Source organism: Hermetia illucens, chromosome 1, assembly GCF_905115235.1.
Source record: "Hermetia illucens chromosome 1, iHerIll2.2.curated.20191125, whole genome shotgun sequence".
In the NCBI taxonomy this organism is placed as follows: domain Eukaryota; kingdom Metazoa; phylum Arthropoda; class Insecta; order Diptera; family Stratiomyidae; genus Hermetia; species Hermetia illucens.
The window spans coordinates 23,928,968-24,505,683 of record NC_051849.1 but is presented as its reverse complement, the minus strand read 5'-3'; the positions used below and the strand labels follow the sequence as shown (position 1 = coordinate 24,505,683).

Here is a 576,716-nt window from a genome sequence, read left to right as displayed (position 1 = left end):
ATATATATGCACCATAAACAAAAATTACACCTTACATAAGAAAATAAAATAGAGAAGAACCTCACAACTTTTGAGCAGTACATATCATAAAAGGTGTAGCTCGGCACTCGACAACTGCCGCCGCCACTTATGCCATGATGAGTCGTGATGCTTTGTAATTTGACGTTGTTAGATGATGCGGTGATGCAAAATAATACGCTGATGTTAGGTGATGCAGTAATGCCGAGTAATGCGCTGATGTTAGATGATGCGGTCATGAAAGGTAATGCGCTGATAGTCTATGTAGGCAATGCAGCGATGCTAGGTGATGTTATAATGTTAGGTGATGTTTTGATCCCGTTCGTTGGTGGTGATGTGATATTACACTTTAAGGTGATATCAATTTTGTCATATCACATACATCACCTACCCGTCTCTAAAAGTTAACCTACTTACCAGGGCCGATTTGACTGGCAGCAGACTTGCTTTGGGCATGAGCGGAGTATCTTTTATTGGGTTTTTGGTGTTTTCTTGAACCTTGATCACTTCACCTGCTTATATATTTTATTTTTTAATTATGGGAGTTTCGTTACAACGGACACATTTACTGGTGATATAGTCGCTTTGCCGAGTTTGACTTCGGTATCATGCCCAAGTGGGGATAGTGATTCGTGTATAACCACATCTCACATTTCACACTTTCATTTTCATTTGGATGAAATACTTCTCAGAACTACCGGCCAACTAGTGTCAACTTTGATCAAAAGATCTCCGGATTCATATTCGCACTAAACGTAATTAAATCTCTCCCTTTTCTAATTTTTCGAGTCCATCTTTGTGCGGTATAATTCCTTTGGAGCTTGTAAGGATTTCATCTGCAAAGTTCAGATTCTCATCGAGGATGCTCTTGGTGCACCGTGAAATATCTTTTGAATGCAACTGAGATGATCTGTTCACTAACTTGATTATATCCTCCAACGAGAATACGAAGCAGTATAACATGAAAGAGATCCTTCAATCCATTAAAACCTTACAGTAAACTTCACATTAAATGCAAGGATATCAAAAGGATGTTACATGTCAAGTGCAGTGGAAATTTTTTTACGAGAACCTTCAAGTTTGCGAGACTTTCTGCACAATTAATTGAAATGTTTTAATCGTAAAGGGATATCAAGTGAATAACAAAACAAATTGGATGGAGTAGTTCGAATGCTGGCTTCATGTGAGGACATTTGTTGCAGCCAATTAAACGTGTTTTACGTGCATGGGGGTGAACAGATACATGCGCTTTTATTTGCACTGAAATGTTGAATCTTTAGCTATATGTGTACAAGTTTAGCAACATATCATTCTCAACATAGTATTGTATTTTATGGGTACCATAACAGGACGTTTATAGCAAAGTATCACATTACGCTCCATCTTTCGCTCAATCTACGTGCAGTTGGGTCGTGAAATTGCATTGTACCAAGGAATACAAAATGCAGCTAGAATTGTGGGAAAGTATGAATGTTGTCTGGGCCCAAGATACGAAAAGAAAAATGCACATTGAATGAATCTTCGTCTTGACCACTGCAATGAGAATCAAATTTCCCATTTTTTTAGACATTGCCAGTCAATGTAAACTCAGCTAACCTTGTGTGTGCCAGCTAACTACTATCAGGTTCAGAATGTTCAGCTGTTATCTCCGTCAGCAATCGCATTGTCGGAAAGCCAATCCTACTTCTGAATTAATTACGGATTATTATCCAACGCACTTCTGTTTCTTTCAGTCGTCTTTCACATCAAGCAGGGAATACCTAATTCTCCTAATCATCTCAGCGGAATGTCTGCTACCTTGGATTAAAACACTGTTATTACCTGACCTATTTCATTTAGCACCAAGGAGTTACTTATTCAGGCTCTTTTGCAAAAAGGATAAGGAGTGAGAATGCCTGATTGCACCTTGTGGATAGTCCGATCATTGCATCATCTGCATATAACTCGTTCTTCCTCCTCAATGAGAAAAATATTTAACTCCCCTTTTGAGCTAGCAACCTTGAAAATTCTTCCTTTGCGAGGGCATGCCTCTACATGAAGAATAGTGAAAATACCGCAATGGCGTCTGTCCTGTCGCCCTCTATGGTTCTAAATGTTGGCCGACCATAAAAGACAATGAACGGCGTCTTGCGGTAAAGGAGCCGAAGATATTACGTTGGACTAGTGGCGTCACACGTTTAAATCACGTCCGAAATGAGGATATCCGCGATCGTTATGGGGTTGCACCGATCGTGGAAAAGTTGCTAGAGAGATTTCATCGATGGGTATGATCACACAATCCGTGCTAACGAGAATTCACTTGCCAAAATTAGTCTGAACATTGAAGTCGATGGTAAACGACCAGAAGGGAGACCGAAACAATGGTGGCTTAATACGCTGGATGGAGGTTTAAAAGCCTCGAGATTGCACTCAGAGCAGGCATTCGATAGAACCAAATGGCGAAGCCGATCACGACGAGCCAATCCCGCTTGTGAATGGGACAAAGGCTGAAAAAAAAGAAGAAGAAGGGCATATTTGCTGAACTTTTTTCGAAACCTGATATATCAGAATATACCAACTTAGCCTAGGAGGATGTCATTCGCTACATGCGTGTGGGTTCACAGTTTCAAACTTTTCACCAAATTTCGTTTGTGTAGGTATCATCCTGAAAAACGATTACCTCCTATTATCCCGAATTTCATTTGGAAGCCTATAGATGACACCTGGTATGGCCTAAAATGGGCAATCAATACAAGAGCGAAAGAAGTGGTTGGATATGAAAAATGATTAAGTGAGGTACAAAGGCAACATATAGAGCGAAACACAAGGACGATGGGAGAAAATTACGATGCAATCAGACAAAGGTCGGAGTAAAGTAGTGAGATGAGCTGGCACCTCTACTGTTCAATTTAGAACTGGAGCAGGTTATACCAAACTAGTCTGACACAAAGACACAAAAGAGGCACGCTGTTCTATAAGTCCCTCCTCTCGTCCTCCCCCATTATCATCATCATCATTATCATGAACGGTCTAGGCCTGCCTTAATAAGGAACTCCAGACAAAGCTCTGAGTATACAAAAAGATAATTACACATGTGCTATGCTACGGATGCGAAACATGCGCAAACTTCGGAAAAACTGGACTTGAGGGTCCTGAGGAGTATAATAGGAACTAAACCAGAGAACGACCAATGCGGTACCAGATCCAATCATGAATTGTTCCATTTATATGACGACCAGCCACGTTCAACATGTAGACTAGGGTATGCGATGGGAAAACAGAAAAACGAAGACCGATTTTATTGACGACGACAGCGAATCACTTCGCACGGCTTCAAAATTGAAGGACGCGACTGATAGGTGGAAACGATTGGAATAAGGACATCCTGGAGGTGAAGGCTCGAAATCGGCGGTGGAGCCTCGACGAGAAAGTATCAACTTTGTTGAGAAAAGTGGGTGTCATGGATAGACAGATATTAAAGAAATTAGATATTGTCTTCTGTTTGTAGTCTAGCCTAAAATTAATAGACCAGGAGCTTACTCCAAACTACAGTTTTTATTTTTCAGTGTAGATATATATTTTGGGAGCAGTTTATCCCCTTCATCAGTACAAAGCTACCTACAGCTGTAGATATTAAACCACTTTAAATAAAGTTTTGTTTTTCCCTTTTTCCAACTGTGGGAAAACGTCTTCATGTTCGCATCAATGATGTAGTTCTCTAGGTATTTTCAGGCTTCGTTTATTGTAGCTTCAGTTCCGGCATAATTTGTTTTGGATTTTCAGCTCCCTACGTGTGGTCGGGCCGTTTATTTTTTTTTCTTGTTCAGTTTTGCTTCCATGTGGATCTGACTCACAATTCTCAAATTGTTTAGAGCAGAGACTCACAAACACTGATTGCCGGCGAACTTCTGGCTTCTCAACTCTCAACCCACCAGTCGCATTGTGACAAATACGACCTTATCATATGTGTCCAACTAAGGTTTTTTTTGTGCGTATACGTGCTCCAGTTAACCCGTTGGGGAGTTCCGTCCCCACGTACTCGAGGAGGGCGATCAGACCCGAGTCTGCAAGGAACTCATCTGAGGTGGCTCTGCCACGAAGCCTCACCGGAGGTTATCTGGTACCATGGGAACCGGGATGACCCTCTGAGGGCATATGCTCCAGGAGTATTCCTGGAGGATGTGCTCTCGGCCCGGTTATTTGCGGTTGGCCCCCTAGTGGGAGTTTCATGGTGGTTGTGGTTATGCCTACATCGCGGGCAGAGCTCTCCGGAGCTCACGCGTGGAGTTGCGTTTTACAACTCGGGCGCCGTACCCCTTAGTTGCGGCAGAGGTGTTAGATAGGCCTCGCATCCACTGGTATGAATGCTGAGCCTGCACTCAGTATAAACCAGGACCGCTGTGCTTGCATGGCGGGGCTCTGATTGTAGTCCCAAAATCAATCCGTGTCCGTGGGATTAAGCCTTCACGGCAGGTACTCACGTTAAACCCCCCAGGACTTTCGTGTGCGTATACGTGCGTGCATAAATCGGGCGCGTGTGGGATTCTCCCCCACTGAAACTATACTCAGTCACTCCAGTCTCCGCCCCGGCGGACCACCATTTAGGTATTACTTTGCCGGGTGGGTTTCGTGCTTCTCGTCCCTTAAGTTGTTTATCTCCTTGACTCCTTTGGTGTTCATAATTGCGGAGAAAACCTTAAACCAACACTCCTTCGACAGCATCTCCGCAACTATACTCTACCTTTGATTCAGGTTATTTCATCGAAACGTGACATATCCATCCAGCCCAAAACTCCCAATAGCAACCACGGTGTTCCGTATGGAACATAGCTGCTTTTCCCGTGCTTCCGCTCAAGGCATATCTTAATGCTGGAAAAAACCTGTGCCGTTCTTATCATCTCCTCAGCTCCGCATCCTCTGGATGTTTTTCTGTAACAACCACGGCCAGTTCATCAACAAAGCCGATAATTATAGTCTCTTCTGCGACGAAAAACACAAGCGTGGCGGTATACATAACATTCCATATCCCAAGACCCAATAGAGTAACCTCGTTGGGACGATGCTCTCTTTGGAGCTCTCATCCAAAAGAGAAGTCAGACGTAATTTCTGGCCAGACTCTCCAAATATCCAGAAACACATTTAGTCTTCTTGTCAGTTAATATGTTTTCATTTTGACGCCCGTGGGCCAACCTGTGCCAACCGGGCTCAGCAAGCACCCAGATTCAATGCGTCTTTGGCAAGGTTCACCACTGCGCTTATTACATTCCCCGTAGAGTTAGCTGATCGAAAATCCATACTGGTGCTCCGACAGGCGATCGTGACTCTCTCCATCATCTTCATCAGTGTATCCGGCATGCAGATCGGATAATAACATATGATGCCGAATCTCTGGCTTATTGGGTTTGGGAAGCAACACCTACTTTTGCTTTTTCCACTGGGAGCGAAATATTCTTTCTTTTAGGTACACCTTGAAAGTGTCGGATAGCTCAGTGGTTAGAGCACTAGGCTGTCATACGGAAGGTCGCGGTTCAAATCTCACTGGTGGCAGTGGAATTTGCATCGTGATTTGACGTCGGATACCAGTCGACTCAGCTGTGAATGAGTACCTGAGTCAAATCAGGGTAATAATCTCGGGCGAGCGCAATGCTGACCACATTGCCTCCTAGTGTACCGTTACGGTCTTGAATGAAGTGCTCTAACACACTTCAAGGCCCTGATCCAATATGGATTGTTGCGCCAACGATTATTATTATTATTATTGAAAGTGTTGGCGCAAATGTCGACCTTAGTCTTTACCACTAGCGTCAAAGGATTCTTAAGGATACTATCCAAATCTGGAGCCTTATCGTCATGAAAGTATCACGCGTTTGTTTGCTTTTTGTTGTTTTAGTGGCGAGCATACAGAATGACAAAAGTATTTTTAAGAAGGCGCAGACAGGTCTACTGGGGTTATCAAACCTTAGATATCTCATTTGCACCTTCTGAGCTCCTCCCCAAGGGTTCATTTTTACATCTTCACATAACTCTTTCAAGCAGTTCCTTTTACTTTTGGGAATTGCCGTTCTTAGACGTCCCTGCAGTTATCTGCGCGTCTCCTCTCAATCGTCGCTACCAAGTTTTCCGCTAAGCCTTTGGGAAAGCCGCCTTGCCCAAAAACACGTGGTTCAGAAACTTGTGATTTTGTCGTTCCATCGGTAGTTAGGTTGTCTACTGGATAGCAGTCGTCTTCTAGGAATAGTATCATCGCACCCTCGCATCACCCATTCGATGACCTACGTGACTTTTTCTTTGACTGCTTCATTCAGCACTACAGAAAATATATCCCCTCAAAAGCTTTCAGGTTCCACCCCGGTAATCCACCTGACATGCTGTGATAGTTTCTTTTCTTCACTTATTTTCTTTTCTTTGCCCGATGGTCACTATGACTATAGTCGTGACTAACTTGAAAAGCAAATCTTTTGACTAAGGCGGCGTTCACGTATGTCAGGTCCACTATAGACGCCATGCCCCTTTCTGTGAAAGTTTTTGATGTCTTAACAGTACGACGTCTAGTTTGACTCAAATACCAGCACCATGTTTCCAATATGCCCACGTTGATTTCTTTTCGCCTAGGATTAGTGGGAGCAAGTCCTGTATCGCTTGGCAGTGCTTAAAGCTGCTTTGTATTAACCTCATTCTTCTGTATTCCGGGCACCGGCTGTTGCCTGTAATGTGGCGATGGTTTCCATCCTCCTTCCTTTCACACAGTGGACAATTATGGTTCGTTTCATAGTTCTTGCTGATGGCCGAAAGTCTGCATCTCCTGCATAACTTTAACTAGTCATATCCACTGGTACTTGCACTCGGAATGTGACGGAAGCCAAAGCATCTAAAGCACCATTTTGTTGGCACCTCCCTGCTCTTCCTGCTGATGACAGTTTAAGTACTGCCTCCACTGGTTTTATTTTGTATCGCTGACTCTTGAGGGTCGAATTTCTTTTCATCTGCACCCGTGCAGACTGTAGAAATCTGTAAATTTTCCAGATTGGATAGAGAATTGGTCCGCCGTTATATCCTCGAATTTCTTGATTTCCAACATAAGGTCTCATTCCGGGATTGACTAATGTGGCGAACATTATCTCCTAACGTGGTGAGTTCTGAGTCTGCCTTCACTTTCCTGAGAATCATAGCGTACGTCCTCTCCCCCTCTCATTTTTTTCCGAAGCGTCATCTTTCTCAAGGGTTACACATCTGTTTTGGGGCTCTGCTCTCCCCTCCAGAATTGCTGCTATGTGAGTTTCGTCAGCAGCTTCATCCGGTAACCTTGATGCCGACCGATCATATGGTTTCCAAATTCGTCTTTGAAAAGACATACACTGTCGTAATCACCGAAAGAGAAGAATGGTCGACAAGTGGCCATGAGTCTTTTCAGATTACACAGATTACCTAATAATCTTCACCGACGGGTCAGTCATGGAGGATGGATCGGGCGTAGGGGTGTTCTCGGAGAATCCGATTATAGAATTGGCCCGACCCCTCGGAAAAATGACGACCATATTCCAGGCGGAGATATATGCCATTTCGTTGGCAGCAGAAGAATGTCTGCGACAGAAATGGAGGGGTCGCACCATCCGAATCTGTTCTGACAGTCGGGTGGCATTATCAGCACTAAATGGCAACAATATATCAAACCAGTTGGTGTGGAGTTGTCATCAGGTGCTGTTGAAACTTGGCCGACTGAACGGAACATTCCTGATGTGGGTGCCGGGGCACTCCAACATCGCTGGTAATGAGGAGGCTGACAGACTGGCTCGCCGAGGGTCTAGATCCACAATGGTGGGGCCAGAACCAGCTCTGGGAATCCGACCATCTACAGTCAAGTCTACTCTGAAGGGTGAAATTGCAAGGATTGACGCAACCGACTGGCGAAATTTGGACTCTTGCCGGCAAGTGAAAATCCTTGTGAAAGAGCCTAGGGCCACTAGAGCGGCATTTTTGTTGTCCCTTAAGAAGTGGGACATAAAAATCCTAGTAGGGCTTTTGACGGGACGCTGCCCCTTAAACTACCATATGGAAAAGATTGGGGTAGTGGTTTCGGCTGTGTGCAGCCAATGTGAGGAGGAGGAGGAGACGACCCTGCACTTTTTATGCAGCTGCCCGGCATCCTCAGATCTCAGACGAAGACACCTTGGCAAGGTTTTCTTCAATGAAGAATCTGCACACTCTCTGCCCCTGGAGAATGTTCTAAGATTCGCTAAAGCCTGCGAGCACCGTAGGCGGGAAGTCAATGAATAGGCAACTTACGGGGATAGTACAATGGGCCTAACAATGGCCTGAGTGCTCGGAGCTGCGACTCCCCCCAGTTAACGAAACTAACTTCGTCAGCAGCTTTAGCCATCTTCCTCACTTGCTTAATTTTTTTAGGAGTTTAGCCCATTTTTCTTTTAGGGGTTCGTTGTTGATTCGTTCAATCATTCGCGCAGCTTCTTCCCCGGAAAGTCTATAAGGATAGTCTATGGTAGAAAAAGAAAACGAGGCAGATGGGGCGATGGCGTAGGCCAGGCAACCAGCTAGGGATATCGAATTAATGGACCTCGCCGAAAAATCTGGGTATCTGGAGTTCCTTACTAAGGCCTAGACAGGATATCGGTTAATACGCCGTTGATGATAATTATAACTTTGACTGACAGATTTCACTGGCTCAATAGGTGCCGTTCCAAGTGAATGTAACTAACTAAACGTCAATGTAAACAACTCATGAATTCAACCGTTTAATAGAAGCACACGTCGTTATATATATGGGCAAATAGTGTGTTCCTTTGGCCCATAACATGCTTCCCATTTGGCTCCTCAAATCCCTCAGGTTTTATGATCTAATACAAAGTTCTATCACTCACAAAACAGAACAGTCGAGCAGTTTATATCATTTCAATGCATCCTAGGTGAGATATTGCAGCTTATTTGCCCCAGAAAGAACTGCATTCCACCCAGGACCATTTATCCTTGGCATTTACAATGCTGTGAAATTCTGAGTGAATTCCAGGAGATGCACATTCACAGGCTATTTTGTATTATGTGAAGCTTCCTTTCCATAATCAATGGGGTGCATATTATGCGAGTTTTTATGTTTTCATTTGATAGAATAGGTTAGTCTTCTATATCTCTAACAATAAAAATCCGTTACTTTCGAGCATCAAGTGTTGAACGACCTTCGGGAGATTCTCAAGGAAAGAATGTGTTTGTTATTTTTCGTTTTATTTTAACATCAATAATAAAATTAACAATGCTGGTAAGGAAAAGGAAGAGAGGAGAAGAAAAGAGAATTTAATGCAACAATAATTCGAGCACTCCGCTGAATCTGTTGCTAAGATCGAAAATCTCTCTTCAACCTTTTACCTTGGGTAATTTTCAGGTTGCTCGGTTTTCATATAATAACGTAGATGCTCATGCTTCAGAACAGTCAAATTATTTCTGGTCGTAGCCATTTTCAGCGCCCGCAAATTCGTTTTGATGTTTTGGATAGAGGGACATCAGTTTCTAAACTTTGTTCCAGCCTAGCACCCACGTGCATTTAACTCCCATCCCCTAATTTCAAGTTACACCCTCTTTCCCCGAAAGGGCTTCTAAGCCTTATTTTTCCACCAAACCTTACAGAGTGGAGCTTTCTATTCTTTTCTTGGTACCAAATTTTAAGAGCTTACCTTTGTGTCTCTGTGAACATGTCTCAGTATCTACAGAATTTTGCAACTTTTGAACGAGGAAGACTGAATTTTGCGGCGGAGTGCAACCCGGTTGATGTATCCCTTTTGGCAATTCATGGTGCGCGGGAGTTCCCAGCTTCATTCGATTTCTTTCGAGGTCACACGAAACGGTTGACGGTGGCATGAGATTAGGAGGAAAGATCCAGTAGATTGGATTAATTTCTCCACGCAGGATGTAACGGCGACGGACCCCTATATCACTTAACGAGTTGAAGGTTTGGTTCCAGCAATGAACAGCAATCACTCAATCATGAACACTCAATCATGAAGCCACATAATACAGGGTGCGGCAGCATAACTTCCTTTTTTAAAATGCGCGCCACTTAGTTAGTTGATGTCATAGCGGAGCGCTAGTGGTCTCGTTCAAGAGGGGATACTGTAAAGTTTTGTCCCGACACGGTTCAGTCGCCATCATGTGTTGGAATAGTGAGGAGCGTGCCTTTGCTGTTGAGGTTTACTTTTCAAGCGGATATTCGGTTATTGTAACGCAGCGTTCATTTCGGAATCGCTTTAATTTAGCCCCGTTGGCTCCCGTCCCAGACCGTAAATCAATTGTTACTTGGGTCACTACATTCAGACAAACTGCAAGCGCGGGAAAAGAAAGAACTGGAGTCCCTCGGCCCGTTAGATCACCTGAGAACATTGAAGCAGTGAGAGCGTCAATGTTGCGATCGCCACGGCATTCTGCGCGCAAACACGCATCTGCCCTTGGACTATCCGATCGTTCTGCGAGAAGAATTCTTCGTGATGATCTTCATTTTCATTCCTATAAAATGGCGATAGTGCAGGAACTTTCAGAACGTGACTTCAATTCTCGGATGAACGCGTGTGAGCTTCTTCTTGATGTCGTTCCCAAGGGTGCAATTGTTTTTTTTTAGCGATGAAGCCCATTTTCATTTGTGTGGGTCGGTTAACAAACAAAACATGCGCTACTGGGCTGACACCAACCTTCAAGAATTGCATCAAAAGCCTTTGCATTCACCCAAAGTCATAGTGTGGTGTGCAATTTCCTCGGCTGAAATTATTGGTCCCTGGTTTTTTGAGGAAAATGAGGTTACAGTGACAGTGAATTCGGACCGGTATGTAAACATGCTACAGAATTTTTTTTCCCACGGGTAGAAAATTTGGATTTGGGGGACACTTGGTTCCAACAAGACGGTGCAACAGCACACACTTCAAGAGCATCGATGGCTGTTTTGAGGGAACACTTTCCAGATCGCCTTATCTCAATTAGAGGCGATTTGGAATGGCCGGCACGCTCTCCCGATCGGTCCCCTTGTGAGTTTTTTCTATGGGGTTTTTTGAAATCCCATGTTTATGTGAACCGTCCAAGAACTCTACAAGATTTGAAGACCAACAGCCAAGAAGAAATTGTCAACATAACACCTGCTATGCTAACATAGGTCATGACAAACGCCAGAAATCGGTTTACGCAATGTACGGATGGGGGATGGGGGATGGGGGATGGGGGACGTCACCTAACAGATTTGATCTTCGAAACAATGTAAATAAAAACTTTAGACATGTACCTACATTATAAAAAATAAATAAATATTTTCCGATGCATAATAGTTTTTATTGAGTTTTGAAAAAAGGAAGTTATGCTGCCGCACCCTGTATAATAACGTAGATGCTCATGCTTCAGAGCAGTCAAATCATTTCTGGAGATGTCGTAGCTATTTTCGGCGTCCGCAAATTCGTTTTGATGTTTTGGATAGAGAGACATCAGTTTCTAAACTTTGTTTCAGGCTAGCACCCACGTGCATTTAACTCCCATCCCCTAATTTCAAGTTACACCCTCTTTCCTCGAAAGGGCTTCTAAGCCTTATTTTTCCACCAAACCTTACAGAGTGGAGCTTTCTATTCTTTTAAGAGCTTACCTCTGCCTCTCTGTGAACATGTCTCAGTATCTACAGAATTTTGCAGCTTTCAAACGAGCAAGACTGAATTTTGCGGAGGAGTGCAACCCGGTTGATGTATCCCTTTTGGCAATTCATGGTGCGCGGGAGTTCCCAGCTTCATTCGATTTCTTTTAAGGTCACTTATTGCGAAACGGTTGACGGTGGCATGAGACTAGGAGGAAAGATCCATTAGGTGGGATTAATCTCTCCACGCAGGATATAACGGCGACGGACCCCTATATCACTTCACGAGTTGAAGGTTCGGTTCCTGCAAGATGGGCTTCGTCTCAACCCTCGAGCATGATCACTCAATTATGAAGCCACACAATAGCTACCTACCCCAACTCCTACTATACATTTAAGTGATAGACATGGCAATGGATGGAATGTACAGAGTTGACCGCATGCATAACTCTGACAAATTCTATAACTTGACGAAAAACTGAATTTTGACTATTCGTCACTTGGATGCCAGGTAATAACGCTTAATTCCATCTCAGTGGATCATGTCTACACTCTCATTGCGATCTCTCATCAACCCATTTCTTGTCAGTGTGGAGCATTAACTATTTCAACACCACAGGGATTCTTTCTCAAAGGAAGAGCACCAGATTAGTACTGGGACTACAACCAGTCCGTTGAACGAATCGAGTGTCGGATCCATTAGAGGACTGCGATATCCTTGAACTGATGCGCAACCAAAGTTCATGCGATGATTTCGGGGGCTAAACTCTTCAGTGGCAAGCCGATCGGTTAGGAAATTCTTTAACGGAAGACTCGCTACGTAGTCTATTGTTGTCCTGTGTTTCAATAAAAGGTCATTTTTAAGGTTTTGTGTTTACACAAAACCTTATTAAAATCGGTTTACTGTCTGTCTGTCTGTCTGTCCGTCACACGCATTTTTCTCGGAGACGGTTATAGCGATTGAGACCAAATTTGGTAGAAAGGTGGGAACTGTGAACGCTCACGCATACAGTGAGTTACATCCTTTTACATCGAATTTAAGGGGGGGTCCCCATACATGCAAAAGGGGGGTGTAAAATTTGTTTTCATCAAATATAGTCATGTGGGGTATCAAATTAAAGGTCTCGATTAGTACTTTTCAAAGCCGGTCTTAGTTTTGAAATTCGTTGGAAGGGTGGGGAGCGCGGGGGGTTGAAAGTGATCACTTCTTTAAGGGGGCCATTCTCAGAAACTAGCAAACCGAAAAATCTGAAAAAAATCAAGAGGCTGCCACTATATGGTGCCTGGGCTCCGAAATACCTTCCATACCGATAACTGCTTAAATAAAGTTAATAATAGTATATTACTACAATTTTTTGTAATTGGTTAGAAACCCCCATTAAGTTTATCCTAGTACCATGAAATTTTGCAGTGATATAGGCTATAATATAGAGCATGATCTTACCAAGTTTGGTGGAAATCGCACTATTACTAACAAAGTTATAGTACCTCAAATTTGTTGCTTCTTTGAAAATTGAAGACTATGAATGTCAATATCACCCGAAAGTGGATACTCTCACATAGTATATGGATATATTACGTGCTACGTACTAAGAAATACACAAAACCTTTCGTACCTGAAGCGTCCAGCTTCCGGTTTCCCGACTTGTTTTTTAATTAGGGACAACCCTATTGTATTTATTTGCTGATATCGATATTTCGGGAGCCAGTTGCTCCCTTCTTCAGTGCTCATAATTTGAACTAAAGAAGTCCTTGACCGTGTTCCTATTACCGAGTACAGCATGTCGTAGTTGTCTGTTTTGATCTTATGGTTTCCGCCATATGTTTGACTACTGACGATTTTATTTTGTTCGCTGCTCGCCCTTTTTTCAATGCAACTCGTGCTTCCTCTATACGTTCACTGATTCAGGTGGCCAGTTTTTTATTTTTTTCTACGTAGACCTGGCCGTATTCCAGACAATCGATTTGATAGATTCCGCTCCTCTTTTTATTTTTTCCTTATAGCCGTTGGTTACAACGGTGCTGAGAATGTATTTTTTTTTTTGGAGGTGTTCCTCACTTAGCGGGAGCATTACATTTGGTAGGTCATAGAATTGAAGGGAGCCATTTTTCGACACCATGAATGGTTAGAGGTTATATGGATGGTTCGTTGGGTGTGGCTGGCTTTTCCGTGGATGTCAAACTCCACCCTCCCTCCCTCGTAACTATTATGAATGTAATCTTTCTTTGGATATTGTTGAGACTTGCCAACACGGAGGTTGCGTCTTGTCTCTTGACCACGACAAGGACGTTATCCACATATCTTACTCGAAAAGGAGGGACTATTCCCTCTTTTTTCAACGTTCCTTCCATTTTTTTCATGAAGATTTCGCTGAGTGGTGGTAATAGGGGGTCATCCATTGCAACTAATGAGGTTGTCCTAATGAATCCTCAAGGTGAAATCAGGTTGACTCATACATAGGAAAGTTTTGTGTATTGGCAAACCTCCTTCCTTCACCCAGGCGAACCTTCCCTCTTCCGAAAGTTTTCTTTCAGGTAGCAAAGCGCCTCCTTTCCAGGGATGCTAGGGAACATAGCTTTCACATCGAAGGAAACTAGCATTTCGTTGCTTGCTATTTCACTGAGCTTTTCCCTGCTCCCTATATTTCCCTTGTCCGCGTTTATGTAAAAAGTTGGTTTTTCCTTGAGAATTCTGACGATGGTGGCTTCGTTGTTCCTCTTTTTGATGCTCTTATCCTTGGCATCCGCTTTTTGTTTCATTTAGACTACGTACGCTGAGTAAGTGTCGACGTCCACAAGGAATTTCTCTATTTTCTGGTTGATAAGGTTCCCGAGCTGTTTATTAACTTAATGCTGCAGAGCGAAGATTTTGAAAAAAATTCCGTTAGCAGGCATTCTGACGATTCGCGCAGTTGTTCTATATAATCTGCAGAGGAAAGGAAAGGAAACGGATTTTGAGGGCAAGTCAGAGAATGAATTTTCGTACGAGCAGAGGTGGGAGCGCGAAGACCTATGCGCTTCACACTTCGCTTACATCAACGGAAAATAATGCATAACTGTCGTCTTTATTCTGTCGCCCTCACTAGTCGGCCCAGTCGTAATATCCGACCTAATGCAGATGTCACATCCATACCGGAGCTACCGTAAGTTGTTTGACTTCAAATGTTGCTCAGAAAATTATGAACGACGACGGTCGGCAAAAATAGCAAAGATTACCCATCGATCTCGGAACAAGATATGGGAATAGTCGATTGGCTCGGACACAGGCTGACATCACGTTTCGTGATTGGATGAACTGTATGCTCCTCCTCCTTACCCTGTCGCTAATGCAAATCTTGTACCTCGGTGCTGATTTTCCAAGTTCCAACTTGCACAAGACTCAGTTTGCTCAATCGAAAATTTATAGAACGTTAACCAACACCGTTGACGACACACCAACTCGATTTTGCGATTGCCTGTTTTTCGTCTTTCGAATTGGAGGTCTTAGAACGTATAAATCATATGGCACACGTCATCGATGTTGGGAGTAGTAAACTGTTTAAGCGGAAACACTGTTCAGTTTCTCCCACCATTGACGAGCTCCTCTATGCAGAGAATTAGTGATGACTTAGCTGGTTATTAAGTCTAGGTCTTGCGTAATTTTTCGAGGTATGCAAGATGGGGATCTTTACTATAGCATAGAAATACCGGGAACCAACCTGGGTGTCTAAAGCATGAAAACCTGTAAACTCGTGGCCACATTCAATTTGTCCAATTGAAGCCTAATAAGGGTAGTTCGTGCGACTTTTAGGGCCTTCAGTTTCAGATGAAGAATCTATAGAGAAGTGACATGATGTCCTTTATATTGCGCTCGCTGACGAGCTTCCAACTGAGGGTTACGCTGACGAATATAGTTCGACAACATCTTAATGAGGCTATACCTCAAAGCTAGCTATTATAAACGCTATGTCAAACTTCAAATAGTGTGGTTGTGTTAAATCACCTAGTGCCAGCATGGTCCTGGTTAGAGTGACGCTAAATATCGGCGGCTTGTAATATATATAGGTTGCCCATTATCATCACAGATGTCGCAACAACCGAGTGTGAAGTAGGAGCGCCTTAGTCAAAAACTCCAAACACCTCCATGTTGCCCTAGAGTCCACCAAATCGATACCCCTAATCGCTCCCTTTGCAATCATTCCATCTTAGGCAGGATGTGCCACATATTCGATTTCTACTGTTATCCCTGTATATTTTCCGGGGCGAATCATTTTCATATAGACAGAACTTGGCGAACTTGGCGAATAATTTTTTTAAAGGTTATGTTTAAAAAATGGTGATAGAACATCCCGTTGTATTAAAACGTTGCAGATGATGAAAAGTCTGAAGAGTGGTGTTGGTGTTTTTACCTCGCTTCGCACATTGATCAAGGTCAGCTTAGTCGGTGTTGTTATTTTTGCTGGGTATCAAGTTCTCTCCTGTCCGATGGGATCTATCCGGTTATTGCTTTATAATTTCTGTACTGTCTCCTTTTCTTGGAGGTGGATAATGTCACGGTGCCAATAATTTTTCACCGTTGCAAACCTTAATGAACTGCATAGGTTAGTTGCTGGCCTCCATGTTTAACTAATGCGGATGAAATCCCATCTGCTCTTAGTGCATTCTGGTCCTAAGATCGAAGAATTGGGTTGACTTTTACTTCTTCAGTTGGTGAGATCTCCAACACTCAACTTATCAACTACCCATACGGGCAAATCAGATACCCCCCTTTGCTTCCGCAGGATGAAGTGAATCTGCCCTCAACCTTTTGATTTATTGGGGAAATTCACAGGTCTGGTTGGGTTTCTCCAACTACTTCTCAAGTTCGCAGACTTTTCATGCTTCCTCTATTCGCCGCTTAACGTAGTTTGTGATAAGTTTCTGTGTAATAATCATAACGTTATTCAGTTGGTTGTGGGGATAATTTCTCCGTGCTTCCCCAGATCGATTGATAGCTGCGGTTAGGAGGAGCCGTTACTCCAAGCATTTAGGCCTTTAAATAGGTTCAATTCACTATCACCTAAAATCGACTCAACTAAATGGCCTCCCATCTAGGCCATACGCAGGATTTTGCGAATTTATGGGCATTCTCCAGAGGCAAAGAGTACGTAGATTCTTCGTTAAATAAAACCTTACCGAGGTATCTTAGTCTGAGATCTGAAGAAGCCGGGATTTTCCTCACAGTAACTACATACAGCCAAAATCATTACCCCAATTTTTTTACAAAAAGTTTCGCGTTGCAGCAGTGTTTTCAGAGTAGATTAGACAGTTGATGATCGGATGCCAAATACCAGGTCTGGCAGATCAGGAATGTTTCGTTCAGTTGGCTAAGTTTCACCATCAACTAGTGGCAACTCGACACCAACTAGCTTAATATGATGCTCTTATTTAGTGCTGATAATGCCGCCCGACTGTCAGAGCATATGTTTCCGCTTGGAATGTTGACGTCATTTTTCCAAGAGGTGGGGAAGGTTACAGTCGAATTCCCTCTTGGGGATTACATTAGACAAATCTGGAGACCGTAAGCATCAGAGCCACGTGATGTTTACCGAGGAATTTCTAGATATATGATTGGCCGACTAACTACGCGCCAATGGTATCGAGCCTGCATGCGTCACGAATGTCGCGGTCGGTGTAGTATTCATTACTCCAGTAATACTAAAACAACCGAGCCTTTGAATCTGCATGAGCAACTTCCTGCTGTTTGGTCTGTTTACAACAAAATGCGCCATAACATGGTGCCCATTACCAGGAACCACAACAGAGAAGGGAAAGCCCCTTCCTATAGACCGCGCCTAATACATCCCGCCAGAATTGACTACTGACTGACCCATACGCGGATCTTCCTCCACTTCCGCATCTGAAGATTCTAAATGATTAACAGCGGATCGATTCCCTGCTTTCTTACTCTGTCACAAATTGCCACCAATGAGGCATAACTAAAAGTAGTTTCGATTTCCATGAATGCGCCTAAGGCGTATGGTTTTTCGGACATCATCTTTTCAACTTCTTGGTAAACTCAATAAGTGCTGTCTGGCAGGACTTCAGTGAAGTGTCCACCTAGGAATGTATGTATCCCTTATAAACCGATTTACCAGTCTTTCCAATCCTTTAAGGAGAAAGGAATTTAGGCTGATCAGTCAGAAGCCCTTTGCGTTCGTGTAGATGGGATTGTCTAGTTTGGAAATAAATATCACTTTCATTTCACACCAGTTAATTGGAATATAAGCGTGCGTCAAACATGTACGGTATACGCATATTTCGAATAAATAGACCCAGGGCATCCATCTCCGTATTAATGGCGCAGGCATGGTGCCATCCGGGCCCTCATACTTGTATTTACGGAACGAGTCAAATTCCCATTTTACTCACTGTAGTGACACTGCTTGGGTTGCCTGTCCCTATCGGCTCTGAATTGAGATTTTGGATATTATCTGGGAAATTTACTTCATCTAAATGGTTTGCCGTTTCTTCATCGCTTTCTATGCACCTCCCACTCTGTAAACGTAGCTTAATTAGGTTTTGGCTTTGTTCTCTGACAAGCATTCACCTCAACTTTGAATTCTGTTCTTTCTTGAACTTCGCCTAATAGCGGATCACAATCTGAATTTGTCTTGCGCGAATTACAGACTGGAGTGGTCGGGGGTGGATCCATGCCTATTTTGAAATCCGAGAGCGTAATATCGTTTGATGGTCTCCACTCCCCGACATGAGCCGCCATATCAGACGGTGCCACTGTGATGTCGATGAACTCTCACCTGTCCACATTGAAGAAAGTGTGTTCATTACCAAAATTGAGGACTTGCAGTTCGGTTCCTACCAAATACTCTAAGAGTCCCGAGCAAAATACAAAGGAACCTCCGCATCTTCGTGTTGACCTCTTATGGTTTGGTTTGATGGTCGTAGTGTTACCATCATATAGGTCGTTATCTAAGATAGTCTCGAGTCTAGCACTTCCATTGGCATACATCAGGTCAGCATGTCGGAAGTTTAAACCTTTGATTTCAGCCCAACAGCTTGTGGTTCTTGTATGAGGTATATAAATGTCTTACAGCTACTGAACCAAGGACTTGTTAGTGCAATAGCCGCTTTAAAATGTCTCAAATTGATTTGGGAAATATGTTGCTTTATCTACGCTTGAGATGAAGAAGCAGTGGACTGCACGTCGCATTCACTGGCTACTGGAACCAACATTGTAATTCGACGTTCCAAGCTCTAAGTAGAGCCTGCAGTCCGTTTATCACTGAACCTTAGTAATTTTCGTGTCAGGAATGCTGCTGTACTGTCTAGCAGCATCCAAATGGAGGTGTTGAACTTATTCTGAACAACAAGTTATTGCAGAGCTTAAACGCCATTGCGTTCCCTTCTCCAAGCCAGAGGGAGCCCTTTCTGAGCTCAGGGACCCTCTTCAGAGTGCGTGGGTAAGTACTCTTCCACACAATGTTGAAGGAGGAGTAGTACTGCCAATTGTTTGTGGTACACATCTAGCGACTCTGAGTAAAGCTTGATGCCTTCCGAGAATGCAGTCCTTACAGCTAGGAGGAGTTTCATCCTACGGTGTTTGCGCTGTCCATTATCGTAACCGGATAGATGGAAGACCTATCCATCGGTTTTGATAGCTTTGGTTGCAAATGAAGATTTAGCCTTTCTCTGCTCAGCCCTGTGTGCTGCTTTTTGGAAGAAATAGTTGGGATAGCCAAAAGGCTGCTGCCGCTTCGGTTTGCTCTCTGCGGTGGATGTCCCGGCGATCCTTTCTCCACAACTTTTACTTAACTCCGGGCTTGTAGTTTGGCCGAAGGCGATTTGTTCGAAGGAGGTTTACCTGGAGGCGTTGTTTTGCCACAAGGCGCCGACTGGATTGGTAACAGTAGGGTCGGCTTTAGCCTATTCATTAAGACCTGGGTCAGAATTGAATGACTGCAAAATCTGAGTCTAGAGTCAGGTTCTCCATCGATAAGCTCGCGAGTTTCCTCCCACTCAGGGTGGGTAATCACGATCGAAATTTGATTTTACTTTTTTTGTTCTGTAGTTTGTTTTTATGTTTTGAGATTTTTCATGGATGACTGCCATGGCCTTTATTTTACCGAGGAAAGTAAGTCGATTTCCGCAGAACTTCTTTTGGTCAGGACAACCGTAGTTGAAAGTGGAGGGCGCCTGGTACAAAACGTTCACTGTTCACGTACAAATCTTAATCTATGTAAGCACTCAACCCTTTGGCACGACTGTCAAACTTTAACTTGAGGTTTTGCTTTAAGTTCCAAATTTGATTTCCTAGAGGCTCTTTTATGTTGACGTCCCTCAGTTGAGTGGTGCCGGTGTTCGTTCAATAAGTGGTTAACTTAGCTTGATTGATATCATATCCAAACCTGGTCTCTCCACGGCCGTACAGAAGGTCTCCTTCTCCGAACCTGTAGTCTATTTTATAGGTGCGTGAATCTTAATGACGCTTATATTTTAAAAATTCCCTTGCAAACACAGAGGGTACTGTCATTCGCTTATGTTTTCAATTTACTCCGAATTTAATCGCTTTTCTCCAGTTAACCTGTCCCTGTCCTGTTGCGACGAGACGGCTTCAGCCTTATATTGGTGGAAGTTTTCGAATAGCTGCTTTGCAGATTCTATTACTATTGTAAAGGAATTGCACGTACAATGAGAAGATACCATACCCCTCGTTGAGTAGTCAGCCTAGTCTGAGGTTCCTTTTGCGGTTTCGTGGCAGGTGATTTTCCTAGGTAGTTTGTAAGTCCTACACAAATCTCCAAACGTGAGCATCAGTTGCCATGGGTTACAAAGCTTTTATGCGAGGGAGAATTGCCTTCGTCATTCACTATCTGCAGTTTTTGGTTGAATAGAAACTCCTAGCATTACATGACATCACATTGGGGTGGAAGATTGGAAGCCCAGGCATTGGATTTGGTTCAGAGTTCCTTTCTTTAGTTTCTTTCTCTATAGTAGCTTCCACTTGGGACCGATACTATGTTTTCATCACGAGAGACGATAATATGTCAAGCAAAGTCAGAATATATGATATCAGAAGAGGATCTTTATCACCAACAGGGATACTTCTTCTTTCGGTGGTTTATATCTGGATGGGATTTCTTTCCTTGCGAACCAGGGATTACTCCACTATCTATTGCCCTTTTCTTATAAGAATTTATATGCTCACTGAAATGGATGCAGATATTTCTCACACGATGCAGAATAACTCACCAAATCCTTCATATATAGAGAAACCAGCTCCCCTATTTTGCTGCCTCAAATTTGCCTTAATACAGCGGTGATCAACTCCACCCTAAACATATTCTACTTATTCAATTCCTCTTTCCTTTAACATTTTACTAAAAGACGTTATTAACAAGGTATATCCGGATACCGTTAAGCATCTACCTAGCGAACTAAAAGAGCGCCATTCACATCCTTCCGCTCTACCTACGAACAAATTGACTGTAAGTTACCTTAATCAATGCCAACTTCTTACTAATCCTCTTCTGTATCTGAAAGTACGTATGTTCACCTTGTGGAAAATATTAAATGGAAATAGAACTCGAATTCAAGAAAGGAGCAAAAGATAATATTTTATGATCCTTCCCACACGTTTGCCGGTTGATAAATGTCGGCAGCTGAAGGTTGTTACTGAGACAGGAAATTTCCAAGAATCGGATTATTACATGTGAATTTGTATGGAAGGTTTTCATTTCCGTTTTCATTCTGCATGATTTGCCGCCTCGTTTTTCCTCAGACCAAAGTGGCTACGGTAGGAAAACATTCGCTTCCGGAGGGAATTTCAGATAAAAGGATTTTTATTTGTGTAATTGTAGTGTAAAATGACCTATAGAAACTCCTTGCTCCCATATGAGGGGTATTTATACGTTAGGTCCGACTGTTGGGAATCCTGCTGAAGGGATTCTAGATTTAGTGGGCGGTTTTCATTTTATAAATTGTGTGAAGGATTCTAGTCATTCCTTGCTTGTTCGTTAAATAAAAACGTCTTGAATCCATTCGGACATTTTTATTGAATACCAACGTCCAGAACAAGTCGACTCAAGATCAGGGATTTTTGAAACAATCGCCTTTTCTCTGATTCTGTCGTTGGAATTCATAATGAAAAGTCGAACCCACGTCAATATACTCGGGTTTGACAATGATATGAGAGTGTAGGAAAGCAAACGTAGACAGAAGGGAAGAAAATGCAATAAGGTTACAAGGCGATGCCATTTAGTAATATTCTTATTAAGAAAAATATCACATGCCTTACAGCCATGCAAGCTGTGCTCCTCCAACTTGTATTTTCAAGAAGATCCTTAAGATAACAAGGAAGGAAGTGGAAGCAACACTGTAGGAGTAATAGGCTTAGTATATTATGTAAGGATGGCACGGAAGGAATCACACAGCAAAATTCACATTAAATTACCATCAAGCGGGATATCTAAGGAAATTTTTTAACATCGCCTTTTCAACCCAGAACAAGGGAAAGTATATCTTTTAGTTAACTCATTCTGAAAGAATGACAAATGACTGGGTTTTCCAATTAGACTGACTTTTCAGAAAACTCATTGAGAATTCCAGCAAAGGGTAGTAGATTATTAAAATTGATGTTTTACTGTATCCTCTTCTGAGGAGGTAACAACGCGAGGCTTTGTGAATTGTCTGTCAAATTGCTGGGTCAAACCAATCTAGCAGCCGCGTTTGCACTTTTTAAAAGATAAGTAAAAGGAAGAAATGAGGAGCGCTGATCCTCCACATTGGGCCACAGTCCAATGTCGATTCTTCACTACCCAGTTTGTAATAGGTAAAATCCGGCATATGCCGAAGGTTTGGCAACTCAGGAATGAAAAAGAAACTGAGTAGATGTCCTATAGACCACAAAGGAGGGGCCAAGAGGTCTACTGTAAAAGATACTGGACTTGAGAACTAAAGGAAATATGATGATCATACGATCATCCTTAGTGACCGAAAATGTCCTAGAAGGGGCGCAATCCCTGAGCCTCCCTCCCATCCTTGACATCCTCAGACCATCATTATTTAGAGGATGTCCCTTATAAGGATGGGAGGGAACCTCAGGAGTCGCGCCTCAATAAATATCTCAGGCAAAATAAGCAATGATTGGGACTGTGATCCGTCGTGGGTCTTCCCTCTTGATTGCGGCACTCGGGTCTGGAGACTTACTCAGTTTTAGCTCGCGTTCTGGTTTTTATCGCGTCGCGAATTTTTTTATTTGTGGTCAATTTTTAAATCCGGTGCGGACCCACATATCGGTATAGACACGCTAATTTTATACTAATGACACGTGAGGGATCACAGCGCTCAAAGGTCCTCCCACATTCCCCCCTATTTTTGTTTGGTTTGTCTCGAGCCGAGAATTTTTCGCTTATTTTTCTTTGACATCAGGAGTATGCCTCATCGACGAGATCACGGGTGTCGCGACCTTTATTGTCTTCCTTCCACGCTACCTCCAGGTCAATGGAGCGCTGCTGAGCTTGACCTGCCAGCACGCCGTGACGACTGACGGTGGCATCAATCTCCGAGGAGCGATCCTGTGGGCTGGGTTGATCCTTCCATGAATGTTAGGGCAACGGACGCATATATCGCTTCACGTAATGAAAGATTGGTTCGAGAGCAATTTTATGCGCTTCGAGATTCGGAATACGCACTCAGTGCATCAGGCAACTCAACGCCAGCCTGCTTCAACTCGTGCAGTACATTTTAAGGACAGACGTGACGATGGACTGAATAGAGACAATTTTTACAGACATTGGGACATCTGTGAACATCTTTTCGTGGGGCTCTTCGCCAACAGTTTAAGGATTCTCTAGATGACTGGGATATCCTTGAACTGATGCGAGATCACAGGGAAGGTCCATCCGAAAATTTTGATAGCTGCTATAAAGCTGTGCGTTCGTTCGCCAATAGGCTACAAAATTCCTTAACGAAAGACAAGTTAGTAGATTAAAATAATAAAACTTGTTGTTTCTTTTTCGTTGGTGTGAACAAGTTAACTTGTTAACAGGTTAACTTGTTAACAAGTGGTTCCCGAAATATCGGAATTTGCAAGAATAAATATCCACACCAACGAAAAAGAAATAACAAGTTTTATTATTTCAATTAATTAATCGTTGGAAACACCGCATAATTTCATTCAGAAGTTAGTAGAGTTGCTACGTCGTGGGCTCAGACCCGACATTCAGAGGCAGCTTCCCTATTTTCCGGCTAACACGGTGCGCGAGCTGCGTAAATTAGTGCAGCTGGGCGAAGTTTTAGAGGAGCGTCGCTTAAGCAGGCTCTCTCACCGATTACACAGCTATTCTGCTGAATCTGAAGAGGATGTTGACACGTCAGTCTGAGATTCAAAATTGTGATTTAGACTTGGTCTGCTGGAACTGTCGGCAAATGAGACATTTGTTTAAAGACTGTTGGGAGGATCCCAAAGTCTTTTGTATCGGTTACGGGTGCCCGAATACTCCTAAGCCCGTATGTTCGGAATGTCGAGTTCCAGAGCTCAGCCTCAGTCATCAGGCCGTTCCTGCATTGGACGCATGTGACTGCGCAGGCATTCCGACTCCCAGTTCGCCTTCCGTGTTCAAGTGGTCCGAAAACTTAAATATGACTTACTCGGATTTGACCCCACTATTTATTATTTCAAGAACACCGATGCTTTCGGTTCTGAAGCCTTTCCAAGTAAGACTGTAAAAATACCAAGCGGCCAGAAAACGGATCTTTGGAGTAGCAGAGATGGTGACGAAAAAACCAAAGCGCTCAAAGCCCTCACATTCCTGAGCCTCGCTAGAACAGAGGTGTGCAAGAACATGTCAACTGAGCACTTTGCTGGAGCTCCAGTCTTTGCGGGCGACGTTCACGGTCAATTACGCAAACTTTTTAGGTTTCTGGGATAGCTCTTCTCTCTAGGTCGTTTTCGGCCACTTAGGATGATCGTTTGATCCTCCTATTTCTTCTATGTTCATTACAGATTTTCAACCACCTTATTACCACACTGGTAACTCCAGATTTCAATGGATTTTGCAGGCTCTACTGGCAATTCTCTACGACAATTCCATGATTGACCTTGTTCTTAGTTTTCTTTCGAGGCTTATCTAAGCCTTTTCTAGGTGCAGAATGTTTTGAGCCGCCGATTGCCGCTAATTGTTTTACTTCTTCTTTGGTTAAGTTCCTCATTAATAAATTTGACACCAATATCAGGCTGATCCACCCCAGTTAACTGAAGGCAATTCATTTCTATTGATCTTTGCGTCGTTTCCGTCGACTTCAATATTCAGTTTCATTTTAGCTAGTGAGTTCCTCTTCCATGATGAATGTAACCCGATACCTGTCGTGGATGTTCTTATTTCAGAGATGCCGTACCCTGTCACTCCACTAAGCAAAGTCTTCATTTCAGTAAGTTGGAAACGAAGTTCATTACCTTTGGCAGCCGACCAACCCTCAGAATCTTAGTGAGACTCTGCAGTAGACCAGTATCACTTCATGTTGTTGCCTCTTTGGTTTTTGGAGCTAATGTTGCTACCGTATACTTCATCTTGTCTTCGATTATCTGGTGATGCCCTTTCATTATCTCCATATCGTTAATAATTGAGTTTACTTCAAGATGCCTCTGAAATTTATTTTGGTGTCCTGGATCCCTTTTCCATGACTAAGAGGAGAGACAGTATCAACATCCCCTCTCCCCAGCAAGATAACGAAGAGTGTCTTATTTATCGTACTGGGCAGCAATTTGTGTAGAGTTACCACCAAATATTGTTGAAATTTGACCGACTGAACGAAACATCCGTGATGTGAGTTCCAGGCCACTTGACCATCAATAATAATAAGCAGGGTATCAGGCTGGGTCACCAAGGTTTTGACTTCAGACTTGTGGTACTACACCGAGCCTTTAGCGTCCGGAAATTCACTGTCAATTCTAATGAAATTTCTAGGGTCCACCAGCCGAATGGAGAAAATTGAATTCCTAGCGTGGAAAAATCTTTCTAAAAGAACCCATGGGTTCTACAGAGGCTTTTTTACCGTCCTTTAAGAAGCCGGCTAGAAAAACCTGGTAGCGCTTTAACGAGGTGCTAGTCCCGACCATATGAGGAGGAATAGGAGTATACAACTCTATATTTCGTATGCAATTGCCCTGTCCCCTCACACATCAGACGAAGATATTTTGCAAAGGCTTTTTTCGCGAACAATATAAGCACTCTCCGCCTCGGAAGATGTTCCTAGATTCGCAAAAGCCACGGTTGGGTTCCTTATTAGCGTGGATAATGTTAGAATAGGTTGAAAGTGAGGGGAGTGCCCAATTAGAACAGCGGGAATGGGATTTGCACCATTGAACTGATGTTGAGGGGCAGGTACTTGGCTCCAGCGGATATTTCCGAAGTAAGGCACATGCTTTTCACGGGGAAGATAATTCTTAGATGCTCTTAAAGGGAGAAAATCAAAGGAGGTTATTGACTAACACATATTTCCATACGGATTCCAAAGAGATAGGGTATTGTAGGTATCTTGTTGTTAACCCGGAGCAAGACATCTGTTTTAAAGATTAAAAGGGTCAACGATCAAGTTTCCCCCACTCTTCTTGAACGGCCATATGCATTCCGATTCACCGTCACCGCACAGTCAATTGTCTAAAATCTCGCCAAACTTTCCCGATGACACGCTGGTTGAGGTTCTAACTCGTCATCCTTCATGCTATCAGGCTAGCCCTAAATTTCTTTCCTTTGGTTTCGAATCCCGGTCGTCGTGGATATTTGTGTTCTTATTGTCTTTTTATCGGTGCTGTAAGCTTAAGCTCACTGTGCAGGCTAATGATAAAGAAACTGAAGCCTAGTCTCACTGAATAGCTGATTTCGCAGCTTCACAGGAGCGGCCGATTAGCTTATTATCAATTCAGATAGCATTTTCGACAATAAAGATTAGTCTGTACTGTGCCGTATCCTTAAAACTGACTCTTCCGTGTTTGTTGTAAGAAACGACTAGAAGGAATAGAAATTAGAGCGCTAGCAATCTGCAAATTTTGAAACTTTACTGCTACTGGAACGTCAACATCATCTCGGATAGGGACTGAATTCACAGCAACGACCTTTGGCTGTCGAAAACAGATTTTGATTGGTACCTGGAATGTGCACATACTCCTCGATAGCGAGTGTCCTCAGAATTGTAGTGTCCGCAGCTTAGCGATAGAAGCGGTATTCCACTTGCCTTTTCCGGGGCCAATCTATTCAAATAATGCATTCAATAATGTGTAATATTTTCTTTATCCATGGATTTTTTTACCCCTTCAGTTTTTTTAATTATCCTTCTTCTTTTCACAATTCCCATCCCTTCCTTCCCTCCCTTTAAATACAATGCTTAACATTTCAGCTTTTTTTATGTTTTGAATCATCCTACCACTGGTCCCTTTCCCTTAAAATGTATAGTTCAATTTCACCTAAACTATTTCAAATTCTATTTTCTTATAAAATTGCTCTTATTGCACATTATTGAGTGCAGGCAGGCGATTATTCGTATATGATGCTGTTGACGCTGATCCGGCATGGACTTTTAAGTTGAAGGCCATGGACCGGCTGATCGATGGACAGCTGATGAGCTGGACCAGCGGTCTGGACAGTCTGGTGAGAGAAAGTGAGTAAGTTGTGTGAAAATTTGTAATTTTGCGAAAATAAATCAAAAGAAGTGAAATAAATGAAAAGAAATTAAATCTTTCATATTAAAATGATCAATACAGAAAACAGATTGGAGCCCGGTACTATGGATTCAGTGCATAGCGGACCATTCGGTCAAATTTTCGGATCAGATGGTTTCGTATTTGAACAATCCGGTGCTGGGCCAAAGGGCACTACACAGAAAGGTTGAATTAATTGATTCAATACTGGAGGTTGTACGAAAAAAAAATCGCGAGTTACAGAAGCGTTAGTTTGTAAAGTAATTTTTAGTTCGCTGGGTTGCATTTTGATTTAATTTTTATTGCAGTAATTAGAGAACATTATCTGTGATTCAAAGGAAGCTCATTGAAGGGGTTTGGGTGCACTGCACTTGATCTGTCCGTATTGACTTCTTTTTCTCTTCTGATTTAAATAAATAAGTGCAAGATTGTGTTACTTTTGCACACTGGAGAGTATGCAGTGGGGAAAGTTACGCCTTCGCCTGCTTATACCCGAATTGTGATTGCTGCGCTACTCCGTGGCCAATATTTGGGGTCGGACCCTTACGGTACCGGTTTAATTCTCCCTCTTGGTCGTCTTCGGCAACTCAGGATGGTCTCTTGACCATCGCAATCTCTATTAGTCATTACAGAATGTCCGCTTTCTACAACTTGAGCGGGAATTCGAGCGATATAAGCTGGACATTCTGGCCCTAAACGAAGTAAGATGGTGGGACTCTGGAGAGTACTCGTCACTTTCTTGCCACAATAATGGCAATGTGCTTTTGTACTCTGGAGAGCCAAGTGGTAGTAGACGCGAATCCGGTGTCGGGTTGCTTTTGACTTCTTTCTACCAGAAAGAAAGCTCGCTTGACCTGTGAGCCGGTTTCTGACAGATTTGTAATTGCAAGATTCTGTTCCAGGTTAAGGAGTATGACAATTATGCAATGCAATGCACCAACAGAGACTTCTGATATAGTGGAGAATGATGCCTTCTACGAGCAATTAAACGCAATTGAGGGGAAGCTTCCTAAAGGTGACATTGTGATCGTGATGGGTAATCCGAATGCCAATCTGACAACACCTTGCTCGGACATGTGATGAGGACGGGCGATCTTGGCGACCATAACGATAATGGTGGAAGGTTTGTAGATTTCCGCAACTTCCACCACCTCGTCTTTGGTGACACATTGTTAAGGCTCAGAGCCTGTCATAAGGTCACTTGAAACCCAACTGACGGATGCGTACGAGCGACCAGAACAAACACTTCGCGATCAGCAGTAGATTTATGAGTTGTCTGTTGAAAGTGCTTAGCAAGAGAGGTTCTGACATCGGCCTCCTACCAGAAGAGAAGCCATTTCGGCAGTTTATGTAGCCAAACGGAGTAAAGCCACTGCTGCTGCTTCCACTCGAACAGAAATCTTGAAAACCGAGACATTTCCCGGAAAGTGGAAAATGAGGATTCCCTTTGAGTGTAACAATTGGAGGGGGATATGCGTGCTCACTTCCGCCGCAAGGATAATAGCTAAAGTAATCCTGGAACGCATCAAAGAACATCTCTAAAGCTAAAGATAAAATTTCGAAGGAATTTGATATTATTTTTCCTTGTTATCGGTGACGTTATTCACGCTGTTTTGTCCGGAGGGCGTGGAGAAGTTGAATGAACAATAATATTTTTCTTCAAACGTCTCGACTACGCTGATGACATCAGTTTGCTTTCTCGCCGGGTCATGGACCCTGGCCAAATGGCTCTGGATTTAGATAGAGAAGCAAGTAGAGTTGGACTGGAGAACAAAACCAAGGTTCTCAGTATAACGGGTCATCCCGCCCTCCATATCTGGTGATGGTGCTGAAACGCATTTCCGCGAGCGATGGCGCGTACATGTCATTGCCGGCTATACCCCACCAAGGCGTGAATGGCAACCATATGTCTATATATGTCAAGCATCATTATCATCATCATCAACGGCGCAACAACCGATATCCAGTCTAGGCCTGTCTTAATAAGGAACTCCAGATATCCTAGTTTTACACCGAGGTCCTCCAATTCGATTTCCCTAAAAGTTGTCTGACGTCTTGACCTACGCCCTCGCTCCATCTGAGGCAGGGACGGATTAAGTGACCCGCCCATCGTAATTTATTGAGTCGGATTTTATACACAACCTAACAGTCATGGTATCTCTCATCGATTTCGTCATTATGTAGGCTATGGAATAGTCCATCCTCATATAGGGGACCAAAAATTCTTCAGAGGATTCTTCTCTTGAACGTGGAAGAGTTCCCAATTTTTCATGTCATTTTTATGTCAAGCGTACAGACTTTAATTCTATCCCGATCAACATCTCTTTGGTTTTCGAACATTTTGATTTCTTTTCCATCCTATACCAAGGCGAAGTCGACGACTTCCTCCTCAATATTGCTTACTTAGGAGGAGGGGGGTTAGACATCCCCTGGAGTATAGATCTGTATTTCCTTGAATATATCATCGCGTCATCGGCGTGGAAAGGATACAAGGCACTATAAAGGATATATAACCACAACTTGGTCTCCATATTTTGTATCATCTCCGGCGCCCATTTGCCATTAGCGGGATTACTAACCAAATGTGCGATCTGTAGGTGATACCTAACCAACTTTCTTACGCTGTTAATCGCCCATTTTCGTAACCTTGCACGCATTACTCTTTTTGCAAACATGATCAATTAGCGACTTTTTGTATTCCCTAGAAATCGCTTGGTCATCTTTTTCGTCTCGCTCATCGACCATACCGGCATTTCTATTCTTAGCGCTCTTACCCAGAATGCGAACGGCTTTCCATTGATGGCTGTTAAGGGGTATTCAGGTGGACTTGAAATTTTTTTCATGCTTTTTTCGCGAAAATCAGGTGCTTTTTTCTATTTGGGTTTCGCTGGCAGCCCCTGATGACGACGGCTTTGGTATAGGTGTGCTATGGTTGACACTCGCTACATCCATTTTAAAAGCAGTGGATTTTGCTCTAAAAACCAACATCGCATCTCCAGTCACGCTATCTCTACAGTCGGTTTTATCATAGAGGCGCTGTACTGACTACCAGCTCTGCCTTGATTAACGTTCGTTGTCTTTGGACCGGAAGAAATAAGCTCCTTCTCCGATTCCTTCTTTTAGAGCTAACGCTCATTCCTATTTTTGACTGTGGGTAGAAGTAATCCGTGGAAGAAGGTCATCCCGAGTAGCCTGGCCGGCAGGATGAAACCCTTATTTAAAGGTACCAAGCTCTCCCTGAGCCGCAGCAAATGTTGTTTCACTTTGGTTTAGAATCCTTGCTGCACAATTCACATGTGCGTTCAAGTGAACAGAGACCTTCGGATCTCAGCGTAGCATTGCGGTTCAACCCTGGCCCCATACTCCTTAGTTCGGTAGAGCTTTTGGTAGGTCTTGCATCCACCAGTATGAATGCTGAGCCATGCACTTTGTATAGACTGGTACCGTTGTTGCTTGTCACAGCGGGGTGGTCACAAAATCAATATGCGTCTTAAGAAGACCCTGGGATTAAACCCCTAGGACTCTCGTGCATATTTGACAATGTAAAAGGACAATCACTGTTCAATTTATCCATCTCCACTTGTCCCTAAAACATGACCAGCAATCAATCGGATCCTCGCCAGTTAAATGTACCTACTTCCAGCCTGACCAAACACGCCCTTGGCCTGTCAAATGCCAATTTCCAGCGGTAACCACAAGTAGTTATTGTGAGGACTTATCTGCTGATGCAACTTTAACCTTTTGTTGATGGTTCCTGCTACTGTTTGTATGTAGTGAATTTATCATTCAATCCTTGTTGTTAGCCGTCATTAAACTTCTCGTTTCTTCTAGCCCCGGATTCCACCATGATTATTTTGTCCGCCACCCTTTTAACCTGGAGTATTTCGATGTTAAATTTGATAGCGGCAACAGCCAGGATATCTTTATTATCTGATCGGGATCGACATCACATTCTCAGTTCATTCCGCGCTCCTTTTAGTACAAAGAAGTCTACTAGGTCCGGCGTTTCCATTGGGTTCGTAGGTCAGTACATGGGTGGACCAGAAAAAATGGTAGCAGTTGTTAAAGCATCCATCCTGGTACAAGATAATAAAAACATTTTAAAAATAATACGCTCAATAAAAATACCTAACTTGTTAAAAGCACGATGAACATGCGATGAACAAGATGAGAAATGTATTCTAAATTTAATCCCTTAAAACGTTACGTAAAAACAGCATCACAATGCTCCTGAAGGGCATTCGCATTTTAAGTAAGTCCCTTTTCATCCCCTTTAAGCTTTGAAACTGTTTCAATTATGCAATCCACTTCCTAAAGTATCCACATTAAAGTTATTCTACATAATTGGGCTCTCTTCCGTGTAATCACTTAACTACTTACCATATATCCTGGATGTTTCGCAGAAGACGATGGGGATGAGCTCGCATATATAATATGTATGAGTTTACATCTATGTTAAGTGAGCACCCTCAACCACTACATCGACGCTCTCGATTAAAAGGGAGTTTCAAAGGTACAAAAACACAACAAGGATCCCGGCCAGGGAGCTGCTAGCGTTTTTATAGTTGTGCATGTTTGCGTAGAGCTTTGGAATGCATTTTATTGCACAACAAACCCTTTACAATCTACTGGAGCTTGAATTCTTGTTACCTGAAAAAGGATTTTTGTAAAGGCTGTCATGCATGGTTACGTATCTCGCTAAAATATTGTACAGACGGGGATATTCGGGGAGGTATATGAGCTTTGGATGCTTGCCAGTATGGTCTATCCTATGAATATTGGAAAGCCTGAAAACTATTCAAGAGGAACCATTAAGCAAGAGCTTGTGAAACTTCGTGAAAGAGTAGCGAATTCTGCCTGGCTTACTTTTCAAGTGCAATTGAAGGCAATTCTAGGATATGCTACATTTTCTGAACTGAGCAACATTGAAACAGAGGACAGAATAGTGAAGCCGCCATAATTTTTCATACCTATCTAAAAATTGACAAGGAAAAATCCAGGACGTCTCTCCATTAAATTGAGCAAGTATTCTCGAAGAAGTCTCAAACATCAACAATGAACTAGCTTCCCTTAGAAAGGACAGCAAATGGCAAACCCCAGCACTACCCCAACAGGTTGCTCGGAGGAAACAGGTGACTTACAACCTTCCTCTTATCATTATTTCTAAGCCTGCACAGTCTTTCTGGTTTACACAGGCTACCATTTATCATATCCTTTCCAAGGACGGCTTGATAAAGAAATCAGTAGGCTCAAATCGGCAAATAATCTTAAAATCTAAAAAAGTTCTGATGAGTAGTTCATTTATTGGCTATGTCAATTTCTTCCCCAAAATCCATAAAGAAGGCAACGAGATCGGAGAAATAATGGCAATAACAAATTGACCGAACCACAGATTGGGAGTAGGCTTCTGGAGGTTTCCAAGCGCACTGATGAAGCCATACACTTATTCGAGGAGTGGTTTACGACTCACGAAAACGCTGCTGAATGGGGAAAGAAGGCCAAAAAGCTCAAGAGCCAGCACCAGACGGCCATATATATTTTCAACAAGATTGCTAAAAATAAGGAGGCGGGTACTGTCAACAAGCTGGATGAAGAAGTCCTCGGTAAATACCAGGCTATTGTTGAGAAATATAACAGTAAATGCCTGTCAGGCGAGAAGAAGGCGAGGCTCATCGTGGAGCAGAGTGCGCAAGTGCTCGGACGCTGAGCAACCTCCGGAGAAAGGTAACGAATTGGAAACCTTTCAGCGGCGTGGCCAGAAGCCTCTTATGTGTGGCTTTGGCGGATGGCTATTCCGCTAGCGGCAAACTAGCGCCGGAGGTGTGGACCAGTGTCGAGGGCAGGCTGTCGGAGGTGGTCATTGACCATCTCCTAGACGCCATATGCGAAGATAGGAGATCCATTCCCTGCTTCGATTCCACCCAGGTGGCACGTGGGTTCCACATTATAGCTTGCGAGGACCAATTCTCCAGGGACTTTCTTGGTTCGTGCGCCGCTAAGATTAGCGACGCTTGGGAGGGCTGAAAGCTCAAAGTCATCCCCTGCAACGAGATTCCCAGGAGACCGGTCGCCCACATGTGGCTGCCGAAGATCCGCATAGATAAGGGCAAGCTTGTCCAATCCCTGGGCCTTCAAACCTTCGGAATTCCCATGAACGGCTGGAGGAGGACTGGAGGCACTGAAAAAGCTTGACTATAAAGTGTGTGTGTTGGATGGAGTGAGGAATGCATAGTTAGAAGTGCTCCGCTTTGCAAAACCCGACGATGACCTAGACCCAATCGATGCCGCCAATGTGCCGTTGAAGGAGATGAAGATCGACGGTCCGACGGGGACTGACGGACACGCAAGCAAATTATGCAAAGGGTAATGCAGATAAATTTGCCGCAATGGCGAAGTGCGCCTCGGTCAATCAGTTTGGCTTCCTCTTAGAAGAAGACATCGACATCGCACGAATACAGGAGCCTTAGGTCGGAAGCGACCAAACCACCAAAGGGCTCCAAAGCAAATATTTCAATTTATTCCACAGCACAAGTTACGCCGATTTAGACAGACCAAGAACATGTATCCTCGAGAAGAAGAGTCTGTACGCTTTTCTGTGTCCGGACCTGAGTTCCAGCGACCTAATTGTGGTCAAACTGAAGCAGGTATCATTCTTTTATTTTATTATTACTACAAACCTATCGGTGTCTGATAGGAGCAGTACACCAACCTTCCATTTCTCCTTGATATCAACTTAGTAACCGACAATGGGGGGGGGGGGGGCAGACATTCTTCTCAGATCACAGTTGGATACTTTTCAGTTTCGGTCTCGTCGCCGGTCTCGAAATTCTTCAGAGACCCCAAGAGGATCGACTGGAGAAAGTTTAGTCAAGTAATTAACAAGCAAGATTGGCACGACAGACGAACTGTAGTCGAAGGTCAGGGCTCTGGAAAAGGCATTCAATACCAAAGGTTAAAGTTTCGTGCCCAACTAAATACAGCGCGAAGACACTGCCATCGTACTGAAATGAAGATCTCTTCAGCCTCAGGAAGCCGACCAGGGAAATCTTCAACATCTGCCGGAAGCGTAAATTCTGGCCAAGAGGCGGTGTTGGTTGGACTGTTGTCAGAACATCGAAAGCACCATTTCAACATCATCACTCCAAAGTCAGGTATCTCGGTTGATGTACCGCTTATCCGGCTTGGTGACCCCGAGGGTTGTAGAGGCAACGATTCTTTCACATCGCGTAAGTGCAATGATTTCTTCTTCCTTCTCACGAAATCGCCACCATTTAATGCGCGGGGGGCAGTGCGTTCTTCACGCTGATTTATCGGTTGCTTAATTTGTAGGACGGCAATCAACAGCTGATGTTGAGGTGCGATGTCTCATAGGGAACGACTTTGCAATCAGTGACAGTGGTAAAATGTCGGCGTCTTATGAGAATATAGTCGATTTGCGTTTTACTGTTTCCACTATGTAGGAAAATTAGACAATCGTTTGATGAACCATTTATTCATAAGTACAAGGTCATAGGTGTCCGCAAAATCGATTATACGCTCGCAATCCCTTTCTCCCATGGCACCTACTACGGTCCGTTTCTTCACCCATATGACCATTAAGGTTGCCGGCAATAATGATATAGTCGTCAGCAGTTACTTGACAAGTCTTTTCATCAAGAATTTGCAAGAAGGCATCTTTCTCGGCGTCAGGTCGACCTGTCTGTGGTGCGTACGCGGTGACCAAGTAAATAGTGCGGTGGCAATGGTGAGCTTCATCAGCCGATCATCAAATCGTTCGACTTCTTTAATGACATCACGGAAACCCTCTGAGATGCAATGCCAACACCATATTGAGTGTGTGGTCTACCAAAATTAAGAAGCTTATAGCCATTTCTACAGCGTTCTCGTTCAATGTCGCAGCTTGTGGCACCAGACCATCGGGTTTCTTGCAGAGCGCAGATATCAACGCGCCTTTTCCGAAGGGTTCTTGCGAGTTTCTCGGTCTCTCCAGTTAGGGTGCCAACATGTAGGGTGCAGACACGTATTTGTTTTGCTCGTTTTGTTCAGACTAACTTGCTTACGTCCTGACGCCGTCCATGCGTCAAGAACCCTTGGCCATTTCTCAATAGGACTGGGGCCCGTCCTGCCGCGTCGGCTGAGGTGGACGCCCTAGCATTTTTTCAAGGCTTGTGACTCAATCCCCCATATTTTATCCGACGCTTGAAAATCAAAATCACGGCGAAAAACGATGAAGTCATCGAGTTACTCTTCATTGAGTATATTAGAATTAAGCCACGTCTCAGTTATGCTGGTGGCATTATGCGTGACGATGGTCCATCGCAGTCTTTGTTAGTTTCGTTGTCAAAACAGCATTCTCCTTTTCTTTAAATGGCGCCGCTTTTCCGCGATTTCATCCTTCAAACGCTCCGATAACACTATGCCATAGTCGCTGTTGATGGCTTTTCCCTTCTCAAGATAGTTGATGAATATTATACCATGCGCATCCCAAAATGCTGAGGTCATAGTCTTTGCAATCGACTGTCACTTTGGAGTCGGTTCTCCAGGTGCAGTTCACTTCGATGAAGATCATTGTGATTCTAGTGGGAAATAGTGGAGCCATATTTCGTCCATTGTCATTTATCGACGCATAAATTCGGTTTTTTTTTGTATGGAGGCAGAGCTTTAAATCTTGCTGAGAATCGTCAATCCCTTGTTGTTTTTGCTCGATTGTGAGTTTTTACGGGGCACCCACTTTGAACAGAACTTTCCCATACCCAAACATTCATGTATGATATGTGCAATAGCTTCTTTTGATACCTTTCGAGCCTCAAGTATCTTGATCAACTTTACTTTCATCATCATTATCAACGGCGAAATAACCGGTATCCGGTTTTGCGCAGAGGGCCACCAATTCGATATACCTAAAAGCTGTCTGACGTTCTGACCTAAGCCGTCGCTTCATCTTAGGCAGGGTCGCCTCGCCTTCTTTTTCTACCATAAATATTGCCCTTATAGACTTTCCGGGCTGGATCGTCCTCATCCATACGGATTAAGTGACCCGCCCACCGTAACCTATTCAGCCGGATTTTATCCACAACCGGACGGTCATGGTATCGCCCATAGATTTCGTCGTTATGAAGGCTACGGAATCGTCCATCCTCATGTAGGGGGCCAAAAATTCTTCGGAGGATTCTTCTCTCGAACGCGGCCACGAGTTCGCAATTTTTCTTCTTGAGATCCCAAGTCACCGAGGAATACATGAGGACTGGCAAGATCATTGTCTTGTACAATAAGAGCTTTTACCCTATGGTGAGACGTTTGGAGCGGAACAGTTTTTGTAAGCTGAAATAGGCTCTGTTGGCTGACAACAACCGTGCGCGGATTTCATCATCGTAGCTGTTACCGGTTGTGATCTTCAACTCTAGATAGGAGAAATTATCAGCGGACTCAAAGTTGTAGTCTCCTATCTTGATTCTTCCCGTTTGACCGGTGCGGTTTGATGTTGTTGGTTGGCTGGTTTTTGGTGCTGACGGTGCCACCATATATTTTGTCTTGCCTTCATTGATGTGCAGCCCAAGATCTCGCGCCAATCGCCGCCTGCTCGATCTTGCCGGAGAGAGAAAATCTAATCTGTTACTGATTTGCCTCGAGTGAAGTCTCTTTAGTATGGGCCAATGATGTTCTGGCGTATGGGGCTATCGACCAAGATAGCGGAGAATATCTTATAGATGGTATTCAGCAACGTGATACCTCTATAATTGCTGCAAAGTGTGATATCTCCCTTTTTATGTATGAGGCAGATAATGCCTCGTTGCCAATCGTCAGGCATTGATTCGCTGTCCCATACCTTGGGCATAAGTTGATTAACCACTTGGTGTAACTGGTCGCCTCCATATTTAATTAATTCGGCTGTAATTCCATCGGCTCCCGGCCACTTATGATTTTTTAGCCGATGAATTGCACGGACTGTTTCTCCTGAACTTGGTGGTGGCAGTATTTGTCCGTCGTCTTTAGTTGGCGGGACCTTCAACTCGCCGATGTTCTGGTTGTTCAGTAGCTCATCAAAGTACTCAACGATGGCACGAAGGACATATCCCCTACGAAACCTCTAAAACACCACCCGTCGATCCTTCCTGGCCAGATTCGCTGTGAAATTCCTTGAGTGTATGCGTGGGATTCCATAGTTTTCATATGATCTACAAATTTTGTTTGGGTCGATTTAGTCGCTCTGGAGAAAACTGCGTGTTACAGACAGACAGACAGACAGCGAACCGATTTTAATAAGGTTTTATTTTCACAAAACATGTTTTACAAAAAAATGAACTTCACCTTGAAAAATTCGATGTGCTTTTAGGAGCGGGCTCTAAGTTGACCATCAAGATTCCAGATTTGGTGGGGACCGGCGGATTCTTCCTGTGGAGGGCAGTATCTTTCCTGCGCACAAGATTTGCAATCGAGCAAACTTTCAGAAGTGGATGCCCTGAGGTGGGTTCTGTCATAGCTTCTTGAGGATCAATTTGCTTTTAGGGTAATTATGGACTGAGTCCTAAGCGATGGAGGGAGGAGTCCTTTTATAAGCGGTAAGCTTTTGGTATTTGATGAGCGAAACAACTTTGGTATGCTCCCCTGTCAGCTCCTAAAAATTAGGGTTCTATCACCGCATTTTCAGGGTGGGCTATAGCCCTTGTCCTTACACTCACCTGTTGCTTTCTGTTCTTTTTTCACGAAAAGAAAAAGTTGCACGATTTTGTTGTTGCTCTTATCCAACTAGCTTAAGGCACGCTTTCTAGGTTTCGGTTGATTTCTCTGATTCATGGCTCTTTCGGCGACCAACGGGATGGCGAATTCGCCGTTTAACGTGGCTTATGCAGCGGTGGAAAGTCAACTGGTTCTTTACTTGTCTTCATGAACGCTGTAGTGTGCTGTTTTTCATTTGTAGTGGGGAATGTTACCTTACATAAATTGCAGGGACTTAATGTTGTCCTTAAGTTGGCCAATCGTTTTAATTAGCAGCTCGATTTCAGTGAGCTGATTCTCATTTTGCCGAAATACTGCTCCATAGTTTGCTCGAATTTCGGTAACTCAATGGGCACGGCAGAGATGTGGTTAACTACGATTCGATATGCTCTTTGATGCTTTTATCTTCTGATAACAGCTTTGGGGGCTCAAAGTCCACAAGAGTTTGATGACGAGTCGGGAAAACTGGCGACAGGCTAGCAGCAATAACACCCTCTGCTCCTAAAAGCTAGTTGGTACCAACGTTGAAAATTTTCCCCTGAATAAGGACATATATACGTTGGTTGCAGTCCATTTCCGACTTGTAAACCTGACAAAGAATCTGTTTTCCACCGATTTCTTGTATTATAAATGTTCAGATTAGAAACCGACATGACGCTGCTTTTTTCAAATAAAATTTATATAAATTATTAAGACGGAAGAGCCACTTCCGACTATTATCTTCCTTGTATCAAAGGGTGTGAGTTTTCTGGAGAAGATCTGTTTAAAAACTAAGGACAAAGCTAAGCGATAATCAAACCGCATGGTGTGAATACCATACTGAGGGCTAGGTTGCCTGTGGCTGTTCAGTGAAATGACTGAAATACGCCTTTCAAGACTCTATCCTCTTTGGTATATCCTGCCTTTGATGTATAATTTAAAATGTGGCTTCAAATGGTTTTTAAATCTGCAGCGTGAAAACGCCAGCTTCCAATTAATTTTACACGAAAATATCTGAATTGCTTCTTTAAATCTTACAGAACGTACTCCATATTCCAAAAGGCACTCAGCTACAGGACCCATCGTACATCATCTTAAATGAAACCCTTGTACGGATGGCTTATGTGAAGGATAAAAAGTTAAATTAAATGTTCTGTTGCACTCCGAATGGAAGCCAAGGTCCTTACATACCGTCATTGTTAGTGCACGTTTAAGGAGCTTCGTAGCCAATCCGATTAACTTACTTGTCTTGTTAAAACATGTCATAAAAACCAGGATACACACGTACTTTCCAGAAAAGTAATTCAATTAGGAAAAGCCTGAATTATCTGAACCAGACAATACTTTACTCAGTAAATAGCCACCAGCAAATTTGGGGTTTGACAAACTTTCTCCGAAGTGAAATGAGATTTTGTTTTGCAATTGCGGGAGGACATGCAAACTAAAACAAGGGAAGGATTTCATTGTGTAGCGTGGAAATCTGCTTATTGTTCACAATGTGAAAATTCTGGGCAGAAACAAATTGCATGTAATTGGGATGTGTTTCCTGAAGCTCATGGATGTCTGTATATCCGGAAATGGTTGGGTGCAATATGGAACAAGGGATTTTGTTCGTGGGATCCGAAGCGATGCGCTGTTTTGATTAGCGTTCAATGCAGCTGGGATGAAGTACAGGCTTATCTAGTACATTAGCTATTCAAACAATTTCCACTGTTGCAGCGAATGGTTTGGAAGGGTAGAAGCAGATACATTGTTTCATCGCATATGGGGATGCTTAATTTAGATTCGAATTCCAGGAGAAACGACGGGTTCCAAATTACTTCAGCAAGGTGTGTTCGAAGCGAGAGTTTGTATTAACCTTGCAAATTCATTTGGATCTCGTAATAGATTGGCAATTGGGGATTATGTGCCGTTGGTGTAATTGAGGCGCTAGAATGAATTCCATGAATAAACATTTTCGGTACCTCTCAGACTATCCAGAGTGGAGTTCTCCATCGACCACAGGAAAGAAGAAAATCGAAAACGAATAGACTTTAAATGTAGAAAAGTAAGGGCCAGTACTTCATCAGAAAAAGAACTGGAGGCGACAGTGCTCGTAGATCATACCAAGGCGAGTGCAAACCTTAGAACCTGAGTGTATAAACCCATGCCTGTAAGGAAGTGCAATGGAAGGTGAACTATCAGTGTTCAGCTCGGATACTACTCTCGTCAAAATGGGGTATAACGAGTACGCCTTCATCGAAACCATCAATGTCGGGAACGCTTCGCGAAACTAACGCAGAGAAGGGCACCTGCTGTTTTGGCAGAAATCTCCGTAAAAAAGGCGAAACTCGCTTGGAGTCCTTATCAAGAGCCTGCAACAGAAGTAATCCATATTCTGAGCAAGATCGGAAAGAAGAAAAAACATCGTACGGTCGATTATCGATTAGCTGACAAAGATTCACCTAAAGATAGCTCCACTGGATGGTAATTCACTAGTTGCAAAACTGTCGCAAGTATACAACAGTGTGCCGACTAAGGTCTGCATCCTGTATGGAGTTGGCAAATCTCCCATCAGGCGCGTCCCTTGGTGCGGGAATGTTCGGTGGATGCGTTATGGGGATGCCCATGCACGCATCTGGAGATGTGAGTGTATGGGCATGCTTACGCGCAGGCCGGATAGGTGGGAAGTAAAAGTCCACCCGTGGATAAAATTTGCTCATGGGAAGTACACTCAGAAATCAAACCAAATATGGATGACGAGAAAGGTAGTTTTTTACTGTGTAGGGCTTCGGAAACCCACTACCGGGCAAGCTCCTGGCCGTCGATATCCAGCGACCGCAGTGCCTCAGTAGTGGGAAACTTGGTTACTTTGGCATCTAATGCCACAAGAGATTTTAATGGAGTGGAAATGAGATCTACACTGGATCCTTTTCGCAAAAGCTCAAAACTTGGGAGTTCACCACTGAGAGCAACATTACCCTTAGGTAGTCGAGTTTCGTCGCGGGACTCGGAACGGAATTTGTAAAGTTCCCACGCTGACATAATTATCGATGCTGTAAAAGACAATCGTGGAAGGCAGTAAACTACAACAGTCTTTATTTCATTGGAGGAACGCCTCAATGGGGGTTCTGTGGGTTCATTAAGAAGAGGGGGAATATCTACCAAAATATCAGGGCTCTGATACGTGGCATTAAGTTGTTCTATATTAGGGTGGGGGAGGAGAAAAATACCCAAGCGTCATGTGGCAAAGTTACACGAGAGACGCAGATGATGCCTCCCCAACATAAGGTAGTTAAGCCTTTGAGTGTTTAACGTAGGTACCTGTCGTGGAGACTTAATCCTGCGGTCCTCTTAAGACACGGATTGATTTTGTGACCATAATCAGAGCCCCGCTGAGAAAAGCAACAACGGTACCAAGAGTGCATGGTTTAGTATTCATACTGCTGGATGCAAGACATACCTAAATCTCTACCAAACTAAGGAGTACGGCACCCGTGTTGAAACGCAACACCACAGGAGCTCCGAAGGTCTCTTCTCGCTTAAGCATAACCACATACCCCATGAAGTTCCCACTAAGGGGCCAACCGCAAATAACCGAGCTGTACTCACATACAACGGGAGTTCGCCAGAAGTATGAGAGTCCAGGGGCTATCTCGGTTCCCATGGTACCAGTATACCCCTGGTAAGGTTTCGTGACCAATTTGTCACTTCAGATGAGTCCCCGTGCAGACTCGAGTTTGATGGCCTTGATTAGGCCTTTGGAGCATTCGCCTACTGCATCACGGCCGGCATGCGCCTCCCGGTGCCACCACTATGGAGGTTCTCCTCGGCCACTTGGTTTTGGTTTGGTCGACAGGGTTGCACCCCCAACATAAGGTAGGGGAGAAACCAGGCGAACAGAGTAGGGATGGAATAAATTAATTCCTTGGTATCCAACAAGCGGCCGAGAAGAAAGTTGTGCCGGAGAAAGTTTCGGGTAGTTCTTCAACTATGGCTCCAACTTTGAAAAAAAGGGGAAGAGCCTAAAGCCCCTAAACCCGAAGAACTAACAAAAACGCAAAAAGGGGCGGAAGAAGAAAAAGAAGATTCATCCGAAAATAATCATTATTTCCAAGAAAAGGGATATGTCCTACACTGATATCCTTCGGGAAGTCAAAGCCGATTCGTAATTGACAGACCCAGGCGGCAGTGTGAGTCGTATCAGGAGTACAGAAAAGGGGGATTTGATGCTAGAGCTAAACAAATATAGCGAGAAGACAGTGGACAGTTTTCGCGGTCAGGTGGAGAAGGTGCTAGGCGACCAAGCAGACGTGAAAGCATGAAAGTGTGGCGCGGCAGGGTCTGCAGCATTCGAAATTTATTTCGAATGTTGCGGATGCGGGCGGGTAGATGGCGCGGAACTCTCCACTCACTCATTTTAGAACTCACCAAGGGAGTGGAGAGTTAGCGGTGAGAAAATGCCGTTGGTTGGGACAGTAAGGACCGCATGGAAATAAGCCGCTCTTCTGTCTCCAACCGCGGCGGTGAACACACCTTCATAAAAATAAAACTGAATAGATATTGAAATAAAACAACTTGTTTGCACTGATGAAGGGAACAAGTGGTTCCCGAAATATCGGTATTTGCAAGAATAAATACCCACACCAACGAAAAAGAAACAACAAGTTTTATTATTTCAATTAATTAATCGTTGGAAACACCGCATAATTTCACTCTGATGAATAGATATCTTTTTGCATGTTTCACTTCTGTCTAAGCAAATTTTGCACAGAACAAAACGAAAACGTGTATTCAATAATTTTTGTTTATTTTAAGATATTATTTTTTTTACAAAAACAACAAAAATAAATTCTATAACTTTCGTTAAAGTGAATTCATATTTTGTAAAGTTTTTAGAAAACAAATGGACAACGGTTCACATGATAGTTAAATAAACAACCGTTAAAAAAGCAACAAATAGTGATCGAGTGCAAAGAGCTAGAGGATTTCTGTGCTGCGCTAAGGGAACAATTCAGCCTTAGCGAAATAAAAGAAGGTCCCATCGAAAGGATGACGAAGGCATATGAAGGTACACAGACCGCTATTATTAGCTTGCCGGTGGAAGCAGGGATTAAACTGATTACTTCGAGCAAGGTAAGAATAGGTTGAGTTGTGTGCCGACTTAGGGAGCAAGTGTCTCTTAAGAGATGCTTCAGATGCCTCGATTTCGGTCACTTTGGAGCAGTATGCACTAGTGACCAAGATAGGTCGAGAAGGTGCAGGAAGTGTGGAGAAGAGGGTCACCTTATCAAAGACTGCACGGGAGATCCATGATGCATATTGTGCAAAGGGAAAAAGGGGGTGGCCGACCAGCACATTGCTGATGGTGGCAGGTACCGGGAATATAGGAGGGAGCTGAATTGTAGGGTTAAATTAGATTGATACAAATCAACCCGAACCATTGCGAGGCAACTTAAGACTCGCAAAGTATTCAAGAGTTGAATGTGGACGTGGCAGTAATATGTGGAGCTTACCGAAATTACGTTGGTGCTAGGCGAGTGAAACGCAGCAATACAGGCATGTATACGGCAAGCCATCCAAGAAACAATGGCATCTCCAGGAGGCGGCTTTGTAAGGGCAAAAGTCAACAACGTCCATATCTACAGCTGTTATGCTCCTCATAGTGCAGCATAAGCGCGATATGAGGAGATGCTAGGCGGCTTGATGTTGGCTGCCAGGGAACACAACGGTGATTTCAATGCGTGGGCCTTAGAGTGGGGGCCAAGTCTTGCTTGAAACCTTGGCAGAGCCGGATATCGTACTAGCCAACGTGGGGTACCCACCTTCCGAGGCAGAGGGGTAGTCTCAATCGTTATCAAACCTTCCTCAGTACCTCGTTGGTGAGAGGGATGTTCTGGCGGGTGAGTGAACACTACACCCACAGTGACCGTCAGGCCATCTTTCTCGACATCAGAAACGGAGGAGGCGACAGTCAAGTGAGTAACAGAAGCGGAAAGAACAGAATAGCTGGATGGTCCATTGGAGCTTTCCAGGAAGAAACATTCTTGGAGATTGCGACCCGAAAGGAACAGCGTTGGAAAAACTGAGCCGGTTATGTCAGCTGGTAATTAAGACATGCGCATCTACAATGCCGCGACGGAAGTTTCACCACACACAAACTACTGGTGGAACCAGGAAATCGTGCTATTGAGAGCATCGTGTCTGGAAGCGAGGAAACTTTTCGTTTTCGGAAAAGGAATACCGCGATCTTCGAAGTAGCCTTACAAAGGCTGTACGAGAAAGGAAGCGGAATTGCTACAAGCAGTTGTGCCTTGAGGCAAATATGAATCCGTGGGGCGCTGCTTACCAGGTTGTAATGAACGAGATTCTTGGACAAAAATCACCCCAAATGACGTGCCCGCGGCTCTTGTTCAAAACAATCGCAATCCTTTTTCCACAACAGGAAGAAAGTGGACCTGAACCAACGGTGCAACAAGCCATCTTCACAATCCCAGGGGTTACCGAGGAGAGATATGTGGACGAATTGGGGATAATAAAGCTTTGAGTTTAGATGGGATTGCAAACAAAGCCCTGAAATTGGCTGCTAAAATTAGGCTTGCATAGTTCATAAATACGTTTCAATTATGCATGATGGAAGGAGCGTTTCCCGCGCAGCGGAAAAGCCAGAAGTTGGCGCTGCTATCGAAGCCCCAAAAACCACCCGGGGCACGCTCTTCACATCGCCCTATCTGTCTTTGAGACACTATGGGGAAAATGTTGGAGAGGATGATATACAACAGGCTGCTTCCGTTCGTCGAGCTAACTGGTGGTCTATCGGAGCCGCAGTATGGGTTTCATAGAGCGCGACCCATAGTCGATACCATTGTAACGGTCGTACACCTGGCCCAGGAGGAATCGGCCGCTGGTAAGTGCTGCGCGGTGGTAACGCTGGATGCCAGGAATGCCTTTAACTCGGCCAACTGGGGTTGGATTAAGGAGTAAAAATGTAGTCTTTCTTAATAGGCGACCATCTGCATATGTCACCCCTTTAGGGAGCTTTTCCGCCAAAATGCCGTTATGAATTATTATACGCAGGCGAGAAACGAGGACGAATCTATTTGATATCCCAGAGGTTGTCCAATACATTTTTGGTTCGTCGTCGTAGCACAACAGTCGCTTCAGGAGCAATTGTATATACCGTATGCACTAGATATTTTTTTTAGGTCTTTAATCAGTTTAAATCACTTTGCAATCCTTACATCAATAGTTACCATCTTGCAAGATATATTGTTGTCTCCGCTGTTTGGTTTTAAAAGTACCACTTGCTTCTGGCGCTTCCCTTGTGCTGCAAAACAGCATCTTTTAAGCTGGCCATAAATATTTAAGCAAATCAATTTGGTACTATCTTGTTGGCCACTAATAAAGCTTTATTGAGGATATCTTCTAAGCCTGGGCCTTATTATCCGTAATCTCTTTTGCGACCTTAAGAGCATCTTTCGTGGTTATACCCGCCATTTCATCGGGATTGATTTGAACAGTGGGTAGATTTGCCTCACTTAGAACTTGTGGGAAAAGGATACTGATAATATCCCAGAACAGATGAGGGTTGGAGTTCGGCGATGAACGCTGGGCCATGGTCTATGGTATAACCGCTTGTACAATTAGTATTTTCCGAATCTTATATTAATTTTGACGTGAATTGCAAACTGCGCGAGTAAGGAATCAAAATGTATACACTTAAAGTGTGACAGGACTCATTTTCGGGGGCTACCCAATCCAAAAATCCGGAAAAAATCAGGGTCGTGCGCTTAGATGAAATCTAATCTTCAAAATGTGTCCCATTCGGATATCTGCTCAAATAAACTTATTATGATAATAGTATATTTCCAACTTTCAGAAATTGACTTAAAACTCCCTTAGATTCATCCTAGGACTGCCAAATTTCGCACCAGCACAGAGGACAATATTTCATATACACGCGTATCTGGAAATAAGGCCATTAACGCAAAAGTTATAGCGGTTCAAACTTAGCAATTTCGCGCGAATTTATTGCTTCCAAAGCCATGCAAATTGGATGTTGACGGCATAATTAGCGAGAATAATTGACATTCGGGAGAACTATTAAAATTTCATTCATGAATCTGGTTCTCCCCAGCCCTGTTTAAAGCTTTGTGTGAAACAAAACCTTATTAAAATCGGTTTACTGTCTGTCTGTCTGTCGCACGCATTTTTCTCGGAGAAAGTTGTAGCGGTTCACACCGAATTAGGTGGAAGGGTGGGAATTGTGAACGCTCACGTGTACAATGAGTTACATCCTTGTACGTCGATTTTAAGGGGCGGTCCCCATACATGCAAAAGGAGGGCGTACATTTTTTTTGTCAAATATAGTCATGTGGGGTATCAAATGAAAGGTCTCGATTAGTACTTTTCGAGGCCGGCCTAAGTTTTGACATTTGTTGGAAAGGGGGGAGTTCGAAAGGTCGAAAGTGACCATCTCTTTAACGAACCCATTCTCAGAAACTACCAAACCGAAAAATCTGAAAAAAATCGGGAGGCAGCCACTATATGGGGCCTGAGCTCCGAAATACCCTCCATACCGATATCTGTTCAAATAAAGATAATGATGGTATATTACAATAATTGTCAGTGCAGTAAGTGGCTGCAAAACCCCCCTTAAGTTCATTCTAGCACCACGCAATTGGTGCAATATAGGTTATAATGTAGAGCCTGATCTTATTAAGTTTTTTGGAAATCGCACTATTTAAAACAAATTTATAATAGGTGAAAGTCAATGTCAATATCACCTGAAAGTGGATAATCTCACATAATATAGTCATATATTACGTGCTACGCACTTATGGGCCAAATGCACACTCAAACGTCTTTATATAAGAAATACACAAAACTTTCGTATCTGAAGCGTACAGCTTCTGGTTTCCTGTCTTATCAAAAATGTCGATAGCCTTGAGACACTTTCTTCCTTTCTAAGTGCTGAGAGGCAGACCTCCAGCTTTAGGCAAGGGGATGGTTGGTTCCTGGAATATCGATATTCTCAACTAAAAATAATTAAACAAAAGGAAAGAAACTGCAATAACTGTTCCAATTGTTTAGGTTTCATTGGTTACTCTGCAAGGTGTGGAGGATCCATCACTGGAGAAACTGGTGGTCGTCTTTCTACCATATATCTCTAGTAGGAAAAAGCGGACTTTCACTGGTGGACATATATAAATTGCATGTTATGCTAGAACTGTCTGCCAATCCCTGAATTGAATCATCTTATCTGTAGATTGACCATTCCTGTCAAGTTTTTTAAACAATGTCGTTCTTGGTGAAAACCTTTACTCGCTACACAATGCGTATGTTCTTCCATCACAAGGCTACTGACTGTCACTGAAGATGATCAGTAAGTTTGCTTCTGAGGTTCGGTATTTGATATAGCTACCTGTAAGCTGATCTGAGAGTCCCAGTCTGACAGTCCCAGTCCCAGATACCTTTAGACGATTTCGAGAAATTCGGTGAAAGAATTCAATGAATCGCAGAATATCTGGAATATCTTGTTTGGAGAAAGGAACTCGCTAAACTGTCGGGACGGGGGTACTTTTAGCGATGGATCGAACGATCTTTTACTTTTCAGCCATCACCGCACGTGATTTACGGATGTTGATTCTAAAGCTGAGGACATTGTACGTGCAGTTGGCCGACTTCGCATCACACATTTTCGTCTTTTCCGTCATTGCAATGGTTTTCCATGCCAAGATTGACCGAATGTACTTATCTTATCTAGAGGTCGCAAAGCGCCTGGCCTTTGCGGAGACCTGCGGCCACGGAAGCCACGTAAGGCCAACAATGTGAACGATGTTTCCCCTTTAATACTTATCGATTTTGATCAGCATTCTACTTTATACTCTGACTTCTCTAAATCCTCGGTAGGCTGTTGTAGCGAACAGCCGTGGTTCAAATCTCACTGCTGGCAGAAGGATTTGTTATCCTGGCTGAATGTCGAATACCAGTCGACTTAGCTGTGAATGAGTACTTGAGACAAATCATGCTGATAATTTCTCAACTGTATGCGAAAGCTGCTGAAGGATCTATTTTGGATTAGTCGTGGTCCTGATTGAATACCTGTTTGACCTGATTGAATGATAGTTTGACATCCACTTACTTTCCCTATTTGTTAGTAACAAAGTCCTTAGTTTATGAGATTGAATTTCTTTTTTGCTACCACAAACCTTCCTAAACACTTCTTATTTGTAAAGTCGTCCTCATTTTCCATGGCTCTTGTTAGCTAACCTACACAAAAGAAGGACCAAAATTACTGAGAATCCATTTTCTACCCCGGAAAATGAAATTATATCAAAACAATTTGACATTAACTCAAATAAACTTCTCACGTTCCGAGAGCACACACTGCCACCGATCATCAAATAACGTACATATATGTTGCCACCCTCTTCCTTAATGTTGCGGCAATAATTATTTCATATGTTCCATTCAATGTTTGTTTTATAACAGATTTAATTAACTTTTCGTCACGCTCTAAACTCGGTGGTATTACTGAACCCAAAAATTTAATTTTGGAAATGGTTTTAGCCAGAACTTCATAGGGGGATGTTTGTTTAGGTAGGACGAAGTGTAAATTAAATTTTGAGCGAAAATTTGAGGTCTAGGGAATGTAGCTAGAATTATTGAGTTGTCACATTTTATTCAATTGAAATATAATAACATATGTGTGTATACCGTATAAAGCAATCGACTTATATTGAAATTTTATATTGAATGCGGTTAAGCGGTTGGAAGCTTTCTGAGGTTGAAACCCCACAGCAGAATATTTTTTAGCTATCATCCCATCCAAGCCATCTCTTGAACTACGTCATAGTGACTTAAGTCAGCCCCCCTTTGAACTTGGGGGCTGATGATACTGTTCATCACAGTACTGGACGTAATATGTAGAATGCAAAATAATCGCAAAATAGACGAAAGAAGTCAAGTAGGCACCATTCAAATCACTGGAAGACACAGAGTTTACCAATGAACGAGTGAACGAGCAAATGCAGATGGGATGAGAGAGTATTTCCCGGAAGTTGTGACACGAGCTCCAGGATACGAATCCTTCATCAAATGTGCTTAAATCATCTTGTATTACAGGGTGCAGAGGTGCAGATAATCTATCGTATCATATGATGACGATTTATTTTGTGTTCATCAGCAAAAATGTGATGATGTGACTTCCTTCTCGGATCGCGTCATAATTTCAACGTTATTGGAACAACGTACTTATACTCAGCAAACGGGTATGAGCAGAATATGCAACTGAATGCTAAAGCATAAGGTGTACTCCTAATTAGTTTCTGTTTTTTTTATAGATGGCGTTCTATGTTTTGTGTCGCTGTTGGTCGCACATACCTGTCATTTTGTTTAGTTGCTGTCAAGTGTCTAAACTGCGTTGACGTTTTCCCAAAAAGTTCCTCCAGAAAATTTTTATTGCGCGTCAAAAATGTCGGCGTACGTACCGAATTTCGGCAGTATGCACCATGCATTGCTTTTCATGTTCAATCAAGGCAAAAAAGTGCGCACAGTGGCGCACTTGTAGAAGTTTATGGCGATCGTGCATTAACACTTCGAACATGTGACACGTGGTTTCGACAATTCAAAAATGGATTCGACCTGAACGAGGCCATACGCTCCGGCAAGCGAAAATCGTTTGATGACGCCGAATTGCAAATATTATTGGATAAAGACAACACGCAAACGCAACGACAGCTTGCAGATACGTTGGAAATTCAACAGCAATCAATTTCGAAACGTCTGCGAGCCATGGGAAAAATTCAGTGGTGTGGAAAGTGAGTGCCACATGAACTGACTGAGAGACAAATGGAGAACCAAAAAGTGACGTATGAAATTCTGCTTCAACGGTACAAAAGAAAGCCTTTTCTCCATCATATTGTTACGGGCGACGAATAGTGGATTTCCTTGGAGGATCCTAAACGCAACAAATCGTGGGTGAGTCCAGGTGAATCATCGACATCATCGCTATGGTCGAAAGATCATGCTGTGTGTGTGGTGCGACCAGACCAGTGTGATCAACCTTGAAATACCGAAATCTGGTGAAACTGTGAACGCCGTTCACTACAAACAACAAATGAAAAATTTGAGCCGAGCGATTGCGGAGAACCGACCAGAATATCAAGAAAGACAGAAGATTCTCATTTTGCTCCACGACCATGCACCATCGCATAAGTCGAAAGTCGTTCGCAACTCGCTGTGAAATCTCAAGTGGGAGGTGCTTAACCATGCAGCTTACTCACCAGACCTGGCCCCATCGGATTACCACGTCTTTGCCTCTTTGAGCCACGCAGTTTCTGAGAAGCGCTTCGACTTCTACGAAAATTTGCGGAAATGGCTCGCTGAGTTAGGGATATTACGGTTCCCTTGGAATTATGTGTTTTATTCACAAAAAAAAAAACGGAAATTAATTAGGAGTACGCCTGGTAATTGCCTTTGATTCTTCTCTCTCTTTCTCTTGGGAATAATTTTGCGTAATAATGGATTGAGATATATAATTTCATCTACATATTTATGTATAAAATAATAAAATATTTCTTCTCGTAGATGAAAATATGTTTCTTTTGAATATTTGTGCTTCAAGGTACCTGTTATTAAGTATTCTTCTAAGTGCCTTGACCTGCTTTGCCCAAGTGCCGGACATGGTCCCTGGACCTGTATGAACCTACAGGGAGGTTTCATCACACTCCACACAGAACCTACAGGGAGGTTTCATCACACTCCACACAGAACCTACAGGCAGTGTCCGTAGATATCCGTTGCTTCCCCAGGCGGTAACCATTGGGAATTCCCACTATAATCCGGAGGCTTTTCTTGGCGAGGTTTAAATAATCCTTTGAGCGTATAGTTTCCCCAACTGTTTATCTTGATTTTTTAATGTTATAGCCATGAACCAGTTTCCGATTCCAAAAAAGGGTTCTGCTCCATTTAGAGGCGTCGCTGCTCACTTCCTCGCCAGTTTGTCAGCTGAATCATTGCTTTCAAACCTAAGATAACTGCCGCTTGGTTGTCGATTAAAATGGCAATGTGCTCCTTCTTATAGTTTGGAGATTAAAGGAAGTATAATACATCTGTCAATGGGATATATTCCTCCCTGATATATGCAAGTGTGCTTGCCCATTAGTTCAAAGTACTTTCTCATGGGATCAATGACCTCAGTTGTATTTTACTTGATTGCACCATGTCGATTTTCAAGCTTTTTATCAGTTTCTCTCGTTTGACAACCTAACCAGGTGCGATAGTTTCTTCCCCAAAGGATAATCCTTTCTGTGTCTTTCCGCTTTGGAAGTCCAAATGTTGTCTTTAGTACCGGTCATGTCTCCTTTTCTTTCGTTGACGTGTTTGGTGAGTTTCAAATGTTAATAAAGGTCACCCTTGTTAGCCCCCATGGAGGTATTATATTTTATCAAGCTCTTTATTAAAAATCAATCTTTTTTATGTTAAAAGTTCATTAAACATCGACATAAACGTAGACGTAAGTAAACTTTGGTTTTAAATTGGCATTTTTCTCTACGCCTGACACTTTCGTTGTTTTTCACCTTCACGTCATGCCCACTGTCTTTGTTGAAGCTCTACAGCCCTGCTGTTATATCAGCTAACTTCTCAGCAGCATTCGGTCTGTACAGGGAGCGCACGTTCCACGAGAAAATGCGCAATTCGTTAATCCGTTGTCGTTGCCGGGTTCGTGGTTGTAATATCCATCCTGTCCGAGGCTCCTTCCGTGGCTTCGTAACATTAGTTTTCCGTGGAGGGTTGTCAGCCCTACTCAATCCCCAACCTGGAGGACCGGTTGATTCATTTTGTCCCGTTTTTAGATGCGGGAGACTCGCCTTCATCCTTCTCCGTCTGCAGTTTTTCATGATGAAAAGAAGAAGTTGCAACTTTCACTCATTCATAACTCCTCCTAACTTGGTATGATCGAGCGAGTGCGAAAAGGGACATAGTTCTTGACTATAACAGTTGGTTTAATATTGGCGAGATTCCTGCCGTCCTCATCACAATGTCTAAAATAATCTTGTAATTAAAAAACTACTCGAAAGTTTCATCGACATATGGAGGCCCAAAGTATCACATGCTGCATCAATGTAAAATCTCATGAATTTGAGTTCCAAAGTCGAGGATTCCAATATTTTCTCACCGACAATTTTTCTTTTATTTTCCCATCTTTTCTTTCAACCTAACATTACATGCCATGGAATCTCTTTCATTGCTCAAGCTTGTCAGGGGGGGACATATGATCCGACATATGAAAAAACATTTAGCTTTAATTTCGGTTATGATATATGTGTATATAACTTCCATTCATTACATTCTGCATTTCCTCTTTTTTCTGTTATAAAACATTTCCTGCATTTCTCTTCCTCAACTCTCCAGCTCTAGTAGTAAAAATTTGCTTCAATTTAATTATTTATTTTAATTTATCATTTCCTTTATTCTTTGACATTTTATAAAAAACTCATCATTATTCGAATCTCACGAAACGCTAAACAACGGTTGCTGATCCTAACATTATATACTTTCTTCGTCTTCTAACAGTTCCTAAGTCGATGCAACGAACATGCCCATGTCGTGCAGTTAGGCGTATTCTACTTAGCGGATCGATGCAAGCAATGAAGAAGCATCTGAATATATACTTAGATAGCTGTTAGATATTATTGCAATTTTTCTTTTTTTCATCAATCTGATGACATCTCTATTTCAGCGGATCGTACCTAGTAAAGACGTGTTCTCTTTCTTTTTAGGTCAGCCGATTAATAATGGGACATACATGTTTCTAACTTCAATGGAGAAAGTTGGAGAGCCTGAAAGGAGACAGTTGGGCTAACAGTAAAAGGCTGTTGTGAAAATACTTCCGCCATATTCGGTATGCTTTCGTGGCAAGCGTGTGGAATAATTTCTTTAACGTCTGCAAAATTCAATTATTTTCAACGTTGGCTTAGCTCGAAGGCAGCATTTGAATTGAGTTGCAACTCAGCCACTACGGCCAAATTCCGATCTATTTCGTACCGCGTATTTAGTACAAGGGTCTCTTTTTCCAAGAATTTAGTCACAATTGTGGCGTCAGGAATTGACGCTTCTCTTTAAAATGACAGCGGCCAATAACAGTATCGCTAACAACTTTAAGGGCACCTCACTGTTGGTTTACCAAGGGTGCGATTTGGTAAACGATGACGGTTGACGCTTGCCATGGCTCCTGCTTCGTAACAATTTCCATAATCAATGTGTGATGCCCGGTGTTTAAATTAAAACGTAACACCGTCTCCGTCGCTAGTAGTGATTTCGTCAAGATATCATCGACATAGCTCATCCACGTTTTCGGTAAAACTCCTTTTTCCTCCATATTTTGCTCTATTGATGACATGAAGATCTCGTTCAGTAGTGGGAATAATGGGTTTGCCATAGCTACTCCCGAAGTGGTCTTAAAAAATCTTAATCTGAAAGGAAATAATTTTCGCTCATGCACAGGGTCTAGCTTTCTTTTTCAATTCAATAGAATTGCCAAACTGTAGGAGCCATCCTTCGAATTTTACCAGGACTTCTTTGATGGGTGTGTTGGGAAACAGAGCCTTCACGTCGTTTGATACTAGGCAATCGTCTTCTGATAGTCGGGGTATATCCTGCAGTCATTAATGACTTCTTGAGAATTTACAATCTCTTTTTTTCCGTTGGTAGGTCCTAGTTGTTGACATTCATTAACCTGCCCTCCTTGTGGACCTTAGGTTGGCATCCAATTCCTGGCAAGGAAGGATTAGGCATGCGTAGTTGAGACAAATCGGACACAATCAGTGCACATTTTTTTAATGTTTTCTGTACCCTTTTGATGGAAGCTGGCGAGAGGTCGTTACGAATTTCAAAATAGCTCCCTACAATGAATTTTTCCATTACCAGGCCTTCATATTGCTGCCTGTCCATATTTACTATGGAAGTGCCTTTATCAGCCTTCAGATAATAGATAGGTTCTCCCTTGAGGCCCTTAACGATCTGAGCTTTTTTGTGGTTGTACGTGGCCTGTTGCTTGCTCGTTGCTAACACTTAAGCAATTCCGTATCTGATTTCCTCTCTCACATCACTCACCATAAATTTAATAGTTCCTTCGCATCAACCATTATATTTTCCGCCCGAAAGTTTGGTTTTTTGGTATAATTCCAACCTTGCATTCTTCTGTAAACATCAATTTCCAGCCGTCGTACTCAGTCTCGTCAGTTCCATATCTCGATTGTTTTTGGCTTCAGGCTGTGTTGAGGTCGCAATTAACGAGAAATTTTTTAACAGCAGCAGCAGTGAAATGTAGTTCTTAATCATCTTGTGTTGTTTAAGCTAAACCAATAAGTTTTTGCAATTTGAAGTGCCAAAGGAAAGCTTTGGAACCTTTTCTAAGAAAATTTATCTCACAGATTAGAAATGTTAAAAAATCTTTCCCAAAAATTGGAAAAATCAGTAAACGGAGCCTGTACTTCCTCTTTACTAGTGATTGAGGCTGATAAAAGAAAAAAGTTCGTGGAGTCGTTATCTGGAAGAAACTTCACATATCGAAATGAATTACATAAACAGATTCTCGTTCTTTTTCATTAGGAAATGAGTAGAACTTGAAAAAAGATGTTTGTCAGAATTATAATTGAATTAAAAAGAAAAATAAACAAATGAAAATCTTTTTCCACATGAAACTAAAACGTTCATATCTGTGGCTAGCCTCACAGAGATAAAATTAGGGTCCTTATATTTTCATATGGTCTCCCGGCGCATTGATTCAAATTGTATGGTGGGAAAAATCATTGCACATCATTGACCATCTTCAGTGCGTTTGCGAGAAAGATTCTGGGCATGAGATCTGGTATTAGTGCCTAGGATGTGATAAAGCGCATTGGTGTGCGGTAGCTAGCTGCGAGCCCAGTTGTTTATATCTTCCCACATGGTATGGGGAAACAAACACAAAAAAACCACCAATACATGAACCACAATGGTCACTGCTAATTAACTTCGTCCCTACCCCATTGATACTCAATGGCATTCCATGTTGAAAAGGCACTCCTCCTACATGCAGTACAGTTTCACGCAAGATGTGAAATTTTTTATTTATTTAATTGTGTCTTGTATCAACTTGTATCTATGTATCTTTTACTCTTAGAAGTCGAACATAACACGTATTTTTCTATCGATGTATCTCTTTCTAAAAACCTGTTGAATGTATACCTGTAGCAACAACGATTTCTTTTGATTGCTTGAGGTTGGATTATGTTGCAATTATCATCACCACCCTACTCCGTATGAAAGACCATTGTATCTATACAAGCATGGGTACCATATACTTTTCAATACAGCTCTTATAAATCTAGAGCCACGTCAAATCTTTTCTTACAAACTGATCTAAAATTGACATTTCATGAAAAGAAATGGGAAGTTTAATACAATGAATGTATATCTACCCTGTCTTGAAGGTACCCACGTCTACCCACCTTTATGTGCCCTTTCTGAATAGGGCATACATTTTCCCACGTTTATTCCGAAGAAAGTCTAAAGAAAGTTCAAAGCTTGTAAAGATATAACAATTGAACCCTGATTTCCACGCTTCCGTTGCCTTTTTTGATGAATACAAAGTCTGAATGGAGAACCCTTCTGATTTCTCCTCGAGACGGAAACAGCTTACTATTGAATGCAGAAATCTCATTGCGCTATAGAAAAATAGGAACTTCCATTCATACCTTTTGATATTTTGCGCTGATTTAATAATAGATTTTTATAAAGAGATTATACTCGTATTTATCTGAATGGCATTGACATCATTTTTGTACCCTATTCAGTATGGATGATATGATATATATAATATTTATAACGAAATTTGCAACCGTTTAGATAAATGACACCATGCATCAAAAGATCTAAACTAATCAGTTTTGGACTCTCTTCCAAAAGTTTCATTTGCTTCTGATATCATATCCTGTCAGCTAGTCTTTCGCAATCACCTCTCGAGCTTTCTTCTTCAAATCGCTGTGCACATTTCCATGCTTGCGTTACAATTCAATGCACTTTACTGAGTGAGTCGGTGCAGGAAAAATTGAAATATTTGTTTATGGAATGTTGGCAAAAATATCCTGGAACTTTTTTATGTACGCGGAATTTGAAATTTTTGATCTATTATTCGAGGAAAGGAATGGGTTTTTGACTCTTTACTTCGAGGGGGTGCCGATCCCCTGACTTACCACGAGTAAGAAATTTTTAACCTGATTCGGTGATTGTTTCGGTTAATTTTGAAATGAAATCACTTTTTGGGAAACTTAGAAAAAGAAATATATGGAATATTGAAGGAAAATCACTTTGAAGGCTACCGAGAAAGTCGCGGAGGGTATTGCTACTAAGAAGATTCGGTGTAAAGGTTTCGAATAAAACCTAAAAAGTAGTAAGAAACTGACCGCGTTGTGAGAATGTTAAGAATTTTGATTAAAAAGATGTTGTAAAGTTGAGTTCATTCCGATTCACTACCCAGGCAGAAAGGCAGAACAAAATGAGGATCTGATGCCCCTGGATCTTGCCTCCTCAATTACGGTAATCGCGTCACGCCTCCACGGTTGCATTCGAGAATTTACTTCTTTTGTTTTCCCCTTTAGCTTTTTGCGCGTTTTCTTGTAAATTCCCAGCTTAATACTTCAGAGTCAAATGCGATCCTAACTCATCATGTACGAGGTGTGTTATGTTTTATATAAGACGCGAGAGAGAGAGAGAGTAAAGTATTCAGAAAATGCATGTCTCTGTTATGAGAACAAGTGGAACGAAACTGGCTTAGATCTTTAAAATCTGCAGCTGCCCCTACAATTAGAGATCTCTTTGGGGCCCTCAAAGAATGGTTTGCTTAGTGTCCGCAGCTTAGCTCTAGGTAGAGTTGGACAATCACAATTGAAGTACCTTAACATTTTTCCCTCCTCGCCGCGACTGCGTAATGTGAACTCCGATTCTGGCGGCATAGTTCATATCCTCCTAAGAGCGGAGCTCCAAAAGGCCAGTCCTTCTGCCTGTTCATTCCATCCTCTGTTCCTAAGACCGGATCTCAAAGGAGGGTGACTTTAAGGGTACCGCCCAGATTGTTCAATGCGTTGCTGCACTATTCTACCTGCCTGGAGGATATCGCCACTGAGTACAAAAGCTTCAATGGTCTCTTGGCTCTTGATCAGTTAGGCTGTGTTACGCTTGGGGATCAGATTATTCCTCAACCATCGATAGACTTCCAGTATCGGCAGTACTTCCGCCTACACTAGCGAATTCGGGAAAACCGCGAGGAACTTCGCCTAGGATGTTATAATGGCCATAGTACCTTTGCTGTTAAACATTCTGGCTTACTTTGTCTGACAATACTGCGCACTGCAACATAATTAATGTGGTTGTTCACAGTACACTGGGGCATCTACCGGGTGAAACTGCAGAGCTCCAGGAGTACTTGCACACTCGGTTCTTTGAATCCTATTAAGCTTCGTTCTATTGTGCCTCAACTGGCTAGCTTCTGGTTAGATTGTCATACCCCTTCAGTTCTATTCTACTTAGACCTTCCTTGAAGGCTTTGGTGTTAACGTTCCTGTGGGTTCCTTATGTTTCCAGAAAGGTAGCTGGAGTAACTAGTTGTACTGTAGGTTACTGCAACCATACTTATTATCTCGTGAACAGCGGTTTCTACGGATTTGCTTTTGAGGTAGGCGTGCTGAGCACTGGGGAGAAGCGTCTCCTCTATGATAATCCTTCAGTGAGTGTTCAGGAAGCGCTCTAGAGTCTTAAGCATGAAAGGAGTCTGACTGATTGGTCAAAAATTCTTTCTGGCCCACCCCCTTTCGATGTTAAGACCACGCGCGCATTTCTAAGAGTGTGTTACATATCTGAAAGAAATTTAACCACGGTAAATTTCGACAAGCCACTGCGCAATCTGTTCTGCTGTTTCTGTAGCATGACGGGCATTATGTTATATGGATCTCCAGAGAAGTTATTATTGTCCATCCGATTATATTTTCGGTAATTACCAATTTGATAGTCTCAACAACTGGGGCTGCATACACACCAAGTAAAGCAATAATTCACAATGCTCCTTACCGGCGGGGAGGTAAGTTTGAACTAGCAGCTCTAGGGTCTCACCAGAAGATTCCATCCAGAAGCGTTTTGACTTCTTAACAAAGGATGAGCTCCTATTTTCTTAGCCAGAATCTCACTGAGTCTCGCAAATTTGGTGGTGATTTCAACGTTCTGGCAATAGTTCAGCTTGAATGGTTTCCCGGCATTGATGGTTGAATTGTATCTCTTCAGGCAGTTCTTGTTTCGCTGTCAGTATTTGTACCTGTAGCAGATGTTGGTCAGCTTCTTGAGACTGGATAGATATTCATTCCGCGAAGGTGGCAGTGTCTTCTTGCTGTATTTGACAGGCCACGAGATTCTAAAGGCGGTTTTTAATGCCTTTCCGGTGCTCGGCCTTTAACTCCAGCTCGTCTCTTGTCAATTGTGCAACGAAGAGTTGGTTCCTGATAACTTGGCTAAACTTTCTTCAGCCGATCCTCCTGGGGTCTCTGAAAGGATTGGAAACAGCTATGATGGAATTTACACTGAAAAGTATCCAACTATGATCTGAGAACGATCTCGAGTCGGACGCTCTCCAGTTCTCCACATTAAAAATCTCATTGTCGATTAATAGGCATACATCAAGGACCTCCTCCCAACTACCACAGTCCATCGAACTGAAGAAATGTAAAGTTGGTGTACTGCCCTTGTTAGAAGCTGATAGGTTCACATTAATAATAAAGTCGGAGAAAGATTCACCACTGTCGTTGATTATCGAACGTATGCCTTTCATTGACGTTACAGTCTATCAATAGATTGGCCTTGCGACATTGAACATCAAAAATTGTGTCATGTTGGGGCCAAAACATTCTTCGGCGGATTCTTCTCTCGAACGCGGCCAAGAGTTCGCAATTTTTCTTCTTAAGAACCCAGATCTCCGAGGAATTCGCGAGGACTGACAAGATCATTGTTTTGTACAATAAGAGCTTTTACCCTAAGGTGAGGCGTTTTCAGCGGAACAGTTTTTGTAAGCTGAAATAAGCTTTGTTGACTGCCAACAATCGTGCACGGATTTGATCGTCGCCGCTGTTATTATAATTATCAACGATCTCAAGGTTTTAGTCTCCTATCTTTATTGTTCCCATTTGCGATTTGCTGTTATTGCTTCTTCGGTTTTTCGGGCTGACTTTGCCACTATGTCCTTCGTCTTTCTTTCATTAGTGTGCAGCCTGAGATTTGAGGATAGACGGTACATCTCGGGTTGCTCTTCCTATAATGTTAGCATCGTCAGGGTAGACCAGCAGTTGGGTGGACTTGAAGAGGATGGTACCTCTTGCATTAAGACGACTTGACCACGGCGATGCATCTGTGGTTCCCCTCCGCTGTGCCGCCATACCATTCCGTCTCAGCTGAAAGGGTGCGGGTTCTGCGGAACAACTCGACCACATGTTCCAGCCAATGGGATTACTAGGCTAACCTGATGCTTCGCATCCACTTTTTCGAAGCGTCCACGGGCTCATCGAAGGCCTTTAGTCTCGACAAGGAGACGCATTTGGGTCCGCCTTGAACGTCGAGCTTGAAGGAGTGCTCTCGTCGCTCCATGACTCTAAAGGGGCCTCGTATGATAGTTGCAGCGGCATTAGAGTTGCATCCACCCTAATGAGGACCTGTGAGTATGTCTCGAGGTTTCGGGGTGTATCGTGTGGTGAGAAAGTGAAGCCGGCCGCAGCTTCGAAATCGCGTCTCTGAGCAGACGCAGCATGCCTCAGCAGGGTCGGCGGGGGGGGCGCAAACTTTCTCCGTACACCATCTCCGCGGAGCTAACCGTGAACTCTTCTCAGTGGGCTGTACGAAAGCCGAGGAGGACGAAGGTGAAGGACTGCGACCACGACTAATCGTCCCAAACCATTGAAGCGGCCTTTACCGTCCGGTGCCAACATTCCAACACCCATTTGGACTTGCGGATGGTATGCATTGGTGTGCCACTTGAAACCAAGGAACTTGTCTAACTCCCAGGAAAGGTAGACTCAAACTGCAATATCTGGTCGTTGATGATATGGCTGGTATACCAAAGCGCGGGATCCACTTTTAACAGAGGACGACTGCCACAGAGGGAATCACGCGTCCCGTGGCTTTGTCTTCTCATGATATGATATATGGCGCCTGTGAGCAAAGTGGGGGCTGAACACTGGTAGGGAACCAGGCGACTGAAGTGAAAGTTAAACAGGAAAAGGTGAGAGGAGTGCAATCACGCCCTGCCGATACAACAAAACCCCGCAGCCAGCCAAAAAAGGGTGTCGATGACATAATTGCCAGCAACGAAGCCACGACGCGATTTTTTGTTGGGCCTTGTACACTTCGTTTTACACCAGTTTTGACTGCCTCCACTGCACCACTAGTTGTAGGTAATATGAAGCTGCACCCAAAAAATTGCATATAAAATCGCTGCCGCAGACGCTACTTCTTTGAAAAGAGTGGACGTCTATGCGTTGCACTTGGAGCAGCGAACTTAGGAATCCGTGCAAAACCCTCGGTGATAATTAGGAACGAAATATTCCTCTTGGCCCGGCCTCGGGCAGATTTCAACTTACAATTCTAAATTGCTATGTTTCCATGCTATCGCGCAATTTATTGCATTTTACCTAGGGGATCGGTACGGGCAATAGAAAAATATCTTTATATGGAATGCTGTAAAACTCTTGAGTGCGTGCTGGATTATTCGCATGCTGGAACTTTTTGGTGTTAAAATTTGTGATTTATTGTTTCGAGTCAACCGGTCGACCACCGTACCAATTATGGGACCTGCACGTAAATGTTTATTTCTTTTTATGGAGAAGGAAGCAAGAGAGTGAAGTTAACGAAAAAGGAGAAATTTTTGTTAGACTTTGAAAAAGGAAACAGAAAATCGAGTGCCGTTTTTGAAATCTGTGAGGAAATTCGCTTTAAAGCTGAATAGTTTTAAAGATCTGAGCTCACACGTGGAGTAGTGATCGCGTGTAGAGGAGGTGTTGGGGGTCATTTGGTTATTATTCCGTGACATTTTCGAACAAAGCTTGAAAAATGTGAAGACTTCAATCGTGATGTGAGGATGTTGATAGTTCTACTTCTGTCATCATCATCCTCATCTTAGTTACTAAGCTTGTCTTCCTTGTCTCAAGTGTCTCATTCGTTTCAGCTATAAGTTAGTATTGAGTTTCTGATGTGGGAGTTGAATTTTAAGCAGAGTTTTCTTGATCCTTTATCGATATCAAGGAAGGATGTATGTGCATTCAAAAACCCCGCTTTTTAGTCCAGAAACAAAAACTGTCACCAAAATCACATTCCTTTATCCAGGGTATGGAGCTCATTTGTTAAATCGGGTACCAAAATATTCTCATTTGGTGTCCTCACCAGATTACGACGAACAAAAAACATATTTAATCTGAGCTTCCAGGACAATTAAGCTTCTGCTATCCTATAAATTTTAAAAGTGAATTTGCTGGTAAAAATTAAGGTCTTGAATTCAAAAGCCATGCCCATGACCATGCAATATATTTCCTAACTATTATTCCCACATTTCTTGCTATAAATTACCTCCGTTTCCCAAAGCACTATGTAATCATACCGCTTCCTTGTAAAATATATCCTTATCCACTTTACTTTTAATTTTCACTACTTACATTGATAAAACAGGCAATTATATCTCCAACATTTTCCTTGCCTATTTAAACTCCTCATCGTTTCCGTAACCGCATTTTCAACATCCGACATTTATCTTCCACTGCTTTGCACTTCCTCAGTGAAATACATTCCATTAAGGAAAGCTCCTGCCGACTTTCGCCTACCTACATCAAGCACTTAATCGGTCTCGTTTCCAGCAAAACCCTCTTGTCTTCTCCTTAATCTTAACAACGCAACACTCCATGGGGCCTGGTTTTCCCAACGGGATCGTTTAAATAAGAACATACACTTGAATTACTTGAAGCAATCGCAATCCACTAAAAGCGCTTGAAATAGAATCCAGGAGAACTAAGTGTCCTTACTTTACACATATGTGTTCTTGTTAGAATTACTTTTTTCTTCCTTTTCTGCAGACGTGGAAATATGTGGGTTTGGAGAAGGTGCTCTGTTTCAATTTCAGGATGCTATTAACGAAAGTGCGGTACGGTAGGAGTACACTTAACTGAACCGTGCATGGACTTTATTCAGGTGAACTATTTCCACCTTTTCTAATGCGAAAATTGCTGCATCCTCGGAAATTAGTAGGACACACACAGACCTGCCAAGGACGAACTCTTTAAACCACTGGGAAATTATAGTTGTTTACAGAATTTTTTCTGTGATGGGCTGCATCTAGTCTGTTCGGTTGAATGGCTATTGTCCGGGGGATACTTTAATTTGGTTTTGTGCTGAACGACCTCAGAGTGTAGATTTTGTATGACCTAGTTTTTAGGCCAGAATGGCTTTATAAATCTGGTAGTTTTTTCCTTGGCTTTACTGAATGAAGTTGATGAATGCGGTTGAAGAAATAAGCCCTTGGTTATCCCTAAAGAGGCCGACATATCACACTATATTAGCTACTGTTTCCAAGGAGAAAGGGTTGTTCTTTTATATGGGGGCCAAATAACGAAAATATTCTATTGCACTGCTCACATGGTACTGTTTAACAATGTGCGGACGAATTATCGAGGGAAGCAAGGGAAATGCCAGAAGAAACGAATTTATTTCAATTCTAGAGGGAGAATAATCTCACCAAACGAAAGTGAGCCCACTTTGCAGGAGCCGGATACTCTGGAAGCCGGGCCTGAGAACATAGAAAGACAAATCCTGGTTGAAAAGCACTTTAAAGATACATAGCTAAAGCTGGCTGGCCCAGATAAGGCCTGGAGGCATATGAGATTTTCGAATACATCAACCAGTATTCCATCTTGGATGAGGCCAAAAATTCTCCTTATTATGGAAGTTTCAGTTGCGTCAAAACTCCAACGCGACCTTCTTATTGAAAAATATTTACATTATTTTGTTACTATGAATAGCAAGAGCACGAATTTACTTCAGAGGACTACGGTAAAACTAAAAACACGAAAAGTCGAAAGGAATTGGACCAATGATACATAAGGTTCGACGGAGAACCTATGGGTGCAACTGAAAAATGAAATGGTTCATTTTATACATGCAATTTTCCTTCTCAACTAGTTATAATGAGAGATGCATTTCAAAGAATAACCAAAAGCAGAGTTATCGTTAAAGTACAAAATAAGGATTGGTGCAAATAGGATACCCTCTAATGATATTGAGTCGTGTAATGACAAAATAGAGATTGCGATGGTCAAACAATTATCCTAAAATTATAAACGAGTGGCCGGAAGCGACCAAGAGGGCAGAGCTATCCCAAAAAACTAAAAAGACGGCGAAATTGATCAAGAAGGTCCACCCGCAAATATTGAAGCTCCATTCAAGTGCTCCGTTAACACGTGCTTGTACGCCTCTGTGCTAGCCAGGCTCGGGAATGTGGGGGATGTCCTTCGAACATGTCGTCCCCTTACGTGCCACTATACCAAAATTTGCGTGTTCTTTCAGACGCGTGGGTCCACAATGGATCCTGGGAAGTATAAAATAAGTCGCGAAACCGGAAGCTTCACGCTTCCGGTTTAAAAGGTTTTGTGTTTCCCTTTGTGAGGAGCATAACGCAGTTCTCCATTGGTTGATAGCATTGACTGAAGATATTTAAATCGCTCAGTTCTGTCAAGTAACCTGCCCAGAACTGAGCGATTTAAACATCTCGGGTCAATGCTATCAGGCATGCGTATGCACGGTACTGCCCTCTATGCTATTAGTACTTCTAGGATGAACTTAAAGTTAGTTTTGCAGTCAATTTCTAAAAGTTGGTAATAAGTCTTGGTAAGTTTATTTGAGCAGATATCGGAATCAGACATATTTTGAGGTTTTGCTTTACACAAAATCTTAAAAAGGGAATCCGCACGAGCCTATTGAATGACCAACACGTGAGCTAAACCTGAAAATAATGAAAAAATAACGGCTTGACCACGCGCGTGGAGCCGAGAAACATCGTGTGCCGTGATCGAAAGGGATGATCTCATGCATGGATGGATGCAAATCCATCTATGAGAAGAAGGAGAAATTTAAGGTCCGGTACGGATAACTGCCGGGAGTCGTCTAGCTTGGTGAATGGGTCGGGCTCTCGCACGGCATCGAAACCGCTAGTCGTGGGGAGGTTCGAAGTGTAGGCGCCACGATGGTCAAGAGCATTGCTCCGCCTGCTGCAGCTGTTTCGCCACAATCTGTAGCGACCACTTCAGCAGGTTCGCCTAAGTAGCGGATGGAGTGAACTGAGGAAATGAACCTCTTCATTATCCCCTCCTACTATGAAAAAACGGCGGGGCCGGGTACAATATCTTGCCGCCCATTGCTAAAGCAGAAACTTTCTGTCATATCCAGCCGGTTAAGACATAATGCGAGAGTCACTCCAGACGCGTCCAAAATGCAACGCACGCGATCATTGAATCCCAACGAATCCCAAAAGAGCATCCAAACAGTACAGTTTTCGGTGACATAAGCGAAAGAATATTGGGGTGGACTTTGGGGGTTACCCGGCCAGCAAGTTGAGTAAATCACCGCCGAAGGCTTACCAACCCTCTACAAATTTATAACGTCCATTATTAGTGGAAGGATCAATGCACACCTCGAGACCAAAAATATTTTGTCTGAGGAGCAGAAGGGTGCCGAGTTGGAACAAGGGGCTGCAAAGAGCAACTCATTATTGACTCGGTTGTTGTAGGACAAGCAACTAGAGGCCAAAAAACCTCTTTAGTTGCTATATCGATTGTGTCAAGGCTTTCGAGAGCGTCCCGGATTCCTGGCTAATCGATGTCCAACATCTGTATTGCATTGATCCGAAACTAATAAAGTTTTTGGCGACAATCATGTAAGCGTTGCATAACACCTTATCACTGTGTGCATTTGAGGTTGCGAACACCTCAGCGCCTATCCAGGGGAGCATTTTCTAGGGGGATTCGTTGAGTCCCCTTTGGTTTTGCATGGCACTGATCCTCCCTTCATGGCTACTGAATGATGCTAGAGGGCATTGTTTCGCAATCAAATATGGCCTACGTGCTAAGTGCGAACTGACACACTTGATGTACTTAGATGACATCAAACTGTATACTGATACTGAGGACCACCTTATAAGTCTATTGCGAATAGTAGACATGTTCAGCCATGATATTCAGATGAAATTTTGATAGACAAGTGTGATATAATCGCTAGCTAGAACTTCCTTGCTTAGATTGGTCTGAGCATCATAGTCGATGGAAAAAGGCCAAAAGACCGACCGAAACAACGATGGTTTGATATACTAGACGGTAATTTGAGTCTTTCGACTCCACCCAGATCAAGCCTTTGTAATGGTCTGTAATGTTTTAAAATTTGACACTCCTATAAAGAACTTGGGAGGTCTTTTGAGTAAATTGTCAAATATATTGAGAAAAACTATTACTACCTTTATTTATTACGATTGGGATGTACCCGACGCTACAAGCGGTCTCTCCCCTAGAGGGAACCTCTCCTCCACCTCCCCAATCATTCATATCAAGGTCATGGAAGGATGTTTACACGCTGATCATTCTTCGTAGACATAATAATCGCACCTGACAAGGGATCAGTGTAGTGAAACGACGAAGATCCTCCTTCTCTTCTTTCGCCTTTGTCACAATCAGAACCGGGGTTGGTTCGTCTTGATCATTTGCGCTATTTCGTTCTGTGAAAAGCTTGCTCTGGTGTAATCGGGGGGTTTTCAGATCACGCGTCAGGGGAGCAGATTAAGGTACAAGACGATTGGACTAAGTTTGGACCAAAAAAGCCGAAAAAAGGTTGGAAAGAATGAGGATCCGTCCCGAGGCGATCATCATTTCAAGTACGGGGAGTATGTCCTGTGTGCTGCGGTGCGTGCTCTAAAGCACGGGACCACAAGCGATGAGCGATGAAAAAGAGGTCCTAGACAGCAGGAATATTGCCGGAAAAATCAACTTCAATCACTGTAGGGTCACTCAAGAGCTGCTTTCGCAGACCACACATAGATCAATGGACCCGGCGGTTATAATAAGCAATCCCTGTAGAAATCCTAACAATATCATATGGATATGATCCAATGTGGTGGTGGGGCGACTTTGTGGAGATGCGGGGACCAAGCCATACAGGAATGTATGAGATGGCCCCCAAGTTGCTTTATATGGTCGAAAATAGACGACATATACGTTTATAGTTGCCATACAAAGGGTTCAAAACCAAAAGTGATAAAAATGGGAAAGTTCGCTGACGAGAGTTGTCTCTTGGAGGCTTTCGCGCAGTTAGACACCATATTGGATGGGGGGTCATAATGGGAAGGGGGGTCTGTTCGGTGTAGATCTTTTTCTTCTGTTAGCTCTTCACTAGATCGCAATATGTCCAGAACCTCAGTGTGTCAATGCCCCAACAGTGACACCAGGCAATACTCTTTGACCTGGAGAGCAAATCAAGCAGTTAGTAACCTGCTCGTTCAAGAACGAAGAGAACGTCAGGTTGATTTGCGAAAGCAATTGAGGAGCAAACATTCATGGATGCGTGGTTGAACCAGGACACTATACCAGGCAGACTTTCGGAAAGAGCTGCCTATATTACGGAGTGTATCGCGAAAGCATCCGCCTCATCGATGCCGAGAGATTATACTTTCCCCAGTAGAAGGCCCAACTACTGGTGGAATAGTGAATTGTCTGATCTTCGGTCGGCGCGTCATTGGGCCAGATGGGTGGATCGGATAAGATTGACCAGACGGTGTAGCAGCAAACTTACAAGAAAGCTCGAAAAAACCTGAAGCTAGCTATACAGCAAAGCAAAAAATAGTAGTAGTGTGGAGATTCAAAAGCCAGGCAGCTCCACGAATTACATGTCCCGATCTTCCACTGGAAATTGTTTAGGGTTTGTCTTTTCAGGAGAGCTGTAGCGATTACAGACATCTTGAGATGTGGCTGTAATACTCCCAGTAATGACGAAAGAAGTACTGAAGATTTACTTTTGGCTGGGACACAACAAAACACCGGGGTTCGACGGTTTTCCAAACAACACCGTCAAGGTGGTTATTAAGTCGAGAACTGACGTATTTTTAGAGTTGTTTGAAATATGCTTTAATGATGGGATCTTTCCTGAGAGTTAGATAAGACAAAGGTTAGCTTTATTGCCTAAACTTGGTAAGACTCCCGACGAACCATTTTCCTACACGCCTATATTCCTATTCGGAATTATAGAGAAAATGCTGGAGAGGATAATCTATAATAGATTGCCCCCTGCCTGTATAGAGTCTCTGGGGCCTATCAGACCAACAATTCGGTTCCATACGACTAGATCCATCGTCGATGCTATCAAACTAGTCACCGGCTTAGCTGAAAATGCGATGGACGGAAAGGTTGACACTAGTAATTGTTAAGCAGTGATTAGCCTTGACGGGGAAAATGCGTTCAACTCAACCAGTTGTAAGCTTATAAAGGGAGGTGGGTGTTCCTCCGGGCTCTATTCTGGGACCACTGTTATGGAAGATCCTGTATAATAATGTCCTCGACTTCCCAGTTGCTACCAAGGCCACACTAGTGGGTTATGCGAATGACTTAAGGGAAATTGTTGTTTTTTTATCCGAAGCAATCACTACTATAAAGATGTGACTAAAAATGCAAGATTTGCACACGCAAAGGATAAGGAAACCACTGTTCGTATGAGAATGGGGAAGCATGTCATCACTTCAAAACCAGCAATAAAATATTTTGGCGTAATAATAGATGCGAGGGAAATTTCAAGCAGCATTTACATGTTTGCACCAAGGCGTCCAGTGTTAGCATAGACCCTGCGCGGATGTTGCCAAATGTTGGGGATACGCCATGCACCCGTTAACTACTTTATAGCTAGGGTGGTGAGCTCTGTACTGCTCTATGCAGCGCAAATTTGGACAACTGGATGCGTCCTACATACAATGCTCAAAAGATAAGCGCGGTTTACAGAAAGACCGCCTTAAGAGTTTGATGTGGCTTTAAAACCACCTCAGTCAAAGCAATCTTCGCAGTACCCGAAATTTTGCCAATCACCATTTTGGTTGACGAGTAACGTTTATCAATGATGGACCAAACTCTTTCTCTGCTCGGCACGGCAAAACGCCAAAAGGGAGAAATCGTTAAGCAGGTGTCAAAACGATAGACCCACAAATCGGACTCCAGCATCAAGGTGTGGACGCATGACTTCAAGCAGTTTCTTACGGGACATGGTGAATAGCGTAACTACCTCTATAGGTTTAAACTTGGCCCACCCAAACGTCCCAACTGTGATGGTATTCCGTAGAGACCAGAACATGTTCTGCTTCCATTGTCCTAGATTTGCAGAGGAAAGGAAGTCTAGAGGAGATATTGGAAGGAACAGTAGCGCCGGAAAGTCTAATTGGAAAAATGCTTGTGCGTTGGGAGAACTGGAGACATGCTGGAGCGAACTCAGTTCAGATTGAGAGAGGCGAGAAAGGCGCGATTGTTAATGCAATCGATTTGCAAGGCCCGTGCAAACCCTACTTTGTGATGGTTCCGCAGGGAAGAGGACAGGAGTTAGGAGGTGATTTTATTGGGTAAAAATCCTACACGCTCGAAAATGTGTATCAAGGTTTTGATTTGAACAAAACTTGCAAAATTTATTGGTCTATCACATGATGGCTCGAAACTGAAGATTTACTAGCTTTTGGTACTAACCTGGCTTACCTAACTTAAGGTTCCTTTAAGGCCCTTTACAGGCTTCTTCTTCCTTTCTAAAAAGTTCTACCTATCGTTGTTGGACAATTGTTAGAATCTATTGTGACACCAGCGAGGCTCCTCCATTGGCTAGAATAAAATTACCTGGTGATCACTGTGAGGATAATCCTCATTACAGTGCTTGCTGGTATGTTATACACCAGCGCAGCATTAATCAATGTTAGGCCAACAACTGAATCAGATCCTCTTTTCCGGCTGGCTAACCACTTATTCAACTACGTAAAACTTCGCAATGAACTGCACTTCCTTTTGGTTTGCTGGTCTTCAGCAATCAGGTGAATTAGAGAGTAGGCTACCTAAGGGGGTATTGAACTCGGCCAAAATAAGACTGAGACAAATATACGTCGCCAACTGTAGCTATCACAAAACTACCTCTTGCAATCCCATGAAGTTTGGTCATCGAATGCTCACGTTACGTCGACCCGCACATCTTTGCAAAGATTCCTATAGGGTTCACTTCGGATGTAATCTGAGAATGGGTGGGAGTGAATCTTTAAAATTTAAGGTCGAATTAATTTTATTCTTCCTTTCGAGTTAACATCTGTCTCAGCTCTGAGTTTTGTATCGAATGGACTGAATAGTACCAGTCGCAGGATGAATAAGTCCCTCTCTATGTTCGGAAAATGTCTTCCTCATTCCTTCCTCTCCCATCTTTGCGAAGTAAAATGGTATGCCTTATGAGTGTGGAATTTTTTTTCATATTCCGCCCTACCAATTGTATACTCAGAGAAAAGAAGCCGAACCTTACCCTTGCATTCGTAAGGGATGTTAGGAAACGAAGACCTCGTCGTTTGAGGCCACTGTGAAAATATTTTCTTTGTTATTTTGGTAATGCCTTTCGTTGGAATCAACTTTATAGTCTTTCTTGCCAAGAAGTGAGTTAAAAAGTAGAAAACCAAATCAAAAAAAGGGTTTGCAACTGCTAGCTCATGCTTCCTAAGCCAACAACTTCACATTATATTTCTATGGATGTTTGGATACGAGAGCTTAGTTTTAATGCAACCCTTAATTTTATACCTCTCTGTAATGAAGCTCTCTGACTTCTGATGCAAAATTGCAAAATGCACTCCTAAATGTCCTTAAGCTCCCCATCGACATGGCATAACCAATAACATTGAAAGGACACTTCTATCGAAGCGCTTGGATAGATTTAATTTTACGTAATTTTCAACAACCCCAATCTTGATTGAAGGACAACTTGAGCATTTCAATTAGCGGTTTTCAGACATTGAATGGGAAAAGTTTTTGCGGTGTTTTTACGCTTCAGTCAGCTAATTGCAGTGAGCCTTGCCAAGCAAGTGATAATGGACGATTTTCGGGCGTAATTTCAAGCGTCGAAGGCTTACAACCACATTCCTCTTGTGGTTTCATGGCGTGAAACTTCAGCGGTAACGTTGTGTTTAACGGCTCGAGCTTGTACCTTCTCGTCAAAATGGAAATGCTAATTGACTATTTCGGGGAATATTAGTGAAACCGACACGCAGTGATGCGAGGATAAATACTTTCAATTGCCTGGAGGTTTGAGAGACGCTTTGATGCCAATACTTCGGGCGTCTGGAATCGACAGGATCCAATTTATTCATAAGATATATTTGGATGACGAGTTCAAAGAGTGCAAAAGGATTTTTAGGTTCTCCAGAAATAAATGTTTCAACTTCATTCAAATGAACATCAACAAAAAATGTTTGTACACGAGGCAGGATAACAGCGTTTTTCCATTCAAATACTAGTAAACCTGAACTGCAAGAGCAAGCCACGATGCCTCGAGTGCAATAAAGATCACATCACCATGCTGCATCTCGAAAAAGGCATTAAGTGCCAATACAGCCTGTCAACCAAAGGGAAATACCAGGAACGATATGCATACTGCTAGCAACCGCTCTTGGAAGAACAAAAGGTCCAGCTGGGAAGAATTTGATGCTTCGCGATCTAATCGACCCTGGATCCCAGACATCATTCATCGTATTGAACGCGACAAACAAACTAATCGTGGACAAAAGGAATGTATTGGCGTCAATATCAGGGATCGGGGGTATCCAGGCGGCCACAGTTCGGAAAGCCAAAGTCAGATAAGGCCTAATTTCGATTCGAACTTCGAGTTGACAGTTAAGGCTTAGGTACTATGATCGTTAACGACCTGTCTGCCAAATAGGAACCTGACGGAAATCGGCTCAGTATCGGCGGGCAAACTACGACTAGCTGCTTCGTAATGTAATGTCAAGGCGGGCATTGATCTGATATTGGGAGCAGAAATATATATTTGTATATCCACGGCAGAGTTGCATACAGTCATCGAGACGGAATCTGCTTCAAATGAAGTACCGGTCGATAATGAATGTGAGGTGATTTATGAGACCACGGTCCAGCGTGGAGTAGACAGAAGATGCGCGGTTGCTTTGCCATTCAAAACCGACCCCAAAGTAATGCCACTAGGTAACTTGAGAAATAGGGCATTGATACGTCTGAGACAACTCAAAAAACAACTCGAAAAGAACGACGATTTGCGATGCAAGGCGATCCAAGAATAAATTGACCTAGATCACATGGAGCGAATGATCGGAGAGGATGGACATGTATATTACCTTCCATCATGGGAGTCATGGGAACTTCCAACAAGTACTGTACAGGTCGACTAGGGACGTGCCGGTTCAAGAATACGTCCTTACAACAATTTCGCTTGGCAAAACTCCTGCGACGTTCCTTGCAGTTAGGACCTTGTTAAAATGAGCGGAGGACGAGGAACAAAGATTCCCCATAACTGCGGAAAGACTGCGCACGGACTCATATGAGTCAATCTTCTATTTGGAGAGAAACCAAGCAAGAAGCGAAAGATCTGGAACAGTAAATGGTAAGGCCATTGAATACTAGGGAAATATCCCGAATTGTTATGTGACATTCCGGTAGTCTACAAGGATACAAGAATATAAGAAATAGTTCTGGATGCGCTAGTTGCTATTCTGGGTCTACTTTAAAACCCGATGTCCGACGATTTGGGGTTCAAAACCGTGGAGTATAACCCAACCAAAAAATTGACGAGGTGGCAACTAATAATAATAATCGTTGGTGCAACAATCTATATTGGATCAGGGCCTTGAAGTGCGTTAGAGAAGTTCATTCAAGACCGTAACGGTACACTACAATAATACACTGTAGGAAGCAATACGGTCAGCATTGGCCTAGCCTGAGATTATTACCCTGAATTGAGTCACGTACTCATCCGCAGCTAAGTCGACTGGTGTCTAACGTCAAATCACGATATAAATCCCGCTGCCAGCAGTGAGATTTGAGCCGCGACCTTCCGTACGATAGCCTTGTGCTCTAACCACTCAGCTATCCGGAGGCAGCAACTGCTTTCAAATATTGCGGTGATATACGATCCATTGCAATGGTTGACGACAGTTGGTTGATGACAGTCGGCATGAAAATCTTCATACAAAGGATATGGGAGTCTGGAATCAGGTAGGATGACGCTCCCGCGGAGATCTGCTAAATCAATGCAGGCCTTGAAAACTGAGGTGTTAATGTTAGAATCAATTTGACTCCCCGATGTGTACACTACGGAAAAGCAAGGAAGAACGAGCTGCATGGGTGCTGTGAAGCGTCAGAGTCTACGTCCGCCGCTGTCAAATACACAAAGTCAATTGACACTCAGGGGAAAGCAAAGGACACTCTCGAGGCAAATTTAGAAATATAAGCCTCATTAACGCTCACGCACCTACAGAGGAGACTGAATAGTCGGAGAAGGATACCTTCTATGTCACAGTGAAACGAACCAACGAAGCCTGTCCCAGGTATGATATCAAGATCATACTTGGGGTTTTAACAGCCAAGTAGGGACGGAACCCGTATTCAGGCGATACGTTGACTCACATAGGTTACATCAAAATACAAATGATAACGGACTGCGGATTATTCAATTAGCATTGTCACATGAAATGATTATTGGTGCTCCGGGCTCGAATAACAATACCACCTAGAATCCCCTCTGACAATCAGGTGAGAGTTAACACTGAAGCCATCCACAGCACAGTCCTCCGCAACATCTACAACTTGGCCCCTGCGGCAAGAAAAGTCGGAACGGCTGGTTTGACGATGAATGTAAGCTAGCAATGGAACGGAAGAATGTTGCATGCCGAGTTATGTTGCATTCTCAAAGCACGCGGGGACGCGCGGAAACCTATCACGAACTCCGGCGAACGGAGAAACGACTTACTTCACAGACGTAAAAAGGAAGCCTCAGAGAACCCACAGATCTGTGAATTCGCAAATTATAGGGAGCAATCGCACCAGCCGCGGAAGTTTGCCACCAGAATGAAGTCTTACACACCTCGATGCTCATCCTGCCGATACAATGAGAGGAATACGCTTTCTGACAGAATGGACATATTGGAGCGGTGGGTTGAGCATTTTGATTAACTGCTGAACAAGCAGATCATCGGTGCATTGGAGGTCTGAAGATGACGGACAAATACTAGCACCACCAAGTATAGCAGAAACAGTCCGTACAATTCAAAGGCTTAAAAACCGGCTTAAGTCGGCAGGAGCCGATGAAATTAAGACCGAATTAGTTAAATATGGAGGCGACCAATTACACCAAGCTTTTCATTAACTTATGCTCAAGGAGTGGGACAGCGAATAAGTGCCTGACTGTTGGCAAAGAGGTGTACATACAAAAGAGAGATATAACGCAGTGCAGCAATTATAGAGGTATCACGTTGATGAGTAGCATCTACCACCATCACCATGCGTCCAGAACATCATTGGCCATACCAAAAACACTTTACTCCAGGCAAATCAGTGACCAATCTCTCTGTGGCAAACGTTGGAAAAACTGTTCAAATATAGACATCAGTTACACCATCTTTTCATCGAGTTTAAGGTTGTCTATGATAGTATAGCCAGGGTAAACAATGTACACCACGAAATTGATAAAATGGCCTAGGCTGACCCTGACCAATGTGCGAGGCCAGATAAAAGCAGAAGGATCTCGCTCGAAACCATTCGACATCAACAACGGTCTAACACAACCTTACGATGCCTTACGATGCCTGGCCCTGGAAAAAGTGATCACTTGTGCTAAAATAAATGCTAGGTGTACGATCCTCTTAAGTCCACCCAACTACTAGCCAATGCGATGAGGTTGATCCAGCCCGGAAAGTCTATAAAGGCAATATCTATGGTAAAAAAAGAAAACGAGGCAGAACCTGCTGGACATGGAACGATGGGGTAGGTCAGGACGCCAGATAGCTTTTAGGGATATCGAATTGGTAGACCTCGGCGGAAAACTGGGATGTCTGGAGTTCCTTATTAAGGCAGGCCTAGACCCTATACTGGTTGTTGCGCTGTTGATGATCATGAATCGGGGTGCTGGTTCATATATCGAGGATGCTCTTGTGGTGTTACGGAGTCGAAAAGTTTCTTATTTTTCAGATCAACCAATGAACAATAGTGCCGGAAAGATCTGGCCCTATTAGTAGTCGCTGTACATCTGCCACCCAGAACTTGCACTCAAAAACCCGTCGAAGTTCTAGGTTGACTTTAAGCAGTTTTTCGCCATACGTTTTACGCCATACGCACATTTGGGGCATAGAGCTTATAACTTGCTGATCTTGTGTTGCGGTGGTACATGCAAGGGAGTACTGTCAATTCACCACCCATATCGATAAGAAAACGTAATTTCGTTTCATTATCATACATGTACAGGCGATTGTTTGCGACTTCGCTAATTAGCGCCTGCTTCCCGATTATTGTTTGAACGGTCGTGGTTGTTGACAGTTCTTTGCTTAAGCTCCAAAGCGTGAGGGGAATCAATAAATTGTCTTCTTGTGTTCTTGTCTTTTTATTGTTATCCGAATTATCTCGCGGTGGGGTGACCGGCATTGTTGGCTTCGTCTATCGACTCGGATCTGACGAAAATCAGAACGTTGAGCAATTACTTCGTCCACTAACATATGGCGAGACTGTTTAACTTTTTTTACAGTTAATTCCTATGAGAATTATTAAGCCAAACATTGTGAACATGAATCATTTTAATAGAATTTCTTTAAGTGAACTTTGATCAATTGCATGCGCGTAATATTTAGACTTTTATATTTTAACTTTAATATTTTGTGTCACCGTATGCTCGTTAGAGGCAGAAGAGACTCTCGCTTCATGTGTTTCTTTTCTGCCTCTAACTCATGGCACACTTTTCTCGCCGGTCCTCCACTCCCGTGGCGAGCTCCGCAAAGTGGATAGATCCGTGCCATCTATTGGTTCGCATTCGCAACATTCGAAATAAATTTCGAATGCTGCGAATCCTGCCGCGCCACAACTGCAAGTCCACTGGAGCTTCCGTGGTTTCTGCCGGCTGGCTTTTATTGGGCTGTGCGATGAAGTTTATTGTCTGCTTCTTGATCTCTACGGTGCGATCAGCCGCAGTCGCTACATTGTCCAGGGACAAGGTATTTGAAGCTGCCAGTATCGACTGTATTCCTACTAGTAGACGCTCTAACCACAAAGATCTCAAAAATGCCTCCGAGATGCTATTACCTGCAATGCGTTACTTATTACGGAGGAGATAGTCGCCCTATTCTAGACCATGTACATATATATATGGGTTTCCGAGTCTGCTCCTCATCGCTTGTGCCGAATGTGGCTAGAAGACGTTGCTTCATTATAGCATTTTTCCTTACAGCTAGGTGATTTTCTATCGTGAGCGCCACCTGTGCTAAGGCGGCCATGTCCAATTTTATATGATCGTTTGACAGAATGGTAGAAGCTTGAGGGCGATGATGTTGCACATTTCGGCAGATTGCTGTTTGGCCTTGTACCCGCCTTCGTTTGCCGAAGTCATTGTAGAGCGAGTAGAGAGAGGGGGTATTGTCAGGTGCACGTCGTCCTCTATAAAGGAAACATGAGGTGCTATTTCTAAATACAAACCACTTTATTCCATCCGAGAATACTAAAACTAAACTAGAAAGTTACGCATTATCGCGGCTGACGGCTCGATACCTCTCTTTACCGATGCTGCTGTCTCTCGTGGCAAAGTTTGAAGCCAGCTGAGTTTATTCAGCTGAGTTGACACATACTCCCTCTATAATGCACGATTCAAATATGATTGTGAACCATTCTGGCAACCTAGTTCGGGGTTCCAGCTGCAGATCCACCGCAGCCCTTCCTCAGTATATCTTTGAACAGAGATGATATCCTGCCGTTCCGTTAAGTAAGCTCGACTCTTCTTCTGTTATGGAAAAAGGATTGTAATTACTTTCAACAAGAGCCACAAATCCGGGATGAGAATTGGAATTTCGCTTTCGTGCTGACACCAACATCTGCTTATCAGGGTGCCCCTATAACGTTTGTCTACATATCTAAACTGCATTTGTGCGATCGAAATCTCCCATGTAATCGTCTTAGAATTATGTTTCACACAACATAACTATCTGCGTTCGACTTCATTCCGTTGACCCAAAATATCTTTCTGCAAATACTTTTCCGGTGTATACAATACTATGTGAAACTGAGGAGCTGATATCAAAATCACATCAAATTTTACACCACCAGATTTCAGGTTCAATAAACTACGGGAAAGGGGGAGACATATAGATACATATGTATATATTTTAAACATTAAACGTAAAAGCGATTTTAGCCGGAGGAAGTGAGATTCTGTTTACGAATCTTTGACTAAACGAAATATTCACTCAGCCCCCGGGTGAGTTCACGATTGATGTAACTTCATTTCACTTGATAATGCGAGAAAGTTTCCCCAGAGGTGGGGCTAACATATCGAATCAATCAAAATATTCAATATTTTTATGTACACATTTGATTGAGCGGATGAAGACAGTGTGTGTAGTTTAGGAGGCTCCTTGGTTTAGACCTCAAATATCCGGGGTATGAAGAGGGCCTAAAATGCACAATGCGGCAAATTAGATGAATCTTGGAGAAGTCCTTCCATTTCTAAGAAATTTGTTCAAACTTTTAACAAAAGCGAATCATTGTTCACAATTGAATAGGTAATGTTCCAGGAAACAATTTATTCCAACATCCACCCCCGTGTAAAGATTTCCTCTCTCCATTTCAATGCACTTTCACATTCCTCCTTTATCTTCCACGTACACAAATGACTTTCTAGCTCATACAAGGTTTTCCCAGCAACAGGACTTCATGTGAGTTACTCAAAACTTTTCGAAGTTTTATGCTAAACACGTACTGTTCCTGCGTTCGAGAAGATACATTCGCACATACTTCTAGATACATTTCTGCATATATTTATGTAAATGTGTAGTGCCTCTTGTAAAAGGTTTACTACTACTTCCGGTAATGGTTCATGTTACCCTCAGGGACCCATTTACTGATACAATGGGCATTGTTAACAAGTGGGTGTCAAAACGTGCATCGGAAGTCTCATGGGGTGCGCCTGACATCACAAAATCAATGCCGTACAATTTCAGGAGATATTTTAAGATATTCGAGCCCCACTTCAGATACAGCTCCATTTACTAATTAATTGAAAGAAATCGATAAAATCTGAACATTAAATGGAAAAGAAATTTCAAGTTGATTTTGAGAAACATGTAAGTATGTATGTACCACGTGTACATATACACTTATGACTGATTCCGTCGTCAATGAATCTTTTTGGGGAAAGGTCGTAAATATACCCATATTCCCATGAGGTTGTTCCACTCATGTTACCGGAAATGGTTTACTTCATGAATGGAATATTTCAGTGCATAGTATTCAATGGTTTGAGGAATTAACCGGTAAATTCTGGAGAGTTTCCTCTCATGTTATTCTTGGGAAGTTTATTTTCAAATCTTTTGAGTGCTTCCTCAAATTTTATGGGAATTTGGAAAGCAATTGCACGAGAAAAAGAGCAAAGTGGGTCACAGGATGATTTTATTTCTGATTATTTTTCTTTGTTACTGCTTATTTTTGAGATTTGAAAGTAAAAGAAAGTGGTATAAGGGCAACGTCCAATTCAAGGAAATCTTTACAGCTCTACCGAGAATTCCAACGATATTGGGGGGACATTCTGGTTCTATTATTATTCTGTGAAGGGAAAGTCGCACCGCGTCCTTAAAGAACTATTTTGCCCCTTTTACTGGTTATAGTGTACCTATTGATCATAGTATCTCAAGGAGGCCTGTAACCGTTAGGAACTTTAGTATGTTCCCCACTTCCAGATGTTTCATCTTTGCATCTGTTATTAAGTGTTCTCCCAGATGTGTCGGCCTACTTTGCACAAGTGCCGGACATTGTCCCAGGTTTCGTCCTCCTCCTCACAGAATCTGCAGGCAGTGTCCGTAGATATCCCTAGCTTCCCTAGGTGATAGTTCAGCCGACAATGACCAGTGAGAATTCCCACTATGATTCGGAGGTTCTTTTTGGTGAGGTTTAAGCAATCCTTTGTACGCATGGGTTCGTATCCCCCAATAAGCACCCTGGACTGCTCCATTCCTGGTAGGCCCGCCCAATATAGTTCCCTCAACCGTTTCTCTTCATTTTTTAGATTCATAGCCATGAAACCGTTTCCGATTCCACAGATGGGTTCTGGCCCGTGTAAAGGCATCCCTGCTCCCTTCTTGGCTAGTTCATCCGCTGCCTCGTTGCCTTTCAACCCAGCATGGCCTGGTCCCCAAAGTATCTAGACCTTGTTGGACGAGCCGAGTGTATTCAGTCTCTCAAGGCATTCCCATACCAGTTTAGAGTTCACCTGGTTGGACCTAAGTGCCTTGATCGCTGCCTGGCTATCGGTAAGAATAGCTATGTTCTGCCCCTTGTAGTTCCTTTGCAGATTAAAGGAGGCACATTTGTCTATGGCGTATATTTCGGCCTGGAATATGCTAGTGTACCTGTCCATTGGCTCAAAGTACATTTTCCTTGGACCAATGACACCGGCACCCGCTCCCTCTGCTGTGAGGGATCCGTCAGTGTACCAAGTAATCAGTTGCTGGTTTAAGCCGTATGTCGCAGCCACGCTCTCCCAGTTTGCCTTGTTACTCCAACGTGTTTCAAACTTCTCATCGAAGTGAAACCTCGTTGTCATATTGTCCCTCGGTATCAGTAATTCGAGATACTGCCTAGAAAGGATATCAATCTTCCTTCGATTTAGGCAGCTCCCCGCCTCACTCATACTACCAGCCATCCTGAATATTGATCTCCTTGCCTGCATCTGTATGTGCAGATGGAGAGGGGTTAATCCCAGAAGGACCTCCAGGGATGCCGTTGGGCATGTCCTCATTGCCCCACTGATACACACGCAAGCCAGCTTTTGGAGCTTATGTAATTCCCTGGCTTGTATGCTGAGTTGGGTTCTTTCTGCCCAGATTACCGCTCCATAGGTAATCATTGGCCTTACTATTGCAGTACATATCCAAAGTAGTATCTTCGGGCTGCAACGCCATTTTTTTCCTGCTATGGATCTGCAAGTCATCAGAGCCCTCGTGGCTTTTCGACAAGTGTTTCCGACATGTGCCTTCCAGAGTAATTTTTGGTCTAGCGTGATTCCCAAATATTTGACCTCTGTTTCTCGTTTCACCTCCATATCATGTAATGTTATGGCTTTCAGGTGATCCAGCTTACGCCTCCTAGTGAATGGTACTATGGTGGTTTTGGTTGGGTTGATCCGCAGTCCCACCTTCCTGCACCAGGCACTAGTAACCCTTAATCCAGTTTGGATTCTATCACATAGGGTATCTTCATATTTGCCCCTACAGATTAAAACAATGTCGTCCGCGTAGCCCTGGACTTGTATTCCAGTATTTGTTAACACATCCAGGAGTTCATCCACTACCATACTCCACATCAGCGGCGATATTACTCCACCCTGTGGACAGCCTTGAGTGGTGTTCATGATAATAGAATTTGTATCTGTTTGTACCTCTAGCATTTGCCCATCCAGAGTGCCATGGTGTTTCCCACTCCTTTGCGGCTCAGGGCATCCTGTATCTCTGTGTGCGATGTGTTGTCGAATGCTTCTTCGATATCCAAAAACGCGCACAGTGCAATTTCTTTTGTTTCTATGGCGTCCCATAGTACCTCTGCCAGTTGATACAGAGCAGTTTCAGTTTACCGTCCTGCCCGATAAGCGTGTTGACAGTGATGTAGGGGATTACGCTTTAGAACGTTAGTTCTAATATAGTTGTCTATGACCTTCTCCACCGTTTTGAGTACGAACGATGTTAGGCAAATTGGTCTGAAAGATTTAGGGTGAAAAAGATCCTTTTTACCCGCTTTCGGAATAAAGACCACTTTTCCCCGTCTCCATGCCCTTGGTAAGTAACCCAGTGATATGCTCCCCCTTACACCCTCAGAAGAGACTCTAAGATAAATCCTAGGCCTCTGTGGATAAGTGCTGGGAAAATGCCATCTACTCCGGGAGATTTCATTGGTTTAAAAGTTCCCACTGCCCATCTTAGCCTAGCTTCTGAGCATACCTCTTTTGCTAGTTTCCAGCTCTCCTTCCTTTCCCTTTTACTCGTTGTTGGAGTGTCAGGCAGATTGTTGTCGCCTCCCACCGAGGGGTAGGAGCCCAGGAAATTAGTTCTGAGAAGCAGGTGTACCCTGTCCTCCTCATTCTCGGTGAATATCCCATCTTCCTTTTTCAAATGGACTATCCGGAATATCCTCTTCCCACGTCTTTGGCTACAGCCTTGTACAGCCTGGTTGCTTCTCTGATCTGTTCAATTCCTTCACAGAATTCCCTAAAGCTGTTCCGTTTCGTTTCCTTGATCGCGTTGCTATACGCAGCCAGTGCATTTTTATACCTCCGCCAGTCCCCGGTTTGTTTTGCCCGGTTAAAGAGTTTTCGTGCCTCTGTTCTCATTCTGGCTAGGTTCTCGTTCCACCATGGTACATCCCTTGATGACTTGACTGTCTTGGCCGGATAGCTGGCCTCATATGCATCAATGACGATTGTGTTGAGGTTTTCCTCCACCGTTTCTAATTCCAGTTCGCTCCTGATGTCACCGCCCCTTTGAAGGTGGGCAATGTTGTTGCTCAAGTGCGTTGTGTAGGATTCCCAATCCGTTCTCTTGGGATTCCTTATTATTCTTTTTATTTCGGAGTTACCCTCAATGTCGAATCGAATTCTGGTCCTAAGTGAAGTATTCTTCTCCCTCTTGCGACAATGTGCTTCTGTATTCTGATAAACAGAGTAGTAAGGGGATATGAATCACGCATCGGATTGTTACTGCTTTATCGCAAGGGGCACTTTCGTGATCTGGGAGCCGGTTTCACACAGCAATCTGAGTACAAGCTTTTAGTCCAGGTTAAGGAGCATCACAACTGAACAGTGGTAAGCACCATCGAAAACTTTCCATATAGTGAAGAAAGACGGTTTCCATGAGCAACTAATTACCTGCAATTCATGAGAGGGTTCCTAAAGGTAACAATGTTATCGTGATGGGTCATCTAAATGCCAAGGTGGGCTTGGACAACACCTTGCTCGGACATGTGATGGGGAACCACAGTCTTGGCGACTGTAATGATAGTGGTGGGAGGTTTGTGTATTTCTGCAGCTTCCACCGCCTCGCCATTAGTGACACATTGTACGAGCACAAAGTGTGGTATAAGGTGGGTTGGGTTTCATCTGAATGATGCTGTGCAAGCAATCAGATTGACTACTTTTCGATCAGCTGTATATTTAGGAGTTGTCTCCTGACAAGGGACGTGCTGACACCGGCTTCGCAAGGGATAACCAGCTGATGTTCACTTATGTTCTGCGACCGTCACTTCTTGCAGGATTGAAGAGCTGAGAACGCTTAGCATCAACCGCTTATATGATCCAGGTTTCGCTCGATAGAGAGTGAGATAACAAGAGCTATATTGCTGATCGGATGCAGATACACTGAATAACACGCCTGAGAATATCGATTGTCACTAGGATGCCATCAACATGCTGGGCCACGTTCAAAATTGGCGTCACCAGATCTGGCTGACTGCGGAATAGTGGTAGCAGATCAATGAAGGGAAGGGATAAAAAGCTCTGTTGACCGTTGCAAGTGATGGCGAATTGGCGTAATATACAAACTCAATCCGACGTCTTCCAAAATCCCAAGAAGTTGGACGTAGTATGCGTCGTTGCAAGAGGGAATTTGTAATTGGGCTGGTTAGGAAAGCGAAGGATGTCGCAGAATGCAATCATATATACCGCTTAAAAAAGAACTTGCATGTCGTCACAAATCTTTCAATGATCCTTTGAAGGACGTTAACGGTCGACCCCTCAACGGTTATTAATGGCTTGACATTAGCTGAAGTTCTCCTGCTTTTACCACATCAACTCCCAACGAATCATCTTGCAACCCTGTGCGAAGTTCAGATCTTTGTTTCACCTGTTCTTCATCGATTTCCAGAAAGCTTCCGACAGCGTGAATAGGGAGTATATCTGGCGTGCTTTACTCAAGAAGGGCATTCTAGACAAACTAATAGCTATTATCAGAGTGATATATTATGTCACAAAATGTGAATTTGACTTGTCACCGCTACTATTTCTTCTTGTGGTGTTGTTGATGCTGCCTTGTCCAGAGGACGTAGAGGAATTAAATGGACTATCATCTCTTTCCCCAAATACCTCGACTACGCTGATGATATCATTTGTTCTCGCACCGGGTCATGAACTTTGACCAAATGGCTTTAGATTTGCGAAGTAGAGTTGGGCTGATGATAAACTGATAGGTCAACGCACACCCATGTCCGTTTTAATGAGCAGAACATCGAAGGCGTCGAGCAATTTATATATCTAGAAAGCATGGTTTCTACCAACGGCTGCATCGATATGCATGTCCCTTGGCGCATTAGCAGTGTTAGATGCGTTTTCGACGCCTTGTCTCAAATCTCGAAATATAGTCACCTCAACACTAAAGTCATGTTGAGACCTTTCAATGTTTGCGTTCTTTCTGTGTGGGTGATGGGTGAGTCTTTTAGGGCAGAGCAGTAGAGTGGGAGTGCGAACACCTCGGGAAGTTGTGGAAAAATTGAAGCGTATTTCAGCGAAGAGAAGCTTTACCTCACAAGTGATGAATTGCCACTATATATACAAATGTTATGGACCATAAAGTGTTCGTTTTCGCAGCTATTAAATTGGATGCCTAGCAAATAAATAGTTCTACTTTCCTGGTATTTTGTCCACTGTCATTGAAAGGGGTTTAATCAACGTTTCCGGTGTTGTTTCATTCTTATACTGATGAAACTGATGCCAGGAGGATATCTTGCATATGAAGCTTGATTAACGTTTTTATATAACAGGGCAAAGTGACCACATACTCAATATAGCTTTATGCTGTTGTAAAGGTACAGTTACGTCCTGGTGGTTTCAGGTGAGCTCCCGGCATGCCAGTCTAACTCCACGGTCTTCTATAAACATGAATTGATTTGATGACGAGCTGCACAGAGCGCATCGAAGGGCTCTGCCCGTGATGTCGGCATAACCACAAGAGCCATGAGACTTTCGGCGAAGAAGCCAACTGCAAATAATCGGGGCGAGAATGCGTGCCCCAGAAATTGTCCACTTCAGATTAGCTCCCGTCTGCCAGAAGAACTCCTGCGCTGGGTTCAATTGCTCTACCACGATTCGAAAAGTAAAGTTCGAAGTATGGCTGGTGTATCAAAACTGCTTCGTGTTTCTGTTGGTGTTCATCAAGGAAGCGCTCTCCCACAACTCCTCTGTGGTCTTCTTATGGACACCGTCACACGGGACATCAAACGTTCAGCGCCCCATACACGACTTTATGCAGATAATGTTGTGCATCAAATAGCAAAAATAATCTCACGCAACTTGTGCAAAAATGGATTGATCGCTTCATGAAACAAGGTCTCAGATTGAATTTAAACAAAACTGAATTTTTGACGACCAATCCCCATGCAACAGGCACAATCACTCTCAGCGGTAGTCACCTGCTAAGGACTGAGCGATTTAAATACCCCGGGTCAACGCTATCAACCAATGGAGAACTGCGTTATGAAATTGCTTCACACATTAACGCAACCTGGATGCAGCGGCGTTCCACAACTGGTGTTCTTTGTGATCCACGTATCAACGAACATCTCAAATCTAAAATTTACCGCAATGTCGTCCGTCCTGTCGATCTTCATGGTTCTGAGTGCTGTCCGACTATAAAAGGCAATGAAAGGCGTCTTGCGGTAATGGAGGCGAAGATGTTGCTTTGGACTAATGCCGTGACACGCCTTGATCACATTCGAAATGAAGATATTCACGATTGACATGGTATAGTCATGTAATCCGCCCTAAAGAGAGTTTACTTACCAAGATTGGTCTGAGCATCGAAGTAGATGGTAAGCGTCCAAAGGCCGGCCGAAACAAAGGTGGCTTGATACGCTGGATGAGGATTTGAAAGCTTCGCGGATGCATTCAAATCAGGCCTTTGATAGAACAAAATGTTGCAACCAATCTAGACGAACCAATCCCACTTGTGAACGAGGCAAAGGCTAAAGAAAAAGAAGACAAATTTATTTGCATGTATCGCTCTTAAATTAGAACAAATGATCCAATTTCCGAGCTAAGAATTTTGTTTCCTGTTTGCAAGGTATTTTTTTTTGCGAAGCTACGTTTCCGTTTTTTTGGTAAGGGTAGATTAATATGTCTAAGAGCTAAGTTTTAGACTGCTACAGCACTAAGTCGTCAAACTACCGATTAAATACCTCCCCGTCGTCCGTTTGGTACATTCAATCGACTTATCGCTCCAACTCTCCGACCAAAGTGTGGGGAGAGGAGGAAGAAAAATTCTAGTTTAAAAAATCCCCTACAATCTGGTCCCTCCATCGGGCTCCAATTTTCTTCTCACAAATGAGAACCCGAAAAGTCAGGAAATCGTGCCTTCAGAGTCTTGTGCAAGTAGCACGGAAAGCCTGGGTCATATATTATAACAATCACTCCCCCTATGTAATCGAATCTGCTACGAATCTTAGTTGCCAATGAATAGCGCTATCCATCTGTCACTTAACTCGTTTTTCTAGGCGAGTTGCCATTCATTCAGTGTATGTTGTCCGTCTTCACGAGCAACTACCTCTCTTGAGTTCTTTGATTGTGGATGGTTTTGCGTCCTTGGCAAGGAGTGGAACCGGGGTCACTCCCGCGATCACCATCACCGTTACTTGCAAGACAGCGCGGTAAGCAAAGGTCACCTTCAAAGTTCCCTATCTCTGGGCTGGCTTCAGCGCAAAGCTCCGCGCAATAGACTAGAGCGGACTGTATTGCAGTCATAAGAAGACAAATTCCTTTTAGAAGAAGGACCCCTCCGTTACCATTAGCTAACTTAAGATCGAAATTCCAGCTGTTTGTCTTTTTAGTCTATTGACTATTTCGGTTTTTTTTAAAGCAAGTCTGCCTGAACAGCCATCCATCCGCTTACCCACCGCATCATCATGCCTGTTGACCATTCCAACAGTGTTCAGCAAAAAGTGTTCCCACATTATATGTATAATCGGCCAGACGCCACTCTTCGAGTATGTTGAGTCTTAGGAGCCTTTCGTCAAATGCGTTTCAGAGGTCCTGCTAGCCTCGACACGATAACCTTCCACTTTTGGCTCCCCAGCATTTCATAGGGCAAAAAGCGGTCCTCAGGTAAAACCTCAATATACACAAAAGGCAACCCAGCATGAGGAATTAACTTTCGAGTGCATATATTCGCAGTCTTACAGAACTGAAGGTATTTCTGAAATCTAGTTACGATGTTACGAGGAACGCTACTCTTCGAGATCAATGATGGATGCTCCACGTTAAAGAAGTGCATCCACAACCTCCTTGACAGCATCCCCGGCAAATCTCCTTTTTCTTTAACTGAACTGTTTTCAGCCGTCACCTTTCAGCCGCAGGGAAAACTAGCCCCCCTTGAAGTAAGCGTTGAATGCAGCGAGCAATATGTAAATCTGGCCGCGATGCAAAACACCTTTATATACTTCCGTCGGGATACTATCAGGTGCTGGTGTCTTCCTTTTTATCGGCGCCTTTGTTATCAGCTCAAACAGGGTCCGTAGGGAATAAATTCCGCACAATTCGGTCCATTTGTTGGTCATTAAGTGAAAAGGGTTTCCACAGGACGTCGATTTTTTGGTGTTCAGTTTATTACCTAGTCTCCACGAAACTGTACAGTCTCCTTTTAGCTGATCCATTGTGGCGTATGCCTCCTCGCGGTCGTTTGAAGATTGTGCCAAATGCGGACCTGGCTGCCTGCGGAAGCCCCGCAAGGTGTCTTTACCAGAGTCATAACTAAATTTGAGACAATGCCAGCTGCAAAGTCCCACTTTCAAAGTATTCTAAAGCGCGGTTCCGGCAGCAACAAACCTCTCGATGTTCATCTTCGCAACATTAAGCGTGGACGGACCGGATTGGCGGGGCTCTGCTCTTGGTAGTCCTTTGGTAGACATTGTCGGCATCCCGCTGGCGCTGTCCTGACTCACACTCACTCACACTACTTGGCAGTTTCTGATTTCAGATGGATTATGCTCACTCTGTGCACCAAATCAAGGAGGATTTGGCCCGCCGATAAAAAGACCCGATCGCAAGAATTCTTGTCGAAGCTGTGGAGGGGAGGGAAGAACCCGTACGTACCTCCTTTGCGGTTGCCCAGGGCTACTTTGAGTCAGGCTAAGGACAGTAGGTAATCTAGTATTTGAGGACCTTTAAGAGGTCTTTAGTTGCAGGGTGCAAAAGCTGCTATCGAATATGAAGAAGATAGACAGATCGAGCTAAGATATTGATAGGCAGTATGACAGGGAGTAAAATTCGTTCCAATAGACCGCATTGGGTGGGTCACATTATTCGTATAGATGAGGATGATCCAGTCAGGAATATCTGTGGAGAAATATCTATGGTAGAAAGAAAACGTGGCAGACTCGGCCGCAGATTGAATGGTTGCTGACATGAATGGTAAAACCAGGAGTTCCTTGTTAAAGCGCCTAGACCGGATACACCATCCCGCCCATTGCATTTGGCGTGCTTCCAACTTACGTCGGGTTGAATTCTGAATTTCAGTATTGATCAATATCAAAATTGCGGAGCGAGAAAAGCAAGAAAATCCACGACGAATTGGATCTGCCACTTCCCTCTGATTCACCTGCCGATATTTACCTTAGCATTTCATGAACTACAACAACTGAGACGGCTTTTTTTCGTTGTGAAGCCCTTAATGGTAGATCACATAGAAAGGGGGAGCGACATCCTCAAATTACAGGAGAAATTAGTTTGTATTATACATTAAATTCATAGCATTTTGCTGCATAGTATGTGAATGGCAGATGTCCTTTTTTGTAGTTGTTATCTAGAGTAGCTTTTTTCATCTGAAGTTAGAAATTTGGAGGGGAAGAATGTTTGTTATGTTTTTCAGTGGAAGAATTTTACTGATGCCAAATACTGTATTTCAGAAACCAACGGTTTTAAAAGTGTCCTCGTCTAATTAATAATAATCGTTGGCGCAGCAATCCATATTGGATCAGAACCTTGAAGTGTGTTAGATCACTTCATTCAAGACCGTAACGGGCCACTACAGAATAGCATGTAGCCACCAAATAAATTTTGAGTTAGCTATATAAGTCTTCGGCCTTGCTCTCTCCGGGCCTTTTCAGCTGCAGTGTGGATCCCGTTTTTGGTTACTCCGGATCCTACTGATATTTACCCTCAAGTTTTTATGATCAAGGTCAGTTTGTGGCAGCACATCGGAGGCGCGAACCTATCGCGAATTCGCCTCTGTCACCACACTGAACGCTCGTGAAAATAGTTGACGGCCTGATAGGAGACCGAGGCGAGAGATGTCAGAATGACATGAAGTGGGGAGATTCTCGTGGAGACAGTCGTGGTAGGAGGAAGAAAAATAAACATCGAAATTTAAAAAATGGGTTTTAATTTGTATATAAAAGAAAAATTAATCCCAACAACCTTCACCCTTCTTAATATATCTGGGTAAGACCTATTATCAGTGCTTGAAATGATGATTGCCTCAAGATGGGTCCTCATTCTCTCTATTTTTTTTTTAGCTTCATCCAATTATCATGTGCTTTTTGATTAAATATCAACCCCTTGCCTACGCTATTCTTTTCTCGCTTACTGGGGTTTTAGGCCCGTCCCTTCAAAAGGACGATTGGCGATTCTATTTTTTGGGAACCTATTAGTTTCCTCAAAGTTTTCTTCCGTTTCGTGGATCTTTTGTTTTCCGCCCATCCATAATTATACGGTTGGGTGTCACCTGCGCTGACTGCATTAAGGTTCGATTCCTTCAGCTCTTTCTGCGATTTGATTCGCAGAGCATGGTGGCTTTTTTTCACGTGGTGCTATGTTTGATAAAATCCTGACAGCTCAATAATTTCAGCTTCACGCAAAATGAAGAGTGATAACATCCTTTTTCCCCAGAGTGGCCTCCCTTCTTGTTTCCACACATTTCCGGACATTTGCGAAGCTCCTCTGGCCCAGGTCTTTTACTACCTTGAATATTGGAAGACTCCGGCTTAAGACCCATCATTCTGCGGTTTTGTGCCAGGTGTTTTAGGAAACGATGTACTCAGCTTAAGGAGGTCCTTGTCTAAGCTGCTAAGGTACCGTGGTTGCCAAGCTGTTCTTTCAGACTTAAACTCAAATTGAGTATTAGCTAACGTATGAGTATAGTCACCACTCTTCGCAATTTCCTTCAACATTTCAATAACTTTCAGCATTTTCAAATAATTAGAACCAGTCCTCCTACTAAGCTCAAGTAGTACTTGCCAAGTACCATTAAAAAAACCAAAATATTAATATTTGGGATAGAAATCAGCGACGAATGATAAGTGTCCATAAAGTTAATTCAATCAAAAATCTCATATTCATTATTCCGCTTATGGCTGGCATTAAGCCCTAAAAATACACACATTCCAAACGGCGCTATAAAGTCCTCATATACCCGATTAAAGATTATGCGACAGGATAAGGAGCATCCTAACCAAATTCCATAGTCATCACCAGCTTTTATTCGTACCGCACATAAATTCGGTTAGTATCCTCGTATTAACAAGATCACCCTAAAATCCACTCGGGGCTGAAGGTAATCTCCGTAATCTTTCCACGGCTCCAGCAATCCCCCGCTTTTATACATGCCTACATATATATCTGCGGATATTCTTTGACAAGATTACCATCTACATTCTTGTAGTGGACCTTCCTCCGGAAAAATGGTTGGCAATTTTGTTAAGTAACACGAGTATATCATCTGTTTTGGGGTGCGTGGGGGTGTTTGAATGGAGGCGGAAATGCATGTACATTTGCTTAATTGTTGGATACATTTGTGGATGACCAGAATACCTGCCTTAATGGTATTATGTAATATCCATTACTTTTATTCAGAATATTTCACCTATTTATCATAGATGGAATATATAATTGAATTTCCAGTTAGTTTGACATGTATTACACACAACCATTTTTGATGATCGAGGAATGTAGCCATAAAAATAATATTCAGGGAATTCCTGAGAAGGCCGACCTGAGGGACTTATACCCGAGCTATAGTCCTTTGAAAAATTGTCAGGCATTTTTTCAACAGGTTATAAAATATAAATTTAACCAAATTAATTAATTATATTGCTATAAAAAGTCGGAAACAGGCAGCTCGGCGCTTCAGGTAAAAACGATTTTGTTTGCTTCAAGGAGCTCTGCTTGGAAGCAGATGTAAATCCGTGGGAGAGCGTGACAAGGCGGTTGAGGGGACGTTCATCCCCACAGATCACGGACCCTACTGTCTTGTCGAAAATCATCCAGGAGTTATTTTCCCAGTAGAGGGGGGGGGGGGGGCACTGACACATTTCAGAGATCTCTGAACGTGACGACAATTCCTGAAGTGACCACGGATGAGATCTGCCAGATCTACAGCAGAATAGGTGATGACAAAGCTCCTGTCCTGGACGGCATACTGAACAAAGCCCTTAAGCTCGTCGTAAAATCCAGACCGGATATGTCCCCTGTTCGAATCGTGAATGTTCCAGGGGATATTCCCTACAGCATAGAAGCGGCAGAAGCTGGTACTACTGCCAAAGGCTGGTGAAGCTCCAGGGGAACCATTCTCCTGTAGACCCTTATGTCATCTCGCCACTATGGGAAAATGTTGGAGCGGGTAATTTATAATAGATTACTCCCTATCGTTAAGAGCCAAGGCGGCCTTTCAGATCGGCAGGAAAGGATCTGTAAAGCTGGATCAACCACTGATGCCATAAAACAATTATTGGCTTAGCCGAAAATGCAATTCACGGAAGGGGCAGTACCAGCAAATATCGCATGGTGGTGACCCTGGACGTGAAGAATCGATTTAATGTGACAAACTGGAACCTTATACGAAAGTATCTGGCCACGATTGGTGTTTCCACATATCTTGCAGCTATTCTCGATAGCTACTTCCGAGTACGGACGCGCTGGACACTTCAGTGCATGTGCGGCTGTTTCTCATGGCCATCTGGAGTGCGTTTAACCATTGCAAATTTGAGGATAAATTCTTTTTCATAAAATTTGTCTTGAATTTTCGGATTATAGTTCTGATAGAATCTAATCTGGGTCAACCATATTTTACGGTGTGGCGGAACGAGCAACTTGGTGTCGGACGCACGCAAGTGTGAATCGTGGTGGCCATGACATCGAAAAACGATTTTTGACAGCGCAAATTATTTTTCAATGTCAGTTAGAAACAGAACGAGCCCGAGGAGAGAAGGACTCCTCTTAACTTATGTTAATTTAAAAAACAATGATTTTGATCTAATTTAATAATAAATTTAAGTATAAAAAAAATATAAATATAGTAATAAATTATATTAAAGGAAAATAAAGTTAAAATGTTTTATGACAATTGGTAACCTATTTTTTCCTTCAGCCTTTGTCTCGTTTATAAGCGGGGTCGGCTCGTCATGATCGGTTTTGCCACTGTACTTTATCAAGTGCCTGATTTGGATGTAGTCTCGAAGATTCCAAATCTCCATCCAGGATATCAAGCAACAGTTGTTTCGGCCGGCCTGTCTTTACCATCGACTTCGATGTTCAGACCAATCTTGGCAAGTAAATGCTCGTTAGCACGAATTACGTGACCATACCATCGAAAACGCCTCTCTCACAATTTTCCCACGATCGGTGCAACCCCATATCGGTCGCCGATATCCTCATTTCGGATGTGATCAAAACGTGTCACCCCACTAGTGCAATGCAACATCTTCGTCTCCATTACCGTAAAACGCGTTCATTGTCTTTTATAGTCGGCCAACACTCAGAACCATAGAGGGTGACAGGACGGACGACATTGCGGTAATTTATAGATTTGAGACGTTTGTTGATACGTCGATCACAAAGAACACCAGTTGTGGAATTCCACTTCATCCGGGTTCCGTTAATACGTGGAGCAATTTCATAACGCAGTTCTCCATTGGCTGATAGCGTTGACTGGAGGTATTTAAATCGCTGAGTTGTGGGCAGATCAGATCAGTCATCAAAAATTCAGTTTTGTTTAGATCCAATCTGAGACCGAGTTGCATGAGGCGATCATTCCATTTTTGGACAAGCTGCTCGAGATCATTTTTGCTATCAGATGCTAGGAAAACATCATCTGCATAAAGCAGTGTATAGGGCGCTGGACATTGGATGTCCCGTGTGACGGTATCCATACAAGAACAAAGAGGATTAGTGAGAGGGCACTTCCTTGATGAACACCAGCAGAGACACGAAGCGGTTTTGACACACCCGCCACACTTGGAACTTTTCTTTTCATATCGTGGTAGAGGAATTGAACCCAGCAATGGAGTTTTTCGGGCACTAGGTGTTGTCGTAAAGCACACCAGATGAGCTCGTGTGACACACGGTCTAACGCTTTCTCTACCGAACTAGTGAGTAATTGAAACGCAATCTCACACTGAGACCCAAAGGTCTCTGTTCGCTTAAAAGCAACCACAACCCCTATGAAGCTCCCACTAGGGGGCCAACCGCAAACAACCGAGCTGGACGCACATACACCAGGAGTTCACCTGAAGTATGTGAATTCAGGGGCTATTCCGGTTTCCATGGTATCAGTATACCCCTGGTAAAGTTTTGTGACCTGTTGCCACTTCGATGAGTCGCTGTGCAGACTCGGGTCTGATCGCCCTAATTAGGCCTTTGGAGCATTCGCCTACTGCATCACGCCCAGCAAACCAATGTAATACAGTTTCTCCCGGTGTCACCACGGAGGTTCTCCTCGGCCACTTGGTTTTGGTTCGGCCGACAGAGTTGCCCCATCTTCCTCCCCGCCACCTGAGACCACAAGCTACGTTCAGAGGTGGAACTGTTCCAAATGTCGGCAATGATTGTGGAAGTGCAGGATGAGCAAATTCTCTCCATGTCAGCCGACACATGTGTCATGTGTCAATGCATAGCGGGGAAAAGTAAGCGGGAAGTGTAGGTTTTTTGGAGAGTCTTCAGGAGCTCAAAAAGATATTGCAAAGGCTGGCAAAGACGGCGCCACCAAGGCATCAATTTCAACCACATATTTGTTCTGGACTGTAATTATATGGTTCGAAAAATGGTATTTCAATTCAATAAATAACCATCACGGTTCTTGTTGGATAGGTAGAGCCTAACCTGTATCTTAGTGATTCCTACAACGGAAATTTGTAACAACCAGTTTTTTGTGTTTTGTTATAACATTAATCCGTTTTCGATTGCCAAAGGACAGTCGTAGCATCTTTCGTGTTCCATTGAAATACAAATATCTTTTTGCTATTTTACTTTAATCTGAAAAGGAAAGTCCCCAAATTCCATTAACTTTAAGTTTTTTTTTAAAAAATTAAAATGTATTTCCCCTTGCAAGTGTTCAATAAAAATATACTAGCAAAGAAAATATGAAGAGTCCCCTTAACATACTATCAGTACCATTTTGCATACAAAAACGAAAAACTCTTACGTTATCCCGACACAAGATTGCTGCGACCTTCACCTCTTTGCAACATCTCACATTCGGAAAATCAGACATCATTTTGCAAAATCCTTGCCACCACTATTCCCTGTACCATAACTCGAAGCTGCGTGCCTAAAAACATAATTTCCTATTTTCTAGTTGTCACGTGATGACTAGATATTTTCCTGCTAAGAAAAGGCTCCATTTTAAAAGCGCTCCTTGTTCATCCCCCACGCATACCAACACATAGGAATGCTCACATGATGACTCGACAAATCGCATTACACTTCCATCGAATTACTTACTCAATAATAATTGAATAGACACTGGCCACGTAGTTGGACCTGAAATGAAGTTTTCCCACTGTTAGCATGTCGAAACAGCATTTCCCAAAATAAAACCAGAAAATTCCTTGGACATGACCTCCCCCCGTTTCCTTGGACAAATAGCTCAAGAAATGTTAAAGCATACGAGAAAACATGTTAATTCGTTGGCCGACAGCATCTGTTGCTTTCCACAAGAACGCTCAGAGAGCTCCCCCAGCCACTACCGGATCAAGCATGGTCGGTCTCCATGGCTATCCCATTATCTGCGCCCCCAAAGGTTAAGGCCGACGAATTTTCTTATCTGGCATCCGAAAGCTTTCCCTTCCTGCCTGGCCGGATCTAACTCCAAGCGTGAGGTGAAAATTCCCCGCCAAAAATTGAAAAACGCCAGGCAATTCACTATTATGGGGTCGCATGAAAACGAAACATGTCGGGGAAAAGCTTTCAATTTGTAGTTTTTATAGCAGAAAATCTACCCCAAGATAGGTAACCCGACGTGGAGGTTTGCTGGAGCAGTTCCCGTCGAGACAGTTTCAGATTTAGCTGAACGCGGTGAGTTTTCCCGAGAATTTCTTGTAGATCCAATCCGGATGCAAGTGTGATCTCTTCAGAGAGAATTGCATTAGGAAAAATTTAAATAAATGCATTTTCCGTGTTAGCGCCAAAGTTTAAATTCATCTGGAAAATTGGTTGTTTCGATATTTACGGCGTGAATAATTTGGAGCGAGGTAGCTCCAATATTAATGCGGAAATAAAAAGGAAAATTGAAATTAATTAGAAAATCTAAATATCACCATCAGGTGTTTCGTGTCTGTGTTCTCTTTGAGAGATAAAAAAGTGCCGTTTTTTGTTAGTTGATCTAATTAAAAAAAAAATCAAAGAAAGAAAATAAAAAAGTTTAATCCCCTTGCTATCGTCACCGTTGTGCAGCTGGTGTTTCTTAGAAAGGCATGTGTTGTATATAAAAATGTGCTTGAGATGTTAATTATAAATTAATCCAGAAAAAAGGCTATTTTAAATTGAAAAATTAGATACAGTTGAGAAAGTTATATTAAAAAAATATAACAACCTTTTTATTGTGCAAGTTTTTGTGCTTTTTGTGTGAATATCGCAATGGGAGGATAGAATATTGAAGGATTACTTGAGTTTTTAGTCTTCTTAGCAGCAACGCAGGTGAGTGGCTTCAATTTTTCTGTTTATCTACAACTGCCAATAATTATCTTGGTTCGTTTCACGGGGGTTTGCTAATTTTGGAACAATATGGTACTTTTCTGGAATTGGAGTTAGTGTTTTAACTGCAAAAAGCCACCCCAATTATATGGCAGGCGTTGGGTTTCATGACTTTGACCATAATTTTAAACATCATTGATAATAAAAGTAATCATTATTTGGTTTATTATTGCTCCATATAGGCACGGATGAAGCTGAAGTTGCGCATTTTCATTGCATCTTTTGAAACCTAGAAATCCGAAGGGTTGTTACACATGAAGTTGCACCGCAGAGGACCTTTACCTGGTCTGTACCAAAGAGCCCGAAGCATGCAGGTCTTTCTGCGTGACGGTAGTTCTTCAGTATCTTCTTACCTTCATTGTTCCTTTCCTTTTCTATCTCAGGTCTTACTGAGCATTTTTTCTGTTACCCCTAGGATTACTGTGAAAATTGTGGCAAAAAACCTTCTTTTATATTTGGGGGTTCCTGTCGGAAAACAGGGCAGTTCTGTGTAAATGTAGATTTTGAAATTCTGCGTTACCTTCCCTTCAACTGAGGTATCTAGCCAAAGCCCCTTCGTCAGTTCCTTCAGGAATATTTCCAGACCAAGCCAGATGAAAATATACGTCATAGATGGATGTGTGAATACGCTCGGCTTACATAATAAAGGCTGAATACTCTGGGTTCCTGATCATATTGGGTTAGAAGGTAATAAGGCACCGGATGAGCTGCCCATCAATGGAGCAGGTATCAAACTAAACGGATCCTTTTGAAATTGGAAACGGAACGGCTGAGCAAACAATACTGGGAGGGAAGCAGTCCAATGTGCTCTTGAAGGGATAGTAGGTAGGTAGGTATAATTGGCTACTCCGAGAAGCCCAACTAGCACTGTGGTGCGCCGTTCTGATGCGACAAACTCCTAAGACGGTGATTGCTATTATGAGAGCAGGGAGGCGGAGTCCCGCCGCTAAGATCTTCAGAACCAGCCCGTATCATTCACGAAAGAAAGCAGCTCTCCAACCTTGCAGCTAGAAATCTGTCTGAGGTTATAGTGGCCGTGGCTTCGCGACGGGAATCGGATTTCATTCGCCTATCTCGGGATTAATTTGATCAAATAATGCATTCTATAGTATATGTGCCGTAAATTTCGCTGCATACTGAACATTATTGGATGCATTCGGGTGGATAATTTACCTCTTCCGTCAACGCTACTGCGTATGTTGCTGGCAACATGAGCTATAGAAATTCATCGTCAGGTTTGGCGTGACCGGCAAATCGAGAGACAGCTGATGGGCAGAAGAGATCATTTTAGCTGTTGGTGTAGAAGGTTCAAATTTCGGACTTGTGAGAAGTGAGTGTGATTTCACAGTTGTGCTGTTCTTTGTGCCAACAAAACGAGAAGGAGGATTTCGACTGCGAGAAATCACACTTGGGAGTGGATCGAAATCGCAAGATTTTATTGAGAGGTGGTCATTTCGGGGCGAATTTTCTTTTTAGTTTCTATTTTGTAAACATCCCGTATTTTTTTAGATAACTTCACGAAGAGGTGAAAGATTGGTGGTATGCGGAGAATTTTTTCCGGGCAGATCGAAACCGCAAAATTTCTGCAAAAGCAAATATTTATTTCGGATTGCTAAAGATCAGTTATGTCTTCATCCTTTGTAGCCCTCTGATTTCTAGAGGTGTCATAATTGGAGTAGGAAACGGTCTCTTTTTGAAAAGTTATTGTCCGTCACGCGAAAGCATCCACTGTGACTCCAATAAAAATCCCAAAAGAAAACTCGCTGATAAAATTGAAAGAAGATATCCAGCAATGTATTAGGAGGTGGGAAAATCAAGAAAATGAACAGAGAGACTAGTGAAAAGAAAGAAAAGTTGGTTTACATATCAACCGATAGGTTTGTTTTGTTAAAACATTTAAAATAAATTTTCGGGTTTATTCCGTGACCTAAGTTTGAGATATTGAGCCTCGCCTCCAGTGGTTACTATTTATTGAATTAATGGTGCAGACCAAGCCTGTCGGCTGATTGTACAGGGTGCGGCAGCATAACTTCCTTTTTTCAAAACTCAATAAAAACTATTGTATGCATCGGAAAATATTTATTTATTTTTTATAACGTGGGTACATGTCTAAAGTTTTTATTTACATTGTTTTGAAGATCAAATCTGTTAGGTGACGTCCCCCATTCTCCATACATTGCGTAAACCGATTTCTGGCGTTTGTTAGCATAGCAGGTGTTATGTTGGCAATTTCTTCTTGGATGTTGGTCTTCAAATCTTGTAGGGTTCTTGGACGGTTCATATAAACACGGGATTTCAAAAAACCCCATAGAAAAAAAAGCACAAGGGGACAGATCGGGAGAGCGTGCCGGTCATTCCAAATCGCCTCTAATTGAGATAAGGCGCTTTGGAAAGTGTTCCCTCAAAACAGCCATCGATGCTCTTGAAGTGTGTGCTGTTGCACCGTCTTGTTGGAACCAAGTGTCCCCCAAATCCAAATTTTCTAGCCGTGGGAAAAAAAATTCTCTAGCATGTTTACATACCGGTCCGAATTCACTGTCACTGTAACCTCATTTTCCTCGAAAAACCAGGGACCAATAATTCTAGCTGAGGAAATTGCACACCACACTGTGACTTTGGGTGAATGCAAAGGCTTTCGATGCAATTCTCGCGGGTTGGTGTCAGTCCAGGAGCGCATGTTTTGTTTGTTAACCGACCCACACAAATGAAAATGGGCTTCATCGCTAAAAAAAACAATAGCACCCTCGGGAACGACATCAAGAAGAAGCTCACACGCGTTCATCCGAGAATTGAAGTCACGTTCTGAAAGTTCCTGCACTATCGCCGTCTTATAGGGATGAAAATGAAGATCATCACGAAGAATTATTCTCACAGAACGATCGGATAGTCCAAAGGCAGATGCGTGTTTGCACGCAGAACGCCATGGCGATCGCAACATTGACGCTCTCACTGCTTCAATGTTCTCAGGTGATCTAACGGGCCAAGGGACTCCAGTTGTTCCTTTTGTCGCACTTGCAGTTTTTCTGAATGTAGTGACCCATATAACAATTGATTTGCGGTCTGGGACGGGAGCCAACGGGGCTAAATTAAAGCGATTCCGAAATGCACGCTGTGTTGCAATAACCGAACATCCGCTTGAAAAGTAAACCTCAACGGCAAAGGCACGCTCCTCACTATTCCAACGCTTGATGGCGACTCAACCATGTCGGGACAAGCTTTACAGTATCCCCTCTTGAACGAGACCACTAGCGCTCCGCTATGACATCAAATAACTGAGTGGCGCGCATTTTAAAAACGGAAGTTATGCTGCCGCACCCTGTGGTATTTAAGATAACTAAAACGAATTTTAAACATTCAAATCAATACGCAGAGCTGATTCGGTAAGTTTTTAATTTTTTTAATTTTTCTTATCTATTTTTATTTATTATTTTATCTTGATTTATTTATTCATTCATTTATAATTTTGTCATTCTTAATTACCATTTTTATTTTTTTTTATTTATCTATTAATTTAATAATAATGCCTTCATGCAGATCGAGCAGGCGGCGCGAGATCTTGGGCTGCACACTAATGAAGGCAAAAAAATATATTGTGCAACGTCAGCACCAAAAACCAACCCACCAACAACATCAAATCGCACTGGCCAAACGGGAAGAATAAAGACAGGAGACCACAACCTTGAGACCATTGAGAATTTCTCCTTTCTAGGGTCGAAAATCACAACCAATAGCAGCTACCACCATGAAATCCGCGTACGGTTGTTGGCAGCCAACAGAGCCCATTTCAGCTTTCAAAAACTGTTCCACTCGAAACGTCTCACCATAGGGTCGAAAGCTCTTACTGTACAAGACTATGATCTTGCCAGTCCTTATGTATACCTAGGGGGGTTCTTAGCAAGAGGAATTGTGAACTCTTGGCCTTGTTCGAGAGACGAACCCTCTGAAGAATTTTTGGCTCCCTACATGAGGATGGACGATTCCGTAGGCTACATAACGACGAAATCTATGAGAATATTACTATGGCCGTAGAGCTTCGTTGTCCAGCATCCGAGCTTACGTAGTCTGACGGCACTACACGCTACAAGACATTTAATGTGAACGCATAGGTAGAAGTACATTGAAGTTGTAGTATGCTGTCGAATGGAGTGGACAAACATCGGGATCGCTCTTTTACTTTTGTGTACCGCGTCTCTTCAATCGGGCGGCAACTCTATCGGCCGAACCAAAAGCAAATGGCCGAGGAGAACCTCCAAAGTGGTGGCACCGGGCGCTGTATTACATTGGTTTACGGGCCGTGATGCAATAGGCCAATGCTCCAAAGGCCTAATGCACGAGGACTCATATGAAGTGACAATAGGTCACGACACCTTATTATGGGTATACTGTTACTATGGGAACCGGGATAGCCCCTGAATTCGCATACTTCAAGAGAATTCCTGTTGTATATTCGTTCAGCTCGGTTGTTGCGGTTGGCCCCCTAGTGGAAGCTTCATGGGGTTGTTGGTTCCGTTCAAGCGAATAGAGACCACGGGTGCTGTACTCTGTTCAGTAGAGATTTAGGTAAGTCTTACATCCACCAGTATGAATACTGAGCCATGCACGTGGTATAGACTGGTACCGTTGTAGCTTGCTGCAGCGGGGTTCTGATTGTAGTCACAAAATCAATCCGTGTCTTAAGAAGACCGTGGGATCAAATCCCCGAGACAGGTACCCACGTAAAGCACAGAGCCGTTACTGCACTTTCCCACAAGGGAAGCCTTTAAATTACTAGCCAAGTAAAAAGCAGCGCCTCTTCTCTGGCTTGGCCTCTGCGCAAATTTTTCATTTGTCTTACGCTCATGTCCAGGCCACACCTAAAAAAGGACAGAACAAGGCGAGCCCAAAGTTGTTGCCCTTAATATTTCGAAGACTTTTGAGAGCGTATGGCACCCTGCCTTCCTGGCCAAACTTCGCGCATTTGGTCTTGATGGCAAGCTCGTCAAATGAATTGAAGGCTTCCTCAATGACCGTTCCATTCGAGTTATATTGGACGATGTTGAATCAGAACATCATACCCAAAATTCCAGGATACCTCAAGGTACTGTCCTGTCATCCAACCTCTTTCTCATCTTCATTTATGACCTCTTAAGTAACGCTTTCAATCAATTCTACAGCTTTGCTGATGACAGAACCCTTGATTCCGCGTATTTGTTTGATTCGTTGGCTGACTCTCGTCGTAGTACATTTCATGTCAACCGGGAGCGCAAGTTTGAGTCTTTGAATGAGGATATATCGTCTATTATTGTTTGTTCAGTTCAATGTTTCTAAAACACAATGTTGTCTCATTTCAAAAACTTATGTGCTCCCCCCTCCTCACAATCTATTATTGTCGATGGTGGTCGTCCACGGCGCAACAACCGGTATTCGGTCTCGGCCTGTCTTAATAAGGAATTTAAGACATCTCGATTTTGCATCGAGGTCCACCAATACGATATACCTAAAAGCTGTCTGACATTCTGACCTAAGCCTCAATCTTGCCTGGTCTCCATTCTCATCCATACGGATTAAGTGACCTGCCCACCGCAACCGTGTAGGCTACGGAATCAATCAACATACTTGGTATTCACATATCTAGTAAGCTCAGCTGGACCGACCACATCTTCGGCATTGCGACGAGACGTTAGGGGTTTCTGAATCGTTGCAAAAAATATTTTTCACCATTCGACCTAGCACAGATCTACAAGACTCACGTTAGACCTAGACTCGGATACAGGTCTCACATTTAGGCGTGTGCAGGTATAACTGCACTGACAGCTCTTGATAAAGTTCAACGAATGGCGTTTAAACTCATCGGTGATGTGAGAATTACATCACAAATTTTCAGTGGCAAACTATTGCTTTCCTTATGATTTGGTTTTGGAATGTGAGAACGTCGCTCGACGACATGATTGAAGCTTGCCAAAATGCTCGCCTTCCCCAACTTCTACTAGAAATCTTGCGATATAGGCTGGACACTCTTGGATTAACATTGGATTAATGGTACTATGCTATTATACTTTACCAAATCTGCCAGTATTGAACGAAATTCGGTGTTGGATTAATGTTAACTGCATCCACAAGGCGTGCCCTCAAATCTTAGGAACGGCGATATTCCGGTCCAGAATGAGGAACATCTCTATAATACAGTGCTTCGAAACGGCACAGAGGAGATTAGCAAATTAATTCGGCCCAAGAGAGACAAATCAAATCAATTCGGCCCAAGTGACACTGCAATCGTGACCGATAATCAAAACGCAAAGGCATGCTCTCGGAATTTATTATTGTGATAGTTAGAGAGACGGAAGTTGCCGGTAACATTTTGTTGGTAAGGATTGAGTTATCTAATATGAAAATATAGCTTATCATGGTACAATTTGAAATTTCAACCCCAGAGGAATAGAGTGTGGTGAGGGAATATAGGAAAAAAGGAAAGGTCTGTCCTCTCTAACAACATGCGACTGCCACCTTCTCTTAAAAAGTTATAGCGCTTAAAAGTTAGGCTATTTGAATGTCAAAATGATAGGGTTTAACTTTCAATCTTACTCCCGCAAGGTGTGAAAATAGTATGGGACGAGAAACGAACGATTCTCTCTCTCCAACCCGGTAGAGAAATTCTGACGTTCATCCCTCCTTAGAAAGATATGATGCCTCAAATAGGGGTAGAAAGAAGTGGAAGGTCCCTTCTCTTCAATTTCACCGAGAACTGCCGATAGTGCCTCTTGAAAAGTTAGGATAACGGGAAGTGGGGTATACCTTTGGTATTCTCGAAGTATATTATTGAACGAAGGATACTGCCCTGAGCACGGTGTCCTGTTCACTCTTTTGCGAAATATACGACATTCAGGTAGTCTCTTTTCAATGTTAATATTTTTCGAACACAAAAGTCTGCGACGAATCGAGATTCGAACCTGAGGCAATGAGTTCGAAGCGCTGATATTCAATCAACTCGCCCATCGCACAATCGTTAAAAATCTTGGTGTGCATGTGTTGCTTAAAATCGTAAAATTTCCCGTTTCCTATGGTTGGTTACGCTTAGAAGTAATGCAATATCGTCATAGATCAATATCAACTTTCTATAGGGAAGGCAGGGTGAAAATAAGCCCCCAAAGCATTTGGTGGAAAGGTCACACAGAAGAGTGACAAGGAGAGAAAGTTGATAGAGGAAGTGTAGTTAAAGCAAATAAGCCACTCAGATGCTGAGAAAGAAAAAGCTTTAACGAGCAAAACTAAATATGAAAAAATACCTACGAAAATCGGCAATATATCGTCCGCAGTTCCTCTATCAACAAATATGCGGACGTCAATCATATCAGAGCACTCTTATGCTAAAACCGGCGGCTCTAACAGTGACACGAAGACTGACTGTCGCTAGTAAAAAAAAGTAAGGTTACAAAAAAGAACGAACACGCTGACTGACGGTCCAGGGCAGAGGCAACTCATCAGACGCTGCCTCACCTCTGCTCTGGGAGCAGCGTGACCGAAAGTAACCACAGATGGAAATCGCTCCACTTAAATATAGTCTCACACACATAATGGGTACGAACTATATTCAAGTGAAATCCCTCATAAGCCGAGACCTAAACCAGGCCGAAGTAAATTTTTGTTGAGGATACTGGGAATCCTGAGTTCCCACCAACTTAGGGACGGACCGGACCACTTGGGAAGCAACTTACTTCCTCTTTTGTAGTCCACGGACTCATCTTTTTTAAACACAAGTTTTCAAAATTTACTTCGGCTTGATTTAGGTCTGGACTTATGACAGGCTTCCCCCACCTTAGTCGTTCAGCAATATCCTGCACTCTGTCATAGAACCCATTGAAGGTTTCCCATAGTATCACGTACGACAGCTGATCTCGGAATCAAACGCATGAAACAGCATTTTGGAATGTCAAATCTAGGATTCACACGGTAGCGACGCCATATTGTGGCATTTATGATTTAAACTACATGGCTCACTAGTAACAAAGATCCCAACTGACTACGGATTACAAAAGTAAGCGGGGAAGGATCAATTTTTTCGCCAGATTACAGCGACAATGTTAAAAGGTTCAGGTTTGCCAATTCGGACGGAAATGTGTTCTGTACGGGAGGACAAGGAAGGCACACAAACGGCGAGTACCTCAGTGGAGACAGACTGACAGACGCATAATCATCCTTCTATCATATTTTCTGGATATGTATATATATTGCTTTTCTTACGCATTGTACCATGCCAAGCAGAAAGAAACTGCAGTCATGCCATCTCCTCCGACTCGACTTGCCTAACAAATTTATCTTGTCCTATGTTGCTGTCAGGCTCCATGTATCAGGAGTCAGGCACCGAGGTCTTATACCCAACTATGTTACACATAGGCTGAACTTCAGGAAAAACTTCGTTATGGGACTCCCCACCAGAGATTTGTGGAAAATTGACAATGAGTTGTAAGGTTATTGCACCATTTTTCTAACGATAAGTCGAAAATCTCTGGTACTACTTGTTAGTCATTGCCTGCAGATGATGTATACTCCCAACATAGGAGGAGAATTGACCCTTCTTCGGCAAAGCCCTTAGGTGATAATTAATGAGCCGGACGCGTGCAGATTCAGAATCATGGCGATTTGTATGCGCTTGCTTGTCTCTCCGCTAGCCAGGCTCTTGAATCAAGATGTGTTCACTAACACTTAAGCCCTTCAAACCTTCTTATTAAAAATCACATTGCTTTGTACATCGCATAGGCTTTAGACACGTGATTTCTGTAAATAAAGTGTAAGGAGCTGGAATATCTAAACAACACACATTGCTTGGCGTGGGTAGCACAGAGAGAAAGATAGTCGAACTATATTTAGGTGATGGCAGACACGTGCGGTAAATTTCCTCTAATTTTCAATTTTTTATCTTAGCTCTTCCTTCGTGTTTGACGGTAGTCCCCGCTGACGTACGGTAACAATTGAAGTTCATTTCTGACAACTGGTGGCACTCGCAATTCTAGTCAGCAGTGTTATCAAGAAGTTGAATATGAGCATGCTAAATCAAAAGGTAGAAATTACCGTAAAGCATTGATTTAGTAGTGGAAACAACTCTACCCGCTATAAAATGCGGTTAATTGTACCACGCCTAGCGTTACAAAATGCGGTCAATTAACAGAATAGATATAAAAAAATCCGAAAAAGTAAGAATAAAAATTTGACAGTCAAAGTAAGACTGTAAAAATCGAAATAATTTTATACGAAGACCATTCTCGGTGGCCTAGAGCGCAGAGCTGTACCAAAGCCTAAAAAAAGGTGGCAAAACTGAAATGTCCTGGCGATACATCCCCTGTATAAGCCAGCTTGCGAAAGGGGGGAAGCTGGGTCCTACTGAACATTTAAGGCCCTCACTCCCGGGCGAATCTAACCTAACACACAAGCTAAAACTGGAAGTAAAAAAATCTAACTTCTCAAACGCGCGTTGACCCAAAACACTTGGGGCCTAAATATCGCTATCGAGAAGGAAGTTACACGATGAATCACATCCTCAGTCGATGCTTCTTCTACCTGAAACGTTCATAATGCGCGGCCTTTGGCGTTCTGTTTAGGTATCGGCGGGCCATAAAAAGGGAGGATGCCCTCATTAAGATGAGTTACATGGGTAGTTAGAGAGGAAAAGGGGAAGTCTGTTTAGAAGGAGACTTCCCCTTCTGCTCTCTAACTACCCACGAAACTTATATTAACATGCCTTCCTGTTTGGAGAGCACAATTGATAAAACACAAGTTGCAATCTCAATTTGTTTGACCATCAAAGCAAATCTTCTTAATAAAGGAGACACAATGAAGAAATTTGAAATAATAGGAAGACAAGAAGTTCGGACGGGAAATGCCTCATAGCATATGGGCACTGACATTTTTGCAAGACAATAATTTGCGAAGCATAACTCCTAGATAAACATAACAACGCCGGGAGTTTTGTGGCATCCTACACAGGATGGGACATAAAGTTCTATTCTACAAACCGGGATGGAAATGAGGCAAACAAATATTAGCTTTAAAGAGAGCTGTATAATCATCATCATAATCAACAGTGTAACAACCGGTATCCAGTCTAGGCTTACCTTACTAACGAACTCCAGACATCACGGTTTTCCGCTGAGGTCCATAAATTTGACATCACTAAAAGCCATCTAGCGTCCTGACCTACGCCATCGCTCCATCTCAGGCAGGGTCTGCCTCGTCTTCTTTTTCTACCATAGATATTGCCCTTATGGACTTTCCAGACTGGATCATCCTCATCCACACAGATTAAGTGACCCGCCCACCGCGACCTGTTAAGCCTGCTCATAGAAGAATCGTCCATCCTCATCTAAGGGAACAAAAATTCTTGTGCCGAACGCGGCCAAGAGTTCAGGATTTTTCTTGGTAAGAACAAAAGTGTCCGAGAAATATACAAGGATTGACATGATCATTGTCTTGTACAATAAGAGCTTTAACCCTATGATGAGACGTTTCGTGCGAAACAGTTTTTCTAAGCGGAAATAGGCTCTGGTGGCAGTCAACAACCGTGCGCGGATTTCATCATCATAGCTGTTATCGGTTGTGATTTTCGACCCTAGATAGGAGAAGTTTTCAACGGTCTCAAAGCTGTGGTCTCTTGTCTTTATTCTTCCCGTTTGACCAGTGCGGTTTGATGTTGATGTCCCTTTATTTTTTTTGTTTGATTAGTTCGATTCGATGTTGTCGCTTCTGCTGTTTGGAGTTAACCTTGCCACCATGTATTTCGTCTTGCCTTCATTAATGTGTAGCCCAAGATCTCGCACCGATCGCCGATTGCTCAATCCGGATGAACGTAGACTGTACATTTCGGGTTCTTCTTCCCATGATGTCAATAACGTCAGCATAGGCCAGTAGTTGCGCGGATTTAATGAGAATGGTGCTCTTGCCTTGACGTCTGCCTCGCGAATCACTTTGTTCAGGGCCAGGTTAGAGAGGACGCATGATAAGGCATCCCCTTGTCTGAGACCTTTGTTGATGTTGAATGGTCTCGAGAGTGATCATGCTGCTTTTATCTGGCCTCGCACTACGGTCAGGGTCAGCCTGGTCAGTTATAAGCGGCCTTAAAGCCGATGAAAAGATGGTATAACTGTTGGCTATATTCCAACGACTTTTCCATTGATTGCCGCAGAGGGAAAATCTAATCTGTTGCTGATTTACCTGGAGGGTTTCCTAGGTTCTGTGCTCCATCGTGGGTATCAATCCACGTTTCACCCTGTCACCTATACTACCCTTTGGCCGTGTGTGAATTATTTCCAACCAAATTTAAACGGCCTAGGCTAGGCTCAAGCTAAATTTTTGTTTTGGATATGGGGGATCCTAAGTCGATATCCCCAACAACGTCTAATGAGTTACTTCTGCGCTGGACAAAACTGATAGGCTTTCTTTTCTTCCTCCTTCGTGGTTGACGGTAGTCAGTCCGGATGGACACATCCATTCCGCCCTTGTCATATAATGAAACTGTACGTGTCCTTCAGGCCGATGCGTGGATTCGCACCGGAACCTGGAAAACAAGCAAACAACGGAGCATCGCACGAACCTAGCTTAACACAAATGATTAGCTCATGTGGAAATAAATAAAGTTTTATTTCACACAAATCCTCAAAAGACTTAAAATAAAAAAAAATAACGGCTCAATTGCCACTATCCACTTCGTCTACTGCCTCAGATATTCGTAAGGAGCGGTCTTAGTGGTTCACACCCTGCCTCAGCATCCTCAGGCTATAAAAGTGGAGGATGCCTTCGTTAATGTGGTTTTCGCGGGTAGAGAGGAGGGAAAGGTAGGACTTTTGAAAAACACAGCGTACAACTTTAAAAATCAACTACAGAATTGATTGCTAGACTTAGATCTATGCGAGCAGATCTGAAGTTGCACCCAACAGCCACTTACGTTATAGAGCACTGTCCAATGGAGGCCGTCAAGTTCGACGTACCCTACGATTCGCACTAACGAAGTCCTTGTGAAAAACGGAAGGCCTTCATCTACTTCCTTTGCGATTGATCAGCTTAGGCTAGAGCCAGGTGGATAATCGAAAAATCATCTTTAGGCGACCCGAAAAGAAGGGTTTTTATCTTTCGTAAATTCCAGAGGTTTAAGGGGATGACATTTTCAATTGATATTTGACGTTGTAAAAACGTCCGCAACCGGTTATAAACCTGTACAGAAATTCCATACTACACTATTATCCCTTATAGCATTTTGTCTATTGTATTTCCCATCTGCACAGCTTCCATTTACCGAATTCACTACCCCCTATAGTAACACGTTTTATCGGATAAAGCCCTCATTGGAACCAATGACCACAAAGGTCAGCGTCGTTCCTTTTTGTTCCTATCGTACACTCGTAGTCAAGTGGGTGTTTAACTCCCCATTGTATTAAACGAACTATCTATCACACATAGTCCAGTGAGGCCAAACTTCCCAAACAATGACGATTTCATAGTTCCACAACAGATTGCTCCCAGCAATGCCCACGTACTTAAATAATGGAAATCGCATTGGAAATCTCCACAAAACACCCACTTGGAGAGCAAACAAAGCACTACCAAACACTCAACCAAGCTTTAAAATCAATAAAATTTCACGTGCCATTTGCCCGTCCGAAGGATCGTTGATCCTTTTGAATATTGTATATCATATTGCCAAAGAAATCCACCACCGTTTGCAGGATGATAGCTATCGAAACTTTTTGTGTGAAACTGCCAAAAGTTGATAGTATACGTACGTACCTTCGTCGTCGACCCCCAAAAATGATAGGGTTGAAAAAAGGAAATATAAATTTCGAGAGATAATCGCTATGTTTGCGCACATAAAATCTTCTGGTTATTTGCTTTCCGAACCTGCTGCTTGTCGTGATTCTCCAGGGAATCCCATCCACTTTTGGGCTTATGGCTGGATCTCTGGAACCAGCCAAGGGATGCTTTGTAAAAGGCAAATATTGTAAATATCGTCATGATTGCCGGGATTTTTACAATTCATGTAAACATATGCATGTACGTTCGTATCTGCCTTTTTGGTCTCCTGGCGCAATCGAGTTATATGAGAAAAGGGAATTGAAGGTTAGATGCATGTGGGCGGAAGGAATTGATGAAAAATCAGCAATTGGCGTCATATCCAAAACATTGCAAGAGACGGAAAAGGACTTAAGGGCATTTTTCATGCAAATGTGATAGATAAAAGGATAATCTCTTCCATAAATAAGAGAGGCGAGAAGATTTAATATGAACCTGGTCCAGTGAGCCTTACAAGATAAATTCAAACCGAATCATTTGCCATATCCTTTCCATTTCCCAGTAACGAAATTGGCAAGCTAAGACAAATTATTCACAGAGATTATCTTCCAAACATCCTTACGGTGATCCCATCCCGTTCCCGTGCATGGTTACTTCGTGAAATAATCTTAACAGAAAAGGTTTTCCCACGCCAAACCCCCTGATGAATGTTTTGTTCCGAGGTTCTGCCCATTATCGCTACGGTAGAAAGGTATTTAATTCTCAGGATAATTATCCTTCGCCTGTTGTGTGTTTCACTGAATACATTATTGAATTGCGTCTGGGAAATGTTGCTAATGCCTTTACCATTTAATGAGAGGGAGCAAATAGTTATTTATTAAAAGATACAATTAGGAATTATGCGAAAATTACTTGATATTCAATTATCCTTCAACCTCATTATTATTTGAGTAGTAAGAGAGGAATAGTATCGTAAGTGTGTTGGAAGTTTCCTTGTTTTTAAAGGTTTTCCGCAAAAGTAAACCTGGCGAGCATTGGAAGGATGGGGTTTTAACAAGATAAAACCTCTCCCGTGGAACCTCCGTCAAACATTACCCCAAGAGACAAACAAGAACACTAAAAGCTCAACACCCATTCAATATTATGTGATTTAAAGACATTCTTTAACTAATCAATTGTTCGTCCACCACGAGCTGAACCCAAAGGGGAGTCTCGGCGGAAAACCAGTCGCACAGCTCCCTCAACCCGGCTGCAGCAAGTCAAAACGGACGCGCAGCGCGTCTCTCGTCCTGGTCGCGTTTTCTTTTTGGACCAAGGGCTTTTGTCGAGCCAAAGAGACTCGTTTGAACGTGCCCCCGATGTTGTGGAGGGCTCGAAGGGGCCCTCATAAGGTGGCTGAAGTGGCTTCCGAGGAGCGTCAGACCTAATTAGGATATGCGGGATTCGAGATTCCTGGCACATCAGCCATGGTTTTCGCGTGGCTGGTGGTTAGTAGCGGCTTCAGCTTTGGCCTTCCGCGTTTGGGCAGACGGAACAGACCGATAGCCTTGAGACCTGATGACGAGAATAGGGCCCCTGGGGAATCTCAGGTAAACCAGCTTCGCGGGACTGGCAGCAAATTCTTCGAGATTGGCTGTTTGAAAACCAAGAAGAACGAGTGACAGGACCTGCGACCAAGAAGTGTCGTCTTGGGCGATTATAACGGCCTTCAGCGTCATATGCCACCTTTCAAGCATCCCATTGAACTGCGGGTGATAACCGGTTGTCTGGTGGCGTTTAGACTCGAGAAGTTTCCCAAACTCTGAGAAAAGGGAGGACTCAAACTGCTTTCTCTGATCGGCGATTATAATTGCCCGCACACCAAAGCGTGGAATCCATTCACGACAGGGAGCCTCTGCACAAGGCTATGCAGTAATGTCTTTCAGAGGAATCGCCTCAAGCCACCGCGTATAGCTATCGATGATTGTGAGGCAATACCGGAAACCGTGCAGTATTGCGATGTCGAGGTGGATTGTGTGGAAACACTTGGTGGGCCGAGGGAACATTCCTACCTCTTTCCTCACATGCTTTATTGTTTTGCACTTCTGGCATGCGATGAACTGTCTTGGCCATGAATTGATGTCCTTGTTCATTGACAGCCAGAAATACTTCGCGATGACGAACCGATTCGTTGTCCGAATGACTGGTTGCGCCAGACCACCATGAAATACTTCCTTTTAACCCGAATATATGGCAAACAAGGGACCAGTCTGAGGTGCCGCAGCATATACCGAATCTTGAGCCGAAGATAGGAAAGTTCCTTAATGTGTATTTGGAGTTGGTCTTCAAGCTCTGAAGAACTGCGTCGTCCTTCTACGCCTCGGCCATTACCGGAAAATCGACGGCGGCGCGGATCTTGCCCTCTGCAATACGTAACAAAGCATCAGCAACCACGGTATCTTTTCCAAACACGTGTTGAATTTTAGAAGTGAACTGGCTGATAAAGCTTTAGTGCCGAACTTGGCGAGGGGACGCTTTGTCGGGCTTTTGTTATGGTCCGTGAATAATTTGAATGGTCTGTTTTCATGGGAATACCGGAAGTATTTAATTGTAAGGTACGCGTCGAGCAACTCACGATCATAAGTACTGTAATTGAGCGGGATTGAGCTGCTTGGAGAAGAAGTTCAACTGCTGCCAGATTTGATTCACTTTTTGATGAAGAGCATGTCTGAGCCATCGATGAATACAGGTAGAGATGTATCTTGCTGAGGGAATTTCAGAGGTGTAGCATCCACCAGCTGTTGCTTGGTTTTCTCAAACGCCTAGACAGCCTCTGGGAACTAAGAAGGCGTTAAGGATCGATTGATGGTGGGCGGCCTTGGGCAAGGAACAAGGATAGACGTTTAACATGCCCAAGAACCTCCCCAGACCCTGAACAGTTTTCGAAAGCGAGAAGCTCCAAATCGCTTGCACTTTGACTGGGTCTGGTTGGATGCCTTCAAGCGTAATCAAGTAGCCGAGGAATCTTTCCTGCGATTGTAGAAATTTGCACTTTTCAACGTTGAGCATAAGACCGGCCTCAAGGAGACGTTGAAAAATGCAGTGCATCATCTAAATATACGAAACAGAAGTTAAGATTTCGCAGCACAGAGTGATTGAATAACTGAAAAGTTTGCGCCGCCTTGCGCAGCCAAAAAGCCATTCTAGGGTCCGAAAGGTGTGCATATTACCGTTTTCGGAATGTCTTCGGCAGCTACAGGCATCTGATGGTATGCCTTGACTAAGCTCATGGTTGAGCAAATTGGGCAGTTAGCGAGTTGGAGTCGTGGATGAGTGGTATAGGATAGACGTCTGTAGTCACCAGAAGGTCTCCATTCATCATTGAATTTAGGTACCATGTGAAGTGGCCTAACAACTGTCTGAAGATCTGCAAATACTCTGCTTAAGAGGTTCTTCGAACTCTTTCTGCCAAACTGTGAGCTTCTGCGTTGGTGTCATGTTGAATATCATACTTAACGGGCTCAGAGAGACTACGCTTGGTAGTGATGTTGCAGTATTTTGAAGAAGTGCGCGAATACGTGCGTCAGCAAAGCCTTTGAAAACGATGGAAAGAGTCCTGAGTGATCAGGATGAGATTTTTCCTGATGACCCAAGGGAAGTTGTAGGGTCAATGAGGGACTTATTATGAAAATCCACTACCAAACCATAACAACACAACTCAGAGACGGTGGGTGTTAATGCTTCTACCATCTGCTGCAGCTGAGCTACCTGGCTTGAGATATCAGGAGACACATCACCAACCATGGGTCGCATGTGATCCTCATGGATTTTCTCCACGATGACGACTAACGTATCCAGAGACCCCGAATCCGCACATGTCTGGATGGCCTGTGTCCTCTGCAGCCACAAAGATTGTAACAGCTCGATGCGGACACAGTCACCAGACAACTTAGCTTGGCGCACGGTAACCTAGCGTTGGCTCTGTCAGTAAGCGTTACTTTGATTTTGAAAACATCACCTTAACCTGATAGATCCACAGGTTTCTAAGCCGAATTATCGTACTCATATCTTAGGACCTTCCACCATCATACATAATGGTTCCAGCTCAGGCATTCAGGCGGTTATGCTGAACCTCGGAGTGGCCTCTTTTATCTAGTAGTTCAACATTCTACCAGAGAAAGAGGAATACTTTCCTTCAATTTTCAAGTGCGGTAGCTTCCTCTTATATAATGCTTCCTTTAAGTGATCCCCATTAGCTAAATTGAAGGACTTTCATATATTAAGAGTGATGATACTGCAGTAATTTGCGGTACTGTCATTATCCCGTGCTCTTTATACAACAGTCCTAGTCAATTCCATGGCCGTCGACAGTGGACCATACTACTCTGCACCCATTCTACCATTTTGATATGCCCCCGCATCTTCCATGATAGAGAACAGTCTATTATAACCCACTTCAGGACCTTTGCCACTACACTGAGGAAGTATATGGTAATGAAAAAAAATGTCAGGCAATGACGGCTCTACGGTTTCTTACCAGGGCAGAGGCAAATCGTCAGACGTTGCCTCACTTCTGCTCTGGGAGCAACGTGATGTTAAGGGCTACTTTATATAATTTGCAGAACACAACATAACTACGAATTATATTGAGCGCAAATCCGCCAATTCTATTGACCATAGCTTGGTCAGCGCTGAAAACATTTTTTTGAGTCTTAATTCGGCATCAACTTCATGTCGAACCGGACCCCACAATTCTCAAAAAAATATATCTTAATGGTCGCCCGGGTATATGCTTCCTTAATGATAGGCGCTAGTAACTAGGACTTCTATTGCTTCGAAAATACTCTTTTTCTCACTTACCCAACACAATTCGCTCGTCCAGAATAGGTCTGTGCGCAGATGATAGTGCATACAGCGGCAGGACCTTGATATGAGGATCGCTTTAGTGAAGCGACCACAGAGCAAAATCTACCCGTTAGTACCTTCTCTTACACTCTTAACGAAGAAGCGGAATGAAGGAAACCTAGACGTCAACGGAACTGACTTGATGGCAATTTATGTATTCAGATATGCGTGGAGCGGACACTGCGAATCGGAGAAGGCACTAAAACAAAAACAGGAGAATACTTTCCGTGAAGAGACGAAATTTTTTGTGATGAGGACCTGTCACTGCTGCGCCCCCAAGTGCGACCAGCAAAGTTGATCATGAGGAGATCAAGTCTTCAACGGCAACGATAGAGTGTGAGCGAAATTTGATTACACACTGACCGTTGCACATACTTATAACACATACTTATACTTATAACTCTCCTTTCTGCTGACAGGAAGACTGACAAAGCCTCAGAACTATCCTTATATTTTGCTGAACCAAGTGCCTTGTGATTTAATAAAGTCTGTGGTATTGAAGTTGGTGTCCTAATGTCAAAATTGTTAGAGGCAACCATGCTGAGACAATTCCCTTTCCTGGGCCTAGTTGCGATCATCTCACAATACCAAATGAAGGGCAAAATGATAGTTGCCTCTGCATACTAGCCTTACGATTCTTCATGTCCTCCGCTGACGCAAGAACTTAGGGAACTGGTAGCGTATATTATTCACATCGCATCTTAGTCTCACGCTCATATAAAGGAGTGGTCTTTTGGGAGTAGGGCAAGGGAATGCGTTTACGCACAGCAGCCTCAGCAAGTGGCACCGACTAGAGCCCGGGGTCAGAAGTGCTGATGTTAAGCTCTGGGTCCGATTTGGATTGGTTCCCACTTAAATGAATGAAGATTATACTTTTAAGTTCTTAATATTTTCATAGCTGTTTTCCATGGCCTTTGTTTTACCGGGGAAAATCAGTTGATTAAGGCAGAGTCCCTTTTGCCGAGTCAAGGTCAGGTCAAGGTACACTGACAATTCAGTCATCGACACGGTAGTCACAATCTAGCTTCGGGTTTTGATTACCGCTTAGATTCAAGTGTCACGTCTGGTTTCCTGGAGGATCCTCTTTATTGAGTTCCCTCACTATGACAAGGTAGGTAATCGTAATGGTAGAGGGGGAGTCGGACGTAGTAATCTAAGCTTAGTGGTAGATCTAATGACGGAGGACCAAATATACAACCTTCGAATACCTTTATTATGTTTTGGAAGGTGTCAGTTTTGTAGATCCTGCGAGTCGTATGTCAAGAGCTAACCCCAAAGGGAGCGCGGATAAATTGATGGCTTCTAAATATCGTTACCCCACTAGACACTCTTCTCACTAATTTCTTACATTAATGCTGACTACGAAAGAGGAATACAAAATAATTCAATCTGGTCCATTTTGACGACCGTTTGTTGTCAAGTTTATATGCAATTAAGATGAATCAATGCGCTACCAAATCACTGGGTTCCAATTTTCAACGGCTGACTTATACAGGATTCCATATATATATGCGATACAAGGGTGCATACGACTATTGCATTTTTAAAAATTGATTGCATCCGAAACATTTAATATCCACTTAACCTTTGAGCACCGCCACCCATGTATGCATTTCCATCTAACTATAAACTCTGGCACTTATTGAATACCAAGCACTTCCACATCATGGTTTTCCCAATCCATCATGCCAACATAAATTTTCTCAAACTATAAAATCACGTCATTGGCGATTATGGAAACCAATGCAGAATTTTATTCTGTGAGATTTACGAGAATATCATAATTTTATATTGTGTTTATGGCTGCTTTTGCTGCTTTTATTCTCCATGAAAGCGATGCTTTATGGGAAGAGAATGCACTGTGTTGGTGGATGCGAACATAGATTCAATTGCAATCCTTTCAGACATGACTCCAAGTGTTCGGTCATAATTCTGAAAGATTAAAGGACCATGGAAAAAGTGAAGCTGAAGGATCAGGTCACATTATCATTTATATGAAACTTTCAGTTGAACGCTTACTAGCTCATACATATTTAGTGCGTTTTATCTATTTTTTGATTTTATTTGAAATGCAGGAGCTGTGATCTGTATTTTTTATAGCCTCATATAGGTTTATTTTGACAGTTGTTCTACGAGTACTATTGTCCTTTGATTGCACCTCGACTTTACTCAAATGGAAATGCACATGAATGATTAAATCGGGTAGAAAATATTATCCCTACACATGACAACCAACATGACAGACAGTATATTTGAAGGAAACTTATTTGTTGCAAATCAATATTTCGATCGCGTACTACATACTCATAAAACTATATAATTACTCTACTATCTAGGACAGCTCTACTTGCATAATCAATAAATCCAAGCGTAATCTTATCGAAAAGCGTTTGAAAAGCTCTACTTCGTATCCATTTTAATGCGTTTGGGACAGTTCGAGTTCAAGTAATTAGTAATTGTTAATTATGACTATAAATATGTTTCACGTAATACTCACATGGAATGAAACATAAAAAAAATCAATCAATGTGTGATCCTTAAGGGGATCATCCCATGTGAAGGCCGTTTTTTTTTGTCTTTTTTTGAAAAATTATTTTGGAGGACTGGATAAAGATGCAAAACTTGATTTTTCCACCATATGTTTATTGATATCTCTAGTATATGTGATAAATTGTTCAGCTTGATATCGTAACTAGTTTTCGGAATACGTGTCAATTTATGCATCCATCTCCAAAAAAAGGTGTTTTTCTGCTGCCACGCTGGAGGGCGCTGTGTTCATCTGATGAAAAAAAACTAAACGGCATTTTAATGTGGACAATATTCCACGGTCCGCAAACTAGGATAATTGGAAAATATTAAAAGGTAAATTTTTGGTGAGCTTTTAAACTTAATTTTTTGGATTTTGGTGTTTTTTTATGGCTTTTGTTATGAATAAAAAAAAACTACCCGTCCGATTGCAATTAAAGAAGTCGTGAAAATTTCAAAGAATTTGATTGGATAGATTTTGAGCTATGGTGGCAACCGATTTTCAAGATGCAGTTTCGAGAAAAACGCATTTGAAAATTTAAATGTGATTATCAACGGTAAAATTTTAACTCACCATTAATCTGCTATACCTGATCCATAGAGAGCACCCTCCGTTTCTTCAAAAAAGTCTTGTAGGGCCGATTGTTACTCTCTGGTTTCAATTCTGGCTCTTTTAGCGTGGTCAGTCGATCGTCGTTCGGACCACCAAATTCGCGCTTCATTACGGCGGTCGACATAAACCTGACATATGTGACAAACTTGACATCGCATTTTCACTAGGATTTTGAGAGTGCCATTAAATCCCTCATTGAAAATAATTACAGCCAGAAAAATGGCTATTTCTACGACCTTGGCCCCAAAATGAAGGTGTTTAGGAGCGAAAGTCCAGATCAATGCATTTAACGACTCATTGTTATTCTGGGTCTCTGCTCCTAAACATCTGTTCAAGAGATCATCTCGTGACAAACCTTCGTAGATTGGTTCGATCACTGTTTGAACTTCTTCAATCAAAGGTGCCTTCTCGGGGTGGAAACTATCCAGTTCTCCTTTAGCTTCCGCTTTGCGCCATTTGCACCAACTGTCCTCGCCTGCTGGACAATTTTGATGCTGAGGATTTTCGTCTGTAGGACATTTATGGAAAAAAGTTACCCAAATTTCTTGCTTCATTCCTTCTATCGAATTTGCGTGTCGACGAATAGCCAGCTCAGAAAATGTAGTGAGGTCATTAATAACCTTATCAGTAAGTTTTCCAGCCCCTTTTCCACCAATGCCTTTGTGATTCGATGCGATGCGAAGTCCTTTTTCTTCTCTTATAAGTATTAATTCCCATGAAATACTCGTTTTTTAGTGCGAGCATAACATTGAACGTTAAAGCGATCTCCCTTCGTACGATCCATTCAAAAGAATCACTGAACACACAAACAGCACAATACTTACAACAAAATATAACCTTTCAGTGCTCACTCTAGACTGGATTATCCTTTTTATTCCAAACAGCAAATAAGTTTAGACAATTGATTGGTTTTCCATCTTTTTATATTTATATCTGTGTTTGAATTTATAAGACTCAGGTAAAAAACTAACAGGTAAAAAAGATTCGATGCTCTTTCTCATGGAGTACTCTAGTCGCGGCTGCAAACTCCTTACCTGTTTAACACTGTAATTTCTGAACGACTCGGAAATATCGGAAAATCCCTTTGCCCACATATTCTCCACTATATATAGATACAATTCATGCAAAAGAAAATCGATTTCTCCAACCCGACACACGGGATGACCCCCTTAAATAGGTGTCTCTTCTCACTATGTTAGATTTGGCTGTTCACTCGACCACGAAATTTCTGGGTATTGTTTTTCCTTCTGTCCTCCTCAATTATTTGTTTTTTCGGTCTACTTGGAAAAATGAAGTGTATCTTCTTTTTCAAACAAGGCCACTCTCCACGAAACTTTCCCGTTAGTTCCTCTTTTTAACCTCCCATTCTTTGATTTTTTTTCACATCAAAACCTTGTAGGAAAGGGAAGGGGCCATCTCTCAGCTCTCATTGACATCAGGCCACCTTCACCTTTCGATGTTTGTTTGTCATCCACGCTTCAAAAATGTAATAAAAATTCCTGAAAAAAAATTCAAAAATATCCTATTCTATTCTAGTGCAAATCTCAGCCAGCTGTTACTGGTATCTCAGCATATTCTATCTCACTCAGTTCCACCATGACCTATAATTACCTAACGTCCACCTAATTGACGTACATAGCATGGCAGCAGCAATCACCTCAGAAAACTGAAGCTGAACGCTTTGGGCATAAAAGTTTTGTGCTCATCTTGAGTGAGATAGTTCTTTTGGACGTTTTCCCGTTCCTGAATAGCTAAAATTTTTAAATATTGCTTGATATATCCAACTCGAAGGTTCATATGAGTTCACCTCATACCGTGATGACGTCATATATGGCTTAGATCGCGATACAATCACTTGAAATACAAAATTTTGACTCTCTATAACTTTGTTGATAATAGTTGGACTTCCTTCAAACTTTCCAAAATTATGTATTATATTATATCTTATAATGATACTAAATTTTTTATTTCTACGAAGAACTTAAGGAGGGGGGGGGGGTTCAGCTAAATTTCTAAAATACGGTATTATGCTTTTATTAACTTTATTTGAGCAGGTATCGGAATGAGATTTCTTTTGAGGTCTAGATCTAGATTGGGAATCGTAAATCCTCAGTCAGACAGAATGGCAAAATTATGGCAAACTGATCGTTTATGGCAATAAATGATAGACTGGCAGTCCGGCTGGATTGATGTTTGGTTAAGTGAAACACTGTTGCCATTGTGTTGTTAATGAAACAATGTTTAAATCCATCCGACGAAAACTGTTTTTTTACGTCTTGTTTAATAGGTCAGTCCATCAGTCCATTTTTAATGGATTGATTTACGGTAGACTGATGAAGTACTAACCGTGTATGGCAGGTCACATATAATAAGTGGCTGGTAGTCAACTGTTGCCGTTGTCGGCTCTACATGCAGATCATCGTCTCACTTAGTTGCCTATAGTACTATACTTAAGGGAGGAAACCACATTCTAAGGTTTTCCGAATCGACTGTTTTTTATTGCATAGATCGTTACATCAACCCACCAGAATACATTGCAGAAATTTCAAAGTGAAATTTGTAGCCCTTTAGATTTTCTAAGAGTAGAAGAAAGCGATTATCGGGTACAGGCTTAGAGCCCACCGCCCAGGAGATCATTTTGATGCCACAAACTCTTAACACCATGGTTACTGTAACGAGAGCAAGTAGGCAGAGTCCAGCCGGCCCAGATCTTCAGAGTTGGTCCATGATGTTCACGAAGCACCCTGTAGCTTAAGACTCTCGGAGGACCAAAAAGAATGGTCTGTCTAATGCCCGTAGCCCGGCTCTAGCTAGAGTTGGATAATCGAAAAGTACCTGAGGGTTACCCTTCTTCTTCACAGCTTTAGCAGTCACCAACGAGACACATATTTTATCTACCGAAGGACTGCTAAGAGCAGAACAGAACCTGGTTAATTAGTCAGCCCGTTCATTCTCCTCTATGTTCGTATGACCGAGAACCTAGATTTGGGTGACCTGGAGCTTGCCGCCCAGAACATTTAGCGCCTTTCTGCATTGCTCAATCAGCCTGGAGGATGTCATCACTAAATACAAAGTTTTAATAGTCGCTAGACTGTCGGTCAGAATGGCTATGTTACCCTTGGGTTCAGATCATGTCCCAGTCATCGACAGGCTTTTAGTACCGCCAGTTCTTCCACTTGGAATACACTGGCGAATCTTGGGAGACCGCGAGACCCGGATACACTGTGGGTATTCGAGAAAACTTCCAAAGCGACTCCACAGGCTATCTTTGATCCGTCGGTGAAGAATACTATGTCTCAGCCTCGTGAAGTTGAGCTTGCATATAGCGTAGTCCCTGCGGAATGCCCAAATATCACGACGAACTTCGTCTAGGCTGTTATAATGGCCGCAGGGCTTTGCTGTCCAACATTCAGGCTCACGTGCACCAAAGAACCATTTTCGGCCGAGACATCATTTCTTTACAGAGGTTCTCTTGTAGGCATAGAAGTTCATATATTGTTGATTCAGTCGCAAGAGGTTAGATTCCACCCTGTCCAGCATCAGTTTCGTTTTAATAATAATCATTGGCGCAACAATCCAATTAGTGTGAGAGCACTTCATTCAAGACCGTAACGGTACACTGCAGGATTACAATACCCTATAGGAGGCAATGTGGTCAGCATTGTGCTTGCCCGAGATTATTACCCTGATTTGACTCACGTACTCATTCACCGCTGAGTCAGCTGGTAACAAATTCCACTGCCACTAGTGATATTTACATACAACAGCCTTGTGCTTTAACCACTCAATTATCCGGGCGCAGATTTGCGCCGAGCCCGCATTTTGCGGCCCAGAGGCACACCTTTCCCAAAGGTCCTTCTGTGATGTCACTCATAATGAAAGAAAAAATCACTGACACCAAGTCGTCGTCATACACCACCATCTTTGCCCCACTCCTAGCCAATATCATCATTTTATTCATCACTATTAACTAGAGCACCGGAGAGATGGCGCTATCCTAGGATGTCCCTCTGTTCACATCTCCAGTTAAAGTCCGACCGATCCGTTCTTAGACCCAACTGGATTATTCCGGTTCTTAGCATGGATATTATCTGGTGCGTAAGATACCCCTCCAATCCTATATTAGTCAAAGCTTCCATGGTCAGCTTCCTGAAACTGCACAGATCTTCATATTACCACGGTGTTCTTGCTGTTTCAAAGCCGGTTTTGAATGCTTTTTCCAGAGCCCAGAACTTTGACTCCACTTTATCTGTCGGGCCAATCTTACCAATTTGCATGCCGGAGAGATCGTTCTTGATAACTTGACCAAACTTCCTCCAATTGATCTTCCTGTGGTCTCTGAAAATTTTGGAGAACTCTGGGGCGAGATCTAAACTGAAAAGTGTCCAACTATGATCTAAGAAGGATCTCTGGTCAGACACTCTCCATTTCTTCACCCGAAGAATTCCATTGTCAATTTGTAAGGTGATATTAAAGACCACCTCCAATCGTCACAGTTCTGCGAACTGGGAAAATGGAAGGTTGACGCACTGCCTCTGATACACACCGATAATAATAATAATAATAATAATAATAATAATATTAAATCAAAGAATGACTCACTTATTTCATTTGGTTTGTACCGTTGAACTTTTTGGTTGTCCTGTATTTCAATGAAACGAAAACAGTGTTTCTCGAACCCCGCCTACTCTAGGTTTACCGCAACTAGGTCGTTAGAACTCAGGTCAGGACACAGAAAAGGGTGCAGACTCTGCTTGCGAAGATACATGCTCTGTCCCGGTGAATATTCCTCGTGCTGTGAAATAAATTATAATATTTGTTTTGAAGCTCTTTGATGGTTCGGTCATATCCGGTTCAAAGCTCTTATACTAGTGCGACGTCCATGTTTAGGAGGAAGACAAGCAGATTAGCCGAAGCGTTTGAGCCCTATCGATTTATCTGTGCTAGGGGGTTGGTCAATCCTCGTCGGAATGTCGATTCTCGTCTCCTCCAACAGCGCGTTGGCGGGGCGATTGGATCCAGGTCGTCGTCTCGTTTTGCAGAGTAGAACACTTTATTCTTTGCGTTCCTGATTCCAAACCGCATTTTATAGTCTACCTTTTCCAGCGCCCCCAGGCACTCTCCATTTGTATGGAGCAAAAAAGGTTGGTTGTTTGTCTGGCATTCTTCCTCCTTGATAACTTCCCAGTCATCCATGGGATCCCTGGTGTTTTGAAGGCTCAGGGATTGAACGAGCTTGTCTTTATCCATGCGGAACATCGGCAACCATATGCGAGCGACCGGTTTCATGGGAATCTCTTCGTAGGGGATGACTTTGAGCTTTACGTCCTCCAAGGCGTCGCTAATCTTAGCGACGCACGAACCGAGAAAGCCCCTGATCCTCGCAGACTATAACGTGGAACCCATGGACCACTTTAGAAGAGTCAAAGTAGTGGATGGATCCCATATGTTTGCCTTTAGCCTCCAGAAGATGCTCAATGACCATCTCCGGCAGCCTCGCCTCAATAATGGTCCACACTTCGGTCGATGCAGATTTATTTGCGTTACATGCAGTATGATCTACTAGCGTGGGGGGTTCGTCAGTCCCCGTCGACCCGTCGATCCTCATCTCTTTGGCGGCGTCGATTCGACCCAGGTCGTCGTCCAGTTTAGCAGAGCCGAATACTTTCACTTTATGGCTTTTCTGACTCCGAACCGCACCTTGTAATCCGCCTTCAGGCACTCCCCGTTTAGTCAGACCAGAAAAGTCTGGACTTTGCTAACATCAGAAAGCGGCTAGCACAAGTCTAAAGCATCGGCTACCAAAACGTGAAAGACGGTGACACCGACACTAGAAGCTACCCTACATATATTCCCATCCATTTCGAACTGAAATGGACTTAATGCGCACATAGACTTGACAACATTATAGAAAGGTGACCAAGCATACAACCATGCTTCTATCTGGAAATTCCTGGGCAAACATCAGGTGATTCCCTTACCCGCTGATCATGTGGTTTCCAGATTTGCCTTTGAAAAGAGACATTCTGTCGTAATCACTAAAGAAGGAGAATGGAGAATGAGAATGACGAAGGGTCACGAGTTCCAAAGGACTGCAGGTTTAATAATCCTCACCGTAGAATCAAATTTGGAAGACAGGCTTGGCTTAGGGGTGTTCATGGAAAACTCGAGTATGGAACTGACCCGATCTGTCAGAATTACGACTATCATATTCCCGCCTTAAATATATCCCTTTTTTGAAAACAGAAAAATATCTGCCGCAAAAATTGCGAATAGGCAGCGTAATCAGCAGTAAATAGCAACACCCTATCAAGCCAGTAATTGAACATTGGTTCTACCTTAATCGAAATCACGAGACGACTTGAAGTCCTTTATCTGGTTCGAAATACCTCTCCCATAAACCCCATAAAAGGTTGGTAGTTGTTGTCAGCGTTGCTAATGTTCTGGAGTATTTCGCACTGAATCGCCCCTTGGGTCGCGAGTTTCCATATTAACAAATTTCCACCTATGTCCTTTCTGTTCAAAATTATCCCCCCCCCCACCTTTTTCTACCATTCAGTATTGGGCACCTTGAAATATTAATCGATATAGCTGGCTTGTTGCCTTTGCCTCTCTATAGGGAGGAATATCCCAGCTTCCCGATTCTCAGGAACTATTTTTGAACTATAAATCTGAAAGCATTCTTTCCAAAGCTTGATGTTGGTTTTCAAACAACTGCATTACCAGATTATAATAATAATAATATTAAGGCCACCTTCTTTCTCAAGCAAAGTCAAACTTGATTTGATTGATTTATTGACTGTTCGGCGGTTTTCTACGCCATTGATACAAAAGGAAGCACTGAGAGAACCATCCAAACTGGGAATCTAGAATTGGCTAGTGTTAATTTATCAGTCTGGCAATCCTTCCCTTTTATTCCAGATTCTAGACCATTGACCTCACTATGATGTACGCAAATGGCATGCCTGAGGGAAGGAGTAGTTAGTTGGGATTCTGTCCATTTTCAAAAATCGACCATTATTCTCATGCTACAATGGAAGGCTTTAACTGGCAAGCCTGTTCTAATGCTTATCAATTATGGTTCGCCACCGATCAATTGATCGATTAGTTTGTCTACTAGCTCTCCAATTTATAAACAACTTCACATCTGTCATTCTTTAGGGCAGTTACATCTTGACAACTTGGACTTTTTCCTCAGGTTTTATTCCAGGCACTAGTGCTCTCAGCGCAGTTCGGCAAGATTGTCTTCTTGTTTATTGAGTAGCAGAGAATCCGATCTGTCAGCACTCTTGGGCGCTGGTTTTGATACGTTGACCCATTTTTCTTTTGGATAGACCAACATTTGGATTTTCCGGTGGGAGGGTGTTGATAAACGTCAACCTTTTTCGATTTCGAGCACTTTTATGGCTTTCAAGATTGGGTTTGAGACCGATATCAACCCACAGGAGGATCATCATATTATATATATTCTGATACAAAAGAACGTTCTTTTCCGGAGTTAGTATTAATTTTGTCATCTTTAACCTAACTGTAGGGCATTTGAGAATTGCTTTGAGTTGTCCGTCATTCACGGTTCAGTCGACTGACATCCTGCGTACAATTCAGAATCCAAATGCTCCTGCCATCCAGTTATTAGAATACTCTAAGCTTAATTCAGAATTCCGGCCTGGGGTGCAATCGCACATCTGGATGGGAGAAGATTATTCACTACCCAGGTGGCCCTTTGAAGTATTCGCTAGACATCAGTTCGATTTTTTTCTTTGTCATTACGAACGCAGCTTAAAGGATTATCTACCTTGTGAACTTCGTTTTGCTAAATTCAAACTTGATGGAAGACAAGCTAAAAAGCACGAATTATGGATGCTTTCCCCAAGCTCAGAACTTTTTCTTCGATTTCTTTGTCCTCCGTGAACACTTCGCAGTGACTAATCCCCCAAGGATTTATTTCCTTCTCAATTTGCAAGGACGAAAGCAACATTTAACTAAGTTATCGAATCAGAGAAACTATTGCTTCTTCCTTCAATTATAGAAGATAAGAACTTTGTGGAATTAAGGGAGAACTTCTCCATTGAATATCCTTCCGTCTTAAACTTTTAATGGTAAGACCTTCTGTATCTTGAGGATCCGACATGGCTTAAAATCTTCCAGATCTTGTATTATTTCAACACAGAGGGAAAACCTAATTTCGCTGCAACTGAGACTACGTCTGTTTCAACGGGATGCAATGCTCTAATACGTTCTTCATTTCCCGATTTCGTTGCACTGAACAGGACAAAGGATCATTAATGCCAGATTGAGCAACCCCATTGCTTTGTTTCCCTTTCATTTTCAGCTAAAATCTATTCTTGTGTCCTCCACTCTAGGATTCCCCTGGACAATTTATTCGGTCTAGACGGATAATAATCCCATTCGTTCACAAGTGCATCTTATCCTGTTCTAGGTTCTGCATCCTTTTCCTTGTACGTTGCAGTGTTTTGTAGATTGTTTATATGCATATGTACGTATGTGTACCCTTAAGTGCTGACTGGGGGTTTTAGAATGCTGCTATTTGCACTGCAAGCATAATCCCAAGCTTAGCAGGATCTGGGGAACAATAGAACTATTCACTGAATCGAACTATCGCTTGAAATTGCATCCTTGGATTTCAGTTTTTAGTGCTGCAGTTGGTATTTTTGATGCAAGAATGCATTCTGATATTTTACAAACTATGGTTATCCTGTGCATCGTGGGTTTGTTGTTTATTCAAATGCACAGCTCAGTGTGTATTATCCCTCTAGGGATTCTAAAGCAAGCTTGGACGATAATCGTTGAAAATCAGGAATGCGGGATGAACATTGTAAATGGTTTCGAAACTTAATAATCCTCGTTAAAACGATTCCATTGCTCTCGATGGAAGCAGGGGATTTAGGTATTTTGCAAATATTTCAATTTTCAGATGAAGTAACCCTTGGGTGGTCTCTTCCTATTTGACTCTACCGTAGGATTTGAAAAGACGCGGTATGTAAGCTTCCTTGAAGAGCTTTAGGAATCTGTAAATTGGATCAACGCTCACTATATGCTACCAATTTGTAGAAGAAAATGGTCCAAATGGTGAATAATTAATGGACTCTTGCCAGTATTGTCCATTGGATTATTATATATACATATTTAGATATATGGATGATACATGGTGCTAGGAGAAATTCGGAAGCAACTGAATAGTAAAGGAAACTCTATAGCGTTGCAGTCCGACTTCGCTCTATGGCTTCCTCTGTTGTACCTCATTCATCTACTATCACTGGGTCTAAAATTCTCCTGAAGAATTGATATTCCGAGAGGGTCGTCAAAATGCTCGTTTACTCCAACTTTAGCTGGAATTTCGGCGATACAGGCTGGGTTAAGCGTGGTAAGGTGGTGGGCTCCTCTCTCGTCTTCCAGAAATGTCCTGTACTCTGGTAAGTTACTGAAAATAAGCGTCAAATGCGCCCCCATGGCTTGGCAACTGATATCAGGCAGAATATTGACTATCCGATTCTGTTCAGAATGAGGATCATCTCAGTAGTGCAGTGTTATGCACCAATGGGAAGTTCCAGTCTAGACGGGGGATTTCCAAAAGGTAACAATGCAGCCCTAATTGGTGATCTAAATACCAAGGTGTGTTCTGATGACTCTTTCTTCGGACATGTCATGGGAAAATACGACCATGTGCGACCTAGCAATGTGAGAGGTTCATGATTTTTTCCAGTTTGTACAGAGCCTACTGTCAAATTAGATGGATTACAACTCATTGGAAACTTCTATCTAATCAGAACGTCCACTTAGTAACCTACATTGGATTTAGGAGTTCTCCTCCGGATGTAAGAAACAAAACCGCCGGCCTCGACGGACATCATCACTTTATGATTGCTTATCTTCGTTTGCGTATTAAGCTCTCGTCGTATTTGCAGGGGTGGAAACATTGAACTCCTAAACTCAACACAGTCCGCCACCAGAACGTGGTTGCCTTTCAGCAGTGAATAGGTCTTTGTTCCACTGATGCTGATAACCTGCCCGGCTGGTTCTTCTGTGGTATCTGAAAGCGTGGAAAAACTTTACAATGCGTTTTAGATTGAAAGTTATCCAGTTGTGATCTGAAAAGGACGTCTAACCAGACACTCTTGAATTCTCCTCCCTGTCGAGCAGGTTAGGCTAGGTGGATTCCAGTGCCGCAGAATTATCTACCCTGCTGGCACCATGGTCGACTTGCATACAGGGAGAATTAGTTTCCATTAGACAGTAGATTTGCATTTCCTCCAATGGTTGAACCAGTTTCAAGTTGTCATCCGTCACACGGAGCCGCGGTCCTCACTCTGAATTGTACGCAGTCGAGCAACTCCAGTGCCTTCAGTCCATTTATCTTGAGTAGGAAAGGCTGGCTGTTCTTCTGAGGTTCCTCCTCCTTGAACATCGGCTCTGTTGTATATCTGCGGATCCTCAGAAACCAGATGCGAACAAAAGATTTTCTGGGGATCTCATCACCTTTTTTCCTTTTCTTCATACATGGGTTATAATACAGGCTTCCAGTATTCGCGTTTACTAAACATCAACCAATTCTGTCTAGCTCCAGCCCCGCGGGACTACCATGTAGGTGTTACTCCATACAGTGGATTTGCCTTTAGGCAGTGGTGTTTTTACTCCTTTCAACTTCCTTCCTTCGTACTTCCTCTAGAAGCTCGTTCAGCATTTTTACGATTGCAGGGGAAACCATAAGTCAGTTCTCCATCGATCTCATCATCTCGGCAAATACAATATATTCTCCCGTCTCTCGCTGCTTCCTGGCACTTGGTTCAGAGTCCTTTTCTGTTTTCGTGTTTTCGCTTGAACCATACCCTAGTTTTGAGAATGAGCCTGCGCGTCAACTGACACTTCGAAAACTCGCACCCTCTACGTTGCCAGTGCTCAATATACATCTTGCACGATGCAACTCATCCACTTTTTTCGCCAAAATGTCGACTAGGATAATGAATATCATTACTTGATGTGGCTCTGATGTGGTTCTAAAAGCGCTGTAAACCCTCAAAGCTATTAGCGGGTAAGCCGAATTCATCTGCTTCCCTCTCTAAGAGTTTGTAAATGTCACCGCCCATACAGACGACATATACAGCAGAATAGATTGCACGACTCAGTCAAGAAGCAGCCCCCCAAAAGTCTTTCAACCCGTAAATATTCGGTAATATATTTGCAAGTGCCGCTGTGGGACACGGTGCTTTTTGTCATGCATACTCTAGGTGCTCCCTAAGGCTTAGTTTGGCATCAATTACTACCCCAGGTATTTGATTGCCGGCTTTAAGACGGTCATGTTCTTTTTTGTACGATTCACAATTAACACCGCTTTCGTTTCCCCGGACTTTCTAGCCAGATTTTTACCGTTCTTACTATCTCCGTCGCGTATACTTCCACATTCTCTGAGTGCTGTATTGTGGCAACTACATCTAAGTCATTTCCAAAATCGACAATTGTATCCTTTACTTGAACAGGAAGGACAGGTACCTCATCATACATCACATTCCAAAGCAGGGGGCCCTGTGATGAGTCCTCTTTGAGGTCCTCCTACACCCCGCATCAGAGAGTTTTTTCCGTCAGCCTTTAATTCGGTTCCAGTTGGTGCAGTTAAATGCATTTTTGACACTCAATGCCAAGTTAGCGCAGCAACCGCGAGAACTCAGTGCGCCTTTCGTGAAGTTCAAAACCATGCTTCTTGCATTCACCATAGTGCGAACGCGCCGAAACCCTTACTGACACTTTGGCAAGCCTTTGCTGCTTTTGACGATGGGAAGCAATCTATTATGGACGACTCTCTCTATCATCTTCCCCACTGTACCAAACAGGCAGATCCAGCGTTTTGATCTTCATTTTGTTTTTTCCACTGACCAGGAAACTTTCCTTCTTTTAGGCACGCCTCGAAGGTGTTAACGAAAAGGCCGAGCCTAGGCTACTCAGCTTACTCCAAAGCCTTGTTGGTCATACCATCCAAACTTAGGTCCTTGTTGTCGTTGATCCTACTTCATATTCCCCGCAGCTCCTTACCAGAGGTATCACGTGGAATAGAGTAGCAGTAATCTTTTTCGGAAAATGCGGGCAAGTCACCAGAGATGACCTGCCTTTCGAATTGATGCATACCTTTATAATATGACCAAAGCCAAGGCATCTAAAGCATCGCTCCAGTATCAGGGGTTCCCTAAGCTGGCACATAGCCTAACCTATTGTTACGTTCTTGCTTTAGGTAAACTCATCCTTGTTACGCTACTTGCTTTACGTAAGTTCGTGACACTGGATTGCCTAGCACCTAAACAAAAACCCGTTCTATAACTTTAATATAAGCATTTATTTTACACTGAATTATACAACAGTACTGCACAATTAATTATAGAACCCTTGCATCAACTTAGTGGTGAGGCTGTAGTGATCTGCGATCTGCTAGCCTTTATGTGGGCTTTCTATCTTAATGACTTATCAACGTAGCTCAAGAATTGGGCCGTGCACCCTTGCCTCAAAAATTAGATCTTCCATTTGGGATCGTCTAACGCGGTTAATATTACCTCCCAAATTGGTGAGTTCAGGGTCTGTCTTCACTCATCTGTGAATGTCAGCGGCTTGTCCTTCACTACATTTGGAGCTGGTAATAACTTCCGGACTTACCTTCCTTTAATGTTTTCTCTCCGAGATGCCACCTTTCTCCAGGCCCTCCTTATGCGATCCAATCCCTTTTGATCCGGACTCGCGGCTACGTGAATTGCACCAGTCGCTTCAGGCGGCCACCTCACCTGCTGCACTGTTTTGAAACTGAGCTCTTTTTTTTCTTTTGAGGGTTTGTTTGCCTGTTCGTTTATTTAGCCGTTCGCGCAGCTTTTTCCCAGGTTTCTCCACTTTTTCACCCGACACCTTTACTCCTCCTTTGTTCTGGCCGTTGCCATACGCGTACATGTACCTATCTGCGTACACATACGTGCACATGTACGGTTGAATGAAAGCGAGAGATGCGCCTGGTTCCCCTTGTAATCCAGGGTTATCAGGTTTGAAAGTTTGACCTCAAGGCAGAATTGCCATCTGCGTCCTGGTCGGCAGAGGTTGCTTGGCATCCGAGCCCTTGAAAGCTTTGTTTCTTTTGCTTTCATGCTCGGCTTCATCATACGATTGGTTGCCCTTAAAGGCGGTAGATTTAGCCTTCTGCTAGTTTCAGTCTCCCCAATATTTTTGGCGAGCGTGCTCAAAATAACAATGGGTTTCTGATACTGGTTTCTAATTAGGACTTCAATTAACTTCCGCTTTTACGTTGCGTTCCAACCGCTGGTATTTTTGTCAACCCTGGTTCCCCGGGTAATCTCGACACCTAAAATTTCAGAATAAGAATACTTGGCTAGTTCTCTATATCTAATACCGCGAAAGTAATTTCCAGGCTGAAAAACGCTAGTCACTTAGGCGTTTTGCTAAGGCTACTTAAAATGACCACAGTCTCCTGGTTGAATGCCAGAACTAAAGATGCCGAGGGTATGCAGAGTCCGCATACTGGGGGCTAAACCACTTTAGCCACAGATCTTCGTCGGTTAGGTGAACGTGAACCGCAAAAAGGTCGTGTTACGACTCGTCTAATTATGGAACTGTATAATGAGGCATAAGAGCACCAGGGATGGCCTGGCAGCACCGAATTTCGCTACCTTTCAGCTTTCAAGTATTTGGTTTGCGCATCATTTCATTTATAATACCCTCCATGCAACTACTTCATGTACTTTTATCCAATGACTAGGCGCTCGTAGCTCCTGAGAGTTTAGCTTCTACTTCAACTAAAACTCTTTAAAGGATTAAGTGTATAATCCTCCTCTCTTCCCATATCCCCAACACACGGTCGTAGGATATCCACAGCCGGGAGCTAGCTTGCTCACTCCCAAAAAAAACGTCCTTACTGGGTTGCCGAACCTTGTATCGAAACTCGTATTTATCTTCTGCTTCTCCTTATTTGATTTCATTTCTGGGTATCCCTCGCATAGTCACTTTTTATCTACGGGTAGGCTTTTTGTTCCTACCTACCCCGCCGGCGGATAAGCATCCCCATATATGCGCCTATCCGGATGCGTGACTATAACACGTCCGCCAAATGTTCCCTTATCCGCACGAGACAGCATGCCTGATGGGATATTTGGCGACTCTACACTAGGATCTCGTTATATGTAATAATCTTGAACTTCACGTCTTGCCAGGCATCGCTATCCAGGAGATGACCGGTGACCAAGTTCATCAGTTTGGCCTCTACGCTAGTCCATACCTCCGACGCCAGTTTGCTGCTTGCGGAATTGCCATCTGCCAGAACTACCCGTATGTTACCCATGGACACATCGACCGGCCAATGCTGTTTCATTGTCTGCAGAGGTTGCTTGGCTAACTAACCTAACTAACCTGGCTAACTTTGTTTATTTTGCTTTCCTACTCGCCCCCTACTTAAGATTGGTTGCATTTGAAGGCGGTAGATTAAGCCTGGTTGCCTTCTTATTCTTGTCAAGCTTGCCCAGAATAAGCTGGTGTACTCAGGACTCCACCCATCTTTCGCTTTACGTTGACTTTCAACATGTGGTATTTTTGTCGGTCCTAGTTCTCCCGGGATTTCCGACGTCAACGGTTTCGAGACAGGAATACTATGGCTGGTGCTGGCTACAAGTGATACGCGATAGTGATTGGAAATCGCTAGTATGTTTGCCGTTTGGCTCCGGAGGTCCCAACATTGTTGTTACGGCTGGCGCCCGCTATACTACTTTCAACTGCGAGATGCCAGAAGCTCGTCCTCCTAAATAAGGGTGAGACCCTTGAAACTGAAGATACTGTGGGTGTGCAGATCTTCGTCAGTTAGATAGCCCAGTTCGACTTCCAGTAACCGAGGAGGTCGTGTGAGGACTCGCTCAATTATGCAACCTTAACCTAAAGCATAATAGGACCAGAGGGGCGTCTGGTAGTACTGAATTCTACTGGGATGGAGTTCTCTATAATAAAGTTAGAGATTCCTCCAAAAATTTTCTCAATTTTCCCGACTTTCCACCACCAAAATATGCACCATTTTGTAGTCCTTTTTGGCGTGCAGAGTAGTGAAATGTTACGTAATTTGAAAAGTTCTTTAATTTTAATATCCTGACGAGGAAACGGAATTTCGTTATTAAATTCAGGATAATCATATGAGCTAATATATGTATTTAGGGGCTGCAGCTTTCAAGTGCTTGTGTGCTGCATAATTTCATTTATAATACCCTTCATGCAACTACATAGCGAGCAGCAACTTTGATCCAATGACTAGGCTCGTAGTTCCTGTGAGTTTAGCTTCTGAGTCAAGTAAAACTCTAGTAATTCACTTAAGCCCCCAGTCCTTCCACATGTCAAACACATGTAACCGCAACTTATGATCAGATCGGGTTCCTTTAAATTTTCAGCGGGAACACGTTTTTATCTGAAGCTCGACATCACCAAGCTTCCGATGTGAAAATAAACAACTTCGCCTGTAGCTTCTCCAAAGTAAATTTGAAAGAGATAATCCGTTTTGTTCGAATTAACCCAGAGGGATTAATTAATCCTCGATAACATAGCAACTTCATCTTCGGTAACAAAGGAACCTTCCCGTTCCCCGAACTTTTAACAAAGGACACTTCAAAAAAGGAGGGAACTTTCCTTTCTGTACGACCGGGACTACTCTCTGGTGTGGGCGAGAAAGGGAAACAAGGGAAACAGGAGAATATCGATTTATGATGGGATTAATAAATTCACTGAAGTCGAGATAACGCTAATGTCATTATTATTAACTTTTCCACTTCGGTATTAATTTGATGGAAAATATCGGGGACGAATGGAGGTGAGAAGTGGACTCGGCTTGCCCGGGGAAAGTGGAATTTCATCGCTTCTTTTTTCGTGTTGGGCAATTTTCTGGAGTGAGTTGCGATATCTATTTACGAACACCGCGCTTCTGGGAAAATCGAGCTAGTGCTATTTATTGGAGGTATCTAATTTATAAGACAATAAAACGGGGATTAAATAAATGTAGCCCGATATCGTTATTTGAAGTGAAAATAAACTTTGAATGTACGCATTAAATCTTGTTGGAGGACCAAATCGGTGGGACGAAGCATCCATTTCAATCGGGCATTGGAGCTAATTAAACATTTTATTGATTTTTGATTTTTTATTGGAATCAAAGGCGTTTTATTGCAGCGGGAGTCAGCTCGGATGAGTAACTTTGATTTAGTACCTTCGTTTTTGTTCCGAAAATAAAACATCTGAGCTGCCTGTTCGATGGGGGCTGAATCTCTTTTTCACCATAAATCTCAAACACAAAGATACATTTAAAACCTTTCGGGATTTTTTCCTGGAAAAAGGGCACGATATTTTTCTAGGACTTACTCCGCGGTTGCACGGATATGCATCTGTAAGGCTAAATAGATAAACGTTACGAAAAGGTTCTCTCCAAAGAGATGAAAGCTTCTTTGGGAAAATTCGAGCCGTGGCATACTAGCGATTTCCACTCTAATGCATCTTCTATAATTTTCACGGTGAGATTCCTCATTAAACAACACTGACCTGGTTTAAGCTTCGTAATTGTTCCATAAATCTTTTCTAAGGAAAATATTTACGTTAATAGCCCTCAAAATATTTTTATGGACTTTTTATGAAGTTTCCCAGTTATAGAAGTGAAAAGATATTCAATTCTGGTATTTATAGTTTCGTTGGAATGGGAAAGCGCTCAGATCCGGTGAAAGGGTACTTTGAACTCTGGGAGTAATTAAAAGCAGCTGGGGTGATTTTTGTTTAATTTTTAATGTTGGGTTGTTTTTTAAGTTGATGTACTCCCGGGATTTGGGTCGCTCAATTTTATTTCAAGGTTCATTATCTCAGATTGATTTATTGTTCCTTTAAATCCATGCTATCAGTCAGTGTGTCAGTTTTATAGTAAACACTGGATAAGCCATCACGTCAGTTCTTTGAAAAACATGGAAAATATTGAATATCGATCCCTACTGAGAAATTACTCTACAACAGAGATTCCTGGATTCGGATACCTTTTGAAGATATTCATGAAGAAAATACATGACCCCCTCCATTGACTTTTCAATTTTCCTGCTTTGTACCAACGAAATTGACTGCCTGACGCTACTAAAGCATTTCTCTTTCCAGGACATAAACGTTTTCGTTTCAGTTAGTCCCTGAACAATTCACTGTTTGCTGTTGCTTGATGTTGGGATCAAAAGCAAAGGCAACATTTTTTTGTCGAATTTCATAGTGAAAAATTGTTTCATTTGTTTGCGTCAAGTGACATATGAAGCAAACTGTGAAATAGGGCAGGACAAGTTCGTTTTGTCACATAAGAAACGAGCTGAAAGGGGGATGCAATTCAACTTTAGGTGAATGGAATATGAAAAACGACCTGACCTTCTTTTGAAACATGGGATGCTTTTATGAAATTGCGTCAACTTTTTACAAACTATTTACGAAAATGGAGGACTTCTTTCAATGTTTGCTGTCTTATAATTTCATCAATTTTCATTTAGTTTGATTTGATTTTTCATAACAATTCCTCCACAGATTACAATAGTAACTAATGAAAGAAATGAATTATGGTAAATGGAAACTTTACGAATAGCAAATATCGATTTTTTAAATTATTTTTGTGACTTTAGGTTTACGCATGGAGTGCTCGACTCCCGGAATGTTGGGCCATCGGACTGCCAACTAAATACCTCTCCGTCGTCAGAGAAATATCCTGGAACCGTTTGACATATTACTTCGGACATAGGAACCCTTCAAGTTAGCATTTTCACCGATGGGACGGGAGAAGGGGAAGGAAATTCTCACATCAGGCGACCTCTTCCACCCGGCCCACCTAACTGTCGAGTGCTATTCTCTTCGCAACAAGAACAACCCGAACGTAATGAACACAGCAGCTCCATCTTTCAGCGCTCCTTAGTATGGTAGTGCTGTCCGGAGAGAACTCCTCTGTACACACCTTCCACAAAAAGACGTGATTGGCGTCGTCTACGACCCCATTGTAGAATACAAAATCAGGGGACCGTGTCTTCCCAATCTTCACCATCATTAACGCCTTAACAACCGGTATCCAGTCTAGACCTTCCTTAATAACGAACTCCAGACATCCCAGTTTTGAGCTGAGGTCCACCAATTCGATATCCCTAAAAGCTGCCTGCCGTCCTCGCGAAATTCTTCAGAAGATTCTTATCTCGAACACGGCCAAGATTTTGCAATTTTTGCTAGGAATTCAAGTCATTGAGGAGAACATGAGGCCTGTGAGATCACTGGCTTGCACAGTAGGAGCTTTAATCCTATAGTGAGGTCCTATAGGCTCCGTTGACAGGCAACAACCGCGCGCGGATTTCATCGTCATAGTTGTTATCGGTTGTGATTTTCGACCCTAGATAGGAGGTTCTAGTCTTCTATCTTTGTTCTTCCCGTTTGGCCAGTGCGATTTGATGTTGTTGATTGATAAGCCTTTGGTGCTGACGTTGCCACCATATATTTTGTCTTACCTTCATTAATGTGCTGCCCAAGATCTCACGCCGGCCGCTCGATCTGGATGAAACAGTTTGTACGTCTCGGGTCGTTCTTCCCATGATTTCGATGTCGTCAGCGTAGACCAATAGTGGTTTGGACTTAAAGAGGATCGTACCTCTTCCATTTACCTCAGCATCTCGGATCACTTTTCCCTGGGCCAGGTTAAAGAGGACGCATGATAGGGCATCCCCTTGTCTTAGACCTACTCACTCGTATCAATTTCGTCGGCACACCGAATTCTCTCATGGCCGTTTCATCCTGTCTATGCTATCATAGGTGGCTTGAAAGTAGATGAAAAGATGGTGCAACTGATGTCCATATTCCGACAGTTTTCCATCCCTTTCCGCAGAGAGAAAATTTGATCTGTTGCTGATTTATCTGCGGCGCAGACTCTTTGGTATAGTGTAATGATATCCTGAGAATATGGGTCTATCTGACCTAGCAAAATAGCGAAGAATATATTATAGATGGTACTCAGCAGTGTGATACCTCTATATTTTCTGCACTGCGTGAAATCTGACACGAATAATACCTCGTCGGCAGCGTCGGGCATTGATTCGCTATTCCACACCTTGAGTATCAGTTGATGAACCACTTGGTGTAATTGGTCGCCTACATATTTAACCAATTCGGCTGTAATTCCATCGGCTCCTGGCGACTTATGATTTTTTAGCCGATGAATTGCACGGACTGTTTCTCCTAAACTTGGTGGTGGCAGTATTTGTCCGTCGTCTTCAGTTGGCGGGACCTCCAACTCGCCGATGTTCTGGTTGTTCAGTAGCTCATCAAAGTACTCAACCCATCGCTCTAATATGCCCACTCTGTCGGAAATCAGATTTCCCTCTTTGTCTCGGCACTCGGCAGGATGAGCATCGAGTTGTGTAAGGCAGCTGGTGCGGTTGCTCCCTGTACTCTCAGGTTTCCTTTTCCCGTCGGTGAAGTTGCTCCTCCGCTCGTCGGAGTTCGTGATAAGACTCGGGTGTGTGGTGGTGTTGTAATTCGAGCCCGGAGAACTATGTCAGCCCCCTATATGTTCTGAAATTCATTAAGGCTGAGAGGTGGGGGCGTTCAAGCAGAACGTGGTCAATTTTCTTACTGCACTATAATATATGGTGTAGCGGCTCTTCTCCAGGAAACCGGTCCCTATCCAACGCATCTGCAGGAAAGCTGTTACATCTGCCCTATATTGGAACAGGGTATCGACTAGCTGCTTGGCAACTTCATCTCTGTACAGGGAGCGCACGTTCGATCAGAAAATGGGCTAATCGTTATTCCGTTTACGTTACCAGGTTCGTCGTTATGTTCTCAGTCCAGTCCGAGGCTCCTTTGTGGCATCGTAACAAGTTGTTTTCCGTGTAAGGTTGTCAGCCCTACCCAACCTCCAACCTGGAGGACCAGTTGGTACCATTTGTCCGGTTTTTTAGGCGCCGGAGACTCACCTTCACCTTTCCCCGTCTGCAGCTTTTCGTTAAGGAAGAGCTCCCAACTTAGAGGTGGAGATAGGGTTTGGTAGTAGAAATCAGAAGGTGTTTCCCAGGTATTTTGCTCCATCTTGTGTAGCAATCCATGTTTCTCCCGGACACCGTTACTACCCTTGGAGCACCCCAATCTTGTGCAGGCAAAACTGAAAACATTCCCACCGTTTTAGAACCTGGATATAGAAATCGTCAGTCTCACCATGCTTATGATTTAGCCACAATCCTAATTTGCCGATGAGCCGTACAGTCTGTTTGCCTCTTGACCCATTTTGGCAAGAGGAACGGGAGTTAGTCCAACGGTCATTATCAAAGCCAGTCCCAAGATAGTATGATAGGCAGATGCAAAGCTCCCGCCGCTGTATTTATGCAAGGAACTTACGATACATCATACCTCCGTACCGTAGGGTAGTACAGACCCCATTGCTGCCATGAGAAGACGGTAATCCTCGGCAGCCTTCATACTGTTGTGATTAACCCGTACCGAATGTGTATTGAGTATTCCCCGTATATTATTTTTCGGCATTTAGTAAACGATTTTTCGGGTCAACAATTTTTAACCGAGTCTCTACGAATTTCTAGGTGTTGCCAGCAAAGAGCTTTGCTTTTGTTTGTCACACTTCGGAGTTTCCTTCTGGCTGATCTGGCCTATGTCATCGTGGATGCTTCCTCCGGGGCGTTTTAACGTTGTGCCAAACAGCAGAGTTTACGATATTCCATTAGCAGATTGCCAGTTTCCGCCGTGCACCAATACTTAGAAGGTTGACCACATCTGGGTCCCTTCCTGGGGATGGAAATCACGTGGGTGTTATTAGATTCATAATTGAATATATGTTAGTGTCCGCTGTAACACGACAACCTCCCCCCTCGTCCCTAAAGTCTCCCCGAGGGCAGCTCTGCGTGTTCCAAAAACTTCGACAAATCTTCTGATGTTTGCGACATTACGCGCACATGCGGAGGGCTGGTGTACACGAAAGATAGCGGTAACCACGATAGAATTACGTCGGGAGTGCTACCATCGCAGACTAGGTGTCGGAACGTTGGTGTGGATCCGTTGTTTGAAACTACGAACCCTATTTTGGGAATCCGTTTCCTTCTGGAGTCTGGTGGAGGATGCTCATTGAAGTGTCCTGACATTGAAGCCACTCCCGAAGAACCCTTCCGTGCTCAAGACAGTGTCCTCAAGAGCATCAAGTCTGCGTCGACTGTTCAGCTTCCTCTCATTCGGTATTGGATATTTGGTGAAAATCGTTAGTCCAAAGGACTGAATCTAGGCAAAGCCAGATACCAGCGGTGCCTTGTTCAGTTACTGTTAGTTGATTAACACTAGATCAGCGTTTACCTCCACAGCGAACGGTGTTAACAAATCGTGAGCGGTTTCACTCCGGTGTATGGTGATCTACAGGATGCAGATCATAACAGCCTTGTTCTAGTTCTTTCCAGTTTTGTCCTAGCCACATCACTTTTCGGAACTTCGTTGGGTGTTTCACCCTTGATGCCTCTTTGCTGAGCAACATATTTAACTCCATCTCCACCTCTCTATCTCCTCGGCTTTATAATTTTTAATCTCAACGTACCGCAATAAGGAAGAAACGATGAACCCATGGGGCAAAGCCTCTACCTAAGTACTTTGAGACCTGACTTACGTTTAGCTTATCCTGTTTCTCAAGGACTGATCAAATACCGGGTCAATGTACACTAGTCGAACAATGTCCCGAAGGGGCTAACTCTTGATAAACACCAGAACTAGCATCGACGTCCACAAAGAGTTGACGATGGATCCAAGGACTTCCGGTATATCCCAACCGTCACTCGCTCTTCATCGAGGACTTTCTCAAAGGTGCTACTTAAGACTGATGTATAATGCCAGTTAGATGCTCATAATTACTTGCTCGGCCCCTTGTGGACGTCACTTCCCGTATCGTGTGCGGCCTGTTTTTCCTGGCGACCCCTTTGGGCAAGGGAGTTATAGCAGGTGCCACTGGTGGCAAGTTCATGGCAATTCCAGCACAAAGAATTTGGCAAAATAGCCCCAAGCTAGTTCCACTTCTTCGACGCTCGAAGGGGTAAGTTCTGAATCGCTCGAGACCTCGCCCACAATGGGCTTGAGGGAGGGATGGAATAAAAGGTTCGGTTTCGTTACGAACCTCCCCCTCCATTACTCCTCTCTATCCAGAAACTCCAGTTCTTTAGTTACTTGGGCAGAGCTCTCCTAAGCGGAATGCTCATCCCCACCATCCAGCTGTGGAATGGCCTAGAGATACTCGTCGAAAGGCTTGCCCTCTGCCTGAAACGGGCTACTCATGAGCCCCTGAATGTCTCCATCCAGGAAACTGCCAATCGGGATCGAGTTACAGGTTCCCGAGAACATTAGGCCCCATCCGGATACACCATTTTACTTGCACGGTCGTCCGTGTAATTGCCTCCTCTAGAGAATCTGTTCGGGTCCAATTCGCAGATGGCAAATGCGATGCTCCAGCTCGAGGTATTCTGGTACGACCGTGAACTAGATGAGTCCTCATTAGATACGGTCGCTAAAGAGCGAACCGTGCAGTGCTCCGGTGGGGACTTAAGTTCCCGGATTTCCTCCCGCAGCCGCTCAATCTGCTAGACGAACGCAGAGGATCTATCTGAGTGTATGCTACGTCCGGTATTTATTGAGTTAGAAGCTTCCCTGAAAGCCATTTCATGATATAGATAGAGCATACAAAACAAGTTACTGTAAAATTTCGCGGTATTTATGCTCTTCCTTAGCACCCAGAAGAAGTCAGTCCTCATAAACAAAATCTCCCATGAGGAAGAAAGTCGACGACCAACCGGCGACCCTGTAGATTAATCAGCAGCGCAAGCTTTTTAGGGAAATAAAAGCATACGCTTGGGAAAACTCTACGTTTAGTGAGGAATTTGCCCGGCATCGAGGACCTAAGTCCCCTCCCAGACTAGGGATGGCAAGGCTATCCTCCCAACTTCAATTAATCCGGTCGAAACTCAAAACCACGATCCCAACCAGACACCCATAAAGTCAACAAAACGAGACGATGAACTTTAATTTTAATATGTTGAGTGGTTGACTTGAGCTAGCTCCTTAGCAAACATTTAACAGTTAGAGCTCCTGAATTTCGGATGGGCAAGTGAATCGACAAGGTCCATTCTACTTTTTTCTACATCCTCCACTCAGGCACCTTGGCAATACTTTCAGCCGGCTATGCAGAGGAATCCGCTGAAGAGCCCTGTTTTGAGTGTCAAACTCGAACTTACAAAAGGATGTTCATCTGGTGACAAAACTCCTCCTAAACTTTTGCGAGAATGTTCTTTTGTCGTTCCTGTCATTGAATGCTACGAGAAAGTAACACCAAAGTGAGTTTCACCTGGGTAAAAAACACTCCATATTTCTAAGGGAAATAATAGTGAATTTTACTTTCATTACTTATTTATCTCTCATAAATGGATCGGTTTTTCATTACAACTTTTTTTCTAATTAATTAATTAAAAATCTTCCGTGAGAAGTAACATAAATGTATCTTTTTTTGTTATACACCGATTCATACTGGGTTTAAAAATTATTCATTTTCTGTTCAAAAGGAATATAAAGGCAAAACCCACATAAATTTATCCAACCGTAATTCATTCCTCACTTTTCAATGGATATAAAAAACTGCATTAAGCGTTCCAGAGCCCAAATTCCTTCTACCCTTAGTATCCCCTCTTTAGTCCATTCCACTAAGAATGGTGAGACCAGAAAAGTACATTGAATCGGGCCACGTGAAACGGCGAGCTTTTATCTTCAGGATATTAATGGACTCAGTGAAATTGATAACGCAATATAAAATAAGCCTGAAATTAGCAGTTGTCAACGAGGTGCTTAAATTGATTGATTACACCGTGAGGAAATAAGGGGATGTAAGCTGTGAAGATAGCCACCCCATTGAAATGGGCCTGATGGAATCACTGATTGTTATTGCTGAGAGAGATGTAATTCATTGATATGTCATTGTTGATGTTGTCTTTCAGGATTAGTGGTTTTGCATTGCAAAGGTCATAATGCCAGCGGTTTTAGTCAATTCTTGATTGCTCCTGGGAAATAAACGGATTTATGGTGGGCATACACTAATTACCGTTCCAATAAATCATGTGTCAATTACCTTCATGGTTGGGAAGTTATCCTTAAGCTATAGAATTTGGCTTTTGATATCAAGTGATATGTTGATTGCACATTATACGGTGTCAAAAGTTACTCTCTTACCTATCCCCGTTATCAGTCTCTAAAAAATACGTACTTTATATCGTAGGAGGCAAATAATGATTTCATTTAATCCACTCTAAAGGTTTCTTTTTGTGATAGTAGATTTTTAAGGCATTACGTTGCTGTTCCCAAATCGGTATTTGACTTTTATTTTTGTAATTGTCAGGAAGACTGGAGTTGACACTCTGAAGCACCGAAAGTACCTGCTTTCCTGTTCCTAATTTTAACACGTCGGGGACACGTTCAGAATCCTGTCCTTATGAAGTGTTCGGAATCGTGTTGTTCACCGTACAGATGGCGCAGTGGTTCGCCAAAAAGTGGAGCTGCCTATGGTGAACAGAGTTCTCAGTTCGAATCCCAGGTGAACATCGGAAAAACCCCCACTACCGGTCGCAAGTTGCGGACAGAACGATACTCGCTTCTCTGGTTTAGTGGTGCTGTAATGTGAGTCCGTTGGTTTGCAGTCCTGGAATTTCGGTGGCATTATGTTGTGATAAGGAGGCTGTTGTCGAGAGATCTGCCGGTTCGAGGTGGCTTCAGGGCATCCGAGTATGCACACAGCTGACCATTATTTCAATCACGAATGAACGGTCGTTGATACTGGGAATGACTTTATGTGGGCACGTATAAGTCTACTCCAGGGGTTTCCAAGACCCATCGACACGCTTAAGAACGTGGGAGCACTTTCGCAAATCTTTAAAATTGAAGGGTCTCTGCGCCACGATGTACCTGGATGCGGGTGAAGGTTCTATGGTCCGAGCCGGGTGACGCTAGTTTTCTACGAATGATAAAGGGCTCGGAGTTTGGTCCTTTGCTGAAGTAAAGAATTCGTCTGGAATTCCAACAGCATTTTAGCTGGTGATCCCTTGAGGTCCTCCATAAATACCGTTTGAAAGCCGAGGAGGATTGCTCCCAGTAGTTGTAGATGCTTAGCCATCCCGTTTGATTGCAGGGTGAAAGGGCGTTATTCGAATCCGACTCGTGCCGAGCAATTTTGTCACCTCGGGGAAAACCGCTGATTCAAATTGCGCTCCTTGGTCCAGTGAGAGTGAGCGGCGAGCCGAAGGTGCAGATCCACTGGGCATATGGAGCATTTGCGACAGCCACAGCTCGCTGATCCAGCAGAGGAATGGCATCTGGAGAATTTGTCGATGATCTTTCAACACTATGGTGTCCCCTGGAAAACTCTTCGATGGCTCCGACCTTGCGTGCAGCACACTTGATACTTTCTTTAAAACTGAGTAGCTGAGGTATTCTACTATGTTTATATCCAAGGTGCATTTGTCCGGGTTGATCCGTAGCTGCGCAGTAGAATGCGAAGTAGAATGGCAAGGAGCTACCACAAATGTTGGATGTATTGATTGAGGTCGTCCGGTGCTACAAATATGTCGTCCAAATAACATTTGACGAACGGGAAAGAGGTGGTCAATCGTGCGATGAAGGGTCTTCGGGATATCCGTGCCTGCGATTAGAGTTTAGTAAAAGGCTTTACGGAGGTCGATTACTGAGAAGATCTTGCCTTTTACCTCTTGTTGCACATCCTCGATCGCGGGCAGAGGGTAACCGTCTGGAGTAGTGCAGGCGTTTCGCATCCATAGTCGCCAGTGATTCGCCATGTCTTGAGTGGCTCTGCGACTAGATGGAGCTGGCTAACCCACTGGCTAGATAGACAGACAGATAATTCCCTGCTCCTATAAATCGCGAAATTGCTCCTTGGCGGCTTTGATGTGGAGACTGACAAGCCTGGGGATCGCTCGAAGACTGTTGGGCATATTGTGTGTATTTCGTGAAACACAGAAAAATTTGGAAGTGCGATGGGTCTACTGAGCGGGGAGCAAACGTACTCTTGGAGTAAAGCTGTGTACCGAAGTCTGAACTGTTCTGAAGGCATACCGATTTTTGTGATTTGGAGGTGGTGTGGACGGCGACTAGAGTCCTCGGATTGAGTCGCTGCTTACGGCGTAAGTCCCGGCTGGATGTCGGTGGCGCCGCTTTCAGAGGCGATATACTAACATTTCCACAAGAACGTAATTTCACCATTGAGGAAGATTTGCAGGCACTTTTTTGTAGCTAGGCATAGCCCAGATTTACGTGATGGGTCAAACGCAGTTACACCATTGCGCTGCATCCAATCTCACCTGGAAGTCTACTACATTTTCCACCATTAAACGGCCCTCAGGCTCAACCTGTATAAGGCCCTTATTGAACTTTCAATCTTGAGTGGGTGTGGAAAATGTGTTCCACGTCCTCGGCAGCACCTTCCCACAAAGAAAAATCATGTGATTCATCCAAATTGAATTTGTAGAGCTACTTCCTGTATCCACCATGTTCGCTTAAGAGCTGAGTCAAATCATAGTTCACTTTGTCGTAGTTTTGCTTAGCCTACATACCTATGTTCGGGCCTCTGCATGCCTGTGTATTCACCAATCATTCGTCGTCTGGTCTCATTCTGTCTGTCACGCAGCCAATGACCAGGTTCGTCTAATCCATGTACTTTTGCTTGTTACTTCTAATAACGGCTCGTCTCCTCGACAGGGATGATTCTTGCAATCTGCCTCATACGAGGTCATCCGATAGGCGTTTTCTACGATTTTCTAGGATGTTTAGTACCGATCCCACACTGGTGCCAGACATAAGCAAATTCAGCTGAGGACTTTACATAGAAATAGTCGTCAACTACGTTCCAGGCCTCTGTATTCGGAAGTATCCTTGCTAATGTTGTGTTGACGATATCTGCTTTCTGGCCAACAAGTTTTAGATGTGGTTTAAGGTCAGCTTTCAGTCGAACGTTGCTCTCAGGTATTTCAATAGCGACTGAAGGTGGATAAAATGTTCACCAGGTAGCCATTGTTCATACGCCAGCGTGTTTATTCAACCTTGACTCCGTCTTTGGACCTGTAGGTATCCCACAACACATTTCGCTATTTTCGCATTCATCAATACGCTGCTGGGACAACTGAGACGATTGATCTGGAGCTGTTCTAGTAAACACAGTGCTCATACACTTCGCTGACATGCCATTGTAGATGCTTGACCAACAAGTCACTTGAGAAAGTAAGATCCACAAAGGAGCCCACTACTCCACGCCTAAACGTGTTTACATTTCCAGCATTTGCCAGAGTGAAGTCGAAACAAGAGAAGACTTTGAATAGGATCCTTCCCCTTTCATGCATTCGCTGGCAATAATCTTTCGTTACTCTGTTTAGCACCTCTGGTGTTGTCATACTTGCTGTGGCGTAACAACTAGAAATGTAAATGTCATCGATATTGATCCTCACTAAGTCATGCTCCCAATGCTTCACTACTTACAGCAAGCTCAATTTACACAGGCGCATACCGCAGCCTTTATTTTTCGATCCGTTGTATGATTGCGACTGCAACCCTATACTTTTCTTTATAGAAGACAGTGAGGATTTTTATTGCAATCTGTGGTCATTTAATTTTCTTCTTTACATCTTCAATCTGTCAGTGATGTTGTTCGCACACCCTGCAAACAATCCATTCTATGCGAACTTTACCTGGAGATCTGATGCCAGAAGCATAGCAATGGTTCCTGTCTGTGCACTCTCCAGGCAAAATCTTCCTTGACTTGGCACAGCTGGTAAGCCGTCGGTTTTTGAGTATTGCGAGTAGACTCCGCCCTTGACAGCCACCAGCGAGACATTGACTGTACCCGCCGAAGGGCTGCCAAGAGCAGAGCCCCGCCTGACCAATCCGTCAGTACGTTCATTCCCCTCTATGTTCCTATATCCGGGATCCCAAAGGAGGGTGACTTTAAGCGTGCCGCCCAGATTGTTTACCGCGTCTCTGCAATGCCCCACCAGCCTGGAGGATATCGTCGCTGAGCACAAAGCCTTGATGGCCGCTCGGCTGTCAATCAGAATGGGTGTATTACGCTTCCGGATCGGATTACGCTCCAGCCATCGATAGGCTTCCAGTATCGCCAGCAGTTCCGCTTGAATATACTAGCGAAACCCGGGGGACCGTACGGCACTGTGTGCATCCGAGAAAACCGTTGCACCTACTCCACAGATCATCTTTGATCCATCGGTAAAGAAGCTGTGCCATAACCTTGCAACACGTCGCAGGTCTTCCAATTTGCCATGGTTGGAAAGTCCACAGCAAAGTTTCTCGTAAAGTTCAGCTGTGGCTTAGTCCATGGGGAATTCCCAAATTTCCCGTGGTTCTTCGTCTAGGATGCTACTGTGGCCGTAGGACTTCGCTGCCCAGCATCCGCTCTCACGTAGTGTGACAGCACTGCACGCTACAACGTATTTAATGTGGAGGTCTAGGAGTAGGAGAGGCGGCAGTACATTGAGACCGTCTACCGGGCAGGATTGCAGAGCCCCGGAAGCCTCCAGCAGCTTCATTCTATTGTATTTTCTGCTCGAAACCTGCCACGATACAATGGAGCATAGAAGGCTATACCGGCCTTCAAAACCCTCAGCTCTATGTTTATCATCATCAACGGCGCAACAACCGGTATCCGGTCTAGGCCTGCCTTAATAAGGAACTCCAGACATCCCGGTTTTGCGCCGAGGTCCACCAATTCGATATCGTTAAAAGCTGTCTGGCGTCCTGGCCCACGCCATCGCTCCATCTTAGGCAGGGTCTGCCTCGTCTTCTTTTCCTACCATAGATATTGCCCTTATAGACTTTCCGGGTGGGATCATCTTCATCCATACGGATTAAGTGACCCGCCCACCGTAACCTATTGAGCCGGATTTTATCCACAACCGGACGGTCATGGTATCGCTCATAGATTTCGTCATTGTGTAGGCTACGGAATTGTCCATCCTCATGTAGGGGGCCAAAAATTCTTCGGAGGATTCTTCTCTCGAACGCGGCCAAGATTTCGCAATTTTTCTTGCTAAGAACCCAAGTTTCCGAGGCATACATGAGGACTGGCAAGATCATAGTCTTGTACAGTAAGAGCTTTGACCCTATGGTGAGACGTTTCGAGCGGAACAGTCTTTGTAAGCTGAAGTAGGCTCTGTTGGCTGACAACAACCGTGCGCGGATTTCATCATCGTAGTTGTTATCGGTTGTGATTTTTGACCCTAGATAGGAGAAATTGTCAACGGTCTCAAAGTTGTATTCTCCTATCCTTATTCTTCTTCGTGTTTGTGTTTGACCAGTGCTGTTTGATGTTGTTGGTTGATTCGTCTTCGGTGCTGACGTTGCCACCATGTATTTTGTCTTGCCTTCATTGATGTGCAGCCCAAGATCTCGCGCCGCCTGCTCGATCTGGATGAAGGCAGTTTGAACGTCTCGGGTGGTTCTTCCCATGATGTCGATATCGTCAGCATAGGCCAGTAGTTGGGTGGACTTGAAGAGGATCGTACCTCTTGCATTCACCTCAGCATCACGGATCACCTTCTCGAGGGCCAGGTTAAAGAGGACGCATGATAGCGCATCCCCTTGTCGTAGACCGTTGTTGATGTCGAATGGTCTTGAGAGTGATCCTGCTGCTTTTATCTGGCCTCGCACATTGGTCAGGGTCAGCCTAGTCAGTCTTATTAATTTCGTCGGGATACCGAATTCTCTCATGGCCGTGTACAGTTTTACCCTGGCTATGCTATCATAGGCGGCTTTAAAGTCGATGAACAGATGGTGCAACTGTTGTCCATATTCCAACAGTTTTTCCATCGCCTGCCGCAGAGAGAAAATCTGATCTGTTGCTGATTTGCCTGGAGTGAAGCCTCTTTGGTATGGGCCAATAATGTTCTGGGCGTATGGGGCTATCCGGCCTAGCAAGATAGTGGAGAATATCTTATAGATAGTACTCAGCAACGTGCTACCTCTATAATTGCTGCACTGTGTGATATCTCCCTTTTTATGTATGAGACAGATAATGCCTCGTTGCCAATCGTCAGGCATTGATTCGCTGTCCCATACCTTGAGCACAAGTTGATGAACCACTTGGTGTAACTTGTCGCCTCCATATTTAACCAATTCGGCTGTAATTCCATCGGCTCCTGGCGACTTATGATTTTTTAGCCGATGAATTGCACGGACTGTTTCTCCTAAACTTGGTGGTGGCAGTATTTGTCCGTCGTCTTCAGTTGGCGGGATCTCCAACTCGCCGATGTTCTGGTTGTTCAGTAGCTCATCAAAGTACTCAACCCATCGCTCTAATATGCCCATTCTGTCGGAAATCAGATTTCCCTCTTTGTCTCGGCAGGATGAGCATCGAGGTGTATAAGGCTTCATCCTGCTGACTTGTTGGTAAAACTTCCGCGCCTGGTGCGGTTGCTCCCTGTACTTTTCTAGTTCACAGACTTGTTGGTTCTCCCAGGCTTCCTTTTTCCGTCTGTGAAGTCGCTTCTCCGCTCGACGGAGTTCGTGATAAGTCTCTGCGCGTGCCCGCGTTCTTTGAGAATGCAACATTACTCGGTATGCGGCATTCTTCCGTTCCGTTGCTAGCTTACATTCATCGTCAAACCAGCCGTTCCGACTCCTTTTGCGGCTGGGGCCAAGTATGTTTGTGGTCGTATCCATGATAACGTTCTTCAGGTGATTGTGAAGATCATTTGTTGTTGCTTCATCTCCAGGTCCTCTGTTGACTGCGGTTATTGCGGCATCCATTTCCCTCTTATAGGTGTCGCGGAGGGTTGTGTTGTGGATGGCTTCAGTGTTCACTCTCACCTGATTGTCAGAGGGGATTCTAGGTGGTATTGTTATTCGAGCTCGGAGCACCATGCCAACGAGATAGTGATCCGAGTCTATATTGGCCCCCCTATATATTGTGACATTCATCAAGGCTGAGAGGTGGCGGCGTTCGATCAACACGTGGTCAATTTGGTTGAAAGTGGTCCCGTCTGGAGAGGCCCACGTATGTTTGTGGACCGCTTTCCGCGCAAACCAGGTACTTCCAACAACCATTTCGTGTGACCCTGCTAATTGAATAGTCGGCAGTCCGTTACCATTTGTTTTTTCGTGTAAGCTATGGGAGCCAACGTATCGCCTGAATACGGGCTCCTTCCCTACTTGGCTGTTAAAATCCCCAAGTATGATTTTGATATCATATCTGGGACAGGCTTCGAGGGTTCTTTCTACTGCCTCGTAGAAGGTATCCTTCTCCGACTCTGCAGTCTCCTCTGTAGGGGCGTGAACGTTTATGAGGCTTATATTTCCAAACTTGCCTCGCAAGCGCAGAGTGCATAGCCGTTCGCTTATACTTTCAAAGCCGATAACAGCAGGTTTCATTTTTTGGCTGACTAAGAAACCTACTCCGAGCACATGGTTTACTGGATGGCCGCTATAATATATGGTGTAGTGGCTCTTCTCCAGGAAACCGGTCCCTGTCCATCGCATCTCTTGCAACGCTGTTACATCAGCCCTATATTGGGACAGGGTATCGGCTAGCTGCTTATCAGCTTCATCTCTGTACAGGGAGCGCACGTTCCATGAGAAAATGTGCAAATCGCTGTTCCTTTGTCGTTACCGGGTCCGTCGTTTTAACATCCGTCCTATCCGAGGCTCCTGTTGTGGCTTTGTAACAGGTTGTTTTCCGTGTAGGGTTGTCAGCCCTACCCAACCCCCAACCTGGAGGACCAGTTGGTACAATTTGTCCCGTTTTTAGGCGCGGGAGACTCGCCTTCATCCTTCTCCGTCTACAGCTTTTCGTCAAGAAAGAGCTCCCAGCGGTCACCACGTGGAGGTGGAGATAGGGTTTGGTAGTAGAGCTGTTGGTGTTGGTTCAGCAGGCATTTCCCAGGTTTTATGCTCCATCGTGGGTACCAATCCACGTTTCGCCCCGGGACCTATACTACCCTTTGACCACCAGTTCTATGTTGTATCTCCAATTTAGGAGATTACACCCAGATACTTTACATTGGAAGAAAGAATCATTCTTCGTTTATTCAGCCGTGGTAGGTGGAATTCAGATATCCTTGTCTTGATGGTGAATAGTATCAGTTCCGTTGGGTTTATGCCGAGTTCCCATCTTGCAGCCCACTGGCGCACCTTTTGCAACGCTCCTTCCATGATGTCGCTCATAATGGACGGAAACATCGCTAACACTAATATCACTAAGTCGTCGGCATACGCCACTACCTACACCCCACTCCTTGTCCAATATTCGTAAAATTTCGTCCATCATTATTAACCAGAGCACCGGAGAGATGGCGCCACCCTGGGGCGTGCTTCTGTTTACAGCTCTGGTCAACTGGTTCCCTCCCAGATCCAACTGGATTATCCTGGTACTTAGCATGAATATAACGCAATGCGTAAGATACCCCTCCAATCTAATACTAGTCAAGACTTCCTTAATGGCGTTGATACTAGCGTTGTTGATAGCTCCCTCTGTATCCAAGAAGGCAACTAGGGTATACTGCTTGTACTGCAGTGACCGCTCAATTGTGCCAATTACCTCGTGGAGGGCGGTTTCTGTGGATTTTCCTTTGAGGTAGGCATGCTGGGACCACTTAACCGTGCCAATTAACTCGCAGACAGCGGTTTCTGTAAGCTCCGGTAAATCTCAACAAGCCACGGCACAACCCTTTCCTGTTGCTTCTGTAGCATAACCGGGGTTAAATCATCTGGGCCCGGAGATTTATATGCGGAGAAGCTGTTTATAGCCCAGCCGATCTTATACTCCGTAATTACCGATTTGATAGTCTCGCAGAGTTGGGGTGGCCGCAAACCCTCCGAGCAAGGCTCTGACTCACAGTTCTCCTCACTAGCGAGAATTTGCAAACCATTTTGCAATTTGTCGTAGTTGGATGGAATGTAATGCTATCCAATGATTGTAGTAGATACTTAAAGTAAAAGTATCATTCACAATCGTAGAGGTTGTCAAATTAGGGTCAATTGATAGATCTAAAACGTAGATGAGGTAGAAGTGCCGTTCAAAGGTGTTGCCTTGAGGAACTCCAGTTTTTATGTTGTAATTTCCAAATGTTAATCTTTTGTCTTTCCAAAATTTCATACAACTCTATTGAAAACAGTTTGTCAAAAGATTTCTTATCGCGAGAGACAAGATAATGTGAAAAGCCATTTTTTTTTGGAGGAATCATTTGGGTTCTCACTAGATACGGTGTAATTTTTTATACTATCAATTTTTTTAACACCATTGAGATGTTTAATATTAGACTTATGAACCTGTCGAAAATATCCTTCTAATCCTTTTCACATTTAAGAATCATTAGATTGTTTTAAATCTGCCAACCTTTGGAGTAATAAACGATCTGCAGAATGTTAGGGTCATATGAGTGACCGCGGTCCCAGCAAATTCATTCTACATTTCTCCCGTGATGAGGTCACACCCAAGAACTTTCTTTGGGTGCACTTCTCTTTTAATGTCCCTATATACCAGTATTTCGAGAACCAGTTATCTAATGAGTTGCCTCTGCTCTGATCTAAATTGGGTGGCGGTCCACGGACCAAAACAATCGCAAAACAATTTACCTCCATTTGATTTAGTCCGTCATCAGGTGGATGTGCGCTCAAAACTCCCTCAATTCTAAGACAAAATTAGTTCAGAGCATGAAAACTACATACAGGAAAAGCTGATCAGGTTTTCATTACACGGAATGTCATTGCGTATTTTCGGGGTAAGTATGGGCCCGTGGCCCTTGTTGTTTATGTTTTAGTGTGTCGATGACATCTAGATGGTTTTCTTGTGTGTTTTTTCCATCCCATATGGGGCTATAGACAGCTGGGCTCCCAACTATGTGCTCGCAATCATCAGAATAAATGCTACAATTTTTTGCACGCAAGTGATCGAAGAATGTCAAACATGTGCAATGCTTTTCTTTCATCATAAAAATGCAAGCAATGCGCCTGGAGATGAATCCCCTGTGTGCAGTCTTCTTGGGTTAGGGATACTTTGCAGAAAAAAGCAGTTCTAACAGAAAATTAGTGCAATATTATAATGGATAGAGGACGGTACCACCCGGGATGGTTGCACTTCTTTGCTTTTATAAGTGTTACTCTTTAGTGTGCGGCACCTAATTTTATATCTCACATTAGATTTTATAGTAGCTCAACAAGATGGAATCCCTATAGGATCTTTTGATTGGGTAACGAATTCAAGGATATCGGTATAGTTGAGATTATTTCATTGCCAAGTCTATGATTTAAATGTTGAATTGATAATGAAATAAGGCTTTTCCAGGGAAAGGGATAACTATTTTATTATTGAAACCAAGGGGCTGTAGGTAGAATAATATTTAAATTTACCTTACCCAGATGGGGTTCATGAGATAGTCTCCTTCAGTTGAATCCACTGAGTTCAATGACTGAACTTAACAAATCCTTCCAAACAAATTAACGAAAAATAGCTCATTATTTTCTAGACAAAACCCTGCTTCAACTGATACGCGACATCAAAAATAGATGTTTTCTCATTTGTGGCACCCAATTATTATGCAAACTCATTGTCTGATTAAAATTCCATCCATTTCTGAAACTTATGCCTAAAAAGTCAAGAAGAGAATGATATTAAGATTTATTCATGTTGATGTTCAGACAGGATTCGCTAGACCAAGTCAATTCCATCCTAGCCCCATCATCATTATAATACCATCGCATTTCTCTCCTATAAAACTTCTCAATGGCAAGCTTGATTCAACTTTGATATACTCGACAATATCAATGGCCAATCTTCCCTGTTTCTCCCCCATAAATTTCACCATTACCCTGGAGCCTCTCCTGGCATTGGGCACTACCGAATTGAAACGGCTCAGGTGGGATTTACTTCTTGAATTTCATATTGATTTCATGAAGTCGCTCAATCACCGAAATGGGCTAAATAAATTTTGTGTTGCGAAGGACATATTCGGTTTACTGAAATTCTCAGAAAGAGAACTATAAATGCGGAAGGATCCTGGCAACTAAAATCGTTGATACGTTGTTGGATTTTGATTGTTTTCCAAGGCAACCGAATTATTTGGTAGCAGAGATGTCGCCACATGTTTCGGTGAACTCGGATTCAGTTATTGCCATTAATAATTCCTCCCCTGTTGGAAGGAGCCAGTTTAAATCGTGCTCTAGTGATTAAGCTGAAAAGGAGCTTGAAACGAGAGATGGAAGTGGTAGGAGACCCTATGTGACGTCTATTGTTATTTGATCTCAAAAGGGGTTTTAATTAGATAGTATCAAGTTGATTTTCAAGTAATGCGTACTACCCATCATTCCTGATAGGTTTGCGTAACCAATACCCTTTAAGTTGTTCCAACGAAATGATTGGTAAAGGTGGGTCCTTCAAATTAATTATTTGAACTTGGAATGCTCAAGCTGCCTACCTGCCCGTGCCAGATCGAATTTTGACTTCAGAATCAGAGTCAAATTTAATTCAATATAAATTCCTAATCCTTCATTAAGATTGGAATTAGAACTTGTTTGATAGCAGATTGAGTATGGTGCTCATATCATAATTGAACAAAGAAAAGTTTATCTTGTTTTCAAGGAAGATTATAATTTACCGCAACATTTGAAATTGATTTTAGTATTATTTGTGACAAAGCCATTCGGTGAGGTAAAACATGAATTATTGGCATTGGCAGTCTGGAGCTTTTTCAAGTATGAAGAATTTTGGATTTGATTTACATATGGATCATGGATGAACATTTTCATATTTATAAATTCAAATATACATTTTTAATAAAGTTTCAATATTCCTTAACAACTAAATGGATGAATAAATTATATGTATATATAATAGATGCTGCCCTTGAAAAGCCCTTCCAGTTTCAATCGACAATTGACGTTATCTTTGAGAGTTCACTTCACCACTTCGATCTAGTTCTACGTCTATTTGGGACGATTTGACCATGAAATTCGGATCCTGATAAACGTATACCGCGGAAAGTTTAAACACTACCCTTGCTTATTCAAAGCCCTTTAAGGGTGTTGTTCTGCGAATACAATAATGATAATAGTTAAATCGCTTTATCAAGGTAGGGATGGGAATAGTAAAGTGGTTATTGCTTCATCCGGTGGTTTCACTTCATCTCTCTATACTTCATGATGTCCTCGCTCCCTCCATATGGCCATTACGGGGACCCGCCTAATCCGCTAATTCTACTTTAATTTTATTCGTTTTTCCGAGCATTCTTTGACTCCTAAAAATCAATTGAAGATTTATTATCCGCACACAAAAACAAAAATACAGGTTGCGTTTGCCGGAATGCAAATATTTCCATGTGCGTTCATAACTTTGGAAACGGAAACGTATTGCAATTTCCTCATTGCCCATATCAATCCGTTAGGTGAAATTCATTCGCTTGAATGCTAACTTGCAAAATAACATGACGTTGCCATGCTATTATAATTATACAGAAATAAAGGATTAGAGACCATTTTAACTTTCGAAAGTATATAATTCTATAGTTATTAAACGGTATTAAGGGTTGGGGAAATTTCAAGGTTGTAGAGTTTTGAATAAAAATTAACCAACCATTAACCAACCAACAAGATCAAACCGCACTGGTCAAAGGGGAAGAATAAAGATAGGAGACTACAACTTTGAGACCGTTGATAATTTCTCCTATCTAGGGTCGGAAATAGCAACCGATCACAGCTACGATGATGAAATCCGCGCACGGTTGTTGGCAGCCAACAGAGCCTATTTCAGCTTACAAAAACTTTTCCGATCGAAATATCTCTCTTTCTCTCTCTTTCTCTGTACAAGACAACGATCTTGACAGTCCTCATGTATTCCTCGGAGACTTGGGTTCCTAGCAAGAAATATTGTGAACTCTTGGCCGCGTTGGAGAGAAGAATCCTCTGAAGAATTTTTGGCATGATGCATACACCGACGATTCCGTAGCCTACATAACGACGAAATCTATGAGCGATATCATGACCGTCCGGTTGTGAATAAAATCCGGCTCAATAGGTTACGGTGGGCGGGTCACTTAATCCGTATGGATGAAGATGATTCAGCCCGGAAAGTCTATAAGGGAAATATCTATGGTAGAAACAGAAGACGAGGCAGACCCTGTCTGAGATGAAGTGATGGCGTAGGTCAGGACGCCAGATAGCTTTTAGGGATATCGAATTGGTGGACCTCGGCGCAAAACCGGGATGTCTGGAGTTCCTTATTAAGGCAGGCCTAGACCGGATACCGGTTGTTGTGCCGTTGATGATGATGACTTAGCATGTCAGACTACTCACTTTAGTGTGATGTTGATATTCAGCGCTTTGGATTGCTTTAAAATGATCTAATTTGATGATTGTAGAATGAAGGGAAAAAACAGTAGTACAGTATTATTAGCAGACATCGTTATGGAAGGCATTCTAAGGTCTGGATGTCCTATGGAGTGATTTTCTAATTTTTCGTTTGGGTAATTTCTCAAAATGGCCACGTCAGATAAATGATCAATTTCCCGCACTCTCGACTTTTCAATTAATGTCAAACTAAGACCACCTTCAAAAAGTACTTGTCGAGACCTGTAATGATAAAATGAACTGCTGAAACTACCAAGAGGGAAGAGTTATCCCAGAATTCTAAAAGGAAAAATTGATGATGAAGTCCTCCCGCAAAATTTTAAAGCATCATCGAAGCGTCCCATCGACACTTGCTTGCATGCCTCTGTGCTAGCTAGGCTAAGGAAGTTGTGGGAAGGGTCCTTTCAGCACACTCGATTCATCTGTTGGCTGCGAATTTCATTGGCGCAGCTGTTATCGGTTGTGATTTCCGTTATCAACGATATCAAAGTTGTAGTCTCCCATCTTTATTATTTTCGTTTGACCAGTGTGATTTGATCTTGTTGGTTGGTTGGTTTTTGTGCTGATGATCGCTGCCTGCTCGATATGGATGAACGCAATTTGTAAGTGTGGGGTTGCTCCTCGGATGATGTCGATATCGTCAACATTGGCCAGTAGTTGAGTGGACTTATAGTGAATCGTGGCCCCGCATTTACCGCAGCATCACGAATCCTTTTTTCCAGGACCAGGTTAAAGAGGACGCATCCCCATGGCTTAGACCGTTATTGATGTTGAACGATCTCGAGAGGGATCCTACTGCTTTTATCTAGCCTCGCACGTTGGTCAGGATCAGCCTAATCAGTCTTATCAATTGCTTCGAGATACCAAATTCTGATATAGCCTTGTACAGTTTTACCCTGGCTATGCTATCATGTGCCGCCTTAAATTCGTTGAAAAGGTGGTGCAATTGATGTCCATATTCCAGCAGTTTTTCCATCGCTTGCCGCAGAGAAAAAATCTGATGCTGCTGATTTGCCTGGAGTGAAGCCTCTTTGGTATGGGCCAGTGACATTTTGGGCGTATGAGACTATCTGACTTAGCAAGGTAGCGGAAAATATTTTATAGATGGTACTCAGCAACGTGATATCTCTATAATTGCTGCACTGCGTGATGTCTCCCTTTTTAAGGTTTTGTGTGAAACAAAACCTTATTAGAATGGTGACGGTGTCTGTCTGTCCGTCTGTCCGTCTGTCTGTCTGTCTGTCTGTCTGTCTGTCTGTCTGTCTGTCTGTCACACCCGATTTATTCGGAAACGGCGAGACCGATTGTCACGAAAATTGGTGAGAGTATGTAATCTGGTGATCCCTTTACATGTAGTAAGTGGCGCCATCTTGCGTTAAGTTTAAGGGGGGGCTCTCCGTACATGTGAATGGAGGGTGCAAATTTTTTTTTCACAGAATGTAGCCAAGTAGGGTATCAAATGAAAGGTCTCAATTAGTACTTTTCGAATCTGGTTCAATATTTGATATTAGATGAAACATAGGGGAGTAAGGGTTGAAAATATGACCCACAAAAAGTGTAACAGGTCTCGTTCTCAGAACCTATCCAACCGAAAAATCTGGAAAAAATCACAGTGGTGCACCTCTACGAAATCTAGGCCTCAAAATATATCCGGTTCCGATATCTGCACAAATAAAGTTAATAATAGTATATTTCCACATTTTAGAAATTTACCCGGCACCCCCCCTTATGTTCATCCCAGAAGTACAAAATTTGGCATGAGTGTAACGAAGAATATAATGCACAGTTTGGTCAAGTTTGAAGAAAATCCAACTATTATTAACAAAGTTATTGGGGGTGAAACTTTACAATTTTTTGTGAATTTCGTGCACTCTACAACCTGCATGACGTCATCATCACATATCAATTCGTCAATACCACAACGAAATGAATTCTTATGAATTGGGTCGCAGACAATTATTTTGTTTTAGTTTTTTAGTTATTTGTCAACCAGACATGTGTATATGTAGGTATATAATATATGCGTGCTAATGAACTTTGCGGCTAGTGCCTAATTCAGATAGATATAAGACGTAAATCGGAAATATGGGTACGATAAATTTAGATACGTGCATATATGTGTACAGCAGGTAATAGGCAGTTTGTTTGTTTAGGGTGAGCGTGATATCTATGGCTCTAATATGTACGTATGTCTCGTAGTTTGGAAAAATATGAAGGATTATGTTGGATTTGTAGCTATATACGGACAGAGAAATGTGCGTCTCTTACATAAGATGAACACAAAACCTTTATACCCGAAGCGCGAGCTTCCGGTATTCCGACTTGTTTTATTTTGGTACTGATAATGCCTCGTTGCAAGTCGTCAGGTGTTCGCATTCGCAATCCCACAATTGGTAATTAATTGGTAGCCTTTTGGCGACTTATACTTTTTGAGCCGATGAATTGCACGGACTGTTTCTTCTATAATTGGTGGTGGCAGTATTTGTCCGCGGTCTTCAATTGCCGGGACCTCCAACTCGACGATGTTCTGGTCGTTGAGCAGTTAATCATCTCCGCGCTTGCCCGTTTCTTTGAAAATGCAACATTACTCGATATGGGGCATTCCTTCGTTCCGTTGCTGGCTAACCTTCATCATCGAACCAGCCGTTCCACCTTTCTTGCCACTAGGGTCAAGTATGTTTGTGACTGTATCAATGATAATGTTCTTCAGGTGGTGGTGAAGATCATTTGCCGATGCTTCATTTCCAGGATGCGATGCGATCCGATGTTCGATGCGATTATTGCGGCATTCATTCCCCCTTATAGGTATTATGGAAGGCTGTCCTATTGATGGCTTCAATGGGGTCGAATGATCAATTTTTTGGATCCTGAGCTATTGAATTTGATCTATGGACATCTTCTTCATTTTCTTTGCGTGGTTTTCTATCAATGGCCTATTCTGGATGCAATTGCGAGGCTTTCAAATCCCCATTCAGCGTATCAGGCCACCGTTGTTTCGGTCTGCCTTTTAGTCGCTTACCATTGACTTCGATGTTCAGCCTAATCTTGGTAAGTGAATTCTCGTTAGCACGAATTGAGTGGCCATACCATCGAAGACGCCTCTCTCGCAACTTTTCTACGATCGGTGCAATTCCATAACGATCGCAGATATCCTCATTTCGGATGTGATCAAAACATGTCACACCACTAGTCCAACGTAACATCTTCGTCTCCATTACCGCGAGACGCCGTTCATTGTCTTTTATAGTCGACCAACACTCAGAACCATAGAGAGCGACAGGGCAGACGACATTGCGATAAATTTTAGATTTCAGACATTCGTTGATACGTCGATCACAAAGAACACCAGTTGTGAAACGCCACTTCCTCCAGGTTGAGTTAATGCTTGAAGCAATTTCTTGGCAAGTGAATTCTCTCTCTCCATTGGAAACGCCTCTCTCGAAATTTTTCTATGATTGCTGTAACCCTATTTCGATCGCGGATGTGCTCAGTTGGCAGAATGTCAAACCCGTGTTACCCCACTAATCCAATGCAACATCTTCGTCTCCATTACCGCAAGACGCCATCGATTGTCCTTTATATTCGGTCGCACGATCGCCGATCGACGTTTACGCGGAGATATTTCGAAATAATTTCACTCTTCCCCAGCCACGGCTCGTATATTTTCAAGCTTAATATTTCGTCAGTGCACTAGCATTGATGTTTCTGCATACTTGAAGAACAAAAAGAACCCGGGTCGTGGAAAACGTATCCATTCATCGGTCAGCCGCGCAGTTCAAAAGCAAAATGTCAAATTAAAGTCGCCTTTTAAAATTTAAATTATTGACCATACCTACCACCTATTTGCGTACACTCTAGCTTCTTTCCTGTCCGAAGCTCCCACACAGACCAATTTGCCACAAATCTAGCTTTCCTTACAAGAAAGGAGTGCGCTTATCAGATTTTCGTCCCATCCTCACACGACGAAGAAGAACAGCAGCAAACGAAAATCATAGGTCGTCCTGAAGCCAGAAACATATTCGAACTACTTTTACTAAATATTCATCTAATTGAAGCAAATCAAAATTTCAACTCGGTACGGGGAACTGTAGTGAACACGATTTCAACCTTCTAAACAGGACACTGCGAGAGTTATTTTGAACTTTTGAACTTAACACTACTCACCTCTACAGTGGCCTCCAAACAACTGCCCGGTTCAGCTCTTCTGCTGTCAATCGAACAGCCGGTCTCGATCCCGCTAATTTCGTTCCCGGTCCATGGCATTCAACTTAAAAGTCTATGTCGGCTCAGCGTCAACAGCAACGTATATTGTTTTGTTGAAATATGCACAGTTCATTCCTCTTAGCCACAATCAATCGCCTACTTAAACCCAATAATGTGCAAAATGGACAAGTTTATGAAAGTCAACGACCGGTTGGCCATATCAGTTCTGGAAATTTATGAAAAAGTTAGAATTTGAAATTGTTTAATTGAAATTGAACCATGAAATTTAAGGGAAAGTGACCAGTTATTGGATTGTTTGAAAAAAAAGTCCTTGTCGGCATCAGGTGGACCTGTTCGCAGTGTGGATGTGGTGAAGAAGTGAATATCAGTCGGTCATTGAATCGGTCGACTTCTTTGTTTTCATCACGAAAACCCTCTGAGGTGACAATGCCAGCACCGTATCATTCAATACAGTGCTGGGCTATGGGCTACCAAAATAGAGAAGTTTATAGCCATTTTGGCCGTGTTCGCGTTCTATTTCGCAGCTTTTACACCAGATCACCTCTTGCAGTTTCCTCGGTTTTTCCAGTTAGGGTGTCTATATTTAGCCTGCTGACACGTATTTGATTTGTTTGGACTAATTTACTTGTCTCTTGATGCCATCTATACGTCAAGAACCCTTACCCATTTCTCGACAGGACCGGGACCATTCTGTTGCGTTGACTAAGGGGAACGCCCTACCATTAATCCGAGCCTTAGGATCTCTCAACATATTATTTTACTTTTAACGACATTGATGTGTTTTTTAGCTCGACCTATCGCGGCCCCTGTCACGAAGAGAGATCCAATTATAGTTTGTTTATCACTTTTTCCCGGTCTCAGCATTTTATTTTTGCTTTACTGAGGATAATGCAAAGTAGGTTGCCTGAAACCCTCCTCCCTCCTCCTTATCTGAGCTTGGGACCAACATGCTATGTAAATAAGTTAGCAGAGTTTTTCCAAGGATATATGTGTGGAACATATCCTCATTCTTGGAAATAATTATAGATTGCGTTCTCCTGTCCTTTTTCCTTTTTTGTTGTTAACCCTTATCCATTCTTTGGGTTAGGGTTCTTAGTTTGTTCCACTTTTTCAGGCACTTAGCTCGTAGTCGAAAAAACACCAACTTTTATGGGTATTTTCGCTAACTCAGCTTTCCTCGGTGAAGATGCCCTGCTTTTTTTTTCGCAGTTTGCTGGGGTCTCCAGGGCCCTCTGTGCACCTTCTCTGCTTCGTTTGCCCGCTTTTTCGTTTAATGCATCGCGTTTCCGAGATGACTTTGTTACTTGAAGGTTGAATGGTTCTAGTGTCTTAATATAAGGCAACCTAATGGACCTTCTCAAAGGCCAGATGTTTTGATGGATCTTCCGCCTTCCTTTAATAAACTGACACAGCTCATTTAAACGTTTCGGTCCGGTTCTTTTTGTTCTCACGCTTTGGATTAAAGGAATTTGGCGCAATAGGGCAACTATCAGCAATCATTTCCGAATCTCGCGACAAACGTCAACTACTGTCGGTCGTCGTTGTCTTCGCGGGTGGCCTTCCAAGCCAGGGCCTCTCCCAAAAAGGATGCGGTATGGATCTAATTTCTGCTCCATTCATATCCTTTGTACCATAGTAGCCAAGTTTCTGACTACTGAAATACAGTTGTTGAATGTTGAAGACTGGAAACCTTCTCCCCGCCTCCCAAAAATCAACGCCAATTTTTTGAATGAAGACGGAATGATGTGGCAATGACTTAACACCTCGGAAGCTCGGCCAGGAGGTGTGAACCAAACACCCAACGATATGCTTAATGCAATTTCTTTATCCAAAAACTGTTTACTCTGAAATTATTCGATTCGATCATGTGCTTCCCCACAATCTCCAAGAGCTGGCACCATGCAATCAGCAACCCGTTGCCAAAAATATTCCACCACTTTCATTGATAATTTTCACCGCAAGTGGCCCATGTTATGGTAATCACGTCCAATGCTCATGCGAATATGCATAAATTTTACGCTAAGCGTCCATTTTACTCGGCGTTTTTCCAATTCATCACAATTTCGCATAAATAGAGCCAACTATGTATGTTCCATGCGGACGTATGTATTCTGGAGCATGAAGATCACACGAGCCGAACACCCTCAGCAAGTTGGCAACGGGCCAAAGCTCCTGAATTGCGGGAAATCAAAAGCAATTTTTCCGCTTTATTAACTTTTCTTTCTCACTTCATGTGGGTGATAGAGGAGTGATTTTGTTTATGAGGAAAATATTATGAAATTTCCTTTGATATTGTTGCAGATTGTTGTCCCTAGTTAGGTGGCGACTTTTCGAAAACAACTATTTGTGCGAAGTTTTCCATGGTCGATTTGAGCTAGTCCAACAGGATATTGAAACGTGCCGCGTTTTGTTTGGAAAATGTGTGGCATTTCAAGTGTCGACTCCAAGTGCATATGAGTGGAAAATTTCCGGAGCCAAGTATTAGTGGCAATTTTTACGTTTCTTCGCATTTCATCAGCTTTTCCGACAAACAAAAGCAAGTAATCCTTTCTGATTTCCTTTATTGCTATCAGGAAAATATATGTCAAGTTCAATTTGGAGAATGAGTTCAGTAAGTCGTCAATGACACTAAACGACTTCGCTCTGTTATTCAAAGCCACCCCATTATCGAGAAAGTGCGACGTAACGTCACAATCAGAAGGACGAAAACACGAATCCATGCCATCTTTCGAATCCCTTCTGCTCTAAATGTGAATCTCATTAGGAACGACAGCCTTGGTAGAATCGTAGATGTTTTTCCTATTTCGGGCACAGAGAACGGGAAAAATCTACTTTTTCTGTTTGGTTCTCGGAGATGTCATTAACTAGAGTAAATGATCCTGCAAAATTCATCTACTCGGTTCGCCGGTATGTTCTCCGTTGTTTATGTGCCACATCAGACAAAGCTATTATTTCTATGCACTAGATTATTTCGGCTTGCGGTATGTCCTGTCTGTCGACTCCTAGAGGGCTTTTCACATGAAATAAGCTCTCCTTTATTTCGATGTCATCATGTTGGCCTGTAATTGGATGGGTTTAATACGGGTACCCGCCGCATTATTCTGAATGATATTTGCAAGATTCAGAGTACGGAATTTGCTTAGGTGGAAGATAATTGAAGTTTAGGAATGTTCATGATAAGCACAACATTATTATTAAAATTCAACAGGAAGTTTATTTTGAGAGGGGGATGGACTATCTTGATATTATTGGTAAATCTAAAAATTGTTCATGTTTATTACTGCAGTCATCAGCATTATCCTTCTCTCTCACAAGGAGAAGCCTCATCTACATCGAGGTCTATATTTCCTTCAACTTCAAACAGCACCTTTGTCTGAAAGTCGAGGTGTTCTCCTAAATGTCATCCGGGTTAATCTGATACGGGTTTCAGTTTACTACTGGAAGGTTTACTTAACAGAGCACAGTGCTCCAATAGGGGAGGATTTCCTTCTCGAGTTAAGTATTTCATCGCAGATTCGATTTGGGGGCTGCTTTATCTTCAATTCTTCCTCGGTTGTTGGTGGAAGATCTTCGAGAGCCATCATAAATGTTGCGCCGTCCAGATAATGCTCTCCTGATGTGGGAAAACAATAATGTTACAATTTCTCCGAACAAACTGTGGAAATAGTCAAACGGGATATGTATCCCCATTGTTCGGAATCTGCTTCTTTACAGACCTGCTTGAAACAACGGCTTTTACTTTTCCTAATGGTCCTTTGAGCATTGGCTTCGAAGTGTTATACACAAACTCTCGGTGTACGCCACCCCGGCGCCCTTTCTGTGCATGGAACGTCGCGAAAGTGAACACCGGGAGGTTTGTCGAAACTCTTAGAGTAGGTAGGGCTGCGCTGGAAGTACTCCTGGAGGCGGTGGTGCTGCAGCCGACACTGCCGCAAATTCAGTTATGAACCTGAACGACGACCTACGGAGCCTCCATGTGCAGGAGGGCATTGAGACGTGGCAAGCCTTCTATATATTGGTGGACCGAGAAAATCGCAGAGCTCCAGAAGGAGTGTCACAGGCCTCGCCGCTTAACGCCACGTCTAAGCGATCGGGATGATAGTGACGGAGTACAAATCAGCCAAAAGGAGATTCCGCAGCGCCATAAACAAGAGCAAAGCTCGCTGCTGGCAGGATCGACGAGGTGAACGCGGATCTGTGGGGACTCGGTTTCAAACTGGTAACCCGAAAAATCGGGGCTCTGCGGAGCGCTGTTCACTTCAGCCCAAGCAGATGGACCACATCGTAAGGGCACTATTCCTTGCGCACCCGGTAAAGGATGATGACGTCGGCGCAGAGAGCGCAGAGAACTGTGCACTTTTCTCTATAGAAGAGATGGAACAGGCAGTCTTCTCTATGAAAAGCAAGAAAGCACCAGGACCCGATGGTATTCTAGCAGAGGTATACAAAATGGAATTCCAACACCGACCAGACCTACTGCTCGGCGGATTCAACGCTTGCATGAAAGAGGGCACTTTCCCTGCTCGTTGGAAGGTGGCGCGACTTGCGCTGATCCACAAAGGGAAAGACGACCCCGAGTTGCTGTCTTCATCCCGCCCACTATATACGCTCGACAGAGCTGGAAAAGTGCTCGAAAAGCTCATCAGAAGTAGACTCGCTGAAGCGATACGCGCTGTCGGAGATTTATCTCCCCGGCAGTTTGGTTTTAGAGCAGAGAGGTCCACAGTTGGTGCTATTATGCAAGTTATGGATGCCGTTTGACGAGCGGAGGCGCACAGCCGCCGAACTCGTCGAGTGGTGGTCCTCGTAAGGCTTGACGTCAGAAACACCTTTAATTCCGTAAGATGGAAAGACATTCTCGCCACACTAGACTAGACGTTAGTGCAAGGAATTCCCTGATTAGAACGCTCCCCAAGGCGGAGAGTTCGGGGACAAGCCCAAAGTAATATGATACACGGTTCCAGGCTAGCTCTCTGAGGATGGAGTGGTGTTTAGTTGGTAGTCCGACGACGTACCGAACCGGGAGTCCAAAACTGTGTGCATAAATGCATTTACCTACCCTACAAAAAAAATGGGGAGCCTATGTTTGATTTCTGGAATATACCTACAATCTTCTTGAATGATAACGAAGGCCCTCAGAATGCTCAATTTGTTTAACTTGACCAAAATTATAAAATGTGGCTGTAAAAAAACACCGCCTTCTCTTACAGCACTGCACTTGTGTGCTTTGGAGTGTAGGGGTAGTAAATATTGGACTGTTGCTGTCGGTTACCACAAACTGCGCCTTCATAACCTGGGAACCGGTTTCGGATCTTCGGATCTGAAAAGCAAGATTCTGCTCCATGATAGAAAGTATTACAGTTATGCAGCACTACTCCACAACGGAGATTTCGAATGTAGTGGGAAGAGACGCTTTCTATAAGTGATCGGGAGGGGTGATCTTTTTGCCAAGTGGGGCTATGATAAAATCATGTTCGGGTAAGTGATGGGAAAGCATAGTCTTAACCGTAAATTAATGCAATTTTCACTTACCCATAACTGTTCCCAGACTTTTAGAGCACAATGCTTACACAAGGTCAGTTGGGTTTCGACTGAATGGCAGCGAACATCTAATCAGATCGACCATATCGGGATCACCAGTAGATTAAGGGGAGCAGTTTAGTGGGGTAGCCGCGGCTCGTCTGCTCTCCATAATGATCGTTTCGCCAACCTTGTGCTTTTCTTTAGAGCGTTTTGAGTCTCTTTGTATTGAATCTAGCAAGCGGCTGAATTAGATTTTAGAGCTCGGTTGAGGAGCACCGTTGTCGTTCTCTTCTGTTTCGCCAGATCCGAGTTCCACCATGCTATTTTATCCTTCTTTGGCATCATGAGTGGACAGCTCTCTTCTAAACCTTCTCACATGCTGGTTGTGATCATGTGGGTTGTTTTCTCAATTTGATTTGATGCATCACCCATTGATCGTAACTCGGGCGCTTAGTGCAGTTTCGCACGTCGGCCAATCTGTCTTACGTGGATTCCGAAATGAAGTGGGCCTGTGACCCGAGAATGTGATATCGTTTGATACTCTCCACTCCCCGACAAGAGCCGCAATGTCAGGGGATCCCACAGTGATGTCGATGACTTCTTTACTGGCCATCGCGTCGAGAAGATAATGATCTGACGATGTAACAATTTCTCCGAACAATCTGAGCTAAATAATTATCGAAATTTAGTAAGGAGATGGAAATCTTCCAAAGGCTCCAGCCTGGACACAACAAAGTGAAGGATTTTTACCCGCAGAAACTACTCCGATTCCGGCCACGCTCCGCAGAACCCCCATAGGGTATGAAATCACGGGGCGAAGTTAGCTCACTTTAGCTATTTCCCCTATCTTCTATATGCGACGTTCGTAACCGCGCCTTCTTCACCTCTTCCGCGTTTCTTTTTCTTCTTTATTCAAATCACCTTAGATTGAAACGATCATGGAGTTGATTAGTGGAAGAATACTTGCCCTGGGTGTTCGGGGCCTCCGTCCGGGGTGGGCGAATTATCCAATTTAAACCTATGGAGGTACTTGCAATATCCTACTGGCCCCGTGATAAACTGGGTGGGATTATTACCAACCTTTCCATGCTGTCTATCCAGCTACTTCCTGGTAGTAGCAATCAGACAGAGCGGACTTTTCCGCAGGACTCCAAACGATGCTGGCATCTATTTAAAGAGCCCTCCCTTTCGACGTTTTTCGTTTGCGACAAAGGAGAGACTGACTTCAGATTGCACAGGCTCATCGACTCGGAATCGCCCACAGTAGTGGGCCCAGTAAGAGCCCTATTTTACACTCCTGGGGTCCATTATCTCAATCATACCAGATCCATCTTTCTACTAAATAGCTATTGATAATAGCAACGAGGAAGGTTGGAATACCAATCGCTGCCAAGGATTTTCGTATTAAGATCGATTTGGCTGAATAGAATGCACTTCTAGCGTCCTAACAGACAATATTTGCTGGAACTCCCTTTCCCGTGAACCGCGTTCTCGGCTAATCCAGTAACCAACTCAATGGCATCTCTGATTGACCTCGGTTCACGGAACCCGGACTACTGGCCCTGACTCTCAATAGCCGGGGGAAATCTATCTTATAGAATAGGCGTTCTAACATTTCCCCATGCTGTCTTAAAGATATAACGGTCTATAGGAGAATAGCTCACCTGAAGTCCGTTCTAAGGGCGAGCTTAAGGGCTCTGTGTCAGTGTTCCTCTCTTGCTGGAAGAATAACCCCTGGATAATTTTGTTTGTATTCGTGTGGGAGAGACCAGCTTCATTGAGATCTCTCTCGCTGATTTGATCACCTCCCGGCACACCGGTCCTAATCCCCGCAAAACGCGTAGATATAAGCCCTGGTGCGGAGCACAATAAAGCGTTGGCCACAGCAGATGTATTGGTCTTACCTTTCTTTCGCGTATTATCGGGGTTTCCAGTTTATCCCCACCTTCCGCCGGAGATTCCGCTTCCTTGCGTCCGATTTCTCTGGACGTTACCGCGCCTAGTGGTACAGCCACGTCCATGTCCTCATTCCCAAGGTACTTCATCTTCCTTCGCAGTGCTCTCTTCTGCCGTCGGCTTGGGGCCTTTCCAGGTTCACGGTGTCCGGGCCTTCCTCTTCTGTTTGCGGGTAGATTTGAGCTGTAGTACGGCGGATTTCCAGTTTCTCCCAAGTTCAGAGTTTCCGTACTTTCCTTTCTGGCTAACTTCGCCGTAGGCACTAAATGCAAGCTTTCCACTGAGTCGGAAAGCATGCCTTCTACAGATTTATCTATAGGCGAGTATGAATGTGGTGAGGCCTCCAAAATCCGCGCCTCGGCCGCGGCATGATTGCTCTTGCTCGCGGGTGGATTCGAAGTCTGTAACTTCTTGCCACTTGGAGAGTTTATATCGTTCGTTTCCATATTCACGACAAGGTGGTGTCCAAGGGGGAGTGCAGGATCGGCAGGAATGACTGCTTCTGAGCCGTCCCCTCACAATTCTAGAGGCACTCCCCTACGGATATACATGTGCTTCGCTCCGCAGAGCTCTTTCAAACATTCCCTCTTGCTCCGCTAGATTGCAAGCTTGAGTCTTTTGCCAATTTTTTTTTTTGTTGACATGCTCCTTTTATCACTAACCTATCGTATCTATCGCGCAGCATGGCGTTCGCTTGGTTCAGTGGCAGGCTGGCCAGCGGTAATATGAAGCATACTCAAAATGCTCTACGGCGGAAAAGGGGGGGGGGGCATTCAGCACAAACCGATGGCTATTATTTAGGTGACATTGGACGATACAAAATCTCACAAGAATTTGAATTCAAGCAGAGTTCACCAGGTTTGCATTTTGCCACCAATGCTTTACGGACTAGGCGCACGCTCCTCGACAGCATTCTGGGCCTAAGTGGAGTAAGATGGTGAGACTCTGGAGAGTACTCTTCACCCTCTTGTGGCAATGTGCTTTTGTACTCTGGAAAGCCAATTGGTAGCAGACGCACATCCGGTGTCGAGTGAGTTTTGGCAGCTACCGCCAGCCGCGTTACCTCTACCTGGGGGTCGGTTTTTGACAGACTTCTGACTGCAAGTTTCCGGTCCAGGTTAAGGAGCACCACAATTTTACAGTGTTATGCACCAGTGCAAACGAGCAATTACACGTAGTTCAGTGGAAGCTTGCTTAAAATGTCATTAGATAGCAATCTGAATGCCTAGGTGGGCTCTAGCAACACCTTGCTCGGACGTAAAGATAATCGAGTGAGGTTCATGGACATCTGCAGCTTCAACTGCTTCGTCATAGGTGATACATTGTTCGAGCGCAAAGTCTACCATAAAGTCAGTGGGGTTTCAACTGCTCAACACCATACGTCGGTAGTGTAGAGTGTAAAAAGAGATGCGATGAAATCATCCTCGAAATTGATCACCATCTGATGGTCGCTTACGTTCACTTGCGTGTTGCGTGAGCCATTTCTTACAAGGTTGAAGAACTACGATTTTCCAAGTTCAATATTGACCGCTTATATGATCCAAGTGTCGATACACGGTAGGGGATGATGATTGGATGACAGACCTCCGTAACCTGCCTGAGAATATCAGTGAACATTGAGTTGCCATCAAACATGTTCTTTTCACGGATGCTGCGCAGGCCGTCAGCCATGCCCTGAAAGGGTGTCATGAGATCTGACTTACTGCGGAATCGTGGGAGTGGATAGACGAACGGGAGGGGTTGAAGGCTCTATCGACCACTGGGAGTTATGGTGGCCAAAAGGCGCTCCAACTCCGATAATGAGCGAAATCCCGACAGGATCAGCTTAGTGGGCGCCATGGCAAGAAGAATTTGCTATTGCGCTGGTCTGGGAAGCGGAATATGTCGCAGATTGGAATGATTCCAAAACTGTGTACCACATCACGAAAGAGTTTGCATATGGTCGCAAATTTTTCGATGGTCGCGTGAACGACTACAACGGCCGACTTCTAATCCACAATGACGAGCAACTGATGACGTGGGAAGAACACTTCGCTACCATTCTTAATCGCATCATATCCGGTGAAATTTCTCCACTTGTGGGTGAAATGGATACTCATTGTAATATGTGGGTAAGGACTGCTCCAAAAAGCAGTAGAGAAATCATCGCGGCCCCCAATGTGCTCAAAGGAAGTAAAGTCGCTGGGCTTCACGTTAAAATTTCAAAGAAGGGTACCCATTTTGAATGCGATAACTCGAGGGATATGTTTGTGCTACATGCCGTCACAAAGATAATAACTGAAAATATTAAAGGACGGATGAAAGAACATCTCGAAAACATGATCGTCAGAGAACAGACTGGCTTCTACTCTGAGCCCACCTGCATTGACCTTATCAACACATTACGGTTCAGCTTGAAACAATGCGTGGGATTTAGATCCTCACCTCAGTTGCTCTTAATCGATTTCGAGAAAGGTTTCGATCATATGAACAGGGTCTAGCTAGTGTGCTCTACGCACAAAGGTCATCCCGGATGGCATTCTTCAAGCTCCCTTATCCGGAAGCCATGGAGGAATTCAGTAGACTATAACATCTCTTCTCAAATACCTGGACTATTTTAATAACATCTGTGTGCCTACTCACTTGACCATGGTCAAACGGCTATTTTTTTTTTTGGGAGTAGGGTAGGTGAACGCGTTTACGCACAGAGTGTTGGACTCCCGCAACAGCACGCTGGCGGACTACCAAATAAACACCTCCCTGTCATCAGAGAACTAGCCTGGAATCGTCTGACACATTACTTCGAGCTAGCCCTCCCGCTCTCCCGGCTTTGGGAGCCTTCAAGTCAGGGAATTCCTTTCACCAAAAGGAGGGGAGGAAGGGAGTTGTTGTTGGTTCAGGAAACCCCTTACCGTCCGATCCCTCCGCCGGAGCTTTCTTCGTAGTAGGAAGAGCCCAGCATCTTCAGCATCTCTCTGACAATGTTGCCTGGAGAGAGCTCCCCTGCGTCTGCATAAAGCTGCTGGCGGAGGCCGTCCCACCTCTCGCAAGAGAAAAAGATGTGTTCAGCGTCATCTGCTACTCTACTGCAGGACACACAATCAGATCGCGCCTTCCCAATTCTCTGCAGGTAAGACTGAAAACCCCCATGCCCACTTAGAAGTTGGGTAAGGAAGTAATCAATATCACCGTGCGTTCTGTTCAACCATGGGTCTAATTTATCGATGAGCCGTGCAGTCCACTTGCCTCTTGGCTCATTTTGCCAAGAAAGTTGCCACTCGCTAAGGGTGCGTTGACGTTCTTCACGGGCAACCACTTCTCTAAAGTTTTCGCCCTTACGGCGATAGATAGCTTTGCGCTCCTTGGCAAGGAGGGCAACGGGGATCATTTCCGCAATCACCATCACAGCCGGTTCGGAGACGGTGCGATAAGCAGACGCCACTCGCAAATCTCTTCGCCTCTGCACTTGAGCGTGGCGTTTACGATGCACCTCCTTGTCAAGGGCATCAGCCCATATCTCCGCACCATACAGAAGAACGGACTGGGAGGAGACATCTCCTAGTTGATATAGGGCCCCCGACATTCGCCATTAGCCGACTCAAGGCCGCGACTCCAGCTGCAGCCCTGTCTGCTGCTGCTTTGATTTGCTCGAAGAAACTCATCTTCGAGTCGAGCATTAAACCAAGGTTTTTAATCGCTGGGGGGGATGGGGGGCGATATGGGACGCAGGGTCGGGATTCTTCTTCTGGTCAGGATGACTACTTCGGTTTTTTCCAGTGCAAGGTTGAAACCGTGAGCAGCCATCCAACCGCTTAACTGTCGCATCAATATGCCGAGTCTGCTTTGCGCCTGTTCAACAGTGCGTCCGGCAACAAGTGCCGCAACGTCGTCTGCATAACCGACCAGGCGCGATTCTTCGGGCATATCGAGTCTCAGCAGACTATCGTAGGAAGCGTTCCGGCGGTCCGGCCTTAGGATGGATCCTTGTGCTACTCCCGACGTGATTTCCATCCTCCTCTGGCCCTCTAGCGTCTCATAGAGCAGGGAGCGGTCTTTCAAGATAATCCCTCAATATCCGCAAGAGATAGATTGGCACGTGAAAGGAGTTCTCTAGTGTGCCTAGCATATCTGTCCGTCTTACGGAATTGAAGGCATTTCTGACATCAAGCATTATGAGGAGCACTATCCGTCGAGATCGGCGGCTGTGTGTCCCGGCTCGATTAAACGCATTTACGACCTCCATAACAGCATCCACTGTAGATTTCCCTGTTCTGAAGCCGAACTGCCTTGCGGGTAAGTCCCCGGCAGCACGGATCGCTTCGCGAGTCTACCCCTGATGAGCTTCTCGAGCACTTTTCCGGCCGCGTCAAGCATACACAGCGGTCGGTATGCAGACGGAACCTCTGGGTCTCCTTTACCCTTACTGATCAACGCGTCTGGCCACTTTCCAGCGACAAGCAAAAATGCCCTCCTTCAAGCACGCGTTGAACACTTCAAGCAACAATTCTGGCCATTGGCGGAACACCAGTTTGTAAACTTCCGCCGGAATGCCATCAGGACCTGGCGCCTTCCTGTTTTTCATAGTGAGAACCACTTCTTTGAGCTCTCTCATTGTGAAAAGGGGGCAATCCACGACGCTTTCCGCGCTATTTACATCAACCCGTACAGGGTGTCTGGGGAACAATGCCCGTACAATGCGGTCCATCTGGTCGGTGCTCAGTATGCAGGGCTTCCGCAGAGCACCGATTTTCCGAGTGACAAGGGGGGGGGGGGGTCCTCATTCACCTCATTAACAAGATTCTGCCAGCGGCGAGCTTTGCTTTTATTTATAGTGCTGCGGAGTCTCATTTTTGCTGATCTATATTGTGCCTTTATAGCACATGCCTCCTCGTTGGCGTGCACATGTTGTGCCAAACGGCGGAGCTTATGACACTCTTTCCGTAGGTTGGCAATTTCTGCCGTCCACCAGTACATAGAAGGGGCGCGCCTGAGGCCTCTCCGGGGCATGGAATTCTCACACGCCGTCGTTATCAGATTCATCACTGAATTTACGACGGTGTCAGCTGCGACACCACCACCCCCCGGAGTGCCCCCCAGCGCGGCCCTACCTGCTCCAAGAGCTTCGACGAACCTTCCGATGTTCACCCTCGCGACATTCCACACGCAGGGGGAACGTCGTGTAGGTGCTCGCCGGCAAGTAGCGTCAAACACTTCGAACGCAATGTACTGATGACCACTTGCCGAGAAGTCTTCTAGGACTCGCCACCCGTCCACCGATGATGCCAGAGATTCCGACGCAAAAGTGATGTTAGGAATGCTTCCTTCACAACCTGGGCACCGAAACGTTGGAATCCGTTTCCCTTTGGAGTCTGACTGAGGCATGCCCCATTCAGGAGCCCTGGCATTAAAATCACCGCCAACCAGGATTCGTCCCTCCGTGCTCGAAACGGCGTCCTCCAGAGCATCAAGCCGGCATTGTCTCATTCCGCGTCAGGTAAACGCTAAAAAACGTTATCCCTAAACACCAGATCCAGACAAATTCGTTCCCCCGGGCTTCGGCAAGAACACGAAGTCGAACGTTGTCCCGAACCCAGATGGCAGCGGTGCCCGATAAGTCGAGATACCATGAGGACGGGTCCTTGTTTCGGTATTGCTCGCTAATCAGCACTAGATCAGCATCAAATGGTTATGGATTTGGAAAGAGAGACAAGTGAAGTTGGATTGACGATAAACACCAAGAAAACCGAGATTCTTTATTTGACGGGTCATCGCACTCTTCGACTCTGCTTTCATGGTTAGAGATGGCGTCCATTAATTTGTATATCAAGGAAACGTGGTTTTAACTGAACTGGATTAATAGCGTTGTCAAAAATATTGGAATGTTGTTATCTCAACAAGAAGACAAAGTTGAGATTGTTCTGTGCTGGCATTATTTCTGTGTTGCTATATGGAAGTAGCACATGGAAAGTGACCACCACCGTCCCTCGAAAGCTTGAAGCTTGCGTGGGACATTTCATTGGAGTTCTTTGATGTGATACTATTTCAAATGAGGGGTGATGTGATCAGAAGGCGGAAGTGGCGGCGGATAGGTCACACATTAATTAAGGCGAAAATCGGATTGCCGTGGATCCTACTTGCTCAAGATGGTCAATCACTCCATGAGCACTTACGCAGAACAGTGTAGAAGGAGTGTGAGCATCTCGGGAAGTTCTGGGAGAGCTGAAGTGCATTTGAGTGAACCGCAAACTGGCAAACTATACCCTGTTAAGGGGTGAATGGGAACTATATAAATATATATATGAGTTGACATTTGAACAGCAATGTAAATATCTAATTTCATTCAATGCAAACTGCTATTGAAGAAGATGGTTGTCTGCAGGTTCTTGTCCCTTAAGAAAAAATTAAAGTTTCTGTTTTAGCGTTTTTAGTCAGAAATTCTGCACACGATAATTTTCAATGATTTGGGTCATGTAAGTTCGTCCTAATTATATGCATTGATTTTCCGAAAGAAGCTTCCATAGTGAATTTCACTTACTTAAAAATCAGCACCATAAAAGTGTGTCTTCTGGCCATGTTGTCTGGTATCTGCTATAATGATAGGGAATGGATGCAAAGTGCTTTACGAAACACTCGAAACAAAGGAGGTGTTGTCTGCTATGTTTTCATACATACTTGATGCATTTCACATCTAAGGATGTAGCATGATAATGTGGTACCTCCATCAGTATATGCTCTGCAGAAGTTTGAAGTTCTTTCAATTTTTCAAGTACTTGCTAACGTCTGTAGCCAGTCATACTGAAGCAATTCATCCATTCTTCGCCCTCATTCAGTCTTAGAACTGACTGTAGCAGAGTCTTTTGCTGTTTGTGGATTCTTAGACTCCTAGAAGCAATGAGCAGTCTAAAAATATAGCGATTAACCACTGTTCTTTCCAACATAAAATATCCCACGAAACTCGGGCAAATATCCTCATATTCCGCTACTTACCATGCTAAATTACCCAAATGGGATATTCAAATTTCCACACTTTTGATAATGCAAAGTGAGTGAACGCTACCCAACACAATTGTTACCCCAAAGAGAGTCTACGTAAAATCCTCAAACTTTTTATCATGATTTCCATTGGTTGGCAGAGTTTCCATCAAATCGTTAAAAACTTTTCCGCAAACTTGAGGAAGAGTTCACAAATGTGATAAAATCAAAATTTAAATGTCGAAGAGAATCTGCGTGGAATTGAAGTGCGAAACAGACGCTGATGGTCCATGCTAGCCCGGGGATTTCCAACTTGAATGACTGCAAAACATAAAATATTAATTAATCATCGGATGATTGCTGTTCTGAAGGATTTGCTAAGTTTGAATAAGATGGCGAGAGAGGGAAACATCTGGCTTTAATTGTTTTATATCAAGATATTTTTATAATAGCTTTGTTCATGGCCATTAAAGGAATCAGTGGAAGTGTGGTGGTTGCGGGTTGAGCAGAAAGAAACTGGGAATTTCAATAAATTTTGGAAGCTTTTTCCTAGAAATAGGAGCAGGAGCTTAGAAAATTGCAGAACATCATTGCCCATAATTTACGAGTTACTCTTACTGATCGACCATATTTTTATTATTATTATTATCTTAAGAGAAGCTGGGAGACTTTCCCAGAACGTGTGTGGAGGTTTCGACACACTCCGCTAAGAAGCTACAGGCAGTGTCCGCAGATATTTCTAGCTTTCCCAGGTGATAATTTGGCCTGCAGTGACCAGTGATCTAGAGGCTCTTTTTGGTGAAGCTTAAACAATCTTTCGAACGCTTGGGTTCGTATCCACCCATGAGCACCTTCGACTGTTCCATTCCTGGTAAGTTCCCCCGGTAAAGTTCCCTCAGCCGTTTCTTTTCATTTTTCAATGTCTAAGCCATGAACCCATTTGTGACTCCACAGAAAGCCTCACCGTTGCTCTCCTTTCTTTGTCAGCTCATCCGCTGTTCTTTTGCCTTCTAACCCAATGTGGCATGGAACCCAGAGTATGCAGACCTTATTAAACGAGCAGACTAGTTTGCAATTTACGTGGTAGGACCTGAGTTCTTAATAGTCGCTTGGATGTCGGCTGGAATGGCACTTACTCCAACGTGCTTCAAAGTTCTTATTGGAATGGGACCTCGTTGTCATGTTGTCCATTACCATCAATAATTCGGGGTACTGCCTGGAAAGAATTTCAATCTTCCTTCGATTTGGGCAACACCCAGCCTCAGTGATGCTCCCGGCCATTCTGAAGATCACCGTCCTTGTCCGCATCTGTATGTGCAGATGGAGAATAATAAATCCCCGGGGAACCTCCAGGGATACCGTTAACCATATCCCCATTGCCAAACTGATACCCATGCATGTCAGTCTTTGAAGCTTGTGTAACCTCCTGGTTGTTGTGCTGAATTCAGTTTTTTGCTGCCCAGATTACCGCTCCATAATCGTAGGCTCTATTATTGCAGTCGTGGCCCAACCCCATTTTTTCCTGGTATTGACCTGCAGAGCCCTAGTAGCTTTCTGACAAGCGTTTCTAACATGCGTCTTCTAGCGTATCTTGCGGTCTAGCGTAATTTACAAATGTTCAACTACTGTTTCTCGTTTCACTTTCATTCTATGCGTAATGAGCGGTTTTTAACTCGATTGATGCGAGGTCCCGCCACCCTGCACCAGGTTCCAGTAACCCTTAGTTCAGTTCAGATTCTATTACATAGGGTATCTGGTCTGAAATATTTAGGGTGAAAAGGATCGTTTTGACCTGCTTTCGGAATAAAAACCACTTTTGCTAGCCCCAATTCCCTTGGTATATATTCAAAGGTTATGCTGCCCCTCACCAGCCTTGAACAGACTTTAAAATAATTTATACGCCTCTCCGGAGTGGTGCTGGGAAGATGTCATCTACTCCGGGTGATTTCAGTCATTTAAAGATTCTCACTGCTCTCCTTACCCTAGCTTCCGAGCATACCTATTTGGGACGTTTTCAATTTTCATTTCTTCCACTTTTGTTCATTGTTGGGGTGTCAGGCAGAATGTTGTCGTCTTTGTCCATGGAATAGGACACAGAGAGTTCTGAGTATCACATCTACTCTGTCGTCCTCATTGTCGGTAAATGTTCCATCTTCCTTTATTAGACATGCAGAAGATATTGCCCTCCCTTTGGCTATGACTTGCATAGTGTGGAAGGTTCTGTGGTTTATTTAATCCTTTCATAGAATTCTCTGAGGGTATTTCATTTTGCTCCCCTGATTGCGTTGCTATACGCGGTCAATGTATTTCATATCTCGGCAAGTTTTATATGGTTTATGACTTCTATTCTCATCCTGGCTAGGTTCTTATTCTACCAGGGTACATCCCTTGGTGACTTAACTGTCTTAGCCGGTCAGCTAGCCCTCTATGCGTCAATGATGACTTCCATGAGGTTTTCCTCTACTGTTTCCTGTTCGAGTTCACTCCTGCTATCCACCGCTTCTTTATAAGTGAGCCATGTTGTTGCTCAAGAGCGTTGCATAGAAGTACTAATCAGTTCTGGTGGAATTTCTTATTATTCCTTTTATTTGTAAGTTGCCCTCGATGTTGAATCTAATTACTTTGTGAGCCAACATAGAGGGTCCATCCGACACCCTCCAATTCTTGACCAGCCAGTCTTCAGCGTATTCCTTCTCTTGTCTGGTACTGGTGACCAATGCTTCCTCCTGGCAGCGTTCTTGAATCAGGACTATTCTAATATCATGCTCGCCCTTGCAATTACTGCTAATGCAGCTTTTGCGTGGTGGAGGTTTGCTTGGGATGATTTAGTACTGGGCATTGGCTCCGTTCGCGTTTGGAGTTCTCCTCCATTGTCGGAATATCACCATCTTCCTCGAATATGTTGCTTTCCTACCAGTCGCTGTCCACTCTAAGCCCTAGAAGTCCTAAGTCTAGGTCGTCCAACTTGTCCTGTTCATTGCCAGCAGGTCCACTTCCCTGCTTGATCCAGTCCTTTCCACCTCCATAATCCCCGAGATTCCTTTGGGGAACTAGGTAGGCTTTACACCCGAAGTATCTTTCTTAGAGGTTTTCCTGTGCACGTGCATGGGTATGAAGTTAAGTCTATAGTTAATATGTCAACTTTGACGTTTGTTTGCCACCACGAATCGATCATCTGAACCGACCGTGAAGACTGTTACACCACCAGTTGAGCCTTCTTCAGACTATAACGTCTCGGTTTCAATGAGCCTGATATTGCGATGAACTCAGTGGAGAGCTCTCTCCGAAAGTGGATTTGGTATATAGTGCTGGTCCAACCCCATATGTTTGCTTGCCAATTGCTTTCACAGACTAACTTGACGTTTTCCTCATTCTTGAACCCGCAGATCCCCAGCCGCTTCGCTTGTTCTTCAAGTCAAAACCAACTGCCTGATTGATCCCTGTTTGTGTAATGTTCACTGACGGTCCAAGACATATTGCAAGCTGGTGAACGATTAATAAAAGTCTCGTCGGCTTCCAAACTAGACCCTCCTTTCCGGTAAGTAATTACTTGACCACCATCAGCCAATATGGTGCACGAAGGCTTCTAAGAGACAACGACTTATTGCAGTTATCAGCGAGCTTCCTCATGCTGTGGTCCATGCATTGAAATCAGCCGAAATGATTTTTGATCTCCATCTTTTCGTGTCCGAGACTAATCTTTTCTACATGTTATCTAACTCAGCCAACGCATACCTACTCATACGCACCCAGTTGTAGGCTGTCGCATATATTCATGCATGACCTGGTTACCGCACGCTCACAAGGCCGCTCCACCAGTAAGATCGGCTACACATTGTTTCAATCAAGTTCATTTTTCCATCATTGTTAACGCCTTTTGAACTCAGGACACTTGCGGCCCGCCAGTATGCTTACTGTCCAGGCGATTTATTCCATCACAAAGCATGTCCTTAGGATCCCTGTCACATTTTCGGGCAATATGGTGTAGTGTACGAAAAGCCATTTGCATCGGTCAGAGCGATTAACCGCACTTGTACATGCCCTTGCCAAATGTTCACACAAGAGACATTTGAAGCACTTTTTTAAAGAGAGCTGCTTTCTACGGCGGCAGATTATTTGTCTAGTACGGATCTTCCCGACATTCAGCAACTTGCGCGCCTTTTTGATGCTTATATGGGGGCATTGCTAAGGCAGTGCGGAAGCCTTCGACTTTGCTCTCATCGTACCTTTTCAACTCCAGTATGAGATCCTTCTATTGGTTCCTCCAGATCCACCTCACATTTCCCCCCAAAACTCCTTCAGGTTACGGCCAGCTTTCACCTTTCTTACCATGTTCAAGTAGAACATACTGCAAGTGTTCAAATGTGTGTGCCTAAGGAAGAAATATTATTAAAGTTGGTGTTGTTTCCCAAACCCAACCAGGCTCCTGGAGACACACCATCATATCGGCCGATTTGCCTGCTGGATACAATCGGGAAGATGATAAAGAGAATCATTTACAACTCGTAAGAGTGCCAATATGGTTTTCGGCGTGCCCATTCTACGATGAATGCAATAAGCGTCTTGAATGTGGCAAAAAATACACTAGCTTCTGGCAACTGCTGAGCCGTGTTGGCATTGGATGTCAACAATGCATTCAACTCGGGCAGTTGCAGCAGAATTTAGGGGATGTTGGCTTACATAGGTTTTCCCTGGTATTTAGCGAATCTCGTCGAAAATTATCTCGCAGAGAGGTCTTTCTGACACGGGACTAATGAGGGCCATAAATAGGTACATTGTTAGAGCGAGGATATAACAGGCTCGGACCAGTTACCCTGTTGTGGATTGCCATGTATATTGGGGTGCTTACTTTTCCCATCCCAGATAGGACTATGATTGTCGGCTTTGCAGATGACTTAACTTTGGTCGTTAGAGCAAAGTACCCAGATTTTGTGGAGATCTACGCGACTGAAACAGTGGGGGCGGTGAAGTCCTGACTGAAAAGAGCCGGGCTCTCCTTGGCGGACGTCAAAACGGAAGCGGTCCTGCGAGTGATAATTGACACCAAACTGAGCTTTAGGAAGCACCTAGAGTATGTATGCCAAAAGGCAGCTAGTCCAATCGCGGCACTTGCAAAAATGTTGTCAAATATTAGTGGCCTGAAACACTGCTGGAGGATGCTTCTAGCCAGAGTGGTACGATTGATTCTGCTTTGTTCGTGAACTGTGTGATCAGGGGGGCTTGCAAACTCTCAGAGGCGAAAGCAGGTGAATTCGTTTTACCGACTGATGTCTTTGAGGATTTGCAGTGTCATTACGACCACATCAGATGAGGCTGCACTGATGCATGATCTCTGTCGACATTCAGGCGAAAGAAATGAATGTCCTGTACAATGGAAGATATATGAAGGGAGACGCAAAACACAAGAAATATCACATTACCCAGTTCTTCACGGCTTGCTACAGGCAATATCTGCATTGATTTGGTTTGGATGTTTCACCGAATTGTCCTAGATGAATTGGTATACCGGAAAATCCAGGGTATGTGATGTTTCACTGTCCAAGGTTCGCAATGAAGAAGGGGAATCTGAACCAAGCATTAGGAGGAGCGTGAGCCCAAAGAAGCTAATTGCAAAGATGCTGAGGTCCAAGAAGAACTGGCGTACGGTTTTCTCCGCAATCGCAAAAATACACCAGGAGTTGCTAAGGAAAACAACAGAAAGGAGCAGAAGGACGAGTACCAAACCCACCCCGCGAGTAGTACCTAAATGGTGGTTTAGGTGGCGGAGCTGGAGCGGACGTACCTTTCTAAGATTTTCCACCTCCTGTTTGCAGGCTTTTGCGCAGTTAGTAAACTAGTAACATTCAGATGTATACATAATCGAAAGTAAGATTGTTCTCTTAAAATAATATAGTATTTCAGTCTAGACTTTCATTATTCCAATCGAGGCGTCGTCGTTATCATATTATCAAGGAACAATTAAAATAATTTCCACCCCATTTGAAAAATTTACCTCCCAAATTCCAATTTTCCTGCTTCATGGAAATTACACTAAACCCAATTTAGTTCGTAAGCCAACCTATGTATCACCCATCAATAAAATTTAAGGTGAATTATAAATTCATATTTTAATATTTAATTTGGACTAATTTACCAATATCTCCAATTTTCCAATATCCTGGCAAATTATTGAATTCAATTGATTTTTTTTGTCTTCCTGTGCGCGGGCGGACGTAAAGTTACTGATGGAGTCTCGTTATGAGTTCTACCTTAATTCAATATTTGAATTGAACAGCATTTCCCAACCCGATGTTTCTGGAACTTTTTCATTGACACATGACCTGATTGCCACGTGTGTTACTTTTCCAGTTAAATTGAATAAAAACTTGAAATGGTTGATTGGAGTAACTAATCCAATATTACAGGAACACATGGAAAGGCCCAATTCAATGCGTTAGGAAAACTTTCCAAAAACATGCAATTGGATCTTGGAATCGACCTGCTTTCACGAGAACAAAGGAAAATATTTTTTTCGGCTTCCAAGAAGTGAGAATAGATATGTATCTTGTCTTATATTGTTCACTACATTTACAGGAAAACTTCTTTGCTTCATGATGGCTTATTCAAGAAGAGTTTGTGAGATGTTTGTTATAAAGTGTACAATCTTAGATGGAGCCTGCCAGCTTTGAATGGTGAAAGGAGTGGGACCGAAGAAATTAAGTAAATTAGAAATCTTCATTGTTACTAAGTAGCCTAAAGTATTGCCAATAGGTGTTTGAAAATGACTTGAACTTCGGATATACAGATGGTACTTTAGAAACGATTTATTTACCTATAACAAAGTAAAGGTGGTAGCCCTTTCTTATCTAATACGTGCAAGGCTGAGATATGATAATTTGATACGAATATCAAATATGAAGAAAGTTTCAGGACAATGTTGACAACTTGACAACTAATTTGGGCCGTTCGTTAACTAGTGACATGTGCACCAGTTTTTTGGGGTTGATCCTATTGGGGTCATTCACACAAATTACCGATTTCGCTCACTATCAATTTCTAAACAGGGGGATGTCAAGAAAAAGGTAACATTAATGGAGCTTTCTACAAATAGGATAGGAGTTTTAAGAGGTCGATACTGCCTAATGCAATTAAGGGGTTGCGTTAAATTAGTCATTCATTTTTATTTTCACACCTCTTTCCTTTAAATCTCAATCAATTTAAAAATTAAGGCGAATTTCAGCAAGTTCTACTGGGACCTTATAAATCCCATAATATTACTTTTTCTTTAGCCTTTGTCCCGTTCACAAGCGAAGTCGTGATCGGTTGTGCGATTTTGTTTTATCAAAGGCCTGATTTGGGTATAGTCTCAATGCTTTCAAAACTTCATCCAGGGTATCAAGCAACAGCTGTTTCGTCTGGCCTAGTAGTCACTTCCCATCGACTTCGAAATTAAGACCAATCTTGGTAAATGAATTCTCCTCAGTGCGAATTATAATACATGACCATACCATCGAAGATGCCTCTCTCACAATTTTTCCACGTCCGGTGCAACCCCATATCGATCGCGGATATCCTCATTTCGGATGAAGAAGCGCAAGTAGCGTAAAAACCAGGAGATTGTGATATAATGTAAAGCCATTGATGGAGTCACTACAGTTTAGGGATGCATACAGAAACATGCAAACGACAACTGTAATTGTACCGACTAACGCAATTGCAATTGGTCAAAAAGGTGCTGGAAGAAATGTTCTCCCCGCTCGAGAACGCGGTACGGGCCTTCATAAGGAGGCTGCAGTGACTTCCGGACGCCATACGTCCTGACCAGGTCATGCGTACACGTGTCTAGCTCCTTGGGCACACAGACAGGTGCGGACGAGTGTCGGGAGGGAGGAGTGGCCTTGATGCGTCGGAGATTGTTTCTCAGCAGACGCACCAACCCCGACTCTGTGAGAACCGATCTCTTGTCGAAGACCGGATCACTTGGGAGTCTCGGGTTCTCCCCGTACACCAGCTCCGCGGGGCTGGCAGCAAATTCCTCTCGGCGGGTTGTACATAGGCCTAGTAGGACGAGAGGCAAGACTTGAGTCCAGGACGGATGTCGCGTGCCATAATGGCGGCTTTCAGCGTCCGGTGCCAACGTTCTAGCAACCCATTGGATTGCGGGTGGTATGCAGTAGTCCGCTGGCGTTTAAAACCCAGGAGTTTGCCTAACTCCGAGAAAAGGGTGGACTCAAATCGCATTCCCTGGTCAGTGATGACCACTGCAGGGACGCCAAAGCGAGGTATCCACTTTCGACAGAGGGCTTCGGCACAAGATTGCGCCGTAATGTCTTTCAGAGGTGCCAGATTGCCTCAGGCCATCGCGTGAACCTGTCGATGATTGTGAGGCAATACTTGTAACCGCTTGGTAGTGCGTGGGAATGAACCCACTTCTTTCCTTAGATGCATGGTAACTTTACACTTTTGGCATGCGATGCGCTCTCTGGCCCAGGAATTGACATCCTTGTTCATGGAGTGCCAGAAGTATTTATCGGTGACTAACCGATTTGTTGTCCTGATGCCTGGATGCGCTAAGTCGTGAACTGCGTGGAACACTTCCTTGCGAAAGGTGGCCGGAATGTATGGCCGAGGTCCCTTTTCCGAGTCTTCGCAGCAGAGAGTGAGGCTTGAGGCTCTGAAGTGCTGCGTCATCCTCCTGCGTCTTGGCAATAGCCGAGAAGTCGAGTGAAGGCGGGGATGTTAACCTTAATACGAGACAAAGCGTCAGCAACTATGTTGTCCTTACCGGACACGTGCTGGATGTCTGAAATTGGCTTATAAAGCTCAGATGTCGAAGCTGACGAGCGGACGCTTTGTCGGGCTTTTATTTCAAAGCATACGTGAGAGGCTTATGGTCCGTGAACACTGTGAACGGCCTGCCTTCAAGGGAGAAGCGGAAGTATTTCGTGCTCAAGTACGCGGCGAGCAGTTCACGATCGTAGGTACAACTGCCTAGAGAAGAAACTCAACGGTTGCCAAACGTGATTCGCCTTTTGGTGAAGAGCGGCACCTACTACGGTGTCAGAGGAATCAACAAAAACGGCTAGAGGTGCATCTTGCAGAGGAAATGCCAAGAGTGTAGCATCAGTCAGTTGCTGTCGGGATTTATTGAACCCGCGGACAGCCTCTTCAGATCACACGATCTCTCGTGTGTCCTTAGTTTTGGGGCCAGACAAGTACGCGACGGGTTTTGGGCGGCCTTGGGCCGGAAACGACGATAGAAGTTTAGCATGCCCAAGAACCTTCGCAAATCCTTTACAGTTTTCGGACGCGGGAAGCTTGTAATTGCTTGCACCTTGTCTGAGTCGGGCTGTATTCCTTCAGGGGAAATAGAGTGGCCGAGGAATCTCACCTGTGTTTGAAGGAACTTACATTTCTCAACGTTTAGGGCTAACCCGGCCTCAAGGAGACGTTGAAAAATGCACTGGAGATGGGCTAAGTTCTCAGACTCTGAGGAAGAAGCGACCAAAACATCATCCAAATATACGAAACAGAAGTCGAGGTTTCGCAGGATCGAGTGGATGAACCTTTGAAAGATTTGCGCCGCATTGCACAATCCGAAAATCATCCGGGTGAACTCGAAGAGTCCAAAGGGTGTGCATATTGCCGTCTTTGGAATGTCTTCTGGAGCTATTGATGATAATTGATGATATTGATGATAAGCCTTGGTTAAGTCCAAGGTCTCAAAGATGTGGCAATTCGCGAGGTGATGCGCAAAGTCGTGGATGAGTGGAATTGGATATCGGTCAGGAACAGTCTGTGCATTTAGCCTTCTGTAATCCCTACATACGCGCCATTCGCCGTTTGGCTTAGGGACTATATGCAGTGGGGAAGACCAGCAGCTGTTTGAGGGCCTGCAGATACCCTGTTGAACGAGTTGTTCAAACTTTTCACGCAATAGCCAGTTTCTGGGATGATATCTCACCCGGGCAATAATCTTTCCGTTCTTTTAGAAGACATTACCGACTCTCGTGTTCGGGCACTTCTCCAAAAGTTCAGCCAGATTACTACCGAGTGTAGACTCTCCAAACCAGTGGAGCACATTGTGCAACACCACATTAACACTACTGGTTCCCTGATTTTCTCGAAGGTGAGTATTTAGATCTTAATTATATACAACATGAAATTAAACTAATATTAATTGCCGCAATAGCCAATCTCGAAGACAGAAGACTCTCTATTCTTTTTTTTACCTCCTGCCGTCAAGTCATGGCGCTCTGCTCTCCACTCCTGTGGCGAGGTCTAAACTGAGTGGAGAGCGCCGGTGGCGACATCTGTCCGCTCGCATTCGCAACATTCGAAATAAATTTCGAATGCCGCGAATCCTGCCGTGCCACAAATGAAGTGCTCTAACACACTTCAAGGCCCTGATCCAATATGGATTGCTGCGCCAACGATTATTATTATTATGCTTTGCCAAGCGTGATGGTAGCAGAAATCGAGGAAATGCTAGGTATGCTGAGTTCAGATACAAAAGGTCGTAACCCCAAAACTGTAGCGGGTGATCTCAATACGGATGTGTGTGGATTGAGGCAGTCGAACTGCGGACACCATGATCATATATTGTTCGGGGCTTTTCTAGAGTTGGGCTTTTTGCTTGCAAACACCAGAAATGTATCCACTTTTCGAGGAACAGGTTCGGGCTCAATAGTCGATTTGACATTTGTTAGTGCTCCATTTGCAAAGAGAATAATCTGGTTCATTATTGGGCACTGTACTCATAGCGACCACCAGGCAATTTTCCTCCAGATCACAAATGGGCCACGAAGCGAGGTGCGTATTTGGAAATCAGGGCTGGTTCGTGCAAACCTTTGAACAGGATGCATTCACAGATATGCTTTTCTGAAGTCATCGTCCCGATGGGCTTCTGAAAAGGTAGCATAGATGATAAGGCGCATAACGAGAGCATGCAATCTTACCATGACGAGGTAGCGAATCCTCACCAATAGGCGGTCAAATTATTGGTGGAACAAGGAAATTGCGGAGTTGCGGGCTGCATGTTTCCGAGCAAGAAGGAACTTTGTGCGGAGGCAGACCAAAAACCCTGAGCAACAGCTCATAGGATCTTTAAGAAGAAGATAAGAGGCCGAACACCACAACTGACTTGCTCTCATCTCTTCAACATAAATTTATGGCGCTCTTCCCCGCGTATAAAAAGGGAGCACGAAAAATAAAGGCAAGGTTATCTGCGGTAACCGAAGAGAAACTTGCAGCGATTTGCCGAAGAATCGGTGATAATAAAGCCCCTGATTTGGATACTATTCCCAATAGAGCTCTTAAATCCCACGCCACTTCATCCAAGTTGCTCTGATGCCTGAAGCAATTTCATTAGGCAATTTTCCATTTTCTGATAGCATTGACCTGAGATATTTAAATCGCTCAGTTCTGAACAGACCACTGCCACCGACAATTATAATGTCTGTTTCATGGGAATTGGTCGACAAAAATTCAGTTTTATTCATATTCAATCTTTGACCGCTGCTATGAGACACTAGGAAAACATCAGGTCAAACAGAGAACCTTGAATTTGTTGATATTTATCGTCAGTTCGACTATCCTTGCCATTTTCATTAAATCCAGATCCATTTGGATGAGATCCACGGCTCGGTTAGAGAGCGGAAATCGTTGCTATTTGCGGTAACTACCTCCTCCCTCTCGTGCCCGAATGGTTCAGTGGTGGAGTGCTGGGCTGTCATATGGTACACCATGGTACAAATTTCCCTAGTGGCAAAGGGATTTGTATCGTGGCCGGATACCAGTCAATTCAGCTGTAAATGAATACCTGTGCCAAATCAGAGTAAGAATCATCGGCGAGCGTAATGCTGACCACATTACCAGGGTACTGTTATGGTCTTGAATGAAGTACTCTAACACACTTCAAGGCCCTGATCCAATTTGATTGCCACGCCAACGTAACTCCGAAGGTCAAACACATCACGTTTGTCGCCACTGAGCGCAATGAGAGCCTTCAGGTCCCTGCGCTCATCAATCTGCTAGGAACTTTCGAAGGTAAACCAGATCATATGGCATTCCGTGGCTAAATACTACACCTTCGCCAGTGAAAATAGCACTTTGCATGCGCAATGCATATTAATATTCTCCGGCGATCTGTTCCAGATGTCTACCGGCCGGTACGCGTCCTGATGCGGTGATAGACACTCTCCACCGATGTATGATGATGTGGGCATAATACATAAGCGAAGGCAAAGGATCGTCAAGCAACACTTGTCAGAGTGCAAAAACATAGTGCCGCACAATGGAGAGGAGCGCCAGAGTTTAACTATCTTACCTCGCCTAACACCAAAATATCTTGCCTGTAACTGGCTGAACTAAGAATTTTCCGGCGCCTCAATGCTGTCATCGAAAACGAACTTCATTAGCTGAAATCTGGCAAATTCCATTACGTAGCAGCAATTTGCGAAGTATTAGCAAATTTGGGAGCTGTATATTGGTAGCCGACAAATGTCTCTCCTTTTTAGTCGTCTTTTACCGTAATCTGAGTAGACTAATTCTTAAACATCGCATTTCACAGATACGTTGCTTCCAAAGCAGGGTATTGAATTTCGATCCTAATAGCTAATACTATTATTCCGGATGGAGTTGACCCCACCTACCCAATGAAATCGCTCACGTGATCCCCCTAATTAGGTCACTGAGCAAATCTGATGCTTCGCGGGCGCCTTTTTGAAGTGCCCACCGGCTCGTTGAACGCTAGCCTGGACTAGGAGACCCACTTGGGCCCGCCTCAGATGTCGAGCTTGAATGAGTGCTCGCCTCGTTCCAGAACTCTATAGGGGTCCTCGTCTGGTGGTTGCAGCGTCCACCCTAATGGGGACCTGCGTACATGTCTCGAAGTCCCGGGGTGTTGACCTCCGCTGTCGCGTGTCGGGGCAGTGGAGTTATTCGCAGCTCCGAAATCGCCCCTCTTAGCAAACGCAGCATTCCAGAGTCGCTTAACCGCTTAACCCTGGTCTGATGTCCAGCACAGGGCAGGCGTGGAGGTGCAGATTTTTCCCATACACCAGTTCCGCGGGGCTGGCGGTGAACTCCTCTCGTTGGACTGCGACCACAACGGATCGTCATTAAGGCGGCCTTCAGCGTCCGGTGGTAATGTTTCATTACCACCGGATTTCCATTGGACTGTGAATGGTGCGTGAAATTTTTCCCTGCGGAAATCGGCCGGAGTGAATGGCCTGGGTTCTTCGCCTGAGGTCTCACAGAGTAAATAAGAGTTTGACCCGAAAATGCCAAACTCCTTCAACTTGTATTTGAAGTTTGCCTAATCGACCACGGCAGGGACTGTGACCTCCGAGACTCGAGACAAAATGTCTGCAATATTGTCATTCCCAGACACGTGTTGGATATCAGAATAAACTGGCTGGTATTAATCAAGTGCCGAAGTTAGCGAAGGAACGCTTTGTCAGGCTTTTGTCTAAGCGCGAAAGTAAGAGGCTTGTGGTACGCGGCGATTAGCTCACGATCGTAGGCGCTGTAGTTACGTTGAGTTGGGTTAAATTGTTTACAAAAAAAGCTCAACGGTTGCCAGATTTGATACACCCGTTTGTGAAGAGCGGCGCATATCTAAGGCATCGACCATCACAGCTAGGGATGCATTTGGCTGAGTAAATGTCAGCAGCAACCTCGCGGGGGTCTTTGCTTTGGGCCCAGACAAGTAGGCGTTAAGAACCACTCGGTGATGGGCGACCCTGGGCAAGAAATGACGATGGAAGTTTTACTTGCCTAAGAATATTCGCTGATCCATTACCGTAGTTGGCAGGAGAAAGTTGTTAATCGGTTCAACTGTCAACGTCTGGGTCAGGCTGGATACCGTAAGGAGCTGAGAAATTTCACCTGTTTCCGTAGGAATCGACATTTTTCAACGTTTAGGACAAATCGGGTCTCAAGGAGACGTTGAAAAATACACTCGAGATAGTCCAAGTGTTCAGAGACCGAAGAAGAAGCGACCAAAACATCATCCATATAATCAAAATATAAGTTTCGTAGAGTGGACGAACCTTTGGAAGGTTGCGCAAGATTGCATAAGCCGAAAGTTATCCTGGTGAACTCGGAGAGTCCAAAAGTTATGCAGATAGCCATTTTGGGAATATCTTCGAGAGCGACAGGGATTTGTTGGTTAGTCTTGGCTAGATCCAAGGTCGTAAAAACACGTCAGTTCGTGAGCGGTCTGGAACTGCCATTCGCCGTTTGGCGTAGAGGCTCAATGAAGAGGACCAACAGCTGTTGGAAGGTTTGCAAATACCCTGTTTCATCAAATCATTAACTCTTTCTTCGCAACAGCAAGCTTCTGGGGTAAAAGTGGACGCACCTTTGTGAAGATTAGGGAGGCGGTAATGTGGCTGTGGTGCTGCACATCGTTGGGAGAAACTCCTTTCACTAGTCATGCTGCGATATTTTCTGAAGAGTGCGCGAATGTGATGGTTGGCAACGTCCTCCAAAACAATGGAAACAGTGTCGTCTTCGCAGGTGGTTTTTTTCCTGACGGTTTTAAAGAGGTTGCAGTCTATTAATGATTTGCTTTGTAGGTCCACCAACAGCCCATAGTGACATAGGAAGTCTATGCCTAAAGTGGGGGTGCTAATGTCCCCCCAAAACGAATCGCCACGAAAACGTTCAGCGCAGTGGGAGATTCGCGTTCACGTCACCTGCCTGTAGTCATATGTACGGAGGAAAGAGGAGTTCATGGCCGCCAGTTCTGCGGTATCCATGTGTTTGGACGGGGTACGGGGAGAACCGGGGGGCCTCGTACCAAGTCTCAGCCACGGCGGCGGCAGTGCAATCCAGCGGCGGCAGTACAGTGCGTCGGCGGAGGCGAATTAACCGCTGCAATGAGGTCGTGGTTCATGGCTCCGATGTGCCCCCACATCATCCCCATACAAATCCCCTTCAAAAAATGTCCACCAATCAGCCAACCAACCCTTGACATCACGTAGTACCAGTTGTGGGTATTAAGCTGTTTCCACCACGCAAGCAAAATAATTTTGAGTGCAACGTCTTAACCGCACAACCAGTTGATCATAATGCCAGCAATAGCACAACAATATTTTTTAAAAAAATCCATAAATACTTTTCAAAGTAAGTTGGGGATTAATGGGTTTAGGCAAAGAGTAAAGGAGAACAGAAAGTTTCAAATCTACCAAAAGTAAGTGCAGTAAATTTTAAATTCCACCTGCGATTTTCGGTGAACCTTCCTAGTGGTTGCCCGATGAGATTATAAACTTTTTGGTCGCCGACTACAACTTGATGGGGAGAGATTTTCCTCAGCCATAGCGCCCTTGTGAATGTATTTGAATTTGAATGTTGGATGCATCGAATGCTGTGCGGACTGAAGATTCAAAGTCGTTTTTGAATAATCATCAGTCAGACAGGTAGAATCTGTCGAACCATTAAATACATGCCATCTCACGTACACAGTATCTGTTGCGATTGATAACGTTATAAATGGATTTGCGTAAAGGGATGATGAAAAGCTTGTCAAGAGCACGGCATCAGGAGTTACCTCCAAAGGATGAAGGTTGTAAGGATGAAAGGGTTTTAATATTTTTGATCTCTAAACGTGAACAAAAAAAATCTTATTCTCCATCATCCGTCCTTTGGCATGTTAGATATATTTGATACTCGGTGGATTCAGCATTTGAACGTGTGGAACAGAAATGCTACGGAGGTCATCATGAATATGTGAGTACACCTTCTGACCTTTTCGTGTACAGAATTGCTTGCCATCTATCTACTAGTGCATAGCTAACAAATGAAAAATGAGAGAAAATGTCGAATCTGAACCCCCCAGTAGATATCGATGAACGCAAAAAAGATGCCAGACAAATCAATATTAAAATGAGAGAGTTTCAACCATATTCCAAGTTTTTGTAACGCGAGAATGGCAAAAAGCACGTAGGACGCATGCAGTTACCATAATTTACCAAAAACCCCAAACTTCATATCGTTCCTGATAGCCCCCACCTATCCACCCCCAGCAACATTGAACCAATATCTGCTCTGGAACCCCGGTTTGTAACAAATGGTGTTCACGCTCTGATTCCTTATGGTGGTGGCTGGCAGGTGTGAAAGTGATTTATGTATGAGGCATGGTGCGGCATTTTCCTGATGTCTAATCCTAAATACTTTCGCGTCTGATAGCGAACTAGAAAAAGGAAAGAAAATCTAGGAATTTACAGATTACAAAATTTTCACGTCGCGTAGTCTTTCCGTCTTTCTCAGGGGATGTCAGAACATTGATGGTGTTTCTCGGGGGATTATGGGCTGATTAGCTGATTTATTGCCAACATTTATGGATATCACCTGTTGGGGTAAGTATTCGGGGCTGGAAATTTAAGGAGCTATGCGGAAAATCCACAATACTTTCAAATGTGCTAAGAAGGAAATTGCATGTTGTCGGAATGGTGGTTGGAAAATTTGGAAAGCCACATTTGGGAAATGGAATCAAATAATGTGCGCATTGTGGCTTTTTTATTTCTGCGAAATTAACTCGAATTAACTCGAAATTGGTATTTCAACGCCTTCCCCATTTTTTCAACCCTATTCTATGCTCATTTAATAATATGAAGCCATCCGAAGGGAAGTTGAAAACTTTGATAGTTCCAGAGGGCGACGTTATATGTCCTCTTCATTGCTACTTGTCCAAATTAATATAATAAATTTCAAGCGGTACTACATCAAATAAATTTGAATTTTTTTAATTATTTCACAAAGAGGAAGAACTTCAAAGCTGGCAGATGGCCAGATAAAAGTTTGTTGATTGCTAGCCAGAGTACAGTCTTCAGCTTGTGAACAAAAAGTTCGAAAGCGAACTCCTTGTTTCCTTGGTAACTTTTGTTCTTAAAATGGACGCTACATGGATTCCTGCCTGTACGTGAGCATTCTATGGGGATGTTTTTATACTTATACATACAAATAAGTTCAACAAGTTTCAGAGTTTTTAGAGAATAATAAAAAGATACAGCTTTCATTGTTGTTTGCTATGTACATAAATAGAGATTTCTATGTAAATGTTTATGATTACTTTAATCTTTGCCTGTTAACGTTTCTATAGGGTTGTGTATTCTGTAAACAGCGGGCCTAAAAAAATAGAGAAAAAATGTTCCGTCTGCAATTTCGGCGTTGTTTATTATGACTGCTTATGATTGATTGGTCTATAAAAAAATTTGAGGTACAGTCTTGCGTTCTAGAAGTTTTATTCGAAATACTCATCAGAGGGCAATAAAGCTGAGGCAGTGCCCGTAATTTTCTCCCTCTGAGAGCAAATCGGGCTGCTGTTTTCAAGGAACATATGCTATATTTAAATGGTTACTTACATTCTTTTGATCCTTATCACACTCAAGGTCAATCCGATAATTGTCACCAATTTTTCTGGGAGCTCCGAACTAGTGTTTTTCAAGGGTTGTTTGCTGGACCGAGAGTATCCCCCTCAAAAACCTTATGCGCAATTTATAGGACTGTCTGTAGGTCTTTTTTTGTAGAGGCGGAATTTTTCAAGGAGTACTGACCGGGTCATATCACTGTATAGAATTTTAGCCTAGTGAAGCCACTCTCGACTAAACACTGCCTCCCGGAACCATTATATGCTCCATGGGTCCGATCATGGAGTTCCCTGGATATGAATCCTCCTAACATGATAGTATTTGGCCCACGATATTTTTCACAGTGTGCTCTTGATTTCTTCTTTCTTCTATGAATCTTGGACAATTGTAGAATAGTTGCTCTGGGTCCTCTGGGAATCCATCTTTGTTTGGATAATCTGATGAAGTGACCACTCTAAATCTGTACAGGTACTGGCCATATCCTCCATGTCCTTTGAAACTGTGTGTGTGACTAATTAGTCCACATCAGCCTGTGCATCTGCCGACCCTTTCCTTAATGTTCCCAATAGTTTTGCCGAATATTTATAGATGCCGCCTTTTCGGAGTCCTTCGTCTGCGATAAAGAAGAGATGGATTTCAAATTGTCTATGTTCACCATCTTGTCTACCAAGTGAAGTGCTTTTCTCAACACAGAGTGTGTGTGTTTGAGGTGGGGGAGAGGAAAAGCCTCTCTCGCAGTATTTCCGTTAGTGCATCTGATGCTATCCGCTGCAGTTGGGGCACAGCAATACCAAAAATCTGATATCTGATGCGTCCATAGGCGGAGCAGTTACATAGAAAATGTTCCTTGGATGCCGCTTCCTTTTTACAGGTTGGACACGTACCATGTTGGATAAATCCTATTCTGAATATATGCCCAGCTAGTCAAAAAGCTCACAATACTTCTGCAAGTGTTCCTGCTTTTCTACAGGATAAACTTTGCAGTATGTTTGTTTGGTTCTGACAGGGAAAATTTGGTGTATCTAGCAGCATTAAGCCTTCGCCAACTGTCATTATGGGAAGCATGTTCCCAGTTTTTGATAGCAGGCAGCATCAGCCAATGATACTGATACCCCATGTTGGTTCCGGTTCGGGCATGCGGGGGGAGCCTCTTTTGCTAAGGTATCCGAGATTTCATTTCCCTCTACACTACAATGACCAGGTACCCAGAGTAATTCTACCGTATTGAATTTAGAAGCAGAGTTCAACCGATTTCTAAATTCCAGAATGATTTTTGAAGTGATAGCAGTGCTACTCAACGTCCTCAAAGCAGCTTGACTGTCGCAACAGATTGCGATGAGCCTGCCCTTCAACCGATCGTCAATCATCCACGCTGCCGCGCTTAGGATCGCATACACTTCAGCTTGAAAGACTGTTGTGTAGTGCCCCCAAAGAAAAGACCACTTCTCGTTTTGATTCGAAGGGTGGACTCCAGCGCCAAAACCATTTTCTGTTTTTGAGCGATCGGTGAAGAAGACTTCAGTATATCGTGACACGCATTCTTCTGGTTCTTCCCACTTTTCTCTACGTTTCAAGATAACATCATATCTTCTACCAAACAGATATATGGCGATCTGAAAATCGGAAGGCATTGTGAAAACTAGATACAGTTCTCCCAATGACTCTACCAATGCTCTGTGCCCTCCCCCCTCCACCCTTGTCCATTGTTTTTCCATAGATCTAATGGAATTAGTCTATGAGCTCGCTTCCGTTGTTAGGTAGTGATGAACACTGACTTCAGCACACCACAATCTCTGCGTTAGCATAGCGTAGATTCACTTTATCAAAGTTTCGTCAACACCATGCTCTTTGGCGGCATCACAGAGCTTTTGCAAGGTTTTCGCACACAACGCTTGGTATATATGAATTGAAAGAATCAAAAATTTTTACTAACGGTTTCGTCCAGGGCAGAGGCAACTCATCAGACGCTGCCTCACCTCTGCCCTGGGAGCAGCGTGACCGAAAGTGCCAACAGGTGGAAGGACGCTCCCTTTTATCATCGCAAAAACACGACAAGGTTGCGAGTTATATTGGACTTAAAACCCCAGTCGGTGTAGTCTAAGCTAGACTAGAGCTAGGTTGTTGTTTAGGATCTGCGGGATCCTAAGTCCCCATCCACTTGATGGTGGACCGGACTAAATGAGGAGCAGAGGCAACTCATCAGACGCTGCCTCACCACTAAGTCCAATATAACTCGCAACCTTGTCGTGTTTTTGCGATGATAAAAGGGAGCGTCTTTCCACCTGTTGGCACTTTCGGTCACGCTGCTCCCAGGGCAGAGGTGAGGCAGCGTCTGATGAGTTGCCTCTGCCCTGGACGAAACCGTCAGTAAAAATTTTTGATTCTTTCAATTCTTAATGCTTGGGGTGCTACGCTCCTATACTAGGGATCCATGGACTAAAAAACGAGGGAGTAAGTTGCTCTTCATTTAGTCCGGTCCACCATCAAGTGGATGGGGACTTAGGATCCCGCAGATCCTAAACAACAGCTTGGTATATAGTTGCCTGGCATGTGAGATGCTCCATAGTTCCAAAATAATTGCGCCAGTGCAGGGTTGACAACGCTCAGGTCTACGACTGAGTCCTTTCGAAAGGTGCTGGCATCATCTCTGTTAACCAGAGTTATGCCAAACTGTGCAAAAGATTTTCGTCCTTTGCGTTAGTCTCGCTTCTACTACTTCCATACTCGAAAGTTCAAGCATCATGAGAACTGTTTGAGAAGAAGGTTGTCTTGCAGCATGTCTTCACATTCAGATAATATGAGTTTGGATGGAGCGTAGTTGTTCTACACGTATACGCCATTAACTGATTGCCTTGGCTTATTGACCTCACGCTTATATCGGCGCTTCTCCAGTGGAATCCATGATAAATTCATTAGTTTCAAGATTACTATAGGGTTCTTGGATCTCCAAGTGGTCTGCCCAAGCAGATATCGGGCGACCGTGCAATGATTGAGGTTTATTTAAATAAACTTCATTTTTACACCGTAAGCTAATCACGTTTCTATTTTAAGGGTCCTTATTGCACTCCCCATACCTTTTGCATTAATCGGACCGATCAGTGCGACTGGGGCATGCCTCTGCGAAGTGTCCAAACAAGGGGCACTTGAAGCACATCTGTTCTGTCAGACATTGATTCAAGCTCCTCCAACTGAAATTGACCCTTCAGCGCAGTGCAGATTTCTCCTTTGGATATCACGTCGTCTACATCTTTGCACTGCAATGAGTTACGAAATTTGGCTCAAACCGGATATTTATAGTTCAAACATAAAATCCCACTTTGCTAACATCTCGGCCCAGATTTTTTAGATTGGGATCAGCTTTGGCCATTTTAGTATCGATTGCCTCTGGGCAAATTTTTACCTTTTACCTTTATTTTTTCGCATTGCTGTTAATGACCTTGGTCTATATATCATTTAGTTAAATTTTTGAGGACTGCTGCCATGCCTTTTTTTCTTTTAGGCTCTTACTGATTTCAGTCAAGATACCCTCTTTTTCAGTGCTCTTTTTTTTTTTGACGGTAAACGGATGACAATACGGTAGGGTGTGATTTGGGTTGCAAACAACACTATAGGGGCAGGAATTTAATGGCTCCTACCATGTTGTAGGTGGTTTCGTGTACTTCGTGGTTGTCATTGATAATCTAAGATAGTTCAATTATGTTTGCTACAAGGTGTCTGGAAAGCAAGTCTGGATCAGGGCTCTGTTCCCAATCTGTCCTAGCGGTATCACTTCTTTTAAGAACTACTCACCCTTAGCATTTATCAGGTTTGAATGAACTTTATTTTTTGCCATATTACTCGACTCATTTTCTGATCCTGGAACAAACCCTGCGGTCGTCCTTTTTATCGGCCAGCAATCTTTTTCGGCTTGTCATTCTTTGCCTTCGCTATTACTTGTATTAGCTAGGGTCGTATTCCTTTTGACAACTTTTTTCTTCAAATCTGAATCACTTATACATAGTGTAATATTAGGTGCCATCGTAGCCAAACTATTCAATACCTGCTTGCTCACTCTGGAAACACTCTGGCACTGCGGTTCCGAGCCTCAGCACTTTAAGTTTTCTCTAAACTTCCACCTTGGTTTCATGTTGTGGGAAGACATTTTGGCCCACACCCCAAAGATGACCAACACGCACTTGATGGGAGATCTGACAACTCCTCGCAGCCCTACTTTTATATCTGTCAGTCTGCTTGGCTCATCTCCCTTTGACACCAAATTTGGTGGAAATTTCGGAGAGAGAGAGGGGTCTTATTTTTTTAAACCGAATATTGACACGGGGGTACCGGGGGATAGTATTGATTTTGAAACCAATGTTGTTTAGTCCTGGTTGCGAACTGACCTACCGAGAACGATCCCTGGCTATGGTATCAGCACACGCTCTTCCCAAATTGAGGGAAAGTTCGAGCATTACAACCTGGATATTCTAGGGTTATTCCAGACTAGATGGTAGGAACTCCTTTGCTGGGGGGTTACTGGGCTACTATACTCTGAAAAGCTTCATGTAGTGAGTTTTGTTGGGTGATGCGTACAGTTACCATAAAGTACGCCCTCATTACTCCAATTTCAGATTATAAGATTCAGACTCACAATGAGGAAGATCTCAACAATACAGTGTTATACACCTACGGAGACTTCCGATTCAGACGAAAAGGGTTTTTTTGGAAAAATTACATGTAATCTAGAAGAGGTTTTCTAAAGACTGTTATCGTGGTGGGCCATCTGAATGTCAATGTGGGCTCTCTCATCCTCAAAACTGTGGTGATTAGACATGGTCTTGGTGCCAGTGACGAAAATCTTGAGAAGTTTATGGATTTTGGCAGCTTGTACCGCTTGCCACAAGGACAGTTGGGTTTCGACCGAACGGAGACCTAGTAGTTGTAGAGTAATCTCAATTAATACCAGTGGACAGCTCGTAAATCTGTCTTCCGGAAACGTGTAACACTAGAGGCAGTTATATCGGTCTCGAGAAAGATAATCATATAATGGTTGTCTGCTTTCATTTCTGGATTTGGACCGCTTCGACCCCTCAATTTCAATATTGACTGTTTATATGATCCAGCTGTCGTTCCCTCAGATGGTAAATGACGTGAATACCCTGCTGATAAATTTGATGATGAGTAGGTACAGGGGGCATTACAAGATTTGACCAACAGCAGAATCATGGAGCTGAGTCGATAAGCGGAGTGAACATGACGCGCTCGAACGTCGATACCTTGGGGAATCGCGAGGAGTTTGGCGTAATGACAAAAGGAATTTCACTATTGCGCTTGTCATGGAGGCGGAAGCTACCATAGATAGCATAACCGTACACCCCATTACAGAAGATGATGCTTGCAAAGGACTAGCCTGCTCCTTGCTGTAAAAAGAAGCTGGCAGTGAGTCGACTTGGCGATGATGCTGTGCCGCCACGTCAACCACTCCCCTACCTCCGCTGTTACGAGGCAGGTTCATCCGCTCAACGGCAAAGTTTGGATGATGCATTCGGAATTTGCGGATGCGAATGGCTTGGATTCGGCATTTGTCTAATCCAAATTCCACCCGAATATCACGGCCGAACATGTTTATTATTCGTAACAGACTTCAAAGATGGCCATCAGTACCCAACATACAGCTTGATGTCAGGTGATCACGACTTTATGGTTTCTTACCAAGGCAGAGGCAAATCGTCAGACGGTGCCTCACCTCTGTCCTGGTAAGAAAGCGTAAAGCCGTCATCACCTGACTTTTTTGTAAAGTTTGGGTGCAAGGGCCTGAACGAGGGGTTCGCGGACCAAAAAAAAAAGGCAGTAATCTGCTCCCCATTTGGCCCGGCCCGGCATTAGGTTGATGCGGATTTAGGACCACACAATTCTGAAAAAAATAAAAGTTCAAGAGTTTCGCGTTGAATGGTATGGGCTGCTTCGACTATGTGCGCTGCCACTGATGATCTTATGCACGAGTTTGGTTTCCGAACAGTATTTACCGCTTCCTTGATGTGTTCATGCTACTGCCTTTATCACACTGCGAATCGCTCTCAGCTCATCTTCCCTCGGTTTTGTTATTGATGTTCTTAGCAAGATCGTACTTCGTTTGCACATCTCTTTCTCCAAACCTAAATCCTGTCATCTGCCTATTTGTCTTTTAAGCAGATTTCTCATATCTGCAAAAGGGGGTTTAACGCTTTTTAAATCGGATATTGCCATATGGAGTATTATATGAAACCGAATATCTTCTCTCCTCCAGGTGTGTCTTTTTCAAATCCCACAATAAATATGTTGAACGTTCGCATCATAGCCTACCAAAAGCTCAAGACAACTTGAGTGGCAATGGCGATATCAGATCCCTTAGGCCTTGAGTTGCTAAGGGATAAAGAAGCAGCTTCTCCTATTACCATTAATCTGGTACTGTAAAATAACGTCCTTGGCGCGGAATGGTCTCAGTGTATTTGCTCCTAACAAATTTGATATAAGGACACAGGCTCTCGGTTTTTTGGATCTGTCATTGCAGAACCGCTTTTAATGATTCCATAGCGCTGATTTTATTAATCCGAAACAATGGTTTCTGTACCACAAAATCTTAAGGACAGTCCTGTAACTTTGCTAGTCTTGTTTTCAGTAGAAACTAGAGCCTTTTGTATACTTCAAGTTAATATTATTGACCTGAAAAGTCTGTTTCGTTTAGTATGGGTCTCACCTTGTCACCAGCTTGTTCTACCTTCTCTGAAAATGTTGCTTCCTTGCGTCCGACTTCTTTGAATATCGCCACACCTAATGATGTGGCAGCCCCACGTTTCCAAGAAACTTCGCATTCTTTTCTAATGATTTTCGATGCTGTTGGCTGTAACCTTTCTCTGGTTCACGCACTCCGACCAGTTGCGCTTCATCACCATAGTCATAGCATCATTAGTCTTCTTTCTTCCACTGATTCTGGTAAAGGTAGAAGTGAAGCTCCTGTCAGACTAGATTTAGCTTACGTCAGATAGACCAGTCGAAGTTAGATTTCCAGTTTTTCTCATTATATGAGTTGCTGTACTCTTCTGCCTGGCTGACTGCGTGAAATTTTTCGATGGACTTGAATCTAGTGAGCCCTTCAAAACCCATACTTCCACTGCTATATCTGTGACTCCTTACCAAGTAAAAGGACCTATTTCGTAGTTTCCATATTCCTGTATTGAACATTCTAAGTGTAGTAGAAAACTACCTCAGACTCCAGTACGGGACAAAGCTTCTGAGAGTAAAATGCGTAAAGTAAACGCTACGGATAAAAAGAGTTTACACCATCACGACATTATCATTCCTATCAAGGAGTCGGACAGGAGAACATCATCTGAAGCTTTTTCCAAGTGGTCATAATTTTTCAAACAAAAAGTTGATGGATGTGGAACAGGACTCTGGTTTCTCCTCTCCTCTGTTTTGGACAAAGGAGTGCCAAAATCATTATTTTTAATAATAATAATCGTTGGCGCAACAATCCTGGATCAGGGCCTTGAAGTGTAGAGCACTTCATTCAAGACCGTAGCGGTGCACTACAGGATTACAGTGCCCTATGGGAGGCAATGTCGTCAGCATTGCGTCATTCACATCTGAGTCGACTGGTACCCGACGTCAAATCAGGATACAAATCTCACTGCCACCAGCGAGATTCAAACCGCGACCTCCCGTATGACAACCTTGCGCTCTAACCGCACAACTATCCGGACCCAATTATTCTTGTTCGTAGTTATCAATCGGATACATAATAATTAGGATTGGGGATAGCTTTTAGCTAACTAGAAATAAAGGAAATAGATTCCGCAAACTTTTAAAAAAAAAAATGGCGAAGGAACTTTGGGGGTTCCCTAGTTTTCAGCAATTACCATGAATGACATTTAAAAGTGAGTAGGCAATCAAGTGATCTGTACGGAATTTTAAGCAGCGCAGAGTTAAAACTAGACAAGTTGACGTAGCATGGTTTTATAAAGAAAAGAAAAACTCCTCTTAAAATATCAACAATTCTCTCTTACTACTATTAAGGGTAAAATGATATTATGATTACGAATATTTTTGCGTATCTGATGATTGTGTGATTTGATGATGCATTGCATTTGCTGAAACCTCATTCTCTATTCACCGAGTCAATTCCCGCTCCGGCATGGAAACGGTTACCGTTTTGAAAAAAGGGGCCTGGGTCCAGTCTTTTCACATTCAGCTCTTGTCAATCATGGAACTCCAAATTCATCATGGGGAAATTGAGCGAATGAGAAGTAAAATAAGCCGGCTCCAATTAAGGGAGCACCGGCTGAAAGTTTATTACGACAAGCATTTGAGACCATTCGTTGGAGAATGTCTTAAAAAACGAGAGGAGGGGCGTCGTCATTTGGAACAATTGATCACTCTAAAAGAACGATTAAGATGGTACAGGACTGTTATGATGACTTTGGAGATGCAGAGGTTGGAGTGTGAGATTGAGTGGGTTCCGGGTAGCATCGATTCAGAGGAGGTCAGCCTAGAGGACAGCACCGATTCAGGATATTCATTTAGCAGCGGAGAAAATTGTAAGAAAAAATTGTAGAATACCTTCTTCATGATCTGGCGGCAGCACATAATTGAGGTTTCATCAACATTGACACAACAGTTAACTTATATTGACACAAACCGACATTCAGTACTACATCCTCTGTGTGTATTCTATTCTGTCAAAACACTTTCAGTTAGAATTTTAATCCTTAGGTTAAGGTAATTTACTTTATTTAATGTTTAGTTACAGATATTTATTAAATAAATACGAACAAATTCATTCCCGTGCTCTTATTACACATCACATTTATATTACCGTCTAACTTTCACTACATGATACACACATGAATTTCTCCTGATCCACTTGTAGGTTCTTTCAGTTATTTTACTCAAAAATATCTCCACTTTTAAACGGCTCGTTCCATCCTAAAGTTCCATCCCTAAAAGTTGTTTAACTTTCAGTGACCGGCTGCGTCGAAAATCTGTCCTATTCATCAGCCATAAGGAACGTAAATCCGCGATACTTCAGACCAAGCAGATTACACACATGAGATTCAATTCCCAGCATATTCTTTGAAATTTTATAGAGACGGAAAAGTCTTGCACAAATGCGACCGCGACGGGAGTTTCGCGAGCAAAATTCCGCGCATAAGGACAGGTGTTAGGGCCGTTAATGTAAAGTCAATAATGTTTGAGGTAGCAATCATAATTATGTTTTTAATATGTACATGCATATGAACATTTTGAATTTTTACCTCTATACATTTTACACCTTCCATACTCGTCCAATTTCTGTTTTTTTCAACTTTCTTATACGCAAATATTGTCAAAGGATAGTATGGCTAAAAGCAGGGCAAATTTTACCAACTCGTTCTCAAGGTGGCAAGATTAGAAGAACTAACATGGATAACCACGAATTACGCCGCAGCAGCATAGGATAGCACCGCTTTTACAACGGCGGACTCAGCAATAGAAGTGGTGAGATGATTTGTGCATTTTCTGGTGGAAGGAATGCTTCTTGTATAGAAGAGGGGATTCACCCCTTGGGAATAGTGAGGAAGGCACTTATTATGGAGAGCCCTTTTATGGCCCTCAGTAGTGCTAGATGTCGTAAGCCTGTTAATAGTAATTCTTTTCTCTAAGAAGTAACTTAATTCACGTCATTCTTCGACGAAGGCTAACACTCCGAAGGACCTGAACGTCCGCCCACACGTCTAGGTTCGCGTGGATGCTTCTCGGAAGTCCTTGCAACCACCATATCAGGGTCCATGTAATGAATAGAGGAGACCATTTCTAAAGGCTTAACGTCGACGGCAGGCCCATGGACGTCTCCGTGTCCAGGCTGAAGCCTTTTGTCCCCGGGGCTAAGATCTCGTGGAAGAGAGGTGCTCGGTGAGAAACAAAGGTGTGTGGTCTACAATTGTAAAGAATCTATGACGATCTTATATAAAAGCCAAAAGTGTATGTCATCTGAGCTGTAGAGATTAAGGCCACTTTCCACAAGTTTGTTTCTGCTTGTCTGCCCCCTTCCAGGTTGCCGATATTCATTCTCTTGTTTGGCACCGGCTCCTTTTGGATTATTAGTATCAGTTTTGTGAGAATCATAATTTCTTATTGTGAATCCTATAACGATCTTTTGGCCTAATGAAGAGTAAAATCTTATCAGGACAAGAAGAGGAACCTTGAGTGGGAGACCATTTCCAGAAAAGGTCCGTACTCCAAACGGCACGTTATGCATTTGGGACTTAACAGGAATTGATTCGGTAGAAATAAAAGGGTTTTTAAATTTACGCGGGAAACACTTTTATTATGTACACATAATAATAAAAAGATACACATATTTGAATTTGAATTCTACTCCATACTGGCTTCACTATCTTCTTCTTCTGTAGTGTATAAATAGTCTAATTCGTACTTCTCCTTACGCACTTCGAAAAAGTCCAGTAGAACTCTTTTAGTTTCCAACTCCTTGTGAATCACGAATTTCCTCTCAAATAAGTTCATTGCTTCCATTTGCTTATCGCGTGATTCTCTTAAGAAGGGTTTAACCTTATGTCTATAATGCAACATAAGTTGGTGATGCTGGAATTCCAAGTTTGTGATGGCGTGTTGGAGCGCAGCAATATGGCGGTTGTACTTCTGTATTTCGTCCATAATTCCTCTTGTTAACCGGACAACCGAAATGCAAAAAGATACTCCGAAATAGCACAGAACTTTTTCTCTGCTTGTCCAAAAACCGACTGGGGCTATAGCTCCAGGGTCACAATTGATTAGCGCACGGTACTTGCAGATAGTAACTGTTTGCCAGGTTTAACTAGTCCAAAAACTTAACTGGCTTCCTATTACCAGGAAATTAAACGGCCAATACACAAACATACAGCCCCGTGTAACCTGTTCTCCCAAACGGAGTTAGTGGTAATTTCGAATTAAGACTACCAAATATAACGTTGCCTCTCCCGCCAGCACTAATTATTTTTCATTGTTTGGCCTTTTCAATTCAGCCTAAAATATTTGAAGGAACCGTAAAAACATAAAAGTTATTCTTATTCGAATTTTAGAGTTCTAGATTTTATTCCATTATGTAAACAGGTAGGGTTAACAATGGCACTTCATAGATAAAACTTTTAATAGCCATTTCCCTCTTTCCATTCCTTTGATTTAAGTTTTTATTTTTTGATTTCGAATATAAGGTTCTGAAACTCTTAAACCTCAGGGATTTAAACGCCAACAGAAACTGCCCTTCTGGGAATTCATTTACTTGGTAGTGCCGCTAACGAGGTCGCAGACTCAGATCTTACTCGAGTTTTACCCCTCGGTTAGTTACACGAGGCAATGTAAACTGCAGAAATTCATAAATCTTTGTTATCGGTTTCGTTGCCAACACTATTTTTCGCCATCACGTGTCTGAGCAAGGTGTTATCAACACCTATCTTGTCATTCAGACTACTCATTACCACCATAATGTTATCTTTTGGCAGCCTCCCCTGGACTACAGTTAATTGGTCACAGAGAATGTCCGTTGGTGCATAGCATTGACAGGCGGGCATAAAAGGGGGAAGGCAGCACTTTCTTTCGATGCGAAATGAACAACACTTTGATCATGACGACTCAACACTGAGCGAAGGAACAACTCGGAGTTCTTCGATAGAGAACCTGAGGTTAGACTCAGATTCTCCACTTATTTAAAAGGGAGCTAACCCTATTAGGACCCAATCCTTAACGGATGAGCCGAATCAGTCCCCTTCTGTCTGCATTCCTGACCCCGGCCTCCAATCAGCACCACCTACTGAGGCTAAAGTCTTACCTGGGGGAAAGCATCTGTTTTCGGGCAGCAAACAGCCTCCGTGCAAAAAGCCTTCGGGCAAACCGCCTCCGGACAAACCGCCTGCAGGCAAATCACCTCCGAGTAAATCGCCTTCGATCAAAACAAAACTTCCGGGTTGTATCATTCTTTAAGGGAAAGGATCGTCTGGAGCATCTGCGGCTAAGGGCAAACCAAAGCGGCGGCGGTCTTTTGACGATCCCAACTTTTCGGCTCAAATGGCTGCAAAGAAAGCTCGGCCAGCAAAGGCTAAGTCTTCATTTGTTGCCAGAGCTATCGACGCGATAGGTCTTGTATGATGACGCCAATCCTTCCGGTTACGATATCAGTGTGAGCAGCTTAGGAGGAAACTCCTACTAGCTATACAGACTGCATTCTTGTAAGGGAAGGGCACTACGCTTTGAGTTGGTAGGTGTATACCGTAAAATATTACGGCCATGTAATGCAGCATGAACCAGGTGAGCAATGGCTTCATGTGAATGAAGATAAGCGTGAACAGCTACGCCCCACCGAGCTTGACATTATCAGAATTTAAGGTCATATTTAATATTCTTATTCTCGAAAAATTCGAAAGGTGACTGTCAGTGGTTTCAATACTTTGGACCTCGAGGGGATAGCAGAGCAATAAATACACAGTTGAATATAACTAGTTCTGGCCAATGAAAGTGGTGTAAACTTTTTTCGGACAGTAGACTCTGGGTTGGTAGTAGCCCTCGCCTTTGCCAGTTTTGCACTGTTGTGCAGTATATACTGGCATATTAAGGACCACCATACAACCACAGCGACCACCAGACAGTCATTTGAGAACGTCTTTGGATGACAGGTGAGAATAAGTCGACCTATTGAGGCATGCCCTTCGCCCAAAAAGGCTCCCCATGTAACGCAATGCATCGCAAAAGTATGTCACACGATCATATATATACCCCAGTCAAAAACTCAGCTACTTATGGAACAGTGAACTGACCAGTCACATACCCTACCGTTTTTATAGACCGTATGTATGCATTCTTCGCTTAGATGAAAAATGAAAAATGATGAAACAAGTAATCTATAAAAGATTGCTCACAGTTCTTGAGAGCCAAGGAGGTGTTTCAGTGTGCCAGCATGGGTTCCGTCAGATTAAGCACTCCGGCTGTCTGCGATCTTTAACGGGCCACTTAAGGTTCAGAGAGTGGCATTCCCGAGGTACCCGAATGAGTACTTCTAGCTCCCAAGCCTTGTGAAAGTTCCTCGGTGAAAAGCAAACCGTGAGTACCTATACATATCATAACACACTGATAGTCTTCGGAGCTCTTGACAGCTCTCTTCCGCTGTTGATAGGGAGCTGCGGGCCAAGCTGGGCGAAAGTGATGCTTGTAACCTGTACCGAGAGTCAATCCCTTCGGGACACTGATCAGGTAGTAGCCATTGCAATATTAGTAAGCCAAGTCGCTCATCGCGTAGGTCAGGGAACTAGAATAGGAGTATTATCCCTGAGGCTCTACGGGTTTTCGACTGTTGCTGTGGGCTATCTTAGACAGGCTGGTAGGTTTCCAAGGAGTACGAAAATAATAAAAATGATGAAATAGTAGAGAAAAAAAGAGTTGACTGCATTTGAGCGCATTATGGAAATGCGTCGCTCGCCACAGGAAAAAGCGAAGGAGGCAGCAAGGATTAAATACAGGAATACAGATCGAATAAATATCACGTTTATGAACTACCAAGCCTCGCTGTGATTGAAATTTTTCTGCAATACGAAGAGATACTTCTCCACAGCGGGAAAATCAGAATTATTTGGATAGTATATAAGGTACGGATAGACACCAAGCGCTACAGGTGCTTTGACTACGGACACAGGGGGTACCATGCCGCAGATGCAGTTCAGCTTTAAGAGTGGAACTGAAAAAGACTAAAACGTGGCTAGCGTAATCCACGTGCTACAAATTAACATACATTATACTACAATCGCTCACGCGGCGCCGCGAAAGTATCCCCGACTAGCACTGTTGGTGAACTGCTCCCAAGTTTTTAAAGACTTCTATTAACGTAGACTAGCACGGCGTTTTCTATTCACCTGGAACGTTACGAAGGTGGGCATTGGGAGATTTATCGAATGACAGCTTTCATACCACGGAAGGTACTCAGCCGTGACAAACTTTCTACGAATATTTGGATGGGAGGAATAACCCACCTACAAAAGGAGTGCCATAAGGGCGGTCGTTTGGCCTGCAAGAGAGGATCCAGCAGCAAAAGCAAGGCTCGCCGCTGACAGGATCTCGTTTATGAAGTGAAAGTGGATCCCTTGACTGCGGTTATTGCGGCATGTATTCCCATCTTATAGGTGTAGCGGAGGGCTGTGTTGTGGATGGCTTCAATGTTAACTCTCACCTGATTGGTGCTGTTATTCGAGCTAGGAACACCATGCCAACGAGATAGTGATCCGAGTGTTCATGGGCCCCCTATATGTTCTGACATTCATCAAGGCTGAGAGGTGGCGGCGTTCGATCAACACGTGGTCTATTTGGTTGAAATTGGTCCGTCTGGGGAGGCTCGCCACTTTCCGCGCAAACTAGGTGCTTCCAACAACCATTTCGTGTGACACTGCTAATTGAATAATCCGCAATCCGGTATCACTTGCATTTTGATGTAATCTATGGGAGCCAACATATCGCTTGTATACGGGTTCTGTCCCTACTTTGCAGTTAAAATACTCAAGTATCATTTTAATGTCATATATACTATATACGACAGGCTTCAAGAGTTCGTTCTATTTCCTCGTAGAAGGTATCCTTCTCCAACTCTGCAGTCTCCTCTGTGGAGGCGTGAACTTTTATGAGGCTTATATTTCTAAGCTTGCCTCGTAAGCGCAGAGTGCATAGCTGTTCGCTTATATTTTCAAAGCCGATAACAGCAGGTTTCATTTTTTGGCTGACTAAGAAATCTGCTCCTATAATATATGGTGTAGTGAGTCTTTTCCATGAAACCGATCCCTATCCAACGCATCTCCTGCAACGTTGTTACATCGGCCCTATGTTGGGACAGGGTATCCACTGGACCACTGGGCAGCTTCATCTCTGTACAAGAAATGCACAAATCGTTATTCCTTTTTCGTTGCCGGGTTCGTCGTAGTAAAATCCATCCAGTCCGTGGCTCCTGCTGTGGCTTCGTAAGAAGTTTTTTCCGTGTAGGGTTGTCAGCCTTACCCAACCCCCAACCTGGAGGACCAGTTGATACAATTTGCCACGTTTCGGGGCCTATACTACCCTTTGATCACCATGTAATATTAACGCCCACCATTTATGGTGGGGAAGCTCCAACATCAACGCGAGAGAATTGAGACTATTGGAGTATCAGGTTGGAAGCGAATTGCAGATCCTCAATTTGGATAAGCAGCCCACTTTCTTCAATGTTCTTAGGCAAGAGGTCATCGACATTACCTAGGCATCCCCTAACATTGCGGATTTTGTCGGATAGTGGAGAGTATCAAACAATATAACGCTCTCGGATCACAGGGGCATTGATTTCGTATGGGGACGAATCCACCTTCGCCCACTTCATTTCGGAATCCACGTAAGACAGATCGAGCGATTTACAAAACAGAACTGATCGCCCGAGCTACGATACCTGGGAGACGCACCAAATCCATTGCTGTAACTAAGAAAACAACCCGGATGATCACAAATAACATGAGAGAAGCTTTCCAAACAAGCTATCCATCAACTCATGATGCCAAAGAAGGGTAGAATACCATGGTGGAACTCAGATTTGGCAAAACAGAGGAGAACTACAAGTGTGCTCCTGAACCTGAGGCTCAAAAAACTCTGAAGAAAAGCATAAGTTCGGCGAGACGATCATCATGGAGACACTTTTGCGAAGAGGTCCTTCTCATAGAACGTAGTCTGCAGTTGGGTCATCTACATTTACAAAGCGGGAGGTACGCAGAAAGTGGTGCACTTCCCAGGCAGCATCTCAAATCTCATCTCGGGACTGCTAGACACATGCAGCCTTTAACCAGAAGATTGAACTCTGGCATGCAAAGTAGTTTCACAGGGACGAGTGAAATGGGCATTTAGCTCGTGCTGTAGGTATAAGTCTGGAGGTTCGGATGGCATTATTTATTTATTTTTATTAGCCGATCAGTTCCTAAGGGATACATATATCCCTCAGTGTCGCTTCACTGAAAGCAACATGCCTACCAGAAAGGAAAATCCATGGAGACAGCAGTCCGTAAGCTAACGACAAAGTTTTAGAAGGCAACGTCCGATAAAGAATACGCTTTAGGGGCATTCATGGACATCGAAAGCACCTTCAGTTATGCTTCATTACCGGCGATTTTTAACGCGGCAAGACAGCATGGAATCGACCCGCTGTTAATCAGTTAGATCCTTCCTATGCTACAGTGGAGAAAGATCCACATATTGGTCGGACCGAAAACAATTGAAGCAAAGTGTCTTAGAGATTGCCCACAGGGAGGGGTTCTCTCTCCTCTGGGATTCTTCCTAGTTATGGATACCTTGCAATGGGTCCTGGAGGACATGAAGGTTTTTGCACAAACATTCACAGACGATCTAGCAGTAATAATGATCGACAAGTTCACGGGCACAGAATGTGATCGCCTGAATTAACACCGCAAGTAATCCACAGTTGGTGCCTCCATCATGGACTCGCGGTAAACGCTAGGAAGACTGGACTAGTTATGTTCACTAGGAACGTCAGGTGAGATAGCTACATGCTGCTGAATTTAGGAGGGGCAGAAATTCAGCTGGTGTAAACAGTCAAATATTTTGGAGTACATTTTGATTTCAAATTAACGTGGAACCACCATATCCAGGAGCACTACCACTGGTGCTGTAGGACTGTGATAGGTAAGACCTGGGGACTCCCACCAAATCAGATTCATTGGATATATACGTCTATATCAAAACCCATTTTAATGTATGCATGCATCGTCTGGTGGCCCAGACTATACTTTGCTAACAGAAAGAACCTACTGACTCAGATTTAGAGGCTCGGTTGCCTAAGTATTACTGGAACAATGAGTAGTACACCGACTGCGGTCCTCGAAGCTATTCTAAATTTACCCCGAATCCATTTGGAGGTGAAATGGAGAGCAGCTAACGACACATATAGGCTTGATACTATTGGTGCGTGAAAAGGCGGCCAATCATACCGGCATGCGTCCATCTAGAAATTTCTTGGCAAACATCAGGTGGCTCAGATGCTGGCCGATCATATGGTTTCCAGATTCCTGTCCGAAAAGACATACTCCGTCGTAATCACCAAAAGAGAAGAATGATCGGTAAATGACCACGAGTCTTTTGGGATAATCTTCACCAACGTGTCAATCATGGAAAACAAAACGGACGCAGGGGTGTTCTCGGCAAATTCGATTATGGAACTGGATCGGGTAATGAGGAAGCTGACAGACTGGTTCGTCTAGGTTCTGAATCCGCAGTGGTGGGGCCAGAACCAGCTTTTGGCATCCGGCCATCTACTGTCAAGTGGGGAAGGGAAAAGTTGAGTATCTTCCTTCTATTTTGTAGAATTTGTTTCTGAATTTGGAATAAGATCCACTCATATATAATGAAATCAGTTTCCTATAATTTCGACCTTCTTCCTCCACTTAGCCGAGCCTTCATGAGCACAGAGGGATAGCCGACGAATTTCTTCCCGAATGCTTTGGTTTCGTTTCTGTAATGGGTAAGTCAGGTCATACTGTTATAGATTCGAATAGTTCCTTCATAAAGTTTCTTAGACCTTGTAATTACTTATTGGTTCGCATGGTCGTCAAATGACTATCCGAGTTAACCAAAGTAAACTAAATGCACAGACATATACCAAAAACGTAAGGAAGTAGCTAAACTGACCGTCAAGATCCACACGCAATCAATGAAGGATCCCGGTAGCACGTTCCTTTAACACTTCAGTCTCACTCATGGTATTAACAAAATTTTATGTATGCTTGATCCGGTATGTTGGGGACGGTGTGAAAATGGAAGCATGCTGAAATTAGGAAAATGAAAATTATGGGCAAAGCCATCCGCGCATCTTTGCCGATATTTCTTCAGCTGGAAAAGTCGAGACCTGAGTGCCACAATCTCGAGAGAAGATCTCTGACGGATCACATCGTCAGTCGATGTCCCTCTTGCCTTTCATGTTCAGGAGTTGCGGCCTTTGGAATTTCTACCCTGTATTGGTATTTGAGGAAAAATCACTTAGGAAATAAAACGGGTGGATGATTTTTGCCCCTAGCAGTTCAAATGGGAAGTCCCACGTCAACGATAATATCTTTATAACTTTTTCTAGGTTTAAATATATGTAGTGGGATATTTAAAACAAAGTGCGTTTTTCAAGTAATTCAAATTTCTAATTTCTTCCAAAACTATTGGTATTTTTCCCTTTCCTTTCCTTTGATTACTAGCAGCGGAAGGTGGAATCGACACAACTGTTGTGAGCGAAGTAAACTTGTTGTCTGAATCACTACCTTGATGGCGTTCACTTTTACATAGTTTTGAATAATGTCGATTACTTACTACCATCGCGGTGAGAAATGAGCAATGTTGATGTTACTAACGCCACAGAAAAATTTTCTTCAAGGCGCCTTTTCACTTCCGAAAAATGTGTTTTTTCTTTGGTGATATCTCGTGGTTGCCCGCCAGAGACAAAAAAAATTATCAGCGGTGCTTTCCTTGATCAATAGCTCGAAATTTTCATTGCAGCGAAAACAAGAGTTAGTATTCCTGGGTGCAGAATTTTCGCTGCAATGTATGTATGTATATGCACAATAAAAATCAATAAATGTTTCCCAATTGCCAGAACCGATCCGTTAGGTAAAATGCATTTGCTAGCACGTCAGTATGAGCAAGTAAGGAAGTAAGAAAGAAGAAACTTTAGCCAGTGAAGTTGCAGAAAAATTATTTGGTGTCCTAAGTTTGAAACCTGTCATTTGCATAATTTCTTTAAATTGAATTGGTCATCTTTCCACACTAATCACTATTTCACACTTGAATGATCTGATTCATTCCATCAGCTCCAGATATCTTAAATAAGCAAAAAGATAATGAAAGAACAACAAAACAGATACTGGTAATTGAGCTAAAGATAAATGTACACCTCAATCAATATGAATGCCCCCAAAAGTGATCCCTCTACTTATATTTGAACATCTGTATTTGAAAGCGTTTGATGGAACCAGGTAGGTATCATCACAAAAAACGAGAAAACGAAAAATTCGTAATAAAATCCACCCAAAGTGAATTGTTTATCAGCTGACGATTGTTTGAATAAAAGCTGAAAAAACGGAAAAAAGAACAACTGTTCCAACACTATACCTAGCACAGATAAAACAATTTCATCACTTCTACCCTTGTTTGCATTTGATATCGGATTGTCCCGAAACAATATGCCAGGCATCAGGCAAAAGGAGGAGTATTATTTTATCGAAAACTGACGCGGCGGAATAATATCTCTTGCCATTCAAATTGAACAACAAAACAAGACAGTTTGGATCCACTGAATCGTTACGAGGAGATATTGGAAAATTTGAAAACATTTGTTTTCCCTGTAGATAGGGTGAATGCTTTCTGCTAAGCTTCCTATTTCGTAGATGGGGTGTACGATATTAAGTGGATATAAAAGAACTTTCATGCCAGCGAAAACTATCAGTTTTGTTAGGTCAAATGAACAATTTTCGCAATGAAAAATTCATCCCATATTTGACCATGGAACTCTACCTTCATCTGGTAAAAGATTAGGACTTTCATATATCAGATATATGGTGGAAAAATAAATACTATTTTGTGATACGAATCCTTTTTCTCTTCCTTTGAAACCATTTTGGATCTTGGCCTTCTTTCGACGTAAGATAAATGTTCAGAAGATCATTACTGACGAGATCCCCACTGATAAGACTTGATTGACAGTGCGGTTACTTGATGCTGAAAGTCCCGCAAAATTATAGCGGACACGCATTTTGTTTGAGGCTTTTGGGATTTGGAAGAGTGCACTGCACTCCTAGATCTTAACGTGAAAATTACTCTTTTTGGATAACTTTACTTTAGAGGGGGTAATCGCAGCTCAAAACACCCCGACCTTTGTCAAACCCAGATATCGCCTATTCAACGTCGTCTCGCCGCTTTCGCGCATCTGTGAACATTCTCCAGAGACAGAGAAAGAGGAGACCCTTCATTGAAGAAAATCTCACCATTGTATCTTTGTCTGACGTCTGAAGAGGCCAAGTAGTTGCATGCGAAGTGGCGTCTCTTTCTTCTCCTCAAATTGGCTACATATAGCCGACACCACCACTCCAATTCTCCCATGGAGTAGTTAAAAAAGTAGTGTTCTGTAAAAAGCTACTAGGGGCAATAAAAATGTCGCTAGCGGCTAGCGTTCGTTCAAAAAGATTTTTGACTGCCTACAGAAGTTCAAATTTCTCCATTCGGCTGCGTGAATCCTTGCAATTTTCCCCTGCAGAGTGGAATTGACAGTGGATGATCGGATGCCCAAAATTTGGTTCTGACCCCATCATTGTCGATCCAGAATCTTGGCGAGCCAGCTTCCTCATTACCAGCGATGTTTGAGTGCCCCACATCAGCAACGTTTCCTTCAGTCTCCCAAGTTTCAGCAGCACTTGATGTCAACTTCACACCAATTGGCTTTATATGCCGTTGTTGTTTAGTGATGATAATGCTTATCAGTTCCAAAAGGCTCGTGGTCCTTTATCGACCATTCTTCTCTTTTGGTGATTACGGCGAAGTATGTCTTTTCGAAGATGAATTGGTAATTGGGCATTCTGACTGGCCATAATTCACTAACTGGGCATATGATCAGAGTAGGAATTCTCCAAGATGATACGTGTCCATCCTGTAATGAGGAAGCGGAATCCATGGAAGATTTTCTAAGGGAGTTTCCAGCCTATGGACGTATTAGACATCAAATTTTTGGTGTTGATGTACTCCAATTATAGCGGGTAGCAATCCGGGATATTCCGTTAAATGGGAGCATCGAATAATCGTCCAGGGTCTGAGTGCCGCTCCTCTACCTCATACACACTACTACTGCATGGCTTAGTCAGCCATGCAATTTTCGTGCTTCTTTAATGCGTAACCTATTCACTGCCGCTTCTGCCATCTGATTACAGTGCGTACGAGTGGTAGGCCTGTGTTCTATGTTTGAGATAGCGTCAAGGTAGCGTACTTCGATGTTATGGCGCAGACAGTTTAGGGTTGGGATAACTGCGTTTCCAGAATTTAGACAGCGAAAGCGGATCTGTCACTGTACGCAACATCCAGTTCGCTGCAACCATCGGCAGAAACCACGCTTACTATATATACAAATCACAAATGTCCAAGCTTTCATGGCACCAAATAACCTCCGGCGAGTTTTCATGCCCGGCTTCAGGTGAGCCCCCGTGCCCAAAGCATTGGAGCATTCGCCTGATGCATCTCGACTAGATAGGCAATGTAAATACAGCGTTTCCCGATGCCACCATGTGAAGGCTCCCATTGCCCACTTAGTGTTGTTGCCCCCGTCTGCCTCCTCGCTACCTCTGAGCACCGATATCAATTAAGTGAAAATTGAAACAAAGCATATCGTTGAAGGTCACTCTGGGTATGATAGGGGTTGGCCCCCAAAAAAAATAGGTGAACCTTCCCATTGATGCAAATAAGAGAAAAGCGGTGACCAGCCAGGCTGAAAAGTTTGGTTTTGTTGATGCTTACCTTTGGTCCAGAGCCTTTTAGCCAAGGTCCTTGACTCGGTTAGAAAACAAGCAGTTGTCATGAGTGCAATTGAGATGTTTGAGGGAAAACCGCAAGAAGAATGTTGCTGGCAAGAAAAAGAAACTGTATCGATGACAAGATGTAATCCTGGCTGATTTCGCTTTGGATTTCAAATTCTTCTGATATTTTACCTCGGTGCAGCACGTGACATACTGATTTCTTAGCATTGCCCCTTCTGCGTAGAACATTCTGAATATAGTCCCTGCGAAGTTGGCGAAACCTTTTTCAATATCAGTCAAGAGGAAATGATCTAGTCTCCGCACACGGGGAGTGTTAATATGGTCATCATAAGATTATCCGGATCTCTGCTACATACCAGGGTTCTTTTAGCTGATATCATCGCGATAGCGGAAGCACGCAAACATTTCTGCAGGGACACTACAGAGGCCAGCGGCTTTCTGTAATACATTTGAGTGTGTTGATGACAAAAAACTTTTCACTTTTGCTAATAGGAGCAATCTGTAATCGTGTGGTACGTTAGCTTCCAGTGCCACCCACCTTCAGGAGCCGTGAACGGTAGACTTAGACCATCTGTAAGTTCTTCCATGATACGAAATCATTGACACTTGCGGTCGCTTTTACTTTCTTTACCAACACAATTATGGAATTTATTTCGCCACAGAGTACGCTACATTACGCTATTCGTACTTCACTTCCGACGGCAAACAAAGTTCTCAACTTGTTACGTTCGTCAATCGGCCTTTGTGGTCAACCAAATTTTGTAATGCGTTTTTGGAACGTAATTTTACCCACACCAGAGCCTAATGCTTATTAGTAATCTTGAGTGGAATGTTTGGAGTTTGTGTCTTTTGTGCGAAAACCGGGGGGCTCTGTTCGCCTGCAAAAAGACGCAGCAGCGATACTCAAGTGAAGGCAAACTACGATCAGACGATGGTCACTTTCAAAGCAACTGTCAGCACACCTTTCGTTCGGTCTACTGATCGTGATTACATATTCATTGTTAGAGTTCTCCTTACCAGCTAACCACAGTGCCACTTTTACAAAGACACTCCTGAACTGCATGCAGTTTTCTATGGGACCCTCCCGAATTACTGATACCAAGGGATAACATGACAACGAGGTTTCACTTCGATAAGGAGTTTGAAACATGTTGGAGTGACAAGGCAAACTGGTACACTGATGGATCCCTCACAGCAGAGGGAGCGGGTGCCGGTGTCATTGGTCCAAGGAAAGTGTACTTTGAGCCAATGGGCAGGTACACTAGCATATTCCAGGCGGAAATATACACCATAGACAAATGTGCCTCCTTTGATCTGCGAAGGAACTACAGGGGGCAGAACATAGCTATTCTCACCGATAGCCAAGCAGCGATCAAGGCACTTAGGTCCAACCAGGTGCACTCTAAACTGGTATGGGAATGTCTTAAGAGACTGAATACACTCGGCTCGTCCAACAAGGTCTGGATATTTTGGGTTCCAGGCCATGCTAGGTTGGAAGGCAACGAGGCAGCGGACGAACTAGCGAAGAAGGCAGCAGGGACGCCTTTACATGGGCCAGAACCCTTCTGTGGAATCGGAAACGGTTTCATGGCTATGAATCTTAGAAATGAAGAGAAACGGTTGAGGGAACTATACTGGGCGAGCCTACCAGGGATGGAGTAGTCCAGGGTGCTTATTGGGGGATACGAACCCATGCGCACAAAGGATTGCTTAATAATAATAATAATCATTGGCACAACAATCCATGTTGGATCAGGGCCTTGAAGTGTGTTAGAGCACTTCATTCAAGACCGTAACGGTACACTAGGAAGCAATGTGGTCAGCATTGCGCTCGCCCGAGATTATTACCCTGATTTGACTCAGGTACTCATTCACAGCTGAGTCGACTGGCGTCCGAAGTCAAAATCACGATACAAATCCCACTGCCACCAGCAAGATTTGAACCGCGACCTTCCGTACGACAGCCTTGCACTCTAACCACTCAGCTATCCGGACTTAGGAGGATTGCTTAAACCTCACCAAGAAGAACCTCCGAATCATAGTGGGAATTCTCACTGGTCATTGTCGGCTGAACTATCACCTAGGGAAGCTAGGGATATCTACGGACACTGCTTGCAGGTTTTGTGAGGAGGAGGATGAAACCTCGATACACGTTCTGGGACAGTGTCCGGCACTTGTGCAAAGTAGGTCGAGACATCTGGGAGAACACTGAATACCAGATGCAAAGCTGAAAGATCTGGAAGTAAGGAACATACTAAAGTTCCTGACGGTTACAGGTCTGCTTGAGATACTATGATCAATAGGTACACTATAACCAGTAAAAGAGGCACAATAGTTCTTCAAGGCCGCGGTGCGACTTTCCCTTAACAGAATAATAATAATAATAGAAACCTTCTTTCGGCTATATAGTAGGAGCGCTGCTGATGGATATGTCTTTACATCTAAGATGTTCCTTAATCTGCACCGGAATTTCGCAATTAACATGCTGTCTGATACCAACTCCCAGGACATGTGGGCGCGGATCCAGTAGCCGGCACGACATTGACGCTCACCAGAGAACAGTGGAAAAGTGCCACAAGGGGAAGAGGAGAACTCTTCAAAATTTCAAAATTTCTCTTCCATTACGCTGAAAATATCCAGAAATTCTTGCTCAAATAAGGGAAGTGGGCATTATGAGTGCCTTGATACTGTTTTCGAAAGAGTGTTTTCGATAGCCAGAGGTCGTGGCAATGGTGGACTCAGTGGTATAATAGTTTACAAATTGGGAAGTTACAAGTCCACAGATTTCTTCTCTTTGTGGGAAGTAAGGAATATCATATGTGCATTCTTCAACCCACAGTTATTTTTAAAAAGAAACTGGGTCAATTATACCAGCTGACGTGGCAATTAATGCACTACATTTGTTAAGTTTGATGCAGTTTTCACCAATATTAACTATCAAATAGTCTACTTTTTAAGGTTTTGTGTAAAACAAAACCTTATTGAAATCGGTTTACTATCTGTCTGTCTGTCTTTTTTTTCCGATGGAAGGTGGAAAGCTTCAAATGCTACTGCAGGCTCCTGCCACACGGTTATGTGGGACTCTTGCCCACTAAAACCATCTCCTTCTCCTTCTACTCTTCCTGCGGGACTCCCATTTGGTATTACGTCGCGGGGCTGGATCAGAATTTATTTTGCGCTCATGTTAATATTCGTGTTCCTCTCGCGTTCATTTTTTCGGGTGGCTTCTTCCTGGCTAAGCTTCTTTCCAATGGTTGCAATCACTTTTTCGACTTCGGTCCACATTCCCTTTGCTTTCACCATAAGTTCCCTTATATTTTTGGGTCTGTCTGTCTGTCGTCACACGCATTTTTCTCGGTGACGGTTATAGCGATTGACACCAAATTTGGTAGAAAGGTGGGAACTGTGAACACTCACGCATACAGTGAGTTACATCCTTTTACGTCGAATTTAAGGGGAGTCCCAATAAATGCAAAAGGAGGGAGGGGGGTATAAATTTTTTTTCATCAAATATAGTCATGTGGTATATCAAATGAAAGGCCTCGGTTAGTACTTTCCGAAGCCGGTCTTAGTTTTAACATTTTTTGAAAAGGTGGGGAGTGCGGGGAGTGATCATTTCTTTAAGGGGGCCATTCTCATAAACTACCGAACCGTAAAATCTGAAAAAAGCAAGAGGCTGCCACTATATGGTGCCAGGGCTCCGAAATACCTTCCATACTGATATCTATTCAAATAAAGTTAATAATACTATATTACTAGAATTGTTAGTAATTGATTGCAAAACCCCCTTAAGATCATCCTAGCACCACGAAATTTTGCATTTGTGTAGACTATAATATGGAGCATGATCTTACCAAGGTAGAAATTGTTGCTTCTTTGCAAATTCAAGACTATGAAAATCAATCTCACCCGAAAGTGGATACTCTCACATAATATATGCATATATTACGTACTACGTACTAAGAAATACAGAAAACCGTCCAGTTTCTGATTTCCCGACTTGCTTATCTAGTCTATTGAGTCAATTCCCGCTTGACCCGTCCGTTCCAAAGATATAGTATCCTTCATCCGACGACTTTTTAAGGAGGTCAAATTACTACTCAGCATCTCTTCCTTTCGCTTTTGACTGTAGTTCAACGATTTCTTGCTAATCGCCACTCAGAGTTGAACATCACAGCGTAAGTTTCATGTCCCCCACTTCCTAGAAGTTATCGTTTTATCTTTATTATCCTTATCTGGGTTTCCACAAATTTCACATACATAATCTGCTCCATTTAAAATTTAGTTCACAGAGCATTAAAATCTTTAGGTGGCACGGGCTTTATCCAGTCTTTCAGTCAACTAGCAAAGTGACATATTTGTGTGGGCGAACACTTATTGACTTCTGGATTCATTCAAAGATTTAGCGAAGGAAAAAGGTCCTCAATGTAGATGGTTTCATATTTTCGTTGTTAACAAATCCCTTGTTTCGTCCGAAAAGATATAGTACGAGTTAATCATAAACAAACAAAGAAGATACTTATTTTCAGCCACCTTTCGTTTTCCAGTTAATACCGGATAAAAAATTAAAAGACAAGAAAAAACATCCGAAAGTAGTCCCTATAAATTATACTTTAATTCAATTATCTACCGCCTGCGGCTAATGAAAGCAAACATCATCTTTTCTAATAAAAATAAAGATTTATGCTAGCTTTTAGAATTTCTTAATCGTTGCCTTAAACATGGGAGCCAATTATCCAGCTAAACAAAGTTGAGGCGTTTACTTAGCTTTAGCCTGGATGACTACGTCCATCTAATTTTTAATCAGGAGTAATCGCGGAGCATATCCCCATCTTATAATTTCAATCTGAAAAGTCAAAGCTTAAAAACTTTGATAAGATATGATAATTTCCGCGTCGACTTTCCTGGCGAGTCGTTTATTTTCACAAAATACATTTATGTGTCCCTATAATACCTTGCCTTGCCTTGAGGGTCTTAATGGGGGTCGAACATAAGAGCATTTAAACGGTCTTTATAACCCTTAAAGCATGAACGTAAATTATAATCTTTTCCTTCTCAGCTGAGGGGGATAATCTGTTTTGCGAAAAGTTTGCGTACTTTGTTCTACTTTGTTTTGAAAAACCCATAATCTGGCGGTTTGTTTTCATTGCTGGCGCCTACTACGGATTGTTGTACAGATTTTACTTTTAGTAAGAAATTGCTACCCAAATGTGTAATTAATTTCATTTTATTATCGTTTCCGTCTTCTCGTATTTTCACAGATTCAACGTCATAACACAGGAGCAGTAGAAAAGACCATTAAATCCAATGCCAGCCCGAAAGGGGCTGTTAGCGCCCCAAAATACATTTTTGGATACAATAGCGACACGTTTCGATGGAACACGTAAGTTTTCTTTGTCAAGTAGAGAATAAGCGGCCTTCGGGGAGATATTTATTCGTTTTGATGCCTAAGGGTACATGGGGCCCGTTGAAATGAATACAAATGATAAAAGGTATATCTTTCGCTTTGGGACGGGTTGAAGTGAAAATATCTGAATTTTCTGGAAAAACGCTTGCCTACCTCATCGGGAATTATGGACTAAATACGTCATGTTGGACCTTCCATGAAATTGGACACGGAAATAACTTCAGTTTTATGATCAAAAATCAACAATACATAAAAAATTAATTACATGAAACAAACGGATTTTCAGTGGAAATTGATATCTTTTACAAATTCAAAATCGCATTGAAAAGTGCCTGTACAATTTCCATTCTAAAATTGGTAATTTGAATTGTTGCAATCAGTTATCACTGGCAGGGCTGTTTTCACTGGTGAGTGTCAAGCCGTACCAAGATTTTCTGACTTCGGCAATCGCTCTGTCAGTGATCTATATTATCGTAGACCTCAAGTCAGTTCTTCAAACTTCGGCTCCAAAGTGGTAGCACCAGTGCCAGAATTTAACGCTCCAGTCCACTAAAGGCTGAAGTTGAAAGGGTCCTCGCAAATGAATGGTCAATTTCTGTCGACAGGTGAAAATCGTTTTGAAAGGACCTGAGTCCTCTATTGCGGCATGCTTGCCCAAGAAATGGACATAAAAGCTTGGACCTTGATAAAGTACCATTCCCTAAAAAGGAAAACCTGGAGGAAATCGGCATGGTGATCTCAAAAATGATTCCTTCAACGGATAATATGCACACTCTTTGCCTTTGGAATTCTTTTTTCTAATCATTGTCACCCATCTGCAGGAATCAATTAATTATTTCGAAACGCTTGTATATCGAGGTAGAAAGCACATATAGAGCACAGTTGTCAAAAATGAATGAAAACCAGTGTTATTTTTGACATGCAGAAGCATCCAATGCAGAGAGAACGATTGACGGTTTCGGCTAGAGTAGAGACAACTAACTCATCGCCTTATCGCTGCCCTGCGAGCAGTGTGACCAAAAGTGACTACAAGTGGTAGTCGCTCCTTTACCGTTAGTCATCTATTTTCAAAATTTGGGTGTTTAGCTCAAAAAGAGGGGTCCGTGGACCACAATAGTTGAAGAGAGTAATTTCCCAATTGGTCCAGTCCGTCGCCAACTGGATGCGAACTTACGACATTCTCACTCTTTAAACAAAATAATTTCACGTGGGCCTAGTTTGGGCCTGAATATAAAACAATTCTCACTTGGATATAATTCTCATTCATGAAGGAGCGTTTATTATTTGTAGCCACTTTTGGTCACATGCACAGAGTGTTGGACTCCCGTAACAGCACCCTGTCGGACTACCAAGTAAACACCTCCCTGTCATCAGAGAACTAACCTGGGACCGTTTGACACATTACTTCGGGCTAACCCTCCCGCTCTTCCGGCTTTGGGAGCCTTCAAGTCAGGGAATTCCCTTCACCAATGGAACGAGAGGGGAGGAAGGGAGTTGTCAGTTCAGGGAACCCTTTCCGTCCAATCCCTCCGCCGGTCGAGTTCAATCTTCCTCGCAATAAGAAGAACCCGAACATAATGCGCAATATGATTCCAGCTGCTAGCGATCTTCAGCATATCTCTGACAATGTTATCTGGAGAGAGCTCCCCTCTGTCTGCTTAAAGTTGCTGACAAAAGCCGTCCCACCTCTCGCAAGAGAAAAAGGTGTGCTCAGCGTCGTCCGCCACTCCATTGCAGAACAAACAATCAGGAGATCGTGCCTTCCCAATCCTGAGCAGGTAAGACTGAAAACCTCCATGCCCACTTAGAAGTTGGGTAAGGAAGTAATGAATCTCACCGTGCGTTCGGTTCAACCACGAGTCTAACTTACAGTCCATCTGCCCCTTGGCTCATTTTGCCAAGAGAGTTGCCATTCGGTGAGGGTTCGTTGACCTTCTTCACGGGCAACCACTTCTCTTAAGTTCTCGCCCGTACGGCGGTTGATAGTTTTGCGCTCCTTGGCAAGGAGGGCAACGAGGATCACTCCTGTGATCACCATCACAGCCGGTTGGGAGACGGTACGATAAGCAGACGCCACTCGCAAAGCTCCCCGCCTCTTTCTTGAGCAAGGCATTTACGATGCACCTCCCTTGTCAAGGGCATCAGCCCATACCTCCGCGCCACGTCCCTTAGTATATATAGGGCGCCCGACATTCGCCATTAGCCAACTCAAGGCCGCGACTCCAGCTCGATTTGTTCGAAGAAGCTCATCTTCGATTCGAGCATTAAACCAAGGAATTTAACCGCTGGTTTTGACTCTATAATCAACTCGCCGATCGATATGAGACAGGGTTCTCATTCTGGTCAAGATGACTATTTCGGTTTTTTCCAGCACAAGGCTGAAACCGTGATCAGTCATCCATCCGCTTACCCGTCGCATCAATTTGCTAAGTCTGCTTTGCGCCTGTTCAACAGTGCGTCCGGCAGCAAGTGTCGCAACGTCATCTGTATGACCAAATTGGAAGTATGGAAATAAACGAAATGTCATCATTGATCCCAGAAACTGCCGTTAACATTTTCCCGAGTAGTCCTCTTTTACTTCTTTTCATTATTGGAACGTCAAGGATTTGACGAATAATGTCCTAACACTTGAATATGAGATGTTGCAATAGTGTATTGCAATGCATCGTTGGTGCTAGTTTTACTGCATGCTTACACATTTTATGTGTCTGGTTCAATACTTCTAGAAAATCCTGTCGCTCTTTCCATGCTCCATTAGCGGAAAAGTCGACTTCTACTCTCAAGCGTCCCCGAATAATTCTGGACTGCCCTAGTCTTTCTACGTGGTACCCGGCGTGAAGTCTCTAAATTTCAATTTCCTCGGTGGTGATATTCTGAGAAAGTTTCTTGCCAAACGTGAGGAACAGAGTAATTAGATTTAGGAGCAATTCGTGGCTTCTTCGGTCTCCGTGCCAACCCTAGATACCGATAGATTCGCATAGGGCTTTGAAGTCGTCAGCTTTGTCATTGCTTTCTTCCGCTCTGCTTGTTTCAGTTTTCTCGATGGAAGGGGTGGATTAGATTTGTTTGTTGCCTCGATTGGTAAAAAACATAAATTCGCAGTTGTGACTTGTTTCTATTGCGCGCCGTATTGCTACACGAACTCTACCATTGCTTCCAGGGTGAACCTCACGATTCCAAGCTAGCGACCATCTTACAGGCGAGGTATTTCGTCCGAGGATGAACAGTAGTTGTCCCAACTTCATGTTAGGTGCCTCTTTGGTCCACTTTCCTCGGGATTGGAGGTGGTGCAGATATTCCTGAGACCAGCTACTCCAGAACGTTTGGTCAAGTGCTTTCAGCTGTTGCCACCGAACATAGGGGTCGCGCTGTGGTCTATTGACTTTCAGTAATGCTTTTAACGGTCTTTGCACCAAAAAGTCTCCCGGCATCAACGCTTCGATGTCCTGAAGATGCCTAGATGAGGAGGCTCCTTGCATTGAAGCAATCGGGTGTAGCATTGTCGTAAATCCTTCGAAAGTCGGGACTATTTGTGCCGCCTTGAATACTCACTTAAGCTACTTCTTGTTGATTTTATTGTAGCTTCCCGCCAATGAGAAGCTACCACCAGAATAAACTGCCAGGTGACACCGTCTTTCGCGGAATTGGTCGACACCTTCTTTCATGTCGAAATAATCGGTTATTATATCTCCTCATCCATTTAGTGCTTGGTTCCTACAAAGGAGCTGTGATCACAATATATTTTCGAGCATAATCCTCTTCTTGTTGTAAATCGTTTAACTGACTAATTCGAAATGCACAGACTTTGTCACCATGCGAACAAAGAAGTAGGAAGTAGGAAGACTACGAAATGTCGACATATCAGCATAAACATTCGATTTGTTTGCCAAGAAAATCGAATGTTTATGCTGATATGTCGACATTTCGTAGTCTTCCTCAAAATATAAGCACGTCCTGATGATCAACGAGTGGATAGAGCTTCAGTAGACTTTTCTGCAACGGATTGACCACGTTCTCCTTGCCTTTGTCAATTGAAGCCTTTTGTACCAATTGAAGAATCTGTCGCCCACTTCTTTTATCTTCTTTTGAAAAGATAATTGCTTTTTCTTTTGTCACAAACCTCGGAAATGTACATCACACTCTTTGACCACGCTGGGAAGAAACATCAAGTTTGTGCCATCCCATCGCCAGCGGGGCATTGAGGACCATTCCTGGATAGTAGGTGCACTACGAGCTCCTTATTCCTCTGAAGCACAATCTGCCAGGTTGTCCTTCGATTTTATGTACCGCCAAGTTCAGGATTCATCACTAATTTTCCGTATTTTGGTTACCCGATTACTGACATAACATTCCAGGGTCATTACATCGTTCTTAAACCATGCTAAGGTTATGTCGACCCACACCAGCATTGTACCTTGAATACTTTTAATTGCATCGTTGTATATACTACTTTCATCAGTTCAGTAGAAGAGCATCGTTCAGCTCCAATCGTGGCAGAGTTATTCTTGCTTTCAGTGGTTTTACACGAGTCTTGGCACACAACAGGGTAACATTTACTCTCCCTTGTATGTCCTCTGCCTTAAAGTAGACGACAGCGGCATACGCAGACTCTGATACCTCAGAGTATCCAAGTAGCTCGTTTTTTATGTTCTGTGAGTGTTGAATCCATTGCGGGATCCAAATAGACTCCAACCTGGATAGTTCGTCGTTTAGAAGCTCTTCCGCTGGAATATCACCCCAGCCAATTCCGGATTCCATATCTTTTGTATTAAGATCTTAGCACCAGCGGTCATTGGAGCTAGCTTCGGCAATGGGCTGCATTATTTGATACGAATTGCCGGTGCGTTCTGTACTATCTCTCGTAGTCCCGCGTCTTTGTATTCCACTGGAAACACGCTCAGAAACTCGGGATCGTTTGCCGCCCATTTAAATAGAGTAAAATGGCTAGCTTTTAATAACTCCATCATCTGAAGCCCCAGATAACGCACATCCTCCTTCGTTTCTACTCCGATTAGAAGATTATCTACGTCAAAATACGTCGTAACCTTTCCGACACAATAGGCAATCTCTGTCCTTCATCCGTCGCTAATTCTAGTAGTGTTCTAATCTCAAAAGGGGGAGGGGACTTTCGCCGATCTTGGCGGTCTTGCTTTTTATCTTTATCAGCGAATGATGTTGAAGGTAATATACGTCCCTGTCCTCTCCAACAATGGGTGTCTCTCGCCTCATGTGGCCAAGGTCCGTGTACTCCTGCATCGTCTTGTGATCTCCTTCTCCTAACTCTTCTTGCTGTTATCCTTGAATCCTGACAGTATATCTTCCATTCTATACTAGAAACCAACATAGTGATTTCAGATGACCCGATGGGGACTTTGCACGAGTAAATCCAGTCTAAATTTGTCTTTTGGGCCATTAATGGATCCACTTTCTTAATTTGTGGCTCGACTATTTCTTCAAATATTTTAGGTCCCAAAACCAGATCAATGCTTTCACGTTATATTTCGAGTATGCAAGGTGCAGTTTTCTAATTTATTCAGCTCTGCTTTCACTAATTTCTTCATCCCGTAGTAATGTTGTCAGCGCTGGTAATACGTAAGCTTCAATTGCCAGCTCAAAGTTGGACGCAAAATTTGGCTTAATCTTCAGCTCGATGGTTTTCTGAACAGTTGCAATATGAACACCACCGATGCCTGATACTGACGCCAATGCATCCTTTTTCTTCAAACCTAACTTGCTAGCCACTATCAATACAGTAAATGACGTTAGGATTCATCAGAGCTCGAAGTACCGAACTCTTGGCATTTCACGCCTTCGTTGTTACGCTGTTCGTGTGGTTGCTAGCTGTTTCTGATCTTCCCGCCGACTGACAGGCTGAGTTCGCACTCACTGCCCTTCGAAGGTGTAGTATGGACTACTTTAGGTAGTAGTTTCTTACGTTGACAGATAGCTTCCTGAATTCGTCACATGAAAACATTGCATGTTCCCCTTTGCAATATATGCAACCATCTTTTGTTTAAGTCGCAAGGGCTTTTTATTTCGGAGAACTGAGTTAATGAAGGTTAGGTTTGGATAAACAGAAGCAGCTTATACCTCTTCATGGGAGACCACCAACACTGCGCTGAACTTCTCGGAATTTCGATTGATATCGGAGTTCGAGCGCATCATGCCAGCCATCACTCAGAGTGGTCAACATAGCCTTCAATCCCTTTTGTGCATCAATCCGCTTGCACGATTTCGCAGTCAGCCAGATCTTAAGGCTGACGACCTTTGAAGCACCTGAGAAAAGAACATTTTTGATGATAGCCAATACTAATCGATATTCTCAGGGTTACCCAGTATATCTTCCGTCCGATCAGTAAAATATCTCTCTCTTTCTACCGAGCGACGGTTGGATTATACAAGCGGTCGATGTTGAACTTAGGGAGTCGCAGCTTCCCAACCCTGCGGAACTGGCGAATGCAGCACGCAAATGAAAGTAAGCGACCATCACTAATGTTGCCCGGTGTCTCACTTGCCACCTTTCCCAGAAGCTTCGATTGCAGGTCGTCCGTGTCGTGGTTCAATCTGTTCCGTGTTCTCTTAAGATCGCCCTTGCGCGTCAAACTTTCTCCTGTTTCTGCATTCCTTGGTAACTTCTACGTTGTCCCATGTCAGGCTTGTCTCTCTTCAATAATAAGCCGTGTTATCATTGATTTGAGCGTTGTGCTCTTCTTATCCTTTCTCCTCCTTGGGTGATCTCAGCCTGCTTTTGATCTGGTAAACCCCACTCGGTAGTACCATGTCGATGTTTAGCGCTTTCATCGTTTTTGCAAGTTTCGATGAAGTCGCAAAGTGTGCGCCTCCTATTCTTCTTTTCCCTTCCAAATTATTAGCAAGGGATGTCATTGTCCTAATTTCGTGCTGTTTAGCTTTTTCCATATGATTCTTTCAATAATCGACCGTCGGAAACCGTTCTTCAGTCCGACGTCGATTATATGAAATTATATATCCCTTGAACAATGCATTGTGGCCTGGAAAGGGGCCATTTTATGTTAATGGGAGTGGTTCAAACTATTTGCTATTGTTCGCTGCGTGTGTGTTAGGATGTAGATATCAAACGAGATCCCCTTTTCCTTTCTAATGATCCTTAAATCCGGAAACGGGGGTTCTCCATTATCCTCTCTACCTCCATAGTGAATTTAAGGTTCCGATGTACCTTATTTAGGACCTCCAGTATCTTCTCCCCTTTTGTCTTCATGAACAATGGTGGAAACGTCATCTACATACTTTGACCACATTTTTGGGATGTAGATCATTCTCAATCTTGCCCGTGAATATGTCACTCAAAAAGGGCGAAAGGGGGTTACCCATTGCCACACCTCTGGTTCCTTTGTAGAACTTCCATCTGAATATCAGGTAGCTCTCCGACATGCATACCGCTGCAAGCTTCATAAGCATTCCTGTTTCCCGTTTCCACGCCAAGGACGTCACTCCTCCAGATACAGAAGCGCCTCCTTCACAGGGATGCGTGGAAATAAGGCCTTTACATCGAATGACACTAGTCATTCATCCGGTGTAATAAATTCCATATCGTGTAGTTTCCTGACGAGGTTATCTCTATTCCTGTTGGTTTTTTCAGGGGGTAGTCCCCCTATCCGACACTCACTTGGCGATATTTTGTGTGGATGAGCTTGTGGCTGTTATAATTTCCCGGAATTCGTTGCCAGTATGGGGTTGGACTTTGGAAATCGGGCTGTATTCTCCATAATGTGGCCACATTTCTTTAATATTTTTTCCACCCGTTTAATGGAATCCGGCAATGGGTCTTTCCTCAATTCAAAGTATCCTCCCGTCTGAAGTTTTCCGAACATTTACGCGTCGTAATCCGTCTTCGCCACTATTACGACTGCATTTCCTTTGTCCACTTTTAAATATAATACCGGTTTTGCTTTTAGTTCCTTCATGACTTTTCCTTCCCATGTACTCGAGGAGGGCGATGAGTTCCGAGTATCTGGAACCATGAGAACTGGGATGGCCCTCTGAGGACATATGCTCTAGGAAAATTCCTGGAGGATATGATCTTGGCCCAGTTATTTGCGGTTGGTCCCTTTGTGGGAGTTTCATGGTGATTGTGTTTATGCCTACATCGCAGGCAGAGCTCTTTGGAGCTCAAGCGTGGAGTTGCACCGTACAACTCGGGCGCCGTGCCCCTTAGTTGCGGTAGAGGTGTTAGATAGGCCTTGCATCCACTGATATGAATGCTGAGCCTCCACTCAATATAAACCAGTACTGCTGTCCCAGTCATGGCGGGGCTCTGATTGTGGTCTTCAAATCAAGCCGTGTCCGAAAGGGATCGTGGGATTATGCCTATACGCCAGGTACTCACGTTAAACCCCAGGACCTTCATGACTCTTCTTTGTCTTCGGTAGTTCCTTGAGGGCAGGTTTATTATGTGAGGAAAGGGTGCTTGTTACATTATTTTGGGTTGCGTCTTTCAATTCGTTACTTGGACGATGACGTTCTGTTTTTAAAGATGTATCTTGGGTTGCGAAAGTAGCTACTGTTGAGTAAAGGAACCGATATTGCGCTCATTCAGAAAACAGCTTACTGCTGAACGTGATGTGTTATTAAGCAACTGCATTTGTTACAGTTATTGCAAAATAACGTTGCCAATTTGCATTGATCTAATTAATTTGGTTCAAGAGAAATATCTTCAAGGATTCTGAGCTCAACCTGCATCGTAAAACGCCTTGCACATACTTGCTCCATTACTATCGTCATTTATGACGGCATCAACTTCATCAGATATTTTTAGCCTTGTTTATCCTCCACATCCCCCAAATAGTCCGATGCAATAATACTCATGTCAATGAAGATCCGTAGTAGACACATAAACCTCTGTCGATTCTAATTTAAACGTAAATGAAAGTGAAACGGCCATAGGCCAAGTTACGCATAAAACACACAAATAATACTATTTTCGAATTGTTTATATTTTTTGCACAAGATGCCAATTGATTAATCTCTCGAATCATAAACAATCTGCGTTAAATTTTATACAAAGTCAATCTTTCATGATCCTCTGTGGATATGGAATGAAGAAAAAGTTTATACTGTTACATCCGTAGGAGAAAGTGCAGGAAGATGGTGAAATTTCAGATTTTCGTTTTCGGAGACGAAATGTATGCAAGAGGAAGTTCGATAGAAAGGGTGACAAGAGACACATTTTTCTAATAAATAGGAAAGCAAGTTGAGGAGAAAGTATGAGTACCAGTGAGGGAAAACCTTTGTATATATCTTTAAATCTTATACTTGAAGCTTTAAGATATTTATACTTTTACATCCTGTCTTCCCAATTATGGAGTGACATCCATTTGCAAGGCTTTTCTTTCCATGTTAATATGACTGTTACTACCGGGCCTAAGGATCTCTAGATCCCATCAGCCTCTGACGTTACATCGATCTTTTTCGATTCTCTGTAGGAACTTTCTCATATGTTTGTATTCGCCTTGCACAGGATTGCCTAAAGCAATCCCGACGCAATAGCCTCATTGTACACCCTGTTTCATGCTTCTGCGAGCGCCTCTGTATATACACTCTTTCATTTACTAATTAGCTCTGCTTACTGACCCCTTTCTTGCCTGTCTTGCGCGTTGATTGCGAGGGTTACACAATGCGCTACTCTAAGAGAGAATGCACAAATTTGGAAACTATCTTCAGACTTTCCCAAGTCAGTTTCAGGATTTTTCTCATCAAATTCAGACTTTTTCATTTCTAATTCAGAATTTTTTTAATATTCTGCTATCAAATTGTATACACCTACGTCTTGTGAGTTGGGGGCATAAGAATACGCTCAAACTCTTCCTTCCTTGTCGTGAGAGGCAACTGCAAGGGATAGAAATTTATGGTCTAGGAACCCATAAATTTTGAAACTTTAATGCGGCTACGACCTTTGGTTATGGGAAACGAACTATGATTGCTTTCTGGAATGTGCACACGGTCTTAGAAAACGGTAATAAGGGTCCTTAGAATGCACGCTTTTTTAAACTTAAATTGGAATTCCACTGACATAAGCTGGGCATTCTTGGTCTAAGCGACTCTGGAGGCTAGTCCTCTCTCTCTTACGACACTAATGGCAATTTCCTTTTGTACTGTGGAAAGCCCAGTAGTAGTAGAGGCAAACTCAGTGTTGGCTTGCTTGGGACAACTACCACAAGATGCGCTTTCTTGATCTGGAAGCGGTTTCTGATAGACTTCTGACTGCAACAATCCGGTCCAGGTTAAGCAGCATGGCAACTGTATCATGCTAGGCAAGAATCGCTAGGCTTCAGATACAATGGCCAAGGAAGCTTTATACTATAGGGTCTACAAAGAAGTTCTGTCGGTTTTCACAATAGATGGCGTAGCTTGTTTTTTATTCCATTGAACCACATTTCCAAACATTCATCGGAAAGCTACTGTCAATAGGCACAAACGTCAGTATAAATTATTTAATTGAAGTGTAAACAACAATACTTTTTTCATCAACGAAAATGGCCAATTTTGTACCAAATAGTGTGTTTTTGCGGGGAATTCTACTTCATTATTTCATTCTGAAGAAAAAACCAACCGAAAGTCATCGCATTTTGGTGGAAGTTTATGGTGACCATGCTCTATCTGAGCGAACGTGTCAGAGGTGGTTTGGACGGTTTAAAAGTGGCGATTTTGACTTGGAAGACGAAGAGCGCGCCGGACGGCCAACAATTTTTGAAGATGAAGAATTAGAGGCATTGCTCGACGAAGATCCATCGCAAACGCAAGAAGAACTTGGAAAAACACTTGGAGTCACTCAGCAAGCCATTTCCCACCGTTTAAAAGCAATGGGAATGATCCGAAAGGTCGGAAATTTGGTTCCGTATGAACTGAAGCCAAGAGATGTCGAACGCCGTTTTTTCACGTGCGAACAACTGCTCCAACGACAAGAAAGGAAGGGTTTTCTGCATCGAATAGTTACTGGCGATGAAAAGTGGATCCACTACGATAATCCCAAGCGTCGGGCAACGGGGGGATACCCCGGCCATGCCTCATCATCAAGAAAAAACGGCCGCAATACCAGCAAAGGCATGATAAAGTTATTTTGCAACATGACAATGCTCGTCCACATGTTGCACAGCCCGTTAAAACATATCTAGAGACGTTGAAATGGGAAGTCCTACCCCACCCGCTGTACTCTCCAGACATTGCTCCTTCTGATTACTATTTGTTCCGGTCGTTGCAGCATGGCCTGGCTGACCAGCACTTCTCCAATTACGAGGAACTCAAAAAATGGCTCGATGAGTGGATAGCGGCCAAGCCGGCCAATTTTTGGCGCGATGGTATCTATGAATTGCCTGAAAGATGGAAGAAAGTTGTCGCTAGCGATGGGCAATACTTTAAACAATGAATGTATAACCAATTTTTCACAATAAAGCTTCAAATTTAACAAAAAAAACCGACAGAACTTATTTGTAGGCCCTATAGCAACTACACGCAGTTCAGGAGAGGCTTCCTAAAGTTGACATTGTGATCATGTTGGGTGATCCGAACACCAAAGTAGGCTCTAACACACTTTGCTCGGACATGTGATGGGGAAACACGGTCTTGGCGACCGCAACCGCATGGCGAGAGGTTTGTGGTTTTCTGCAACTTTCACCCCTGTCATAAGGTCAGTTGGATTTCAACTTATCGACACTATACGAGCAATCAGATCGACCATTTTGCGATCAGCGGTAGATTTAGGAATTGTCTCCTGGATGTGCGTAATAAGAGAGGAGCTGACATCGGCCTTAAAATGGATTACCATGTAATGGTCGCTTGCGTGTCTCGTACATCACTTTTCCAAGGGTTGGGGAGGTGTGGCCTCCCAACATCAGCATCGACTATTTGTATAATCCAGCTGTTGCTTGACAATGGAAGAGCTAACTTGCTGATTTGACGGCGGATATACTGAGAATATCGATGAGCATTGGGCTGCCATCTAAAATACTCTTTTCTCGGGTGTTAAGCAGGTCGTCGGGTACGTCCAGAAGGGGCGTCATAAGATCTGGGCGATCAATGAACGGAATTGGTTGAAGGCTCTATTGACTGCTACGCGTGGGTCACGTGATCCAGCTCCGATACCAAGCGAAATCCGTAGAAATTTAGCCTATTGTGCACCGCGGCAAGAAAGCATTCGCTGTGGTCGCAAATCTTTCAATAGTCCTGTGAAGGACGTTAAAAGTCGACGGCTCATCCACGTTGACGAGCAATTGAAGAGGTGGAAATAAAACTTCAATACAATTCTTAACCCTATCACATCTGGTAAGGTTGCTTCTCTTCTGGATGAAATGTCACCATAACATGCAGATACGGACTGTTCCTCAAAACAGAAGAGAAATCATTTCGGCCTTAAATGCACTCAAATGGAGTGAAGCCTTCCGGGATTGACGGTTCCCCCGTAGAGTTGACCTTTCGCAGAGAATGTAAGGTGGGGATGATCGTTAAGATTCCAAGTGTGACAATTGGAGGGGTATCTGCGTGTTCTCTGCCATCGCAAAGGTAATAACAAAAATAATCCTGGAACTCATCAAAGAACATCTCGAAGGCTTAATTGACAAAAAGCATGCTGATTTCTTCTCTAGATTCTCCTGCATCAACATCCTATGGATCATGTTCTTTATCAATTCCGAGAAATCTTTCGACAATCTGAAAAGGGGGTGTATCTACTTTTCGCAGGTGGGATGCACGGGAGAAACAATTATCAGGGCGGCATATAATGGTACAAAATGGCACGTGCTGCACCGAGGTAACATCTCGGAGGATTTTGCTGTCCAAAGCGGAGTCCGTCATGGTTGCATCTTATGACGATATTATTTCTTCTTGTGTGACGTTCTTTATGCTACCTTGTCCTGAGGATGTGGAGGAGTTCAATGGACTTGACATCTTTCCTCAAACACCTCAACTACGTTAATGAGATCTGTTTGCTTTTTTACCGGACCTTAGCCAAATGGCTCTACATTTAGAAAGAGAGGCACGTAGAGTTGAAGTAAATATAAACACCAAAAAACCAAGGTTCTTAGTTTGACAGGTCATCGCACTCTCCCTATCGGGTCTAATGGACAGAGCATCGAAAGCGGCGATCAATTTGTTTATCGAGGAGGCGGGGTTTCTGCCAACGATGGTACCGAACTGGATGCCGTTCCACCCTTCGCTTTCGCTGCTTAGTCTTCTTCTTTTTCTTTTTCTTCAGCCTTTGTCCCGTTCACAAGCGGGGTCGGCTCGTCGTGATCGGCTTCGCCATTTGGCTCTATCGAATGCCTGATCTGGGTGCAATCTCGAGGCTTTCAAATCCCCATCCAACGTATCAAGCCACCGTTGCTTAGGTCTGCCTTTTGGTCGTTTACCATCGACTTCGATGTTCAGACCAATCTTGGCAAGTGAATTCTCGTTTGCACTATACCCCACAAAGTGGTAATTGTCCATCACATGTAACTTTTTATCACTGTCCAAAGACGAAGCTGGGGTTCTTTGAAAAAATCTGGGCTGTCCTTTAATTTTCTATCTTTGTTTGCTTTACTGAACCGGTCTGAAAAGCTAATGGTCCATTGACGTTCTCTTGGATGGGTAAAGTAATAGCAACGCCACAATTCAGCATCACATGTGTGAGTTTGAGGTGGCACGCAGCGCCGGCGAAATACTGAAGAGTCGACCGTAACAAATAGATGGGAAGTCAGAATTAAAATCCCTCAGGAGACAAAATCTGTTCCTCTTGTAGAACTTTGTAATGAGCGGAAAGTTAAGCAGCTGCCAAAAAACTATCAGAGCTGGTCGACGTCAACCAAAAGGCCAGCGCTTTTCTACCAACCTACAGGGATGGCGAAGTTGACCATAAGGTCCCCCAAATACAACAGCTTCACTGAAGTCTACATGTGCTTGCCCGCCTTTGTGCTAGGCAACTCTGGGACTGTGGGGGATATATCACGATCATATTCAGTGTTCCTTGCTCGTCGCGGACAAGGTCAGGTGTGTTGTCTTTCTCAGTCATAATCCTGCAAAGGTGAATTAGATAAAGCCGGGGCGGATCAAAATTTATATCAGCTAAGAATAAGAAAAATTGCGACAAAATGAAAAGAATTTCAGGTGAATCGAGCATTTTTCTCTGAAAATGTTTCACTTCCAATAAACATTTAGTTAGCAGAGTTCATGGATGGCCAAAGAGCCACCTGAAAGCCAAAGCTTGTTGTTTGTATAGAAATACTCGCGCACACAAGGAATGAAGGATAGATACCTAATGGTTTGTTCCTCGTCATAGCGTACCAGATAACACATCAAAACAATAGGGACAGCTTTTGCTGATTGCCTCCGTATTCACAATTTCATCTCACCCGTTACTTCGTCCTGATAAGGAAGAACGAATAATAAGTTCTTCAAACAGTGGGACGAAGGTAAGGAAAGACACCTTTCAGAAAATCAGACGGCGATACCTTAGGGCTAAATGCCCCAAGAGTCCGCAAATTTATAGACTTCTGGAAGGTCTACTATCATAAGTACAAATAGGTACACAAAAAAACGACAACCTCTTAAGGTATGCTAGCAAGGAAAGCATAGGGAACTCCACTCCACATGGTAGGATGGGAAGACGAGGCTTAGGAACACTTGCTTCTGGAGAGAATGTGAAGAGACGAAAATAAGGGGTGGAAAACCCAATCATAGAGCTGGAAATCACTATCGCCTTTCTGCAAGCAACTATCAAAGAATGTTTGGGGGGCCATCCCGCAGTCATTATCATCAGGTACTCGTATCGGAACCGAGTAAATGAAACAGGCACCCTGTACTGATGATTCAATTATGCCGAGCAGCTTATAACTAGCCGTGAAAACTGCAGTGACGAAGCAGCAAAACCAGATGCTGCCAATAAAATGATATTAACGACAAGAAAGAAAACATGACAACTAACAACACTAGCACTATCTGAGTATCCAAAGCCGTGAGCAAATAAATCATTCAAGGAAGTAAAAATAAAAGCAGCTCCACTACACATCATCGAACTTCTGAGTCAATTTCGAAATATTAAAGGAATATCGCAGAGGCCCTGCCCAGCAGTTGCTTGATTGAGAAATTAGGTAAATCGTTGAAAACAATAATAAGTTTTTCACACATACCCTGCCGAAATAAACCACAAGCGTAATTCTTTGAGGTTTTGATCGCAACTTTTCCTCTCAAGATATCGCTGAGTGTTGGATTCCCTCAGCGGTATGCCGTCGGACTACTCACAATATATTTACCGGTCATCAGAGATCCCGCCCAGGTGAGGTGGGATTTGCTACTTTAAGGAACCATTCGGTCTTTCCACTAGTGGAGCTCAATTTTTTTCCCAGAAAAAAAATCTGAAAGTAATGCGCAACTCGGTCCCATCTCTCGGCGCCACTCAATATCTCTCTGGCAATGTTGTCCGAAGAGAGTGCCATCCCACTTATGCCAGGAAAAAAAGGTGATCAGCGTCTTTTACCAACACAGCCAGAGGGTCGTGCCTTCCTGACCTGCACTGGGCAGGTAAGATTGAAAAACCCCATGTACCACAGCTAGGTAGGGAAATAATTAACCTCACGATGCTCTCAGTTCACTACCTCCTTTGACTCCTCTCCCTGGCGTTTGAAGGTAGTCTTGCATTTCTTAACGGGGATCACTTCCGCGGTAGCAATTCCCAGTTCGGTGGCCATACTTCACTGGCGAAGCTACCTCTCTCTGTTTTCGTGCAAGATGCTTAGGACACAACCTCTTGTCAGGAGGATTTGTCTATAATTCAGCGAGTTGAGCAAAGTGCAAGAGCAAGGTTAATCCAAGGTACAGAAGTGTTGGCTTTGGAATAGGGTTGGAATTCTCTTTGTGGTCACAATGATTACTTCGGTTTTTTTCAAGTTGAAGGCTAAAACCATGGTCGGTCATTCATCTGCTTACCCATTGCATAAATATACCCAGCCCACTTTGCACCTGTTTCAAAATGCGCCCGGCAAAAAATGCCGCAATGTCATTTGTATAACCCGCCAGGCGCGACTCTTCTGGAAAGTCGCCGAAGGTGCTGACAATGAGCTCTGGTCTTGTGAATCGAGGCTGTTTTGTTATAAACCGACGGTGGCGGTTTATTCAGACCGCTTTCATTGACCAGATAGTTTCCCATCCTGAATTCAAAAGGATTTCTCTTAAAGAGCATAAATTCTTCCGCTTCTGTTCCAATATTTTCAAAAACCAGGACCACTCGAAATACATTTTTAACCAAATATTATATGACTTCTGCAAACCCACACCGATCGAGGCTGTCCTAATCTGCTAAACCCTTAGCTTTTTACCCATATTTCAGTCATATCCGAACCGTTGCCCTTGTTTTCCCAAGTTATGCAGATTGGGAACATTGCAGAGTATCTTTTACGTACTCATCTTTCTCCTCATATCCTTTTATTCCTACAATCCAAAAGCCCTTCTACGAGTAGTCGGTGGAATAGCCTTCTCCCAATTCCAGGCTTTCAAACTTTCCTAGCATTTCTGCCAACCCTACTCCTTTCCCCAACCTCGTCCTTATATGTCTCGCCTTTCCGTCTGTAAAATTTTAAACCAAATTTCAAGGAGTGGAGGTTTCTTTTCAAATTTTCCACCAAAATGCTTTGTAATTAAAGTTTCAGTCATGCTGCACCCAGAGCAAAGGTGGGGCAGGTTCTGAAGAGTTGCGTCTGTCTTAGACGAAACTTTCAGCTGGTTTTGAGTTGCTATAAGCCTTCATAGGAATATCAAAACTTTAATTAATAACAATGCCTGTCAGTCAGATTTTCCACTTCTACCTCGCCATTTCCTTCCAATCCCTTCTGATTTGCCACAGTCTCCCCTACGCCCTCACCTGACTTTTACATTCTTTTCTGGAGAATTCCAAATAATAGGTGATATGTAGGCCACCGGTGAAGTTTACTTTTCCACTGTCGAGGACATAAACAACATCTTACATGCGTACATGAGCTATAATTACAGCTCGCCGGCTAAAAATAGATTATCGTTCGCAGTAATTATAAATAGTTGTAATTCTGCTTTACATAGGGCAATGTATTACGTGTTATCTTGTAAGATTGGCTGTAGCCATGGTGCCCGACCAATCTCCATGAGATTAAAGTTGGATCTATCTGAGCCTCCATATACGTGCATACACGCAGAATATTCTGAATATTTTCCAGCTCTTGAAGTTGTTTTAGAAGTTTATTTGAAGACATAAAACTGGTGATTAAATATAACCTGAGCCTTCTTTCGGAGATAAAAGAACTCGAACCCAATGAAAGTGTTTTATGAATTTAACTTAGATACTTTTGAAGGATGAGTGAAATTTCAGGAATAATAATTAACAGGCAAATTTAGGCCTCAATATCAATTTCTTTTTACCTCCGATCTGAAAATTTTGAATTTAATTAAATTTCCTCAGTTTATTGTCCTTAAATATATAAATAAAGTAGAGATTATCTATTTTGGAAAGTGAAATAAGTGAAATGGATGTCCTGAAGGTTGTCGACGGGTGAGGTGAGGTTGCGAAAGTTGAGGGGGCGTAGCGGCGCATGTTCGTCTGTCTACTGTCTCATTCGATACTGTTTGGTTACGAAGGAACAGATGTTGGAAAAGACTGTATTCGAGGGATTAACTTATGAGTTACCAGTTGGACATCCAGGATGATGGCATTGGTGGTTATGTTGGTGTTAGGAACGGTTTCAAGAAAGGATTTAGGCTTTACGTTAATTTTGCTGCTTATCAGTGATAAGACATTCAAGTCACCTCCAAGGATCATCATCATATTGGCAACGTTGCTTAATTCAAGAAAGGGGGAAATTATGTACAGAAATTGCATTCAAAATATCAATATCGGTTTAGTAATTTTAAAGTTATAAGGGTCCCTGATTTTATAACCGTGAGTTGTGGGAAATATAATACAATTTAAAGTTTTAAACACTAAAAAAATTTGGAATAAAAGCGAATTCTATCAGCTTATCTCATAATGAATAATAGATCATCATCATCAATGGCGCAACAACCGGTATCCGGTCTAGGCCCGCCTTAATAAGCAACTCCAGACATCCCAGTTTTGCTCCGAGGTCCACCAATTCGATATCCCTAAAAGCTGTCTGGCGTCCTGTCCTACGACACCGCTTCATCTCAAGCAGGGTCTGCCTCGTCTTCTTTTTCTACCGTAGATATATTGACCTTATGGACTTTCCGGGCTGGATCATCCTCATCCATACGGATTAAGTGACCCGCCCACTGTAACCTATTGAGACGGATTTTATCCACAATCTGACGGTCATGGTATCGCTTATAGATTTCGTCGTTATGTAGGCTACGGAAACGTCCATCCTCATGTAGGGGACCAAAAATTCTTCAGAGGATTCTTCTCTCGAACGCGGCCAAGAGTTCGCAATTCTTTTTGCTAAGAACTCAAGTCTCCGAGGAATACATGAGGACTGGCAGGATCATTGTCTTTTACAGTAAGACCTTTGACAATATGGTGAGACGTTTCGAGCGGAACAGTTTTCGTAACAGGCTCTGTTGGCTGACAACAACTATGCGCGGATTTCATCATCATAGCTGTTATTGGTTGTGATTTTCGACCCTAGATAGGAGAAATTATCAACGGTCTCAAAGTTGTATTCTCCTATTTTTATTCTTCCCGTTTGACCAGTACGATTTGATGTTGTTGGTTGGTTCGTTTTCGGTGCCGATGTTGCCACCATATACTTTGTCTGACCTCCATTGCTATGCAGCCCAAGATCTAGCGCCCATTGCCGCCTGCTCGATCTGGATGAAGGCAGTTTGTACGTATCGGGCCGTTCTTTCCATGACGTCGATATCGTCAGCATAGGCCAGTAGTTGGGTGGACTTAAAGAGGATCGTACCCCTCGCATTTACCTCCGCATCACCGATCACTTTCTCCAGGTCCAGGTTAAAGAGGACACATCATAGGGCATCCCCTTTTCGTAGACCATTGTTGACGTCGAATGGTCTTGAGAGTGATCCTGCTGCTTTTATCTGGCCTCGCACATTGGTCAGGGTCAGCCTAGTCAGTCTTATTAATTTCGTCGGGATACCGAATTCTCTCATGGCCGTGTACAGTTTTACCCTGGCTATGCTATCATAGGCGGCTTTAAAGTCGATGAACAGATGGTGCAACTGTTGTCCATATTCCAACAGTTTTTCCATCGCTTGCCGCACAGAGAAAATCTGATCTGTTGCTGATTTGCCTGGAGTGAAACCTCTTTGGTATGGGCCAATGATGTTCTGGGCGTATGGGGCTATCCAGCCTAGCACGATAGCGGAGAATATCTTATAGATGGTACTCAGCAACGTGATACCTCTATAATTGCTGCACTGTGTGATATCTCCCTTTTTATGTATGAGACAGATAATGCCTCGTTGCCAATCGTCAGGCATTAATTCGCTGTCCCATACCTTGAGCACAAGTTGATGAACCACTTGGTGTAACTGGTCGCCTCCATATTTAACCAATTCGGCTGTAATTCCATCGACTCCTGGCGACTTATGATTTTTTAGCCGATGATTTGCACGGACTGTTTCTCCTAAACTTGGTGGTGGCAGTATTTGTCCGTCGTCTTCAGTTGGCGGGACCTCCAACTCGCCGATGTTCTGGTTGTTTAGTAGCTCATCAAAGTGCTCAACCCATCGCTCTAATATATCCATTCTGTCGGAAATCAGATTTCCTTCTCTTTGTCTCGGCAGGATGGACATCGAGGTGTGTAAGGCTTCATCCTGCTGACTTGTTGGTAAAACTTCCGCGCCTGGTGCGGTTGCTCCCTGTACTTTTCTAGTTCACAGACTTGTTAGTTCTGCCAGGCTTCCTTTTTCCGTCTGTGAAGTTGCTTTTCCGCTCGACGGAGTTCGTGATAAGTCTCCGCGCGTGCCCGCGTTCTTTGAGAATGCAACATTACTCGGTATGCGGCATTCTTCCGTTCGATTGCTAGCTTACATTCGACGTCAAATTAGCCGTTCCGACTCCTTTTGCGGCTGGGGCCAAGTATGCTTGTCGCCGTATCCATGATAACGTTCTTCAGGTGATTGTGAAGATCATTTGTTGATGCTTCATCTCCAGGTCCTCTGTTGACTGCGGTTATTGCAGCATCCATTTCCCTCTTATAGGTGTCGCGGAGGGTTGTGTTGTGGATGGCTTCAGTGTTCACTATCACCTGATTGTCAGAGGGGATTCTAGGTGGTATTGTTATTCGGGCTCGGAGCACCATGCCAACGAGATAGTGATCCAAGTCTATATTGGCCCCCCTATATGTTCTGACATTCATCAAGGCTGAGAGGTGGCGGCGTTCGATCAACACGTGGTCGATTTGGTTGAAAGTGGTCCCGTCTGGAGAGGCCCACGTATGTTTGTGGACCGCTTTCTGCGCAAACCAGGTACTTCCAACAACCATTTCGTGTGACACTGCTAATTGAATAGTCCGCAGTCCGTTATCATTTGTTTTTTCGTGTAAGCTATGGGAGCCAACGTATCGCCTGAATACGGGCTCCTTCCCTACTTGGCTGTTAAAATCCCCAAGTATGATTTTGATATCATATCTGGGACAGACTTCGAGGGTTCGTTCTACTGCCTCGTAGAAGGTATCCTTCTCTGACTCTGCAGTCTCCTCTGTAGGGGCGTGAACGTTTATGAGGCTTATATTTCTAAACTTGCCTCGCAAGCGCAGAGTGCATAGCCGTTCGCTTATGTTTTCAAATCCGATAACAGCAGGTTTCATTTTTTGGCTGACTAAGAAACCTACTCCGAGCACATGGTTTACTGGATGACCGCTATAATATATGGTGTAGTGGCTCTTCTCCAGGAAACCGGTCCCTGTCCATCGCATCTCTTGTAACGCTGTTATGTCAGCCGTTTATTGGGACAGGGTATCGGCTAGCTGCTCATCAGCTTCATCTCTGTACAGGGAGTGCACGTTCCATGAGAAAAAGCGCAAATCATTGATCCGTTGTCGTTGCCGGGTCCGTCGTTTTATAGTCCGTCCTGTCCGAGGCTCCTGTTGTGGCTTCGTAACAAGTTGTTTTCCGTGTAGGGTTGTCAGCCCTACCCAACCCCAAACCTGGAAAACCAGTTGGTACAATTTGTCCCGTTTTTAGGCGCGGGAGACTCGCTTTCATCCTTCTCCGTCTGCAGCTTTTCGTTAAGAAAGAGCTCCCAGCGGTCACCACGTGGAGGTGGAGATAGGGTTTAGTAGTAGAGCTGTTGGTGTTGGTTCAGCAGGCATTTCCCAGGTTTTATGCTCCATCGTAGGTACCAATCCACGTTTCGCCCTGGGACTCTGGCTTCTCTTCAGTGTCAGATAATAGATGCCAGGTCCATAAGGAATGTTTCTATTATCCATGATGTCTAAAACATCTTTTTGCGTCTGTCTACCACGAATCCAGCTTTCTTTATTTTGTTTCGCAGCCCCTTGCTCCGCTCTGCTAATCGCGCTTAGTCCACTGCTGATTCTCATGCCTTACATTAAGGTCAGCAAAGTAAAAGAACCTTTATTGAAGACACATTCTGTCACATAAGCTGCAATCTCAATTATGGCAGAGGTTCCACTCAAGTGCATTGACGATATTTTCCAAATAAGTTGGTTCGAAATCTCCCATTGTTATTCTTCGTAAAGCCTGGGACACATCGCTCCAGGAGAGCATCTTGCTCAGATCTTGATAGATAGGCTTGATACCGTCCCAAACATCCTTGGGAAGAGCACTAAACGTGTGTTTGAGCGAATTCATACATCAGCAACTGTAGCTTCTTGCGTTTACACCATGGGTTTGCGCTGAGTCATGTATGGAGCGTGGTTGCTTAAACCGCGGTATGTCCGTCTTTCCTATGAGCAAATACGTACAGCTCAAAAGGGGAATGCTGTTGATAACATTGCGATAGCGATGTGCGGCCTGAATACCATGCCAAGGTACGTCCTAACAACACCTTGGAGGGCATTCGGGTGTGGAATCAGGAAGCATGGTCTCCTTTATTTAATAACAGTGGTGAAGGGTTTGTAGATTAACTTCCACTGCCTCGTCATCAGCGGCACTTTTTTCGAGCATTGGGTTTGCCAAAAAGTTAGTCGGGTTTCAACCACCATCAATCATCTAATCGGATCGAATTTCGGGGCTATTGTTTTGTTCGCTTTTTGTTGATTCCTTTGTTGAGTATAGGGTATTCAAACAGTCTTTTATTGTATTGTTGTTTTTCCCCCTCTCCAAGTGATAAGCTTACACGAACGGGTCAGCGCAAAAATAAACGCAAATATCGATGACCAAGTGAAATTCGAAAACGAGGCAGCGGTCTCGCTCCTTTGTACAATTACCTTCCTACGCATGCGACAGAAACATTAAAAAAATGGCCCAGAATATTGATGATTACTGGGCTTCCATCAAAAAGGCATTTACCTCTGGTGCAGATGAATTTGTCAGGTAGATGCATTCATCCCTAGGTAAGGTATAGCGCGTCAACCGCTCAAATGGATCTTCAAATTTTAGTCAGGGCCGCGAAAGTGGATCTAGCGCTCTTCATGCGTCGGGCAACATCCAGTTCGGAGACGCCGTCGGCAGAAACCTTGCTTCCTAGATTTATAAATTGATCGACGCTTTCGATGCTCTGCCCATTCATGCCGATAGGGAGAGTGCGATGACCCGTCAGATTGAGAACCTTGGTTTTGTTGGTGTTTATTTTCATTTTATTGGCCGTTTGGCCAAGGTCAATGGCTCAGTGACAGAGCAAGTAGATGTCGAGGTGTTTGAGGAAAGATGTCATCGTCTATTGAACTCTTCTACGTTACCCGCCGGCCGGTCAAGCTTTTTAGATGCTCTTTGATGTCTTCCAGAATTATTATTAGCTATTATCTCTGCAACGACAGGAAGAACACAGATAAATAACCCTCCAATTAGCACACTCAATTTGGGACCTTGACGATCTCTGAGAAAGGGTTCCGATGGAAGTAGCAGATCAGCCATAACTGCAGGTGCAGCGATAAACAACTCTGCGGTGAGCCTGTCAAGCCCAGCGACTTTACTCCTTACTCTTCTGCTTGGAGGAACAATCCGTATCCGTATATTACAGTGGCAAGCCATTTCACCCATATGAGGAGGAACTTCACCGGATGTGATACGGTTGAAAACCATAGTGAAGTGTGCTTGCAACCTCTCCAGTTGGAGGATTTTTGATAGCGGCCCAATGGTTATCCATATTCTCTGGCGGATTACTCAGCGTACCAGTGCATCAGCAAAATAGCTCTCCCACTGCCGAGCTGCAGTTGCGTCATACAAGCGGTCGATGTTGAACTTAGCTCCCCAACCCAGCCAAAAGTGGCAGACGCAAACGAACATAAGCGGCCATCAGATGGTGATCCCTTTCGAGGCCGACGTCAGTCCCTTTTTCTGTTGCGCACATCCAACAGAAAACTCCGAAATCTTCTGCTGATCGCGAAGTGATCCATCTGATTCCTCGTACGACGTCGATCAGTTGACTCTCGTAGAAAGTATTCTTCTCCATTATATCGGAAGTCTTCGTTGGTGCATAGTATTGTACAATTGTGATGGTCCTTAGCCTGGACTAGAATTTTACAATTAGAGGTCTGTCAGAAACTGGCTCCCAGGTCAAGAGGGGCCGCTTTGCGGTAGAAACTAGAAACAATCCGACACCGGATTCGCATCTGCTAACACTTGGATTTTGAGACTGCAAAAGCACGTTGCCCAGCGGGAGAGAGAGGGGATTATTCTCCAGAGTATTTCATTTAGGTCCAGAATGTCCAGAAAATGCGCATTCTGAAGATCCTCTCTACCGTTATTAAGGAGCGTACATTCCAGAAACCAATTATAGTCCGTTTTTGAATTGATTGAATAATTATACAAATCTGGCTCGCTGAAGTCTGCTGTATGATGAAACTAATCGAGATTGAGCTCTTCGAAGGGACAATGATCCAATATAACCCAACAGATTTTGTGTACTATGAAAAGAGCAATTGAGATTAGGAAAATAAGGTGGTCCTTTTGGTCCGCAGATAGCCATCCAATAACAAATGTTTGAGCTTCTCTGGAGCTCAGAATAGCTGGAAAAATTTTAAAAAGTAAAAGCTATTCTCCATCTGGGCGGAACAGGATAAAGCGCTCATTAACTCCAGTGTGCATGGGAAAGTAGGTCTAGAGTTGGCAGCATACATGACAGCTAATTATCAAGACTATTTAGTGACAATATGGGACTGGCTATGGCCTAACGACTATCCTAAGTGCCTGGAAACGGCCAAGAAGGGAGAGCTATCTCAAAAGCCTAAAAAGATGGCGAAATTGACCGTGAAGTTTCACCCCCAAATACTGAAACTTCGTCGAAGTGTTGTTCGCATGCGTCTATGTTAGCCAGGCTTGGGATTGTGGGGGGTTCTTTGAGCAGTTAGATCCCTCAAGTGCCATAAACTAAAAATGCAGGTGTCCTTTTTACCGATACGTGGGTCCGCACCGGGTCCTGATTATTCACAAACAGGGAGGATCGCGCGAGCCTAGCGACAGATGAACACACGAGGTAAAACCGAATAAAAAATAAAAACAAATAACGACTCGACCGCGGGTGTGGAGTAGTCAAACTCCGATCAAGTGTGTCGCGATCTAGAGGGAATATCCACGATGGATCGGATTTTTAATCGATGTTTCTCCTGTCTGCGGATGTATTGTGAGGCGTGGCTTTCGAGGTTCCCTCTCTGACTTGGCCTTCTCAGGCCATTCTATTGGAGGATGTCTCTTATGAAGGGAGTACTTTGTGGGGCTAAAGGGGAGGAAGAAATAAAAAAGTAGGTCAGGCAACCAAAAAATTTTGTTAGCTCCTACTATCCCAAAGCTTTTGACAGCGTCCCGTACACATGGCTAAAATGCGGTACGTCTGTATCGCATTGATTCAAAACTAATAAAGTTTTTGACGACAGTCATGAAAAAGTGACATCCCATCTAATCAGTGCACTCTTTTGAGGGTACTAACACCTCAGAGCCCATTCGTATATGGAGGGGCGTCTTCAAGCGGATTTATTGAGTTTCCTTTGGTTTTGCATGACACTGCTGAATAACGCTACATATGGTTTCGCAATAAAATATGGCCGTCGTACTATGTACGCCTTGCCAGACTTGATGAACTTAGATAATATCATGTTTAGTCGATGATATCATGTTTAGTCGTGGTATTCGAATAGAATTGGGATTAAATAACAGTAAAATCCAAGCAATTCGTAAAAGTCATCATGAGGAGCATGCCGGACTTAACAATGGTGCCTATGCTCGAGCTGATGATCTGAAGGATGCTCTGCTGTCCAAGTCCCTGCGACGTGTAAAGCTGGTACTGAAATCACATCTTTCGGGGAAGAATAAAATAAGCACATTGAATGCATTTGCTGGCTTATGGAAAACTTCCTTCGGTGGATATGGACTACTATGTCCAAATTTCGAATGCATCATCCAAACTCTGCTATGGAGCGGATGAACCTGCCTCGTCATGTCGGAGGTAGGGGCTTGGTTGACGTGACGGCACGATATCACCGTCAAGCTGACACACTTCACGCTTATTTCTACAGGAAAGAGCATGCATGCATGCGGTTGTTTGTTAGCCAGACTGCCTTCAGAGTGGGGTGAAGTCACACCAGTAGTGGATCGATGAATGGAAATCAAAAGCAATGGACGGAAAATACGTGAATTATTTTTGGTAGTCGTTTGTCGATTTGCATTTGTCCAACAAATGACCGTGTGCTGGGGAGCTCATTGCTGAGATGGAGGGAGTTGATCATCATCATCCAGGATGGCGTAGTCGCCACCCGAGTTTACAAACCCTCATAATGAAAGACCTCACATTGAAAGATTGTTATAAACCAATCATCATTTTTCTCCAAGATCAAACGATTTCGCACCATCTTCCATTCGCTTGCTAATTTTTCTTTTCCAATCCAGTTGGTCCAGGTGGTCAAAGGGTAGTATAGGTGCCAGGGCGAAACGTGGATTGGTACCCACGATGGAGCATAAAACCTGGGAAATGCCTGCTGAACTAACACCAACAGCTCTACTACCAAACCCTATCTCCACCTCCACGTGGTGACCGCTGGGAGCTCTTTCTTAACGAAAAGCTGCAGACGGAGAAGGATGAAGGCGAGTCTCCCCCGCCTAAAAACGGGACAAATTGTACCAACTGGTCCTCCGGGTGGGGGGTGGGTCTACACGGAAAACAACTTGTTACGAAGCCACAACAGGAGCCTCGGACAGGACGGATTTTAAAACGACGGACCCGGCAACGACAACGAAATAACGATTTGCGCATTTTCTCATGGAACGTGCGCTCCCTGTACAGAGATGAAGCTGATGAGCAGCTAGCCGATACCCTGTCCCAATATAGGGCTGATATAACAGCGTTGCAAGAGATACGATAGACAGGGACCGGTTTCCTGGAGAAGAGTCACTACACCATATATTATAGCGGTCATCCAGTAAACCATGTGCTCGGAGTACGTTTCTTAGTCAGCCAAAAAATGAAACCTGCTGTTATCGGCTTTGAAAACATAAGCGAACGACTATGCACTCTGCGCTTGCGAGGCAAGTTTAGAAATATAAGCCTCATAAACGTTCACGCCCCTACAGAGGAGACTGCAGAGTCGGAGAAGGATATTCTACGAGGCAGTAGAACGAACCCTCGAAGCCTGTCCCAGATATGATATCAAAATCATACTTGGGGATTTTAACAGCCAAGTAGGGAAGGAGCCCGTATTCAGGCGTTACGTTGGCTCCCATAGCTTACACGAAAAAACAAATGATAACGGACTGCGGACTATTAAATTAGCAGGGTCACACGAAATGGTTGTTGGAAGTACCTGGTTTGCGCGGAAAGCGGTCCATAGACATACGTGGGCCTCTCCAGACGGGACCACTTTCAACCAAATTGATCACGTGTTGATCGAACGCCGCCACCTCTCAGCCTTGATGAATGTCAGAACATATAGGGGGGCCAATATAGACTCGGATCACTATCTCGTTGGCATGGTGCTCCGAGCCCGAAAAACAATACCACCTAGAATCCCCTCTGACAATCAGGTGAGAGTGAACACTGAAGCCATCCACAACACAACCCTCCGTGACACGCGGAAATGGATCCTGCAATAACCGCAGCCAACAGAGGACCTGCAGATGAAGCACCAACAAATGATCTTCACAATCACCTGAAGAACGTTATCATGGATACGGCCACAAACATACTTGGCCCCAGCCGCAAAAGGAATCGGAACGGCTGGTTTGACGATGAATGTAAGCTAGCAACGGAAAGGAAGAATGCTGCATACCGAGTAATGTTGCATTCTCAAAGAACGCGGGCACGCGCAGAGACTTATCACGACCTCCGTCGAGCGGAGAAGCGACTTCACAGACGGAAAAAGGAAGCCTGGAAGAACCAACAAGTCTGTGAACTAGAAAAGTACAGGGAGCAACCGCACCAGGCGCGCAAGTTTTACCAACAAATCAGCAGGATGAAGCCTTATACACCTCGATGCTCATCCTGCCGAGACAAAGAGGGAAATCTGATTTCCGGCGGAATGGGTATATTGGAGCGATGGGTTGAGTACTTTGATGAGCTGCTGAACAACCAGAACATCGGCGAATTGGAGGTCCCGCCAACTGAAGACGACGGACAAATACTGCCACCACCAAGTTTAGGAGAAACAGTCCGTGCAATTCATCGGCTAAAAAATCATAAGTCGCCAGGAACCGATGGAATTACAGCCGAATTGGTTAAATATGGAGGCGACCAGTTACACCAAGTGGTTCATCAACTTGTGCTCAAGGTATGGGACCTCGAATCAATGCCTGGCGATTGGCAGTGAGGCATTATATGCCTCATACATAAAAAGGGAGATATCACACAGTGCAGCAATTATAGAGGTATCACGTTGCTGAGTACCATCTATAAGATATTTTCCACTATCTTGCTAGGCCGGATAGCCCCATACGCCTAGAACATCATTGGCCCATACCAAAGAGGCTTCACTCCAGGCAAATCAGCAGCCAGATAAAAGCAGCAGGATCTCTCTCAAGACCATTCGACATCAACAACGGTCTACGACAAGGGGATGCGCTATCATGCGTCCTCTTTAACCTGGCCTTCGAGGAAGTGATCCGTGATGCTGAGGTAAATGCAAGAGGTACGATCTTCTTCAAGTCCATCCAACTACTGGCCTATGCTGACGATATCGACATCATGGGAAGAACCACCCATAGGAGTGGTACAAACTGCCTTCATCCAGATCGAGCTGGCGGCGATTGGGGCGAGATCTTGGGCTGCACATCAATGAAGGCAAGACAAAATATATGGTGGCAACGTCAGCACCGAAGACGAATCAACCAACAACATCAAACCGCACTGGTCAAACACAAGCACGAACAAGAATAAGGATAGGGGAATACAACTTTGAGACCGTTGACAATTTCTCCTATCTAGGGCCGAAAATCACAACCGATAACAACTACGATGATGAAATCCGCGCACGGTTGTTGTCAGCCAACAGAGCCTATTTCAGCTTACAAAGACTGTTAAGCTCGAAACGTCTCACCATAGGATCAAAGCTCTTACTGTACAAGACTATGATCTTGCCAGTCCTCATGTATTCCTCGGAAACTTGGGTTCTTAGCAAGAAAAAATGCGAACTCTTGGCCGCGTTCCCCCGAAGAATTTTTGACCCCCTACATGAGGATGGACGATTCCGTAGCCTACACAATGACGAAATCTATGAGCGATACCATGACCGTCCGTTTGTGGATAAAATCCGGCTCAATAGGTTACGGTGGGCGGGTCACTTAGTCCGTATGGATGAGGATGATCCCACCCGGAAAGTCTATAAGGGAAATATCTATGGTAGAAAAAGAAGACGAGGCAGACCCTGCCTAAGATGGAGCGATGGCGTAGGTCAGGACGCCAGACAGATTTTAGGGATATCGAATTGGTGGACCTCGGCGCGAAACCGGGATGTTTGGAGTTCCTTATTAAGGCAGGCCTAGACCGGATACCGGTTGTTGCGCCGTTAATGATGATGAATCCAGTTAGTCACATTTACTTCTCGGCAACCTTGCAACAATTTCTTCCCTGTCCAGATCTTCGCACTCACTTCTCAGCGACCTTCTAACAACTTCCTTCCTTTTCCAGATATTCACACTAACTCCTATAGCAACCTTAAGTCAGTAACCGTTTCTGTCCAAAATCTTTATACAGACACTCACAGTGATCTCAGATCATCCTGCCTTTGGCAAAGACAAAAACGACCTCCAATTTCCCCCGAAAAACGGATCCAAATTTCTACCTCGTCAGCTGCTCTAGGTTTCGTTAATTCATACACTTGCTGGCCACGACCTTGAAATTTAAAATTCAAGGTCGGCGCAGTAAAAGCAAAAACTACACTAAAGTGTATTTTTAGCGGCATGCACATTCGTCCTAGTAAGGGCCAGTTGCTTCGCCTGCCTTTCATATTACGTAGTCTGGGTAAGTTTATGGATAAGCAGAAGGATCAACAGCCTGTTTTCGCTTGCACCATTCGATAATTATTAATAAATAGAATTTTGAATTGTTTAAATGAAAACAGATTCTTGGATTTGATAAAACAGATTCGCGGGTTTAAGGGAAAGCGACCAATTGTTAGGATTTTTTAAATTAAATAAAATAAAAAATGTTTAATATTGGATGTACGAATATGTCGGGATGGGAATTGGTAAATTAAAGGGAGTAAATTCGCAAAGCTGAGCGATATTAACAAAGGAAATATGACATATTATAAAATGCACTCTCTTGCCAGATTGTCCTTGGAAAAGGCGAATGAAATTCCGCTAACGCTTCGGACACTGCAAAGGGACGAAACCATAGGTCAATATTATCGGAAAATAAAGACAAATATTTAAAAGTTGCTACCTTGCTTATATTCCATTCAATGGGATTTTTTTAAAAACTTGTCATACCCTTTTCAAGCGCATTTATCTGTAAAATAAGTATTCTGATTTTAAACAAATACATCATACGCAGAATGAGCCACTCACACGCAATCTTGACAAGTATATACACCTAATAAAGAAGAAATTTAATTTCAAGAATACCAGACAAAATGTTGGGAGGGAGCTCAGCTATCTCCTGTTGGGAGACAGAGGACGATCCAACTAGGTCCTTGCTGTCGGTGTTAGTATGTCAAGTATAAGTCTCTTGATTTTGAAATTCCGTTGTCTGTCTTGCATTTTGAGTTTCTCTGAAAATCTGAGATTGTCAATTTTCCTGATTATCTTCCTCCCTCCAATTTTCCTTCTTAATTTGCCAGTCAAGAATTCACACCCATCGGCTGAATGTCACATTGGACAACTTTGAACTAAATTGGCGTAATTCCCACATTTAGCATGTGACTGAACGTGTCTAATCAACTCAAAATTTTGTCTCATATTACACTGTACGAAAAGTCTCCCCTAGTTTCAATTTTCCGACACTGTCTACTCCTGGAGCACCCCTCCATGGACGAATTCAATTTTCCCTTTAAGAATTTAAGCGTATTTTAACACAGTGATACACTCAATCAATAGCAGGCCCGTGAGCAGGAAAAGGAATAAGGGTCCTTCATGCTAACATCCTATCAGTTTTGGATTTCTACGGCATCAAATCACAACCTTCAACCACCATAAAGGCATTGAAGCGTTAACTTAATTCCAGAATGCTAAAATCGATTCCCTGAAATTCTATTAGGGACGTTGATCACAGCAAGGGAGAGAGAGGAGTCGTCAGCCGTCCCGGGCCCTGGAAGTTTACTAGAGTGAAAGCGGTTTTCATTTACATATTTACTTTCACCCGCCCCCTTTCCTGGACCGGCTGGAGTCACTAAGCGTAGCAATAACAAAGGCGAAAAGCAACATTACTATGGAAAATGGAAACAATGATTTTCAATTATGTGCCACGCTTTGCAGAGCTCTTTCAAGCGCGCCTGAACGGCTAGGACGCTCGTAACATATTTCAGACGGGGCACATTTACTTGTTAGAGTCGCTTGAAATGCTATTTCTTCCAGCCTTTATGGAGCTCAATGAATGTGGGAGGATACAGCGTAAGTCCTCGTTTTGATAGCAAATTTGAATAGGTGTGAATGCTTAAAAGTTCCGTCTTGGAAGCCATCATGGAACTTGCACTCTCTTGGATCAGAAGACAAAATGAATCGATGACGTTATCCTGCCAGGTTGGATTCTATGAAATGTAAAACTTCTGCACAAGAATTTTCATAAAGCGCAATATTGTGCTGTAAGATTTCCAGATTCCTTTTTTCCATAAAAGTTTGGTTGTAGAAATGTTGATAGCAAACCTTCTGCAAGGTGCTCACAATGAACAAGCAAGAGTATGGTTTGTGTCGTGTCCTGCCGAGCGTAATGGTTCTCGTTAAGCGTTCGTACACAGCACATGGACCAACATATAGCTTATTTCCCAAAAGATTTGTGAGTCTGAAAATATGAAAGAAAAATTTCTTGACATTCTTTTTACTTTACGAAATGTCGTCTCCGCAGAACGTCGAGGGACTCCTCCTCATTTAACTCATTCGTAAAATTAGAAACACATTTTTCTTCATATTCTTGAGTACAACATAAATCATTATTAACCTTCAGCCACGAAAACAATTTGAAAATTAAAATTCTGGTGGTTATAACCCGAGTAAGACTACCCAGAAATGTGATGGAATTTGATTAAGGCATTTATATTAAAATGAAAGGGAACAAAGGTCCTTAACATGGGAAACAAGACAATTTTAAGTAGTAAATTTCACGAGTTCTGAGATGTCTCCACAAACAAAAATTCATAAATATTAAAGTAATTCTTGCATTGACGGAAATCTGATGATCTAAGCAACGGAGATTTCCGCCATAGCTCATGGAGGTCCTGGGAGTTTCGTATGAGTACCCGCCATGTAGGCTGAATCTTACAGTCCTATTCGGGGAGGAATTGATTTGGAGACCACGACTGGCATAGGGATACTAGTTTATACTGAGTGCAGGCTACCATTTATTCTAGTGGGTGCGCGGCCTATCTAAAACCTTTGCTGCAACTAAGGAATACGGCGCCCACTATACGATGTAACTCCACACTTGAGTAAACAAAGAACTCTGCTGCGATATGGGATTAAATACACCCCCATCAAACTCTTACAAGTGGGCCAACTGCAAATAACTGGCCCGGAAGCAAATCATCAATAATTCTCCTGGGACATTGGCTCCGCCGGGTGCCCATGGTATCAGATAACTCTGGCCAGAGTTCGTTGTAAGAGCCACTTCAGATGAGTATCTTATAGATTCGGGTCTGATCACCCAGGACCTTGGAGTAATCGGGTGCTGTGTCCATAACCAGCAACCCGAAGTGAATAGAGCATTTCCCGGTGTACCACTTGAAGGTTCCTCTTTGTTCACATGGTCTTGACTCAGCCGACAGAATTGCTGCTCTATTTGCCTCCTCGCCACTTCTGAGCACGTTTGATATAGTACATGAAGCCGGTGGGAGGTTGATGTGTAGCCGTATAGCCATAATTTCACGATCTCCTTTGGACACAGATTGATTGGGAGATTACAATCACAGTCTCGCCATGTCTGGTACAGCAGTATTGGTTTCTACTGAGTCCAGGCTCAAAAATTCTTACGAGTGGATGCGAGGCCTATCTTACCCCTCTGCCAAGACTAAGGCGTACGGTGCCCGAGTTGTATAGCCTAAGAGGAACTCTGCCCGCGATATGGGTACAACCACAAACACCATAAAACTCCCACAAGTGGACCAACAGGAAAAGAGCACATTCTCCATGAATTCTCTTGGAACGTAAGTTCTCAGAGGGACGCCCAGCTTCCTGAGGTCCCAGATAACCTCTGGTGAGGCTTTATGACAACAGCCACTTCAGAGACGTCCGCACAGACTCGGGTCTGATGGCCCTCTTCGACTACGTGCAGACCTCAGTGTCTATCCGGTTGATTGGAATCGGCTCGATGAAGAAAACCGCAACAAAACCTTTTCAGCAGTCAACTACCACTCTGCGTACAGCACAACATATTTGACATCACAAGACAACACCAACACAAAACACATGAGACTGGAGGCACTCCACTACGGCCACTATGAGACAAGGCAGCGTTGTGGTATTCTCACCTTCGTTACAAGGTAGCACTCGCCTATGTATTAGCGCATCGAATCGTATCACTGCTAGCAAGGTACTGACTAAAATCATAAATACCGTTTACTACGTGAACGCCCATATCGTCTAGATTATAGATGTCACAGTATGCTGGACAGACATAGAGAACGTGGAACCAGTCCTCTCAATTTGCTCCACATACCCACAACCCTGATTAAAAACAAGTTTCGGCGAAAAACGAAACTGATTCAAGCTACCATGCCCCATCAGGAGGAAGCCAATCTTAAGCCCAAAGTCCATGGCAGAACTTCATGTGGCAGACATACTTTTAAAGTACTTTCACTTTCGTTAAATTTGAACTGCCAATTAAATGGTACACTCTCATCTAACAACCTTTTGACTGGATCCGCGCTAACTAAATCAACTTGCCGCAAAGATACGCCCGATTCTGTAGGCCGTACCATGCGGATTACCTTTAGATACCCAACAAAACCTGAGTGGCGTCGGTCGGAACCATGCGACATACAAGAAGAGATACTAACAATGCCACTCGCTGACAAGCGTATTGCAGTTTGCTGTCCGGAGGGGATCCGTACGTAGAATATTCAAGGAAGGGTCCCACAAATCTAGCAACAATCCTGCTAAAACTCGTTTCACACCTCATCGCACGCTTCAACATACCCACTAGTTTGGTTAAGGGCGTCCTGAGCTCGATTAGATACGGGTTCAAGCGCATCAGTTTCGCAATTGTGACTCCAAAAAATATGCCACATTCTGACGTTATCTAAAATTTCTGACGTAATCTCAAATTTACTCCATTTGAATTTACAACGAGCGGACGACGAAAGCTGCCTTTCAACAACATTGTGCCGGTTTTCTCCGTTGAAACTCCAACACCAACTTTCAAGGGCCACGCGTCTACGATGCACGTATACTCAGCAGTTCAAGTCGTCTGTTTCCCTCAACAAGAATGAAGAGGTCATCCGCGTAAGCAACGCATTCAACTACCGAATTGAGCTTACCCAACAGTTCACCCATAATAAGACCCACAATTGGTCCCTGAGAACAACCGCGCTTCACATTCATCCGCACACGTTCGTTAGCACTTCGGACGAATACTTTCCTAATATGGAAGCAGCTTTTCTAGAGAGCCAATCCCTGGCAGCCACACTACGAAGTCTCGAAACGGACAATGAGCTCGGGTGATCAAACGCGTCTTTGAAATCCACAAAAATCCCAAGGACATATTTGCTATGACAACGGTACAACAAAGTTCGTCACATTCATTAAGGAATGGTCGGTTGATCCGCCAACCCGAAAGTCATACTGCTTGTCAGACACCAAATGGAATGTTTTCACCCCGAGTCGCTGGGCCATATTACTGTCCAGAACTTTACCAAGGGCTCTGAAAAGAGATATGACCCTGTTTGATCGAGGATTACTCTTGTCGTTCTCTGGCGACTTCATAAGATAATTCTCCCGTATACTGCACTCGTAGAGAGTCTGGATAGCCAGTCAGACGGCCTTGCCGATCTGGACAGTCATCCCATCCCAGCCAGGTGACTTCCTCGCCATGCTCTCCTCTCTCTCCATGATCTCATCACATCTCAGGGAATGAATTTCTTCCAGACCTACCCTCTCCCCTCTCCTTCATGGACCAATCACGCCATTGGTTCTCCGCTCACCTTGATGCCGCCTATGTTGTGATTTCGTCTCCCTTTATCAATGCGGTAGCCCCTTCCCCATGGCCTTCACTATGGTCGCTGAAGAAATGCCTCCAGTCTTCCTCTTCCGACTGCCTATAGGAACGCTTTAATCAATATCAGGATTGGCAACACTTTAATGACGTTCCCTTGAAAACTCTTCCTCAAACGACGCACTTCCCTCCGCTTATCGGGAAGAGCATTCACCCACTACGCTTTGCTTTCACAGCCCCAATCTAGATGCGTACCATCAATGAGAATGGCTGCCTTGACCGGCCCTCTAACAGCCACTGGCTGCCCGGGGTTCCAGCAAGGCTTGACATAAGGTCAGTTTGGTTTCAACTGACGGACACCATACTAGCAATCAAATTGACCTCGTTGCGATCAGCACTTGATTAAGGGGTTGTCTCCTGCATGTGCTTCAAAAGAGAGGTGATGACATGGGGGTCGAAAGGGAACATCATTTGATGGTTACATTTGCTTACGTTTTGCGTCCGACAAATTCGGCAGCGTTGGAGAGCTACGTGCTCCTAAGTTTAAGAGAATATCGACGAGCATTAGATCCTCATCAAAAATGCTCTTATTTCGAGTACTAGGTAGGTCGTTGGCCACGTCTGGAAGGGGCATTATAAGATTTGACTTAATACGGAATCGTAGAAGGGGATCAATGAATGGAAGGAATTAAAGCTTCCATTGAGCGCTTCGAGAGATGGCGGGCGTGACCCGCTCGAACTCGGATACCGAGCGAAATCCCGAAAAGTTCAACGTATTGCGCGTCATCAGAAAAAGGAATTTGCTATTGCACTGATCAGGGAAGTGGAAGATCCCGCAGTATACAACGATTTCAGAAGCGTATACCGCAACACGAAGGAACTTGTTTGCGGTCGCAAATCTTTGGATGATCCTGTGGAGGACACTAATGGTCAACACCTCATCCACAGTGACGAACAGTTGAAAAGGTGGAAGGAACACTTCGTCACGGTTGAAAACTATGTCACAGTTGGTGAGGTTCCCCCTCTTGTGGATGAAATCATCTTGGTCACCTCTACCTTCAAACGGAGAGCAATTTATCGTTGCTTCTGCAATTTCTCCAGATCTGCTTCTTCCTTTTATTCGAAAATGCCGGGAACTCAAGACATTTCCCAGTGGAAAAAGAAGACAGTCGTTAAAATTCTAAGAAAGGGAACCCTAAGCTCTACAGAGGTAAGATCTCAGGGGAATGTGAGGTCTAAGGCGGAGTCCGCAGTTCCTCATATGCCATTTTACAAAACCGCACGTGTGGGAAACGAGGGTGCGCACTGGGACCTGTAAAGCAAGCAACCATCGGAATATTGCTAAAGTTGAAAGTAAATTTCAAAAAAATAAGGGCTTGACTCGGAACTCCAGTATCGTGATGGAGAGGAGAGATTTACGACGAATGACATCCTATCCTCCAGTGATGCTTCCTCTGACGCAAAACTTCAAGAGACGTGGCCTTTGGTATTTCCAACCTGCCTTGGCATACTCAGGCACTAGGGAAGAAGGAGTCCTCAAATCAAAAACTCTACTCTGCCGCTGGGTGATCTGATGTAATTTCTTATCTGAGGATTGGCCGGTGGAGAACAGGCACAGAATGATATGATAACGTCATCGTCTACAACTCCATATGCGCAAAAGATTGGCAGAGACTTGTCTGTAAGCAACGGGATAATTTTCTAGTCAACCCAGTTTACTTAGAGCATGATCGGCAGACATACAAACTGTCTTCATCCAGATCGAGCAGGCGGCGCGACATCTTGGACTGCACATCAATGAAGGCAAGACAAAATATATGGTGGCAACGTCAGCACCGAAAACGAACCAGCCAATAACATCAAACCGCACTGGTCAAACTGGAAGAATAAGGATAGGAGAATACAACTTTGAGACCGTTGATAATTTCTCCTATCTAGGGTCGAAAATCACAACCGATAACAGCTATGATGAGGAAATCCGCGCACGGTTGTTGTCAGCCAACAGAGCCTATTTCAGCTTACGAAAACTGTTTCGCTCGAAATGTCTCACCATAGGGTCAAAGCTGCTACTGTACAAGACAATGATCTTGCCAGTCCTCGGAGACTTGGGTTCTTATCAAGAAGAATTGCGAACTTTTGGCCGCGTTTGAGAGAAGAATCCTCCGAAGAATTTTTGGCCCCCTACATGAGGGTGGACGATTCCGTAGCATACATAACGACGAAATCTATGAGCGATACCATGACCGTCCGGTTGTGGATAAAATCCGGCTCAATAGGTTATGGTGGGCGGGTCACTTAATCCGTATGAATAAGGATGATCCAGTCCGGAAAGTGTATAGGGGCAATATCTATGGTAGAAAAAAAAAACGAGGCAGACCCTGCTTAAGATGGAGCGATGGCGTAGGCCAGAACGCCAGACAGCTTTTAGGGATATCGAATTGGTGGACCTCGGCGCAAAACCGGGATGTCTGAAGTTCCTTATTAAGGGAGGCCTAGAGCGGATACCGGTTGTTGCGCCGTTGATGATGATGGTGATGATCGGCATCCTATGTAGACGCATTCCACCGGTAGAACATTTGCCGAATGTCCCGTTAATTTTTTGGCTCAGATCTTCCACAAAAATTCCTCATCAGCTGGGACAATAACAAAAGCTATCTCGAATTTTTCTATAATTTCTATGCAACCATCTTACTTCCAACCGGCCTCATTACAAAAATACCATCCCTGCAGGTTCGTCATAAAATTTCGCCTTGATTAGAAATAAGCATTAGAAAGACATTTGACAATATACAGTATGAATAGGCCAATGTGAAATCAACATCAAAAAGGTTAATGATCGTTTTCGGGAAATTTGGAAATTTTCATGTTAAAATTGTGAATATTTAAATGAATTGTAGAGTTTTGGGGGAAGTTAGGAGATAATAAGGTTTTGTAAATAAAATCGTAAAAAGGAAAAAGAGTAGTAATCATTTTTAAATTGATATTTTAAATTAAGTGAATGAGAGACGTATGAAATTGAAATGAGGTCATGAAGGAAGTTAGGTTGAAGAAAAAGTAAATATGCGGCATAAGACAAAACGAACGAAAGGATGCAGATGTTGCCAATCTACGGACACTGCAATCCATAGCCCTCGAAATGAGATGAAGCAGGAGGAATGACGCGATACAATGTCCTAACATCCAATGAATAGTCGTGCGAACTTCTTTCTAACTCTCACTGTTCAGCTGCTCTCACTGTGTCAGCTGTTGATGGAAATTAACGATTGCCTTATTCGCTCCAATAAAGCTCCCATCATTTCCGCTAAAACTGCATGCGACCAGACCCCTTCTTACTACAGACCGCCTTAGAGCAGAAACGAAAGCACTAGATGTAAGGTTGGTGAAAACCTCGAGTTACATTGCGATATGTCCGTTTTTTGTACGACTTGTTTTATCTCGGGACCGAGGAAGTATACTTGCTTCCGCTTCTTACCACCGTTCGGAATCCAAAATCTCTGGCTTATGACCTGACTTTTAAAAGCATTTCCGCAATGCAAAACTATTTAATATGTGTTGTATAATGAGGGTTGTCAGTTGACATTTATAGGGCACAAAAGTAGGATGCTTCCGGTCAAACTTCCAATTTGCTTTCTCTAACCGTAACGGTAACCTCACCTTACTATCCCGCGTCAGCTGTTTCAGCTCTAGGTTACAACAGTCGCTCTTTTGGGTTTTCGTTCGTCCTCCTCTTAAGATTGATTGCCCTTGAAGACGGTAGGTTTCGCCTCTTGCTGGTTTCCCAGACGTTTGTTCCTCTACAATCGTCTGGCATTTAGCGGGAGTACCGACTTCAATATGCTTCGCAACATTTCTCAGTATAATTAAGGCTTTCTGGCACTGGTTATTAAGAAGGGCTCCATCGGACCTCAGATTTTTGGTGGTTCTTGATATTTTTGTCGACTCTCGTTTCTTGGGAGACCACCAATGTTGACATTTTTATAGTAGGAGTACTGCGGCGGGCACTCGTTACGTCAATTTCTAGGTAGTCTAACCCAGTTACCAGGGTAAGGACCTTATTTGAAACTGCGGGCCCCCATGGTAATCAGAGATCACATACTAGAGACGATGCTCACCATTCGTTGTGCAGCTTTCGGCGTATGCTATTCCACTTTTCCACCCATCCTTGGGGTCCTCTTAGAACCTTTTCCAGTGGTTGGAGGACGGTTCTCGGACTGTTGTTTCGGCTCATTATGTTATGACTTCCTCAATTATTCAACATTATCTTGTAGGATAATCAGGATAAAATTTCATATAATATAAAGTTCCTGGTTTGGGATAATGTGCGTAATTGGAGGCAGAAGTTTTTGAACATGGAATTTCAGGGATTTTAAGTTCAAAGTCAAGGAATTGACGATGTTGGCAAATATGATATTGTAATACCGAATATCAACCAGGCCGTGTTGTACGCCCAGTTTACCAGAGGATGCTAATTATCAAGGAACCTGCTTCATTATTAGCCATGTTCAGTATTCCTGGGAAACTGAGGAACAATAAACGTCCTGAAAATTAATATGCAGAGTTCATGTATCTCAACAACAGCAACATTCCAATTAACCGTCCATGACTGTCCATACAATGCTGTATTACCAAAGTCATACGATATCATAGTAGCAAACATTTAATATCAAATATCTCCTGCCTTATCTAATCAATCAAATATTTGCGGATTTCCCAGTAATTCCAATTTCAGATGAATAGGAAACCTTTATTACGAAAACTTTGTGTTCCCTGGCTGCTGGTCACCTCACCCCCTGCCAGGAATATACGTATAACAGCGGCAATTTTCCAAAAATACGATTTGCTTAGTTGATTAACTTAGGCAAGTGGTCTCGAAATTAAATTGTGAAAATCGATATAACGGAAGCTATCAGCTATCAATTACTGGTTATATCATTGCTGATGGGATAGTTTGATGTAGTGTGTGGATGATATGCTATGGGATTTTAGCCGCAAAGGTCCGGTGAATTTATGGTTAACAGCAAGCTTGCTTCATTGAGATGAGAGAATTGGATTGGGCTTCGTTAAAATTATGGTTGAAATGTGGCTGATTAGGACGTTTAAGGCATACACTTGGATATGACGTTAGGATACTTTTGATGTTGATTTCAACAAGCTGTTCTCTATTGGCTATATCAGTAGCTGACGGTTTGAAAGCTTATTTGAAACGACTAAGGCGCGAGAATATCCTTGAGGTAGAACCTGGTGTTCAACGAAACCTGGAGAAATTGGCAAGTGGCGATAGTAGGAGGAAAGTATGAAGAAGAAAAGCTCGCCCCTAAGCAAAGTAAGATAGTACAAAGGACTATTTTCGCTGAAGTGTAGAGCGCTCCATTGAGCCTCAGTTCACGGGTATCTATTTGGAATGCGACACTTTGATGGTACTTGCGCAAACCAGTGGAGTAAGGATTGGTTACAAGCGATGAAACCGCCTGTCATCCCGTGGAATAGGGTTATTCTGAAAGTTCACAAGACCTTAAAGACTCAGAGGTCGTCGGCGATCTTTAACAGGTCGCCTAGTGATGTCCCCAGCGCTCGAATGAGTAGTCCTGACCCCCTGGCCAGGAGTGCACCTGCTTCCTAGGTACAAAACCCTTCGATGAAGAGCGAACTGTGATTGGTAGGCACACGTCCGAGTATGGAGTCGTCGACAGTTCTTTGCCAACCTTGGTGGCGTTGGGTGAACCTTGCTTTGCGAAGGCGATAACTGTCGCTTGTATAAAGAGCCAGCCTCTTTAGGAGCCTAGTCAGGTAGAATGTATTGAACCCGTTGTTGGTAGACCGGGGTTTCCTGAGCGAGCGTTATTCCGTCCGTGAGTTCCGGAATCAGCTAAGTGTATTTTTTTGAGAATTGCGGGGTCCTTAGTCCGCATCAACTTGATGCCGGACCAGACCAAATGAGGGGCAACTTACTTCCTCTTTTTTTGGTCCACGGACTCCTCGTTTAGGGCTTAGCAGCCAAACTTTAAAAATATTAGGCGATGACGACTTTACGGTTTCTTACCGTACCTTCTTAAGCGTTGGTCAGGCTTTATCTCTGTTCCTAACCTTTGTGGCGCCGCTCCCTCGAGCGCTGATAAGATTCCCTTGGAGAATAAAAAAACACTGAAACTGGCAAAATTGATGAAATAGTATGAAGCGTTTGGGCGTTGCAAGATAATCCGTCGTTCACCGCAGCACTCAGCGAAAGAGGCAGCAAGGGCTGACACCGGGGTGCATCTTGTTGGGTGTTTCGAAACAGGTAAAATTCTTATACACTGATGCTACTGATGCGAAAACGGTCAGAAAAATCTTCGAAATTGAGAAGATGGATTCGATATAAGCTGAGTGAGAGCGGAGTAGACTGTCCTTGCTAGAATCGAAGAAAAAAGGCTTATCAGCAATGACCTAAAAACGAGGCTGAAGGAAGTTGAAGATCTTCTTAACTGCATTTAGTTCTACAGGCGGATAGCAGCGCAAGACGCACGAAAAGCAAAGACAACCGCGCTTCCCAATTAGAACACTGTACTAGCCAAACGGATCGTAGACAGTCGGTAGCAAAGCGAACTGTGAAAAAAGCGGAAAGAGGAAAACACGTCTGCAGGGGTTTTCACTCATGTAATACCAGGGGTAAAAAATTTTTTATTCTTTACTAAAGGAAAAAATACACTACGCCATTAGAAAACCGTCCGCCAAAAGTTAACGTGATTACAAACCACTAAATGAAAAGACGAGAAAACGAAGAAAAACTAGGCCGTCAGCCCTGCTTATTAAGCCGACGGAAAGGAAGACATTTGCAGATGTTTTCAGTGAGATTCGATATAAGATTAAGTCAGCAGCAGTGGAGCAAAATTGCCTGTCATAAGGAACATGAATGGTAGCGGAGTCCTCGTTGAAATATGTCAGAATACAACTAAAAGAAGTATTATACATTCATTGAGGCGGATACCGGCTCCGGTTTATATTCTAGAGCCTATGTGTTCTTCCGAAATGCGAAAGCATTACTGTTTCATAGAACAGGTCGAAGTGGAGGAGGCCACCAAGCATGAATGTCCAGAGGTAATCCCAAGGCCAAGAGCTCGCTGCGGTGAACGTTGCCAAAGAATATACGAGGAAACTCCTTAACAGTCAGAAAACCTAAGTTGGGTTGGTGAAATGTAGGATCCAAATGTGGATATATATGTATCTACAACCTGCCAGATAGATCACCAAGTGAACGAATAAGAGAGAAGTCTGGTGAAAGGGTTGCAAAACGAAAGAGAGACAAGTCTGGTGAGAGGCCTGCAGGAAAAAACTGATGAGTTGAATGGCATATCGACTTATCGGGTATCATTGCCATCTAGGTTCGAGACGGCCCACGACTTCGGGTTCTTGCCTAAAGCCGAGGAGACGGTTTTACTTGTCAGCAGCTCTGCCTTCTGCATATTAACCGCTGTGTATGTTTCACTCGGCGGGAAAGCACTCAAAATGCTCATCAGGACTAGGCTCGCTGAAGCGATAAACGCTGCCGGGAACTTATCCACTTCGGCATTAGAGCAGGGAAATCTACGGTGGATAATGTTGTGGAGATCGTGGATACGGTCCATCGAGCTGAGGCTGACAGTCGTAAGAATTAATGTCAGAAATGCCTTCATTTCCGTAAGATGGATACATATGTTAGGAAAACTGAAAAATTCATTCTACAGGCTGAGTTGCCTTGTGGATATTGGGGAATTATCCGAAATACCGATTCTTGTACTATGAGACGTTAGAGGGTTTCGGACCTCTGGAACGCTTTTTACCAGAAGAGTTGCACTTGGTTGATTATGCCGCTGATGTTGCCACATGTGCAGACGCCAGTTTGGTCACTATAACGAGGCCTTGGAGTATTTGCCCACTGCATTACGCCCAGGAGGTCAACGTTTTCCAGTGCCATGACTTGGAGGTTATTCAAGGCTACTTGGCCATCTACCTCCTCGTCACTTCAGAGCGCCGCAGATATAAGTGTGTCAAATGCGAAAACCACCACTTACTGAAGAGCCTTCTGTATCCAATTTGTGTCTCATCAGTATTACCTTCCGCCAAAAGTTTCAGTTTGGAAACATCACGGTGTTCGGGCTGCATTAATCCATGTCCACGCACCGGTATTGGACCAATTGCATCTTCATCGGCAGCTCCCTTTTTTCGCATTTCCTGACAAAAGCGAAAGTGAAGGTTGTGGCAGGCAAGATCTAGTCTATAGTCTCCACATCTTTGCGGTTGAGGTTTCCCTCTGCCGAGCCTTTTCATTCCGTTTTGTGGAAGAATTAGGCGACAATGCAACCGACAGACGGACCGTAGTCATTATTTTGGTTGTTGCACTCTTTTTTGGCTGACCTCGTTCTTTTCACTTAAGTGGAGTGCGCACCTTCCTAGATCTGGCGGGCCGGTTCAATTTTCGATCAAGGTATGGTCCACGCGAATCCGACGATTTTTCATTTTTTGGCGTTTTTTCAACCCGGGGGTCGTGGAAATTTTCAATTTTCCGCAATATCTCCCGTTCCCAGCATTGTAGCGAGAAAATTCTTGCTGTTCCAAAAACGAGGGTCCTCCCTTTTCAATCAAGGTATTGTTCACGCGAATCCGACGATTTTTCGTTTTTTTGACCCGCGGGTCTAGGAAATTTTCAATTTTCTGGGATATCAGACAGTTTCTCGGCCGGCGGATTTTCCGCAATATATCGAGCTCCCGCTGTCGTAGCGAAAAAATTCTTGCATTTCCAAAATTGGGGCCCGTTCCCTTTCCATCAAGGTATCGTCTACGCGAATCCAACGATTTTTCATTTTTGGTCATTTTTTCGACCCAGGCGAGTCGAAATTTTCAATTTTCTTGGATTTCGGCCAGCCGCTCGGGCGGCAGATTTCGCGCAATACCTAGCGACTCTGGCATCATAGCGGAAAAATTCTTGCATTTACGAAATCGCCACTGCAACCCTTTCAATCAAGGCATCCTCCAGGCAAATCCGACAATTTTTCACTTTTGGTCATATTTTCGACTCGGGGGTCATGGAAATTTCAAATTTCTGTGATTTTGGGCAGCCTCTTGGGCGGCCAATTTTCCTCGATATCTCGCGTTCCCGGCATCGTAGTGAGAAAATTCGTGTATTTCTGCAATCGAGGCCGCCTCTCCTTTCGATCAAGGTTTCACCCATGCAAATCCGACGACTTTGCATTTTTGGTCGTCCTAGGATTCGTGGAAATTTTCGGTTTTCTGGGATTTTGACCAGACTGTTAGGCTCAAATTTGGTGACCTCGATGTCAAAGTTTCTTCCCGAAACACAATCGCCTCCTTCCACCGCGTCTCAGATCCCCTGTGTTGCCTACGACTACAGAAAGTATAGGCTTCACGCGTTAGTCGATCATAAGCTGATAGTCATTCAACGAAATGCTTCAGCAGCAATTTGATAGCTCAAAATTTGGGTTTGATTCGATGTCTGTCACTTCTTACCATACGAGTTAAATTTGTTGCTTCCACCTTCATGTGTTTTGGGCACTCCTAGTGTAGTTGGTGTCCGAGGACAACAAGATGTCACTTGGCCTTTTATCAGCATAAGCTCATTGTGAGATTGCCTTCATGAGAGAGTTTACGCCTGAAATTGTAAGGACTAGCTTTGTAATATTTTGTGTCTAGTTTTGAAATTTCAAAGAATGTTTCCCATTTCCAGGTCTGCAACGAATGTTAATGTCCTTAGATTCAGTTATTTAAATTAATTGCCATTTAGCCCACCCAAATCATACTCTTTACTTTATGTAACCATATTCAATTTGAGCAGTAGCAGTCAATATGCATAACTCAATTTTGCCAGACAGAACTGTCAAAATTGAGATACAATTTCAGATACCATCATTCCATTAGATTATCCGCGTATTACTTTCACCCCAAATAACGTATTGTCGTACATGAAGATGACTAAATCCACCTCAGAAATCAATACACAATTTATCTGCAATATAAGATACTCCAGTCTCACTTGAGGAATCCAAGTATTTCCCTCAACAAACATATACCAGACAATTCGATAAATGTCTACTTAAAGAGTTATTCAAAAGGCAAAGCCCACAACGATGCGGACCTATTTCGGCTTAACATTTTGTCCAGTCATCAGAAACCGCACATATTCTCTTATCCATCTCCCGAACTTATTGGATATAAAATTTTCAGATTCAATATTCCACTCTACATACTTATCTCCACCACGATACTGCTGAATCCTTCGAGCGTATCCTTTTGGTATACACTCACTTCGGGACTCCACATTTGTGCCACTGTTCAACGAACTCAATATCTGTGGCATATGAACGACACATTGACAATAGACTGTAATGAAGGTTTAGAAGTTTATCCTGAAATATCCCAAATCAGGATGTCAATTAACCCTGATGAAATATCCTAAACTCCATTCTGCTGACAGACTTCTTGCTTGTTTTCGTATATGATCTGGATATTATGTTGTAGGATTGCAGAGGATCCTTTTGAATGTGTTACCAGGGTTAGAGTTTGAAAAATGAAATTGTCTGAAAGTGGAAGATACATTTGTCATTTTTCCTTCTAGAGCAAGGACCTCCATGAAAAAATGTCTAGATTACCCTTTTCTCCAGAAAAGGACGAAAAAAGGGGTTATAAGGTAGTGATGTGGTCCTATCCCAACACTAGTTTCTTCTTCACAGAAACTCGTCTATTGACAACACTCGCGATTTACCATTACTATTCCATGACCGTCCCGAAACTTCCAGCTACCAATAAATCCCTGCAGCAAATCCTTGTTGCTAATCCCACCCTGCCATAATACAAAACACTCATACATCTCTATCATCTTATTTCAGATTCAAATTTCGTATTGGGGAACGCACAGGCTGCCGGAAATCCAATAGTCTACTGTTCCGATGGTTTCGTTGAGCTGACCGGCTATTCTCGAGCGCAAATTATGCAAAAGGGTAAGTCCCGAAAAAAGCGAAGGACACACGACCAATCCCACTAAATAACATTATAACCAGACAAATACTCTTGTTGAGTTTTTATGTAATTTTTTCCAGCAAAATAAACTTAAATAACTTTATAAATTCTATCTTTTTCTTGTTCGTTTTGTGTCTTTTGTTGGCGCTTGTCCTTTTTCCCGCAGGATGTTCATGTCATTTTCTCTACGGTCCTGAAACTAAGGAGGAACATAAAGTGCAAATTGAAAAAAGTTTAAGAGACAAAATGGAACTGAAATTGGAGGTGATTTTCTATAAAAAGGACGGTAAGTGAAAATTTAGTTTTTTTTTGGAAAAGGACCAGAGGGTTAGGGAGAAAGGTATGCTAATGTAGGTAAACAGAAACAAATGGTTTTCAGAATTAAGCAAACCATGACTTTGATGGTGGATTTCAGTTTGGCTTGGGGAGAATACTTCGATTTTAACAAATTGCGCATTCTAAATGCGGAGGAATGTTTTCAACAGCCATTGGTGAAACTGGTTTGAACATTTTTAATTGGGAATCCTCAAAACTTTAGTTGGCATTTTATCCTCTTTGTCTCTAGGGTGCCAACCATTGGACTTACTAAGCAAATTTGGTGCAGTTCCATACCTTTACAACGCAGTTTTATACTTTTGCAGCGGAAGGATGGAGTTGAAGGGACTCCATGAATGGTTAGAGGTTATTGGGATGATTCTTCGGGTGTGAGTGGTTTTTCTGTCGATGTTAAATTCCATCTTCCTCTGTTTATTATTTTGACATTTAAAAAAGTCAGGCTGTGGTCAACTTCCATCTCCGTTGTGAAGGTAATCTTTTTCTGGATGTTGTTGAGACTTGCTCATACGGAGATGGCGTCTTGCCTTTTGACCACGATAGGGACATCATCCAATACCTTACCCAAAAAGGAGGGATTATGCCCTAATTTTCCATCATCTCTTATATTTTTTTCATGAAGATTCCGCGAAATAGTGGATGAAGGGGACTACTCATTGCAACTCCTGAGGTTGCCTTTCATTATAGAATCTACCCCTGAATGGAATAGGTTTCGCTCATACATAGAGAGCCAAACATTTATTTATTGGCGAACCTTCTTCTCCAGTCAGTTGAACCGTCTCTCTTCAGAAGGTCTTCTTCCAGGTAGCAGAGCGCCTCTTTTACAGGGATGCTAGGAAATAGAGCTTTCACATCGAAGGATACTAGCATTTCGTCGGTTGCTACTTCCTTCAGGCTTCCTCGGATTTATTCGATGAGGTCTTCCTTGTCTTTCCCCACGTATTTGGTTTTGAGCTCCAAACTACCTAGCTTCAAAACCCGTCATTTCACTAGTTTCTAAGTTGGCGAGATTAATGCGGCGATTACGACCCCTATTTCATTTACAGGTTTGTGGATTTTAGGCCGTGAACCTGATCTGTGGAAAAGTTGGGTTGGACACATGCATTGTTGATAGGTTTGCAGGTTGGCATTCCGTTTTTCCACCCGTTTGATCAATTCTGGTAGGAAGTACTTCCTTGGTTCAGGGAAGTTGCCATGACTGCTTTATTGTACTCCTCCTTGTCCAGGATCGCAATCACATTTCATTTGTCCGTGTTTATGCGAAAAATCGGACTGTGGCTTCTTTATTCCTTTCTTCGGTGGCCTTTTCCGGTTCCACCTTCCTTGGTGTTCTTATTAGCTTAGGCCGACAGAATAGTCCATTTATGGTTTTGGTAGCTTAAATGGATCTATAGTGGCCAGATAGCTGAGTGGTTAGAGCACAAGGCTGTCGTACGGGAGATCGCGGTTCAAATCTCACTGATCGCAGTGGGATTTGTATCTTAATTTGACGTCGGATACCAGTCGACTCATCTGTGAATGAGTACCAGAGTCAAATCAGGGTAATAATCTCGGGTCTCCTAAAGTGTACTGTAGTGTCCCGTTACGGTCTTACATCTTGTGCTCTAATACACGTGAAGGCCTTAATCTAATATGGATTGTGCGCCAACGATTACTTCTGAGTTGTCACAATCTCAGCAGATGCCGGATTTTACCTATTGCCTAAGTGACAAGCATCTAGGGTCGATCCTACTTACCTCAAAGGTAACGGAACGCTGGTAGTGGTAGGTTAGAGTGAGAATTCGTTGAGAACTCCCCACAACATCGAACACATATGCAGAATGATATACTTCTGCTTGCTTGATGTCATCTAAGTACATTATGTGTGCCAGCTCGCACTTATCACGTAGGCTATATTTGATTGCCCTCTAGCATCATTCAGTAAGCATGAAATAGGGTTCAGTACCAATGAAAACCAAAGAGGACTCAAAGGATCCCCCGGAATATGCCTTTTCGTATATGGATAAGCTCTGATGTATTGGCACGCTCAGATGAACGCAATCATAAGATGGTATGCCACCCTTCCCTGACTGTCGCCAAAAACTTTATTAGTTTCGAATCAACGCGATGCAGACGTTGGACATCGGTTAGTCAGGTGTGCGAGACGGTGTCGAAAGCCTTGGCATAATCCATGTAGCAACTAAAGAGGTTTCTTTGGCCTCTACCGAGTAGATAATCAGTTGCCATTTGCAATCCCTTGAACCAACTCAGCAGCCCTTCTACTCCTCGGACAGAACGTTGTTGGTCTCGAGGTTCGCATTAACCCTTCTACTAATAGAGGACGCTACGAATTTGTAGAAAATTTGTAAGCAAGTAATCGATCTTGTGTCTGCGATGTCCTGCACCATGTCCTTTTAAGGGATAAGGTAGGTAATCCCTGTAGTGAGGAAGCGTGGAAATTCCTCCGGCCTCTTCCTCATGACTTGATTTATACTGTGCCTACCGACTGTGTTCGCTGATAAATTTCTTATACCAGAAATTCTCCACCCGATCTAGACCTGGGCCCCTCCAGTTTCTCGAGCTGTTTATGACTCGTCGAACTTCCTCGTCGCTAACATCCGCAAAATTCATGCTAGACGTTGTGGCACGGCGGGTACCTTTGACGGTGATACACGGACAACCCCCAAACCTCACCCCAATACTCTTTTTTGTTTCCGTCTCCGAAAACTGCATTGTCTGGAAGCTTTGTTCGGAATCGTTGAAAGATCTGAAAAAGCTCCGCTGGTTCCTCGCGTATGTTGCATTCTGGACACGTCTGGAATGACTTTCGCCATACCGTCATAACCGATTGCATACAACAGAAAGTTTCTGCTTTAGTGTGTTCAGAATTTCAACTACGCGTATCTCACTGGGCATGGCATAGGTTCTGTATCCTCGGCACTTTATTTCTCACCCGTCTCCTGGCATTGCCAGTGCTGATTTGAATTAGTCTAGCAATGTCCTACCTTAGTGAGTCACGCCGACGTTTCAGACGAATTTTCCATGGTCTTTCTTTGGTCACTCAAACCAATAACGCGAAAGCGAATCTTCTGACTGTGCAATCTGATAGGCGCAACTGCACCACAATACACAAGTGATTCAAGTTGCAGCAGCGACATATCAGGACACAGTCGAGATGCAATCTCATCATTGATTTGAGATAGAATTTTCGGAGTTGATGGAGATGCATAGAAGCTGAGAATACCTGGTCTATGCAAAAATCCATTTCCAATAATTCTATACACGCTCTTCGGAATTCGTCCCGAACATCAGCGAAAACCTCGGCTGGACGGTGGAGAAGAGTGCTTCGACGAATACAGAAACTGTTGCCTGTAGAGTTGTTGATGCCGCTGCTTCTGCCCCCATCGCCTCTCGGTCAACAGTCTCCGCAATGACCTCAAGTCTAACACGCTCCCTGATGGTGGCCGGGATTGTGTCGCTGCGAGTAATAAAGCGGTACTGGTTTGCGACTCGCTGCACCGTCACGTGCGTGAATTGCGGGAAACGTTCGACGAATCTCTAGTACAACAAGGTGCGGTAAGGTGTTGTACCCGCCCCCGCCGTTATTTCGTAGTAGGAGCAGATGATGAAGAGGTTCATTTCTTCAGTCCATTTCATTCGCTGCCTACGCAAACCTGCTGAAGTGATCGCAACAGATTGTGGCGAAACGGCTGCCGCAGGCGGAGCTATGCTCCCGGTCGTCGTGGCGCCTAGACATCGGACCGCCCCACGACTACCGGTTTCGACGCCGTGCTGTCCATTACGAGAGCCCGACCCAGTCACCAAGTCAGACGGCTCTCGCCGGTTATCCGTACCGGACCTCAAATATCTCCTTCTTCTCATTAGATAGATGTGCATTTTATACCTAACTGCCAGGTGTGAGGATAGCTTCCTCAGTGAGTAATCTGCAGGATTTCAAAGTGCCATTTAGACTGAAGCTATCCATTCCTCCCCCTTTCACAACCGGGTTTGGGACCGGCTAAGGCGGAGTTATTATTGTAAGAATTATTGGAGAAAGGTGGTTACTCATTGCAACTCATGAAATTGTCTTGTAGAAACTAGCCCTGAAGGTGGAATAGGTGTCCCCCATACATAAGGAGGTTAAATTTATGTATTATCGAACCTCATCCCTAAACTTTATCTTTTCAAAAGGTCTTTCTCTAGGTAGCAGACCGCTTCCTTTACAGGGATGCTTGGGAAAAGAGCTTTCACGTCGAAGGATACTAGCATTTCGTCGGTTGCTAGTTCCTTCAGGTTTTCTGTCCCCTTAGAGAAAAGATGTTCTACCAACTACCAAAGTAGTGTGCGCGACCACATATTCACTCAAAATTAGGAGACATAATAATGTAACGATTGTACAAGAATTGATCTTTATCGTTAATGGGCACGAAAGTTTCGAAATCTCACGAACCGAATTGAATTCTCTGTGAGTTGTGACATCGATTTCTCATGTAAAGGTAAAAGGATGAAAAGTATGCCCTGGTCAAAGTTCATCCAGCCTTCCCCAAGTTTTGAACCACTGAATGCATGGTATCAAGAACTTTACCAATGGCAGTTGCATTTTGAAGTGCTATCTAGAGAATAACAATTATGGCCTGAATTTTTGCGTGTCACTTGCTGTGGCGCATATTTTCCCTGGCCTCTTCGCAGCTCTTCCCGTGCATGCTTACATAGTCCACAAATATACTAAGGTCACCCTTGCTCTGAAGTATCATCAGTCTGCCGCATGCCTGATAGTAGACCATGCGTGTGCAGAATGAAAGATTCTTCAAAAAGAGTTAAAGTGCCTCAAGTGCTCGTCAAACGATGAAATATTTGGGACTGGGGTATAAGATTAAGTCGACAGCTGTGATTCCAATAAGGAACTCCGTCGGTCTCGAACTTTCCCAGTATACATTCTTTCTTTAGTAGCATTAAATCGCTGAATGGCGCATTTGGACTATTGCGTGACCAGGTGAAACTGTGACTGGGGTAATATATTTTCGTGCTATTAAGTTCTGTCGGCCCTGGGCCTATTGTTGCCCACTGATCGTACGTCCTACGTCAGTCTCTATGTACACGCCCACTCGCTACTAAGTAAGTACTGATCAAAACAAATATTTTGCTTTCACGGAAATATATCAAATATTATGAGGGAACACGAGCTGACTCAAAACGCTCTTGTGTCCTCTTTTCCTACCAGAGCTTTATAAGGACCTCCCTTAAATTTTATATACCGCCCTATGAGCTGGGGGGGGGGGCTTAAGAATACATTCAAAGCATTCCCTACTTGTCGTCAGGGGATAGACATTTGTGGACTAGCAATGTCCAAATTTTGAAACGTCAAAAACGCCTCGGATAGCGACTGACGTCACGGCCATGACTTTTGCCTATCGAAAACGGACTATGATTGATTTCTGGAATGCGCACATGCTCCTCGACAACGGTAGCAGGGGTCGCCAGAATGTTCACTTTCTCCAACTTGATCGGGAATTGCAGCGATATAAACTGAATATTTTGAGTTTAAGTGAAGTAAGATGGTGGGACTCTGGAGAGTACTCCTCTTCCTCTTGCCACACTCATGCAATGTGCTTTTGTTCCTGCGCCGCAAGGCGCGCTCTCTTGATCTGGGAGCCAGTTTCTGACAGACTTCTAACTACAAGATTTCGGTCCAGGTTAAGGAGGATCACAATTGTACAATGCTACGCACCAACGGAAATTTCCGATATAGTCGAGAAGGATGCTTTCTAAGAGCAATTAAATGCAGTTCAGGGGACCGTGACCGCGATGGATGATCTGAATGCCAACGTGAGACTTGACAACACCCTGGTCGGGCATGTGGTGGGCAAACACGGTCTTGGTAACCGCAACAGCACATTGCCCGAGCACAGAGCCTGCTATAAGGTCATTTGGGTTTGAACTGACTGACCGACACCGTAAGAGCAATCACATCGATTTAGGAGTTGTCTTCTGATGCGCATAACAAAAGGGGCCCTGACATTGATTTCGAAGGAGAACAAAATCTGATGGTCGCTTACGTTCGCTTGTGTGTTGCGGCTGTCACTTCTCGCAGGGTTCGGCAGCTTCGACCCCTTAAGCTCAACATCGACCCGTTGTTGAATCCAACTGTCGCTTGACAGCGGGAAAGCTGTCTCTCAGATCGGACGGCAGATAATCTGAGTAACCCGCCTGAGAATATCGATGAGGGGCTAGCATGTGACCGCAAATCTTTCAATGATCATCTGAGGAATGTCAACGGTCGATTTCTCATCCACGGTGATGAACAACTGAAGTGGTGAAAAGAACACTGCATCATGGTTCTTATTTATCACTGCACCTCCAGTTACTGCTGATATGCCACTTCGACTCGAACAGACATCTAGGGAATCCGAGACCCTTCCCAAAGTCTGGGAGAAGAGGATAATCGTCAAGATCCCAAACAAAGGGACCCACTTTGAGTGTAACAATTGCGTCTTCCCTGCCTTAATGAATTTGGATCACAGAATAATAAGATGCGCCATTGAACGCAAGGCTGAAGTGAAAGAATAGTAACGACTCCCAGAAGATCAGATTGTGATATAATCCACCTGAACGATAATATGGCTCAACCAGGGATAACCGTAATCTCATCATTAATTTGAGACGGATCTCTCGGAGTTGTTGGAGATGTGTAGGGCATGGAAATGTCTGGATCCATGTCGAAAACTCTATGCGCACTATTTGGAATCCTTTCTAAACAGTGGTTCGGCCTGTACTAAACTTGTTACTCCAAGTGGAGGCTCTTAACGGCCGTCAAATGCAATTTTTCACCTTGAAAACTGCCGCTCATGTCCGCTCTGCCAACCTCAAACTCCGTAAGACACCAGTCAAACATTGCAACCGCTACGAATGCACCACCGACCAGTTTTTTTTTTCCAGCGTAGTCAAGGAGCGACATACGCACAACACGCAGCTGTTGACCACCGGAATGAGCCACAATCAACCAAAATAAATAGCTCCGCCGGCCGATGTTCCACTCAACTGTGACCCTCCAGCCCCGGTTCCGCACCGAAAGGAGGATGAGGCCAACAATTGACTCTAGCAAATAAACAGAGAGAGTTCAAATTGTAATTTAGCGAAAATTTCACGGCAGACATGTTGGCAAAGTAGCGGACCTCAGTTGTTCGTAGTCCAATTCCGGTGAACCCAGCACTTAAAATGTCAGGTTGGATTTCTTGTTCATGAACCTCAACAACCACTGTTTGCTCGTTCCAACGGATAGTTATTGCAATGTGGCTCTTTGAGCTTCCCAATGATTCCTTCCACAGGACCCCAAACACAGTTTAATTGAACAACGGCAAACCAGTGCCGATTCGTGAAAAATACGTCAATGGAGAACGGACGCATCAGGAAGTTTGCGCGCGGACTTCCAGGGAAACTATCGCTGTAGTTCAACGAAACGGCTGTGCTCCTTGTCAGGAGGACTGAAAAATTGCGTGAAAATAATTTAATGGAAGCTAATGGACATTAGAGATTGGCAATGGGATGGAATACGCTCCCTTTCTTTTTAATGCTGCGGCTGGCAATGGCTCTGGATCTTCTCACTGCGATGAGACGGTGGTCGGTGGTCGACGGTGGATGAGAGAACTGCTTCTTCCTTTCCCGGATTTGCTGCGTTGATTTCGGGTTTACTTACAGGAACCCAAGGAAGAAAAAACTAGGAGATTTGAAAAAAACTCGCTCAGGACCCTCAAATGACTGATGTAAAATAAAGCGCTAAAATAGCAAACAAAGACCGAATTTCTCATTTAATTTAGTTACCGCGCCATTTTGCGTGCGAACCCCCGATAGTTCACTTCTGACTCTCCTTCCACAAGTACTATCGCCGGTCCAGCTGTCAATCCACGAACCGGTCACGGTTCCGCTGAATCCAGCCTTGAACTTTGAAGTTCATACCGGCTCAGGGTTGACAGAAACATACACAGTTGCGTTGATGGATGGGGCAGATCATTACCCTCAGCCACAATCCATTCGCCTGACTGCATTCAATAATATGCAATATGCTATGAAATTTAAGGTAAATACACCAGTTGGTGGATTGTTTAAAGAAAATAGGGAAGAATTGTGTAATAAAAAAAACGATAAAAAGTAGAGAAAAAATGTCAGGCGAAAGGGATTATTACACATTATAGAATGCATTGTTTGGTCAAATTGACCCTGACAAAGGCAAATGAAATCCCGCTCTGGTCGCTGAGCTGCGGTTACTACAACGTTTTGCTGACAGGCCACCAATATTGTGAGCAAACTCTTAACACAAAGCTTCCATAGAAGCTACTGCCTTAGAAGGTTAATTAGCTTCTTGAAATTAACATTGCTTTCCATGGACTTTCGGATCAATGAGCCCCGCAAAATGTTTCTTTGTGATTCGGAGAGGTGATCCTTTTTCTTTTCTTTCCTTTGGCGAAGAGAAGATGTTCAGCTGTTTAAACTGAATACAAATTAGTTAATCTTTCTTTGTAAGAGAGTCCATTTGCCAGCCTTTGCCAAGAAGGATAATGCTCAAGAGTGTTTTTTTACCAGCATGAAATCGGCAGGATGCTCATTATGTTTGCTCTTCAGGTGGTCGCTACTGTTGAATAAATAACAAAATTCACATTTTACTTAGGATAATTACCACAATGCTAATTTCCTCTTCTAATTTTCTAAGCAATCAAACACGCCTTCCATCGGAATGACCACATAGTTTACGCTAAACTTCCCACCAGCAGGAAGAGCATCCACAGATATAAATAGCAAATTGCAACAGATAAGCAAACCTAATTACTGACCCTTAAGCAAATCGCTATCGCGAATCCATTATTCACGAGGAATAGAAGAAAACTTAAAGGAGCATCACGGGGAGTGCAAATGGATTACAAGGGCCACCAGATCTCTGATGCTTCAGACCAACCGAGAATAATTATTCCTTGAATGGTCCACAGCCAAGTTCATCAACTTGAGACGATAAAGGACGTAGCTGAGTGCTACACAGCAATGCTATCGTAAAAGGTCGAAAGGATGTTCGGAGCAGGAAAGGATCTAGCAATTGGAAGAGCTTCTTGACTGGCACACGCTACTGGTGTCCGACTATGTATCTGATGACGACGATAAGATGGATGGAGAATTGTTACAAGTTTATGTTGTCATTATGGACATGAAGTCGAAGCTTCCGCTCAAGAGTTCTCGTTACGTAATTTATGAAATATAGTAATGAAGGCGTGCTTAGGCATTTCGAGGAAATTTGTAAAGGCTGTCACATGACAGCAGTAGCTATTTATTGGAAGAGATTTAGGAGGGGGAGTGAGGTGGGATTGTTGCAAACTTTCTCGTTCCGTTGCCATTGGTATAAAAACTGCGTAGATTGCCATGAAACTGGAGACAACGAGTCCGAGATATTAAATTTTCCGAAACCCTATTGGTCTACCCATCATTCCCAATTTATGATATTTATGTCCGAGGGGAGGTGAAGAAAGTTAACCTATTAGTTAGTATAGGCTAACCTGATAGTCGCTAGTCTCTTCCTTATTTCCCTACTTATAATGATAATACTATGCTCCCATTCTTAATGTCATCTTAATGTCGGCTGGGTCGAGCCATTTTACAATTTGTACTGGAATGGGTCCAATAACGGGCTTGAATAACATACAACTTTCAATAGCCTGCTGGAATTATATTTCAGATATTGAAATATTCCAAACCAAATGCGAGGAGTCCGAATACGACTCCGCGGGCTGTCGGAAAACTCACAACCAATTTACTAACAAACAACTATGTAAAACCCAGAAAAGTTCGGGTGAAAGTCAGAATTTTCCTTTATAACGCTATAAGGAATTGAATACTCTCAGGTCGCGCCACCGGTGCTACTGAGTAAACCTGTCGCTTCGCGTACACTCTATAGGAGCGTCCCCCAGTCTGATGAAAAATTTCGCTTTCGACAAGGCCCGCACGTTGAACTTAAAAGAGTGCTCCCGTCGCTCCAGGACTTTAAAGGGGTCCTTATATAGTGGGTGCAGTGGCTTTCGAGAAGCGTCCACCCTAATAAGGACCTGCCAACATGTCGCGAGTTCCCTGGAACTCCGGTGTCGTATGTCAGGAAGACGGAGTCGGTCGCAGTTTCGATATCGGATCCCTGAGCAGACGCAGCATATTGGCGTCGCTTAACCCTGATCTGATGTCCAGTACGGGGCCCACGGAGAGTCCTCCCTGTATACCATCTCCGCGGGGCTGGCCGTGAATTCCTCTCGATGGGCTACGCGAAGGCCGAGGGGGGGGCGAAAGGCAAAACTGCAACCACGATTGATCGTCGCGAGCAATTAAGGTGCCTTTTAGCGTTCGGTGCCAACATTCCAGCATCCCATTAGACTGCGAATGATATGCAATGGTCCCGTACATTTGAGACCCGGGAGAAAAAGGTAGATTCAAATTGCATTCCCTCGTCCGTGATGATTACGGCTGGTGCACCAAGGCGCTGGATGAATGTGTCGCAATGTCAGTCAGAGGTGTTGCTTCAGGCCACCGCATAAACGTTTCGATGATTGTGCAATATTAGTAGCAGTGTGAGTTCGGTCAAGTGCCAGTGATATTGAAGTGGATGATGTGAAAGCGCTTGGTCGACCGTGGAAATACGCCTACTTTCCTTTTTTACGTGATTGTTGATTTTACACTTCTGCCACGCGATACAGGGTCTGGCTCAAGAATATACGTCCTTATTCACTGACGACTAGAAATATTTTCGGGTGACCAACCGATTCGTCTTCCTATTGTCAGGGTGAGCAAGATCGTGTACTGCGTGGAGTACTCCTGCGGAATTCAGCCGGAATGAATGGCCTAGGTCCCTTTTCCGAGGTTTCACAGAATAAGTAGGAGTTTCAGCTGACAATAGAAAACTCCTTGAACTTGCATTTAGAGTCCTCAGGCTCTGAAGCTCTGCGTTGTTCCTCAGCGCCTCCGCGATTGACGTATAATTGACGAAGACTGTAACTACCGAGATTCGTGATAAAGTTTCTGCAATGAAGTTGTCTCTTCCAGACACGTGTTACATCTCGGAAGTAAACTGGCTGATAAAGCTCAGTTACCGAAATTGGCAAGGCGACGTTTTGTCGGGTTTTTGGTTAAGCACGAAAGTAAGGGATTTGTGATCCGTAAACAAAGTGAACGGCCTGGTCTCAAGGGAGAAACGGAAGTATTTAATCGTGAGGTACGCGGCGAGTAGCCATATCGCTGTGTTTGAAGCATCTACGTAAACGGCTAGAGGATGCATCTGGCCGACGGAATGCCAGAAGTTGAGCATAAACCGGCTTTCAAACGCCTGGACGGCCTCCAAGGACCACGCAGCCTCGTGAGGGTTTCTTTATTTTTGACCCAGATAAGTAAGCGTTAATGATCGCTTAGTGATGAACCTTCTTTATCAGGAAACGACGATAAAAGTTTAACATGCCCAAAAGCTTTCGCCGATCCTTCACCGTGGTTGGCAGGGGAACATTTTTGATCGATTCCACCTTGTCTGGGTCTGGTTGAATTCCGTCAGGGGTGAATATTTAGAGCCAGACGATATTGAAAAATGCCCTGGAGATGGTCAGATCCTAATCTGAGGTGACCAAAACGTCATCCATGTAAATGAAGCAGAAGTTTAGGTTTCGTAGGACAAAGTGGATGAACCCGCATTGCACAGAATGATAGTCCTCCTAATGATCGAGCCAGTAAATGCTGCAATAAAGGTCTACGGTTACGGTAAATATGAAGACACCCGACGTGATCGAATTCCAGTGAAATAGATTCAGGTGGGAATATATGCCTTAAAGAGGTATACATAAAAGATCTTAATAAATTGAACGTTTGATCCTCACAATAAGGTTTGGATGCTTATGATTCTGGTGCATATTGACTTAGAAGGCAACTTGGGAACGAATAAGCCAGAAGGGAGGAAAAGAGCAGGAATGCTGCTAACTTACAAGGAATTGAACCGTCCAAGGTGCTTATGAGGAATGTGAATTAAAGTGCTCATAGTGGGAATATTCACGGGTCATCACAAGTTTAACTACCACCTGAGGAGTTTATCGGCCGACATTGTCTGCAGAAAAATTTTTGTTCTAATATTACCGGTAACATGTGATACCGGTTAAATTAGGAACGCGAGTTTGCTGCTTATCTGGCTTTTTAAATGAATTATTCATGATTGGAATTATCATCACATGGTGGGCATGGTTCTTCTCCTTCGAAACCTCGCTTTAGTCAATATTTTCTTGGCACTTATTATGCAACTCATTGGCCTTTCTAACTGATTTTGGGCCATTTTTTATTAGCCCCATTTCGTTTCGTTTTGGGATACTATAATAATTCATTTCGGTGCTCCGTTTACATTCCTCATCCCTCGCCCACCCTTTTCCTCATCTGTCCTTGATCGCTTTAAGTCGAGCTCCTCTCTGTATCTTCCGCAACGGATTGAACAGAATGTACCTCTTAAGATACTGTGGTTAACTAGTCCTCTGCGCCACTTGCTCAAATTTCCTCACACTTTTCTACTCCCTTCGGGATAGTCTCAAGATGCATTCTAAACCTTGGCGTAACCTTCGACTTGATATCACCAGCAGTGCTTCCAGCATGCCAGGCTTTAAATTACGTTCCTTTTTAAGGTAGGCCCAGGTATGCAGTATGTTACATCGTTCTTTGGTTAGTTTGAAACGGGGTGTATCTATTCATGCAAAAGGGGAGGGGTCTTACCAAATATTGTCAAATGGGGTATCAAACGAAGGCCGTATTAGTTTTAACATTGAAAGTGTCCTCTATTCCCTGTCCTCTGTCCCCTGTCCTCTGTTCCCGGTCCTCTGTCACCTAGCCTCGGTCCCTCGCCCTCTGTCTCCTACCCACTTTTCCCTGTCCCCTGTCCACTGCCTCCGGTCCTCTGTCCTTGGTCCTCTACCCACTATCCTCTGTCTTCTGCGCTTTGTCTGCTGTCCTCTACCCTCTGTCCTCAGTCCACTGATCTCTATCTGGTACGCCTTAGCTAGATCTAAGTTCGAGAAAACATGGCAGTTTGTTAAGTAATACGCGAAGTCATGGATGAGTGGAATAGGGTATCTTTCGGGAATCGTCTGAGCATTCAAACGGCCGTTATCTCCGCAAGGCTTCGATTCGTTGTTTGACCTAGGGACCATATGGAATGCAAATAACCAACAGTTATTGAAAGGTCTACATATACCCTGTTTCGATAGAGCTCAGAAACTCTTTCTTTGTAACAGCTAGCTTCTCGAGTGATAGGGGAGGCATCATTGAGAAGATCGGGGATCCGGTAGTGTTAATATGGTGCTGCGCATGGTGCTTAATCGACTGAGAGAAACTACTTTCAAAAGTGATATTGCGATATTTCTGGATGAGTGCGCGAATGCGATGGTCGACAATGTCCTCGAAAACAATAGAAATAGTGTCGTTTGCGCAGGTGGAAATTTTTCTTGACAACTTCAAGTCTATGAAAGCTTTATTCTGCAATTCCACCAGAATTTAGTTGCTTTGCCTCTAAACGAAAGCGACGTCCTTCCTCGGCGGAAGTTATGGTGAGAATATCGGTACCGTATCACGCTGACCTCTTGCTAAGCCGGCAGCTGTGTCGATCGGTACTTCTGTTTATCGGCAGAGGCAATGCAGTGCGTAGTTCTCGTGTCAGCTGTGCCGCCACAGGCCCTCTGAAAAATCTGTCCGCATCTTGGTTTATGGCATTTCCCCAGGCAGACTCAGACACTGTCATGGTTTTGCTCATAAGCTTCATCGTTATATAGACTTGGGAATCGCAGTTTTTCTTGATAAGAGCCCAATTCTCCATTCTATCCATTCGCTCTGTTGTCTTCCAAAACCGTACGCGGATTTCATCGCCGTAGTAGTTATCGGTTGTGATGTTAAGATAGGCAAAATTATTAACTGTCTCCAAATTCGAATCACCTATCTTCATTCCTCTCGTTTGTTGGTGTTGTTGGTTCTTTGTTCTTTGGCGCTGGCGAGGCCACCATATACTTCATTTTGCCTTCATTAATGTGCAGCTCAAGATCTCGCGCCGCCTGCTCGATCTGGATGAAAGTAGACTGTACATCTTGGATTGGTCTTCCCATAATTGTCAGCGTAGTACAGTAATTGGGTGGGCTGGAAAAGGATGCATTGCATTGACATCTGCATCGCGAGTCACTTTCTCCAGGACTAGGTTGAAGAGGACGCATGATAGAGGATCCCCTTGTCTTAGACCGTTGCTGATGTTAAATGGTCTCGAGAGTGGTCCTACCGCTTTTATTTGGTCTCGCACATTGGTCAACGTCAGCCTATTCAGTATTACCCATTTCGTCGGGACAGCAATGTCTCTCATAGCCGTGCACAGTTTTACCCTGGCTATGTTATCATAGACGGCTTTAAAGTCGATGAAAAGATGGTGCAACTGATGTTCATATTCCAACAGTTTTTCCAACGCTTGTCACACAGAGAAAATCTGATCTGTTGCTGATTTGCCTAGAGTGAAGCCTCTTCGGTATGCGCCAATAATGTTCCGGGCGTATGGGGCTATCCGGCCTAGTTAACTTCTATAATTGCTGCACTGTGTCATATCTCCCTTTTTATGTATGGGACAGATAATGCCTCGTTGCCAGTCGGCAGGCATTGATTTGCTGAGCACACCTTGAGCATCAGTTGATGAACCACTTGGTGTATCTAGTCGTCTCCATATTTAACCAATTCGGCTGTAATTCCATCGGCTCCTGGCGACTTATGATTTTTTAGCCGATGAATTGCACGGACTGTTTCTCCAAATATGTTTGTGGCCGTATTTATGATAACGATTTTCAGGTGATTTTGAAGATCATTTGTTTATGCTTGATCTCCAGGATCTATATTGACTGCGGTTATCGCGGCATCCATTTCACTCTTATAGATATTACAGAGGAATGTCTTGTGGATGGTTTTATTGTTAACTCCCGCGTGATTGTCAGAGGGGAGTCTGTGTGGTGTTGTTATTCGAGATCGGAGCACCATGCCAACGAGATAGTGATACGAGTCTATATTGGCCGGTGCATAGCCGTTCGCTTATGTTTTTAAAGTCGATAACAGCAGGTTTCATTTTTTGGCTGACTAAGAAACCTACTCCGAGCACATGGTTTACTGGATGGCCACTATAATATATGGTGTAGCGACTGTTCCCCAGGAAACCGGTCCCAGACCAACACATCCCCTGTAATGCTGTTACATTAGCCCTATATTTGGAGATGGTATCGGCTAGCTGCTTAACAGCTGCATCTCTGTAGAGGGAGCGCACGTTCCATGAGAAAATGCGCAAATCGTTATTCCTTTGTTTTTGCCGGGTTCGTCGTTGTATAATCCGTCCAGTCCGAGGTTCCTGTTGTGGCTTCATAACTTCGGTTTTCTGTGTAGGGTTGTCATTCCTACCCAACCCCCAACCTGGAGGACCAATTAGTACAATTTGTCCCGTTTTTAGGCGGGGAGACTCGCCTTCATCCTTCTCCATCTGCAGCTTTTCGTTTCTCCATCTGCAGCTTTTCGTTTGAAAGAGTTCCCAGCGGTCACCAGGTGGAGGTGGAAATAGGGTTTGGTAGTAGAGCTGTTGGTGTTGGTTCAGCAGGCATTTCCCAGGTTTTATGCTGCATCCTGGGTACCAATTCACGTTTCGTCCTGGACCTATACTACCTTTTGACTACCTACGACGTACTCGCCTTTCCGAATTGCGTTCTCCATCTTTGAAACCAAGGAGTGAAGAGCAGACTCACAGGACTTAAGCGCCCTCTCGCGGATGTGACGCTGAACTCGTCTCTCCAGTCAGCGAAAATGATGTTGAGGTGATTTGCCTGAAGTTCTTTGGATTTCAGTAGTGGTCTTTCCCATGCTTAGGTATGAATACCACTTTAACCCTCTGCAAAGAGACAGAAGAGAGAGGAAAGTTGCCCAGAGCAAGACATCCACGAAAGATATTCCTTAGAAGTCGCTTTAACTACTCCATACTTTCCGTTAGCATCGGTGGGTAGGTGGCATCTATGCCAGGTGCTTTGAAGTGCCAAGTGTAGCTATCGCCTTTTTCTAAGTAATTTATCTACTTTACGTAACTTCCTGTATAGTATCTGCATAACTTGGTGCATAAGATGCTTATATTTGATAAATTGGAATAACTCAACAATTTTAGCTCCATATCGGTACTGTTTCTTAGACATTTTTTTTACATGGAGTTCCACTTATCTTAAGTGATGTAAACATCAGTAGGCTGAAGCGAATGGCATTTCTAGAGGAAGGGAATCCTGCAACTCTGTCCAAGTGCAGATGACGTTAGTGCAACTTGCGTCAACCATCGCTATCTCCCTAGTAGGTTTTATTTTTCCCTTGTTGTTTGTGGCATTTGCTGGTGCTTAGAGGTGGTGACAAGGCAGCAATGCAATCTGCTGAGTGAAAACCAAATGGACAATGGCCTATGTGGTGGCACCTGGAAACACTGTAGTCACTTTGATTTGCTGGTCGTGGATGTAGGTGAATGCTTTGAGGTCCTAGGGTGATTAGATCCAAGTCTGCAAAGGACTCATCTAAAGGGGTTTTGCCACGAAGCCTCACCAGAAGGTTTCTGGTACCATGGGAATTGGGATGGTCAAAATCTGAGATGAATTATGTGTTCTCGGTCCGGTTATTTGCTGTTGGCTCTACTGCGAGCGGAATTCCTGGTGGATTCAAGCATGGCACTGATTTTAGTGCTAAGCCTGCACCCAGTATCAACCAGTACCGCTGTACCAGTCCCGGCTGGGCTTTGGTTGCGATTTCCAAAGAAGATTGTGGGGTTATGAGGCAATCATATAAAACCACCAGGATTGCAATCAGACCCGAGTCTGCAGTGAAACTCACTTGAAGTGGTTTTTTTACGTAGCCTCACCAGAATTTCTCTGGTGTCGTAGAAGCCGGAATGGCTCTCTAAGAGCACGTGCTCGTCATACCACTTAGTTGCAGAGGTGTTAGATAGACCTTGCATCGACTGACATGAATGCTCAGCCTACAATCAGTATAAACTAGTATCGCTTTAGTTACCATGGCGGGCCTCTGATCCAAAATAAATCCTTGCCTGCACGGCAGATACTAACGTAAGATCTTCCGGAGCGTCATGCGGTGGTGTTTTGTGGCTAAGTTTCCTGTTGCCCAGGTTTTCCTATTCCAGTATATCGAAGGTGAAGGGTCCGCGAGCCTATTTGCAATGAACGTTTGTACTAGAGTTTTTATTTTTATTTTTTCTGTCGGGATAATACTTTTTCCAAACCGGTACCAGAAATGTGCAAACATCTGCTCACCCACAGCCTGACCAATAGGTGAATGTCGGACCCTAGGTTTTTCTGGCTGTCAACTGGTCCGTCCGCCTGTTGGCCACATGCACTTTTCTTGAAAACGGCTGTGCCAATTGATATGAAATTTTATCCCTGTACAGAAATTTAGAAACCTCACATGTAACAGAGATGACATGTTTCTGGGGAGTTTACCTACAAGGGAAGGAGTTTATAAGCCGGGAAAATCATCAACTTGTGAAACCGGGTAACTTCTGGCTTTGCACAGATTGATGGCTGCCTTTATTCTGAAAAATTATTTAAAATTTTCCATGAGAAGTAATTACACATTGAATCATGATTTTCAGTATTAAAACCAGCGATGAGGAAGTGACAACTGCGCATGACGTCGATAGAAAGCTACCTTTCTGAAACTGCGAGTACTATGTTACCTCACTGAAAATTCAAATCATCTAAAATTATGCAGCGTTAATCCACTTGGAAATCATATAATATTTTATCACATTTCTACCATGCATTGCTCACAGATATGATACCAAATCCAGGCTCTATCTCTATGATAAACTAAATTGCCCTCATCATCCGCACTTCCTTCAAATCCAGGATCCAGGATCACACACACATTTCAATTTGCAATTTAGATGGGGACCGCAACTCCTCTCAATGAAAATTGAATTATTCAAGCAAATTCCGCGCTCTGAGCTGCAAAAATTATCCGCGTTCGGTGTAAAATGGTTGCTAATTAAGTAGAAAATTTGATTTTAAATAGATGTATCTGCAGCATACCAAGCTCTCATTTCCATTCTGCCGTTTTCAGATTACCCTTGCCTGACTCTTTGCGTCTAACGTTCTTGCTCCCCTTCCATTACAGGTACGCCGTTTTGGTGCCTCTTTGATATTGTTCCAATCAAAAATGAAAAGCGAGAAGTGGTTCTATTTTTGGCATCTCACAAGGATATAACGCACACAAAAATGCTGGAGATGTCCGTATCGGATGAATGTGATAGCGGTAAGTTTGCTAAGGGTTGATGGTGGTAGATAAGTGGATTGAAGCCCGGTGCTTATTAATGTGAACAAATTTGTATAAGGTCCAAGGTAAATCGTTTTACTGTGTGATAGTTAATTGATTTCGGTGTACAGTTTCTGCATTTGATAAGGGTTGGACGTGTTACATATTTACGGAGTATTTTGAAACATATTTGCGCACACTTTTCAGGGTACTTTCCCTGAGACACAGAGAAATAAGCATGCCGAAAATTGGGGTGCTGTTTTCAGATGCAATTCGGACTAAATACCCTCAAGGATCGGAATTCAAAGCCTCTGACTTTCGAAATTTTGGCAACCCAATCCTACACCAACATTTTCTGATTCTGTATTCGCTTCAGTATTATATTCTGTCAGTGTTCGTTCCGTTCCGTTTTGAGATATGAATATAACTAACACACAAATCGACATACATATCACATAAAATTAAATGTAGATGTTAATGTCGCTTTTTCGCTACTTTCCATTTTGTATGTTACTAAATTTGTGTCAATTGCTTCTACTTTCAGAGCTAACTCTTCTGTATATAGCATATGTGTATCTTTAACTACCAGCTCAGTTCAATTCTTAATTAATTGATACAGTCATACCGAAAGTTTTTGTACTTACAGCCGCGCTCCTGGGCGCACGATTTCGCTCTTCAGATGCCGGAATGCTGGGAGAAGGATCCGAGCCCGATGGTGATTTTCAAGTACCTGCAGGATGTAATATGGGGAGGAGACGATCGAGAGCGGTCCTGTACCAGCTGTCCGGTCACTACAAGCCTGAAAAGATAAAAACGAAATTAAAACTTAGTAATGTAAGCGTACGTGAGTTAGTTACCAGTGGTCGGAGTTAACGTGGAGGTTTCTCTCTCGAAAAAGGATTTGAAAAATGGTTGCAGTAATTACAAAGGAACTTTTAATTGAAATTGGGATGAAGGAAAAATGCGGGAGCTTAGTCAATTAGGGCAAAGTGAAAACCTACGTGAGAGCATTAAATGTACAATGAATTTTCCTTTGGAACATAGTTTGCAGGGAAGCTGTAATTTTCGTCTTCTAACAGGATTATCTCATCCTCCATGGATTATCTGGTTATCTATCTAACTTAAAACCGCTTTGCGGGCACTTTTTCGGAGCGGTCGCCGGTCCGAAGCCTTCAGCCTCGAAAGGGAGACCCACCTGGGTCCGCCTTGTACGTCGAGCTTGAATGAGTGCTCGCTTCAATCAAGCACTCTAAAGAGGCCCTCGTATGGTGGTTACAGCGGCTTCCGAGGGGCATACAATCCGATAACGGCATAGCCGCACGTTTCGGGGTCTCTGGGGGTGTTGACCTCCGATGTCACGTGTCGGCGAGGTGGAGTCGCCGCATCTTCTAAACCGCGTCCTTAAGCAAGCGCAGCATTCCAGAGTCGTTTAACCCTGCTCTGATGTCCAGAACAGGGTCGGGAGTGAGGCGTAGGCTCTTCCCGTACACCATCTCCGCTGGGCTGGCCCCGAACTCCTCTTGTTGGGCTGTACGGAAGCCGAGGAGGACGAATGACAAAGACCGCAACTACGACTTGTCGTCGCGAGCCATTAGAGCGATCTTCGGCCTCCGGTGCCAACGTTCCAGCATACTATTGGATTGTGGATGATATGCAGTAGTCCTATGCTGTTCAAGGCCAAGGAGGTTTCCTAACTCCGCGAAAAGAGTAGATTCGAATTGCATTCCCTTGTCTGATGTTGACGGCTGGAACACCAAAGCGCGGAATCCACTCTCGACAGAGGGTCTCGGCACATGATTGTCCGTAATGTCAGGCAGTGGTATTGCTTCAGGCCACTGCGTAAACCTGTCGATGATTGTGAGGCAATACTTGACTCCGTGCGAATCTCGCAAAGGGTCGATGATATCGAGATGGATGGTGTGAAGGCGCGTGGTTAACCGAGGGAATACACCTACTTCCTTCGAACGCGCTTGTTGATGTTGCACTACTGCACTGCCCAAGAGTTTACGTTTTTGACAGAAAGAAATATTTTTCAGTAGCTAACCGGTTCATCATTCTGACATCTGGGTGCGCAAGATCGTGAATCGCGTGGAACACTTCCTTGCAAAAATCAGCCGGAATGAATGTCCCAGGCCTTATTTGAGGTCTCGCAGAGTAAGTAAAAGTTCGAGCCGAAAATAGGAAACTCCTTGAATATATATTTGGAATTTGCCTTCAAGCTCTGAAGCTGTGCGTCGTCTTTTTGTACCTCGGCGATTGCCGTATAATCGACCGAGACGGGAACTGTAATCTCCGAAATTCGAGACAAAGAGTCTGCAATAAGATTGTCTCTACCAGGCACATGTTGGATATCAGAAGTAAACTGGCTGATATAACTCAAGTTCCTATGTTGGCGAGGGGAGGCTGTGGGGGACTTTGTTGGGCTTTCTTTCGTCTAAGCGCAAATGTAAGAGGCCTGTGGTCTGTGAACACAATGAACGGCCTACCCTCAAGGGAGGAACGGAAGTATTATATGCGAGGTACGCCGGGAGTAGTTCACGATCGTAGGCGCTGTACTTGGGTTGAACTGGGTTGACAGCTTTGATTCACCCGTTGTTGAAGAGCGGCGCCTACCAGTATCTGAGACATCAACGAACGCAGCTAGAGGTGCATCTGGCTGAAGAAATGCGAGCAGTATTGCTTCAGCAAGCGGCTGTTTAGCTATCTCAAACACATGGACGGCCTCAGCAGACCACGCAACCTCGCGGGAGTCTTTAGTTTTGGGTCTAGACAAGTAGATGGTCAGGTTCACTTCGTGATATGCGGCTCTGGGCAAGAAACAACGATAGAAATTTAACATGCCCAAGAACCTACGCAGATCCTTCACCGTGGTTAGTGGTGGAAAACTTTTAATCGCCTCAGCCTTGTTTGGGTCAGGTTGGATACCGTCAGGGGAACTAAGTGCCGAGAAATTTCGCCTGCTTCTGTAGGAATCTCCTTTTTTCAATGTTTAAGACAATTCCGACTTGACGGAGACGTTGAAAAGTGCACTCGAGATACTCTATACGAAACAAAAGTTTAAGTTTCGTAAAACAGAGTGAATGAACCTCTGGAAACTCTGCGCAGCGTTGCACACAGCCGAAAGTCATCCTAGTGAGCTCGAAGATTCCGAAAGGTGTGCAAACAGCCAGGGATTTGGTTGTACGCCTTGGCTAGATCCACGGTCGTAGAAATGTGGCGCGGCAGGATCTGCGGCATTCGAAATTTATTTCGAATGTTGCGGATGCGGACGGGTAGATGGCGAACTCTCCACTCACTAATTTTCCGAACGCACCGGGGGAGTGGAGAATTAGCGGCGAAAAATATGCCGTTGGTTGGGACAGTAAGGACCGCATGGAAATAAGTCGGTCTCTTCTGTATCCAACCGCGGCGGTGAACACTCGCGTTTTCCTCTTAAATTCAAAATATTGTAATCAATTACAACTCGGTAAATTTCGCACTAGAAAATTCTATCTCATTTAAAATTGACGAGAGTTTGTGAGTCATTTGCTTGAAACACGAATAAAGTGAAGAACTTTCCAATTTCGAGGAAAATTATCCTAAAAAGTTATACTTAAGAAACATGGCAGTTCTTTAGTAACAAGCGAAGTCATGGATGAGTGTTATGAGATATCGGTCTGGAATTATCTGAGCGTTCTGACGCCTATAATCTCCGCATGGCCGCCTTTCGCCGTTTGCCTAAGGAACCAAATGAAGCGGAGAGGACCAACAGTTATTGGATGGTCTGCAAATACCCTGTTTCATAAAATTTTCAAACTCTTTCTTCGCAACAGCAAGCTTCTGGAGTGAAAGGGGATGCACCCTTGAGAAGATTGGAGAGCTGGTGGTATTGATATGATGCTGCACATCGTGCTTCACCGACTTGGAGAAACCACTTTCCGTCGTGATGTTCCAAAACTTTAGGAGAAGTGCGCGAAAATTATCGAGAGGGTGTCATCTCGGCAAGTAAAAATCTTCCCTGGCGTCTGTAATGAGATTGCTGGGTCTATTACGGTCTTGTTCTGTAAGTCAACCAGCAGTCCATAGTGACTCAGGAAGTCTGCGGCTAATATGGAGATGCTAATGTCCGCTAAAATGAATCGCTACTCACGTGTACCTGCCTATAGCCATAGGGGCTTATGGGAGATCAGTTCGCGGCCGCTAGTCGTAAATTTCGCGGGAATAGGGTGTTCGGGTGGGGTACAGGGTAAACCGACACCTCAGTGCCCGTGTCGACCAGGAAGCAACGTTTACTTAGGGGGTCGAAGATTGTAGGGCGACGTAGTACTGCGCTTTGGATAGCCATACCGGAGCCAACCTAGTTTTCGGGTACGCTAAACGTTCATCCGGTGCTACATTTAGTTGCTTGAGCTCCGTATTTCCGATGGTACCAACAAACCGTCGAGGTCTATAAAGGTCCCGGTGTACAACTACCCGGACGCCTATTTCGGGAAGTAGACCTCGACCGTGATTGCGATCGAGATCTACCTCCCGAAAGCAAACTACTAACCGTCGCTGCAAGCTTTGTGACCCCGTTAGCTGGTGCTGTCACCGACGACTTAAGCTCGTCGACTTCCGGAGTTGTGTTTTAGGAAACTTCCGCGACCACGGGACGTGTGTACACCTCGTGTACTTTTTCGGTCGTAACGGACAACACTTCCAGCGATCCCGAGTTTGTGCAGGTCAAGATTTCGCGGATGCTCTCCGGCAGTCGTTGCAGCCAGAGAGACTTTAGCAGCTCATAGCCGAACTTATCCCCACCCAGCTACTTCATTTCTCGTGGCAACTTGCGAGGGATACGGTCACCTCAGCAAGTGATTAAGCTTTTCTTGCTCATTCACTGGAAGGCGCCAAATCAGCTACTCCTTCAAGACGACATACAAGCTTTGCTTGCTACCCTTCTCCACAGTCTAGTCATATAAACATTACATTGACTATCGTGGCACTTCTTATTTTTGCGGTACAACTTTGTAAGTCTCGGTTATGAACGCTGAACGTAATCTACGTGCAAAGGTATTACTTATAAAAATGCAGCGCACTATTGATTCCGCTCTTCTCTTACGAAGTGTATGGTGGGGGAGAAGCTACAACTTCTGAGCACTCAGGCCGTGTTGGCCCATTGTACTCGTCTCTTACGAAGGATAGGTGAATTGTCTTTGCTTCTAAATGGCGGATCGCGCTAAAGCATCAAACAACAATTGCATCTCAGTGGTTTGATACTTTACTTCTCCCTTAATACCACAAAAATAATCGTAAACGGTTCCTAGACTGTGCCACCAACTCTTCGTATTCCAGGATTCCAAGGAAGCATAGCATCTGAGAATATCGATCTCATCTACTTTCCCTCTGACAAAGCTCCCTTTCGCTAGTTGCTTTCGTAGACCTGGCCACGTTTCCGTAATCCAAATATCAGAAAGACCTAATCGGCGTTAATTGTTTGCGCGCCTAAAAACAATATACTCAGGGATCGTTCGTAACAATCTTGTAGGCCGCCTTTCTCGAAAATTAGGATAGCATCTGGCCCAACCTCTTTTCTACTCTCTCTCTGCTTCACACATAGGGTACAGCAAGCGTTCTTTCTTTCAAAGAGGAGACTTCACCATTCCTCCGCGAGATCCATTCGCAGCTGGTTGAATTGGATACATGTTTGACGTCCATCGTAACGATGGCTTATGTGTGGTAACCACAGTGCATCATTGATAAGAAACATCGCTAGTGAACTTCAAAACCACTTCTACTGCAACAATCGGTGAATAAGCTTGACGAAAACCAAACCGTCGTTCCGCTTGGCCATCCTTGTGATTGAAGAAGTGTCCTATGATTGAAGAAGTTTGTTGTAGATAACCCTTTCTAGCATATTTCCCTCCACGTCCATAAGCTAAGGTGGGCGGTATTATGATGGATGTCCTGATTACGTATTGACTTAAGTAGCAAAACTAGTTTTTGCTCCTTCTAGCGAGCGAGGTAAAGTCCTTCCACAATGCACGCCTTAAAGGCAGTGATAAACCAGTTGCGTCTGATCATAACAGCGAGTTTTATGACTTTATGGGGGACAGCATCCAAACCAGAGTTCCCCGGTAGGTCTCCCAAGTTCCTTATAAGTTTCCTCAGGCATGATAAAGGCGTCCAAAGCTCTTTTATACTTTCCGCATTTCCTTTTCTGCGTAGGAAAGAGTGGCGTCACTATATCAAGATCGAATCCTTTGAAACATTTCTGCTTGCTGGCGCATGTAGTCAGCTTAGCTCTGCCTCGATGATTCCGGCATATTTCCTGTTTTTTTCTGCCGAAGCCTCGTCTAAATCGTTCAAAGACCTTTCTTACTCAAAAGCATACAGCCTGCAACTCCGGGTTTTCTTCGTTCCACTGACTATGTATAGGCGTGGATTTGCCCAAATCAGGCTACACGAAAGCCTCGAACAGAATACAGTGAGTGGTGTTCGTACTATCCTGCACAATCTTCCAAACCAAATGGTCCGAACTGCTTTTGTAAGGCCTCGCGGATATCCTCCGTGATCGCGATTTCATCAATGTCAATTGTATCATAATCTCCTGCCTTTTGGCCCGACTTGTGGCTTTTTCTGGTTATTGGTCTGGGCACATCAGTGTGTGGGATTTTTACCCACTAAAACCACCCCTGACTTCCTCCCTGCCCCGCGGAGCGACCATAAGGCATTACATCACGGAGCGGAGTCAACTTACTCTAGCGTAGTCACATTTCTTCTATTCGTCACGTACATGACCGCGCTTTTCCCTTCTTCATTGCCTTTCGCAGTTTGTTTTGGTTCTGGTATCAGCACCTCCTTTCTTCCACAAATCTCGGATAGTTGAAAAATACATGCTTTGGATCCCCTTGGGCTCCATCGCAATTTGGACAGCCGGGTGGAGTCTCTAATTTAAACCTGTGCAGGTATTCACGATATCCTCCGTGCCCTGTGAGAAACTCGGTGAGATTATAATTAATCTCGTGTCGTCTCTCCAGTCACTTCTTGATGGTAGGAATGAGCCTATGAGTCCTCCGACCTTTTCCAGAGCATTCCCACTGCTCTTGCTTTCTATTAATGGATGTCTCCCTCTCAGTCTTTTCGTGTGGGAGGAGGGAGAGATTCGCTTCGCATTGCATATCTTTGCCATCTCATCTGCCAAGATATCAATCGGCATCATTCCAGAGATGACGAATGGTGCATCATCTGAGACAGTCCAGAAGGCAGAGCATACCCTCAGGGCTGTTTTCCTGTAGATTACACTCAGTTTGTTAGTGTTAATTGATATCCACAAAGCCTCTTTACAAACTAGGGTCGCATAGAACATAATTGAGGTGGCTGGCTGGACACATGTCTCAAAGAAAACTGCCTGGTGACCGCTGTGGGTGTAGCGTTCGCTGACGCACCAGTACATACCACGCGCCAGCGAAGGGCTGACAAAGGTCAGGTCTACAACCGAGCCTGATCTCCCTTTCTGGAAGGTGTTTACAGCACCTTCGTTAGCCAAAACTATGTCCATTTGCGCAAAAGCATCTAATAAATTGCGCCCCCTTGCATTTGATTCTCTGCTACCTCACTCAAGGGCCCAAGCGTTGAAATCACCAACAATCATCTTTGGATTTCGTCCTCTTCCTGGGTTCTTCGGATTCTGTTTACTTTCCCTCAGATCTTCTAGATGAAGATGACAATCGCATCTGGACAAGTTCGCCCTTTTACTTTTCTTTTCGATTTTTTGTTCGTAACTTTGGTCCATTCATCGTTTTCGTTCGGCTTGGGCTCCGTAACGCCGGTCGACTTTCCTACATTCGCTGTATGCTTTCCTCCTTCCGAACTATCGGTGGTGGTTTTCAGAATGTCCTGTCCGCCTTTTTTTCTCTTAGGTGCCTGCTGATTATTCAGAGGATCCCCCTCTTTTTCACGTATTCGTGATTCGATGGTAGTACGGTTAGGTGTCACTCGGGTTGCTTGCGACACTGTTGGCACAGCGGTGTTTGGCGTATCATTAGTATTTTTTTCCTCCATCTGCAATCTATTATGGAGGACTCTAATAGTCCTCACCATATTCTTTATAGCATGGTGCACGTTGTGGTTGTCCTTGATAAACTCGGACAGCTCAACTATTTTTGCCCCAAACTGGGTGAAAAGTAATTCCTCCTGATCGGGACACTGCTCTCTATAAGCCCTGACACTCCTTTTATACGCTCCTTTACTTTTATCGTTTATTGACCTTGCCTGTATCTTATTCTTTACCGTCTTTGGCATTGGTGCAGATCTCATAGTTGACGAATTTCTTTTGGATGGATCCCTTTCTTGGTCCTGGAGCACCTCCTGCTCTCACCACTCGCCAACCTTCTACAGTTCATTTTTGTCGCTTTACTTTCCCTGGGTCAGTGTAAGCCGGCGGCGGTGTTTCTATGATTTCGGTCACTTCCCCTTTTCCGGTGAGAGGTCTTTCTGCTATTTTGATTCTCCTTTTTCAAGCCCTCTGGATTTTGTGGGAGCGTCACTTTTGTTGCTTGACCGACGCTTGCTTTCTTTGAGGCATATTTTTTGCCCTTGGCACTATTGTACACTACAAGAAGAGCTTTGACCAAATTTTTGACGGCCCGGTGCACAGTGTGCTTATCCTTTATGAAATCGTACAACTCTATCATTTTCCTTCCGATTTGGGCGAACGATGATTCGTTCGTATTCGGGCACATTAGCCTTCCTTTGATTTCCTTCCTTCACCAACGTTGACTTCGGGAGAGATTGCATCGAAAACTAGGTGCAGTCACCCCACTGTGAGTTGATAAATGATCAGTCTTTGGAGCACCTTCCCGTGTTTTTCGAATAGGCGTTCTCGGGAGCACTGTAAACCCTTTAATTGCATCTTCCTTCAGGCTATTTGTAGTGTTCGATGCAAAAGTGGCAAAATAATACACCCCAGAGGCACCGCAGTCGAGGGATATCGGCGGCCGGTAGACTGTTTGCCCACTCCCAGAAGCTGCTGGTACTGGGGTTCCGAGTCCCTGCGTCGTAAATTTTTCTTTCCTTTTTCCTCCGTATTGGTTTCTTGTCTTTGGTATCCTTCTCATAGTCATTTTTGTCCATGGGTGGGTGTCTTTCTTCCACCTACCCGACCTGTGCATGCCCATGCACGCACACAAGTGCATGTGCCTTTGCCAAGAATTTCTTTATCAGAACAAAGGGAAGCGCTTGATGGGAGATCTGGCGATTCGGCACAGACTGTCTGTCACACCCACTTTTCTTAAAAACGGTTGCGTCGATTAATCCCTCAGATTAGAAGGTAGGAACTGTAAATGAATTACACTGTTCTAGGTGAAACTTAAAAAGGGAGGGGGGAGGGGTCTGTGTACAGGCAATAGAGGGGTGTTGATTTTTTTTAACCGAATATTGGCATGTGGGATATCAAATGAAAGGTCCCGATTAGTGCGTTTCAAAGCTGGTCTGAGTTCTGACATTTAATTCACTAGGGGGAGGATGGGGCCGCAAAATGGTAATTTCTTTCACGGACTAATTCTCAGAATGTACCGAATCGAAAAATCTGAATCTGCCTCCATACCAATATCTGTTCAATCGTGCCTCACAAAACCTTTAACACCTGAAGCGTCTAGCTTTCAACTTCCCGGCTTGTATTTGTAATGGGAGCTTCGAAGATAAGGTCCAATGCATGGTATTAACTTGCAAAACTACGTAGAAAAATTCTACGAAATGAAACCCAAAACTTACCCACCAAGGACGAAATTATGGGCTCCACATTTCCATACTGCACCCCTTCCTTTTTTTCGCGAAACCTCCACAATTAATCCTGCTACTGTTTCTTGATTGATATACATTTTTTATTAACATTTCATCCCTACGTTCCCAATTTATGCTCCTGCAGAATTTATTGCACACGACGGAAGCCCCATTTCCCGAGTATAAAGCACAGTCCCTCAAGAAATCTAGGTTTATTTTATCACATTATGGCGTATTTAAAGGATGCTGGGACTGGATAATTTTAGTTGCTACGTTTTATGTAGCCGTTCTGGTGCCATTCAACGCGGCCTTTGCCAAAGCGGACCGTCAGACAATGGTGTCAGATGTTATAGTCGAGGCTCTTTTTATTGTAGGTAAGGGAATAATGACAGACTGCTTGCGCTTATCTTTGTCTGGAATATGGAAATTTGATAACCATAAAATCTCATTTTCTTGTGTGCTCTCTCTTTTTCAGATATTATTTTAAATTTTAGAACAACGTTCGTATCAAAGAAAGGAGAAGTCGTTTCGGATCCGAAATTAATTGCAATTAATTATTTACGAGGCTGGTTCCTTGTCGATCTGTTAGCTGCTTTGCCTTTTGATCATTTATATGCGTCGAATTTATATACGGGGGAGGTAAGCCAGATTCATCTTTAATACATTAGGATTAGCATGCATGTATGTAAAATATAAAAGAACCATTATTTGAGCGCTTGATATTCATGAATTCCACACAATTAAACAACGAGGAAAATTACTGAAGAGTCTTTTTAAAATTGGATTAAATACTTTTCCTCAAGCGTGAAATTAAAGTGAACGAAACGAAATATTGTGAAGCATATTAATGGACCTATTTATTTTTTATTTGGTTTGAGTGGTCAGTGGTGGTAGTTCCACTATATCACAGTCATCTCCTTCTTGAATACAAACATCTCCCAAGCCATAGGAGGCATCCGAGTAGCTCAAATCAGTGGGCGGTCTGCTCATACAATTCAAAAAGGACATTTCTTTTTAATCCTGAATCCCTCGATATCATTAAGGACCACTTTGGTGTACGCCTCCACTCTAGAGCCAGTTTATTTTCCTAATGAAATCAATGTCTTGAAAACTTTTTATTGAATGAGCTCTTTATTATCTATCTTTTGTGACATTGAAAAGATTGTTTGCAAATATTAATGCGAAATGAGGGATAGATCTGTTCGTCTAATATTCCGTGTTGTTTTAAATTATGTCAGTTCAGAAAATCTAATCATTATCATCAAAAATGCGATGTCACCCACAATCACAAAATTTGGCTTTAGTATACAAGAAACGTTGCATCCAATTGTCTCGGTCTAGCAACAGCATCTTTGAGTTGTAAATCTCAGCAGCGGTTTGTTATTAATTGGCGCCCACTCTTTGGTCTTTGGTCTCACCAGTTTGATTGATTTGATCTTTGCCATTCTGTAACTGACCTGGAGGGAGGCGATTTATTTATTAATTTTGTTTGTGGAGGAGTGTTAGAGCTTTGACCTTCGCCTAAATTAGATAACTCCCATCAGAACCGCATCCTTCCTTATTTTTCGTTTCGTCCCTATCCCCGCGAGACTAAGGGAAAGTATTACCTGAAATAAAGGGCCCTTTCCAAGGCTTTAAGTGAATCGAAAATTTATTAGAATCGGTTCAATGTCTGTCTGTCTGTTTGTCTGTCAAACCTTATTTATTCGGAAACGACTGAGGCAATTGTCATCAAGTATAGTGTAGTCTGTGAATCCCTTTACATATGGCAAAAGGCGCTATTTTCTGTTGAATTGATAATTTTCGCGCGGATAATATGCGAGAGTAGATTCTACGCTGCCTGGTAGTGGTTGAGGTTGATTTGTGTTAACTCCATTTGCGATTTGCGCTGAGGGCTCTCCTGAAATCCGTACACCTGCTGCGGCCTGCTAGGGATGATGGTCCACACTCTACTTCCGTTAAGACAGTGGGCAGTTTGCCTCTGTTCCGCAGCAATGCTGATCTGACCCTTCGCTCCGCTGTTTCTTTGGACTTCTTGAGCTCCAAATTAGGTGTCCTTTCTGAGATCGCTTAATGCGGCTAGTATTGTCTGCCATTTTGCTAAGTTCTCTCCTCGATTCTTATCCGTCTTCACTTCCACATCCTTCCTGGAGGTTCACACTCTCCCTGAAATGGCGGCTACATGAATTTCGCCAGTAACTTGAGCCTGCTCCACTTTTTAAGGTTTTCTGTAAAACCAAAATCTTATTAAAACCGGTTTATTGTCTGTCTGTCTATCTTTGTTTTCTGGAGATAGAAGTCTTCCAAAGATAATGGTTCACATGTTTCAGCGTGTGAGATTTTTACCCACTAAAACCACCCTCTAACTCCTGTCCTCTTCCCCACGAAACCACCACAAAGTATTTCGTGGCGGGGTGGATATGGCTCAAGCCTTTCCCTTCGCCCATTGATTGCTTTCGCAACCGCTCCTTCCTTGTCTCCTCTGCCTCTTTTAATCTGCATTGAATCTGCTCTACAATGTCGTTCATTGCATTCCAGCTCTCCTGGCATGCAACCATTTTTTCAATTATATTTTCCAGTGCTAGTGTTCCTTCCAATATCTCCTCTAGGCTCTACATTTCCTCAGCGAATCTAGGACAATGGAAGAAAAAAATGCTGTGGGTTCTCCGGAATACCGTCGCAACTAGGACAGTTGGGTGAGCTGTCCAGTTTGAACCTATAGAGGTATTTACCGTAACCACCATAACCCGGGAGAAACTGCATGAGATCATAGTTTATCTCACCATGAGTTGCTGGGATCCTGGGAATCAATCTGTAGGTTCATCGACCCCTTTCGCTTGTTCCCACCATTGCTACCACCTGCTTAAGGATTCCTCCCTTTCAGCATTTTCCATTTGCCGATCAGAGAAAGAATCCGGTCCATCATAGATACGTGCCATCTCTTCCACCAAAATGTCGATCATTCCGGCTACTGCTACGCCTTGGTGTAAACATTTTGTAAGTGTTGCTTGACATTCAGGTATTTAATTGCTGGCTTTGAAGTGATGATATGCTTCCCCATTCTTATACGGGCAGTGGTTTCCTTACGCTGCTTCGTGATAAGCACTGCCTCTGTTTTATCCTCCGTGAGTGCAAAATCTTCATCTTCCAGTCACTTCTTTATAGCAGTGATTGCTTCGGATGAATACAATTTTGCATCCGCTAGATCTTTTCCAACAAGAAACACCGCTATGTCACCGGGGTAACCCACTATTCTTACCTAGCCAGCAACTGGAACATTGAGGACATCATTATACATGATATTCCACAATAGCGGTCCCAGCACAGAGCCCTGTGGAACACCCACGTAAACAATGTATTCTTTGGTTCCATTGTCTTTGTCGTACCAGAGGCTTCTATCTGTTAAGTAGCTGTCGACTAACGCAGTTAAGAAACTTGGTACACCAATCACCGCCAATGACTTTCTTATAAGTCTCCAAATGGCAGAGTTGAATGCATTTTCCAAGTCAAGGGTAATGACAGCACAATACTTGCTAGTGCCACCCGTTCCTTGCATCGCATTTTCAGCTAAACCAGTTTGATAGCGTCAACCGTTGCCGAATTGTTGGCCTGATAAGCCTGCCAGACTTTCTACAGCCGGGAGCAATCAGTTGTAGATTATTCTCTCCAACATTTTCCCCATAGTGTTCAATAGACATAGAGGCTTGTAAGAAGATGGTTCACCCGGAGTCTTAGAAGGTTTAGGCAATAACATTAACCTTTCCTTTTTCCATGTCTCAGGAAAGTCTCCATCCGCCAAGCATGCTTCAAACAACTTTACGAATATATCTGGCTTCGACTTGACGGCTAGCTTAAGAGCTTTGTTTGGTATGCCGAGGTCGGGCGCTTTGTTGTCTACCAGTCTTTGTGTTCTCCTGAGTGAACAAACCCTGAATGATTTTCAGTAGGAGATTGGGACATGTAATTTGTCGAGCTGCCTCTAAATCTCCCCATCACAACCCTGTAGCCGCTTGCCCATTGGTCTATATACGCCTCTGCGCAGAGTTGCTTGAAGCAGTCCTTCTTGCTGCGTTGTGTAGCCAGCTTCAGGATTCTTCGAGCCTCCTTGCAAGCTCACTGTTTCACCTCCTGGTCAATCCTAGCCATTTCTCTCAATCAGTCGTCTGGCCCGATGACACGCCAACCGAAGATCAGACAATCCACTATTCCACCCGCGATTGGGCCTTCTACTGGGGAAAGTATAACATCTCGGCATCGATGAGCCGCATGTCTTTGCGATACATTTCGTGATATGATGGGCTCTTTCCGATGGTGTACCTGATATAGTGCCCTGGTCCAACCGCACATCTATAAAAACTTGCTCGTCAGTTGCTTTTGCAGACCAACCAACCAATGACGTCCTCCTCATTTATGGACAAGCAAACAAAGGAAGAAAACCAAAAGAACTTTCCTTTCCCCCTTCCTAAACTTTCGTAAAACTCATGAACACAAGTTACCACCACTACCCCAAACTTTACATACCTATAAAGTGCAAAGTGTACACCAGCAGAACAATATCAAGAGAGTCCCTCTTTCTGGTATAATAGAAAAATAAACTAAGCAAACACCAAAAGACGAAAATCACAAGAATCCGCTCCTTCTTCTCAGGCACGGAGCCGAATTCAATACTTAGGTGTGACCCACCCATCCGCTCGTTCATCACCATTATCATCGACGGCGAAATAATCGGTATCGATTCTAGGACTACTTAAGTAAGGAGCTTCAAAAATCCCGGTTTTGCGCCGAGGACCACCAATTCGATATCCCTAAAAGCTGTCTGGCGTCCCGACCTACGCCATCGCTCCATCTTAGGCAGGGTCTGCCTCGTCTTCTTTTTGCCCTTATAGACTCTTCGAGCTGGATCATCCTCATCCATACGGATTAAGTGACCCGTACTCCGTAACCTATAGAGCCGGATTTTATCCACAACCAGACGGTCATGGTATCGCTCATCGATTTCGTCATTATATAGGCTACGGAATCGTCCATCCTCATGCAGCGGGCCACAAATTCTTCGGAGGATTTTTCTTTGAACGCAGCCAATAGTTCGCAATTTTTCTTGCTAAGAACCCAAGTCTCCGAGGAATACATGAGGACTGGCTCTTATTTTGACCCTATGGTGAGTTTCTGTAAGCTGAAATAGGCTCTGTTGGCAGCCACCAATCGTGCGCGGATTTCATCATCGTAGCTGTTATCGGTTGTGATTTTCGACCCTAGATAGGAGAAATTAGTAGAAAGGTTGTAGTTTCCTATCTTTATTCTTCCCATTTGACCAGTGTGGCTTGATGTTGTTGGTTGGTTGGTTTTTAGTGCGGACATTTCCACCATATACTGTGTCTTGCCTTCATTGATGTGCAGCCCAAGATCTCGCGCTAATCACCGCCTGCTCGATCTGGATGAAGGCAGTTTGTACGTCTCGGGTGGTTCTTCCCATGATGTCGATATCATCAGCATAGGTCAGTAGATGGGTGAACTTAAAGAGGATCGTACGCCTCGCATTACCTCAGCATCACGGATCGCTTTCTCCAGGGCCAGGATAAAGAGGACGCATGATAGGACATCCCCTTGTCGTAGACCGTTGTTGATGTCGAATGGTCTTGAAAGTGATCCTGCTGCTTTTATCTGGCCTCGTACATTGGTCACAATCAGCCTAGTAAGTCTTATCAATTTCGTTCGGATACCGAATTCTCTATGCTATCATAGGCGGCTTTAAAGTGGATGAAGAAATGGTGCAACTGATGTTCAGTTTTTCCATCGCTTGCCGCACAGAAAAAATCTAATCTGTTGCTGATTTGCCTGGAGTGAAGCCTCTTTAGTATGGGCCGATGATGTTCTGGGCGTATTGAGATATCCGGCTCAGTTAGATAGCAGGAGATATCTTATAGATGGTACTCAGTAACGTGATACCTCTATAGTTGCCGCATTGTGTAATATCTTCCTTTTTATGTATGACGACTGGGAAAGAGGCATTATGTGTCACCTCTTTGCCAGTCGTCAGGCATTGATTCGCTGTCCCACACCTTGAGCACAAGTTGATGAACCACTTGGTATAAATGGTCGCCGACATATTTAGCCAATTCGGCTGTAATTCCATCGGCTCCTGGTGACTTATGATTTTTAAGCCGATAAATTGCATGAACTGTCTGTTGTGTTTGTGGACCGCGTTCCGCGCAAACCAGGTGCTTCCTACAATCATTTCATGCGAAACTGCTAACTGAATAATTCGCAGTCCGTTATCATTGGTATCTTTATGTCCTTACCTGACTGTTAAAATCCCCAAGTATGATTTTGATACTATATCTGGGACAGCCATTCGCTTGTGTTTCCAGAGCCGACAACAGCAGGTTTCATTTTTTGGCTGACAAAGAAACCTACTAGAATCCGGATAGCTGAGTGGTTAGAGGACTACATTGCCTCCTACGGTGTTACTGTAGTCTACTGTTACGGTCTTCAATGAAGTGCTCTAACACACTTCAAGGCCCTGATCCAATATGGATTGTTGCGCCAGCGATTATTAGTATTATGAAACCTACTCCGAGCACCTGGTTTACTGGATGGCCACCATAATATATGGTGTATTGACTCTTCCCCAGTAAACTGATCCTTGTCCAATGCATCTCCTGCAATACTATTATATTACATCAGCCCTATATTTGGACTGAGTGTCGGCTAGCTGCTTGGCACCCCTATCTCTGTACAAGGAGCCCACCTTCGCGAGAAAATGCGCAAATCGTTTGTCCATTTTCATTGTCGGGTTCGTCGTTGTGTACTCAATCCAGCCTGAGGCTCCTTCTGTGGCTTCGTAACATCGGTTTTCCGTGTAGGGTTGTCAGCTATACCCAACCCCCGCCCTGGAGGACCAGTTGGTATATTTTGTTCCGTTTTTGGGCGCGGGACATTCGCCTTCATCCTTCTCCGTCTGCAGTTTTTCATTAAGAAAGAACTGCCAGCGATAACCACGTGGAGGTGGAGATAGGGTTTGGTAGTAGAGCTGTTGTTGTTGGTTCAACAGGTGTTTCCCAGGTTTTATGCTCCTTCGTGGGTAACAATCGACATTTCGTCCTGGGATGTATTCTACCCTTTGCCCGCGGTAATCAGTTTAATCCCTGATTCAACCCAGAAGCTAATGAGAGCGGTCTATGTACCTCTATACGCCTTCATCGCGCTATATTCTATTCTGCTAAGATAGAATTGTTCCCTTAGCTCAAAACAAATGCCCTTTCGTTGTGTAACCTCGCCTAGGTCTTTGGACTCCATTACTGTCTGCTGTTTTCGAGCTTTTACTTCAACTTAGTCAGGGCAGAGGTGAGGCAGCGTCTGACGATTTGCCTCTGTCCTGGTAAGAAACCATAAAGCCGTCATCGCTTGACTTTTTGGTTCAGCTTAGTCGCTTAGCATCTTTTCCATTTTCCCGCGAAAATTATCCGCTCTCTTTTCGTTGGATTTGTTTAGCTTCAGCATCAGATCCCCCTTCTACGTACGCCTGATACGACTCACATTTCCGCCTGGGTCAGTCAATTACGAATCGGGTTTGACTTTCCCAGGGATATCGGCATTAGGCATATCTCCTTTTCTGGAAATAGTGATTGCTTTTGGGCGAATTTTCTTTTCCTCCTTCTGCCGCTTTTTGCCGCCCACCTTTGTTCATTGTTCGAGTTTACAAGCTGTAGACTCTTCTCCCCCTTTTGTCAAAGTTGGGGTTCTAGTCGGAGTAGTTTGCCGCATGACGTTTGGGTGTTTTTCTCCTCCATCGTCCTAATTTAGAACAACTTAATACCACGTATCAGAGCCCTGATATTTTAGTGGATATTTCGCCTTGTCTGGTTCATTTAAGCATTCCCCAATGAAACAAACACTGTTGCAATTTGTTGCCATCCACGATCGTCTTTCTTAGCATCGATAATTATGTTAATCCGGGGACTATCCAAGTTTCTATCCGAGTTCCGCGACAAATCTCTACTGCATAGGGTCAATGTTGCCCTCAGTGGTGACGCCCCATGTTTGCAGTTTTCCACTCCACTAAGACTTCTTGTAGCGAAAATAGCCAATTTCCCCACTACTGAGGTGCTGAAGCCGCTGGATATTGACGGGCAGGAGCCCACTTGCCCAGCCCCCAAAAACCGCCGGTACTTGGTTTCCGAAGCCCTGCACTGTAAAAGACTACGTTTCTTATCCTTGCTATTCGGTTTGATTTCTGGGTATCGTTCCCATAGCCAATTTTCATCCACGGGTGAGCATTGCACGAAGTGTTCCTGATGCATGCCCACAAGGTATCCACCGAGCGTTCCCTTATCCGCACGAAAGGACGATCCTGATGGTAGGCAACCCCACATAGGTCGGTCACGTCATGTTGATTTATATCTTTTCTATACACTAAAAAGTTAAGTCAAGGGAGATACAAATATTGTGAACACCTTCAAAAGGCCTAACTTCAAAAAAATGAAGAAGGGATTGTAGTGACCGCGGCTGCGCGACGGGAGCGGAATTTCATTCGGCTCTTTCTTAATCAATTTGCTTAAACAATGCATTTAATAGTGTGCAATTGCCTTAAAGTTCGCCGCAGATTGCACATTATTCAATGTATTCAAGCGAATTGATCTTGACAGGAGGGGAATGATTTGCCGCATCCGCAGGCGCATGCGTATGTTGCCGCAACATTGCCTAGCGAGTGAGAAAGGCTATGTAGCGGGAATAGAAGCGGTGCACGAACAAAGGCAGCGAGAATGTTGCTGGGAGGAGGTTTTTTTGGCGGGAAGGAAAAAAACGAGGAGTTTGGTTGGAGAACTGAAAGACGGCGGTTCGAGGAGCTTTTGGGTGGAGGAGCAATTTTTGATCTTGAGGAGAAGGCTGGTGGTTTGAGCGAAGAAAGGTGCAGCAAGATTGAGGAGAAAAGGAAACCGAGAAAGGGGGAAAGATAGGAGTGAGGACGGAGGATGAAGAAGAAGATGATTCATCATAAAGTGAAGATTTTCGCGAGCAAAGTGAAAGAATCCGCCCGAGAAAACTAACACCACATCGTGCTAACGAAAGTGTAGTTTAAACGAAGATTCCAAAATTAGATTCAAATCGCTTAATCGTTAATACATGAATAATAAGTCTAGTGTCGAAATTTGCGCGTTGTGAATAAACAATCCCTCATAAAAGCATGAGGAGCGAAATCTAAAGAAGGAGTGAACTAACGTTAGTTTTGTGTCATAGGACTATATATATTTTTGTTAGTTTTTAAATAATTTGAATTCCAAAGACAAACAAAGAAATAGGTACCCGAAGGATCGGTCCGAGCTCGGAGTGACATTTGGGTAAGTGGTTGTTTATTTTCTTTTCTTTTCTTTTTTTTTTTTGTATGATTTTTAGTTTATTTCCCTTCTTGTTGATAATTATTAAACTTTGGTTATTTATTGTTTCTTTTTTTTTTTTCTCTCTTATTTTATTTTCATTTTCCTTTTCATAAATTTACCTTTTAGTTAGCTTTATTTTAATTTCTTTTTGGTTTTAAAAAATTTCTTTCTTTGTATTATGATCATAAGCGTGAAAAAATACAATAATGTTTGAATAATCTAAGGTAGTTTGAGGACTTCCTCCCCTTAGTTCCTCCTTGCTCCCGCGGGATTCTTACACAAAGGGACATCCTCTAAAAGAATAACTGGCCGGAGGATGTCGAGGAAGGGTGGGAACCTCACCGGCCGCGCCTCGTTGAAGATCTGAGGCGTAAGGGACGGCAATCGGGAAGGTGATCCGTCGTGGATTTTCCACTACTTGATCGCGGCACTCGGGTCCGGAGACAAACGGCTCCACGCGCGCGGTCGAGCCGTTTTTTTTTTTATTTTTATTTTTCCAATTTAGCTCGCGTTCTGGTTTTATTCGATAGGCCGTCGCGAATTCCTAAGTAAAATTCGATTTTTAAAATCCGGTGCGGACCCACGCACCGGTAAAGACACGTTATTTTTAGTAATGAAGCGTGAGGGATCAAAGCGCTCAAAGGACCCCCCCCACATTCCCGAGCCTGGCTAGCACAGAGGCGTGCAAGAACGTGTCGACCGAGAGCTTTGATAGAGCTGCAATCTTCGTGGGCGGACCTTCACGGTCAAAATTTTGCCAAATTGTTTAGTTTTTTTTGGGATAGCTCTGCCCTCTAGGTCGTTATCGGCCACTCAAGGGATCGACTGGATCTCATATCTTCATAAATATCATTACAAATGGCGCCCAACGTGGGGCCCAACATTTCCTGGATTCAGGCATAATTTATTATTTACAGGTTTCCTGAATCAAGTGGAAGATAGCCTATTCCGGCTCACAACTTCGTTTGGTGGTGTCGGATAGAGAATCAATAGATTCTCAATATTGTTCCCGGCTAGGCTCCACGTACACTTGTCTTCAGATTTCTAGTTTTAGGTTTCACGCCTTTTTCCCCGGAAGCAAGTGTTCCTAAGCCTCAATTTCCTTTCCCACCCTGTAACGTAGAGTTTCCTGCCCTATCCTTGGTAGAATACCATAAGAGCTAGTCGTTTGTTGTGTTTGTCTTGAGACTTAACGTCTCGTAGGTGATTGCCTCCCAGAAGCCTCTGGATCTACGGGCCTTTGCGGCTATAAGCTGAAAGGTATTGCCGTCCGAGCTTCTGAGGAGTGTCCTTCCCTACCTTTATGTGAAACGGCTATCTCTTCGATTCAGATTTGAAGAAAATTAAATATTCTTTCTTCTTTGTAGGGAGGAAGCGACGGGTGAGATGGATCCTTGATGGAATACGGAAGTAGTCGGCTATATGCTGTGCCGTTCCGTCCTCAATGATTCATCTTCACTTTGTTCTCTGACTCCAGACGAGGAAGATTGAATTCTCGTGTTCCTTTTTTGCTTGTTCTTTTTATCTAATATTCTGCGACGGGGAGCAACTCGATTGTTGTCTCTTCTTGGAAAACACTGTGTGTGGTAGTTCTGCACACAGATGAGAAAATTTATGAGGTTGGGATGACATTTTAGTCATCCGAGAATTCTGCGGGAGTTGACTATGGAGTTGACAAATTAGAGAGAAGGAGGAGTCCTCGTAATTATTATCTTTTTTTTTTTTTCTTTTCTTATCGTTCGATTTAGATTGTTACATTAGTTAATTTTTTTATTTCCTTTCTTTGCCTTAATTTTTTTTTCTTTTTGCTTGATTTGATCATTTTACTCTTTTTATATATACTTCGTTTTTCTTCTTTTCGCTTTGCAACTTGTAATTTGACTTCTTTTTCTTTTTTCTTGGACTTCCTTTTGGTAGTTTCCAGTTTTATTTATTTATTTTTTTTTTACGATATGTCACATCAACGAGATCACTGGTCTCGCGACCTTTATCGCCTTCCTTCCACGCTACCTCCAGGTCAGTGGAGCTCAGCTGAGCTTGACCTGCCAGCACGCCGTGACGACTGACGGTGGCATGAGGCGGCGAGGAGAGATCCTGTGGGTTGGGTTGATCCTTCCACGCGGGATGCTAAGGCGACGGACGCTTCACGAGTTGAAGGATTGGTTCGAGAGCAATTTGTTGCACTTCGAGACTCGAACCGGAACACGCACTCTGTGCATCAGGCAGCTCAACATCAGCCTGCTTCAACTCGTGCAGTGCATTTTGAAGACAGACGTGACTATGGACATAATAAAGACAATTTTTACATACATGACCATAGACGTGACATTGATTTTTACGGACTTGACGAGAGGTCCGGATCCGAGAACTTTCACCGACATGAGGACAGATCCGGACCAGACTATATGTACGATTTTACCGACTCTGACGAGGACGATTCGCCGTATAGATGCCAGGCACGACCGCTTAATACAAAATCAGCGGATCGTGTTTATTCAATTTTGGCATCCTGGAACTTGGTTTTTGATGGCACATCGAAAACTTTGCCCATCAACCAATTCTTGTTCCGCGTGGAGGCTTTGACCAACACAACCTTACAGGGGGATTTTGGCCTGCTGTGTACTTATGTACACACCCTTTTCAGAGACAGAGCAGCAGATTGGTACTGGGACTATCACCAGTCTGTCGGGCGAATCGAGTGGACCTCTTTTCGTGAGGCTCTTCGCCATGAGTTTAAGGATTCTCTAGATGACTGGGATATCCTTGAACTGATGCGAGACCGCATGCAAGGTCCATCCGAAGATTTCGACAGTTACTATAAAGCTGTGCGTTCGCTAGCCAATAGGCTAGAAAATTCTTTAACGGAAGACAAGTTGGTAGAGTTGCTACGTCGTGGGCTGAGACCCGACGTTCAGAGGCAACTTCTCTATTTTCCGGCTAGTACGGTTCGCGAGCTGCGTAAGTTAGTACAGCAAAGCGAAATTTTAGAGGAGCGTCTCTCAAGCAGGCTCTCTCACCAATTACACAGCTATTCTGCTGAATCTGAAGAGGGTGTTGACATAAAGAACATCTCAGGAAATCCTCAGTCTGAGATTCATAATCGAGATTTGGACTTGGTCTGCTGGAATTGTCGGCAGATTGGACATTTGTTTGAAGACTGTTGGGAGGATCCCAAAGTCTTTTGTTTCGGTTGCGGGCGCCCGAACATTCGTAAGCCAGTATGTCCAAATTGTCGAGTTCCAGAGCCCAGCCCCAGTCATCAGGGCGTTCCTGCATTGGACGCACGTGACTGCGCCGGCGTTGCGACAACGTCTTCCACAGTAACTCCGAAAGTTACCGTGTTGAAGCGGTCCGACAAAATAGATATGACCTACCCGGATTTGACCCCACCACCAATTATTTCAAGGAAACCGATGCTTTCGGTTCTGAGGCCGTTGCACGTAAGACTGCAACAATATCAAACGGCCAGAGAACGAATTTTCGGAGTAGCAGAGATGGCGACGAAAAAACCGAAGCGTTCAACTCTTCGCTTACGCCACTATTGGATGCGAATAATGCGCAACCGTCGTCTTTACTACTCTGCCATTCTCATGAGTCGGCCCAATAATGATATTCGCCCTTATGCGGATGTCACAGTCTTGGGTGAGCGTGTTTCAGGACTGATTGATACCGGAGCCACTGTAAGTTGCTTAGCTTCGGATTTCGCCCGGAAAATTATTAACGACGGTCGGTACAAGTGGGAGAGATTACGCATCGATCTCAGGACAGCTGACGGGACTAGCCACTCGACAGTAGGCAGAGTGTCAGCTGACATCACGTTTCGTGATCGGACGGAATCGATGTCGTTCCTCCTTATCCCGTCGTTAACGCAAAATCTTTACCTTGGAGCTGATTTTGTGCGCAAGTTCGATCTCGCACAGGACTTATTTGTACCTTCCGTTTGTTCTATCGAAAATGTTGAGAACGTCAATCAACACCAGTTGACGACACACCAGCGAGCAAGGCTCGAGGCTGTCATTGGCAGTTTTCCGTCTTTCGAGTCGGAGGGCTTAGGACGTACAAGTCTTACGACACACGTCATCGATGTCGGCGGTAACAAACCGATTAAACAGAGACACTTCTCAGTCTCTCCCGCCATCGAAAAGCTCCTCTACGAAGAGATTGATAGGATGCTGGCTTTGGGAGTCATCGAAGAATCGCAAAGCGCCTGGTCTTCGCCAGTTACCCTTGTGGTGAAACCTGGTAAAGTGCGACTTTGCCTTGATGCACGTAAAGTGAATAGTGTAACAGTGAAGGACGCTTATCCTTTACCTCTCATCGAGGGAATTTTCAGTCGTCTCCCGAAGGCTAGATTCATTACGAGTTTAGATCTGAAGGATGCGTTCTGGCAAATTCCTCTGGATGAGGCGTCCAAGGATAAGACTGCCTTCACCGTCCCAGGTCGGCCACTCTATCAGTTTGTGACCATGCCGTTTGGGCTCTGCAATGCACCTCAAACCATGCAGCGACTGATGGATAAGGTCATTCCTGCTCACTTACGTCATCAAGTCTTTGTATATTTAGATGACTTGCTGCTTATTACAGAGACCTTCGACCAGCACCTGCTGCTCTTAAGCGAAGTGGCTCTCTGTATGAGACGCGCTGGCTTGACGTTGAACATCCGGAAGAGCAAATTTGTCATGAAGGAAGTTCGATACTTGGGGCACATCATCGGTAACGGGACGATTTGTACCGATCCCGACAAGGTACACGCCATCAAAGATTTTCCGCGGCCGAAAACCGTCAGGCAACTGCGGCGGTTTCTTGGGATGTGTGGGTGGTATCAGCGATTTGTGCCAAATTACGCTTCGCTGACTGCACCGTTGACAGACATGCTTCAGAAGAAGCGTCAGTTTTGCTGGTCTGAGGAAGCTATCTCGGCCTTCGACGCTCTGAAAACGAGTCTCTCCTCGGCTCCAGTTCTGCACAGCCCCGACTTCTCCAAGCCTTTCGCCATACATTGTGACGCAAGTCAACATGGCATAGGAGCGGTGCTGATGCAGAAGACAGAGGAGGGACATGAAGTTCCTATAGCGTATATGTCGAAGAAGCTTACACAGCCTCAGCGAAACTACACTGTCACTGAGCAAGAATGTCTGGCAGCGGTGGAGGCAGTGCGCAAATTCCGAGCGTATGTTGAAGGCACAACATTCGAAGTGGTAACTGACCACGCTTCGCTCAAATGGCTGATGAACCAGTCCGACCTTCACGGCAGACTGGCCAGATGGGCATTGAAGCTTCAAGGATTCTCGTTCATCATTAAACACAGAAAGGGATCACAACATCTGGTCCCGGATTCTCTATCTCGCATGTATTCACCAGCGGAGGTGGATGCTTTGGAGAGAAGTGGGAACAACGCAGACGTGGATTTTAATTCACCACATTTTCGGTCTGCGAACTATTTGCAGTTAATAGAGCGTATTAGGGAGAATTCCAACAAACTCCCTGATCTGCAGGTGTGCGATGGATTGGTATACAAACGAACCAATCATGCTTCAGGAGATGAGATGCAAGAACAACAGGCTTGGAAGCTTTGGATTCCGGAGGAGCTAACGATGGAGGTGATCACCCGTGCCCATGATCATCCTTTGAGTGCACATGGGGGGGTTGGTAAAACCTTGGGTAGACTGCGGTTGTGGTTTTATTGGCCTAAAATGGTTTCACAGGTCAAGGACTATATTCGCAATTGTGAAACGTGCAAGACGTCAAAAGCTCCCAACCAAACGCTCCAACCTCTAATGGGAAAAGCGCTCATCTCCGATCGGGTATTTCAACGTTTGTATATCGATTTGATCGGCCCATACCCCAGATCTCGCGCCGGAAATATCGGAGCAATAGTCGTTCTCGATTCTCTCTCAAAGTTTTCATTTGTGGAGCCGATTAAACGGTTTACCGCAAACGTGCTGACAGAATACTTGGAGAAGAGAATCTTTCATGTGTTTGGAATCCCTGAGTCGATCACCTCTGATAATGGGGTACAGTTCAAATCCGTGGCTTTCAACGATCTTCTGAACCAGTATGGCATTCAACACATTTACACCGCTTTATACTCCCCGCAGGCAAACGCCTCGGAGCGAGTAAATCGCTCACTGTTGGCTGCTATACGCGCTTATATCGGTCCTGATCAAAGAGATTGGGATAACAAGTTGTCATCCATCAACTGTGCCTTGCGTTCAGCGAAACACGTCTCGATAGGGACATCACCCTATCACGTCGTTTTTGGGCAAAGCATGGTCACCCATGGGAGTACCTACGCCCTCTTACGACGCCTGAACGCCTTGCCTGATGCGACCTTGGAGATCTGTTCTCAGGATAAACTTGCTATTCTGAGAGCAGAGGTTCAAGGGCGAATCCTTCAGGCAAGAGAGACACAGGAAAGGGGTTACAACTTACGATCCCGAGCTCGTGAATTTCAGGTCGGAGATATCGTGTATAAGCGGCTCTTCAACTTAAGCAGTGCAGCAAAGCGATATAATGCCAAATTGGATCAGAAGTTCGTGAAGGCGAAGGTCATCGGTCGAGTCGGAACGGTTCAATACGAGCTGGAGGACATGGAGGGTCGTAACCTGGGCATCGCTCACGCGAAGGACCTCAAGACCTAATGTGGGTTTGGATCTCGGTCTACCTTTCCTTGTAACCGCCAACACCCAGCCGCTATCAGCAGTGAGGCCCTCACTGGTCTTCAGCTTTCTTTCCTCGAGCGGGTCTCGAAAACCCAGCTGCCCTGTAGTGACCGCGGCTGCGCGACGGGAGCGGAATTTCATTCGGCTCTTTCTTAATCAATTTGCTTAAACAATGCATTTAATAGTGTGCAATTGCCTTAAAGTTCGCCGCAGATTGCACATTATTCAATGTATTCAAGCGAATTGATCTTGACAGGAGGGGAATGATTTGCCGCATCCGCAGGCGCATGCGTATGTTGCCGCAACATTGCCTAGCGAGTGAGAAAGGCTATGTAGCGGGAATAGAAGCGGTGCACGAACAAAGGCAGCGAGAATGTTGCTGGGAGGAGGTTTTTTTGGCGGGAAGGAAAAAAACGAGGAGTTTGGTTGGAGAACTGAAAGACGGCGGTTCGAGGAGCTTTTGGGTGGAGGAGCAATTTTTGATCTTGAGGAGAAGGCTGGTGGTTTGAGCGAAGAAAGGTGCAGCAAGATTGAGGAGAAAAGGAAACCGAGAAAGGGGGAAAGATAGGAGTGAGGACGGAGGATGAAGAAGAAGATGATTCATCATAAAGTGAAGATTTTCGCGAGCAAAGTGAAAGAATCCGCCCGAGAAAACTAACACCACATCGTGCTAACGAAAGTGTAGTTTAAACGAAGATTCCAAAATTAGATTCAAATCGCTTAATCGTTAATACATGAATAATAAGTCTAGTGTCGAAATTTGCGCGTTGTGAATAAACAATCCCTCATAAAAGCATGAGGAGCGAAATCTAAAGAAGGAGTGAACTAACGTTAGTTTTGTGTCATAGGACTATATATATTTTTGTTAGTTTTTAAATAATTTGAATTCCAAAGACAAACAAAGAAATAGGTACCCGAAGGATCGGTCCGAGCTCGGAGTGACATTTGGGTAAGTGGTTGTTTATTTTCTTTTCTTTTCTTTTTTTTTTTTGTATGATTTTTAGTTTATTTCCCTTCTTGTTGATAATTATTAAACTTTGGTTATTTATTGTTTCTTTTTTTTTTTTCTCTCTTATTTTATTTTCATTTTCCTTTTCATAAATTTACCTTTTAGTTAGCTTTATTTTAATTTCTTTTTGGTTTTAAAAAATTTCTTTCTTTGTATTATGATCATAAGCGTGAAAAAATACAATAATGTTTGAATAATCTAAGGTAGTTTGAGGACTTCCTCCCCTTAGTTCCTCCTTGCTCCCGCGGGATTCTTACACAAAGGGACATCCTCTAAAAGAATAACTGGCCGGAGGATGTCGAGGAAGGGTGGGAACCTCACCGGCCGCGCCTCGTTGAAGATCTGAGGCGTAAGGGACGGCAATCGGGAAGGTGATCCGTCGTGGATTTTCCACTACTTGATCGCGGCACTCGGGTCCGGAGACAAACGGCTCCACGCGCGCGGTCGAGCCGTTTTTTTTTTTATTTTTATTTTTCCAATTTAGCTCGCGTTCTGGTTTTATTCGATAGGCCGTCGCGAATTCCTAAGTAAAATTCGATTTTTAAAATCCGGTGCGGACCCACGCACCGGTAAAGACACGTTATTTTTAGTAATGAAGCGTGAGGGATCAAAGCGCTCAAAGGACCCCCCCACATTCCCGAGCCTGGCTAGCACAGAGGCGTGCAAGAACGTGTCGACCGAGAGCTTTGATAGAGCTGCAATCTTCGTGGGCGGACCTTCACGGTCAAAATTTTGCCAAATTGTTTAGTTTTTTTTGGGATAGCTCTGCCCTCTAGGTCGTTATCGGCCACTCAAGGGATCGACTGGATCTCATATCTTCATAAATATCATTACAGGATGCCTTTTGTTAGATATAGAGCCCCATTGCCTCTGAGTATTTCGTTTTTCAGTTCCTCACCTTTATAATTTGGAGCATGCGCCAAAAGGTCTAATCGTCAATTCCTTCCGGGAAGGACCATCCAAGGAAGTCTGCTTTCATATCTAAGAACGAAAACGCCCTGAAATTACTGAAATATTTCCGCATATTCATCTCAGAACTAATGGATAAATATTTGATAAAGTACTGGAACTTCAAAAGTCACTTATCTTCCTCTTAGCATGGGCTCAATTTTTCCCAATTACCTGCAGATGAATTTCCAACTTAAATCCAAATGGCTTTTCTCCTCGTGTACGTGTCCGAACAATTTTCAAAATTTTCATCAACCAACAGACGACCGGAAAAATGCTTTCAACAACAATTAAGTAAATCAATTTTTCAGCTAAAGTGGCTAACGTCAAAGCCACAACGTCCAACTTATTTCGTTAATTTTAGACCACTTCCGTCCATTACCTCAGTTCCACATTATTGTTATTCCCTCTGAGTTTTCTGAATGTTTTGTTCCCAAACGAGATAAAATGGATTTCCCCGCAAAAAAACGAGGAGCCTCCAACTGAAAGTAAATAATTCAGTGAAAATCTGGCGGTTGGTGTTGGCATGGATGCGTATAGTTCCAGATTTGTCTGAATTCATTCTTATTAAGGTTAATTTCATTTATTTCGTCCCCTTTCGCAAGCAGTAATGGATATAATTTGTTGTGAGTCTCCGGTACTATTGCCAAAGGGACAAGTAGGAATGTTCCCGGCATCGTAGCACGAGTCCAGCCTGCTGGAAATCATTTGCGCTATATCTTTTTCATCGCCATAGTATCTGGGCTATGCTCAGGATTTAATAGGAAATTCTGGGCCTTGAAATGGTCTTTTGAAATAATATGCTTCGGTGATTTGATCTTGATGGTGCGATGACCGAGAAGAGCGTGCCCCGGGTTCAAATCCCGGTTGCGTTAGGGATGTCTACATGCTTGCCCCGCTGTAAGTTTACCACTTGTAAGATGTTAAAGGTGACGATACTGAAACCGGAGCATAAGCTCATTGAAAGTGAAACGAAAAAAAGCAACACCAAAGAAGAGACTGGATGAGATACCCTCTGACCCAAAGGGGTGAACAGATGACATTTATTTGGCCCTGACACTCAAATATGACCTCTTTTGGTTTCCTTTTATTCGGTGTCCTTTATTTACATCCGAACAATACTCCGGGAATACAAACAAAAAATAGAACATTCCCAGTGTCATCCCATTGTATTCAACTTCAAATCCTTTCATATTTCTTTCCAGGAATCGCATATCCATCTAGTGAAATTGACCCGGTTGCTGCGGCTGGCTCGTTTGCTCCAGAAAATGGATCGATATTCACAGTATACAGCCATGATTTTAACGCTCCTGATGTTGTCCTTTACACTTGTTGCACATTGGCTTGCTTGCGTTTGGTATGTGATTGCGGAGAAGGAAGAGTTGTCCAATGACAGTAGTTGGGATATTGGTAAGTTTCATTGTGATTTGATGACCCAGTTTGGGGATTTCATTTAAAAATTTTATTTCCTCTTGAATGTGAAGTTTTTGTTTACAGGGTTTGAATTCGAAATGTGGGGCGTGGGGTTGTAATGAATACACGGCCGGTCTTCAATCACGCTGGACATTAATTGCTTTTGAAATTCATTAGGAACTTCAAACAATTAAATGTCCCGAACGTGCTTGGAATTTGGAGTGTTGTTTTTGCTAATTGAAGGTATTTCTTATGAAGGGTCTTGCTTTCCTGGGGAGAACAACCGGAGTTCCCTTTCCTTAAATTTCTTAACATTTGGTCAACATTATCTGCACTTACTTTTTGACGTATAAATTTTGTGCGTATACGGCGATGGAAAATCTTAGAAATCCACGTTCGCTCCAGCTTTGCCCCACAAACAAGGTAGAATGGGTGCATATAAGATTCGTACCCACTAAAAACCACCCCAAGTCTTTCTAGCCGCAGCCTCAGCCGCGCGGAGCCACAAGTTACGTATTACTTTGCGGGGTTGGTTTACCTTTAGGAACTCGTCCATCTCTTCCTTCTTTCCTCTTTTTGCAACTCCTACTTTATTCGCACGTTTGCGGAAGAAACCGTAATCCAGTTATCCTTCGACTTCAGCATTTTCACAACTATGTTCTCTCAAATTCATTCTCCTCATTCTCCTCATCGACCAGTAAAACATGATATGCTTTGGATCCTCCGATATCCCACCGCATTAAGGACAATTCGGCGAATCATCCAATCCAAATCAGCAGCAGATCCTGCCTATATCAACCATTGTGTCGCGTGAGGAAGTGAGTAATATGGTAGGCCTCCCCGTGCTTCTGCTCTAGCCGCACCTTAATGTTGCAAATGAGCCTGTGTGTCCACCGACTCTCCGTAAATTCGTCCCATCTGTGTTGACGGGTCATTTGATTCTGACCTTTTTGCATTCTTACGTTCTATGTGCCCCTCCCCATTTGGCTTGCATGGTGCATCCCACTCATTTCTTTCGCGAAAATGTCGACAAGGATCATGACCGAAACCATCAGCACTGCTTCATCTGATGTTGTTCTAAAAGCACTGAAAACGCTCAAAGCTATTAGCGGGTAAACAGAGTTCACCAACTTCCGTCTTTAAGAGTTTGCAAACGCCTCTGCCCACACAGGTGACGACTAAAGCAGGATGGCTCGCACGACTCCGGCTAGAAGCAACCTCCGATAGTGTTCCGGCCCACCAATATTCGGCACTATTTTTGCAAAAACCGCGGTGGCGCTGACTGCCCTTTGCCATGCATACTCTGAGGACTCTCCAAAGCTCAGTTTGGTATCAACTATCACTTCCAGATCTTTGATAGCCCGCTTTGATACAACCGCATATTCACTGACTTCGACTTTGAGAGTGTTTTTTTTTTGCCGGTTCGTTATTAAGGCCGCTTCCATTTTCTCGTCCACCAAGGTGATCCCGGTTCTTTATAGCCAATACAATACCGCTCTCACTGTTTCCGTTGGGTAGACCTCCACATTCTCTGGGTATTTTGCTGTAACAACCACAGCTAGATCATCTGCAAAGCCAACAATCGTAGTCCACACTGGGACAGGAAGAGTAAGAATCTTATTATACATGATATTCTAAAATGGGGTACCCAGTACAGAACCCTGTGGTACCTGGGCTGTGACAATGTTCTCGATAGGAAGCACATCCGTCCAGTAACAGAGAGTTTTCTAAATACTCAGGAACTTCTATGTCAGCCAACGCCCCTTTAATTATGTTCCAGTTGGCTGAGTTGAATGCATTTTTGACATCCTATGCTAGCATGGCACAGCAGTCGTCAAAAACCAGTGCGCCTTTTGTCAGGTTAATGACCATGCTTCATGTATCCACCATAGAGTGGGCACGTCAGAAACCAAACTGCACTCTGGCAAGCCATTGCTACCTTCGACGACGAGTACAAGTCTATAGTAGATGACTCTCTACATAATCTCCCCTTCAATGTATCCAGCAGCCAGATAGGGTGACATAATGGTAGTTCCCCAGGAGGCTTGTTGAGCTTGAGAAGCAACACAAACTTCTACTTTTCTCACTAAACAGGGAAAATTCCTGCTTTGGGCACGCCTCGAAGGTATAGGCGAAAATGTTGGACCTAGTCTTCACTACCAGTTTCAAATGTCTATTAGGGATCCAAACCTAGAGTATTATTGTCGCCAAACCTACCACATGATTCCCGCTACTCATCCGCAGTTACTGGAGGTTTTATGCCCCCGTTGACCTAGACAATTATTTGCCTTCCGCTATTTTTTGGCGAGGAAACTGACTGGTAATAATTTCTTTTAGGAGGCGCGGACACGCCACCTGGGGTAGTCTCCGCAGCCTTTTTATTGCCACCCTGAAGGCCTCACCCCAAAGATTCATATCGCCATGGTCGCGTAGCTGTCTGTAGCAATTCTTTTTACTCCTCCGAATGTATTTTTTAAGCGGTCAAACCCGTGTGTCTTCTCTCCACCACCGCTACCGATCTTTCCCTTGGGCCTCTGCTAAAGCCCCCTTGCCCAGAAATATACAGCTCGTGAAATTCCGATTTCGTTGTTTCCTCAGCAGTTGAGTTACCTACTGGGGTGCAATTACTTAATGGGCAAGGAAGTATCGCATCGCGTCACCCATCAGATGATTTGGGTGGCTTTCGCTCTAGCTGTACCATCTAGGGATATGTCGGGTTTGAGCGCCGCACTAAATATGTCCCCCTCGGAACCCCTAGTTATCCAGCCGGGCGAACCATCTGGAATGCTACGAAAGCTCTCTTACGAGCTCGATTTGCCCTTGATTTCCATACAGATTGTCTGGTGGTTGCTGCAAGTATAGTGCTCACTGACTCGCCAAGTAACTCTACTGGCTAAAGCAGTATTCACATATGTCAGGTCCACTATATACCCCAGGCCCCTTCCCGCTGAAAATGTGCGAAGCCCTAATATTCATCAACGTCCTCTTATACCCGAAATCAGAGCGCTCAGTATCTGTTCATATTCGGCAAATATGTTGTTGAGTGGAGCACAGCAGCTGTAAATGTGAACTTCTTCCACTTTCGCTCTGAAAGTCCCTGAAAGGCTTGTTCTCCGTAAACCTATAGCGTTTTTTGGTCCGTTTGGTCTTTGACCCAATTGCCACCAAAGTGGTTTCGATATGGCTCACTAATTTTGCCTACGTTGTAGCTTTCCTCACAGATGGTTTGCGAGAATAAGTCCCGCGCTGCCTGGCAATGGTTGAAGTTGATTTGTATCAACGTCATCTGCAATTTGTGTTGAGGGTGATTTTGTACTCCGGCCACATACTGCTGCTTGCAATGTGCCAATGGTCCACTCCCTCCTTCCCTTTGCATTGTAAGCAATTTGGGCCAGATCCACAGTCCTTGCTGATATAGCAATCCACTCCGCACCTCCTGTATTGCCTCGACTTGTCATTTGGGCTGGTGCATGCCTGTAACTGAAGCCACGCTGCTGACAGTTTGAATGCTGCCTCAACTACCACACTGATGCTGGTGGTTTGTGTTCGTTTGTAGGCTTTCCCCATGGTTTTCACTACTGACTCTTGTAGTGCAATTAAATCGAACTGCTTCTCCAAGGCTTCGGGAACCTCCTCCTCTGTGGTGATCTCAACTATACCTTCGCAGATTATAATGATCTCTGTCCTGCTAGCGCTGGGGCCGACTTCCTGCCCTAAACAGAGTTTGTCCACGGTTAGATCCTCGAATTTTTCAAGTACCCACAAAATTCTCCTTTCTGGAACCGTCAATGAGGCTGACTTTATCTCCCCAGTCAATGAGGTCCTCGTCTACTTTCACTCTCCTGAGAATGTCAGCATATGACGTTGATATTCACCTCTGGCCTTACATTCCTGCGGTTGTTTTTCTTTTGAGGTGCGACCTTTCTCCAATAATAATAATAATCGTTGGCGCAACAGTCCATATTGGATCAGGGCCTTGAAGTGTGTTAGAGCACTTCATTCAAGACCGTAACGGTGCACTACAGTAGACTGTAGGAGGCAATGTGGTCAGCATTGCGCTCGCCCGAGATTATTACCCTGATTTGACTCAGGTACTCATTCACAGCTGAGTCGACTGGTGTCCGACGGCAAGTCACGCTGCAAATCCCACTGCCACCAGTGAGATTTGAACCGCGTCCCTCCGTACGACAGCCTTGTGCTCTAACCACTGAGCTATCCGGACCTTTCTCCAAGAGGACCTTCTCCTACCTTTCTCCAAGCTCCACCTAAAGAAATCCGCTCCCTTTTTTCCCGAAGTCCCGGCTACAACAGATTTGAAGGCTGTTTCAGTCCTCACATGCTCCTTTTTTTAGGAGCGGAGCCTTTTGGGGCTTTTTATTTTTTCTCGAGATTTGTTGGCTCATTTTTCCCATTTTTCCTCCTGCCTTTCCGTGCACAAAAGGGATGACACTTATCATTACCCTTATATTTTGCGTATATTCCTGCGCTCGTTTAAGATTTGACACAATTCCCGATTGGTCGCTGCCTCAAACATCGCTTTCGATCGCAATGGCTTGTGCCCGCGTGGGCGAGAATCTGCAAAGAATCGAGTTTCTTCTGAGTGGGTTCCTCGATGCAGCCTGTTTTGTCCCTTCTGTACACCCCCCTATCATCGAGTCATCAGTATACGCCACCACAGCTACTCCACTTCTGTACTCAGTCAGAAGTAGCACTATCGGTTTTCCTGGTTAGAGGATGGGCAAGTGTAGAGTTTCCTTCCTTACCAGAACCAATTTGAATTACCGCGGGTGTGTTGGGACGGGTAGGTTGCTTCGAGAATGTCGGCGGTGGAAATTTCAATTCCTGCATCGCGAGGGAGATTAGTTACGTCATGCTGAGACGCAGGCAAATTACTGAGTTTCGGCAAAATCTGAAAACCTCATCGAAGATGTTATCATGGATATTGTCGACGGTGTTCTGATGGTCGAAACGGAAGAATCGGTTGTGATGAGCTCATTTCACAGCGTGGTCTATTCATCTAGGTTCGAAGCTTTTAGTCTGATAATGCGCGACAGGAGAATGTCTAGCTATTTAACTCGAAATATGCCTCCTGTGAATCCCATTTCCGATTGCTGGAGAAGAAAGTCGGACGTCTGCAATTACCTGGATAACCTGTAGAGTAGACGCGACCAAGTCATGTCTACTTGTATCGGACCTTATTCTATTTGCACAGAAAATTTACTCGTTTTGCATGAACCATAGCCACGAAGCCTCGTCACTCTGTGTGATTTGTTGATCTGGTTGTAATGTTTGTGTGTCTGAATTTTGTCGTTAGAACTCATTGGTTCGTGGAAATTGATTCCGCATCTGTTCCTTGGGTTAACCACGATATGCCCGAAATTATGTTTCTGCAGACCAAGTAAATGCCTGAGCTAGCTCCAAGAAATCTCTTGACAGCACTACAGTGACGAGAAAATTGGACTAAGCTGGTGCTTGCGCAGCGACCGCGCATAAATGTCGCTTCAAATCCTGGCTCCACATACGAGTATCTTCATATGTCAAACCTACAAATTGAGTAATGCATGTAGAGCTGCGCAGCGTGTCGTACTCATTACACCGGTATACCTAGACAAACAGCTCCTCGTAGTGAAGCTAGTTACAGTGAAAACCTATTTGTCTTTTCCTAACCCACTATACTACGGATGCACAGGCATATATCGGCCTTATGATAACAACGTTGGTGGTTGGAGAGTTACTCCTCCTGAACCTTAGAAGGCAAAGAGTTTGAGGCTTCCTCCTTATTGTACATAACACCATTGTGGTTTGGATTTATTGGAATCCCGCGTCTGAGGTGACAAACATCAATCAATGGGATGAAATGTGATATGTTTCTCCATATCTTTCTCAGAGTCTTGCTGACGGCAGCCTTTCATCCCTTCTGTTGTCAAGCAATGATCAACTTCTAATTCGGCATACAGCAATCTCTGCGTTACCAAAGCAAAGATCTACCTAGCAAAAGTATCATTAACACCATGTTCTTTCTTGGTATCACAGAATTTTGAGAAGGAGCACAACATTCGTGTCCACTTGCCGGCCGACCGAATCAATCATGGATTCCTCGCAACCATGTCGTATTTGCCAATTGACGATTACCACCTGTAGCCATTTTCGGTCTCGTTCCTCTCATAATTTGCCTTTGCCATGGATGAAACCTTCAGCTATCCTTTTTGAAAACCTAGCTGATTAGTTTAAAAAAAAAGGGGTTCGTGGCCCACAAAAGTTGAAACAAATTTCTTTTTAATTTGTATAGTTTATCTGACTCCTTCAATCTTCAATCGAATAAAGTTTTCTTGAAGTCGCTCAGGCGTGATGCAATTACTTCTAATCATCTCCGACGTCTCTCTCGCTTTAAAGCGAAGAAAAGATGGCATCCTAGTCGTGTAATAGTTTCTTTCAACTAAACGCATCCCCATGACTGCGATTCCACTGTTCAACATTGCCTTTGACAGCAGAGGTCATTTACTAAGTCTTACAGGTGATGAAGAAAAATCTCCGCTACCCACCTAACTTCTTGACCAACATAAATGACTCGTTCATAGCGTTAAACCTTCCTGTAAAAATGAGAAAGGTCACTGGACCAGAATCATATTATTTACATTTCTGAAACCTCGCAGGGAGATGATTTTGTATCTCGAGCTTCTGAAAAGTTATTCGAACATTTTCTACGACAGGCACCATGTGGCTTTTAGTAGAGCCACTTTCGAAAGCATCTTAATCGATTTAAAGTCTTCCGTCTGTGTCGATCCTCTCTTCAGTCCTTCCTCTTCCTCTTATATTTGTATTATCCTCCCTAAGCTTCTTTCATTTCCTGTGCATACTTTCCCTGTTTTAAGCCCTCTCATTGGTACGAGAAATTCTTTGTCGAATTATCGGATATCCTAACTGTGGTTTTCTCCTCTCTCCCTTTCGCTGTTTGTGCTGACTATAATCTCCTTACGCTCACCTGGCACTTTTGGCCCCTCAATAATTTCTAATAAATTCCTACACTCTTGACTTTCTTTATATACTTTCATGAACACCTTTGCCGCTTTTCAACACCACAGAAAATCACTTTGGTGGTGCTCTCAATCTTGTTATCTCCAATTTGTTTGTGCGTTGTTTTTCCCAATTTTCTAAAGCACTTCCTTTCGCGGCACCTGATGATCATCATGGACCGGTATCCGATCTAGGCCTGCCTTAATAAGGAACTCCAGACACCTCGGTTTTGCACCGAGGTCTACCAATTCGATATCCCTAAAAGCTGTCTGGCGTCCTGACCTACGCCATCGCTTCATCTCAGGCAGAGTCTGCCTCGTCTTCTTTTTCTACTATAGATATTGCCCTTATAGTCTTTCCGGGTGGGATCATCCTCATCCATACGGATTAAGTGACCCATCCACCGTAACCTATTGAGCCGGATTTTATCCACAACCGGACGGTCATGGTATCGCTCCCAGATTTCGTCATTATGCAGGGTACGGAATCGTCCATCCTCATATATGGGGCTAAGAATTTTTCGGAGGATTCTTCTCTCGAACGAGGCCAAGAGGTCGCAATTTTTTGCTAAGGGCTCAGGTCTCCCAGGAATATATGAGGACTTGGAAGCTCATAGTCTCGTACAGTAAGAGCTTTGACCCTATGGTGAGACGTTTTGAGCGGAACAGTTTTTGCAAACTGAAATAGGCTCTGTTGGCTGCCAACAACCGTGCGTGGATTTCATCGTTAGTTTTTACGTCTCGGGTTGTTCTTCCGATGATGTCGATATCGTCAGCATAGGCCAGTAATTAGGTGGACTTAAAGAAGATCGTACCGCTTGCAGCAGCTACCAGTTACCAGCTACCATCATCACTGATCACTTTCTCCAGGGCCAGGTTAAAGAGAACGCATTCTCTTGTCGTAGATCATTGTTGATGTCGAATGGTCTTAAGAGTGATCCTGTTGCTTTTCTCTGGCCTTGCACATTGATGAGGGTCAGGCTAGTCCATCTTATCAATTTCGTTGGGATACCGAATTCTCCCATGGCTGTGTACAGTCTTACCCTGGTTATGCTGCCATAGGCGGCTTTAAAATCGGCGACTTATGATTTACAAGCCGATGAGTTGCATAGACTATTTCTCCTAAACTTGGTGGTGGCAGTATTTGTCCATTGTCTTCAACTGTCGGGAACTCCAACTCGCCGATGTTCTGATTGTTCAGTAACTCATAAAAGTATTCAACCTATCGCTCCAATATGCCCATTCTATCGGAAATCAGATTTCCCTCTTTATCTCGGCAGGATGAACATCAAGGTGTATTAGGCGTTATCCTGCCGACTTGTCGGTAAAACTTCTTGCTCCCCAGTACTCTTCAAGTTCACAGACCTGTTGGTTCTCCCAGGCTTCCTTTTTCCGTCTGTAAAGTCGTGATAAGTCTCTGCGCGTGCCCGCGGTATGCAGCATTCTTCCGTTCCGTAGCTACCTTACATTCATCCTCAAACCAGCCGTTTCGACTCTTTTTGCGGCGGGGGCCAAGTATGTTTGTGGCCGTATTTATGATAACGTTCTTCAAGTGATTGTGAAGATCATTTGTGGATGCTTCAGCTCCAGGATCTCTGTTGACAGCGGTTGTTGCGGCATCCTTTTCCCTCTTATAGGTGTGGCGAAGAGCTGTGTTGTGGATGGTTTGAGTGTTAACTCTCACCTGATTGTCAGAGGGGATTCTGGGTGGTGTTGTTATTCGAGCTCGGGGCACCATCCCAACGAGATAGTGACGCGAGTCTATATTGGCCCCCCTATATGCTCTGACATTCATCAAGGCTGAGAGATGGTGGCGTTCGACCAACAGGTGGTCAATTTGGTTGAAAGTGGTCCCGTCTGGAGAGGCCCACGTATGTTTGTGGACCGCTTGCCGCGCGAACCAGTTACTTCGAACAAACATTTTGTGTGACACTGCTAATTGAATAATCCGCAGTCCGTTATCATTTGTATTTTCGTGTTAGCTATGAGGGCCAACGTATCGCCTAAATAAGGGCTCTCCTCCTACTTTGCTGTTAAAATCCTAAAATATGATTTTGATATCATATCTATCCCTATAATATATGAGCGACATATGTAGCGACTCTTCTCCAGGAAACCGGTCCCTGTAAAACGCATCTCCTATAACGCTGTTACATCCGGCCTATATTGCGATAGGGTATCGGCTAGCTGCTTGGGAGCCCCATTTCTGTACAGGGTTCCATGAGAAAATACGCGAATCTTTATTACTTTTCATTGCCTGGTTCGTCGTTGTGTTATCCGTCCAGTCCGAGGCTGCTGTTGTGGTTCTGCAACAAGTTGTTTTCCGTGTAGGGTTGTCAACCCTACTCAACTCTAAACCTGGAGGACCAGCTTTTGGTTAAGAAAGGGCGCCCAGCGGTCACCACGTGGAGGTGGAGATAGGGTTTAGTAGTAGAGCTGTTGATGTTGGTTTAGCAGGCATTTCCCAGGTTTTATGCTCCATCGTGGGTACCAATCCACGTTTCGCCCTGGTACCTATACTACATTTTGACGACCAGAAATTTCCAAACCCCGCTTACCCGCTTTTGCATTCAATATCCTTAGATTCCATAGTCATAGTAGTAGCCAATCACTACAAGGAGCCCCAGCAGATCCACATCCGAGAGGAGTCAAAAGCGCTCAACATAAATTTTAGCAACAACTTGAGATAGTCATTCTTTTCATTCACATCCCCACCACTCGATAGCACAACCGTGGTTCATTCCGCGTTCCCTATATCCAATTTTGTTTTGATTCGTTATCCGAAGCTGTTGAGAGTGCTCTTTTAAAGCGTTGTTTATCCTCAATTACCTCCCTCATTCGCCCTTCCAAGCAAAATTTCGAAGAACCACTTAGAAAAGGCCGTTCCTTATTTCACAAACATTTCTTCTATCAGATATTTGGCCGGAAGTTTCCTGCATAATATCTGATACTCGTATATTGTCTAAATGGTCCATAAGGAGATATTTATCGTGGTAATCCCCTGTAAGTGGGGTGTCCGTAGTTGTTAGGAAGTTTGAATATCAGAATGTACATGTTCAGGGGCATATATTGACCCGGGAACCCAATGGGTCCTTAAAGATTTATGTAATTAATTAGGTTAGTAACCATAATCGGATCAATTAGATTTGTGAGATAATTAGGTGGTCCTGAAGGAGATCTGTTTTATGGGTTTTTCCTGAATGTTTTCTATATTAATTTCGTTCCAGGCTGGATGCATGCGTTAGCGGACAGGCTGAAAATCCCTGTTTCTAACATCACGAACGCCGAGGCATATACGACGGCCTTGTATTTCACATTTACAAGTCTGACCTCCGTTGGGTTCGGCAATGTCTCGGCAAATACAGTAGCAGAGAAAGTGTTCAGCATCCTTATGATGTTGATTGGGGGTGAGTATATTTGCAATGAAGTGGGTTCGACTATATAAGAGATGTCAGGGAATTAATTATGCATTATGCTTGCCTGTTGGTTTCGAGCGGTTACATTGATGTCAATTTATTACACTTACTTGGAAGAACAAGCGTCAATTTCTCAAGAATTCAGTAACTTTTTGAAATATTCAAAAGGAAGCCACCTACACAGATTCAAGAATATCAGCCAATAAAGACGCCGTCAGTGTCATAAATTTCGAATAAGTAGAACCCAGAAACCTACACAGAATACAAATAAAATGCATGACTGGTTCCAACTACGTAGAACCTATCTCTTGCAGGAATCCCACCTCATCTATGTCAGTCACGAAAGGATATAATTGCGAATTAATGTTTTTCGTCCATTTTCTGTTATCTACAGCTCTCATGCATGCGGTGGTCTTTGGTAATGTCACAGCATTCATTCAAAGGATGTACTCACGTAGATCCATGTATGATAGCAAATGGAGGGATCTAAAGGATTTCATTGCATTGCATCAGGTACGTATGAATTGTATGCATGGAGAGTTTACTTTATTTTGAACAGCAAAGAGGAAAATAGCCTTATATGGGTAGTATGTGTTTGCCAGGATCAAATACTCTTGGGAATTACCTGATTCTGCCTTTGTGACGTTTGCGTCGGGCAGGATATCGTCATTGCAATGAATATTTCTCAATTTCGTTCTGGTAAATGTGGAATTCATTCGTTAAATTATCTTTGGATTTTGATATGAGCTATTGAGATTACGCATTACGTAAATGTGTACATTTTCCCAAGTGCATACTTGATTGGATATGAGGGCACGTTTCAGCTCTTTCTGTGCCCAGTGGCCTCCAATTTAATGTTCAGAGCAACTACTTTCATGGAAATTTAAGGGAGTGTGGTTGAAGCTGTCAAACGCATTATCGGAGCTTCCTTCATGTATAAACACCGTCTATTCTCAAAATAGTTATAAACACCGTCTATTCTCATTTCGAAAGATTCTTGACTTTTGTAGTGTTCGCGGCCTAGTGCCCTACGCAACACTGACCCCGCCTTTTCCAACGTCAAACGTCAAACGTCAACGTTGCAAATGACACCCAACGTGGGGCCCAACATTAGACATTAGAACACTAGATTCAAGCACGAAATTTCCTAGGTTCTAATTGAGTGAATCAGGGAAATATAGCCTATTCCAGCTCACAACTTCGCTGTGGTGCATCGGATAGAAGTACAATAATTTCTCAACATCGTTCCTGGCTAGGTTCTGCTAGTTTGTTTCGTTTACTAAGGGAAACCGCATCTCCGAGCACACAGGCCATTGTTGGGCCCATTGTACTATCCTCGTGAATCCCCTATTCAATGGCTTCCCGCCAACGGCGTTCGCAGGCTTTAGTGAATCTGAGAACATTCTCTAGAGGCACAGAGCGTACAGATTCTTCATTGAAGAAAACCAAGGTGTCTTCGTCTGAGATCTGAGGAGGCCTCACATTGGCTGCACATAGCAGAAACCACCACACCAATCTTTTCCATATGGTAGTTTAAGAAGCAGTGTCCTGTTAAAAGTCCTACTAGGGTTTTCATGTCCCACTTCTTAAGGGACAACAAAAATGCCGCTCTGGTGAGCCTAAGTTCTTTTACAAGGATTTTCGCCTACTGGAAAGGGTTCAAATTTCTCCACTCGGCTGCGTGAATCCTTGTAATTTCACCCTCCCGAGTAGACTTGACAGTGGATGGCCGGAGTCCAAGAGCTGGTTCAGGCCCCACTACTGTGGATCTAGACCCTCGGCGAGCCAGTCCGTCAGCCTCCTCATTACCAGCGATGTTATAGTGCCCTGGTACCCACTTCAAGATTGTTTCGTTCAGCTGGCCAAGTTTCGGCAACACCTGATAACAACTCCGCACCAACTGGCTTAATAGGTCGTTGCTGCTTAGTGCTGATAACGCCGCCCGACTGTCGGAACAGATTCGAATGGTGAAACTCTTCTGTTGCCAATGAAATGGGGTATATCTCCACCTGGTAGTCGCGATGTTTCCGAGGGGTCGGGCCAGTTCCAAAACCAGATTCCCCAAGACCATCCCTGCGCCAGATCCGCCCTCCATGACTGACCCGTCGGTGAAGATTATTAGGTCGATAATCCCGGGAGACTCGTGGCCATTTATGGACCATTCTTCCCGTTTGGTGATTACCACAGAGTATGTCTTTTCTAAGACGAATCTGGAAACCATATAATCGGTCGGGATCAGAACCACCGGATGTTTGTCAAGGAATTTCCAGATAGACACATGACCGTATGATTGGCCGCCTTTCCGCGCTCCAATGGTATCGAGTCTACATGCGTCGTTGACTACTTTCCGTTTCACCTCCAAGTGAATGGGGCGTAAATTTAGGATAGCTTCAAGTGCCGCAATCGGTGTAGTACTCATTGCTGCAGTGATACTTAGGCAACCAACTCTCTGAATCTGCGTTAGCAGCTTCCTGCTGTTAGCAAAGTTCAGTCTTGGCCACCAGACGATGCATGCATACATTAAAATGGTTTTGGTGAAAGTCCCCAGGCCTTATCTATTGCATTCCTACAGTACCAGAGCAATCTGCAGGATTTCTGACATTGTCCCTGGATATGGTGTTTCCACGTTAACTTGGAGTCGAAATGTTCTCCTAAATACTTGGCTGTTTATGCCAGCTAACTTTTTCGACCCTGCTTGCGCGAAGACTTTTTTGTCCTCCAGGAGCCACAGCAGGGTATAAACCAAGAGCCATAACAATGAAGAGAGAAGGATCCAACTGATTAGCAGCGGTTCGATTCCATGCAGTCTTGCCGCATCACAAATTGCCGCAAATGAGGCATAATTGAAGGCACCTTCGATGTCCATGAATGCGCCTAAGGTGTATTCTTTTTCGAACATCGATTTTTCAATTTTTGGCGTGAGTTCATGGAGTGCTGTCTCCGTGGATTTGCCTTTTTGGTAGGCGTCTTGCCTATGGTGAAGCGGGCACTTAGGAATGTGTGTATCCCCAACGAAGCAATCTACTAGTCTTTCTATTCCTTTTAGTATGATAGAAAGGACGTTAGACTGATCTGTCGGAAGCTCTTTGCGTCCGTGTAGGTGGATTTCCCTGGTTTCCGGAATAGTACACTTGTATCTATGGAACAAATTAAACGCCCATTTTACTGGCTCTAGTGGTACTACTTTGCATGCCAGATTCCGGTCTCTCTGTTGAGGGCTGTATGCACCTGTCAACCCCGAGATGGATGCTCCCTTGGGAAGTGCACTTGAGGCAAATAGTTTGCCGTTTCTTCATCGCTTTTTGTGTACCTCCAGTTCTGTAAACGTAAATAACCCAGATTCTGGCTACGTTCTTTAACAAGAATCCGCTTTAGCTTTGAGGTAGCCTCAAGAGGGTTAGTCTCTTCGCAAAAGTGTCTGCATGTTTAGCTGATCTTCCCCTCTTCTTTAGATCCTTTTGCGCCTCTTTACAGCGATTCCAGCAAGCGACTGAGTCACACTTCAGAGCACGATTAAGCAGCATCCTTGTCGTTCTCCTCTGTTTTGTCAAATCCGAGTTACACCATGGTGTTTTATCCTTCTTTGGCATCTTGAGCAGACAGCTTTCTTTGGAAGCTTCTCCCACGCTAGTTTTGATCCTCTGGGTTGTCTTCTCAATGCCAGCAATGGATTTGATGCGCTTCCCAAAGATCGGAGCTCAGTTCTATTTTATACGTCGCTCCATCTGTTTTCCGCAAATTCCGAAATAGAGTGAGTGAAGGTGGATCCCTGCCCATTACGAAATCAATGCGCCTATGATCTAAGAGTGTGATATCATTTGATACTCTCCACTCTCCGACCAGAGCCGCAATGTCAGGGGATGCCACCGTGATGTCGATGACCTCTCGCCTGGCAACGTTGAAGAAAGTGGGTTCAATACCCAAATTAAGGATCTGCAGGTCGGTTCCTTCTAGATACTTCAGTAGTCTCCTCTTGCATTGATGTGAGAACTTGGCATCACATCCTGCTATTACCTCCATGCCTCTACTTTTGGCATATTGGATAGCTCTGATGAATGTTCCAGTGGGAACGTCTTCTGCGTCATAGGGGAAATAACCAGAGCACCGTAGTGTATCTTTATCTCCATGTTGACTTTTTATGGTTAATTTAGCCGATGTGGTGTCGCCATCACAAAGGTCGTTAACCAAATTAGGCTATAAGTCTTTTGAGACTACCATGCAGGAGTGGGATCGATTTCCATTGGCATACAACAGTTCAGCATGTTGAAAGTTTACCCCACAGCCCGCAGCCCACAGCCCATGGTTCTTGTATGAGGTATATAAATACCTTGCAGCTATTGATCCGACGGCTGATATGATTTTAGGAGCCGCCACTCGTAACGTAACGGTCCCTAGCCGGTAGTAGAGCCGCAGTCCGATTTTTCTCGAACCTTCTTAACATAACTGATAGTGAGGAAAGTTCCCGGCTTATCGGCTCTCTTTCCTGTTTTGCTGCCTAGCAGAATCCAGGTGGATGTGTTGACGTTATTCTGCATACCAAGTTTTTCCAGAACCTCAGCACCATTCCGGTCTTCTTCTGGAAGCCAGACGAAGCACTTTTTTAACGATGGTAGCTCAAAGACCCTTTTCATCGTTGAGGGAGGAGCAGTACCGCCTGAGCCACTCATTCGTGTCTTCGTCGGCAAAGTTTAACCGTAACATTTTACGATATACACCTACCGACTCAAAGCAAATGCCTTGCGAGGATGCAGTCCTTACAGCTAGAATAAGTTTCCTCCTAAGCTGTTCGCACTGCTCAATATCGTAACCGGATGGATTAGAGTCGTCGTACAGGACCCATTCATCGGCTTCGATACCTTTGGCTGCAAATGAAGGCCTAGCCGTTGCCGGCCGAGCCCTCTTTACTGCCTTTTGTGTCGAAGAGTTAGGATCATCCGAGGACCGCTGCTGCTTCGGTTTCCCCTTAGTCGCAGGTGCCCCGAACGATCATCATCATCAACGGCGCAACAACCGGTATCCGGTCTAGGCCTGCCTTAATAAGGAACTCCAGACATCCCGGTTTTGCGCCGAGGTCCACCAATTCGATATCCCTAAAAGCTGTCTGGCGTCCTGGCCCACACCATCGCTCCATCTTAGGCAGGGTCTGCCTCGTCTTCTTTTTCTACCATAGATATTGCCCTTATAGACTTTCCGGGTGGGATCATCCTCATCCATACGGATTAAGTGACCCGCCCACCGTAACCTATTGAGCCGGATTTTATCCACAACCGGACGGTCATGGTATCGCTCATAGATTTCGTCATTGTGTAGGCTACGGAATCGTCCATCCTCATGTAGGGGGCCAAAAATTCTTCGGAGGATTCTTCTCTCGAACACGGCCAACAGTTCGCAATTTTTCTTGCTAAGAACCCAAGTTTCCGAGGAATACATGAGGACTGGCAAGATCATAGTCTTGTACAGTAAGAGCTTTGACCCTACGGTGAGACGTTTCGAGCGGAACAGTCTTTGTAAGCTGAAATAGGCTCTGTTGGCTGACAACAACCGTGCGCGGATTTCATCATCGTAGTTGTTATCGGTTGTGATTTTCGACCCTAGATAGGAGAAATTGTCAACGGTCTCAAAGTTGTATTCTCCTATCCTTATTTTTCTTCGTGTTTGTGTTTGACCAGTGCGGTTTGACGTTGTTGGTTGATTCGTCTTCGGTGCTGACGTTGCCACCATATATTTTGTCTTGCCTTCATTGATGTGCAGCCCAAGATCTCGCACCAATCGCCGCCTGCTCGATCTGGATGAAGGCAGTTTGTACGTCTCGGGTGGTTCTTCCCATGATGTCGATATCGTCAGCATAGGCCAGTAGTTGGGTGGACTTGAAGAGGATCGTACCTCTTGCATTCACCTCAGCATCACGGATCACTTTCTCGAGGGCCAGGTTAAAGAGGACGCATGATAGCGCATCCCCTTGTCGTAGACCGTTGTTGATGTCGAATGGTCTTGAGAGTGATCCTGCTGCTTTTATCTGGCCTCGCACATTGGTCAGGGTCAGCCTAGTCAGTCTTATTAATTTCGTCGGGATACCGAATTCTCTCATGGCCGTGTACAGTTTTACCCTGGCTATGCTATCATAGGCGGCTTTAAAGTCGATGAACAGATGGTGCAACTGTTGTCCATATTCCAACAGTTTTTCCATCGCTTGCGCAGAGAGAAAATCTGATCTGTTGCTGATTTGCCTGGAGTGAAGCCTCTTTGGTATGGGCCAATGATGTTCTGGGCGTATGGGGCTATCCAGCCTAGCAAGATAGTGGAGAATATCTTATAAATGGTACTCAGCAACGTGATACCTCTATAATTGCTGCACTATGTGATATCTCCCTTTTTATGTATGAGACAGATAATGCCTCGTTGCCAATCGTCAGGCATTGATTCGCTGTCCCATGCCTTGAGCACAAGTTGATGAACCACTTGGTGTAACTGGTCGCCTCCATATTTAACCAATTCGGCTGTAATTCCATCGGCTCCTGGCGACTTATGATTTTTTAGCCGATGAATTGCACGGACTGTTCTCCTAAACTTGGTGGTGGCAGTATTTGTCCGTCGTCTTCAGTTGGCGGGACCTCCAACTCGCCGATGTTCTGGTTGTTCAGTAGATCATCAAAGTATTCAACCCATCGCTCTAATATGCCCATTCTGTCGGAAATCAGATTTCCCTCTTTGTCTCGGCAGAATGAGCATCGAGGTGTATAAGGCTTCATCCTGCTGACTTGTTGGTAAAACTTGCGCGCCTGGTGCGGTTGCTCCCTGTACTTTTCTAGTTCACAGACATGTTGGTTCTCCCAGGCTTCCTTTTTCCGTCTGTGAAGTCGCTTCTCCGCTCGACGGAGTTCGTGATAAGTCTCTGCGCGTGCCCGCGTTCTTTGAGAATGCAACATTACTCGGTATGCGGCATTCTTCCGTTCCGTTGCTAGCTTACATTCATCGTCAAACCAGCCGTTCCGACTCCTTTTACGGCTGGGGCCAAGTATATTTGTGGCCGTATCCATGATAACGTTCGAACGTTAACGAACGATCCTTTCCCTTAATCTAGGCACAGCTCTTGAATTGTGCGCTGCCCGGAGGCAGTTTGCCCGGAGGCGGTTTGCCGGAGGCGGATTGCCCGGACGCGGTTTGCCGGAAGGTGGTTTGTTGTCCGTGAATCCATGGGCAGGACTTCAGCCGCAGCAGCCTGGGGTCAAGAGTGCTGACAGAAGGGACCTGCTTCGGCTAGTCCGTTAAGGATTGGGTCCCAATTAGATTGATTCCCACCTGAGTAAATGGAAAATCTGAGTTCAGGTTCTCCAACGATGAGCCCCTTCACTCGGCGTTGGATCGTCACGATCGAGCTTTAATTGTGTTTGTTTAACAGGTTTATGTTTTTTTGTTTTTCTCATAATTGGCTACCAGGGCCTCAGTTTTATCGGGAAAAGTAGGTCAGAGGCAGAGTCCCTTTTTGCCGAGAAAAGGCTAGTTGAAACTGGGGGTCGCCTGTTACCCAAAGTTCACCGTTTACGGCCACATCTTAACCCCTGCGACCATTCAGCCCGCGGCACGGTAGTCGCACCTTGGCTTGGGGTATTGATCACCACTTGGCTTCAGGTGTCACCTCTCGTTTCCTGACGGATCTTCCTTACTGAGTTCCCTCACCACGACAAGGTAGGTAATCGTCGAGGGAGTAGGAATAGGAAAGTTTATCAATTTATTATTATGCTGATGTGTTGATTCAGGCTGTGTTCAAATTAGAAGTGACAGCTCCGCATGTTGTCTGTGGGGAGCGTAGGACTGAAATGGGAAATGCTACGTGAGTGGGCTCTCTTGTCAGTCAGCAGTGTAGCTGCTGACAATTTTTGTTAACGTAGGGCTCAAACTAGTACATATGTCCGACATTTAATTCCCTAAAATTAGAGACCACGATTCTCCAGGTGGGCGTGGTCAATCTGCGAAGGTGGAAATGGTACTATTTGGCACGATAAACGGAAAACAGCTATTCCTGGCAAGATGTGGTTTCGGTTGTGAAGATGTCACCTCGAGGGATTTAAGGACGTTAGTGATTAGGAAGAGTTGTGTAGTGAGGAATTTGTCAGAGACTAGAATTTTAGATCCTACGGAGGTTTGGATATTGTCTGTCCGTTCAGAAAAGATTGAAGTTGAATGATTGAAGGATTGAATGAGGTCCTATTGCGGTAGTGCAGACTGGTTTCACATAAGAGCACTATTTACAGGTTATGTTCATTGAGAAACAACTCGAGCTTGTGTCTACGAGCTCCACCGATTAAAGAGTTTATTTTTAATTCAATGATCTTAACATCCACGGTTAGATGTCCTTGGGTTAATCACCGTATTAAACATCATCACAAATTGACGGATTTAATTGACTGACGGATATCCGCGATGTTTGGATTGGCTAATATTGGAGGAGCTGGTGTACTTGCCACTACGAAGTGCATCGGCAGTATGCGGATGGCCGAGCAAAAAAAGGCGTCGAAATCGCACGATTTATTGAGTTGGGCGGGTCCCTGATGGAGGAGTCCGTTTTTGGGCATTCCTCCTCACCTTAACTTGTGTAAAGTTAGGACACTTGAAGTAATTCGCGGAGTGGTCGCTTCCCCCGCAGTTCATGAATTTAGGACTTTTGTTCGGGGTCTTGGAGTATTCACTAGGCCCGTGTTTGGCATCAAATTTGACGCAGTTGGAGTTAGCAATTCGACGCCACATGATCGGCTCGCTAGCAGTTTCTGTATTGCAGAATTTCTTCTTTAATCATGATCATCATAGTCGAACTCGAAAATGACGTCAAATGTGATAAGCTACAGGCTCATCCTACGGCCTTTTGTCTTTGTTGTGACGAAGGGCTTGCTGAAATTATGCTGGAGATGCTTTGGGTCTTGAGATCCTCAGTGGAGGACTTCGTCTGGTTCAAGGGAAGGTCCTTAGTTGCGGAGTAGTCCTCCTTCTTTCCAAGGAAAATCTGATGATTGGATCTTCCTAAATTTATAACCAGAAAGTTTTTGATAAGCGAGTTGGAGGTCACGATTTCGGCGGATCTGAAATTTTCTGAGGGTTCTACAACCATGACTGGAGGATTTTTTTCAATCACTTACTTCCTCTGAGGGATTTGCTTTTGCCTGGATGTTGTTGGCTGCTGCTGCGCTGGTTGGGCAGGGATGATATGAATGGTATCCATTGTCGACGGTTGTTGCTTAATGGGGGGAGGGAGGCGACTCGTGCGGTTGCAGTTCCTGGTAGGGCTGTGAGAGCTGGCGCTGCTGTGGTTGCTGACGAGGTTGTGGGGATGGTGGGCCAGCGGTTGTTTTCGGGTTCAATCCCACGAAAGGATTACCCGAAAGGGATCCCCTCTAGTTTGCTGAAGAGACTCGCCGTCCGTTTTTTTAACGTAATGATCTACTGAATTTCCCCGACACTTATTGTCGTCAGTTAATTCTTGACGGTTCTGTTAGATTTTTAGTTACATCGGACTCCGTATCCTTTGCGTTTTTTCGCGGTCGATACGATAATGGTTCTGAGATATACTTAGATCTTGACAGACCCCCTGACTCCTGGCTCCTCTACTTTTGCTTATATCAGTTCTTACTTCCATACACTTTCCGGCATGAGTCCTCCTGTACAGATCCTCATAAATATGCCGGAAAATCGACGTATTGTGATGAAAATCATTCCGCGGGGATTGTTGTCCTTAGGGTAACACGCATCGAACATTCAACTTCATTTTAAGGAGAAGAGAAATACACAAGCCCAACATCCTAAATCGTGTTTGCAATGATAATAATTCCAGAAGTAACGTTGAATGCCATCATACAATTTTGAAATGATTGCTCCAACTAAACACACAAAAGCACCGCAATAAACTCAACAACCCTTTTGCATATAAAGGATATCCTTTTCATACTACAAAACATTGCAATGTCCCATGGTTTTTCCATCCATAAATTTACTCAAAGAATTTGAAGAGACATTCATGATGAAAGTGCTTTGTTATCTGCTCCCTACATGAAGGAGGATGATGGTCCTCCAGAAACTAGCTCAATATTTTATGTTTTATGGTGCAATGCAATTTATGTGCGGTTTCATTCAACTGAGTATACCAGCTTCTTTGGTCTCTCCTGCTTTGCCATCCCAGGCGTAGCAGACAGATCCTTTTAAGATGCTTCAAATGAGTTCATAATACAATATAAGGACTATTTTCATTTTACAGATGCCCAAGGAACTGAAACAAAGGATACAGGACTATTTCCAGACATCGTGGTCACTCAGCCATGGAATCGATATTTATGAGGTATGTAGCGTGTGTTGATATGAAGGAAGTTGTGGGAGGAATATTGACTTTAGCTGGTGTGATATATGGCGCTGAAAATTTAATAGAAGGAGGTCATCGAAAACTGAAGTAATATTTAGGAAGGATGCATATAGGATCCTTAATTGATTTTGATTGAGTATGTAAAATGCCACAAGGAAATCGTAGTTCCTTCCCATTGAATTGAACAAACCAATCGAACCAAGAAAAACATTATGTGCATGAACTGAAAAGCCAAATTTCATTACTCAAACATTTTGTCAGAAGGGATTCAAACTAAGCATTCGAACCTGTCTATGTGTCGCCTCCTTTTTCCTTGTACACATGTCACTGCAGAGAATATAATTGATGCTTCCAGACTTACAACTGAAAAGCAATGTCTACGCAAACATTCCAAGGGAAAAATTTCGAGATTTCAAGCACATGAAGTTGTCTATTCAGGAACCGTATAACTTTGGCTTGATACAACTCAATGGCAAAGGCAGACAGCTCTACTCTTTCGGAATACATTCAATTTATATTAATATGTCTTGCGTTGACAGCAAAGTAAATTTTTATTCGCATCCTTACAGATCAATACACATCGATATACACATTTCATTGGAATTCCCGTAGAACATCCGTCTTTTGTCATCACGTTTTTCCTTTCCTCGATAATTTAGTATCTTTTTCTTTTAAAGATTTTTTCTTAAAGATTACAATGCCATCTATTTTGCTTCTCTACCCCCACAAGACTGAACTTCTGTGTATATGCCCCTTCTCTTTAGTCCAAAAATTTCCAAAATTGCTCTTAAAATTCTTCGAGGTTTCAAGTGCTAAATGTGGCCAGTCGCATTCATTCCCCTGTTCGGAAGCGGGGTCGGCTCTTCTTGATCGATTGTGCCATTTTGCTTTGTGTGAGGCCTGATCTGGATGCAGTCATGAGGCTCTCAAATCACCATCCACCATATAAAGCCATCGTTGTTTCGGCCCACCATTTTGTCGCTTACCAGCGACTTCGATGTTCAGACCAATCTTGGAAAGTGAATTCTTATCAACCCGAATTACATTGCCATACTATCGAAGACGCCACACATCGATCACGGATATCCTCATTGCAGATGTGACCATGGCGTGTTCAACCCTATATTTTCATCTCCATTACGGCGAGGCGCCGTTTATTGTTTCTTATAGTCGGCCAGCACTCAGAACCATAGAGCAGATGTAAATTTTGGATTTGAGACATTCGTTGGTACATCGATCGCAAAGGACGCCAACTTCATATAAATTCTGGACACTTAGATCGACGAGGAAAGTATTATTTAGTGATTTCCCTGACAATGTTGGCTGAGAAACATTGAATACGACTCGAAGTTTTGTTGTTTTACTATCCTCTTTGCTCATGATAAGCAGGGTTCAAAAATTTATCCTGTTCCAGAACTTCCACCATATGAACAAGTTTGAGTAATTCTTCCATGATTGCTAGATAATGGCTTCTTAAGGCTTCAACGTTGGTCAACTGTGTCCCCAACTGTGACAGTCGAATATGTGCCCGTTTCTGAGAATTGCATAAGGTTTTTCGAGCCTCAGCACCTTGTTTGAACGGAGGGGTCACGCAGTTGACTGCAGGATAGACTGATGTGGAATACAGCTTTCTGGGAACCAAACTATCTCTCTCGGGGTTGTTTAGCTCTCCAGAAGTCATTCCGTTCGTCTGCCAAGAATTTTAGCGGGTGATGATAGAGGCATCCTGTATGAGGTGACTCCTTCTATTTACAAAATGCTATGGATCTACACCGAGGAGTTGAAAAACACCTCCCCCAATCCAAGGTGTTAGGCAGATAGTTTGCAGTCAGGGGGTAACTGATTGTATTCGAAAGCAGCCTTACTGATACCTGGTCGTCTCAATGAGTAATCTGTACTAAAAGGGGTTATCGCACGATGGATCTCCTTACCTCCATACTTGTGGGAATCATATGAGTGCACAAATGAATACAAAAGGAAACTCAAAACTAACAAGGGGATCCCATATCGCATACAAACTGGCCTATCAGGCCAGGAGAAGTTGGGAGGTGAAGCAGTGGAGTCGACGTCAACATGGGCCTATTGCAAAGGCCGCAACCAACAAAGTTTCCCGCTCAAAAAGCGCAGACAAACAAAACCATCTTTCAGGGTCACCATATCAGACGTCAGGAAGGAAACAGGTCTCAGCGACGCATCAAAGCGCAGCGACGATCAAATGGTATCTGCGCTATTAGGAGAACAGCTTGAAACCAGAGGAGGCCCTTAAGAAAGCTCGGGAAAGACCTAAGCTTTCAGCATCAGAGTCAAGAGAGCGAGGAGCAGCGGAAATCAGCCCGCAACAAGGAAATGCTTCCAAGAAACGTAAACCCGAAGCCAAGAAAAGCGAAATCTCGGGCCGATCAGGAGTGAAGGTAGGAGCCAGGAGATTAGCTATGCTAATGCGGTAAAGGGCATTCGACTGGCGATCCTATTTATTAGTATTTATTTACTCGTGAAGAGCAGGAAATAATTAAGGACTTTATCGTCATGAAGATGTGTGAAGGATGAATTACGAGCTCGTGTTTTCCGGCATACGCTTTCGATCAGGTTTTATGGTGCTAGACTGCACGACGGACGACACGATGGACTGGCTCAGGTTTATAGTCCCTAAATTGCCATAATGGAAGAGATGATATACCAGAGCGCACAAGGTGATGGTCTACCTTTCTAAAGCAACATCTATTGAGACGGGGAAGTTTCTACGCGTTTTTATCACTCAAAACATGAATCCTTACCCACAGTTATGGAGAGTTTTTAGATGCAAAGCGGAGGCCAAATCAAAATCCTTATGGTCGGGATAAATGACCGATTCTTGGAGGGTATTGAACGTCGTAACTGCCTCATCAATTACGGATACTCCGGAGGACACATAAGATAAGGCTAAAAGGGCAGTACCGATCGGGGAAATAGACTTGCTGCCCAGAGAAGACGAGATACTAACGACCCCTCTAGGACTCAAGTCGAGCAGCAAAACCCGAGGAAGTGCCACGTCGGAAGAGGAGGGAAATGCTCCGTCATGGAGAAGAGCTTCAAGCACTAACGGAGCCGATGGCAAAAATAGCCCAACTAAACCTCCACAAGGCAAAAGCTTCATCTGCAGTAATTGCGAGGGCTTCGAACTCGCCCTTGCCCTTGGATAACAGTGGAATAGTGATAACTCAAAACCCTTGGGTGTACCGGGAGCAGATTCGCTACAAGGAGAGAGTATGCAGCTAATTTGTGATTTCTCTTGTGCAAAGCCAAGAGCCTAAATTGATCTAAAAAAAAAACCTCAGATACATATCTCTTTCAGAGTTTCTAACCGGAAATTTCGTGGCTGTCCAAGTCTCATTGGAAGCCAGGGGAAGAGCTCGTGAGGCAGTCGTGGCATCAAAATACTCTCCACGAGACGACACCCGCAACCTAACGAAGTTAGTGGGAGGAGAGGGCGGTATCACTTCTTCTCGACTGTGATGCTAACACCCGCCATAAAGTCTGGGAAAACAGCGAAATTAAACTCTTCAACCGAGCGAAGCAAATCGGGGACTGGCAGAGGTAACTAGAAAAGGGCACTAGCGGCGTATAGCAACGTGATCAAGGAAGCAAAACGGAAGAGTTTCAGGGAATTCAGTAAAGAAATAGAACAAACCACAAAAGCGTCCAGGCTATATAAAGCTATAGCCAAAGACAAGGAAATATTTTCTATCTATTTGAAGAAGGAAGATGGGACATTTTCCAAGAATGAGGCGCACAAGCTACATCTGCTTCTCACAACTCATTTCCCGGGGTTCCGGAGTTCCGGGTTCCACTGTGGCAATAGCATTCTGTCTGACGCCCCAACAACGGATAGAAGGGTAGAAGAGATATTGGAAACTGACGAAAGAGGTATGCTGGGAAGCTAGAGTAAAATGGGCAGTGGGAACCTTTAAACCACAAAAGCCATCCGGAATAAATGACATTTTTCCAGCACCACTCCAGATAGGCCTCGAAATCATCTCTCTTAAGAGTAGTAAGGGGCAGCATAATCTTGGAATTTAAACAAAGGGCATGGAGACGGGCAACAGTAGTATTGATTCCGAAAAGGGGTAAACATTTTTCAGACCAATCTGCCTGACATCGTTTGTAATTAAGGCGATGGAGAAGACCATAGATATTAGAAATATTACAACCCCCTACATCCATGACAGCAGCTTTGCTAGGCAGGACGGTCAACCGAAACTGCTCTACATCAGCTAGCGGATGTATTACTAAGGGAATAGCATTGTGTGCGTTTTAGGACATCGAAGGAGCGTTCGATAACACATCGCAAAAGGAGATACGAGATATCTTAATCCGCAAGGGGGTGGAAAACACCCTGGCCCTCTGGATGGTCAAAATATTAGAGACTAGGTCAATAGTCAGTACCGACAGGTACAAATCCTGTTGTCATGAACCCTACTCAAGGTTGTCCAGAAGGTGTGGCACTATCACCAATAATGTGGAGCATGGTAGTTGAGGAACTCCTAGGAAGCTAACAAACACTGAAATATAGGTCTAGGGTTACGCTGATGAAATTTTTTTAATATGTAGGGGCAAATATGATGATACCCTTTGTGACAGACTTCAAACCGGAATGTGAATTATTAGTAATTGGTGGTGGGATCCGGCTGCCGTCTCGTTGGAAGTAGCCCGATGCCACGACAGCCCCTCGAGTTCTTCCTCCAGCTTCCAGTGAGACTTGCACAACCTTAAGGCCTCCCATCAGTAACTCCGAAGGGCATGTATGGTATGGTTTAAATTACTATAGGAATAATGTAAGCTCTTCGCTTTTTGGAAGAGGAGTACCATGCTTCCCCGTTGGAGACCGCAAATCTGCCCCCGGCACACCCAGGACTCCTGAGCCACCACTAGTTCAATGTTATTCTTGGAAATTGCCCCCTTACCGTAGGTGCAGCTTTTGCGTGGTGAAGGTTTACCTGGGCTAATAATGCTGTCCAGGAACACCGTTAGTGTTTGGAGCTCTTTCTCCCACTGTCGGATTATCACCCTCTCCTCCGACATGGCACTTTATTGCATGCTTCTTTCCACCCTAAGCCCTGGTCGGCCAGTGTCTCCTCTTCACTAGGCAGCAGGTTTACTTCCTTCCTTGACCCAGTCCTTTCAACTTCTATAGCTTCGAGATACCTTCGGGGGCCTCCAGTACATTTTCCACTAGATGTTTCCTCCGAAGTGTCTTTCCTTGGCTTTACCCTGTCCACATGCACAGGTATGTTGCCAAATCTATAGTTGATATGACCACTTCCAAAGATCGGCCGAGTCTACCGTTGCCCTCTGCCTTCCTTCTGAAGACGCTCTATAATCGCGTATGGAGATTCCCATCTCGAGCAATTAGGAGGCCTATGAGATCTTCTATTTCTAGTGCTATAACCTTAGGAACAAACTCTGTCACCATGTGTGCTCCTGGTATATCATCCCCAGTGCATGTCAACTGTTCTGCTTCTTCCCAGCTTTGCAGTTTAGGAATTTTAGACCTAAGTCATTGCGGAGTATCTTCCGTCGCGCAGTTCACCAATAACGGTTTATGTCAGAAATGCCTTCAATTCCGCAACATGGAGGTATCTTTTCCGGATATTGAGGGACTATCTGAGGAAACGCTCCCTGCTCTATGAGACACTAGAGCGCCAAAGGAGGGCGAAAATCACGTCGGGAGTAGCACAGGGATCCATCCTAGGGCCGAACGTCTGGAACGCTTCTTATAATAGTCTGCTGAGACTCGATATGCCCGAAAAGTGCGCCTGGTCGGTTATGCAGACGACGTTGCGGCACTTGTTGCCGGACGCACTGTTGAACAGGCGCAAAGCAGACTTGGCATATTGATGCGAAGGATAAGTGGATGAATAACTGCTCACGGTTTCAGCCTTGCTTTGGAAAAAACCGAAGTAGTCATCTTGATCAGAAGGAGAATCCCTACCATGCGTCCCATATCGATCGGCCAGTTGACTATAGAGTCAAAACCAGCGGTTATATACCTTGGTTCGATGCTCGACTCGAAGATGAGCTTCTTCGAGCACAGGACAGCTGGAGTTCCTGCCTTGAGTCGGCTAATGGCGTATGTCGAGGGTCCTTTATCTACTAGGAGACGTCTCTTTATGGGGGCAATGCAGTCGGTTCTTCTCTATGGCATACCTCCGAGCCATAGAGAAGAACGATTGCCCTTAAGGCGATGCCCTTAACAAGGAGGTGCATCGTAGACGCCTTGCTCAACTGCAGAGGCGAGGAGCTTTGTAAGTGGCGTCTGTTTATTGCACCGTCGCCGAACCGGTTGTAATGGTGATCGGGAGTGATCCACATTGCCTTCCTTGTCAAGGAGCGTAAAGCTATCTACCGCCGTAAGGGCGAGAACATAAGAGAGGTGGTTGCCTGTGAAGAACGTTAACTCACCCTTCCCGAGTGCACCTTTCTTGGCAAAATGAGCCAAGCGGCAGATGGACTGCGCGGCTCATCGACAAATTAGACCCGTGGTTGAACCGAATGCACGGTGAGATTGATTACTTCCTAACCTAACTTCTAAGTGGGCATGAATGTTTTCAGTCTTACTTGCAGAGGATTGGGAAGGCGCGATCTCCTGATTGTGTGTTCTGCAATGGAGTGGTGGACGACGCTGAACACACCTTTTTCTCTTGCGAGAGGTAGGACGGCTTTCGTCTTTATGCAGACACAGGCGAGTTCTCTCCAGAAAACATTGTCAGAGAGATGCTGAAGAGCGCTGGCAGCTGGAATCGTATTGCGTATTATGTTCGGGCTCTTCTTCTTGCGAAGAAAATTGAACTCGACCGGCGGAGTGATCAGACGGTAAGGGGTTCCCTGAACTGACAACTCCCTTCCTCCCCTCCCCTCCCATTGGTGAAAAGAATTCCGTGACTTGAAGGCTCCCAAATTCAGGAGACCAGGACGGCTAGCCCCAACTAATATGTCAAACGGTTCCAGGCTAGTTCTCTGATGACAGGGAGGTGTTTAGTTGGTATTTGAACAGCATGCTGTTGCGGGAGTCCAACACTCTGTGCGTAATCTCATTCACCTACCCTACTCCAAAAAAAAAATCTTCCTATAGAACTGTTCTTGGAGTCGCTGCAGAGTTTTCCCTGCTGGTAATCTGAGATTTTTCCGGCTTAAGTCTGAGAATTAGAGAGGTGCTTCCATGCTTCTTACCATAATATTCAGGTATTTCAATCTTTGTTAAATATTGCGCGGAGTTCAGTTCTCCGATCTACCTGTTCTTCATAGATTTCGAAAAAGTTTACGCAGTGCATCTCTAGTGCTATTGGCAGGGGTATTACAGCCAAACTAGCAACCGCTATTGTAGTGACATCTGAAGACACAAAATATGACGTGCTGCATGAGTCGAAATCTCCGAAAAATTTCAAATCCAGAGCGTTATCTGGTCCTAAGGACGTAAAAGAGTTCAAGGGATGATGTAATTTTTCTTCAAACATTGATTACGCTGGTGCCGGCTTGCTCTCTTATCAAATCATGCATCTTCAATAAATGGCTTTGCTCTATACCTGGTGAAGGGTGCAAACAGAGTCGGACAACCAATCAAGGTTTTCAGTCTGACTGGTCATCGCACTTTTCCTATCTGTTGTGGCGCGGCAGGATTCGCGGCATTTGAAATTTATTTCGAATGTCGCGAATACCAGCGGACAGATGACGTCACCGGCGCTCTACTCAGTTCAGAACTCATTACAAGAGTGAAGAACAGAGTAGGTGACGAAAAACGTCAGATAGGAAAAATAATGGTTGGCAGTCACGGAAAAGGAAAGATTTTCGTGCAGAAAGAAAACAGTTACATACGGAAATCAGTATTATTTCTAATATCTCCGAGTTATAATAAGAGTAATTTCTTGAAATTGTGTATTGAACTTTGCAACATACGAAAAATATGCCAAAAACCTATTTCGAATAATAAAAGAATAAGAGGTTAAATACAAGCTCCTAAATTTGACTGAGAACTCTTATACTGTTATCACGAGCAGAGTATTGAAGGTATTGATCAATTTGTATATCGAGGAGGCAGCTGCATTGCAGGATATACCATTCAATAGAATCAATTATCACAGAATGGCTCATGAGTTAGTCGCCATAGAGCTGGAGCTAGGTGGCGCAAAAAAAGTTGAGGAGGAGTGTAAGCTGCTAGGAAAGTTCTGGAAAAATTGATGCACATTATTAAGAACCAGGTATTGTATTATATAATGGTTCTCCCGTGATACTCCACATAAGGGTCTTATGGGAAACTTATATTAAACTGACATAAGAGGGACGTACATATCGAACTTTTTAAAAGCTATATATGTCACAAACATTCTTTGTTGTTTCTTTTGGGAAATACATATTTTGCAATTACGGCTCTTCTTAGGCTCCTCCAGTGCCCAGATGACATTTCGTTCCCACATATTTCATCGTATCATGAATCCACAGATCTGAAAAGTCAATCCGAGTCGCAATAAAATACATTAAATGTAAACCAACGCTTCCAGTCTGACAGGTCATCCCACTCTTTCTGTTTGCTTTAGCGGCCAGAATAATGAGAGTTTCGCGAAATTCAATTACTGGAATTAGAATATTTGCGATGACAGTGCGGGAGAACTTCACCTTGAAAGCACAAAAATAAGATTCGATAGCGGCGGTGACAGAAAAGCGTGTTCGATTTAATCATTCTTAAGAATTTTAGATAACGATAGTGGGGTCGGCAATATTGTAATGATTTGGTCTACGTCATACATTCGATGGTGTTATTTTTTACGACAACCTCCGCGGTTTCCTAGGGTGAGATAATCCTTGAATCTCTCTTTCATGTCATTCTACATTTTCTCTTGCCTCGCACTCCCAGCATTGCATATTTTCTGTCAGAGACATCTCGTCTTCTCTTTTGATGATGACAAATTATTTGTACTGAATACGGCTCCCCACCTATCCGCACACGATTCTTGACGTGATTCTATGGCCTTTGGAGGGGCGAAAATTGAAACTGTGTTTAAACTTAACTCTTCATTCATTTTGAGACACTTGAATTTCACAGTCCTGCTACTTAAGTAATATCACTCCTGGATATAAATTTTTTTTGAAAGTATTTGTGTATCATTACCACGTTTCTCTCGAGGATAAGTTTGGGGGATGCATGGTACGAATGAAAATTGAGTAACTTTAACAGCTTTAGATAATGATTCCATGATTGGGTTGACACTTTAATAGTCTAAGAAAACTAAATATACTGGCGGCACTTAAGATGACTACATATAGGAGATTTGGCTTTCGGCGCAGTGCTTGAATTTGTCTGATGGAAGAAAAGCATTGCACATGTTGGGACGATCTTCAATTACCTGTGAAGGAAAAATTTCCCGCATTTACTCTGGTGTCAGTGTATGACACACGTGCCATTTAGCTATCTTGTTCTTCAATTTCCTAGAATTGCTTTGATTTCCGAACTTGATATAATATAGGAAAAATCCGTGACCAAATTAGGTATCATTTGCTGTAGTCACACGCAATTCCCTTTCGTGCTCATTGCGCGGAATTACAAACCCACTTGATGTTATTCTGTATTTCAGGACGACTACATATGTCGCAATATACACAAAGGCATAATTTCTACAAATGATACACAGCCTTGGTTGACGCAATAATTAATTTGAGTAGTTTCACCCCCATCCGAAATTAAAGTACATATGTATGTACACATTTCCTCCATCTCGCTATCGATAATGTGTTTCTATCTTGCCACGAATATGTTCCTTAAGAGGAGGAAGAGTACACCCACCATCTACTACACGACCTTCATATGTTGTTCCCATCCGCGTAAACTTTCCCGTTCCCAGGATGTCATGTGTGCATGCACCACAGTTGAAAGGAACACATTTTTGAAGAATGCAAACAGACTGATGATGCATCTGCGGAGTCGTCTGCACATTTTGGAAATATATTGCAGATACTCTCATATGAGGAAAGCAGAAATGCATGCAGCATGCACAACCTGGGGACAAATATATGTACGTCAAAAAGATTTATATCCACATGAATGGAATATAAAACTGAACCTGTGATGGTACTTGAAGGTTATTTAGGAAAGGATACTTGACGTGAGCAGTTTCCGATGACAACGTTCATATATGGTTAAGTGTATAATTCGAACTCTATGCCTATAAGAGAGAAATGGGGAACAAGCACAGCCACGTCATCAGGGTAAGCTTGAACGTATATTGGCAAATTTTGCAGTTCTCATAGTAGTGAATCGATCAGGGTACTCGCCAGAAATGGTGACAGTACCCTTCCTTGGAGGCAGCCTGTCGTTGCTACTGTTGTTAGGTAGCGATTGACACCCACTTCAGCACACATCAATCTTTGCATTAACATGGTATGGATCCACTTAATTAAAGCATCATCAACACCATGCGCTCTGGCGACATCACAAATTTTTTGAAAAGACGCGCAGTCAAACGCCCCTTCACTGTCGACGAACATCCCCATTGCGTACTCACCATTCAAAGTTGCATCCTCCATCTTTGAAACCAAAGAATTAACAGTAGACTCACTGGACTTTCCACGCTGGTAAGCACGTTGGTTTTCATTAAGTGGGTGTGACCTAAGTGCTTTCCCACGAATGTGACGTTCAGCCAGTCTTTCCAAACTTTCAGCAAGAGTGCAATCAAGCTGATCCGTTCTTTGCAGTTGAATTCCCAGGTTTGGGTATGAAGACTACCTTAACTTTCTGTCAAGATGTAGATACATAGCCCGAAGCAAGACTTTCTAGAAAAATATTCCTTAGCAAGCGGTCTAAATTCTCCATACCCTCCTTTAGTATTACAGGATAGATGCCATCCATGCTAGGTGCTTTGCTGCTTTCACCTTTTCATTGGTAGCAACTGCTTTCGCAGTGCTCCTGTTCATCTTGCAGCAGGGTGTTGAAGGGGTTGGAAGTACCATCAGCTCTTCCCCTACCACTGCTCTCACCCGTTCCCCCCGATGATGTACCATCCGGTTTTTTAAGACAGTCCAGGTTGGCCAACTCATCCCTTTTCAGGACTCTGCACCGCCTTGAAGTCTCTCTTTCGCCTTCCAGTTCCTCGCAGTACACTCTAACGGAACCTCGTCTTATATTCACGCTGTGAGTTCCGGAATCTTCCAATCCAATCTTCCTTCTTATTGCTTTTGAAAGCACGATTCAGAAATCGCCTGGTTGATTTTCTGAGCTTTTCTAGCTCCCGGTTCCATCTAGGAAAAAGTGGAGTACTATATGTTGACTTCCCCTGAGTACATTCTGACTCTTTTGGTCCAGTTCGAATATCAAGCTGAAACTCACGACGTTTGTAAATTTTTCTTTCCTGGCATTTATAAACTTTACCCTCCAGTGTGCGAAGTCCATGCTCGGGTTCTGTTCACCCAACATGTGGATTACGTCCTCTGCCTTCCTTCCAGAGCCCGGTAACCAACATCTGGCATATTTTGTCCAGCGCAGGACTGGATTACTTGCTGGAGCCATTTTAAGGAAGTCTCATGAGTTATTCGTTTTTAGAATGATGGGGTCCTAAGCCCGCATCAACTTAATGCTGGACCGGACCAAATGGGGAGCAACTTACTCCCTCTTTCCTGGTCCACGGACCCCTCGCTTAGAGCTTGCACCCAAGCTTTTAAAAAAAAGTCAAGTGACGACGGCTTTACGGTTTCTTACCGACGATTTGCCTCTGCCCTGGTAAGAAACCGTAAAGCCGTCGCCGCTTGACTTTTTTTTAAAAGTCTCATGAGTGCACTCCAAATGGACACGATCATCGCTAAAACCTTGATTGTTAAATCTTCGCTTCGTTTCAGGCTCAAGCATTTTTTTTCCCCACAGGCATTCCCAGAGGGTGGTAAATTGTCCATCTGACATTTTGCCATCCTTGGAGGAACCTCGCACGGCAGCGGTCAGAACTGGGTCTGCTTCTTGCGGATATGTCCTCTTCCTCCCTGCCTTCGTGCCCGCATTCCTAAGGGAGAGACCAGCTTTATTGAGATCTCCCTCGCTGACTCGATCACCTGCTGGCACGCCGGTCGTAATCCCCGCGGGACGCGTGGATGTAAGCCCTGGTGCGGAGCACAATAAAGCGTTGGTCTCCATAGAAGTGTTGGTCTTACGCTTCTTGCGTGCATTACCGCTGACAGAAGAGTCTGTTACGTCCAGTGTGGATCTCACCAGGGCTACCAGTTTATTCCCGCCTTCCGGCGAAGATTCAGCCTTATTCCCAAGGTGCTGAATCTTCCTTCACAGTCCCTTCTTCTGCCGGAGGCTTCGGACCTTTCCAAGTTCCCAGTATCTACGTCATCAGCTTCCCTTTCTCCCGCTCTTCCTGGTGCAGGTGAAGGAGAAGGTTCTGACAGGCAGAATTCAGCCTGTAGTCCCCCCTCCTTAGCGGCTGAAGCTCCTTTCTGTCGAGCCTTCCTCTGTCGTTTGCGGGTAGATTTGGGCTGTACGACCGCGGACAGTTTTTAGTTTCTCCCAAATTGAAATTTTCCGTATTTTTGTTTCTGCTACCTTCTCCGTGGGCACGAAATGCAAACTTTCCACTGAGTCGTAAGCACGCGTTCTACAGATTTATCTATAGGGTGATGTGAATGGGGTCAGGCTTCTAAAATCCGCGCCTCGGCCGTGACCATGATCATGGGTGGATTCGAACTCTGTGACTTCTTACCACTTGGAGAGTTTAAATTCTTTGTTTCCGTAATTTGAACTAGTAAAAACTGTTTCTTTTTAGGGATTGCGGAGTCCTAAGTCCGCATCCATTTATTGTCGGACTGGACCAAGTGGAGAGCAACTTGCTCCCACTCTTTATGTTCCACGGACTACTTTTTTTGGGTTAACACCCAAAGTTCAAAAATGAAAAGAGGGACGAAGACGGCTACGGTTTCGTGCCAGGGCAGAGGCAACTCATCAGATGCTGCCTCACCTCTCTGTACGAATTATATTCAGCCTAAATCTGCCTATAGTTCGGACTAAAACTTGGCCGGAGCTAAACAATTTCTTTTTAGGGATTGCAGAGTCCAATTGGTCCAATCCGACATCGACTGGATGCGGACTTAGGATTCCCTCAACCTTCAAACAAAAATTATTTCGCCTCAGCCTAGTTTGGGTCTGAATATATAAGGCGAATCTCACTTGGATCCAATTTGCTTCCATGTTGTGTTTGCGATTATACATAACGGAGCAATTACCACGTCTCTTATCACTTTCGGTCGTGGTCATACACGCACTAGCGATCAGCCGTCCCCCTCAAACGAGTTTTCAACCAGGCAGCCATCAAACTAGATCTCGCTAACGCATGCGTAATGTTTGACCTTAGCTAGAACAAGTGTTATGATTGCATTTAATAATATGTAGCATGAGAAAAACTACCTCAAAGCAACAGATCAACGAACGCTTCTAGCGGTTGCAGAAAGGACTGAACCCGGAGGAACGCTGGCAGGACAAGTATAGGAAGAGCAAAGATGCTGTTGGATATTGACTATGTATTTCCGTCCGTCTAGAAAGCTAAAAATTACAGAGGTGTGGATAAAAATTGAGGATCTCAGAAAGCTTAAAAGCGATTCCACATTACATGCGGAGTCGAAAGCTTTCCTTTGGTCTGCGAGACAGGCTATGGTGGGTGTCCTCCGATTAATACCGAGAAAGATATCACTCCTGACGACAAGAAGTGCGTGTTCAACCGGGAAAAGAGTCGTTCGAATCAATGTACTAGTCTTTCAAAAATTTATTGGTCTGGGGATGAAGAATGGATGGGGAAGTGGGTGTTGAAATGTTGAGAGTCCATTTTTTGAAGACTATGGAAGGGATTTTGTCGAGACCCACTGATTTTTTAGTTTTGGAAACTGCAATCACAGTCTCCACTCTATTTGGGCTAACAAAATGAATGGGAGGAACATGATCATATTCATCAGGATCGGTGAGAGGTCGGGAAAAGGATTTTGGCTAGGGTTTGGACGGTAGGTGGGGATTGGAGTGGGTCCATGGATTCGCTCACAACACTTTTGAAGCCTTGATCGCAAATATGGAGGATGCAACGATGCGTTTGAAGGGAGCAGTTTGCTAGGATGTTCACCTTTTCGGAGGTGAAAATATTTTGGAGAAGGATAGTAGTTTGTTGGGTTCTTTTACCTAGACGAGGGCGAGGTTTTCTTGAGTTTCCTGAAGGTTTCAGGATTCAATTTTATGCTGGAGAGGCGCTGTGGAGATAATTAGTATAAAGAGGTAAAATTGACCTATCAAGAGAATGAATTTCGTCACAGAGAGGACAGGATTGAGGAGATCTATTTCTAAATCGTCTACGCCTTAGGGTACGGTTGTATTTAATATCCTCAAGCATATCACTAGGGAGAGAAATAAGGTTGCGGTAGTTTAGTGAACGAGATGGTATCAGTTCGTCACATACTTGCTGAATTACTTCAGGGCATTGATGAAGTGTCCAATCTATGGTATCGTTGGAACGAAGGAGGAGCTGTTCAAGTTTGTATTTGAAGATTCGGTTCTGGAAGTCGGGGACTAAGGTCGGTTCTGTCAGGGAGTGTTACATCTGAGACAACGGCACCGTGGTCACTGGTATCGGGTACTGTTTCTAGGAAGGGATAAGTATTGCGATTGTGTTTGAGGGTTAGACTGCTGGTGATTAGGAAGTGGTCAAAGTGTGAATGGTAATATCCTTTATTAAAGGTAGGAATGGCTGGGCTGAAGTGGAATAGGTTGATATTGGGATGAGAATTGGTTAGGAAGCGGTGGAGAATTTCCCTGTTCTTTTCCAACCGTTCATGGAACCGGGACAAGTGCTGGCATTGGCTACCTATAATTTCGGACCAGGATTTGCCCGGTCTTGCTTATGCGGCGCAGATGGATGGGATATTACGGGTATCATGGGCATTAAAGGGTTGTTCGGGGCAGTAGACAGCAGCAAGGAAAACCAAGGACGATTGGGATATAAGGGTAACCTCAACAGACTTGCATCTATTGGGTGGAGGAAACAATTGTTTGGAAAAGAAGAAAAAACCGCAGATCATTCGGCCTTGATAATTGAACTGTCGACGGTCAGTTCGAAAAAGGTTGCAATTGGGGAAATTGGGTCTGTCCTGATATTCGGCTGCAATATCAGGTTCACACATGACCACTATGTGGGGTTTATGCTCGCCAAGAAATAGCTCGAGGTGATGTCTGCGAGCGCGGCCGATGATAGAGTTGATATTCAACTCAACGTTTCTAACATCCAACAATGGACCGACCATTACGTTCAACATCTGCAGGAATTTTGACGATCTTCTGGCAAAGTCAAGGAAATCGGAGTTGGAGATGTTCGAAGAATTCATCTGTTGGGAAGATGTGGAAATTGGGTTGTTACTTTGCAGGGCATCTGCGAAGGACACAGATGGCCATGTGAAAGCGGGATTCGTGATCGTTCTGGGAGTTAGAATAGAACGGGAAGGTGGTGTTGTTCAGATAACTAGGAATCAAAAGTGGTCCGGCTGGAAGCCTTCTGGTGTTCTGTAATTTCAGCAGATGAGAAAGAAGCGTGCAGACCTCTGAGGATAAATCTTGTTGTTTTGTGGGAAGTGGGGGTATAGGTGAACAATTACCTACTCTCTTACCTCTTAACTACTCTCTGGGCCTGAAATTAGCCACCCCTTCTCCTTCCACTCCCGGAGCTTTAAATGGGATCAAATGTCCAACATGGACTCACGTTTATAACATTGCAATTCAAAAATATATATTTACTCTTCCATCAAAGCGATCTCCCAATCAAATGTTCAGTCAAGCAAATATTTCCGAGGAGAAACTTCTTGGTCCTTCAAATACATCACTTCCAGGATCTTGCTGAGGATTGATGGAATAAATAAACAACTTTCATATATCCATTTCCATGCCAAAAGGATAAGAAATTACACGCAGACCTGAACATCGAGTTCTATCCAATACGGAAAATCATGAAGTTCCCAGACAGAAAGGAGTCTTTCTGCTACCCTCCTATCTTGTCCTTAAGATTCAATAAGTGTGGTAGAGTTGAACCGTAGATGTGTCTGAATATTTGTATGTAGGTATGTTTAATGGTGTTCTCATTCTGACTTTCTTTACAGACACTCAAGGAATTTCCTGAAGAACTACGTGGCGACGTTTCAATGCATCTACATCGTGAAATCCTTCAACTTCCGATTTTTGAATCAGCGTCGCAGGTAACGTCATCGTTATTTGGATTTAAATTGAAAGCTTCAAGTTTGGTTGAATGGTTCTTTCGCAAGTGGATCTTGATCTCCAGGAGTTTATCATTTTACATTATTGCTGTGTTATTATGGAAGGATATTTTGTAATATTTTTTAACTTCATTACGGAACATCAATATCTAAATTTCAATATCTTATCGGTTCAGCTTCACCGATTCCGCCCACTGGAATCTCCAGTAGATCCAATACCACTTGCAAAAGAATTTCCGCACAATAAGTTTAAAGCTGCGGTATTCGCGCGACATCAGTCGAGAAGGGAAAATGAACCCCCTCAGGACAAATCGTCCTTAATCACAACAACATTTATGAACACGTTTTCTCCATTTCTTTACAGGGTTGTCTAAAATTGCTTTCGCTGCACATAAAAACCAACTTCTGTGCTCCTGGCGAGTTTCTTATCCACAAAGGAGACGCATTGAATTACATTTATTATTTGTGCAACGGTTCAATGGAAGTTATCAAGAACAATATGGTGGTGGCCATTTTAGGTAAGATTTAAGATTTAAGGGAAGTACCCCAGCATGATCCTGAACGGCATACGGTACAAATCGTGCTTTTGACATGGACCATTTTTTCATCATTCCAGGCAAAGGTGATTTAGTAGGCTGTGACTTAAACGTACATGTGCTGGCAAATGGCCAAATAACGAATGCATCAGCTCCTCCTGGAGCAGACACGGTGGTGAAGAGTAGCAGTGATGTGAAGGTGAGGCAAATTTCACAGTCCTTTTATCGCGTAGTGCTTCAATCCCATTTTAGATGATAGAAAGGACATGAACTATCGTTTTTATGGTAAACAAGCAAATGGGTTTTGTGTTGCATTATGCATGTCATATCAAATTGAAGAGGTGCTTTACCTTCAGCAGACGCCTGTGTTGCACCTTTCTGACACCCTCAAAAGAGAGTATCCCAGAGCGTAGTTTATGCCGGTGCCCATAATAAATTCAACAAACAAGTACCCTTTTATAGAGGCAAACATCCCGGTTGCAAATTGAAAGCTGATGAAACTAATCCGGTTAAGTCCGAGAAAAATTTCACAGTGAAAGCAGCTTTTCTGCTCCTCATTTCCTCTCCAGGTCAACTCGATGTTTTAAGCACTGCAATTCAATTATCTCGTCCTGTATACCCTTAGTGTTTGGGGCTTAACAACGTGTCGGAATAAAAATACCTTCCTCTTTGCATTCCAGTCACGTTTGTGCTATTTCCCTATCAAACTGATAAATGGCTTGTGTTGTTCAATGGTTTCATGGTTCAATGATGTCAGACAGCACGTTTCACGCTTAAGGAATGCGCTCCTCTGGGCAGATAAGCTGAAATATCGATATTTCACTTTTATTTTGCTATTGGGGTTAATTTTAAATAAATATGCCCATCGCCCAATATCAAATAAATTTTCCTATGACATCCGACTAGCAACATTTCCACCTTTATTGAAATTGTTTTTTTTCTGGGTTCCCATCAATGGATTTCTATAAATTTATCGAACTTCCAGGAGATACTTTGTGTGTAATTATTTGGCGCATTCTCAAAAAGGACACTTTGAAAGATTCCAGTGTCACTAGCAACATATAGTTAGGTCTCCATGAAGACTTCATTACAGTTCGGACAATCGGGCGGACTGTCAAATTTAAATCTAGAAATGTCTACTACATCCAAGCCACTTGGTAATTTGGATGAGATCGAAAAGAATTTGTAAGCTATTCATCTGCTTCTTGTATTGACAACTGATATCTCACAAAGGAGTTTCCGTTTTTATAGTTGCCAACATCTGAACCGTTTGCCTGAACTGGTAGAAAATTATGTCCTACATCTCAGCATTTCCGCTGATTTCCTCTCATGTGACTCTCTCTATAGTTCAAATATGATTGCCTCGGGATTGTCCTGGTCTATCGTTAACTTCCAGGACATACCACGGTCAGTTCTACCACCAGAAAAGACCTCACCCACCATTCAGGAAGTAACTAACACCTTCTATGACCAGAACTATATTCATTTTTTGTCAGCAGCTATGGTCTCCATTAGAACTTTCCGTAGCATTGGTTGCAAAGTGAGGTAGTGGAGGGGGAGAAAGAGGAAAGAGGTGGGGGCTTTAGAATATACTCAAAATATTTCCTACTTATCGTAAACGGCACCTAAAAATGATAGAAATTTATGGGCTGGCAACCTGCAGATTTGGAAACTTTGCCATTATCGAAACGTCAATTTCACGAAAAGGGGCTAGCCTCTCGGCTAAGACCTTTGACTATCCGACTATAATTGATTTCTGGAATGTGCGTACACTTCTCGGCAACGGCGAACGCGAATTGAAGCAATATAACTTGAACATTCCGAATCTAAGCGAAGTAAGATGGTACGACTCTGGTGGGTACTCCTTTTCCTCTTGCCACACTGATGACAGAGCGCTTTTTTACTCTGGAAAGCGAAGTTGTAGCAGACTCGAAGCCGGTGTCAGATAGTTTTTACAGCTTCCACCGCCTCACTACAGGTGGCACATTTTTCGAACACGGAGGTTGCCATAAGGTCAGTTGGGTTTCGATCGCACGACATCGTACGGACAATCGAAGTGATCGCTTTGCCATGAGAGATTTAGTAGTTGCCTCCTGAATCAGCATAACAAGAGAAGCGTCGACATCGGCGTCGAAAGGGAACACCATTTGATAATCGTTCACATTCGTTCGTGTGCTGCGACACCTTGAAAATATTGGGTCGTCATCAAAAATGCTTTCTTTGGGGTGCTGCAAAAATCATTGGCCGCGTCCTGAGGAGGTGTCATAAGATCGGCCTGACTACTGAATTGTAGAAGTGAGTCGATGCACGAAAGGGATTGAAAGCCCTATTAACCACTGCAAGCGATGGCAACTGTGACGCGCTTTAGCTCCGATACCAAGCGCTATCCCCGAAAGATCAACGTAGCGTGCGCCATGACAAAAGCGGATTTTCTATTGCGCTGGTCAGGGAAGCATAAGCTGCTGCAAATCGCGATGGCTTCAAAACTGTATACCACACAACGAAGAAACTTACATGTGGTCGTTAACCGAATTAGAAGATCTTGTGAGGTACGACGGCCGACTCCTCATCCACAATAACGAACGGTTGAAGAAACAATTCACCACAATTCCATGACCAGTTATCGAACAGTGACAGAAGAGAAATCACCTCGGCTACCAATGGACTTAAGCGGAGCAACGCCTCTTGGCTTGAAAGTCCCCTGCTACTCCCACCCGTACGGAAATTCTGGGAATAGGATTAGAATGAAGGAAGAACACCTCCAAACTTAATCAACAGAGGGCTGGCTGGTTCTACTCCGGACCATTTTGGAACAGTGCATGGAGTCCAGATGTTCACTTGTTCGCACTTTATTCATTCCGAGAAGGTTTTCGGCAGAATAAGCAGGGAATGTGTCTGACGGCGATATCTGGTATCGGCCCACTGTGCGCCATTTTGATGAGAAAAACTCCTAACACTATGACTGCTGCGGTGAAAGCAAGGGGGCAGAGTCCAGCCGGCTCAACAAACCATCTTCTGGCGATCTTCTTCTTTGCCCTGGTTGGAAAGTTCACAGTGCTGTGTCCTGTGAGGAGTGCCGAAAATTCCCAAGATCGTCTAGGATGCTACCATGGTCATAGGATTTTGCTGTTCAACGTCCAGACTCACGTAGTCTGACAGCGCTGGACGCCTAGGTAGAGAAAATGCAGAAGTACATTGAGAACATATGTTGGCAGGAGTGGAGAAACTAAGTAGGACTTACTTTTATTGAATCCCATTAAGCTTGGTTCTATTATACTTTCTGCTTAGCGCTTTAGCACCTTACTTAACGCTCTTTCCATGATGTCACTCATAATGCAGTGAAACATCCCTGGCACCAGAAGAAACTAATCAGAGCGGCATAAAAAATATTTTAGAGGAATTTGAGGTTCGAAGTGAAGTGCGCTACCGATATTATTTCTTTTTGTTATTAGTGACGTTGTCCACGCTGCTTTGCCGAAAGCGGCCAAAGACTTAATAATAATAATCGTTGGCGCAACAATCCATTTTGGATCAGGGCCTTGAAGTGTGTTAGAGCATTCATTCAAGACCGTAACAATCCACTACAGTACACTGTAGGAGGCAATGTGGTCAGCATTGCGCTCGCCCGAGATTATTACCCTGATTTGACTCAGGGACTCATTCACAGCTGAGTCGACTGGTATCCGACGTCAAATCACGATTTAAATCTCACTGCCACCAGCGAGATTTGAACCGCGACCCTCCGTACGATTGTCTAACCACTCAGCTACCCGGACACGAAAGACTTATGCCAGGACGTATTTCCTGAAACGCCTCGACTACGCTGCTTACATATGTTGGCCGGTCACCCAAGGGAGGACAACAGATAAGTCACAGAACCCACTCTCATAAGATGGTTGACGAATGGGTTGCCCCAGGAATACTTAGCGCAGAACAATAGAGGAAAAGTTCTGGGTTCTCGGAAGGAGTTGAAACTTATTTCAACGGACCATCAGTACGAAGCTAGGGGTAAGTTGCTCCCGAAATATATATCTTCACTGAAAAATAAAAATTGTAGTTTGAAGTAAGCTACTGGTCTCTCAATTTTAGGCTAGACCACAAATAGAAGACAATATCTAACTTCTTAGTCATCTTAATGTTTTAAGATGTCACATGCAGTGTTGTGCGGTCTTCTTCTTTTTCTCCAGCCTTTGTCCCTTTCGCAACCGGGGTCAGCTCGTCGTGATCGGTTTCGCCATTTTATTTTATCAAATATCTGATCTGGATATAATCTCGAGGCGTATCAAGCCACCGTTGTTCCGGTCGGCGTTTTGGTTGTTTGCGGTATTTTCGAAATGCCATTGAACCTTCCTTGTACAACTAAATTACGCATACTATTTTTGCTTTTGAACTCAGTTTGTTTGCTAAAAAACTGAGAGAGTCTAATACGTAATAAAGAAAAGCAAATAAAAACTTTTCACCTCGAAAAGTAGGAGACACAGTTGGATAGGTAGGAACAAAACGCACACCCTCGATAAAAGTTGGTTATGGGAATCCTTCCCCAGAAATAAAACGCAACATAGAGGAGCAGAGGAGAAATAAAGTCACGGTGTAGGGTTTGGAAACCCCAGTCCCCACAGGTCCCGGGAGTGACAAACTCATTCCTGTCTGCCGATATATGCAGTGCCTCAGTCACAGGAACCTTGACTACTGCGGAATCCTTTAGTACAAGGGCAAGGGAGGGACTAAAACTTGCTCTATCGAAGGACCCATTCAGAAGAAGCTCGATTCTTTGCACAAGTCCCCTGAGAGTGGAAGCGCTGTCCCAATTAGGAAGAGACTGTAGACCATTGGCACATTGCAGGCAGCCCGCCCTACAAAGGTAGTAGAGTCCTTATCGCAAATCACAGATCAGGTTGATTCAAATCAACTACAGGCGGCGTAGAACCTACTCTCACAAAATATCTGCCATATCGAAATCACGGTAGTATCACTTGCGTCAAAGACCAGAAGTTGCGCAATTGGCTTCCGGAGAACAAGCCTTCCAGGAAATATTAGAGCATGTGGAGGGTTAAAAAAGTGAAAGAAATCCACTTTCCTCTACCCAGCGCTACACTTGCCGAGTATGACCAGATTCTGACCACTCTAGTTCTGGCCTCGAGAGCGCATTCCCCGAAAGTTATAGATGGGGATTTTAACGCGTGGGCTGTCGAATGATGCAGCCGGTTAATGAATATGAGAAGATGTGTTCTGATAGAAGCATTCGCTAAGCTAAACGAGGTACTCGCGATTGTCGGGACCTAATACACTGTTAGAGTATAGGGCTAGACATACGTCAGCACGGGTCTAGCTTGTAAAGTTTCTTGGCAAGTGAGTGAATATTATTCTCACAGTGGCCATTAGGCAACCTGCATAAAAACCAAAGGCGATTCGACCTTGAAAAAGTGCTCTCGCAGAAAACTTGTTGATTTGCAAGGGTGGAGGCAAATGCTTTTAAGGGTACAGTTTTCGGCGGTACTCAAGCCCGATATACCCAGGAGACGACTACTCCTAGTAGGCAACATAATCTTCTGAGCTGCATGTGTCCTGGGAAGGAGACTCTACGAGACGCTTAGGGAAAACCCCGGTAGCGGCGATCGGAAGGAGACATACGGAGAGTTGCAAAGGTCACTTAGAAGAGGCCATTCGGGAATGTAAAAAAAATATAATTGTGTGACCATGGCGATATAAACGTTTGGAATAGCGCCTATAGGGTGGCAATGAAAAGACAGCGAAGATTACCTCTGTTGATCTGTCAATGTCTCCTGAAAAAGATCACAACCAACGAGCTTAACGAGTGCGTAATATTTCCAGTAATTGAACAGGAGTTGTGGAAAAACTATGGTAGGATGTATAGGCGATAACAAGGTCCCGCATTGGATAACATACCTGATGCAGCTGACAGTAATGACTAAGCTGGACCTTTTTCGCTCACACCTACGAGGCGCACCTAAAATAACTCTTAGTGGAAAAGACAAAAGTTGGTGTTACTTTCTACATGCGACAAAGCACCAGGAGATCCTGAAGCATTCCGTCCAATCAGCCTGTCGGATGCAATGGGGAAGGTTATGGCGAGCATAATTCACAAAAGACAGTACAATGGCCGAGCTGGTTGGGGTGTCAGTTTCACGATCTCGACGTTTGGCCCCTTGTTCGAATCCCAGCTATGGTTGTGGACGCTTGTGATTGTCTGAAGGAGTGAATAGAACGGGCCTCCTCTTTTCAAAAAATGGGCTTCGACGAGCCTATTCGGCATTGGGTGCAACAAGCATAGTGGTGAATCTGGCAGACGATGCGCTGGGTTCAGGCGGCTACTGTGTCGTGTTTGGAACCGAAATAAGGGAGCACTGACAGACATTGAAGGTTTTCAGCTTTTCTAGAACCACATCAGATGAGGTGATACTTGTAATGACACCCATTATGCTAGTAGATATCTTGGCGACAAAAATGGCCCTCATTTCCGACATTAAGGTATTACTTGAGCGGAAACACGGGGAGACCAACCGCCACACTTTTTTCAATTCCTCACGACACACGGTGATTGGCACAAGCAATAGTTACATCGCTTTCGGTTGAATGATTCGTCGAATTGTAATAAATACGCTGGCGTAACGGAGGATCCAGAATACGAGATGTTTTACTGAACAAAGCTTGAAATGGAGAGGAGGAATTTGATCGGCTTGTGGTTTCCTCTTAAATCATAAAGTTAAATTACGATCTGCTGAAGGGAGTGAGAAGGAGAAAAGCGGAAGCGCCAGTGCCTAAAGGCCAACGAATTTTACAAAATAATACTTAAATGGTAGTCCCACGAGACTGGGCAGACCGGGGGTGGTTTTTAGCGGCCCGCAGATCCACACGTGCCAGCTTTCGTTCGTGCGGCTGGGCTGGAGTAGGCGTGTCTTTCCAAGGTTTTCACACTTCGGTATTCGAATAAAAAAAGTTGCAAAATTGGTGCGGAGCCAATATACAGGAATGGACATGAGGAACGGCAAGTCACAAGTCCTAGAGCAACATACCACTCTATTCCCAGCGTGAGGGAGAATCTGCGAATGAATTCCAAACTAGATAAAATTCATATTCTCGTAGGGAAGGGTATATAGGAATGCCAGCAGAACTCGGAACTCTGGCTGCCTATCTTCCTCAGTTAGCTGGGCACAAAGGCATTGATACCAATGAGAGGAAGGACGACCTTAAGAGAAGGGAATCCCAAACTCTATTTGTGGAACCACGGAGTAAGAATTATGGGGAAGCAGAAACTAAATTAATTAAGCCATCAAAGAGAGTAAGCTGTAGGTTACTGGCGCAACTAATTGATAGTACAGATGTCAAGTAAGCTCACATTGAAGATGTTGCTACTCGATCAGATGGACCAAGTTGATTATCTCCTTGGTCTACTGATTGGAACAGGACGCACCGACTTGCCTTTGTAGATAGACAGAAGTGCCTCCAAACAGTCAGTCTATTCAAGTCAAGGGCCTAGGATACTCTCAATCAATGAAACGGATATTCATCCAGCGGGAAGGCTAACATAAGGGCATATGTATGCCCATGACATGAAACTAGAATTTAAACTTCAAAGGGGGCTGATTTTGTACCCATGTTTGTTACTTTATTTGACTCCTCATTAGATCGTTTTTCTCGTTAATCCTCTTCCTAAGTGAATTTTCACCAACTTCACTACTTTTCCCTGAATTCAATTTCTGTTCGATGGCAATTTCTTGTGAATGGCGTATGTTATTGCATTCACCAAGAGTTATATTTTGTTGATGTAGTAAAACTTTGTACCTTTCACAAAAACATGAAAGACTAGTAATTGCAATCTAAAAACTTTTCTGTCCAGAAAAGTTGCCAAACCACCCGTTGAGAGAAAGCAGACACCACACAAGGTCTAGGACTTTATTTACAAACTTCTAACAAGAAACGTAATAATTACGCTCATCGATACACCTCAAGTATCTTTTCCGTCTGATGCGTTATTCAATTCACCTCCGTCGTTATCATCAGCCTTAGCCATTTAGCAATGTCAATCAAGACACCCATCGGGTGACTCTCATTAGCGTACGACTTTTCACTTTCTGTCTTTATTAATTACTTAAACTACACCTTGTGCCAAGTTTTCCCATTAATTTTAATGCGGTCTCCTCTTTCCAATTATTTTTCATTGGCAGGCGCTGACATACTGTGACCTAAAGTGTATCCACATCGGCGGGCTAGTCGAGGTCCTTAGGCTCTACCCGGAGTATCAACAACAATTCGCCAACGACATCCAACACGATTTAACGTATAATTTACGGGAAGGATATGAGTGCCAGGAGGCGGATATTGGGCCGTGTCTCCCCTTGCCCTCAATCAGTGAGGACGACGAAAACCTGCTGGATGTCGATAGCAATAGCAACTCTGCTTCTCCACACATGGGAAGCTCCCCATCGCCTCATCTTTCCAATCGTTCGCCAGTTCATGCAGCCAGTCCACGGCATGGAAAAATCTTGCAAAGAGGAAGATCCTTGGCGGCACTTCGAGAGCGAGTGGAACGTCAGCGTTCGGTAAATCCTCCCTCGGGGGGAATTGAATCGAACTCGTTGGAAGGATTGAATCTGGAATCCTGTCAAAGAAATGAAGTGCCCACACATAAACGTTCTATTGAACGACTTGACAATCAAGTTATTAGCCTACACCAAGACGTAGCCGCCCTAAGCCTAGAAGTTAGGAATGCAATTCAAGCGCTCCAGGAAATGACATATTCTACGCTGGCATCACAAGCGGATTTAGGTAGGATGTTTTTGTTAGTATGTCATTATGAGTCTTTTTGAGGTAAATATGTATTTCGAGATGCTAAAATTCAATAACAAAACAATAGGAAATGCAGGAATTGCTGGTGGTGATTCAGGTTCAGAGAGAGTAACACTTGACTCCGTAATTTTAATGATTTCAAACTCACTATCTTTGAGCAGTTTAGATTATCTGGAAGAAATATTGGAAAAGTTTAATTGAAAAGTCCCTTCACTGGGAATAAATTCATTTATTCATATAAAACTGGTCTTCCGTGGAGTTCCTTAACTCTCAAGGACATCATTTAGTCGTTATTTATGATGACACCACTACAGGTTCCAATTCGTCTAGTGACTAAACTTTTTCAATATCTAGGTGCTCGTTTTCCGGCCCGATCCATCCCAAATATCTTCAATAACGTTAATCCGCCAATCGATACTCAGCAAGGTCTTATCGCACGTAGTTCGTCACATCCACCTGAAATTTGGGGTCGTGAGATGGAAGAGCCGCAGCAACCGAATGTCTATACGCCGGAAACCCCACGCTATGTAACCAAGTCAACGCAAACAGATCCTGTGAAAATTGATTTCCAAACATTTGAGAAATTCGTGTTAGCCAATCCACGTTTAGTTTTAGGACTGCTAGGGATCGAGACAACGATAAAGACTGAAATTGAATTACTTCAGCAACAGCAGCACGTACAAGTGTCGCCACTTAACACCATTGAAGAGGTCAATTCGCCTGACGCAACGAGTTCGGAATACCTATTGGAGGAGAAGGAAACGAATCAACAGGAAGACAGGTGGAGTACAAGAAATAGCAACTATCAAGAAGTAGACAATTGCCGCTCCACAGACGCGCTCTTGGATATAGTTCCTTCAAAAGAGGATCTCAGCACCGTCGAATGTGAACCGACCAGTTTCTCCATTGTTCGGGAAGGCAAGTCCAGGAGTTCTTTTCGCAAACATTCAAATAGTAGCAATAGCCTGTCATCGAATGGATCACTATCAAACAAAAACTTCGAGCCTGAGATCAGAACCAATGGTCCTGTTCGGAAGACATCTTGGAAGGGAAGCAAAAAGGACTACGAGCGCTTGAATGAGACTTACGACGATGTGAATGAAGCCAACGAAACCACTTCGTTTCTCGAGGACTCTGCTAATATTGCTAAGAGACGAAATTCAAGGTCGAGCTCATCCGACCTTACGATAAAAAGGAACAATTTGACTGTGAATCGTCCTCCTGGAAACTTTCGTTTTTCAGCAGGGGATGCTGATAAATTGGAGAAAGGATTGAAAACGATAGCATCGACAAGATCGTTAAAGGAGAGTTGAATTTTCTCGGAGGTGCTTAATGCACAGGTTCGCCTTGATAGTATCCTGGCATGTGAGTGGGGATAGGAGATTGATCCGTGGCAGGCGAGTGGGTAAGGAGCATTATATACGAGCAAGTGATACGAACGTCAATAATTGAGATATCGGCTAGGGTACTTGCTTTAGTGAAATATCTGAAAGACACTAAGTAATGAATGACTTGCTTTTTTGTTATTTAGTAGATTATCCTTTGTGCAAGGTGGGTTGTAATTATTTTAATAAATTTGCCTTAATTTTTTTAGAGAGTAGAATTCTTAGATAAGGCAATGTACTCGCGATAGGAGGAGCGAGTTCCTTAGTTGCGATATCAAATTTTTGCTGCATCAAGATAAGTTTAAGGCCATATAGAATTTTGACAGCATTGGAAGTTTTAGATGTCACTCATCCCGCATTTCGGTAGAAAACTTACTAATTTCCTTCATCCGCTAAACAATAAATCTCCTAAAATCGGCGACATGAGAGAAAGTCGTTATTTAAGGGCTGAAAAATCATTGCATTTAAAATTTAGTCGAAAAGGAGCTAATTAATCCAATGGTTCCTACCAGCTTCTGAGAAACTAGATCGTTTGTAGTAAGTACGTAAAAATAACGAATTCATTACTATGTTTCCGATGCTTCGGTTTAAATTTGCCTTGATGAGGTTCTGGCTGAGTTCACTGATCATCACCGTTTCGATCTCCACGCACCAGGTTCGAATACCCGTGGCATCATGGATGGTCCTCCTTCTATCGCTTGTATTCAATCGCCTTTTAGGAGCGACGATCTATTTAATGGTTCCTCATGTTCAGTTTCGAAAACATCACCTGATGAGGCATTGGAAGAAAGTTCTCCTTATCCTCGTCTGGTATCAAGTCGGCTGAACCCACATCAGAAGGATTCTCCGAAAGTTGGGTTGAATTGGCTTTTTAAACACCCCCGTGTGTTGGAATAGTTATGAACTAAAGCGAGTACAATTGGGATTGCCACCACAAGAAACCACATCCCCGCCTCCCCCACTTCTCCACAAGAGACAACATTTGACATTTGATTACTGCTTTGCAAGGTGGGTTTGTCATTAGGTCTTCATGATTCTGGCTCGCTTAATTTTTATTATCTCCAAATTGGGGCTCTGGAGTTATTATGTAAACTAGCTTTCCTCCACTTATTACGCAAGCTACCTTTACGTCTTATTTGACCATCCTTCCAACAATTTTCTGAGAGCATAACTTAGCCTTCAGCTTATTATACAGCCACCTTCTCTCAGCTTTGAACCCGAGGTTGTTCTGGGTTACCCGCCATGATATCATATCTAGGACAATTCGGGGAGATAACAAATCTATAAAGGTGTAGGTATTGTCTACAGCACCGCGTTCAGTGAGGAATTGTGGAAGGTGGTATACCATATGACTCTATCCTACTCACACCTGCCCTCGTGGCTGTTGAGTTTACCAACAACAGAACAACAGATGTATTTCCATTTTGCCCGGGGCCGGGATTTAATACTACTCCGTATGAGAGAACTCCTTTTGGAAAGGATGTTATCGAAGAATAATGAAGAATATGATGCTGGTTTATTCAGGATATTCGCGAGAAATTTGGTCCCTCCCTTCATTGTTGGCCGGAAATCCTTTTTGGGATGTCATTGAAATCTAGAGTTTTATAGTCGGCGATACTCCAATATATTATCTCCAGTTCCTGCACAATGACTAGAGATAACAGGCACTAGCAAGGCAGCACGGCGTTGGCTTCATTTTTTTTCAGAGTGTGCGAAAAGGGACCACTACTAAAAGTGCGAAAATTTTCAATAACTTTTGTCACCACCGTTGTTCTTTATGACCCTATAAACCATAACCCACAGATTTATACCAATCTCCGTACCCAGCTTGAAATAATCACTTTACATACTTTTCCGATGGATTTGATCATAGCCTTTTCTATGCGTCATGTCATTCAGCATTATCGAATTTCTTCTGAATCATTGCAACTTCTTCATTCAACCAGTAGTTGGTACCTTCTGAGAATGGTAACTTCTGTGACATCGGGAATCTTACCTTGTCCGAAAACATACAGTTCATAAAGCTGTTGTTCTTCCACCAATCTATTCTGCGGTGTAGTCGCCTTCTGGGTAAAGCAACTTAACATATTACCATGATCCATTGGGTGGCTTCGATGACTTTTTTTCTGGTGGCCGTATCATCCGGACATATGTCGTGATCGAAAGCCGCGGAAACACACCTCCTTAAAAACCTGCGCAGTCGATCGGCCAGCAGCCCTTTTTTGGACCTCCCGTGCTAATTGCATGTTTGTCACTTTGGGTATACTCCTCAGAAACATAGAGAGCAGCTCTTCCTGCCAAAGTAACCCTCATATATGTCATGTCCACTATAGGCTCCAGGTCCTATGAAAATATGAAAATATATGAGTCCTTACATTCGCTAGTATCACGTTCAGCTCGCGAAAGTTTTCAGCGGAGCATGTCCATACTCGCAATTCCGCCCAGTTCTTTCCTCCTTTCATCAAATTCACAGGCTCTTCTCCCTAACTCCCTCCAACTATTTTATGATTTACTCCGCCGCTATTTTTTCTCAGTCTATGTTCCCCCTGTCTCCTGCTTCCGATTCCTTACTTCTTAGTCACGGTGGTCTTCTAAACCTCTTTTTGATTAATGCTGATCGGTCCATTTCTCTTCCCAATAATTTTCAATAAGAACCTCGAAAAGAACTACATTCACTTAGCCTATGAAAAGAGGCTCTAATTATCCTCATTCACAAAAGTGGCAATCGCACTCTAGCTGAGAATTACCGCCCTATTTCAGTCGCCTGCTTCGGCTCCAAAATCTTGCTTGTCAGGGTTGTCCGCCCAATTTGGTTACCTCATAGGGGAAAAGGTGTGTGGTGGGTGCTTGCTCCACTTCATCAACTTTGTGTCCAAATACCTATATCCTCGGTAAGAAGTGCATACTGTCTACATTGATTTTCTGAAGTCTTCAATACTGAAAATCACAAGATGCTTTTTCGAAACTGACCCCACTTAGAGTTTGCATATCACTTGTAACATGGCTTTCCTTTTACCTTCCGGTGCAGCTGCGGTTCTTGTGATGGCCACACATCCCATTCCTTTCCCTCGCCTTAGACGTTCAGCAAGGCTACATCTGGGATCTAATTTTATTTGTATTCCTTATTAACGGCCTAACCCACCCCCCTCTTTACTTGCCTCTGCTTACCAATGCCAATGATTTATGCTACATCGTCAATTATGGAATATCTCTCCCTACAATAAAACCTAGATACTCTGGTTCACCGGTGCTGTATTAATGGGTTAGCGCTAAACGTAAGGAAATATCACCGCTCCTTTTTCACTTGTCCCTGCTTTCCCTATGCTTTCTGTGGGACTCTGGCGAGTAATCCTTTTCCTCTTGTTACACTGATGACAATGGGCTTTTGCACTCAGCCAAGTGGTAGTAGATGCCAATCAGGTGTCGGGTTGCTTCTGACTTCTACCACAAGGTGCGCTCTTTTGACCTGGAAGCCGGTTTTTGACAGACTTCTAACTGCAAGATTCCGGTCCAGGTTAAGGAGTATCACAATTTAGTAATGCTACGCATCAACGGAAACTTCCGATATAGTGGAGAACGATGCTTTTTCCGAGCAATTAAATGGAATTCAGGGGAGGTTTCCTAAAGTTGACATTGTGGTGTTGATAGGATATCTGAATGACAAGGTGGGATCTCACAACACCGAAACGGCAATGGTGGGAGATTCGTGGATTTTTGCAACTTCCACCGCCTCCTCATTGGTGGCACTTTGTTCGAGCTCAGAGCCTGTAATAAGGTCACCTGGGTTTCAACTGACCGACGCCTTACGAGCAATCAGATCGACCAGTAAATTTAGGAATTGTCTGTTGGATGTGCATAACAAGAGCGGCGGTGACATCGGCCTCGAAAGGGATCACCATCTGATGATTGCTCACGCTCGCTTGCATGTTGCGTTCGCCACCTCTCGTAGGGTTGAGGAGCTGCAAATCCTTAAGTTCAACGCTTACCGTATGTATGACCCAGCTGTCCTCGATAGTGGGAGAGCTATACTTTTGATCGAAAGGGGGATATATTGAATAACCCGCCTGACAATATCGATCAGCATTGGTCCACCATTAAAAGTGCTCTTTTCTCGGGTACTATCCATGTTGTCGGCCACGTCCCGATCGTGTTATTTATTGCTTATATCTCTGTGTATGAGAAGATAGTCCTCGGACTGTACCTACTTCTTTCACCTCATGGAAGGGCAACACCTCTCTCCGAAATGATGCTCTACTGGAGTACCGTTATACTCACCCCTTTCTGTTTATGTATTAATTCCCAGACCATGTTTGAAGGTTTACATCCTAGAAAGCCCGAGGTATTCTAAAATTTAACCAAAAAAAAGATCTGGCTTACTGCGGAACCATGAAAACGGACATTGGTCCGTTCATTGGAACGGAAGGGGTTGTTCTACTCACTGCCACGAAAGATAGCGGACATGACGGGCTAGAACTCCGACAACGAGCGAAATCCAGAGAAATTAAATGTAATGTACGCCGTAACAAGAAAGAATATGCTATTGTGATGGTCAGGGAAGCAGAAGTTGCCGCAGATCGTAATGATTTCAGGCATGTATAACGCATCATGAATTAGCTTCCATGTATTCGCAAATCTTACGATAGTCTTGTCAAGGACGTCAACGGTCGACTTCTTATCCACGATGATGAACAAACTGAAGAGGTGGAAAATACCTCACCATGGTTTGTAGCCGTATCGCATCCGGTGGGGTTCATTCTTTTGTGGATAAAATGGCTAGTCGCTGTAACTTGTGGCTACCGGTGGTTACTGTAACATGTGGATACAGACTGTTCCTCCGAGTAGAAGAGAAATCATTTCGTACATTAATGCACTGAAACAGAATAAAGCCGTTGGATTTGACGATCTCCCCGCAAAGTTATTTATCGCCGCACCAGCAGTTACTGGAGATCTGCTACTTCCATCCGAACGGAAATCTTGGGAATCCGAGACCTTCTCCAAAGAATGGAAGAAGGGGATGATCGCCAAGGTCCTCTTCAAGTATGATAATTGGAGGGGTATGTGGGTGCCCGGATAGCTGAGTGCTTAGAAGACAAGTCTCTCGCACGGAAGGTTTCGGTTTAAATCTCGCTGCTGGCAGTGGAATTTGTATAGTGATTTGACATCGGATACCAGTCGACTCAGCTGTGAATGAGTACCTGAATGAAATCAGGGTGATATTCTCGGGTGAGCGCAATGCTGACCACACTGGCTCCTACAAGGTACTGTAATCCTGTAGTGTACCGTTACGGTCTTGAATGAAGTGCTCTAACACACTTCAAGGCCCTGACCCAATATGAATTTTTTCGCCAACGATTATATTATTCTGTGAGTGCTCCCTACCGGTGTAAAGATTCTCCTGCGTTGACCAGATCAACACCCTACCGATCATTTTGGTACAGTACGCGGAATTTAGATCTTTGGTCCACATGCTCTTCATCAATTTCGAGAAAGCGTTCAATAACCTAAGCAGGGAGTGTATGCGGAGTGGTCGAGGCAGGAAGGGCATTCCGAAGAAACTAATATTGTCATTATTTTCAGAGTGGCATAAGATCGCGCAAGATTTCACGCCCTTTACCGAGGTAAAATCTGAGGTACAAAACGTAGTTCACCACGGTTGCATCCTGTCACCAATATTATGGGTGGCGTTCTTCATGCTGCTTTTTTCGGAAGCGGCGGATGAATTCAATGGAAGATGACATGTTCCTTCAAACACCTCGATTACTCTGATGACAGAGAGTTTGTTCTCTCATCGGGTCATGGATCTTGGCCAAATGGCTCTGGATTTGGAAAGAGAGGCAAGCAAGTTAGATAAACACCAACAAACCCAAATTTCTCAGTCTGATGGGTCATCGCACTTTCCCGATCTGCATTAATGGACAGAGCATTGAATTTGAATATCTGGGAAGCGTGGTCGGATATTGATAAATTCGTCGAAGGCAATTTTGATAGCCTCTTCGTCTCTAAATTATTTTTCCGCCAACAAATGATCCAAATGCTTGAAAAAGTGGTAGTCGGTTGGCGAAAGGTCCGGTGAATATGGTGAATGAGGCAGAGTTTCATACTGCAAATCGTTCACCTTGTGAACCGTTGTTCTGGATACATGCATTGTCCTTCACGACCCCACCTTCATGACACCATCTCTGTTGACCAATCTCGGCCGTTGAATACTCAATTTTTGGTTCATCTCCTTGAGTTGGGCACAGTATTTCTGTGCATTTATCGTTTCTCCAGGTGCCAAAAAGCCAGCTGTAGACCATCAAACAGTCACCTTTACCTTCTTCGGATGGAGGCTCGGTTTCGACATATGCTTCGGTGGCTCATCAGCATCTAGCCATTGTGCTGATCGGCGACGATTGTCGTATAATATTCACTTTTCATCACATGTCACTATTCTGTGCAAAAATGGATCGCTTCTGTTGCGGGTGAGTAAAGAACTGCAAATTTCCATTCGAAGCGCCATGTTTTTCTTCGTAAGGGCATGCGGAACCCATTTGTCGAGCTTTTTCACCTTTCTACGTTGTTGCAAGTACCGGGAAACTGTCGAATAGTGTACGCCCAGCTTCTCTACAATGTCTGTCACAGACTTACGTTTGCCAAATTCGACTAGCAAACAAAGCTCGCCGTTGTCAATCGATGGTCCCGAATGTCCACGTGGCCCACTTTGAAGGTTTACGTCGCCTGACCGGCATTTTTCGAACCACCGCTGTGTGGTTCGTTCGCTTACCGTATCAGCTCCGAATGTGCTGTTAATGTTCCTGGTCGCCTCCGCTGCTTTATGACCGAGTTTGAACTCATACAGAAAAAGTATACGTTCTTAGCTCTTTTCCGTCCTTTCTTTCTTTTTTAAGGTTTTGTGTAAACACAAAACCTTATTAAAATCGGTTTACCATCAGTCTGTCTGTCTTTTTTTTTTTTTTTTTTTTTTTTTTTTTTTTCGGCGTTGGAAGGTGGAAAGGTTCAAAACCTACTGCTGGCTCCTGCCACGCAGTTATGTGAGACTTCTACTCACTAAAACCACCTCCTTCTCATTCCACTCTCCCCACGGAACTCCAATCAAGTATTGCATCGCGGGGCTGGATCAGCTTTTAGCTGCGGCTCATTATGGTTCTCTCCCTTCCTTGTTTTCGTCGTAGTTCTTCCTGCCTAAGCTGTTGGTGAATAGCTTGTAGTTCCCTTACAACCTGGTTCCAGGCATCCGTTGACTCCAGCATAAACTCCACAATGTTTTCGGGTGTTAAACGCCTGTCTGCGACCGCTTCCATTCTTGTTCGGTGCGCGGTGAACCTGGGGCAATCAAATATGACATGCTCCGCATTCTCAGCCACGTTACCACATCTTGGGCAGCATGGTGATTCGTCGTGACCAAATCGATGTAAATAAGCACGATAACCTCCATGTCCACTCAAGAATTGTGTTAGCTCGTGGCTTAATTCCCCATGGTTTCGTTCAAACCATCTCCGAATATCCGGAATGATGCGGTATGTCCAACGAGCATTTTGGGACTCGTCCCATCGCTGTTGCCACCGTTCGATAGATTCCCACCGTGCCAGCTGCCGTCGAAATGCGCTAGACTCTCCAGCTGCATACGTTTTGTCGTAGAGTCGCCGACTTTCCTTCGCCAAGATGTCTACGGGGAGCATCCCTGCTAGTACATATGCCGCTTCTCCTGATGTTGTCCGATATGCACTGCATACCCGGAGTGCACTTAACCGATACGCCATTCCTAGTTTTCCGCAGTTTGATTTGTTTTCCAGAACGGTTGCCCAAACTGGAGCTGCGTAGAGTAGCACGGAACTAACTACCCTTGAAATAAGACGACGTCGACTTTGTCTTGGTCCACCAATGTTCGGTAGTATCCTCGAGATCGTTACAGCGATGGAAGATGCTTTAGTTGTAGCGCACTCAATGTGTTTTTTAAAGTTGAGTCTTTTGTCAATCATTACTCCCAAATATTTAAGCGACTCTTGGGAGTAAATTGTTTTTCCACCAACTTTAATTTTCACGGTCGTGTCTTTCCTTCTTTTGCTGATTAGCACTAGTTCCGTTTTATGTTCAGCAAGTGATAGACCGGACTTTTTCAACCAGGAATTTATCTCCCATATCGCTTCATTTGCATAGATTTCGATCTCGTCTAAGCGTTTTGCCACTATTGTTACCCCGATATCGTCCGCAAAACCAATAGTTGTCACGCCGTTAGGAAGGCGTAGCGTCAGCACTCCGTTGTACATAATTAACCACAGTAAGGGACCTAAGACAGACCCCTGTGGTACGCCGCACGTCATTGGGAATAATTTCTCTCCATCGTCCGAGTCGCAATATAATCTTCTTCCAAGAAGAAATGCAACAACGATGCGTACAATGTACTTTGGAACCTTTAGTTTGGTTAGAGCCTCTACGATTTTCGTCCACTTTGCAGTGTTGAAAGCATTTTTTACATCGAGGGTCACCACTGCGCAGCATTTGTCATCTTGTATTGCAGCGCGAGCCAGGCCAGTCACCATGCTGATTGCATCGATGGTTGATCTCCCCTTACGAAACCCGAATTGCTTGTCGGATAGGCCTCCTTCCTTTTCCGCAACAGCGAGCAGCCTGTTGTATAATACTCGTTCAAATAGTTTACCAATGGTATTGACCAAACATATCGGTCGATATGAGGAGGGGTCTCCCAATGGTTTACCTGGCTTCGGAATAAGTATCAACTTTTGCAGCTTCCATTGCTCGGGGAATTCTCCTTCTCTGAGGCATGCCGTAAAAACTTTAGCAAACATACCTGGTGCTGACCTGGCTGCCACTTTCAGGGCGATATTCGGGATTCCATCTGGCCCTGGGGTCTTATTTTCAGCCAATTTACTTGCTGCATCAAAAATTTCCTCTTCTACCACTTCAGGGATTTCGTCGGGGTTTACATGCACTTTAGGCAGATTTGTGTAGTTCACATCCTCTGGGAAGAGAGTGTCCACTATGTTTTGTAGTAATTTTGGACAGGTAATCGGTGGGGAGCGCTTGCCTTTCAGTGATGACATTACAGACCTGTAGGCGCCACCCCATGGATCAGAATCAGCTTCGGTACACATCCGCTTGAAATGTTCGGATTTGCTCTTCGTGATAGCTACTTGCAATTTTTTCCTCGCGTTCTTGTATTGCATGTGCAGCTCAACGAATTCAGGTTGATTTCTTCTGCGCTGGGAGCATCTCCTAGCTCTGAGGCAGTTTTTCCGACATTCCTCAATTTCTGAATTCCACCAGAAATTGGGATTTCGTCTTCGGAAAGCGCTACGCCGTGGCATAGAGGCATCGCATGCTCGCTGCAATTTTTCCGCGGCCTGTAAAGCTTTTTCTTGTGCGCTTCCCGATACTAATGTGTCATCTAGAAGTACCTCCTTGAACATTTCTTCATCGAATTTGTTAGTTACCCAGCTCATCGTTATTCTTTTTTGTGGCTTCATGTAATTCCTACGCGAGGTTTGGAAGACAATAGCCTGATGGTCGCTGTGTGTGTACTCTTCGCTAACATGCCACTGCAAGTCTTTGATAAGGGTGTCACTGACGAAAGTGAGGTCTACTACCGATTGTAATTCTCCCCTCCGGTATGTGTTGGCTCCCCCAGAGTTCGCAAGTACGACATTTAGACGCGAGAATGCCTCTAGCAGTATTTGCCCCCTTGCATTTGTTTTTCTGCTTCCCCATTCTTCTGCCCATGAGTTGAAATCACCGGCAATTACTTTGGGATTATAGCGCCTGGCATCAACAGATAGTTTCTCAAGCAACAAAGTGAATTCCTCCAGCGTAAGGCTCGGGGCTGCGTAACAACTATAGATGTATATACCTCCTATTTTGGCACGTGTAAATCCGTTCTCTGGATGTTTTTTTACATCTTCTATAGCACGACTTCCGCAGCTCCATATCGCGGCTTTGCTGTTTTTGTCAGCTACCCATACTCCGCTATGAAGATTTTCATATTGTTCGCATACAATAGCTACGTCGACATTATTTTCAAACACGCTCTGGGAGAGCAGGTCTTGGGCCGCTCGACAGTGGTTCAGATTTAGTTGCATAAACTTCATTTGTGCTTATTTATGAACGCCTTTCTGAATACTGGGCAATTACTGCTTCCTGCAATGTGGGCGCTGTCGCTATTTTTCGTTTCGACACAAAACACGCATTTGGGCTTTCCGTTGCAATCCTTCGCAAAATGGCCTTGCTCTCCGCACCTGCGACACAGACTAGATCTGTCTTGTGAGCTGGTACAGGCTTTCGCAATGTGGCCGAACTGCCAGCACTTAAAACATTTATGCACCTGACTTTGCTCTCGTATCCGACAAACCACCCATCCAATACGAACTTTACCTGCTGCTATAGCCTTTTTTGCTGCTTCGACAGGAAGACTTATCGACGCTATCTGTGTATCCCCGTACGCCTTCCTAAGTCGTAGCACGTTGGCCTCGCTCACTGACTGTATTCCTAATTGAGATTGCAAGGCTTCACAGATCTCGGACTTCGTGGCGATTTCATCCAAGTCCTTACATTCTATCACCACTGAATCTCTGCTCATTTTGATTGCTGCAGCCTCACCTAGTGCCACTTCGATTTTTTTTCGTAGGTTTTCGCCTACATCTTCACCCGCTTTAAGCTCCAGCAACAGATCACCTTTCTGCGTACGTCTGATACGCGTAACATTACCACTTAGTTCAGTCAGGGAGGTATCTGCTTTTACTTTGCGCAAAATCTCCGCGTACGTCAGCTCGCTAGTTTTTGTTATGATCAGCGCGTCTGGCCTGGCTCTCCTTTGCAACCGTTTCTTACCTTCTACTTTAGTCCAGGTAGATTCTTCGGTGCGGTTAGTGGCTTTTTCCGGGTGGGCCGATAAGCTTCCGTCTCCTGTCTTCGTAGGTTGCGCCGGAAGTGGTTTCTCCTTTTTGCGTTTCGCTGTCCGTTGGGGTGATTGTACCTCTTCGTTGGGGTCTCTTTGTCGCTTATTGCGCATTGCTGAGATGTCTCTTTCACCTTGGATACCTTCTTTGTCAAAAAGCCTCTTGGGAAGAGATGTTTTCACCATAGTTTGTGTTGCTACAGTAACCATCACTTTCTGTTGACTGCTCGGCAGTATACCTTCTTCGCGTGCTTTTACATCCTCTTTAGCCTTAAAGTACGTCGCCCTAATAGAACGCACTTGGTCTTTGATAGCGTGATGGACGTTATTCCGCTGACCAACGTACTCCATCAGATTTTGGATCATTGCTCCCAGCTGCGTGAACGCGTCGGCCTCATTTAAAGAATTGACTCCACCGCTGCTGCTCCTTTGATCCGACATCTGTTTCTCACTCGATTTCGCTGGAGGCGATCGCACTAATTTACCGCTCCGCCTAAAAGGATCATTAAGGCTAAAAACCATCAAAGGCGACTCCCCACTAGCCGTTTTGCTAGTGGGAAGCCCCCCGAAATTCTCGGCTTCCTCCACTGTTTGCAGTGAAATAATTTACAAACAAATTTGTCTGTTGATTCCTACACACTCTTGCTTTGGCTGCAGATCGAACTGAGGGCTATCCACCCGCAAATGGTTCTAAACTGCAGTCTGTCTGTCTGTCTGTCAGTGCGTCTGTCTGTCTGTCTGTCCGTCACACACATTTTTCTCGGAAACGGTTCCAGCGATTGACACCAAATTTGGTAGAAAGGTGGGAACTGTGAACGCTCACGCATACAGTGAGTTACATCCTCTTACGTCGAATTTAAGGGGGGGGTCCCCATACATGCAAAAGGGGGGTATAATTTTTTTTTCATCAAATATAGTCATGTGGGGTATCAAATTAAAGGTCTTAGTTAGTACTTTTCGAAAACGGTCTTAGTTTTGTTGGAAAGGTGGGAGTGCGGGGGGTTGAAAGTAGCCACTCCTTTACGGGGGCCATTCTCAGAAACTACCCAACCGAAAAATCTGAAAAAAATCAAGAGGCTGCCACAATATGGTGCCTGGGCTCCGAAATACCTTCCAAACTGATATCTTCACAAATAAAGTTAATAATAGTATATTACTATAATTTTTAGTAATTCGCTGCAAAACCCCCCTTAAGTTCATGCTAGGACCACAACAATATAGGGTGTAACATAGAGCATGATGTTACCAAGTTTGGTGGAAATCGCATTATTGCTAACAAAGTTGTAATACGTCAAAGTTGTCGTTTCTTTGCAAATTCAAGGCTTTATATGCCAATATCATCCGAAAGTGGATATTCTCACATAATATTGTATATGCATATATTACGTGCTACGTACTAAGAAATGCACAAAACCTTTCGTACCTGAAGCGTCCAGCTTCCGGTTTCCCGACTTGTTATTTACTGTTATAACAACGATGGTCAAAACTGAAATTTTATCTCCTTGATTAAATATAGGAGTATTTATACTTTATTATCCGACACCAACAGCGCCCACTGGTGGTGGTTTGATACAGCAAAATCGCAACTAACTTCACTTGATTGCCAAATCGGCCATTTCATGTGCAACAACCTAATAGATCTACGGTTATCAGATATTTCCAAAAAAAAACAGCCGACACTGCTTGCTGGGTAAACTAAAGTCGGTTGTCATTGGTAAATTCCCATAAGCAAGCTATGGATGCAAGTGTAACGCCTCCTTTCCTACCTATTACTAGGCTGTTGCAGCCTCGAATTAGTATTTCAGTGTCATACCTGGCATAGACTTCGAGGATTTCTTCTAGTGCTTCGTAGGAAGGATTCTTCTTCGGCGCAGTTTTTCCATTTTTAGGCACCAGCGATTCGCTTTCATTCTTCTCCGTCGTTTAGTTAACTTCCGCTATAAACTGAAATGTAAAATTTTCCATTTTGCCTCCTTTCGGAATCCTCAAAGTATCTGTAGGGCAACCATTCCTTTCCTAGAAAATTTCATTGAAAAAGAAGGGATATATTTTCTCACGGTTCAAGCCATGAGTTGATTTCAAAGGTGTTTAGATTTTGAGAAAGGAGAGGAGGGAGCGAGTTCAGAGAAAAAAAGGAATCAACTCTTCCTTCCTAAAGGGCAAGAAATAGGAGCGCACTTTTGGGAAGACAATTTGATAGAAAACCTGCTGACGATTTTAGGTTCAATTTGCAATATCTATACTCCAAGGGGCTAAGTAAGTGTGATCCCAAGTCCCAATCAAAATTTATCTAAACTTCAATTCATATCATATGATGCGCGATTGACAGCAGTTGTCCTGTATCTTAGGAAAGTTATCATCAAAAAGTCCTATAACAACTCAATTAAGCTATTATTATTTATTCACACACATGAGAACAAAACATTTTTATATTACAACCCATCTCTAATTTTAATCGGATGAAAATATTTCTATCACGACTGGAACTGAATCTTTTAATAAAACCTAAATGTGATTTAAAAATTAAGTAAGACAAAAAGTCATTACAGAAATTACTTAGAAGTAGTCAAAAAATTAAACTGAAAATGTATTAAAAAGCAAATTCAAGCAGTGATTTCAGTTGGAAATGAATAAAAGCATAAAATAATTTATTTAGGATATTGAAATCTAATTATTAGAAAGATTAGAAGATGTAAATGAGCTCAATAACTTCTGTCAACTTTGAAAAATGCAACCAAAAAAAGAACAACAATTGAAGCAAATTATAAAATTGAATTTATTTTTCAATAAAACGGTGCTGACCTTTACTGGTAGAATATCAAAGTCTGTTTGCGATTATTTGTATCTGAGAGGATGAAGATAAATTTCCAACCCCCAAGATATTTGTAGTCGTCGCTCAATATCGGACCGAAAACTTTTTTCGTGTCTAATCAAGCGTTCCGAGTAGAGATACGAGTAAGTAACACATTCTGAACATTGAACTTCTTTTTAACTTGATAAAGGATAACAACATCCCCTGATGGAACTCCCAACAAACTCCGAAAGTCTCCGGGTATGTTCCTCTAAATTGAGCAATTTCCAACTACTCCCACTTTCCAGTTAGTTTCTGCTTATCTCGGAAAACTTTCTTCCAAGACTTTACATTTTCCGAAGAAATGTTTAAAGCAAAATTTCATCGTATCTTTGGAAAGAAGAAAAGTTTCAAGGTGTAAGTATCCCCTTTCAGATAACCACCACAAAAACCTTTTCAGTAACACTAATGTGAAAAGGTAAAAAAAAGGTGAATCGATAGAAGTGAAATTATGGCTGATGAGATACCGTTTGGGGATTAGCAGGTGAGTAAATGAGGGTTCAACCCTCTATTGAGCAAGCTAATGGAATGATCACTGTGAATAGTGGTTTGATGGGTGGGAGTTGATAAGAATTTTGATGGATTATTTTGCCAATTGATCCGTAAATTGCAGAGAATATATTATATTGGGAGGAAAAATGGGGTCAAAAGTTTGTTTCTGGTAACGTTTAGAACGTGTGCGAAGGTATCATGTTATTTTATGAAAGGGTTATTTACTGAGAGATAATCTTTGCCTGACTTACTTTTCAAAAAGGAAAAATTATGGATATTTAAAGAAGACGCACACATCCTTCAGTGATTGTCAGTTAAAAAGGTAAGGCCAGCTAAGCTTTCTTTAGGATACAGAGAATATACCCAATCCCACATCTCAAAATTGATTACAGATTTCTTCTAAAATGCACTTTTGGGAAGGATGCTGCTAACTGATAATTGCCTAATACAAGCCAATGATAGTTGACTTTTATAGTTATTTTAGAAAGGGAAAATTTAATTAGAGGATGCGAGGAAGCGGAATCTTCAATGGAAGGTGGGGATAAACGGATACTCTTCTCTCAAGGGTAATGCGCGCAAGAAAGGGGAGACCAACACATCTGTGGTGACCAACGCTTTCTTGTGCTCCGAACCAGCGTCTACATCCATGCATCATGCGGAGATTATGACCGGTGTGCCGGGAGGTAATGAATTCAGCGAAAGAGATCTCAATTTTTTTTCTTAACACATTCAATTTATTTTGTTTGATTTTGTTACAGGTAGTTTATGACTAAAATTAATACTAGACTTATCTCTAACAGCTTAACTTTACCTAGAAATTAACATTTTGCTTAATACTAGACTTAATTTACGGTGGTATTAATTTATCCTATGGCTAATGTTATAGAGGGGAAAGTCAGGAAAAACCCCTCTTATGTTGTTGTTTATTCGGTGGATAATTGTGTTGCATGAATGGATGGAGGAAGGATACATATAGGGGAAGGTGGTGTTATTGGGCGGTGGAGTAGACGAGGCCAGGGCGATGTCGATCGTATGGGCGGTTGAATATGATCATCTTCCCGCCGCGATAACTGCTGTTTTGGGAGGAAAGGGTTAGGAGGTCTGAAGGGAGGGGATGGTGGCGGTATGTGGGGTTAGTGTTATGGTTTCGTATGTGGGAGTAAAACTGGATGAGGTTGTTTTCATGGGCTTGACATTTGATGAGGAATTTGGTTAGTGAGGTAAGGAGGATCTGGTCTATGCGGGAGCACTTTACCTCGTCGTAGACAGCTTGGTTGGAGTGGATATTGGACTGGGAAAGGGAGAGGCGGAAGAACCTCCTTTCGCGTACCCGAAGGCGCTCCATTTGAGCTGAGGAGACGTCACACCATGCGACGAATCCATATGTAATTAAGGGACGGATTAGCTGCTTATAGCAGTAGAGTTTCACTTTAGGGAGGATGGCGGAGTCTTTCTTAAGGATGGGCCATAGGGTTTTTAGTCCTGTTAGGGTCTTTGAAATGATGGAATTTACCTGGGGTATGGGTGATAGGCGGGTATTGAGGGTTATTCCCAGGTATTTAGTGGATTTGACGGAGGGAATGGTAGAAGGTCCGATCTTGATAGTGAGGTTGCGGGTGTCGGCCAGCATCTTGCGGGTAAAGGTGGCTCTACCGCGGAAGACGATGGCTTCGCATTTGCAGGGGTTGAGTAGGAGTTTCCAGGATTGGAGGAATTTGTTGAGGGTTTGGATTGAAGTATTGATGCGGTTTTGGGCGGATTTTATTCTCCGGGAAGAGGTGTAGAGGATCAAGTCGTCAGCGTATTGGATGGTTTTGACTGCTTGGGGGGAGTTGGTAGGGTGCTGGAGTGGGATATCGGCGGTGTATAGGGAGAAGAGGGTTGCTGACAGAACTGAGCCTTGGGGGATGCCTGCGGGAGGACTGTAAGGGTCGGACAGGGTATCGTGGATACGGACTAAGGATTGGCGATCAGACAGGTAGTTAAGGATGAGTTTGCATAATTGTGGGTGGAATTTGAAAGTGTGGGAGAGTTTGTAGGTGAGGCCGTCGTGCCAGACCGCGTCGAAGGCTTTTTGGATATCGAGAAGGCAAGCTGTGGTGGGGATGTTGTTGTTTAGTTGGGATAGGATGTCGGTTTTGAGGACTAGGAGGGCATGTGAGGTGCCGTGGCCGCGCCTGTTGGCAAACTGGAAGGGGGGGATAATGGCGTGGTCGGTGATGTGTTGGAGCATGATATCGTGGATGACGTGTTCAAAAATTTTCGATGTCACGTTAAGGAGGGAGATGGGGCGGTAGCTGCCCGGGGAAGCTGAAGGCTGGTCCTTTTTTAGGATTGGGACGATGTGGGCTCGTTTCCATGGGGTGGGAAAGTGTGCAGAGAGGAGGCATTGATTGAAGAGTTGGGCGAGAAAGGGGCTTAGGGTTTTGGCGCATTTTTTGAGGATGATGATGGGGATGTGGTCGGGTCCGGTAGATTTTTTATTATTTCGGGAGAGGATAATGGATTCAACTGTTTGGGGTGTGACGGCTTGTATTGGTAGGCAGTAGGGTGTTGTAGATTCGGATGGTGGGATCGGGAATTCAGTGTGGATGGCTGGCGTGGTAGTGATGTTGTGTATGTGTTGGCGCACCGCTGTTTCTGTGGGTGGGTCGGACAAATGTTGGGTGTTGTGGTGGGCGGCTAGAAAGCTGTTAGCAATCAGGTCGGCGTGGGCTTTGGGTGAGGTGTTGTGTGGGAGGACGCTGGCTGAGCGGGGTTTGGCTAGTCGGGGGCAGGTACCCCGGAGTTTATTACATGTTTGCTGATTAAGCGAGATGTTCGCATGCTTTACCGCGTAGTGATCAGCGTATAGCGTCTGGATCTGGGATTGGATGCGTTGTGTGAGGGAGTGGATTTGTGACTTGAGGAAGTTAAATTGGGGAGCGTACCTGTGCCTGTGGAGTTGGCGTCGTAGGGTTGATTTTTGTTTGATGAGGTCTAGGATGTGTGGTGGCAGGGTGATTAGGCCCTGGTAGTTTAGTGGTCTGAGAGGGATGGTTTCGTTGCAAGCCTTTTGTGTGGATTCCGTGAGCTTTTCCACGGCTGAATCGATTTCGGTAGGAGACGGATTGGACGGGAGGCGGATGGTCGAGAGTTTGTCGGCTAGGTTGTAGTTGAGGCGTTGCCAGTTAGTGGCAGCGTAGTTGGGAAGGAATTTAGGCTGGGATTTGGGGAGGCGGTCGGTGATATTGAAGTGGAGAACCACTCCGACATGATCGCTCAAGCCGGGGATGGTGGGGAGGTCTTGGGGGGAGGTAGGCGTGCTGGGGTGTACGAGAAGGTGGTTGCTTACCAGGAAGAGGTCGATGAAGGAGTGGGTATTTTGCCTGTGGTAGGTGGGTTGGTTGGTGGGGAGAAGGGTGAGCTGTAGAGGGTGGGAGTGTTGTGAGTACCAGTTGGCTAACCTATTGCCATTGGCATTTATAGTGGTGTTATACCAGGTGTTATGTTTGGCATTTAGGTCGCCCCCTAGTACAAGGGAGAAACGCTTGTTTCGGCTGACTGGGAGGGCTTTGAGGTGTTGTGTAAGGTTGGAGATGTCAGCGGGATTGAGGGTTTGGTCGGGGCAGTAGAGGCTACCTAGGAATGTGATGGAGGAAGGTGTGGCAATGAAGACAATGGTTAGCTCCATGGATGGGGCAATAGTGTTTGGGATGTAGACCCGTTGAGCGTCTAGGGGATTTGCCACTAGTATGGCTGTGCCTCCGCCTGGGCGGTCAACACGGTCGGAGCGGAAGGTGGTATAGTTGGGGATGTGCAGCTTATGCCTTGGGTGCAGTTTGGATTCTGTGAGGAGGAGTAGGTTAGGTTTGTGTACGGACAAGAAATTAGTTAGATCGTGACGTTTTTGTCGACTGACCACCGAATTTACGTTCAGTAATACCACTTTAGTGGACATTACTGGGGGACACTTGGCAGAGGAAGGAGAGGAGAGCGAGTCTCTTCTCCATCGGCGAGGAAAGGGAGTTGTATGTGGGGAGGAATGAGGTGAGTTGGGAGGCTAGTTGGGTGGTGGAGGTGTTGAAGAGGGAGTGGATCTCGGAGTCGAGGTCAAAGGTGGGGACTGGGCGCGAGGCGTTCCTGGCCATCGCAGCGTAAGAGAGTGGTGGGGACGTAGGGTTGTACGGGGCGGGGACCTGAACGGGTTTTGGTTGGGGACCGGGTTTGGTTGGTGGAGCAGGGTTATGCTTTGTGGGGGGTGATTGTTGTGTTTGGCGGGCGCGGGCTTGCACGAACATCGGGCAGTTGCGATAACTAGCCGGATGAGTGTTGGCTCCGCAGTTGATGCAGGATGGATTTTCTTCCTGCTTCTTTGGGCATTGTCGTGGCCCGTGGGGGGTGTTGCATTTAACGCAACGGTAAGCCAGATTGCAATTTGACGCTGCATGCCCAATGCGCTGGCAGTTCCGGCATTGGGTGATTTCGTGTAGCTGGACGGCTTCGAACTTCACGATGCAGTGAAACATCGCCCTGGCTTTCGTGAGAGTGGCCTGCTGGAATTTGGGGGAAAACGTTACAAGGAAGAGGTGGAGGGGTTTCGCATTTCGTCGGGAGGAGCTAGTCTCGTATTGACGAACGCTGATGGCTTCGGAGATGCCGAGGCGGTGTAGCTCCGTGAGGATTTCATCGGGAGAGTATGTATAATCTAGTCCTCGGAGGACTAGGTTGATTGGTTTGAGGTGTGACGGAGTATACGTGAAGAAGGGGTGGTTTCCTTCTTTAAGTAGGTTTTTTGCAGAATCGTAATCTGCCTGGGAGGTGGCGAGGACGTGGGTTGAGCGTATTGATGTTTTTTTAAGGGATATATTGTTGGGGATTGTGGACAGAATTTTGTTAGTGATATCTTTAGTGGTTGTGGGGTCAGCGCGGATAATTAGCGGCGGGAATTTTTCCTGACTTACCCTTGGTGGGGTGGATTTGGCTGGTTGAGCGGCTTGCTGCGTGGTTGTGGTGGTTGTTATCGGGGTGTGTGTGGTTGGTTGTTGTAGTTGTCGGGCTGGATGTTCGGTGACATTCGTTGTTGTTGTCGTTAGATGGGGTGAGGGTGTAGATGCTAATGCTGAGGCTATTTTTTGTTGTGGCTTCGGTGTGGGAATTTCCATTTCTGCCATCGACCGTTCTTCTTGGCTCTCATGAATTGATGTAGTTGCTGTATTGGGTTGCTGAGATGACTTGTTGAGGGCGATGGTAGATTCCACTAATGAAGAGCTGAACAACGCAGAGAGCCGGTCGTACCGGCTTGTCATCTCCTTCAGGGAGGTTCTCAGTTCTTGTACCTGTCTCCGCAGGGCGGCGACATCGTCTTGATCGTCGTCTGACGTTTCGCGAGCCATGTCCGACTCGCTATCTTCTCGGGCGGGTTCCCGACTGGCTTCGGGACTTGATGGAGCCTCGCTTTCGCTGTCCCCAAGGGGGTGAATCCTCTTGGGCTCAGGATCCATCCCCTGGGGCGACAGTGACCTGTCCTCAACCGGGCGCTTTGACATAGCGCCTCGCCACTGAATGTTTAATCGAAAACACTACGGTCGCGATTGTGTTTTGTTTTGTTTTTCACTCCGCACTTTGGATTTTTCACTCGGCACTTTCGTGAGCACACGTCCGATCGTCTCGGACGCTTGAGACTGACTAAGAGATCTCAATGAAGCTGGTCCCTCGCACAGGAATACGTACACGAGGCGAGAAGGAAGAGGACGTATGCGCTAGCTGCAGCCTTAAATTTGACTGCTACCGTGGGAGTTTCCTCCAAGGATGCAAAAATGTCAGAGAGACAATTTACCATCTTCCAGGAATGCCAGTGGAAAACATGCTGGAGCCTCGAACGAAGCCACGATTTAACAATCAAGGTTTTTACGATGGGCGTCTCCATTTGGAGTGCGCGAATGAGGCTGCCTTAAAGTCGTTCCAGTTTAACTATTGTGAACACTGAGCTATTAGGAGGATTAAACTTAGCGGATGTTGGTTACGAGGCTCTCGAAGGAAGGCAGAGAAATTCATCATGTTGGGTGAGCAGAACCCGGGCATGGTTTTCGAAATTGAAGAGTAAAGTTCATGAATGCCAGGAAAGACAAATCTATAAGCGTGGAGAGTTTCAGTTTGGTATTCGAATAGGACCAAAAGGGTCTGAATATGCTCAGGGGAGGTCACCATATGCTGCTTCACTTTTTCCTAGATAGGTTGAAATTTTTATTTATTTTCTTTTAATTTTTTTTTTTGCTATTTTTTACTTTGTTTCTTTTTTTTCAATGTTTTTTATATTTTTTTTTTTTTTGCTTTTTTTTACTATTTTACAATTATATCAGAAAACATCATCTCCATTTTAAGAGCGAAGAAAAATGATGGCCACACAATATAGAGCAAATTGCAGCATATTCGGTGCGCTCTCCCCCAATGGAGCTGCGCGCGGAGGATAGTGCATATAATGGCGGAATCCCCGTATGGGGGTAACTTCTCCTACACCTTTTAAGGAACAGGCGGAAGAAAGGGAAGCCAGAGTCGTGAACGGTGATCGAATCTATATAAACCGGACACCGCAAACCAGTGAAGGTATTAAATGGAGAACAGACGAATGCTCTACCGGATGAGATGAGACCTTAAATGGATAAGAACATGGGAACACCTGATCCTCCAACTGAGTCTACTCTCAGCGAAATCAAACACGATAGGATCGGTACGGTATGGGCGAAGCCCCGTCATACGAGGACAGCGGCATACGCTTCAGTTGTTTGCAACAGTCTTCCATTACACGATTGCTCCTACATTTTTCTGGTGCAAGAGCCGTGGGTTCGATTTAGTAGAATCCTTGGCATTGGATCTGTAAAGGGGAGTAGGATCTTCTACGACGAAAGATCCATAATACTTAGAGGTTGTGTCCAGATGTCGATCTGATTAGAAGCAACCATGCTGAGACCGTTCTGTTCCCAGGACCTAGTTACGGTCATCGCACAATACCAGATTAATGGCGAGAGGAAAACATCGTTGTTGTCTCCACTTATTTACCCTACGATTCTTTGTATCCTCCACCGACACAAGAACTAAGGAATCTGGTAGCGTATGCAGAATGAAGTGGTCTCAAACTCTTAATAGGTTGCGATGCAAATGCTCAACAAGAGGAGAGAAGCTATTTGATTCCATTGCTTCAAATAGTCTCAATGACTGCAAACGTAGGGTGCGCCATACATTCGTGGGCCCGAAAAGAAGTGAAGTAATTGGCCTAACAATCTGTACTTCAAAAGTGTTAGAGTTGATTACAAACTGGCGGGTGCTAGACGAGGTCTCACTGTTAGATCACCGATACCAAGAATTCAATCTGACTATTGCGGGCGAACAGTCTGCAATTCAAAGATGGAATCCAAGGAAAACGGATTTGACAAAGTTCAATGAACTTCTTGGCAATAAACTACAGCTCCTTATGCGAATAAGGACCCCTTTGAATGAATAGGAAACTCTGAATCGCACACCTTTAGAGTACTATGAATAGTATTGTTCTATTTTCCGAGGCCAAAGCGGTAAAACGGTTCTTGGTGGAACCGGGAACTGTAAAAACTCTGGAAATCAACCAGGCGACTTCTGAACCGTGCTTACAAAAGCAATAAGAACGAAGATTGGTTAAATTTTCGGAACTCACAGCGTCAATATAAGAGCCTAGTTAAGTGTTCGAAACGGGAGTCCTTTAGTGTACTGTGAGGAACTGGAACGCGAAAGAGAAACTTCAAGGCGGTGCAGAGTCCTTAAAAGGGATGAGTCGGCTAAGTTGGACTCTCTTAGAAAATTCAATGGTACTTTCACGAGCTGCATACTGGAATCAGTACTGACCTTCCTGGAAGTACTCGTACACCATCCAGGAGAACGGGTTAGAGAAGTGGTAGGGAGAGAGGTGACCTGATCAACACGCCAGTGCTGCAACGTGAGCTTGAACACTGCGAAAGCGGTTGTTACCTATGAAAAGGTGAGAGCTGCCATACTATCCTTTGCACATTTCAAAGCACCTGGCATTGATGGCATCTATCCACCAATGCTAGAGAAGGGTATGGATCACTTAGAGCGATTGCTAAGAAATATTTTTCTAACAAGTCTTGCTTTGGGCCTATCAGAGATCGGGTTAATCCTTTGAAAATTTCCTATTTCAGTTATTTTCCGCACGTACGATATTGGGCATTCCTGTTGCATAAATGATGGGAAGGGTGTGTTGCTTACCGAGCAAATGGACCCTCGGCGTCGATGTCCAACGACAGCAGTGCCTCAGTAGCGGGAAGCTTAGTTACTGTTGCATTAAATGTTGCAAGCGCATGGGAGGTAATGGAAATCACCGCATCATTGTTCAGAAAAAGCTTGATTTTTCGTAGATCCCAACAAGTATTTTGGAGCAGGATTAGAGGAGCGAAATAGGGTGGTAATTCTCAGGAAGGGTATGGTCACCGCCTTCGTGTATGGAAAAAATAAAGGCTTCTTTCCAGAGGCTGGGAAAATGACACTCTTCGAGATTCTTATTGAAAATAATGCAGAGTGGAAGTGAAATGAACTTGGAAGTTTTGATCAGGAAGAGGTTGAGAAGACCATCGGGACCGAGTCCCACATTGGCATCGAGGTTGCCAATGAGGTTCTCCATCAAAGAGGGTGTAAGGAAGGGAATGGCATGAGATTGGGAGGAAGCTGTAGCCAGAAGGAGCAGAGAGGAAGAAGAGGGGGGGAGTAATGAACCGAGGAGAAGAAACTGCAAAGTAAATCACAGGGTAGCTGAGGAGAGGTAGCAGGGAAACCAGAGAATTTGATGAAAGTGGGGCGGGACTGAGATGTATTGCGGGCGTTACGGATATGAGACCGGAAAGGCTTCAAGTTACCACACGCCAATTCGACTTCAACACTGTCCAGATAATCCTTTCTAGACCCAACTATCAGTGACTTAAGGGGATCAACCCGTGTGAAGGCCGAAATTTTTTGTGAAGAACTCCATAGAGAAACTTTTTCCCATATATTTATTGATATTTTGAGCATGCGTAGCAATTTTTCCAGCCCAATCGCGTAGTTTATTAGTGAGATACAGTGCAGCTTATACATCCATCTCCAAAAAAGGTGTTTTTCTGCTGCCACGCTAGAGGGCGCTGTGGTCATCTTAAAGGAGAAAAACCACAGTCCGCAAACTAGGATTATTAAAAAATATTGAAAGCTAATTTTTGTTGCTATGCTAACCTTTTGTTTTGTAAATTTTGGTATTTTTTCAAGGCTCCTTTAAAGAATAAAAAAAAACTACCCAATGAATTGCAATTATCCTAGTTTATGGAGCGGAGAAATATGTTTTGGATCAGTCAGAAAAGAGAGGAGGAAGTTACAGTAGGGATTTCTGAAAGACTGTCGAAGAATTCATTGTACAAATAGGAGGGACTGAGGCAAGAGAAGTATGCACAACATATAATAGAAGGACCGGCATTGGGAGAGAAAACGCGTAAGGTGGTACAATCATAAGAAGTAGAAGATGAAGAAATACTCCTCGTAGGGGGGATTTAACTGCAATCAAGCAAACTCCACCATCTTACTTACCTGAAGCTACGCGATCTCCGTTGCAGCGAAAGCCAGAGAACCCCTCGGGGAGCGCAAAGCTTAAAATCCTATCATCCAACCACGTTTCAGTGATACAGATGAGATGGTGTTGGAAAGCCAGGGCAGGGAGATGGAAACACTATAGCTCTGAAAATTCACCAAGAAACGCCAGAATATTCAGCAGAATATAAGGGATATGATAAAATGATAAGATGAAACCGGTTGGAATTCGGCAAGGAACAGGATGAAACAGGTATCAAGCAGTCAAACGAAAAAGTGAGCCAGGCGACGCCCGTTTCAAACACGAGAGAGGAGAAATCGGGGAATTGGATGCGCGAACGGTTGAACGTATCAACAGGACAGCAAATCCTAAAGAGAAAAAAGGGGACAACTCCGGAAAAAGTGGGGCAGGTGAAGAAGACAGCTGGAGCTGTCGCCGGGTCTTACGTACCCGAAATTCTAGAAAAAGGAAGTGTATCTCACAAGCAGAAAGGAGGGGGGAAGAAGGAGGAAAATATGACTGGTTGCTTATACGCTAACGTTCTCAGACCCAGTAAGCACCAATTCAGGAGATAATGTTAACTGTATTAGATGGTCCCAGAAAGTAAAATTTATGTTAGATCTTAAGAAATCCAAGGATGTAACTGCGGACAAATTCATGAGTTAATTTGGAATCTCTTTAAGATAGGAAATCGACATAATGGTTATTAGGCCAGGGATCACTGTAGTCTGCAAGGATATAAAATAGATCACCACCAAAGACGAGGTTTCGTGGAACCTTGAAAAAACAATTCAACCTTTTCCGGCTATAAGGGTGTGGTGAAACGTTGAGGAAAGCCGGCGGTAGAACATGAGCCGCTATCATCAGCCTATCAGAAGGTTGCACTCAAACTGTTAGCACTAGGGAAAGTAAGAATAGGCTGGGTTATGCGCCGGCTTAGGGAACAGTTAGTACTGAAGCGATCCTTTAGATGCCTGCAAATTGTGAGGGCATGTAACAGTTTAAATAACAGGTCGAAGCAATGCAGTAGGATGCGGTCAGATCAGCAGGAACTATGTTGCTGACCCAAATTGCTTATTATTCAAAGGGAAGTCGGGTGTGGCTCATAGGCATATTGACATGCAGGAGAGCAGTTGCAAATATCTTTGATACAAATCAACATCATCTACTACCAGAGGGGGCAGGACCTACTCTCACAAACCATCTACGAGATAGTCATGGATATGGCTATAATCAGTGAACCATTTCAAATTCACGGAGGTGCATCTGAGTCAAAGACTAAGCTAGTCAAGCAGTACTATAGACTTGCAGAAAACAAGTATTCCAGGAAATAAAGGAATAGGAGATGTGGATCGATTCGTTAGAAATCAAATTAGGCAGCCGGACAACAAATGTGACAGAATGGATTCTACTGGAAGCTTTTCTGGAGCTGGACATGGTACTCGTGAATGTTGGAACATGAAAAACTTTTTCAGGAAGGGACCTGGGGTCTGGAACTCAAATTCATGAGTGCCACTTTATACAGTAGAATTGTTTGGCAAGTCGGTGAAGACTCACAGTGACCACCAGACAATATGCATGAAAATCAGTGCAGAATGCCGGGTAGTTTTCCCAGTTGAAAGGCGAACGCTTTTGAGAGGGACAAGTTTTTCTCGGCACTCAAGCCCTACACATGCCTGAATGGTACGTCCAGAGAAAAAGTTATCCAAATCACCCGGAAGCGTGCGGTGGTATTATGACCAGAAGGCGATTTCTTGCTCTTAGGCAATCTAACTACTGATAGAACAACGAAATCGGAACTTTACGACACGCATGCTTCCCTGCAAGAGAAGAAACAAAAAAACTACTCGGCCGTTCAAAAGAGACCAAAAAAAAATTGCTTCCAGCAGTCGTGCGACAGAGCCGATATAAACCTTTGGATTGGCTGCGAAGATCATCACAGGTGACCTACCTACGCCAGGTTTGAATGGCATTTCTGACAGAGCTTCGAGCCGTGCCGACCTTTCCGCTAACACTTTCAAGGCATGCCAAAAAGAAGTAACATTGCCTGCTCAGTGGAAGAACCAAAAGTTTGTGTTAGTTGGCAAATACTAAGTTACCTGGAGATCCGGCATCATATCACCCGATCTGCCTGTTGGATATAATGGGGAAGATAATGCAATAAACTGTTACCCATTAGCGAAAACAGCAATGGTTTGTAGGAGCGCCAGGATGGGTTTCAGCGCGCCGGCTCCCTCTAAGTATCGTGTTGAATCTGAAGATCTGCTGGGTTCTGGAACAGCATTAACTAATTAAAGGAGCGTTGGCATTAATGTCAGCCCGACTATTTAGCGAGTCTGGTCGAAAATCTCCTCTTAGAGAAGAATGCCTGGTGTGGGAAGGGTGAGGACTCCAAAGTTTACATCATCACAGCGGGGGTACGGCTAGACTCGGAATGTTATCTATAATGGGGTGCTTCTCCTTCCCGTTCAACAAGAGGATGACCTGGGTTTGGTTGTTACAGCAAAGCATTCAGAGGATGTGGAAGTTTACGCAACGGAGACAAAACAGTGAAAGACGGGCTGACTTTGGCGGATGATAAACCGGAAGCAGTCTTAATAACGAGCCGTGGAAAGAAGGACACTGTAAAAGTGGATGTCGGTGGTTGCACGGTCACCTCAAAAGCAACTTTCAAATATCTGGGGGTGATGATTGATGACATACTGAGGAACACGTAAAGTACGCATGCCAAAGGCATGCCATCGTGGTACTTGCAGAAATGTTGGGAAATTTGGCGGGCCGAACCTCTGTCGAAGGTTGCTTCAAGCGGAAGTGATGCGATCCATTTTGAGTTAAGTATCAGCTCTATGGGCGAAAGCGCTTCATACTCTCAGTGAGAGAAGCAGTCAATGTGATATGATTTTTGGCAACATAGGTAAGACGAGTCTACGAAGGGTCGCTGAATGCACTGGCTCATTCCCAGTATTAGGGTGTCGTTTGAGTGTTGACCGACTATAAAGGGCAATGAACGGCGTCTTTGGGTAATGTAGACTAAAATGTTGCAATGGACTAGTGGCGTAACACGCCTTGATCATATCCGATTGAGGATGTTAGTGATCGACATGGAGTTGCACCGATCGTAGAAATATTGGAAGAGACGCGTTTTCGATAGTATGATCATGTAACTCGCGCTAAAGGGAATTCACCCGCCGAGATTAGTCTGAACATCGAAGTCGATGGTATGCGGGAATTTAAAGGCCTCACGACTACATCTAGTTCGGGCCTTTGATAAAACAAAATGGCGCAACTGATCCCGGCTGTAACCGGTGGTTACACATCTTTCGAAGTTTAGTTTTCGAATTCATTAAGGGTTACAAAGAGGTCATAGGAGGGCTTACATCCAGAAGGGTATCTTGTCATGAAACTAAGAGGTTTAGGCTTTAGTAATATGCATCGCGAAAATAGATAACATCTTTGTTAAGAATAATCATCAAATCGATCACCGATATCGCTTTCAGCCGCCTTGTCCGTGTTTAATCGGTTATTGAATTTCTGCGAAATGTAGATAAGGACACGCAAAAGGTAATAGAGAACATCTCCTTAACAATTATTATTAATTCCTTTTCCTATTCTTTTCCCCATCGAAAATATCATGAAAGTATGATAATATCATAAGTAAACAATTTGAGGAAATAATAAACGCAAGGATACTTCCTTTTTATCATAAAAGTTCCGCCAATTCCATCATTAAGTGCTCCAGTTTTATGCGTATGTTAAAATCAGAGTCCTGAGAGAATGATTTTACTGGAAATTTGATTTAAGTGCCGACATTTCCTGTAAATTTTCTATACATCCGTCTATGATATGCACACTTTAGTCTCCTTGCGTAAAAATGGAATCCATTACCTCAATTACGAGTCCTGTTTATGTTCATCTACGGTGAGGCTTGGCAGATAATATTTGTGTGCTCCTTTGGATAAGGCAATGATCTCATGAAAAATAAAATTGCTCATGAATACCAAATAATGGGTACTTGTGCCTGTTCATTGCGTGTATTAAAAAAGTTTGTCATATATAGACTTGCCAGGATTTAGGTTCGGTTAGGTTCGGAGCAGAAAAATGTTGAATAAAACTTTGGGCATTTAAATGCATGCTTCAGATTTACGAAGAAGTAAAAAGACCAAGTGCATATGTTCAAGTACTGTAAAGAATGGCGCCATACATTGCTAAAGCTGTGAAATTTTGGCTGAGCACTCATAAAAAATATTTTGAGAGACAGAGCATATTAGATATATTGTCATAATGGAAAGTCGAGGTGCAAATGACATTTAGAGACAGGATTCCAACCCAAGAGTAATGGAAGGAAATTTCATATTGCAGACAGCCTTATTAATAGATTCCGGGAAAATTCCATACAGCAAGGATTAAACAAGTCGGGAAACCGGAAGCAGCTGCAGATTTTGAGCCATAACTCACCTATGTTTCACTCGGAGTCGAAAATCTTATCGGTTTCAAAAAGTATTAATTGAGCCCTTTCATTTGATACCCCACACGACCGTATTCTGTGGAAATAAAAAATTATACCCCCTTCCTCCTTTGGCATGTTTGGGGAGCCCCCTTTAAGCCCAACGCAAAATGATTCCATTCTTTGTATGTAAAGGGATTCACAGACTACATGTTGCCACTTAATTTTGTTACAATTGGTTTAGCCATTTCTGAGTAAATCAGGTGTGACAGACAGACCAATTGTGCGGAGTTGCTCGATCTCCCATCAGGCGCACTGTTTATATTTTTATCCGCAAATAGGGTAGGTGGGAGAAAAACACATCCCCAGCACCGGCGGCTTTTAGAGTGAGCAGGCAGGCTACCGGCCATAGATATCTCTCGACGGGAGTGCCACGATGGTGGATTACTTGGCCACCGTTGCATGGAATACTATACGTAGCCTGGAGAAAGAGGCACGCAAAAGTATATCATTCCCGAGAACGCCTGTTCCAAAATCCCAGAAAAGTGCTTCATAAACTGGTCATTCATTAGCTCATAGTGGGGTGACTACATATAATCGAGAAATGTCGCTGGACCTAGTGCTTGATCCATTTTGGAGAAGCTGGACGATCCAGCGTCTCCCCCGAAGTCAACGATGGTGAAGGAAGGAAATCAGGAAAGCTCCCGGACGAATCGTTCGCCCTACTCGGAAGGAAAATAGAGTTGTCCGAATTCATAAAGGACAATCACAATGTGCACCAGGCCATCAAAAACATAATCAGAGCCATTCGTTTCCTGTACATTAGTGCCACGCATCACGTAGGCAACACAAGTGACGCGTCCTCAAAATTCACAGAACGGTAGGCTTGAAAAAAGGCGTAGAGAGGATGCAAAAGATTTGTCCGGATCCTCGCAGGACGCAAAAGTGTAAAAAGGCCTCTCACCGGCAAAGGGAAAGGCAAACAAGTGATCAAAATCGAGGAAACAGCGCACCGGCTCCAATCCACTCAAGGGAACTAAAGCCTCAAAAAGGAACCAAGGAAGCGTGGACTAAGGTAGGCGAAAAGAAAAGTGCGACAAATAAAAGAAGATTCCGGCCCGAATTAATTATCATCTCCAAAAAAAGGGATATGACTTACGCCGATATCCTCATCCGATCTTGAGCTGATGGACCTTGGAGAAATCGTCAGCGGAATCAGACGCTCCCAAAAAGGAGATTTGATGCTGGAGTTGAGGAAGTCTCCGGGCAAAACGGCTGAAAATTTCCTTGGCAAGGTGGAAAAACCTTAGGGGAAGAGGCACAAGTACACACCAGAAAGCAGAAGATTGTGATGCAGTATAAAAACATTGATGAAATCTTGAACAAGGAGGATATCCACGAGGCTCTAGAAAAGCAGTTCACACCACTAGATTTGCAAGATTTCGCAATCAGAGGATTGAGGAAGGCATACGGCGGTACGCAAACGGCAACTATAAGCATATCAGCTGAAGCACCGTACAAACTGGGGGCGGCTGATAAAGTAAAAATAAATTGGGTCATTTGCCAACTCAGGGATTAGTTGTCCCTCAATCGCTGCTTTACATGCCTTGAATTTGGCCACATTGAGGCGAAATGCACCGGTGCAGAAAATATGGAAGAAAAGGTCATATGTTCAGGAAGTGCAAAGTTTAACGTGAATGTACGCTTTGCAAGGGGAAAAAGGCGTCGACTATCGACATGCTGCAGATAGCAGCAGATGCCCAGTGTTTTGGAGAGCCTTGGAAGCAGTAAAGAAGTGAGGTTGATACAAATCAACCTCAACCACGGCGAGACATCTATGAGACGGGAATCTGGGCGACCATAATCATCAAACTTATCGCAACAACAAGAGTGGTGGCAGGGCTAGAAATATAACTGACGAGGCGGCAATAACGGCATATGGAAATCAAACCATTCAAAAAGTGATGGAGTTTCCAGAAGTTAGATTCATAAGGGCAAAAATAGCTGGCATCTACATATAAAGTTGCTATGCTCCGCCAAGCCCGACGATAGAAGAATTCGAGGGAGTGCTAGATATGCTGGTCTCAGATGCAAGAAATCGAAACCCCAAGATCATAACGAGTGATTTCAGCGCGTGGGCTGTTGATTGGAGCAGTCGAACTGCAGACACCAGAGGTCGTATCCTACTCGAAGCTTCTGCGGAGCTAGACTTGGTGCTTGCAAATACGGGAAATGTGTCCACCTTTCGTGGGACAGGAGCGGGCTCAATAGTCGATCTGGCATATTCGAGTACCCCATTGGCGAGGAGAATGGGCTAGTTTGTTAGTGACTATTACACTCATAGCGACCACCAGGCATATTTCCTCAAGATCGAATATGATCAAATGCTATTGGTAGGCAACAATCCCGGTGATGCGGCTTCAGAAAAGAGCATGTCACGTTGCTATGCCGTAGCGACGAGTCCTTGCAAAAACAACGGTCAACCTATTGCTGGAATGAAGACAGCAAGGAGTTTCGGGCTGCATGTTTCCGAGCTTGAAGGATCTTCCATGATCTGGGGGAAGACCAGAGTTCAATGGGAAACGGCAGGTATATGCAAACCTTTGATGTAGGCTTAAGTAGGCTTTACGGATAGGCAAGCGAGAATACTTCAAGGAACTTTGCCCAGAAGCAGACCATAGCCCCTGGGGAGTAGTGTGCGGGGGGGTTATGAAGAAGATGAGAGAGCGAACACCACAAGGGGCCTACCGATATTGTGATGGCGGTATTCCCCTCGGATAAAGGAGAGAGAAAATATAAACAATTATTGGACGTCTACACCATACCTGCGACAATTTGGATTTATACAAGCCCATTCAACGATTGACGTCCACGCCGTAGGCGTTGTTTTAAAGCTGGCTCGAGACATCACCAACAGGGAGCAGATGAAGAGCTCATTGACTAAAACCAGTGTCCCTAGCTGTTCGACAAAATTACTCGAAACTTACCTCTCGGAGGGGGCACTTTGGCACTACAGGGATGAGGGGTCCACGTAGTATACCGGGAGTACAACGGGAGTACCACAGGGCTCAGTGTTGGGTGCCCTCTTGTGGTACGTGATGGATAATGGGGTCCTTGTCCTGTACCAAAGAAACCCACGATAGTCGGTTTCCCAGATGGCCTTGCCGTGATTGTCGTCGCGAAACAATCAACAAGACGTGGAAACCATTAGTGCCATAAAAGCGCGGCTGGTAATGGTTCAGTTTGACCTTTGCAAACAAAAAACCGAGGCGGTCTTGATTATCGCAGTAGGAAGAGGAATATGGCTAGTATTCGTGTTGGTAGCCACGTCATCACTTCGAATACTTGGAGGTAATAAAATGAATTTCAAGGAACACCTGGACTATACTTTGACAAAGCTGCAAATACCAGCGTATCGTTGACGTGGATGATTCCTAACATTGGGGGTCCAAGATACAGTCGCAGATTACTTGTGGTTGGAGTGGTTCGCTCCACACAATTGTACGCGGTTTGGGAGAAAGCACTAGCGTGTGAGAGTAATCGGAAGACAGTAAATATGACTTACTGCTTGGCGATAAGGGTGTGCAGCGCCTTCAGAACAATCTTAGGTGATGCAGCGTTTGTTAATGCGGGAATGATGCCGGTGAACATTCTAGCAAGTGAAGCACGTTGTGTATTGAAGGAGGCTCTAGTGCGGAGCACAATAAAGCGTTGTCCACTACAGATGTGTTGGTATTGTGCCTCTTGCCTGCATTACCGGTGGTTGAAGGGTCTGCTGCGTCCAGTGGTGGTCTCATCGGGGTTACCACCTTCTACCGAGAATTCCGCTTTCAGACGTCCGATTTTCCTGGACATAACCATACCTGGTGGTGCTACCACGTCCATATCCTCATTCCCAAGAAGCTTCGCTTTCTTGCGCAATGCCCATGCCTTCATTTTCCCTTTCTTCTGCTCTTCCCGGTGAGAGTGAAGAAGAGGGTTCTGACAAGACAAGATTTAACCCTTTCCTCAGTGGCTGAATTTTTTTTCTGCTAGCTTTTTACTTCTGCTTACAGGTCGATTTAGATAGTATTACCGTCGACGGACCGGCTGCTGTCGGATTTTCTGCTTCTCCAAATTGGGAGTTGCCTTATTTTCTATTCTAGCTGGCTGCATGTCTGAGATCAATATATCAGACGTCAGGAAGGAGGCAGGTATCATTGGCGCAAATGATAAATGGTACCTGCGTTATCTGAAGGAAGCCATGAAACCAGAAGAGGCCCTTAAGAAGGCTCAGGGAAGACCTAAGCCATCTTTATCGAAGCCAAGAAAGCGGGGAGCAGCAGAGATCAGCCCGCATGAAGGAAAAAAAATGCAAACCTGAACCAAAGAGGGGAGAAAACCCGGGTAGGTCAGGGCAGCCCTCGTGACGAGCAGGAAACTATCGAATATCTGGTCGTCAGGAAGATGTGTAAGGGATGGACTGCGAAACTTGTGTTCACCGGGATACGCTTTCGACCAGGTCATATACTGGTAGACTACCCAATGAAATACAGAAGCTGGATGACCTAGATTTAGATTTTCTAAGGCTTAGGGTGGACAGCAACGCGCAAGAAATCGCCATGTCGAAGGAGGAGGGTGATATTCCGACAGTGGAGAAGAGCTCCAAGCAATAGCGGAGCTAATGGCCAGCATTAAGATAGCCCAGATAAACCTCCACCATGAGAAAGCTGTATCTGATGATTGCAAGGGCAAGGTCCAAGGAAAATGTACTTGGAAGCCATAGGTATGTACACTAGCATATTCTAGGGGGAAATATACGCCATAGACAGATGTGCCTTCTTTAATCTCCAAAGGAACTACAGGGAGCAGAACATTACTATTCTCACCACTAGCCAAGCAGCGACCAAGTCACTTAAGTCCAACCAGATGAACTCTAAACTGGTATGGGAATGTCTTGAGAGACTGAATACGCTCGGCTCGTCCAAGAAGGGAGCAGAGACGCCTTTACATGGGCCAGAACTCTTCCGTGGAATCAGAAACGGTTTCATTTCTATGACATTAAGAAAAGAAGAGGAACGGTTGAGGAAACTATACTGGGCGGACCTACCAGCGATGGAGCAGTCCAGAGTGCTTATTAGGGGATACAAACCCGTGCGCACAAAGGATTGCTTAAACCTCACCAAAAAGAACCTCGGAATCATAGTGGGAATTCGCGCTGGTCACTATCGGCTAAACTATCACCTAGGGAAGCTAGGGATATCACCGGACACTGCCTGCAGGTTGTATGCGGAGTGTGATGAAATCTCTATACACGTCCTGGGGCAGTGTCCGGCACTTGTGCGAAGTAGGTCGAGGCGTCATATCTTTCGCTTTTCCAGACAACTTTTTTGATAGTGTCCAGTGTCCGATTCCGTAGCTTAAGAAGATAGTGTCTATCTCCTCGTTGTACAAGTTTACGTTACCAGGCGCGATTGTATCTTCATTTTATCAGTCAGGAGATAGGCATTCAATCGATATCCCCGAAAAACCCTCTCTTGAAATTCGTTCAATCCGTTTGTCCGTTGTTCGTCCAATCTGCAAATGTCGCACAGAGTTGAGACAACCTTATTGAATTAATTGTTAAAATTTAAGTGAACCACAGCACAGACTCACCGCCATTCTATATTCTAAGGGGTTAACGTTTAGAAATAAATCGACAAGCAATAGAATAACTTCTACAATTTCAGAAAAATCACAGGAATATCTATAACTTGCCACGGCTGCCAAGTAAATATAAAAAATTCCAATTATAACTTCGATCTTCAATCTGCAATACTTCGGATCATTAACGAGAAAAATTATCTGTCAAACTACCCTTTCCTCTTTAAAACCAGCTAATTTGTCCTCGGAACTTACAAGACCCCTCTATCAACAACAAACTCACCGTGGACCCATCTCAAAAAGTCCATTAAGTTTCGCTATGTATCTACTTTATGTATTGTCCTTTGCCAATAAAGTTTAATCGCTCCAACTTCTGAAGATAGTTGTCCTTGATCCATCCCCAGAATAGATAATAAAGTTGAACGGTGTTGGTTATTGTTTTAATTCCCGTCTGAGTATGCTTAGCAGGTGCTTGGGACTTTTATGCTTGAGCTCATCAAAACATTTTTGATATTGCGTCGGATATGACGGAAAGGACGTTGCCGGGGAGTGAATGTAGTGAACAGATAGTAACGATTTTCGCATTAATGAATGGGATCTCACTCTAAGTGGACTTAATTTCGACCAGGGACAAGATGATTTAATTTATTTGAAATTATTGCTGATGGTAATGTTTTCGATTAAGCGAAAGATTCTTCACTTAGAAGGAATATCTCATTATGTTCCACGTCAGTGATTAAGGAAAATTTTCGACCCTTCTCTTTCCCGTTCATTGGGCCCTTTGTAATCAGCTCAGAAGTTGGGTCGTTCTACTCAAGCTGGAAGTGAAAGCGGCCAAACCTCAAAGACCGGTTAGTAGTGGAAATATGCTCTATAGAATGTCCTTTCATATAGCTGTAAGCCTTTCATCACACAGAGCTTTGATCTGGCAAATTATTCAAAATACCTAGAAGTGCCGAACTGAATCCTGACTGAACTGACGATGAACACAAAATAAACTTTGGTTTGAGGTGACCATCTATCTGGTCTTGCTTTCAGAGGTCATCTTCCCCTAAAATCTTAAAGGACTTTTCATGATTCCCCAGCAAAGTGTTAATAGAATTCTTCCCATCCTTTAGCATTCTTCAGATATATAATAGGCATAGGAATCCATCCAGATAAAGAAGGATGAGTTTGATGAAGGTTTCCGCCAAAATTCTCTGGCTTTTCGGAAAAAAGCCACGGAAACCTACTGCAGAAAAAAAATGTTGATTGACAACAAACCAAAACAAAGAAGGGGTATTTATCAATTAGGGTATATTAATGGAAAAGGGTTGAATTTCGAATAGCTTTGGGGTGGTTATAATTAGCATTGGGGAAGAAGTGCTGCGGGAAAACTTGGAAGTGGAGTAGTTCACGCGGTATTTAATTAGTGTTTTGCCAAACACCGAAAGTTCAAGCGAAGATGCTTAGATCTAATCTTTACTAAAATAGCACCAAACGCTTGGCCTGTTACCGAGCCCTGGACATATTGCTCACCAGTTTCTGGACTAGAGAAGGAGTGCAAAATATCAGGACAATTCACAATGAGAGTTTTTATTGATAGGAATTATAAGTGAGTCGTTTTACTCCTCTAAAAATAATTAGGAATGACCAGAACCGTGGAGAGAAAATCGGAGCCCGGAGTGGACATTATGGGCGCCCACATATTATTCCCTTATTCCGCTTTTCCCTTGTTAGGCCTTGGGATGTCCAAATTGTTATACTAAGCCTTAGTTTTCCCAACAAAAAATGTGTAACAAACGATAAAGTAAGATCATCTAAATATGGTCAACCCATAAAGGTGGTGACATGCTCATCGCGAAGGGAAGGGGCCCAAGTTTTCCAGACAGGAAGGGGACGGCTGGAATAGAGAGACATTAACAACATTAGCTTGGTGGTTTAATTTCAAGGGGGCGCATACTTTTTACCTATAGCCCTGATTTTCTCTCTCTCTGACCTCATCCGGAGCATGAGTCCTTGGCGAAATGGCTTCATCTGCTCTGGGGGCTTGGCTTCGGGCTCTAGAAAATAAAGCTATAGAAATACGAATCCCTGTTAGGAGGCAGTTCAAAAAATAAACTGTCAAATGGGAGGCATATTTCAGTCAAATGTCGTAACAGTCGAGTTCATTCTGAGATCTATAACGTTCCAAAATTTCCATGATCTTATTGTGAGGAAATTGTTTCCGAGCTGAAACATTGCATCAGATTTTTTAGTAGCATTATAGTGGGTGTCCATCAATATACTGCCTTCAAGAGCAGTAAAGAGCTATTTTCAGCAAACTCTTGAAGTGAATCTGAAATATTGGCAGATTAGTTAAGCCTCGGATAAAAGAGCTCGCACTAAAAATACTGGTGAACACGTGAATTGCCTAGCAAAACCGTGGGTGGGGGACTGAGGCTAACTACTCCAGACTTGGAATTTTCTCAGGGATTTTGATACTAGAAGCGGCCTGGTCTGATCATGCTTCAGGTTAAGTTTGAATAACTCTACAAGTCGTCGCATAACCTTCCCACGTTGCCCGCTTGAAACCGTCTTCGAACGAGCCAAGAGTGGATTGATCCAACTGGCGAGAGTCTGTTTGCTTTTTGGTCATGTTTTAGGGGCAAGCGGATCTAGCGCACAGCAGAAGCTAGGATACCGCTCTCTCTCTCTGCACTGCTAAATGCGCCAATATGATCCGAAGCCAAAGTGGACCATCATACAGGGAGCCCTGCGTGAATTCGTTTCTAGTATAACACCTTGGACACCTTCAGTTTAAAACAAATCCTCACCCTGGGGAACTGGACGCAGTGAGTACCTGACACAGCACTCTCAGCAAAGGCCGATAAGGATGTTGGCAAACGGAAGCCAGCGAAGATGCGGAGTATTGTCCAGGAGTTGCTACCAGATGGCCATACATATTCTGGACCAGGAGCGGGAGAAAAAACCTCTCTAAATACCAAGCGAAGGGAAGGGAACACCAAACACCTAGGAAACTATTATACCAGAAGTTGAAATCCACCACCAGCATAATCGATTTCAAGACGAGGCCAAACAGCTATGGTAAGCAAGAAGAACAGAGTGGGCAACCTCTGGAAACAGTGAAAAAACAGCGGGCAGCCGATGCCGTACACAATGCGAAACCCTTCAGCGACGTGGTCAGGAGTCCCTTGGTGGCACTGGCGGTAAATCAGCTAGCAGCGAACTAGCACCAGAGGTGTGAACCAATAATGAGGACAGGCTATCCGACATGGTCGTTGAATATTTCATGGACGGCAAAGAGGATCAAGGGAGATGTATCCTGGGCTTTGATTGCTCCCAAGTGGTCCGTGGATTCCATGTGATAGCATGTGAAGGCCAATTCTTTAGGGAATTTATCGGTTCGCGTACCACTAAGATTAGCAACGACTTGGATGCGTAGAGCTGAAGGTCGTACCGTACAATGAGATTCTCAAGAGGCCAGTTCCTCGCATCTGGTTATTGAAGATCCGCATGGACAAGGATAAGCTCACCCAATCCTGCGTTTTCAAAACCCCACAAGGAGGAGGCATCCTAGGTGAATAGTCAACCTTTTCTATTCTATGCTGACGGAACGACTATTTGGATCTATTCGATGCCACCAATGGATTGTTGGAAGAAATGAAAATCGCCGCCCCGACGGGATTTGGCGATCTCTTTACGCAAGCTGCATCATGCTAAGGGCAATGCAGATAAATGTGCATCAGTCGAAGTGTGCCTCAGATGTAACGTATAGTGCTGTTAAACTACGGGAGTCGTCCTTCGAGAAGATGACATCGATGTCGCCTTAGTACAAGAGCGTTGGATAGGAATCCAAAGTAAATGTCACAATTCTACAATACAAGGGGCACTGATCGCGATAAACCTAGAACATGTATCCTTGTTAGGAAGAACTCGGACGTTTTTCTGCGTCCGAGTCTCAGATGCAGTGACTCAACCATGATCAAACTGGAATAGAAGGGAATGGAGAACATTTATATCTTCTCGGCTTACATAACCCACAACCAATCAGCTCGACCAGAAGAACTACGCCATTTGGTGACCATCGTCGTTGCAAAGAAGGCTAACCTGGCTAACCAACGCAAGGCATTCGTTATAGAGCAGCTAGGAAATTAACAAAAAAGGTAAATCTGTCTTTGACTTTATTATCAATGGAAACTTATCCGTAAAAGGGGCAGCGCTCCAAACGGACAATGGCAATTTCAGAGTTGCGAAATGAAGAGTGCCTAACCAGAGATCCTTTTCAGATCATAGTTGGATATTTTTCAGACTAAATCTCGCTGTGGAGGTCTCTAACAATACAGTGCCGTCAAGTCGTTAGGATAAAAATCTCCGTTGCACGAATCGGTAACGTTAACATAACAGACGAATTGGAGCCAAAGACCGGAGCTCGGGGAAAGGAATTCGATACCGCCTTCAAAACCTTATTCCCTGCAAAATACAGCAAAAATGCAATGCCACCATGACGGAATGAAGATCTCTTCAAATTTAGGAAGTTGACCAGGGAGGTCTTCAACTACAGGTACGAAAACTGGTGGTTATAAAAGAACTGCCTAAAAAGGAGCAATTCGGCCATCAAAAATGCCAGGAAGCAGGGCAACGAACATAGGACACCATCCATTCTTCAAAAGTCGGAAGGCTCCTGGCTGAAATCTTCTGTGAGACCATGGAGTCGCTAGTATGTACTAATTTCCCCGCAGGAGCTAACCAACCATGGGGCCTCGGTTATAAGCTGGTAACCAAAAAACTCAGTACTCATCGTCCATCTTGTTCTACTGAAGCAACAAAGATGGGAAAAATCGTACAGGCAGTTTTTCCTGTCCATTCCATCCGAACTGACGGCTGTCCACTCTTTACAGTAAAAGAACTAGAGGAGACGGTCCTTTCCGCTCAGTTTGTTGGGCACAGTGGGGAAGCTGCTTGAGAAGCTCATCAAGCCACAACTTATTGACGCAGCATGTGCTGTAGAAGACTACTCGCCAACACAATATGGTTTGTGAGCGAGACGGTCCACTTTTGATGCCATTGAGGACTGAGGCACATAGTCACCACTGTCGGCGAGTAGTGCTCCTTGTGACCCTGAACATAAAAAACGCTTTCAATTCGAGGTGACGAGGTGGAACCACATAATTGAGGCACTGGAAAATCGTTCCCATACTCCAGGCTACCTATTACGGAATAGTCTCTCAACTATTTAAAGGGCCGTGCCTCCTCTACGAGACCCGGGAAGAACAGCGCAGAATGAAGGTAACATCGGGTAGCCCAGGCATCTATTCTTGGTCTGAATGTTTGGAACGCTTCATATGATAGTCTTCTACGACTCAAGATGCCTGATGAATCGCATCCGGTCGGATACGCGGATCAGGTTGTATCACTGGTTGTCGCACACACGGTTAAGCAAGCTCAACACACACTGGTAATGGTGATACGGCAAGTAAGCAGATAGATGGCTGAACATGAATTCTCCCTAGCACGGAAGAAATCCGAAGTCGTTTTGCTGTCCAAGGAGAGAGTTCTCAAAGTCCTCTCTATTCAGTTTTGTGAAGTCATGGTTTTTTCGAAGCCGGCGATGAAGTACCTTGGCATCATGATGGACTGGAAGATGAGTTTCTTTGAGCAGATTCGTAACACCGCATTGCTTGCTGATGAATTCTGTTCAGTCCGTTATCCTTTACGGTTCCGAAGAATGGGCTCTTTCGAAAGAACAAAGACACCAGGCTCTGCGGGCTGTATCCGCCTTTTGTTCCGTCTCGGAACCAGCAGTAATGGGGATAGCGGGAATTATTCCAATTGCTCTCTATGCTGCCGAGCGGAGGCCTATATACCTCCGAAAAAGCGAGGCAAATAAGGAAGCCGTCGGTTGTGAAGAGAGAGCCCGCACTTTCTGCACATGGCAGCAATCTTGCGAAAGAAAATCGAGGGGTAGATGGACCGCGCATCTCATAAAAGACGTGCGGTCGAAGTTCAATTGAAAGCACGGTAAGGTCAATCTTACCTGCACAATATCAGGAAATCACAGTCGCGGAGGAATCTGATGGATGATGCCTGCCATACCTTTCTCTTCTGTCGAAAGAGCGCCATCGTCATCACCTTTCGATAGAAGAGTGTCTTGCGGCCTTAGACACTATAATACTGCAGAGGGAGAATACGTGGAGCCAAGAATAGAAGACATGGCAGGGTAGTTGGTAGTTTTGCACCTATATTGGACCCGGTTCCGCGTCAAAGTCCTAGACGCTCCACGGGATGTTTTGGCCGATAATCGGTCTGTGACATGGCGCTCCCCTATGCTATGTCTATAGATCGCTTTGCAGAGTATCAGAGATAAGGAGATATGGTTTTAGCGGTCCAGAATACTGTTTTGTAGTTTTCAATGCTTTTCACCTCTAGAAAAATAGAATCCTAGAAGTGCAAAAAAAAAAAAAACTAAATGCAAACCGATCAACTCCTCAGTTCCTATCTGACACGTTGCGAATTTCTTTGAAATGTAACAAGATATACTCCAACTTATATTTCCCGAAGTTTGTATTTAAGATGAAAGCAATAATATCGGACATTTACGAGCCAATTCCAAACTTATCAAGAATATTATTAGCTCATTGCCAGCGGCCAAAACATGCTCACATGTTCGAAGGGATTCAGAACCGTTTACCTATCACTCTTAGATAAACTGGTTTGCTTATACCACTAAGTTATTACATCAAGCATCTATCCAAGGAGAGGGATGCTCCCCTACGGCATAGTGGTCCTGTAATAAGAAATCAAATAATTGTACCCTTTTCCTAGATGGACATTACAACTACGGGGAGGAGTGTCGACAACGGAGTAGCCCATGTAGAAATGTCAGAAGCAGTATCAAAATCAAATGAATCTTAGAAGATACTAGATCTTTGGGAGGAAAATTTAATTAAATATAAATCTGGAAAATAGAAAATCAGGATACTGTTAATCAGGTTTAGTTGACAACAGAGTAGACTACGAGGAGGTGTTCCCAAACCGAAAGAAAATGGAGATTTCATTACTTTATGTAAAGAACAATCAAGACTTCAAAAAGATACGAATGACGTTGGGGATGAAAGTGCAAATAGAAAGATACTTCCACGACAACATTAAACTTTGTCTAGAAATTCATAATTTCTAAAACCGTATCTGGATATTCTGCAGCACAAATCCTTTGGTTAATATGTTGCCTTCTGAATTCTCCACAATTTTTCGTGGCTCTGCCTCAGCTTGGTTCAATGATCCAATATTTAAAATTTCGCAGTATCAAGGGGGTGCCTGGGGCAAGCAATAAATACGCAATTTCATTTTGCTTATGATTCAGCAGAGCCCGCCCTCATGTCACTTAAGCTAGAACACTAACCGTTCCCCAAAAGATCGAAGATAAGACGTCTGAGAATTTTAGGCAATTGAGGAAAGTTTTGTGATGTTATGGTTAGTGGCTATTGCAGTTTCTTTTAGGTTTTAATTCGAAAAGGAAACGGGTCGATGACTAGGGAATGTTTCAGAATTCGAGGATAAAAGATAAAAGCAAGATGCTTTGCTTGTTGCTGAGATCGTTCCCGGAATAGACCTTCCATATTGAGGGAATTGGATTTTTCTTTGCCTATGAGAGTGGAAATATCTTCAACTGCGACGGATTTTCTGGCTCCGCCTCCCTAAAGCAAACGAGTCAGATCTCGTGGGCTTCATTTGTTTCATAGTAAATTAATGAGGGTTTACACAAAAAGTAATATAGAAAAGGAGATGTAAAAAAGTGTCTAGCAAGGGACCCAGATGTTTTTCAAACAAAAAATTCAAAAATCGATTCGATTGTCATCAACTAAGCCCGCCTGTTAAAGACGTCCTTTCACACGTCGACCGCTGCCAAACTCTCACGATTTCTTGAAATATTACACATCATTAGATAGATATCGGAGTTTCTTTTCGTACTTAATGATTCTACTTAGCGCCGAAGCCTAGGACCATAAATCATATGTGAACAGAGATTGGAGGGGGGAACGTCGACGAAAATGAGGACATGCTCAACTTAAGCACGCTCCACCGGTATTCCCTCGATTGACGCTATCTTAATATCAACACTCGTAAAATTTCAGGCGTGATTGTCTCTGGCTGTGGTTGCTCGTGGGATGATAGCGAGAAGGCATCCTCCGATAATGACTTCATTGTCGCACGACCTTGAAGCCATTGAGGGAAAGTCGAGACATGAAAGTTATATTGATGTATAAAGTGGTACCCAGGACGTGCCAATTGTTCTTTCTGTGCACGAGAATGGACGAAGTTTTATGTTTGCTCTCATGAACTTCACTAATTAGCACAAATTGAACTGCAATAGGATATTTCCGTAGGGATACAACGGAAATGTCATAAAATTAAGGAACAATCTATTCAGAAGCATTAGTTCAATGAACTGCAAGTCTTGGAATCGGACATTTTTTTCTTGGTAGGTCTATGCGTTCACTTGTTGGACTCCCGCAATGGTACGCCTTCAGACTACCAACTAAACACATTCCCCTCACCGGATATCTAGTCTGGAACCGTTTCACGTATTACTTCGGTCTAGCCCTACCGTTTTCCCATCGTAGGAATCCTTCAAGTCAAAGAATTCCTTTCATCAACAGGAGAGGAAAGAAGGAAGAAAGTTTTTAATTCAGGAAACATGAGGTGATACGCAGCACGTCTCCATCTGCGAGCGCTCTTCAAGTGCTCGCTGACAACGTTATCTGGAGAGAGCTCCCGTGTCTCTTCAAAAAGTTGCTGAAAAACCCCATACCACGTTCCGCAACAGGAAAATTGTGCTCGGGTTCGTCCGCCATTCCATTCCAGAACATCCAGAATTGCGGCTCCGTTATTGTGCATTACCATTCTTTAAGGCAACCACCTCTCTTCAGTCGTTTTCTTTGTGGCTATAAATGGCTTTACGTTTCTTAGCAAGGTTGGTAGTAGGGATCCCTACCGTGATCACCATCTCAGGCAGTTCTCAAACAGTGCGATAGACATACGCCCCTCGCACTTGGTCAAGGCACTTAATATACACCTTCTGGTCAAGAGCATTAGCCGCTCCGTAGAGCAGAAGTTCCCCAAAAATCACCATTAGACGACTTAAGGCAGAAACTCCAGCTGCAGCCTTGTCCGCTGCTACTTTCGTTTGCTCGACGAACTGTTGATTTTTGACTCTATGGTCAACTTGCCAATCGCTATATAACGTAGGATCCCTGTGTGGAGTTGATAAATTTCCCATCAGGCGCGTCTCTTCGTTTCTTGAGAATGCACATTCACGCATCCAGAGATGTGCGTGACTGGGCATGCTTATGCGCAGGCCGGGTAGGTGGGAACATAAAACCTGCCCGTGGATAAAACTTGGCTACGCAAAGGATACTCAGAAATAAAACCAAACATGGAGGAGCAGAACAAAAATAAAGTTACGGTGCAGGGCTTCGGAAACCCAGTACTGGCGGTTTTTGGGAGTGTTTAAGCGGGCTCCCGACCGTCGATATCCAACGACCGCAGTTCCTCAGTAGTGGAAGTCTTGGCTACTGAGGCATCTAATGTTACAAGCGTACGGGAAGGACTGGAACTGTTTCCATTGACAGACTTGTTCAGAAGGAGTTCGATTTTTCGCAGAACCCCTCCCACACGGGCTCAATCAACCGTGATCGCTACCCCGCGTGGGAAGTGTGTAGCGGGAGTCTTCGATAAGGAAGAATCCTTGGCGCCGAATCACCAGAGCGATGTTTTAGGCAACGTTTAGCTTGCTGCCTCTACTACCCTGGGTAAAAAATGATGGAACTCAGTAAATTCATAAAGGAGCGCAAGAAAATTCACCAGAATATAAGGGCCATGATAAGAGGCATTCGTTTGGCGTACGGCAAAGCCCAGAACGGGGGGAAAGCCGCTGATTACAAAAGTGAACCAGGCAACTCAAGTCACGCCTGCTCAAAATGCAAAGGGAGTCTCCTCCCTTTGTATTTTGAGCAGGCGTGACTTGAACCGGAGAAGAGGCTGCGCGAAAAGCTGAAATACTCAAAAGACCAGCAAACCCCGAAAATAAAAAAGGATCAACTATCAAAAAGGCGGAACACATGAGAACTACGACTGAAGCTGCCGGCTGTTGCAGCGGAAACCTCGAGATAAGGGACCGGACCTTCAAAGGCGGATGCGGAAGCGTGGATGAAAGTGGAACTGTGGAATAGGAACGATCGGAGGAAGATACGACCAGAGGTGATTATCATTTCCAAACGAAGTGATGGGTCATATGCCAACATTCCCAGGAGAGTGAAGGCAGACCCCGAACTCCCCAACTTGGGAGGCAATGTCAGCCGCATTAGACGGTCCCAAAAGGGAGACTTTATGTTGAAACTTATGAAATCCAAGGATGTAACCGCAAACAAATTCTTAAGCCAAATCTGAAAGTCGTTACGACAGGAAGCCGACATAAAGGCTAGCAGGCCGGAGATCACTACAATCTGCGTAGATATAGATGAAATTACGGCAAAAGAAGGAGGTCCGCGGAGCGTTGGACAAACAGTTCGATCTTGTCGCACTACAAGAGTCAGCAGTGAAAACGCTGAGGAAAGCCTACAGGGGAACATAAACTGCCATCATCAGCCTACTAGTAAAGATAGCACTGAAACTGTTAGCAGCAGGAAGAGTGAGAGTATGCTTTGAAGCGGTACTTTAGATGCCTTGACTTCGGTCACATTGCGAAGGCACACACTAGTCCAAATGACAATTCGAAGCAATGAAGAGATGCGGAGTGGAAGCAAGGACTGCGAAGTGGACCCAAAATGCCTATTGTGCAGAAGGAAGGAGGGTGTGGATATCGGCACATTGCAGGTAGCAGCAGGTGCCCAGAATAAAGGAGAACATTAACAAAAATCGTAGATGAGGTTGATACAAACCAATTTCAAACACAGTGAAGCAGTGCAGGGTCTACTTTCCCAAACCATCCGCGAGGTAAACATCAATGTGGCCATAATAAGTGAGCCATATCGAAACCACGGTGGTTCCATTTTAGTCAAAGACCAAACGAACCAAGCAGCCCTATGGGCTAGTTGGCCGACCATAATAGCAGCCGATTTCAATGCGTGGGCTCTTGAGTGGGGCAGCCGGACAACTAATGTGAGGGGACGTGTTCTCCTCGATGCTAATGAGTTTTTCAAGAACTTTCCCGACATGGCATATACATTGGTCAGTACGCAGGCGGCAGTGCTACTTTCCACTGACAAAGAGAGATTTCCCCCGTCAGGCAAACATTGAACAGGCGAAGCAAAAAGTTTATATGTAATAATTCCTCCGGATACCATCGGTACCTGGCACTTTCCTATTTTTCTTAGCAAGAACTGCTAACTCGAGCTCTTTCAGGGTAAAAAGCAGGCAGTTGTTGAAGCCTTCTGTGATGTTGCCATTAACCCGCACGGGATGTTGGTCGGTATTAAATAGGGTTTCCGCGGAGCCCCGATTGTCCGGATGACAAGTTTATTACCGAGTCCCCACAGATCCTCATTTACCTCACTGGTCCTGTCAGCCGCGAGCTTTGCTTTTGTTTATCGTTTATTGCGCTGCGGAGTTTCCTTTTAGCTTATCTATAAGGCGACAGACGGTGGAGCTTAGGACACTCCGTCCGCTGGTCGGCAATATCCATACTGACAAATAGCGCCAACTATTTCGAACGTGATATATTGGTGGTCACTTCCGGGAAAGTTTTCCAGGACCAGCCACCTAACCATCAACAATGCAATGATTTCGACAAGACTACGCCAGGAATGGTGTAGTCTGGGCATTGAAACTTTGGCAGAGATCTGGTATTTAAAACTACGCGTCCGATTCTAGCCTCATTTCCAGGATCGGTTTCCTTCTAGAGGGTAGGTGAAATATAGCCCATTCATGGGCCTTAGGTCTGAAGTCACACCCAACCAGGATTTGCTCATTCGTGCTCAGAAGGGCGTCCTCCAGAGCATCGAGCTAGGGTTGAAAATCCGGCATTGTTTCACAGGAAGGTTGGAGAGGACAACATCAATAGTGCGGTTTGAGTGAATCCTGGAAAAGATGAATTGTAGGGTGTCATCTGTTAGGTGTTCATTATTCTGCATGAAGGAAAACAAGGATTGGAGGAGTTATTGGAAAGGGAGCCGATGGAGACTAGGAAGATTAAAATTGCCACAGAGTATAAATTTATAGGGAAAAGTACTACTTATGATAATCTATCGAAGAAACCTTCATGCAAATGGGTATGATAATGTGATTGACGGAATGGCTCCTAAGGTAATGGAATTGTCGAGGAAACGGACGAATAAAAAGATGGTTACACCCCGGAAAGGTGACAGGCCACATCAACCGGTTGACTTACCTCATGCAGCTCAGTCTCTGTCACAAATAAAAATAGAGTAACCTTCGGGGAACTTGGAATCTAAAATCCTGTCATCCAACCAGATTTCGGTATGGCAGTTGACATTGTGTTGTTGTTGACAACTTGGTCTTTTGACCCCTTACATTTTGATAAAAAGGTCTTATGCTTTTTGAAAAATCATTCCCGGCCGGTGAGGCAGACGGGCGAGCCGGTCATTTTCTCATTGTTTGGTCATTTGATAACGCTTGATCAAGATCGCTTGTGGTAGAAAGGAAGGTTGGGCGACGGCATGGATGTCATGAGTACCGAGTATAGGGAGTCGTCTTTTACTAACCCCACACAAGCGAGGTAACCGAGTTGAATTGGGCTTGCTTTTGCTGTAGGCACGAACATCCTCCGAAGTTGTTAAGTAGCCTCGACACGAATATACATTTTCTTAGATAGTTTGGCAACGTTTAGCAGGGGCGGCTGCAGTAACAGGATGACGGCAGATGGAGCCTGCGGTTCAGTAGTGGCAGGCATCGATGAGGCGCTGAAGGGAGTGCATTGGAGACGCCGGTTCAGCGACAGCAGGATGATCGACGGTGATGTGTGGCACAGTCGTGTTCAAGTAGGAATCGTGGGCTGGAAGGGCCATTGGTCTGGCACGATTTTTCTTAGTTGCACTCGAAGAGTGTATTGCAGATATTTTTTCTTGATGACGCAGTTGAATGTTTTCAAAGAGCCTAACCAGGAGGAACCTAACGGTACAAAGTATCACGTGATGGACTAGGTATGGTTCAAAAATTAAATGTGGTAGAAGAATTTTTTATAATGAAAAAATGGAACCCGATGTTTTGTGAATTGAAGTCTGTAGTACCTTACTCACACTGGGTAAGCTGTCCCGGAGCCAGGAAAAAGCTACGTTTGATGAAAATACTGCTGCAGGAACAAAATAGTTTAAGCTCACTAAGAATATTGAGGCAAAATGACCGAAGCACGTAAGAGGGCGCTAAAATTCATCTTTTTTTATTTGAGCGGAGTGTTGAGCAAAGCACACCATTTACCCGCTTCATCAGCATATAACTTGGACAATGGAAATTGGAGAATAGTCGCGAAAGTGCTTGAAAGAGGTCCAAGTAGCAGATGGTACAATTTCCTAAGATTTAATCTAGTTGTCGCTTTTCAAGGAGAGATGTTATTCCACAATAAATCAATGCAGGTATTTGTATCCATGAAGCAAGTGATTTAAATACTTGGGGAACCGCCCCTGGGTTCGAAAGTTATCACTAAATACAAAGCACGAACGCTCGTCTGTCTGTCACACATTATATCTCAGAAAACGTTACTCCTATTAATGCGAAATTTGGTAGAAAAGTGGGACGTGCAAGCAGTAGTAGCATATTTCCACGTTGAGTTTAAGGCGCGGCATACATGCAGAAGGGGGTGAAAAATTTTCTTTCACTGAGTATAGTCACGTGGATTAGTACTTTGTTTTGTAATTTTGAGATTGGTTTCGTAGGAGTTGAGTGTGGGGGTCCGAAAAGGGTTAGTTGCATCAATGACCCGTTTTCAGAAACTACTCAACCCAACTATCTGAAAAAAAATATAGTAGTCTATGCACATGGTATCTAAGCCTTAAAATATTCTCCATACCGGTACCGGTTTAAATAAAGTTAATAATAGATAATTACCATATTCATTATAAATATATTTCTTAGAAGTTGACTGAAGCGCTTGGTGTTTATCCTGGAGTTACCATGTCACACTAGTAAAGAACATACCATGGAGCACGATACTACCTAGCTTGATGTAAATTGCACTATTACTAACAGAGTTATAATAGGTCAAAGTTGTCACTTTTGTACAAGTTTCTTACATTTAAGGATTTTAAATGTCAGTGTCATACTAGAGTGAATGGTGTACAAATGGGACAAATGCTCACTCAAATATGCTTATATAAGCAATACACAAAGTTTTTCATACCTGAAGCGTTTAGTTCCCGGTTTTCCAACCTGTTCAGTACTAACGGAGATATCGGTATTCAAAGTTTCTCAAAAGATTTTCCATTTTCGGATAGACAACCTGTAGGAGATTTTCTAAAAAGTCTTTTCCGCGCGGAGTGACGGTGATTTATATGCCTTGGAGGTTGTTCTTCATTCGAGCCTGTAAAATACTCTTTCACGCTCTTCGTTGCCTTTGCAACGGCTAAAACACCAACCGTTATTGTAGTTAAATTAGAATTCTACCCTTAACGTCTTCAGAGGACACCGACTTATCGGTTGCATTTGTCAGATTGTGACATCTTTGTTGCGATATTGGTGGCGAGATTAACTAAAAGTCGCTTGGCCGCGCTTGCTGTTTAGGACATTTGGGGAACTTTTGAAATTTTGCTTTCCATAGATCTGAACCTGAGAATAGGTGAAAGCTTGATGAGTAGCAGTGAATCTCAAACCTTTCGGGAGTAGAGGAGTGGGGCCTCAAATAGTATTAAAATGGTTTCGATGAATAAACGTCTTGAGCATTTTCTTTTTTATACAGTTCCAAGTTTCGCAGACTTCATTGTTGGTTGTTTTTGTCATTTGAGGATACACAGCAATTTTTTAAAATATATAAAAGAATTAAACTATTTGGATTACTAATTAAGATGAATATAGAGTTTTATTCTGTTTATTTTATAATAAACTGATTCACGCGTAACATTATACCCCACTCTTATGCGCCACCACGTATGTGGGGCTCTTATGGACATTTTTCCACCCTTGACAAACTCAAAAGTAGTCTATTAATGAAGGGAATTCTAATTTAATTAAAGCATTACAAACTAATTAAAAATCGATGCTATGTCAATGCATGCATCCACTCGTTGAGACTCATAGTTTCAGGTTTATAATGATTTAGAAGTAGAAAAACTACAAATAATAAGATACCAGGTAAACGAAGGAAATATATGCAGAATAGAAACCTATCAAGAAGTACAAATTTGCAACTTGAAGCTGAGCTTCTGGAAGTTATTCGCATATCTCAATAAAATCAACCTCTAACAGGTAAGGTAGTAAATAAGAGCATAACGGGTGTATCATATATAATATTTTGGCACTAACTTCAAAAGCATGTCATTCGAAAACAAACAATCGATTTGAAAAATCCTTTTAATCGTACTTTATTCTGTTCATGATTCGTCGAAAAATAGATTTACAGTACACTTAATGGACCATGGTCCTTTATTTTTCGTAGTGTGGAGCGAATGTTCCGAATCAGGTTTTGGCGGACCGATGGATCGATTTCCTTCAACTTTCTCTTGATTCAACCAATCAAATGTTGCTCGTTTCGAGCCTCCCAGCCACCGACGTAGACCATACGCTTGAGAACTGCCCAAAAATTTTCGATTGGACGTGCCTGAGGTACGTTTGGGGGATTGTCCTTTTTCGGCACAAATGGTATATTTTGCTCAGTCAGCCAATTCAATGTTTTTTTTGCATAATGACACCTTGCAAGGTCCGGCCAAAACATTATTTCGTCACGACCATGATGTTTTTCGATGAATTGCTTCAATTTCGGCAAGCATTGGCCGATATAAATGTCAGCATTGATCGCTTCTGATTTGTTTGATCGAATCAAAGGCTCTGAAACACCCTTCGATGAAATGGCTGCCCACACCAACACCTTTGGTTCAAATTTTGATTTGCCGACATATTTAACATCATCTGCTGTTGCTTCAATGTTGTCAGTATAAAAGCCGTCGGTGCCACTCAATTCATGATGCGAGAATGTGAAGTACGATTCATCATCCAAAATTATGGATTTTCCATTCGCAAAGTGTTTGTCACGAAGTGCACGGCAGCATTTTGGTATTTTTTCGAGTTGTTGTTGTGTATATTTTGGTGCTCGTCGACGTTTACGATAAATTACGTTGTTTTTCTTCAAAATACGATGGACTGTATCTTTCGAAACACCAAATTTTCGTCCCAATTTGCGTGTTGATTGACCAACCTTGTTTTTCGCACTTGATAGCGGACTTATGACTGTTCTGGCACCTAATTTGGATGGACCACCGCATGCTTTTTGTTTTCGGGCTCTTTACCATCGCGACAATCCTTCAGAACACGGAAAATTGTTCTACGAGAGATTGGCTTGTCTTTGAACATTTCAAGAATTTCACTAGAACTTAGTCCGCCAAACATGTTGGCGACAGATTTCCGTAAATCGAGCTTGTACGACATTTTGAATGGATCTAACTGCACAATTTGAGTTTGACAGTTCAGTAGGAGTACAGTTAAGTGTGACTAGTGCATTGGTTTACATTTGTGTGTTTGTTTATGCAATCAAATAAACGCCTGAAGTTAGTGCCAAAATACATGATACACCCGTTATACCTAAGCTTCGTGTACAGTTTTATCGTAGCTATGCTATCATGGGCGCCTTGAAGTCGATGAAAAGATACCGAAACTGATAGTCATATTCCAACAGTTTTTCCATTGCTTGCCGCACAGAGAAAATCTGATCTGTTGCTGATTTGCCTGGAATGAAGTCTCTTTGACATGGGCCAATGATATTCTAGACGTATGGGGCTATTCGCCCCCTCAAGATCGCGGAGGATATCCTCTAGATACTGCTCAGCAATGCGATACCTCTATAATTGCTGTACTTCGTGATATCTCCAAACTTTGAGCATCAGTTGATAAATTGTTTGAGGTAATTCGTCGCCTCCATATATAGCCAGTAAGCGGCTTTATATGACTGTTGAGCAGTTCTTCAAAGTACTCAACCCATTCCTCCAAAATACCCATTTTGTTGGAAATCAAATTTCCCTTTTTGTTTCGGTAAACCTTATGCAATTTGCGAGTTCACAAGCCTGTCGGTTCTCCCACGCTTCCTTTTCCGTCTGTAAAGTTGATTCTCCGCTTGATGAAGTTCGTGATAGGTCTTTGGGAGTACTCGGTATGCGGCATTCTTCCATTTCGGTGCTACCTTATATTCATCATCGATCCAGTCGTTCCAAGTTTTTCTGCGACTGGGGCCAAGTATGCTTGTGCCTGCATCAATAATAGCATTCTTCAGGTTATTTGTGGATGTCCCATCTCCACGACCTCTGTTGACTGCGGTTAATTAGGCATCCATTTTGCATTTATATGTGTTACGGGGTGCTGTGTTGTGGATGGCTTCAGAGTTAACTCTCACCTGACCGTCAGAAGGGATACTAGACTGTGTTGCTATAGATAGTGATCCGAGCCTATATAGGCCCCCCTTTATGTTCTGACATTCATCAATGCTGAAAGGTGGCGGCGTTCGATTAGAGCGTAGTCAATTTGGTTGAAAATAGTCTCGTCTGGAGAGGCCTACGTTTGTTTTTTCAGTACTTTCAACAACCATTTCGTACAATACGGTTAATTGAATAATCCGGAGTCCAACGTATCGCCTGAATATGTGCTACGTTCATACTTGGCTGCTTAAATTTCTAAGTATGATTTTTAAATCCTACAAGGGCTCCTTCTACTGCCTCGTAAAAGGTATTCTTCTCTGACTCTGCAGCCCCCTCTGTAGGGGCGTGAACGTGAATGATTTTCCTAAATTTGCCTCGCAAGCTCACAGTGCATAGCCTTTCGTTTATGTTTTCAAAGCCGATAACAGCAGATTTCATTTTTTTGGCAAACCAAGGAATCTACTCCGTTCACATGATTTCCTTTATGGCCACTATAATACATCATCACCGGTATCCGGTGTAGGCCTGCTTTAATAAAGAACTCCAGAGCCCCGTTTTTAAGCGCGGGAGACTCGCCTTCATCCTTTTCCGCCTGCAGTTTTTCATCAAGAAAGAACTCCCAGCGGTGACCACGTGGGGGTGGAGATAGGGTTTGGTAGTAGAACTGTTGGGGTTGGTTCAGGAGGCGTTTCTCAGATTTTATGCTCCATCGTGCGTGCCAATCCACGTTTCGCCCTGAGACCTATACTACCCTTTGACCGCCCGGCTTGTCATCTGCTGAACATAAATCAGAGGTAGTTCTCATCAGCAAGAAGAGAAACGACACAACTATGAAAATTGAAATTGACAAAATAACAGTTCACTCCGAACCATTGCTTGAATACTTGACAGTAATGATTGACAGATTCCTTAACTTAAAAAAAAAAACGCATGGAGTGCGCAGCAATTAAGGCATTTTCCTTGTTCGCAGTGGAAAGAAGAGACTTTGGCATGGTGTAAGACAATTTGATCAGACTTTATCTGTTTTGACATATGTCATGAAAACCAGAGCTGACAAAAAAGACTGTAGTGTCCAGTGTCAGTCTTACCGCGATTACCAGGATTTTCGCTGCCTTACATCTTTCCTTACTTGGTGGAGCAGCAGCCCTTGTATCGTCAACCACAAGAAATTACGCCTTCTTTTACAATGTCTTTCTCCGTAGTTGGCAGGAAGCTATATACATTCACGGTATTTGGTCCGCTTTTCCTAGCAGAGATGGAGAAGAAGGTTTTGATCGGTGAAATTCGACCTGTAGTCCGTGTAGTCCCCTTCTGCCATACCTTTCTCTCCCATTCCCTAAAAGATTTAGACAAAAATGCCGCTGACAGACCGGATCTAGGCGGATTTTTAGATGCATCCATTATGGAAATTACTATAATTTCGTTTCTGGCTATCAGCGACTTAGGTACTAAGTGAAGGCTTTCCACTTCCACAGCTTCCACAGATATTTCCGTGGTGAACATTAATGAGGCCTACAAGATCCTTCTCTTGAACCGTAAAGTCGTGTGTGGTCATCTTATATACTTCGTCCTTGTTTACAAGGCTTTGGAGGTTGTTTAATCTTGGGGGAGCAAGTAGGATCAAGGGTAGGTAATACAGCCCCCTGCTCAAAACCTTCCGGACTTTATGACAAAGGGCGTTCATCTGGTCGAGTTTTGGTTTAATCCCGACGAAGACATTGCCATATCAGACGCTTATGGTAATGTTGACATAGGCTAAGCTTTGGTATTTCGGCAGGAGCTATTGCATCCAACTGATTAGAAGCTACTCATGATTCACATGTTTTGACCAAACTCCAACCATAGATAAATGTTTATTTTAAACGGAAAATGGTAATAAAATGCAATTCCTTAAACTTGAAACATTATCATCAATTGAAGTTCAATAAAGATAATTACTCCCCCAGAAAGCCGCTTCCAGAGAGCTCTGACTAACGCCATCGAGAGTACAATAGGCAACAACAGAACAATGTCAAGTAAACATAGTTTTTACAACATTTGATATTTCCCAGCCCGATGAATGCCCAAGCTGTTATCATTATTATCAGGATACATGTGGTTGTGTGGTTGTGCGAATAACGCATTGGCTTGCTTGGAAGAAAACTGCAAATCGTAATTTTCTTCAGTTTACTCAATTTAGTGAAGAGTGCGCGGTCGGGCCTTTGGAGTGTCTGAAATGCGAAAATTCACAACGAAAACGTTTTACTCGAGCTCCTCGAGTAGCAGTTCCGTATCGCGTAGTACGAGTATCCAATCTTCTCGGACCATCGTTACAACCAGCACTGGGGGAAATGTAATCCAGAGAAATGAGGAATTCTTCAAGTAAGTCCAATCCGACCATGTTGATTTGGCTAATTTGTGTTTGCGCGTGCTGATGCCGCTTCTTAAAGAAAACCGATTAGCCCTAATTAAGGCTGCAAAGTTGGGAGTGAAGGTCGCCACCTCAATACGATGGGTTCAGAATAAGTGTAAGATGGAGATCTGCAATTCAAACAAATGGTCTTATTCTACGTCTACGGGAATCATTGGGGGTTATTATGGAGTGATACATTAAGCCTTGAAGAAATTTGTCTAATTTTGTTGATTTGGTGATAAGAAAGCGAGAGGAAAACATCGAAGATATGCTACGCTTGTTTATTTAGATGACTTTCGACACAATTATGTTATTATCCATGTTATCGTTACTACATAAGAAAGCTATTATACATAGTCACAAGCATGATCATATTGCCTGCAAATACATGGGTTACGGGGTCTTTCAAACAAGGGAGGTGTGGGTCCGTTTAGCAAATTAAAGAGTTGCTTATCGACCGATAATACGAAAATGGTTAGTCAGAATCTGGAAGTCTTTTCAAACTATTTGGGAGAATAATTCATTGCTCAAATCTTTAATGAAATATGTACCGCTTCCAAATTCCGGTTTAAGTTGGTAAATAGTCGAAAAAAGTTTTGGATCTGGTGGGATAAGTCATTGGAGCCAGACGCTTATATCGATTTCTAGTCATGTTTGGAAGAAAACAATTTGTCGATTTTTTAGGGGGAAGCCAGGTAACAATATATTGTGTGTATTTTTGAGGTGGGAAAGACGCCAAGCCTCTGAGCACTCAGGCCTTAATGGTCCATTGTACTCGAGTCCCCCATCTAAGAGAATACCCCAGATTCGTTTATGTATCGCACGATTTCCGTTAGTGGATGTGAAGCTACCCACGGGAGCACCTCAGCACCAAAAATCCAAAAATGTTCCGTGGATTCCGCTTCCTCATTACAGGATGGGCACGTATGAACTTGGAGGAATCCTATTCTGAACATATGCCCCGCTAGTGAATTATGACCTGTCGGAATGCCTACAATACTTCTGCAAGTCTTCCTGCTTTTCGACAGGATATATTTTGCAGTATATTTGTTTGGATCTAACAGGCAAAAGTTTGGTGTGTTTAGTAGCATTAAAGCTCAGCTGTCATTATGGAAAGCTTGTTTGATAGCAGGATCATCCAATGCTACTGACACCCCAATTGCTGGCTCCGGTCCGGGCATGGGGGAAGTTGGAAGCTCTCTTCGTAAGGCATCCGAGATTTCATTTCGCTCTACACCACAATGACCAGGTACCCAGAGTGATTCCACCATATTGAATCTAGAAACGGAGTTCAATCGATTTCTACATTCCGGAACGATTTTTAAAGTGATCAAAGGACTGGTCAGCGCCCTCAATGTAGCTTGACTATCGGTACAGATTGCGATGCGCCTGTCCTTCAACCGCTCGTCAATCATCCAGGTTGCCGCCCTTAGGATCGCATACATTTCAGCCTGAAAGACCGTTATATATTGTCTCAAAGAAAAGGCCCACTCCTCGTTTCTATTCGAGAATTAGACTCCTGCTCCAGAAACTTGTTTTGCTTTTGAGCCATCAGTGTAAAAGACATCAGTATATCCTGACACAAATTCTTCTGGTTCGTCCCAATTTTCTCTTCATTCCAAGATAACTTCATATCTTCATATTTAAATTCAAACAGATGTATGGGGATCTGAGAGTCAGAAGGCATTGCAAAAACTGGATTCAGTTCTCCCAATAACTCCTCAAATGCTCTGTGCCCCCCAAGTCTATTGTTTCCCCATAGATCCATAGAAGCTGCTCTCATTTCAGTGCTCTGATAAACAAATTCAAGGACTACAAATTGAGTAATGCCATCAGAACTGTGCCGGATGTCGTGCTTACTTCACCAGTCATACCCAGACACACAGTTCTTTGCAGTGTGGCTAGTTTGCAGCGAAAACTCTTTTGTTTCACCTTAACAAACCACAATATGTATGCATAAGCGAACATCAGCCTAATGATAGCAGCGAATATCCACATTACCACATGAGTCCTAAGTCCCATGTCAACAGAATGGTCCGCCTACTCAGCCCTTAAGTTGTGAGAGCTCGTTTCATCCTAATCTCTATATGTTTGCTCCAAAGAAGCTTTTTGTCTAGAATAACTACCAGATATTCCACTTGTTCGGTAAGTTGAAGGGCTGTACTTCTCATCATCATGAATTTGAAGCGGATCTGCCTCTTTCAAAAACCAAGCGTAAATCCACTAAGTTCAACTTCCGCAAAGGCAATTTCGACGATCTGAACTTAGCTTTAGCGTCTTTCAACTGGGTACATATATCAAGCAACTCATCGTGTGATCAAGCTCTAAACACCTTTTACAATATCCTGTCCGATCTCCTCTCTTGTTATGCCCCTTCTTCCCTCACTTGTCTGTGTTCGTATCCAACTTGGTTCACAACAGAGATCCTTAATAATATTCATCTGAAACATGCACTGCGGAAAAAGTTTCGGGCTACTAAGAATGACGCCGACCCGGCTCACTTTAAGGCTATACGCGAAAAAGGTACTTATTAAGCTTCGACGCCGCCCTTGCCCGCGGTAACTTAAAATCCATTTGGTCTAACGCAATTTTAGCAATCCCACTCAATCTCTCCCTTCTTCTATAAGTTTCGCTGGCTCCACTGCCAACTCCCCACAACAATCCTGCGATCTTCTCTGCACCTACTTCTCTTCAGTGTTTTCTCCCTCGAGCCCTCCACTCTCTACACCACAGACTACTCCGAATTTCTGGCCATTCCTCTCTTTACGCCTTCCTTGGTTGAGTCCCTTATTGGTAACATTGACCCCATTGTCGAATCTGGCCCCAATGCGCTTCCTAACCTCTTCCTCCTTAACTGTAGAAAATACATTTCCCTCCACCTGAGTATAATTTACAACAAAAGCCTTGATGAATGCTACTTTCCCCGCCTCTGGAAAGAGGCCCTTATCATTCCTATCCTCAAGAGCGGAGACCCTTCTCTTGCTGTAAAGTACCGCCCCAGTTCTCTTCTCTCCTTTCGCTCTTAAAGCCTGGAAAGATACGTCAACGACTGGTTGACCGCAAACTTCGGTCACCTCATTGTCATAGAGCAGCATAGTTTCGTCAAACATGGTCTTTTCCAACTTCGTTGCTAAATGCTTGAATTCACGACAGGAGGTACATGTTATTTATACCGATTTCTCCAAAGCCTTTGATAACATTGACCATAGCATTCTCGTTTCCTACAAAGTTTCTTTTCATGGTTACTCACCTCGTTCCTTCTCTCCTTCCTCTGGTGTTCCCCAAGGCTCTATACTTGGTCGCCACTCTCCCTGTTTTTTATCAATGACCTCGCCTCCATTCTCACCTGCCCGTATTTGCTTTACGCAGACGACCTTCTATTGTTTGCCCCTGATTCATCTCCGTTGGACTGTGCTCTCTTACAGTCCAACCTTAATAATTTAGTGCTTTGGTTTTCGGTCAACAAGCTAATACTAAGTGCCAACAAATGCCACTGGATGTGTTATTCGCTTAAATCTTCCCCAACATCCTTTTCCTATTCTCTCAGTGGACAACCCCTTTCACTACTGTCCTCCTTCAAAAACCTGGGTGTAATATTCGACGATAAACTTCGTTTCAATTCCCACTTTGTTGACGTCATCAATAGAGCTTCCAAAATGTCTGCTTTTATCCTACGTTCCTCCTCAATCTAGCCCTCCTTAATACTCTTCAATTTCCTTGTCAGAAACATCCTTGAATATCGCTGTGTAGCCTGGTTCCCCTTCCGCATTCGTGACTGCCGCGCTCTGGAAGTTGTTCAACGTAAATTCACCCAGACCCTCTTTTACAAAGAGAACGTCCCACGGATTGATTTTCCGCCACTGCTCCGCACCCTCAATCTCCCTTCCCTACAGCAACGCCGCATCTTCCTTGATATGTGTACTTTTTTCAAACTCTGCAATTGTGTGATGAACTGCTCCGCCAACTCGGATATTACTTTTCGTATCGCCTCATGTCATGACACACGTAGTTCGAACATTTTCGATGTACCCTTAGCGGAGCTCGAGATGTATTTTCACTCTCCGCTCCCAAGGCTATGCCGGTCCTACAACGCCCTACAGCTTGGGTCCTTTGATTCTATTTCCTTCTCTAGTTTAAAGCGTAAAACTAGCCATTCGCTTGCTCCTCCCTCTGAGGACAATATTTAATAAGGAATTTGTTTAAAAAATCTCTAGAAGGCAAAGTCCATTCAGTTTACTTCTTTTTGTAAATCATATCATTGTGGTTTTATTTGGATTAACTTAGAGTCCATACCTGAGGCCAGCCACGTCATCCCCATATGCTTGAACGTGTATTGGCAGAATTCGCATTTCGCATAGTAGTAAATCGACCAGCATACTCCATAGAAGTGGCAATAGCACCCCTCCTTAAGATCAGCCTTTCGTTGCTTCCATTGTTAGGTAGCGATCGACAACCACTTCAGCACAATCTTTGCGTTGGTATAGCGGCATCACAGCGCTTTTGGAAGGACGCAGTCTCAAACGCTCCTTCAATGTCCACGAACACCTCCATCCCGTACTCGCCTTTCAGAATTTATATCTTTTAAATTGAATTGTATCTTTGAAACCAAGGTGTAAAGAGCAGATCCGTAGGACTTTCGACGTTGATAAACATGTCATTTAGTGGGTTCGACCTTAGCGCCTTCTCGCGAATGTGACGCTCAACTAGTCTCTTCACACATTTCACCGAAAATAATGTTAACCTGATTTGCCTGGAGTTCTTTGAATTTGAGTAGTCATCTTTCCCAGGCTTAGGTATGAAGACTACCTTCACCTTCTGCCAAAAGGAAGGCACATAGCCCAGAGCAAGACGTCCACGAAAAATTTTTCCTAGAAGTCCCTCTAAGTGGTCTATACCTTCCTTTAGCATCGCTGGGTAGATGCCATCCATGCGAGGTGTTTTGGAGTGTTCAAATGATAGTATAGCAGATCTTGCCTTTTCATTGGTTACAACAGATCTCGCAGTGTCCCAATTCTCTTTGCGTGCACGCGAACGTGCTGTTCGTGTTGAAAGGTTTGCCGAAATCACAAATTTTCTTGCTTCCACTTCTGAGACCTGTTCTCCCGGGTGGTGTAATTTCAAGAGAATCTGTACAGACTTAACCCTGGAATTCGTGAAAGTACCATCCGGTTTTCTGAGAGACTCCAAACTAATCGAGTCACCCTTGTTAGGTACTCTGCTTAACCTGGAAGTCTACCCTTCATCTTCCAGTTATTCACAGTGTGCTCTAAGGGAGTCTCGTTTCGAATATTTTATGAGCCTCTTATGTTTACGCTGTGGGTTCCGGAAGTTTAACCAATCTTCTTCCTTATTGCTTCTGGAAGCACAATTTAGAAGTCATCAGGTTGATTTCCTGAGTCTTTGCAGTTTCCGGTTTCACAATGGAAGCGTTTTACCGCGTTGGCTTCGAGAAAAAAAAACAAGCCTCTTCAAAGCACTCTAAAAGCATGCGATTCAGAGTTTCCCATTAATATTCTATCGCCAAAAGAGTCCTTAGTCTCCTAACTTGAAGTGCAGATTGTTAGGGCAACTACTTCACTTCTTCTTAGCCCCAAGAATGTAGGGGCGAATCCTACGTTCACGGTCAACAGACCAGCTGAAGTGATAAAATTAAACCGCTTTTCTCCTCTAGGATTGCATCACAACCTATTAAAAGTTCAAAGCCACTTGATTCTGTATACACTACCAGATCCCTTGGTTCTTGCGTCGGCGGAGGGCACAAAGAATCATAGGGTACGTAGGCAGAGGCAACTATAACGTTTCTCCTCTTACCATTAAGCTGGTATTGTAAGTTGACCGCAACAAGGTCCTGTGAACAGAATTGTCTCAGCATGGTTGCCCCTAACAATTTTGACATCAGAACGCAGGCCCTCGGTCTCGAGGATCTTTCATCGAAGAATATTCTGGTCCCCTTGACAGATTCAATACCACAGATTCTGTTAAAACGAACACATGGCTTCTGAAGCAGAAATATATAAGGGCAGTCCTGTAACTTTGCTAGCTTTGTCGCCAGTAGATAGGAAGAAGCTTTGGTATGCTGCATGTTGATTTGACTAACTCTTATGTTTGTAGCCATAAGTGCAGTCTAATATGAAAACCGCCGCTAACTGAAAAGTCTGCTGCGTTCAGTGTGGATCTCACCGGGATTACCAGCTTGTCCTCACCTTCCTCCGAAAGTTCCGCTTTTTTGCGTACGATTTCTCTGGATATCGCCAGGTGCGTTCACATTACTAGCTTCCCTTTCTTCTTTTTTTCCGGGTACAGGCGGAGGAGAAGGTTCTGACAGGCAAGCCTGTAGTACCTTCTCCTTTACGGCTGAAGTTTGCTTCTGCCGAGCCTTCCTCCCCCGTATTTTGGAAGAGTTAGGTGACAGTGTCACCGACCGACCGGCTGTAGTCAGATTTCCAGTTCCTCCCATTAAGGGAGTTGCTGTACTATCCTTTTTGGCTGACCGCATCGTAGACACCGGGTGTAGGCTTTCCACTGAAGTGGAAAGCCAGCATTCCACAGATTTCTCCATGGGGAGCATGAATTAGGTGAGGCCACGACCTGATTTCTCAGAGTCGGGGGTGGATTCGAAGTCTGTGACTTCTTACCACTTTGAGAGTTACAATCCTTTGTTTCCATCTTCATGTGTTTTTCGACACTCTTAGTATAGTAGTAAACTACCACAAGCTCTTCCACCACGACAAGGTGGTGTCCGAGGGGGAGTGGAAATTACTTACTGAGGAAGCTATCACGGCATCTGGCAGTTAGGTATAAAATGCAAACTCAAAAATCAGGGGAGGGAGAAACTTAAGGTCCGGTACAAATAAACGGTGGGAGTTGTCTGACTTAGTAACTGGATCGGCCTCCCGTAATGGAGAGCTCCAGTTTCGAAACCACTAATCGTGGGCCGGTTCAACGTCTAGGCATCACGATGATTGGGAACACGGCTCCGCCTGCTATAGCTATTTCGTCACAAATTGTGGCGAGCAAGTCATAGCAGGTTCGCGTAGCCAGCGAATGAAGTCGACTGAGAATATGAACCCCTTTGCCATCCACTCCTACTACGAAATAACGGCCGGACGAAATAACGTTTCCCGCAATGTGCGTACTTAATTGTGCATCATCAAAATACTCAACCCATTTTTAGGTTTTTCCCCTTGTTTAGTAGGAAGTTTTATTGTAGCAGAAAAATAATAGCATTTGACTTAAAAAATGATTACGGAGCACAAAAGTAAGATAAAATATGAATCATGATATATTTACACAAAGACTGGAAACAACAAAAAGCTATCATTACGTGAAAATTTTGTAGCAATTTTGAAGTGCTCAGATGCTCCCCATGACCTTCGCTCCTGAAATAAATCACAATGCTCTGTAATTCGGTGCCAAAATCGCTCGTATTGTTATGCGCAATCCTGCAAAATTCAACCATTGTATACCAAAGGTTGACTCCTTTCCTGTTATACCATTCCATCTAATCTACTTCCTTGTTACGTCTCTTCCTCTCCGAGGGTTCCCTGATTATTTTGATTCACCGCTGAGATCCATTAGAATTCCTAAGTCAAAGTGTAATCTCGTGGTGTTTCTAGCGATTAAATTATTAGAAATAATTGAAACTTGTCTTTTCTATTCGCTAGTAATATTTATTAAGCTTGCAAATACCGATATTACGGGAACCAATTTTTACCTTCATCAGTGCTAACAAGTCCGCTTAGAATGGAAGACAGACTCAGAACTCCCAGCATCCTCAACCAAAAGCAAGTTCTAATTATTCCAAAAAATATAAGTGCTCTGCATGGCGTGCTGATTTCACCTACAAACCCTGCAAACTAATATCTGCCCGCCGCTTTGTTATGCAGAAACTTCAAGCCCATCTGATCTCAGATTTTCAGCACGCACCTTCGTAGCCCCCTCCCATTTTTATCAATTTTGCAGCCTCCTCGGCTGACTCCCCTCCCCTTGCCTCTTCCTTAGTCGGGTAGGTAAATACTGTTTCATGCCAATATTAAACCCAGTCTTAACAATCTTCCAGAGCTCTTTTTGCAGGTCTCTAAGGTGATATTTACCTAGTCCGACAAAATAGACCCTCATTATTCCTATTCACAAAGCTGATGCTTATCAATGACCCTATCTTCTTCCTTACTGGCCCTCGTTTGCTTTACGCCGATGACTTGAGCTCTTAAAATTTTAAAAACTCACATGGCTTCCTTGCCAATTAACTGATCTTGACACAAATTTCCCAAATCAGTCACGGCTTCTATCGCCGTCTCGTCCTATCCTTCTGCTGCTCTAATCAATCTCTCGGCCCTACTACATATCTATTAGAAAGCCAAGGCTAGTTCATTAATCATGGCTCCTAATAATAGACGCCACACATAGACCTATGTTCTGTTTGCAATCGTATCTAAACAGGGTTAGTAATCTCTTATTTTAGCACAGCCACTTATGAGAGACGTAACTCCTCCTTTAAAGCCCATGAATACTCGTGGCGGTAACTACTCCTTAAAAAGAGATGATACCTCAATGTGAGATTTTTTTTATATCATCGGGGTCAAGTTTGAATTTTACGTCTTACCGTATGAAGGGAGAGAATAGGGAAGATATCTAGAAGAAAGAAAAAGCCCCCCCCCCCCCCCCACCTTAAAAAGCCATGATGTCTCAAAAAGAAGCTATTTTCATGTTAGTTTATTTTAGAAAATGCTATTATATTTGAACGAATATGGGTATGGAAAGTGGATGGCCTATAGGAGCTGCTTCGTGATTTTTTTTAGATTTCAGGAGGGGGACTTTCTGAAAATGGTTCCATGAAATAAGTTATCACTTTCCAGCCGCCCGCTCGCCCCCTTCCTTGCAATTAATGACAAAACTAAAGCCGACTTCGGAAAGTACTAATCAAGACCTCTCATTTGACACCCCGCATGCCTATATTTCGTGAAGAAAATTTGTCACCCTCTTTTGCGGGTGTGGGATATGCCGCTAAACTCAACATAAAACAATGTTACTCACTACATGCATCGGTGTCCATAATTCTGACCAAACCAAATTTCATGTCAGTTGGTTAACCACCTTTGAGAAAAGTGCGTGTGACAGACAGGCAATAAACCTATTTTAATAAGGTTTTGTTTTACACAAAACTTTAATATACAGAAAACTTCATTTATATTGAATAAACATCTTTATTACTTCTGCACATACACCTTAAAATTACAACCATTAAATTAATTTTCGCATAATCTGTCATAACAAGCTACAACGGAGGCGGAACATTTGAAGGGAATTCACCGGCAAAATTGCCTGGCGGATAATAGTTGCAAACAACAAAGGTATTTCCGCCGCTAGAAGACATAAGAAAAGCTTCTTTGCTGTTGTGTTTCTCCTGGAAAAGGGTGAGACTTACCTTGTCGCCATGCCAACACCAAGTTTTTCACTATTTTTCCAAACAAGTTGCGTAAAATGACCCGTGTTAGAGCTGAAAGTAGGATTGTGGTAGCTGTAACTCCACAACTCGGTATACCACGCTTTGACAGGGTCTCTCGCAGTTACGTTCTTTCCACACGCCATGTATAAATTTTCACCATATCTTGGGTCTTCACGATTATGGAGGCGATTACGATTTGCTAATTCCTGGAAAAGGATATGCGTTTGAAAAATCAGGAAAAATAGCGGTTTTTGCAATTAATTTTTTGAACACCAAGGCAAGGCAATTTTATGCCATTGTACCAACCAACGGTCAATCAAATCGACGTTCCGGAGGTCAAGCAGTTCAAATAGCAGTGAGTCGACCAGCATAATCTACAGAAGTGGCCGTGGCACACCTCCTTGGGAGGAATCTTCCGTTAGCTTAACTAAGAGTGTCATATCATACCCCCTGTTAGCATCACAACTTTTTTCAAAGGCCTTCATATCTACGAGTGTTCGTAGGAATTCACAGAGTTGTGCCCTCTATTCCAGAAATCAATGAGTCGACTCAAATATTTGCGTAATCATCCCTACCAGACAGTGGTATGACAATAACCCTAAAATTTTTCCAGGAAATCACCAAAAAATGTTTCCTAGAAGTTGTTCTAAATGCTCTATAGCCGTTAGCATCGTTGGGTAAATACCATTCACATAAGATATTTTGAAGTCTTCCCTGGTAACCACTATTCTCATAATGCTCCTATTTGCTAGGTTATACAAAAAAGGACTCGCTGTCAATCAATTCAATTAGACACACACATCTGCGAGAACAGGTGAATTACCTCTAAGAGAGCCCCGTAATAACTCTACTTTTAAGTTCGATAAACTGCCGGAAGAAAGACCAGATTGGCTCTCTCTCTTCTAACTTCTAGTTCCTTACAGTTCGTTTTGAAGGAGTTCGGTTCCGAATTTCTTGCAAGGCTCATATATTGAAGCCGCGAGTTCTTGTAGTTTAACAGATTTTTATTTTTATTGGTCTTATAAGTCCGTTTCAGAGGAAGTTCGGTTGATTTCCTGAGTAGTTGCAGTTCTTCATTCCAGCAGGGAACTGCTTCACGGCATTTATTACCAGTATCAGAGCAAGTGCACACAAAAAAACTCTTAAGTGTGCGATCCAAGGTAGTTTGGTCCTGCAACTTTGCCGGCGTCGTTGCCTGTAGAAAGAAATAGGCCTTGGTACGTTGTTGTTAATTTGATCAAATTTTATGTTGTTGGACATATCGAAATCTTGTATGTAGTGATGAACCTCCAGTATGGGTTTCACAGAGAAAACCAGTTCCGGCGAGTATTCAACTTCTTTGGGCCTTTTTTGAATATTGCCACGACTGGTGGTACAGTATCGCCCATACCCTCATTTCCAAAGAGCTTCCCCTTTGCTCCCAGTGCCCTTTCCTGCAGTTGGGTGACAGTTTTTCGAATTCCATAGTGTCTGGTTCTTATGGACATTGAGATATTGCGTGCCTCATCTCATGCGTCCTTTTGTCCGGTTTTCCTGCCAAAGACGAAAGAAAAGGATCGAACATGTAAGATTTAATCCAAAGTTCCCTCTCTTTTCTTGCTGAAGATTCTTTTTGCCTAGCCTCCTCTTCCGCTTCTTGGTTTAGGCAACAATGCCATGAATAGATCGGCCGTTCTTTAGGGCAGGTTTTCCGCTGAAGAGGGTAGCACATCCTCAACTAATTTTTCTGTGAGGGAACACGAATATTGTAAGGCCTCCAGTCTCCAGAAGTATTTCGGCCTAAACTTCAAATCGAGAGAAGAGATCGATTTTCTATAAATAATATGCAATTTGAAAAAAAAACCCGATTCGGGGTTTAAGTATACAATCAAGGTCTTCCCTGCTTGTCGTAAACGGCGAATAAAACGGATAGAAATCTGTGAGCTAATAACCTACAAATTTTTAAACTTTACTGCTACCGAAATGTCAACATCATCTGGTGGTGGCAGACGCAAATCCAGTGTCGGATTGTGTCTGATGGCTACCGCAAGGTGCGCCAATACACTTCTGACTGCAAGATTTCGATCCAGGGCCATAACAATAGCACAATGCTATGTTTCAACTGAGGCTTCCAATATAGTGAAAAAGAATGTTTTCTACCAGTAAATATACGTGGTTCAGGGGAAGCTTCCTAAAGATGTCATTGTCATGGTCACGATGATCTGAATGCGAAAGTGGCGTTCGACATCACCTTGCTCGGACATTTTGAGAGGGAAACACAGTCTTGACGACCCTAGCTATAATGGTGGTAGGGAGGATTTTTCCCGCCTTTGCGATTCGCAGTAGGTTTGGGAGTTACTTTCTGAAAGTGTTTTGCATAGACTGCTTTAATGATCTATCCCTTGGGCCTGACAGTTTCCCCGCAGATTTATTCATCGTTGCACGTACAGAGACTATTGCCAAGGAAATGAATTAGGGGATGATCGCTAAGATTGGCTATTGGAGGGATATCTCCGTGTTTCCTGCCGTCACAAATATAATAGCTAAAATAATCCTGCAACGCATCAGAAAACATCTTGAACGCTTGATTTGCAGAGAGCGGGCTGGTTTGCACTCCAGATCCTTCCACATTGACCAAATTTCACTGGATCATTCTGGAGCGGCACTGAATTTAGATCTTCGCCTCACTTGTCCTTCATCGATTTCAGGAAAGCTTCCTACAGAGTGAACAGGGAGTGTATATGAAGTGCTCTATTTAGGCGAGCATTCCGAAGGAACCAATAGCTGTTATGAGAGCCACATAGATTGGAGCAAAATGTCTTGTTCTGCATCTTGCAAAAGTCTCAGAAGAAATTGGGGTCCAAAACTGAATCCGCCAGGGTTGTATCTTATCACTGATATCATTTCTTTCTGTTATCAGTGACGTTCTTTATAGTGCAATGTCCGTAGAGCGTAGAGGAGGAGGAAACTATGACATCTTTCTTCATACACCTCGACCACGCAGATAACTATTTGCTTTGTCACTGGGTACGGAAGTAGAATTGGACCGGAGATGAACCCCAACAAAACCATGGCTTTCAGTATGACAGGTCAACGTAATTTCCCTATTTACATAAATGGGCAAAGCATTGAAAGCGTTGATAAATTTGGATATTTAGGAAACGTGGTTGCTGCTGGCGGTGGTACCGAATTGCGTTCGACAATACCTGTCTGCGTCGTATCATCGGAGTTCGCTGTTCTGAGAATATTACAAACGAATAACTCGGTGAACGCAAAGGGCCATGCACTGAAATCCACTCTGCCAAGATGACCAAAAAATGGGTCGCCCCAAAGGCATTTGATGCAGAACGGTAGGTAAAAAGTGTTGGCATCTCAAAAAATCGTGGGAAATTCAGAATGATGGCGCATAGGTATGTTTGACACGCTTTTAGCTAATCTTCACTGTTGGAATCGAACATTGTCCGTTCGCACGACAAGCTCGCTCTTGTGAGATGCCCGGGGAATTTTCGTAGTAACTTTTGGGTGTCGAGGGCAGTAAATAGAAAAGTCGAGATCGGATCGAAAGCAAAGAAAAGGTTGGACTTGTAATGATTTGACTTGATTTACTTTAACTATTTAACTCTTATTTTTTTGATTATAATATTTTGACTTTAAGAGGAAAACGCGAGTCGAAGTGTTCCGCGCCACGGTTGGATACAGAAGAGACCGACTTATTTCCATGCGGTCCTTACTGTCCCAACCAACGGCATTTTTTTACCGCTGGCTCTCCACTCCCCCGGTGCGTTCTGAAAACGAGTGAGTGGAGAGTTTCCGCGTTCAGCGCCATCTACCCGTCCGCATCCGCAACATCCGAAATAAATTTCGAATGCTGCAGATCCTGCCGCACCACATCACTCCGCCCCCAGACGAAACCTAGGGGGTTTCGGCGACGGATCCCCGAACTTCGTTCGCCGTTAATCCACAAAGCGGACACGACGTTGCTTCGGGGCGCACACGGGTTTCAGCCTGGACAAAGAGACCGCCTTTTTGTGACCACCGATCTCGAGCTGGAAGAAATGTTCTCCCCTCTCGAGAACGCGGTACGGGCCCTCATATGGAGGCTGCAGCGGCTTCCGGACGGCATCCGTCCTGATCAGCACGTGCGTGCACGTGTCCAGTTCCTTGGGCGAACAAGCAGGTATGGACGAGTGTCGAATGGGTGGTGGCGCTTTGATGCGTCGGAGATTGTCCCTCAGCAGACGCACCAACCCCGACTCCGTGAGACCCGATCTCTTGTCGAAGACCGGATCGCTTGGGAGTCTTGGGTTCTCCCCGTAAACCAGCTCCGCGGGGCTGGCAGCAAATTCCTCTCGGCGGGTTGTACGAAGGCCGAGTAGGACGAGAGGCAAGACTTGAGTCCAGGACGGGTCGTCGCGTGCCATAATGGCGGCTTTCAGCGTCCGGTGCCAACGTTCTAGCATCCCATTGGACTGCGGGTGGTATGCAGTAGTCCGCTGGCGTTTAAAACCCAGGAGTTTGCCTAACTCGGAGAAAAGGGTTGACTCAAATTGCATTCCCTGGTCAGTGATGATTACTGCAGGGACGCCAAAGCGAGGTATCCACTCTCGGCAGAGGGCTTCGGCACAAGATTGCGCCGTAATGTCCTTCAGAGGTATTGCCTCAGGCCACCGCGTGAACCTGTCGATGATTGTGAGGCAATACTTGTAACCGTGCGAGTCTCGCAAAGGCCCTATTATGTCGAGGTGTATGGTGTGGAAACGCTTGGTAGTGCGGGGGAATGAGCCCACTTCTTTCCTTACATGCCTGGAGACTTTACACTTCTGGCATGCGATGCACTCTCTGGCCCAGGAATTGATATCCTTGTTCATGGAGGGCCAGAAGTATTTTCCGGTGACTAACCGGTTTGTTGTCCTGATGCCGGGATGCGCCAAGTCGTGAACTGCGTGGAACACTTCCTTGCGAAATGTGGCCGGAATGTATGGCCGAGGTCCCTTTTCCGAGTCTTCGCAGCAGAGCGAGAGGTTTGAGCCGAAGATGGGCAACTCCCGAAATTTGTATTTGGGGTTGGACTTGAGGCTCTGAAGTGCTGCGTCATCCTCTTGCGCCTTGGCAATAGCCGAGAAATCGAGTGAGGCGGGGATGTTGACTTCGGAGACACGAGACAAAGCGTCAGCAACAATGTTGTCCTTCCCGGACACGTGCTGGATGTCTGACGTGAACTGGCTTATGAAGCTCAGGTGTCGAAGCTGACGAGGGGACGCTTTGTCGGACTTCTGTTTCAAAGCGAACGTGAGAGGCTTATGGTCCGTGAACACTGTGAACGGCCTGCCTTCTAGGGAGAAACGGAAGTATTTGATGGACAGGTATGCGGCGAGCAGTTCGCGATCGTAGGTGCTGTAGTTCCGTTGAGCGGGATTCAACTGCTTCGAGAAGAAGCTCAACGGCTGCCAAACTTGGTCCACCTTTTGGTGAAGGGCAGCACCTACTGCGATGTCAGAGGCATCAACAAAAACGGCTAGGGGTGCATCTTGATGAGGAAATGCCAAAAGTGTAGCATCAGCCAGTTGCTGTCTGGATTTATTGAACGCGCAGACAGCCTCTTCAGACCACACAATCTCTCGCGTGTCTTTTGTTTTGGGGCCAGACAAGTACGCGTTCAAAACGGACTGGTGATGGGCGGCCTTGGGCAGGAAACGACGGTAAAAGTTTAGCATGCCCAAGAACCTCCTCAACTCCCTCACTGTTTTTGGACGCGGGAAGCTTGTGATTGCTTGCACCTTGTCTGGGTCGGGCTGTATTTCTTCAGAGGAAATGGAGTGGCCGAGGAATCTCACCTGTTTTTGAAGGAATTTGCACTTCTCAACGTTTAAGACTAAACCGGCCTCAAGGAGACGTTGAAAAATGCACTCGAGATGGGCTAAGTGCTCAGACTCAGTAGAAGAAGCGACCAAAACATCATCCAAATAGACGAAACAGAAATCGAGGTTTCGCAGGACTGAGTGAATGAACCTTTGAAAGGTTTGCGCCGCATTGCACAATCCGAAAGTCATTCGGGTGAACTCGAAGAGTCCAAAGGGTGTGCATATTGCCGTCTTTGGAATGTCTTCAGGAGCTACTGGGATTTGGTGGTATGCCTTGGCTAAGTCCAAGGTCGAAAAGATGCGGCAATTCGCGAGGTGATGCGCAAAGTCGTGGATGAGTGGAATCGGATATCGGTCAGGAACAGTCTGTGCGTTTAGCCTTCTGTAATCCCCACAGGGACGCCATTCGCCATTTGGCTTAGGGACCATATGTAAAGGGGAAGACCAACAGCTGTTTGAGGGCCTGCAGATACCCTGTTGAACAAGTTGTTCAAATTCTTTCCGCGCGATAGCCAGTTTCTGGGGTGGTAGAGGACGCACCTTTGAGAAAATCGGGGAACCAGTAGTATTTATGTGGTGCTGCACATTGTGCTTTACTGGTTTCGAGAGACTACACTCGGTAGTTATCTGGCTGAACTTTTGGAGGAGTGTCCGAACACGAGAGTGGGAGATGTCTTCCAAAAGAACGGAAAGGTTATTGTCAGCGTGAGATACCATTTGGCCCGACGAATTTAGTTTGGTTGTGGGGTCTATAAGGGACTTATGTTGCAAGTCCACCAGCAACCCATAGTGACACAAGAAGTCTGCGCCTAATATGGGGAAGCTGACATCCGCCAGGATGAAACGCCAAGGAAACGTCCTACGCAAGCCAAGACTCACGTCCACTTGCTTGTACCCGTATGTATTGATGCGGGAGGAATTTGCTGCCGCCAGTTTGAGGGGTTGTGGGTATAGTCGATGATGCTGGGGTACGGGAAGAACCGAAACCTCCGCACCCGTGTCGACGAGGTAGTTGCGCCTGCTGAGGGGGTCGAAAATAGTTAGGCGACGTGGCGCTGCGCTCTGGGTGGCCGTCGCCAAGACCCCCCGCGGACCTAGTTTTTTGTGGTAGGCGCGAATTTGCAAGGTAGCGTGCATCTTGTCGCTTTATCTCCGAAGTTACGATGATACCAGCAAATACCCTGGTCCGCAGGCTGTCTTGACGACCTGCTACCCGAACGCCCTTTTCGTGTGGCAGACCGTGAGCGAGCTCGCGGCCTGGCACTCGAACGCTGAGCGTCCAACGTCGCCCGCATCTCGGCCACGCTGGCAGTTAAGGCCGCGATCTCGCGCCGTAAGTCGCTGACCTCATCCGACGGTGGTTGAACGGCCGCTATCGTTGGGCGAACGTACACCTCCTGTACTTGATCGGCCGTTGCTGCCAGTTCCTCCAAGGAACCGGAGACGCAGGCTAGGATCGCCTGGGTGCCCTCCGGGAGCCGACGCAGCCAGAGCGACTTGATCAGGTCGTCGCCGATCTTGCTCCCACCCAATTGCCTCATTTCACGAAGCAATTGGCTGGGAGTTCGATCACCCAACGTTAAACCCGCCAGCAAGTGGTCTAATTTTGCCGACTCGCTTGCCGACAGGCGCCTGATCAACTCGCTCTTGAGCTGAGCGTACGATGCCGACTTCACTACGTCGGACACCAGAAGTATGGACTCTTCGTCCAGGCCGACCACCGCGTAGTTGAAACGGGTCGCGTCCGATGTGATGCCGGACATTTGGAACTGTGCTTCCAAATGCACGAACCACAGCTCGGGGTTCCGACGCCAAAACGGAGGAACGCGTACGGCGAGGGCGGTCACTTGTGGGTCCGATGGGCCTGCCGCGTCTTTACTGTCAAACGACATTTTTCCTACCGAGAAGTACGAGATTGTGATGCAGACGCGGTGAGTTTATACTGAAACGCGGTGAAATTTTTTTTGGACACGGCAGGCCGTACCCACAAATGCACGCACGAACCGAGAAAAACGACGACCGAAGCGGACGCTCTCCAGCGCAGACCAAAAACACCGGGAAAACAGAGAACTCGCGATTCGAAACACCTCAACGCCGTCTCTTGCAGCGGCTTTAATTTTATTAACACTTTTTAATATAATGAATAATTCGTGTAAATATTGCACAACTAATGCTACAATTGAATATAAAATGAATATAGAGATGAGATAAATATATTTAATAATTTCCAGTCGAGCTGGGGTCCTCCTCGACGGCGGCGCTGGATCAAATTCGCCGGGCTGTAGCTGCGGCGTTGGCGGTGCTGGGGACGTCCGTTTGCTGCAAAATGACGACGGCAATGACGCGGCCACTGACTGCGAGGAGACCGGGCGGTTGTTCAACTTATCCTTTCCGAACGCTGCAGCGCCCAATTGCTCTGAACCTGATCGCGGGCTGGACTCTGCCCAATTCTGATTTTCCTTTTGTCCACGAGCCGTTGTCCAAGATGAAAAGAAAATGCCGAAAGAGCGGCGCGAGCTGGGCACGGACTCGGAACAGTTGCGAGCGACACAGCCACAATTCAAAGCGATTACCAAGACTGTCCGCTACTCTGGCGTTTACAGGAATGCAATATGGAGATCTCGTCGACACTTTCTTTTTGTTGACGAACGTCGTCAGACTTTTACGCCATTAATCCGCCCACACACCTTGGGAACACTTCTGAAGCGCGGATAGTATTTCCTGCAAAGATTGTCGGAAGGTCGTGGCAATGATGGCTGGTCCGGTGTGTGAAAGGTGTTTGGAAGTTCTATTTCTGCCGTGTTGCTCGGACGAATTTTGTCGTCAATAGAACTTCACCAATGGCGGCGATGGCGGATAATTTGTCACTTTTTCCTATCGGGGTCACCACTTTAGCTAATCTTCACTGTTGGAATCGAACATTGTCCGTTCGCACGACAAGCTCGCTCTTGTGAGATGCCCGGGGAATTTTCGTAGTAACTTTTGGGTGTCGAGGGCAGTAAATAGAAAAGTCGAGATCGGATCGAAAGCAAAGAAAAGGTTGGACTTGTAATGATTTGACTTGATTTACTTTAACTATTTAACTCTTATTTTTTTGATTATAATATTTTGACTTTAAGAGGAAAACGCGAGTCGAAGTGTTCCGCGCCACGGTTGGATACAGAAGAGACCGACTTATTTCCATGCGGTCCTTACTGTCCCAACCAACGGCATTTTTTTACCGCTGGCTCTCCACTCCCCCGGTGCGTTCTGAAAACGAGTGAGTGGAGAGTTTCCGCGTTCAGCGCCATCTACCCGTCCGCATCCGCAACATCCGAAATAAATTTCGAATGCTGCAGATCCTGCCGCGCCACACGCTATACACCAGGGCAAGAGGCAAATGGCAGCCATGTTTACATGAGACAAATAAGGATTTGATAGAAAACCTTAAGAACTCTACTGTACTGGACTGCAAATTTTTGGAAGCAGCGTGATACTTCTTATTTTAAGAGTGATGCCTCTTCCGAGACGATGCAAATCGATAATGCCGTGTAAGTGATAAGTGGACAGCAGCGAGGCAGACGCTTCGGATATTGGACGTACCATAATGTTAATGACATCCATGTACGCCATCACCTAGGTGAACTTTAGGGATATCATCCTGATGGTGATCGTATGATTCACCTAATGACGTACTTAAGCACTAAATTCGAGACCATGAAGGCGAGATCATCTCTTTGTTTTCAGCCTGCGTTGGTATGCAATCTTTGAGTCAATCATCCTTAAATCTTGACTTCCGACTCAATATTATCTTGGATTATTTTCTGAAACGGCATTCGCCAATAATTCACTGTATACACGATTTCGTCGCCTCAAGTGATTTGAGCGCTGGGCTGTCTTAATGGAAGATCGCGGATTCAAATCTCACTGGTGGCAGACGGATTTGTTATAGTGACTGGAAGTGCTCTAACATACTTCAAGGCCCTGATCCAATATGGATTGTGGCGCCAGCGATTATTATTATATTTTCCTGTTATCTACTTCGCAGTTTTCCACGTTACTTAAACACTGGTAGGTTTGCCTTACTTAAAACTCGTTGGAAAAAACCATTATTATTGGGTTCTGGCGACTGGCGTCAGAAACTAATTTCTTCATCATCAGTTCGGTTTCCGCAGGTCTAAAGGCGGCTGTTCTGCTTCTATCTTAGCCAAACACCACCGTATATTAATCTGTATTGATTCTATATGATGCCAACACTTTGGCAATGCTTCAAATTCAACTGCAAAAAGACCCTTAGGATTAGTTCAAATCGCGCATCCATAGATCACCATAGATTCACCCTAACTCTCCAAACTACGAATGCATAAGCAAACATCGGCCTAAAGATAGTAGCATCTATCCATATTACATGAGGCGCACGTTCCCACGTCGAAGCAAAGGACTACTTGCCCAGCTCATAGGCGTGAGAGCTGGTTTCATATTTACCTCTACGGGGAGTTGAAGTTCAGCTTCAGTTTCCTCTTTTCTGGAAATAATATTATACCATTGAAGTTTTCTTGGGTTAACAGAAATCCCATTCCTGAGGCACTAACTGTCAATCAAATCAGCAGCGCGTTGTATATTTCTGCATTTAGTCCCGAGAGCCTAGTCATTCGCACTTCCTTGGACGTGTATTAGAGTATTTTGTAGTTCCCATTATAATGAGTCGATCAACATACTCCACAGAAGTGACACTAGTATATCTCCTTGGGGGTAGCCTTTCGTGGCTTCGTTGTTAGGGCGATCAACGCAGACTTCACTCCACAGGATAGCATAGATCCATTTAACTAAAATTCCATCGACATTAAGTTCTCTAGGGACATCAGAACGGCGCACAGTCAAATGTCCCTTCAATGTCCACAAACCCACCATCGCATACTCGTGAGAGTTTCGGCCTATATCGTTGAAACTAGAAGAATGAAGAGCAGACTCATAGGACTTTCCATGCTGGTAAACAAACCGTTCTCCTAGAATTCCGTCCTTATACTTTAATCTGGTCGGCCGCAAGGGACTAAATTCTAAGTAACGGTGGTCTGAGCGTAAAACGTTGTCTAGCACCCGGCAGTATCTAGTCAACACTAACAACTTTGAAATCCAGATTTTTATGTAATAACTTCACTTCTTTTTGGTCTATCGAACGTAGGTGCACGCCTTAATACTGCACCCACCCTTATTGGATGCCTTGTCCTTCGGAAAGCCTGAGTGCATTTTATGGCCTTGTCCCAAATGATTAATTATCATGCATGGGGCATATATGCCAACCTCACCATATAGGGTGCTCAAAATGCTGTCAGGCTCCTTGCTCTTCCAAATTCTAAGGTGGCCTTAGGAGGGTTGTGGTGGAAAAATGAACAAATACTGATAAAAAATTACGATAAATAATTGAAGGTTAAAAATCCTATTGAAGTCATTAATATTTAGATGAAACTTACTTGGGCCCATTCAGTAGCAAATTTGCAAAGTTTCTTATCCAAAGCAAGCGGCCCAACACCATGTCGAGCTCGAGCTAAGTTATGTTCATCCAAGCAATCAGATTCGAAATCTGTGATATTCGGCGGGTTCTTTGGATGCTTGATAACCATGGCGGCCACATACTCTGGATACATCCTCCGACCCTGGTCGTTATGGTCGTTAACTCGGTAGGGCTAAAATAAGGGAGTAGGAATATTCATTCAGGTGAAAATAGTGGATCTGGAATGGTTCATTACCGCAAAATATTTGCTTTCGTTCATCACGGTACCATCCGACCAATATGTTGTGTACGTTTTTGAACATTCAAATCCAGCTGGACTACGGCAGGTGGTTGTGTACACATAACTGGAAAGGAGCTGACTCTATTATTGTTGCCCCATTAAATTCGAACCCTCTTACCTTGGCTCGCGTTTTGACTTGCAACACCCCATTGACTGAATGAATTTAGAATTTTGAACTTTTATATTATTTTTAAAAACTTTTTGCCGGAATTTGTGAACATTGTATCTGTTCAATTTTTTTTAGTATTTTTATGTCATAGCTGACTGTTATTGACGTTTAAATAGTGGGAGTAGCGACTGTAGTTACTCTCTGTGTTGATTGCTTTGATTCAATGATTTGATTAAAAGCGACCCAAGTTATTATAAGATACTTTTTACGGATGAAATTATTTTTAAATACAATATATTTCGGATTTTATCAAAACGCAACCAATGCAACATCTTCGTCTCAATTACCGCAAGACGTCGTTCATTATCTTTTATAGTCGGCCAACACTCAGAACCATAGAGAGCTGCAAGACGGATGACGTTGCTGCAACTTTTAGATTTGAGACGTTCGTTGATGCGTCGATCACAAAGAACATATCACTGAAGATTTCTATGATTTTAGGAGAAGTCAGTTTCCCGAAAACATGGTAATACAATAATAACTTTTTTTGAGCAGGTATCGGAATGGAGGGTATTTTGAGGCCTGCACATTGAATAGGAGCAGCTGTTTGTTTTTTTCTTATTTTTCGGCTGGGTAGTCACTGAGAATGGGCCCGTGAAAGAAGTGACCTTCTTAACGTCCCCTCACTTCCCGCCTCTACAGCGAATATAATAACTTAGGCTGAATTCGGAAAGTACTAATCGATACCTTTCATTTGATACCCCACAGAGCTATATTCGAGAAAAAAAATATTACACCCGCTTTTTTCATGTTTGTGGAACCTCCCCCCTTTCAAACTCAACGTAGAACAATATAACTCATTACATCCATGAGCGTTCACAGTTCCCATCTTCCCACTAAATTTTGTGTCAATCGGTACTACGGTATCTGAGGAAAGTGTATGTGACAAATAGACGGAGGAGTTGTCAGACCTCCCATCAGGTGCTACCCTGGTGGTTGGTAGGAGCACACCTATTGATGTGTAATAATGGGTTCATGTACTCTTCTTTCAGACTTTGTTCATCTCTGGTACGTCGACTATAGAAGATAAGGGAAGGAAGAAACTTACGGCGCAGGGGCTCGAAACCCCAGTACCGGCGGGTTTCGTCCATATCTCGATGAGAACTTGGTCATCGTGTTATTTAATAATTTTACAAGTGTTTTAGTTTTGAAAAAGGAGATATTTAAAGGAAATAGAACTCTACCAAAAACACCAGCAACAAAAGCAAAGAATGATTGGCTGAAAGGAGATCGCTAGCCAAAGAAGCATATGTCGACACCTACCTTATCTGATCAAGAGGTACCCCAGGAAATGGACCCATTCAAGGAAAGTCCACCGATTTTAAAATCTCCTCCAATATTGAAAACGGCAAAAACACATGGAGGCTCAGGAAATGATAAATGTGAAAGAGATCCGAAAAAATTACCTTTCATGCAACTTGGAGCAGAAATAGTTGATATGTCGGAATTTATCAAGGACCATCACAACGTGCTCCAAGCTATTAAGAACATCGTGAGAACAATCAGGTTCCTTTATAATTGGTCTGTGGAGGAAGAAAGAAACCCTGACGGAAAGCCGAAACCTGTCATCCCAACAAAGACACAGGCAGTTCATGTGATACTTAATCGCACGGCCTACGATCAGGTTAAAGAGTGCGCGAGAGAGAGGAGGAATTTCTGGGGGATCAACAGGGGCCTAGAAGGAAAAAGGGCTTCCCGAGCAGTCCAACAAATGGAACCAAAATTCAGAAGGGAGGAAACATATACCCAAAGTGCGAACGTCGGCTAGCAAAGCTAAACCAAAGATAAGCAAAAATGGTGAATGAACGAAGCTCGTAAATAAAAAGAAGAAGGTAAAACTATAATCTCCAGTAAGGGAGATCTATGGCACGCGAAGATACTAAACAGGCCAAAGCTGGTCTCGACCTACAAGACCTAGGCAGAAATGAAAATCCGAAGGACTCTCGGAAAAAACTGACGATTTTCGCAATCAAGCTATAAAGTTGCCTAGGAAGAATGGATCTCGATGAGGTGACTTCTATTTAAGAAATTTCCACTGCCTTGAAGCAACAATATAAAGTTGGACAAATTCGGAGAAGAATCCTGTGTCCCGGTATTTAAACGGTCATAATGTGACTGCTAGTGCAGACAGCGCAGAAGTTGTTAGCCGTACGAAAAGTTCGATTTGCACGAGTTGTTTTCCATCTAAAGGAACAGATTTCATTACAGAGGTGCTTAAAATGCCTGTTTGGACACTTTACACTTTAGGTATGCACTAGCGGTATTTGTCGGTCCGATCGATGTGCAGCAAACGGTGGTCTAGTTCAATCCAAATCTGACTTTTGTCGGCCCTGCTCTAGTGCGCAATATGTCCTGACAAGTAGCAAAGAAGTTCACATATAGCTTCCATCAGGCAATCCGTTTTGAACTACGTAGGAAGCCACAGGGCAGGAGACCTGCACGCCGAAAGCAAAAATATAAAAAAAGCAGCAATAAACATTCACGGAGGTGAGGCTAGACCAGCCTAACAAAGCAGGCACTTCCATAGATAGAGCTACCATATATCGCAATACATCGCCAAAGCATGTGACACATTAAAGCCTAGTAGAAGACCCAACAAATGGTGAATTTCTAGGCTGGCTAGCTTTCGATCGACTTGGAGCTCAGGCAGACCAACGGGCAGTACAAAGGGGAAACGATTAGGATTAAGAAAGCTTGTCTATAAGAATATCGCAGAAACTTCCCCAGCGAATCAAAAGGGAATGTTTTAAGGTGCTATGCTCGGGGACGGACGGAAACTCGCAAGGTAGAATCTATAAAACGCCTATGCCAGAGCGATTTAGAGGTCATTCATCTCCGCAGATACGTGCTCTTCCCTATTGTAGAGAGTCTATCCAGTGGTTATTCCCCCAGCAAGAGGGGGCACTGACCCTTCCAAGCGATCTCTGAATGTGACTGCTAGAGACCTGTCGTAGAATAGGCAACAGTGAAGCAAGGACTCTGGACGGCATACCAAACAAGGCTCAGAGCTTCTAGTGAAATCTAGACCGGAAATATTCGCGAAGTTATTCCAATCGTACATGTTCGAGGCAACCTTTCCTGCAACATGAAAGTGGCAGGAGTTGATAGTGTTGCTTAAGGTTGGTAAACTTCCAGGTGAATCAATCTTCTGTAAATCTATATGGCTTCTAGACTTCATAGGGAAGACGTCAAAGTGCGTAATTCACAATAGATTACTCCCGGCTGTTGAGAGTCAATGGGGCCTTCTAAATCAGTTTGGCCGAAAATTCAATTCACGGAAAAGGTAGTACCGGCAAGTGTTGATGGTGGCCAGTTGGAAACTTATACGAAAGTCTCTGGTGACAATTGGTATTTTCACCTATCTTGCTATTATTGTCGATAGCTATTGGCGAGAACGAACGCTCTACCATGGCACTAATTATGGACACAAGAAGGGAGTAAGTTGTCTTCGTCACTACCTCACTTTGCTCTATACTGACGCAACTATTGTATAATATCGTGTACACCGATGTAGTTAACCGTCCAGATTCGGAGGAGGCACTCAACTTGAACTCAAGCAAAACAATCCGCGTTAAGGCTTGCGGAAAAGCATCCACCACGTGCGTGACTTTAGTCGGAATGATGCCGAATGTAGAAGGGGCGTGGCCGAATTTCATCTTCTATCACGCTACGCCTTCAGGACCGTCTCAGAAGATGCAACATTTGTCATCTCGGGAATAAGGCCGAGTTACGTTTTGTCAGACGAGATGATGAACATATATACGTTCATTTCTCCTTCATCATAGGTGAACAATTCTGAAAGGGGGAGATCCATAAGAGCCGTTGAAAAAAAATGAAAACAGATTAATCCCTACCATCGGGGAGTGGCTGAAAAAAAAACATCAATTATAATCTCACTCAAGTTCTCACAGGTCATCAAGGAAATTGGACATATCGCCTCAGTACCCAAACTATAATGGGGTTCCAGGGGACCCAGTACGTGTATTCTTCCAATGTCCAAGGTTCGTGGAAGAAAGGAGAAACCTAAGGGAAACCCTGGGTAAAATGCCATTACCAACAAATATTGTCCGGGGAATGTTAGCATGTGAATAGATTTTGGATGCGATCAACCGCATGGTCGCAATAGGCCAGAAGAAGCTTGAAGGTGCGGGTTACAAATACCGCGGATAGAGGAAAAGAGACCTAGCTAAACTGAACTAAATCCACCCCGTGATATAAGACCTAATGGTGGTTCCATGGTGAAGAGGATGGGAGTCGTGGGTGGTTTTAGTGGGAAAAAATTGCACACTCTGCTGTGTCTAGACCAGATTCCTTGGAAGATTTCTACCTCCTTGCAAAAAAAGGCAGACGGACTGACAAACGATCACACGATGAACCGATTTTAAAAAGGTTTTGTTTGACACAATATCTTAAAAATAAAGACCAATACAACTTACGGTTTTGCCCAGGGCAGCGGCAACTCATTATACGCTGCCTCTCCTTCGCAATAAGAGTCTCAGGAGGTGGGTGAGTGCAGTCTTACATATTACTCATTAAGGAAGCTATAACTACGCCTGCATAAAATGCAAATCCAAAATGATTAATTTAGCCATACGGAGACGGAGAAATTGGAAATGCGGTACGGATAACCAACAGGCGTCATTTGACTTGGTCGGGCTTCCGTAATGGATAGCACGGTATTGAAACCACTAATCGTGGAGCAGTTCGACGTTTAAACACCACATGACCAGGAGCATGTCTCCACCTTTTGCAGCTGTTTCGCGCACAATCTGTGGCAACCACTTTAAGCAGTCGACTGAGAAAATGAACCTCTTTATCATCCGCTGCTACTAGGATATAACGACGGAACTAGATACAGCATCTTACCGCCCCTTGTTGCACCAGAGATTCGTCGAGCGTTTTCCACAATCAGCGCACATGACTGCATGACAACGTGTGGCAGACCAATACCGCCTCATAGCTCGCAGTGCATTTTTTCCAGATCACTCAACGAATCCCAGCAGAACGTCCAGACAGTGCAGTAACGAAACTGCGAGGTTATCGGCTAGCATGCTGAATGGATAGCCGTGGAAGGGGCTCGCTATGCATGTTACCGAAGAGGAGGTTCGACGAACTATAAACGGTTAGAAAGACTGGAGAGGTCTTGGTCTGGATCTGGTGCAGAACTGCTGGTACAAGAAATTCAAGAGTATACATGGTCGGCTGGCACACAGCCAGGTCATTAGTCGGCCAAAGGAATTTCCACCCTTCCCAACTGTTGGGAATACTTACCTTATCCCTAAAAAGGACGCGATGCAGGACATCGTAGAAACAAGATCGATTACTTACTTACCAACCCTTTTCAAATTCATTCTTTTTCGATAACGCTACAGTCCAAATCGAGCCGTGTCCACCGAATACATAGCCTCCAGTTATCTTGATCCAAAGACCGTGTCCTCCAATTAGAAAATTTGAGAGTTAATTTGCAATCTGCATCCACTGAGTCCTCCAAACGTTTCCTTGATTTCCCTTTTGATCAGCTACCATCGGCTCTGCAAATATAATGTAAGTGCAAATTACAATGGACGTAAGGACCACCATACTTGAAAAACAGAAGGATACCTTCTGTGAGCAATTATACGCAGGTCAGAAGAGGCTAGTTAAAGATGGCATTATGATTGTGATACCAGGGTGGTCTCTGACAGCTACGGCATTTGATGGCGAATCATAGATTTCGCGGTGAAAGGTTTGTGGATTTCTGCAAATTTCACAGCAGCAGCGGCACATTGTTCCAGCACAGAGCCTGTCTGCCTGAGTCTGCTAGGTTTCGGTTGATCAACATCAAATATCTTATCAGATCGAACATATCACGATCAGCAATAGATAAAGGAATTGTCGTCTGAATGTGCATTACAAAAACTATGCTGACATCAGCTTCAAAAGGGACTATTGTTTGATAGTGGCTTTCCTTCGTGTGCATGTCAGTACTGCAGGGAAGTAGGGTATCCGTCTGTAATTTCAATATGGACTGTTTCCCTGATCCAGCAGCAGTTGAAGGGCTTCGCTTCTGCACATATTACAGGAACTTTGAATAATCCGCCGAAGAATATGGACGAGCACTGGGACGCCGTCGAAAGTGTGTTAATTTCTGGTGCGAGCGAAATTGTAGCCAAATCCCTAAGGGATGTTACAAGACCTGGGTGAATGCGGAAACGTCGAAATGTCGAGGATGATCGGAGCATACTGGAGTTTCGTTTCCTTAAAAAAATACCAGAAGTGTGGTGTAAGGTGTAGTACAACTCATAGCAAAAAAGCTTTCAGGTGGTCGCGAGCGGGCGATGTTACTGGTAAGCTTCTCACTCCCGAAGAGAAGTATCTGAAAATGTGTAAGAAGCGCTTCAATACGATTCTGAATAGAATCCTACCCCGTGTTAATTATAAGGTTGGAATTGTGACTGCCACCCCAATATGCGGATTAGAGCTGCTTCTATCACAGCGCTCAAACGGAAAAAAATACGGATGAATTTGAATCCTTAAGGGGAACCTGCCCGGGTTGTATCCTGTCACGATTACTTTACCTTTTCATTATTGTGTAGGGGTTCAACGGACAATGTCGTCTCCCTCGACAAAGTTGTCTTCCTCAAATCCATTGACTACATTGATGACATCTGCCTGCTCTCTCAAGGAGTTATTGATTTCGACAAATCACTTTGGATTTGATAAAAGAGGCAACTAAAGTTGAACTGAAGATAAATATGTACCGATAAAACCAAATGTGTCAATCTGACGGTTCATCGCACTCTTTCTATCTGCATTAATCGGCGGAACATCGGGGGCTTTGGACATATAGGAAGCGCTGCTTATGAAAAAGGGTACAGCTGAACTTAATGGCGCTGGAAGCATTAACGTCGCTAAATCTGTCTCCACTATTTTGTCCAAAATCTGGAAATGCAACTTTCTGACTACCGACATCAAATTGAAACTGCTTCATTAGAGGGGTACATGTCTCAATGTGTCATCAATTTACGGCAATGTGGTTTCATCCGCATATTCTAACCCGATACAACAACAAATGAAGAAGTTTGTTGGTATGGACCAGATACCCACGACGTATGGATAACAAGGAGGTAGTGGCAGTGGATTGGTCACCCATTGAGAAACGACAACAATTTCATTGTGGCTTATGCTATACGATGGAGTCCGCTATAACAAGTGAAGTAGAATAATGGGGGAAAACTGCTCGGAAAATCATGGGGTGAACTGAGGCAGATTGCTAGGAATTGGCATTGATAGCATGGCGATGCGCTTGGTTGATAGCAACTATATATCATGTCGGCTTAGGATACTGTTGGCCTTTGGAGCGAGTAGCATCAAAGGAGTTTGAATTTATCGTAGATATATCGCTGATAGTGGATTTCGCTAGCTTTCCTTTGGTTGTGAGTATGGTTGTAGGATCTATCAGCTGACGGTACCTCCGTTCAAGGAGCAATCTTCTTTTGCACCCATGTCCCCTACGACGATAGGTATGACTACGTCAATTATCCCAAAGAGCGAGCGAAAAGAACGAAAGTTTCTGTACAGTATTGAGTATTGATTACTGGTGAGATTTCAGTTTCCTCATATTCAGCATCTTTGCAAAGCTGATATTGTCAAACCAGTGACCGTAAGGACCTCATGCATTGATTTACGGTCTATGGGGTGCAAAAATATCTCAATGAACTTCGATTTTGTCGGTTTATATCCCTAATGTTGAAAGATTAGTCACTGACGAGACTGGTGTCTAAAATTCAGCGAATGTATTCAGGCAGTTTTTGTATGAAAAGTAGACGTGAAATATTGTCGGCTTACTCTTCCGCTATCTTTTTGGTCTATGGTGGAAAGATTGTAGACTTTGCATTAGTCTGCAGAACTTTTTTTACTTTGATTCACCGCAGGTGGATGTCTATCCGTTCTTGATACATGTTGTCAGTTGAGGGGCAAACAATTTAATGGAAAAGGGCCAGTTTAAATTCTTTATCCAGTTTGGTTATGATGTATTTCCCACCAACATTGAAGATGCCTCCATTTAGTCAAACACCACTGCGAAACTCCAGGAGTTCCTTTTCCAGAAAGGAGTGATTTTCACCAATTTCAAGGCTGCGATCTGCTCCTCTTGTTGGCTACGCCCTGCGATGGAAGCTAGCCGGAATGGCGGCCGAGTGGGTTGCTCAAGAGCATATGACCTGAAAGGAGCAGGAGTACATTTCAGTAAACCGTGAACGACGGCGCGAAGGCTTGGTTAATGTGGCATCCTTTTTACTACAAATGGGTCCTTGTAATTGCATTGGTTGGGCGACCATTGAATCGTTGCCATTCTAGGAAGTGATAACCCTCTTTCATAATGCAACTGATTCTTCGTTGGCTTTTTTACTAAGGAACCGAATTTGAGGTAGCTCCACCCTCTTTTGATATTTTGAGTAACAAAGGAAGCCTAGATTCAGGATCCGTCATAAAAATTCGTCAAAGTGGACCATAGCATTTGCGCATGAGAAAAAAATTGTTCTCCTGAGATTGGACGTCTCATTTTACTCAGTATTGATTACTTTTGTTATTTTACTGAATTCGACAAGTTCTCGACAAAATGATGTAAGCAAATCTTAGTTGGCTTGATAAAGCTGACGTTGTCATGTATAATATTTCAAAATTTCTTTTAAATTCGGCAGATCTCCCAGCAAAACTACATATTTAAGTAAAATTGCATTCCCAGTATCAGATTTTTCAAATTATCCTTTGAAATTTAAGCATGAGCCTGTAGTCCTGAAACGTAGCTATACCAGCACCACCTGAATAATCCGCTTGGTTCAACCCTTATACAAGTTTCCCGAATAATGGAAAGTCCCACGCAATTCGAAGAAGAATGCCTCGCCGAGCACAACCGAATCAGGGCAATACACGGGGCACCTCCTTTAGTCCTAGATCGAAATCTTAGCGATTTTGCAGAAGAATGGGCCAAAGTAGAATTTGAACCTTAAGTGAACCTAAACCTAATGATAGTCTGTAATCCCTTTCAGGTGTTACTTCAAAAAAATACCATGGAGCATCGGGAGGGTCACAACTATGGTGAAAACATTTATATGGCTTCGGGTAAAGATGTTGATGGGACCATACCAGTTCAGGCCTGGTATAAGGAAATTAAGGACTATAATTTCAAAAAGGCTCTATTCTCCCCAAATACCGGTCACTTCACTCAGCTTGTTTGGAAAAATACTACCAAATTAGGCGTAGGACGTGCCAGAAGGTATAACTTAATTGACCCCTGCGCTATTGCTCTAGAATCTCTACCTTTCAGTGGTAAAGTAACGTTTGTAGTTTGCAACTATGATCCGCCTGGAAATTTCAAAGGAAAATTCAGTGATAATGTCCTACCAGCAAGCAGTTGACCAACATTGATATTTCCAATTTTTACCTCAAAACGGGATGCATATGAAATGATTGTTCCCGTAAATGAAAGGATCGCTGGTCTCTTGGAAGGAATCCAATAAGCTGAAATTAGTAGATTTCAGACCCCGGACCATTTACGTAGAATAAAATACACCATCTAGGGAAATAAAATTGTGCTGTTTGATTTTTTAGTTTTAGGGGTTGGTTCACTTTGATAAATACGACGAAGTTGGTTGATTTACAGTGACAGAAATATTCTGATTTATTCTATATCAAATGCCAACATTTTTAATATGTTTCATTGTTTGATAATATTGAAGAGATCCGTTAGTTCAGATATTTTTGTACCTTGAATATTAAGTGCCGATGCCGGGGTTATTCTCCTTGGACATCAACTTGACGTGATGGAGTTGCCTGCAGTACTTCGCTAATAAACTAAGAGTACCCAAAAGTCTTTAAATATGAGTATAAGGGATGAGGATATGTACCTTCAAGTATGAAAAAACCATCGACTTCGGATCCGACCATGAGCAATCAGTTCTAGCCGAGGCCTGGATTTTAGAGGCATATTTCCGCACGGCAAAATTTATCGAAGTGATGCCATGCACTTCGTTCCTAAGGGGCAGTCAGCCAGAAAGGGGAATAATAACAGAATGCAATCAATAAATATAGAAACTTGCATCGGTAAGAACCTCAAGGAGAAACCAGTTTACTACATAAATGAAGATATGGAAAGTGCGATTCCTATCATGGAAGAGAAAGATCCAGTAGTCATGGATCAGCTGAACAACAGAAACATCCATTGAAGAAAGACCCTCTACCAGAGCCAATAAATGAGGTTGAAGAGTCAATCAAAGAATGCGAAGGCATCATTGCAAGTATGTCAACGATGTCAACATTTCGAGGACCCAGTGCCTACTAATAATCCATAAACACAAACAAAAGGAAGGAAATAATCGAGCGCTATGCTACCTGAAAGGAAAACTGCTTCGGCCTGAAGATTAGTTCATCCCGTTTGAGCAGAAAGACCCTATAATTCTCCGGTTCATAAGTTTCACCAACATCATAGGACAGGACTCACAATGATTATTATTCGAGAAAGACATTGTATTCCAGAGTTGCAGAAGAGAGTGAAGAAGTTGATTAGAGGATGCGTTTATTGCGTTCGAATGCGAGGAGCTACCATAATCCCGAAAATGGCAGATCTCCCTCTAGAGCGAATCAGGTCATCCGCTGTTTTCGAGAATGTGGGAACGGAACTGCGCCGACCATTTCAAAAAAGGCATCAAATTTACGGACCACGTCTTCGTATGTATGGCTACTAAAGCGATATACTTAGAGCTCTGTGCGGATCTTACCACAACTACATTCTTGGCTGCGTTTCAAAGGTTCGTAATCCGGCAAGACTGACAACGGCACAAACTTAATAGGGGCCTCCAAAGTGCTGAGGGAAGCCTGGGGAAAGGTGACCAGTAAATGCGAGGAGAGGTTTGCTCAGTGTCAGATCGCATCACAACTCCCCAAGGGCAGCCACTTCGGAGGGCTGTTGGAGGCAGCAGTGGGGAGCCTAAAACTATAGAAAACTGATACCTTCAATTTCCAATCAACCATATGAAAATGTTCAAACTGCCGTCTGCACATGGGTGGTAATATTAAACAGCCAGCCATTGTATCCACTGGCTGATAATAATCATGATCTGCAGGTACTGACCACTGCACATTTCATCATACAAAGAATTCTATTGTTGGCTCCGGCTGGGGAAGGTCTAAAGGAAAGTCTTCCGGAAAACCAAAAAATGTCTTCCGATCCAGGAACTTCAGCGGCATTTCTGGGTCAAGTTCGAGACTGACTACCTGGGGTATACTTGGCATCTGTTTTCAATAAACTACTTGATATAATGGGGACTACCCCAAAGGCCCGCCTAATTCGGTTGACCTTGTAGGAAGCCGCCAACTGCTGACTAACATCAGCGAGTTGCAGTTCGTTTGCAAGTTTCACCTAGTTACAATGTTCTTGGACTTCCTCCACCATCTGTCACTCACAGATCCTACGAAGCGTCTCCAACTGTTGCGACATTATGTCGAGATGACGCGTGAGGTTTACTGAGGTTGCAATAGTGTACTTTAGGTCAAATGCTCAAATTCCAGTTCCAAAACTTTGATTTCCAAAACCGAATCGTCGGGCCTTAATAGAAAAGGAAGGACATGCCGTTCCAGTTCGGGGTTTGATCGATCAAGGCAGTCAGAGCAGCTACATAACCAAAGATCAAAGATCAGAATCAGAGTACAGAAACTTCGGTTAAAAAAGAAAAAAGGCTAACATCGAAATTTCGGGGGTAGGTGGTGTGTCAGAGTGGAAAATATCAGCAGTTGTGTGTCTCACCATTAAATTGGATGATGCTTCCAAGGTCAGCACTAAAACGCTGGTAGTCAAACGGGTAGCCACAGCGCATGTCACTATCAAGGAATAGGAACAGGACTTAAGGGCGTTTTGGGATATGCCCCTAAGTAGAGATGACTCTAATCGCATAGATGCCGAGATTTGTGAGGATTTATTCGTAAAGGGTCATTACCGAAATAATGATGTCCGGTACGTGGTACCAACCCCGTGGCGGCAAGATAATATTAAGCTAGGAAATTCCTGCCACAAGGCCGTGCAGCACTATCCCGGTCAAGAGAAAAGGTAGTTAAAAAACAAAGACCACGAGCGCAAATCGGATGAATTTATGAGAGAATATTTGAATTTGGACCACATGGCTGACATTTCGAAGGGTCGTCAGGCGGACACTAGCGGGTAGGTATATTATATCCCGTATTTAAGCGTGGTTCGCCAGGAGGCCACTTCGACGGAATCGTGGGATGTCTTCAATGTTTCCAGTCCGACATCCAATGGCGTATGCCTTAACGAAACGATCCATCCCGGTCCAAAGTTGCAAAATCATATTTTCGACATTCACTAGAATACGCAGGTTTGCGTATGTACTCGTATACTCTAGCGATATTACTAAGATGTTTCGGCAGACACTTTTGAGACCGGAGGATCAAATCAGGCTTAGGATTCCCTGGCGGGCAAAGCCTGAGAAACCGATAAAAGAGTTTTACTTGAAAACGGTGACCTACGGGTTAGACTGTGCACCCTGAAAAGCAATTCGAATATTTCACCAGATAGCATACGACAATGCTCCTGATGAGGAGGTCAATTGGATCATCAAGAACGCGTTTTATATGGATGATCTGTTGTACGGGGCGTCCAGTATAAAAGAAGCTCAAGCTCAAATTACAGAAACCCTAGAAAAAGGGAAACTTCTGTTAACGAAGTGGGCGACGCTTCTATTTTCGATCCTATTGGTTGGCTGTGTCCGGTTGTCCGGAAGCTGCGAATAGAAATTCAATGACTATCGCAGGAAGGTTACGGCTGGGGTGACATTATCGTCCAGAAGGCAACTAGAAAAGGGGTTTTCGTCTCTAGAATAAGTGAATGAATTCCGGATTCCACGTTCGAGTGGACAAGGATGAAGAAATGCAGCCAGCAGGCTTCAGCGATGCATCCGGTAATAGTTACGACGCAAAATCGTGCGCTTGATCGCAGCCAGAGGGCGCGTCACGCCTTTAAACACAAGAGCGAGGATAAGTTCCCAAGCATGTAGTACTTTTAACGGAATTGGTCAGAGACGCGTGTAGAAGCCTAGGGACTAGTCTAGTAAAGTTCATGGCGTATACGGATTCCCAGGTGGCCCTCTACTGGATTCGGAGTCGGAAGGATATTGACAACAAATTTGTTCAGCGACGAGTAGCCGCTATCCACAAGTATCTGTCAGCCAGAGATATCCACCACGTTAGGTCAAGCCATAACCCTGCAGATTGTGAATGCAGGAGCATGTGTCCCCGGAAATTTGTAGCTCAAGAGTTGTGGTTCCATGGACGCTGAAATAGTGACACATCTAGCAGAAATTGATACTGAACTACGTTTGTTTAATATTGCACCGTTTCAATAGAATTAAATTTGCATTCAAAAGTCTTTATTAAATCTAAATTCTAATGAATTGATTATGAAAAACTTACGTAGGATCGTAGTTTCCGATCCGGCTCGACAGACCAGCTGTTTCGGCGATGTCCTAGACGACTTCGTCCAGGGGCTACTCTGCTTGGGCACTGGCCAAGTTCCGTACTAGGCCCTGGATTCTGCTTCCATGGCCGTGGTTCACTCGTTCCGGGCTGGCGAAACTTAACTCTGGAACAACTGGGTGTCCTATTCCTGCAAAGGTTAAGTCGTTAAGCTTAATTCTACCACTTACGTTGTGACTGCACAGGGAGAGATTTTGCAAGACAACTTCGGGAGCCTCGTGATGGAAATAGATCGTCACTTCCTCTTCTTGAACGTTAAAGTAATGAACAAAGATGAGAAGGTATCATAGATATTGATATCTACTAAAATCCCGCCCACAGACAACTAACCATTCCAATAACTTCCTTACTCCTTTGATGCGGACCAGACGTCGTAAACATAAGACGACCCCAGCCGAAGGCAGAATAAACCACTGCCGAAGAAGATAAAACCCCTTGGGGATGAGGAAATCGGTGTTGCTGCACAACCAGATCTGGAAATATCTAGGCAAATCAATGTAAGAAAGCGGAGCTTTATGCAGAAGGAACGGATAAGAACAACACATCAAGGGTGGGCAACGCATCAGTATGCTCCGCACTGGGACCAACCTTCCTGTTTTCCGCCGGGACTGGAATCGGTATGGTAGTTGCTGATCAAATCAGCTCAGAGATCTCAATGAAAGTGGTCCTTCCCATAACATACGGAAAAGAAGAGGATATGGAATGGAAACTAAGGTTTATCAATCAAGGTTTCCCTCACGGGCTTCTCCTTTCACCAGGCAATTTCAGCGGTAAGTTCTGCCAGTTGGCCTTAGCTTGCCAACACCAACACCTAACTGAGCAGGATGGAGCATATCGGATGTTGGATACCTGGCCGTACAAAGAAGGCAAAGGATAACAACCGCAAGCTAGGTAAACCCCACCCGGGCATTGATGATACCCGACCTTACAAAGAAAGCAAAAGATATCAACCGCAAGCTTGGTAAACCCCACCCGGGGTAAGATACAAGAATTGCAAGAAAGATGGTTTTCGAACTGAACCAAAAGAGTTTGAATGCGCTCAATGACAGTCATTATAGGAGAATGAATTTCAACCATATCAGGGAACAGTAGAATCTCATTTTGATATGGAAAGTGACGAACAATTATGGTCTTTGACTTATACAAAGAAAGCAAATGTTCAACGTCTCCAGTGCGCTTCTCCACAGTATTACTACGCAGGGAGGATACAAGATACATTAGCAGAACGTCCGTGTGGGGGTTTCGCACTAAGCAATGTACTACAGGTTGATTCCCACTTATTAAAAACTTCTCCTAAGCTTTCAACGAAACAAGTCCTAGAAATGGAGCTTAGTGACGTGAGTAGAATAATCTTCAATTGTATCGGTTACAGGTTAAAGGATGAATGTCAGAAAGTATCTACTTTCATATGTTAGCGTAGGGGAGGAGGGTATATTCCCCTAATTCAGTTCTCATAAGTTGGTCGCTCCGTGTATCGTGAGTTGCTTATTCCTGTTCTCTGCTTTGAGCGGAGCACTTTCTTGTTTGCAGCGAAATTTCGATGTCCCCATCGTTGATGCCACTAGTAAATGCACAATACTTCTCCCGCTAATCGTACGCTCTCATTGGTGCCATTTAGTTTTATCCTGTTTAGATTATCGTCGTTGTTTAATTCCGCTCTTTCGGAGAACCTGGCATTCATTACCTTTGAAACCCACTTGGAATCCTGTCATTCGTCCGTCAATCTTACGAAATTTTTTCGTAATACACGACAGGTAGGCATCTCCAATTCCAGTCACCATGATCTCTGATCCATCTGCCTTTTTAAAATCTTTCAAGTTGCTGAAGAAACTTACACTGTTTTCCATGTGGCTCGATGCTCTCAAATGGGTGTCACCATTTATCCTTCCGCCATCTCTCCGCTCGAAGAGAAGTAGCTTCCAGCTCTTGTGCTGAAGTTGATGATGATATGCTTTATGAGCTTCTTTTTCAAACCAAAAGTGAGTGGCTTATAGGCCGTGAACACTGTGAGCGGCCTGTCCGAGGCATCAACGAATTCGACTAGGGGTGCATCAAGCTGAGGAAATGCTAGAAGTGAAGTTTTAACCAGCTATTGCTTGGCTTCTCACACGGTTGGACAGCCTCTGGGGCCACGCAATCAAGCGGAAATCCCAAGAACTTTCCCAGTTCCTTTACTATTTTCGGAGACGGGGAGCTTGAAATTGCTTGCACTTTAACTGGGTCCATTCGGACGCCTTCAAGGATAATCAGGTGGCCGAGAAGTCTCACCTACGGTTCCAACGTCGAATACCAGACTAGCCTGAAGAAAACGTTGAAAAATGCATTCGAGTTGCTCTAGATGCTTAGACTCACCGTAAGACGCGACCAGGACATCTACAAAAGTGAAGATTTCGCAATGCAGAGTGGATGAATCTGTGAAAGGTTTGTGCGGCATGGGGTATCGGTCTATGCATTTAGACCGCCATAATCACCGCAAGGACTCCATTCGCAATTGGGTTAAGGGAGCATGTGAACTGGTGGTAATGGACGCAACGCAGTACAACGCAGAAAATATAGTGGAGTCAGCAGTGGTCATGTGGTTAACGGTCTCAGAGACTATGTTCAGTAGTAATGTTACGGTATTTTTGAAGAAGTCCGCGAATACGTGGGTCGGCCACGTTTTCAACAAGGATAGAAAGAGTGCTGGGCGTGCAGATGAAGATTCTTCCTGATGACCTCAGGATGGTTGTGGAGTCAATGAGGGATCTGTCGTGCAGATCAACTGGTAATCGATAGTGGTACGCCTCCCTGCCTGAAGCCATACGTGCAGAGCGACGAGTAATTTTTGTTCGCGAGTTTTAGGGTTTGCTGTGTTGATTTGTGATTCCGAGATGCGGAAGGAACTGAAACTTCTGCGATTGTATCGATCAGGTAGAGGCGATGGTTCAAGGGGTATAAAATTGTGAGGCAACATAGTGCTGCATTTCGAATAGACGGCGCCGATGTTTTTTGAGAAATTTCATGTTTTCATGACCTTTTTGGCAAACCTACGGCGATACCAACATGTTTCGGAGCTTGTCGAAGGTCCTGATGTCCTAATATTGGATCACTTTTTTTGGGCGACGGATCTAAGCCATGATCTAGTCCTACTCGTCGAATGCAAAGCGTCGATTGTCTCTGCCAATTTTGAAACGTCTGCTGCAGTTGAGCTACCTGGTTTGTCGTGTTCCGCAACATAACACCAACCACTTGTCGCGCGTGAACCTCATAGATTTTCGCGGTGTGTGCCTTGTGCCTTGAGTTGACGGAAAAATGCTGTCCGGTTCTACGTCAAAACAGTGACACCCGGACTGCCACGACAGTCATTGGGAGCCCTGCTTCCATTCTGTATGTGGACATCCTTTGGCGAAGCGAAACAACCCACACACTAGAGAAACAAACGAGGGCTGGAAAGAGTGAAGGAAAGGAGTGCTGGACTGTCTCTTGCATCAAAAAAGACATTGCATGTCTTTTTTTTACTTTTCGAAATAGATTTTAGAAACTACTTAATTTCATCTTCCTCCCGAAAATCCTAGTCCGGAGTATTTTTTGGCGAATCGTCTCCGCCCGGTGCCTACCAGGCACGTGAGTAAGAGTTGACGTTCGTCCAAAGACTTCATTTTCCCTAGGCACTTTGTACTTTCGGGAGCACTTCACCATCGACTGATGCATTTCGCTCCTTGGGCGGGGGTTCACTTGTCTACTTGGCTGGTCTGACGGCTGTTCACTCGCCTAGTACCTGTGGAGTCCATTTCGATTCGGCGGCGATGAGGTTTTTCTTGACTTACAAATGACTGCAAGGAGGGAACCCTTTCTTAGTTCACACAGGTTGCGATTGTGGAACTCAACTGTGGGTATTCTATATACTGGGGCCCTAATGCGTTCCGGAAAGCTTTTTTAGAAAAACTATAGTAGTATCAACTTTAATGCATGTTATATTATACACATATGCTAACGAAACCAAAAAAGAAAAATTTTCTTGGAAAGCGGAACTGATTAATCTAACAATATCAAATTGCATTTCCTTTGCGTGAACACCATAGTGATTCAATATGCAACCGGAATTTCCTTCCCAATGATTAGTAAAAAGATTCTTTTCAAGAATGTTAGGCATTCAACTTTCTTGAAGTTCGCAAGTATTAATCGCCGTCTTAGTTTCAGCTAATGAAGTTGTCCAGTCCTGCTTATAACACAAATACTTTCTGCTAAAATTTTTCCATCAATAATGGGGTGAGAAGTGTAGTGTAAACGGTTTTCGTAAATAATTTGAAATTTTTAAGGCATTGTCGATAGTGAAGTGTTTGAATTCCATTAAACATTTTTTCTTTGGAGGTTCTCCTTTTTGCAATAGTGAAAATCCTTCTTTTTTGATGGTGGACGACTATATGGCATAGGCACATAGGATAGGAAAACACCACAACCTTTTTCTAATATAAAGAAACATCCTAAAAGCGGACTTGTCCTCTTAATTATGGCTAAATTATTTTTACTTTTCACTATCTTGCAAGTTCGAAATCCTCTACTTTGGGAACTCAGGCTACGTTCAAGGTTTATGACTTCATAATAAACTTATTCACTTTTCAGCTGCTTATCCTCAAAATGTTCCGATCAAGAAAACTTTGAAAGTGCACGAGCGATAGCCTTTAGTGAACCACCTATGCTTCAAGTAGGTTGATAAGACTTTGGAATACCCCAAAATAAATTAGTCCTTATTTAAATGCAGTTAAGTCAAGCAAAAGCCATAGCTATCAGTGAACCACAAATACCAGAGCTATTCTTCGAAAACGAGTGTTTGGCAGAACATAATAGATTGCGAGCCCGACATGGATGTCCACCCCTTCAACTGAATTACGGACTCTGTCGTTTTGCTGGTGAATGGGCTCAAGTAGGATAACGCTTTCAATTAAATTACATTTTGACACATATACATTGCTTCAACACAGTACCTCGCTGATCACAATGAATTTCGACATCGGCCAAATAACCAATTCGGTGAGAACTTGTACTGGGCTTCAGGGTCAAATGTGACTGGCGAGGATGTTGTGGACAACTGGTATAATGAAATAAAATTCTACGATTTTGACCATCCAGGATTTTCCGAGAAAACGGGACACTTTACTCAGGTGGTATGGAAGTCCTCGAGGAGGCTGGGAGTTGCAATTGCAAGGAGGTAATGGATTTTGAAGATATAAGAGAAAGCGAATATCTTATTGACAATTGGAAATAGGGGCTCTTCAACCTGGGTAGTTGCCAATTATGATCCACCAGGCAATTATAGCGGTCAGTTCAAAGATAACGTACCACGTCCAAGATTTTAGATGTGGGAGTTCGAGAGGCATAATTACTACTCAATAATACAATAAAACATACTGTATTTTATATTCATGATTTTGTCACTATAAAGATAATATACCCTTTCATAAATCGAATAGCGTAAACATATTTTTCTACATGAATTTTCAATCACCTATAAAACAATTATGGGGTTGTAATAGTGTGAATATCCTTCCATTCGTCCTGATCCAGGCTGCTTACATCGAGAGAAGTACGTGTGAATAATTAGATGATATATGTGTATCTGGACAATAGAGGTCGGTAAGGATACGTGTTCATTTGACACTTCACTGTTTGGAAGGAGGCACGTAGACATTCGTTCAAAAGTATCCCTAGAACATAATGCTCCGGTAGGAGAGAACTCGGCTATTGTATGATTCTAATGCCACTTTTGGCTGCTTAGTTAAGGGGCTAACTTTCATTTTCCTTAGAGCTCACATTATTCTACTATCTGACAAGCACAACACACAACAAATCATTCGCGATATAGTAAGAGCCACTAGGCTGCTACGCAATAAGGTGAGGGAAGAAGACAAAAGATAGTGAGAAAACGCTAAAACGATTCCCTCGAAAGTACGCAGCCATCGCTGGTGATAACGTAGACCAACGGATAAATAAAAGAGTGCAAGGGCCCAAAAAGTAACAAAACAGTTCTGTTGGCTACCTACCTCGGTGGGGCGCAAATAGTGTTCGAAGTGCTAATGCTGGCTAACGAGCCGATCTCTGATTGGAAAAATCGTGACAGTTGAGCTAAGGTCAAGCCAAGGAAGGCTAAATATAACAAGAAAAAAATTCTCTCCAAGGCAATTGTTCTCTCCTTGAACACAGGACTGCCGGAAGTGAGGAGACCTGTCAAGAGCAAACCTCCATAACAATTCTCCGCATTAAAGTAAGAACGTTTCTGAACGAGGTGCAGTAATGCATGTTCAAAAGCTGAGGATTCCCTTCTAGTGCAAGGGCCTCAAGAAGGTAACTGCTAAAGTGAAGAGAAGAGTAGTTGAAGTTGCAAAATTTGCAAAAGGTATTTATTGTCGGTGTCAATAAGGCATATGGTGCTCAGAAGGCAACAATTTGGCCGCCAACAGAGGGAGCGGATAAGCTCCAGGATATTTTGCGCACAGTTTAGATGGAAATGGTTCCTCTAAAGCTTCTCAACCAATTTTGAAAGTTACGAAGAGAAAAATTATTTTACCAGAGATTGTGAAACGGGTTCGTAGCACGTGTTAAGCAAACCCGGAAGCGGTAAGTGTTTTGAGTTCAAAAAGACATAAATTATAGGGTGCATACGAATCATTTGTAAAAAAATCGCTAATACGAAAAGGGTGAAAATTATATCCTATTTAAAACCGTCAGTATTTTAAACGTAAGCCAGGCTAAAACTAATTTTTTTGCTTGGAATATGGGTTCGTCCAGGGCAGAGGTGAATCAGCATCTGATGACCTCCATCTACCCTGGACCAAACCGTTAGTCATCTTTCTTTCCACTTTTTGAATACATGGATGCTATGCCCAAAATGAGGAGTCCGTGGACCAAAAAAGTAAGAGTAAGTTGCTCCCTATATGGTCCGGTCCAACATTAAGTAGGTGTGGACTTAGAATCCCTCATATCCCAAAAAAAGATACAGAGATGGGTTGTTTGATGTAGCATATATTACATCTGTTATTTCCGCAGTTCTTAGGAAACCCGGTTTAATGTTTTCTGCTTCTCTTCTGGGATATAGATCATCTACGCAGTTAAACTGTGCTTCAGTTTCATTATCACCATACTTAATGCTATACAAGTGATAAGCCACAGCACAGGGACAAACACGAGGCGAACATAGACACCCATGACAACCGGGATTTGAACCCAGAGTAGTGGGATTGAGACGCTGACGCTCTCAGACATCAACCACAGCGCTGTCACTGGTTCATGGTATTGTATCTGGGAAAATGCAGATTTTTCTGCTACGACGTTACAAAGTTTAAGCCGCTTCAACAAAAAATACTCAAAGAGCTGCCAAATTACTTAAAATGAGACGATAATGATAAAAGGAACTGAGTAAACTTCCTATGAACTGGTTCAGTTGCAGAGAGATCACAATCATAATAAATAGAAACAAGTCGGAATACCGGAAGCTCGCGCTTCGGGTATAAAGGTTTTGTGTTCATCTTATGTAAGAGACGCACATTTTTCTGTCCGTATATAGTTACAAATCCAACATAATCCTTCATATTTTTCCAAACTACGAGACATACGTACATATTAGAGCCATAGATATCACGCTCACCCTAAACAAACAAACTGCCTATTACCCACTGTACACATATATGCACGTATCTAAATTTATCGTACCCATATTTTCGATTTACGTCTTATATCTAACTGAATTAGGCACTACCCGCAAAGTTCATTAGCACGCATATATTATATACCTACATACACACATGTCTGGTTGACAAATAACTAAAAAACTAAAACAAAATAATTGTCTGCGACCCAATTCAGAAGAATTCATTTCGTTGTGGTATTGACGAATTGATATGTGATGATGACGTCACGCGGGTTGTAGAGTGCACGAAATTCACAAAAAATTGTAAAGTTTCACCCCCTATAACTTTGTTAATAATAGTTGGATTTTATTCAAACCTGACCAAACTATGCATTATATTCTTCGTTACACACATGCCAAATTTTGTACTTCTGAGATGAACATAAGGGGGGTGCCGGGTAAATTTCTAAAATGTGGAAATATACCATTATTAACTTTATTTGTGCAGATATCGGAACCGAATATATTTCGAGGCCTAGATTTCGTAGAGATGCACCACTGTGATTTTTTTCAGATTTTTCGGTTGGATAGGTTCTGAGAACGAGACCTGTTACACTTTTTGTGGGTCATATTTTGAACCCTCACTCCCCTATGTTTCATCTAATATCAAATATTGAACCAGATTCGAAAAGTACTAATTGAGACCTTTCATTTGATACCCTACATGGCTACATTCTGTGGAAAAAAAATTTGCACTCTCCTTTCACATGTACGGGGAGCCCCCTTAAACTTAACACAAGATGGCGCCACTTATTGCATGTAAAGGGATCACCAGATTACATACTCTCACCAATTTTCATGACAATCGGTCTAGCCGTTTCCGAATAAATCGGGTGTGACAGACAGACAGACAGACAGACAGACAGACAGACAGACAGACGGACAGACGGACAGACAGACACCGTCTCGATTCTAATAAGGTTTTGTTTCACACAAAACCTTAAAAAGGGCGAAATAGTGTAGTGAATATAAGCAAATGAGAGAGATAAAAGATAAAAAGATAAAAACAGACATGCCCCAAGTTCGACTGAGGATCTCGACGTAATGATCAGCGCTTGATGTCAAATGTCACATCGATATCCTTGCAATTCTAGCAATCAATGGAAAAGCTAATCAAACAAGAGAGATTTGTAGCTCTGATCAAGGGAACAAGTGGTTCATGAAATATCGGTAATTGCAAGCTTAATAAATATTACCGCCGAATGGATACCATTTGCCTTATCCATATTTATTCCAAATAATTTAATTGCTAGAAATTATAAAGATTATACTTAATACTTACTTAATCTATAACGCGTCCTTTACAATGATTTAGTGGATTGAGAAGTGGCCAAAAGACTATCGTCAAAAAGTGCAGCCCCACCGCAGCGTCTGTCTGCACTAACTAGACTCGGCAATGTTAGGGATCTTTTTGATATTTTAGTTTCTCATGTGATTATGAAAGTGTAATTCAATTCTACAGAACCGAAGGTACCAAAACCTGAAATAGAAAAAAGATTTCGTGCGAAGTTGAAAATGCAAAAATTAAACAAGTCGGGAAACCGGAACCTTGACGCTTCAGGAATAAAAGTTTTTGTGTTTCCCTATGTGAGAAGTATAACGCAGTTCTCCATTTGCTGACAGCAATGACTGGAGATATTTAAATTGCTCAGTGCTAGCAGCTTCAATAACCTGTCCAGAACTGAAGAAACTAAATATCTCGGGTCAATGCTATCAGCCAATGGAGAACTGTGTTATGAAATGGATTCACGCATTAAAGTAATATGGATGAAGTCACGTTCCACAACTGGTGTTCTTTGTGATCGATGTATCAACAAACGTCTCAAATCTAAAATTTACCGCGATGTCACCTGTCCTGTCGTTCTCTATGGTTCCGAGTGCTGGCTGACAATAAAAAAAGAAATGAACGGCGTCTTGCGGTAATGGAGACGATTCAGTGGGAAAATCCGCGATGGATCACATCCTCAGTAAATGTCTCTTCTTCCTCAGATTTTTAGAATATTCAGCCTTTCTAGTTCCCACTCTTGTCTGGTATATGGAGGCCATAAATATGGAAGATGCCCCTTTTTGTTGTTGTTTGGTCTGATGCTTCATCTTCAGGACATCTGTTAGCTGTGGTTATTACGGTACCCATTTCCCCCTTATTGGTATTATGGTGGGCTTTGTTATGGATGGCTTCAGTATTCACTCTCATCTGATTGTCAGAGGGGGTATTAGGCGGTGTTGTAATTCGAGCCCGGCGCACTATGCCAACGAGATAATGATCCCCTCATATGTTCTGACGGCGTTCAATCAATACGGGTTCAATTTGGTTGAAAGAGGTCTCGTCTCGAGAAACCTATATATATTTGTGGACCGCTTCCGCGCAAATCAGCTACTTCCAACAACCATTTCCTCAGATACTGCTAACTGATCCGCAGTCCGTTATCATTTGTGTTTTTATGTAAACTATGGGAGCCTCCCTTCCTACTTGGCCATTTAAATCTCCATGTATGATTTTGATATCATACTGGGGCAGGCTTCGAGGATCCGTTCAACTGCCTCATAGAAGGTATCCTTTTCCGACTCTTCAGTCTCCTTTGTAGGGGCGTGGACGTTAATGAGACTTGTATTTTTAAATTAGCCTCAGAAACGTAGAGAGCTAGACTTTCGCTTATGTTTTCAAAACCGATAATAGTAGGTTTTATTTGTTGCGTGACTAGGAAACCTACTCCGGGCAAATGGTCTACTGAATGGCCGCTATAATATATGGTGTAGTAGCTCTTCTCCATGAAACCGGTCCCTGTCTAACGCATCAGCCTTATATTGGGACAGGGTATCGACTACATGCTCAGCAGCATTCGGTCTGTATAGGGAGTGCACATTATATGAGAAAATGCGCAAATCGTTATTTCGTTTTCGCTGTTGGTTTCGTCGTTGTGTTGTCAATCCAGTCCGAGGCTTCTTTTGTGTCTTCGTAAGAAGTTGTTTTCCGTGTAGGGTTGTCAGCCCTTCCCAACCCCCAACTTGGAAGACCAGTTGGTACAATTTGGAAATACACGCATGTTATACCAAAAGTGGAAGCCATCATTTTTATTGCTTGTGTGCTAATAGGGAAGTGAACTTGATCTCCAAATTGGTCTTAGCAGTACTTATTACTTAACCTACTTGACTTCCCAACTTCTCCCTTGCTGGGTGTAGTCACCTCTCCTTCAACCTCTCCTAGCCATCCTCAGTCTTGCGGAGATGCGCCTGTCTACTTTGAGTGCCGCACGGGGTCTCCGTTTTTTGTTGTTAGGTTTTTTTTTATATAATCCTTTATTACAGATGTAGTTATTTGAATTTCACGAATATAAGGTTTAGGAGGTCCGTCGTGTCAGTGTCTCCTGTAGCACGAAAAGGTCAATCATATTCACTGAAACGACCAGGTGTCAGCTAGGTTCCGTTCGGAGTGGCCAGTCAGCTCCCCTGGAAACTATCCAATAGGTGCGGTTTGCATAACACCTTGGATAGGGGGAGGTGTTTATCGACTCTTCAGTATAGGTCGAGTGGTCGATAGCATAGAAACCTTTTTTTGCTTCTAGGGATTTTGCGACCAAATGAATTCTAGCATAATGTGACCAATGTAAGACGAAAGTCAGTTAAGGGAGGGAAGGCTTGAATTCACATAGCACTTTCAGTTTCCTATAAAAATAAATATTACCTCATCATCGGAAAACAACAAACAAATAGTAAAAAAACAAAATTGCTCGAAAGACTAAGATGAATAAGTTGATGAAGAAAGTTGAGTTTCCTTAGTATTAAATTTCACCACTAATTCAAAGTAGAGTCTTCGCCGGATTAAAGCTAATATCTTCCTTCCTTCTTTTCAGTGGCATCAAAAAATTATTTCCCACGTTAACATTCAATCGTTTTTAAGGTTTTGTGTAAAACAAAAATCGGTTTACTGTCTTTCTCTCTGTCTGTCCGTCACACGCATTTTTCTCGGAGACTGTAGCAGCGATTGACACCAAATTCATTCGAAAGGTAGGAACTGTGAACACTCACGCATACAGTGAGTTACATCCTTTTACGTTGAATTTAAGGGGAGGTCCCCATACATGCAAAAGGGGGTATACATTTTTTTACCAAATATAGTCATGTGGGGTATCAAATGAAAGGTCTCCATTAGTACTTTCCGAAGCTGGTCTTAGTTTTGACATTTTTGGGAAAGGTGGGGAGTTCGGGGGGTCGAAAGTCAACATTTATTGAACGGAGCCATTCTCAGAAACTGCTTAATCGAAAAATCTGAAAAACTCAAGAGTTTGCCAGTATATGGGGGCTAGGTTCGGAAATACCTTCTATACCGATATCCCTTCAAATAAAGTTAATAATAGTATATTGCTATAATTTTCAGTAATTGGTTGCAGAACCCCCCTTAAATTCATCCACCACGAAATATAGGCTATACTATAGAGCTTGATCCTACCAAGTTTGGTGGAAATAGCACTATTACTAACAAAGTTATAATAGGTCAAATTTGTCACTTATTTGGAAATTCAAGATTTTTAATGTCAATACCACCCGAAAGTGGATATTCTCACATAATATATGCGTATATTATGTTTTAGATACTAATGGGACAAATTCACACTCAAATGTCTTTATAAAAGAAATACACAAAACCTTTCATACCTGGAGCGAGTAGTTTTCGGTTTCCCGACTTGTTATATTTCCAAAAAATCCGCAGCAATGGACTCAACAACTTTCCAATGCATATGGCCAGCAAGCAAATATTATATCACCTTCACTATCGTTTCGTTTTTCTAATGAAATATAATTTGCTCTTCAATTATGGATTGTGTTAACAAGTACGTGCCATACAGTACTAAGTTTGCTACTCCAGACGCTGATATGAACTCAAGACGTTTATGATGGATTAAATTGCTCTTCATATTGCAAAAGATATTATTCTCTGCATATTTTCCACGGAATTTCAGGTAAATTGTGAACATCGGAGAAGAGTATCTTTTTTCCCATTTCCAGCTTTTGCGCAGTGATCAATAGAATCGTGACAAAAAATGTGGCAGCAGACCAAAAAGTATCTTTCTTCCACACCTTTAATACATCAGAGCTAACGACTTTAGAATGAGCCCCACCAAACGGAAATCCGCTGAGCAACACCAAATAATTAGTGCAATTACGCGGAGTTCATTCCACTCAGATACTTCAAGTTCAATGTTGTTAAATATGAGCACCCAAGGTTACTTTTTTACTCTCCCTTGATATTCTGCTTGACCACAATGGGGATCGCAATTTGCACACAAAGCATATGTACACATTCACACGTACTGTATCTGATCCCACTATCTATTTTGTGCCACTTTTTAGTAATCACTCAAGATTCTACTGGAGTTTGTTGACATTGCATAATTTGAATAGAAGTTTCGTTCGCACCCAAGGGAATGTGCTGATGGCGTGCGTAATGAATGTTTAATTAAATTAATTGCGATATTCTGATAAGGCCCACAAACCGTGACCTGCCTCAAAGAATGAATACCAGCGCACGCTGATAAGTTGTTTTCGATGAAATCATCCGCTACTGGTCGCAGAATGTAAACAATTCCAACAAAAATAGATAAATTTGGTGGCGTTCCCGATAAGGTGATAACGCCAGTACTGTCTATAATGAAAACTCTGATAATTTGGAATGATCAATAATTTGGCCAATAATATTTGATATCGATTTATGATATCGAAAATAACAACATTTTTTAATGAAAGGTCATTGGGAAACAGCATTTTTTTGGTACTACTCACAGTTTGCTCAATTTTAGAGTGTTTCAATGAATCATAGGCAACCTTGAGACTTTCTTTTGCCGAGATAAATAATTTTATCGGCTTCTTTCTTCACGATTAAAAACGTTTGATAAACGAAAAGGAAGGTGTTCGACGGACGAGGGAAATTATAGATTCGAATTCAATTGCGCTCTAAATTTCTGATTCGTAGAAATAAGTGTTCCTCGGCGATTACAGTGGAGATGAATTTACTATAGATACATAGCTAGAAATTCAATGGCTCCTAATTAACAAAGAAACCTATTTATTGGCGTTGCTCTTGCCGCATTCGAATTATTTCCGCAAATAGAGAAGGCATAAGAAACAGTAATCATATAGTGCCGATCTGTTCATGAACTTTCTTTTCAGATTGTGCATAGGCGGGTGCTTGATCATCTCTTTGCGTGGACTAAAATGGCTATGGGAAGGATACCTAGAAACTAGAACCACAATGGAAGACTAGTGAAGAAGTAAACTTGCGGTGCAGGGGCATGGAACCCCAGTGTCGGTGGCTTATGGGAGTGAGCAAGCGGTCGAAGGATAGTATAGGTCCCAGGGCGAAATGTTGATAATTACCCACGATGGAGCATAAAACCTGGGAAACGCCTGCTGAACCAGCACCAACAGCTCTACTACCAAACCCTATCTCCACTATACGTGGTAATCGCTGCGAGTTATTTCTTAATGAAAAACTGCAGACGGAGAAGGATAAAGGGGAGTCTCCCGTGCCTAAACACGGGACAAATTGTACCAACTGGTCCTCCAGGTTGGCTGTTGGATATGACCGACAACCCTTCACGGAAAACTGACGTTACGAAACCTCAGACAGGATGATTTTGCAACGATGAACCCGGCAACGAAAGCGGAATAACGATCTGCGCATTTTCTCATGGACCATGCACTCCCCGTACAGACCGAATGCTGTTCAGCAGCCAGCCAATACCCTGTCCTAATGTATGGTAGATGCAACAGCGTTGCAAGGGATGCGTTGAACACGGACCGGTTTCTTGGAGAAGGGGCACTACACCCATATATTATAGTGGTCATCCAAAAAACCACGAACTTGGAGTAGGTTTCCTAGTCAGACAAAACAAGCGAGAAACCGGAAACTGGGTGCTTCAGAAATGAAAGGTTTTGTGTATTTCTTTTATAAAGACATTTGAGTGAGCATTTGTCCCAGTACGTAGCACGTAATATATGCATATATTATGGGAGAATATTCGCTTCCAGTCTTGAATTTTCAAAGAAGCGGTAACTTTGACCTATTATAACTTTGTTAGTAATAGTGCGATTTCCACCAAACTTGGTAGGATCATGCTCTAGATATACCCTACATTCGTGGTGCTAGAATGAACTTAAGGGTGGTCTTACAACCAATTACTAAAAATTATAGTAATATATTATTATTAACTTTATTTGGAGATTAATAGACCATTAGCTTAATCCCAACTACAATTTTTATTTTATTATGTATATATATTTCGGGAGCAACTTACTCCCTTCATCAGTACAAAGCTAAATTAGCTTCATCAGTACAAAGCTAATTTAGCTTTGTACTGATGAAGGGAGTAAGTTGCTCTCGAAATAGCTAATTTAGCTTTGTACTGATGAAGGGAGTAAGTTGCTCCCGAAATATATATACATAATAAAATAAAAATTGTAGTTGGGATTAAGCTAATGGTCTATTAATTTTAGACTTAACTACAAACAGAAGACGACATCTAACATTTTATTTGGAGAGATATCGGTATGTAGGCTATTTCTGAGCCTAGGCACCATATAGTGGCAGCCTCTTGATTTTTTTTTAAATTGTTAGGTTGGGTAGTTTCTGAGAATGGGTCCATTAATAAATGATCACTTTCGACACCCCGCACTCCCCGCCTGTCCAACAAATGTCAAAACTAAGGCCAGTACTCACCGAGACCTTTCATTTGATACCCCACATGACTATATTTGATGAAAAAAAATGTACCCTCCCCTTTTGCATATATGAGGAAACCCCTTAAATTTAATGTAGAATTATGTAACTCACTGTAATTTGGTGTGAATCGCTACAACCATCTCCGAGAAAAATGCGTGTGACGGACAAATAGATAAACAGAAAGATAGACAGACAGACTGTAAACCAATTTGAATAAGGTTTTGTTTTAAAAAAAAATTAAAAATTTAATCTGCTGATATTGGCTTGGAAGACAAAAGCGAACGGCTATGCACTCTGCGCTTACGAGGCAAATTTAAAGATATAAGTCTCATTCACTTTCACATCCCTACAGAGGAGACTACAGAGTCTGAGAAGGTTACCTTCTACGAGGCGGTAGAACGCTCCCATAATTTACATTAGAAATACAAATGATAACGGACTGCGGATTATTCAGTTAGCAGTGTCGCACGAATTGGTTGTTGGAATTACCTGGTTTGCGCAGAAAGCAGAACCGGAGTACTAGCTCGTTGGTACAGTGGTCCGGGCAGGAGCTACACCACCTAGAGTCCCTCTGACCATCAGGTGAAAGTAAATACTGAAGCCATTCCAAACAAAGCCCTCTGTAACACCTATAAAAGGGAAATGGATGCCGCAATAAACGCAGCTAACAGATGTCCTGGAGATGAAGCATCAACAAATGATCTTCACAATCATCATGGAGAGCATTATGATTAATACGGCCACAAGCACACTTTGCCATAGCCGGAAAAAAAGTCGGAACGGCTGGTTCGACGATGAATGTAAGCTAGCGAAGGAACAGAAGAATGTTGCAGAACGAGCAATGCTGCACCTTCAAAGAACGCGGGCACGCACTCTTGACAGAAAAAGGAAGCCTGGGAGAACCAACAAGTCCGTGAATTCGAGAAACATAGGGAGCAATCACACTAGGCGTAAAAGTTTTATCAACAAGTCAGTAGGATGAAGCCTTATACACCTCGACGCTCATCCTGCCGAAACAAAGATGGAATTCTGATTTCCGACAGAATGGGCATATCCGAGCGATGGGTTGAGTACTTTGATGAACTGCTCAGCAACCAAAATATCGGCGATTTGGAGGTCCTGCCAATTGAAAATGACGAACGAATGCTGTGACCACCAAGCACGGAAGAAACAGTCGGTGCAATCCATCAGCTCAAAAATCATAAGTCTCCAGGAGCAATGGAATTTCTGCCAAACTGATTAAATATGGAGGCAACCAATTACACCAAGCGGTTCAACAACTTGTGCTCAAAATCAAAATCAAAATCAAATCAATGCGTGACGATTGCCAAAAAGTCATTATCTGCCTAGTATATAAAAAGGGAAGTATAACGCATCTATAAGATATTCTCGGCTATCTTGTTAAGCCGGATAGCCCCATGCTCCCAGAATGTCATTGATCCATACCAAAGACACTTCATTACAGGCAAATCAGCCGCAGATCAGATTTTATCTCTGCGGCAAGCAACTGCAAAACTGCTGGAATATGACCACCAATTGCGTCATCTTTGTTTTCATTGACTACAAGGCCACCTATGATAGCATGCCATTGTAAAATTGGACATGCCCATGAGATAATTCAGTATGAGAGTCAAATTGATAAGACTGACTAGAATGACCAATGCACGAATAAAATTGGTTGGATCACTCCCCAGACCATTCAACATCAACAGTGTTCTAAGAAAAGGGAATGCTCAATTATGCGTCCTTTTTGACCTGGCCCTGGAAAAGGTGATCCGCGATGCAGATGTCAATACAAGGGGCACCATCCTCTTCAAGTTCACACAACTTCTGTGCTAACGATATTGACATCCATATTGAGCAGGCGACAGTTGGCTCGAGATCTGCACAATAAGGAAGATCAAACGAAACACATGATGGTACATGATTTTCCAGCTGTTTCATTTTTTTGAGGCGCACATTTTGAGTCCCCACTCTCCTGCGTTCCACCCGTTACCAAAGAAGTTCTAATTAAGTCCTTTAATTTGATAGTCCACGTGAGTATATTTTGTGCATGTGCATGTAAAGGGATGTACAGACCACACGTTCTCACCAAATTCCATGAAAATCGGTTCAGTCGTTTCCCAGTAGATCGGTGGTGAAAATGTGGGGACGAAGGTCATATCTTCAAGGAGTGCAAGATGCCTAAATGTATACTATGCAAGGGGAAAAAGGGCGTCGACTGTCGGCCCGTTGCAGGCAACAGCAGATGCACAGTGCTTAGAAGAGTCTTGGATGCAGTACAGGAATGACGTTGATACATCCATAGCACAGGAGACGCTGATCAGAACAAACATAGATCATATATTTTCGCGACGTCCTTTTCTGTGTCCGAACCTGAGATCCAGTAACCTAGTCGTAGCCAAACTGGAGCAGGCAGGGGCAGAGAATGGGTATATTTCCTAGACTTACATGGCTCACGGCCGATCAGCTCCACTAGAAGAACTACAACATTTGACCAGCACCATAGCAACAAAGAAAACCAACATGCTGATAGGCTGAGTCGCAAGGCTTTGGGGCAACTCGGAAGTCCACGGGAGGGGTTTGCCATTCTTTGATTTTATTATTAATACGAATGCATCGTTGTATAAAAGTGGCTGTACACCAACCTTCCTCTGTCCCAACCCGGAGAACTGTGACATTATCATCCTACTAACCGATTAGGGAATTCTTAGGGTGGAGAACTGGAGAGTGTCTGACCAGAAATCCCAGATCCCACTCAGATCATTATTGGATACCTTTCAGTCTAGATCTCGCTACAAAGGTCTCTAAATCTTTCATAGGCTCCAGGAGGAATGACTTCAGTAGGAGGAATTGGTCAAATAAACAAAAAAAAACTCTCCGTTGTGCAAATTGCCTAGATTGGCATCACAGACGAACTGGAGTTGAAGGTTGGGGCTCTGGAAATAGCGGTCGATACCGCCTTTAAAGTTTTGTGCTCTACTAAATACAGCAAGAAGATACTGTCACTGTGGTGGAATGAAGATTTCTCTACCCTCAGGAAGCTGACCACGTAAATCTTCAACATTTGCTACAGGCACAAATATTGGCAACCATACAATGCCTGAAGAAGTTCAAGTCGGCTATCAAGACTGCCAAGAGGTCTTGGTTGGACTATTATCAGAGCACTGAAAGCACCAGCGAGCCTTGAGACTCAGTAAGATTCTCCCCATGGATCATAGAAGCCAAGAAGTTGGAAGACTCCTAGACGTAATCTTCTGTTAAGAACTTGGAGCTAGTGGTTCAAACGCATTTTCCCACCAGCAAAGAGGACTTTGAGTCAGAGCCTTGCTTCGAGAGTATGCAGCCATCCCAACCGTGCGAGACTATTAAATCCGTAATTAACGAGGATAAGATTGGCTGGGCTATAAAGAGCTTCTCCGCATATAAGCTTCCGGGTCCAATCATGCCACAGAAGCAGCAGGAGTCGAGATTTAGTTGGTTGTATCTCTTTAGGATACGTACCACAGTCTTGGAGACGTGCACGAGGGATTTTCATACCGGAAGCGGGCAGTCGCGGCCGTGAGTTCGCGAAGGACTTTCGAACGATCAGCCACACCTCTTTCGTGTTGAAGACCCGAGAGCGCGCCCTGAACCTCCACTTAAGGGCGATTATGGAGAGAACCCCTATCTGTAGCTCCCAGCATGCCTACCTCAAAGGCAAATCCAAATCCAAATCCCCAAACCGGGCCTGTTATGTGGTGGCAGGCTTTGAGCAAATAGTACAATAAAACGAAGCTTGATAAGATCCAAAGAACCGCATGCTCAGGCGCTACTGGGGCTCTGCAGTCCTGCCTGGCAAATGCTCTCAATGTATTACTGCATCTTCCCTCCCTAGACCTTCACATTAAATCCAGTATTCTTCACCGACGGATGGTCTGTGGAGTCGGTGCGGAGGTTTTCTTGTATATTCGAGTCGTATGGTCTTCCAGGTTACGCCGATGTATTCCAAGCGGACGTGCTGGATATGCTGGAAGCCTTGCTGGGGCAGCGTAACATAGTTATTCTAGCCTACAGCCAAGCGCTCATTAAGGCTTTGTACTCAGCGATGACATCCTGCAGACTGGTGAGGTAGTGCAAAAACGCGCTGGACCTTGTGGGTGGTACGCTGTAGATCATTCACCACTGGATCCCTGGTTATAGGAACGCTGAGGGGAATAAGCGGGCTGACGGATTGGCCAGGCGGTCTGCTCTTGGCAGTCCTTCGATGGGTATAGTCCGTGTTTCGCTGGCGACTGTCAAAGGCGGAATCTACTTGCACTACTTAGTAGTCGCGGACTTCAGAAGGGGCAGTCTCACCACCTGTGTCAGGGAGGATTTGGTCAGTTTATAATAAAACCCGATCACTATAGCTCCTGTGCCAGACGCGTGTAAATACATACAATATTACGACCGTCTGCACGGAGCACTGGCCTATATGGGACCATGCCGCCAGGCTCAGCAAACCCTACAATTAGCGTTGCAGAAGCGGCGAAGCTCTGGCATACGGACACTGAGTAAACCATTCTTTGGGGATTTCAGAGAGATTTTTAGCTGCAAGGTGGGAGAGCTGCTTTCCTTCGTGAATACTACGGGCTGGCTCTGAAGATCTGAGCCGGCTGGACTTCGCCCTGTTCTCATAACAGCAGTCACGGTCTTAGGAGTTTGTGGCATCAAAACGGGACACCACAGTGTTAGTTGTCCAACAAAACAAGAAGCTGCTTCCTCTTCATTGCAAAGCCTGAATATTGGGTTTTCATTATAGTTCTCCATCGAGGGCAAATCTTTCCTCCTTCTCAGAAAAGCGTATACATCCGAAAGGTTCTTCGGAGGAACAGCATCTCTGCATGAAAAGTATGAATGTCACAGGAGACGATTTCACTTTCTTTGTGGAAATTTGAAAATAAATACTGATTTGATTCATTCAACACATCAAGGCCCTATGACTTTTCAGCTTTATAAATGGGGACAACTGTACGTAAGGTCAGGACACACCTTGGTTATTCAACAGAATAAAACGGTTAAGTGGAAATTTGTGCCATTGCCGCCTTTATTCTCGCCAATAAACCCAGAATTCTGAAGAACATTCCATTCCAATTGTTAATTTATGTTACTACGATTAAATCATGCTCACGTTACTCATTCGGGGATTCATTTAAACAATCACCAATTTCATAATTGGCGGTTACATGTCGATTTATTGCGGGCTCTGATAAGGTGTGTCATCTGCGATAGGGGATGCATTGAACAATCACGAAAAGCCGGTAACAATGAAAGTGTTTTTATTTGGCGAACGCATGTACATACAAGTATCTGTACGCAAATATTATAAACAAACAATGCAAGTAGCTAATTCTGTAAACATTAAATTCGTTTCAAGTTAGATTCGGTTTACGCTTAGTAAAATTTCAAGAGTTTATCGCAGTTAAGGAAGCGTACGTGATTCATACGCAAAATACTCGTAGAACGTTCGACATGTTTCCTGGTGTGAAAACCACAAAAAAACTATATCGATCGTGGGTTAATGGGAACATTGCTCATTGTTGATATCATTTTGTGTGCTGCCATTGAAAATTCTTATCGAAATCGGTTAGTTTCCCATTTTATCGTAGGAAGTGCGGGCCATCCGTCTAAGATAGCCAACTATTGTGATTCTACTAAATTCCAGATACTCTTGTCAGTTTGGCGTCAAAAATCTTCAGTATTAAGTGCTAAAGTGCAATAGTAAGGAAATTCTTGTGAATAATTACTCCCCGGAAACTGTCCTGATTTTAAATAGTGGTAGCAGCAGTGCGTGGGTTTTATCAGCATCTTTTCGATAATGGGGTAAGATGCGATGTTAATGAGATTTTCTTGTACTTCCCCCATTTGTGAACTCCAGGAAAAGATGATGTTTTCTTTAAAGTTCTTGTAATATTTCCCTAAAAAAGTGTTACGTGAATAATTTGAAGTTTTCCACCGAATAATAAAACTCCTTAAGTTGAAATTGAAATTCCAGAACTGTGGTCTGGACTGTAATTTACAAAAACATCCAGTAATAAGCGATGGGAATTTAGGCTCTACATTTCTTCCATGTTGGTTGCTTTTCACAATTAACTGAAAAATACAAACGAATGCCAAGAAATAAAAAGGATATGGTTTCTAGGCTAGGCTGCCCTTAGGATCGCATGCACTTCAGCTTGAATTATATATGGTTTCCATTCACCCCTTTGTGGAGGTATATATGGGTTACCTGAAATGCCCTTCAGTTCCCCCCACGACTTCCCGAGACGCTCGCAGTCCTCCTCTACTGCTCCACGCTAAGTGCACTTGGGGCCACCCATTCGTCTACCATCTTGGGAGAGTGAGATTTAACTACATGGCGCAGCTGGCAATGCCATTGTCCACCCTCGGTAATGTGTAACCTATCTAGTGTCGCCTCCATCCTTCGGTCACAGTTCTTTCGAGTGTCAAGCCAGTGCTCAGAGCATGGTGTTCCTTCGAGATGCTGTCAGGATGGTACGACACAGAAAGGTATTGACAAAAGCTTGGGGTTTTTCATGTACCATTCCTATAAAGCAACGCAGAAAGAACACTAACACAGAACAGTCTCAACTTGATCTTAGTGTTGAGTTAATTGCGTTTCCAGATTTTGGACACGGGGGCGAAAGCGGATTTTGCGCTGTTAGCGTATCGGAAAACATCCAAGCAGTACCACTGTCGGCTGAAACCACGCTTCCTGTATATACAAAGTAATTGACGCGTTCGATGCCCTGGCCATTAATGCAAATATGGGGAGTGCGTTGATTCGTCAGACTGAGAACCTGCGTTTTGCTGGTGTTTACTTTCAGTCCAACTCTACTTGGCTCTTTTCCCAAATGCAGAGCCATTTGGCCAAGGTTCATGACCTGGTGAGGGAGCCAGCAGATATCATCACCGTAGTGGAGATGTTTGAGGAAAGATGTCATCATCTATGGAATACCTCCTATTCTTCCGGACAAGAACGTCAACGTTACCGATAACAAGAAAAAATAATATCGGTGATAGGATGCAAACTCGTTTTGGGCCTCAAAATCCTCCGAGATTTTACTTCGGTGCACTACGTGACATTATGGGCCATCATATATTACTCTGATAATGGATTTTATTTTCCCCGAAATGCCAATTCTGCGTAGAGCAGCTCAGACAAAATTTCTATTCACGCTATCGAAAGCTTTATCGAAATCGATGAAATGCACGTAAATCAGGAGAATTTGGGGTAGAAACTAGCCTGCTCTCTGTCGATCAGGGTTTCGAGATGTTTTTTGATGTGTTCCAGGATTATTTCAGCTGTTGTCTTTGCAACAGTAGAAGCACGCAGATACCCCTCCAATTGTCGCCCTCTGAACGGGTATCTTTCTGGGAGAGGCCTTGGATTCTAAGATTTCCGTATGAGTAGAATTAGCAGCAATAAATAACTCTACGAGGAGACCGTCAAGCCAAGGGGCTTTCCTCCGTTTAAGTGCGTTGATGGCCGAAATAATTTCTCTTCTACTTGGAAGAACAGTCCGTACCCGCATGTTACTCTACTGTGTCATCCACCAGAGGAGAAACCTTACCGGATGTGATATATTTAAGAACCGTGGTGCAATTGTTCATTATCGTGGATGAGAAGTCGACCATTGACGCAAGACCATCTAAAGACTTGCAACCACAAGCAAGCTCTTTCGCGATGCGGTATGCATTTCTGAAATCATTAAGATCTGCGGCATTTTCCACTTCCCTGACCAGCGCAATAGCAAATTCTTTCTTGTCACAGCGTACAAAACACTGAACTTCTCGCGATTTCGCGCGTCACGCCCGCCATCATTCGCAGCGGCCAGAACAGCCTTCAATCCCTAAGGTACATTGATCCGCTTCCACAATTCTGCAGTCAGCTTCCCAACCCTGCGAAAAGTGACGAAAGCAATACGCAAGTGACTATTAGATGATGATTCAATTAGAGGCGGATGTCCGCGCCTCTCTAGATACTCACATCCAGAAGACAACTCCTACATCTACTGCTTATCGCGAAGTGGTTGATCTGATTGCTCGTACGGCGTCGGTCAGTCAAAAATGACCTTAGGCAGGCTTAGTGCTCGAATGATTTGCCACCAATGACGAGGTGGAGGAAGCTGCAGAAATTTTCGAACTCCCCACCAATAGCATTGCAGTCGCAAGACCGTGTTTCCCCATAACATATCCGAGCAAGGTGTTCTCAGAGCCCACCATGGGAAGTAGATTATCCATCACGATCACAATGTCATCTAAAGGGACCTCCCCTGAACTGCATTTAATTGCAGATAGAACATCCTTCTCCACTATGTCTTCGTGGATGCATAATACTATACAATTGTGATGCTCCTTAACCTGGATCGGAATCTTGCAGTCAGAAGTGTGTCACAAACGGGCTTCCAGGTCAAAAGAGCGTACCTTGCGGTAGCCGTTAAAACCAACCCGATACCGGATTCGCGTCTGCTACTACTTGGCTTTGCAGAGTATAAAAGCACACTGCCACAAGATAGGTAGTAGTATTCTCCAGAATCGCACTATTTTACTTCTCTTAGGCTCAGATTGTTCAGCTTATATGCCTGGAATTCGCGCTCAAGTTGAAGGGAGAAAGAATTCTGAGGACGCTCACAACCGTTGTCGAAGAGCGAGCGTATATTCCAGACACCAATCAGTTCGTTTCTGTGAGGTCAGTTCCTACCTGAAGCATTGTTGACGTTTCGGGAATGGCGAAATTTCAAATTTTCAGGTTGCTATCCCACAAATTTCTATCTATTTTAGTCACCTCTTATGACAAGCAGGGAAGACTTTGAGTGTATTCTTAAGCCCCACCTCACAGGGTAGCCTAAAATGCCGTTGTATATTCACCCCAGGGAATATCTCGTTCCAGAACCCTATTCAGTTTTCAAACCAGGTGTAGAGGACCTCAGTATATCCTGTCATGCATTCTCCAGGTTCGTCCCAGCTTTCTACGTTTAAGGTGAACTACAGATCCTTCAAGAAACAACTGTATGAGGATCCGAAAATCAGATGGCATTGCGAAAACTGGATTGAGTTCTTCCAATGCTTTATGCCCTTCACCACCATTTTCTCCCCATAGATCTTATCTCTATCTCTTATCTCTTATCTCTATCTAGCCCTGTAAATTGATTAATGCATTTAGAGCTATCCAAATTACTATCTGAGGGCTAATTCCCCATGTCGTGGCAAAGGTTTACCTGCACAGTCCAAAAGGTCTGAGGTCTCGCTTCATCTTTATCTCTACCTATATACTCCTAAGAAGTTGCTTGGCTAGGATAACTCCCAGATTCCTTACTTCTTCAGAAATCCCTCATCTCTGGAAGGCAACCATTCTCTTTCCTCCCTATTGTAAATGATACCATTATGGCCCAGTGTTAATCAAATTAACGGCACGTTGTATATTTCTACACACCGTTCCGACATCCCTCCCAGAAACTAGCACAGTCTTGTCATCCCCATAGGCTTGGACATATATTTGCAGATTTTACAGTTGAGATAGTAGTGTGTCGATCAACATACCACGGGAATAGATTCACTTAATTAAAGTTTCATGAACAAAAGACCCCCGAGAGTTTTCTGCATTGCCCACCAGCATGAGAGATATTGCCGCTGAGAACAGGGCCCTAATAGCCGCTGTTTTTCGGTCAGAATTGCTATGCTGCGCTTGGGGCTTGAATCATGCCCTAGCCTCGACAGGCTTCCAATATCACCAGTGCTTTCGCTTGGAGTACGACTCGAATACACTGTGTATATCCGAGAAAACTTTCAAACCGTCTCCACAGATCATCTTTGATCCTTCGGTGAAGAATATTAGGTCATAGCCTGGCAACACGCCGCAGGTCTTCCACTCTCTCCTGGCTGGAAAGTCCACACCAAAGTTTCTCGTGAAGTTCGGCTTGCCTGTGGTGTAGTACGTGGAGAACGTTCAGACTTTCCGAGGTACTTGCACCTTACAACGTATTTAAAGTGGAGGACAAGGGGAGGAGGTGTTTGAGTGCACTGAGATTCTGTAGCATATGCACACATGGTTCTTTGAATCCTATTAAGGTTCATTCTATTGTACCTTTTGTCCAGAGAGTGCTACCATACAATAGATGTGTGGCGTACCACAACTGTGTACATCCAGAAAACCATCTTCGACTGGAGATCCGAGACCCGGGACAATGATTCTGTTGCAGGCATAGAAAGCATACAGGCCTCCTTAATCCTCAGTTCTATGTTCAATCTCCAATTTAGGTTACCTTTGAGATAGGCATTCTGGAACTTAGGGAAAGGCATTCTCTCCCTAAATGCTCTTAAGTGGATGTCCATGACGCGCTCCAGGGTCTTCGACACGAAAGAGGAGGGGCTTATTGGTTGAAAGTCCTTCGCGGACTCACGGCCGCGCCAGCCCGCTTTTGGTATGAAAACCACTCGTGCGTGTCTCCAAAACTGTGGTACCTATCGTAAAAACAGCTCCGGTAAATCTCAACAAGTCAGCTTCTGTAGCATGACTGGCAATGTGCCATCTGGGCCCGGAGATGTGCGGAGAAGCTGTTTATAGCCCAACCGACCTTATCCTCGGTAATTTCTGATTTGATAGTCTCACACAGCTGGGGTGCAAGACTCTGACTCACAGTTCCTCTAGTTGGCGGGAAAGGCTTCAAGGTCTCACCAGAAGATTCCATCCAGGAACCTTGGAAGCTTGTCCTTGTCCATGCGAATCTTCGGCAAACAGATGTGAGCGACCGATCTCCTGGGAATCTCGTCGTAGGGACTTTGAGCTTTACAGCCTCCCAGGCGTCGCTGATCTTAGCCACGCACGAACGGAGAAAATTCCTGGAGAATTGGTCTTTGCATGCTACAACGTGGAACCCACGGGCCACCTGAGAGGAATCAAGGCGAGGGATGGATCCCGTGTGCTCCCTTTGGCGTCCAGGAGTTGCTCAATGACCGCAAACTGGCCTCAACACTGGTCCACACCTCCGGCGCTAGTTTGCCGTTGGTGAAATTGCCGTTCACCAGCGCCACACCTAAAAGACTCCTGGCTCGTGGTCCATCGGCTGGCTGTTACAACTTAATTTTCTCCAGAGGTTGCTTAGCGTCCGAGTCTTGCCCACTCTGCTCCGACCTCGTCTTGAGATCGATTGCGTTTCACAGCGGTGGAGTTTGCCTTCTGGTCGTCTGCTAGGCGTTTGCTATTATATCCCCCAACAATAATCGCCTAGTATTTAGCGAGGTCCTTTTCATCTCGCTCGTCAACAGTACCGGCGTCCTTATTCTTAATAATCTTGCTGAGAATATGCATGGCTTTCTGGTATTGGCTCTTGAGTAGGATGCAAGTAGCCCTTCGCTTCCGGCGGTTTCCGGTGACCGACATGACGTTCTTGTCTTTACGTTTGAAGGATCGCCCAATGTCGAAGGTTTCGGGTTAGGAGTACTATCTCTGGCACTCGCTGCACCCAGCTTGACGGCATTGGATTCCAACCTGGAAACCACTAATCTGTCTGCCGCTTCGCTCCGGGGCGGGGCGAGTTGGATTCCTATGTTTGGCTTCAGCACAACGTGCTGCGCTCGACGGCTCCCGTCTCCTGACTGAATGCTAGCAGCTCGTTGTCTGCCTGTTACCACCACTTCTTCTTCACTCGCCGGTTTGTTTTCTTTTTCTTTATAGTTGACCTCATGTCATAGTCCCATGAGTAGTCCGAGAAAAATGTGCACCCTGGTTAGCTCAGCCACCAGGGTAAGAGTTTTATTTGAAAATAAAGGTGCCCATGGTAGTCAGAGTTTGCATACTAAAGATCAAGCTCCTCATTGGCCACGTAGCCCTCGGCATATGCTGTTTCACTTTGGTTTCGGGTCTTATTTGCACCTTTTCCAGTGCAGGGAGGACGATCCCCGACTATTTCTTCGGCTCATCCCCTGCCAGATTTACTTGTCCCTAATACATGACTAGCAGACAAGCAGATCCTCGTGAGTTGAATGAGCCTATTCCCAGCCTGGCCCTACACACCCTTGGCCCGCCCGATGACGGTTTCCAGAGGCCACCGCGAGGAGATCTTGAGAGGACTAGCCGAATTACACAACTCTAACCTGAAGCCTAATCAGACCAGGCTGCCAAGGCAGCTAGAGTATACTGGTTGTACTGCAGTGACCGCTCAACCATGCCAATTACCTCATAGAGAATGATTTCTGTGGGTTTGTCTTGAGGTCGGCGTGGAGTTGTACCCAACGTAAAAAGGTTGGAAGGAGAGCGTCTTCGATGAAACGGTTATATAATTTGCGATAATGAGAACTCAATACCCAAGATTGACCTGAACGTCGAATTCAGTGGGGAACAACCATAATGCCAACGAAGCAACGATGGCTTCATAAGCTAGATGTTGACTTTGGAGCCCCTTGACCTCGACTGGACCAAGTCTACGAATTCTATCTAGACTCGCTCGCTCCAGTACTTAACGGGATAACGGCCAAGGAAAAGAGGAAGTGTCAAGGAGGCCAGAATGCAGAATCATGTCTGGATGTCACATCGCGGATCAGGGAACATCGTAGTATTTAGAGTCTACTTTCAGGGTGGATTTTTAGTTGCAAAAAGAGCGTTTCAAAAGTTTTTTTATCTTTATTCTAAGAAACGCCCTTAATTTTTTTCAGTTGTCTTCCAACCAAGCGCCGTGATGCGGTTAATAAGGAGTACTCAGACCCTGTTTGCGAGGTACGTAATATATTTTAAAAAAGTTTAGACTACTTAAACGTATCTATTTTTGTAGACAACAAAGCGACCAGAGATCAGCAAACCGGCAATAGAAGCGTCGAAATTCGAAGCTGAGTGTTTGGATGAACATAACCGACTTCGAGCGCGACATGGATGTCCCCCACTTCAACTGGATCGCAACATGTGTCGGTATGCGGACGATTGGGCCCGAGTAAGTCTACCGAATTTAGTCAATCATAATTTGTACACCTTTCGATAAAATTATGTATTCCTAATCGAAATAGACACTAGCCCAAAGGAGCGAGATTCAACATCGACCTAATAACAAATATGGCGAAAATCTGTACTGGGCTTCAGGATCGGAGGTCAGCGGGAAGGATTGTGTCCAGTCATGGTACAATGAAATCAAAGACTACAGGTTTGGAAACGGAGGTTTCTCCATGAAAACAGGGCACTTTACGCAGGTAGTGTGGAAATCGTCCTCGAAGCTCGGCATTGCTATTCAAAAAAGGTAATATAAATTGGAATATTATCATTCGATCCTGGTGTCTAATATTTTTTATATTTCTAAACAGGGGTCCCAGCACTTGGGTTGTTGCCAATTATGACCCGCCAGGCAATTACAGCGGCCAATATAGAGAAAATGTACCACCACCGAGGGGCTAGCTTTTAAGTTGATGCTCCCGTGAAAATTTCAGGACCAAAAAGACATGCCAAAAGACATTAGGATACCCATCTTTGCTTTAAGTTGTATTATATCATAGGACCAAATAACTGGTTTCCGCAAAACTGGAAAATCTTTTGTAAAAAATTCCAGTAAAGATTTCTTCATAGTTTTGCCGGTTATTCCAAAATATACGGTTGGTAACGACCCCTCCGATATCCCTAGAACGTATAAGCGCTGAATTTTTTAATCAGTGAAATAGTGGAGTGCTATCGGCGGATTTATGCAGTAATCTCTTTGAGTTAATTTTCTTTATAGGCTTATTTTGTGTTTTTCATGTATAAATGAAAGTTTGGCTATAAAGTATTTTTAATAAACTCAGAAAACTGCGACAGTTTCATTAAAATCTGACAGATATCCCTGACGAATTATTTACTGAGTAGCTACTTCGTTTGTGAAACAAGTGACCTAGATGCGTCGGAATTGGCATTTTTGCATTTCCAATTTTTTTAGAATCATTTTTATCTGTTTTCGGGAGCTTTCAAATGTCAAGTCAATACTCTTAAGAGAAAAAAAGTTTTAACTCTTTTGAAAAATAGTGCGTTATGTTTTTATCTGAAGAGAGGCTGAAACTATTTCGAAGCCAATGTTTGGAGCAACATAATTACTATCGAAGTTTGCATGGCTGCCCGCCCCTGCAGCTTAACCCCAAGCTCAATGCCTCTGCTAATTACTGGGCCAATGTGAGTTTTATTACTTAGTCAAGTGTCATGTATCTCCGATTCTGAATTGGTCCTTCAACATCAGGTTGACCATCTCCTCCATTTACTTCCAGCACATATCTAGATGCAACGTCCTGATGTTCTCAGAGAGTGATCAATATGGACAAACTGTACACAAGAGCTATAACTGCAACATATCCGGAAGGCAGCCAGTGACAGCTTGGTACCACACAATCCAGTACTTTTGCTTTGGAGCACCTTCCTACAATCCAAGGGCACGTAACTTCATTCAGGTGATCTGGAAGAGCACCACGGATTTGGGGGTAGGGGTTGCAATTAGGGACAATGTTATTTGGATTGTCGCGCACTATCGTCCTGGCATGCGCCCTTGTTCGGTACGGGCTAATGTTCCACCAAGGCTGGATCGTCCGCGACTATGGCCGGCCCTTTGTTGGTTTGAAAATACGAAAGTGGAACTTTTAATGAAAATATTGTTGCAAGTCCTACTGGAAATGATTGAATACGCATTTGCGTAAAGCCAGGGGGGATGGAATTTGATTTTTGAATATTTAAAATTTAACGTAATTTTTTATTTACCATTTTGACAATGTTCACGTTTTTCCTAGGATAGCATCAGTAAGACTGTAATTTTATAGATTCGTTTACGACCCATTATCAAAGGACAAGGTAGAGTCCATATATTAATAGTTATTAAAGTTAATGCCAGAATAATAGCTTTAGCAATGAATAGAATAAATGCGATCCTAGAGAAACGGATTCCTCTTTTTCAATTAGTGAGTTTTTCATTGTATGTCCTTCGATGTCATCTTCTCGCTATCTCCGGCCTCTTTCTGTCATTTGGAAGGAAGAACTCTCCGGAAAAAACGCTGGTTCAAGTATGACCAACCATTAAGATTACAAAAACGTACACCAATGATAATTATAGGACAAACGGTTTCGTCCAGGGTAGAGGCAACTCGTCAGACGCTGCCTCACCTCTGCCCTGGGAGCAGCGTGACCGTGAGTGGCATCGGATGGAAAACACTCATTTATATGTTTTGGAAAACACGCCAAGGGTGCGAATTATATCCAATAGAAACCGATAGTTTGAGCCTGAGCTGGCTAAAACTAAATTAATTGTCTAGGATAAGTGAGGGATCCTAAGTTTGGATATAATTCGCACCCTTGGCGTGTTTTCCTAAACATATAAATGAGTGTTTTCCATCCGATGCCACTCACGGTCACGCTGCTCCCAGGGCAGAGGTGAGGCAGCGTCTGACGAGTTGCCTCTGCCCTGGACGAAACCGTTTGCCCTATAATTTTTAATGCTTGGATGCCATGCCCCAAACGAGGGATCCGCGGACCAAAGAAACGTGGGAGTAAGTTGCTCTCCATTTGGTCCGGTCCAACAACAAGTGGTTGTGGGCTTAGGATCCCTCACTTATCCTAAACAATTAGTACACCAATGTCTCCATCAGACGAAGGTACACCTCAGCAATACTAATCACCAGGCATCGGTGGGCTACCTGAAAAAAGATCTGCAACCCGGAGAGGCTTTCAGGAAAGTTCAGGATAAACCTAAGCTCTCAACGGCGGAACTGATTCAGACAGGAGCAGCATAAGACAACCGGCAAGGGAGGAATACTCCAATGTAACAACAGAGATTGGTCTATTAGTGGGGAATGCTCTTGAGAAACGTAAACTCAAACCCAGGAAGGAGGAAATGGGTATGTCAGGTGTGAAGGTAGTTGTAAATCATTTCCGGAGCAAATGCTTGTGTGTGTGTGTGTATGTATGGTGGGGAGAAGCTACAGCTTCCGAGCACTCAGGCCGTGTTGGCCCATTGTACTCGCGTCCCCCGTCTAACGGAATATTCCGGATTCGTTAACCTATCGTAGGATTTCCGTTAGTGGATGTGATGCTACCCGTCGTAATTGGAGAACATCGGCACCAAAGATCTGATGCCTGATGCGTCCATAGGCGAGGCATTCACATAGGAAATGCTCCGTGGATTCCGCTTCCTCATTACAGGAGAGATACGTATCATCTTCGGTAATTCCTATTCTGAACATATGCCCAGCTAGTGAATTATGGCCTGTCAGAATGCCCACAATACACCTGCAAGTCCTCCTGCTTTTCGACAGGATAAACTTTGCGGTACGTATGTTGGGTTCTGGCAGGAAAAGTTTGGTGTGTCGAGCAGCATTTAAGCTCTGCCACCTGTCGTTATGGAAAACTTGTTCCCAGTTTTTGAAAACAGATTTAGCCAATGCTACTGATACCCCAATTGCTGGTTCCGGTCCCGGCATAGGGGAGATTGACCCCTCTTTCGCTAAAGCGTCCGAGATTTCATTTCCCTCTATGCTACAGTGACCAGGTACCCAGAATAGTTCCACCGTATTGAATCTAGACATAGAGTTCAAACGGTTTCTGCATTCCTGAACGATTTTCGAGGTGATCAAAGGACTGCTCAATGCCCTCAGTGCAGCTTGACTGTCACTGCAGATTGCGATGCGCCTGCCCTTCAACCGCTCGTCAATCACCCAGTTTGCCACCCTTAGGATCGCATAAACTTCCGCTTGAAAAACCGTTGCATATTGTCCCAAAGGAAAAGCCCACTTCTCGTTTTTATTCGAGAGGTAGACTCCGGCTCCAGAACCCTCTTCTGTTTTTGAGCCATCGGTGTAGAAGACTTCCGTATATCCCTCCACGCATTCCTCTGGGGCTTCCCAGTCCTCTCTACGCTTCAGGGTAACTACATATCTTCTACCAAACAGATGTATTGGGACACGAGAATCGGAAGGCATTGTAAGAACTGGATTTAGTCCTCCCAGTAACTCTTCCAATGCTCTGTGCCCCCCACATCCGTTGTTTTCCCATAGATCTAATCGAATTAGCCTATGAGCTGCTCTCATTGCAGTGCTTTGAATAAATATGTCCAGGGGCTGCAAATTGAGTAGTGCATTCAGAGCTGCGCCGGATGTCGTGCTCATGGCACCAGTGATACCCAGACAAACAGTTCTTTGCAGTGCAGCTAGTTTACGGTGAAAACCTTTTTGTCTCACATTAACCCACCACACTACGGATGCATATACGAACATCGGCCTAATGATGGCAACGTATATCCACATTACCACATGAGGCCTGAGTCCCCATGTCGAGGCAAAGGTCCGTCTGCACAGCCCATAAGCTGTGAGAGCTCGTTTCATCTTTACCTCTACATGTTTGTTCCAAAGAAGTTTTTTATCTAGAGTAACCCCCAGGTATTTCACTTCTTCGGAGAGTTGAAGGGTAGTACCCCTCATCTCAGGGAGGCAAAGTCCATCCAATTTGCTCCTTTTTGTGAATAAAACCATTGTAGTTTTATTGGGATTAACTGACAAACCATGTCTAAGGCACCAGCTGTCTATCAAATCAACGGCGCGCTGTATATTCCTACACACCGTTCCAAGATCCCGATCAACAGCAAGTACAGCCACGTCATGAGCTTAAGCTTGAGCGTGTATTGGCAAATTTTGCAGTTCGCATAGTAGTGAGTCGATCAGCATACTCCACAGAAGCGGCGAAAGCACACCTCCTTGGGGGCAGCCCTTCGTTGCCTCCGTAGTCAGGTAGCGATTGACCCCTACCTCAGCGCACAGCAATCTTTGCGTTAGCATAGCATGGATCCACTTAATTAAAGCATGATCAACACCATGCGCTCTGGCGGCATCACAAAGTTTTTGAAAAGGCGCACAGTCAAAAGCCCCTTCAATGTCCACGAACACCCCCATCGCGTACTCACCATTCAAAGTTGCATCCTCTATCTTTGTGACCAAAGAATGAAGAGCAGACTCACAGGACTTTCCACGTTGGTAAGCATGTTGGTTTTCACTAAGTGGGTGTGACCTAAATGCCTTTCCACGAATGTGACGCTCCACCAGTCTCTCCAAACCTTTCAGCAAGAATGAAGTCAAGCTGATCTGTCTGAAGTTCTTTGGATTAGAATAGTCATCTTTCCCAGGTTTTGGTATGAAAACTACTTTAACCTGTTGCCAAGGAGAAGGCACGTAGCCCAGAGCAAGACATCCTTGAAAAATATTTCTTAGAGGTCGCTCTAAATGCTCCATACCCTCCTTTAGCATTGCCGGATAGATGCCATCTATGCCAGGTGTTTTGAAATGTTCAAAGGACAGTATCGCAGCTCTCACCTTTTCATGGGTAACAACCGCTTTCGCCGTGTTCCAGTTCCTCTTGCAACACTTGCGTGTTGAAGGGGTTGCAAGAACCGTCAACTCTCCCCCTACCACTTCTCTCACCCGTTCCCCCGGGTGGTGTACTTCCAGGAGAGTCTGTACTGAGTCCAGTCTGGAGCTCGTGAAAGTACCGTCAGGTTTTCTAAGAGAATCCAACTTTGCCGACTCATCCCTTTTGAGGACTCTGCACAGCCTTGACGTCTCCCTTTCGCCTTCCAGTTCCTCACAGTACGCTCTAAAGGAATCTCGTTTCGAGCACCTCACGAGCCTCTTATATTCACGTTGTGAGTTGCTGAAATTTAAGCAGTCTTCGTTCTTGTTACTTTTGCAAGCACGATTTAGAAGTCGCCTGGTTGATTTCCTGAGTTCTTCCAGTTCTCGGTTCCATCGCTTTGGCCTCGGGAAATAGGACAAGCCTCTTCATAACACTCTAAAAGTGTGTAGTTCAGAGTTTTCAATTCATCTTCCAGCACCAAAGGAGTCCTTAGTCGCCTAGGGAACTGTACTTTATTGCCAAGAAGTTCATTGAACTTTGCCCAATCCGTTTTCCTAGGGTTCCGTCTTTGTACTGCAGACTGTTCGCCCGCAATAGTCAGATTGAATTCTAGATATCGGTGATCGGACAGTGAGACCTCGTCTAGCACTCGCCAGTGTGTAATCAACTCTAACAATTTTGGGGTACAGATTGTTAGGTCAATTACTTCGCTTCTTCTCAGTCCCACGAACGTAGGGGCGCACCCCCCGTTTGCAGTCATAAGACCAGCTGAAGTGATGAAATCAAATAGCTTCTCTCCTCTTGGATTGCATTTGCTACTGCCCCAACAAATATGTTGAGCATTCGCATCGGAACCTATTAAGAGTTCGAGACCACTTGATTCTGCATACACCACCAGATCCCTAAGTTCTTGCGTCGGTGGAGGATACGAAGAATCATAGGGTAAATAAGCGGAGGCAACTATGATGTTTTTCCTCTCGCCATTTATTTGGTATTGTATGATGACCGTAGCTAAGTCCTGGGAACAATATTGTCTCAGCATAGTTGCCTCTAACCGTCTTGACATCAGGACGCAAGCTCTCGGTCTTATGAATCTTTCGTCGTAGAAGATCCTAGCCCCCTTTACTGATCCAATACCACAGATTCTGTTAAATCGAACCCACGGTTCTTGCACCAGAAAGATATAGGGGAAATCCTGTAGCTCTGTCATTCTCGCTGCCAACAGGTAGGAGGAAGCTTTGGCATGCTGCAGGTTGATTTGACCAATCTTTATGTTTTTCGACATAAACTTAGTCTATTGTCTTATGAAAAACAGTTAGAAGCGTATGCGGCAGTCCGCGTATGACGGGGTTTCCCCCACACCGTACCGCCAGAGACTCGATCCCCTCGTGATTGATTTCTCTGAGAAAAGCCGTACTTGGGAGTACCGCAATTCCCATGTTCTCATCCACGAAAGATCTCACCTCATCCCGCAGAGCATTCGTCTGTTTTCCACTTAGCACCTTACTCGGTTTGCGGTGTCCGGGTTGCATAGATTCGATCACTCGAACTGGCATCAAGTCAGTTTCGTTCACGTCTCTGGCTTCCCTTCCTTCCGCCTGTTCCTTGCAAGGTGTAGGAGAAGTTACTAGCAGGTAGGATTCACTCTGTAGTCCCTTCCCCAGTGCGAGCCCCCATACGGGGGTTCCGCCCCTGTATGCACTATCCTCCGCGCACGTCTGCATTGTGGGAGAGCGCACCGAAGATGCTGCAATTTGCTCTATGTTGTGTGAGTCGAAGACCATCATTGTTCTTCGCTCTCAAAATGGAGATGATGCCCTACAATTTCCTGATATGACTGAATTTCAGTCTATATAGGAAAAAGTGGAGCACCATATGGTGACTTCCCCTGAGCACATTCAGACTCTGTTGGTCCAGTTCGAATACCAAGTTGAAGCCCTGTTTATAGATTGGTCCTTCCTGGCATTCATGAACTTTACCCTCCAGCGCCCAAAGTCCATGCCCGGGTTCTGTTCACCCAGCAAGCGGATGATGTCCTCTGCCTTCCTTCGAGGGCCCGGTAGCCAACATCCGACATGTTCTGTCCTGCGTAGCTCAGTGTTCACAATAGTGAACTTGGGCCGACCGCCGGAACTCAAAGTTGGGATTACCTGCTGGAGCCACTTTAAGGCAGCCTCGTCAGCGCACTCCAAATGTAGAAGCCCATCACGAAAACCTTGATCGTTAAATCGTGGCTTCGTTCCAGGCTCCATCATTTCCTTCCACAGGCATTCCTGGAGGATGGTAAATTGTCCCTCTGACATTTTGCCATCCTTGGAGGAAACTCCCACAGCAGCAGTCAGAACAGAGGCCGCAGCTTGCGCCTACGTCCTCTTCCTTCCCGCCTTCGTGTTCGTAGTCTTGTGGGAGGGACCAGCTTCATTGAGATCTCTCTCGCTGATTTGATCACCTCCCGGCACACCGGTCCTAATCCCCGCGAGACGCGTGGATGTAAGCCCTGGTGCGGAGCACAATAAAGCGTCGGCCACAGCAGATGTGTTGGTCTTACGCTTCTTGCGCGCATTACCGCTGACTGAAGAGTCTGGTGCGTCCAGTGTGGATCTTACCGGGGTTTCCAGTTTATCCCCACCTTCCGCCGGAGATTCCGCTACCTTGCGTCCGATTTCTCTGGGCGTTACCGCGCCTAGTGGTACAGCCACGTCCATGTCCTCATTCCCAAGGTGCTTCATCTTCCTTCGCAGTGCTCTCTTCTGCCGTCGGCTTAGGGCCTTTCCAGGTTCACGGTGTTCGGACCGCTTGGATCCATTTCCACATACTGGCGCTGAACCAGTAGCGTCCACGTCACCAGCTTCCCGTTCTTCCGCTCTTCCCAGTAAGGATGGCGGAGAAGGTCCTGACAGGCAGGATTCAGCCTGTAGTCCCCCGTCCTTAGTGGCCGCAGTTCCCTTCTGCCGGGCCTTTCTCTTCCGCTTGCGGGTAGATTTGGGCTGTAGTACCGCGGACGGGCCGGCCGTAGTCGGATTTCCAGTTTCTCTCAATTTGAGAGTTTCCGTACTTTCCGTTCTGGCTAACTTCGCCGTAGGCACTAAATGCAAACTTTCCACTGTGTCGGAAAGCATGCCTTCTACAGATTGCTCTATAGGCAAATATGAACGTGGTGAGGCCTCCAAAATCCGCGCCTCGGCCGCGACATGATTGCTCATGGTCGCGGGTGGATTCGAAGTCTGTGACTTCTTACCACTTGGAGAGTTTATATCCATCGTTTCCATATTCATATTTTTGGACACCCTTAGTGTAGTAGTAAACTACTACAGGCTCCCCCACCACGACAAGGTGGTGTCCGAGGGGGAGGAGCAAATGCTTAGTTGTGAGAGGCAGGAAATCATTGAGAGCAGTCGGGAAGGTGTGTGAGATATGGAGTACCAAGTTTGTTCTTAATGGAATACACTTTTGAGCATGCCTGATACTGGTAGACTGCACGGCGGAGAACACGGCGCAGAGTCCTAGTCCGTAAATTACCAGTCTGAAAGGAACAGAATTGTCATCATGTGCTGGGGACGATATATCAGAAGTGCATATGGTGGCAGTCCGTAATTGCTTATGGAGAGTTCTCAGAAGCAAAGTGGAGAGTAATGACCGATGCCTGGATGCAAATATATGTGAACAAGAATAACCTGAAGAAGGAATGTTTCCGAGGATACAACGAGTACAGCAGCATATATCAAGGAACCGTGTAGGTTGAAAGGATATGATCGAGCAACGGAGTGGACCTGCTGACTATTGAAGAGGAAGAGCTAGATGAATAAGGCCTGGATCCCTCAAGGCTCAAAGCGGACAGCGAGTCATCCAAAAGTGACATGAGGGGGTCGATACACTGGCATTAAGAAAGGGCTTCAATAATTAATGCAACCAATGACCAGCACTAAGATAGATAAGATATTTAACGTAAACTTCCACTGTGCAGAAGATATTTCGGCAGTATTCGTAAATGCAATTTGCAATGATGATATTCCTACAGTTCTAGCTCCAGATCCTGTGTACACTAGGGGAAGGTTCCTGCTCTACAAGGAAGAGGTATGCAAATAATTTTGGAGTTCGTAATGAAAAATCAAAAGCTTGCATCATTATTATATCGAAATTTAAATATGTATATCTTTCTGATATATAAGTATATTTTAATTTCCGAGAACTGGAAAGAAGAAGAAGAGAACTGGAAACTACCAAAAGAGGTATGCTCGGATGCTAGGGTAAGCTAGGCAGTGGGAACTTTCAAACTACTGAAATCACCCGCAGTCGATGGCATCTTCCCAGCACTTGTCCAGAGAGACCTAGAAATCATCTCTTATAAAGGTGGTAAGGGGCAGCATAGCCCTGTCAAATATTAGTATATTTGAGGCATTTATTTCGAAAGTGGGTAAAAAGGATCCGCTTTACCTCAAATCTTTCAATTTGTCTAACATCGTTCGCACTCAATGGTGGTGGAAGATATTAGAACTAACATTCTAATGGGCAATTCCCTACATCAATGTTAACACGCTTACCGGGTAGGACGGAACCTGCTCTGTATCAGCTGACGGATATATTACGGAATGACATATTAGGTTGTTGCATATGAAATGGCCGATTTCGCAATCAAGTGAAGTTAGTTGCGATTTTGCTGTATCAGACCACCACCATGGTGTCGGATAATGAAGTATAAATACTCCTTCATTTAATCAAGGAGTCATTTCAGTTTTGACCATCGTTCTAATCACAGTGAATAAAAAGAAAAAAAGGATGGAAAAGAGGCAAGAACGTATAATTTTTCTTTATGAGTTTAAACTCGGTCATAAAGCAGCGGAGACGACCAGGAATATAAACAGCGCATTTAGAGCTGATACGGCAAGCGAACACACCACACGGCTGTGGTTCGAAAAATTCCGGGCAGGCGACGTAAACCTTCATAGTGAGCCACGTGGACATCCGGGACCATCGATTGACAACGAGGAGCTGCGTTTGCTAGTTCAATCCGACACACGTCAGTCTGTGAGAGACATTGCAGAGAAACTGGGCGTACACTATTCGACAATTGTCGAGACTTGCAACAACTTGGAAAGGTGAAAAAGCTCGAAAAATGGGTTCTGCAAGCCCTTGGAAATGGAAATTTGTAGTTCTTTACTCTCCCGCAACAGAAGTGATCCCTTTTTGCACAGAATAGTGACATGTGATGAAAAGTGGATATCATACGACAATCGTCGCCAATTAGTACAATGGCTAGATGCTGATGAGCCACCGAAACATATACCGAAACCGAGCCTCCATCCGAAGAAGGTAATGGTGACTGTTTGGTGGTCTACAGCTGGAGTTATCCACTATTCTTTCTTGGCACCTGGAGAAACGATAAATGCACAGAAACACTGTGCCAAACACGAGGAAATGCACCAAAAATTGAGTAGTAAACGGCCGAGATTGGTCAACAGAGATGATGTGATACTCCTTCACGACACTGCACGACCTCATGAATCCAGAACAACGGTTCAAAAGTTGATCGAATTGCAGTACGAGACTCTGCCTCATGCACCATATTCATCGGACCTTTCGTCAACCGACTATCACCTTTTTAAGCATTTGGATCATTTTTTGGCGAAATAACAATTGAGGAATGAAGAGGTCATCAAAATTGCCTTTGATGAGTTTATCAACCCCTGAAAATTGGACTTCTACGAAACTGGCATACATGCTCTTTCATCTCGCTGGGAGAAGTGCTTTGAATCGACTGGCACCTATTTTGATTAATTAAATAAATTTTTGTAAGCTTTATAGTCGTTTCACATTTTAGTACCAAATCGGCCATTTCATGTGCAACAACCTAATAGAAACAAAAGAAATAGCACTGGATATCAAAGGAGCATTCAGGGTAATATCACCGCTTATGTGGAGCATGGTAGTGGACGACTCCTGGATAAGCTAACAAATACTGGAATACAGATCCAGGGTTACAAAGGCGACATTGTTTTAATCTTTAGGGGCAAATATGAGGATACCTTTTGTGATAGAATCCAAACTGGCTTAAGGGTTACTGGTGCCTGGTGTAGGAAAGCGGAGCTGCGTATCAGTCCAGCCAAAACCACCACAGTACCACCCACTATGAAGCATAATTTTGATCACCTAAGAACCATGGTCACATGGCATGGAGGTGAAACAAGAAATAGAGGTGAAGTATTTGGGAATTAGGTTAGACCAAAAATTAGATGCGATGGACAAGGGCCGGTTTCCTGGAGAAGAGCCACTACACCATATATTATAGCGGTCATCCAGTAAACCATGTGCTCGGAGTAGGTTTCTTAGTCAGCCAAAAAATGAAACCTGCTGTTATCGGCTTTGAAAGCATAAGCGAACGGCTATGCACTCTGCCCTTGCGAGGCAAGTTTAGAAATATAAGTCTCATAAACGTACACGCCCCTACAGAGGAGACTGCAGAGTCGCAGAAGGATACCTTCTACGAGGCAGTAGAAAGAACCCTCGAAGCCTGTCCCAGATATGATATCAAAATCATACTTGGGGATTTTAACAGCCAAGTAGGGAAGGATACGTAGGGCGATACGTAGGGCGATACGTTGGCTCCCATAGCTTACACGAAAAAACAAATGATAACGGCCTGCGGACTATTCAATTAGCAGGGTCACACGAAATGGTTGTTGGAAGTACCTAGTTTGCGCAGAAAGCGGTCCACAGACATACGTGGGCCTCTCCAGACGGGACCACTTTCAACCAAATTGACCACGTGTTGATCGAACGCCGCCACCTCTCAGCCTTGATGAATGTCAGAACATATAGGGGGGCCAATATAGACTCGGACCACTTTCTCGTTGGCATGGTGCTCCGAGCTCGAATAACAATACCACCTAGAATCCCCTCTGACAATCAGGTGAGAGTGAACACTGAAGCCATCCACAACACAACCCTCCGCGACACCTATAAGAGGGAAATGGATGCTGCAATAACCGCAGTCAACAGAGGACCTGGAGATGAAGCATCAACAAATGATCTTCACAACCACCTGAAGAACGTTATCATGGATACGGCCACAAACATACTTGGCCCTAGCCGCAAAAGGAGTCGGAACGACGATGAATGTAAGTTAGCTACGGAACGGAAGAATGCTGCATACCGAGTAATGTTGCATTCTCAAAGAACGCGGGTACGCGCAGAGACATATCACGAACCCCGTCGAGCGGAGAAGCGATTTCACAGACGGAAAAAGGAAGCCTGGGAGAACCAACAAGTCTGTGAACTAGAAAAGTACAGGGAGCAACCGCACCAGGCGCGGAAGTTTTACCAACAAGTCAGCAGGATGAAGCCTTATACACCTCGATGCTCATCCTGCCAAGACAAAGAGGGAAATCTGATTTCCGACAGAATGGGCATATTAGAGCGATGGGTTGAGTACTTTGATGAGCTACTGAACAACCAGAACATCGGCGAGTTGGAGGTCCCGCCAACTGAAGACGACGGACAAATACTGCCACCACCAAGTTTAGGAGAAACAGTCCGTGCAATTCATCGGCTAAAAAATCATAAGTCGCCAGGAGCCGATGGAATTACAGCCGAACTGGTTAAATATGGAGGCGACCAGTTACACCAGGTAGTTCATCAACTTGTGCTCAAGGTATGGGACAGCGAATCAATGCCTGACGATTGGCAACGAGGCATTATCTGTCTCATACATAAAAAGGAAGATATCACACAGTGCAGCAATTATAGAGGTATCACGTTGCTGAGTACCATCTATAAGAGCCCCATACGCTCAGAACATCATTGGCCCATACCAAAGAGGCTTCACTCCAGGCAAATCAGCAACAGATCAGATTTTCTCTCTGCGGCAGGCGATGGAAAAACTGTTGGAATATGGACAACAGTTGCACCATCTGTTCATCGACTTTAAAGCCGCTTATGATAGCATAGCCAGGGTAAAACTGTACACGGCCATGAGAGAATTCGGTATCTAGACGAAATTAATAAGACTGACTAGGCTGACGCTGACCAATGTGCGAGGCCAGATAAAAGTAGCAGGATCACTCTCAAGACCATTCGACATCAACAACGGTCTACGACAAGGGGATGCGCTATCATGCGTCCTCTTTAACCTGGCCCTCGAGAAAGTGATCCGTGATGCTGAGGTGAATGCAAGAGGTACTATCCTCTTCAAGTCCACCCAACTACTGGCCTATGCTGACGATATCGACATCATGGGAAGAACCACCCGAGACGTACAAAGTGCCTTCATCCAGATCGAGCAGGCGGCGCGAGATCTTGGGCTGCACATCAATGAAGGCAAGACAAAATATATGGTGGCAACGTCAGCACCGAAGACGAATCGACCAACAACATCAAACCGCACTGGTCAAACACAAACACGAAGAAGAATAAGGATAGGAGAATACAACTTTGAGACCGTTGACAATTTCTCCTATCTAGGGTCGAAAATCACAACCGATAACAACTACGATGATGAAATCCGCGCACGGTTGTTGTCAGCCAACAGAGCCTATTTCAGCTTACAAAGACTGTTCCGCTCGAAACGTCTGACCATAGGGTCAAAGCTCTTACTGTACAAGACTATGATCTTGCCAGTCCTCATGTATTCCTCGGAAACTTGGGTTCTTAGCAAGAAAAATTGCGAACTCTTGGCCGCGTTCGAGAGAAGAATCCTCCGAAGAATTTTTGGCCCCCTACATGAGGATGGACGATTCTGTAGCCCACACAATGACGAAATCTATGAGCGATACCATGACCGTCCGGTTGTGGATAAAATCCGGCTCAATAGGTTACGGTGGGCGGGTCACTTAATCCGTATGGATGAAGATGATCCCTCCCGGAAAGTCTATAAGGGCAATATCTATGGTAGGAAAAGAAGACGAGGCAGACCCTGCCTAAGATGGAGCGATGGCGTGGGCCAGGACGCCAGACAGCTTTTAGGGATATCGAATTGGTGGACCTCGGCGCAAAACCAGGATGTCTGGAGTTCCTTATTAAGGCAGGCCTAGACCGGATACCGGTTGTTGCGCCGTTGATGATGATGATGAAAAATTACTCAAGACGCATGTCGGAAACATTTGTCGGAAAGCTACGAGGACTCTGATAACTTCCAGTCCCTAGCAGAAAAAAAATGATTTGCACCCCGAAGATACTAGTTTGGATATACACTGCAATAGTAATGATGATTACCTATGGGCAATAACCTTGGCAGAAAGAATTGAACTCAGCACACATGCCGGGAAGTTACACAAACTCCAAAGACTGGCTTGAATGTGTATCAGTGGGCCAATGCGGATATGTCCAACGGAATCCTTGGAGGTCCTTCTGGGATTAACCTCTCTTTATCTTCACATACAGATGTAGGCAAAGGGGATAATCAGGGTGGCCGAGAGTATAAATGGGGCAGGGAGCTGCTCGAATCGGAGAATAAGAAAGGAAAAAGTTTTTATAAGCTGAAATGGGTTCTGTTGGCTGCCAACAACCGTACGCGGACTTCATCATCCTAGTTCTTATCGGTTGTGATTTTCGATCCTAGATCGGAGAAATTTTCAACGGTTTCAAAGTTGTAGTCTTCTATCTTTATTGTTGACCAGTGTGATTTGATGTTGTTCGTTCTTTGAATTTTGGCGCTGACGTTGCCACCATGTATTTCGTCTTGCCTTCATTAATTTGCAGTCCGAGATCTCGCGTCGCCTGCTCGATCTGGATGAAGGTAGACTATATATCTAGGGTTGTTCTTCCCAAGATGTCGATATCGTAAGCGTAGGCCAGTAGTTGGGTGGATTTGAAGATTATGGTGCCTCTTGCATTTACGTCTGCATCGCGACTTACTTTCTCCAGGGCCAGGTTAAAGAGGACGCATATTAGGACATCCCCATGTCTTAGACCGTTGTTGACGTTGAATGGTCTCGAAAGTGATCTTGCTGCTTTTATCTGTCCTCGCGCATTGGTCAGGTTCAGCCTAGTCAACTGTGGTGGTGTGTGGTTGATCTTAATGAACTGAAATTCCCCAAATGATTATGCTTTGAGAATAAGAAAGGATAAGTTGTCCGGATTATGTTGTCTTCTTAGATATCAACCCAAATTACTCTTTCATTTCCTCCATCATCTTTTAAAGTTTTTTTTTCTTGATCCTGCCCGTTCACGGGCTATGATATTGTGGTTTTAAATCTTGGAGTCGATTTGGTTCTTTTCTGTGAATTCATATATTAGTCGAGGAGTCCTCTCTATCACTCTTCCCGCTCAAGTTAAGCCCGTGCCTGACCAATTTGAATCCTCTTATTGGTCTTCTTTCGAGAAACATACTTCAGTGAATATCTAACTTGTAGCATTAGACCCCACAGCAGCCCACGGATACGGCGATTCTTAATTCGGGTTTTTCCGGAGCCAATTGTTGTAGGTGATTTGTTCAGAGTATCTCTTATCTTTATTTATCCCACTTGCTTATGTTATATAGACCACGAAACAGTTTTCAATGATACATGCATCCTGTTTAAGCTCTGAATCCGTACAGAAAACAGCCCCATCTTTGTGAAAATTCAGCCTCAGAACTAACTTTATTTTGGACATAAACAAAGCCTTTATTTCAGTCTTCCTGATTTGGTTTATATCCCTGACAAGCGCAATTCTCAACAGTAAAGTTTTAAGTGCTCTTGCACAGGACCAAAAGCTTTATTCTATTTTTCTTGTGGACTTGAACTTTATTGATGTGTGGGCTGAAGTTCATCAGTATCAATTTTGGCGAAGTTCAACTTTGTTAGACTATCACCAATTAGTAGTAAGTCAAAAGAAGAAGCTGGAATTGCGAAAGGAGGCAGAGATGTGGATCAACGTTCCCATGAGGAGCAGGTGAAATAGAATATGGTACGAGATTTTCATCACATCCAGAAGAGATCATATACGCTGACACTTTCCGGAAGGTAGAATGCGGACTTAGTCCGGAAGGAGTAACCATTTGTTAAATCGGACGTTGTAGGAGATCTGATGCTGGTGCTGAAGAAGTCCAGTTCCACAGTACTATAGGTTGAAGATGACCTTAGGAGAGCAGGTTGAATTATGGGCAAAAGGCAAGATAGGAAATGTGTTCATCTGCAAACCTTATCGTAGCAACAGTAGTGCAGCCAGGGCCAAAGACGTTACTGGCATAACGTGCGATGATTGAGTTCCCGCAATTACCATCGTCACAGAAAAAATATATGCCGTTTATATTGTATTTACTGTTGCTTTCCTAAGCGTCATGGTGGCCTAAGCTCCCTCTCCAATAGTTGGTCAAACCATTAACGGAACGATAAGATCCCGGAGTTGCAGGTTGTACCGTTTTGAATAAGAAGATTTGCCAGGAAGCCGGAGGAAGACTACGGACCAGTAAGGGGAAATACTTCCAAGGGTATCGCGCGGAGACAGGTTTAAATTCCTGAAAAACCGTGCGGAATTATTACGAACAAACCAAAGGTTGCAGTTGCAGCGCTCTTCTCTCATATAACGGGGGCTTCGAAACGTATGAATGAGCATTTGATGTCATCGCTATCTCCAAAGTCACTGAGGGTCTGCGAAGGTTTGGCGAAGAATCGAAGATAATAAAGCTGCTATTCTCAGTAAGTCCTTTAGAAAGTTGTTGACTGGTTCATGAACGTATTTGAGGCACACTTGGAGGAACACGTTTTCCCTACTCGGCGCGGGAGACATGTAAACATGACCTACGGCTTAGTAATTCCACGGGTATGCAGCGCCTTTAGGATATTACTCGCAATGCGTTGAGAGCTATTGTAGAAATGTTTGTGAGGAATATCAAGCGAAGAGTTTTATCTGTACAAGAAAAGGACAATGCCTGAAATGGATACAGCATACCACAAACGGTCAAGATGAAAGTCCCCAAAAAGTGACAACAACAGTGGGATCTTTACCGAAGGAATTACTGGAGGTACATCTGGATTCCCCGTATTGATTTTTGGTGCAGTTGCCCGTAGAGAAAAGAAAGCGAGAGGGGATGATTTCAGTGGGTGTAGAACTTAAACAGATAATAATAGACATTTTGGAATGTCGCATTTGATTGCATATTCTATGACCTCCTTGACACACTTATCCCAATGTGCATTTGTACTCTCGAAAGCCAAGTGATAGCAGACGCGAATCCGGTATTGAATGGTTTCTGAACGCTACCGCAAACTTGCTCTCGTGACCTGGAAACCGACTTCTGACAGGACTCTAACTACAAGATTCCGATCCAAGTTCCCTCACAATTGTACCGCCTTCTGATGTATTCATAATCCAATGGTCCTTTCCGACCACGGATTGATTTGGAGAGAGTGCCACTGTGACTAGCACCGCAGTTTTGATAGATCCATGGCCTATCCAACCCCTCTGCCGTAATGAAGAGGTACGGCCGTGTTGTTATAAAAAACTCGACGGAGGAGCTTTGTCCGCGGTATGGGCACCACCACTCCCATCATGAGACTCCCACAAGGAAGCTATACGGGAATAAACGAGCCAGAAACACATCTGCCAGGAATTCTCATAGAGGATATGCTTTCAGAAGACTATCTCGGTTCCTATGGTAGTGATGGTAGATAACCTCCGGTGAAGCTGAAGATGAGCCCTTTGCTGACTTGAGCCTGATCGCCCTCCCTGAACACGTGGTGATGATAACAATCGAGGGCGGATAACCGCAACAAGAACTTTCCACCAGTCAGCTGCTGATCTGCATACAACACAACACATAAAATGTCAAAAGACAACACTAACATAAAGCATATGGAACATATAACACAATGTTATCTGGAAGTAAGGCTCTGCAAGAAGCGAAACTCATTCCAGCTACCATGGCCCGTTAGGAGGAAGGCCATCTCGAGCCCACAGTGCACGTTCATGTGTATGCACATTTGTTTCATCTTGGCTGCTAGTTAAATGTAACGTTCTTACCTAACACTAATCACTCCACCTGATTAACACTAACTAACTTCGTTTACAGCAAAGGTAAGCTCCCTTTTGTCCTGTAAGCCGTGGCACACCGGGTCACCTATCGGTCGAGAGTAGGAACATCCAGCAAAACCTGCTTAACGTCGGTCGGTTTCGTGCGATATGCATTAAGGTACTTTAACATCGCCACTCGCTGACTAGCGCAACTTAACCTTCTTATCCAGTGGCAAAACCATCTACTTAGACGAGGCTAACTCTTCCACCCAGTTATAACCACGCGAATTCCGACGAATCGGCGTAAGTGGCGAATCGACACTCGTAATCACATTCCTGTTGACCAGCATGACTTCAATAGAAAAGTGTCCGCTAAGATTAGATTCACTTAGCAATCTCCATGACTGCACAAACGCCTTCGCCGCAACATCCATACATATAACGTCAATATTACTCCTGGAGCTCTCAAACGTGTAAGCATTTGACGGAAAATTAAAACCGAACAAATTGTGTTTCAACAGCGTTTTAGACAATAATTCTCCCCGAGGAATAGTACGGTGGCAATCTTGTCACGCCACATAGAGACCGCGTCCATGTCCATGCCTAGGATGAATGGTACTCCGCCAAGATGTGGAGCCGCCTCATCTAGGTACACAATATATTGCCTCAATCGTTCCAAAGGCTCGTTATTGAGACGCACATGCCCCATTAATGAGACGTAATCTAGACGGGTGTCATTAATGACAATGCCCTCTAGAAGTGCACACCCACATTTCTGCAGGCAACCCCCTGACGTAGGCATCGACTGCCGAGACTTCCAGCAAGACGGCGACGCTAATGATGTGCTCGCGCATGTTCTGCACGAGATCGTTCATCACGCCAGTCGTTCTAGCGCAATTCAATTCCAGCAGTCTGTGTGACATGCCACTCAGTGACAGGCGTTGATCCTAACCATATGCCCGGGCGGAAGTCCCCGGAATGCACAGTTCCGACAATGCACCTCATTGCAGTAAAGGAACTTGCGAGCAACGAGCGTACAAGCGGCAATCAGCCACCATATGATCGAAACCAAGGCAGATGAAGCACGCAGGGAGCAGGTCCTACGACCTGACCCTGTGATTGAATGACTTGACGTACATCCTTTCTGTGAACGTTAGCTTATCGAAAACCGTAGATATTCTCTCAGACAACATTGCTGATCGGCTGAGATCGTGACAGCATTGAGTGACTGATGATCTTAGCCTTCTTTCTGCACCTTTCGAAAGGTATGTCGCCGCCTAGAAGATTCTCGTCAATCTGTTACATAAGCTAATCGGCACTGTTACAACAATAAGCATCGCAAACGATGGTACGAGGGCCCACGTTCTAGGCCATATCACCAGACTTCATCGGGTTCACCGTGTGAACTCTGACTTCCACTTCGCTCATCACCTTCGCGGCAACCTTGAACGAGCCTCCTTATTGCGACCTTTTACCACAACCGAACATCTTTCAGCCAGCTTGGACACCGCAGGTAAGTCGCTGGTAATGAAAATCCTAAAGAAGAAAATTTATTTTACCATGCAGTTGGAAAAGTAAATGGAGACGTGCACACTGGATAGCAGACAGTTACAACACCCTCGCGGGATGGGTTGTTGTTGTTGCCCCCCAGCAAAAAGGTTGGTATCAAAATGGTAATCCAGAATTTTCAAACGTATACCTCTCCAATGGTATGAATTGTCAGGAGGTGGGTTCCCTCCACATATTCGGGTTAAAAAATTGCGGAACGTCTCCCTTAAAATCTTACGGCGAGTCCAGAAATGAAGAGTTTTTCGAAATTTGCTTTGTTGGAATTCGCAACGCCACCCTTGATGGAATTCAAAATTCCCCATGATAATATAAAAAATACCCCAATTTGATTTGGGAGTGGCCGCCATAAATTTCCTGGATGATTGCAGAGGAGACCTTCCTCCATTCATTTTTATGTCCTCTCCTGGTTTTCGGGCATCATATCAAAGCATATTCCGTGACGACTTAAAGGGGTAGAAATTTGTGGGCTAGCAACCTGAAAATTTTGAAATTTTATTACTACCGAAACGTCGAGAGCGGACTGTTCTCACGGCTACGACCTTTGGCTATCGAAAACGGGCCATGATTGGTTTCTGGAATGTGCACACCCTCGTGGATAACGATTACGAAGGTCCACAGAACGCTCCCTGTCTCCAATTTAAGCGGGAAATCCAACGATATAAGCGGGACATGCTGGGTCTAAGCGAAGTAGCAGACAAAAATCTGGTGTCGGGTTGCTTCTGGCGGCTTCCACAAGATGCACTCTCTTGACCTGGCAGCCGGTTTCCGACAGACTTCAAACTGCAAGATTCTGGTCCAGATTAAGGAGTATCACAGTCGTACAATGTTACACACAGGAGAGGGATGCTTTGTACCTGCAATTTCACGCAATTCAGGCGAGACTTCCTTAAGGCAACATTGTGATCGTGATCTGAGTGCGAAGGTGGCCTCTGGCAACATCTCGCTCGGACATATGATGGGGAAACACGATCTTGGAAGTGGGAGGTTTGTGGATTTCTGCAGCTTCCACCGCCTCGTCGTTGGGGGCACATTGTTCCAGAACATAGGCTGCCATAAGGTCAGTTGGGTTTTAGCTGATCGACACCGTACGAGCAATCAATTCAACTATTCCGGGATCAACAGTAGATTCAGGAGTTGACATCGTCCTTGATATGAATCACCACTTGATGGTGGGATCAGTTTGCTCGCGTGTTGCGTTCGCCACATTTCGCAGGGTTGGAAAGCTGTGGGCCCCTAAGTTCAATATTGAGTGAGAGAGCTATCTTGCTGATCGGACGGTGGATATACTGAGTAAACTGCCTGAGAATATTGATGAGTCTTGGTCCGCCATCAAAAGTGATCTTTTCTCGGGTGTTACACAGGTCGTTGGCCACGTCCCGCTGGAGCGTCATAAGATCTGTCATCTCCTCTGGAGGGGATTGAAATCTCTACTAACCGCTGTGATGCGTGATGCGCTCGGCCTCCGTTACCGAGCGAAATCCTGAGAAGGTCAGCGTAGTGTACATGGTGACAAGAGAGGATTTGTTATTGCGCTGGTCAAGAGAGCGGAAAATTCCGCAGATGGCAATGATTTCAGAAATGTATAACGCATCCGAAAGAGAGCTTACATGCGGTCGCGAATCTTTCCATGGTCCTGTGAAGGATGTCAAAAGTCAACTTCTCCTTAACGATTACATACAACTGAAAAAGTGGAAAGAACATTTCACCATGGTTCTTAACCGTATATCCGGTGAGGTTCCTCCTTTTATGGATGAAATTGCTAGTCACTGTAACATGCGGATACGGACTGTTCTTCTTAGCAGAGAGAAATTATTTCGGCCATCAATGCATTCGAACGGAGTAAGGCGGCCTGGTATGATGGTCTCCCCGCAAAGTTATTTATCGCTGCACCAGCAGTTACTGCAGATCTGCTGCTTCCACTTGTACGAAAATCTTGGGAATGCGAGATGTTTGATGAAGGGATGATCGTTGAGATGCCAAAGAAGTGAACATCGTGACAATCGGAAAGGTGTCTAGGTGCTCCTTGCCATTGAAAAGAAGCCAAGGATCTACAAATAATCTTGGAACGCATCAAAAAACATTTTGGAAGCTTGCGAGAGAAGTGGCTGGTTTCTGTTCCGGATCCTCGTGCATTGAGCACATCAACACCCCATGGATCACTTTGGAATAGCGCGCGAAGTTTAGATTTTCATTGCACTTGCTCTTCATCGATTTCGAGAAAGCTTTTGATAGTGGAGGAGGGGCATTGCAGAGAAACTAATAGCCATTGTCAGGACAACATATAACCACCTAACATGTCACATGCTGCACCGAGGTAAAGTCTCAGCGGATTTTGAGGTCGAAAGCGAAGTCTACATCCTATCACCGATATTATTTCTTTTTGTTATCGGTTGAATGCATTTGGTACTGGATGAATCAAATCGACCATGACGCTCCTTGGACATCTCTGCGGAAGTTAGGCACCGACTAACAAGTTGCCTCTGCTTTGGGCTAAGCAGTTGTTGATTTTTTCTAGATGTGTGCATTTTGCACGTGGAAGACATCGTCTCTCCAAATGTTGCGGCCTGCACTCAGCGCTCCCCCATTTTCAAAGAACAAATAATTATTAATTTAATAACAAGCGAGCCTGAAGAGTTGTCTCTGCCCTGGTAAGAAACTGTAGCCGTCTCCGTCTCTCTTTTAATTTTGGATACCCAAAAAGAGGATTCCATGCACCATCAAGAGTGGGAGTAAGTTGCTCTCCATTTGGTCCGGTTCGGCATCAAGTGGATGTAGACTTAGGACTCCTCAATCCCTACAAAAAATGTTTAGGTCCGGCCAAGCTTTGGTTTGAACTGTAGGCGATTTACGTTGATTATAATTCGTACAATTGTCGTGCTTTGAAAGGAGGCAGAATCTTTCGCTACTGCGCCAACATTTTTAAGAACGAAGACCGCTCCAAGTACATTTCCAACCAGATCCTCAACGAGTCCTGCCAAACGCCACGTATCGATGCCTTCCTTGCCCGTCATGCCCTCAACTTCCTAGTCAAGTGTCAATCGCATCCCAATCCGCTTGTCTTCAAAGCCATGCAGATCGGTCACGTTGCTCCCAGGGCAAATGCTGGGCAGCATCTGAAGAGTTATCTCTGCCCTGGTAAGAAACCGTAATCGTCTTTGCCCTTTTTTTAAATAATTAAGTATTTTTTAGAAGTGGATATCATATACTCAATTTAACATCGAGTCATTGTAGAGCCATACATTTCAGGGGGAGAATTCTAAGGGCACTCAACCTTCCCTGATGGGTAGTAATAATCGTAAAACCCTCTTACTTCCCATCAAGACGAGTAGATATTTCCATCCAAGGATACATTTACCTGCAACAAACATAACAAATTACTACAAAGCTTTCCCATACACTTGCCCCATTTACCTTAGTCTGACAACAAATTTCGCTCCACACCTCATTTCCTTTTGTCTTCCCTCAAATGCTGAAATTAATCATATCCCATTGGATATAATTGCTCCAGCCATCATAAAATACAAAGTCGTTCGTCAGAAGATCACACGTGTGTTAAATCACAATTAGCCCTTACGCTAGGGAAGGAGATGACAGAGTCCTTGTTCTTCCTTGGAGTACATCTTAGCAAAAGAAATACTGAGAAAAGGTAATTTTCTTTACGTTAATGGCTGGAGGAGCAAAAAGCATTAAAGTAGGAACAGTGGGAAGGTATCGAAGCTACAGTGGACAGTTTGCACCCAAGGATTCGTACATGTATGTAGATATTACCTATAAATTTGAAGCTTCATAGGAAGTGGTCCCTTCCGGAAAATGTCTTTTGTAAGACAATACCAAAAGCATAGATATCCCTCCAACTTGAGAGTTTGATGGGTAAAAGTGTAAGGATTTTTCCATTGGATAAATGGAAAACCTAAAGTTTGGAATCATAAATAATTCGGGTTCAACTTAACGAAAGTCATCTGAATTTACTACGAAAAAATCTATGGCTGACGTTTAGTGAAACATGCGTTCACCCCTACGGCACAATGAAGTCACCACGTAATATCATTCTCCTAGGAAGGATCTGCCGCAGCAATATATCATGACCGTATCTTTCTTTTAATAGTATCACTTCATCTCAAATGTTTTCCGTTGTTGCTACTTATTATCTATGAAGTGGAGCTGACATGACTCTTCGCTTCCACTTACTGAAACAGGCAATCATTGTGTTACGAGAGAAGTGCCGAATTGTGAGTCTGGCGAATCCTTCGAATTAATTTTTATGGCGATGGTACCCTCTTGCGTTGGAAGGCACTGAATTGAATTGTCCAAATCGTTCGATACTTTCTCATAAGTAACTTTCCACTGGCTCAAACTATCCAGAGTTACCTAAATTTCCGGTGGGCAATATTCAAACACAATAAAGGCCAAACCGAGTTTATTATTTACAATTTTTTGTCCTCTCTGCAGTCAATAACGTCTGCCTTTGCGATGGCGTTTCTCCATTGTTTTTCATCGAGTACCATTTTGTAAGACAATACGCCAAAGGACACGTTACAATGGGAATGCTGCCTCGCCTTCGAGCGACTCCATTAGCACAGCCAGCCAACTTCCATTTCACAATGGTTTCTCATCTCGTCTTATTGCTTGCATTTCAGACAATGGTAGGGTCAGAGCGGCTGCTGAAAAAGTGTTTGCTTTTTTGTTACTTTGTGGGAACGAAGAAAGCACTTCCTGATGTCAGGGAAATAATCTTGGGCGGGTGCAGGCGAGCGGAATGCATTAGTGAGTAAGAAGTGGATTTACTTCTTCAATGGCGGCTACAGCTCAAGTGAACAAGAAACAAAGTGTGAAAATTGTCATCGACAGACCGGTCCGGCTAGCTGGAAAGAGGAACTGAATAGCGTCGTACTTAGCGAGACTTTACCCAATTAGGCATAATGATTACTTATTCGAGGAAGATACTTCATTCAATCTTTCCATGAGTTGAGAAGATCGGAAAGGAAGAAATTGGATAATGGAGGGTTCGATAAAAAATTTGCTTTAATTATCAGGTTGTCCACAAAGTTTTCGCACAAATATTAATGTGACAATTAAAAAGCAATTAGCAGACAAACCAAAACAGCAGGTACAACATGTGATATCCCAATGGAAAGGTCAGAGTCCTAACTATAAAATGCATGGTAAATTATCCTTGAAGGATCAGTGTTGTGAAGGATATTCAAGGATAAACATGGAATTCGACAAAGTACATTTTCGTCATTGCATTTTGTACGAGTTTCAAATGGGGACGAAGGTGCCGAAGGCGATTGAAAATTTGTCGAAGGTATTCGGTGAAGGAAAGGTAAAGCGCAGGACAGTTTACGATTGGTTCGAAAAATTCTACAGCGGAGACGTGACACTTGAAGATGAACCTCGCTCAGGAAGACCCTATACGATTGACGACGATATCCTGCGCAACAAACTGGAAGCGAATCCTTTTCTTTCGACACGTGTGCTTGCAGAGGATCTCGGTGTATCAAAATCAGGAGTAGCAGTAGCCATTACGCGTCTTGGATATGTTTTGAAGAGCACAAAGTGGGTACCGCACGAACTGACTGAGCGAAATCTGGCCGATAGAGTGAGAATTTGCTCCGCTAACCTTTTACGGAACGAAAACGACCCTTTTTTGAATCGATTGGTAACTGGCGATGAGAAATGGATTGTGTACGAAAACGTAGCGAAGAAACGAGCCTACACTCATCGAGATCAACCGGGTCCATCGGTAGCAAAGCCGTCTATTCATCAGCAGAAGCGAATGCTCAGTATATGGTGGGACGTTCGTGGCCCCATACACTACGAGCTTTTGGGACCAAACGAGACCATTACCGCCGATAAGTACTGCGAGCAGCTCGACAGATTAAACACCCAGCTACGTTCGAAACGACCAGCATTGGTCAACAGGCGAAATATTGTCTTTCATCATGATAACGCCCGGCCGCATACATCTTTAACTACTCAGCGAAAATTGAGTGAGCTTGGCTGGGAAGTTTTGAGTCATCCTGCGTATAGTCCCGACCTTGCTCCTTCTGATTACCATTTGTTTAGGTCCCTCCAACATTTTCTGGATGGTAAAAAAATGACTTCTGAAGCTGACCTCCAAAGTGCACTTCGCACGTACTTTGAGGGGAAGGGGGAAGAGTTTTATAGAGGGGGGATTTTGAAGTTGCCCGATAGATGGAGGGAAGTCGTATCTAATGGAGGCAATTATATATTAGATTAAATAATTAAAGGTTTTTATAAACTTATCTGCTGAATTCTGTCTTTGATTTGTGCGAAAACTTTGTGGACAACCTGATAGTACAGAGACATGGTCACAAGGAGCGGGAGCAGCAGCAGTAAATTCGTCCCTGTCTGCATTTGGGATAGGAGCTGATTTTGAAGATGGTACTGGAAATTCCTTGACAACAAATAAGTAACATACTAATGGGTTTAGGTCCACAATTTCTGTAATATAAGGGAAGAGGGCGGCATGGAATCCATTCCATTCAATACGTCTTATCAAAAAAAAAGGTGAATGAAAAGTAGTCAACATGCAGTATGAGACGACTTGTAGTTTCTCCCAGGGCGGACGCATCTCATCAGACGGTGCCCCAGGAACAACGTGACCGAAATGGTTACTAGGTGTCATATATCCACGCGTCTCGCGGGGATTAGGACCGGTGTGCCCCCCGTATGGAGGCTCGCACTGGGGAAGGGACTACAGAGTGAATCCTACCTGCTAGTAACTTCTCCTTCCAAGGAACAGGCGGAAGGAAGGGAAGCCAGAGACGTGAACGGAACTGACTTGATGCCAGTTCGAGTGATCGAATCTATGCAACCCGGACACCGCAAACCAATTAAGGTGCTAAGTGGAGAACAGACGAATGCTCTGCGGGATGAGATGAGATCTTTCGTGGATGAGAACATAGGAATTGCGGTACTTCCAAGTACAGCTTTTCTCAGAGAAATCAATCACGAGGGGATTGAGTCTCTGGCGGTACAATGTGGGGAAAACCCCGTCATACGCGGACTGCCGCATACGCTTCTAACTGTTTTGCATAAGACAATAGACTAAGTTTATGTCGAAAAACATAAAGATTAGTCAAATCAACCTGCAGCATGCCAAAGCTCCCTCTTACCTGTTGGCAGCGAGAATGACAAAGCTGCAGGATTTCCCCTATATCTTTCTGGTGCAAGAACCGTGGGTTCGATTTAACAGAATCTGTGGCATTGGATCAGTAAAGGGGGCTAGGATCTTCTACGACGAAAGATCCATAAGACCGAGAGCTTGCGTCCTGATGTCAAGACGGTTAGAGGCAACTATGCTGAGACAATATTGTCCCCAGGACTTAGCTACGGTCATCATACAATACCAAATAAATGGCGAGAGGAAAAACATCATAGTTGCCTCCGCTTATTTACCCTATGATTCTTTGTATCCTCCACCGACGCAAGAACTGAGGGATCTGGTGGCGTATGCAGAATCAAGTGGTCTCGAACTCTTAATAGGTTGCGATGCAAATGCTCAACATATTTGTTGGGGCAGTAGCAAATGCAATCCAAGAGGAGAGAAGCTATTTGATTTCATCACTTCAGTTGGTCTTATGACTGCAAACGTAGGGTGCGCCCCTACGTTCGTGGGACCGAGAAGAAGTGAAGTAATTGACCTAACAATCTGTACCCCAAAATTGTTAGAGTTGATTACACACTGGCGAGTGCTAGACGAGGTCTCACTGTCAGATCACCGATATCTAGAATTCAATCTGACTATTGCGGGCGAACAGTCTGCAGTACAAAGACGGAACCCTAGGAAAACGGATTGGGCAAAGTTCAATGAACTTCTTGGCAATAAAGTACAGTTCCCTAGGCGACTAAGGACTCCTTTGGTGCTGAAAGATGAATTGAAAACTCTGAACGGCTCACTTTTAGAGTGCTATGAAGAGGCTTGTCCCGAGGCTTGTCCCGAGGCCAAAGCGGTAAAACGGTTCCTTGGTGGAACCGAGAACTGCAAAAACTCAGGAAATCAACCAGGCGACTTCTAAATCGTGCTTACAAAAGTAACAAGGACGAAGACTGGTTAAATTCCAGGAACTCACAACGTGAATATAAGAGGCTCATTAGGTGCTCGAAACGAGACTCCTTTAGAGCGTACTGTGAGGAACTGGAAGGCGAAAGGGAGACTTCAAGGCTGTGCAGAGTCCTCAAAAGGGATGAGTCGGCCAAGTTGGATTCTCTTAGAAAATCCGACGGTACTTTCACGAGCTCCAGACTGGACTCAGTACAGACCTTCCTGAAGTACACCACCCGCGAGAACGGGTGAGAGAAGTGGTAGGGGGAGAGTTGACGGTTCTTGCAACCCCTTCAACACGCAAGCGTTGCAAGGGGAACTGGAACACTGCGAAAGCGGTTGTTACTCATGAAAAGGTGAGAGCTGCCATACTGTCCTTTGAACATTTCAAAGCACCTGGCATGGATGGCATCTATTCGGCAATGCTAAAGGAGGGTATGGAGCATTTAGAGCGACCTCTAAGAAATATTTTTCGAGGATGTCTTGCTCTGGGCTACGTGCCTTCTTCTTGGCAACAGGTTAAAGTAGTTTTCATACCGAAACCTGGGAAAGATGACTATTCTAATCCAAAGAACTTCAGACAGATCAGCTTGACTTCATTCTTGTTGAAAGGTTTGGAGAGACTGGTGAAGCGTCACATTCGTGGAAACACACTTAGGTCACACCCACTTAGTGAAAACCAACATGCTTACCAACGTGGAAAGTCCTGTGAGTCTGCTTTTCATTCTTTGGTCACAAAGATAGAGGATGCAACTTTGAATGGTGAGTACGCCATCGGGGTGTTCGTGGACATTGAAGGGGCTTTTGACTGTGCACCTTTTCAAAAACTTTGTGATGCCGCCAGAGCGCATGGTGTTGATGATGCTTTAATTAAGTGGATCCATGCTATGCTAACGCAAAGATTGTTGTGCGCTGAGGTGGGGGTCGATCGCTACCTGACTACAGAAGCGACGAAGGGCTGCCACCAAGGAGGTGTGCTTTCGCCGCTTCTATGGAGTATGCTGATCGACTCACTGCTATGCGAACTGCAAAATTTGCCAATACACGCTCAAGCTTATGTTGATGACGTGGCTGTACTTGCTGTTGATCGGGATCTTGGAACAGTGTGTAGGAATATACAGCGTGCCGATGATTTGATAGACAGCTGGTGCCTTAGACATGGTTTGTCAGTCAACCCAAATAAAACCACAATGGTTTTATTCACAAAAAGGAGAAAACTGGATGGACTTTGCCTCCCTGGGATGAGGGGTACTACCCTTCAACTCTCCGAAGAAGTGAAATATCTGGGGGTCACTCTAGATAAAAAACTTCTTTGGAACAAACATGTAGAGGTAAAGATGAAACGAGCGCTCACAGCTTATGGGCTGTGCAGACGGACCTTTGCCTCGACATGGGGACTCAGGCCTCATGTGGTAATGTGGATATACGTTGCCATCATTAGGCCGATGTTCGTATATGCATCCGTAGTGTGGTGGGTTAAGGTGAGACAAAAAGGTTTTCACCGTAAACTAGACGCACTGCAAAAAACTGTTTGTCTGTCCCTGGATATATTTATTCAAAGCACTGCAATGAGAGCAGCTCATAGGCTAATTCGATTAGATCTATGGGAAAACAACGGATGTGGGGGGCACAGAGCTTTGGAAGAGTTACTGGGAGGACTAAATCCAGTTCTTACAATGCCCTCCGATTCTCGTGTCCCCATAGATCTGCTTGGTAGAAGATATGTAGTTACTCTGATGCGTAGAGAGGACCGAGAAGACCCAGAGGAATGCGTGGCGGGATATACGGAAGTCTTCTACAACGATGGCTCAAAAACAGAAGAGGGTTCTGGAGCCGGAGTCTACCTCTCGAATAAAAACGGGAAGTGGGCTTTTCCTTTGGGACAATATGCAACGGTTTTTCAAGCCGAAGTTTATGTGATCCTAAGGGTGGCAAACTGGGTTATTGACGAGCGGTTGAAGGGCAGGTGCATCGCAATCTGCAGTGACAGTCAAGCTACACTGAGGGCATTGAGCAGTCCTTTGATCACCTCGAAAATCGTTCAGGAATGCAGAAACCGTTTGAACTCTATGTCTAGATTCAATACGGTGGAACTACTCTGGGTACCTGGTCACTGTCGCATAGAAGGAAATGAAATCTCGGACGCTTTAGCGAAAGAGGGGTCAATCTCCCCTATGCCGGGACCGGAGCCAGCAATTGGGGTATCAGTAGCATTGGCTAAATCTGGCAGGAGGACTTGCAGGTTTATTGTGGGCATTCTGACAGGCCATAATTCACTAGCTGGGTATATGTTCAGAATAGGAATTACCGAAGATGATACGTGTCCCTCCTGTAATGAGGAAGCGGAGTCCACGGAGCATTTCCTAAGTGAATGCCCCGCCTATGGACGCATCAGCCATCAGATCTTTGGTGCCGATGTCCTCCAATTGCGACGGGTAGCATCACATCCACTAACGGAAATCCTGCGATACGTTAACGAATCCGGAATATTCCGTTAGACGGGGGAGCCGAGTACAATGGGCCAACACGGCCTGAGTGCTCAGAAGCTGTAGCTTCTCCCCCACCATACACACACACCGGTGTCATAGCAGAAACCGTCTAGAAAATGTATGTCTAAGCCGAATGAGGCAAAACTAAATTTTGGTTTGGAATTGGGTTAAACCCTCAGGCAGGTACGTAAGGAAACCTGGGTGGTATAAGTGGCTTCTTCGAGGAATACAGTTAGTGTTGTGGTGAACCATATTGCTGTGGGAAGGGTAAGGGGAGCTGAATACTTGAGGTCCACAAAGAATTATTCTTTTATGATTAGGCTTATGATAGGCCAGCGCCCTTTGCAAACCGCCCTAAGCAGGTTCACATTCGCACCCATCTAACCAAAAAGCTTTCACGATTAGATCTTATTATAGGTGGGCCAAATCCTTCCCGACGTGACGCAGGTGATGAGCTTTCAACATCTGAAGTCGGGACTGTAGTAGCGCGAATAGATTCCATCCATCGCAGTTGCTAGCGGGATGTCTACAACGCCGAGGAACTGTCAAGAGCAGAATCATGCTTTCGAGATCGTTGGCAACTCAGTTACCTGTATCTTCTTTTGATCGGTTATCCAGAGGAGGGTTTGAGTGTGCCATCCAGTTTGCTCAACGAGTCCCTGGATTGCCCCACCAGTTTGGAGGATGTCGTCAGTGAGCATAAAGCCTTAAGGGGGTCATCCCCTGTGACGAAGTCGCGGAATCGATTTTTTTTGACACCAATTGTATCTAGATACAGTGTCGAATATATGAGCAAAATGATTTTTTGATATTCGGAGTCGTTTGGAAATTACAGTGTAAAACAAGTAAACTGTCATATGCCAGATTTGTGTGAAAAAATATCAAAATTCACAAAAAAAAGTTTAAAAAGGCACCAAGAATTTAGCTTTCAATATTTGTTAATAAACCTAGTTTGCGTCTGCACGTTAAAATGTCGTTTACATTTTCCCTTTAAGATGATCACAGCGCCCTCTATAGTGGCAGCAGAAAAAAGATATGGATGAAATGGTATTCCACAACTGGTGTTCTTTGTGATCGACGTATCAGCGCACGTCTCAAATCTAAAATTTACCGTCATATCGTTCATCTGCCACTCTCTGTAGTTCTGAGTGTTGACCGATTATAAAAGGCAATGAACGGCGTCTTGCGGTAATGGGAACGAAGATATGGCATTCGACTAGTGGCTTGACACGTTTTGATCACATCCGAAATAAGGTGCTCAGAGGTGGCGGTAGGGAAGACGGAGCGGCAACCCTGTCGACTGAACCAAAAGCAAGTGGTTGAACCTCAATAATGGTGACACCGGGAGACGCTGTACTCACTTTGGCTTGCCCGCCGTGATGCAATAGGCGAATGCTCTAAAGGCCTAATCAGGGCGATCAGACCCGAGTCTGCACGGGGACTCATCTGAAGTGGCAAATTGGTCATGAAACCTCACCAGGGGTATACTGGTGCCATGGAAACCGAGATAGCCTCTGGACTCTCATACTTCGGGTGAACTCGCGTTGTATGTGCGTACAGCTCGGTTTTTTGCGGTTGGCCCCCTATGGAAGCTTCATGGTGGTTGTTGGTTATGTTCAAGGGAGAAGAGACCTTCGGGCCTCGGCGTGGTGTTGCGTTTCAACACGGGTGCCGTACTCCTTAGTTCGGTAGAGATTTAGACAGGTCTTGCATCCACCAACCATGCACTTGGTATAGACTGGTACCGTTGTTGCTTGTCTCAGCGGGGTTCTGATTGTGGTCACAAAGTCAATCCATGTCTTAAGAAGACCGTGGGATTAAGTCGTCTAAACAGGTGCTCACGTTAAACCCTCAAGGACTCACATCCGAAATGAGGATATCCGCGATCGATATGGGGTTGCACCGATCGTGGAAAAACTGTGAGTGAGGGATTTTCGAGGGTGTGGTCACGCAATTCACACTAACGAGAATTCGCTTACTAAGGTTACTGGTCTGAACATCGAAGTCAACGGTAAGCGACCAAGAGGTCGGTCGAAACAAAGGTGGCTTGATATGCTGGATGGGGATTTAAAAGCCTCTCGATGACATCCTGATATGGCATTTGATAGAGCCAAATGGCGAAACCGATCACGATGAGCCGACCCCGGTTGTGAATGGGACAAAATCTGAAAAAAAAGAAGATGTGAGGGACGACGAGTGCACGACAGCTCCGTGTCACATAGCTAAAAATTCCATTGCTCTCTATTTTTTAGAAAACGATTTAAATAAATCACTTGATGCAATGCCCTGTATTGATAATAGTCAACCTGATACACCTCACACTCTGAGTTTATTATAATTAGCAAATGCGAAGAATTTAACCTGCAACAGATACAAACCAGTCGGGAAACCGGAGAATGGTCCCATTAAAGAAATGATCACTTTTAACACTCCGCACTCCCCGCCTTTCCAACAAATGTCAAAACAGCTTCGGAAAGTACTAACCAAGATATTTCATTTGATACCCGGCATGACTATATTTGGTGGAAAAAAATTACACCCCTTTTTGCATGTATGGGGACCTCCCCTTAAATTCAAGGTAACAAGATGTGACTCACAGTATGCGTGAACGTTCACAGTTCCCACCTTTCCAACAAATTTGGTGTCAATCGCTGCTACAGTCTCGAGGAAAATGCGTGTGACGGGCAGACAGACAGACATACTCTTGACCTCGAGAGTTGTTAGCTCCATTTAGCTTTATCCAGCTCCAGGCCGGGGACCGTTTTTGAAGGTGGAAGCAAACAGAACAAAAATCGCAGCCCCATACCGATTGAGTGCATTGCGAACGTCATGCGCTTACCGTGCAACTTCAGATGAATTAGCTTGTGTGATAGAAAGCATGATCCCCATCGACATCTCGGCGAACGAGGGTCGACGCCTCTATGACTCATCATATGCAATCGGCGAGTCCTATACCTTTCGTCGGCAATTGGCACGAAGTGAATCTATTATATTTTGGAATGGCAAAAAAGATGGGCTGATTCATCTAAAGGACACTGGACACACAGGCTCTAAGTGGATCAAACGAAGGCACGGTGCGGTTAGTTACCACCTAACTCAATTGCTAAGCGGACGCGGAGGGTACCGTGTATACCTTTATCGCATCGGCCGTCACGACTTACCGTATTGCCCGCTATGCGTGATGATTCCGAAAGATGCGGAGCATGTTGTTTTCAACTGCCTGCGGTTTGCCGCACACAGTGCGGAGGCGGAAATTGACTACGAGCCACGGTTGGCACCCGAAAATATCGTCGACCACATGCTAGCCTCTCAAACATCTTGGAGGGCGGTGGAAAAATTAATGAAGGCGATCCACAATCTGCCGAGGAGGGAGAAGCTTCGGAGGAAAGTTACAAATAACGACAGAAGCCGAAGTTCATAACTGATCCTGCCTCGCGATGTAATATCGAAATGGCAGTCCCTCGGGGTAAGCGAAGGAGAAGGAGGTGGTTTTAGTGAGTAAAAGTCTCACATAACCGTATGGCAGGAGCCAGCGGTAGGTTTTGAACCTTTCCACCTTCCAACGTATAAAAACAAAGACAGGCAGACATTAAGCCGATTTTAATAAGGTTTTGTTTTACACAAAACCTTAAAAAAGGCTGGGAAGGAGCAGATTCTTCTTGCTTAGGATGCAGGAAATTCGCACGAAATTGATAAATTTGTACTATTATAACTTTGACACTAATGGTCGGATTTCCATAAAACTTGGCATTTACATGCACAAGACTGTCCTCTATGCGTGTGCAATTATGAAAATTTAGCACCCTTAGGATGAACTTAAGGGGGTTTTCCAGTCAATTTCTAAAAGTTCGTAATATACTATTAGTAAGTTTATTTGTTGAGATATCGAGATGAGACATATTTTGCGGCCTAGATTTCATTTAAACGTACCACCCTGATTTTTGTCGGATTTTTGGGTTGGGTGGTTTCCGAAAATGAGTCCTGTCTCACTGTAAGTGCTTACATTTTGACTCTTTAAACTAATGTCAGTTTCGGAAACTACTAATCGAGACCTTTCATTTGATACCCTACATGACTATATGCGGTGAAAAATTTTCTTAAATCCTCTCTTTACACGTATGGGGAGCCCCCTTTAAACTCCATCTAAATTTATGTCATTTCATAGTTTCCATCTGTCCACTGAATTTCGTTCTAACCGGTTTAGCCGTTTTGGAGACAGACAGTGAATCGATTTTAATAAGGTTTTGTTTTACACAAAACCTTAAAAAGCGAGAAAGAACGGGATGACCCCCTTAATGACCGCCTGGCTCTCGGTGAAAATGACTATGGTACGTTTGAGCTCGGATCATAGCAGAGCAATGACAATATCGCTAGTACTTCCACTTCGAATATATTGTAATTCCGGAAGACGTACAATTCTACTTAATTTTGTGTATCCGGAAAAACTCGCGCGCCTACTTGAAAAATCACTTGTGTCATAATCTTGAAACACGTTGCTGGTCTTCCACTCTGCCATAATCAGAGTACTGACAGTACTGCAGGCTACAGCGTATCCAGGATTACACCCAGATACTTTACATTGGAGAAAAGTGTCAATCTCTGTCCATTTATCCCCGGGGATGGAACTCGGGTACCCGAATTTCTTCGTGGTAAACAGCGTCAGTTCCATTGTGGATGAACTTATGAAAGGTCGGCACCTTGCAACCCACACGTACGCCTATCCCAAATGCCCCCACCCCATATAATTTCATTCATAATAGAAGGCAACATCTCTGATACCAATATCATTAAGATGTTGGCGTATCTTACCACCGCACTCCTATCCGTAAAATTTCATCTACCACTATCAACAAGAAAACTGGGAAAGATTGCGCCATTCTGGGATGTCACAGTTCTAGTTAAGAGGATACCTTCCAGTTAAATTAGGATTTTTCTAGTTGTCAGCTTGAATACTATACAATGCGTAGGACACCTTGGTTTGTGTGGTATCTTTATGATCCCTCCTAAGTGGACGTTCAGGAAGCGCTATATGGTCCTCAACAGGAAAACGAAGAGACTGATTGACCGAAATTCCTTTACAGGCTCATGGCCACCGCACAATCCGTGTTTTGATTATGCCGTCTGGAACAGGTCCGGACCATGGCGTGCATGGAATGATGGTAATATTTATTTCAGGGTCCTCTGAGGGTTTGGCCTCCTCCGATCCAGGGCTGTCGATATCTTCCACTTGGAGGAAGTTGTTTGCCGCTAGCGAAATTATGATTCGTGAGCGCCATCCGCAAATGACTCCTGGTTACGATGCCGAAGGGCTTCACAATGCGTGCTCTTTCGCCTAGCCGAAGCTGTTCACAGAGGTCGCTTGACGTCCGAGCTCTTGCGAGCTCTATTCCCCTTATTTTCTTGCTCTAACTTATCCCCGGATGGTTGCGCCTGAAGGTGGTTGATTTTATAGATTTTACTTTCTACACATTTTCAGGCATCTGTAGTCGTATGTTGCGACCATTGCCGGGTATTTAACAAAGACCTTTCCATCCCCTTCGTCGGTAGTACCGCCCTCCATATTCATTTCAATTTTGCTCGGAATATGAATAGCTCTCTGATACTGGCTCTTAAGTAGACCTCCTGTGGCCTTCCGCTTCTTGGCTTACTTGTGATAGGCGGAGAATGTTGACAATTTAAGGTCGGACCATAGTGACTTGTAATCGTTACGTCCAGTTTCCAGGCTAGACACTGCTAGTCCGCCTGCCGCCTCGCATTCGGAGGATCCTGCTATTGGTTGTAGCATAGCTGCCACTGACAGTACTCCCCCGACGGCTACTGTCTCGTGTCTGGATGTCAATGATGCGCCTGTCACCAACATTTCTTCTACTTGTTTCATTGTCGGTTTTTGTTCAATAAAGTTAGAGACCACGTCTTGGTTCAACGAGTAATCGGGGAAAATGTCCTCCATGATTAGCCTAGCCACAAATTTAAGGATGCTACTTGCAATTGAAAGCACCCAAGATATTCAGAGTTCGCATACTAGACACCAAGTTCCCTATTTAACCCCTCAAACGTGACCGGGCAAAAAGGGTCTTCGTTTGGATGGACGTACTCCCAGCCTAGCCATACACACACTTGGCCCATCCGAAGACGGTTTCCAGCAACTACCACGAAGTCGTGTGTGGACTTCCAGAATTATATAGCCTTAACTTGAATCAAAATCAGACCACGGCAATGTTCCTTAATTTCACTCATGATTTTTGGAGAAGCTTGCAATCTTCCTACTTTATTCTACCCCACGTAGCTTTAGAGCGATACATTTGATGGCTATCTTTGAATGGAGCAGCAGACCATTATGTCTGGGCAAATGGCTCTGAATTTTTAAAAGAGCGGTATGCCACCGAAGTCCCCAACGAGTCGGTGACAGATAACTCATATAGTCACTTACGCGAACAATTAATAAGGCGGTTGAGTATCATCAATAAGGAAAAAACAAGGCAACTTATGGAGAGCACCTCCATGGGTGACGAGAAACTCTTACAGTCCCTCCGTCCTCTGCAATTCCCTGGTGGTACCAAAGTTCCCGAGTTGCTAATGCGTAGTCTATGGGTAAGTCGCCTACCATCTACTCTTCAACCGATTGTGACGATGGTTGATTACTAGCCATTACAAACCGCAGCCGACGTAGCTAACAGGATCCACGCCACACTTCTTTCGATACCATGCTTCGTGGAAGCTATACAAACACATCGCGTTCAGTAGCAAAAGCACACTTAACGCAGTTAGTTCAGTGACTATTAAGTCAAATCGCCGAGCTGGGAGGACATACGCTCTCTTGTGCTATGTCACTTGTGCTAGGGCTAAATTGCAGTATTTGCTTTGGAGTCTTTACATGTATCGGACTCCTCCGATCCAGAGCTCCAGTACCGACATGATGTTGATATTTTTCTCTCGAAGCAAAGCCAACAGATTTGTTGGGGTGCTTTCCGATTGCTTAATCTTCTTGTTCGGGGGATCATCAGTTGCTATCAGATTGTCGATCTTCATTTGCTCTAATAGCTAGTTCATCATCATCATCATCAACGGCCAACAACCGGTATCCGGTCTAGGCCTGCCTTAATAAGGAACTCCAGACATCCCGGTTTTGCGCCGAGGTCCACCAATTCGATATCCCTAAAAGCTGTCTGGTGTCCTGACCTACGCCATCGCTCCATCTTAGGCAGGGTCTGCCACGTCTTCTTTTTCTACCATAGATATTGCCCTTATAGACTTTCCGGGTGGGATCATCCTCATCTATACGGATTAAGTGACTCGCCCACCGTCATGGTATCGCTCATAGATTTCGTCATTGTGTAGGCTACGGAATCGTCCATCCTCATGTAGGGGGCCAAAAATTCTTCAGAGGATTCTTCTCTCGAACGCGGCCAAGAGTTCGCAATTTTTCTTGCCAAGAACTCAAGTTTTCGAGGAATACATGAGGACTGGCAAGATCGTAGTCTTGTACAGTAAGAGCTTTGACCCTATGGTGAGACGTTTCGAGCGGAACAGTCTTTGTAAGCTGAAATAGGCTCTGTTGGCTGACAACAACCGTGCGCGGATTTCATCATCGTAGCTGTTATCGGTTGTGATTTTCGACCCTAGATAAGAGAAATTGTCAACGGTCTCAAAGTTGTATTCTCCTATCCTTATTCTTCTTCGTGTTTGACCAGTGCGGTTTGATGTTGTTGGTTGATTCGTCTTCGGTGCAGACGTTGCCACCATATATTTTGTCTTGCCTTCATTGATGTGCAGCCCAAGATCTCGCGCCGCCTGCTCAATCTGGATGAAGGCAGTTTGTACGTCTCGGGTGGTTCTTCCCATGATGTCGATATCGTCAGCATAGGCCAGTAGTTGGGTGGACTTGAAGAGGATCGTACCTCTTGCATTTACCTCAGCATCACGAATCACTTTCTCGAGGGCCAGGTTAAAGAAGACGCATGATAGAGCATCCCCTTGTCATTGACCGTTGTTGATGTCGAATGGTCTTGAGAGTGATCCTGCTGCTTTTATCTGGCCTCGCACATTGGTCAGGGTCAGCCTAGTCAGTCTTATTAATTTCATCGGGATACCGAATTCTCCCATGGCCGTGTACAGTTTTGCCCTGGCTATGCTGTCATAGGTGGCTTTAAAGTCGATGAACAGATGGTGCAACTGTTGTCCATATTCCAACAGTTTTTCCATCGCTTGCCGCAGAGAGAAAATCTGATCTGTTGCTGATTTGCCTGGAGTGAAGCCTCTTTGGTATATGCCAATGATGTTCTGGGCGTATGGGGCTAGCTAGTTAGTGGCATAAAGTAGGTCCAAATAGTCATCCCGTTTTGCGGAGTGGAGCCTTCGCCAGTGACTGGCAATCTTCATTCATATGAAGGGGAAAGCTTGGCTTTTCGCCGCTCAGTCGTCCATGGGGATCCTGGGGTTTTCGGGGCGCAGGGATTGGACAAATTAGTTTTATTCATGCGAGCAACGAGTCTCCTGGGAATCTGGTTGCATAGGACAATCTCAAGCTTCATGTGACAGATGATCACAGGAAATCCATAGAGAATTGATTCTCACATGCCATTACGTGGTGAACGCGGATTACCTGGGAGAAATTAAAGCAGTATATAAATCCCCTATATTACTTCTTGCCGTCAAGGAGATGCCTCATGACCATTTCTGACCGCCTCAACGTTGCTTCTTAGCGGCGACGCGTATTTGCTGCTATTTGAATTACCACCCCCTAGCCACATCCGTAAGTAACTCCTGGCCACGTTGCTGAAGGGTTTCGCATTTCGTGCTCTGTCGGCCAGCCATTGCAGCAGCTTTGCTTGGCCGCCCATCTAAGAAGCTAATGATTAGATGGTAGAGGTGCGAATGGTTGATGAAGATTTCGGAAAGCTTAAAGAAGAGTCCTTAATGCCATACGGAATCGAAAGCCTTCCTTGGATCGAGGAAGCAGGCAATGGTAGGGGTTTTTTGATTTAGACCCAGAAAAATGTTCGATTTTATAATGAGGAGGGCGTGCTCCACCGAGTATTTAAGTCCGTTGGATAATTGGAACTCAGGAACTGAACTACTGCTATCACTCTGTTCGTTTATGTGGGATTTTAAGGTCCATTCGTAGATTTCGGCGAAGGGAGATAGGATCGAAATAGGCCTGTAACTTTCGAGATTTTGGAAAGTGGGCGTTGTAGAGCACTACCCTTGATGATTGAGCATAGCATGACGGAGATACTTAGAGGGCATTTCTTAAAGACGGTGGCCAGACCGATTTCTTATTTTTGGATGCAGCAATTGAAGTCGCAACCGTGTTTGGACTGACGAAATGGTTGGACGAAAGGCTGAGCTGAAGTGGGGCGGGTTGATACTGGGATGTGAATTGGCTTCGGGTGAAAACTCACGACCGAGTGATTGGCAAGAGTGGTTACTAGGTGTTGTTTGCCCCTTTTTTCATAATTCATAAACACGATGTGAGTGCAAATTATATTCATGACAATAATCGCTTCGTTAATTCAGGTTTCGGAATTGAGTCTTTAACCGCCAGATAGATAAGTAGGCAAGGTATCAGTGTTGGCTTCCAGGCCCCATTAACGCTACTCCCTCCTCTTCGTGACCCTATAGGTCAGTGCTCCGTGCAAATCGCAGTAATTCTGTTTGCATTCGCAAATATCTGGCGACTGGGTTTTATTATAGGAGGGCCAAATTCTCTCCGGCTTGACGAATATGGTGAGCCTTTACCATCTGAGTCGCAGTCGCCAATTATACCCCAGCTACACCCACTGATGGATTGTGAAGAGTATAATTCCTCCTGGCTAGTTCAACGGCTGCTCGTTTCCCTCTATCTTCTAAAGACCGGGAGCCCAGACGAGCGTGTCGATCAGTCTGTTCAGCGCGTCTCGGCGCTCTCTCACTAGCTAGGAGGATCTTGACACTGAGCGCAAGACGTTACTTGTTTGAATGAAATTCTCAATTAACTCCTTACTTTCTAGATATGTGCAGCTATCAAAACTTCCTTAATTATATTCTGCCTTTGTCCCAGCTCTTTTGAAATCAACCGCGACCAGATTCCATTGAATGAAAGTTTGGAGTACAAAGTTGAATTCGACAATCTCGAAAACATTTAATTCTAACAAACGGAGGCACTTAATTATCTCCCATTTCGCATGAGCCAGTTAAACTACAAAATCTTAAAATGCTGTTAATTGAGAGACTTAAGTTCAGTATATTATCTACAAATTTAATTTATCAAAGCAGTTTTAATAATGGAAACTTTCACAAGGACTCACAACTGGTTTTCCCTTTCAACATTTGTTTGGGCTCAGAAATACTCTCCGAAAGTTTCCCTCATTCAACTTCATCCGTAAAGCAAATAAGAATGAAATTCCATATTTTTGCTGGAGGAATTCTTTCAATTCTGAAGCAAATTAGGGATGAGGAATAATCAGAGCGAAAAAAGGATGTAACTGGCTAAGAGAAAGGATTAAGAAGGATCAGCTATGAAAGATTTGTTGGAATTTTCTGTTGAATTGCTTTGAGTCAATTTGTTCTTTCCATTTAATACATAATTCCTAACTCGTTGGTAAATGATGGTTTTTAATTAACATTTAATGGATCTGAGAGTTTTCTTGGTTTGACAATGGATAGTGGCGAGTTGGAATAATGACAGATTAAGATTTTATAGTTGGGTTAACATCAAAGTGATTTCTTCTGCAGTGCTTAGTAATGCGGTTTATGTATCATCCGAGGACCATATAAGTAAGTTGTATATTATGGACCTGCTGCCTGTTATGATGAATAATCATTTGAATCTGTCAACAGTAGCAAAAGTGTCAACCCCGCTTTCATTTTTTACTCAACGTTGCATGAGTTATTTAACATTGGTTTGTTTTGTCGGTTATTATTTGGGAAATATTGCGGTCGTAGAGTCCACGGGTTTGTGTGACAGGGGATGATAATTTAACCAGGCAATTCAGTTCGGTCACTTCTTGGAAATCCATAACCAAGGGTGCCAATTTCACTGAAAACTATTATCTCTCAAGGTACTGAATCAGAGACTTGCGGTATGCTCCGATCGGATCCGAAAGTATCATGAGAGCTAACAGCGGAGGACCGAGAACACCATGTTCTTCCAAAACCAAAGAGGATTTCATGAAATTCTCATTAACTTAGGTCGAGAAAGCCTCCTTTTGGGGAAGCGTTTAGAAGAAGCGTGGCTCCCACAGCTTATGCATTCTTGCCGTTCAATTCGGTCAGTAGGGATGATAATTGAACCAGGCAGTTCAGAGTTCACTTTATGAAGGTAAGGATTTAAATTTGTCTATTTGCTACATCAATTGCTTCAAAACTTTTGATAGTGCTGAGCTCTAGGCCCTAGGGCCTAAGAATACGCTTAAAGTATTCCATGCCTGTGATAAAAGCAGCTAATAGAGGCCTACAAATTTTGAAACCCCATTGGTACAGGAACGTCTATAACGTCTCGGATAGGGACTCACCCCACGGTTCCAACTTTTCTCTATTGAAAATAGCTCATACTTGGTTTGTGAAATATGAGGACGCTCTTTGACGACGGTATCAAGGGCTCCTAGAATGCTCGCTTCCTCCAACTTGAGACAAAATTCAGGTGATATAGGTTACGCATTTTGGGTCATCTATCGTAATAAACATTATATTTGGGAATTTCCTTCTGAATATGCATACAAAAGGGTGGTTGACATTGGCCTGGAAATCGACCATTGCCTGACAGCTGTTTACCTTTGCTTGCGTGCCGCTAGTGGATCTGCTTTCAGTTGAACAGAGAGGGTCGGCACCCCCAATACAATACGATAAAACTTTCCTACTGAGGAAGCGACAAAAACTTTGGTTTACCGGTTCGAGCATATTGATGAGCAGTAAATTACCACAAAAAGCACTCCAGCCAGAACCGAATCTATATATATTTGCCATCAACGCCCTCAAACTGAATAAAACCACCTGCACTGAAGTTCTCCCTGAGGGATATTTACGTGTATCTGCTATCACTGCAAATTGGCTACTTTCACTCATTCGAAAATCCTGGTATTCTAAGATCTTTTCCAATGAGGGAAAGGAAAGGACGATCTTTAAGATTTGAAACAAGGGCATCTTTTTTAAGTGCGACCACTACAGAGTTCATTTCAAGCGTCCTTCCTCCTCAACGCAACTTCGTTAATCCGAATTGTAAGGTATGCCGAGTCTGGTGACATACCCCGTATAGACCGAAGTAATTTTGTTCCCATTGGCATGCATCTGGCGCATAAGGTCTAGCGATGGGGTGTCATTATGTCCTGGCAAACTAGTTTAATCCTGAATTGAGTTGTGAACGTAGAGTTGCATGCGCCGAGACGCGTGTCATGGAATGTGGACAAAGATATAACCCACAGAATCAACTACGAATATCGCAGGTTAATCCTATATATTAATAGCCACTGACAGGGAAAACGTTATTTTCCTTTCCTGAACTTCCTTTTTGAGGTAGTAAAAAATCCGGAATGTGAGGAGCAGGAATCAACGCCCCTATCGGATGAATTGCTGTGACATTATACCCATCGAGATACCTTTACTTCTCTACCTTTGGAAATAAACTTTGCAACATTGGACTTCTGTTGCAAGGCTGACTGGTTACCCATTACTCGTTAAAGAGAAATCAGAGAAAGTCCTTTGAATTTTATTGTCAGTTCCTCAAGAACACGAAGACAATACATAAGATGGCTTTAGCGTCACTAAAAAAACCAGAGCGATTCTTTGCCCTTGAATGGCTTGGCGGTTATGCAGCCAACTACGAGGGACGGAAGATCTAGGCTCGTATGGTTTGAACAAAACAACTCAACAAAAAAAATCGTCTGAGCTTGCTAGCGGGTCACAGATGTGAACCGGAATCCAGGAATGTACAGACATCGACTCCATCACGCTTTCACAACCCGATTTCAGGAATTAAGTCATATTTCGGGACAGAACGTCGTCAATCAATAACTGTTATAATAATCGAGTTGCCCTGCCAAATATCATAAATAATAAATTTTTCAAGAAGTTTCACTTGAGCTCGACGTGGAGGAGTCAATTCACTGGACTAATCCCAGGGGCAACTCAAATATTTGACTTGTAAGGCACTCCACCACCCTGGAAGTCAGGAGAAGCTTAGCGACTGGGATCTTTATTCAATTTATAATAAAGCCTTGGCGGAATTCCATGTCGAATTCACAGAATATGCTGAGATTTTCCCAGAAGATAGGCCAAAGATCCGAAAACTAAAGTTTACTTCGGCAACTACCAACATCATTGCTGCCGTTGATAGAATTTTGGCTGATCATTTGGCTATCGAAATTACTGCGGCAGAGGTTGATAGCCTGGTCTACTTTGCAGCTGCCACAGTTATTCGTCTCAATAATCAACATCTTGGAGGAATAACAGAGGTATGCGCAGGAGAAAAGTTAAGAAAGGAGATTGGTCATGCAAGCACTTCTTGAAAATCCATCACCAAGAGTGCACAGGTGCGTTGCCAACGTCATTGGAAACTCCCACCTGCCCAATGATGGGCAGAAATCCTCGACGTGCTAAAGCGGAAACTCGCGGCATTCTCCAATCGCATCCACAGATATCAAAAGAGGTTTCAGTGCAGGGCAGACAAAACCTTGAACCTTGACAGGTCAGTGCTACGACTAAATGCTTTGTTTGTGATGATATCAGACCAGCGTACCCGATGATATGTTGCAGGTAGCTGTTTAAAAATCCTTGGAGATGTCGAGTGAAAGTGATGGTCACTTTTCATGTGCTAATCTCGATAACACAGAAATAACACTGGCACGGAAGCGAAGATCTAAACTTCGCGCATTGTTCTAAACTGATCCGTAGGGTGTTGATATGGTCAATGCAAGAGGATCCGGAGGGTCATTCTCTGTCGTTGAAGCTTTCGAGATAATTTTTTATACATTCCAGGATTATTCTGTCTACTATCTCCGCGATGGCAGGGAGCAGCCGGATACCTCCCTAATACTCAAAACAAGTGCACTTCTTTGCAACCTTAACAATCATCCCCTTCTTCCACTCTATGGAAAAGGGCTGGAATTCCCAAGATTTGCAATTGCAAATAATTCCGCGAGCAGAATGCATTTGAGCGCATTGATGGCCGAAAGGATTTCTCGTCTGCTTGGAAGAACAGTCCGTATCCGTTATGGTAACTAGTCATTTCATATACTTCTGAAATCAATGTGCTCTGCAGCATCTTCCGCTTCCTGACCAGCGCAATAGCGAATTCTCTCTCTGCACTTCGGGAGTTCACACGATATCGGAGTTTGAGGACCTCACGCCGCCATCGCTTGCAGCGATCAATAGAGACATCAACCCTTTCGGTTCATCGATCCTCTTCTACAATTGCGCAGTCTCCCAGATCTTACGACACCCCTTAGGGACGTGTGCGGCGACCAGTATAGCAGCCGAGAAAAGAACATTTTTGATTGGGGTCAAATGCTCGTCGATATTCTCAGATGGGATACTCATTATATCTGCCGTCCAATCAGCAAGCGCCTGATTTTTAATTACGGGGGTCGTAGCTCCTCACCCCGTGAAAAAGGGCGGACGCAACATGCAAGCAAACTTAAGCGATGTTCCGATAGTCATCCCTTTCAACCAGGAGACAACTCCGATATCTATTCTAAATCTATCTGATTACCTGTACGGCGCCGGTTGAAACCCAACTGGCCTTATGGTAGGCTCTGTGTTCGAACAATGTGCCATCAATGATGAGACCACCTCCTTTCACCCTTCAGCTGTTCGTCAGGTAGGTGAGGAGTTGATCGTGAACGTCCCTCATAGAGCGGACTTCTCAAGAGGCAGTAGTAGTGTAGTTAGTAACTGACGAAAGTTCACTCGCTTTTGAGGAGCATCTCCGGGGATTGGAAAATGCTCGGAGAAGAACACACACATACTCCGTCGCAGGGGGGCAGCAAGGTCCTTCCAGCCATAGGTGGCGAAGGTACTTCAAAGGAGGAGACCGCAGAAGAGAAAGGAAATACCATAGGTGTCGAAAGCCAGGTGCCTAGGGATGAATCGGGGACTGGGAGCCCGGAAGAAGCTCCCTATAGAAGTATGGGATCAGCTGGAAGTAAGAAAAAAGGTGGGCGAAAAATGTTGAACTAAACCGCATGTCGGATGATTTCATGCCTGAATATTTAACTTTAAACCATATGGCGGAAGTTCAAAGAGAGCTGCAAGCGGATGCAAGCGGAAAAGTGTATTATATTCCGTACCTAAGTGCATTATGACAAAATGTCACATCAATGGGGTCAGCCTGAATATTGTAATCCATCCCGGCACAAAATTGAACAGCCATATCTTCGACATTTGGTCTCGAATGCGGAAGTTTCCATTTGTATTCTCGAGTGATTATGCAGGGAGAACCACCCGAGACGTACAAACTGCCTTCATCCAGATGGAGCAGGCGGCGCGAGATCTTGAGCTGCACATAAATGAAGGCAAGACAAAGTACATGGTGGGAACATGAGCACCGAAAACCAACCAATCAACAACATCGAACCGCACTGGCCAAACGGGAATAATAAGGATAGGAGAACACAACTTTGAGACCGTTGATAATTTCTCCTATCTGGGGTCAAAAATCACAACCGATAACAGCTACGATGATGAAATCCGCACACGGTTGTTGTTAGCCAACAGAGCCTATTTCAGCTTACAAAAACTGTTCCGCTCTAAACGTCTCACCATAGGGTCAAACCTATTACTGTACAAGACAATGATCTTGCCAGTCCTCATATATTCCTCGGAGACTCGGGTTCTTAGCAAGAAAAATTGCGAACTCTTGGCCGCGTTCGAGAGAAAAATCCTCCGAAGAATTTTTGGTCCCCAACATGAGGATGGACGATTCCGTAGCCTACATAATGAAGAAATCTATGAGCGATACCATGACCGTCCGATTGTGGATAAAATCCGGCTTAATAGGTTACGATGGGCGGGTAACTTAATCCGTATGGATGAGGATGATCTCTTCCGGAAAGTCTATAAGGGCGATATCTATGGTAGAAAAAGAAGAGGCAGACCCTGCTTAAGATGGATCGATGGCGTAGGTCAGGACGCCAGACAGCTTTTAGGGATACCGAATTGGTGGACCTCGGCCCAAAACCGAGATGTCTGGAGTTCCTTATTAAGGCAGGCCTAGACCGGATACCGGTTGTTGCGCCGTTGATGATGATGATGATTCTCGAGTGAATGTTTAGGCAAATTCTGCTGAAATCAGATAACTAGAACAAATTTACAACTTTATGGAGGGCGAGTTCCGAGGAACTGATCTAGGAATACGTCTTGAGAACCGTCACCTACAGGGTTGACTGCACTTCATGGCAGGCCATCCGAACGCTGCATCAAGCAGCAGAGGATAACGGATACTATTGGGAAATCCAGTGGATTATAAAGTATGCTTTTTATATGGATTATCTATTATGTGTGGAACAAGCCCAGGACGCTATTCACAGAGTTTCTGAGGTCATTGAGAGGGCAAAGTTTCCACTCACAAAATGGGCGCCCAACGAACCTGAGGTTTTACTATATATTGACGGAAATAGACGAATTGAATCATTTGTGGAGCTTGAGAAATCGGTAGGAAACATTAAAATCCTGAGATTCCTTTATAGGCTTAGAGAGGATTCTTTTTGCTACAACATCAACCTGTGTGAAGAAATTGTCTATACACAACGAAGGGTGTTAAGTTTGACGCTGAGATATACGATCCAATCGGCTGATTATTACCTATGGTAATGAAATTGAAGATCGAGATTCAGCAACTATGGCAGGTGGATTACAACTGGGGAGATGTTGTCACAAGTCCGTCCAGGGAGCAGCTGGAAATGATCATTTATTTCCTGCAGTGTCTGAATGACGTTTCCCCCCCTTTCCCTTGGACGGGGCATAGCGGCAATGAGGAAACAATGGAACTAAGAGGATTTAGTCATGCATCAGGTGATGGATATGGAGCGGTTTTATATAGCCGGAAGAAGACTGTCAAAGGTATTGATGTACGACCGCTTGCAGCCCCCCCCTGTCGATTGTGCTTCTAGTGGTCTCAGTCCACAGGAATTGGTAGAACATGACCTATGGTTCAAGGGGCTATCGGTTTTTGCAGGAGGACCTTCCGCCAAGGATGGTCTCGATTGCCGAACTGGAAAAAGCGACGCATTTGGCCGAGGGAACTGCAGACTCAGTAGCTCCAGCAGACTTCATTCAACGGTTTTCAAGCCTGTCGCGACTAACGAACGTCATCACAAAGTGTTTCCGATAGAGGAGGGCTGATATGGGGCTTTATTCGATGCAGAAGCTGAATCAGGCAGAATGCGCGATAGTCAGGTGTCAGCAACTCTTCGGGAAGCAACTAGATACGATACGGAAAGGAATTCCTGTGGAGAAGCATCACAGGCTATCATCGTTTAATCCTTTTGTAGAGAAAATAACAGGAGTTTTACGTGGCTGTCCATGCAGTTTTGCGTGGCTGTTTAGCACCCCATGATTTTAGTAAAATCACACTTAAGACATCTGGTGATTAGACAGGATCAGAACTAGCATTGGGGTTGGACTCACAATGGCTCTCATACAGGAGAAATATTAGATTCCTGTTTTGCAGCAAAGAGCGAATATTAGACAGAGACCACTGATGGACCATTTGGCAGAGCCCCGTCGCTGAGTTTCATAAGTCCACGCGGGCTTAAACACCAGTTTGGCGATCAATAAATTACAGTTCAGAGGAAGTGGTGATTTTTTCTGTAGTATGCACAAAAAATGTTTGAACTTAGTTTTTCGAGTGTATGTGCCGTTTCAAGTGAGTATTTCCCCAAGTGAGTAGTGAAAACTATCAGTTTTCCTAACGCTAGATCTTCTCAGCCCGAACATGAAATCCATTTTCTGGGCTCTTCGGATCCTGTTGAAATTTCTGCCCAGCCCTTTTAGGTCGGGATCAACCATGACTTGGCTTATCCGCTATTGAGTACTTTGTGTCTCTGCCAAACGTAATTTTCTCAGCAATGATTATATGTATCTATAGATACGAAATTTGGTATATCTGTATGCAGTAAGGAAAGGTAACAAATTGTTCAAAATAGGAGGGAAATATGGAAGGCTGCTTCTAATTTCCGAAGGATGTTTCAATAAAGTCCTGGGATGGAGCTAAAAATCACACATATTCATTTCATGATTAGATGAGATCTACCAGAATAGGGTGGTGATACGGCTCGTCAAGCTGAAAACTTCATGGACCGAAACTATTCCATCGAATAAATATCTAAAAGTACGTACCTCCCAGTAACCGGATATAAATTCACTTCATCCTAAATATTGGGCAACCTTCAGAAAAGCACGTTTTCCGTATGATATATGCATTAGCTGGAAACGAAAGATAATAATTGGAGCAGAACGCCAGCCGTACCAACAATGACTATAAAAACCGTGAAGCGAGCATGAATTTATAGCGAGATGCACTTTCACCGCATATTTCCTGGCGTTCCTTTTCTCCTGCTATGTCTCGCTTCCCTTTCTGCTTCGCAGGGTGCCTGTTATAGGAGCAATATCATAACTGCCCGCTGCTTCTGCTGCTGAAAGTGGTGTCTCGCTCGATTGTACAATTCATGTCACTTTCATCAACGGAAAATTGTATTCTGTTCCGCTTGCAGAATGTGTTCATCCAAAGCCAGGACCACCTCGTCCTGGAGACTCGGCAAGCCACCCCTTCAGGGAGGGAATATTGCAATTTAAATTTTGTAAACATACACGAGCTGGAAATAATATCTTTGAAAATATCTGCGAGGATATCAAGTTGTTTACGTTGAAATTCCTGATCCGTGATGGTAGCATTTATGATGTATTATAACCTTGCGAATGATTGACAGATATGGAGTTGCTGAGATTCGAATGATTGTTCCGATTCGGATGCGAATGTTACATGGTTCTGCAGCCGCAGGCTGCCAGTGAGTCCTAGATTTTTTTTTGGATGTTGATTATCGAGAAGTTAACAGGAGTTAAAGAAGTGGGCTACATGGTGCAGTCGGAGGAGGGATTAAAATGGTTATACTTGCTTTTAGAAGGAAGGCTTAAAAGTATGTCAAGATTGAATTCACCTGATAACAAAGTAGGAAACGTTCACACCCTCCAATAGGCTTTGTACCGTAGATGACACTTAATTGCGTCCTTGAAGCTAAGTCAACTTGCTGCTGATTATGCATTAATTTCTTTACACTTTTTCGGTATTCACTGCTTTGTGGTAGCAAGAGCTAGAAATAGTTGATTCGAGGTAAGCCCGTTCTGTCTTCCTAATAAAAATGTACCAAATTCAGCCCGAGCAAAAGCAAGATGCTGATATCCGCGTGCATGACCTGCATTATAACGACAAGAAAGGACACCCAAATTCCCCCCATAGAAACAGAGCTGACCTAGCATAACATCCTTGATAATTCTCTTGAATTCGTCTCCGGGACCACATATTTGTGCAGCACGACCGCGACTAAATCGAATTACGGTCACCACCGCATTCCAATTTCATTTTTCCTCGTTTCCATCATACCCGAGTAGATGTAATAATGTGCAAGGACATCCTTAACCTGTACTTAACTTCTCCACGACGACAACGACAACGTCGACGACGACAACGTTATGTCATCGTAAGGTTTCTTAGCTCTTAAGTGGATACGGAAACAGAAAGTCGATGGATGCCGACAAAAGTGGATCTTCGTGTCATACTAAATCCTAAATGGAATGAAACTAAACTTCCTTTCTCAGTGACTCAGTTCCTGAGCTATACTCATATTTTGAAGGGTACGTGCATAGTCGCTCCTGTGAAATGTTACAATGTGGTGGAATGTTATTGATCGAGATGAGACAGATATCGCATGGGGGATGAATTGTGGATGGTGATGGGATGCTTGAGTTGGTATTGCGCAGGAGTTGCGTTATTCCGGGAAGCCGCGTATGTTAGGTATATATGAAATTACCACGTGGATGTCAGTCTTGATTTGAAAGCAGCCATATGAAGTCCTTAATGATATGATGGATGGCAAAGATACGACGTTTTGCGAGAGATGGGAGGAATACATGAAATAAATTTCACAGTAGACATTCGTATAATTGTAAGGGGAAACAGTTGACAACATTCTAACAGAGAGTCAGAAATGTATACTGAATATAGATAGTAGTACTTCCCAAAGATGATTTCTATATGGCAGCAGTTTCTTCCCAGTTGAGCTTCACCCAATGCAGTTTGATTTGTCCAACTTTCGAAAGGCCTATTTTGAAGGTATCACCTCAACTCTGGCGGCTCTCAGCTGGAAACTCCTCACTCACTCTTTTAGGCTACGAACAAGTTCTTGACACCATTCTATCTAACCTGTTTCTTTGCTATAGCTCACGACTCCTACTGCCGAGATCCATTAAAAATTTGGTTTGAAACTTGCTGCAAGGATTAAACTATTCCACTCATTTGAAAGCCATGCAATCCTCAGCAACTTGGTTCAGAAGGCAATATCTTCCCAGCGTCGAAGTAGCACTGGAACAACCCTTTTGATTTCACATCTGCAAAACCTGGAATTTCGTCCACCCAACTCCCTATTTCTTGAAGTTTTTCTGCTAATTGCTCTCAGGGGTGGTCTGCGTTCTATAGCGGGCCACTCACGATATGAGAACTGGGGTTTCTGAGGTGCCCGAGTAAGTGGTTTTAATCCCCTAGCTGGCATAATACTAGCATCCTAGGTAGTAGAGAAAGCCTCTCTAGCTCTGGCGAAGTGGTAAAATGTGGCGTGTATCAGGAGCCAGTCCTTGCGGGACCCTGGTCGTATGGTGTATATTGAATTGGTATTAGTAGGCCGTATCGTGACTTCCGGAATAAGACAACATAAGTCAACCCTCAGCGAACTTGGATAGAAGCTTTGTCCTCGAAGGTATACCTTTTCCTGACTATTGCAGTTCGTTTTCTTGTACACGATGCACTAGTAAGATTGGCATGGAGAACAGCAAAAGAAACTCACAAAGTCAATGAAATCGCAGGACAGGAGGAAGAGTCTACGGCATTTAGGCGCAGTAGGAGAATGTATCGCTCAACGCAGCGCTTAGTGAATGAAGCAGCTAGGCTGAAGCAACCGACGGGTCACAAGGATGCGCACCGGGAGGTATCGCAAAGTGATATGGTGCCCCAAGCGAGGATAGTTGTTCCAGAGAAGAGCTCAGAGAAAATCACTAGAACGGAAGAGATGAATTCGGACAGGTGGTAAGTAGAGTGGGAGCACAGTCGACTATCCCTGCTAGAGCCGATAAAGAAAGAGGAAGGAAAGGAAAGAAGAAGAACACAAATAAGTAAAGTGCCACGTAATCAAAAAGCCGTTTGTGTAAAGTGGAGCCGAGTACAAATGGTAAATCACCAACGGAAAACACGGGAAAACGAAGAAGAAGCTCTCAATGGTATCCGCTAAAAATCAAGCCTGAAGACAGTGTCTTCCATAAGGAAAATGAAGGGTGGCGGAGTCTTAATTGAGTTGGTTCCGAAGGCAATAACCGAAGCCTTCTCCCCTAATAGCTCCTCATTAGGAGAGAAGGTTACGGTTTCTAGTCTAAAGTTTATGTACTCCCTTGAGATCCAAGATGTTAACGGTCTCACAGGAAAAGTCAAAATGGATTTAAGAAGCGCCCCAAAAGGTATCATCACCTCAAGTTCTCGAGGTTGAAAACACGTCGCCTAGCAGTACGTCAGGAAGCTTCTTAACATCGCGAAAATCAAAACTGCTGGGATAGCTTCCATCAGGTTCAGACTAAATATTGTATTGGTGGACTTCAGCGCAAGACCAGGCAGATCTAAACCGGATGCCGGTTGTTGCGTCGTAGAAGATGATGAGAGTGCCTAGACTATGGGGAAAAAGCTAAACTTCCTTCGGATCCAACAGGAAGACAGTATGCCCTAAATTTTTTTATTTATTAACTTAACGGACAACAAACAGAGTAAACTGCAATTACTTATTGTCCCCAGGAGGAGGAGAAAGCAATGATCTTATCCTCAACTTAAAATTACTTAAAGTAGAGAAGTTAAAAGGACCAAGCTCTTGTGCATTGTAATTTCGGCAAAGTCTAGAAATCGGAGAATAGAAGTAGATTTCGAGCTCTGCGAAAGGCACGTTGAAAATGTCTGCGTTACGTGTGTTATAAGACGCAGGACGGCAGGTGATGTCGTCCATCAGACCCGATGAAAGTTTAAAAAATGTGCATAAATCCAGATCGGATCTACGCTGTTGTAGGAAGGGAAGGTTCAGGAAGCGTAGTCCACACGAGGCAAGCTTTTCGTAAAGAAGAGGGAACGGGTGAGTTAATGTTGCACATTTTCAAGGGCAAGACAATCAGACAGCTATGGAGTATTCCTCACGAGGGAATTGAAGAGAGCTAAGGAGGGTTGGATGGGACTAAAATCGGGGGAGGAGCGAAATATAAAACCTGAAAATTTTGCTGTTCGCCGAGGTCTTAAGTGGAATTTAGGTATGATAAAGAATGTCCGTTAAGAGAGTAGGAGAAAGAAGTGGGTGAGGATTTTAGGGAGTAGCACATAGAGTGACACTTTCTGACGTTTAGCGCTAAACAATTAGTCGAGCACCAAAGAACCAGAGTGTCTAGGTTAGATTGAAGGGAAACACAGTCCATAGGCGATGATATAGCGGAAAGTAGCTTAAGGCCGTCGGCATAGAGCAAACAGGGACAAATAAAAAGGGGGCGAAGGTTGTTGATAAAAAATGAAAATAACAAAGTGCCCAGAATAGATCCCTGTGGGACGCCAGAGGCGGGGAGAAAAAGCGGGAAGTGCAGCCATCAGGGTCGGTTGGAAAGCCATAAAACAGGTGGTATGGAAACGCTTAGAGACGAGAGTTTGGATAGAAGTATCTTGTGATTTAGCGAAATCAGCGTAAATGGTATGTAGTTCATGCCGTGAATTTAGACATTTAGCGAGAAAGTATGTAAAGTCAAGTAAGTGTGAGGCAGTGGAACTACCCTTAACCAAGCGGAGAGGAGGAGGGTAACGGGGCGGTAATTCTCGGCAAGCTTACGATCGCCCCTTTTGTGTAAATGATTCTCTTCGATTGTTTTGTTGAAAATAAGAGAAAGGGAAAGGGGGATGGACTTACCAGTTTTGAGCAAAAAGAAGTGTTGAAGACCATGGTAACCAGGTCCGACATTGACATCAAATTTGCCAATGGGGTACTCGACAAGGAGACGGGTAAGAAGGAAGGAGGAAGGAGGGGGAACTTAGACTGAGGAAATGTAGCGGCAGGGTAAATCACAAGATAGTTGGGGGGAGTTAGCTGAGGAGCCAGAGAATTTAATGGACGGAGGGGATAACTGGGCAGGACAGCGAGAGCTGCGAATACGGGATCAGAAAGGTTTGAGGTTTCTGGGCTTCAGTGAGTCTTCAACAATGGGCAAATATTCGTTTCTGGACTTACGTAGTAAGGATTTGACCGAGGAACGTAGATATTTGAAATGTGGTCAGGTAGGTCATAAAATGAAAACTTTTAACGAAAAAGGAAATTACGTTCTCTGTAAGGATCGCGGCGCGTCTGGTGGGACTATTGCACACATACCGGGCTCGGGGCGTAATCAGTCTTCAGGGCGAAACTGGGAAGGGCTAGGGTACGGCTAGTATCACCTGCATCCAACAAATAAATACGCACCGGAGTGAAAGTTGATTTAGTGTTAATTAGTCAACAATGCCGGAACAAGAACCCAATTTTATGGTATCTCAACTTATCCGGTACCGCTGCCGCTTGAGTTCGGGACGGTATTTAACTTCGGGTTACTGATAATGGCCGAGGGGTTGGTTTTGCCTGCATTCGGTGTTCAAGGTTTTTTAGCATTTTTCTAATATCGAAAGAGACGATACCGGAGTATCGATGTTACCTTGATGCTCTAGAGGATGCCGTTTTGATCATGGAGGGGCAACTCGTGGAGCAGTGATTTATTTTGATAGCACCCAGACTTCAGAGGAGAACGGATTTTGGGAATGGTGGCGAGAACCAGGCTCATAATTTTAAACACCGGATTCATACCAACATTTCGGCGCCTTGGCTGCAAATGAAGCATCTCTCACGTAACCTTTCCATGGGGGTCACTGAAAACGTCGGTTGAGGGGTGTCGAGTTCTGAAAGACTCTTCGGCAAATGGCAACCAGTATATCGTGTTCGAAATGGTTGACAATAATTATCAGCATGCACTAGCCCAGCGCTTTCCCTCAATTTGAAACGTCGCGAAGGCAAACATTAGGAGATTAATCGAAGCTTTTGGAACAGACAGAGTCGAGTTGGAAGGGATTTGGAGGAGTGATAGCGCTGCAGCTGGCACTGTCGTAAATTCAGTTATGAACCTGATAACGACAGCCTGCGAAGCTTCCCGGAGAGCATCTAGCCGTGTCTAGCCTTCTATATATTGGTGGTGTGTGAAGGAAAATATTGACCTATGGAAGAGTTTCATAAGCTGCGGCGTTTGGGCTTAGTTTAAATAGCTGGCAGAGGCATGCATCACAATGGCATAGTATAGATCACCCAAAAAGCGAGTTCGCAGGCTGATAAACAAAAACTATCTGTTGTCAGTCGGTTCATAAACTTCTCACCCGGTGCTTTCGCAGAAACCCTGCATGGTTAATACCGACTAGATTGTTCGTATCGTACGGACATTATTCCCTAAACAAATGGGAAAATGTTGATCCTTGGGGGCTAGCTATAATCTCACCACCCGGAAAATTAGTTTTCTGCGAAAACCCTGCATACTTAATACAAACCAAATTGACCGCAATGTGCGGCCATTTCTCCTTGAACATTGAAGTGGTGGCCTCGACGGGGTAACGTCAACGATTACTCGCTTTTAATCTTGAAAGAGCTTGAAGAAGTAATTCTCACTATGGGAAATAAGAAGGCGCTAGTTCTTAACAGTGTCTTAGCAAAAATATGAAAATTGGTATTCCACCATTGGCAAGACCTTCCGCTTGACATGTTCAATGCTTGCTTAAAGGGGCGGCATTTTTCCTTCGCGTTGGAAGATGAGCTTCGCGCTGATCAGCAATGAGAAAGGAAACTCTGAGTGGTCTAATATCTATTAGGTGACGTCTGGGTGCGACGCTGTCTGTTCTATTCAGTGGCGTGTTTTTTGCACACATAAGGGAGGGGGATATTAATTTTCCTTTGGCCAAATATTTTCATTTGTGGTGTCAAGTGGAAGTTCCAGTTATTGTTTTATGAAGTAATTAGTTTTGACATGAGTGTGGAAACGAGGAAATCAAAAAGATTTAGAGTGTAATTTTTGATTTCCTCAAGGGGTAAAAGAAATTGCCGAATGGGATAAAATCTCTAGTTTGTTTATTTCGCTTCTCAACTTTCGAGAATAACCCTTTCATCATTGTAGATTGGAGGTACATAGTTCCATATTAGCATTTTTAATTTATTGAAACTCTTACAAGTACGTTGAACGTACAGAACGTACAGAAAGTTGAATCCTTGGTGGCGAGTGGTTTTGGTGTCATCTATGCCTTAGTTTGGATGGTGTAACATCTTTTTAAGCTTCTCTTGTGTCCTTGTATAGCAGGTAGACAAACAAGATTCTTCGTCGTCGTCGAGGCACTACAGCCCATTCCGAGTCTTGGCTTTCAAGACGTTCTTCCTTCAACAATCACGATACTTTGATCGCGTTCCCCAGTTTTGCAATCTATCATATGTGCAGATATTGAAAAAGGTTAAAGCTGATCCTAACCTAAAGGATGTAGGAGGAAATGTAAGCGAGATCCGAAGCACCAAGAATAAAGTCTATATACCATGAAAGGATCTCGTTCAAAGGAGAAACTGGCCTGCCTTGACAGAACAATTCAAGTTGGAGTAACTTGCCGTGGTATCTATGGTGAATTTGTGAAAAAATGGAATCATCGCCTCATGCAGCGCAGTCTCAGATTGAATCGGAATAGAACTGAACTTTCGATGGCCGATCACCATGAAACAGGCAATACCACTGTCAGTGGCAGTGACCTGTCCAGAACTGAGTGTTGTAAAAATCTTGAATCAGCTAATGTGAAATGCGTTGTGAAATTGCTTCACCCATCGGCGCAACCTGGATGAAGTAGCATTCCAGGCGTCTTCAATGGTATGGCCATGTAATTCGCGCTACTGAGAATTCACTCGCCAAGATTGACTTAAAATCAAAGTCGTTGGGAAGCAACCAAAATGCAGGCCGAAACAAGGGTGGTTTGATGCACTGGTTGATGATCTAGAGGCCTCGTTAATACATCTTTATATTATTTTGAAGAGTTTTTGTTTTACACAAAGCCATGATAGCTGAATTTCATCTACCACGGCTGAATGAACAAAGATTGGTTCTTTCCTCTAATGTAAAGTATCTGGGTGTAATCCTGAAGGTTGAACATAGAACTGAGGGTTAAGAAGGCCAGTATGGCCTTCTATGCCTGTAAGAGAACCTTTGCAAAGAAATGGGGTCTCCGCCCGGGGATGGTTCTCTGGATGTACACCGCTGTAGTGCGTCCGATCCTGACAGGCGGCTCTATTGTATGGTGGCAGGCTTTGAAGAAGAAATACAATAGAACGAAGCTTAATAGGATTCAAAGAACCGCGTGTGCAGGTGCTACGGGGGCTCTGCAGTCCTGCCCGGCAGATGCTCTCAATGTACTCCTGCATCTCCTCCCCCGAGACCTCCAGATCAAATATATTGCAGCGTGCAGTGTCGTCAGACTGCATGAGTCCGGATGCTGGACAGCGAAGTCCTCGAGAAATCTGGGCATCCTCCACGGACTATGTCACACGCAAGCTGAACTTCACGAGAAACTTTTCTGCGGACCTTCCAACCAGGGCAAAGTGGAAGACCGGCGGCGTGTTGCAAGACTATGACACGGAATTCTTTACGGACGGATTAAAGATGGTCTATGGAGTCTGCGCGGGGGTTTTCTCGAATACACTCGGTGTATCCAAGTCGTATGGTCTCCCAAGTTTCGCCAGTGTATTCCAGGCGGAAGTACTGGCGATATTGGAAGTCTGTCGATGGCTGGAGCGTTATTCGAGCCCCAAGCGTAACATAGCCGTTCTGAATGAGCCACCAAGCGGTCATCAAGGCCTTGTATTCAACGACGACATCTTCCCGGCTGGTGGGGCAGTGCAGAGACGCGCTCAACCATCTGGGCGGCACGCTCAAGGGCACTCTCCTCTGGGTTCCCAGGCATAGGAACATAGAGAGGAATGAGCGGGCTGACGGATTGGCCAGTTAAGGCTCTGCTCCTGGCAGTCGCTACTCGCACTACCTAGCAGCCGCGGGCCTGAGATGGCGAAGGATTACAAGCTGTGCCAAGTTAAGGAGAATTTGGCCCGCTTATAACATAGCCCGATCACGAGCTCACGAGAGCTCCTGTGCCAGACGCGTGCAAATGCATTCAATATTACGTCGGTATGCACGTGGCGCTGGCCCATAGGGGACCATGCCGCTAGGCTCGGCATACCCTACAACTCGCATTGCCGAAGCTGCGGAGAAGGAAGGAAAACCCCCATGCACTTTCTGTGCGATTGCCCAGCTCTGGCTAGAGTCAGGCTACGGACTCTGGGTAAACCATTCTTTGGGGACCTTAGAGAGATTTCTAGCTGCAGGGTCGGAGAGCCGCTTTCCTTCGTGAATGCTACAGGCTGGCTCTGAAGATCCGAGCCGGCTCGACTCGACCTCCCTGCTCCCATAACAACAGAGTTTGTGGCATCAAAACAGCGCACCAAAGCGCTAATTGGGCTCCTTGGAGCGGCCACTGACACCTACCTACCCTACACAAAACCATAAAAAGGATTACAATTTTAAGCCTCAGCAGTGGAGGGAGGAGGAGTACAAAATCAAGGGTGCGATTTATGTGATTTCTGGTGAAGTTAACCTGAAGAGCAGCACAGGGTGTTCATGAAGATGAGAATGGATGGAGTTATTGGGAAAAGGTGGCGAACCGAGAACGTACTCGCTGGTAGGCGTTTGATATTAGAGTTGCTACAAACGATAGAGGAGAGAGGGCAAAACTGTCTGTTTATCTTTAGGTTAGTTGAAGAATTTCTCTTGTAAGTGAAAAGGCTAAAACAGGTTAAATATACACGGGAAATGGCATGGCAGGAAGAAGAGGCGGTAGCCATAAAGGGAGGAAGCGCGGGAAAAGAGAGGTTCAGCATGCATAGAGGACTCGAAAGCAATCAGAATACCCTGAACGGGGCCTTGGGGATAATGTAACAGTGAAGGACACAGTACCGGTGGAGAAGAGCAGAATTTAAAATCTGTAAAAAGCGTGATGCTCCGAAGTCAGAAGAGTTTTATTGTAACGCAACGGCCCCGTTTTAGGCCCTACATATTCTGGTGAACTGAAAATCATTCATGTCGGCTGACGATCCAGGTTGTTCGTTTAGTAAGGTTTTATGGTATTTTCATGTACAGTGGATCACGAAGGTCAGAGTGCTAAGAAAGTTTACCTCTCCCCCGCCTCAAACACCCAAAAGATTTTATGGAAGCCGTTTGCGGCCTAAGAGAAGGTTGAGTGACAGCACTGCTTGGTATGCCCACCCATCGTTAGCTTCATACATGAGAAAGGCGCCGGAGATGAGCTAATTTTGCTCCTGATGTAGTCAGCCAGAGATTTCACCGGAAGAGATAGAATATAACAGCCTCGGTATGAAGAGTTGTTTGTATGGTGAAGTAACTTGCAGTAGCAGTCAGCCCTCTGCCAACTACACTGTGTATCACAATTGCTGAACTATAATTTCTTCCCCTCCGATAATTTCCATACCTGTTTTTTTTAAGCTACTTCTCAATAAAGAAATGCGATTGTCCCTCACTTCGCTCTCTATGGTTCTGAGTGTTGGCCGACCATAAAAGACAATGAACGGCGTCTTGCGGTAATGGAGACGAAGATGCTGCCAAGCATTTCCAGCGATTACCATGAGGGGCATCCATAAGTCTCCAAAAACAATTACTATTGTACTGTACTGTATGAAAAAATGGCTGTTGGCCTTATTGAGTTTTTCAATCTGGTCCAATCCATTTCATTTCTGGCAGTAATCCCAAGGACGGCATTTGATAAGTAATTCAAAACCCGCAATTGCGAAGCGATTGGCCCAGTTCCGATTAGGTCATAACCTAATCTTGCAGGAGGTTCAGAATCAAAATTGTGAAGTGGCAGGCGTAACCTGCATAGCGACACCGATTTCCGAGCTGCGTCGTTTAGCTAAAAACACTTGCAAATGCTAACTTTTCATGTGTTCATTAGCGACTTTCTTGTAGGACTCGGCCTTCCCCTTATCGGTTGGGCCAGCGGGTCCCTCGGTCGCCTTCTCGTCCATATTCGTAATTGTAGGCGCCTCCGAAGATGTCCTGCTCAGCAGCGGGGTGACTTCTAGTCGCTGCCTGCTACTTTATTAATTAAGCTTGACGGACAATTCCCTTGATCAGAGTTTAATAGTTTGGATGGATTTTCTCGTAATATCTTCAAACTTTCCCAAGCGTCTATTGTGTTTTTACCCAACAAACAGCACTGGCTTCCAATCTTGCGGTGCTTCCGTCTTAACGGTTGAGTCATAAGCCACCTGGCTCGCCATAACTGAATTCGTCAATAGCAGTTTTATAAAAGTGACGATGATCACTGGGCTCTTTAAATGCTTGTAATATCTATTCATCCAATCCATTTCCAGTACTACATGAGCAATCAAGCCCACAATTTTCTTCACTTCTGCATCACTTACCGCACGGGGCAGCATTTCCTTATTACGTCGCGGGGCAGGATTATTTACGAATTGCGGCTGGTGTCATTATTTATCGCTTACCTCCAAGGCTTCTCCTTCGTCAGGATATTGTGGATCCTCTTCATTAATGTTTCCAAGTTCTCAGAGGCTACTTTGCGGTCCATGATATTCTTTGGTTCTGGCGACAATTTCCAACTCAGCCCTGTGAGCTGAAAATCTCGAGCAGTTTAAAGCAACATGGTCTGCATTCTCCGGAAATATACCGCTTGTCGGGGAATATGGGGAGTCGTAAAGCTAGAAGCGATAAATGTATGCCCGATACCCCCGGTATTCACTTAGGCATTGGGTAAGGTTGAAGACAACTTCTTAATGGTTTTGTTGAATCCACTTTGAGATATCTGGGATAATTCTCTGAGTTCAGCGTCCTTTAAGTGAGTTGTTCCAATTTCTTTTTGGTATTACAAAATCGCTTCACTCCGGGCTAATTGCCGACAGTAGGTGTCAGACTCACCGATTGCATGCGCGTGATCATAGAGGCGTGGCGTCAACCTTCGCGTGAAAAGATGTTTATGAGGACCATAACTATTATCGTATATGCTGCTTCGTCAGATGTTGTAAGCAGGTGCAGTCTAGGTGAGGCTGTAATTTTTCTCCTTTTTGCTTCTTGCTCTAATGTCTTGCCAGACATGAAATACAGGAAGCAGAAAGGAGCTACTACGATTCTGCCCTGGCCTGGCTATATTATATATGCTCTGCGAGCGTGATTTTGTTTTTAATTTCTCAAATTGCCACGTTTGTCGAGATCTTGATCCCCTTAATATCCGGTGCCATGACATTCACCCCAATGTCATCCGGAAGTCACCTATTTGTGGTGCTGTAATGTCAAAATTCCGTCGCACATTATTATACACACAGGAGGGCCGAGGACCTATCCATGTAAACCCCTACGGATTGTTGGATATGTTTTTGGTCCCCAGACATCCTAGTTCCTAATTTGGCTAAACTCTTAACTATTTTGCTCCATCGCGCAGAATTAAAGGTATTTTTAACAGCGAGAGTGACTATTTCGCATGATTTGTTAGTTTTCATTACTGTCTTCGTGTTGATTGCATTGACAGTAGATCTTGTCTTTCAGAGCTCGCGCTGTCTATGGAGAGACCATTCTCTGAACTTCTTGGAGTATCTATTTGTTGAATTTCTAGATGTACAAGCCATTACTGCAGTTTCCTTGGCACACCTTATGCTCCTCACATGTTTCATCTGAAAAACACCTTCCCGGTGGTAGCTGCGAGTATATTCCTTGTTCATCTGCCATTGGAGGTGTCTGCCTGGGATATAGTCAATGTTATTATCCTGCATTCCTGTACACATCATTCATTTGGGGTTCCCAATACACTCTTTAACATTATGACCTTCTTCTCCGCATCTTCGACGCATCGTTGATCACTGTTTCTCCACCTGTCGGTCTGTCACGCACTTTTCTCAGAAACGGTTGCTCCTATTCATATGAAATTTGAACTCGTTATTTTGTGAGCTTAAGGAAGGGTTCTCATACAAGTAAAAAAGGGTTGTAAATTTTTTTCAACGAATATAGTGACTTGGGGTATCAAAGGAATGAATGACTTGTCATTGTATAATAGGTTCCGGAGCTGGCATCAGTTCTGACATTTTGTGCAAAGGAGGAATGTCGTAGTTCTGAATACCATTAATATTCTGCTGATCCAAAATTTAATAAGGAAACAGAATCTTTAAACATTTAAGCAAAATTTGTCACCTTGCTAAATTGGAAAAGGAGAAGTTGTGACGAAGTAATGATCAAAAATCGAAATCTATCAAAATATTTGTTTTTATTGAATCGCCCATCTTATTTGCTGACATCCCTTTATTCTACTACGAGAAGCAATTACGTAGCATATTCTATTCCCCATTCTTTCTTGAACATAACAGCACTCAAGGAGGCAAGAGGATATAAAAAAAACAACGCAATCTAGAAAAGGTTATAACATTTTCGCTTGTATCCATCTAAAATATATCAAATTTCCTGAGAATTGTCATTTTGTTCACTTACACATTACACGCATTCGAGTCAGAGGTCAAAGGAAGAGCCAAACAACATACACATGTTCCTTCTACTTCTCCGGGCAAACATAATGACTAGAAAGACAGCGGATCATTGTAGGATCTTTTCCTGCTGCCTTATATGAGAATAGATACGAATATATCTATAAGATGCCGGGCACATAGGAGCTTTCAGGCTGGCAGCATCTCAACTCTATGTCGCAACCAGATGGGTCCTTGGTGTCGGAAAACCATATGTTGGATTCCTTATCTTAACGAACGATTATGGCTCCTATGGTTATATGATTAAATGACAACGATATGTTTGTAAATGCGACGACAAGATAAATATCATATCTGGCAAGTTTTACTGTTTACCGATGACAATACTTTCAGACAATTGAATGAAGACATTACGATGTTCCTATATGGATTCAGAAAAATTCAAGGAATCATCCTTTCTGTGAATATACACAACACAAGCCATATCCGGAATTTATTGAACAAGAATTGCCAAGAAATCGAATATCTTTTATTCAAACAGGGAAAATTTATTGGGAAAAAAATCTTACGGTGAGAAGACCAAAAATGGATGTTTCATGTCATTGCGGTCTATTATGGGAAGAAGCCACATTTGAACGGGATGAATCTCATATGCACTATGACTGGAGCGATGAATATACTTTTGGAGACCATTTATCTAAAAAGAATGAATTCAACAATAAAAGTCATAGAGCTCTAATAGGAATTTATGATAGAATTGTCATAAAATCTTTTATGGTCCTTTTATGATGTTTCAATAAAAATAGATACACAAAGCATAGGAAATAGGCAGGTATCCCACGTTGGGCGCTTTAATCAATAAGATAGGATATCGGCAATATATATAGTTGCGATAAATTTACAGCTCAAAGTTAATTTGAGTATATCTTGGCAAATTGCTTTCGAAGCGAACTTATAATGGGTGTCACACAAAATTGAAATACAGATTAAAAGGATATCTGGCTAAGCTTGGGGTATGGATGTAAAATTTATGTAGATGTCAATGATCCGAGCTAAGTAATTCAAGCATAATTTAATTTGAAGAATTGATGTGGTATAAAAGGCAAGAGTTAGCTCAACTTATCAATTCCTTCCTAGGTTCTCTTAAACGGTTGGTTCAAAAAAACTAAGCCTAAAGAATATGTCAGAATTGATCTGCACGAACATTCTGTAGATTCGCTTGATTCCCTGCATTTATGTAGGTTTTCTGCCATCACCATATCTATGATTAAGGGTTGTGTTGTATTTTTCAGCACTGGCTTCATACAATCAAATTAGTAAAATATCTAAGCGAAAAGCTCGGGTAACAGTTCAGTATGGACAAGATTTGCTTCGAAAGAATCCCTTCAAAAAAGAGAGGGAAGGGGGGGGGGGGGGGGGGGCAAGTCCAAGTGAACCCAACCCGGTTGGCAAAGTGGATCAAAATGATAATGATAGTATGGCAACTTCCGTGTCAGAAGCACGCAAGTGCAAATCGCTGCCATGACATCGAACACCAATTTTTGAAAGCGAAAATTGTTTTTCGGTGTCAATGAGGATGGGGTCAAAGAAGCGTAAAAAGATAAACTGTTATGCTAAAATTGCTAAAATTGCTGGTATCTATCTACAATTATAGAGGTATCACGTTGCTGAGTACCATCTATAAGATACTCTCCGCTATCTTGCTAGGCCGGATAGCCCCATACGCCCAGAACATCATTGGCCCATACCAAAGAGGCTTCACTTCAGGCAAATCAGCAACAGATCAGATTTTCTCTGTGCAGCAAGCGATGGAAAAACTGTTGGAATATGGACAACAGTTGCACCGTCTATTCATTGACTTTAAAGCCGCCTATGATAGCATAGCCAGGGCAAAACTGTACATGGCCATGAGGGAATTCGGTACCCTGATGAAATTGATAAGACTGACTAGGCTGACCCTGACCAATGTGCGAGGCCAGATTAAAGCAGCAGGATCACTCTCAAGACCATTCGACATCAAAAATGGTCTACGACAAGGGGATTTCCTATCATGCGTCCTCTTTAACCTTGCCCTCGAGAAAGTGATCCGTGATGCTGAGATAAATGCAAGAGGTACGATCCTCTTTAAGTCCACCCAACTACTGGCCTATGCTGACGATATCGACATCATGGGAAGAACCACCCAAGACGTAGAAACTGCCTTCATCCAGATCGAGCAGGCGGCGATTTGCGCGAGATCTTGGGCTTTACATCAATGAAGGCAAGACAAAATATATGGTGGCAACGTCAGCACCGAAGACGAACCAACCAACAACATCAAACCGCACTGGTCAAACAGGAAGAATAAGGATAGAAGAATACAACTTTCAGACCGTTGATAATTTCTCCTATCTAGGCTCGAAAATCACAACCGATAACAGCAATGATGATGAAATCCACGCATGGTTGTTGGCAGCCAACAGAGCCTATTTCAGCTTACAAAAACTGTTCCGATCGAAACGTCTCACCATAGGGTCAAAGCTCTTACTGTACAAGACTATGATCTTGCCAGTCCTCATGTATTCCTCGGAAACTTGGGTTCTTAGCAAGAAAAATTGCGAACTCTTGGCCGCGTTCGAGAGAAGAATCGTCCGAAGAATTTTTGGCCTCCTACATGAGAATGGACGATTCCGTAGTCTACATAATGACGAAATCTATGAGCGATATCATGAATAGGTTACGGTGGGCGGGTCACTTAATGCGTATGAATGAGGATGATCCCACCCGGAAAGTCTATAAGAGCAATATCTATGGTAGAAAAAGGAGACGAGGCAGATCCTGCCTAAGATGGAGCGATGGCGTAGGCCAGGACGTCTGACAGCTTTTGGGTATATCGAATTGGTGGACCTCGGCACAAAAGCGGGATGTCTGGAATTCCTTATTAAGGCAGGCTTAGACCGGATACCTTTTGTTGCGCCGTTGATGATGATGATCTATCTTCTTCGAAGCTTTATGATAAATCTTCAATTGCTTAAGTGATTCTTAAACATTCATAACAGCAGATTCGGTTTCAAAAATGACTATTTTGAAAGAATACTATATTGAAAAACGTCCCCTTATTATCAGATAAGAATTGAATTCTGCTTAGCAATCGACCTTATTTACTATTATCATCAGAAACATGGACTGTGACCCCTTGATAAGCTTCTGATCTGTCTATCTTGCTGGCTTGAATGTCCGTGGTCACAGATGTTTGTGTGTATCTTTGTGTTTGTTTCGTTGCTGTAGGTTCTTCACATAGAAAACATTAATTGTGATGATAGCGAAATCAGAGCACAGTCACGTTGAACTATAAAATGGTATAAAAAATAATTAAAAATTGGACTCTTTCCATGTAATTGCCCCTATTCTACAAAGGAGTGATCAGGAGGCATACAAACTTTAATGAAATAAGGAAGGAAGGTACCTAAAACTGGACAAGATTACTAGATTATTCCTACCTGTACACCTCTACGCTTACCTTTTCATAGGCCATTTTTTTTCAAAATGTTCTCAAAATAATGAAGAGTTCTGTAAATTAGGGAGCTCTCTTAAGTATTGCAAAGTGTATTCAATGTACTTGAAGGAGGTACTGATACCTCAGGTATTTCGAATGGTCTTTACCTTTCATTTCTCGTCCGATACTACCTATCTCAAATGGCTGATTGATGAATAGGTCAAGCTTATTGAAATTAGCGGTGGTCAACGGGTAGTATAGGTCCCACGGCTAAACATGGATTGGTACCCACGATGGAGCATAAAATCTAGGAAACGCTTGCTGAACCGAAATATATTTCGAATGTTGTTAATACGAGTCATCCATTCGCCGCCGCCGCTCTCCGCGGCTTTTCTAGAATTCGCCACGAGAGTGGAGAGCCAGCGGTGAGGGAGTCAAAACCTTCAAGCAATTCTGAGCATATTAAATTCGGCGTTTCTTACTTTTTAAAGGAATTTCATACATTTTGTTTGTTTGGGGGATCAGCTTTAACCCTTCTTTGTAGGGCTGCGTAGACATACTAGCCGTACTTCAGATGATGATCCTCTAGGGACGGATCCACATTCTCTCCTTCTTCTTTTTGGGCTTTTTGGTGCCGCCGCGTACAATTTGATATGACATCGGTTCTCTTGGTGGTGCTAGTATTTTACGCACAATTTTCACACCTACCGACGTTTTAGATCCCTTCCTCAAAGTGAGCGATACCACTTTTTGTTTTTGGGAACTTGCTGATTTCCTGGGTGTTCGTCCTTCCTTCCTTTTCCTGAGCTCCTTACCATCCTGTCCCTCCGCCGGTCGAGTTCAATCTTCTTCGCAATAAGAAGAGCCCGAACATAATGCGCAACACGATTCCAGCTGCCAGCGCTCTTCAACACCTCTCTAACAATGTTGTCTGGAGAGAGCTCCCCTGTGTCTGCATAAAGCTGCTGACGAAGCCGTCCCACCTTTCGCAAGAGAACAAGTTGTGTTCAGCGTCGTCAGCCACTCCATTGCAGAGCACATAATTAGGAGATCGCGCCTTCCCAATCATGTGCAATTAAGACAGAAAACATCCATGGCCACTTAGGAGTTTAGTTCCTTAATCAATCTCACCGTGCATTCGGTTCAGCTCCGGGTCTAGATTCTTGATGAGCCGCGCAGTCTATCTGCCACTTGGCTCATTTTGCCAAGAGAGTTGCCACGCGGTAAGAGTGCGTTGACGTTCTTCACGGGCAAGCACTTCTTTTAAGTTCTCGCCATTACGGCGGTAGATAGCTTTGCGCTCCTTGGCAAGGAGGGCAAGGGGGATCACTCCCGCGATCACTGTTACGACTGGTTTGGAGACAGTGCGATAAGCAGACACTATTCGCGAAACTTCCCGCCGCTGCACTTGAGCAAGGCGCTTACGATGCACCCCCTTAGCGCATCAGCCCATACCTTCGCGCCATAGAGTAAAACCGACTGCGTTGCTCCCATAAGAAGACGTCTCCTAGTAGATATAGGGCCCCCATCATTCACCATTAGCCGACTCAAGGCCGCGACTCTAGCTGCAGCCCTGTCCGCTGCTGCTTTGGTTTGTTCGAAGAAGCTCATCTTCGAACTCATCTTCTTCCATTCTCCTCTGGCCCCCTAGCGTCTCATAGAGCAGGGAGTGTTCTTTCAGATAATCCCTCAATATCCGCAAGAGATAGCTTGGCACATGGAATGAGTTTTCTAATGTACCTAGCATATCTGTCCATGTTACGGAATTGAAGGCATTTCTGACATCAAGCGTTATGAGGAGCACTATCCGGTGAGATCGGCGACGGTGTGCCTCGGCTCGATAGGCGGCATCTACGGCCTCCATAATAGCATTCACTGTGGATCTCCCTGTTCTGAACCCGAATTGCCTTGAGGTTAAGTCCCGAACAGCGCGGATCGCTTCAGCGAGTCTACTCCTGATGAGCTTCTCGAGAACTTTCCCGGCCGTATCATGCATACCAAACGATCGGTATACAGACGGGAGCTCCGGGTCTCCTTTACCCTTGCCTTCCTTCAAGCAAGCGTTAAACGCCTCAAGCAGCAAGTCTGGCCATCAGCTCTCTCATTGTGAAAAGAGAGCAATCCCCAACCCTTTCCGCCCTATTGACATCAACCCGTACAGTATGTCTGGGGAATATTGCCCGTACAATGCGGTCCATCTGGTCGGTACTTACTATGCAGGGCCTCCGCAGAGCCCTGATTTTCCGACTGACAAGCTTATATGTCCGGATAGCTGAGTGGTTAGAGCATAAGGCTTTCGCACCGAAGGTCACGGTTCAAATCTCACTGGAAGCAGTGGAATTTGTATCGTGATTTGACGTCGGATACCAGTCGACTCAGCCTGATCCAATTGGATTGTTGTGCCAAAGATTATTATTATTATTAAGCTTATAGCCAAGTCCCCACGGGTCCTCATTCACCTCATTGACAAGTTTCTGCCACCCGCGAGCTTTGCTTTAATTTATAGGGCTGGAGAGTCTCCTTTTTGCTGATCTATACTCTGCCTTTATGGCGCATGCCTAATCGTTGGCGTGCAAATGTTGTGCCAAACGGCGGAGCCTATGACAATCTATTCGTAGGTCGGCAATTTCTGCCGTCCACCAGTACATAGAAGGCCTGTCGCGGCTGGAGCCCCTGCGAGACATGGAAGCCTCACACGCCGTTGTTATCAGGTTCATCACTGAATTTACGATGGTGTCTGCTGCGACGCTACCACTTCCAGGCATGTCCTCCAGCGCGGCTCTGCCTGCTGCAAGAGCTTCCACGAACTTTTCAATGTTCACCCTCGCGAAATTCCACAGGCAAGGGGAACATCGGGTTGATGCTCGCCGACGATGTACTGGTGATTACTTGTGGAGAAGTCTTCTAGGACTCGGCACCAGTCCACCGATGATGCCAAAGATTCCGGCGCAAAAGTGATGTCAGGAATGCTTCCTTCCCAGCTTAGACGCCAAAACGTTGGGGTAGATCTAGTGTTTAAAACTACGCGCACGGTTCTCGCTGCCATTTCTAGAATCCGTTTCCCTCTGGAGTCTGACTGAGGCATCTCTCATTCAAGGGTCCTGGCATTAAAATCACCGCCCACAGGATTCGTCCCTCCGTGCTCGTAACGGTGTCCTCCAGAACATCAAGTCGCGCCGAAAGTCCGGCATCGTCTCGTTCGGCGTCAGGTAAACGCTAAAAAACGTTATCCTTAAACACCGGATCCAGAAAAACCCATTCCTTCGGTCTTTAGCAGGAGCACGAAGTCGGATGTCGTCCCGAACTCAGATGGCAGCGGTGCTCGATAAGTCCAGATGCCATGGGACGGGGTCCCTGTTTCGGTATCGCTTGCTAATTGGCACTAGATCAGCACATACTTCCGCAGCGAACTGTGTTAGCAGCTGGTGAGCCGCTGCACTTCGGTGCATATTAATTTGTAAAATAGGGATCAAGCCATTCGCACCCTAGCCCTTTCCAATTCCGCCTTGAAGATTGGACACCGTCTCGAGCCCGCAGTGTGTGCGATGTTTTCACCAGACGCGCCACGATCCATGCAGAGAACACAACTCTCGCTTTCATTGCAGGCCTTCACTTGATGACCCACTTGGCTGCATCTCCGGCATGCCGTCCTCCTATCTGGTCCCTTGCAAGTTGCTAACGTGTTCCCGTAGTCTAGACACCTGTAGCACTAGGTGGGGATTATCCGCATTCGTACTCTGCATACTACCCATCCAATTTTGCTTCTCCCGCTGCTAAAGAGTTTCCTCGCATATTGATCTGGGACTTCTACCACGCGAGTTTTTGACCTCGAGCATTTACAGAGGTGATACTTATCCGGGCATTGGTTATCTCTGGATATTCACGCTTTATCGCCTTCTCCACATCGACCTTTTGTGTGAGACAGCCAAGATCCCAAATTTCTAGTGAGCACATGGGCTCTAGGCTGGAAACAAGAGCCTTCTCCCCAATAACCCCTTGACGGCTTCGCAGAGTGTACTTTTGCTAGTGGTCTTCGGGCCCAGTTCGACGAGGACTCCGGCACTCCTCGTTTTCCGTATGGAAGACATCTCTGCTCCTTTGTAGCGAATTTCACTAAGGACTTCCGCAAATGTCTTGCCTTCCGTCGGCTTAATGAACAGAGCCTTCCTTTCGTCTTTTTTGCTTCTGACTTTTGGTTTGCAGCCTCCTTGTCTTTGAGCAGACGGGTCTCTGGCGACGAAGTCAGTTGTTTCCTTTTTTCTTTTTCGCCTTCTTTTTGTGGGCCCTAGAAACTACTTTGATAAAGTCTCCTTCCGGCACATCGTCTCCTTTTCGCTTTTTCCGCAGTTCGTTTTGTAGTTGACTATCTGCGGTCGTTTGACGCAAGCAGCGTTCTCAGCGGGGAGTGCGACTGTTTCTGCTATCCAATCGTCTTCGCACATAGAATTAGATGCCATCCGATAATTCCTCCAGTTCCATCAGCCAGTTTTTGACGCCTTTGCTGACGTTCATCTGGAGGAACGTTGCCGACCGCATACGCTTCACCACTGTTGCGTATTTCCTGATGAGCCTTTCCTCTTTGGCTCTAGCTAGGACGGCCGACTGCACTTGCACTGCTCAAGACTAGCAATTCTGACTAGGGTTTTTTCCGGAACAGGGACACTACAGGGCATTGGAGTTGCCATCTCTGCACGGTCAGTCGCGCTACTTGATAAGGCTTCCTCTTTATTTGGGCGCCCCGCTACTTCTTTCGCTGATCGCTGCGGTGAACGACGCATTTTTGTGCTGCGCCCAAACGCACTCAGCTCTTCCTTTTCCCTGTATTTCGTAAATTTTTTTTTGTTGGTTTATGTGTATTCTCAACACCCACTCACCTTGAGGAGTTCACCCCAAATCCTTACGCTCGGATGGGGCTGGTGTCACTACTTTTGATGCCCACCGCTCTCCCTTAAACACCTCCCTCTGCATTTTCCCTATGGGTGTTCTAGGGAGTAATGTGTTCGGTTTAAGGACCTCCTTGTTTAAGTTGCTTGTAGCATTAAATGCCACGGTGGCCTAGCTGTCCACCACCAAGGACCTGTAGTCGAGGAATGTCTCCCACTCCCAAAAGCTGCGTTGCGAGCCCCTCCACCCTCCACCACCATATTAGTTTACTATTTTGGGTGATATTTCCATAGCCATTGTTATCCACGGGTGAGCATTTTCTTCTTCCTGCACGACCTGCATATACACATCCCCATGCACGCTCAACTGTCAATGCGTTCGGGTGCATATTCCCTTCATCCGGCGGGCATTCCCTTATCCGCACGAAGGGACGCGCCCCTCCTCACGGGATATCTTTCTGTAACGCACACTTTTCTCAAAAACGGTTGTATGGATTGATCTTAAATTTGGTGGGAAAGTGGGAACTGTGTACGCCCATGCATAGAGTGAGTTACATGGTCCTATCTTGAATTTAAAGGAGTGGGTCGCCATTTTTTTGTTTATCAAATATACCCATGTTGGGTATTAAATGAGAGGTCTCGATTAGTACTTTTCGAAGCTGGTTTCAGTTCTGGTTTTTAATATACACAAGGCGAGGATGGGGGCTGGGAAGTGGTAATTTATCCCTAAAAGCACTAAGAAGGTCGCCCGGTAAGAAAGGTCTCCTCTGAACTCTAATATAGTGAACATTACAATGTAAAGCAGGTGTAATGTGACATATACATATATAATAGATACACATTAAAGCTATCCAAAAGGCTTTCATTAAGTTCTGACAACACATCCGCTATATGTGGTAATTCCTAAACTACAAATGGGTATAATTAAGGCCTCAAAACGTATCCAACCGAGAAATCAAATATCTGACAACTCCTATATGCCGACATCCTCCACTAGTATCAATTTCCCTTGCTATAAATAAAACCATATTTTATTTAACTTTAAACTCAAAATACTCTAAATCCGCAGAGCAATTCCTAACCCTCATCTTAGAGCGTAGAAAATCGATACCTCCCATCGACTTCACGTAATTCGTGACGGTGACAACTATAGCATATGCCGGGGTATGTTGGTATCATGGATGTGAACTTTGCGCTCAGGATCAGGTCAGATGAAGTCATTCAACTGTAATAAACTCCACAAAGAGCATAAAGATTATCATTGGAATGGAAAAATTGTCAAGCCAATAAATCAAGCGTAGCTTTGGCAAGTCATTCATCGAAATATAGAAATACTTTTTCCAAAGGCCGTGATAAATGCAGCTAAATAAGAGCTTTAACGGAACGAAAGGATGATTGGTAATCCCGGAGCCTTTCCATTTATCCCATTTTCATTCACAATTTATATGTGAATTTTATAAAGTTGAAAGGGATTTGGTAGAATGTGCGGTGTTTAGAGAAAACTCCGAATGTGATTCTTTCAATTGCAATTTATTACTTCCTGGCCCGATAGCGTTACATTCAGGAAGTTTGATAGAGATTTCAACCGCGATAGGATGTCAATCGATTTTCGACGTTCTCTGGGAATCTAGGTTTAATGCTAAAGCGAGCAATATTTACCACAACCACAAAAATAATTGAGTTCGTAATGGAGGGTTGCTACTAGGAAAGGTAGCTCAACTGAGAGGGGGTGAATTTGAAATCCCAGTTGTCCTGATACGCACAGCTCGGTGAAAACATCTTTTGGAAGAAATAAGTACGGAGATAGCACAATCGACTCCTCCCTGGCTGGGATATCGAAATAGCCTTTCGACACCACCCCATTATTTCAACATTTAAAGCGAGGCCTTGTCACAGCACCAGACGCAAAGCAATACTTGTTAAGCTCCATTTAGCATATCATACTCCCTGTGCATATTACAAAAGGAGATGCAATAAATCAGTATCAGATTCCCTGTAGTAATTTACATCCGACATTCCAAAGGTCGACATAATTCAACAAAGACTCGATGGTGGACGCCTTGGAGGCACCATTGGATCCGACTTTCAAGTTAATACCTCTTGACTGACAAGATAGCAAGAGAAATTATCTTTTGATAATTGCAGAACGATGAGATCCTAGGCGGTGCACATGTAGTCAAGCTCCTTCCAAGGCAAGAACAGAAACTTTAATTTAAAGAAAAAAAGTATCTTTTTCTTCCAGGACGATAGAACAGAAAGAATTCAATTTTTACGGTTCGTCTTTCATAACGAAGGAGCTACCTTCTCTTATTTAATGTCGCTTTTTGCTTCAACTTGGAATGGCAGCGAATGTTTGGAATTATTATTAAGCTCGCTTGGCTTCACTTTTTATATAGAAGCGTTGCATCCTTTTGAAGGCAGACTTGTCACTTTTCTGATAATTTTTCAATTTCCGGTAAGATGGAATTATGAAGTGTTCGTCATTCTCATTTCATTCCTTTTGCAGTCTCTTTGAGCCAAGGAGAATTTTCCATGCCAATTATGGCTTTGCCTGAGTAATCGAGGGTATTTTGAAGGCAGAGTAGAGTGTTCTCGAAAGAGGACGCAGTCCGCTCCTTCATGATTTTACTTCTTTTCCACTACAGATGATAGTGACGGCTCAGTTAGCATAAGTATTGTTCACACAATTCTTAGAGATTCCATTCAAAACTCGAAAGGTGGATTTAGCCCTTCTAGTAGGTTGAGGTCGGTGCGATCATAAGTAATCACAACGCTTCCACAATAGTAGGTAGGTGGGTATTAGCGTCCACCCTGCCTAGCGCCGTTTTGATGCCATAAACTCTTAAGACCATGACTGCAAGGAGAGAGAGTCCAGCCGGCACATATATCCAGAACCAGGCCGTAACTTTCACGAAGGAAAGCAGCTCTTGCACCTTGCAGATAGAGATCTCTCTAAGATCCGCATAAGCCACCACCGCTCCTGTCCAATATCTGTAAACTTTCCTACATCACTACTAATTAGAGCACCGTCGAAATGGAGCCATCTTGAGGCGTGCCGCTGGTTATAGCTCTAGTCAAGTGCCTACTCCCAGATCAGATTGGATTATCCTAGTTCTTAGCATGGGTAGTATCCAATATGAAAAATACCCCTCCAATCCAACACTGGTCAAACCTTCCTTGATGGCGATTGTACCAACGTTGTTGAAACCTCCCTCCGTATGCTGGAAGTCATCTAGAGTATACCGGATGCATTGCAGTGACCACATAACCGTGTCAGCTACCTCGTGCAGAGCAGTTTCTGTGAATTAGCTTTTGAGGTTGCCGTACTGGGACTTAGAGAAGGCGTTCTCTCCATAATCTTGACAAGCAAGCATCCCAGCCCTTTCCTGCTGCTTCTGTAACATGACTAACATTATGCCATCTGGGGTGGCTGCATGCTCTCTAAGTAAGACTCTGACTCACTGTTCTCCTCGCTAGTGGGGAAGTGCGTCTGAACAAACAGCTTGAAGGTTTCGCCAGAAGATTCCATCCAGGAGCCTTCCGACGTTTTAAAAAAGGATGGGCTCCTATGTTCCTTTGGGAGAATCTTACTGAGCCTCCCAAACCAGCACCGAATCTGGGCAGTCTTGATGCTGACTTGTACTTCTTTAGGTAGCCAATGTATGCCAGCCAACACTTGTGCTTGTAGCATATATTGAAGATTCCCGTAGTCACTTTCCTGAGGCTGGACAGGTGTTCATTCCATCACAGTGGCAGCGTTTTCTTCCAGTATTTGACAGCGCACGAGACTTTAACCGCGGTTTCGAATGTCTTCTCCAGAGCTCAGACCTTTGTGCCGTGCTACTCTGACCGGAGAGTTTATTCTTAAAAACTTGACCAATTTTCCTCCGATCGATCCCCCTGGGGTCTCTGAAAGGTTTGGAGAGGAGACGGTGAGGTCGACACTGAAAAGTATCCAACTATGATTTGAGAAGGATTTCTGATCAGACACTCTCCAGTTCTCCATGCTAAGAACCCCAATGTCGATCTCCTGACAACGTCGTTGAACGGTTTCGCAGTTTGATTCTCGTCGGGTGGCTGTTGCTGCTTACCTGCTTGCAGAGGTTGCTTAGCATACGAACTCTTGCACACTCTGCTCCACTTATGTTTTTGTTCGACTTCGTCTTGAGATGGATTGTGTTTATCTTTGTCTCCGCTCCTCGACAGTACCGGCCTCTATATTTTTAGCAATCTCGTTCTGATCTGGATAGCTGCGTGGTTAGAGAACAAGGCTGTAGTACGGGAGATCGCGGTTCAAATCCCACTGGTATCGTGATTTGACGACGGATACCAGTTGATTCAGCTGTGAGTGAGTAGGTGAGGCAAATGAGGGTAAAAATCTCGGACGCACGCAATGCTGACTACATTGCCTCCTACAGTGTACTATAGTGTACCGCTACGGTCTTGAATGAAGTGCTTTAACACACTTCAAGGCCCTGATCCAATATGGACTGTTACGCCAACGATTATTATTATTACTGCTCAGAATATGTATGGCCTTCTGGAACTGGCTCTTGTGCAGAACTCCACTCCACTTCCGCTTCTTTGTCATTTTCCGGTGACTGACATTCTTGTCAGTCCTGGTTTTTGAGGGAGCCCCCAACGTCAACGGTTACAGGTTAGGAATATTGTGGCTGGTACTTCCTACACCCAGCTCGACGGCAGTGGATGCCAATCTGAAAAGCACTAGCATGTTTGCTGCCTCGTTTCGGGAGGTCCCCGTGGTTGATTTCAGCACAGCAATGCTACGGTTGGCACCGACGGTAGTGCCCTCGATCGGTACTGTCTCCTGGCTAGATGTCAGCAGCTCGCCCTACGATTATGCGTCTGCCGTCGCCACCTCTTCTTTTTCTTCTGTTTTTTTTTTCGATTTTTTTTTTATTTGAGTCCATGCCTTGGTCCCACGATTAGTACAGGAAGAATGTCCACCTTGGACGATCCCCGGGCTATTCTGCTTTCAGGATGCTTTGATCATTAATGCAGACACGGAAAGTGCGATGACACGGGGAATTTAGGATCGTAATTTTTTTGGTATGTATCCTTAATCGAACTTTTCTCCCCTGATATAATCCACATAGTTGAGGAGGTTCGAGAAATTTGCTATAGTTGATTGAAGCTCTCCACGACTTTCAGTCAAGGTAACATGAAAAGTGTCACAGATAACGGGAAGGAATAGTATTGACAACATCGTGTCGGAGCCCGCATTGGACACAATCGGCAAAAGCAAAAAACAGACCAACACATGCCAGACACATCATTGAGGAGAAACGTGGAAAAATGGAGGACAACCTAAAGGTAATTAAGGGGGTTGATGACCTCTGCACATTGTACGCACTAGAAAATTTCATCATCAGTAATCTACGGGAGGAAGTTCCATTCAAAGATGGCAAAATGTGAGAGGTACCATTCTCCAATCTTCGGGAGTGCCTGTGGAAGAAAATGTTTGAGCTTGAAACGAAACTAATATTTAATAAATAAGATTTCTGCTTTGGGCTCCTCCATTTGGAGGGCACTGATGAAGCTACCTTTAAGTGACTCCAGCAGGTAGTCCCAACTTTGAATTCGGGCGGTTGACCAAAGTTCACTATTCACAGGACGGAACATGCCGCATGTAGGATACCGCCAACCAGCGAAGGCGTTAAGTGGAGAAATGATTTGCGTGAGGAAATGAAACCCCATACGGATGCGTCAATTCGCAGAAAAATCGATCGTGATAGGATTGAGCCTTTGATGGAGCGTTGTGAGGGAAATCTGTTTAGACATCTAAATGTTTTCTATTATACGTTAGGAAGGAAGAACACCATCTGACTGGCAAGAAAGTACCACTGTTCCAATATGGAAAAAGAAAGGTAGTCCAGCAGAATGTTCAAATTACTGTCCGATCCGATTACTTTCCCATACCATGAAGATTTTGGAACGCATTCTTGACAAGCGTATTCGCGAAATCGTTGGAATAACCGTGAATCAAGCCGGGTTTGTCAAAAACTGCGGAACTGCTGACGCAATACACGCTGCGCGATAACTCATGGAGAAACACCGTGAGAAGCATCGCCCTCTTTACATTGCATTTCTGGAACTAGAGAAAGCGTTTGAGCGCCACACGACCTCATCTGGTATGCTTTACGATAACACTTAGTACTAGAAGAATTCGTGATCTGGGTTCAATTGCTCTACCACGATCCGAAAAGTAGAGTTCGAAGTATGGCGGGTATATCAAAACCGCTTCGCGTCTCTGTTGGTATTCATCAAGGAAGCGCCCTCTCACCACTGTTGTTCTTGTTATGGACACCGTCACTCGGGATATCGGGGGGGAATATCACACTGTTTTATCCAAATGATGTTTTCCCAGCATCTGACAGCAAAAATGATCTCGAGCAACTTGTTCAAAAATGGAATGATCGGCTCATAAAACATGGTCTCCGATTGAATCTAAACAAATCTGAATTTTTGAGGACCGATCTCCATGAAACAGGCACAATCACTGTCAGCGGCAATGATCTGCCCAGAACTGAGCGATTTAAATACCTCGGGTCAACGCTATCAGCCAATGGAGAACTGCGTTATTAAATTGCTTCACGCATTAACCCAACCTGGATGAAGTAGCGTTCCACAACTGGTATTCTTTGTGATCAACGTATCAACGAATGTCTCAAATCTAAAATTTACCGCAATGTCGTCCGTCCAGTCGCTCTCTATGGTTCTGAGTGTTGGCCAACTATAAAAGACAATGAACGGCGTCTTGCGGTAATGGAGACGAAGATGTTACGTTGGACTAGTGGCGTGATACGTTTTGATCACATCCGAAATGAGGATATCCGCGATCGTTATGGGGTTGCACCGATCGTGGAAAATTTGCGAGAGAGGCGTCTTCGATGGGATGGTCACGCAATTCGTACTAACGAGAAATCACTTGCCAAGATTGGTCTAAACATCGAAGTCGATGGTAAACGACCAAAAGGCAGGCCTAAACAACGTTGGCTTGATACGTTGGATGAGGAAAAGTCTCGTGATTGCACCCTGATCAGGCATTCAATAGAGCCAAATGGCGAAACCGATCACGACGACTCGAACCGTGAACGGGACAAAGACTGAAGAAAAAGAAAAGAAGAAGATACGTTAGACTAAGCTTATGTTGAAAAACATAAAGGTTGATCAAATTAATTTTCAAAATGTCAAAGACTCACGGTATATGATGGCACCGTGGCTGAATATGCTGCAGGACTGCCCTTAATTTTTTCTGGTGCAAGAACCCAGGGTCCAATTTAATAAAATCTGACGCACTGAGTGAGTTAAAGGGATTGGATCTTTTATAATGAAAGATGAGATGAGAGGGAGTATGTATTTTGATGTCAAAATTGTCAGAGGCGGCTATGCCAAGGCAATTCTTTTTCCAGCACCTGGTTACCGTCACCTTAAAATACAGTGACGAGAAGAAAAATGTCATTGTTTCCTCTGCTTATCTACTCTATGATTGTTGGTTACCTCCACCGATGTAATAATTAAGAGGTATGATGAATAGGCCAGCAAACTGTAATACAATGACGGAACCCTGAGAAAACGACTTAAACAAAGTTCCATTAAGTTCTTAGCGACAATGTGAAGATTTCTAGGTGACCAAAGTTTAAGATCAATTGGGAACTCTAAATCGCACATTTTTAAAGTCCTTTGCAGAGGTTTGTCCTGACCTAGGGTAAAAGCGGTAAAATGATTCCTGATGGAACCTACAAATGTCAAATTACAATAAATTAAGAAGAGGACTTCCGAATAGTGGCTCACAAAGCAATAACAATGAAGACTGGAATTCGAAAAACAAACTTCAAGGCTGTGCAGAGTCCTTGAAAGGATGAGTCGATAGAATTGGTAGAAACCGGATCGAACTCCAGAGTTGAGTCTGTGCAGACTTTCTTGGAAGTACACTATCTTTTTTTTTTTTTTTTTTTTGTTGAGGAGGTGGAAATCTTCAAAAAGACACTGGTCTGGACACACTAGCGTGTGGGATTTTTACCCACTAAAACCACCCCCAACTCCCTCCCTGCCCCGCGGAACCACCATAAGGTATTACATCACAGGGCGGAGTCAGCTCACTCTAGCTTTGTCACCTTTCTTCTATACGCGGCGCACGTGACCGCGTTTTTCTCCTCTCCTCTGCTTTTCGCAATTTATTTTGGATAGATGCGATCATGGAGTTTACCGCATCCCAATTCTCTTGATGTGCTAGCATTCTCGGCACCAGATTTTCTGGTACCAGCACCTCCCCTAGAGTCTCCTCTAGATTCCTCCTTTCTTCCACAAATCTCGGACAGTGGAAGAATACATGCTCTGGGTCCTCTGGGACTCCATTGCAGTTTGGACAATCGGGTGAGGTCTCCAATTTAAACCTGTGAAGGTATTGGAGATATCCTCCGTGCCCCGTCAGAAACTGGGTGAGATTATAATTAATCTCACCGTGTCGTCTCTCCAACCACTCCTTGATGGCAGGAATGAGCCTGTGCGTCCACCGGCCCTTTCCCGAGCGTTCCCACCGCTCTTGCCATCTATTTATGGATCTCTCCCTTTCAGTCTTCCTCGTGCGCGATGAGGAAGAGGTTGGCTTTGCATTGTATATATTCGCTATCTCATCTGCTAAGATGTCAATCGGCATCATTCCAGAGATGACGAATGCTGCATCATCTGAGACAGTCCTGAAGGCAGAGCATACCCTCAGGGCTGTCCTCCTGTAGACTGAACTCAGTTTGGTAGCGTTCCCTGACATCCACAACGCCTCCCTCCAAACTGGGGTCGCATAGAGCATGATCGAGGTCACCACCCTGGCTATAAGCAACCTAGAGGTATGCCGTGGCCCTCCAATGTTCGGCATCATCCTTGCCAGGGCCATACTTGCAGTGGATGATTTGTCGCAAACATACCGCACATGTTGCTTATAGCTAAGCTTCCTGTCTATCACCACTCCCAAGTATTTGATGGTCGGCTTGGAAGTGACGATATTATTCCCGATTCTAATACAGGCGTAATCTCTCTTCCGGCGCTTAGTGATGAGGACCGCTTCCGTTTTTTTCCTCCGCAAGTGTCAGACCAGAGCTCTTTAGCCAACTTTTAACAGCACCGATTGCCTCACTTGAGTATAACTCAGCATCTTCAAGATGCTTTGCGACAACAACCAGCGCTATGTCGTCAGCGTAACCCACCACTGTGGCTTCCCCCGGAAGGGGAAGATTAAATACATCGTTGTACATGATGTTCCACAGTAGTGGGCCCAATACGGAGCCCTGCGGAACACCCGCGGAAACAACGTACTCCTGCGGTCCGTCATCGGTGTCATACCAGAGCCTCCTTTCAGTTAAATAACTATCGACGTTAGCAGCGAGATAGGCGGGAATACCAACCTTCGCTAAAGATTTCCGTATTAGATTCCAATTGGCCGAATTGAATGCATTTTTCACATCCAGGGTTACTACCACGCAATATTTGCTGGTACTACCCTTTCCCTGAATTGCATCTTCGGCCAAGCCAGTAACCAATTTGATGGCATCAATGGTTGATCTGGCTTTACGGAACCCATACTGCCGATCCGAAAGGCCGCTTTGGCTCTCAACAACCGGGAGTAATCTATTGTAGATTACCCGCTCTAGCATTTTCCCCACCGTGTCCAGGAGACATATGGGTCGATATGACGACGGTTCACCTGGAGGTTTACCTGGTTTAGGCAGAAGTACCAACTTCTGCCGCTTCCATGCCATTGGAAATATCCCCTCGGACATGCACGCTTCGAACAACTCAGCGAACATGTCCGGTCTGGATTTCACGGCAAGCTTAAGGGCCTTATTCGGTACTCCGTCCAGGCCCGGCGCTTTGTTGTCTCCTATTCTACCGCAGATATCCAACAGCTCGTCTCTGGTGACTGGCGGAATTGCCGCCACATTCAGAGGTGGTTGGAATGTGTCGGTGCTCTCCTCTTGCTGGGAGAATAACCCCTGGATGATTTTTAGCAAGAGGGTGGGGCACGTGATCTGCGGAGATGAACGGCCTTTGAATCGTCCCATCACGATTCTGTAGGCATTCCCCCACGGGTTTATGTTCGCTTCTGAGCAGAGCTCCTTAAAGCACTCCCTCTTGCTTCGCTGGATGGCGAGCTTGAGGTTTTTGCGGGCTGCCTTATAGGCGCGCTCCTTTTGTCCCTGTTCGACTCTACCTACCGCCCTCTGAGCCACTCTTCTGGCTCGGTGGCAGGCTGATCGAAGGCCGGTCAGTTCATTATTCCACCAGTAGTTTGGTCTTCTACTGGGGAATGAACACCTTCTAGGCATGGACGCGTCACACGCTTTGGCAATGCATTGAGCCAGATGGACGGCTCTTTCCGTAGAGGTGCCTGCTTTATCAGGCTGATCTAACCACACCTCTATGAAGGTCTCCTCATCCAAAGATTTTGCAGACCAGTCTGAAATCTTTCTCGGTTTCGGGCATGATAGCTCTTTGGCTTGTGGCTCGACACATGTCTCAAAGAAGATTGCCTGGTGATCGCTGTGGGTGTAGCGTTCACTGACGCACCAGGACATACCACGCGCCAGCGAAGGGCTGACAAAGGTCAGGTCTACAACCGAGCCTGACCCCCCTTTCTGGAAGGTGTTTACAGCACCTTCGTTGGTCAGAACCATATCCATCTGCGCAAAAGCTTCTAATAAACTGCGCCCCCTAGCATTTGATTCCCTACTACCCCACTCTAGGGCCCAAGCATTGAAATCACCAGCAATCACCTTTGGACTACGTCCCCTCGCGTCGAGAACAAGATTATCAAGCATTTGCTCGAATTCAGACAGTGTCAAACTTGGCGGGGCGTAGCAGCTGTATACATATACACCACTTATTTTCGCCCACACGAAGCCACTGCCTGCTTGACTTGCAGTACATTGTATGGCCTGTCGACCGCAAGCCCATATCGCCGCTCCCCCAGTCGAATCTTTGACCCATATGCCACCGTGACGGTGTCTATACGGTTCGCTTATGATGGCGATTTCCATCTCAGATTCGAACGTGGCCTGCTCAAGTAAATCCTGAGCGACCCTGCAATGATTGAGGTTTATTTGGATAAACCTCATTTTCTCATTGCAGTGAGCGCCTTCCTAAATTCCGGACATTTACCACTTCCGGCAATATGCCGGTTATCTTGTCCCTCTTTTACTTCGCACAATAGGCATTTGGGGTCCCTATTGCACTCTCTGGCAATATGACCTTTCTCCCCACACCTTCTGCATCGATCGGATCGATCAATGCTGCTGGTGCATGCCTTCGCGAAGTGCCCAAACATAAGGCATTTAAAGCACCTCTTCAGTGAAATTTGTTCCCTTAAACGGCAAACAACCCATCCAATCCGAACCCTTCCGGCAGCCAACAACATCTGTGCCGCCTCCGCTGGTACTCGTATTGTGGCCGTTTGAGTACCACCATAGGCTTTTCGCAAGCCCACAATTGACTCCTCGGTGAGTTCTTTCAACTTGAATTGCTCCTTCAGAGCAGTACAAATTTCTTCTTTCGATGTTACCTCATCGAGATCCTTGCACTGAATATAGATCTCATGTTTTTGGGCACGCACTGCGGCATTCTCCCCAAGTGAGTTTTTCACTTGAGTGCGAAAGTCATCAGTTTTGCCCACGCTGGATCTTTTCAGCTCGAACATGAGATCCCCTTTCTGGGTTCTTCGGATTCGGTTTACATTTCCGCTCAGATCTTTCAGGTCGGGATCCGCTTTGACCTTTTTGAGTATCTCCGCGTAGGACAGATTGCCCTTACTGGAGATAACAATTACATCTGGACGAGTTAGCACTTTTGCTTTTCGTTCCGCTTTTTTGTTTTAACTTTAGTCCATCCATCGTTTTCGCTGGTCTTGGGCTTCGCAACGCTGGTCGAGTTTCCTAGATTCGCTGTACGGTTTCCTCCTTCTGGCCTGTTGGTGTTGGTTTTCAGCATGTCCTGTCCTCCTTTTTTTCTCTTAGGCGCCTGCTGATTATTTACAGGATCCCCCTCTTTTTCACGTACTCGCTTATTTCGCTGGAATTGGATGGTAGTACGGTTAGGCGTCACTTGGGTCGCTTGTGATACTGTTGGCACAGCGGGGTTCGGCGTGTCCTTATTATTCTTTTCCTCCTGTGATCTATTGTAGAGCACTCTAATAGCCCTCACCATATTCTTTATGGCTTGGTGCACGTTGTGCTTGTCCTTGATAAACTCGGACAGCTCAACTATTTTTGCCCCAAGCTGGGTGAAGGGTAATTCCTCCGGATCGGGACTCTGCTCCCTATAAGTCCCGGCAGGGTTACTCCTTTTACATGGTACTTCACTTTTGGCCTGTACTTTGTCCTTCATCGTCTTTGGCATTGGTGGAGATCTCAAAGTTGATGAGCTTCTTTTGAATGGATCCTTATCTTGTTCCTGGAGCACCTCTTGCTGTCGCGCATATTGAACATATGCGGTGGGTGTTGTTACAGTTTTTGTCGTCCAATGATCCATCTTCAGTTCATCCTTGGTTGTTCTTGCTACTGGTGTTCTCGGTAAGGTCGTACTTCGCTTGAACACTTCCTTCTCCAGATCCAAATTACTTGTAACATTATATGCCAAGGTGGCCAAGTTGTCCACCACCGAGGCACTGCGGTCGAGGGATATCGACGACCGGGAGCCCGCTTGCTCACTCCCAAAAGCCGCCGGTACTGGGGTTCCGAGCCCTGCACCGTAAGTTTACTCCTTCTCTCGTCTTCCATGGTGGTTTTATGTTCTGGGTATCCTTCCCATAGCCATTTTGGTCCGCGCACCAGAGATGAGCAAACACTAGCCCATGCACAGTCAGAAAAGAAAAGTGCATGAACACATATTTACACATCAATAGGTATGCCCCTATCCGCCACCTGGGGTCGCGCCTGATGGTAGATCTGGCCACTCCTCACAGGGGAAGTGGCTATCTGGGGGGACAGGCGGCAGGGGGAGACTTTCCCCAAATCTTTCAGTGCCATGTCCGGATGGCCCTGTGGTTAGAGCAATAGAACATGGTAGCTGAAGGTCGTAGTTCAAACCTCACTGGAAGGAATTTGCTTTAAGAAAGATTCTTCATTGTAATCGCTTGTCATTGACATTATAAGAATGTCCATTTTCAGCCACATAGTCTTTAACACACTGTCAAGACTGCCTGGAAAGCCGCCCGGGTTCCGTTGTGCCTATTACGTACAATGTTAACAGATTATCGCTTTACCGACGGACTCTTCTCGCGCCCCATGGAGAGGTGGAAAAGACCTGGTCTTCACGACATGGGACGTGACGGCTCCATATTCTTGCATTTCGACTCATAGTCACATCTTGTCACTCCACCTGCTGCCAAATGAATGCAACTTATCCCCAGTAAATGGGGCTCTTATGAAAGGGGTGGGGGCATCACTTGATTACCCTTAAAATTTCAAGTTTAATATAGCTCCTTTACAGCTTTGCACATTAGCGCATTCCGTTCAATTATTGTCTGCATTTCTCATTCCTATTTCACCCTACTGGCGAAGAATCCTTTTTTGTAAAAAATATCCTCTCTTCAAGTCCATTAACAACCCAAGTACAATACGCTTTCCGATAAATTAAAACCATAACGTTCCAAGTAATTTTGGGTAAAACTTAAAACCAAATCAACCCCCGGGACTACATTTCGAATATGCTGAGCGGATTATTGTAAGAGTCGTCCATCACCAGAGGAACTGCGGCCAATATCTTCTCCCCGAGTCAAGTGGAGAGATGGCAACCGGACGCAATAAACACAGCCATAACCAAGCTATTATCTTTTTATTTGTTTATACATTTTTGCCCAGCATTTACTACACTGGAAGCTGTTCATTCCACCAGGGACAATATTTAAATTTTATAGGATCAATATGGCCGTATCAACAGCAACAACAAATATGGGCTCGGGTCACGGTGATACATACGCCGGAAAAAATTAATGCTATGCTTGGCTGGAAAGCGATTTTGGGGTAAGATATAAACATCACAAGGATGGCAAGGCAGATGATAGTTGGCATAATGATTCTCTGAAATTTTCATATTTTTTGGGGATTAGGGACGTTTGAGTGATGATTTCCTACGAAGCAACAGGACGGCAGTTTGCTGGTTCGTGATGAATTTTTATATTGGTTTCATTTCGAGATAGTCTTTGGTCTTATATACATATATTTACCATGTCTACATCTACATTTGAACCAAAAAGGAATCGGCTGAATGGGGATACTATATGTATATTTATTATAATGTTAAGGGAAAGTCGCACCGCGTCCTTGAAGAACTATTGTGCCCCTTTTACTGGTTATAGTGTACCTATTGATCAGAGTATCTCAAGCAGGCCTATAACCGTTAGGAACTTTTGTATGTTCCCTACTTCCAGATCTTTCAGCTTTGCATCTGGTATTAAGTGTTCTCCCAGATGCCTCGACCCACTTTGCACAAGTGCCGGACACTGTCCTAGGACGTGCATAGAGGTTTCGTCTTCCTCCTCACAAAACCTGCAGGCAGTGTCCGTAGATATCCCTAGCTTCCCTAGGTGATAGTTCGGCCGACATTGACCAGTGAGAATTCCCACTATTATTCGGAGGTTCTTTTTGGTGAGGTTTAAGCAATCCTTTATGCGTATGGGTTCGTATCCCCCAATAAGCACCCTGGACTACTCCATCCCTGGTAGGCCCACCCAGTATAATTCAATCAACTGTTCCTCTTCATTTCTTAGATTCATAGCCATGAAACCGTTTCCGATTCCACAGAGAGGTTCTGACCCGTGTAGAGGCGTCCCTGCTCCATTTTTGGCTAGTTCGTCCGCTGCCCCGTTGCCTTCCAACCCAGCATGGGCTGGAACCCAAAGCATCGAGACCTTGTTGAACGAACCGAGTGTATTCAGTCTTTCAAGGCATTCCCATACCAGTGTAAAGTTCACCTGGTTGGACCTAGTTGACCGAGTTTTCGAAGGGCCATCCCGGTTCCCACTGTACCAAATAACCTTCGGGGAGGCTTCGTAGCAAAAACGACTATAGATCACATTGCAGGCTCGCGTTTCCCGCCCTTCTCGGGTACGTGGGCCTCTTCGGTATAATACCTGAAATTGAAATTTGTTTTGATCATTAAATTTTAAGATTTTATTTTTCCATGAATTTCCCAAATAGTGGGTTTGTGTGGGCGTGTGTATCTATTAGATGTGGGAGAGACAGTCTCTAAGCACATAGAAAGCTTCTGAGCGCTCAGAACCTAGTAGTCTGTTGTATTCGATTTCCCATCTAACGAAATATCCCGAATTCATTTTTGAATCACAGTGGATGTGGTGCTACCCGCTGGAGTTGGAGGACATCAGCGCGAAAAATCTGATGTCAATAGGCAGGACACTCACATAGAAAATTCCACATTCCGTGGATCATGCTTCCTCATTACAGGATGGACATCTATCATCTTGGAGAATTTCTATCCTAAACATATGACCATCTAGTGCATTATGACCAATCGGAATCTCTACGATACTCCTGCAAGTCTTTCTGCATTTCGACAGGATAAACTTTGCCATATGTTTGTTTGGTTCTGTTAGTAAACGTTTAGAGTGTTTAGCAGCACAAAGGCTCCACCACCTGTCATTATTGGAAGTTCCCAGCTTTTGATAGCAGCATTAGTCAATGCTACTGACATGCCAGTTGCCGGTTTCAGTCCCAGTATGGGGGAAATTGAACCCTCTTTTGCTAAAGCATCCGAGATTTCATTCCCCTCTGGGTACTCTGAGAAATTCCACCGTATTGAATCTAGAGATAGAGTTCAATCGGTTTCTACATTCTTGAAAGAATTTTAAAGTAGACTACTCAACACCCTCAATGCAGCTTGACTATCGCTACAGATTGCGATGCCCTTCAACCGCTCGTCAATCATCCAGGTTGCTACCCCTAGGATCGCATACAATTCAGCCAGAAAGACCGTTGTATGTATAATAATAATCGTTGGCGCAACAATCCATATTGGAGTTTTTGAACACCCTTAATAATGTAATAAACTACCACAGGGTCCCACGACAAGATTGTGTCCAACGAGGAGAAAAATAGAGGGTTTACTACGAGTGTTGAATATAAATAAAACTGAATTTTTGACGACCGATTACTGTTACAAAGGCACAATCACTGTCAGTGGTATTGACCTGCCCAGAAGCCCAGTCAGCCAATGGAGAACTGCGCTACGAAATTGCTTCACGCATTATGGCAACCTAGATGAAGTTGGTTCCAAGACTGGTGTTCTTTGTGATCAGCGTATCCACAAACGCCTTAAATCTAAAATTTGGCGGAATGTCGACCGTCATGTCGCCCTCTATGGTTCTGAGTGTTGGCCGATTATAAAAGAGAATGAAAGGCGCCTTGTGGTAATGGAGACAAAGATGTTGCTTTGGACTAGCGCCATGACATGTTTTGAAAATATAGGGTTGCACCGATCGTGAAAGAATTACAAAAGACTTGTCTTTGATGGCATGGTCACGTAATTCGCGCTAACCAGAATTCAATTGCCAAGATTGATCTGAACATCGAAGGCCGACCGAAACAACGGTGGAACCAAATGGCGGAACCGATCACGGCCAACCGATCCTGCTTGTGAACGGGACAAAGACTGAAGAAAAAGAAGAAGTCTTCTGCTAATTGTAAGAGTGTCCTAATGGCAAGGATCGTCGGAGGAGTTTTGCCAAATGAAACTCCTGTCAGGACGTATTCCTGAGCCGGCATGTCCCTAGTCGTCCTGTACAGTACTCGTTGGAAGTTCCTAGCACTTGGCTGGATATTAATCAAACAAAACATTTTTTCGATATCGGAGAACACGGCATATTGAAATTTCTGCCGTCTTAGCAATATCTGAGCTAGGTATTCCTGCAATTTATGACCGGTGTGTTTTAAGTCGCTTAAATTGGTACCGCACGATGTTTTCGCTGAAGCGTCGTAGACTGTTTGTATCTGGTGTCAGTGCTTTCCATATTTATTACAGAGTAATGTAGAAGGTAATCTAGATCCCTATCCCCTCCGACAAAGGAGCTAGTCGTAGTTTGCTCGTCCATCCTGAATCGGTTCTGTCAGGTTCTCATTTGGCAAATAGGTCGTTAATGATAGTAGTACCTAAGCTTCAATTGTCTAGTTGAAGTTCGACTTGAAATTAGGCCTTATCTTAACCTTTCTGAAATGTAGCCGCGTGGACACCATCGATTCTTGACATTGAAGCCAACAAATGTTTGTTTTTCACACCCAGTTTGTGATGTCTGGGATCTAAGGCCGATTAGAGCGCGAAGCATCAAACTCTCGCCGGTTGACTTTCTGTTCTTACGAAAGCGGTTGCTAGCAATACGGATGATGTGGTGATCTTTGTTGGGAAGGGAAGTAGATTAGGAACAGCCGGAGTTGTTTTCTTTGGATGCAGGTACATATTGAGAATGGGAATAACGACCGGTGTAAACATCACTCTACCTTCTTGGTCAAACAGTCGGTTATCACTGTTATTGGAAATAAGGACTCCTGGGAACTGGTTCTTATGGGGGAAATATTCCTCTTCGATCTCGATCCGTAGACACTCGGAAACTAGGGGATTCGGATGTGATTGACACCTTTTGGCAGCAGAAGACATTTTCGGGGTGATCTTCATTTTAGTCCCACGGAAGACAATCGTTTCACACTTTTGAGGATTGAGGGCTAGTTTTCACTTGATAAAGTACCGGTAAAACTCGTCCAAATATGAATTCAGACGAGCTTCCCTGCAGACTATGCCCTTCGTGGATGTGTAAATTATGCGGTCATTGGCAGAATCTAGGATCTTGATAGGAATGTGGTAAAGGGCGGCTTCGGGAATGTCCGCTGTGAAAAGCGAGAAAAGGGTAGCAGAAAGAACAGAACCTTGTGGAATTCCAGCAGGACTGGTATAGGACGAAAAGAATTGCTGCTGAATCGTGACTTTGGATTGCGGGCCATCTAGAAAAATGAAGATTAGCTTGCAGATATGCGGGTGGAAAAGGTAAGGATGCAATCACGGATAGAAGAATCAAGGTCATGGATCACGTTCTTCAGAAAGGAATACTGCGGAGAATATCTATTTCTAAATAATCTCCGCGATAGGGTTTTTTGCAATGTATATCTTGAACGGTAAGGGTAATCAGGATAATAATCTCGGGCGAGCGCAATGCTGACCACATTACCTCCTACAGGCTATCCTGTAGTGTACCGTTACGGTCTTGAATGAAGTTCTCTAACACACTTCAAGGCCTAAATCCCATTGGATTGTTGCGCCAACGATTATTATTATTATATCTTCAAGGATGTCATCCAGGTCGAAGGTAAGGTTTTGGTAGCTGAGGGGGCTGTCACAAGCTCGTTGCATAATTCCTGAATAACCTCTGTGTACTGACAACCTGTACTATCAATGATATCATATGAGACTCGGTTGTTTTAAGGAAGCTGTCTAATAGATTGGTTAATGAGCCGCCAGTTAGTGTTCTTGAAATCAAGTGCTGTTGGAGGCGGTGTGTGCATGACTTTACCGGTAAGTTGAATACCAGGGATAATGGTATTGTGGTCATTGATGCCAGGTACGGTTTCCAGAAATAGAAACGTATTCAGGTTCGTATTTACGTTGATGTTGCTGCTAATCAGGAAGTAATCAAGGTATCAGTGGCAGTTCCTTATTTTGTAAATAGGAAATGCCGGGCTAAAATGGGAAATGCTACGTACACCGGGATTTGATATCCATCAGCGGTGAAACTGATGACCATTGTTGTTTATATAGGGGTCAAACCAGGAAGTATGGCTGGCGTTTAACTTGCCTCCCAAGACTAGGGACGAGGATTTTCCAGTTGAGCAAGATTAGTTCTCATATAGGGATGTGATGGTGGAGAGATCGTTCTGTTCAAATTGCGGTGTGGGGGGACTGTATAGGGATTCGATGTATACAAAGCTGGGCGTGGTTTCTATCGAGACGATAGTTACCTTGTCCATAGGGTCAAAGCTCTTACTGTACAAGACAATAATCTTGCCAATCCTCATGTATTCCTCGGAAACTTGGGTTCTTAGCAAGAGAAATTGTGAACTCTTGGCCGCGTTCGAGAGAAAAATCGTCCGAAAAATGTTGAACCTCCTACATGAGGATGGACGACTCCGTAGCCTACATAACGACGAAATGTATGAGCGATACCACGACCGTCCGGTTGTGGATAAAATCCCGGTCAATAGGTTACGGTGGGCGGGTGACTTAATTCGTATGGATGAAGATGATCCAGCCTGGAAAGTCTATAAGGGCAATATCTATGGTAGAAAAAGAAGACGAGACAGACCCTGCCTAAGATGGAGCGATGGCGTAGGTCAGACCGCCAGGCAGCTTTTAGGGATATCGAATTGGTGGACCTTAGCGCAAAACCGGGATGTCCGGAGTTCCTTATTAAGGCAGGCCTAGACCGGATACCGGTTGTTGCGCCGTTGATGATGATGAGTTACTTCGACGGATTTAAGGGCATTCTGGGACAGAAAGAGTTGCATTGCTAGGACTAGTATTGCAATGCCTGCGGCAGGGTGTGTGATTGATTGACTAGGATGGTGTCTGTTGATTCGGAAAAGGTTAAAATTGGGGAAATGAGGGCTTATGACGGTAGTGTCCCGTGGAGAACTATTCGAGGATTGTGTTTACCGAGGAACAGTTCGAGCTCATGTCTACGAGCTCGGCTGGCTACAGAATTGATGTTCAATTTAATGATTGTAACATCCATGTTTCGATGCCAGAAGATGACCATTATGTTGAACATCATCATGGACTGCTGCGATTGTTCGGCGAGCTGATGGGGATCTGGGGCAGCTTAGCTTGGCCGAGCTTGTGGAGCCGGAGGAATTGGGTTGCTGCTGTGTAGCACATCAGCGAGTGAGATGGATGACCGAGTGAAAGATAGCGTTGCGATATCGCGAGGCTTGATGGGTTGAATCGGAGGTAAGGGTCGTTCTTTGGCACTTTTCCTCGCTAAAATTTTTGGGGAAGTTAGGATACTTAGGGTAGTTTGCAGGGTGGTCGCTTGCCCCGCAGTTCACGTACTTAGGACTTTCTTCCGGCATTTGGGGGATACTCATCTGGCCCATTTGCGCTGTCACTTTTGATGCAGCAATACTGGAGATTGCAGTTCGCCGCCGCATGACCGAGTCGCTGGCAATTTTTGCACTTCAAGCTTGCTAAGGAGAGCTTGGTTTTGTTTTTTTAAGAAAACAGTCTCCCCATTTACAAGGCTATCATGGCCTACGGCAGAATCCATTTCTTTAAACGTGACCGTCACTGAGGCATCCTCGTATTCCGACTCCATTTCTTTAGGAGCCGGATTACCGTTATTTTTACAACTTGGAACGTGCTCTCCATTGAGGGTGGAAAAAACCATTTTTTTAGACTTTTCGCAAGTTTTTCTTCCGAGTTACAATGTTTTTTCTTAAACAAATTCTACCTTTGAGGGATAAACTCGCAACACTTTCCCACTGAGGAAATCATTTTCGATCAAGGAGGATTTTGCCCGCATGGAAGGTGCGAACTTGTTTGAAAAATATTACTTTTTCTGAATAGTTCCGTTAATATAGCAGTTCCACTCCATTCTGTGGGTTTGTAACGTCTGATGTTACAGTAGCCCAAACTTCCTCTACTGAAACATTTGGATATCGACGCGCGGGAATCTAACTGCTCAATCCAAAAATTCTGGGTTCCTGAAGTTAACTCCACCATGCTATTAACATAGTATCCTGCTCCCAAGCCCAGGTAAAGGAGGAGGGTTCGTACTTTGTACTATCCTCAGCAAAACAAAACCAAAATAGTATATAGTTGGAGGTGGTATGGTTGTGAACGGGACAAAGGCTGCAGAATAAGAAGAAGAAGTTCCTGAAGTTCTAGATCTTAACTCCTTTCTCGTCTCCCTCTCCATATCATTCCCATAGTAAATTTTCAACCATGGGTTGATGGTTTATGTCTGATAGAATTTGGAATTTGAACTTATACGAAATAATGCGTAACACAAATAACTGGCCTCAAACACTTCAAACATATCCTTCCGCGGTATTGATTTAGAATAGAGACCAATTTCGGTTGAGTGAATATAATGTAGCCATAAAACAACAAGGTAACATCGCACCAACACCTGCAACAAAACACAAAGTTCTAAAGCAATAACGTCCAAATTTGAAGATAAAACCCACAATTAAGCAGCCCAAGTAATCTGAAATCGTAACCTGTATTCTGTCTTCTTAGTCCTGAGCTCTTTTGTTCAAGTCCACATCTTCCTAATTTCACTATTATGAATCTTTCCAACTTTATCTAAGTAGAGTTTCCTCAATATTCTCCACAGCGAAATGATTCCGGCATTCATTCAGAAAGGATCCTTTTATAATTCCCATAAAAGGTAATCTGATCCTAAAATTCAGCCGTTTAATACCATCAAAATGTGCCGAGTATTATCCTAATGTCCCTTTTTCATTTCCCTGAAATTCTCTCTTTCAAAATCATTTTATCTATCCAAGATAAATTATTCATGTTAATTAAATCGATATAGTATTTCGCCATTCTATCGTGCGATTCAGCTGTCCATGGAGGCGGAATTGAAAGAAAGTGGAGAAAGAATCAGAATAGAGTGCCGGCACGTCGTCCTTGGCGGTGGCGACGGTGGTTACTTGCTGCAAAGAGAATAACGAAAAATTAAGGAAATCAAATGATCACCTGCCAGGCAGAGTGATTTTCCCTAACACCGCGGCCGGCGATGGTTATAATCCCAATGTAAATGTCGAGGCGAAGTGCTCGAATTCTCAGGAACTTCCGTCGAAAATTAAATGGATCTGGATCTGGTCTATGAAATTTCTGGGGAATGTAAGGAAAACATTGTTCTTTTACGGCCACGGATAAGGAGATAATAACAATAAGAAATTTGTCTGGAGTACAAACCCACATGCGGTCGGTGAGCGCTAGTACACGACCATGAGCTCTAATGCGGCGGAATCCCTTAGTCCTTTTGGATAGACGTGGATTGCTATGCTACCGTGGGCAGAGCGCTTTAGGTGGGGGCGAAAGAACAGCACAAATTTCTTCTGCTTTCTCTATTTCTTTTGAGGTAATGGTATTTTTAATTTGAACGCTTAAAAAACTTCTTGCAGCTTTTGCCTGAGATGAAACAAGCGTTTTTTCGTTAACAGTGGCAAGGATGTATCTTAATGAGTCCTTGGATACCAGGATAGCATGCTAGACAAGGCTTGAGTACATTTTAATTTCTGGGAGTATTCACAGGATTATCTTACGGACGAGAACCTACTTAGGATTGAATTCACTGTCTCCAAAGTGGATTTCTGGTGGCAAGAGCGTGCTCTGGTTTTTAATAGGTATGTCCTCCTTGTTTCATGAGAAAGTAATTGTAATGAATTTTTTAAGGAAACTCCTCGTACATGCAGTGGGCGTAATACAGAGACAATGATTAAAAATGTCCTTTGTACCTTTTGCATAGTAAATTATGACCGAAAGCAATAAGTTAAGGAGGAGGAACGGATTATAATCAAATTGGGTCGACAGTATTAATTCTGATGATGCAACTAGCGAATATGCACCATCTACGTTAGAAGATTCGCAGGATTGAGCCTTTCGTATGATTGCCAGCTATGATGTGTCAATCATCCACTAAACAATAAATGCTAAAGCTGGCAATAATAATAGCGCTTAATCCTTCTCTCTTGGGTCAAAGTTCAAGAAAGGGAGAGAGCTCGAAGGATGTGTTCTGTTTCATCCTCCTATTTCTAGCGTCGAGGGATACTTGGGAATTGTATTCAATTTGATTTTCGGAAGAGAGTCGGAAAAAGGATTCCTCCTGCACTGAAAATTGCGTGGTGCAAGATATGTATACGCTAGGACGGTGCGCCACCAACGAAAAAAGAGGTTCCTGCTTGAGTATCAGTGGGATGAGAATGGACATTGGAGGCGTTGCAATCACTACCCCTTCAGTGCTGATGACTAGTTGCGGACAGAACGATATCTGTCTTTTTAACCCTATTGTGGTAGGATGCATGGTCAGCCATTGATATCCATGACAAACGTGCGATTGTCAATAAGGCGAATCACCCTATCCAGCTCTGTATAAGGCTGCTTAAATGGATTCCGTATTAAGTTGACGAACTCGAAGCTTCGGAGCAACTTCGAAGAAGAACTCGAGGAAAATTTGTAATGAACTTAAGGAAAGTAGGAGGACCAGACGATCATCGTGATTGGCCGTGAACGATCTAGAGGGAAGAGCTATCTTAGAAATCTAAAAATTTGGCGAAATTCACCATGAAGCTCAGCCCGCAACTCTCGGATGACCAAAATGCCTTGTTGTCCATTTTGAAATCCGGTGCGGACCCACGCATCGGTATAGGCACGTCAATTTTGTAAAAATGACACGCAAGGAAGGACCCTCCCCCTCCACATTCCCAAACTTGGTTAGCACAGAAGCGTGCAAGAACGTGTCAACCGAGCACTTTGATGGAGCTTCAGTCTTTGCGAGAGATCTTCACGGCCAATTTCACCAGCTTTTAAGGTTTCTGGGATAGCTCTTCCCTCTAGGTCGTTCTTGGCCACTTAGGATGATCGTTCGATCCTCCTATTCCGCTAAGTTCAATACAAATTACTTTGGTTCAACTTAAGTGTGAGCGAAGAATGAGAGACATACATCTACTGTGAGTAGAGAGCATTGACCACGGTCAGCAATTTGCACTGTGTTCTGTGTTTTTGTTAATGACGTGAAAATCTTCAAAGTACTCTGGCCCGGGCACGTATTTTTACCCACTAAAACTGCCCCCAACTCCCCCCTATCCCGTGGAACCACCTTTAAGTATTTCATGATGGGGTGGAATTAGCTTACTTTAGCTAGGCCTCCTTCCATCTACCCGCGAGTTCGTAACCGCACCTTCCTAACTTCGTTTTCTTTTCAAAGTTTATCCTGGATTACTGCGAAATGGAATTACCCTCATTCCAATCAGCTTGGCAGGCTTCCATTCTCCGGAAAAAATTTTCTGGTGACAGCACTTCACCTTGAGCTGGGTTCTCTGGGACCCTGTCGCATTTTGGACAATTAGATGTATCCAATTTAAACCTCTACAGGTATTGACCATACCCCCCATGGCTGTTGAAGAATTGGACGAGATTATAATTGATCTCCCATGCTTTCTCCCCAGTCACTCCCCGATGGAAGATCAACCTGTAAGTCCAACGACCCTTTTCTGACTGGTTCCATCGATGTTGCCATGTGCTTACAGATCTCTCCCTTTCAGCGTTTTCACCTACGATAAATGAGAGACAGATCTGGTATTGTTCATCTCGGTTGCCAGGATGTCAATCGGAAACATTCCTGAGAATACTGAACGCTGCATCATCTGAGATGGCCCTGAAGGAAGAACACACCCTTAAGGCTGTTCTTCTGTAGATCGCACTCAGTTTATATGCATTGCCTAAAACCTGCAGCACTTTTCCCTAAACTGGGTCTGCGTACAGCAAGATAGAACGCACCACTCTGGCTATGAGCAGTCTGCAAGTATGCATCGGTCCTCTTACGTTCGGCATTATCCTTGCCAGAGCCATACTCGTGGTGGATGCGTTTTCGCTGCTTAAAATTGAGTTTTCCGTTTATCGTCAATAGCAAGTATTTGATGGTCGGCTTGGAATTGATGATACGATTCCCAATTCTAATGCAGGGGTAATTTCTTTTGCGGCGCTTAGTGATGACGATCGCCTCAGTCGTTTCCTCCTTGAGTGTCAGTCCAGCACTCTCTAATCAAGCCTGAACAACACTGATTGCTTTGCTTGAGTACCACTCAGCATCTTCGAGATACTTTGCGACCACAACCAAAGCTACGTCGTTGGCGTAACCCGCTACCGTGGCCTCCTCCGTAATCGGAAGTTTAAGTTTATCATTATACCCGTTGTTCTGCAGTAGTATGCCCAGCACAGAGCCCTGTGAGGCACCATCATTATCATCCATCATCAGTATTAACCCAGAGCTTCCGCGCTTGCTGTAGCTGTAGACAATAGCAGCGAGGTAGGTCGGAACACCTATAGTCGGCAGAAACTTCCGTATAATTCCAACTGGTCGAGTTGAATTCATTCACATCCAGGGTCACCACCCCGCAATATTTACTGTTGCAACCCGTTCTGTGAATTGTATGGCTGATCTGGCTTTCCGGAAACCATACTGCCGATCAGAAAGGCCTCCTTGGCTCTTGATGACCTATAATGGATAGTAGCGGTAGTAGAGTAACCTATAATAGATATTCATCTTTCTTCTTTTTCTTCAGCCTTTGTCCCGTTCACAAGCGGGGTCGGCTCGTCGTGATCGGCTTCGCCATTTGGCTCTATCGAATGCCTGATCTGGGTGCAATCTCGAGGCTTTCAAATCCCCATCCAGCGTATCAAGCCACCGTTGCTTAGGTCTGCCTTTTGGTCGTTTACCATCGACTTCGATGTTCAGACCAATCTTTGCAAGTGAATTCTCGTTTGCACGAATTGCGTGACCATACCATCGAAGACGCCTCTCACGCAACTTTTCCACGATCGGTGCAACCCCATAACGATCGCGGATATCCTCATTTCGGATGTGATCTAAACGTGTGACGCCACTAGTCCAACGTAGCATCTTCGTCTCCATTACCGCGAGACGCCGTTCATTGTCTTTTATGGTTGGCCAACACTCAGAACCATAGAGAGCGACTGGACGGACGACATTGCGGTAAATTTTAGATTTGAGACGTTCGTTGATACATCGATCACAAAGGACACCAGTTGTGGAACGCCACTTCATCCAGGTTGCGTTAATGCGTGAAGCAATTTCATAGCGCAGCTCTCCATTGGCTGATAGCGTTGACCCGAGGTATTTAAATCGCTCAGATCTGGGCAGATCACTGCCGCTGACAGTGATTGTGCCTGTTTCATGGGGATCGGTCGTCAAAAATTCAGTTTTGTTTAAATTCAATCTGAGACCGTGTTGCATGAGGCGATCATTCCATTTTTGAACAAGTTGCTCGAGATCATTTTTGCTATCAGATGCTAGGAAAACATCATCTGCATAAAGCAGTGTGTAGGGCGCTGGACTTTGGATATCCCGTGTGACGGTGTCCATAACAAGGACAAAGAGGAGTGGTGAGAGGGCACTTCCTTGATGAACTCCAACAGAGACACGAAGCGATTTTGATACACCCGCCATACTTCGAACTTTACTTTTCGGATCGTGGTAGAGCAATTGAACCCAGCGCACGAGTTCTTCTGGCACGAAGTGTTGTCGTAAAGCATACCAGATGAGTTCGTGTGGTACACGGTCAAACGCTTTCTCTAGATCCAGAAAGGCAATGTAAAGAGGGCGATGCTTCTCACGGTGTTTCTCCATGAGTAACCGCGCAGCGTGTATTGCGTCAGTAGTTCCGCAGTTCTTGACAAATCCGGCTTGATTCACGGTTATTTCAACGATTTCGCGAATACGGTTGTCAAGAATGCGTTCAAAAATCTTCATGGTATGGGAAAGTAACCGGATCGGACGGTAATTTGAACATTCTGCTGGACTACCTTTCTTTTTCCATATTGGAACAGTGGTACTTTCTTGCCAGTCAGATGGTGTTCTTCCTTCCTGAATAACCCGGTTAAAGAATTCACTCAGCCACGGTGTTGGGTCCCAGCTCTTTGCTTTCCAGAGCTCAGATGCGATGTCGTCAGGTCCTGTTGCTTTCCCCGATTTCATTTGTTTTATTGCCTCCTCGACTTCAGTTGCGCTGACTGGTGGAACTGCTCCAAATGTCGGCAATGATTGTGGAAGTGGAGGATGAGCAAATTCTTCAGTTGAAATCTGCTCGAAGTATTCTCGCCATCTATCCGTCGCGGCTCGACGATCAGTAAGCAAAGTACCGTTCTTGTCATTAACACAACAGAAGTGTTCGATATCCTGTGTGCGTTCATCACGGCTTTTAGCAAGTCGGTACAGATCTCTCTCGCCATCCCGAGTGTCCAGTTTATCGTAAAGATTTTTGAAATGGTTCGCTCGGGTGACAGCGACCGCTTTCTTTGCTTCCCGGTTGGCATTCTTATAAATTTGCCAATTAGCAGGCGTTTTATCGTCGAGAAATTTGTGGTAGAGGCGTTTCTTTTCGCGGACCTTCATTTCAACATCATCATTCCATAGATATTCATAATAAATTATAATATTTATAATAAACTTGTGGATCTATAGGCGGACGGTTTCCCTGAAGGTTTGCTAGCCTTGGGCAGCAGCACCAACTTCTGCCACTTCCATAGTGCAGGAAAGATACCCCCGGACATGCTCGTTTCGAACAGCTCCGCGAACATATCCGACTACATTTGATGGCAAGTTTAAGGGCCTTATTCGGTATGTCGTCCTGACTCGGGGCTTTGCAGTCGCCTATTTGACTGCGGATCTCCAGCAGCATGTCCCTGGTGACTAGTGGAATCGGCGTCACATTCAGAAGGTGTTCCGTTCACCTTCCTGGGGAAATAACCCCTGGATTATTTTCAACAAGAGCATAGGGCACATAATCTCCGGAAACGAACGGCATTTGAATCGATTTTATAGGTCCTACCCGACGGATTTATGTCCACTTCCTAACACAACTTCTGAAAACATTCCCCCTTACTCCGATGGATGGCGAGCTTGAGGTTCTTGCGGCTTCCCTATAGGCATGTTCCGTTTGCCCTTGATCAATCCTACCTATTGTCATCTGAGCCGTTCGTCTGGTTTCGGATCTAATCTTTCAATTGCTGAGGCCGGAAGGAATTCATCTGAGCGTGGACGTTGGATCTGCCAAACAACTTAACTGACGCATTCGTCCAGGGCACAGGCAACTCAGCAGGTGCTGCTGACCTAAAGTAGCGACAGGTAGTAATCGCAAACACGACATGAGTGCAAATTATATTTAAGTGCAATTAATCGTAAGTTCAGAGTTAAAGCAGGACAAAGTGAATTTTTCGTTGACCGCTTAAGTGACACTAGTTTCCATGTTCGAGTCCAATCTCTGTGTTGTAAGCGATTTTGGATGCAACCTTCAAAGTTAACTTCAAGCAGATAATTTGCTCTTTCCACATGGTTTTCTATATATGCTGTGCCGGCGACATTCCTTGACAAGGATATGTTTTTGACTACAATCTGTCTCAACTCGGAGGCCACCTCAGCTGAGTTAGTCTCTTCGGCAAAGCATCTCAATGGAGATCGATTGGTCACCTTATGATCTTCTTTAGCACATTCTGAACCTGTTTATATTGATTCCGGCATAAGATGCTATGTTTCTGCGCTCGGATGAGACATACCCTTGTTCGATTTCTCTTCTTTGCCAAATCTGAGTTCTACCTTTATTGGCGTGCTGAAAGGACAGTTCTTCGAAAGTTTCCTGCATACTAGTTGTCCGTACATCATATGCAGGGAATAGTGCTCGGTCCATCCGTCCGGTTTTAAGTTGACAAGGGTTTCATAGAGCTCCGATTTTGAGGGTTACGAGTTTATAACCGAGTCTCCATCCCAGCAACTAGCTTTCCTTCTGTTAATCGCGCTGCTGAGTCTCCTTTTAACTGGTCTGTATTCTGTCATTTGACTACATGCTTCCTCCCGGTCGTTCCGCGGCAGTTTATGACACTTCTTACAGAACTCAATAATTTCTACCGTCCACTATTACATAGAAGGTTTGCCACGTCTCGTTGTCGTCCTGGGCATGGAAATTTCGCAGCCTACCGTTATCAGGTTTATAGCTGAATCTGTGACGAGGTCAGCTGCAGCAACAAAGCTTCTAAGAGTGCTCCTCAGCCCAGCTCCACCTACTCCAAGAGCTTTGACAAATCTCCCGCTGTTCACTTTCGGAACGTTCTATGAACAGGGAGAACGCCGGACTGCTTCTAACCGAGAGATGGTGTCAAACACTTTGAACGCACCATGGTCGCTTCCTGAGAATTCTGATTGACTTAAAGGTTACGTCTAGAATGCTTGATTCGCAGCTTGGGTGCCGACCGGAATGTTGGTGTGGATCGAAAATCCATTTTACTCGGGAGCCTGGCTGAAGCATGCCCCATTCAAGTCCCAACCATGTTGCGCACCTCCGTGCCCAAGGTAATGTCCTAAGCCTGTGTCTCCTTTTCATTGCAGGTATCCGTTTATGTCCTACCTGGCCACATTTGTGGTATGCTGTCCTCTTGCCAGCATTTAAGCACTTCGCGATGACGGCCCGAATTCATATCCTGCATATCACCTAGTCGATTCTAATTCTCACGCCGCGTATTGCGCGGCAATTTATACCACAGTGAGTCTTTGGCCTCAGAGATTCCGTGAGGCAGCCAAGATCTCGGATTTTTAGAGAGCATCAAACCCGCCGTCTCTTTATTTGGTTCTGACAGGAAAAGTTTTGTGTATTTAGCAGCATTAAGGCTCAGCCAGTGTCATTATAGGAAGCTTGTTCCTAGTTTTTTATACCAGCACTAGCCAATGCTACTGACACCCCAGTTGCTTGTTCGAGTCCTGGCATAGCCCTCTTTTGCTAAAGCATCCGAGATTTCATTTTCCTCTACAAAACAATGACCAATTCAGTTTTTTCTTCGTATCAAGATATAAATCTTCTACCAATATTTGGATATCGAGAATCGGAAAGCATTGCGAAAACTGGGTTCAGTTCTCAAAGTGCCTCTTCCAATGTTCTGTGCCCTCACGCCCATTGTTCCCCCATAGATCTAATCAAATTAGTCTATGAGCTGCTTTCTTTGCAGTGCTCTGAATAAACAAATCCAAGGGCTGCAGATTGAGTAATTCATTCAGAGTTGCGCCGGATGTGGTGCTCATGGCACCGGTAATATCACACAGTTCCTTGTGAAAACCCTGTTGTTTCACCTTAACCCACCACACTGCGGATGAATAAACGAACATCGGCCTAATCATAGCGACATAGATTCACATTACTACCAGAGGTCTACGTCCCCATGTCGAGGCAAAGGTCTGCCTACACAGCCCATTCGCTGTGAGAGCTCATTTCATCTTTATCTCTACATGTTTGTTCCAAAAAAGCTTGTTGTCTAAAATAACTCCAAGATATTTCACTTTTTCGAAGAGTTGAAGGGTTGTACCCCTCATCTCTGGAAGGTGGCTTAATAAGCAGAGCTGGCTGTCTAGTCCTCCTCCGTCTCCCCACCTTTTCTTTTGGTGTTGCACTATTGGCATCCGCTTTGACTTTAAACAAAAGGTTTCGCCTTTCTCTTTTAAGCTCTGGTGGTTTCCTGAGTGAAATCTCCTTTAGATTAGCTTTTTCCCGAGTTTACTTTGTAACCGGCTGTCTGCGATTCGGTTGGCGAATACGGTCATTTGAACGGAGCGTGCGGTTGCTTCTGCTTTTCGGGCATGTTCTCTTGCTCTCCATGTCCCCCCTGCAGTCTTTAGAAATGTTGCAGATGCGCTTCCCAGCTCCCGGCGTTTTCTAATAAGCCTTTCCTTTTGGCTTCCACAAGTCACCTGCCCAGTTTCAGTGGTTTCCTCTGTGCCCCTTTCCGGAACAGCAATATTACATGATACTGGGATTGCCGTCTTTGCCCGAGTGTCCCATCATTTTGCGAGTTTCCTTTTTTGGCTGTGCTCATCCTGGTGTCTCGTCGGGTATTGACACCCTCTTCGCTGTCCGCTGCGGCGCATTTGCATGTTGCGTACAAATGTAACCAGCTTTTTCTTCATTCCTGTTTCCTCAGTTTTATCATGTTTAGTCCTCATAAAAGTTTTTCCGTATACAAGGAAGAGTGCTGCAATAGTCAGGAATGGGTGTACCTTCGGGGATGAAACCCATACCCTAGTTCCTAGAGGCCTGTCCTATGCTTAGCTGTCCCTACTACAGTCTACTAATATTGGCATACTACCCTACCAGAGAATCGAAGGAGCTGGCTCCTGATACACGCCACAACCATCATTTTTTCAGGGCTGGCTCACAACACTCCATCGATGGCTCCGGGGAATTCCATTAGGTTCCGACGTGTATCGGTCATTAGCAGTTCACTCATTTCCGGGAAACTTTCCCAAGGGGGTCAGAACTACTTGCTCTGGCATCTCGGGGTTGCTTCTCCCCGTATCAGAAACGACCTGTCAATCGCTGACGAACTCTGAGGTCTTGTGTTAGCTTTAGGTGCTAACTTTTTGTCAGTGGTTTCTTTTGGGGAACACGGCAGATTACAAAATCAATTATGGAATGGCTCAATCAGAATTTTCTCAAGATATTTTAAGAGAAAGTCGCGTGGATGCTGATATCAAATGACATATCAGATACAACAATTTATCTCAATTTATGCACTACAGATATTGGAAAAAGCAACGATTAATATAAACTTAACGCCTTGAACTCCGTCGCTCGAGTTCATTTAAACTAAATTTTGTCAAAATTATGTTCATGATCCTAAACTTCAAGCATTCGTGACGAACAAAGCCATGAAAGATACTCTTAGCCTGGTTTAGTGGGAAAGTTTATCTTATGCCGTAAAATGATTCGTGCCAAATGAATGATGATATATTCTTGTATGTTTAGGAATAGATATTTAGACTCATATCACTATCTATTGTGGCAGATGTTCGTCAGTTTATTTGTCGTGCAACATTCGCCGTTATGTCTTGATGTTCATTAGACTATTCATATCACCTAGGGATCAAGAACCCACTGTCAACGAGGAGAATGAACTGCAAATAGAAGACGTGTTTTAATTTGAATTAACACCAAAGATGGCTTCCCCGCATAAGCTGCTTTCGGATTCTTCAAGGTAAATAGATTTAATTGGAGGCTGGGGTGGATTGACTTACAATCAATGCTGATCGATTCCGGTAAACTTTTTCCATCACAGAACATCCCTCTTCCTACCCTCAAAATTCGAATCGAATTGTCGAGAAACTTCTTTCTGTAAACTCCTTCTGATTTGCTATCCTTTGAGTCAGCAAAAACTCCTGTTGACCTGAATACTTCATATCGAGTTTATTCCTCTGTAAAAGTACTTCCCGGTCCTCCCGAAAAATAATCGGGGCGTCTTCTATCAAGGACGATTCATCAAGCATTTCTTATTTCCGAACTCTGGAAACAATCTCCTCAGCGTGAAGCCGAAATAGGACTCCGCACGTTAAGCTGATTTCGGCTCCTGGATCTTGAAGAGTCCTCCCTCTTACCGGCTTTGCCACTTTGTTTACTGGAGAACTCAAATAAGTATTTCATCGAAAAGCATCGTTGAATAGGAAACCAA

The 576,716-nt window shown here is 44.0% G+C and overlaps 4 protein-coding genes across 6 annotated transcripts; 3 read left to right on the top strand and 1 right to left on the bottom strand.

Annotated features, from left to right (window-relative positions):
* The first annotated feature begins 93,567 nt into the window (after window positions 1-93,567).
* Window positions 93,568-357,151, top strand: LOC119646646 (potassium voltage-gated channel subfamily H member 8). Of its 3 annotated transcripts, none has more exons than XM_038047162.1 (17): window positions 93,568-94,202; window positions 215,305-215,426; window positions 261,165-261,275; window positions 261,461-261,580; window positions 279,811-279,948; window positions 280,595-280,782; window positions 289,835-290,063; window positions 290,165-290,328; window positions 308,891-309,095; window positions 319,339-319,518; window positions 319,922-320,040; window positions 329,771-329,851; window positions 346,010-346,105; window positions 346,488-346,641; window positions 346,740-346,858; window positions 354,846-355,446; window positions 355,822-357,151. In XM_038047162.1, exons 2-17 carry the CDS (start codon window positions 215,351-215,353, stop codon window positions 356,778-356,780), a joined length of 3,540 nt encoding a protein of 1,179 aa, XP_037903090.1. In that variant the 5' UTR covers window positions 93,568-94,202; window positions 215,305-215,350; the 3' UTR covers window positions 356,781-357,151. The 3 variants fall into 3 exon arrangements, with proteins under 3 accessions (XP_037903090.1, XP_037903089.1, XP_037903088.1); XM_038047161.1 differs by having other exon boundaries at window positions 280,580-280,782; XM_038047160.1 differs by having other exon boundaries at window positions 280,568-280,782.
* A 62,720-nt stretch (window positions 357,152-419,871) lies between these two features.
* Window positions 419,872-432,044, bottom strand: LOC119661529 (Golgi-associated plant pathogenesis-related protein 1-like). Its single transcript, XM_038070907.1, has 5 exons — window positions 431,863-432,044; window positions 431,700-431,808; window positions 431,424-431,636; window positions 420,113-420,339; window positions 419,872-420,050 (listed from the first exon to the last, which is right to left on the bottom strand). The coding sequence occupies exons 1-5, from the start codon at window positions 431,892-431,894 to the stop codon at window positions 419,963-419,965; spliced, it is 669 nt and encodes a 222-aa protein (XP_037926835.1). The 5' UTR covers window positions 431,895-432,044; the 3' UTR covers window positions 419,872-419,962.
* An 8,477-nt stretch (window positions 432,045-440,521) lies between these two features.
* On the top strand, window positions 440,522-474,632 carry LOC119646851. The gene is made up of 13 exons (XM_038047472.1): window positions 440,522-440,885; window positions 440,943-441,169; window positions 441,221-441,299; window positions 445,379-445,575; window positions 450,040-450,121; window positions 450,179-450,340; window positions 450,399-450,625; window positions 450,683-450,752; window positions 466,504-466,559; window positions 473,493-473,553; window positions 473,609-473,764; window positions 473,838-474,064; window positions 474,129-474,632. Exons 1-13 carry the CDS (start codon window positions 440,760-440,762, stop codon window positions 474,217-474,219), a joined length of 1,761 nt encoding a protein of 586 aa, XP_037903400.1. The 5' UTR covers window positions 440,522-440,759; the 3' UTR covers window positions 474,220-474,632.
* Window positions 474,633-474,680: 48 nt separating this feature from the next.
* LOC119661530 (Golgi-associated plant pathogenesis-related protein 1-like) lies at window positions 474,681-475,730 on the top strand. Its single transcript, XM_038070908.1, has 2 exons — window positions 474,681-474,960; window positions 475,053-475,730. The coding sequence occupies exons 1-2, from the start codon at window positions 474,823-474,825 to the stop codon at window positions 475,473-475,475; spliced, it is 561 nt and encodes a 186-aa protein (XP_037926836.1). The 5' UTR covers window positions 474,681-474,822; the 3' UTR covers window positions 475,476-475,730.
* The last annotated feature ends 100,986 nt before the right edge of the window (window positions 475,731-576,716 follow it).

Bases quoted from the DNA above. Each gene is read 5' to 3' on its own strand.
- LOC119661529 (XM_038070907.1), bottom strand. From the start codon at position 431,894: ATGGGGTGTTGCAAGTCAAAACGCGAGCCAAG. The intron at 431,809-431,862 runs GTAAGAGGGTTC...GCTCCTTTCCAG, and splicing joins AAGTCAAAACGCGAGCCAAG to TTATGTGTACACAACCACCT. The intron at 420,051-420,112 runs GTAAGTCTCACC...TATGTCTTCTAG, and splicing joins GGTGTTGGCATGGCGACAAG to CGGCGGAAATACCTTTGTTG.
- LOC119661530 (XM_038070908.1), top strand. From the start codon at position 474,823: ATGTTTTTATCTGAAGAGAGGCTGAAACTATTTCGAAGCCAATGTTTG. The intron at 474,961-475,052 runs GTGAGTTTTATT...ATTTACTTCCAG, and splicing joins CTGCTAATTACTGGGCCAAT to CACATATCTAGATGCAACGT.
- LOC119646851 (XM_038047472.1), top strand. From the start codon at position 440,760: ATGGAAAGTCCCACGCAATTCGAAGAAGAATGCCTCGCCGAGCACAAC. The intron at 450,122-450,178 runs GTAGGTTGATAA...ATTTAAATGCAG, and splicing joins GTGAACCACCTATGCTTCAA to TTAAGTCAAGCAAAAGCCAT. The intron at 473,765-473,837 runs GTAAGTCTACCG...TAATCGAAATAG, and splicing joins ATGCGGACGATTGGGCCCGA to ACACTAGCCCAAAGGAGCGA.
- LOC119646646 (XM_038047160.1), top strand. From the start codon at position 215,351: ATGCCAGCCCGAAAGGGGCTGTTAGCGCCCCAAAATACATTTTTGGAT. The intron at 215,427-261,164 runs GTAAGTTTTCTT...ATCTTATTTCAG, and splicing joins GACACGTTTCGATGGAACAC to ATTCAAATTTCGTATTGGGG. The intron at 346,106-346,487 runs GTAACGTCATCG...ATTTCTTTACAG, and splicing joins TTTTTGAATCAGCGTCGCAG to GGTTGTCTAAAATTGCTTTC.